The sequence below is a fragment of the Halichoerus grypus genome, chromosome 3 (genome assembly GCF_964656455.1).
Source record: "Halichoerus grypus chromosome 3, mHalGry1.hap1.1, whole genome shotgun sequence".
NCBI lineage: Eukaryota > Metazoa > Chordata > Mammalia > Carnivora > Phocidae > Halichoerus > Halichoerus grypus.
Window position 1 is genome coordinate 145,026,891 of NC_135714.1, and position 556,484 is coordinate 145,583,374.

Consider the following 556,484-nt stretch of genomic DNA (forward strand, 5'->3'; position numbering starts at 1 on the left):
AAAATTAATAATAACATTATATATTCATTGTACATATGTCATTTTTAACAACTTGCCTAGTTAATTTCAGCAGTTCTTTCTATAACTAAGGTAATGTCATAAGAGGTTACAAGATTTTGATTCCTATAATCTCTTTATATTCAGTTTGCCTTAGGACACAACAGAGATTTTTGTTTAATTTTTGATTAAACATAAAAAGTAGAGATATCAATGTAACTGACACCCACACCAAGATATATCAAATGTTATCATTTTTTCATATTCCCATTGTTGCTATTTTTTAGAAATATACCACTAGATACAGTTGAAGCCTCTGTCTCTTCTCTAACCCAACCCCCAGAAATTTCTTCCAGTGCCTCATCCTTTTCATCTGTGTTTCGTGTTCCTGAGACTGGAGATGGTGTGTTTTAAATTTCCCAGAGAATATACCTCCAGGCATGGGCAAGGGTAGTCTCCTGGCTGCCTGAAGTGGAAATGAGACAATAGGGTCTAACTGCTTCTTGGGGATTCTTCGAACCAATTACCTGTTTTCAGCTCCTACCTCACTCCCAGAAATAGTCAAAATTGCCAATTAAAGTTCTTTTCAAGGAGGGGCCTGGTGCCTACAATTCCTGAGCCTTTCTGGGACTTTGTGGGGCTAATCATTGCTTCTCATAGGCATGTCCTTCTGCAGACATTTAAGTTTTCTAATGTAGTTAGATCATTCATTTTTATGTTAACCATCTGCCAACAATTTTGTCCATTTCCAGCATCTCCTGTCTTCTCTACCAATTTCTGTCCTTTTGGATTTTTACTATTATCTTACGGGATTTTAGTAAAAAGAAGGCAAATTCATCAGTCAGAGGGTTTTTCCCCAGAAATATAAATTTTAAAAACACTTATTAATAAATATAATGGCTGAAACAGCCCACAAAAGTATACAGTTTCAAAAACCATTTATAAAGGACCAGTTTTGCCCGTAAAGAAGAGTGTAAGAGCAGACCTTCATAAGTTTTCTGCCATCAGAAGAAAAAAAAACTTATTTAGATAAGAAACTGGATCAACTATGATGGTATTATTTAGACAAAGGAAGACTCAGAACTTCATTTCCAAATTAACTTAACTGGGAGGTTTGTGATTATTTTTCCCCTTAGATTTTGCTCTGCTACCTGACCTTGGAACAGAAAGACATTCTGTTCTTCTTAGTTCTATTTGTTATTTGGAAGCTCAGAATATTAGAATATGTTACAATGAGATGCTATAGAATAAGTAATAAAGTGTGAAACATTTTATTAGAACTGTAAGAGGGTTCATATATGTGCTGAACAATATTCAACATTTATTTCTTCAACAAATATTTGTTGGATACTCATAATGTGCTAGGCATTGAGCTTAGAACTCAGTGTTGCAGTGTTTATAAGATTCAGTCCCTGTATGTTTATGCCTACTTAATCCTACTATGGACTATGTCTTTAATACGCATGATAGTCCTATAATAACTTTTAATTAACAACTTGAAGTAAGAGAATGGTGGGACTCTCCACTTAATTTGACAGATGGCTAAATTTTTAAATAGTTAACTGGATTTACTATGTTAGGATACTCTACCATATGACTAAAAGTTAAATGCACAGAGCAGAAGATTATAATAAAAAAAAGAGCATTTCTTATAAGTGTCCTTTTTCTACTTGGAATCACATACTGTACTTTTAATTGATTAAGAATATGTTAAAAGGGCAGGTGGTGGTTTCCAGCCACAAGGTCAGAGTGTAGAGGGATGTGTGTAAATCCTATGTTTAGTAGATCTATAAATATAGTTCTTTCTACACTAAGTGCATTTAATTTCTAAGAACCCAGCCCTCAGACCTAGGGTTGCTCTCCAGCCCACTGCTGGAATTCCTGATCGTGGCAGTCTGCTGAAACATGAGGTCAGTTACCAAATATAGTTGAGTGGAGTAAGAGGACAGATGCAAGTCTGAGGCCACAGTTGCCTCAAAGTGACCAAGGACCAAGCAGTCTTTAATGAATAGGCAAGACCAACCTCCGCTCTCCCAGAAAAGAAGAAATGCTCATCTGAAACCCATCATCTTTTCAAAGTCTTCAGAGTGACCAAGGATTGAAAAGGTTTGTAAGATATTTCTTAATATACTGACTACTAGGGCAACATTTTTTCAACTTTTTTTAAAGCTAAAAATATAATAGTTTGCCTGAAATTATAATACTATTTAGAAGATGCCTTGATTTTTCTTTTGTTTGGAGAGAAAAACTAATGGGAATTTTGTAGTCTTTCCAGAAGCAGATAATACATAAGATTTACCTTTATTTCTACCTCTGCCGTCAAAGAACTGAATTTTCTCTTATAATCTTAATCATGCTAAATTGGTGCTATCTATTCCAAAAGGATTAAATGTAGTTATGGAAGGAACATTTGTCAAGATTGTATATGTGTTGTGTTTCACAGAAAATATGAACGCAGTTAATTTGAACCTCACCCATACTTAGGCTAAATACTGATGGCTTAAAGTTATGTACTTTAGGTTTTAGTAACATTTTAAGTTGTTAACTATACTTCCAAAGGATTTTTAAAATCAGTTGAGATAGTAATAGCAGATATTTTAAATTATATCTATACATAAAGATTACATGCTTATTTATAAAAAATATAAAGCTTACTAAGGGAAACTACAGTCAAATTTAAACATCACAGTATGATTTTATATCATGTTGTTTTAAGTTACACATGAAATTGTCTTGAATCCAGTATATGAGGTTGATACAGCATGATTTGAGGCTCATATTACTTTTTTAACATTTGCTAAAAATACAAATCACCTTCTAATACGAATAATGTGACCATATATCAAGTCCATTACCTGACAGTACTATGCAAAATCTGTTTGATCATGTATGTATAGAAATTACATAATAAATATCCTTTCCAATATTTTTTTCTCAAAAGAGCATGAATGCACACCTCGATTATTCAGATTTTAAAAATCAGAGTCTATTTGACAAATTATTGGTAACAATAGACAAGGTTTAAGAGATTTATCCAGCCAATAAATGCTCTGTAAATATGTGATTACATATTCCTAGAATACAAATTAGTCCTCTCACATTCTAGTGTCTAATATGGATTAGGGTCTGTATCTTAGGGGCCTTATGTCAGTTCTGTCTGAGCTTCTCTGTGTTACTGCTAAAACTGAACATTGAAGGGGTCCTATAGCATACTTCATAATAGAGTAAGTATCTAGATTATACTAGACAGTTACAGCCACTTTAATTTCTTTACTGCATTGAAAAACATGTATAGGGAAAACATTAGTCGTTTCAAAAAATATGATGTGTTCCTAAAGATACACCAACTGAAATATGTAAGGACAAGACAAAAGACTCCACTTCATTATTAATATGTGTGTGGAGGATATCAAAGGGTATTGTGATAACTGAGTTCCAGTCAGGAATTTCAGCTATCTGGAGTTAATGGCTATGTCCCAGCTAAATTCTAGCAAAGAAAACAAATATTGAGCGAAGTAACCCTGACTATAATTTGTAACTGTTATATTAGAGAATAGAGAAACAAATTTGGTAAATAATATTTAACTTGCATACTTTTGATATTAAAACTCATTTATTATTTTTTTTTAAAGATTTATTTATTTGAAAGAGAGAGAGTGAGCAAGAGAGAGAGCATGAGCAGGGGGAGAAGCAGACACCCCTGATGAGCAGGGAGCCCAACATAGGGCTCAATCCCAGGGTCCTGAGATCATGAGCCGAGCCGAAGGCAGTCACTCAACGGACTGAGCCCCCCAGGTGCCCATAAAACTCATTTTTTAAAAACTTAAGTAAATCCATTCCAACCTAAGCCAGCTTGACTATACAAAATTCCTTTCCCAAGATTCCTTTTCCACAAACCTACAACTTTTTATATTCATTCAGATTTTGTCCTTTTTTTCTTTCTTTCTTATTCTGAATCAGTTGTTTTACTTTAGGACAAAATTATTTTTTCCCCTTACAAAACAATCTGTATACATCATACCTTCTCTTACCAAATACACATCCTACTTTGCTTGCATAGAGATGGTTCCCTTAATATTTCTAGTGGCTTTAATGACATATGCTAATTAGAATTCTTAACCCTTAGAATCCTTAATTTCTAGTAAAAACTAAGAAGTAAGTAATTGTGGATTGTCTATTACACTAGCATTCTGTGGGTTGGCAAATTTATAAATACATTTTATGATTTCTAGAAGTATATTCTTCCTCATAGTAAATTTTTCAGTGTGGCACAAAACATGTTTACTAATAGACCCAAATATTTTTAGTTTCTCTGTAAAAGGAGGTCAAAAGTGGATAAACCTATGTTCAGTTATTAATCTTTCAGTATTTTATTCGGAAGTGATTTGATATTCAATGCATATTCATCATTTAATTTATCTCAGTGTAATTTTAAGGTTTTAAGTTACATTAAAAAGATTTTAGAACTTTTTTTTTTTTTTTTAGAGAGGGGAGGGGAGAGAGAGGGAGAGAGAGAATCTTAAGCAGGCCCCACACCCAGCGCTAGCCCAGTACAGTGAGACAACCCTGAGATCATGACCTGAGCTGAAATCAAGAGCCAGATGCTTAACCAACTGAGCCACCCAGGCACCCCTTTGGAAACTATTTTTAAGTAGACATACCATAAAGCATAATTATTGTTTATATAAACTTTTATCTTATGTATTATAATTATATAATCATAGTTATTATTGTTGACAATTATGATTCAACAAGTAAATTAAATTTATTTAGACTTAGATTATTCATGAAAATTTCATGAGACATTAAATAGCTAACCACGTTATCTTTCTTGCTTTCAAATTATGTAACAGATAACATGAGATTATTTGACTTTTTTGTAAATCTAGGTGAAATAAAAGTTGTATGTCCCATTACATTTAATGCTGATAATCCTAAAGACATTCCTATTTTAATTAAACCAACAAACTTAAACTAGCTTTTTTTTTCTGAAGATTATCCTCAATCATGTGAACTTGAAAAACATTAGGGTTAGTTTCTATATTTCTGAGAATTTACTTGATTTATATAAAAACTTAATTTTCTTTAAGCCAGTTAAATAGAGCTCTTTACAAATTAATTTTGGCAATACTACCTAGAGGTAAAAAAATTTCATTCATCTGCGAACCTACATACAAGGACATACAGAAACACAGAGACATACGCAAACAGAGCTCTTAATAGCTTTTGTTTTAAAATTTTAGCTATGAGACGGGTACAGTAATGCAAAACTCACTAGTTTATAAAAGAACAATTTGGATCTAAATCCAAGATCAAATAAGTTAAAGTTACCTGCTCAGATGGCTGAAACTTTTTACTAATATTTGTGGAGAAAGCTCTTAAGATTTTTAATTTGCCTCCTTTCCAAATAGACGTTCCCTTTTTTGTTTGTTTGTTTGTTTGTTTGTTTTTCCCTTCTGATAAGAATTACCTCCCTGAATTTTGCATTTCACCGAGATGGCCTCAGTTCCGAGAGAAGATCAGAACATTTACATCTCAAAGGCACAGAGAAAGAATACAAGTTCCTCAAAGAAGGACTTTTGTTTCCTAAGGCCAGAATTTTTATAATATCTACAAGGCTTTTGAGATGAATAAGGGAGGTTTGGGATAAGTGGGCTTTTTTCTGTTCTTGTAAAGACTCAATTGTAAGACCAGTTGTACAAGTTGCCCTCAATTGGTAATACAGCTATATTTAATTCCTCAAAGAATTGGGCTGCAATCTGAATATATCAAGGCACTGATTCACCCATCCAATTACATTGTCCTCAGTTTGCTTCTTTATATCAGGGAGATCTTTAAGATAAAAATCAGAAGTTTCTCATGTTCTGGATTTAGAGCTGTTTGTCTTTGGAATGTTTTTCTTTCCCTCTGGGTACATAGTTTTATTTATCTTAGGAGAAAAGGCCTTTGAAAAAGTTCTTGTCAGGCTCTGAGTATCAGCTTTCAATTTGGCCAACTTTTGACCTTAGAACTACTTAAAAAAATCCTTCCAAATATCTTGTTGGGTTTCAGCTGGGACAAACAGTAAATATAGCTGGCAGTATTGAACAATCTTATGGACCCAAGAGGTGTCCTCAAAGAGGGTGCAAAAGATGCGATCATCCCAAGATCCACAGCCACTCCTAAAGATAGCCCAAAGAAATAAGACTTAGACGTTGGCTACAGTCGTTAAGGCCCCTGCTGCAAAATGGAGTGCAACCCACATTTCTGTCTGACCATATTTTTGATGCCCCCAAATTGACAGTTGCGAAGCCAAATTCTCAGAACACAGAAGACAAACAAGAAGACAATAATTGTCCCTGGAAGAGAAAGGATCAATAACCAGTGGGTCTGGATTTGGAAGTAAGAAACAGTGACATTTTACCTTCCTCTCTGACTGGCACTACAGAGATCCAGGGAAGCTGATTTTGGTAATATTTTCACCCTTCACCAGCTTCTGCCAGTTTTCTCAGAATCCTTTCTGTGAGCTCCAGAGTGAGTATGTTTACAGTGGAAAGTGTAGCCCAGTATCTACCAGAATTTTGCAAGATTTTCTATTAATTTTAGTTTTAGTTTCCCCTTGGCTATTTAAAGGATAACTGGTGGCAGTTGACTGGAAAATCTCTTAGAGTCCATCAACTTTGGGGGGGCCCATATGGAGGCCCTCTTTTGAGGGTAAACATGGGGGTGTTTGAGTTGGTGTCAAGAATTTGACAAAACCTTCAGGGACAATCATTTTTCCAGAGTGCTGGTTGATTGCAAGTGAGACACCAATTTCTAGATCAGAGTTTTGATTATGGTGAAAATGCAACAGGAAAGGCCCAAGTCTTTTAGGTTTCTAGCTTTGGGGCTATTGCACTTATAAGGCCAATAATTTGGACTTTTGCTTATAGTCTTGTGGTCTCTTCAGAGACTGTGAGTACTCTGGTTAAGTAGGATAATTTTTCATTAGCCTTTTGCAATGAATCTTTCAATGAAACCGTTTCGAATCTTGAACCATTTTGAAGACTTCTGCATGCCAATTAAAATAGGTATCTTATTCTGTTTGTTGATTTGGGGGCCCGTGCACTCAAGGACACTTCTTAAACGAATGATCTTGTCTAATTGGAATGTTCCCCATAATGGCCATTGTAATTCTAAGTTGTTTTAGTAAGATTTTGCCTTTTTTTTTTTTTAAGATATCTACAGTTTCCAGGACCATAGTTCTTAGACATTAAATAAGCAGGTGTGCCAAAATGTGGTGTGCTCAATTCTTTGAATCTTGAGAATCCCCTTTCTTTAGCTAAGCCTTGGTTTCTCTCAGAGCCACATTAAAACCTAAGAGGGATATGCCATGATTGGGGGTTTTGTGGTGTTTTCAAATTGCCTAATTTCACAAAATTTTCTTGAGGTTGGTGAGTGAACTAGTATCAATCTAACTCATTCTATGACCAACTTATCCTAGCCTGGGAGTCTTAGAATTGGATGATAAGTGCTGATAACAGCTTTTAAGTGCTCTACCCCTGCCCACCACTTTTGTGGCTTTGGCTTCCAAGGTTCCCATTAGCAACAGATCTCTTATTCATTTCACAAGCTATCTTTATAATGGCAGATAACCTAATGGCTTTTACTTGTGCCTACTTAGATTTTGGTTTTGATGGTCTAAACAGTCTGAATTTCTTAACTTATTTTCTCAAGAACCTCAGTAATTTATGCTGTGGACTCACCTCAGGCTTTGTGAGTCTCCTAATGACTGCCACCCATTGCAGACTCCCAATATAACTGTAATAGAACCTTTACAGGACTCCCAGAACCTTTCTGGGACTTGTTTGTTTGTTTATATATACTTTTTCTCTGTGTGTGTGTGTGTGTGTGTGTGTAGACTTTTTTTAAGTAAACTTTTAAAAAATAAAGTTTGCTTGGATCAGAGAGCTGAACACAAGGGAGTAGAGTTCCAAATCTGACAGTGACTTACCCACAGCCTTCAGTAACAATGAGAGGAACAGAGAATTCAAAGGGTTCAGAAGGCACCTTAACTATGCAGCATCTTTTTGTTCTATAGGCCATTACCTTCACATTCAGATTCCATCCTTGTCACAAAAACTGTTAAAAAATTATAAAACTAGATAATTTAGGTGATAAAAATAAACTTTAACACTTCATAAAGTGGGCAGTTTCCTTTTGGAGAATGGGAAAATGGGGTGGAAAACAGGAAACTTTTATAGGATAAAAAATGAAGAACAAGGAAGAGAAAAATAGAAAATATCTTGGCAGGAGCCACTTAGTCATACTTGTTTGAGTAAGAAAGAGCAAAGAAATATATATAGAGCTCAGAGTTGGTTTGGCATTTGGGGATTGACTGATTGTGTTTCTGGTCAAGTGGAGCTTTTACAAGTCTCAAAAGTTATCTAAGTTTCAATTTGCTACCGGGGAACCCCAGGCAAGAGTGGCTCCATCTTGGGCCTAGAAAGTTATTTTAATAAAAGGAAGAAATTATCAATAATAACTTTGAATGCAAATGGATTAAATGCTCCAATCAAAAGACATAGGGTGACTAGATAGATAAAAGAGCAAGACCCAACTATATGCTGCCTATAAGAGACTCAATTCAGACCTAAAGACACACGCAGATTGAAAGTGAGGCATGGAAAAACATTTATCATGCAAATGGAAGCAAAGAGAAAGCTGGGGTGACAGCACTTATATCAGACAAAATAGACTTTAAAACAAAGCCTTTAGCAAAACACAAAAAGGGACACTACATAATCATAGGGGAGCATCCAACAAAAGATACAATAACTATAAATATTTATGCACCTAACATGGGAGCACCCAAATATGTAAAGCAACTATTAACAAACAAAAAGGAAGAAATAAATAGTAATACAGGAATAGTAGGGGACTTTCACACCCCACTTACATCAATGAATAAATCATCCAGACTGAAAATCAACAAAGAAACAGTGGTTTAGGTTTTGAATGACACTTTGAACCAGATGGATCTAACATATATATTCAGAACATTCCATCCAAAAACAGGAATACAAATTCTTTTCAAGTGCATGTGGAAAATTCTCCAGAATAGATCACATATAGGCCACAAAGCACATCTCAACAAATTCAGAAAAGACTGAAGTCATATCATGCATCTCTTCCAATCACAATGCTATGAAACTAGAAAACAAGTCCAAAAAGAAAAAATTTGGAAAGACCACAAATACAAGGAGGTTACATAATATGCTACTAAACAATGAATGGGGAATGGGCTAACCAAGAAATCAAAGAGGAAATCAAAAAGTACAAGAAGACAAATGAAAATGAAAACACAATGGTCCAAAATCTTTGGGCTGCAGCAAAAGCTGTTCTAGGAGGGAGCATTATGGCAATATAAGCTTACCTCAAGAACCAAGAAAAATCTCAAACAACCTAACCATACACCTAAAGTTAGTAAAAAAAAGAAGAACAAACAAAACCCAAAGCCAGTAGAAGGAAGGAAATAATAAAGATTGGAGCAGAAATAAATGAAATAGAGACCGAAAAACATTAGAAAAGATCAATGAAACCAGGAGCTGTTTCTTTGAAAAGATCAACAAAATTGATAAACCTTTAGTCAGATTCATCAAAAAAGAAAAAAAGAGAAACAGACAGAAAGAGGACTCAAATAAATAAAATCAGAAATGAAAGGCAAAATAAAAACCAGCATCATAGAAATACAATCATAAGAGAATATTATGAAAAATTATATACCAACAAATTGGACAACCTAGAAAGAATGGAGAAATTCCTAGAAATATATAACCGCCCAAAACTGAACCAGGAAGAAATAGAAAATTTGAGCAGACCAATTACTAGCAATGAAATTGAATCAGTAATGAAAAAATTCCCAACAAACAAAAGTCCAGGACCAAATGGCTTCACAAGTGAATTCTACCAAACACTTAAGAATAGTTATTGGGGCACCTGCGTGGCCAAGTCAGTTAAGCGTCTGGCTCTTGATTTTGACTCAGGTCATGATCTCAGGGTCATGAGATTGAGCCCCAAGTCAGCCTCCATGCTCAGCAGGGAGTGTGCTTGAGGATTCTCTCTCCCTATCTTCCTCTGCCCCTACCCCCTGCTCATGTGCTCTCTCTCTCTCTCTCAAATCTTAAAAAACAAAAAGAATAGTTAATACCTATTCTTCTCAAACTATTTCAAAAAATAGTAGAGGAAGGAAAGCTTCCAAATTCATTCTATGGGGCCAGCATTACCCTGATATCAAAAGCATATAAAGACACTACAAAAAAAAAAGCTATAGGCCAATATTTCTAATGAACATAGATGCAAAAATCTTCAACAAAATATAAGCAAACTGCATTCAACACTACATTAAAAAAAAAATTATTACAGTCAAGTGGGATTTATTCCAGGGATGTAAGGGTGGTTCAATATTCACAAATCAATCAACATGATACATCATATGAGCAAGAGAAAGAACAAAAACCATATGGTGCAAAAGAAATATTTTTAAAAGTACAACATCCATTCATGATAAAAACCCTCAACAAAGTAGATTTAGAGGGAATATACCTCAACTTAATAAAGGCCGTATATAAAAAACCCACAGTTAACATCATACTCAATGGTGGAAAACTGAGAGCTTTTCCTCTAGGATCAGGACCAAGACAAGGGTGTCCACTCTCACCACTTTTATTCAACATAGTTCTGGTAAGTCCTAGCCACAGCAATCACACAAAAAGAAATAAAAGGCACCCAAATTGATAAGGAAGAAGTAAAACTTTCACTATTTGCAGAGGACCTAATTATATAGAAAACCCAAAAATTGGACCAAAAAACTACTAGAACTGTTAAATGAATTCAGTAAGGTCATAGGATATAAAATCAATATACAGTAATCTGTTGGATTTCTATACACTAATAATGAAATAGCAGGAAGACAAATTAAGAAAACAATTCCATTTACAATTGCAACAAAAATAATAAAATACTTAGGAATAAACCTAACCAGGGAGGTGAAAGACCTGTACTCTGAGAACTATAAAACACTGATGAAAGAAATTGAAGATGACACAAACAAATGGTAAAATATTCCATGCTCATGGATTGGAAGTACAAGTGTTGTTAAAATATACATGCTACCCACAGCAATCTACAGTTTTAATGCAATCCCTACCAAAATACCAACAGCAGTTTTCACAGAACTAGAACCAATAATCCTCAAATTTGTATAGAACCACAAGAGACCCCAAATAGTCAAAGCAATCTTGAAAAAGAAGAACAAAACTGGAGGTATCTCAATCTCAGATTTTTAGTTGTACTACAAAGCTGTAGTAATCAAAACAGTATGATCTGGCACAAAAATAGACACATAGATGAAAAGAACAGAATAGAGAGCCCAAAAATAATCCCATGATTATATGGTCAATTAATCTACAACAAAGGAGGCAGGAATATATAATGGGAGAAAGTCTCTTCAACAAATAGTTTTGAGAAAACTGGACAACTATATCCAAAACAGTGAAATGTGAGACATGAATCATAAAATTCCTAGAAGAAAACATAGGCAGTAATCTCTTTGATGTCAGCCATAGGAATATTTTTCTAGATATGTTTCCTTTGGCAAGGGAAACAAAAGCAAAATTAAACTATTGGGACTACATCAAATTAAAAGGCTTTTGCACAGTGAAGGAAATCATCAACAAAACAAAAAGATAATCCACCAAATGGGAGAAGATATTTGCAAATGATATATCTGATCAGTGGTTAATATCAAAATGTATAAAGAACTTCTATTACTCAGTACCAAAAAACAGATTCAAAACAATTCAAAAATGATCAGAAGACATGAATGGACATTTTTCCAAAGAAGACCTACAGATAGCCAACAGACACATGAAAAGATGTTCAACATCACTAATCATCACAGAAATGCAAATTAAAACCATAGTATCACCTCACTCCTGTCAGAATAGCTAAAATCAAAAGCACAGTAAACAAGAAGTGTTGGTGAGGATGTGGAGAAAAGGGAACCTTTATGCACTGTTGGTGGGAAAGCAAATTGGTGCACCCACTGTGGAAAATATCACAGAGGGTTTCTCAAAGAATTACAAATAGAACTACCATATGATCCAGTAATTCCACTACTAGGTAGTTATCCAAAGAAAACAAAAATACTTCAAAAAGATATATTCCCCCCTATGTTTATTGCAGCATTATTTACAATAGCCAAATTATGGAAGCCACCCAAGTGTCCATCCATATATGAACAGATGAAGATGTGGTATATATATACAATGAACTACTCAACCATAAAAAAAGGAATGAAATCTTGCCATTTGCAACAACATGAATGGATCTAGACAGTATAATGCTAAGTGAAATAATTTAGTCAGAGAAAGACAAATATATGATTTAACTCATATGTGGAATTTAAGAAACAAAGAAAAAAGACCAAAAAAACCAGACTTTATTGTTTGTTTGTTTGAGTTCTTTCTCTCTTTTTTAAAAATTTTTTTCGAGTCTGGCTAGAGGTTTATCAATTTTGTTATCTTTTCAAAGAAACAGCTCCTCATTTCACTGATCTGTTCAATTGTTTTTTTTTTTTAGTTTCTATATCATTTATTTCTGCTCTAACCTTTATTTCTTTATTTCTGCTGGTTTGGGGTGGGTTTTTGTTTTGTTTTGTTTTGTTTTTTCTTTTCTAGCTCCTTTAGGGTAAGATTAGGTTGTTTATTTGAGATTTTTCTTGCTTCTTGGTAGACCAGTGTTGCTATAAACTTCCCTCTTAGAACCACTTCTGCTGCATCCCAAAGATTTTGGACCGTTGTGTTTTCATTTCTCTCCATGTATTTTTGATTTCTTCTTTTGATTTCTTGCTTGGCCCATTCATTGTTTAGTAGCATGTTATGTAACCTCCATGTATTTGTGGTCTTTCCAGATTGTGTGTATGTGTGTGTGTGTGTGTGTGTGTGTGTGTGTGTGTGTGTGTGTGTGTTTTGTGTGTGGTTGTTTTCTAGTTTCATAGCATTGTGGTCAGAAAAGATGCATGTTATGACTTCAATCTTTTTGAATTTGTTGAGACTTGCTTTGTGGCCTAATATGTGATCTATTCTGGAGAAGGGTCCATGTGCACTTGAAAAGAATGTGTATTCTGCTGTTTTAGGATGCAATGTTCTGAATATATCTGTTAAATCTATCTGTTCTAGTCAGTCATTCAAAGTCACTGTTTCCTTGCTGGTTTTCTGTTTGGTGTTCTGTCCATCAGTGTAAGTGAGGGGTTAAAGTCCCCTACTATTTTACTACTATCAAGTAGTTCCTTTATGTTTGTTAGTAGTTTTATGTATTCGGGTGCTCCCATGTGGGTGCATAAATATTTACAATTGTTATATCTTTTTGTGGGATTGTCCTCTTCACTATTTAGTATTTACTAAATAATATTTGCTATTTAGTCTTTTTAGTCTTTGTTTTAAAGTCTGTTTTGTCTGATATAATTGTTGCTTCTCTGGGCTTTCTTTTGACACCATTTGCATGATAAATGTTTCTCTATACCTTCACTTTCAATCTGCAGGTGTCTTTAGGTCTGAAATGAGTCTCTTGTAGGCAGCATATAAATGGATCTTGTTTTTTATCCATTATATCACCCTATGTCTTTTGAGTGGAGCATTTAGTCCATTTATATTCAAAGTAATATTCATAGATATTTATTTATTGCCATTTTCTTACTGGTTTTGTGGTTGTTTATGTAGTTTTTCCAAAAAACCCAGACTCTTAACTATAGAGAACAAACTGATGGTTACCAGTGGGGAGGTGGTGGGGGGATGGGTGAAATAAGTGATGGGGATTAAGAGTACACTTACTGTGATGAGCACTGAGAAACGCTTAATGACTGAGCCACCCAGGCGCCCCTCCTCAACCTTATTTCTGCCCAAGCCCTACCACAAGATAATCAACACTATCTGGTGCATGTTCTTCCAACCTTTTTCATGTATTTATTCCTAACTACATATGCATTTTTAACAGCTTTATTGAGGTATAATTAAACTTCACCTATTTAATGTAAACAACTTCATGAGTTTGGACATATGCATGCACCTGTGAAACCATCACCACAATTAAGGTAACAGACATATCTATCAACTCTAAAGTTTCCTTATGCCTCTTTAATAGGGTCAGATATTAGCTGATTAATAATTTACTTTAACATAAAAATAAGACAGAGCTAAATGCTTATGTCAAATTTCAAGGTCAAGCACAAAAATTTCCTCCACTAGGCAGCTGCTCTCCAAAACCCTTTATGATAAACTATAAATTCTTTAATATTACATTTATGTTTTTATTTTTTTTAATTAACATATGTATTATTTGTTTCAGGTGTACAGGTCTGTGATTCATCAGTCTTACACAACACACAGCGCTCACCACCACACACCCTCCCCAATGTCCATCACTCAGCCACCCCATCCCCCCACCTCCCACCCCTCCAGCAACCCTCAGTTTGTTTCCTAAGATTAAGAGTCTTTTATGGTTTGTTTCCCTCTCTGGTTTTGTCTTATTTCATTTTTTCCTCTCTTCCCCTATGATCCTCTGCCTTGTTTCTCAAATTCTCCATATCAGTGAGATCATATGATACTTGCCTTTCTCTGACTGACTTATTTCGCTTGGCATAATACCCTCTAGTTCCATCCACGCCACTGCAAATGGCAAAATTTCATTTTTTTAATGGCTGCGTAATATTCCTGTGTGTGTGTGTGTGTGTGTGTGTGTGTGTGTGTGTGTGTGTACCACATCTTCTTTTTCCATTCATCTGTCAGTGAACATTGCTGCTATAAACATTGGGGTGCAGGTGCCCCTTCGGATCACTACATTTGTATTTTTGGGGTAATACATATACATTTTTAAATGCCTATTGAAATGTTACTACATCTAGGTGCCACAGTGGCTCAGTCAGTTAAGCACCTGACTCTTGATTTCAGTTCAGGTCATGATCTCAGGGTGTGAGATCTAGCCCATCCCCCCCCACCCCCATCAGGCTCCCCGCTGAGCATAGAGCCTGCTTAAGATTCTCTCTCTCCAAAAAAAAAAAAAAGATTCTCTCTCTCCCTCTGACCTTTTCTGCCTCCACCCCACACACACACTCTCTCCTTAAATAAGTAAGTAAGTAAATAAATAAATAAATAAAGTACCTGGCTCATGTGGTATGGGATACTCAGTGACCCTGGTGCCTGTCAGCCTTTTTCCAGCATGAAACACTTTTTCTTTCAAAATCATGGTAGCTTGTCAACGTCTCTACAAGGAATTGCATAAACAGATTGCAAAAGTTCTCCCCTTATCTAAATTCTTAAAGTAAATACCCATAATATCCCCAACGGAAAAAGAAAACTTCATGGTTAAATGCAGGTTTCAACCCTAAATCTGCCATTTCCTGACAGTTCATCTTTAGCCAAATAATTGAATGTTTTTATGCTGAAGTTTTGGGTACAGAAATAATAAAAATAATAAAAAGAAAAATAATGACGACCCCATTAATTATTGTGAGGATCAAATAGTTCATTCTGTGAAAGCAGGCAATGTGCAACGCTCGGAAGCTGTTGTGTAGGAAATTCTCAGAGAGGACTGGCTTGTATTGTTTGTAATTGAATTGTTTCTACTAGACTCTGCTATTTCTCATGCATATGCCTTTTCTTCCTCCTCCGTAGTCAGGGAGATCTTTACTGTCAACAACCTAGAGTGCCTTGCCTCACAGGGATCGTGCAGGGGGTGTCCCACAAGAATTTTTTTGCTGACAAAAAAGAGGATTATCCTGGTTATCATAGATCTGGCTTTCACATAAATATCCCCAAAAGTCAGCAACACAAAAAACAAATGTTATTCATAATTTCTAAACTTGTCTCTCTTTCTCTTTTCTAGTATTTATACATTCATGTATGTTGTAAATCATATATATTTATATTTATATTCAGGAACTCAACAATAAATATTTTCCCAAATAGTAGGATAGTAATTCCAAGACCATTTAAGATAATAAAATTGCTTGTGTTAGAATGTGTGATAGGCATACGAAATTTAAAAAGTTCAGTGAAAACTTACACACATGTTCTAAATTTCATAGTAGATCATGAATCCAAGAGAATTCAAACTATATTAACTCAGGGAAAAGTTGTAAACCATAAAATTACATTTAGGGCCGCCTGGGTGGCTCAGTCAGTTAAGCGTCTGCCTTCAGCTCAGGTCATGATCTCAGGGTCCTGGGATCAAGTCCCGCATCAGGGTCCCTGCTCAGTGGGGAGCCTGCTTCTCCCTCTCCCTCTCCCTGCCACTCCCCCTATTTGTACTCTCTCTCTGTCAAATAAATATATAAAAAATCTTTTTAAAAAATTACATTTAGAAATAATCTATAAATTAAGTGGCATCAAATTCCTTAGAATGAATGAAATATGCCACAGGGGTTTAACAAAATAGGTGACCTTGGAAGTTTACAATTGAAAGCAATATTTGCTTGGGAAAGTCAAGATGCTGATAAGCTGTCACTGAAGTTCAAGGTGGAAGGAAATCTATAATGCCTCATAGTATTTGCTGATCTTCCTAAACCTTGCTTCACCAAGTATGTGCTTAAGTTTGGCATAAATGTCATGCATAAATGTCAAAGTTCACCTGGAAGAATTTGCCTTCAGAGCACCATGAGGATACCTGCAGCTGCCTGCATGGTACAAATTGAGAGAACCTAAAGCATCGCTAGCCTGAGAGTATCCTCCTCCTGTGAATGTCACCACCCTCCCACCAACAGCATGCCTTCCAAAACAGCCATGGTCTGCAAACACCAATATTAACATACAATGGTAACAAAAAACAAATGTTTTTCTGGTTCTGAATTTTTTTCATGAGAAACTTTCTTGGCGTTTTATTGTATTTATTTGTTTTATTTTGTTTTGTTTCATTTGTATCTTAACAACTTTTAAAGATAATTTGAGACTGTATGCAATAAAAGCACAATGCAGTTGCCCAAAATCAATTAAAAGATTTAAGACCAAACCAAGTGTAAGAAATTCAGAACCTGACATTATCTCAGTTTTCTACTTTTGCCTTTTCTCCTTTAGAATGTTAACTCCTTAGGGCAGAGGATTCTGTCTTACAGCTATGTCTCCAGCCTGTAGAAGAGGAGCCTAATACAGTAGGCACTCAACAAAAATATGCTGACTGAATAAGTAAACAGAGAAAGTGAGCAAAAAAAAAAAAAAAAAAGAGAGGACTAAAAATATTCGTATTTCTATGATTCAAAATTTAACTCTGAGCTTGCTAGCATCCATGCCAAAGAGCATCATCAAAGGTTACAGAACTGTGATTGTCTAGTAGTAGGAATGCCAAAAAAACAAATGTTTTTCTGGTTCTGAATTTTTTTCATGAGAAACTTTCTTGGCAGGTACCAAGAAACATAAAAATCAATGTCTTTATAGATAAGGTTTTTATTAATGCAGTGTCAGGCCTACTACTGTCTTGTGTTAGTGAAATGAGCATGTAATGTGTATTTTATATTTTCACATTAACAGCTACTAACATATAGCACTGATTACTTTATCAAGTTCTTACTAGAAAACAGAGCCCAGGGGATGAGTAACTATAGGCAAGACAGATGAAACAGCAGAGTAAAGAGCAGAACATTCACTGAGGACAGCAGGGCCCAGAGAAATGCTGCTGTGAGGTCTGGATGGCTGAGAGCAAGGGGGGAATGAAACATTTCTGCCTCGTGTCTTTGTTTGTATGGCTCTGTTTCCCATCAAATCCTAGTTAGGGTTCAATCCACATTTCAAGTACCAGGTATTTCTTAGTTTCTCTCCATCATATGCCATGACCCAGACACTATGCCACGCATTAGCCATTCAAAGACTGTCAGTTACATCTCCTCTTTCAAGCTGTTCACAGTCTAATGGATGAAGAGTTCTCTAACTCATATTGGTAATTCAATAAGATGAATGTTATAATAAAATACTATGCAAAGGGACGCCTGGGTGGCTCAGTTGGTTAAGCATCTGCCTTCAGCTCAGGTCATGATCCCAGGGTCTTGGGATCGAGTCCCGCATCGGGCTCCCTGCTCCACGGGGAGCCTGTTTCTCCCTCTCCTGCTGCTCCCCCTGCTAGTATTCTCTATCTCTCTGTGTGTCAAATAAATAAATAAAAAATCTTTAAAAAAAAATACTATGCAAAGAGTCATGTTTGGAAGAAAGAGAATTACACTGACTGAGGAATCAGAAAGGACCAAAAGGAAGTGAAATTAAGAAACGTTTTTAAGGATAAACCGGAGTTTGAAACAGAAAAACAGAAAGGAAGGGCAAAAGGAACAGCAGGTGCAAAGCATGAAGACATGAGAGAACATGGAATGTTCGAGGAATGGAAAATAGGCCAGTGAGGCATGATTGCCACATGTGTCAGAGTGAAGATGGAGGAGGTTGAGGCTGGAGAGTTTTCCTCAGAGCAGGCTGTCCAGAGACACATAGATAATCTGCATATCATGTTTTAGACCTTCTCTTACCCACTGGAGGAGTACCATTGGAAAACAAATACCAAAAGAATGACATGGCCAAATTTGTAAATAGGTTCTCTCCCACTATCTTCGATCTCTTAATATAATATGTTTAAACTATTTTAATAGCAATTATCATGTTTCTCCTTGTATTTATTTTTTACTCTTGCCTTATCCCTTTAATCCCACCTATTAGATTATAGGATAGCTAAAGGAGAGAAACTATGCCTGGTTCATCTTTGTCCTCCTTGAAGCTTCCCTGGCGCATATTAAGTGATAAATAAACAGTCATTCGATTGATTTCATGTTCAACTTACCTTTCCAGGAAAGGGAAGTAGAAGAAAGGAAGAGTAACTATAAAACACGCAGAGCCAACAAAGAGCCATTTCTCCCATGGGCTAGAAGCTAGACTTATACAAATTCCAAGAAATTAGAAAATGGCTATGGCTTATCAGAGTTTTAAGCTAAATTATTAATAATGGATGAAGAATGTACGAAAGGGAAAAAGATGAAGAGAAGAATTTCCAAGCAATTCAAATTCCTTAAGAGGACAGAGACAGGGGGCAGAGAAAATTTAAAGATGTAGGAAAATGCTTTATTCCTCAAAATTTCAAAAATCTTTCAATTCTACCTGCTAAATTGGAACTTGTTAATGTTTTTGGCATTTATCTCACTTCTTTACTCATTAAAGACAGTATAATTAGTTCTTTTCACTGTTTTTCATTTTCTGTGTCTATTATGCCAGCACAGAATTACCAAAAGCACTGTTTGAAATAAAACATAAAATCTCAGGGAAATAATGGATATGTTTGCAGTTTTATTTCTTTTGATTACAACCTTTTAATTGTGGGGTGTTGACTGACATGAAAATCTCTGAAACATGATTTTCCTGTGAGTTTGGGCCACCTGGAAACCTCCCTTGTTCATCCACATTGAATGAGCATTTTCCCTAGACCATGTGCATGTTCTAGCAGCAATAACTGGGCTGCAAATTAAACCCAAACCATATATGCTATAGAGCTATTATTTTCTTTTTCACTGTGCAAGCAGTTTTTAAGCTACACCTAATCCTCACAACTGGTTCCTGTCAGAAGGCGCCTCTTTAAAACCAAAATATAAGTTAATAAGCAGGTGATTTAATCTGCCTCCAGCAAACATTCCCTATTTTAAAAAATGAACTAAAAAGTGTTTCATCATTCAGAAGTTTAAGCTTCCTCATATAATGTTTTTTATGAAGGTTTAAAGTTTATCCTATTATGTTCACTTTGCACTAAGTATAGTTAATAGCAGAACTCTGATATTAGCAGAAATAGCAGAAAACTGATCCACAGTTTTATTAATCTGATACATTGCTCAGGATTCTTCGTTGTGGAAACTATAATATATTGGTAGTTAAGTGTATGGTTAAGGTAATAAGTTCTGAAGTCGTTGTCTGGGTTTAAATCTTCGCTCTTCTATTCACATTTTCTGCCTCAGTTTCCTTCTTTGTAAACTGGGGCCTGTTGTGAGATTTTTAAATGAAATAATCTACATAATGGCACTTAACACAATGCCAACCTCACAGTGAGCAGTACATTGTTAGCCATTATCATTATCAGGATTATTAGTAGTAGTAGATAATTACTATTAGTAGTAGTAACTTCATGCTAGGTGAAGTTATTAGGTAGCTGATGTTCTATAGCAGGGTTGGGAAATTTTCCTATAAAAGTCTGGATAAATATTTTAGGTTTTGTCAATCATAAAGCCTCTGTTGCAACTACTAAACTCTGGCATTGTTCTTCAAAGACAGTCAAAGACATTCACATGGCCACACTCTAAATGCAGTCAGGAGTCAAAAGGCTCTGCCTCTGAAACGATCAATTCAGACATTTCACTATCTCGATACATCCTTCCAGATCTCTCATTCAGTCATTCCCACTACACCCTCCCTTTACTTTCATTGGGCCTTCAGTCCCTTAAGCTCTTTATGATCAAACTCCTACCCATGAATCCAAATCCAGCATAGATTTTAGAATCCACCCCCCATCTTGCTGATATTCTCAACAACTTGTCCATTTCCCTTTCATCTTACCTGTGTGTCAAAACCTGGAGCATCTTATCTCCACATCTTCACCTGGATTGCTGAGCTCTAGTGAGGAGAAGTGTGGGATCACACTGATTAATGACACTATAAATACATCACATTTAACTTCAGCTAAGTCTTCACCTCTGCCCATAAATCCTTTTTTTTTTTTTTTAAGATTTATTTATTTGAGAGACAGTGTGCGTGCACAAGTTGGAGGGGGGTGTGGCAGAAGGAGAGGGTGAGGCAGACTCCCCGCTGAGCAGGGAGCCCAATGCAGGGTTCGATCCCAGAACCCTGAGATGATAACCTGAGCCGAAGGCAGACGCTTAGCCGACTAAGCCACCCAAGCGCCCCTGCCCATAAATCGTTCTTAAGGAAATTTTTTCCTTTCTCTACATCAGCTATTTCAAATTGTCTCCGGTCCTCATAAACTTCCAAATCCTCAGAAATCTCAAGATGAGAGCTCCCCTTTCTTTCAATTACAAATTTATCCAGATTCCCCCTTGCCCCTTCTTTCACACACACACACACACATACACACACACGCACGCACACTTAAGTTATTTCTTTCCTTTGACAATGGAAGAACTGTTCCCTTCCAACCTGAAGTCATTTGTACCATAATAACTCATTTCATCTCACATCCTGGAAGACCCAGTCTATTCATCATCACCACTTTCTTACATGGATCTTCTGCTTCTCCCTCTCTTCTGTCTAATTCCATTAGCACTGAAACACATTCCTGAGCCACATCTTAAACAAATAAACCCACCAGATTTTCATACATTTGTCCACCTACTACCTCTGTCTGTCCGTCTCTTTATAAACTTCTCAAAATAGTCAACGGCACATACAATCTATATTTCCTTTCCTTCCATAATTTCTCAACATATCTGGAATCTGGCTTAAATCTCTGTCACATACACCAAAACTGCTGTTGCCAGCGGTGTTAAATGTTCCCAGTTGCTAAGTCAAAAGGATACTTCCTCCTTCATGGACATTTTCTTGCCCAGCTTCCATGACACCCCAGTCTCCTGGTTTTCCCCGAACTCTCTGGAGGATTGTTTCTTTTTTTTTTTCTCTTTCTTTCTTGATGATCTTATCCACCCCCATGTCTTACATTGCCACCCATTGGCTAATAATTCCCAATCAAGTTTTGCTCTCTTTTCTCATGTACTCTGGACCAGTATCTCAAATTGCCTTCCAGACATCAATACCAGAGTTCCCAGTTGCAAAAGGTACAAATCAAAATTAAGACTTTTTTTTCTCAAAACTTGTCCCCCCATTTGTGTCATGTGAGTTAATGGCGCCATCCATCCCATTGTTTGAATAAGAAATCTATAATCCTGCCTCTGCATCATCTGTTCATTTAATCAATCACAGATTTCTGTCCTATCTTCTATCTATTGTCCACTGTTGTCCATCCCAATGTCACTTACTCAGGCCTCTGTCATGTTTTTTTATCTACTATCAGTTGTGCTCCTTAGTGGCAAGTGACAGAAATATTCTTTGGTCAACTTGAGTGCAAAGCGAATTATTGAAAGGAGTTGTGGCCATTCACAGAATGAGGCCCAGAGTATATGCTGGAGGCAAGACCAAAAAGCCAGGAAAATGCTCGTGTGTGGCTACCACACTGTGGCAGCTCAACAGTCCACACCACAGCTTCCAGCTCTCACCTCTGCACAGTCACCACTGCTGCCTCTCATATCCCATGTTGCTGCATCTGCTGCTACAACCAGAAACCAGAATCCTTCCTCCATGGAACCTGCCTCAAAGTCCAAGATGGATGCATATAACTGCCATGTGCCAAGCCTTGTGCCCAGGCTCCAAGGGCCTGGGAAAGCAAATATTTGGAGATTCCATATTCCATTATGATGAGTGAGCTTAGTTTCTCACTGAGGCTTATAACATGAGGAATTATCCAAAACTAATAAGGAGGCTCAGATGATGGACAACCAAAGATAAAGCAATGATAAGTATACACAACCCCAAGAATAGGACACATGCCTTCCCACTGACTTTCTTCTTCCCCTCAGTCCCTGAGCTAAGCTACAATCAGTTATCTTTCTAAAATGCAACTCTTGGGGTGCCTGGGTGGCTCAGTTGGTTAAGCATCTGCCTTCAGCTCAGGTCATCATCTCAGGGTCCTGGGATCGAGCCCCGTGTCGGGCTCCCTGCTCAGTGAATAGTCTGTTTGTCCCTCTCCCTCTGCCCCTCCCCCTGCTTGTGCGGGCTCTTTCTCTCACTCTCTCTCTCAAATAAATAAATAAAATCTTTTAAAAAAAGGTAAAAATAAAATGCAACTCTATTGATGTTTCTCACATACTTAACAGTCTTCTTTGTCCTCTAGCTCACCTAAGATAAAACTCAAGTTCTTCACACAGATTTGTTTCAATGAACCTCTCTGAGTTATCTGAGTCTGCCATACTCTCCCTGGGATCCAAGACTTTGTCTATGCTTCTGCCAGTGTCCTCTTTACCTGCCTAACTCTTCCTCCTCCTTCACATATCATCCTATAGGCTTCATCTTCCATAAAGCTTTTCTTGATCCTAACCCTGTTATCCCTTCTAGGTGCTAACATAGCTCTTTGTTCTCTCATCATGGCACTCGACACACTAAATAATATATGCTTATTACTTATTTATATCCCTGATAGACTAAGTTCCATGAGGACAGAAACCTGTCTTTTTCAAAACTATATTTCCTAGGCGCCTGGGTGGCTCAGTCAGTTAAGCGTCTGCCTTCGGCTCAGGTCATGATCCCAGGGTTCTGGGATTGAGCCCCACATTGGGCTCCCTGCTCAGTCTGCTTTTCCCTCTGCTTTGCCTCCTCCCCCCACTTTTGTGCTCTCTCTCACTTGCTCCCTCTCTCTCTCACAAAAATAAATAAATAAAATCTTTTTTTAAATTATATTTTCCAATCTCTCTCTCTCACATTGAGTTCAATACAAAAAATTAATTTCTCTAAGGCCAAAAATAAACAGACCAATAGCTTCTCTTCCAAAAAATACATTTTGCAAGAAATGGAAATACAGTCTGTTTTGCCTTCAGTATATAAACATACTTTTGGCCCAAGCATCTTTCTCTTCCAATTTTCATGTCTTCTGGGTTAATATTGCCTGATGACTTATATCCTCACACATTTTAAGAGTTGACCTTGACCTTGACTTCTCCTAAACCATCTACCATATTTGCTGACTGAAGGGCCAAATGTAGTTAAGGGCTCTCTTCTGGGAGAAACCCATCTGCCTTCTCAGGACAAAGTATGAAAGGCTTTGAAATAAGCAATAGGAAACTGGTGTCTTTTCAGTGGAATACTGGGTAGGGTCTGGTAGACCTTCCAGGGTCATCTGATTCTATTGTGGTGTATGCCTTTTCTGCCTTTAAGTAGGCAATTCTATAACTTTGTAAACTGTAGAAATCGAATAGCAATGCAAATTATACTTGAACATGAATATACAAATAAATTTTTTCCAGTAGAAATACTATTAGTTTGTACTCCATAGAAATGACTCCAAACATTACATTTTACTGCTCTCTCTATATTAACCAGTTTCAAATTTATTAGTAAATTCATTTCAGCATTCTTGATTGTCTGCATATATACTTATATATGTACACATATATTATACTTATGTACATATATATTCATATACTTTAGAGTCTGCTTTGAAATAGTTGTACATCTTACCAGTTTCCTCATTAATTAGTTAAATAAAACCTAGCATGAATGTTTATTATGATACTTGTTATATTTGCCATGATTTTGCTGGGTTTTTTTTTCCTTTTTGTGGCCAGAAACAAGCTCCAAGCTTTTGACTACCGGTCCCCAGATTTGGCTTCCCACTGAGAACCACAACTACTAGAACACTAGTATGTGGTCTCTCCTTCCACCTTCATAAACTTCCAAGCTCCCACCCACATTTCTGGATTTTGAGCCTCAGTGAGCCTTGACCTTGAGGGAAAGTGGCACACAAACTGAAACAGAATTTTCTACTTCCTGATACTTAAGTTTCGGGAGAAAGCTATGTTGGAAGGTAAAAGCTAATGGGTACTTAGATGAAGGGTATGCGAAAAAACTGAAAATCAGGCTATATATTTTCATATTTAATTTTGCATTTTCTGTATTATATATTCTATACATAATAGTTTCTATGTTTGATTGTGCCTTTTCAAAATCATGTGTTAACTGCCTGTTTCTCATGAACAAAACATACTAAAATATACAAAATACACCGAATACAACTTTTCTCCATATATGGGCTAATTTAAAGAATCGGTGAGGAATCAGAATGATTCCATTCTGGAGTACAGACAGGACAAAGGAATTAGAATGTTATAAAGAGGGAGACGGTGACAATACCACTCCAGTGGATTTGTAAGATTTACTAGGAGAATACAGGGTAATATGGCTTAGTAGGTAGGAAAAGACTAGAATGTGGAGAATCTCATAATTCGGGTATAACAGAGTAATCTTTCTAAGAGGACATCTAAGACTCAAGTACAACTTTCAACTAAAGAAGACGCAGTAGGTTAATATTGAGCTTTAGGATCTGATTACATATCTTCTGTTGAATTGACAGGTTCTATGAATCACTGCATCCTATGTGGTAGTAAGTCCTCGAGGTAGATTTCTGGAACCCCTCTACATAATGCTCTTTGAGATTGGAGACTTGCAGGAGTCAAAAATGCAAGCTGGCTCTTTTTTGGTCATAGGAGAGAAAATGACATTTCACTTAATAGAACAAAATCTCATCACTCTAAGCAGAATCCCTAGATGGGAAACTGGTTCTGGACAAGCAGCCCAATTCTATCCTCATGAGGAACACTGACCTCATGGAGAATGAATTTCTCACTAAGTTTACTCCTGACCCAGCCTATAAAGTTGAGTTCCACCACATCCAACAAGGTTCCTTTATTGATTTTTAGACTCAATCTTGAGGCAAGTTTCCCTTCTGAAGTTTTCTAGATCTTCCCTCTATCATTCTATGAACAATATATAGAAAAAGAATAGCATACTTAGAGTAACAGAAGAGTCATTGCCTCATAATATTTGCAGTGGAAATTTCAGCTCCTGCCCAATTGTTTTACAGGTCATGAAACTGGTGGTGGTATTTCTATATAATGAACATGGAAATACTGATGGTATTTCCATATAAATGTCCTGTGCAAGGCACAGAGTTCTCTCACATGTCCTTAAAAGATTTAAGTTAGGTTCTTACAGCAACAAAGCTCTTTTCATTTTCCTTTGACACTCTATCCAAATTTTATATTAATTGTTTAATGTCTTTTCCACCTCCCCCCTTTATAACCCCACATGACTTTTAATTCCCTGAACATAGGGACTATGTCCTCAGTCTAGATCAAGAGTCAGCAAACTTTAGCCCCTGGGCCAAATCCATCCCACCACCTGTTTCTGTATGGCCTGCAAACTAACTCTTAGTGCCTACTGCAGATATTTTCTGTTTGAATTATTCAGTGCTTGTTAGTAAGATACTTAATATTCACTCACAGGGAAAATAGTAAATTAAAATGATAAATAATAAACACAAGTATACTTGATGTTTCTTCCAACTTGAAGAATAGAGAAAAACAATTTTTACAAAAGTTCATTTGTTCACTTTAATGTTTCTCCCAACTTGTAAATTAGTAATTTTATGATAACCGCACACTAACACACCCACACTACTAATGGCGATTCTCTCTATGTTGTCTTTCAGAACACAAGAGGTAAACTGGTTTCCAGTGCCTCTGGCCTTCCTGTTGAGAGCAAACAAAAAGTGTATGAAGACTACTGAAATATGTCAGAGACTTCCTCCCATGACTCGTTCTATGATTCCCTATCAGACATGCAGGAAGAAAGCAAGAATGCTGACTTCTTCCCTGAGCTATCTGCTTTTCTCAGCCAGGAAGAGATAAACAAGAGTCTTGACCTGGCCCGGAGAGCTATAGCCAACTCTGAAACAGAAGATTTTGACTCAGAAAAGGAGATCTCACAGATTTTCAATGCTTCTCCTGTAGGTGTCTGTGAAAATCCTTCCCATAAGGAGACCAAATTTGGTGAGCCAACCTCCTCAGGAAGACCTCATGGTAACAAGCCAACACCTGTCCAATCTCCGCCAGAACAAACTGACCGTATCTCTTCACCTGCTTCAAAGAGGAAACCTGCCAAATCACCCCTGCTTGCCAGCCCCAGCTATATCCGGAGCCTCCGAAAGGCTGAAAAACGGGATGCAAAAACTCCCAACACAAGTGTAAAGCCCAAACCAGCATATCCAGGTAAGACTGGCCCCCAGAGCCAGCTATGTGACAAGGCGGCTAATTTCATCGAGGAGCTGACATCCATATTTAGAGAAGCGGCAAAGCCAAGAAATAGAAGCCCAAACGGGGAGTCCTCATCCCCAGACAGTGGGTACTTGTCTCCTAAAAATCCACGGTCAGCCCTGATGAGTGCCTCAGCCAGCCAAAGCCCCACTGGAGACCAACAGGAGATGGAAGCTGAGGTCAAGTTACCCGAAGCCAGGCATTGCTACCAGGCAGACCAGGACAAGGCAGTGCCGTGCAATAACATCTCTCACCCACAGCCCCAGAATGCACTCCACTTCCCCTCAGCTCCGCGATTCATCCAGAAGCTTCGGAGCCAAGAAGTGGCAGAAGGAAGTAGAGTTTACTTGGAGTGTAGAGTCACTGGAAACCCAATTCCTCGAGTCAGGTAAGAACTTTTTCTTATGAATAGCAAATGATTTGTGTTGACTTTTGGTTTTACTTTAATGTGGGATGAGAAGAGATTTCCTGTAGAGTTAGCCCTCTGGAGCCTGAAGTGGTGTTTTCAAATACCTGCAAGGCAAAAGCGTCCCAGAATTGCAAATACTAGTTGTTCTAGTTAACCCTGGTGGGATGTGTCTGTTATCATGAACCATGTGCTACTAAGGGGAAGGCAAAGGACCGGACAGGCATAGAGGGGTACAAATAGGTACCTATTTAATAATAGGACTCTGGAATTAACAGCATCCAAGGAAACTTAAAATGTGCAACTGATTCATTCAAAGTACTGTGAAAGTGTGTGCATCATTTGAATAAGAGGTGCTGAAGATGGTTGAAAGTGTGGCTAAACCTGGAAGTCGTCTGGCAGTACAGAGATGAAAGGCATGGGTGTGCAGAGGCCAACCACAAGATTAACCCCCAAATAGATACTCTGATCTAAGGCCTGGGCTAAGTGGCCACATAGTCACTTAAAAAAGCACACCCACACACCTTGAATGTGATGCAACCAAGGAAACACAGAAAGATAAACCAAACTGAAAGAAATACAGGTCTGTTGCTTATACACAGGCTCTGGCCACTACAGCATGGGTATAGCAAAAAATGATGATAATAATAATAATTACATGAGTGCATGGTTAGTTGGAGTCAATATGCTCTTACACCACCACGACCATTCTGATTTCTGGAGTTCTTCCTCAACTGCAGAGTTCATACTTTCTGTGCAAAAAGGTTAAGAGGAGTGACCCAGGAGTCAGACTGCAGGGTTTCCAATCGTGGCTCCACCTTTTACCAATTGTGTCACGGAGGCAAGTTGCTTTGTGACTTAGTTTCTTCATCTGTGAAATGGGAATTAAAATAAAGCCTACTTCATTCTATTTTATGATGACTATGTAAAATAATATGTGAAAAAATAAAACCGTGCCTTGTACCTCGTGACAGCAGCATTAGTATTACCTATTACTTTTATTATTTCTCATTTCTTAATTTTATATGCCAAAATGAAAACATTGCAAGCTGGATTATACTATAAAAATAAGCCATACATTCATTCATTTTCAAAGTTTTGCTTTTATTAATGAAGGATGTTTTACCTGGGTTATATAAATATTAAAAAGTAAATTCAAAATTGTGAAATTTGGCAAAATGGTAAAGTAGACATCATTGTCTAAAAATTGTAACACTGGTACATTCTTATTAATATAGCATTTCACAAGCCATGAACTTGACCTCTCACCCTACATCCACTAATACACACTTTGCTAGAGTTGGTCTCTTAGTTTGACAGATTATTGCTCACAAACATGAAGTAAGCATTAGCATTACTGGCTAAAAAGTGGTGTAATTAAAGGCAGGGAATTTTTGTTCAAGGCAGCGCCTTAATTCCTCTTGAGTCAGTTTTTACAGTAATTTTGCTATATTTCTTTTAGAAACTGACAGCAGGGGGCAGTAAAAAACTTCTTAATGGGTTCATTTCATTAAAGATGTCCTAAATTCTGCATTTATGTATCTTTTCCATAAAGAATTTTTCCTATTATTTTGCCTATGATGGAAATGAAATTATTTGATTCTTTTGGATTCTATTTAGATTGTTTTTAACCTACTAATCTTGGGAACAAATAATTATCTATGAGTAATACTTTCACATGTTATTCAAAACAGTTCCACAGGTTCTCATACATCTCACTCCACTTACATTTACCTCCAAAATAATACCCTTTCAAATGTATTACCATGGCAAGTAAATATACCATATCCCTTCAAAAATGACAAAAACAATCCATTTAACATCAAAGGATTAATTCAGGTGAGCAGACCATAATTACTACATTAAAGTTCACTTAAACATTTAGTAATTTGGAGTACATCAAATTCATGCTTCTGCTCCTTTCTTTTTACTGGGGTTGGGGGAGCATTATTAATTTAGTTAGTAACTACAGAATTATTAACTAGTTTTCTCTTGTCATCTCCTGGTCTACCAAAGTCCATGACCAATGTCCATCAGACATTACAAATTATGCCCTTCTAGAGTAATTAAGTCTTTGATGAAATGTTCCATTGTTTAAAGTTAGCTGGTCATTTTTTTATCCTTTTGAAGTTTTTGTCTGTTTTTTATTTTGTATTTTGAGAGGGGAGTGTGCTGGATTTTCTTAATTTCTGTTCCAAAGATCTTGGTTCATGCGCTTGTAGGTATAACAAATGCCTAAGAACACTGAGTTCCTTTTCCACGTGAGACATGAGAGTCTAAAGAGATCATCTTCTTTGAAGAAAATTTCATATGAAGAAGAATGCCTTTAGTAAAATGTACCCTGCACTGGGGCGTTTTAGAAACTGGCTTGACTCAGTCAGCACCGGAGACTCTAAACCCAGGGATTGCGCAGACCTATTGATTACTAGGCTACCTCCTAAGATCCCAGAAGCAGATCTCTAGCAGGATCCATAGAGAGCAAGGAGATGTCAGAGGAACCTGAAGCAAGCAATAAGCAGAGGCCCCAAAGATGCTGACTGATAAGCATAGAGACATTCAGTTATTGAGAAGTCAGCAGCTATAGGGCAGATGAGTGAGATGTGGTGCAATTGCCAATGGTAAGGTCCAGACTTACTTAAATGGCATGCATCACAGGAAAATATGGCAGCAGGTATCAGCATCCAGATACAGGGTCTGGAGCACAGGGAGAAAGTTCTACCCTTCAGGAGTTTAGTTAAGGAAAAGACGAGGCTACTGCTCCAAAGGACAATAGAACAGGGACAGTTCAGGAAATGGAGACTCAGGTATGATTAAATGAGGTGGGACTTTAGTGCTGGGTCCAGACTAGGGAAACAAATTGTTAGACTGACAAGGCTGGGCTACTAAGCTGCTGGCCTGGAGCTTCTTAAATTTGGCCTAAATAGAAACCATTTGGTCTGAGAACCTGGACATAGTGAAACTTAGATAAAAAGGCCCTTGCTAAAGGCAGGGCTGGTGGAAACAGTAGGATCGAAGCCAGGCCAGTCATTTCAAGGTTCTTCTACTTCATCCTCCCACAAATACAACTGGCACAAATACCAGTTACAACCACAAAGAGGACTGAAAAAAAAAAATCTGTTTTCTTTCTTTATTCTTACATAGTTCCAACAAAAGAGAGAAATGCTGATGGAAGAAAGCTTATGTATAGTAATTGAGGTCATATATAATTTAGATACTACTCAAATTACACACAAATTATTTGTTAACAATTTGAATTATTACATTAAATAAAATCAAGTCAGAATTCACAAATTTTTCTGATCATGTCCCAGTGTTTCATATTTCACATGCACTACTTTATAACAGTATAAAAACATGTTCCCTTACATCACTCACCTTGCCTGTTCCCTCAACTCTCAACTTCTGCGAGTTGGAGAAAAATTCATGAAGCATTTTAGTTCAAATGTACCTCCAGTACTATAAAAAATGAGACCTTACATTTTCACTTTATATTTTTAAAAATATTATGGCAACCATATATTTCACACCATTTAAATATTAGGAAACTAAGAAAACTAGGAAATTATTTGCCAAGGAACAGAAAAATAATTAATTAACCATAGAGACTAGAATATAACTCAGGTCTTCTGATTCCTGATCAGGTACTGAGTGACTCACGAGAAGATTTAGCCACCATCACTGCTGTTTTGCTTGTTGTGCATGGCTTACTGACAAGCTCCAGAAATGGAAATGAGCAGAACTACCATCTGGAATTCATATTCCAAATATCTTTAAAGAAAATGGTATCCTGATAATTTCCACAATATTTTTCTGTGTTAAACACACACACACACACACACAGCCATTCACGGTGGTTCTCTTTTTTTTTTTTTTGCAGTAAGTTAATACTGCAAAGTAAGTCAATCAACATAAGCCAAAAAATGTTTGGGCATGGGGAAAGCAGATAGTCTACATCAAGTAACTACAAACAAAATAAATTATTCCCACTTTATGAGAAGAAGTCCAAACCATCCTCATATTCAAGCTGTATTGTAAGGTAAATGTGTACATACTCTTAAGGAGGAAAAACACTTTTTTTTTTTTTTAAGATTTTTATTTATTTGACAGAGAGATAGAGAGCACAAGTAGGCAGAGTGGCAGTCAGAGGGAGAGAGAGAAGCAGGCTTCCCGCTGAGCGGGGAGCCCAACGTGGGGCTCGACCCCAGGACCCTGGGATCATGACCTGAGCTGAAGGCAGCTGCTTAACCAACTGAGCCACCCAGGCGCCCCTAGGAAAAACACTTTTAAACATCCACTTATTGCAATAAAAGTGAATCCAGCAATAGTCCAAGCATAGTTAATATTCTAAGTACAACTACTCACATCTGATCATAAGATGCCTATTAGGTCATCACTATTAGCCTAATAAAGTTTCAATCAATATATGTAATTAAAAGTAATTAAATTCTTTCTTTTTAAAATCAAAACCCAGTATCGCCAATGCTTCCAATTAGTTTGCATTAGTGAGACTTTGATCATCATCAAAAGCCAAAACAAGAGAATTATACATATCAAATCTATGCAATGCGGTCTGTAAATTTTCCATCTCCTCAAAAGAAAATAGAAACAAACCACTGATTCACTTTTCTTACAAAGGGTATCAGTATATCCCGATTATTGACTACTTTGGTTTGGGAAAATGTGGCAACAGCACCATTAGCCAGTAGGTTATGAACACGTGGTGCTCATTAGGATCCAGATGGCTTGGGGCACCTGGGTGTTTCAGTCTGTTAAAGTGTCTGCCTTCAGCTCAGGTCATGATCCCAGGATCCAAGGATGGATCCCCACGTCATTGGGCTCCTGCTCAGTGGGGAGTCTGCTTCTCTGGCTCCCTTTGCCCCTCCCCTCGCTTGTGCATTCTCTCTTTCTCTCTCTCTCTCAAATTAAAAAAAAAAAAAAAGATCCAGATGACTTAGTTCCGGAGTATTGTTTGTTTTTGTTAAAGAATATTGTCACAATACAACACCAGATAATACCATTAGATTATCAGTATGAAAAATTGACCATACAGGTATTGTTACAGCAACATGAAATGTAATTAGGTACAAATAATTTAGGGAACAATTTTGTGATACATAGTAAAGTTGAAGGTGTACATACCCTAAACTTTTATGTAGTAACCAATTGCCTACTGGACATCTCTACTTGGATATCGAATAGGTTTATCAAATTTAATATATCCAAGACTGAACTTCTGGTTCTCCTCTCCTCCAAAAACCTTCTCTTTCTAAATCTTTTCCGTGTCAACAAGTGACAGTCCTCCTTCCAGCTGTTCAAGGGAAAAACCTTGAAGTCATCCTTGGCTCCTCTTTTTCTAACATCTCACATCATCCAATCCATCCAGCAAATCCAGTTGGCTCGACCTTTAATATATCTAGAATCTGACCACTTCATACCACCTCCACTAATCAGGCTCTCATCATTGGCTGGGCCAAGCTACCATCATCTTCCCCTGGGATATTTGCATTACCTTCCTAATCTGTCTCCTAGTTTCCATCCTTGCTCATTACACTCTATATTGCACCTAGCATGATTCTTAATGAAATTGTGATCACAACACAACACAAAGCTCTCCAGTATCTTCTATCTCATTCAGAGTAAAATCTGTAGGCCCTATAAACATTAATAAGGCACCATCTCTCTGATGCTCTACTATGCTCCTGTTTGGTCCATTCCAGCCATAATGGTGTTCTTGCTGCACTCTAACATGCCAGGTGTGTTCCTGTCTCAGGCCTGTATACATGCTGTTCCCCCTATGTAAAGTGCTCTTCCCCCAGATATAGGCAGGATTAGATCCTTCATCTCCTTAATATCTCTCCTTAAATGTCACCTTCAGAGTGTGGCCTTCCATAACTACTCAATGTAAAAGAACAGGTCCTCCCCACCTTAGTCTCTATTCCAGTCATTTTGTTTTTCTCCACAGAACTTATCCGATACACTCTGCATTTTACTTGTTTAATTTTTTTCATTGTCTGTCTTCCTAAGTAGAATATAAAACCCTTGAATATAGGGGCTGCCATCTGATTCTTGTTGTGTCCCTAGAGCCTAGAATGGTGCCTGACACATAAAAGGTATTCAATAAATATGAATTAAATAAATAAATGAATGAATTTCACTCCTAGCTATATATCTGGAAGGAAATTTTGCTCCTGTGTACAAGGATACATATATAAGAACGTTCATAGCAGCATTGTTTCAAAATACTGTAAAGAACCTAAATATTTGTCAAAAAGAAAATGGGGGGTGCCTGGGTGGCTCAGTCATTGAGCGTCTGCCTTCAGCTCAGGTCATGATCCCGGGGTCCAGGGATCGACCCCACATCGAGCTCCCTGCTCAGCGGGGAGCCTGCTTCTCCCTCTCCCACTCCCCCTGCTTGTGTTCCCTCTCTCGCTGTCTCTCTCTCTGTGTCAAATAAATAAATAAAATCTTGAAAAAAAAGAAAAGAAAATGGATACCTCTTCAACATAGTGATTTTATTGCCTTAGGATATATATCCAGAGTGGGATTGCTGGATCATAGGGTAGTTCTATTTTTAATTTTTTGAGGAACCTCTATACTATTTTCCATAGTGGTTGCACCAACTTACATTCCCACCAACATGTACAAGGGTTCCCTTTCTGTACATCCTCACCAGTGCTCATTATCTCTTGTCTTTTTGATAATAGCTATTTTAAAACAACCTATGTGTCCATTGTTTACATATGAATAAAGAATATGTGGCATGTATATACAAGGGAATATTGTTCAACCATAAAAAAGAAGGAAATCCTGCCACTTCCAACATGGATGGACGTTGAGGGCGTTTTCCTAAGTGAAATAAGCCAGAGAAAGACAAACATTGTATGATCTCATTTATACGTTGAATCTTAAAAAAGGCAAACTCACAGAAACAGAGCGTAAAATGGTAGTTGCCAGGGGCTAGGGGGTTGGGGAAATGGGGAGATGTTGGTCAAAGGATACAAACTTCCAGTTACAAGTGAATAAGTTCTAGGGAACTGATGTATATCGTGGTAATTACAGTGAGCAATACTGTATTGTATACTTCAAAATTGCTAAGAGAATAGATCTTAAATGTTCTTACTGTACACAAAAAAAACTTGTAATCATGTGAGATGATGGATATGTTAACTAATTTTATTGTGTTAATCATTTCACAATATATAGATGTATCAAATCATCACATTGCACGCTTCAAACTTACACAGTGTTATATGTCAGTTATGTCTCAATAAGGCTGAAAAAAAGGAAAGAAAATGGATAAGTTGTGATTTATATTCATACAAGGAATGAACTAGAGTTTCCTGAATCAGTATGTCTGAAACTCACAAACGTAACAGCAATCTAAAAAAAAGTTGCAAAAACATGCATACGGATTGCATGAATAAATTTATCCATATGAAGTTAAAATTGCAAAACAGTCCTATTTCAGGCTTAAGGATATGATAAAAGTATAGAAAAATGCAGGGGAATGACAAATACTAAATTCCAGACAGCAATCACTGTAGAGATAAAAAGAATGTGATTAGTAAGAGGTACACAGAGGGCATCCACTGTGCTTGCAACATTTCATATCTTAAGATGGGTAGTAGAGACACAGATGTAAAATAACACTAATTTTATACTCATTGAAAAGTAATGACTTTTTATTTTACTCTACTATCCCAGTTATGTATTTGGTATATTCCGCAGCAATGTTTCCAATGAATGGCATGATTTATTCTATAAACACCATCTAGAAAATGGGTGTAAGCAATGCAAATTGGATAAATTGGCTCTTAGGTATTTGCCCTCATGAGTTGTAAGTTACTTTTCTGAGTTGTCTTAGTTATGTTTTAGAGCTTTAAAAAAATTTCTCATTTTAAATTTATGGTGTTCTTAATAGAATGTTATATGTACTCAGTCTTCTACCAAAGATTTTTTATGGTGTAGTCTACCCAATTTATTGACTGCAGAGGATAGAAAAATGTGTTTATGAGTCTCTCATTCCTAGGACGAAATGCCTGCATTTAGACACACACACATACACATGCACACGCACGTGGCACCTTTTTAGAAGTAGTGAAAATCTGAAGATTAGTAAGAGTTGCATATTGTCATTTCACCAACCCAAATACCTCCCCCATATCATCATATTTGGTAAATAGGAGCAAGCAAAATGGGGCAGAATCCAAAGGAAACAATACCAATTAATGTTATAAGTTCCTGTTTTTCTTATTCTTTTATCACTTCCTTTGATTTATTTCCTTTTTTATTATTATGTTCAATTAGCCAGCATATAGTATTTTTTTTTCTTTTTCTGTACATTTGCATTGACTTGAAAAACTAAGTCTGTTGTATTTTACAGATGATAATAAGTGTTCCCTAGAACATCAAATTACCATTGAACTAGAAACCAAAGGAGATTAAACAACAGAGTAGCACCTTTATTTTCACTGAAATGAAGAAATAACCTTACCTCTGATTCCCCCTCACAGTGTGCTTTCTGTGAGTTAATAAATTAAGGTGATATGACCTATCAGGCTATTTTTGTCCTCTTTCCTATCCTTTCCATTCTTTCTCAACCCCTGTTTCCATTCCAGTATCTACCCACTTACAATCCCCACATGAAAAATGACCTCTACCTCTACAATGCTTTAACTGCCAAAGGGCCATCATTAATGCGAACATTGAATCTGTTTCTGTAGACCAGTGAGTGAAATGGGATAACTCCGTATCAGTGAACCCTGGAAATAATGCCTCTGTTTTGTGGAGTTGTTGCTTAATGATTTGAACATTACAGAGTGACAGCAACTGCCCTATCATCTGTTCTTGGTCAACCCATGACACCGTGATGCTGCGCTAGGCCAGTTCCACTGTACATAATGCTGCTCAGATGGATAGCTCAATGAATCAAGAAGCAAACTGAGGGGCGCCTGGGTGGCTCAGTTGGTTAAGCGACTGCCTTCGGCTCAGGTCATGATCCTGGAGTCCCGGGATCGAGTCCCGCATCGGGCTCCCTGCTCAACGGGGGGTCTGCTTCTCCCTCTGACCCTCCTCCCTCTCGTGCTCTCTGTCTCTTATTCTCTCTCTCAAATAAATAAATAAAATCTTTAAAAAAAAAGAAAGCAAACTGATATTCAAGGCAAACGTGGAGTATTACTAGAGTTAGGAACTTGAATCGGTTCTAACAGTCATTGGTATATAGCCACGAAGCAGCAGCCGCCAAATCAGACAGTAGCATTTGTTCTGAAGAACTGATTCCATCATTTCAGTTTACACCTCCATGGCCAAGTTTCGGGATTTAACAAGAAAACCAATCAATAAACAAACTTCAGCATAAATTTTCCTAGGAAATAAAGGTGGTCAGAGAATCCCTTTAGAATTAAAAAATATGCTTGTGTATTGCGGGAAAAAAAAAAAAGATGCTTATAGAACAAACAGCAAAAGGGTTTAGTGACTGACCATACAGATTCTGAAGCAAGAGTGTGAATCTTGCCTCCATCACATATCAGTCCAGTCACTTTGGCAAGTTATTTCACCTTTCTATGCCTCAGTTTCCTTGTCGGTAAAATGAGAATAATAAAACTACCTACCTCTACTGTTGTTATGAGTGTTAAGTCAATTAACACAAGGAAAGAGTTTAGAATTCTGCTAGCACATAGTAATAGCTTAATAAATATTAAGGTATTATTTTAAAGTTACTTATTATTATTATAAATTGTTCACCTTTATTGTTTATTGTCATTGATTTGGTATAGGCTCCCTATACTCTACCTTCTCAAAAATCTTTGAATCTGTTCCTTTTCTTTAAAATCTTCATGCTACAACTCTCTTTTTGTACTGCTAAGTATTCCCAATGGTATAGAGTCTATAGAGAGGGAACCGTTGAGCTTTATAGGCTAAACATAATTTATAAGGAATACAAAATATCTCTAAAGGTGTTTCTGATCCTGTTTGGATAGTGAGTCTTAGACTTGTATCTCAAGGTCAGAATCAATACCCAGGCTGCCATGGAGTGTTGGGGATATTGTCCTCTGGTCTCTGTCTATTGTCATTGTCTAGTAACTTTTACCTCACTCGGCCTTCTGTTCCTTCGCTGCCTCAGGGGATGGGATCAAAGCCAAAATTTTCTTTCCATTTCTACCCCCCCTCCTACAACTAATTATCTCCCCATCCTCTCTTCCTAAACCTTAAAGCTGTGAAGGTCAGCCTTATTGTGGACTACTGACTACTTGGAAAGCCTTCTAAAAATCAAGCCTCTGACTATTGTTTTCTTGCTGCTTTTTAAATTGTTTAGCAATTTTCCTGAGTTAACTTCATGGCTCCTTGTTAAATATTTGCTAAAGCCAATTGAAAGTGTTTCCCCAACACTTTAACCACTCCCTGTTTTTGTATTCCAATAATTTCAGCAGGAAGAAAACTCTAAAAATAATTGGAGTAACAAATGCAGGCTTTTCCCCCAGCTAGATAAATTGGCTTTGATTTTGTATTTTCTTCCTACTAAGTATTATACCATACAGCAAAGCTCTCAAAAGGAAAAGAATGTGCTTTTTGGAAGTTTAATTTACTATTATGCAAACTACTGTGAAACAGTTGTTTTGAAAGAATTTGACTCTGAAGTTTGGGATGGATGCTTTCACAGTCAAAACTACTCAATGTCTCAAGTCTTTTCTGTATAGTTGCTTAAAGAACTTCTTGACATGTTTCTTCATTTGCCTTGGGGCAGTGCCGCATCATGGATCACTGAACCTGTTTAGGCATAATTACAACAATTCAAGAACTCCACTTTGATGGTGCATTCTTTTGAGGGTTAAAAGGAGTTACTTTATAAATACAACTGTAGCAAATACAATTATAAGTCTGAAACTTGATGCAGCTTACTATGCTGACCCAGATGCAATATTTTCTACCAGTTGATGTGTCCACATGATGTGTAGCAATTGAACTGATTCTTTCCTCTTTAATTTTAATTTCTTTGAGCCAAGAAATAGGGTCATATTTAATATCTGCTGGAATAGGAGTAAAGTGCTAGTCACGTGAGCACTGATAGTGAAACCCAATCAAAAGCCTGTCCTGGCAGAAACATTACTAACTCCAAGTGGAAACTTTGTTCTCTTGATCATGAGTTCTAACAGTGAAGTCTAGTTCTATATAATAGCATATGGGAAATTAGGCCACAGAAGCAAGTTTCCAATCAGTGGTTATATGGTCCACATGTAGGCTAGAAAACTTAAATAAAAATACCCTAGGGAATAGGATTTTTTTTCCTAAGGTGACAGCTCTTAGCCTTGGTTGCTGGAATTGAGTAAGTATTTTCTAATGGAAAAATAGAAAACAAGTCTGGTGAAAAGGATTTCCAAGTATTGGAGGAGAATCTTTGAAGAAGGAGGAGGAGGAGAGTAAGGAGAGGGGGGAGGAAGAGAAAGATGAAAATGGGAAGAAAGAAGGAAGGAAGAGAAGGAGGGAGGGAGGGAGGAAGTAGGGATGGAGAGAAAGAAAATTTACATTTGAAGTTAATTGGTTCTTTCTTTAAAAGCCAGAGAGATCTTCAAAATCACTTTTGCGATCATATTCTACATCCAAGTTTAAGATTACACACACACACACACACACACACACACTTTATTTTTTTTTTTTTTAAGTAGGCTTCACACCCAGTGTGGAGCCCAGTGCAGGGCTTGGACTCATGACCCTGAGATCAAGATCTGAGCTGAGATCAAGAGTCGGACGCCTAACAAACTGAGCCACCCAGATGCCCGAGCAAACATTTATATCTTAATGAAAAAAGATATTACTTGAAACCTTGAAAGATGGTCGAGACACAGTGTAGTCAATGAGTTAAGCATAGGACTTTTCCCATATACTTCTACATATAAGTTTACAAACATTTATATATTAATGAGACAAGATGTTACTTGAAAGACTCATTATATACAGTGTAGTAAAAAAATCATTCTTACCATCACAGAAGTTATCACAGGCCAATTTCATTAGCAGAGAATATTCCAATTGTGCTTATGCATATAGAAGGCAATAGATATATAGTTGATGAACGCTAGGGAGAGGAGATAGAAAATATTTGTTTCAGTTTTGGATTTTGAACCACCACAGACAAAGATTAAGAATTTTCTACATCATTGGAGCACCTGGGTAGCTCAGTTGGTTAAGCGTCTGACTCTTGATTTCAGCTCAGATCATGATCTCAGGGTCATGAGTTCAAGTCCCACATTGGGCTCCATGCTGGGCATGGAGCCTACTTAAAAAAAAAAAAAAAAGATGCAAGAATTTTCTGCATTGTTATATGAATTTGATTACAATGAAGGAAACACCATGGACCAATAAGCTTTCTTTAATAATAATATTGAAAATGTATTATTCACAAATAAGAGGATTTGGTCAAGGGTAAGGACTTAGTGAGGCCTAGTCACTCCTATTTAGAGGCTTTGTCATGCCCTCATGAGGAGACTTTTAAAGTTAACACCAGAAACTTACTATAGCATTCAATTACATCAGACATGTCTGTGCAGTCATTGTGCAGAATTACATATGCCAGTAGATTGTAGAAAGCTTATGTTATAATGTCATTTCCATTCTTCTCAAACTCTTTGTTAATCATTCTAAAGTCACAATAATTTCTCTTTTCCTTAGAGCTACAGAAATTGAAACCTCATTACTGTTGTTGTCATTCTCCTAGTAATGATAATAGATATTGGGGTGCCTGGGTGGCTCAGTCACTTGAGCATCTGACTCCTGATTTTGGCTCAGGTCATGATCTCAGGGTGGTGAAATCAGGCTGTGTGGGGCTCCATGCTGGGCAGGGAGCCTACTTGGGATTCTCTCTCTCACTCTCCCTCTGCCCCTCCCACCCCCCCACTTGCTCAATCTCTCTCTCTCTAAAAAATAATAATAGTAATAATAATAATAATAGATATAATAATATTGATAGCCAACATTTCTTGAGTACTTAGCACATGCCAGACATTCTTTTCATATATAAACTCACTATTCCTACAAGGTAGATCCTACCATATTTCTTGGGTACGAAGACATGTATTTTGTCACATTTTAACATGTCTATAATCAGAATGCATCTTGCAGAAGAGAGCATTTTACAATCACTGTCAGACTGTAGTCATGATATGTTTGCCTGTACACACACAAATTTGGTCAGAACTGTTTATTTTGTCACTTTAATTGAAGTATTTGCCTTTTGGCATACTGGTTTTTTTCTTTCTTAATGGCTCATAAAATAATGGTGTCTTATAATGAGTGGCATATTAAGTTCAGTGAGCTATAATATTATCTCCATTTTAAAAACAAGAAACAAAAGTCTAAATAGCTTATGAAAATTGTCCAATTGCCCAGAGTCTTTACTTTTTTACCATTACACTACACTGTCCAAAAAATGAGAGTGGAACACACAGGCCTTCTTACAGAATGGTGCCCCAACAAAGTTTGGGTGAGACCCAGCTTACCATTAGAAAAACCTAACACAGTAATCATTATTTTTTGAAAAGTGAAATATCCATGAATTGCTTCCTTCCATTGCTCCAGATGGAAAGCTTGGAAAAGAAAGGAGGCATGACCAATGATTTCCTGGTCCTCATGAGAAAACCTTCCTTTGTGTATACTTTTAGCCACTCTGTAGTGTCGCTGTGAGGGAGACTCAGCATCCTGATTAGTAGGAACAGTCTCCATTGCTGCAGCTTGTGAGGCCATGGGTTATAACTTCTATCAAAGCCAGTTAGCCAAGGCCTCTCTCTTTCTCTCGTGAACAGAGCAGTAACCCCGAACAGAACAGAACAGATATGACTTGTAATCCGGTGTGGTACTCTTTAATTCTTAAGGGTAGTGGCTAGCATTTTAATTAAGAATGTGTTGGCATATGTTGGCCAGAATCCTGATACATGGAGTCATTCTCTGCTCCGAGAACAAGGACAAATTATCACTGCCTGAAATAAAGAAGGAACGGGCCCCAACAACCCCAACAACATGTAAGCTCAACTGGTTTCTGATAGACCTTTTCTACAAAAGGCCATTGTAAAATACAATACAATAAGGTAATTTTTTTACAGAATAAATAGCTTCAACTTTGAACAGGCAGCAATTAAGAGGGAAGTATCAGTATTGAAGAAATCAAATGGACATTTAGACCATATATAGGATGAGTGTTGTTATAGCATTAAAAGTCAATGTGCACATCAAAATGACAGATATTCCTCAGGTCACCATAAAATTCCTCAGGGGCCATGTGGTGTGGTGATTATAGAGGGGTGGTTGTTATGTGTGTTATCAGGAGAGTTCTCTAGGAAAGCACCATCTTACCTCAGGGGGGGTCAGTTCCACGTATAGGAAATATGTGTACTCACTCAGTTCCGCAAATATCTTGACCAATTCATTTCTATCCTAGGTCCTAATATTTGGGAAAAAATTTTTAATTGGAGGGAGTATGTTTTAAGTACCCATTTGTTTAACTATTGGTTAATGGAACTTGCCAATGTGCTCCCTCAAATTAGAGATGCCATCACTCTCTGCTAAATAGCAGATAGTCCACAGAAAAACAACAAGTAAAGTCACTCTAGTATGAGACTTGTGTTTGGATTGTATTTTTTTTTTCCAATTCCTAACAGGCCAATGCAGGTAGAATGATGAATCCATTAACAAGGTGTGTCTATCCTACTCCAAATTAAAGTAACTTTACTACCACTGTATAATAGATAATGTATACCTGTAACTTACATTGCCAATTAAAAACTTTCATACTTACCTAGTCCCTTTCATCTGTAAATCTTAAAATCTTAACAGTTATTCATCTAGGATACTATGTAAAATGGCTTTAGCTCTTTGGAATTTAAAGGTGTGTCTTCTAACAAGACCTAGAAGCAGCCCGTTGCCTTCAGCACAGAGTTCAGCTTCCCACACATACCTCAAGAGCTCACAAAGCCATATTTTTCTCAGGACCCAAGACTAGCTCTTAGCCTCCTCCAATTCAGAATGCATGATGTGGTCTTAGCAGTTTCTTGAGTCCATGAGGTCATCCTCAAGTCCTCAACTGCCCATATGTGTTTCTTCTCTTCTTTTGATGGTTTTCTGGCTTTCGCATTTTGACAAATCAGAGAAAGATCAAACCCAGCCAAAACCTGTCTTTCATTACAGTTTGCTCTAGTTAAAATGTTAAATTTTCTCACTTCCATGGAATTAAAGGCAATTTTGATTCAAACTTAAAGATGAGTTGGGTTCATCTTCTCTCTCGCTCCTCTACACAATTGCAAATAACTCCTTTTTCACTTTCCTCACCTAATGTATCTTTTGCCCTGTTGCCTCACCTTCATCTAGGTGGACTGCTCACCCCTCAGGTGGATTTATAGAAACACAACTTAGTTTGCCTTCCAGCATTCACAAAAAATGCCATACTTGCACTAATCACCTCTACTTAATGTCCACGGGATAATGGGTGACAACTATTAGAAATTACCTAAGGCTGTTGGCATGTATTTCTCAAACCCTCACCTGCATGGCTATGTTTGATCAGCCAAACACAGTAAGCAGATCTTAGACTATCAAAGCAGTCTGCAAGCTTGAAGTTAGGGGTTACAACATTAGAGAGAGGCAAATGAAGGTTCAACAGAGAAAACTGGAGAAAGAGGAAAGGTTGAAGGATTTTAAGCAGACGATGTCTGAGAAACTGTTCCAAGAAGAAATGAGAAAAGGCAAAGCTGGAGGTGGTTGAGTGCTAGAGACCATAAAGACAGCCATATATGAAACATTTCCAGATCAAACCTCCAGGAAAAATAAATTAATAAGCAAGAGCCCCCTGCTTTGCTGGCCAGTTGTGGCATTCCTCTCAGTTGTTTGTGAACAAATAGCTGTTTGCTCACTTATCTGACAGCAATCCTGAAGTGACATGAGTCATTGCTGAAAAGAGTAACGCTCACAGATTGCTTCCTAATGACTTAAGAGTGTTAGGTATAGAAGGAAATGAAGACAATACCTCCTTTGGGTTCCCTAGGTCTTCTTAATGGATCAGAAGAGAAATTCGAAAATATTCCTTTGGTCCAAGCTGCCACAAAATTTTATTAAGGTTATGAAAATACAAGTATTTAAATGTGAGGATTCATTAGTCTGCTCTTGCCACTTTATCCCCCAGTATCCTCTGACAGGTTATCTTTCATAAGCCCCTACAGATTCTCTTTCCACTCTCCTCCACCCCACTCTTGCCCAGGAAGCTGACCTGGGTGAACTACAACAGATTCCTGCAGGCTCTGTTTGGGTTCAGCCCTAGGGAGCCAAGGCAGGTCAGAGGAATTCAAGGTACTTAGTCCCCTGGCTTCCTCCCTATGGGCTTATGTTGGCTCTCCCCATCTAAAGAAGGTCTTCACTCAAAATGATGCTCTCTTCTATGTTCAGGAATCTTCTGCCTCCCTTCTGCCTCTAATTCTGCAGGATCAAGAGTGGAAACACGGCTTTATAGCTCCAGGGTGATGCATTATACTTTGTGGTTTCTTATACCTTGACACCTTTGGATCTAGTCCTTTCATGAAACCTTCCTTGAGTCATCTGGGATTTAGTTATCTTCTCTTCCTAGTTGGCACCATGACTGATAACTTCTCCTGATTTGCCCATAGCTTTGTTATAAGATGACCCATAATCCTTATAATCTAGATAAGGGAACATGACCAATTCCTGAAATGTTTTACCCTGAAATTGCTAAGGTAAATTCTAGATTACTCACTGGCAAATTATCTGGCTGGGAAGTTATTTTTCCAGCTCTATCTTCCCTTTTACTCCTCATTGTTTGCTTTCAGGATTTTTAAGTGAGCCAGTTCCTAGTCTGTAAATTTCATAAAAGAATCACATCGATGGGAAGGTACAAAAACACATTTCATGTCATCAGTAGAATTTCCTTATTTATGTATTATCTGTCAGTGAGAAAAGTAATGACTGACACTTCATAGAGTGTTCTATATGCCTGGCATTTTTCTATGGATTTTATATCCATTCTCTCATCCAGTCCTTGCAAGAGCTCCAAAGGGTAGGGCTCTATTATTATTGTATCACCATTTACATGTGAGAAACTGAGGCTCATGGAGGTAAGTAAAATACCCAAGGACATACCACTGGTTAGTTGTGTATATAGGATTACTAACTGCAAAAGTTGGCTATTTGGCAGACTTCCTAATTGTTCGTGGTTTATGTATTTGAAGTGGTGCTTTATGTATTTAATGGTGCATAACAAACCACTCCAAAACTTAGTGACTTAAAACAGCAATCTATTATTTCCTTCCACTCACTAGTCTATCTGAAAAGTGGCTACCACAGGTGTACTCCCAGGCATTTTTTTGTGTGTCTATTATCCTGAACTGAGTAAACTCTAATGAGAGTACAGAACATAGCATACTGTGGGGGAAGGGTGAGGAGGGTGGTTGGTACAACAGGGTTACAGTTTGAATTAGGACTCAAGATTGGAGGTAGAAAGAGGAGTCCAGATTTGGTAAGGAGGAAGTGCCCAGCATAAGAATCAGGAGTGCCATTAAGAACTGTTCTCTGCCCTTGGAGCCCAGACTGCCTTCTTCAGTCATGCAGTCTGCAGCACAGTATGAACACAAGTGTGCGACCCAGAGGAAGAAGGAGAGCAGAACATCACGCAGTTAAAAAAGACATGGCCTCCTCAGACTCTCACTGGACTCCTTACCTAGATATAGATGGAAAAGCCATAGGTAGTTTTCCCCTCCAAAAAATTAAACTTTTAAATTTCTGTGTTGAAGTTGTATCTGCTTTATGAAAACTTGAGAATGATCATTTAATATAAAAAAATGTTTTGAGATGTTTCATTTTCAAAAATCATCTAAGATCCAGTTCAACCACAGCTTCTCTAGTGGGAGGTCTTAGGCGACAGTAGAAGACACAAAATCAAATAATGGAGGTGCAATTTTAAATCAAATAATTACATACAAAATTATTGAGTGTTGATATTTTTGTTTTTCAAAATAAAAACCAGATTAAATAAGTGAAAATAATGTTTAAAGAAATATGTACTTTCTTCACCTAAAATATTGCCTTAAATGTTTATTTTGGTCTTAATGAAAACTTCAAGCCGATTTTATGTTTTTCAATCAGGTTTCCCACCTGTCTAGATGGCATGCATTTTAACAATATTTTATTTCATCAATTTGCTGTGGTCCTCAGGTTCTGTGTAAGAATAATTATACTGCCAAGAATTGGGAAAAATCCTTGATGACAATTTATTCTCTGGAATAGTGAATGTATATAATTTGACAGAAACAGAGTAGCAATAGCTAACTCTAGTTTATTCACTGTAATTGGCAACAAAAGAAGATAGTTAATTAAGATCTCAAAGACTAGAAGTCCAGTATTTTAATCAATAATCTCAACCTTCTCACTAAACAAAATATTTCATTACAAGTAGGTCCTCTGCCCTTTTATTCCCTATTGTCATTGAATATCTATTGCATGAATTTGAAATATATTGTTTATGTGATGAACATTTATGGAATACTCCCTGAGGGCAAAGCTCTGTCAGGTGTCAGGGTACCACAGTTTGGTCTATCACTTCAGTAAACCCAGAATTTGGGGAGGAAGACAGACAATGCAGAGATGTAATTGGAAGTTTCTGCCTCTCAAGATACAGATATAATTGTCTTCTGCTCTTGCCAAGCTTATGGTCTGTGAAAGTGTAAAATGTGCTCTAGATTCCTTCCATTTCCTTCCTCACCGACTGGGCTCCTGTTTCTGCACATGCTGCTTCTGTGATGCACTGAGTGGACTCAGATGTGAAAATTCAGCATCTCTTTAAGTCCCACGTTTAAAATGTTTTCATTCACATTCATTAGCCTAATAAAACTTCACAGAAAATGGCGTGAAAGGAGACAGGTGAGCGATCACAGGAATGTCCACAATATATATAAGGGAGCTAAGAGGGTAGATCATCTGGCAAGCTTACTGTCATCTTAAGACATTCATGTTCACCAGTAACCATCAGTGACCACCAGGCCTAGTCCCTCTCCCCATCTTGCTCTCACCTCTCTCCCTAGTCGTCTCCACTTCTCAACCTTCCCTTATCTTCTGCATTGCAGTAGAAGCTCCAAATTATTTTTCCTCTGCTAGACAGGGCATTGTTCCCCTCCTCTGAAGTCTTGGCATCATCTGGCACCTAGATATTTTCAACAGAGAATTTTCTCCCTGGAAATTCTTGTGCAAACTATAAATCAGATTTTTAAATTTTTCTCTCTCTTATCACATATTCTAATTTAATGCAAAGGAAAATAATACATTATATTATTAGTGATTGCTTATAGAAGTGAAATTTATATATCTATATATAGATATATAGAAATGAATATGTATAATTGTGGGACTATATGATGATTTTTTTTCTTTTTCTACCATTTGTCAGAATATTGGGTAATAAGACTGCTTTGGAGTAACAAAAAACATCACTTAAAAAGACTAGATTTAGGGGCACCTGGGTGGCTCAGTCGTTAAGCATCTTCGGCTCAGGTCATGATCCCAGGGTTCTGGGATGGAGTCCCACATCGGGCTCCCTGCTCCGCGGGAAGCCTGCTTCTCCCTCTCCTACTCCCCCTGCTTGTGTTCTTGCTCTCGCTGTCTCTCTTTCTCTGTCAAAAAAATAAACTAAATCTTTTAAAAAAAAAATTAAAAGACTAGATATAGGGGCTCCTGGGTGGCTCAGTCTGTTAAGCATCTGACTCTTGACTTCGGCTCAGGTCATGATCTCAGAGTCATGAGATCGCTCCCCATATCAGGCTCCCTGCTCAGCAGGGAGTCTGCTTGAGATTCTTGGATTCTCTCTCTCCCTCTCCCTCTGCCCCTCCCCACGGCACATTCTCTCTCCCTCAAATAAATAAATCAATCTTATAAAAAAGACTAGATATAATTTTTAAGCTGATGATTATAACTCTGAAATCAGTGATCAGAACCTTATTATTATATTGCTTGAACAAATTACAGGGACTAAAGGCTGTCTCCAGATCTCTGGAGAAAATGACCCAGGTATGGATGCAATTCATCTTAAAGCAGAGGAATGATAAAGTGCCAAGGTTCTGATCTGGAGCAGAGCTGCAAGGTCAGAAGGAGTGAATGACTTGGTGTGACAATGGATGATGCCACATATCACTTATCTTCTGTCTCAGTTCCAATGAACTTGACCTAAGAAACTTAGGATATGAAGCTTATAAGTGAACCAAAAATCCAGGCCACACTTAGGAAACACCTACCAAAAAAATTATAAATGCTGATAGAAATCCTAATACAGTGCAGATACAAGGCAGATAGGAACACTGGTGCTGGCCACCAGGTCAACAGAAACAGCTGCCCTACTGAAGCATGTGTAACAGAAAAGCACTCCATCACTGGAGTAAATCTTTTCCTGATTTGACAATTTGGGCATAGGGGTCAGGTGTCTTACAGGGGAATCTTCCCATTTATAAGCCATACTCTTATTACAAAGAACCCACAAGGCAATAAGATCTTTACTACTCAGAAGAAACATAGCACATTACTTATACCAGTCATCCTAAGTCTTTATTCATAAATAGTATCTAACCACCAAGAATCACCAGGTGTTACAGGAAAATAAATAGCATGAAAGAACGTTCCTTCTCTCTTTTCATCAAGATGAACAAATAGGACTAACCCCAAGAAGAAGCCAAGGTATTTAAAGAAAAATCTAAAGACAGATTTTTTTTTTACTTCTAATTAACAGTGGGGAATATAGTACTGATAAAATAAAAATGTGTTATTTTGGAAAAAGAAAAAAGAATAAGACAGTGAAATTTAAAATAGAATGGCAAAGGGGTGCCTGGCTGGCTCAGTTGGTAGAGCATGGGACTCTTGATCTTGGGGTTATGAGTTTGAACCCACATTTGATGTAGAGATTACTTAAAAATAAAATCTTTAGATAGATAGATAGATAGATAGATAGATATAGATAGATAGATAGATATATTAGATAAAATAAAATAACAAAAATAAAAACTTCAGTGGAAGTTTTTGAAAAATCAAAAGATAGGACTAATTATATAGAAGGAAAAGTTACAAAGTTTCTTAGAATTCAGATCACACACACAAAAAAAGAGATTATAAATATGAGAAAAAGGGTAGAGACTGGAGGGAGACTCACGAGGCCAATGTCTCCCCCGTAGAATTCCCATCAAGAGAAAGAGATAATGGAGGGGAAGGAAATTATTAAAGGAAATAAGAGGGAAAAATTAGTCTTAGCTGAAGAAATACAGGCATCTTTACATTGGAAGACACATCAAGGAAGCATTGGGTAGAATATATGTTAAAAGACTTACAGAACTCTTGATGAAATCTCTAGATGAAAGAGAAAATTCTAAAAGCTTCTAAAGAATCAAAATAGATTACCCACAGTGAAGAATCTGACCAACACCTGACATTTCACCAGAGGCACTGAACCCTTGAGGTCAATAACATAAATCCTATTAGTGTGCATATGTTTTAGAATGATGTCTGGAAGAATATACATCAAACCTTTGGGAGTTGAGGGAAGTAGAGAGGAAAGACTCACTTTTTCCTTTCTACCCCGCTGTTGTTTTATTTTTAGAATTATCTTTTCTTACTTTCATAATTAAATTAATTTAAAAGAAAATATTAACTCTGTAGCAGTGAATAAAATTGTTAGGGAAAGAGACTAGAGGCTATTAATTCAATTAGATGGTTGTTATGATAGTTGCCAGCAAGAAACTGAGGGAGAAAAAAGCTACAACAATAGAAACCAGAGGCCAGATTCAAGAAGCATTTTGAAGATATTTCTAATGATTTGGTCAGTTATTGAAATTAAGAAGAAAGAAGAAAGAACTGATGAAGATGATTCTTAAAATTCTTAGCCCGAATGACTAAATGAATGACGATTCAGTTAGGAAAGACAAAGGAGGAAGGGATTTATATTGGATATTAAGGAAAAGTTGATCATATGTTTGAGTTTGAGCTATATAAAAGGTCTTGCCTGTAGTCTGAAATGGAGGCTAGAGCTAGGGAGGAATGTCAGGTGTGGAGATAGCTGGGCCATGGGATATATAGACAAGAGAGACAAAGACTGATGATAGAGCCTTGTGGGAAGCCCCGCACTTAGGGTAGCTGAGGGAAAAAAGCCAGTGCCACCTGAGAAGGAGCATTCAGAAAGAAAGAAGAATCTGGAGAGTTTAATGTCACAGCTAAAGAAGGACATTTTCAACAAAGAGGGGAAGGGTTTGCCACATCAAAGAATAAAGAAGGAAGAGTAGAAATGCAAGTTCTGGCAACTGACAATGTCATTTGAGAAATTTCAGGTTAATAAGTATTTGAATAGTCAAATAATCTCGTAAATTAAATGCTTCATCAGGTTGTCCCAATATGGGTAATTCTTTACCCATTTTAACATCTTAGCAAGACAAGGGTGCATATTAACTAGATTTCAAGAGGACACCTGAAGTCAAAGAGTCAACCCCTCAGAGATGGGTTTCCAGGATTCCAAGCTAAAGTCAAACAATGTATCTAGGAATGCCAAGTCCAAGGAGAAGGCTGGGACTGATTCCAGGGCAGAGATCAAAGCCAAAGCAAGACTAGAGCCACAGGAAGGACAGAGAATACAAGGACACCAAGAGCAACAAGATGGTCTAAAAGTCAGTCAGATGGCATTTTATCTGTTGCCCTATGTGTTTAAGACTAACATATTTCCGGGCGCCTGGGTGGCTCAGATGGTTAAGCGTCTGCCTTCGGCTCAGGTCATGATCCCAGGGTCCTGGGATCGAGTCCCGCATCGGGCTCCTTGCTCAGCAGGGAGCCTGCTTCTCCCTCTCCCTCTGCCTCTCCCTCTGCTTGTTCTCTCTCCGTCTCTCTCGCAAATGAATAAATAAAAATCTTTAAAAAAAAAAAAAAAGACTAACATATTTCCTCTCTTCAACCATTCCTGCTCTGTTTTATTAAAGTTGACAGGCAAATTAGTTATCTAGTAGTATTTCCCTTAGAAGAAAGTTTTAATCATTTATATCCCCAAGATCTACAACTTATACAAATATCCATATGGAGAATATGGATACTTTCCTAATGTATATTATGATGAAAGAGATCATACATCTCCATTGTTTTAATAGGGGAGGTAGTTCCTTCACAGTTTTCAGCTTTTTACATCTTTCACTGAACATGTTTTCTGTCCTAAACTTCTCTAGTACATATTGCTAAACCATATGTCTGGCTCTACCTTTGTATTATCATCTTTTTAACCATATACATTCTATCTTCCCCCTTGGTAGTGTAAGAGATACACACGTGACATGTGCTTTATTCTCCTTTTAATTCTGTACATTCCCAGAGCAATGTCTAAAACAATGTCTAAAACATTATATGTTAATTATGTAAGTTTATTACCCAAAGATAATGACTGCTGAGGATTATTCAGATATTTCCCTATATAGATTTTTATACTTTTAAAAGTGTTTTAATGTACATAAGATCTCTTGCTTTTTACAAGAATTTGTTAAAATAGGAAAGTTCATTACCATTTAAGAGATAGGCAAGCTGAGGTTCAAGGAATTCAATGATTTTCCAAAAGATTCAGTATTAAAACTAGAATCCAGATTTCTTGATTTTTAATTGGGTTTTCCTCTACTATCAGAGCTGATATTAATTGTCTATAATAATTGAGATTAGAAGAATTAAACCTATCCTATGCCAGTGGTTTTTACGTGGTGGTGGCAGGGAGATTGGGGTGGGGGGAGCAGGTGCTGGAGTGTGTATGCATATATTACTCTTCAAGAACAGTTGGAAATGTATGGTGTCATCATAATGCACATTATCACAATGGGTGGAAAATGTGGCATTTAATGAGATGGGATGTTAAGCATCTTACAATACTGGCTAGCACAATGAGAATTAACCCATCTGAATACCAATTGCTCTCCTATTGAGAAACTCGGCAAGTTTAGGCAAACAAAATGAATTATAGTCACCTCTTCAAATTATAATCTTCCCTTATGATAACCATATCAAAAATCTACAAAATAAAGGTCAAAACTTTTAGACATTATTCTTAAAACAAAAGAAGGTGAACGAACATAGGAATGTCAAATGTCCAAAAATTAGTCTTTCAGGAGGTAACTAAGTAAAAGCAGGAATTCAGTACACTATCTAGGCTCATATTCTTTCTACATAAAAATACAACTACTACAGGGGCTCCTGGGTGGCTCAGTCATTAAGCATCTGCCTTGGGCTCAGGTCATGGTCCCAGGGTCCTGGGATCGAGCCCCGCATCAGGCTCCCTGCTCTGCGGGGAGCCTGCTTCTCCCTCTCCCACTGCCCCCGCTTTGTTCCCTCTCTCGTTGTGTCTCTCTCTGTCAAATAAATAAATAAAATCTTTAAAAAAAAAAGGGCGCCTGGGTGGCTCAGTTGGTTAAGCGACTGCCTTCGGCTCAGGTCATGATCCTGGAGTCCCTGGATCAAGTCCCGCATCGGGCTCCCTGCTCGGCAGGGAGTCTGCTTCTCCCTCTGACCCTCCCCCCTCTCATGTGCTTGCTCTCTCTCATTCTCTCTCTCTCAAATAAATAAATAAAAAATCTTTAAAAAAAATAAAATAAAAAATAAAAAAAATAAATAAAAAATACAACTACTACACCATCGCATAAATAATCACATAAGCAGCATGGTGTGTAATTTACAGCAAGATTTAAAGAACTCTTAATCACCAACGTGCCAGTTAGAGGCTTCACTGAAATTGTAACTTGTCGATCACTGTTTACTTGTCTTAATAGAAAAGAGAGTTAAGTAGAACTGTCCTGAACCTTTTCTTAAAGTTAGAAGCTTTCTGCTCCTCTTCCTTTGAGCATTAGCTTTAATAATTGAATTACCTCGGACTTAAGACTCTCTCCAGCTGGGGGCTTTCACAGAAGACACCTGATTTCTGATGCTTCACAGAGCATTTTCCCCCTCCCCCGCTCATGTGCAGGCTCTCTCTCCCTCTCTAAAATAAATAATAAATCTTTAAAAAAATATATTTAGTATTGAAAAAAGTTTCCTATACTTTAACATTTACAGACACATTTCTTAAAAGGATATGCCTTTGGGATGTTTGTTATGGTGTTTAGGGGGAGATTGTAGGTCTGAAGGAACATTTTAGGTACAAGAATAAATGGCCTCACTTATAGCCCTTTAAAGTGTAAATTGTGACAACAAACAAATGTTTTAGTCAATCAATACATAATAAAATCTTTCCAAAGATTGGAGTGGTGTTATTACCGTACATAATTGTCGCTTAGTTCTAAGAACGTGTTAATTTGTTTTCTGTTCATCTGGTATACTGGAGCAAATTGTTTCACTGTGATGCTTTATAAACTAACATGTATCACTTTGTATTTCCAATTAAATTTCAATTAAGAAACCCTATAATTATCTTATATCAACGAGCCAAGAACAGAAATACCTCATATTGGATCATACTTACACTAATAATGAGACCTTCAAGGTTTGGCATTTATGTTTACCTCAGATAGGCGTCCAAAAATTGTGATGATTATCCAAACTCTCCAAACATCTTGAGTCTGCAAATTTTGGCTGGCAATCTTGTGGGAACAAGCTTTTTCGCAAGAGCCCAGTATGTCTACTTCAAGTTCTGGCTCAAAGTCAGACTAAAAAGGCAGATGAAAATGAGAGAGAAAAGTTTATCTAAATATTTCAAAGCTTCAAATGGGTGAAGGTTCACGGGAAGGAACAGTTTATTTTCTTTAAAACCAGTTTAACATAATTTATACCTATTGCCACATTCTTGTTTAACTTGTTACTATAGTCATAAATTGGACTTCTGTCCCTTAAAGTGAGAATGGGAGACAATAACCATTCAAGAAACTTTATGTGAGATATTTTATATTCTTGGATCCTTTTCTTGTTTTAACGCACAAGAGTGACAATACCCAAATAAGATGTTTTTATTTGAATTGTCCTAACATATAGACATAGTAAGTATTTTTTGAAGTATTTACTTAAGCAAGTAGGGTATTAAGTAAGATAAAGAAAAAAACTATGAGTCGAAAAAAATGGGAGTGAATATATTGATACTATGTATAATTATAAAATGTGCCTCATAACTGAAGGTATAGAACCAGTCAATTATTCTAAGGTAACAATCCACTCCCTTTTTTCTATCGGGAATATGGTAAGATGTTTTAAAGCCCTACCTTTCAAATGAAAAGGTAAGCATAAACAGAGAATCTAAAAGAATGAGAAACTGCTAAAATCATGACATTTCAAGTTCAGGCCAAATTTGTTCTAAATTTAAATAAAATTATGAAGTGAAATGAAATTTAGCCCTTGACACTGTTTTTCAAATTACTTTGTTTCAGTTCTACTTGTACTCATTCTGCTACAGCTCATTCTCATTCTCCAGAACAGAGGCAATTGCATAGAGTTGAACATAAAATAAAACTTGGTTTCCTATTGAATTTCAAATTACACGGGAAATACTTTTGGAATAATTCCAGACCTTTGGGGAAGATCTTCCCAACTCTGAAGTCTCTCCTCTGTCTTCACAACAATCTCCCAAGTTTGGGATGCTATGATTTCATGCTCACATTGTTCAGAATTTAGCCCTCCCTCCGCACCCTCCAAAAAGACTTATCTTATGGACTGTTAAAAAAAAAAAGACATTTCACAAATATAGATAAATTTATAATGTGCAATAAAGCTAGCTTCCAGAATTGTAATTTGGGATTTGTCTTTTTAAAATCTTGAGTACCAAGGCGCCTGGGTGGCTCAGTCATTAAGTGTCTGCCTTCAGCTCAGGTCATGATCCCAGGGTCCTGGGATCGAGCCCTGTGTGGGGCTGCCTGCCCCGCGGGAAGTCTGCTTCTCCCTCTCCCACTCCCCCTGCTTGTGTTCCCTCTCTCGCTGTGTCTCTCTCTGTCAAATAAATAAATAAAATCTTTTTAAAAAATAAAAAATAAAAAAATAAACATCTTGAGTACCTACTACATGGGGGATGGGTTTTAATACTTTATTTCATTTAATTCTCACAACTGTGCTATCCCATTTTACAGATGAGGAAAACTGAAGCTTAGAGAAATAAGGTAACTTTTCCACAGTTTGTCAGCTAGAAAATGAGGAAATCTGAGTTCAAATGTAAGTCTTCAGACCCCGAGTCAAGTTGTTTCATTGTTCCAGTTTAAATTAGGAATCACTGGGGTGCACCTGGCTGGCTCAGTTGGTAGAACATGTGACTTTTTTTTTTTTTTTAAGATTTTATTGGTTTATTTGACAGAGAGACAGGAGAGAGGGAACACAAGCAGGGGAAGTGGGAGAGGGAGAAGCAGGCTTCCCGCTGAGCAGGGAGCCCGATGTGGGGCTCGATCCCGGGACCCTGGGATCATGACCCGAGCTGAAGGCAGACGCTTAACGACTGAGCCACCCAGGCACCCCGAACATTTGACTCTTGATCTCAGGGTTGTACGTTCGAGTTCCATGTTGGGTGTAGAGATTCCTTTTAAAAATCAATCAATCGATAATTAATTAAAATTTTAAAAATCAGGATTCATTGAGAAAACTAAAGGTTCCACAAAGGCCACCATTTCTTTTCACAGCTAATTTATGTGACATGCAGCACTCAGTCTCATCAACTAAGGGCTCGAAATTACCTTTGTCATCCTTGTTGATTCCCTGTTGATTCTTCTGAACTAAAACACAGCTGCATATATTCAGATCTGGCAGACTTTTTATGAAGGAAACCATGTTGTACTCCAAGAACCTTAAAGGCACCTGAAGCTTAAAAAGAACATTAATTGTGACACTGTATTAGGGCCAGGTCGTTCCAGTCTTTGTGCAGGAACATGAGCCCTTATGCTTTTCTCTTTAGCAGACGCTTTCGCTAGTTTCCATGAAGCCTTTCCTCAGTTACTGACCTTAATAGGCTGCTGCTATCAGGTTCCTTCTCAACTCTTCACTTTCATAGACAGAGACTCCAAGGATAAATTACAGGCGAGCTTAAAAGATCAGAAAGGCTTTCACATTATATGAGTGGGTGATTAAGTTTGATTTGTGTCTGTTACAGTAATTTTGCCCTTCTCCAGTCTTCCTCCTCTGCTTCTGAAACACAAAACTGCAGAAAGCACCCCACACTCTTCACATGCTTAAAGATGGCCCTAATGATGTTCTCACCCTGAAACAGGCTGTAAGAGTGAAGGGCCATGTCAAATGATGACAATTTTACTTCAGTTAGCCAAGAGCCTGAGTTCTGGCTGAAGTGAAGATGCATTTCAGTTTTTACTTAAGGTATGCATTTTTGACAAAAAAAAAAACAGTACAAGGTATGTTTGTGTTTGTTTTTGTAGTCTTCAATCTCTTTTTGTCTTCTTGTGTGACCTTGTTATGACTCAGTAACATTGAAAGATGATAAACAAATTCCTTCCTGGCCAAGAAACATCGTGGGTATCACACATTCTCCTATATCTCTAATGCCTCTCCCTGAACGGAAAGTTTCCACCAGGTTGGAAGAGAAAATCACTTGCTGCTGAAATGATAAAGGGTCATTTTGTACCATAATATTATTGGATTAACCACTAGGAGCTGGAGTTTTTCTTTGGCATTTCTCCCCCCACCCCCCCGCCCCCCACCCCCACCTCAGCTTCATGTCCCAGTAGTTTTCGTGAAAGGTCGATAGATGTACTCTAAATTGTCTACTGATCTGGAGACTGTAGTTTGTCTCAGAATTCCCTAGGGACAAAGTTGATTGCACAGTCTCCGCTAATGAGTACAGTTCATTTCAATGAAATTTATACTTGAAAGAAAACAATGGAAAATGTGGTACAAACACACTGCAGTGTTTATGCAAATACGTTGACTCACTGTTACTTAGGAGTCAATGAACTGAGCACTTCAGTCCTGAATTCAGCAGGACTTAAGATGGAGATAAATAGTCAGGAAGGCAAATGCATTCCTTCTTCATCCATTTGTCTGTTACTTAGGTTTTTACTCTTTTTCTTTATTTTTGCTTTTCTCTCATACATATGTGAATTGTTCAGACGACAGCATTTCCAGCAACAAAATCCAGACTCCTATCGTAGAAAAATGTCCTCTCTTCATTGTCTTATTAGTTGTGATATAAATTTTCTTGTAAATTAAAAATATCTAGGAATTGGATTTTTATTTATTTTACTTTTTCTCACGTTTTATAGTAGATACAGTTTTTGGAAAAATATAAACTGTTTGATTACCCAATTCATTTGCTGCAAAAATGTTGAAAAGTGACCCTTCTAATCAACAGATATTTACTGAGCAACTACTATGTGTAGACACTGTGCAAGGGGCCTGGAATACAGCAGTGAACAAAAGAGACAAAAATTTCTGCCCCTGGATCTGACATTTTAGTTGCAGGGGTAGGGGGGAGATGGTGGTAGATAGAACACTTAACACATCTGTGTCATTACTGTATGCTCAAACTCTTCAGCTCATTGAATCATTCTGCACACACATGCACACACATACACACCGTTAAAATTATACTGTAATTATCCACATTTTACAAATGAGAAAACTGAGGCACAGAGAGGGGAAGTAATGTGTCCAACATCACACAGGTAGTGAGTGACAAGGCCAGGATTCCAGCCCAACAGTTTAACTCCGTAGCCTGTGTTCTTACATGAAATAAAACTGCCCTTCCCCCAATTAATCACTACTGTGGCAGATTTTTAGTGGCATAGAATTCTGAGGCAGTTTGTTAAGTGCTGTCACCTGGGAAACCAGTCTTTTACCTACCTGGACACTTAACATCAAACACAATCCAGTAGTTTCTATAAATAAAGGAATTAAACCCGTGACTATGTAAAGCTAATTCTTTTTACTTATATAAGAAAAACTTAAGCAGACACCAACTTTGGGTGAGAATCTTTCACATTCTTAGAAAAGTCAGGACCTATATAACAGCTTCCCAAACTTGCATCATTGCCCCCCCCGCCCCAGGACATGACCTGACCCAGACTCAGGCCACAACCTTGGTACTTCTGGAAACGAAGGGAAGCCTTTTTTTTTTTTTTTTCTCATCTGGAAAACACAGAGATAATACCTCTTGGAGTTCTTTTGCATATCAAATGACATTTCAAATTTTTATTTTCATGAAAATTTTACTTTAATGAAATGATAAAGCAGAGGCACTCTGTACTCCGCATAAGGGGAGGTAAATGCCTTCAATGCATCCAGAACACATTCCCCAAATCAGGTGGCCAAAATGCAGCTTTACCCTTCCTTCTTCAGGACGGAGAGCAAGGACCATTTCCATGAAGCTTCTTCACCAGCCCACCTTCCTTCACCTGTCTCCTCAGACCTCTTGCTTCTTTCTGTCCCACGTAATTATATGCTGTCTTTTGTTATGCTAAGACTTTGTGCCACTTCTACTGAAATAAACCTTAAATCCTTATGAGCCGGCCCTACGTCAACTGCTTCTAAAAGAAAGAATAACATAGCAGTTAAAAGCACAGCCTCTGAAACCTGTCAGCTAGGACTCATTTCCCAGCTCCAGCATTTACTAGCCCTGTGACACTGGAAAATCACTTGTCCTGTCTGTGCCTCATTTTCCTCATTTGCAAATTGGATATGATGTGGGGCGACCTGCTTGGGTGGAGGTCGGGGGTGCAGTGTGGCCATGAAAGAATTCCCCTGAGGCAGAACAAAGGAGTTGGAAGGTCATTGAATACAGTGCAAGGGAACAGCGGGTAGGACAGCAGAGGAGAGACTGTCTGGGGGGAGGCAAAAGGGAGGGGCTGTAGTTAAGGGGGGAAGGTGAGGAGGCACAGGAACGAATGGAATTTTCGTTTTCTGGTGCCTGTGCCAGTTGTAAGTAGCCCGTTGGTCAGTTAGGGCTTATGGATATTCTGAGGTGGGTGGCCTGATCAGCATGTTTGCATTCAACCCGGTGGGCTGGGTGCTGTGGGCCCTTCTACTTTACGGCTTCCAGTGCTCAAGTTGGTTGCCTACAAGCAGCCTCTACAGATGACGATATTGTTGAGAGGAATAAATGGGTGAATAGATGAAAGCTTTTTAGGATGAAACCTAATTCACAGTATGTGCTATGTAAATCATCTTCATTCTTCTCCTTTTTTATGTCTTCCTTCTCCATATAGTCTTGCCTCCACTGTCCAGGGGCTGTGGTTGGACTGGGCAAGATGTGCTACTAAGTGGAACATCTAGTTTAATGTAGAAAAAATGATTTCAGGAACTTTCCTTATTCTGCCTCTGCTGCGGTTATAAGGAACAAGCATTACCACCAACATAATGAGGTAGATGAGGTGAGCTAAAGCATTAATTGTATTAGTCATTGTATATGGTACTTATTATACTCTGTCCCAAGAGACTGAGTCATTATTTGAAGGGTGTCTTCCCACACCCAGCTGAGCTGGGGAAAGTTGCCCTGTCTTACAGACACCATTGATCTCCTCTAATCTTTCAAGTAGTCTCAACAAATACTAAATCTGCAGATCATATTTCATTGCTAAAGTCTCACAAACTTGTAGTTCTCATCAGGTATGTTAGCATCTTTGGAAAAAAATCCACCATCTTTAGAGAGAAAGCAAGGTCCATGAAGGACCTTCATGTTTACTCATTAAAAATGTGGTAAATAAATGAATGAATTTGGTATATACATGTATTTAAATAGAGATATATTCAGGTATAGACATATATTTGGAATTTTAACAATATTTTAGCGATAATTGCTTTATATATATAACCTTTCTAGTTTTAATGCTTGAATATTGGAAACAAGTCCTTGATTTATTTCTATAACAAGACAAAGACCACATAATCTGCTATTCCAAATGTCATTGACAGATATATCCTAGATCTACTCCATCTGTACAACTACTGCACTATTATTTTCCCAACCTAAAGCTGATATTGTCCTAACTACCAGTATTCATTTATAATGACAAAACAACTGAGTTTACATAATATGCATTTTCTATGGTCAAAAAGAAGAATAGTTTCTAATCATATATGATTATGATGGGGAAGGTGGAATAATCCCTCAAGCAGCAATTTTAAATGAGTTAATTATTTTAAATTAGTTAAAATAAGTGCTAGGAAGCTACTATTTTCATACCCTTCATTTTCTTGATTTAACAGAGGAATAAAATGCTACTTAACTGCACAATTCTATTTTAGATAGAATGGCTTCTGTTAGGGAAGAAATCTTGGAGTGGCCCTTTTGTTTGAGCATCATAGTAGTCTTTGTATATGCCCAGGTTGGCTGGAACTTAATTTAAGAGTAAGAAATGGAGAAAGGTGAATTGGTGCATGTAGTAATCTGAGAAACATATGCAATTCCTGCAGGAAATCTGAGAGGAAGTGAATGAAGGACAAAAATGAAAGGGAGTGAAAACAGCCAGTAAGATCAGAGTGCTAAGAACATATCAGCAGATAGTAAGAAATTTCCAGAAGCAGGATGACAAAGGAGGGAAGGAAGGAAGGAAGGAAGGAAGGAAGGAAGGAAGGAAGGAAGGAAGGAAGGACTTTTAACAAAGGGAATGTTTGCTTTTCAATCTAGAATTTTTATTGTTCCTGTTCCATACACCTTCCTTGTCTCCCCAAATTACCAGTAAATCTCTTAGCACCCAAAAACCTTGCGTGAGTGGGATTCTGTGGAAATGAAAAAAAGAAGCTGAGTTAGCTGGGTCCACAAAGAAGAGAGTAGGGATAGTCCAGGCAAAATAATGTCATTTATATTTCAAGAATCGGGAACTTAGAGCCAGAAGTTACCAAGAGAAGTTAAGTCCTTGTGAATTCATAGACGTTTCTTTTCTTTGTTTTTTTTTTTTTTTCTTTTAAGAGTTTAATTTATTTGTCAGAGAGAGAGAGAGAGCACAAGCAGGGGGAGCGGCAGGCAGAGGGAGAAGGAGAAGCAGGCTCCCCGCTGAGCAGGAAGCCCGATGTGGGACTCAATCCCAGGACCCTGAGATCATGACCTGAGCCGAAGGCAGACGCTTAACGACTGAGCCACCCAGGTGCCCCTTCATAGACGTTTCTTAAGGTCATTACTGCCCAAAATCCTGGAATGGAAGGGGGTGGTCCAGTATGATCTATGTGTTGAGGATGCCAGCTGATGTGTGGGTGGCAGTGGTCACCTTTCTCCAAACAAACATCAGTTTGTCACTATTGAAAATGTGGTGGCTAAAACAAGTACAAAATTCTAAATGGTTTATTTCCAGCACAGAGAAGAACATGGGACCCGTCTCATTTCGTGGAACATACTATACTTCTGATGGTGCTATAAAAGCAACCTAACTTTGTATTATGCATTTCAGTCCACCACGGGCTTATCTCATAATCATAGTTTTTTTTCCACATGAACAAGCTAGGGCCCCCACTCTTCTCCCAAATCTGCACTTCAGAATTTCCTTTGATAATCTAAACTTAAGACCTTATATTTTTCCCTATTAAATTTCATCTTTTGGGTTTTCTTGGCCTGCAGTCTAACCTGTTGAAGTATTTTAGAGTTCTGATTCTATCATCCTTGGGCCAGCTACAGATTTGATCCATATGCCTTCACCCTACAAGGGGTTGTAAGGTGTTATGGGGAAAGAAAAGGAATAGTAATCTCAACCCCTTAATTGTCAACCTGTATTTACCACTAGCTGGGTGTTGCTTGCACTGGGCTAGTTACTTAACCTTTCAGAACCTCAATTTCCCCACTTATAAAACAGAAAAGCCAATCTCTGGCAAAGTTGCCTCAGATTATTATGAAAATCAAGTGATATGTGCGGGTGTGCATAAAAATATACACACATACTTGCAAAATCAGCTTTTTCAATTAATTGTCATGTAAATGTATGTATTCTTAACATGTTTGTCATCCCTGTATTCTGTTAAGACAAGACAACACTGTCAAAGGCTGGGAAGAATTTAGAGCCCTCTGGGATACCTATAAATATCTCCTTTCATGGCACCTGGCTGGCTCAGTCAGAAGAGCATGTGACTCCTGATCTTGGGATCGAGAGTTTGAGCCCCACATTGGGTGTAGAGATTACTTAAAATCAATAAATAATTTTTTTAAAAAATCTTCTTCCAGGTGAATGCTTGATACACACAATTATCCAGCATTTGCTTGTTAGGTATCTACTATATACCAAACTAAATGCACCACCAGCTGCTTGACATGCAAAAAGTAGCAAGACACAAGTGCTTAGCTAAAACCAGTGATAAGAAATTCTAAAAGATTGGGGCACCTGGGTGGCTCAGTCGGTTAAGCATCTGTCTCTTGGTTTAAGCTCAGGTCATGATCTCCCAGTTGTGGAATCAAACCACATGTTGGGCTCCGTGCTCAGTGTGGAGTCAGCTTCAGATTCTCTCTCCATCTCCTTCTCCTCCATGCACTCTCTCTCTCTCAAAATAGATAAATGAAATCTTTAAAAAAAAAAAAAATTCTAAAAGATGAAAGAGGAGGGGAGAATTCAGCCACGAAGAGCTAATGTTTATTATTATTGCTCATTAAAGAGGGGAAAGGTTGTTTCTCTGCTCTTATCAGATAAAAAAGGAAAAAGGGATCATTTCCTTCAGACTCAGGAAAAAAAAAAACGGAAAAACTCTAATGCTCTGAGCAGATCTTATAACTTCTAAACTATCTTTACACTTCTTTGGGTTTTTTTGATGTATACCAGAAAAAAATGATCACTTGAGATGATTTTTGAAGACTAAGCTCTTCCCACCCAGTGATTAGTTTGATCTAAAGAGTTTCCCAGAGGCTGACTCTCAGAAGAGGCAAATAAAATACTGATGCAGGATTCCCACCCCCGGATACTCTGAATGAAACGACCTGGTGTGGGGCCTGGGCATCAGCAGGGAAATCTAATGTGAGGTCCCAGCTGAGAATCACTGCAGAAGAGATAAAGCCCTAGCAAAAGTTTAAGTTGGAAGCTCTATGGAGGTGAGTCCTATGATGTGAGCTAACAAAGATATAATAAAATTCTTACAAAACACGGTCTTACATGTTGGTTTCTTTTATAGGTTCTTTAAAATTATTACCTTGAATATTTTTATTATTGGAGTTAACTGTTTAAATACAATTTGGGGAAGGTGGTAAGTAAAATGAAAGTTACTATTAAAGCTTGAGAAAATATCCCACAAAAAACACCCACCTGATGATTTAAACCACGTGAATATTTCCTACTCTGTTTAATTAAACTGCCATGTAGTAAACTTCTTGAGTCATGAATTTTCCTCTTTCACAAAGATATTACTAAAATAATTAAAATTGTCAAGTGATTGCAATGTCACACCTCTTTAAAAAAAAAAAAGTCAGTGTTACAGCATCTAAACCAAAAGCATAAGGGCAGTTAATGGAAAACAGATGTTCATCCTGGTGGGTGTTCAAAACAATTTTTTTAAGTCAGATGTCTGCGTAAGTGTTTGTACAGTCTCAAAACACAGACTCTAACTAACAGTTTATATATTTAAATGCTCACTTGTTTGATATGAGAATGTTAATTAGGTAAGCAACATATTGTTAAAATCAATTACTTGATTAATTGATCTTTTCCACCCTTTGTTCCTATGGATTTTTCAAAAATCTAGTACCACAGAATCTTGATGTTTTTAACCGGACCAGCCAATCCCTCCCTCTTATTAAGACTTCACCCAACTATTTCCAAAAAAAAGGGAGTATCCTGTTTCTAGGGAAAAATATATCCCACAATTTATTCCAATATTCTGGTGAGAGATGCAAAACCAAGATATCCATCAAATGGTTATTCAGTTTTAGAGAAGGTAACTATTAGACATTTGTGGCCATTCGTTCAAGGAAAAAAATGAGACTTGGAATTTAAAAAACAACTCTCTAATCCTCAGAAAACCAAGAGATTTTTAAATATCTTATTTTATAGTGGCACTTGGCAAAAGACAATGAAATTCTATCCCCTAAATGAAGTTGATGATGCTGATAATAATCCATTTATGTAGAATTATATTATTTACAAAACACTTTCATACATTTATCCTTCCCAACATCCTTGTGTAATCATTTCATGGATAGAGAAATAAATCTGAGTAATTAAATAACATATCCATCAGCCACAGAGAATATAAAACATTGGAGATTAAAATTCAAGTTCATTTCTCTCAAAACACAGTACCATTTCTCTGGTATCAAGACATATTATTAAATGCCTAGGATGGGGCGCCTGGGTAGCTCAGTCATTAAGCAACTGCCTTTGGCTCAGGTCATGGTCCCAGGGTCCTGGGATTGAGTTCCACATCAGGCTCCCTGCTCCGCGGGAAGCCTGCTTCTCCCTCTCCCACTCCCCCTGCTTGTGTTCCCTCTCTCACTGTGTCTCTCTCTGTCAAATAAATAAATAAAAGCTTTTTAAAAAATAAATAAATAAATAAATACCTAGGATGAATGAGGGCCTAGGATTCCAGAAAGATTGAGAAAAGGGTTTAGATGATAAAAGGGAAAGAAGAGGTCCTCAGAGATAATCTTAATTTTAAAAGAATGACTTTCCTTTGTGTGAGACAGTATGAAATCACAATATCTTCATCAGAATAGAAAATGAAAACAAAGAAAAACATTAAGTACTTCAATCACACCATCCAATGGAGAGAATTACCATAACCAAGTCATCTGAACTCCCAAAAGCCTACAAATATTTCAGTTATTGTAGTTCTATGTTCCTCTGGGATAAAAAAGAATAAAACCTTGCAAGATTCACAGGGAAAAACCAAATGTGGAACTGAAGCAAAACTGGCTTCTTTGGCAAAATGACAAAACACAGTAAGTCCCTAGAATCAATATGGATTTCAAGCTAGAGATTATTTATGAGTTTCTGTAGAGCCGCTAGAAGAGTCTCTCTGTCAGACACTCACTTGGACTTCTGAGTTTACATTCATCATTTACTACGTGGGTATATACTCTTTTGTAACTTTACTAATCACGCTGGACTCTCAGAATCAAATTTTGCTCCGCAAACAAATTATTCTCATTTATAGGAAGAGGGCAGTATTTAGTTAGCTTAAGGGCACATGGCATGAATTCTTCAATTATTAATTTAGTTTTGTTTTTCAGTTGGGTATTCTGTTTCCAGTTGATGTTCTTTCATTGAACTGTAATGTTACACCTACGTGCCACCATTATTTTGTGGGGAAGAAATGGTTTCTAACTATATATCTTGCTACTAGTGTTAATGTGCAATTTTAAATTAATGGAGCATTCGCCAACACTGGTATGGAGCTCTTACAAAGTCCCTAAATGCTTCAGGAAAGTTTACATTTTGTAAGTCCAGGGACAAAGGTGTGGAGTTATCTATGCACTGTAATTTGTGTCTTTGTAACATATTACAAATGTTTATAACTACTGCAAACATCGTTTTCCAAAAGGTTATTCAAATGTGTTCTTGCACAGCCTAAATAAGAGAAAGTATAGTCGTTGCAATAAGAGAAAGTGTAATCATTGCATTTTTGCCTGAACTGGATAATCTATTTTTTTCAATCTCTATTAATTTGACAGATAAAACACAAATCTATTTTTATTTTCATTCTTTGAATATTAATTATATTTTAAATTTGTATCAATCTTTTGATTATTCTCTACTGTGAATTGCCTGTTCACATATTCTGCCCATCACTTCAGTAATTTAAAGAAACTCAAGGCCAAAATTAGGAAGCTGTTAATCACATTTTTTTAACTTGCTTAAGAACTGGCAATGTGACCTCATTCCTAAGAAGGATTCCATGAGTATACCTCATAACTACAAACTCGGGAGTCACAATGTTTTATGTGCATGTAGTAAAATTCTTGAGTACTTCATATATTAGTTATTAAGAGAAATACAGTAAAATTTCAAAAATAGGAACTATGACTAATTTATTACCTACTCTTTGCGGGAGGAGATATGCATGCGGATGAAAGTAAAACTGAAGATAAATTTATTAAGACTTTCAAAGCCTTTGACAACAGTTCAGAATAGAAATGATTTGGTTTTGTTTTTTATTGCCTTGTTTTCTTTTCTTTTAATTGGATCAGGCAGTTGTGAGCTACACTGTGTAACTTGCTGAGAAAGAGGCAACATGAATCACGGATTTCAAGCAGCCTTTCCACAGATAGTGAACTGATTAAAGGTAGGAAGCCAAGGACAAATGAAGTAGAATCAATCAGTAGTGTTTTTATGACCACTGCTAGAAACATAGGATTTAATATTGTAATAATGATTTGGAAGAAGAAGTACGCCGTGACATTTCCAATTTACAGCTGACATTAAGGGCCCATGAGCTTTCTTTTCGAGTGGGGAAGATATGAGAAGTTTGGTTTGTCTGGTTTTTTGAGCTGGCAGAACAGAGGCAGGTGGATATAAATGTGGCCAAGTATAAGATTACATGTTTAAGGAAGGTTAATACTGCAAAACAATAAATCCCTTATACCTACGAGCTATCTCAAACCACCCAGTAGGTGCATGAGCTCTGAATACCAACTGGCCAGCAAAAATCTGTGCAGTTTATTAGCTAAGTTTTCCTTTTGGAAACGCAATGGCACATAATATCCTAGCCAATACAAAATTACGACACATCTGTAGTAAGAGAGCCATGGAAATCCTAAGGGAAATTTTTTAAGCTAATAATCATTAGGTATTTAATATGTATTAGAAATCATGCTAACAATCTTGCATTTGTGTGGAATTATTAAAGCCATACAACATCCTTCTGAGGTAAGTCTCTAGTATCATTGATCCATTTTAAAGATGGGAAAACTGAGGCTCAGAGATATCAGGTAAGCCACCAAGCTTACCCAGACAGTAAGTGAGGAGTTTGGAATCGAAACCAGACTGAGTCTATCCTTTACTGTGCTCGTATGTGATAGAAGGAAGAACCACATTCATGAAGGGACTTGAAGGGACTGTGATGAAGAGGGCAAGTCAGTCTGGAAAGAGAAAGCCTCACCAGGGCTCTTGTAAAAAACTACAAAAGGTAGAGATGGATAAAGCTAGGCAAATAAAGTGCACTAACTCCAGAAGAAGGTGATGCCTTTATGAGAGTCATTAATACAGGTGATACAACAATTAAAAATATTTAAAATGTAAAATGTAAAATGTTCAGATAAACTAATAAGTGACAGGATCCTTCATAAAATATCTGATACTTGAAAACCCGTTTTGAGGTCATTCCTTGTTCTTTGCTTTATTTTTGTGACTTCCTTCTTTATATTAAGAAAACGTTGCTTCTTGTAACTCCTTATTGGCAAGGAAAGCTGGCTCACTTTTTCCGTTTTCCAGTACCTTTTCAGTGTCTCTTATTCTGCAAGTCACTAACAATTAGTGAGGAAATCCACCAACATTGCAACCAAGACCTTCTTCCCAAGTCCGTGTGGAGAAATCTGTATTATAAAGCCCACAGCAAAAGACTTAAAGACCTCTGTGTCTCCCACTCCATTGTCAGCACAGATACTCATGGCCTCATAGTAATGAGGGTTACCTATGAGATATCTTTAGAATTTAAAAAAAATAAAAGTAACCAGAGGCGCCTGGGTGGCTCAGTCAGTTAAGCGTCTGCCTTCGGCTCAGGTCATGATCTCAGCATTCTGTGATGGAGCCCCGAATCAGGCTCCCTGCTCAGAGGGGAGTCTGTTTCTCCCTCTGCCTGCCGCTCCCCCTACTTGTGCACGCTCTCTCTCTCTCTCCCTGTCAAGTAAATAAAAAATCTTTACAATAAAATAAAAGTAACCATTATCATTTAACAAATCATAATACAGACTCGATGATCTATTATTACATCTCTGTTGCAAAATATTTTCTAACTTTGTCAGGAGGTGGGGAGTGTATAAATAGATTTAAATCGTTAAGCCTAAGTAAGCCCTTAATAAAATTTTTTTAAAAGATTGGTATTATGTAGCAATTTGAGAGTCCTCAATATTCTATATGTAAGGAAATTTTTTTTATTTTGCTTTTTATATCTTTTTAATAATATCCTGATTCCAGAAAGTACCAGAATTTAATCCTTGAGCTTCTCAAAATAAATCATCAGCTTTCAGATTATCTCAAGAGCTTCAGTGTGATTTAAACGACAAACATCAATCCATCTCCTTTTTATGCAGTATGATTTCTATTAAGTAAGATATAAATGGTAAACACTGGAAGAAAATACATCAAAATGAAAACAATGTTTGCCCCTAGGTAGCATGATTTTCAGTGATTTTTCTGCAAATGTGTTTTGTTTGTTTGTTTTTAAGCAAGCTTTATGCCCAATGTGGGGCTTGAACTCACCGACCCTGAGGTCAAAAGTGACATGCTCTCCCAACTGAGCCAACCAGGCACCCCTCTGCATATGTTTTTATATTTTTTAACTACATGCAGTAAGATACATTTATCATGAAAAATACATATAAAAATATTTATTTTATTTTACTGGGGTCCAGTCTTCTTCTAATCAGGTGCAAAAGATAAGGGAGAAAATATAGATCTACCATTATTAAGGATTTCACCCATATTTTTTCCCAATGAATCAAACTTGTTGATAAGTTCTAAATACCTGCAATAATTGCTATGTGGAGACATGTTAGGGCCGGGAGACTGACACCCGTCCAGAGGTCTGAGGCCTGAGAAGAACCCTCACCGGTGTGCAGCCTTTCCCTAACTGCGAAGGAAGAAGATGCTATTATCTGCCTAGTGGACAGGGGGATCTCCTGCTGGGTTTGGAGCCCCTTTATTCAGGCTGGTGCATTGCAACCAGCCTTCTGTTAACTATGCTTGCTGCGAAATCTTGCTGCTCTCTGGGTTTCTTCAGAGCAGACGCAAGGCTATGTTCAGTTTTTTTAGATGTCTGGGTATGAGTATTAGAAGGAAGGACTCGATATTAACAGATCAATCATCTCTTTCTCTGCTTTCTGTTATACAATTAAACCAGGGGGTGAGGCAGATCACCACAAGAGTAAGTAGGACATCTGTTCCATTTCTGGTACTCTTGCCAAGTATAACAGATTTGGAAACAAAATGCAGCTCATTCCAAGGCAGTTGATTTAATCCCTCATTATCCATCTATGTATTCAGCATCATGGCCTGTCTTGACACCTTATTAATAATTTATTCAAAAGCTTAGCTCTGTATAACATAGCTGTTAAGAGCTGGGAATCCAGTCAAAAAGACAGGATCAATTCCAGGCTCAGATGCAAACAAGTCCTGTGACTGAGGACACATGGTTTAACCTTCTTAAACCTCCATTTCCTCCTTTGTAAAATGTAGCCAGAACAACCTTAAAGATCCCATCAGAGAGAAAGTGCTTAAAACCCCTTAGCACAGTTCCTAACACATATTATGTGCTTATAGATGGTAGCTCGTATTAATACTTCTCAAAATAGGGAATTTCTAAGAAGGCGAAGTACTTTCCCTCTCCTATGTACACATATTTTCCATTTCTTAAAAGTGGGCTTTCTGCAAGTAAAATTCCTGAGAGTGAGCAGAGCACAGCAGGATGCTTTCAAGGTGTGCAAATTAACCTCTTGGTAGCCTGAATTTAAAAAGCCAAAAATATCCAGTCCCCCCCACCTGCCAAACAAGCCTGAAACTTTTACCCTATATAACAGGGTCATGTAAGTCATATCTAAGAGGAACATCACTGTTAATATCTGTCTTCACATCCTAATCCAAAGTAACTAAAAAAAAAAAAAAAGACTAAGAAAATAGAGAAGTACAGAAATTCATGCTGGAGAAAAAGGTGTGAGGAAAAGTTTCAAAGCTTGAGGCACTCTTGCTCTTAAAGTTTAGGGTGCTCCATACTCTTTTGTGACTGAGGTGTAAAGTCTAGAGAAATGAGCCACTCCTGCCTATAATTTATAGCCCTGTTCCATTCTAAAGGCACCTACCATGCACACATTAGAAGGCAGCAGGGCAGGTGTTTCTGCAACCATCCTCTCTAGGAAGCATCAATATTCAGTGCGCTCTCAACTCACAGTTGCACTTGCTATTTGTTTAATAAATGTTGCCCTAAAGTGTTCCATGCATCTGACGATGTTTCAATAGATCTGAGTCCATTCCAAACAGAATCTCTATTGAACTCTCTCTTTTATGTTTCTCTATGGGCGTGCTAACTTTGAAACCATAGCCATTCAATTATATCCATATTCATTCTAGACACAACCAATATGTTGAGCTAGCACAACACAGGACATAAGCTTATCACAGTTTATTCTTCTCTTACACTCTCCCTTTAAGTTATTCCATTGTACTGAAGTAATCTTCCCTTGTCCCTGGATGAAAACTCCAAAGACACTATCCACTCTTAGTTAAGACCCCTCACATTTGCTTGAAGTCACAAGCACAGTTGCCATTGGTAACAAGAAGACCTAATCTGATGTAATTATCAAACCTCTGAGCTTGACACAGTGTGACATTGTCGCCCCTCCCCCATTTAGGAGCTAGTCCAGGCCATAAACAGGCAGTGGGGAAGGAGACTCCCACCTGCTCTTTAACCTCTTCCCTCCTGCAGATCATACTTCCCACCAGGGCAGAAGTGGGAAAGGCAGGAGTGGTGAGGGGACAGGATAGTCCTTACTTGGCTGGGTTTCTTTGCTCTCCCTGGACCTGCAGATGGAAAAGTCAGTTGTTTTCTCACTGGGGAGTTGTGTGAACTCCAGAGTTTTCCTGATGAACGTCTCTCCTCCAGTTTCAACAGCCAGGCAGATGCAGTCTCATGCCCAGTGGCCATATGTGACTCCTTCCTTATCTCCTGCAAACGAGCTCCTCATCTCCAGCCCCTTTCTGATGAGGTTTCCTCTCCCCCCTCCAGGCAAAGGCAGGACCTACCACAGCTCCATTCTATGTGTCCCACATGCACACGCCTGCATCCCTAAGCCCACAGACTGGGAGTGAAGACATCAGCAGCTCTTCCCTGGCTCCTCTGTAAACAGAAACTTGGACCTCCTCTCTCCATTAACATTTTCCAGGACACAATAGGCCCCTGTCCACAGTATACTTCAGCTTCCTCAGGCGGAAGTCAGGCAGCAGTCCTCTGTGTATCCCAAATGTAAGGAGACATTTCAGACTTCTAGAGGTGGCACCTTCCCCCGTCCCTAGGTTGTTTAGGTCCCTGACCATTGTTTATATTCTTCATTACTTGAAGGGTCTAAGAGTCTTGAAACTAGTTCTTGGGGCACCTAGGTGGCTAAGTGGGTTAAGCGTCTGCTTTCGGCTCAGGTCATGATCCCAGGGTCCTGGGGTCAAGCCCCACGTGGGGCTCTCTGCTCGGTGGGAAGCCTGCTTCTCCCTCTGCCTCTGCCCCTCTCCTTGCTTGTGCTTCTCTCTCACTCCCTCTCTCAAATAAAATCTTCTTAAAAAAAAAACTAGTTCTCAATTATTTTAAATAATAATTTAAGTAAATATAAATGCTTACTATTTTAAATATATATTAATTTAAATATAATTTATTATAAATGTATTTTAATTATTATTTTAAAATATTTACATATGTGGGTTTATCTCATATACACATGGGTATCTGATATCTACCACATTTGTGCTTAAGTTGAGGTAGAGGCCGGAAGAGCCCCATTCTGACATCCTATTACATAAGTGAACATGGAATTTCTTTGGAATGGCATTTATTGTCACGTTGCCAAAAGTTCATCATAATCAGCATTACAAAGGAAATAGCAAAGGAAGCAATAATGATCTGCCATTTATTGTAAAACATGACCTAGGTGTGCCTTCTTTCTGTGTTTATAAAACAAGGTTCACGTTGTAATGTAACTTTCCACATCGCAATCGAAACCACAGGCTAAGAGGTTACTACAGGACTAGGTTAGAGTGGATGGACTCTCCATGCGACTGATTTACTCTAAAATAGCTCCTTAGAGTTCTGACATGATGCCAGAAATTCCCCCTTTAACTCACTCTCAATCGCAAATGTCTTTGACAACAAATGCAGAAATATTTTCTCCGGAAGAATGCAGTCAAGGACAAAAGGAACCCTGGGTGTTTAGCTATAACAAGTTTTTCACAGCACTTTCTAGTTGCCCATAGAGTATCTGCCTTAAGGTTCTTTTCATACTGAGTTTTAAATCTCTAAACCTCAAATTAGTTTGACAAGTTAACCAGCCAATACCATACATAGCAAGACTACAAGAAAATGGAGATGTTCAGGGGCGCCTGGGTGGCTCAGTCGTTAAGCGTCTGCCTTCGGCTCAGGTCACGATCCCAGAGTCCTGGGATCGAGTCCCACATCGGGCTCCCTGCTCCGCGGGAAGCTTGCTTCTCCCTCTGCCGCTCCCTGCCACTCTGCCTGCTTGTGATTCCTCTCTCTCTCTCTGTGTCAAATAAATAAATAAAATCTTTAAAAAAAAAAATAAAAAAAATAAAAAAAAAAAAAAAAAAAAAAAGAAAATGGAGATGTTCAGGAGAGTTTTGCTGAAAAGAAGGGTCATTAAGGGAACAGAGCATGGGGTATTGACCCAACCCTTCTGATGAATGACGCAAAAACTATTTGCTTTCCAACTGGGTAAACTATGGCCCTATCTTGACACTGGGTTTTGATCATGAGAAAATAGAATTATATCAAATTTCAAACATAGCTGAAATATTTTAAGATAGCGTGTTTAAATATGGATGTTTCTAACAAGGGAACATTACCACAATGGTAATATAAGAGCTAGTTGTAGAGAACTAGTAAGTGTCTTGAAGAAAGTGATCTATAAACCAGTGAATTTTATCTGACACTTACTAAAATTATATTTGAGTTCATATTAAATTTAAATAGCATCTTTTACAAACTTCAACATACATTCCACGTATAAAAGTTGTCCTCAAAATACAGTGTCAAGTGGAATATGGAGGAGTGTGACTAGTAACTAGACATGCAGTAACTTCATGATAGGCATGAACTGAAACAGGTTACAGAGTGTTCCTTCTGAAGACCAATAACTAGATTTGTAGCTTGCTTTGTTAGGTATCCTAAAAGAAATACCTGACCTCTAAAAACTTCCCCTCTCATTCTATAAAGTCATGCACTTGCTCTCCACAATGACACCCATCACCTTACATAATCCTTTAAGAATGAAGTCCTTCTCATCAAGTAAAACTACAGCTGGAAAGCAGGCAGACAGTAGAAAGTACTAGAGCTGTACACAGTGTTGACAGTGTAATCTGAAACTACTCAGCGGTTTCTAGTATCGGGTTCACACATAATTTGAAACAGACAGATTTCTTTTGAAACTTTCTCTAAAGGGTTTTACTTGAACTGGAAGACAAAGAGTGCAATTATCAGGAAAGAAATTATTCTTCCTAATCAAAATGAATTAAATGATACTAAAATGAGTTAAGGGATTCATAGTACCTCCCCAAGTTGTGTCTGTCCCCAAGTACCTGCTTCTGTGATCAAGGCATCAGGGGATCGGAGAAAGAAGCTCATTAAACCATTTAGACATCCATTCAATCACCATTTATTGAGTTCCTAATAAGTGCCAGGTACTTTGTGAAGCACCAGGCATATTAGCACTGTGGAAGGCAGACCCAAACTATCCTAATGGAACTTTAACGCTTGAGTGCATTTCCACAGAAAGCTGATTTGCCATTTGGATATCCATCTAGAAATAGACAAAGATTTTATTCTATTGAAAAAAAGTGTATATACACACAAAAATATTGTAGCATAACTAGGCTGTTGGATATTATGATGATTAATTGTGTCAGCTTGACTAGGCTAAGGGATACCCATTTAGCTGGTACAACTTTGCTTCTGGCTGTGTCTCCTGAAGGTGTTGCCAGAAGAGACTAGCATTTGAATCAGGAGACTGAATAAAGAGGACCTGCCCTCACCAATGTGGGCTAGAATCATCCAATCCATTAAATTTCCTCTTATATATCTATATCTATATCTATCTATATATCCTATTGGCTCTGTTTCTCTGGAGAACCCTGACTGATACATACAGAATGCTATGGTCTGAACGTTTGTGTCCCCCCAAAATTCAGATGCTGAAAACCTAATGCCCAAGATGATGGTATTAGAAGGTGGGGCCTTTAGGAGGTGATAGGGTCATAAGGGTGGAACCCTGATGAATGGGATTAGTGCACTTGTAAAAGAGACCCCAGAGAGATCCCTTGCCCTTCCACCATGTGAAGACAGCAAGAAATCTGCAACCTGGAAGAAGGCTTTCACCAGAACCTGATCACAAGTGGCACACTGATCTTGGACTTCCAGCTTCTGGAACTGTAAGAAATAAATGTGTTTGTAAGCTACCCAGTGTAGAGTAACTTGTTATAGCAGCCCAAACTGACTAAGACACTTATGATTCATTTGCTTTGGAAAGCAGATCTACCTGCAATGACAGAGGAAGCACATCTACCTTCTAGAAGGAAGTATTTCAGGTACTTGCTATTCCATCCAGGAGCCAGGAAGATGACAGTGAGACCCATGTAGGCCCCGTTGTGCAACCTGTCCTTCAGAGTCCTGTGCACCCTAGGTCTCCCTGGATGTAGTCAAGGATGAGCCAGTGAAGCCCAAATCACCTCCAGGACCTCTTTTCCCAAAGTTGCCACAGACAGGTGCTGGATACTCATAAATAAGCAGACCACCTGCTATGGGCTGATAAGCAAATGACAAATTTCAAAAATCTTTTTTAAGTTAGAAAAAGGAAGTTCAAAACACATTCATAAACTTTTTCTTAACTTACTCAAACCTTTCATTCATGCTACAACTCACAGATCACTCAAACTTTTATTATTTTTCCAGCCCCTTAAAGGGGATTACCAAAACTTCCCTTTATTTGAATTAGACAAGATTCCATCCATTGGTTTTTGGATGGACTAGTTCATCAGAAATGGGATCAGTTTTGAGATTCAACATAGACACACTTAATTATTTCAAGAGAAATGTCATTGGAAAGAATAAGGGCTACCACAACTCCTTCCTTCCATTAATCTATAGACATTTCCCCATAATAATACCTAAATTGCATGTCTTTACTCAACTCTTTACAGTTTATAAACCACTTTTATAGGTGCTGCTTAAGCACTTATCCTCATTACAACTAGGTTATTATTTCACAGATGAAGAGAATGAGACTTGGAAAAGTTAACAGATTGGACAAAGGTCACACAGACAATAAAATAAAATAAAATAAACAGGAATTTAAACCTAATACTTCCTCCAAGTACATTTAAAAAAATTTTTATTTAAATTCAGTTTAATTAACATATAGTGTACTATTAGTTTCAGAGGTAGAATTTAGAGATTTATCAGTTGCATATAATACCCAGTGTTCACTCCATCAAGTGCCCTCCTTAATGCCCATCACCTAGTTGCCCCATCTTCTCACCCACTTCCCCTCCAGCAATCCTCAGTTTGTTTTTTGGGGTTTTTTTGTTTTGTTTTGTTTATTTGTTTTTTAAGAGAGGGAAAGAGAGAGAGCAGAGCTGAGGGAGAGAGAGAATCTCAAGCAGACTCCCTGCTGAGCACGGAGCCTGACGCAGGGCTCCATCTCATGACGCTGAGATCATGACCTGAGCTAAAGTCAAGAGTTGGACGCTTAACTGACTGACCACGCAGGCACCCCCTCAGTTTGTTTCCTATAGTTAAGAGCCTCTTATGGTTGTCTCCTTCTCTGTTGCCATCTTATTTATTTTTCCTTCCCTTCCCCTACGCTCATCAGTTTTGTTTCTTAAATTACACATATGAGTGAAATCATATGGTATTTGTCTTTCTCTGACTGACTTATTTCACTTAGCATAATACCCTCTAGTTCCACATCTTCTTTATCTATTCATCTGTTGGTGGACATCTGGGCTCTTTCCATAGTTTGGCTATTGTGGACATTGCTGCTATAAACATTGGGGTGCAGGTGCCCCTTTGGATCACTACATTTGTATCTTGGGGTAAATACCTAGTAGTGCAGTTGCTGGGTCCTAGGGTAGTTTGATTTTTAACTTTTTGAGGAACCTCCATACTGTTTTCCAGAGTGGCTGCACCAGTTTACATTCCCACCAACAGTGTAAGATGATTCCCCTTTCTCCGCCTCCTCACCAACATCTGTTGTTTCCTGACTTGTTAATTTTAGCCTTTCTGACTGGTGTGAGGTGGTAGCTCATTGTGGATTTGATTTGTATTTCCCTGATGCCGAATGATGTTGAGCATTTTTTCATGCGTCTGTTGGCCATTTGGATGTCTTCTTTGCAGAAATGTCTGTTCATGTCTTCTGCTGTTTCCTTTCTTTCTTTCTTTCATTATTTATTTTTATTTATTTGACAGAGACAGAGATAGCGAGAGCAGGAACACAAGCAGCGGGAGTGGGAGAGGGAGAAGCAGGCTTCCCACGGAGCAGGGAGCCCGATGCGGGACTCGATCCTAGGACCCTGGGATCATGACCTGAGCCGAAGGCAGATGCTTAACGACTGAGCCATCCAGGCACCCTCTTCTGCCCTTTTCTTGACTGGATTTTTTTTGCGGGGGGTGTTGAGTTTGATAAGTTCTTTCTAGATTTTGGATACCAGCCCTTTATCTGATAAGACATTTGCAAATATCTTCTACCATTCCATAGGTTGCCTTTTAGTTTTGTCAACTGTTTCCTTTGCTGTGAAAAAGCTTTTTATCTTGATGAAGTCCCAATAGGTCCTTTTTTTTTTCTTTTGTTTCTCTTGCCTTTGAAGACCTGTCTAGCAAGAAGTTGCTGCAGCCAAGGTCAGAGAGCATGCTGCCTGTGTTCTCCTCAAGGATTTTGATGGATTCCTGTCTCACATTTAGGTCTTTCATCCATTTTGAGTCTATTTTTGTGTGTGGTGTAAGAAGGTGGTCCAGTTTCATTTTTCTGCATGTGGCTGTCCAATTTTCCCAACACCATTTGTTGAAGGGACTGTCTTTTTCCTATTGGACATTCTTTCCTGCTTTGTCGAAGATTAGTTGACCATAGAGTTGAGGGTCCATTTCTGGGTTTTCTGTTCTGTTCCATTGATCTATGTGTCTGTTTTTGTGCCAGAACCATACTGTCTTGATGATTACAGCTTTGTAATATAGCTTAAAGTCCGGAATTGTGATGCCACCAGCTTTGCTTTTCTTTTTCAACATTCCTCTGGCTATTTGGGGTCTTTTCTGGTTCCATACAAATTTTAGGATTACTTGTTTCAGCTCTGTGAAACATGTTGATGGTATTTTTTTTTTCTAAGATTTTATTTATGGGCGCCTGGGTGGCTCAGTCATTAAGCATCTGCCTTCAGCTCAAGTCATGATCCCAGGTTCCTGGGATGGAGTCCCCCATCGGGCTCCCTGCTCAGTGGGAAGCCTGCTTCTCCCTCTCCCGCTCCCCTGCTTGTGTGCCCTCTCTCGCTGTCTCTCTCTCTGTTGAAAAATAAATAAAATCTTAAAAAAAAAAAGATTTTATTTATTTGAGGGAGTGCGTGCAAGGGAGCACAAGCAGGGGATCGGCAGATGGAGAGGGAGAAGCAGACTCCCCACTGAGCAGGGAACCTGATTTGGGGCTCAATCCCAGGACCCTGGGATCATGACCCAAGCTGAAGGCAGATGCTTAAACGACTGAGCCACCCAGGCACCCCAAAAAATGTTGATGGTGTTTTGATAGGGATTGCATTGAATGTGTAGATTGCTTTGGGTAGCATAGACATTTTAACAATATTTGTTCTTCCAATCCGTGAGCATGGAATGTTTTTCCATTTCTTTGTGTCTTCCTCAATTTCTTTCAAAAGTGTTCTATAGTTTTCAGAGTACAGATCCTTTACCTCTTTGGTTAGGTGTATTCCTAGGTTATCATCTTATGGGTTTCTTCTGCCTCATTGTTAGTGTATAGAAATGCAACTGACTTCTGTGTGTTGATTTTATATCCTGTGACTTTGCTGAATTTCTTATATCAGTTCTAGAATTTTTGGGTGGAGTCTTTGGGTCTTCTACATAGAGTATCATGTCATCTGCAAAGAGTGAGAGTTTGACTTCTTCTTTGCCAATTTGGGTGCCTTTTATTTCTTTATGCTGTCTGATTGCTGAGGGTAGGACTTCTAGTACCATGTTGAACAACAGTGGTGAGAGTGGACATCCCTGCCGTGTTCCTGACCTTAGGAGAAAAGTTCTCAGTTTTACGCCATTGAGGATGATATTTGCTATGGGTTTTTTGTATATGGCTTTTATGATACTGAAGTATGTTCCTTCTAGCCCTACACTGCAGAGAGTTTTGATCAAGAAAGGATGCTGTATTTTGTCAAATGCCTTTTCTGCATCTATTGAGAGGATCATATGGTTCTTGTTCTTTCTTTTATTATTGTGGTGTATCCCATTGATTGATTTGCAGATGTTGAACCACCATCCAAGTGTCTTTTTCACCTACCAACTTACCTCCCAGTATGTGCTAAGTATTACGGGAAAAGCACTCTTTACTATAGTCACCAAATATCTGTTCAGGGTCTTTTATGTTCCTGGCACTGTACTAGGTGATTTATATACATTATTTCTAAAATTTACAATACTTAAAGTAGGAAACAGATGCACAGAGGACACACGTAATGCCTGAGATTCATCCATTCATTATTAAAGGAGGTTTAGGAATGGGCACTGGGGATATCGTTACTAACAAGATGGGTGAAGCTCCTGCCTTCAAGGAGCTTATGCTCTGGCAAGAAAAAGAAGGTAGCAAATAAATAAATACGTAAATGATATCATTTTAAATGGTATTAAGTGCTTGAGGAAGATAAAAGTGTACACTGGAGAGTAACGAGGGATGCAGGGTTACTTTAGATGGTGTGGTCAGGAGAGATCTCCTGAGAACAATTTAGCAGAGGAAAGCTTTATGGAAGAGGAAGCCAGGGGAGAAAGGTCCTGAGGTGGGAATGAGAGTTGCATGTTTGAAGAGAGGAAAGGCCAGTGGCACTACAGCATGGAGTGAACCAAACCATGTGGGGCCCTAAACCCTGGAAAAGGAGTGGGACTCTTATCTTAATAGCAACAGGAAACCATTAGATGATTCTGAGAAGAAAGTGATCTGAGTTTTGCTTCCAGAAGATGCCTGTTGTTCCATACTCTGTGTATGGACTATATATAGGAGAGTAGGTGAAGGAAGAGAGCTGAGTGAGTTCAAAGGGAAAATAGAACGGCCTGTTGTAGCCGTGGAGATGGTGAACAGAAGTGGAATTTACAACATATTTTTGGAGGTACAGCTGGAAGAACTTTCTGGCAGGTTGATTGACAGATGAAAGAATAAAAGAGAATTTGGGGCCTGCACAATTGAGTGAATAGTGGACCTACTAACTGAAATGGGAACAACTGGTGGGTGGGTAGGCATCACAAGTGAATGACCAAGAAGAGAGTTGGCATCAAGATTTCTGCTTCAGATATGTTAAATCGGAGATACAGATCAGTTTTTTGACCAGTGATCTCAGAGCAGTTGAACATAAGAATCTGGAGCTCAGTGGAAAGAATAAAGCCAGAAATAAAAGATTGGGAGGTGGCATATAAAGGCATTTAAAGTCATAGCATCCCATGAATCCGATCTGCTAGAAAATGAAATTAGAGCTTTGAGGGTCTCTATCATTTAGGGGCACAGAGAAAAAATCTGAGGCATCATGAAATTATTCATGTATCTTCCACCAACCACCTCAAGGATTAAAGCCAAACTCAATGTAACTGAGCATATTGAGAAACTCCCAAAGTATTACATAAAATGATTAATTTTCCCCCTCAGCTTTTCTTTATGTTAGTAATTTTAATACATGTATCTTTTAAATGAATGGAGATTTTGAGGTGTGACACTTTAGCAAGAAAAACTATTGTATATGTGTACAATGGTACATGTACCTGTGAGGAAGTGGAAGTGTTCTCTATTTATAGATACAATACATTAAAAAAAATATTGCCTAGTGTGATGTGGATTACAAACTAAGATCTTCCAGAAACTGGGCAGCTCCCCTTATGGCATCTCTTTCATTCTGTGTTCCATGGAAGCAAAAGAATTGTGAAGCAATTCTAGAAGCACTGTGAAAGAAAATTTATCTGAGCTTCACCAAAGTGGAGAGGATGAAAGCTCCATTCTAAGCCTTGCCGTCCTTACTAGGACATTATCATAGTTCACACTATTCAAATGTGACTCACAGGGAATTCACTCAAGGTTTACTGAGATACCTGAATTAGCATTTCCAGGTCTCTTGTTCAAATGTTAATAAAGCCAGTGTTTCTTATGCAGGTGAGATTAGATAAGGCCATGTAGATTCCAATATAACCAGGGTCCCAGGTGAGGTGACCTACTCCCCCTCGGTCTACTGTGAGTTTCAACATTTCACCTCTTTATATCTCGACAAATATAACTGCTTACTATGCATTCATTTGTCAATTTAGCAAGAATCTGCGGAATATCTATAGAATAACACTGTGTTAGGCACACATAGAAATGCAAATGAAACACACTGCTTTTCAAGAGCTTATTTGAAAAGATGAAATAATCTAAAATTATGGGTAAACACAATGAGATATTAGGCCAAGGAGGGAATATACCTTGCCTATTAAAATCCATGACTGAGATTAATGACAGAAATCCATGGAGGAATTCAAAGTTTTGCGGGCTGACCCTAGAAATGGAAATAAATGAAAACAGCAGCCTAGATAATGATATATGTATTACATGTACAAAATTAATCTCCCCAAGATCCCAAGAGGACTTGCATAATTATTAACTTTAGGTCTGTATCTTCATGTTTTTAGAGAAAATCACTGCAGATTAAGATTAAGTCATAGATATCCAGATGGATCAAAAACAGATCCACCCTCATCATCTTTGCTCCCAATAAGAAGCCATGCATTTTTCTAAAGTCAATATGATATTACCCTTGAGAAAACTTTAGTCCTTTACTTTTTTCCCTGACCAGTGCTACCAAAATAAGCATCCATTCCTGTTCAAACTCATGGTCATTAAACAAATATTTATTGAGTGTTTACTATATACTAGCAGGCATTATAGTAGGCTCTGAGAATATGGAAGGGGATGTTTAGAGCCAATTCCTTTGTGCACAAGTAATTACTACACATGACCTGTGCTACAAAAAGGAAAACCTGAGTGCCATGGCAATATAGAACAAGGGAAAAATACATCACCCAAACTGAGACCTCGGGAAGCTTAGAGATAAGTCAAGAAAAAAGCAGGGAAGGAAGATGTTTCAGGTCAAGAGAATCTAGGTGTGAAAGCTGGAGGTGAGGAAGTATGCCACATGTTTGTTCATCCAAAACCATTTCAACTTGACTGAAGCAGGGTGAGCTCCATAGAAAAGGATAGAATAAGACTTGGAAAAATAGGGTGGCCAATTCGAATGTCATCTGGAGGGCTAGGGAAAGCCATGAGGGCCTCGAGAAAAAAGCTCACAGTCAGACTTATGCTCTGAAAAGACCTTTCCTAGATGCAAAATGCCATTGTTTCACATCATTTCTTATTTGTTATTGAATAATATATATTTACCTTGTCACCATCAGCCCACCTTATGGAAGAAAAAACAAAAGCTCATAGAAGAAAACCTGTTTTGAATTGAAAGGAAAAGCTCTAATAATCGAGAAGCTGATTCCTCTTTATATATTTTTTATGTTCCATGAAACCTTATAGCCTTGAGAAAATTTTGTCTTCTAAACTAGCCAAATAATGCTGGTGTCTGTTGCAGAATTAGTGTGCTTTGTGTTGTATGGTGCTTTTTTTTTCTTCTTCCTCAAAATACTCATAGAACTTTTGACCTGTCCTGTGACCAAATTCTGGACACAAAGGGAGTATTTTGATTATAATAGTGTGAAATAGATCAGAGATAATGTAAGAGAAAGGATATGGTCTCTTAGCTTTTAGCTAATCTCTTTGGCCATCATCCAACAGAAAATTTTCTCTGGGAGTACTAGAGTATCAGTTACTAAAAACTAATATATTTTTAAAGACACCAACTTCAGTTTACCCTCTTCTCTAGATTTAGACCTTACTATAAAGAATAAAATTCTTTGTTTTTAGAGGAAGACTCTTACCTATAATTACCAATTCTAGGTACCTATATTTTAGAAATTGTATTGATTTATGAGTCCATGAAAATATAAACATGTTCTGGTTCATAAACATATTGCTTCTTACTATGTTTCTTCCCACAGTGACATGAGGACTATCAATCTCAGTCTTTTCTTCTAGCTTTAGTCTTCACCAGATATTGCAGTAAAGTGCTAAGCAAAAGAAATCGATATATTAATATAAACATTGGGATCATTTACGTATGTGTTTTTCCTGGACACAAAATGAAGGGTCTCCACATAGAGACCGTATGGATTGGCCAGGCTCAGCAGAGACCAGCAAATGCACTGAGCCCAGGGATTCACCAGATTGTTCCTTCGGAACATCTTGTCTTCATTGGGGAGGCAACTCAGGAAAACAACTGGAACCTATTCTGCAACACGCTTTCTAGCTATGAGCATATCCTCTCACTGCCCTGTCAGTTGTCCCTGGAGCTCCATCTTAGAAATGAATTTTAGTAGTATCACATGATCTTCGTATGTTGAGTTCAAGAAACTATTTTTTTTTAGATGCCAGAAACCTGTTGAATTGTCCATTGAGGTTATTTTCAGTTATCTAGATTTTTTATTTTAATTTTGAAAAATACTCAAGATGAAAGTTGAAATTCCTCAGTATCGTAGTGCAGAATTTAAAGTACCATGGTCCCTTCTTGTTCTATGAAAAATTTTGTTAATCTGTTATTATGAATCTATTATTTTATTTGTTTTTATTTCTGTTAATAATAAGCAAATATATAGCAAAAAATCCATTGTGCCTTACTTAATGATAAAGAGCAAATTAGAGGGACATAGAGAATTTCCATCATAGTTAATAATATTCTTGAGATATTCTACAACAGAGCACTGGAAAACATCTTGTTTGTTTTTGTTTGGTTTTTTAAGGGTTTTATTTTTTTAAGTAATCGCTCTACCCAACGTGGGGCTTGAACTCACAACCCTGAGATCAAGAGTTGCATGCTCTACCGGCTGAGCCCACCAGGTGCCCCAAATATCTTACCTGCTAAGATAAATTATTTATTCCATTTTTCTCTTAGTATTTGGCACACTAAAATCATTACTAAAAATTATTTCTTAAAGAGGTATCTAGTATGCTTGTTTTCATGAACTTCTGTTCATTACATGAAGTTAAATTCAGAGTCTAAATGGTCTTTACACAATCTCACAAAAAATGCACTTACACTCAATATATATTAAAAAAATAATAGGGTATTTCTTTAAATACAAAAAGAAAATCCTCTGCCTTGGAATTTTTATCTAAACCCTACCTAAATTGGCATGTGCTTTACCTTAGTCCTGTGCTGTTCAAACTGGCATACATATTATGTATGCTCACAGTTCAGTGATGGGGGGTGTGTGCATATCTGCCAAATCCAAACTGCTTCACCTGAAATTTGGGAAAATTTCCCTAACGTAAACCTCCACTAAAAATAATAATAATTATACACACACACACACACACACACACACACACACATACACAAAGGCAACATGGAATACTTTATATTTTAATGGGTTCTTAGAGTTGGGGTGGGTAAGTTATTCTCATATATTTCAGGTATAGTGACCTTTTAAAGAAAATATTTAAATGTGATCTTTTTAGATGTACGTTCCTGAAAGGGGCAAGTCTAATTTAAAAAAAACAAAACACATAAATCATCTCTGCTGCTGATTTGCTTTTTGCAACAGCTGTTAGAATTCAGAGAGTAGCGGAGCAATGTCTGTAGTAGTTCTGCAGTTTGCCACAAAGAAAAATACCCCTTTTACCTTCATTGGTGAGCATCTTATCAGCAAACACAGTAACTCAAACAATAACCACTCTTATCTGAAAAGGCCAGGTTCAGGCTTATTAGTGAAGTGAATTGGCAGCCGCCCCTCTCTACATAGCAACTGGGCAAATATTGTTCCAGGCCACTGAGTGACCAATGAGAACCAAGACAGTGCCATCGAATCTTTTCAATACAAGTAGTGTTAGTGTGAACAACCTCTCTTTCACTCTCCTTCTCCTCTCATTTAATCTTTACCGTTTCAAGAGTATGATCTCATCTACAGACTGTAAATACTTGGGGACTTTTATGAAGGGAAAATATTACAGAGTGCTGAAGTTTGCTTCAAGAACAACTTAGGTAGGCACTTCAGTTTGATTACTAGCAATTTGTGTATGTTGTGGTATCTGAAAAGTATTGTAGCGTTAGTATATTCATTCTGAATACAACTAAATGTTAGTGTATGAATCAATAAGAATGATGATTTTTATTATTCTAGAAAGATCTAGAATAACTGAAATTAAGCAGACTGCATGTTTTCTAATCACTTAATGAATGAACCAGGCACAGTACATATCCTGGAGCAGGTTAGAGGGTTAGAGTGCCATATGGTGAATCATGATCAGACTTGATCACCCCTGTAATTGTAATTGAAACTTTGTGTAAATTGACCACACCCTTCATTAACTCTTCTGCTGCCAAGCCTTTATATTACAGAAGAGAAAAATTAATAGCAATTACAAAGTGAGAGTCACTGCAGAGATGAGCTTTTAAAAAACACAGCTGGGAGCTGGTTTTTCTTTGCAATCCTAGAGGCAATGTCACTGGATTTAAGTCCATACAGTGTAATATTGACCATGTTTCCTGTGTCTTTCCTACTGCTTGTGCTTTTTGCTTTGTTTTTATGACACTGGCAAGGTTGGAAGCTTCTACCTCCTGTGTATATGTATATTGTTAGACCTCAGCAGGGAATCAGGGCTTCAAATTACCTCCTCGGGGTGCAATAACCTTGGTTATTTACTGAGTGCAAAGTAAACAATTTGCTTTAATGTTAAAGGTTTTAACGCAACATGTCGCAGTGTTTCCTAGTAGGAAAAAAATTCAGTAATTGTCTCTCTATTCAACTGATGAGTTTTATTTCAACCAAATTGATACTATCTTTGTAAATGCTGAGATGTTTGGGTTTTTAGTCCAGCAGAAACTTCCCACAAATGCAAGCTCATTCTGGCCACCTAAGAATTTTGTCATAGAAGTAGCATGCTTTCTTTCCCTTGTGGGTTTTGAAACTTGGCCACATGGTATTTTTGAGTTGGCAGGGTAATACCTTTTAGACAGGGCTTTAGGATTCTGCTTAATTGAGTACAGCAGGTTAACAAAAGTGCCAATGTTTCTTAAAAACAAAAACCAAAATGCTCTGTGGACCTAAAGCTAATGCTAAATATTAGATTAAATTGCCAATTGCATTTTTCCATGTTTATCTTCTGAGATAGGAATAAAATTAAAGTGTGTTACCATAGCAGCATCTGTAACATTTTATGAGACAAAAGATCCTTTTTTCCACACAAAGATCCAAGCCAGAAGCATTATCCATTAAGGAAAGCAAATAAGGCTGGAGGGACATATTTTTTACAGTCATATTATGGAAATACTAAAGGTCCAATGTCCTGAGGTCAGATTGTGGAACACAGCTGTTCACATTCATTTTTGTCCTGGATTGACACTCTCAGTTAATTCCTGAATATTGATCAGTTCTTACTCTCCAACATACCTAAAATTAGACGCTTTTTCTCTTAATCTACATTTCTTCTCAAATCACATTTTAGGGATAACAAAGAGGTGAATATAAATGTATGCCTTGTGATGCATTAAATAAATGCCTCAGTTAGGCTTTTTGCCTGACTCAGTTTTGCAATCTTCATTTTTTATTCTCTGGAGCTTATTTCTTTGGCTCTATTCTTTGAAAATGATCGCAGGATTCTCATTCGAAGAAAGAAGCACAGAGATCTTAAAACCTTTTGGGCCATGAATTGACTTTGCAGTTCATCCTATCCACCCTTCCTGTCTTTACCATTTCCCTCTCATTTCTCCTTCTGTTTATTACCACTGCTATCTTTCTTTCCTTCTACTTCATTTTCTGGTTTTGTGGGGCAGAATGCAAGATTCTTTGAGGCAAATTTCATGCCATGCACAGCATCAGTCTTCAAAAATTGCTTGCTGAGCGGATTGCCAAACCAAAAGATCTTAAAGTTTCCTCTGCAGTTTTTAAACATAGAGATAAATTAATGTTCTGAATAATTCTATTGCCTCTCGAGAATACTGCAAACAACTAACTGAGTTACAGCTCTTAGTTACAGCACACAGAAGTATCATCAGTGCCAGCCTCGGTAAGTATTCAGGAAAGTTGGTGAGGGAGAAAATGAGTAAATGAATTAATAAGTAACTCAATATTTATACTGCCTCGTAAAACCGCCTGTATAGTACACCCATACTCATAAGAGCATTACTCACAATAACCAAAAGGTGGAAGTAACCCAAGTGTCCACTGAAAAATGAATGGATAAACATAATGGGATATATACACACAGTGCCATATTATTTGGCCATAAAAAAGGAAATTCTGACATGTGCTATGACATGGATGAACCTGGAAGAGCTGATGCTAAGTGAAATAAGCCAGTCACAAAAGGACAAATACTGTAAGATTCCATTGATATAAGGTACCTAGAGTAGTCAATTCATAGAAACGCAAAGTATTTAGTGGTTGCAGGGGGACTGGGAGAGGCAAGAATGGGGAGTTACTACTAAATGGCTAGAGTGTCAGCTTGGGAAGATCAAATGAGCTCTGGAGACAGATACTGGTGAGGGCCGAGCAACCGTGTGTGCGTAATGCCACTGAAGTATACACTTACATATGGTTAAAGTGGTATAGTTTTTGTTAAGTGTATTTTAGTAAAATTTTTTAAAATCTTGCATACAAAAAGAAATATTTTATTCATGGCCAGAGAACACATTATACATAGAGCATGGTGACTAGGGGGAATCGGTGCGGTCCTCCTAAGAACGGAAATAAGAGAAACTTAAAGCATGAGGGAAAAGGCCCTGCTTACTGACAAATAAACTTCCCGTCCTTCTTCATGCCAGTCACAGTGGGGCGGACACAAGTCTCTCTCTACTTGCTGATGAAGTCCCCCCACTGTGCTTGTCTCTTTAGCCAGTTCATCATCACCATGATGATAATCACCAGTTTGGGGTATCACTGTTGAACACTTGCTATGATCCAAGCATTCCACTAAGCATTTTATGTACACAATCTAATTTAATCCTCACAGCAACCCCCTGAGGTAGATATTTGCCAGATATGAAAACCGAGCCTCAAAAAAGCTGATTATCCAAGATGGCATATTTGATTTTTTTTTAAGATTTTATTTATTTATTTGAGAGAGAGAGAGAGAGACAGAGAGCACAAGCAGGAGGGAGGGGCAGAGAGAGAAGCAGACTCCCCGCTGAGCTGGGAGCCTGCCGACATGGGGCTCCATCCCAGGACCTGGAAATCATGACCTGAGCCGAAGGCAGACGCTTAACCACCTGAGCCACCCAGGCGCCCCGGCATATTTGATTTAATAGGAAAACTGGGGTACAGATTCAGGTCTGTTTCCCTTCAAAGCTCAGGATCTTAACCACTTTTCTGTAGGGATAGAAAAGTACAAAGGGGACTGTGCACATTTGATTTGCCCTGGGTTCTGGAATCCTTTCAAAAGATATGGGTGTCAGGACGCCTGGGTGGCCCAGTCAGTTAAGCGTCTGCCTTCGGCTCAGGTCATGATCCTGGGGTCCTGGGATTGAGTCCCGAATTGGGTTCCCTGCTCAGCGGGGAGCCTGCTTCTCCCTCTGCCTGCCACCCCCCTGCTTATACTCCACTCTCTCTCTCTCACTCTCTCTCTCTGAAAAATAAATAAAATCTTAAAAAAAAAAAAAAAGATATGGGTATCTAACAGCCCTCTCAAACTCAATTTGTCCAAAAATGAACACTTGAGTTGCCATCCACGTCCCAATCCCTTCCTCACACAGTCTCATTAAGTAGCACCACCATCTGCCTAGATGCTTAACCAAAGCCTGGGACTCAGGCAGTCCCTCCTCCACAGTCCACTCCATCAGCAAGGCTTACGGTCATAACCTCCAAATCTGAACACTCCACTGCCTCAACCCTGATCCAAGTCATCATCTCTTCCCAGGACCTCAGCAGCCACCTCCTAAATTATAGCCCTCCTTTTGTCTTCCATAAACAGTCAGAGTGGTCTTCTAAATATATAAATCTGATCATGACATTCCCCTGCTTGGAACCCACGAGAAGCTTTTTATTGCTTTTAGCACAAAACCCACTCTCCTCAATACCATCTACAGGTAAAGCCAGCTAGAGCCTATCCACCTCTCCAAACTCATCTAACACCCTTTTCCCCATCTTAACTCCTATAGCTATGCTCTGAGTAAATTGCCTTTCTTTCCATTTCCAAGCATGGGAAATCTCGGGACCTGCGCATTTACAGTTTCTTTTGCCGGGAATGTTCTTTAAAGCCCTTACCTTCTCATGATTGAAAGTCTCTACTCAAAAGCCACCAACTCAGGAAGCCCTGCTCCGAACACTCTAGCTAAAGGATCCCTCTTCCACCCCATTTCTTTTCATCCTGTTGCCTTATTCTATTTATCATGTATCACTCATCACCATTTAGAATTACTTATTTACTTCCCTGTGTATGTGTTTATCTCCCTCCACTAGACCTTTAGCTCCTTAAGAACTGGTACTTTGTCTTTTCCTATGCTATACCCCCAGTACCTAAAACAGCACCTAAAATATAGAATGAATGAATGAATGAATGAATGATGGTCATGTAAGTAAATATAACCCAAATACCCTTCTGGCTTTTATCTGTGGGGAAAAGGACAATAGATCAGTCACTATAGTTCAGTAGGATGATTGCAATGATGGAGTGATACAAAGAGTTCTAAGAGCAAATGGCAGGTTGGGGAAGAAGTGCCTCAGACTGGAATAGTCTGCACTCTCTAGACAAAGTAGTGAGTATAGGAGGCCCTCTTTCCTGAGGTCTGTTCGTTTTGTAACCAGAAAGCATAAGCGTATCTTTAAAATGTATGAAGCAGCATAACATCATTGGTGTGGAATATAAACCTTGATACTATGTTTCTAAATGCTGGAGACTACCAGCATAATCATGATCACTATGCTCAATTATCCTTGGCATATAACCTCTTATTTTTGGATCTTTTAGTTAAAGGGAAAACAATTTCTGGGAAGCATCTCCCTTTTTTGTAAGGTTTATCCTTAGCTTGCCAGGATAACTGCATTTTTGGATGGTCTGTGTCACATCTTGCTTTCTGACTCTTTATCGATAGTGTCGTGGTGCTTAATTAAGCATAATACTGGCATAAACAATATAGTCACGGAGTGCTGGAGATAATAAAAAGAACATGTTGAGAAGCATCAGACATTTGTTGGATAGTTTAAAATATGATTTTTATAAAACTTTACAAAGTCAGAGATTAAAAAAAAAAATTTTGAATCACCTGAGTCACTTACTTCCTACCCCTCATGAATGAAATGGATCAATAGCTGATTGTAAGTCATTGTGTTTTAGAAGACGCTTATACGGATGTTCCTTCTACATTTTGCCACTGCTCGGCCTCCTGCTTAAACTCATACAGTAGCTTCTTACTGATCTCTCTCACCTTGTTATTCTCACCTTCCTCAAATCCATCTTCAAACTGCTCTTAGGCCAGTGCTTATAATAAATGATCACTCCATGCCTCCATTACACCACGCATCATATTGCAACAAAATTATTTAGTTGCTGTGTCTGTCTCCCTAATAGACTGTATGCTCCTTGAGGGAAGGAACTGCCTTTTTATCTTTGAATTCTTAGTATCCGATATCATCTGTCTTATGGTGGGCATTCAATAATCAGTTGAATGATGAATTATTCCCAAAAGCCTTCTTATCGTCAACTCTCCCCTTTATGTAAGTGGGAAATATTCAGTACCTGATCTTTTCCCCCGAATTTGAGTAGAAGGCTTGCAGCATTTGAAAGCAGAACTTATTAGATACAACAGAGAACTTATAATATGATGGCTTTGTTAATAGAAGCTCCGAAGTGTCAAGGGAAAAAATGATGAAGTAAAAGATTAAAGCTAGAAAAATTTCTCAGGCTTAGAATGTGTTTATCATTCTCTGACTCACTTAAAAACGAGAGCTTGAGGGGCGCCTGGGTGGCTCAGTCGTTAAGCGTCTGCCTTCAGCTCAGGTCATGGTCCCAGAGTCCTGGGATCGAGCCCCACATCGGGCTCCATGCTGAGCGGGGAGCCCGCTTCTCCCTCTCCCTCGCTCCCCCTGCTTGTGTTCCTGCTCTCGCTGTCTCTCTCTCTGTCAAATAAATGAATAAAATCTTAAAAAAAAAAAAAAAAAGAGAGCTTGACATTCATCAGTATTTTATTACCTGGCTTTTCCCAATTGTTATATCTGCTATTATTTTAACATTTGGGATTAATGGCTTACTTAGCCCTTGAGACACTAGTTAATGTCTCTTAATCACCATGACTGCAAAACAGGTATCTGCCCCCAGCTGAAACTCTGTGCCTTGAGTTAACAGGATGAGCACTTGCCATTAGGTGTGTTTAAGAAAAGAATAGGTTGCAGCTTTAGCTACAACTTTAGCATAGATCAGAATCACCTAGAGGCTTATTAAAACACAGATAACTTGAGTTCCACCCCACCCCATTCCCCACATTTCTGATTGACTAAATCCAGGTTGAGGCTTATGAATTTGCATTTTAAACAAGTTTCTAGGTGATAATACTGCTGCTGATCCAGAAATCACACTTTGAGAAACATCGGTGTACAATGCCGCTCTAACATTAATGTAACAATAATGAATCACTTGGGCATCTAGTCAATATGCAGATTTTGCTTCAGTGGGACAGAAGATTGGGGTGGGATTTGAGATTCTGCATTTCTAAGAAGCATTCAAGTGATGTCATTGCTATTAGTCCGGGGACTTTTGAGAAGTTCTCTTCTCTGGCTACATACTAAAATCATTTGAATAGCTTAAAATATATTGCAGCCCAGGTGCTGTCACAAGATTCTGTTTCAATAGACCTGACCTGGAGCCCAGTTTTTTTAATGAGCAACCCCAGGTGATTCTATTACAGTTAATCCATGGTCTATAGATGGAAGAAAACTGGTCAAGAAGGAATAAAATCACTTGTGGAATTTTTATACAAATACAACTGTCTGAATAATATATAAACTACTTATGGAATATATAAGGAAATACTATGATATTTAATTATTTTTAAGACACATTTTTTTCAGGGGTGCCTGGGTGGCTCAGTCAGTTAAGTGTCTGACTCTTTAATTTCAACTCAGTTCATGATCTCAGGATCCTGAGCTTGAGCCCTGCACCGGGCTCCGTGCTGACTGTGGAGCCTGCTTAAGATTCTCTCTCTCCCTTTTCCTCTGCGCCCACCCCCCACACTCACTCTCTCTCTAAAAAAAAAAAAAAAAAAAAGGCTTTTTTTTTTCATATTTTAATATTTTTAAAATTGTAAGACCTCTTACAATCAGTAGTGCTTACAAAACTTGGCAGCAATTATTTCTCTGTGATAGAAGAAATGGTTGGTAGATAAAATACAGGAGCTCTTACTTTCTACGAAATTCAGTAGTTTTAAATGATTTGAAGAAACACAAATAAGCAGGTCTTACACATAATACAGCAACATCTTTTAGTATAGTTGGGTTCAGATTTTCCTTCTTTGAGAAAGTTTAAAAATACATCAACAGCATTTGCAATTCTCCTCTTTCTACGGAAGAAGGTATTTGTGGTGTTAGGGACAGGTGAGAAGGGTAAAGAGGCAGTTTGGAAAAAGAGAGGTGACACTGATCTTTATAAAAGAGGGACATTCAGTTCCAGGAGTTCCTGAAGGAGCCTTGACGTAAAGAGGAGAAGGGAAGTAAAAGGAGAAAGCCAGCTGGAGGCTATGGGCAGTAGGGAAGCAGAGTCACAGCTGCCTGGGAAGGGGAAGAGGGGGGCTGTGAATGAGGAAGTTCAGGAATGCGTGTGAGGCGCTTGAGGCGCAGTGAATCCCCTCACTTCCTGGACGATCTCATCAAAGACCCATGGTTTTCAAAGCTCTTTGAACTTCGTGTGTGCTTCCTTTAGATGCAGCACATACTGAGACAAGGTGGTCTGGAATATTCACAAACCGACTTGTTAATTGACAATTTAAAAATAACATTTTTTTCCTCTGCATGATCTTCTAGGGTAAGCAGTGTCCCTGGACTTACCCCTCTGTTAATTCAGAGCATCAGAAAATGCAATTGTGGATCTAATAGCCTTTACAAGTGCTTCCCAAATCTGTGTTCTAGATAGTTAGAGCATGGACAATGTTTGTGGATATGAGGAAAAATTGCATACATAGCTAATAGATGATTGACAGAGAGATGACAGAGATGGATAGATAGGTATAGATTCCTAGTGTTAAGAAAAAAAAACACACATATAGTAGAGAAAGTTCTTTATGTTTTCAAACCCAGAATTTCCCAAACATTTAAGCAGAAAATACTGAGGCACGCTCATTAACATTCAGTGAAAAACAGTTTACAGCTCCAGTTGGGGCCCTCTGTATACCTGCATTTCCAGTTCTAACTATCTCCTAGCAGTATTCTATTTGTCAAATTAGGGAAAGGGTTTTTATTGGAAAAGAAGAGCATATGGCGACCAGAGAAAGGGATAAAGGGGGGAAAAAATCTAAAAATAAGCTGCAGCTCTATACTTTTGCCTGAGGCAGACCTTGCTTTCAATCCCTTGGAAGTCCCATTAAGTCTCCCACAGCGGGAGGTCAAAATAGTTTAACAAGAAAGTTAATAACACAGCTTTGGTCATACCATGTAAAGTCCAGCTGTTTGAGAATTACTTAATCTCCTGAAACCTCAGTTTTTATTTTCGTATAATGTAGGTAAGAATGATGACTCTCCCAAAGGGACACTGTGAAGATTAACTGAAATGCCATATTGAAGCACAGAGTAAGTAATCATGACTGTCAGCTTTCACTATCAAATGCAACCAATGGCTAAGTTTCAATCTATGAAAATTTGAGAAACTGAATCTGAAAAACATGGGAATACCTCAGATATTGCAGCAATCCCTTTTACATGAGACAATATGTATATGCACAAGCAGATATAAATCAACGTATATCAAGGTAGGTAGACATGAACATAATATTGGATACTTAAAGATAGTTCATTGTTCCTGAACTAAATACCAAAAAAACCAACACATTTTTTAAAACACCAGAATTATGTTTATACCCCTACTGTGAAAAAGAACCTTTGGTAGCTTAAGGAGGCATTTTTTTGTATTACATAGAAAATTATTTCGAAATACTTTTACTTGTTTAAAACATATGATATACTCATTGCTGCCTCCAACCCAAGCCAGTTGCCTATACATGGAAGATTTCCACTCTGGAGTGATTTCATTCTACTTGGTTCCAGTATTTTACCATTCATTGAAAGCCAGAATGGACTGGAACAAACAAATGCCTAGAGTTGATAATAAAACAGTATTCATTAGTGAACTTTCTCTTTTTTCCTCTCTGTTAGGATTTGAGCTCTCTCTGTATATTTCAACCCTAATGTGCTTATCAACTAGCCTAAGGAACAAGAGAAAAGTAGGATATGTCCAAAACTAAAATAAATATAAACTTATTTCTTTGCGTTATTTTAGGAAAAGGCAGGAGGATGAGAAGCAGTGAAGTCTAAGATGTTATTCCTTGGGTATTTTGCTCAATGTATGCAGTGGATGAGTCAAATGAGGTTTCACTTAAAGTTATAAAAAAATGTGAAAGTGAATAGATGATGCTGAAACTAAAAAATTATCTCCTAGATCAGTGCTTCTCCAAACTTAATGTGCATACAAATCATCCGAGGATCTTGTCAAAGCAGAGTCTGACTCAGTAGGTCTGCGCTGGGGACTGAGATTCCATATTCCTGACAAGACTCTGCATGATACCGATGCTGCTGGTCGGCCGACCACACATTGAGTAGTGAGGCCCTAAACCACACAAGCTGCTGTCTTTTGCTGACCGGTTATTTCCTAGTCTGGGTTTATCTAGTAAGATCTACAATCTACCAATCAGTTTCACTAAGCTGGGTAAAGGAGAGTCTAGATTGTACATGTACATTTTGGCCCTAGCTTAGGTAGTACCTTAAGACCATCGTGTTTTTTACCTCTTTTCTTCAATTTTAATGGATATCAATTAATATTACTAAAGTCTGCTTTCCACACCTTATAAGCATCTATCTCCCTGCTGAGCCACTATATAATGTTATAGTCTAAATTGATTTGGAACACCAGCAGACATGGATCTAATGTCAAATAACAAAGGTGATACCTTTCCTGGGTCTCTCACATTAAACAAATATAATTTTAAGGAAGCATGATCATGAATCATTTATTTGGGATCTCAACCAAAAAGAATTATTTTGTATTTTGTCATCTTTTCATTTAGATTGCAACTTAATCCTTCATTAGAATATGTGTTAACATTCTTAATTTGTATGATTTGCTTAATGAAAAGTGGGATATAGAAAATAAAGTCACTTTTAAGGCATGTAAAGAATTGTTTTCTATCTTAATCACCAAAGCATGTCAGGGACATTGTTTAAATGTCTTCTATTTCAATCTGTGGTTTGTCTCTGCCATCCAAAAATGAGTAAACTTAAAGAACACCCAGCTGTGTTCTGAATATGAACATTCAAATGTGGACCATGTGTGATGGAAAATTCTCTGATGGCTGAGAATATGGATAGACTTGAGGGGGATTGTTTGATGGAAAGTTATTGTGCATTTTCATTCATTTATTTAACATTTATTCTGGCTCAGGTACTAGGCGTATGGTGATGAGCAAAATATTCCCTCAACAAAGTACCACACACACATAGACATACACACAAAGTACATTTATTTGGAATGTCTACTGGAGTTTTTTCCCCCTCTATTATAGTTATTTTATATCAGTTCCAATATAAAAACTGTAAGGTTTTTTATGATGAAGATTCAAATTAGCTAATATGGCAGAAATTCTAACTGACAAGAAGACAGACATTCATGTTTTCAATAACAAATGTAACAGCAACCCCAATGTGTTGAGAAGCCTCCAAAAGACATAAGGAGTGCAGGATATACCATCCATTATGCATAATAAATATAATACTGAGTTTATAGCACATTGCAGTTTTCCAAGTGGTTTCATGACCAGTATCTAGTTCATTTTTCACAACATCCTGGTGAGTGGTCTGTGTTATCAGTATAAGTAGAATATGTGAGGGTGTGTGAATGCGTGAGGATGTGTTCTGTCATGTGCATGTGTGCAGGAGAAGGAACGGGGGGGAACAAGGCATTATTAACCCATTTCATAGATGAGGACATGAGCGGTGTGACCAACAGTGTAACTTCGGTAGTATTGGTAGGTCCCAGAAAAAAGATTTGAAATCGGTCTTGCATTTCCACCCCCACTTTTCTCCACTAACCCAACAGCTCTAAGATTCTTTATAAGGTAGGGATTAAAGCCATCCCACAGGTCACCTACCCACATGACTACACATGCAAGCACCCTTCCATAGAAGAGGAAAGGGAGAGGAACTGAGAATCCAGTCCCAAGTGCAGGGACCATGTGTACCCCTGACCTGAGCATTTTAACTCCAAGAGCTCAGGGCCTGTCTGATGAACAGCCTGTTGTTTTCTGAGACACCAGCTGAGGGAGCATTGTGGACACAGTAACTGATGAAAAGCTCCCCAGCAGAGGGTGGAACCAAGCGCCCTACCCACTCACTACCTATATGAGCAGAGTTTTCAGAACAATTTCAGAGTCAGCTTGGGGAATCCTCTTAGTACTCTTAGGAGACCAGATTTGTGATTTTCACACAATGACATACTATTTGAAAATACTGGATCCACAGTCCTTTATTAGGCAAAAATGTCAGGAAAACAGCATTGGCTCGATAAACTCCTTTCCCTGAAGCCCAACTGGGTAATGTTGCTAACTATTGTAGGTCTGTTGCATTAAAGCTGTGTTTAGATGTTACCAATTGGCTTATATTTTGGTAATTTTGAGGTTGGGAAGAAATATCTTCGGAATTTTTTGGTTTAGCCAGAGTGTTTGAGCATTTTAAGATACCGAGAGTACACCACAACATCTCTCTGGGTTCTCAAGAGACCTGAAAGAAAAGATGGCTTTCTATCCAAGCAGTGCCGATGAGGAGTCCAAACCCCAGGATAAAGAAAGCTGAGATTCTCCACTTCCTGATACCAGTATTCCCCACACTCATGGCAAACCATTAAGGACTGGAAGCACCCCAAATTTATGTAACCACTCCCTTTTTAGAATATAGGGCACATTTTTTTATACACCTTGCTAGATTTCTCAACTAGAGATTTCTCCACCCAGCACAGTTCAGAATTGACTATTATCTGGTAGCTGGCCCCAAAGCTTAGCAATAGTTGATCATTAATTTAGGAATTGTGAGGAGGAGAGGAGAGGGGCACCTCTCTACCTTTACTTCAAAACTGGTAAAACTGAGGTAGCCAGAAATTCATAGACTTACCAAGCTAAAATGTAAGTTGAGTCAATGTCCAAGTATAGATTAGAATCCAGAATTGGGTTCTAATCATAAACCCAGTTTCTGATCATCAGCCAGCTCAGTGGTCCAAGCAGCAGAGTTTATTGCTTCCTGGGTTCAAACGGGTCATGCTTCTGAGGGCAACTCAGGTATCTGTGAAGTGGGCCTAATGTTAAAACGCCAGGAGTCTTTAAAACCCTAATGTACCAAATCATCAGTTCTGTCTCTCAATTCTCCATTAAGTCTCTTGTAAATTTTAAAGATATTTTCTCCTGGATTTCCTTTTGAAAAATCAAATGTTTCCTCCAGGCAAGGAGACATGGCCAGGAACACCTTGTGGCAAGAGGTTGGGAAGACCAAGTGCCTGGATGGTACCTGTAGAGAGCAGTGCTTCTCGGTGGCAGGGAGATTCTGTTTCCCAGGAAACATTTGTCAATGTCCAGAGACATCCTTGGTTGTCACAACTGGGAAAGGAGGCTGCTATTGGCACCTAGAGGGTAGAGGCCGGACATGCTGCTAAATATCTGACAATGCACTGGGAAGTCCCCCACAATGAAGAATTTTCTACCCCAAAATGTCAATTGTGCTGAACTTGAGAAACCCTGGTGTGTAGATAAAAACAACATTCTGCTCATCTTTCAAGTGGTGGCAGCTGGAGTGGTCTTCAAGAGTCTAGGAAATTTGGAAAATTCTAGAGTCATGATAATGTATCACCAAGGGAAACATTTTTTGGAGGCTGTATAGGTGGCATCTGGTCAAGTGATTGCGTAAAAATTAAAACAGTTTTCACCTTTTACTTAGTTTGCTAGAACACACCCTTTGCCCTTGAAGAACAGGAACTGCTTACGTCATCCAGCAGTAGCCCTGCTTGGCTGAAGCAGCAGACAGCTCACCAGATTTCCCAGGCAAGACTGCCCGGCACAGGCTCTGCCGGGGCCTCCAAAGAGCAGGAAGGCTCTGGCGCTGGGGAGGGTGGAGGTGAAGGTGATTGCCAGAGGCGGTTTTGCCAATTCCTCCCAACGCAGGTTGCCTGGCATGGCTTAGGTTAACCCTCACCGCTGCCTTCTTACCTATTCTTCTCTCCTAAGTATGCCATTTCTCTACCAGCACCACTGAGGAGTAGGAATTTCACTGCCTCTCCCCTTCCCCTCCTCAGGGGAATCTACTATATTGAGTTGGGGGAACTCTCCTGCCATTCTCCATAGCCAAAGAACAGTCACTACTTGGCCTAATCGTATGCCCAAAGACTCCTTGCAAGGCAGTGGAGAGCATAGAGAGGGTGTGGTGTGTGAGAGGAGATTCAAATGAGAGGGGGAGGCTGAAGGGGGGAGGAGATAACACTGTGAGGATTGTCATAGGAAGTTGGTTTCTTGCTGCTCATCTCCAGAGCCAAATTCATTTATTCGGAAACTTGGTTGAGTCATTCTTAAGATTAATCTGGTGCTCACTGTTGGATTTGGGTCAGTCTTGAGTATGGTCTGAAAATGCTGTGGAGTGTCCATTCCTAACAGCGGTGATCTCATTCGTTTGTGCAATTCTGAGTCACTGATTTGCTTTTTTCTCCCCTGACCCCATTCCCAGTTTCCTACCAGGATCATTGGTCACCCTGGGAGTTTGGGAATTTGTATTTGTGAAAAACCCCTGGAGCCAAACCCCATAAGCTATAAAACTGCCCCATTATTCTGAGAATCTTCAAAGGTTAAAGAAATATTAGACAAGGGAAGACAGGAGCTTCTTAAAGTCTATTTGCCCACCTCATCAACCCCAGATGGGTTGTCCGCAGATTTTTATGAAGAAAAGGAAGTAGTTTCAGATCTTTTTTTTCTTTTCTTTTTTTTTTTTTTTTTAGCAGACTCTGGTTAATAATCCCTCTCAGGTTACTTTACTAAATTAAAACTTTTTAATGTAGGAAGAACAAAATATATTAAGGAATAGCCTGTTCAATCTCTATCAAATACCCCTTCAAGTAAAATTATTTTCCTCCAACCAATTTCTTCTTTCAAGTATTTCCTGTGAAAGACTTGATTTATAATCTTACATAAAATTTCTTAGTTTGTGGAACTTTCATTTTCTCTCGACAGTGAGTTTTCATATTTGGATCAAAATTTGAACTTGAAACAAGGGTTTCTGTAAAACTCTAGATAATAGGACAGCTATTAGACAGAGTAAAGCTAACTACTGTCAAACACAAACTTAACTGAGCTCCCTAAACAGGGAAAGTACATCATTTTTTTTTCTTTTTAAAGCACTTTAATGTGCCTTAATTTGTCATTCATGATTGAAATAGATGGTAAATTATGCTTCTAGAAAAGTTATCACTCTGATCCATGTCTGATCAAATGGAAGCAGCTGCATCGTACTTCGGGCAGGGTTCTTGTCAGCTTGTTCCCTCAGGGCCAAACAGGTGTGGCCTAAGCCCCAGTCTAGGTAAGAGACCTCCAAGGAAAGCCCAGGTGCTTTAGGAAGCTCCACGATGAGATCAGAAATTGGCCTAAACCTCTCTGAGTCAGAATTCTCAGTCATTTTTTTAAAGGCGATTCCTTATTCATTTCCTCCTGCGACTACCTGTGTCCATGCTTTGCAGTCAAGTGTTCTATAGCAATGAGATCTTCTTTCCTGGGATAACCCAGTCCACTGTTCCCCCTCCCCTCACTCCCGTTACCAAAAAAAAAAAAGTGTTGCTGAGCCAATCCATTCATATTTGAAAGCTCAGGACTGAGGAGAACAAGTTGAAAATTCTGTTCAGAACTGACATTCCATATTAAAGATAGGAAAGAGAGGTTGAGGGGGTTATTGAGGATGACAGATTTAGTTGTTAAATTATATTGAAATCCAGACATCAGCTGAGCCTCCTTGCAACTGAGAGAATCAAGCCTAATGAGCTCCTTTGCGCAGTGCCATGCCTGGGAAAGACTTAAACCCCTGAAAGTCTCTGAGAATTCCTGACTGCTTTTTCTCTCGTGATCTCCTTTGTTTCTATTCTGCATACATGTGTGCTGCCTCTGTTTGGCCCCAGGTCAACCTAAGTGTAAAACTCAGTCCTTCACCAGTTTTTACAAGGAAGTCGCTTTGCACCAAATTTCACATGGTGATAGAAATTGCTAAAGTCCCCAGGACTGGCATACTTAGCCCCAAGGTTTTTCCCCAGGTTGACCAGAAGTCTTAAGCCCTCTGCAGAGGTCTTAATGTCAGCTAACTTATAGTATATGTCTCAAATTTTTTCCAGCATATAGCTCTCTTCCTCAGAGATATTTTGAGACCAGTTAGTATCACCCTTGTTACAATATCAATAGGAATTCACAAGGATAGCACTGGGGCTTTCCATACAACAATGATACAATGCTAATTCACATCATCTATTTAACAGTCAAATATTTAGTGCCTTCTAAGTATCAGGACATATGGTTTTGAATTTTATTTTTTTTAATAAGAGTAAGGAATGCTTTCTGATGACTACCCTAGACCACTAGGAAGAGGATGTGCAAGGGACTGATTGAGCTTATAGGGGATGTTTATAGCACATGGTAGTCTTGGTAATAACTGATCTAATTGATGACTAAGCAAACCTATGCTTCAGTGCAGAAGGACAGAACATGGAGTAAAGAGGGGGATGAAATAGGTGATGAAGAACATTCTCTTCACTCAGAAGGGGATCTAGGAAGCGTATACTTTCCATCCTATCATTGTTTAAGCACCTGCCAGCTTCTTGCCAGCAGAGTTACTGCAACATCTCCTCCTACACAGTGAATGACATTAGAGAAGTTTTAGTAATACTGGGAGTCTGCATCAAGATGGGCTTCTAGGGCGCCTGGGTGGCTCAGTTGGTTAAGCGACTGCCTTCGGCTCAGGTCATGATCCCAGGGTCCTGGGATCGAGTCCCGCATCGGGCTCCCTGCTAGGCGGGGAGCCTGCTTCTCCCTCTGCCTCTGCCTCTCTCTCTCTCTCTGACTTTCATGAATAAATAAATAAAAAAACATTAAAAAAAAAAAAAGATGGGCTTCTATACAAAAAGGACGGGGTCTATAGTCAGGTGATGGGTTCAAAACTCAGTGATCCAGATACCTACCATTTAATTCTTAGTGGGTCCTTGTGCTCCCTAAGCTTGGATTTCTCCATTTATGAGGAGATCATGATATCTCCCTACAAAATTGGTATGAGAATTAGAGATGGAGGTGTATAAAATAGCGTGGGGTATAGCAGACACTCCATAAAAGATCATCACAATTTTTACTACTACAGATTCTTTCTCATCAACAGTACAAATAACCTTTCTGGAAAATCTCACCTCCAACCCTAAGTGTACCCTGGGAAATTCACTCAATAAAATCAACTCTACATTTATGTATGATTACTTCTATTTCAATGTAATGTTAATATATCTTTTTAAACTGCGTTTTGAGAAAACAAAATTGTATGATTTTGGTGTAAAACTCCTGGCCAAAAACGTTATTACATCTTCTTTCCTAAAAAAAAAAAAAAATTTTAATTAAAACTTCTTTTTACGTTAGTGACAGAAAATACTATTCTTCATTTAGCCTTAAAGAGATGTTGAATGTTTTCCTTCAAGAATGAGAAGGGGGTAAGAGACAAGGCTTTACAGTAATAAGTATATAATCCTAAGAAGTTATTTGTTTATTTGAGAGATAATTTCTAAAATGTGGATGAATGAAATAAGCCACGGAAATACTACTCTTGGTAATATTGTTATGGATTATTATGAACTTGAAGAGAGTAGTCCAAAAATACCACAGGAAATGTATATAAGAGAGCTAAGTTCACAGCGGGAGGAAACAGTACTATCTAAAAACAAGAGAAACCTTATTTAGAACCTAAAGTACTTGGAAGTGTTTTTATTTTGACCCCTCAACTGGTTGGGTCATGCTAAGATGTGCCTCAAAAATCAATTGTTAGAAAAGGAGTACACAATTTAATAAATTGATCTGTTCCAAAAATTCAGGAACTGTACTGCATGGAGATCACCACGTTGCAGCAAAAATTCAGGTTAAAATCTCTTATTTGATTTTGCCATTTGACACTTCTTCTTCTTCTATTGTAGTTAATTCCTTAGACATCAAATCACTATTGTAGAGGTAGCAATTTGAGGTATTTCTTTTAAGTTCATCTTTATCTACAACACGTCTTTCCTAACTTCGTCTGATCTGTCTAGAAGCCAAGGTACAAAGAATAGTGCTATTATACTGCATGAGGCAATGAGCCCTACAGGACAAAACTTGAAGAGGAATCTAGGTCATTGTCCTGACAGATCTGAGCTTTAAATTTAAAGACACCTACAGGTCTAGAACTCTGCCAAATAGTCATGTGATTTGAGGCTTTGCTTCTGAGATTTACAGTTGAATAAAATGCAGTGTAATTGACCCCTTCCTTTAAAAAATAGTCAACTATGCACAGATTACTAGAAGAGGTTTAATGAAGTATAACACACAGTGAAATTACTGATTCCCAAATAATGTTCTCTATAAGTTTTATTTTATAGACGCCTGGATTGTTTAAATCATGATATGCATTTTAAAAATGTTTATGGTTAATTTAATCTAATATATTCCTAAGATTTTCCCTCTCCACTCTTAACAAATTCCCATCTCTTTTCCTAAGCTTTGTTTTCAACTACAGTTAAAGGTTCTTGGATTCTTTCGAACATAGTGGGACATTCACTCCAGCTTCTCTCTGCTGGGTCTGCTCTAATTAAAGGGAGTAAGAGAAATCCCTCAGTTTACTCTTCCTACTCAGTATATGTCTAGTCAGCCAAGAAAAGTTCTTTGTTTAATAAAGAGATTACCAATTACCAAGCAAAAGGAAGGGGAAGATGGTACAGACAAAACCGTGGATAATCAAAAGTTTAGATTTGAAATGCACACCAAAAGCACATGTGCTCTTCCATATGCAAGCTCGCCTTTCCCTGCTGGGTCCCTTTTGTCAAATTATCATCTACTCAGAGACTGGGAGAGGAGAAGGCCAGAAGACAGGAGGATCCTGAAAGCAACTTGGTCATCCACAGATAATCAAAATGGAAATATGCAAGTCTAATGAAAGAGAATACAAGGAGTCCCCATTTTTAAAAATAACATATTACAGTTTACTTGTCAGTCATTTATTTGGAATCAGAATATATTTTCCATCAGAAATAATGTTACAAAGCAGGCATACCCCCAAATCCCATCTAATTTGTTTTGTTGAGTAGTCTGTAGACATCCAAGTTTGAAATTAAAAAATAGAACAAAACAGTGCTGTGGCAATAATAATCATTAAAAAATTTTAAGACATAAAAGTGGTTTTTTTTAATTTTTATTTTTCAGAAGTGCTGTGCTTGTGGAAGGACACTGGGTTAGATAAGTTTATTGGAAGCTTGCAGGAAGGGGCCATCTGGGTAGTTTCAGAGTGTTGGACATTAACAGCCCCCTGGTTTTAGGTGTATTGTTATTGGCTCTCCTACATTTGTCAGTCACAATTAGGAAAACTCGTGAAGTAACAAGTTAATTAATACAAAGTAGAGGTTACAGGAAAAGGGGTTGTTTGATTATTTTTAAAGAACTAGGCAAGCTTTGAAAAAAAGAGGGAAGGTAAGGACTTGCTTCCTGATGATGTAAATAGAAGTGAAAGAGACTGAGGTGGAATTCACCTATGGCTTCCTAGTGAAAGGCTGAAGAAAAGCACACGAGTGTAGGCAAGGCGAGGCACGTTAAGGGTTAGGAAAAGAGGACAATTCCTTACCCAGGTTCCCAGGTGACACCTGGGAATCATGATCAATCCAGGATCATTCCTGACTGTTGAGTTACTAAACAGAATAAGCAGGATGGCATTTAAGGAGTAACCTTAAATGTGTAGAGGTGTGTAAGGGGAAACAGTATCCTATACAATATTCACAAATCAGACGTTTGTAACACAGGAAGTGAATTTTTTTCTTTTCCTTTTTGACAAACTTATATACAACTTAATGAAACCAGCATAGTGGAAAGGTCGTGTATTTGTAGTCAAACCAACTTGGATTTGAATTCTGGCTCTGTTATGTGATCTTGAACCAATGGTCTAACCTCTGTGGTCGTCAGTTGGGATATATTACAGATCAGCATACAGTGTTATTGTGAGGATTTTATGTCAGCTGGTGTCAACTAGACATTCAGTAACTGACACATAAGCTTTCTGAAATTTGCCAGTAATGCCTGACAGGTTATATATTCAGTGATATACCTGTGGTGTTTGAACCTGCACCAAATTCAGTATATTTTTATCCTGTAATATATTTAAATAGATAGTAGATCAAGAACAGGATAAACATAATTAATTCTGTGTGGAATTGTCAGAGTTGCTATGGAAACTTTGCTGGGCTTATGACTTTCAAAAGGAATCCCAATTAATAGAATCTTCTTGGAGAGTTATCTCTTCCAAATAAATGAATTATCTCTTTTACAGCTAAAGGTCAAATGCATTTGAACTCATCATTGTGAGACTCATTTTCCCAAGTGAATGATAAATGAGCAAAAGTCTGTGGATTAGATAAATTGACTAGATGTCATTAAAGACCCAAAATGAGTCTGCATCTGTCCTTGACCTCCAAAAGGATGAATTCTGGTGGGGCCTGAGGTTATTTGCTCTCTTTATTGAATCAATAATTTGGGTCCGTTAACAATACCTGTCAGTGTGCACGTCTAGAACCAATTAAATACCAGGCTGTTATAACTTTCCCAATTCTGCTGTACTTTGGCAAGTGTGGAAGAATAAATGAGAAACTTACATTTCCAAAGCACAATGATTTATTGAGAAGATCTGTACTACATAATAAACAGATGGGATGACGCCAGAAGCACATGGTATGGTGGTCCCCCAGAGACCTTCTGATGTGATCTATAGATCACATCATTTGCTACAAATGCTTAAAAGGCTTTGAAGCCTTTGTCCAAGACATTATGTATAATTAAATAAATGCATATTTATTAAAGTAAGTGTGCCGTCGCTTTAATGCCAAAATCATGCCTCTCTATAAATGTTAGCAGTTTTCACTTAATGTAAAGTGTGGTTATATTGGAGTAAATGTGTTAACCCATTTATAGTGAAGAAAGATGGTGTCTCCAGATTCCTGTGGACATGTCCTCGGAGCTTGAGACTAAATATAGATTTGTACTCAGTCATGAGGGTGCAGGATCTGAGAAACCTAAGAATAAAAATCTGCCCTGCTATGCATGATTTTTTTTTTTTTTTTTTTTGGTGCATGATTTTTGCCTACTCAACAGAGTATCATACTTTTGCTTATCACCGGAGCAATCCATGCTACACTTCTGTTGTCATAAATGTATCTGCAATAAGATTTTTTGGTGGTTTGGGTATATATTATTTCATCCTCCATTGAAATCATACTTGTAGATTTCATGCACATTCCACAAAAATGTCTTAAGTACCTATTATGTGCCAAATCCTGTGCTGGGTTCCATGAATTTAAAGATGAATGAGACACACTCCTACCTACAAAAATTTCATGGTCTGATGGAGAAAAAATATGCACAATATGAGTTACATTGTACCACAGCTTACGTGCTACAGCTATTCAACCAAATCCTATGAAAACATCAATGAGAGAAGGATTAATTTGTCCTTGGGGATCCAGAAAAATTTTATTGAGGTGGCATTTGAAGTGGGCCTTAAGGGTGAGAAGTAGCTTGCAAGTCAGGTGAGCAACGAACATTTGACATCCATGCGGGGCATTCTTGTCTTTTCTATGAGTTTGGCATTGTTCATTCATCAAAATTCATACAGAGCTAAGAGCCTGGGGAAGTAACCTCTAGACATTTCAGCCCAGGGAGAGTAAAGGCAGGGATACTTCCTCTGGAGGATGGCAGCATGAGTAGCTTAGGTTTGTATTTTTAGGGTCCCCTCTTAGCAGTGAAAATGCAAGTCCTATAGATTGGGTCTATTCTCTGAGCCATTCCAAGTATAGAGTAATTGACCTTGTAGAGAAAGGAAAGGTGAGGAAATACGTAGAATCCTTGATTTCTAATACATTTAACCATCTCTCTACCTGGAGAAAGTAAGCCAAAGTACCGAGGTTTTTGAGGTTTCTTGAATTATACTTACCTCATTTAACAATAAAGGTATTTAACTGAGTCAACCCCTATCTGAGCCTCAACATGTTAAATGCAGCACTTACATTATTTTCAAATGCTGCTGTCAATTGGTATGTCTAATAAAAATGAAATGTTTTTGAATGAGAGAGTAAAATTACACCATAAGCAGAGATAAAAGACCAACAAATAACTGGGGAAAGGATCTGCAATATGATTGACAGAGTGGGGAACTGTGCTATACCCAGAGTTCTCACAGATAACATTAAAAAAAAAAAAATACAGACAAGTGATAGGCAAAGATAATGAACAGGAAATTCTAGAGAAAATAAATAATCATACAAAAAAAATTCTCAGTTTAACTCATAATTAAATATAAATTAGAACAATAACCATACATTGGGTATATACCATATATTACTTAGATTGGCAAGTATAAAAATTTTAATACCACCTAATATTGGCAAGAACATGGGGAAACAGTAGCTCTCATAAACTCAGAGGCAGAACCAACATTCGTGCCTAAAGTTCATGCAATTTTGGAGGCCTCTTTAAGAAAAATAATACACTACTAAGTACAACCTTGAAACTGAACTTAGAATGAGAAAAATTCCAATGAAGTATAACCTTTCAAAAGATGACAAAAACCACAAACATTGCAAAATCTAGAAAAATAACAATGTTTGTATTAATTTACAGCCTGGTATATCTCTATAATACCTTTTTACCTGCATTTTTTATTGCATACGTGTGACTGTCATTTCGTGTGACAATTTTATAATTTACATAGAGAAAATAGAAATAGAAGTCATGGTTGATCAAAAATTTTTTCATTTTTGATAGTTCAGAAAAGTTTCTTTCAGACTCACAACTTATTGGAAATGTCATATAAATTTTTAGGATACCTACATTTGGAAATTTGGAAAAGTTCTAAAAGTTTCTTTCACATAAGATCTGTAATATTTCAGGGAATTTCAAATGTTCCATAGTGACTAATCACCCTTAATGACTTTTTGAATTGATGGCACTCCCTTGATAGTTGATATCCTTGTCTTGGTGGCATACTATGAACTTTATGTCCATGTCCATGCAACATTTCCTATCAAAGCAAAAAGAAACTGAATCATTGGGGTGCCTGGGTGGCTCAGTTGGTTAAGCGACTGCCTTAGGCTCAGGTCATGATCCTGGAGTCCCGGGATCAAGTCCCGCATCAGGCTCCCTGCTCAGTAGGGAGTCTGCTTCTCCCTCTGACCCGCCACCCCCCTCATGTGCATTCTCTCTCTCAAATAAATAAAATCTTTAAAAAAAAAAAATTTAAGAAAAAGAAACTGAATCATTTTTAATGTATTTATATGATTCTCTGCTCTTCATAAATTCAATGATCAAATAAGCCAATAGTCTATTCACTACTCCTAATTAAAATTTATTGTATCCTTTTAATGAATTACTGCTTTTGGAGTGATTTGAACATCTCTTTTTTTTGTTAACAATTCACTTTTTATTTCAAAATAACTTTTATTGGTTTCACCACTCATCTTTATTGCTTTGGTTTCATATTCCATTAATTTTTAATCTGAATTTAATTTTATTTCTTTAACAAATAACTTTAAAGATGACCAAAATAAAGACTTTTCCTATCAAAATCAGGAATCTATAATTTATCATTTATTATACTGAAAGCTTCTAAAAGGTCTTTATAACTTGCAGTTAAAATGGTGTATTCCCAGGAGTGCCTGGGTAGCTCAATCGGTTGAGAATCTGACTCTTGATCTCAGTTAGGTCTTGATCTCAGGGTCATGAGTTAAAGCCCCACATTGAGCTCCACGCTGGGCATGGAGCCTACTTAAACAAAAAAAAAAATCATTTAAAATGGTGTATTCCCAACTCAATCTTCCCTAAGCCTGATCCCCAAAATATACAAGAGTCAATCTAACTCCAACTAGCTTGTGAGGGGTATGACAGCAGGGAAGTCAAAGTAAAGAGACAGTAGTCATAAGCAATTATAGTTAAAATATCTTTTGCTTATTTTATAAAAATACTAGAAACATCTGCACATTTCAAGTTCCCAGGCCTTGGAAGAAGCCTATGGAAGTGAGGGATCTGGAGCTGAAGATTATTTAGCTCGCTGTAAATACTTCTCAGCACACCCTTATGGTGAAAGTAGAAATTCTGATCATATATTTATAGAACAATATAGCAGTATTGCCAAAATTTAGAATCACATATCCTTTGATCCCACACTTCCATGTCTAATAATTCATTCTACATAGACTCTCACAAATGAACAAAATTTTATGTTACAAAAATATTCCTTGAAGGATTGCTTGTAACAGAGGGAAAAATTGGAAATACTCTAAGTATTAATAGATCAGCAAAATTAATTATAGATGTCTATGCTATGATATACTGTATAGTTATTAAATGAGTAAGTTAAGAATAAGTTATATATACGTACTATATATTACATATATATGGATATCCAAATTATATTTTAAATGAAAAAAGTAAATTATAAAATGGTATATATAGTTCAGCCCCAACTGAGTTCCTATGTAATTACATTTATGTAGAAAATTTCTGGACAGGGACGCCTAGGTGGCTCAGTCGTTAAGCGTCTGCCTTCAGCCCGGGTCATGATCCCAAGGGTCCTGGGAGCGAGCCCCGCATTGGGCTCCCTGCTTGGAGGGAAGCCTGCTTCTCCCTCTCCCACTCCCCCTGCTTGTGTTCCCTCTTTCGCTGTGTCTCTCTCTGTCAAATAAATAAATAAAATCTTTAAAAAAAAAATTTTTTCTGGATATGCATATATCCTACTATTATAATGGCTACTTCTAAGGATTGAACTAAGGGGACAGAGAGCTCTAATTATACAACTTTGTATATTTTAATATTATTCCCTCCCTTTTTAAACAAAATGTTTTGTTTTTATAATAAAAAATATTTACAACTGCTGCTCGTGCATCAATTACTACTTTCTCTCTTTATACTCATCTTTTTTAGGGCACCTGGGTGGCTCAGTCAGTTAAGCGTCTGCCTTTGGCTCAGGTCATGATCCCTGGGTCCTGGGATCAAGCCCCGGGCTCTCTGCTCAGCAGGGAGTCTGCCTCTCCCTCTCCCACTGTGCTTGCTTTCTCTCCCTCTCAAATAAATAAATAAAATCTTAAAAAAACAAAAAAGAAAATAAATAAACTCATCTTTTCTAAAACATTAAATAAAAGGGTACCCCTTAGAGAATCCCTGCTGTGAAATGACCTAACCGAGTTTTAGCTATTCTCTTTTATTTTAGGTTTTGTTTCTGATTGCTCTGTATTCTTAATCTCAATCTTGCAACCAGAACTTTAGGACAAATATAAACCCAGATTTTGTCAAGATTTCTTAAATAATGAGGGGCACTTGAGTGGCTCAGTCGTTGGGCGTCTGCCTTCAGCTCAGGTCATGATCCCAGGGTCCTGGGATCGAGCCCTGCATCGGGCTCCCCGCTCCGTGGGAAGCCTGCTTCTCCCTCTCCCACTCCCCCTGCTTGTGGTCCCTCTCTCACTGTGTCTCTCTCTGTCAAATAAATGAATAAAATCTTTAAAAAAAAAAAAAGATTTCTTAAATAATGACTTAGTAGGATAAAATATGATGATTGGGTGAACAGAACTACTTAAGGTATTTTGTTCTGAAACCAGAATAGTTATTATATGGAGGAGAAGGCATCATGATCAAACAGAGGATATAAAGAAATTCTAGCCTTCAAGTGGTTGCTAAGGGAGTACAAGAGAACCGAAGACTTCTAGTCATCTCAGGAAAGAGTGATGATTATATTCGAGAACATTTGCAAGAGTGTTTTCCTTAAATAGAAAAAGGCAACTCCTAAAGAAGGATACAATATCTATAACACTAGAACATAATGTCAACTTTGCCTGGGGAGAGAGGGGAACGTGCAGGCTTGCCTGTGAGCCGTCTTTAGCATACTTTACTAAATGACGCAAGGATATTAAGAAATCGGTGATTTATCACTATTTCCTTATGTCTCAATGTTTTCTCTTCTGCGAGTCTGGATTTGCCATAGACCTTTTTTTCCCTTAATCTTAGCTAGTTACAACATAGGTCCCAAAAATTCTAGCTTTTTGACAAATTATTTACTTAAAAAAATCCAATACATAACAGGTCTGTAGCTTGACAGAGTAAAAGAGACTGAACAGCTCGTTTCAGAGGAGAAATGTTTGGGCATGAATGGCTCTCCAGGGGAACAAGACTAGTTGTTGGTCACTTTGGTCCAGGAAACCCCTGGGGCATCAGCTCAATCCGTATGTCATTAGAGAGCAGTGATTCTTAAACTTCATGTGTGTAAGAATGCCACACAGAACTTGTTAGAAACACCACCACTGCATGATTCAGGACCACACTGAGAAATGTGCCTTAAAGGGGCGCCTGGGTGGCTCAGTTGGTTGAGGGTCTGACTCTTGATTTCAGCTCAGGTCATGATTTCAGGGTCCTGGGATGGAGCCCCACGTTGGGCTCTGTACTCACACTCCGCAGTGGGAAGTCTGCTTGAGGATTCTCTGTCTCCCTCTCCTTCTGTCCCTCCGCTCCCCCCCCCTTCCGCCCCGCTTGCATTTTCTCTGTCTCTAAAATAAATAAATAAATCTAAAAAAAAAAAAATAAGAAATGTGCCTTAGAGCTTTAGGTGTACCCCAGGGAAAGGCAATACACACAAAGCCATGTCTCACTCTTGCTCCCTGATCTGTAAAAATAGGAATGAAAATGCATTGTCTGGTAACCTAGAGTGCTTAAGTCAGCTTAAATGATAGAAATGTAATGCAGGAACACAAAGGGATGGAAAAGAAAGCAAAGTTTCGGCAGTTGCACAACCCAGTTTGGAGAAGCGGGAATTCATTCCTTGCTGGAAAAGAACACATGGGGGTTATTGGGACCAGCAATAGCTCTCTTTAGTGTCCCACGGCATAACTTCTGCCCTCCAGGGGCCATCTTTCAGAGCCTCTCCAATTCTGCCTCTCTGCCCTTTGGACTCTCTGTGTGCCTCCCACTGAATCAAACCAAGACAAGAGGGGGGCAAATGGATAAGAAAGGCACAATTCAGAATAGAGCATTCTTGCAGCTACTGGCAAGACTGCGGAGGTCAATGTTTGGGTCAGAGAGTTGGTCTAGCCAGTGGGACAAGAGTGGCAGAGTCATAAGATAAAAGTATGGCACCTAAGCATTGAAAACCCTTGGGAATGAGGTTTTGGGAAGAACAAGTATCTGTCAAAAGAGGACAATGCACTTGCCTGGTGAGCACACGACAGACCACTCATCCGCTCAGCCATTCAGTCTTGCCTTGAATGTTTACTAAGTGTTACGCACGAGGCTACATCCTAGACATACACACACATTAACACATAGCCTCTGACCTCAAGGAGCTTAGAGTCTAGTGATGGTGATAAGCAGGTGAATAAACAAGTATCATCCAGTGTGACAACTGCTAGAGAGAAATGTATTCAGGTTTGTGGGAACCCAGAGAAGCAAGGAATCCAGAAGACTTTCTGTAGGATGGGAGCTTTGAGCTACATTCCAATAATTAGACAGGATAAAGTGGGAAGGAAACCCACATAGAAGTACTACCAGGTGTGAAGCACGAATGCACTTACCCTTGTGTTGCCTGAAAATCCAGCAATTTTCTCCCCACATCCTCACCTCTACTATACTGTGTCCAGACTCCTTTCCAGCCATTTCAGAAGCTGTAAGAAAATAAAAATATAAACTACTTTGAAAAATAAGGAACTATTATCATCCCTGGAACTGCCCCAAAAATGTGGTTCCTAGAGGGCAGCTTTGGGGAGAAATGTACCCGGTTGAGTGTATTAAAACTATGCAGTGATATCCCAGGCATGGATTAACCACTCTAAATAGAAATTCTGTTCCTATCAAGTCCACATTTATTTCTAACTTATGGACTGATTGTGGAGGATCTCTGAAAGACCCTGTGCAACCCAGTGCCATCTGGAAACTTCCAGTGTTTATCAACATTTTAATAGGCCGGTTAAACATTCTTGACCCAAGTTACAATTCAAAATGTCTCAGAATTTATTTTCCCAAGGAAAAAAAAATACAGCCGTTTTTTTTTCTTCATCTAAGAATATTTAATGGTAAACTTTATATCTTGAAGTATTTGTAAGGCTATGGATTTGCTTCTGACTAGACTTATAGAGAGAAATCAAATGAAAATGTGTCTAGTTAATTATGAATGCATAATTTTATCAATAACATCTTATTACATCTTATCAATAACTACAGGAAAGAACTATTTTTCAAAATACAAAAAAATCTTCATCCTAACTCTATTTAAGTTTGTTCATTATGTTTTGCTCAGGATGTTTCTTACTATTTTTATAGTAATCCTCAGGTTTGAAAGTGTTTTCACAAGCTGGTAGGGACAGGTATTATTTCTTTCTTTACAAATGAGGCAAGTAAGTTGGGGGGGATTTTTAGGGTTTTTTTTCCTAAAACTGGGGGGATAGTGTGGGTTGGCCTGATTTCAAATAATGCTGCAGCACATACATGGGGCCTCCCCAAAGAGGAAATCACCCTCTCGGTGGTTAGATAGGAGTCCCTCAGAGCGGTTCCTGTCCTCAGGGGTACACACTCTTGGGGGGAGGGTTCGTACCCTTAGCCTGGTGCCTTGGGATGAGCAGATGCAGGGCTCCTGGTACCACACAGAATCAGCGAGGTCCGGTCAGCTAACTGCGTCAGAACCACTAGGGCTGGGCCAAGGTGGCAGGGTTTTCCAAGATACGCAGTGAGGACTGGAGACCATGCTCAGTCAGAGGCTTAGCTGAAAACTAGCTGACTGTGATAATGGGACTTAAAATGCACGCCTGGGTTCCAGAGAGGTTTTCATGTGTGTGCGTGTGCGTGTGTGCGTGTGGATCTCCGTGTGCATGTATGCATACCCGTGTCCATACACACGCACACCTGCACACACAGCCACACACATACACACTAGACATATGAGGCGAGTAAGTTTTAAAAAGTTTAGTGACTTGCTAATGTTGTGCATCTGGTAAAAGTTGACCTGGTCTGCTCATTCAGTATTTCCCAAAATGTCCACAGCATGCAAAAAAAAAAGGGGGTAGGTTTTTACATTGCAGACATTTCAGAGAACGGATATAGGCTAATGTGCTTTGTAAATCTCCAAGAAGAGAGAGTCTGTAGCATTTTCAAACATGCTTGAGCATGAAATCTTTGATATCCAGAAGTAGCTTATGGGATTAATCATGGAAGATAATCTGGTCATGCTACCCTACATTAGGCTCCTTATCTTATAGTAATTCAAGAAAATAATTGTAAACCCTCCGTTAAGAAATGAGTTTATGAGAGCTACAATGAGAAACAAGGAGAGAAAAGAAGGTAAGCAAGTCTGACTAATGCCATAGAAGCTGAGGCTCAGACAGGATCTTCAGGAATGCCACATAAACCAGGAAGAACAAAAAGACACTTGATCTCAAGCCAAATTTCTCTCTCGGTCAAGGACCGTCACAGGGACTGAGTGCAAACCATACATCCAGCCCCTGAGTTCTCATTTAGTTTAAACAAGGCAAGAAGCCAATCAAAGGAGGTGTCTCAATATACGGTGAGAAGCAACCAACACCCAAAGAAATCTCCTGAAATCTTATAAATGGAAAACTTAACATGGCCAGTTTAACAATAAGCCCAACGACCAGAAAAAATGATAAAATAGTGTCTGAATTCGAGCATCTCTAGACATAACAAATAAAGAAGAGTTACATTAGCAGACTAGCAATGCTTGATTAAGCACAGAGAAATTAGAGGAAATGAAGAGAATAGTTCTATGAAGTATAAGTTTATTATGTTGCAATATGAATATTAACAGCAAAAGGGTTGAATAAAGTGCATGCCTCTGAGAATTCCTGTTGTGAGAGACAAAAAGGACTTTGCTGGGGAAATACTTGCTACCTAACAATGCCATTGGTGGTGACTCATCCGAAATTCAGACACAGGCCTAATGAGTCTCTGAGACAATGCCTGGCAGACTCAGTCCTATTCGGCGAGGCAAAGAGAGGGTAAAAAACAAAAGTTCTCAGCTGATACAGTTTTCTGCAGTGCTGTGTTTTTCCTGCAAGTCAAGATATAGAATGCACTGGTCAAATGATGATTTGACTGCCATCGACCATTTTGGTCATCAGAAGAGAGAAAAACACCACAAAGCGAGGAGCGGTTTTCGTTACTTTATCGTTATTATTATTAAAATCCTTCCTTTGGACACTCCAAATGACTGAGTAAGCTCATCTGTGCTCGGACTTGGGCCCTGTGTTTTTAGCCCCTGCAGTGGAGGTTCTCAAGCCTGGCTGCTCATCATGTTCACCGGGGAGATTTTTTTTTAAATTACCCATGCCTAGTCCCCCTTCTGGACCAGTGAGATAGACTCTCTGGGGATGGAATCTGTATCTGTCAAAAGTTCTTCAGGTGATTCTAAATAAAAGCCAAAAATCTCCAGAAACTGCGGTTACATTCATGACGAGTGACAAAGTAGGCTGTCTAGTCTCCAATGAATGATCCAAAAAAATTGAAAGAATTAAGCATGAAGAAAATGCAGCCAGCCAATGGTTGGTATACGGTCGGTTGCTTGGGAACCAGCACCGGGCCAGTGTTGAAGCAAGGGAACCTGAGGGCTATGATGAATGTTAGTCACTAGAATACAAGAAAATGATCCACAGACTAGGCAATGGAGCCTGGATCAAGGATGGGCCCCACAGAGCTTTCTGGAGACGAGGCTTCACACATCCAGGGGACTGCAATGGGCATTCTTGTGCCCTCCCCCAATCTCTGTAGCTGCTACCAACTATATCCTCAGCACCATCATTACCCCCAAAAATGAAAGAGAATCTGTTGTCTTATAAACAATTTTAGATAGCATAAAATATATGAAACATGAATTCTTGCCACCAGAGGAATTTACTGTTCATACTTTGGTATTCAGACTTCCTGCTGTGCAAATGTAATATAGGTGTTTATAAATTTTTTAAAGTTTGCCTAAGTTTCTTCTTAGAACAAATTTCTAGAAATGTAATTTTTTAAAACATTTTTTAAATTTGAATTCAATTAATTAACATATAATGTATTATTGGTTTCAGAGGTAGCAGTCAGTTATTCATCAGTCTTACATAATACCCTCCTCATTACATCATGTGCCCTCCTTAATGTCCATCACCCAGTTACCCCATCCCATTATCTTCTTAGAACAAATTTCTAGAAATGTAATTTTTTTAACTAAAGGGCATATAGGTTCTAATTCCTATAGTAATGGCCAAAATGCCTTCCATAATCATCGTATTGGCTTATATTCCTGTCAGTACTGCTCTTTCTCCATGGTTTTGCCTATAAAGTAGAAGCTGTCTTAATCCTTACCAGTGTGAGAGGCAAAAATAAAAACCTGTTTCATTTGCAGTTCTTCGATCATCAGGGAAGTTGAGCATCCGTGAATGTCATTTGGGGCCGTTACTTGGTTACTTGCCGGCTGGTGTCTCTTCCGAGTTCCAGTATGGGTTTGCTGCTTTCAGAACCCAGCTACCCCCATGGCCATCTCAGCTGTGCCCTACTTGCTGTAGCTCAGCTGGAGTGGAAGAGGCTTCCCTCATTCAGATGTGGCCCCTCAAAGTCTCTCTTCTCACACAAACTATTTGTTCTAAGAAAAAGATGAGAGCTTGGGGTTGAACATTTGGGGTTGAGCCTAGGTCCAGAGTATTGACTACAGATGCTGGAAAGACCCGGCACCCACCTGTAAAACCTACAATACTGGGGCCGGGGGAGAAGATTAAAGGAACCATCTTAGGGGAGAAGCTGAGATTTTTGCCTTGCTTATAACATTCACTTCCAAAGATATAAATCAGGCACAGGAAGATGCTGAGATAGGAGCTGCTCCCAAGCTCGCATGGTATACCACTTAAAGAGTCAGCTCCTTCTTTGTGGGCCTTATTTCTACAGTTCCTGAGAGAAGACTCTGGTTGGTCCATCTCACCAGCTGCCCATCCCTCAACTAACGAGCTGTGGCCTTAAAGCAGGATCACGCTGTATCAGGAGCAGTGGGGTCTATCGCTATCACTCTGGGATCTAGAAGAAGCCCTTGAGCAAACAACTGGGGGGTCCACTACTGTAAGTAAGTAACTACATGGTTTATAACCAAAGTGGTTTTTCACGGGCACAAATCTGAAGCATGCCTGCGGCAGGCCTCGCCCCTCACCTGGTGAGCCCACATCTGCGTCTCAACGTGGTTTAATCTTCTCCTCTCCAACGCTCTAATGTTCATGAAAGATTATACTGTTAGTCTGCATGAGACTGAGACTTCATGACCTGTATCAGCATGATATTGCTTCTCAAACACAAATCCATAACCCAAATCCTTGAAATAGAATTAAGCACTTACTGAACTTCCTTAGAGCAGCTAAGAGGAGGAATGCCATCATATGATAGGCATCAAAACTTTCAAAAATCTTCATTAGATAGTTCTCTCTCTTTTTTTTTTTCCCCCTCCCCCAACCTCCCTCTCTTCTCCTGGTCCTTCCACATCCAGAGCTGTTTGTTGCTGTTGTTGTTTTAGTTCCTCCTTTGTTTTTTTCTATGCCCCAATTTCTATGACTCACTCTGGCATTTTTTGGTATCTTTCATTTTTCTCCACCCACTGCTCTGATCAGTATAACAGGCATGGGATAGTAGAAGATGAGGAAGGGGAAAAGCTGGAAATACTTTGTGCCTTACCAAATTTTGTCTCGCTGAAATCATTGCAGTTTTCCACAAAGGAGCCATCCCCATGAGGCACCCAGAGTTTCTTCCAGTTCATGCCTCAACACCCACCCCCTCTTCCTTCCTGTCTTCTGCTGAGCTGAGTAGAATTCTTTCCAAGACACTTGAAGAGTATTGCGGCTCCACAAAGCTGGGGAAGCAAGAATCATCCTGAACTTAAACACTCAGCAGCAGGGTCCAGCTTCCTCCACTCAGGCCTTCCCTGTGTCTCCAGTTAAATGTGTATTAGCTACCCTTGTGTTCACCTGTGAATAAGAAAACCCAATCCGCAGTGGCTTAAATCATTAGGGGTTTTCTTTTTTCAAAGAACAAGAAGTATGGCCCGAGGGAGCTCCTGGTGTTGGTTCCACAGCAGCTTGACTCAACAGTGACCCCAGAAAATAGGAGTGGAGCATTGGCGGGGAGCAAAAGCTGGTAGAAGGAAGGGTGTGCCAGTCGCATGACCGGGGCCTGTCCCCAGTGGGACCCCTTGAGGATATCTGAACATTCTCCTTCAGAGCTATCCAACCAACAGGTGAAAGAAAGGTGCATTTATCCGTCAGTCCCCACTTACCCATCGCACAAAGGTTGCCCAGTGGGTGTGATCAGTACTTCCAGGTGCTGAGGAGGTTCCTGCACGCCCTCAAGCCATGCATCAGAGCAACCCGGGAGCAGAAAGCAAGAGGTACTCAGGGCAGCTTAGAGAACATCCGTCCAGTTATACTTGCAGGGACCTACGAGCAATGGCTGGAGTAGAAAGTGGGCTGCGAGGCTGTGATGCAGGACCCAAGACCTGTCTCATGCAGCTCAGAACCTTCTCAATCTGAGATTTTTACATGCTTCCCTAAATCTGGGAAATTCTCTGTTACTGTTTCTTTAAATGTGCCATCCCCCCGTTTATTCTCTTCTCTTCTTCTGGGATTGCTTCTGTAGCAGTGTGGTTTATCCTCTCCTGAATAATGCTTCATCAGGGGCAGAGGGAGAGGGAGAGAGAGAATCTTAAGCAGGCTCCATGCTCAGCGCGGAGCCTGAGGCGAGGCTCCATCTCAGGACCCTGAGATCATGACCTGAGCTGAAATCAAGAGTCAGACACTTAACCGACTGAGCGACCCAGGCGCCTCTCATTTCTTTTATAGATTCTATTTCCTTAATCCTTTCCAGTTCCTTCGAACAAGCTCTGCATCCCAATCTTCCTGTACACTAATTCATTTTTTATCTATATCCAGTTTGTCATTGGATTCATTTACGATATTAATTTAAACCAGTATATTTTCCTATTTAATATCTCCAACTGGTTATGTGTAACTGCTTATTTCTGCTTCCTGTCTTCAATGTCTTCCTTCACCTCTGACAATATTTGATGTGTCCTTATTTTATATTCTTTAATTTCTCCAGCCCATCAAGTATGCTTCATCTGGGATACTTCTCCCACTTGAGATTTTTCTTTTTATTTTCTTCAGCAGTCTCCACGTTTTTTCTGAGAGCGCTTATTCTCCTGAGGGCATTAATTTCCTTGGTGGATAAAAGTATCTCTGGGAAGAGGGGTGGAAGCCAGGGCTCAGAGAGCTGCCTGAGGGCTGGGAATTCCTAAATGTTACTCTCTGGGCACAGTCACTTTGGGTTTAGCATTCCCTGTTTCTCAAACAGGTGACCCTGTTCCCTGGGAACTCTCCCGACACTGTGGAAGCTTCTGTGTGGAGGGTGGTGGAGGAGGCGATGCCTGGAGCTGGCCAGATGGCCTGAACATTTAGTTACAGCTTCCACCCCAGTTAGGTTTTCACATCACTGAGTGTTCTTTACCTGCCTGGCAGAGGCAATCCCAGCTACGCACAAGACTAAAAGGGGGTAAAGATAAAATTGCTCCCTGAACCTAAGCCCTCCTTAGGGGGTCCAGCCCTTCCTCCATATTGGGTCAACATTTTCACACATACATTGCGATCCAACTACCTTCTGGCTCCTCAGGCTTTTCTCCCAGTTTTTATGTTAACTCTGGGTTCATCATCTTCCCTCCCACTTCTATGCACCTCCAGAGTCAGGTTCCAGAGTGACCATGAGCAGCCTAGATTAGTTTCTGCTCTGACAGGTCTGTAAGGAAAGGAAGATCATGTGTTACAGAGTTCTTTTATTCATGGGTACAGCATAAAACCTCCTGACCACAAGTAAGGTGGCTGTGTGTGTGATTCCATCTCCCCAAATCTTGTGCTTTATTGTCCTAGCTGTCTCCCACCTGCTAATTCCTAGAGTTCAGGCCCTGACCAGTTTGGGACCAGTCCTGGGAGCTGTCTGTGACCAGGTGCAGATAACTCTGGCTGGCTCATTGGTCATCAGTGACCAGGCTCTAGCTGGTCTAGATCTGGTAACCAGCAAGCTGAGTTCCATTTTAGTTCTCAAGTTTACTCCAAGAGCCTTCACCAAACTCTACCATTTGACCTTGTTTCCTGAGGGCTGCCACAGTCACTTCTTTCTCTTTCTTCCCTTTCATGAGCTTCACCAACAGTGAAAATTCAGGTCATTTTACCAATTGGTGGTGAAGTCCAAGCTTGTCCAGAAATTCTTTGCTATAAATCACTCCCCACTGACCTGAACTGGGTGTCTCTGATTCTATAAACTGTTCCATCATACCTTGCCAGGGGGCCACCCACCATAGGCCCTGAAATCCAAACGTGAAAGTAGGACCTTTCTCTCTCCTTCCTGTTAATCAGTGACAAAATGACAACAAAGCCAATAAACCAAAAAACCTTCAACATAGGAATCTCATCAACCCTTCAGCTTGACATGTATGTTTTGCAGGACTATTAAATTGCCAATAACCAAAATTGAGGCCTATTAAGTCTCATTCTATGCCCAAATCCTCCTGACAAATTCTATAGACTACATTTAATTTCTGGCATTTATCTATTTTGAGGTTTTGCCTTTCCAGCACCATTTTAATATATGATCACCTGGCACTTGGTCTGATACTCTTTGCAAATTTTTCTAGTTTCTGGTAGCATGTAGTCTTCAGCAGTGTTGTTTTTTTTTTTTTTTTTTTTAAGATTTTATTTATTTGTCAGAGAGAGAGAGAGAGTGCACAAGCAGGGGAAGTGGCAGGCAGAGGGAGAAGCAGGCTCCCTGCTGAGCAAGGAGCCCGATGTGGAGCTCTATCCCAGGACCCTAGGATCACGACCCAAGCCAAAGGCAGATGCTTAACCGACTGAGCCACCCAGGCGTCCCTTCACTAGTGGTTTCAAAGGTTGCTTGATTCTTTGTCCTACCAAAAGAACTCAGAAGATGCTGTCTCATTTCATGAAATCAGGTATACAGTCTGAACGTATCTACCACAAACTTCTCCACTTCCTGAAATGGCTTGATTGTGTTAAGAAATAAGGGGTCTGTCTTAGTTCAGGATGCTATAACCACTTACCACGGACTGGGTGGCTTAAACAGCAGACATTTCTTTCTCACAGTTCTAGAGGCTGAAGTCCACGATTAAGATGCCAGTGTAGTCAGTTCCTGGTAAGGGCACTCTTCCTGGTTTGCAGACAGCTGCCTTCTTGCTATGTCCCCATATTGCATAGAGAGCATAGAGAAAGAGAGGAAGCAAGCTCTCTCCTGTCTCTTCTTATAAGAGCGCGAATCCCTTCATGAAAGTTTCACCTTTGTGACCTCATTATTTCCCAAAGGTCCCATCTCATATTGGGGATTAAGGTTTTTGTATATGAATTTTGGAGGGACACAAACATTCAGCCCCTAGCAGTGTCTTTGAAGTCTGGGGTTTTTAAAAAAACAAACTCAGCCTATAATTTCTAAAATCATCTCTTCAACCCCTCCTAATCAAGGGAATTTATATGCCACCATCTACACGTGGCAGTTCCCGTGATCTCTCTAGCCTCAGCACACAATTTCCCCCATAGTGGTAACTGTGATCCCAGAGAAATCTCCATCATTTTCTCTGATTTCAGGATTATACTCCAAGAACCATCACAGTTTGTGTCACATTGACCCTCCACTCCCTTGCTCCATATTTTCAACAACTGAACAATGGTGAAAGTATTCTTTGGCTACATTCTGGTGTAATGATTTTATGCAAGGTGCAGCTGTGCATTATTCTTTGGGTCCCAAATACAAGGCATTTGTTCCCAAATGTGAGCTGAATTAAACCAGACTGTCTTGCACCTGCTTCAAAGTCTGTCTCAACATGGTGACCCATCCAAGAGAAAAAGAGGTGTGTCACCAAAAATACCTTAAGGAAAAAATAAATATTTTCTGATTTTACCAGAAGCTCTTTGGAGATGGAGTGAGGGGTTTGCACAGTGCCTCATAAAGATGAATTTTCTAGAAATCTTCTCCCTTAAGCCAAACAGCATAGCACAGAATCCTCCTTAAAAAGGGGGTTGTGGAGGGGCACCTGGGTGGCTCAGTTGGTTAAGCATATGCCTTCGGCTCAGGTCATGATCTCCAGGTCTTGGGATCAAGCCACGCACTGGGCTTCCTGCTCTGCTTCTCTCTCTTGCTCTCTCCCTCTGCCCCTCCCCACAGCTCGTTCTCTCTCTCTCTCTCTCTCTCAAATAAGTAAATAAAATATTTTTTTAAAGGGGGGATGTGGACAATAATGAATGCTTATACTTTAGGATTGATGTCTCTGAAACCATGGAATTCAAAAACTCTCTGCTCTATTCTCTCATAATATACAGAACTACTGGGCTTAAGTCATAAAGAAGTCCACCTTACTAGTGTAATGGCTGAAGGTACTACCTCCTTTTTTTTTTTTAAGGTTCTACTTCTTGAATGCCCCTTTCTTGCTAGCTTCCTTCAGTAAAAAGTGGAGAATAGTGAAAATATTCTGAGAGGTGGCATGACAGAAACAACTAATTTCTAATGTCATTCTGAAATGCATGGTATACACGTGCACCTCTCAAACACCTATGTCTATCTTTCTTGCCGGGTAACCAATCGTCCGAGTTTTGACCAGGACTGTGAGGTTCCTTGGGATGTAGGATGGTCAGTGCTCAAGCCAACAGAGTCCAGAGCGAACTCAGATGAGCTGGTCAGCCTAGTTCCAAGCCCACTGAAATATTGCTAAGATCAATGTCTTGACAGAAGCGTCATATGTTTTTGATGGCCATGTTGCATCAAAGAGCACATACATAATTCTCTTCAGGACTCCCCCAGCCCTGTATCCTGTCCCGGTCTTTACCTAGCCACATCATCTTTTCCTCATCTTTTGGATATGTGTCAACACTCTTTGAGTTAATTGTGCTACATCCTGTATTCCAGATAACAATGCCAGAAATTGATGCAGGTTTTCAGTTTTGGCTGCAAGGTCTGGTTGTGAAACATACATATTTATAATTGAGAGGCAAGTGGTAGAGAAAAGAATCCTACCTCCTTTGGCTGGTTTGTGGCGTGAGCTCAGCCCTACACATTCAGATATGAAGTAATTAGAAATAATGAGCCCCTGGGATTACCCCCGAGTCTTCCAGGAGATACAGAGCATGCCCAAGTCAAGCTGGCTATGAAGGCTAGAACTCATTATGGATAAAAGCGGGAGAATTAGATTAAACTAATTCATGGGCATATGTCCAAAGATTATTTAAAAACATGGTAGTGGTGCCACATAAATAATACATGGATCCCACAAAGTCATGCCAACATTGTGAAAAGAAACCTGAGTCGCAGAGCTCCACTCCAGCTGCCCTGAAGACCTAACAGTGTTACTCTTCTGGTTTGTAGCTGGGAATTCATTTAGAGGCTGGAGAATTGGGTTTCGGCTATTCTTTCTCTGCTTAAGTAATGTCATAAGTAATGTCCATCAGATGTAACTCTGTCTGTGTGGATGGCGCCTTTACTTTAGTGGAGAGTCTCCAGTCTCATGAAGAAAATGAAAAGTCTTTTTACGTCTTGGCTTGGTTTCTGCCTCTTGTCTTGTTTTCTATCATCTGAGCACTACACAGGTCTTAATCATTTTTTCTTAAAAGCTCTGGACTTTACTATTATTAAAAAAGACATTGTGCACTCTGTTACTCATATTTAAAAATTAATAATAGCAATAAATTAACGGGAGGCCCCTGCTGCACTAGGGAGAACCCTGAAACCCCCCAAAACAGCCCTCAGACCAAGAGAGAAAGCAGCTTCCCTGGCTGACTGCTAGATGGTTTTTGGCAAAGATTTCTTCTCTGGAAATTGCTCATATGTGTATCATACATGTTTGAAATAGCTTTCTCCAATTTGGAAAACCATAAAGCAGCAATAAACAAATGGAACTCTGGTGAAAAACCCTTTATAAGTATTGTGCATGCTTTTACAAGTGTTTATTAAATGGCCTCATTTCGCCTTTGCTTTTGAATAGTGAACTTTCATTGCTCATCTACACTTCCAGATGTGGTTGGGTCCCTATTATGTCCACTAATTTGGGTATATTTTTCATTATTAATTATTTTTTTTTAAATTCATAAAAACCTAGTGCTGAAAAAGGAGCCAAAAGTACAATGAAAATGAAATCAGTCCTAATAACAAACGCCTTTCTTCTTTCTAAAAGCATGTGTTCCTCCATAGCTCTGCAGGGTAAACCGCATCAGTGTGGGACGGTGCCATTTCAATGAGCTGTTTGAATTCTCCAAAACTGCATATATGAATAAAAACCAAAGCAGCGATATTGCTAATAGGCTGTGGGTCTTTAAAATACAATGGCAACAAGATTCCTCAAAGTGAGAGATGGCTGGAGCCATCTAATGCAAGGATGTTAAGAAGTTGAGAGATAAGGGTTCCATGATTAAAGGAAAAGGCCAAGAGCATGCACTGTTATATATAGGGTCTGGCTCATATTTCTTTTCTTTTCTTTTTTTTTTTTAAGATTTTATTTATTATTTATTTGACAGAGCAAGCACAAGCAGGGGGAGCGGCAGGCAGAGGGAGAAGCAGGCTTCCCGCTGAGCAGGGAGCCCGGTGCAGGACCCCATCCCAGGACCCCGGGATCATGACCCGAGCCGAAGGCAGATGCTTAACCGACTGAGCCACCCAGGCACCCCGATTGGCTCATATTTCTTGCAGTGTATATTTTGGATAGTTTTGCCCTAATTCCTAAGGAAGATGCTAAGTTAAAAAAAAACTTTTATAAGACATTACTTTTAAAAATTCATATAAAAGACATTGACAATACAAATCATATTCATGCTTTAGTTTCACACACTTCCGGTCCAATCATCATGGAAGTAAATGTACGATTTTTTTTTTTTAAGTTACATTGTGATCTATACTACAAAAGGCTTGGGTATAGCGCAAGGAAAAAAATGACTGATCCTCATTACCACCTATCCACACATACTTTTGGTAATCATGAAGACATTCTTCTTACTGTTTCACAAAGAAAATAACAGAAATTGGGGTTAGAGTGTCAGTATCTGGCCCAAGTCCATATAGTGGCAAAAATAAATTTTTTTAAGTACTGACCTTACGTTTCAACAGGGCAGGAGACGACTGGATTTACATTCCTTCTTGTATTAGGTTTTGTTTTTTATATTCATTCTCTTTAGATAATCAAAAGCACATGTAGCCACACCTTGCCACCTCCACCAATGATAGATTGGACGCATGGCAATGGTAATGTCTGATCCTCGGGGCAAATCTCAGAGATGTCTGAGGTGACATCTGAAAGACCACGTTGCCGTGTCCCCAGCCAAAGGGGTGCTTGTGATTCTTCTCACATTGTCTTTGAGGTGTCCATCACCAAAGCAATGAATGTCAACTGTTCTCAATCCCACCAGTGTCTTGCTCTGAAAAACATACCAGCAGGATCCTACAGTTTCAAATAATCACTGCTTTGTGGTCAAACAAGGGAAGAATATCCCAGTCAATTTATGAGATCTCTGCCTTCCAATAATGGATAAAAGAGTTTGTTGCTAGCTGGGGAAGGTTATTTATGATGTGATTGTAAAGGAAGGAATGATAATGTTACCATTTTTTCTCAATCTTTTTTTTTTTTTTTTTTGGAGAATTCTTGGGTTTTGATGACTGCCACAGTATTTTTTGCCTATTCTTTACACACTCCTTTTGGCTGTGAGTTTAAACTGGGTTGTGTTTCAAGGAGTCAACCTTAATTTTATGACCAAAGAATCTGTAACCGTAGGTATCCTGTCTTCTTTATAACTTAAGTCATGTGGACTCTAATAGCTGCATGCATCTTTTGAGATGGTTAAACTTTTTCTCATTTCAAGCCTTAAGGATAAGGCCTTATCTACCTTAGATCATTTTTAAAGAATGAATCTTAAATTTGAAAAATATCCTAAATTAATTCAGAGTAGGGTAGTTCACAGAATCAAAAGAATATTTTATTGATTTCATCCTCTTTTCTTATAAGGGAGAATTCACTGGTATTTCTTTCAGTTTGGAAACTCCACTGCAGGTGTGCCTGGGTGGCTCAGTTGGTTAAGCGACTGCCTTCGGCTCAAGTCATGATCCTGGAGTCCCTGGATCGAGTCTGGCATCCGGCTCCCTGCTCAGCAGGGAGCCTGCTTCTCCCTCTGACCCTCCCCCATCTTGTGCTCTATCTCTCTCATTCTCTCTTTCTCAAATAAATAAATAAATAAATATTTAAAAAAGAAAAAAAGAAAGAAACTCCACTGCAGCTACTAGAGAAGCAAGTTAGATAATGCGTATCATTTTAATACAGAGACACAAATGGGGTTTATTTTCTTGACTGAGTTCACCAGATTACATCATACCCTCTATTCTCTATTTCTGGTTTCTAATTGAACCTCATGATATTTCTCAAGAGGCAGGTGCGTCCCTGACCCTTTGCATCAAGATCACCTGAATGAAGAGGTAGGTTACTTGAGGAAAATGAGGATTATTGGGCCCCATTCCAAATCTACTATTAGAATCTTTAACAGTGGATCCAAGAATCTGAATCACAAGTTTCCCAGGCGATTCTACAGAGCCTAAGTTTTGGGAATGACTGCCATGGGATGTCATAAGGGATTTTAGAATGGAGACTGTGGCAGGATCCCTGGTTGCTTACCCTAGCAATACCTCAAATAATAATAGAACCCCTTTGTCTTAGCCAGGTGCATGGCACCATTACCACTAGATGTGACAATTTGAGTATGTCCAGACCACCACAGAGATGGAAGCAGAAGTGCTAAGGGCACCTTGAAAAACAGCTCACACATGCCCTTACTGCTTCTTCCTTCTTCCTGGCTGGAATGGGGACATGACAATGGCACTCCAGCATCCACCCTTAGAAATGAGCCCACATCCTAATAAGGGTGAAACAGTAAAATAGAAGGACACTCGAGTCCCTGAAAATCATGAGCAAATAATAATGCACGCATGAGCAGTGGGAGGGGAAGGGAGAGGGAGAAGCAGACACACTGCTGAGCAGGGAGCCTGATGCAGGGCTCGATCCCAGCACCCTGAGATCATGACCTGAGCCAAAGTCAGATGCTTAACTGACTGAGCCACCCAGGCGCCCCTTAAATCACTCATTTTTGTGTCTAGTTTTTGTTTTTAGTTGGGAGGTGGGGCAGGGTAGATATTGTATGCAGCTTAACCTAATCCTAAATGATGCAGACACCAAGAAAAATAGTTTTCTTCCCCCTCCACAGTCCTAGAGCCTGACTAGTACCAAAAAGCTGATTTCTTTTTTCTTTTCTCTTCTTTTCTTTTCTTTTTTTTAAGAGAGGGAAAGTGGGAAGTGGCAGAGGGAGAGGGAGAGAGAGAATCTTAAGCAGGATATATGCCCAATGTGGGGCTCGACACAGGGCTCAATCTCAGAACCCTGAGATCATGACCTGAGCCAAGATTAAGAGTCCAACTATTAACCAACTGAGCCACCCAGGCACCCCAATAAACTGATTTCTTATAAGCAAGCCTCTGTTGCTGGAGAATGAGGTTTGGAGATGGGTTCCCTCACTTGGGATTCACAGCTTTAGCAGCTACTGGGTCACAGAGCAGAAGTAAGGGCTGATCAAAGATTGGGGGGAGATCCGCACATTGTGCAAACCACCAGAGTCCAAGAAAGAGTATAATGAAGTGAAAGAGCAAAGCCTACAGGTCGAGTCAGACTGTCAGACTCCATGGGTCTGGGTCCAGGCCCCTCAGTAATTTTCCATGGGCTCTTCAGCAAGTGATCCAACTCCTCCGACTCGAATGTCCTGCACTATAAAATGAGAACATGTATAAAACCAATCTGGCAATATTATTATGACAATTAAATGATATATATACAGTCTGGCATATCAATAATAATTCTTTCAATAAACATTATGGTTGTTGTTTTTGAAACCGTAAGAAGAAGAAAAGTGAAACATCAAGAAGCATAGTTATGAAGTTATAAAGTTAAGTTCCCTCTACCACCCCACAGCCTGACTTTCTTCCAACTTGAGAAATAAATATTGTAAGGGGTTGAGTTTTGGAGGGAGAAAGAGATGTTTAAATAAGATTTTGAAGTCCCAACTATTGTAATGCAAAGAAATCATCAGTCAAGTTCTGGATTGCTCTTAGGGAAGAAAAGAAAGTAATTCTAATGAGAATAGGGGAGGGAAATGAGAGGCAGCTACAAAAAGAGAGGTGAGCACTCCACTTCTTTGACGGGCTGGGTGGTCTCAACCAAGTCACTTATACGCCAAGCCTCAGTTTCCTTTTCTGTAGGATGGAGATCACTAATCTGTCTCACAGGATGAGCCAGTGAAATAACCATGTAAACATGTCTTGTAAATTATAAAGAGTGGTAGATATGTATGGTCTTATGACACATTCAGACTCCATGCTACATTCCTAGGATGGCAGGAACTCTTTAAAGTCTAAGTCTGGGGGGGCCTGGGTGGCTCAGTGGGTTAAGCATCTGCCTTTAGCTCACGTCATGATCCCAGGGTCCTGGGATCAAGCCCCACATCAGGCTCCCTGCCCCTCCCCCTGCTTGTGTATTCTCTCTTTGTCAAATAAATAAATAAAATCTTAAAAAAAAATAAAGTCTAAGTCTGCTCTGTGCAAACTAACCTGTGCTTCTGGCATAGGTAATTAACAGAGACTTTGGGCATCTCCAGCTGCTGGCTTCCCAAGCCTGTACTGGCCATACTCTTACAGATAACCCACCAGAATCATATGTCACTGCATCTTGAAAATCTTTCAGTGACACACTCATCTTAGTCACTATTTTACTCCTTTCATTGCACAGGAAGAGTTTTGAAAGGCCAGCCATATTCAAATATTAGGAGGAGATTCAGAAATCTCTTCTAAATATGGTAGAAGTACATGGCAGGGTGTTCACTCCATCATGATTGGAAGCTCTTAACATCAGGGCTCAAAAATGCTACCTGTCACCTCTGCCCAGCCATGAGAATGAGCTCTTTCCTCCAAGGTAAATACTGGCTGCCATGAAATACTTACTGGCTTCTTCATGAGCTTCACTCCTCCTTCATTCCTCAGTTTCATTATCTATTAGGTCTCTCTAAATTTCTTGTACACATTTTTTTTTTCACACGAATGTGTTCTCTTAGATTCATTTCCAAGTTTCTAGAAGGCAACAATAATTTTTATCATACTCTTAATTCCACATCCAACGTATCTGGATGTTTGGTATACTATATGCAGTTTTTAATGAGGGGATGCCCATCCATGGCCACGTGCTGACCACCCCTTCCTTTGAGCTCCTCATATGTACCCCGTCCACTGGGTGCTGAGCTACGGGCATGAACATGCTCATGGAGCCCATTCTTTTGCAGGAGAGTCACTTTATAGAGACAAAGTCACAAAATATCTTTGATAAGTGGTGGAAAAGCAAAGTCTAATGATGGAGGAAGACTTTCTGAATGGATGACTTAAGAACTAAGACTTGAAGGGTGCACAGAAACTGGAGGGAAGGCTGTAAGTGTGAAAGCAGTTGCAGTGGACCAGGAGCTGAAGGGAAACCAGCAGACTGCACTGTAGACGGGACATGGAGGGGTTGGAGAAGTAGGCAGCAGCTGCATCCCGCATGTCCTCTGGAGCACTTAAATGACTTTTGTTTTATTGTAATCAAAACAGGCAGCCACTTAGTTGTTCTAAACAGGGAAATGACCTAACTCCATCTGCATGTTAAGGTGATATACTGGCTGTTCTGGGGGTAACCAATTAGGAGTCTCTCCAGTTGTCTGGGCTGGAAAGAATTGTGGCTTAGACTAGGCTGGCAACAGTAGAGTTGGAGAAGTCTGGGGTCTGCTGTTTCTCACATTGCAGTGGGAGATCTTCCAGTAGAACCATCTCAATCTATGGTGCTTAATAGTAAGGGATGAGAATGATTAGGGAATGTGTATTTATTTATTTTTTTTTTTAAAGATTTTATTTATATTATTTATTTGACAGAGAGGAACACAGCGAGAGAGGGAACACAAGCAGGGGGAGCGAGAGAGGGAGAAGCAGGCTTCCAGCTGAGCAGGAAGCCCCATGTGGGGCTCGATCCCAGGATCCTGGGATCATGACCTGAGCCAAAGGCAGACACTTAACAACTGAGCCACCCAGGCGCCCCGGGAATGTGTATTTATAAGAAGCTCCAGGGTTATCTCACACATACAATGTTTGAGAAGTCTGATTAGGTTGAACGGACACTTCTGAATCTCCTGTTGCTAATGGATTTCTTAAAAGAACAATAACAACAAAAAAGAACAGAATCCAGGGGTCCAGGGCCACCCCAGGCCTCAGCTTCTGCACTGCAAGTTTTCAAGAACATCGGATGTACCTGGAACCAAACTTAGTCTCAAACAAAAATATGTTGAAGTATAGTTCTCCTAACCATGGGCAGATGATTTTGTGCAAATCCATCCACACATTTTCCTGACTCTAAGTATGAATGTTCGAGAAAGCTAGTGGATGAAACACACAGCCTGCTGCCCTGGAAGAGAGCAAAATTAACTGAATCTAAGACATAAACCACCCTAGTTCCATGTTAACAGTGTAGTCAATAGACTTAATTAATGCTTCTAAATTTCTTTTTTACCCTAATGGCAGTTCCAAAAAATGTCCTCCAATGGGCCAAAATTCAGGGAACCCAACCAAAAAGATGTTTAATTATACTGCTCAATGAAAAAAGTAAACCACAGTGTAATAAAGATAGTGTAATGTTATGCCATGGCCAGATTTGCATTTGCTAGATCATGGGGGCCATTTGGAGGCCGGTTCAGAGGAGGCAGGCTGAGACAAGAAACACCGCGCCCAGGCTGTAGAGACCACCCTGCGCACCCTGACTTTCTCCCATCTGTGGAAGGGGCAACAGCACACTTGCCAGCAGAAGAGTCCAGACTTCAGATGCAGACCCAGACTAAATTCCTGACTAAACTGTCCTCACAGAACTTTTTGTCAGAATTCAATGACATAGTGTTTACAAAAACTACAGGTAGTAAAAACTCAACAAATGCTATTTTACTTCTCTCTTTTAATGAGGTAATACAATATTCTAAACTAGCGATTCTCAAAGTAAGTTCTGATGTCCATTTGCATCAAGTCACCGAGCATTCTGGTTTCAAATCCAAATCCTTGGTCCATGCCCTGACCTTCTGAATCCAAGTGGTGGAGCCAAGAATCTGCATTTTATCAAGACCCATTTGAGTCTGATCCACATAACTTGAGAGCCACATTCCAGACTAACAGATACAAGCATATTTAGTTTTACTATCCTTTCTCTATTGCACTTTTGCAGATACTGCATTTCTTACGCATTGAGGTTTTGTGGCAACCCTGCGTTGAGCAAACCTATGGGTGCCATTTTCCCAACATCATTTGTCCATTCTGTATTTCTGTGTCACATTTCGGTAATTCTTACGATGTTTCAGATTATTTTCATTCTTACTTTACTTGAATTGCTGCAATCTCATGATAAAACTTTAATGGATGAGGAGTTGTTTCTTATGGATGAGCAAAGAAAGTGGCTTCTTGGGATGGAATCTTCTGGTGAAGATGCTATGAAGATTGTTGAAATGACAACAAAGGATTCAGAATATTACAAAAACTTAGTTGATAAAGCAGAGGTGGGGGTTGAGAGGATTCACTCCAATTTTCAAAGACGTTCTACTGTGGGTAAAATGCTATCAAACAGCATTGCGTGCTACAGAGAAATCATTCATGAAAGGAAGAGTCCGTCAGTGTGGCAAACTTCTTGCTGTCTTATTTTAAGAAATTGCTACAGCCACCCCTACCTTCAGTAACTACCACCCTGATCAGTCAGTAGCCATCAACACCAAGGCAAGACCCTCCACCCGCAAAAAGATCATAACTTGCTAAAATCTCAGATGATGGTAAGCTCTCTTTTAGCAATAAGAATTTTTAAATTAAGGTAGGTATATTGTTTTTTTTTAGACATAATGCTATTGCACACTTATTAGACTACAGTATAATGTAAACATAAATTTTACATGCGCTAGGAAACCAAACATTTCATTTGACTTGCTTTATTATGATATTCACTTTATTGCAATGGTCTGGAACCGAATCCGAGGTATGTCTGTACATACTTAATTATACTGCAGCTGTTTCAAATGCATATGGGTTTGTTTTGTGGTCTCTTTTTTTTCCTCTTCCCCAGCCATTGATAAACCTCTGAAAGTTTAGCCCTGGGCCTTCCATCAGATAATCCAGCAGAGGCTGTGTTCAATAAACACTTGATTTATCTAATGGCATGCAAATAACATTGTTATGTGAAACTTCTCTCATCACTACCAACATTTTTCAAGACTTAAAGTTTATTCGCTTTTGTAATTGTCCTATAAATCCTTATCTAAAGTGTATTTCTGGGGAAAGTGAGAAAACCCCTGGCCTCCAGGTAGAGAGCCTCAAAACTCCACCTGGCGGCAATGATAAAACACAAAGCAGAATGAGAAAGGCAGGAAAGGCCTGGCTTCTATTTTCAACTTCTCAGCCTTCCAGCCTCCACCCTTCACCCCGGGCTTGATGTTTTGGTACTAGACGTTTTTCTCTTGTTCATTACCTTATCTTTTGCTGTTTATGGAAACACACCTTTTTGTCTAGAACTGAGGTCCAATTTTAGCAATTATGCAAAGACTGTATTTCTTTATTCCCTTGTTTTGGTGTCTAAGTCCCTACCCCAAATGTATAAGAATCCCATGACAGTAGTGAAAGGGATGGCTCTTTTGCCATTTGCCAACCTCTCTCTTGGCAAGTGTGACCCAAGAGGTCCATCATTTTGTTCGGTGGCACATGAGCTGCCTGGGCTGTGAATTGCAGTGACCTATGACCCACCTTTGCTTCTCAGAAGCTTATCATCTTGAATTAATGCAGGGATAAGATGCTGTGTAAATCTACCATGAAAGCCCTGTGCAGGCAAGGGAGGGTGATTCTTCAGGTCTGTGAACACATGCTTTATCCATTTGACTTATATGGGCACCCTAGGGCTTTTATTTGGGCCAACGTAGAAGCCAAGCTTTCATTGTAAACAGATGGGGCTGCTAACAAGGAAAGTAAAAAATTACTTCAGTCATTCTCCCGCACTAGAGACCTGAAGAAGATTCTGCTTTAAAAACAAACTAACTAAACTATCAAACATTCCCTCTCTCTGTACCCCATAGGCTCTAGGTCAAAACATACACCCTCCCAAACAGACAAAACCTGGTCTCCATTCCTTACTTTTCTCCTACTTCCCCATCCTCTCCCCATGCCAAATTCTACATTCCTTTGGTGTGGATACTATAAATATAAAATGAACCAACTCAATCCCAAATCACGAGGGGGCTTTTCTTTGCATGACCACAACATAAGCATTTGTCCATCATTTTGGGATTTTTATGGAGCCTCTAAGAATGTTCAGAATTCCAGTCTTGCTCAAACAATGTCTCACTAGTCAGCATGATTCAGATGTTGAATCTTAGGACAACTTGGGGATTTCTGCTTAGAAGAAAAGGTAATCCTAAAATGTCTCAATGTGAAAGACTTTCGTGTATTTTCCTCCTTTACCATGTTTCTTTTGGTCCAGAAAAAGAAATGTGGAAATTCTTGTTTCCTTTACCATAAGGCAATTTGAAGTTGATTGTAATCTCCTTGTCCCTAACCCCAAAAGAGAAGTGGCATTATTGTGCTGTATTGGGTCCTTACTTAAATTTCTCCATTAGGTAGCCTCTTGTTACATAAATAATTTATGCTTTTAAATCTAAATATTATTGATAACAATCTCCTGACAGATCATACTTCTGGGGCTTAAGTTTGAAAATGAATCATCCAGATCCCTGAGATATTCTTGGTGAGTGTTCTGGAGGAAGAAGACAGCAGACATTTAACTGGTACCCGTGCCTTTGGGCAGGACCACACTCAAACTGTCCAAAAGAGATTTTTTTTTTTTAAAAGATTTTATTTATTTGACAGAGAGAGACACAGTGAGAGAGGGACCACAAGCAGGGGGAGTGGGAGAGGGAGAAGCAGGCCTCCCGCGGAGAAGGGAGCCCGATGCGGGGCTCGATCCCAGGACCCTGGGATCATGACCTAAGCCGAAGGCAGACGCTTAACGACTGAGCCACCCAGGCGCCCCCCAAAAGAGATTATTTTTAAAGTTTTCCCAGAAAGGTAGATTCCATGACCTCCCTAAGTAAACCCTCCAGTGTTTCAACAACGTTAGCATTTTCAGAAGAGAATTAAACCTACCATCACTTTACTTATTATTAACTTGAAGCTTTGTCCTTTGGGCACTAGGAAACATCCCTCCCACGTCAAGGTCTTTCAGTAGCGTCTCAGAAAGCTGAATTGTCTCCTTGTGTAAGAAATGATGAGGAAATAAAATTTTGAGAAACCTCATCTCAATATCTCCTATCTGTTTAATAAAGATACCTGCTCTTCCGAACTCAGTATTACTATGAATATCCAGAGATATCATGTGTCAGGCTGCCCAAGTAAGGAAGGTATTATTTGTATCACCACCAAAATAATCATTCTAAGGCTGAATCTGGAAGTAGTTGTTTAAATTTACTCTATTAGAGAAATAAAAGGAACTCTTAAAAAACTACTGTGACTATAAGCCTCAATTAATGGATACAAACATTCTGTCCATGAACTAGCACTCATGTAAGCGAACTGGGTGTGGGGGTCTCACAAAGCACCAAGAAAAATTCTCTCCCTACAGATGAAGGGCGCACCCGGAGAACAGTGCCGGGCAGCTCTGTCACCGCTTGGCAATGCCTGGCGCAGGCCCGGCGCAAGCAAGAATAGAGGCAGTAGACTAGGTCACAGAACGGAGCCCTGTACGTAAGGTACGCAGTACATCAAAGTGATTCAGGGCGTATGAGTATCAAAGAGCAAGGAAAGACACACGAGGCAAAGGGGACTGAAAATAAAGTACGGGTATGACCCTGTTTGCAGATAAGGTAGAATTTGAGCCAGCAAATAAATAAGGAAAAGGGCACTTGGTAATGCAAAGCAATAAAACTCAAAATGAAGCTGTAATAATTATGAATATAGAGTCACCAAATAACATAGAAACCATTGTACAAAGCAGAAATTACAGAAGATGCGAGGAAAAATATACAGAAATGTAAAGTCAGTCTATGAGAAAGTCAAAATACCTGAAGTTCTAAGAAGATGTTAATATCAAAACTGATAATAAAATATGTTGTTTAACTCTGTATCCTGAAAACATAGACACCGGTATTTTTTTTAGGTGACTAAGGAACATTCATGAAAAATGTCTATAAATTAGACCACAAAGAAAAAGTCCATTGATTCCAAAAATAGAAATATTATGGACAATATTCTCTGATCATGATGCAATGAAACAAAAAATTGTTATCAAAATCTCACTTGGATATAAATGGAAAAATTATAAATAAAATATTAGCAAATGGTATCTACCCACACATTAGAAAAATCACCATGACAAAGTGGAGTTTATTACAGAAATGCAAGGATAATTCATTACTAAGGAATTCATTATAGTCCATCAAATTAATAGATCTAAGGAGAAAAGTTATAGGATCATTTCTAAAGACACTAGAAAGAAACATTTGGACAAAAGCCAATAATCATACTTAACCCCAGAAAAAGGTCTCAATGAAATAAGGATAGATTAACACTTTCTTAGAGTAATAAAATATATCATTCCCAGCCCAAAGCCCATACCATGCCTACTGGGAAAACACTGGAGGCGTTTCCATTAAAATCAACTATAAGACAAGAATGCCCACAATCATTACTGTTATTTAACATTGTACTAGATTTAATAGACAATGAAAGTAGAAAACAAGAGCATAAAATTGGAAAGCAGAAAGTTAATCTTTATTTTTAGATGATATTATTATATAGTTAGAAATTATTATATAGTTAGAGAATTGAGAAATATTTACAAACAGTAAGAGAATTTAGTTAGATAAAATGGTACAAAATGAATGTACTATAGTTAGTTAATTATATCCAGTAAGAAGATGTAAGGAGAGAAAAGACCCCATTTACAATAATAATAAAAGGATAAAGCACCTAAGAATAACTGTAACAATAAATGTTGCAGAACACATGTGAATAAAACCATAATACATTGCTGAAGGACACAAAATAAGATTTGAACAAATAGAAAGATCTACCTTTTTCTTGGCTAGGAAAACTTGACAACATAAAGATGTTGATTCTCTCTGTTAATTATCTAAATGCAATTCTAGTAATAAAAATACTCATTGTTTGTTTACTCTGAAGTTCATGTGAAAAAATAAACAAAAAAGGAAAAACAGGAAACTCTGAAAGAGAAGAACAATGAGAGGATTAGGCTCACTAGATATTAAAATTAAAAGCCTCAATAATTAAAATGGTGTGGTAGTGGCACTGAAACTAAAAGATCAACCAAGAAAACAGAATAAAATGTCCAGAAATAGAACCAACTATATATAGGAATTTAATACATGTTAAAAATGTACATCTCAAAACAGTAGGTAGAAGATGACTATCATAAAGTGATAGTAAGGCAAAGCATAGGCAACAGAAATAAAAATAGACAAGTGGGAATACATCAAACTTAAAAACTTCTGTGCATCAAAGGACACAACCCACAGAGTGAAAAGCCAACCTATGGAATAGGAGAAATTACTTGCAAATCATATATCTGACAATGGGTTAATATCCGATATAAAAAAAATTCTTTAAAAAAAATTTATTTATTTATTTTAAAGATTTTTGTTTATTTATTTGTCAGAGAGAGAGAGCACACGCAGGGGGAGCGGCAGAGGCAGAGGGAGAAGCAGACTCCCCCCACTGAGCAGGGAGCCCTACGTGGGGCTCAATCCCAGGACCCTGAGATCATGACCCAACCCGAAGGCAGACGCTTAATGACTGAGCCACCCAGGCGTCCCTATATAAAAAATTCTTACAATTCAACAAAAAACCCCACAAATAACCTGATTTTAAAATGGGCAAAGGACTTGAATAGACATTTCTCCAAAGATGATATTCAAATGGCCAATAAGCATATGAAAAGATGTTCAACGCCGTTAATAATTAGAGAAATTCATGGAGGGAGGTGGGGGGTGGACGGGCTAGATGGGTGATGGGTATTAAGGAGGGCACTTGTGATGAGCACTGGAGGTTGTATATAAGTGATGAATCACTAAATCCTACACCTGAAACTAATATTACACTATATGTTAACTAACTAGAATTTTAATAAAAATTTGAAAACAAATTAGAGTAATTCAAATTAAAACCAAGAGCTATCACCTCATACCCATTAGGAGAGACACTATCAAGAAAGAAAGAAAGAAAGAGAGAGAGAGGGAGGGAGGGAGGGAGGGAGGAAGGAAGGAAGGAAGGAAGGAAGGAAGGAAGGAAGGAAGAAAGGAAAGAAAGAAAAGAGAGAGAAAGGAAGGAAGAAAGGGAGAAAGAAAGGGAGAGGGAGGGAGAGAGGAAAGGAGAGAGAGAAAATTAAAGAAAAGAAAGAAAAGAACATGTTAACAAAGTGTTGATGAGAATGTGGAAAAATTGGAATCTGCCTGCACTATTGGTGGGGATGTAAAATGGTGCAGCTTCTGTGGAAAACAGTATGGAAATTCCTCAAAAAATGACAAACAGACTTACCATATAATGCAGCAATTCCACTTTTGGATATATATCCAAAAGAATTGAAAGCAGGACCTCAAGTAGATATGTACTCACTGATGTTCATAGCAGCATTATTTACAATAACGAAGAGGTATAAGCAATCCAAATGCATCAACAAATGAAGGGATAAAGAAAATGTGCTTTATACATGCAGTGAAATATTATTTAGCCTTTCAGAGCAAGGAAATCTTGTCACATGCCCCAACATGGGTGAACTTTGAGGACATTATGCTAAGTGAAGTAAGCCAGTCACAAAAATGATTCCATTTATATGAGGTGTCTAGAGTAATCAAGTTCATAGAAACAGAAAGTAGAACAGTGATTGCCAGAGGCTGGGGAGAGGGGGAAATAGGGAGTTGTTGTTCAGTGGGTATAGAGTTTCAGGGCTGTAAAATGAAAAGTTCTAGAAACCTGCTGCACAACAACGTGAGTATACTTGATATCTCTGAACTGAACACTTAAAAATGATCGAGATGGTCAATTTTATGTTAGCTGCTTTTTACCACAGTTACATTTTTAAAAAATTATTGTTTTAAAAAGTGGTAGTGGGGAAAACTGGATCACTACTTGGAGCAAAATCAAGCAGGTTCCATATCTTAATACTTCGTAAATTAAACCAGGATAAAATACAAATCTGCCAAATATCTAAATGTAAAAAAATAAAATTATCAGAGTAGATGATATAGAAAAGGCCTTCCTATATACTTTTCTCCTACTACATAAAAATTAGAAACTTTTGCATGTCAAAGGGTACCATAAGCCAAGTCAAAAGCCAAATGACAAGAGAAAACAGTCTGCAGCTCAGAACCCAAAGAGATGATCTCCTTCATATGTATGAACTTTAAATAAGTCTGTCAAGAAAAAGGCCAACAACCCCATAAAATATGGGCAAAGTATAACAGAGAGGCCACAACAAAGCAAATAGAATTGGCTCCTAAACATAAGAAAAAGTTGCTCAACCTCACTCAAAATCAGAGAAATGCAAGTCAAACTATCTTGAGACATCATTTTCACCTATCAGATTGGCAAATACCCAGAAGTTTGATTATACACTCTGTTGGCAAGGCTGTGGGAAAACAAAAACTAGTCAACATTGTTAGTGGGAGTGTCAATCGGTTTAGGCTTTCGGAGGGCAATTTGACTATATCTTTCAAAATTAGAAATACACAATTCAATAATCCCACTTGTGGAAGTTAATACCATAGATATACTTGCACAAGTGTAAAATATCATACGTGGAAGTTTAATAGCAAAATATTGGAAACAACCCAAATCTCTATCAGTTGCGTCCTGATTGAATAAAATTACAGTGTATTTATCCAAGGGAATACTATATAACATTAAACATGAGCACGTTTTCTGTGTGCGGATATGTACGTAAATTGTATCATGTTTCTCCTCCTCTTAAGACCCTCCAATGGCTGTCCATTGCTTTAAGAGTAAAAACCAAAATCCTTACACTGGCTTATAATATCCTATCCTATCCTGCCCCCCTCTTGCCTTTCTGACCCCCTATGACATTCTGCCTCACCTTCTCTGTTCCAGTCACACTGGCCTCTTTGCCTTAAATATGCTAGTCATACTCCCACCTCAGGGCCTTTGCACTAGCTGATCCCTGTCTGGATCACATACTCTGCACATAATTCCAAAGCTCACTCTCTCATTGACATCAGTCTTTGCTTACATGTCATTTTCTCAATAAGGCCACCTCTGACCACTCCATTTAAAATTAAAACCTGCTACCTGATATTCCCAATCCCTGCTGTCTTGCTCTAGTTTTTCAATTGCTCTAATTATATTCCAACACAATATATAATTTTCTTGTTATGTTTATTGTCTGCTTGATGCACCGTCTCCCAAGATATAAATGCTATGGGGTAGAAATGTTTGTCAATTTTGTCCGTATCTGTAACCACAGCATGACAGTACTTGGCATATAGTAGGTGCATAATAAGGGTTTGTCTCTAAATGAATGAATAATTGAATGAATGATACAGAAAAAGATCCTAAAATATATTTAAGTGAAGGAGCAAAGTAAAGGACAGCAACTGTTCTGCATACAGTATTTTACAGTATTTTTAAGAAATAAAGGGGAAAAAAGTAAGAATTTATATTTGCAGATATGTGCATAAAGAAACCTGAAAGTCTACAGAAAAAAACTATTATCAGTGGTTGCCTTGGAGGAGCTGTATGGACTAGACATATGGGAAACAGTGGTAGGAAGGAGACTGCAGAGTATATACCTTTATTCAAATTATGTGAATATATTACTTATTCAAAACATTCAATCACACACACACACACACACACACACACACACACACACACAGTAATGTCATAGCCCCCAGACCAAAAGATCCTAATTCAACGGCTCTGAGTAGGGCCCAGAGAATTTACATTTTCAACAAGCTCCCCTCCCCCACTGCTGAGACAGGTGCTCTATGGACCACACACAGTGAGAATGCTGTTACCACTCCCTCTCCTAACCCAAGAAACTCTACAGAACATTCAACACTGGAATATTTCTCACATTTGGGACACAAGCAAGTAGGCAGATCCTAGAAACAAAAAGCAATTTCCAGGAACATTTGGCACCACTAATAGGTGCAACCCAAAAGGTAGCCTCCTTTTGTATACTATGTGGAAGGACTGCAGAAAATTCATTTTCCCTTCGGTCTCATCTGCACACAGAGCCACGAGAAAGGGATGTCGTCTTTGACTAAGATATTTTAGCATGTTGGATACTTCAAGTAAATTTCAGACTTCAAAAATGTTCAGAGTTTTAGCAAAGGCAGTTGAAAGGGATGCTCAGGTCTTTGTGCTCATGGGGATCACATACTGAACCACCACCACCCCGCCCCCCTCCGGGCCCCATTTTTCCTTCTGCTTTTGCCTTGGCATTTTAATCAATAAAATGTTTCCCCTAATTCACAGAGGATTGTTCTAACACCCCTTGCTGGAGAGGAGAAATGTGGTTAGGACTTGAAATGTATCTTAGAGACACCCACCCAATAAGGCCACCCTGCTTTACACTGATGCCTTTCAGACAAACAAAAGCATTTAATTGTTATTCAGTGACTCTAGCAGAACTCTATAAATGTAGTTAACAAATAAAAGGACCTAATGACACAAAAGAAGGGACTGAATCTGCCAAACCCAGAATATTTTCAGTTTGAAAAGCAAACTCATCCTTACTAACTTTACATGGATTCTCAAAGGAAGGAGGAAACTTAATAAGTGAGAAAAAAATTCAATATTTCATGACCCATCCCTTCCTCAGGATAATAAACTAAAGATATACACTAAACTCTCAACATTTTATTTCCATTTCAAAAAATATTTTTTGCACTATCTCTATTTTGGACCTCTCAAGATTATTCTATTTCTGGAACACACTTTCTGATGTTTTCTAATTGACTTCAAGAATCTGTCATGCCTTTGACATTTTACATGCTATGTTAAAATTAATAGTTTCATGAGTCCCTTATGAGTTTCTTCCTTAAATTTCCAAATACAGTCCTGGGTTTCTGTTTCCCAGACTGACCAATGACAAGCAGTGCTGTGATTCCAAGATGGGGAAACAATGGAAGTGGTGAAATAATCTTTAAAAATGTTTAAAATTTAGGCCCTGTCTGACAATCTGTTACAGTTGGCAAGTAGGTAAGTCTTTATTAAATAGTTGGTTTTGTTTCTCCTATTGTTTCTCCATTATGTCTGTCTGTGTGGTAACTGAGTCACTATGACATAATGCTGCAAAGAGAGACTGTAGAACAACCAGACATATGCACATGTTCATCTCTCAAGGAGTCGCAATCTTGGGTCTGTTCCCTAGATGTTGGTGGAAAGACTTGATTAATGGCAGCCTTGTTCAACATAAAAAAGAACAAAAACCAGATTTATTCTCAGCATTCCTTTTCCTAGGGGCTTCATGTGTAATGCAGTAATTAATTTATAGCTTTACAGTAAGGCAGCATCAGAGAAAGCAATTCAATTCACCAGAATGCAGATAGTGTAATTCAAAGATACCTCCTGCGTAAAAGGGTATATGAGGAAGAGTAAGACGGAAATTGATTTCTTTTATAACTACTGCAAATTCACTACTAGTTACCACCTGGATTCCCCCCGCCCCCCCAAGGTGTCCTCAGAGACTGGATGCTGACTAAATGAACCGAGGTTTTTAGGAAATGCTTCAAACCACAGCTGAACGGGCGTTAGAAACCGTGGGTGGAACTTGCTTATTACCTTCTCCACGGGGGATTGCAATCCCCATCCCCGGCCAAAGTCAAAGCCTTCCTAAGTGTGATAAGGGCTTGGAGCGAGGGGAGCTGCATCGCCCTTCATCCCCGCTCAGTGTTATTTGTGGAAGTTAGCGGCATTCCTCCCCAGGACACACCCTCTCCCCCTCCCCAGCAGCCCCCTCTCTGACACACGCGCACCGCGCACACGCGGCCCCTCGGCGAGACGCGGCGCACTCGGCGCGGCTGCAGTCGGGCCGTCTCGCACCGAGCCTGCTCGCGGGGGCCTGGCCGCCTGGAGGCTTCCCCGGAGCCCCAGCACGCCAAGACGTCTTCCTCCCTGCCTGCGAGGGGCCGGGCTTTGGGGAGCTCGGCTGCCCGTTCGTTTTCTCCGTTGTAGTCTGCAAACTAGACTGAATTCAGAGCTCCGAAGTTGCAAGCTGGGAATAGCTGAGATCTGAAAGACCCCAGAAGGGAATTTTTTTTTTTTTTTTTTTTTTTTTTTTAGGGGCAGAGCGTGTATCCTGCTCAACTGGTAAGTGAGGGCATTAAATACATGCAGAGGGGCAGGAAATATTGCTTGGCAGCGTTTCCCGGCAGTGGCATGCAGGTACTCCAGTGAAACGTACTGTGCTGGGTGTTTGCTTGTCTTGGGCTCGGAAGACCGTCTTCCGCCACGGTTTTCCTAATTCTTGCTCGGACCGCTCTTAGGGGGCGGGGGTGGTAGGTCCTGCTCCGCGCGACTTCTCTGTTGTAAGAGTTGGGGTGGGGGAGGGGCGGGAGGTGGAATTCCCCTCCCCCCCTTTTATCCATTAAAAAATGATACGTTGAGAGAAGCTTCTCTTTCGGGCGTTTATATGCCTGGAGCGGTTTGCGCCGAGTTTGTGTTCCTTCTAATTTCTTTGTAATCTGCTCCATCCCTGGTTGAAGTAGAAGGAAAACTTTTTTTACTGAGCGAGCAATCTCTGACAGCCTAATCGCTGATCAGTTGCTGAATGAATTTTAGCTGGAAATACTTTAACGGAAGGTTTTGGTGATTTTTCCCATGAGAAATCTGGGCGTTTTCACACCTGTTGCTTTTCAGCTGCCTGAACGTTTGTTTGTTTTGTTGGGTTTCACTTGATTGCAGTCCTTTGTCTAACAAAATCAAATGCTACATTCTCCTTCTCTTGTTCTCCTCGAAGCCCTTTGGATGGGGTCCCTGTCTTCGTTAGCATTCAGTTGGCTGTGATTCTCCGGGAACAAGTGGCAGGCAGAATACAATAGGGAAGAATGCATTCCTGATGACTCGTCTACCATGGAAAGACTAAAGTGGAAAACTGACATTCCCATTAGCTTTTATGGAAAGCATTGCTGTTACGGTTTTATAAATATTCAGTTTTAGTGAAGTCTTGAAATGAGCGAATCTAGAGGTCACCAACCAGACTTTTACAAATAAGAGATTCCCCCCAGTCTACCTGCACTACAGACATAAAGACCGTGCCTGACACCTGTGCTTTCCAGGGATGCTAAAGTCCCCTCTCTCACTTGACCGGTAGGCTACTGATGAAAGAGAGGGGTGGGTGTGGTATGTGGCAGGGGCCAAGGAGGAGGACCACCTCAGAAGGGGGCTGAAGTTTGTTTTCAGCTTTCTGATGATGAAGAAAATCATCACAATACTGGAATGCAGCTTAACGCCCTGGTCCGTTAAGTTGAATTCTTGTCCACCTGATGAAAAGGACTTTCAGTAGCCCTTCTCACACTTCGAAGTGGAGCTCAGTGGAATGCTTGTTTATTTCTTTTGCTGATAAATCCATGGGAAATCTCTGCTGAACCCAGCAATTTTGAAAAGCAAGTCCTAGCTTGTAATTGCCCACATAATGGCAAACAGGTTATTTTCAGTAACCCAAGAGCCTCGAATTTTCTCTGACCATTGTTTTAGAGGTTACATGAAGATATTCGGAGCATACATTTGAGCTTTCCTCTTACCCACAACTGAAACGGAAAGTTATCCTTGGGTGTCTGATGAAAAAGATTATTGCCAGATATGTTACCAGGCTATAAGAAAACATGTTTCTGAAAAGATTATGGCTATTAGATATTAGTGGTCACTAGCTACTATATAATTTTTCATTGTTCCTTTAGGTACCAAGACCTACCTTGATCACCGAAGTGTTTTCATTTGTTGTTTATTTGCTGTGTGGTTTTGCTGGGTCTTTTCTTTTTGCTATTGAAAATCTCCTTTCACTTAGGTGAAATCACAGACTAGAATTAGCAGCAGTGATAGCTCTCTGGGGCTAAAATTAGACAAATCCACGAGACTTTTCAGGCATATCCCTCATGTCTCACACAGATTCTGCAGTCTCCTTTCAAACTCCTACTTTAGCGATTACTGTAAGATGATGCTTAAGTACTCTTTTTAAAGCATTTTATTTGGACAGTTTTTTTTTCTCTTGAGCTTTAATCATACTTTACTGGTGCATGCTGAACTTTGTTTCCCTGAGATGCCTGAAGGCACATTTACCAATCCCTTCAAAGTCCTTATACTTAACTCTTTGAACAGTTCCTTTTTAAAAACATAAACAAAAGTTCCAGTGGCACTTGCAAAATACAAGACTGCGTCCTCTGATGTGATGGCAGATGGCAGTTGCTTGAGTTTTGTTTATGCCCTGGACAAGCTCAGTGTCTCTTAAATTAATCATGAATTGAATAATTGATTTCTCACACCTTGGGCTGCTCTTAATCTCCAGTTGTAAATTTAGAGAAAGGTTACTATTAAGGTCTAGTTCACTTGGAAACCCTTTCAAAGCCTATCAAACGATTTTACAGCTGGGTCAAATCTAGTCGTAATACACATTATGAAATGCAATGACATAAACTTCAAGCTCTCCTGGTTTTCTCGTTTTGAAGACGGGCTCCAGCGACCTTCCCATTTGTTGGCCAGCTCCAAAGATGGTGGGGTTGACGGATGCAGTGGGTTTCTGTAAATGTAATTAAACGTGCCTCTGCCAGCTGCCTGGTATTCGTGAATGTTTTCCTAAGAAAAGCTGTTCTTCGGCTTTATCTGCCCACTGTGGTTTGTGGCATGTTGTGCTATTCTGCAGCCGTTGCAGTTTTTTCCTGAATGATTGAGCTATGATGTCATGTGCTATCTCAGCGCGGAACCCTTTCAGGGCTTTGCTGGGGTCTGTGTGCCTGAGCAGAGGGAGTGGGAACTCCCTCTGAGCACCCTTGGTAGCGACTCCCCGTCTACTCCGGCACATTCCATTGCCTGGAGACCAAAGCCACCAAATGATTTGCGGTCAGAGTGATTTGGGGCTGGTTAGAGATGATTTAAAAGGAAGGTTATGGGCACATGAAGTGTAGGGTAAAGAAAATATATTTTACTACTTTATTGAGACCACATGGCTCCAACTTGAACTTTTTTTTTTTAACATGGAAATTGTTGGCTGAACTGGCCCACAGTGTTCCCCCCCACTTTTTCCCTTTTTTATTGCCTAGAGCAAAGAACTATACTTTCTACTTATTGTAGGCTTGATCTCACCATTATTTCTGAAGGCTTGAAACATTTCTTATGCCTAAGAAAAGAGTGAAAAGTAGGCTTTCTCTGTTGTGCTCTTCAAGGGCCAAAGACCATTGTCCAAGAAGAGACTCAACTCTTCAATAACTGAAAGAAGGATATCCCATGTCAAGATTGGGGAGGCATCAGTTATGAAAGGCACAGGCCAGTCCACCCCATTGGACCAGCATGCCACCAAATATCAGTACTGGCAGGGTGTGCCCATCTCTTGATGATTAAGACAGATGATTTTTATACCTGAGGACTCCTTATTCCCTGTGATTAATAATGGGGCCAAATAAAATGTAGTTGATCTTTTCCAATGCACTAATAGTGATGATCGAGCTCAGAGCCCAGTGGCCCTTGCCATTAGTAATCCATAGGAACACATAACCCTTGGGCCCACACTTCATTTGTGAAACTAAGCTGACATCTCCTGCCTCTTCTATGTGGACTACACAAATTGGCACAGTAAGTCACCTTTTAACCACTGAACAAGTTTCTGAATCTCTGTCCAGTGTGAACTTCAAGTATGTATTATATCACTTTACTCTGTGGCTCACTCTTCTCCTACTTCAGCCTTCAGGGTACATGCTATAGCCTAATAGTCCATTACACACCATCCAATAGCCATCTCCAGCATCCAATTTGGTGTTATGAAACTGGCTAGTAGAGCTACAGGGAAAGGTAGCTCATGAATGTCCCCAGTCCCTCGGAAACTATCAGTCCAGGGTCTGAGAGCCATAACTGTGAGGTCATGGAAGGCTGCTTGAGGCCTCCCCAACAAGGTTGCTGGTCTATAATCCATCTGAGCCAGCCTGGATTCCCACAGTTTGAGTCTGTGCATATCCAGGGGTTTAAAGGAAAGCATGTGGAGATCAAATTAGTGTGGTGGCTTATGAGAAAATCTTCTGACTGTAGAATTGGAAAAATGTCAAGAAGGCAACATTGTATGAAGGATATTGAACTACATTGGAATTGAAGATCCTGGTTTTGCCACCTTGTGACCTTCAACAAGCTACTTAATAGTGCAACATATCGATAAAGCAGTTGGCTACATTTATCGTGTCCTTCATAAGTGTGATGCCATAAGATGCTCAGAATGACACTCAGAAGCAGGTAGAGTAGGTAGCGTTCTTTCCATTTTTCAGCTGTGGGAACTGAATCTCTAGAGGTTAATGACTTGGTCAAGGTCACACAGTATGTGGCTGGTAAAGTTTGGCCTCACGTCCCAAACTTCTAACTTCAAATGTGTGCTTTTTCCACTGCAGCAGTCAGCCTCCACAACTCTTAACCTCTGTGGACCTCTCCTTATTTGCAAAAATGAGGCCTTTGGCCCAGGATATAATGGTCCATTCCAGCTTAAAATTCTATGTCTCATGAATCACTGGCTGGAAGGGACTTTAAGAAATCACTTAGTCACACTCCTTGCCTCCAGGAGGACACTGTCTAAACTATTTTGAGAAGAAAATGTCAGACCTTTGGTGTGTGTTTGTTTGTTTGTGTTGTTTTTTTGTTGTTGGTGGTGGTGGTGGTGGTGGTATGTATGTGTGTCTTAGACCAGGAACAGGCCCTGGAGGGTGTCTGAGTGCGTTCTGGGGTAGGAAAGGAAAGAGGAGCTAGTGTCAGTACCCGGTGGGGAGAGCCCTTCTCTCGGGCTCAAGAGCACCGCTTCTTGCCTCACTAGAAGTGAACGTCCAGTCCTGGGATCAAAGTCTAAAGTAGGAGATGAGAGTCACAGGCGTGCTTTGCTGGTTGGAAAGGAATTCTGTAAGGAGAGATCAGAGAGGTGGTTACTCCGCTAGGAGGAAAAAAGAGCTAAGTGACTCAGTAATGATCTTAAAGTTTATTAAGGGTTCCTGGAGACGGTGACTGCAGATCAGTGGTAATCGTTCTATTTAAAGATACAAACGGAAGAATCCCCTTTGTTCAGTAAATGGGACCAACAGAAAGCTGTGTGGATCTAGTTCTGACTCCGCTGGTATTGCCAGGTTGGTGGCAGAATGAGGATGGGAGGAGAGGCTTCTCTGGGAAGTTGGTGCCCTGGAACCTGTGAATCGAGAGCTGCACCTCAGTTTCTCCCTTTGCTCACAGCGCTGCTCTCTGCAGACCAGATGATAAGTCCAGGCTCACATTACTCAGCTAACCTGATTATAATATTAAAATACTCATCAGTTTCTCAATGTTCTTCCTGTTTCTCTCCCATGAAACAGGAAAAAGAGCAATGACTTTGGAGCCAGAAGACGTAAGTGACTACCACAGTTCTACAACTTACTGAGCTTGGACAGGCATTTTCTACTCTAAGCCTCAATTTCTTATCTTTGAAATGGGGTGGTAATAATACTTACTTTAAAGTTAATTATTCGTAAGGATCGATGGAGGAACATAGGTGAACATGCTACGAAAGTTAGTCTGGATCATTCGTAGGTGGCAGCCCCTTTCTGTGAATCATGAGGTCACTGAAGTTTCTGGTTATTCCGCCTTAATTCCATTCCCAGGCCCAGGTCAGCATTACAGCAGTTTTTCCCGTACCTGCTGTGTGTCAGGCTTATAATCGTGTATTTAATCTTCACCAAAATAAATAAAGTAGATCTCTTATTCCTGTTTTATTATCTGGAAATTATGTTCTAACAAGAATAAGCATATTGCCCAAGATCACATGGATAATAAATGGCAGAGGTAAAATGGAAACCAAGTCTGTTTGGCTCCAAAGCCTCTGTGCTTTCAGACCTTTAGAACTGGGGCCTTTCCTACCCGAATACAGACCCAGTGTTCTTGGTTTCAGGTTGCATTGATCTGGCAGTTGCTTGATTGGCCTCCGAGTTGACTCTAGACCAGGTCCTTGGGCTTGGCTGGGCCCGATAGCTAAGGCATCATCTTCATCAGCGTATCCTGATTTATACCCCAGTCTTCTGTCCTTTTCATGTTCTTCTTTCTTTCTTTCTTTCTTTTTTTTTTAAGATTTTATTTATTTGACACAGAGAGAGAGAGAGAGCACAAGCAGGGGGAGCGGCAGGCAGAGGGAGAGGGAGAAGCAGTCTCCCCAAGGAGCAGGGAGCCCGATGCGGGGCTCAATCCCAGGACCCTGGGATCATAACCTGAGCCTAAGGCAGACACTTAACCAACTGAGCCACCCAGACGCCCCTCATGTTCTTATTCCTAGGTGGCTTATAGGTATCCCTCATGCTCTCCTTCTGCTTCAGGCATGTTCCTCCCCAGGAGTATCCTGCATTCTCTTCAGCTTTCCTTCAGAACCAGATAATCCCCCATAAGGACCTTGTAGCTCTCCACACTTTGCACCACCCCAACCTGTGACATAAGCCCATCAAGCCCAGATCAAATGCCTAACCCCTCAGCACGTTTACTGTTTTCACTTCACCGGTGGGAAGGAAACCTTTAACCTGTTAAATACACCTACCACATTACTCTAGAACATCATAGAATGTGAATTGTGAGCACTGAGAAAGAAAGCAGCTGAGGTCATTTTATAAACGTGGAAACTGAGGCCCAAGTCACAGCTCTGGGCCAGAGCCAGGGCTGATGCCAGATCTAGTCAATATTATCTTTCCTTCCAACTTTATAAAAAGAGTATAAATTAACATTTTGCCCCCCCACATACCCTTGTCTGGTGGGTTCCCTTGGTCAGTGTTTGGAAACGAGTCTTGTCTTGCTACAGCGGCCTGTTCAGACCCTCAGCATTCATCACAGGGAAGGTTTTCCTTTCCTTAACTTATATTCTTTCTGCTGAACTGAAGCCTCTTTACCCCTCAACAGGAGACAAAGAACAGTCGGTCACTCTCAGCTATAATTCATGGATGGGAAGAGTTAAGTCTCCTCTTAGCTTTCTTTCCCTAGGTTAAATAATACCAGATCTTTTTGCTTTTTCTCATAGTTCTTGTTCTCCAACAATTTCATCATCTTTATTTCTATCTGTTGAACTATGTCCAAGGACTCCATGCCTCTCAAACTGTGAAGTCCAGAACTGGACAAAGAGGTCTCATAAAGGTATGATAAAGTGACGATTACCTCACAGTTCCTTCAAACTGTGCTTCAGTCAATGTGGCCAGCTTTCACGCTCATGTTTTAACTGGGACAGCCGGACCTCGCTGGATTGTGTTCAGCTTATTATCCTCATTTGGCTGGGCATTGCTTCGCCTATGTTTGTGATAATAATCATTTCCTCCAAGTATCATTCGGAACTTTTCCTATTGAATGTTTTTTTCCTTTGTTATTGACTCTTTCTCCAATTCATCAACTCATTTGGGACTCTAATCCTATTCTTCTACTTCTTAATTCTTAACCCAGCTACTGTCCCAAGTAGCTTAGCACATTAAACGTCCCTGGAATTCACCCATATAGAAGTAGACCCCTGAGACGTCTGGCTCCTCAAAGCACTTCTCCCTCATGACTCCAGGATCTGAAAAGCAAGCAGTCTACCTCCTGACACCAGGCCCTCAAACTGTCCATCAGACAGTGTTATAAGTGCTGGCTATAGTAAGAGATCATTGGAGAGCCTTCCAGGAGACTCACAGCTAAGGCCAAAACACTGGCCAATTCTGAGATAGCTAACCAAGCCCAGATCTATCTTACGTACGACGGTGGGGGTCTCCAAGATTTCACTTTGGCTCAGAAATGTGATAATTACAAACATTCACATTTACAGACCACTTTGATCTCCATTAGCTTAAGCAACTCCTCTGAACAAATACATTATCTGCATTTTACAGATGAAGGGACTAAGTCTCAATAGAGTCAAATGACTCCCAAGATCATACAGCCAAGATTGGAACTCAGGTTTCCTGTCTTTAAGGTCCTTACGCTTTACCATATTTTAGTGTTTTAAAAACCTTAGAATTCTTAAAAATCCCATGAGTGGGTAGGGTGGAGGAATGCTTATAAAATGCAGATTCTGGGGCCCTGGCTCCAAGTCCTCTTGATTCATGAAGCCTGAGTGGAGCCTCGGAATCTCCATTTGAACTAGCACCTCAGAGGGTTTTGAGGTGTCAGTAGATTATATTTGAGTAAACCCTCTCTTAAACTATGCTTTCTAGAATAGACTATTTTTTTTTTCTTTTAGAGATTTTATTTATTTGACAGAGAGAGCACAAGTAGGCAGAGCAGCAGGCAGAGGGAGAGGGAGAAGCAGGCTCCCTGCTCCACAGGCAGACGCTTAACCGACTGGGCCACCCACATGCCACTAGCATAGGCTCTTTAAATGCATCAGGTCTGCCTTTGTTCTGTGACAAAGCTGGTGCATAAAAACCAACCACAGATCTCTCCTATTCCACATAGTGCCTCAAGAAGGCACCCTGTTTACCCTGGACCCATGGCTGTGGCTCTCAGAACCTGCCACCCAGCCCTGGTTCAGACCGGCTTTTGACCCCTTCATCTTGCCAACCTGTTTACCTCCCCTCTTCCGAGTAGTCTGCCTTGGCTTCCCACTCAGCTCTTGGTAATCTCTGGCCCCTGATTTTGTCAGTCTCTTCAGCTCCAGATCAGAAAGCCTGTCTCCCCGAGGTCTTTCCAGTTGCGACGATATAAAGGGCCTGAGACTTGAATCATGAAAGGGAATCTGGTAACTCTCCAGGAGGTCTTTATCTGGGGAAACTTCTAATCACATGCACCCCAACTGGGCATCACTTACAAACTTTTCTAGGGGAAAGATTCACAGCCAGTTCTCTCAAAGAGAGACATTGTGGTTCTTGAAGATTAACCACTCAATAAAGCTCACAGTTCTTTGTTACTTGAAAACCGGGATACTCCAGTAGATTAATAGGTGACGAGGGGATGGGTGGTGATCACTGTTGTTTGAACGCCCCCATCACACTAGGCACTGTCGCCCCTTTTCATGAGTTGTGTCTTATTACCTTTCACATCCAGGATGGTTATGCATGGTGCCATCTCCCAGTCTCAGGGGATTATGTGTTTGTTGAATTACCAGTACTGAGCCCTACTATGTACAAGTCACTTGAGTCTTTCAGCCTCACTAAATCTATGAGAGATTCCTGGCTAGATTCTTTAATGCATTTTTTATTGAGGAGGAAGTACAGTCCTGCAGAAGAAAGTTTCTGGGGTCAAAGCAGACTAATAGTGGTTGAAATTTTATGTGGAACCCAATTGGACTCCTACCCTTGGTAGATATGTTCCACCCACTGCCTCTTCTGTATTCTCTTTCTCAAGTACAGGCGTCTTCAACATAATAGGCTTGACTCTCCCCACACTTCTTAAGAAACGTATCCAGATTTTGATAGTGGGACAGGAAAAAAAATAACATACTTCAACAGCAAATAACACGGTGAGAAGAAATGTGTTTTTCCTTCACCTTGGTCTCTGCTATCTTGTGACACCCTGAAGAGAAATTTCCAAACAGAAGTCTTCTGAGTGATTGTCAGATGTATACCTTGCCTTATCTTTAGCAGATGTGAGAGCTCTTTGAGAACATAGCAAAATATTTGGGGAAAGGGTTGTGTGGAGTCTTGTTGGAGCCCAGGCTTAGAGCCTTAGAAGATGGTCTACCATGAAAGCTGATGTTTTGCTGAAATAAACCATTACCTTATATGTTATAACTTGGCAAGTTATGGAATAATGCTAATGTTAAATGAATTGTTAAAGGATCTCAGCGTATTATGGCAAAAATTCTATCCCCTTTCCTTAATTAGGTCAAGTTAAATTCAAAAGGAAAGGCAGTCTGGTTTGCTAACGACCGTGGAAGTATTGCTTTCGGGTGGAATTCATATCCAGATTGCGTTGTGTGACTCAAGGATAATGCACAGGAAACAGTTTGGGGTTTTTCTTTCTTTTGGTTTTGATATTTAAGCTACAGGGAACTTGCAGTCCAGAAACTGGCATTTGTAGCATTAGCGGTTATCACAATGCACTTGCCAGAATGTCTCCATTTAAGATCTTGCTGCTGTTTCTTGTATTGGGAGTGTGCAATATGCCACATACGATTTCCAATACACCCATGCTAGTTATTACTACCAATACGAATACCGGCTGAGCCATTGATCAAGGGGCCAACATGTACTGCCAGTGCACCCTGAAACTTTATCTGGTGAGAAAGCAAAATTTCTCTCCACTAATGAACACTTTTAGGAGAGCAGACTGGTTACAAGTGTCTGAAGCAGCAGGATGACAACGTAAGTGAACTCTCATTTCTAGATTGCAAAAACTGGGGGGAAAAAGGCAGAGTTTTACATTGTAGTTTCTCATGAAGATCTTCACTTTAATAATAATAGCAGTCAGCCTTTACTAGGGTCTGATTGGGAGACTCTTTACATTTATTCTCTCCTTTAATCTAACAATCCCACGTCATAGGTACCATTATTGTGCCCATTTTCCAGATTGGGACACAGGTTCAGAAAGCCTAAGTAGCTCACAGAAAGTCAAGGAGGAATGACAGAGCCATGGTTGTAACCTAGGTATGACTGATTGCCAGAGCCTGTGCTATCTGGGGACCATTCTTTCAAAACCGTTTGGTGCTTCCCGAGAGGGAAACAATTAAGTAGTTACTCCCATTTGCTTCAAATGACAGACAGGAGCTCTTTGGGTGTTGATATCTTTTAAAGATCTGTTGAGCATTGACTTTGCCCCAACAGTTTACATAGGCTATATCATTGAATACCCCCAATAAACAAATAAGGTAGGTTCTGGTATCCCTGTTTTCTGGCACAAAACCTCTTGTTCTCTCCTGCCACCCAGCATTGCCTCTGTGGCCACAGGAGTTGACATTTTCAATTTAACTGTGGCGTATGAGTAGGGCCAAAAGAGATAGCCATTTGATAGTTGCAGGAAAGAGGATGCAGCAGTAGAAGTACAAAAGTGGGGCTCTAGTCCTGGATACCATCGCTCATGGTAGCTTTGTTCAGCTCTAGACCTCTATTTCTTATTCACATAGGTAGTTATTTCCTTTAACTAAATTGGGAGTGCCCCCTGAAGTTCCACACAAATAGCATATGCATTAGAATGAGACACTTCAGGGTGTCTGTGTGGCTCAGTCAGTTAAGTGTCTGCCTTCGGCTCAGGTCATGATCCCAGGGTGCTGGGATCGAGTCCCGCGGCGGGTTCCCTGCTCAGCGGGGAGCCTCCTTCCCCCTCTCCTCTGCCCCTCCCCCCCTGCTCACGTGCGCATGTGCGCACGCTCTCTTCCTCTCTCTCAAATAAATCTTAAAAAAAGAAGCAGCAGACATTTCTTTTCTAATACCGGCTCTTCCAACTGAATAAGACTATTCAAATTACTTAGTCTCTCTGACCCTCAGTATCCTGATCTGTAAAATGGAGGCAGTAGTACCTATCTCCTCCTGTTATCCTTCACCTGTAAAGATTAAATGAGAACGCCTGTGGTGTGCGTGGCACAGCACCTGAGGTGTATTGTCAGTACTACCCTTTAAATGTTAGCTGTGCCCCTTTCCTCAACTCCCTGCCTGGTACTCTGTATTACTAAGTTGTGTTTGATGTGCTGATACGGTAAGGAGCTTGAGTTCCGAGTTGTGCCATCCATGGTGTTGCTTATATGGAGGCAGGATTGAGGAGTGGTTAGGAGTATGAGCCCCGTAAGCAGACTGATGAAGTTAAAATCCCTGTTCTTCGATTTCCTGTGTGACCTTGAGCGAGTTGCTTAACTACCCTAGGCCTCAGTTTCCTCTTCTTTAAAATGGGTGTAACAATGGGTACTTTTCTCAAGGAGTTTTTGGGAGAGCTGAATTAGTTAATATATAATAAGCAGATATAATATAGAAAATCACTGGTACAGAGTAAACACTCATTCAATGTTTTTATTATTATTACCTGTTATCTTTGTGGCCTCTTGTAAGCTTTTTAAAATAATTGGTTATGGTTAGCTGTGCAGAGCGAGGCCGTGAAACAGATTTTCTCCCTGCAAATGGGGCTGCTCACAGGGGGCTCGTGAGAGGCTGAGTGCTGACCTTGGCCCCATTAGCGCCGTTTTCTAACCAGCGCAGGCACGGGGCTGTAATGAGGATTATTGAAGTAACATATGGAAAACTCTTAGAGTTAGCTCTGGGGAGAGGAGAAGGCACTAAATAAATAGAAGGAATTATTAGGAGACGACCTCACAGGGATGCTGAGCCTTGTACATTATTTGCTCTTCTAAGAAGAAACTGGGGCAGGAAGCCACCTTCATCATCAGGTGACAAAGTGGTCGCCTGGCTGCTCAAGGGACAGCAGCATGTAGCTTCACCTAAGCAGCTCCTAGGTCCTCCGCAACCTCTCCCTGACGGTAGCCACCTCAACCTTGCCACACAGACTTTGGAAGAAGGAAAAGGGCCAGGGTCCCGTGTCAGACGTTATGCCTGCACCCTGCCTGCCCCCACTGGATCTCCTAGTCGCCAAGGGGCTTCCTTGCCGAGAGCTGGGAGGTGGTACTCTAAGCTAGAGCCCACAGACCAGAATACTGATGCTGAATTCCCTTTGGTGCCGGTGCAGATGACTCCGGGGCCACCAGCAGTCTGCTTCCACAGCAAGACTCTGGTCCCCATCTGGGCCAAGCCCAGGGCTCCACTGCCAAGCTTTGACAACTGTGCGGAGAGCACACAGCTCTGTAATGTTGGAGATAGCAGTCCATCAGTCCCTATTTACAACTTTACCACCCACCCCTGACACATTATTCTCTGCAGAACCAATGCTAACACCAAAATGAAATATACTTAAAGTGGTCTCCAGGTATCACTTGTGAAATGGTGTACATGAGGCTTCCAAGAATGAATCAAGATCTGGCCTACCGCCACCACATAGCTTAAGGCCTCTGGTTCCCCTTGATAGAAGTGGCATAAGATTAATTTCCATGGCTCCAAGCAATGATTATAGAAACAGCCCATTTCCCTTTGCCACAAAATAAATAGTATCTCAGCCGCAATGTCTGACGTTATGAAGTCTCAGAAGATCAGGATACCTATGTAAGTTTCACCATTCAAGAATTCAGAGCACTGAACGACATGTAACTTTTATTTATACTTTTCTGGTAACAGTACAGTTTAAAAATATAGATAACTTCTCCACCTAATGATATAAATATGCTAAGGTCTCAGTCTTTAACACTACTAAATTAAGGTATTTATGTTAATAACACATAAAACAATACTTATGCATAAAATATTGTGAAAACATAGCCCGCCCTCAATTTGCAGAGCAAGAACAGTTTGAGAAAGAAAAAACAGTGGAAAGGTCCACCACTCAAAAGGAAAAATAGTATTCATTCTCTCATGCATTCCTTCACCCAGCTTCAAAGGTGCCACGCTAATCATCAAATATGAAAAGAATTGAACTCCATAGCCTTTTAAACATAGAAGTCTTGAAAAGTAAAGATCAGAATTATTTTCTCTGACATTTAAGATTTTAGAAAGATCTGGTTAGGTTAGTTACGTTCCTTAGAAAGTTTTGGCAGACTGCATTGACTACAGTGCAAAATATAATAAAAAAGGTACTCTGGCTCCGTTACTGTGGTGGAATATATTTTTCTCCTTTTTTCTTCAGAGATCAGGATTAGTTATTAAAATATTTAAAGAAAAAGATGTTTCTAAGGCTGCTGTGGAGGCAAATCATAACAGTAGATCCCAATAACAATAAGCCTATGTGCGAAATGACCTCGCGAACATGGAGCCGGGGGGGGGGGGTTGGGGGGGGCACACGGCCTCAGAAGTAGTTGGGGAAAGAAAGCCCAGGCAGGTTTTTGGAGCCCCCCCCCCCCCCGCCCATGTAATCACTCTATTTCGGTGTGCTCCTCAGATTAAGGAACTTCCATGCATTTAGCACTTATTTTTAAAAATGGCATATTTTCCTTACTTATTCAAATCGTACACTTAGAACAAGGCATATCATTCCCTTTTTTGCTCGTCTCCCTTTCTGTCCATTCAGGTCCTTCTCTATGGTGTTGACAGCTTCTGAAGGTGACTTGACATGAATGCTCTCCTGTTTTTTGGTTTGTCTACTTCTTATAAAGAGCTAATATGCTCCAGAGAGTACCAGAGGCTGTTCTTAACCAACAATCCTATAAGCTACTTCTCTTCTGCTTTTCTTATTCACCAGAGCCCCCCTGACATCTCAGATGAAGGCGAATGCTCAACAGTTTGTAAAAACTACTACAGAAATGCTCACAATGTAATAGCCGCTTAAACTTGAAATGTCCATATGCATTAGAAGCAGCTGTTTTACAGCCTGAGAGAGAAAAATTAGAACTCTGTGGCATAACGGTGGGAGAAAATGGGCCATTTCACTGTAGAGAGAGACTTGAAATCTAAAGTAAGTCATAAGTGAAAATTTTTTTTGGTCTTTATGGGTATAAATTAATCTGAGAGAATGCGTTCAGGAAAGAAAGTGTAAATTCTCTCTGCCCAGAAGGTGAGAGATTTGCCAGTTAGTCCTAATAAATGCAACGCAGGAAAAGGAGCCCCTTTGGAGATAGGTGACATGATGCTTATTATTAGTGAATGTCTTGGCATGAACACTTTTGCATCGAGGATCTGCTTTCAAGGTCTCTTCGTGAATGTTCTTTTTACGTGCTGCTATCTTTTTTCTTACACAGCCTTGGTGAAGAACACTGGACTGTTGTAGCATGAAATGACCTCAGTCTCTTCCACAGCCGCCCTACCTAACGTAGTTTGGATCGCTCTTGCTGTGTTTTGCTGCCTTCAATGCGCCGCCCTCTCTGAAATTATTTTATTTATGTGGTAGTTTAAGTGGTTATTGTCCCTCTCCCCCGCTGGAGTAAACGCTGCGTGTGTGTAGGCACATCGTCCTCTTCTCCTCCATAGCCAGGTCTTCATTTTGCTTCATAAAGCGAAGATTTTCAAGATCCAACTCAGAGGATGCTGAGGGGATGGAACTTAGGTTCATTTGACCTCTGCAAGCATCACTTCATGGTTAAAAGACATTTTGTTACTAGGACACTGACTCAGCAGAGCCAAGAACTTTCCTATAAGCTATTGCTTGGTCGTTAAGGAAACACAACAGAATACAACCTTAACATGTCACATTCTACAGATCCTCATTTATGATACACTGTGATATTTTTCACCCACTGTCTGAAGCAAGATGAGATAATCCCTGGCTGGTGTGAATTTTTTTTTTTTTTTAGCATCTTTTTTGCATTAATAGATTGAGTTTTAGGATTAAATACTTAAGTGGATAGGACAACATGCTAATATTTGTGTTCTTTAATTAAGTCCATTAAATTTTTAGTGTGACTATGATTTTAGAAAGTACACAGTGGCTCTCATAGCAGCGGAAAGAATAAGGGCAGGTGTTACAAACATATCTATAACCCAGATCAAGTGGAGGGACTCTCAAATAGGAACAAAAGGAACAAAAGTAGAAGACTAATATGCAGTTGCATACCTCCAGAGACTTTTTTTTAAGATTTTATTTATTTGAGAGAGAGCACGGGGAGAGGGGTGCAGGGAGAGGGAGAGGGACAAGCAGACTCCCCGCTGAGCGCAGAGCCAGAGGCAAGGCTCGATCCCAGGACCCTGAGATCATGACCTGAGCGGAAACCAAGAGTCGGACACTTAACCTACTGCGCCACCCAGGTGCCCCCATCCAGAGACTTTTCTTAATTTGCTTTCTGTGCCCTCACAATGTACCCTTCCCTTAGCTTTTGTAAGAAATAACAGCTGGCTAACCTTTTTGAGTAAAATGAATCAAACCCCGAGCCAAAGGTTAGACATGCGTCATTGTGTTTAATCCTCCTAACAACTTTATGAGGTGGTACAAATAAAATAGGGTTAAAAGACCCCAGTAATTGATGAATGATGAAATGATAATGCAAGTATCTTTTAATAGAGCATAATTGCCCTAAAAAGCATATCTTTTTCTCCCCAGCTTTTAAAATGCTGCATAGATTGGGTATTCAAATATCGTGCTTTTCTGTAGGTTTCTTTTTTTGTACATTTTAGTAAGTGTAACATCTATAAAGTAATATTTCCATGTGGTTTAAAAAATCTACAGGAAGCTCCAAGATGAAAAGAGAAACTTCTCTATCTTCCCTCAGCTTCTGTTCCTCCACTCAATATAAGTTCAAAGTTCTAAGTTTCTTATGTAAGTAACTCTCCAGAAGGTTACTGTTCCCTCAAACACTGTGGTGATATTACTGGACAACATAGTTTTTGACAGCCTCACCTAACGTTACTTTTAAAGGCTGCATAGTATTTCCTTGTGTGGAATACCATAATTGAATTGCTGTTTTTATCCTCCTTGATGGGCATTTAGGGCAAAATGAGTGTTTTTCTATTACCTAAAAAGTGCAGAAATGAACATGCCTATACATACATGTTTCATGGGTCTTTGTGCCCTTGTGTGGACATAGCAAAGCATAACTTCCCAGCGTAAAACTGCTGGGCCAAATGCATATGTATTCTAAATGTTAGTGGTGCCAGATCCTCTTCTTAAAAGGTCATTATCAGTTTATATGCCCCTATTAATTTCAACAGTTTTCAATTTATAGGAGTCTTATGTTTTAAATGCATTCGTTTTCCTTTTAGATGTTCATATAGCTCTCACTTGGAAAACTCCTTCACCCACCTCCACTAAGCAGCCTACAAACTGCATAATCATATGTGTATAATAATGCTGTCTGCATATCCTTTTCTTTCCTCCTTTATGTAAAGTATATACATTTTGTTGGGGGTGAGTGTGGAGGAATGCCTTTTCAGGATCACTATTTATTTATTTTTTTATTCTGTTATGTTAATCCCCATACATTACATCATTAGTTTTTGATGTAGTGTTCCATGATTCATTGTTTGCATATAACACCCAGTGCTCCATTCAGTACGTGCCCTCTTTAATACCCATCACCAGGCTAACCCATCCCCCCACCCTCTCCCCTCTAGAACCCTCAGTTTGTTTCTCAGAGTCCATAGTCTCTCATGGTTCGTCTCCCCCTCCTATTCCCCCCCTGCTTCATTTTTCCCTTTCAGGATCGCTATTTAACTTAGCTAATTGCAATTCAAAGGTTGATGCAAGAAGGCAAAGGGTTCAAGAGTGAAGTCAGTTTTTCCTGAAGTTAGGAATAAATCTATAAATTCTGGTTCTATGAACTGCTGAAGAATTATTGTGTAGGGATCAATAAATCACTTCTAAAGCAGTGTTAGAAGACCGTTCCTTCTCCTCAGTGTACTAGTTACAATTACATTATTAGACTCCAGGGTGCTGGGCAAACTCATTCTTGTAGCTTTTAACATTGCACTAAATGACCTGGCAACAGATTTAACATTTTCTTTGTAATGTCCAGAATTAACTCTCTAGTTACTGGCCAGAAAATCTCTAATCCCACCAGAATCTTATGGCTATTTAGTACTTTAGTTCTTAGTCACTTAGAAATCCTAATGATGCTTCCTTTACAAGAAGAAGAGGTCGGAGAAAAGGGAGGAATGTCTACTCCTCCTCAGTGACATGAGGGTAAATTAGAGAAATGGGAGGTCATGATTATCGAATATCTGCATATTATGTATATTGACATCTTATCCAGGAGAGTTGCCTTTGAACAAAAGTAAACAGCTAAAAACAGTGATTTTGCACAACCAGTTCAAGGGCTGTTTTGTTGTTCTTTCTCAACACTGAGAATAGACAATACCTGATGGGATAGAGGCAGATGAAACACCGGCCAGAAGCTAGAAGGCCAACACCCCCTCCAGAGGCTTGGGTCTGAGGGTGGAAATGTTGAGGAAGCGGATGGAGCTTGTGAAGACTCATACACAGCATGAACATGGCAGGGAGTTCCTTCTGTAGAGAACAGTGCTTTTCTCTCCCAACAGATACTTTTATGTGTGTGCCAGCCCCACGCAGAAATCATGATTTTTCTTCACTCCTTGGTTGGTATGTGATTGTTTTCCAAGAAGAATGTTGAAAAATACGAAAGGATATCAAAAAATGGGGGAAAAGGGAGGATGTTCAGAAAACTGTCAAAACATATTTGCAAAATTTCATGAAAGTTATTCTTTAGTTCAATGACAGAATTTTAAAAATTTCTTTGAAAGTTCTCAAATGTGCTTTTGAAAACTTTAATGAATTAACATTGCAGTAAAAGACCTGGCATTTTGAATCAATTATCCATCCAGTTCTTGAATTCTCTCTACAAGGTTCCTGCCTATTTACCTCATTGGATTTGAATTTTAGTATGTGATTATCTAACAGACATTTTTAGAGGTTCTACGATCCATGAAATAAGGCTAAAATGTGAACTTGAGTGAAGAAAAAGTAGAAACTTCACTACAAAGCAAGTTAGTGATGAAGATGATTAAATTTAGAAAGTCTTTCTTTTAGAGGAAATACTCTAATGTCACCTCTTGACCCAGGTTTTTGTACAAAGTATGAATCAGTTTTTAAAAACATATTTTGTGGCGTCCCTGGCTGACACAGTCGGTTAAGTGTCCAGCTCTTAGTTTGGACTCAGGTCATGATCTCAGGGTCGTGGGATCGAGCTCTTCATTGGACTCTGTGCTGAGCGTGGAGTCTGCTTGAGATTCTTTCTCTCCCCCTCCGCTCACACTCTCTCTCTCTAAAATAAATAAATAAAAAATATACATATATCTTGTGACCATTTGCAAACATGGAAATGTAGCATTTTGTGTGCAGAACATAAGCTCCATTTAACAGCTAATAGATCCCCAGTAAACCATCCTAATTAAAAAGCCCTTGGAAACCTCAAGAGTTATCTTGATTAAATTAGGCTAATCTAGTAAATGCATCATAATTAAGAGGATTATGCCATTCTTTAGTATTCAGCACACCGGGCATTAGATGTTTTGTCCCACTTTCATGCGTCAGCTGTCAGTTGCTTACTAAAAGAAAGGCCATGGCACCAGTGCTCATAGACTCTGAATCAATTATCCATCCAGTTCTTGAATTCTCTCTACAAGGTTCCTGCCTATTTTCCTCCATCTTCAGCATAGCTAGTGATGGGGAACTCACTTATTCCAATCTATTCCATCTTTGGGCATATGGAATAATTTTAGTCATAAGAAACCGCAGGGAATTTCTTTAGATCCTTCAAAATTGACCTAATACAGGGGTGCCTGGGTGGTTCAGTTGTTAAGCGTCTGCCTTCGGCTCGGGTCATGATCCGGGGGTCCTGGGATCGAGCCCCGTATCGGGCTCCCTGCTCGGCGGGAAGCCTGCTTCTCCCTCTCCCACTCCCCCTGCTTGTGTTCCCTCTCTTGCTGTCTCTCTCTCTGTCAAATAAATAAATAAAATCTTAAAAAAAAAAAAAATTGACCTAACACAGTACCTGGACAAGTATTTTTAAGCCTTCCTTCAAATAACGTGGACAAACTACGGACCAGTGGCATATTAAAATCTGGAGGGACACTAGGATATTCTTGCTCAAAAGAATTGAGAAAAGGCATGAGTATGGAACAGCGTTTACATGTAGCCTGAACTCCTCCACCTTTTTCTAGCACAGAGTAATTGTTTATTTTGCCAATATCTATAAATTGCCAAAACGATAGGTAGGATAGAAAGGCTTTCTCCCAGTGTACACAGCCTGAAAGGAAAGAGCCAACTGTTGGCCAAAACTCTTCCTTGTCCCAAGAAATTCTTGAGGAGCCACCAGGAGAGAAGTGGCTGAGGGAGAGATCATTTTCTCTAGATGTCCTGATATACATGTAGTGAGCTCTGAGACTGAAAATCCTGCTCCACAAGACAAATTTTGGGACATACTGTTCTTTCCGGCACAGCAAACACACGTAGCCATTATTATGGGTGACATTTTAAAATGACAGAAACACGTATTTTTATTTGCTGTGCAAGTAAAGAAACTATTAGAAATTCCTCTAAATAGCAAATATCCTGTGCTAAAGCCTCCCCACCCCCCATCGCATACCACATAATAGTTTTAGAGGTTAGTTTGGTTTTGTCTTTTGCCAAGTCTTTAAGTGCCTCTGAAGTCAATTTTTTAAAAGTTGTGTATTATGCCATCAAGGTAGCTTTGGGGCATGCAGGATATAAGCACTCACTGGTGGAATGTGGCCAGGTGGTGGGTGCTCTAATTCTAATCAGAAAAGAGAGCTTTTTTCCATCATGAAAAATCCCTGTTTTTCAAAGAAAAAGATTTAAGCCTGTATCCAATCATAACATTAATTTTAACACTTTAAAAAATCAAGTCTAACTGAAACGCAGTGCCAGCCTGAGGTAATTCGCTCTGAAAAAACCAACTGAAATGAAGCATGCCCGTTTGTTTGTTATTCAAATAGCCAAATAAAACAAGGTATAATTAGTCCTGACTTCCTGTTCTTGCTCATACACCTGAGGCCCCTCCCTCCTCCAGCTCCACACATCCAGGATCTCAGGGGAAGCAGTGGAGACAGCTTTCTTGGGAAATGCCTCACTGTTCTACAAGCTCACAAGTATGTATTTGATCCAAATTGTTGGTAGGAGGAGAGATACTGTTTAGAGAATTAACCGGCGTGCATCAGAATCAGAAAGGCTGTTTGCAAAGCAGCACTTGCAGGGTGTTTGAGACTCTTTCAGTAAATTGATTCAAGGAGAGGTCAGATGTTTAATTCAGCGTTGTGTGTGTGTAGGTGCGTGGTGTGGTGGTGTGTGCGTGTGTGTGTTCAAAATGTGACTCAACGTTTTGATGAAAACATCGACTGTTTAGTTGATGGGATAGTCGGTGCAGGGCACATGAGCACTACCTGCTCACAGTAGGATTCATTCTATACCTAATTTCTCATTGTCTAATTCAAAGAGTTCCTTCCTTGCTGGATACTTCATTTATTATAGCTCTTCTTGGAAAGCTGGCCTCTAAGTGTGGACATGTAGAAGGAACACAGCATAAGAACGAGGGAAAAGCATTGAGAAAAGGGGGTGGCTTTGATGTGAGTTAGCTGGGAAAATCTTGGAAAAGGAAAGCAAACAAGTTTCCATATGTTGTTCCTGACTGACACGGCCAGTGTATGGTTGAACTTTGCTTGCACTCACACTCTGTCGTTCATGTTCGTTCTGCTGTTCCTAGGGGACCACACTAGCCACGCTTGAACATCGTTAGACTAGACTGGGGCCAGAACATTGTGTGAGGAGGCCACCAAGCTCCCCTGTGCCTCAGTCAGATGGTCCACCAAATCTGATGAGAGGCTGAAGTGGCTACCCTTGCCTGCTGAGCTGGGTTCAGCTGATGGGGCCTCATCAACCTGTGCAGTGTTAGCTGAAGGCTCCTTTGGAGAGGAGAGGAGAGTAGAGAAGAGAGAGGGGAGAGGGGAAAGAGGAGAGGAAAGAGAGGAGGGGAGTGGAGGGAACGGGAGGGGAAAGCCCTTTGAATTCTGAAGTTGCAGCTTTTTCGGAAAGAAAGAAAGTCTCCCTTCATTTTCTATCCCCACTTTCATCTGTTTTCTCCTCCCTTACCTAACTGTGATTAGCCGGCAGCACAATTAAGGCAAGAAATTAAGGTACTAATAAACTAAGAAAAATTGTAGATGAAATCTTCTGTACTTTGATTTGGGAGAAAGCTGTTCCATGGCTGAGGAAAAAGTTGCATTCAATGTAATTGCTTGTCAAATGCAAAGAAATCACTACCGGGCTTGTTAGCAGTCCATACATGACCTGTTTCATGTGGGTTTCTGTATTTATGTAGAGTTGAAGACATCAAGAGGACTTGTTCCCTATCCCTACTTTGGTTTGAGTCCTCTTTGGGTTTTGTAATTCTGAGGTAATCCTTGTATCTCAATGGACAAGTTCCAAAAGCCTAGGAGACTGACAGCATTGTCTAATAAAACATCTCCCATTTTATTTCCTTTGGAATGCACTCCAAGTTACAACAATAGCTAGTAATTACCTGCCGTAACTGTAACAACAAAATAGCTGAATATGCACCTCTCGCTGTTTTATGTATGCAGTTTCTCCTTCTCAGGCTCTCTCTCTAATCCATTCTTTCCCTCAACGCTTTGAAGGCTTGGAAACATGCAGTACAAATTTTCACAGTATAGGTAACTTTGAAGTGTGACTTGTCAGGTCATGCTGACTTAGTTATGTGCCTGCATAGAGGGTTGGTAAGGATGAATCTATTTTTAACAGGTGTATCGGGAATCTGTGAATGAGTGACAGGAAGGTTGGGAACCTTTTTCCCCTCAGACTGGGAAATTTACTTTTGTCTACTCCTGGGAATGAATCACATTTGCAGAGAGTCAAAATATCCACTAAAGCCAAAATCATGTTTTCAAGGGGGCTCTTGCAGTGAAGTGTAAGTAGGGCAACCATACATTTTGGCTTAACCTGGCACAGTCCCCATTGGTTCCTGTAATTATGGCAGCTTGTTTCTTTCTCAGCAATGACCTGACTTGAACGTCATCTTAGACATTGACACAGCATTTTACAAAGGGGGGGAAGACCCCAGTAATTTCGTGTGCCATGGCAAAATGGCTGCGTGTCCAAAAAAGGAAGAAAAACAGAAACTTCTTCAACAGTCAAGGATAGATGGGAGGTTTGCAGTCAGCATTTCACATTGATTGCTGTATAAGAAAATAATTCATAAACATAGACAATGAAATCAGGCATGGCAAATATGTTTCAGCTCAAGTGCCAGATCTGTCTGAACAGTAGCGGTTGCCCAGAGCACCACTGAGAAGGACTCTGAAACGAAGTCTGGGGCTAGTAGGAAAGAAGGTTTTGCCTTATTACTGATGTCTGTCATGAGCACTGGAAGAGGTAGTTGTAAAAGGTAGAAAATGTAGGCCAGGTATTAAATGTCACTATTTTGTAGAATTAGATGGGATCTTAGTGATAATTCAACCCAGTGTTTCCCAAAATGTGTCCCATGTAACATTAATGCTTCAATATGATTCTCAAAACATGTGTTCCATAGTCAAATAAGATTGAGAATGATGTCTGCCATTTTTCTCTCTTGGAAATTTAGTGTACATCGGCATGGTCAAAGTTCTAGAAAGTTCTGTAGTAAAGGCAGATGTTTAACTTTGTTTAACCTGTTGCTCCATGAACCTATTGGGCCACAGAACCCTTTCTCAGTGATATCTGTCAACTTGATGCAAAACTAGTTTCTCAGGACACATTTGAGGAAACACTGGTCTAGTTCATTTCTCACATTTCACAAATAAACTCAGTCCCCGAAAGAGAGAACAACTGGATTACATTCAGCTTAGCTGGTCTATTGACCAGGTAAAACCAGAACCCTGGGTGCTGATTCCCAGCCCCAAGGTCCTTTCTACTACATCACCGGTGTGGAAAGTACTGAAAGCAATCTTAGGATTTTAACAGCTTCAGCAGCACAAATATTTAGTTGTAGATTCTACTTGCCTACTTTTATAGTTGTTTTTTAGGCATACTGATTAAATGCTACATGCTCCTGGTGTCTAGATATGAAGCTACCTCTTACGGCCAAAACTAGATAAAGTCATTTTAGAAGTTCCTTTTTATTTGGGCTACTTTTTCTCTCCCCACTCTGTTTTATCTTTTTTTCTTAGGACATAAAGTGATTATGAGAAGAAAGAATTGGTAGACATGAGTCTGGTTTTGGTTCAAAGGCTATTTTATCATTTCCTGGGCTTTGAATTTCAAAAAGTCAATCTATTTATTGGTCTCTTTTCGACTAGAAGGTTAAAGTACATCTGTTGTCCACACAAATTTAGCTATTGGCCTTCGAGCTAAGGAGTCATGAAATTATAGCCATAGTAAGTTTAGACGAGGACTAATTTCACTTTGGTCTGCCTATAAATCCACATGACAGAATAAACATGGTGTGTCTTGTGGTTAATGTGAACACATGTAAAAAATTAAGAAATACTTGGTGACAAGACAAAAAATACTCCATAAAAATTAATTGATGTTTAATTGAGGATGTATGAAATACAGTATTTACAGATGGCCTGACTTCAAGCTTAGGCATAAATAAAATTCATCTTGGGCATAAGTTACCAATTTTGGTGAATCTCCATTTCATGGCAGAGCACTGCTGTTCCTTTGGGAGAAAGGAACACCTGGAAAATACAACCCTTGCTGAACCACTGATGTCTCTGGGTTTTTGTTTTGTTTTGTTTTGTTTTGTTTTTCTTCCCTACCCTTGATTTCCATTGTAACAGCAGTTAAAAAACTAGTTCCTTCAGTTTCTTCAGTGATGTGCTTCTGTGAAGTCATGTGGCTGCTTGCACTTAGGAAGAAGGGGGCAGCTGTGGGCTAAATTTGCCTTCCTGTAATCATTGATACTCCTTTGAAGATAAATGTTTCTAGGAAGTACAAATCAGTGGAGCTGGGAAGCAAACATAGAGCTACATCTTTCAACGTAACTTTGTTTCTCCGTGAGCATAAGGAAAGTGACATGTAGGAGAAAATGGAAACTCAGCTGTTTTTAAAAGTTTTATTTAATGAGCACCTCATTGTTCTATTAACGGACTCCCAAGATTTACCATTTTCCTTAGAGTTGGAAAATATTAGCCAAGATTCATTGATGAAGCTTTATAAATTTGATAAATCGATTTTTTTCATTTTAAAACTTGCTCTTGTTTAAAATACAGGGCACAGAAAACTTCCATGATACATGGTTGTGGTTCAAGAAGAGAAAGATACTGAAACCATCAGTCATAAAATCTGTATTTCTGTTTACATGACAGTATTAGAATAGATGGTACCAGTCAACCTTTAAACCAAGCGATGCCATATGTGATTTTTTAAAAACATAAAATATTTGTATACCATGCTGGGTAGTGTATATTCTACTTTTTCAGTGGATGTGTTAGCTCCTTTCGTTTAGCAGTTGAATTTATTGTCCTAAAAATCAACAATCTTGCCCTGTCTTGGAGAACCAGAGTGTTCTGAGCTTTCCCAGATGTACATCCCGCTCCAAAATACAGTTCTGAGCCCCACGGCCAGTTGCCAGGGTCATAAGAGAAGGAAAAAAGGAAGGTCACATCAGGGAGGTCAGTTTTAAAATTCTCTTACACTGCCCAAGAATGGAGGCGATTGTTGGTTTTCAAAGGCAGCCACTTTTTCAGAAGCAGCTGCGATCCCCCTGATTTGAGTTAGTTACCCTTGTGACCCCTTTTGATCCCCAACCAAGCTGTTGGTGTGACTGCAGTCAGATGGAGCCGCTCTCCTCCAGCAGTGGAGTTCTGACCAAATCAGAGGTTACGTTTAACCTCATCTTGAAATGTAGAAAGTGAACAATTAAATATTGAACTTTTCTATGTAAAACACCTTCTTGAATTTCAATCCTACTATGTCCTGCTGGTGCCATAATATGATCCTTGAATTTTTGGCACCATCTCATTTTTAGGCTGGAATGTTTGACAAATCCTGAGAAAAAGATATTATACAACAAGAAGAAATACATACATTAAAACAATGTAGATTTCAAAATCCCAGCACAGGGTAATATAAAGAAATGGGCCATCTTACAGAGCTTTAAATACGACAGTCCTTTTTTTCCCCTGTTATCTTTTGTGAATAAAAAAAATTTCAAGGCTTGTGAAGTTCATCAATATTATATCCCTTCTCCAACAAATTAAGTGCAACCTATGTATTCGATCCAAAGCAAGCTTAATCTGTAAGGATGAATTTATAACCAACTTTTAAAGATTTTTGAAAGCAGTACATGCTTCCATGTGATAGAAGAGCCTCCATTCATTGGATGAAGTGTATTCATCATTTCCTAGGTCTATAGTTGGGTTGTCTTCTCTACCTTGCCCCACTACTAGTCTCATAAAATAAACCCAGTTTAGCCGACATCTGTACCCCCAGTCCGTTTCTGAATTTGAGTCAAAGTGCAATAAGCCCCTTGATGAATGAATAAGTGATTGATTAATAAATGAATGCATGAGTATGACTCTATCTCCTAACCCTTTTACATTTTATTTATAATTAATGCAAGATTATTTTCATGCCCTGTTTATGACCTTATAATCTGACAACCAGTCTCAACTGGCTTACTCCTATAAGAGCAACTCTTAAATTCTTTTGAATGAGGGTTTACTACACTGATTTTTCAGTGTTTGTGTCTCAGCTCCCCATTGTATGGCAATCACATTGTTGCTTACCAGCTCCACCAGTTTAGAGAGCAAGAATCCATAAACCTTGTTAAAATCTGTTTATATCCATAATCAAACGTTTGATGAAAGATGAAATTGTGAAATTATCTGGATTTAATTGTCCACGTTCTTTTTTTTTTGTATTTATACGTATTTATACGTAAATGAGAATAGCCTGTATCTAAAGATAAAATGAAAACTATTTCACCAGGTTTTTGGGAAATAATGCCATATTTGCAAAGTACATGGCATATGATAGGCATTGAATATATATATTCACTCTCTCTTGTTTTGAATTTATAGAAGTCTTTATGACTGTCATAGTTCCCAGATACTGTGTCCTCATTCCAACTATGAGATTGTAGTTATATATTTTAACCATTTTTATAGTTAAAATGAAGTATGGCCAAGGTCTGCTTGAAGTTGAAATTCATTAGAAGTACAGAATGGAAATGTAGTTAATTGGATTTTGACTTTCCAATATACTAGGTAGTGTTTTACCCATTAGATCAATGGCTTCCAGGTATAATAAATGGAATGGAAAAAAAAAAGTCCAGGGGTGTCCTCAAGTGGAATTTTACCTAAGTAGACTCTCTCAGCTATATTATGTACTTCCACACATGCTCTCTCAACCAAACCCTTTCCCCACTCCTATAATAGAAATAGCTTCCAGGATCTGGAGGAAAGGGAGGATGTATCTTCCAAGAAGGGACCACATTGAGCATGGCAAATGTGTTTCATTAGACTTCAACTTCAGTTGCTTTGTACCCTGCCCAAACAGCCATGCTGAGAATCCTGAGACATCCGGTTTCACTAGCGAAGGATATTCACATCAACTAGTGATGTCTGCCGCAGGATATGCAAAGAGGACAGTGTCATTACCCGTTCCGTGCATTGACCAAGCCTGTGTTTTGTCCTATTTTGTAGGCCTAACATTGTAGCTTGTCATACCAGTATTGCTTTTCCTAAGCAGCACTGGCAACCAGAATTTATTTTTTATTTATTTTAAATTTTAGTTAACATATAGTGCAATATTGGTTTCAGGAGTAGAATTCAGTGATTCATCACTTACATACAACACCCAGTACTCATCACAACAAGTGCCCTCTGAATACCCATCACACACCTAGCCCATCCCCCAGCCACCTCTCCTCCAGCAACCCTCATTTTGTTGTCTATTGTTAGTAGTCTCTTACGGCTTGTTTCCCTCTCTCCTTTTTTTCTTTTCCCCCTTCCCATATGTTCATCTGTTTCTTTCTTAAATTCCACATGAGTAAGATCATATGGTATTTGTCTTTCTCTGACTTATTTCACTTAGCATAAAACACTCTAACTCCATCCACATCATTGCAAATGGCAAGATTTCTCTTTTTTGATGGCTGAGTAATATTCCAGTGTGTGTATGTGTGTGCGCGCGTGCATATGCGTGTGTGTGTGTGCGTGTGTGTACCATATCTTTATCAACCAGAATTTAATACAGGAAAATTTCAGATCAAAATTTAATCAACAAACCTGAGGTTTACCTTTTCTTTGAAGAATACTAAATGTTTTGAATCCTTTCCAGGAAACTGATAGAAGTATGACCTTAAAGAAATCTAGCAAAACAAACATGCCCTGAGTACATCTTATCCATCTACTTCGTTGCCTCAAAACTTTAAATCTCCAGGATTCTCTTAGGTTAGGCAAGAAAGTGATTTGTATTTGATCTGCTCCATAAAGAATGGACAAAGCTGATTTCCTCTTTTGAAGGAGATTATTTTGAGTTTAATTTTATGCTTTTTAAATTCACTTCAGTATGAGCAGGTGCGAGTAGATACACTTCTCTCTGTAGACTCCTCAAGACAAAAAATTTAATAGGTACTATTTAAACTGTTCAATCCTTTCTTCACTTGTAAGCTAATTCTTTGATTAGTTCAGTGCTTTAAAATGTAGGTTTTATTATTATTCAGGTATGATGAGGCCAACAGATTAGGACTGGACTGCCATTGAAAGATATTTTGTTATTCACAGTTCCCACACTTAAAGAGCATGCTATGCCATGGGGGACTACTGGGGGGTCACCAGGTGCCTCCTGCAAGGGGTCAGAGAGGTGGCGGGGGAGTGGGCATGGGCAAGAGCTTTACCGTAGTTTCCACAGGAAGGAGTGGGTGAAACAGGGTAAAAGCACATTTAAGATCGGCTGGTTTGAATAATTGCAGCAAACTCTGCGGCCTAGGGGCTACTGTCGCCTAGTGTTTTGCTCTCTGGTTCTGGGGTGATAAGAGCAGGACAATAGTGGCCCTGAGTGAGAGAGCCCAATAGAAGAGGTGGTGGGGATGTGGCTCCAGACTGATGAGCTTTCATATGAAAGGTGTGCCCAAAGGAGTCACTTACTCTCTTTAGGAATTGGCTAGCCCTGGGAAGGGCAGTCTTTCTGGGATCAGCAAGGCCCAGATGTCTATAGCCTCAGAATTACAGAAAATAAAAAGGCATAGTTAATATAGTCCATATACCAAACATTGTGCTGGGACATATAGCACACTTATTAACTTAGTGAATTAAGTTAAAAAGACCAGGTCTCTGCCCTGGAAGAAGTTACAGGATAGAGGGGCACATGAAGAACTGATCTCAGTAGAAGGTGGGAAGTTAAGTACACGGTAGTGATAAAGACAAGGTGCTAGGTCCATTGACACATTTAGGGACCCATCGTGGAATCCTTATAACCTTAGAAGCTCTATTATGTTTAGTATATTTCATAGAAGAGAAGCCATTAATTACTTGGATCTTTCATCGAAGAATTTTCTGTATCATTTCTGGAAATACTTTAAATGCAGTCCTAAATATAAAACCCTTCCATTTCACCAAGAACCCTAGAATAGGTGGCGCCTGGGTGGCTCAGTCGTTAAGCGTCTGCCTTCGGCTCAGGTCATGATCCCGGAGTCCTGGGATCGAGCCCCGCATCGGGCTCCCTGCTCTGCGGGAAGCCTGCTTCTCCCTCTCCCACTCCCCCTGCTTGTGTTCTCTCTCTCGCTGTGTATCTCTCTCTGTCAAATAAATAAACAAAATCTTTAAAAAAAAAAAAAAAAAAAAAAAAAAAAAAAAAGAACCCTAGAATAGTGAAACTTTACAGCAATAAAGTCTCATGTCCTCATATATGTGAGGAACCTGAACCAGGAAGGCTAGCTGACTTTCCTAAAGTCACAGTTGAGCCTCTTTGCTCAGCCATTGCTAGCTCCAATGTGCAAATGGTTCCAATCATAAATTAAACACACATTTATCTAAATATTGGCCAGGAACCATGCTGCCCTTTTTGTTGCTACAGGGAGTCTGCCATCTAAATATTTGCAGTTTTTCCCCCTCTCGAGTCACACCCTGTCTTACCACATTTTAACAACATAGAACTGGTCACTTGACAGGTACTTATATCAGGAACAATCTGACTTCCCTGAGAGTGTCAATGCAATATAAATGACTCATAGTAATTTGACATATTGCTGAATTTGGACAAATTTCATCTTTTCTCTGCACTATGTCTTCTATATGTTACAATCTGAGATGCTTTTTAAATTTTATTCGTGGAGCTGGAGAACAAATAGCATGAGTGCTTAGAAAGCAAAAACCAGATCAGTCTAATGGTTTGTAAGCACCAACCATTTCACCATATGCAATTGTTAAAGACTGGCTGAACCACTTCAGAAGACAAAAATAGGTGTTAGACTGTCACAAAAAATGCAGTTGTTTCCTTAATCTTCATTGCTCAGATTATATTTGTCTTAATTCATTTTTAGAAAACTGCAGATTCTATGGGATAAGACTGCTAGAAAAGCATACACATGACTGAACAAAATGTTGGTAGATGCTAAATTAGAACAAAATGTTGGTAGATGCTAAATTAGAATCTCAAATGTTGAGTAAATACTAGATTAAACAGTGTTAAATTTCTTCTCTGCAGGACTTTCAGGGACTTTAATAAGAAAATGTGAATTGCAAACATCAAGAAGTGAGACATATAACATCTTCCAAATCTCTTCGTCCATAGATCCTTCACTATTAGGTTTTTCATGGGAAACATATTCCGAAGTAACGAGCAGCAGGTTGTATTTTTAAAGCATCAAATATACAATACACTGTGGATCAGTAAAAAAAAAAAGTTTAAAAGTTTTTTTCTGCAATGAAGAAGTCTATTTCCTAGGTGGGAAAATAAGGCATAGACACGGTAAGCCTCAAATAATGGTGTGAGGAAATAATACAGAAACTGTCACAAAGTGCTATGTGATCTACGGTCAAATGAAAGATGTTAAAATTTGTTCAGTACAGAAGTAGGAGAAACAGAACATAATTTTACATGCACTTATGTGCAAGGGAGCAGAAGTACAAGACACATAAAATATGGTTGCTAGGTTAAAGAAGTGAATAACTTAGAGGGAGAGCCAGGACGCGGTGATGCAGGATGGGATGGTCCAAACCTCACAGACCTGAACTGCTTAACCTTTGTGTGCATGTGAGTCACCTGGAGGATCTGAACTGATTGAGTAGATTTGGGATGAGGATCAAGATTCTGCATTTCTGATAAACTCCCCAATGATGCCGATGCTGCTGGTCCAAGGATCACACTCTGAGGAGCAAGAAATTAGAGCAGGAGTTGGCAAACTTTTTCTATAAAGTGCAGATAGAAAATATTTTAGGATTTGTGGGCCATATACTCTGATGCAACTACCCACCTCTGTCACTATAATGCAGAAGCAGCTAGAGACAGTATGTCAATGAGCATGGCAGGGTTCCAAAAAAAAAAACTTGATAGATGCTGAAATTTGAACTTTTTGTAATTTCCATATATCACAAATTCTTCTTCTTTTGACTTTTTTGCAAAAACTTAAAAATATGAAAACTGTTATGAGAACAGATGATGGGGCTGCAAGCTGTGCGTTTGCTGACTCAGGAGTTAGAGGACAAGACGCCACACTCCCTTGGGTAGCTGACAGTGGTTTCCTTATGAAGCACATCTAACCAAAGCAAATTACTCTTGCCCTCTCTTAAACCTTCATTGTATTTTTCATGCTTAATTTTCCCTCCAAGTGTTGGTTTGTATCTTTTTCATGGAAGATAAAGACAGTCCTCAACTAGTTGCAGAGTTTACCAGGCTTTATTCTATTACCTGTAATATGTAATGCAGTGCCTTCCACATAGAAGATGCCCAGCAACCATATGTTCAGTTGAATTTAATCTGTCGAAGGAGCCTTTAGCTTGGCTATAAGGAAGGGGCTTTAGTGAAGAGGGCAGGAGAAAATTCTAAGGAAGAGAAAGGATAGGCAAAGGAAGGTCAGCAAGTGCTACATGAGGACTAGGTAGGAAATAACAAATCCATGCAAATATTTAATAGAAACAGAGGATTAGTATAGGAAAATGATAAAAAGGAAATAAAATCAGGGCCAGGTGTATGAATGGCTTCAATGACAGATCTGAAGTTTAGAGACTGATGTATGCGGGGAAGAGCTTTAATCTGATACAGAATCGAGGAAGAATCTATAGTTCACTAGAGATGGCGAAATCCATTAACTTAATCCAGTCAGTTCTCATGGGTGAAGATCTGGTCTGTGACTGTGTAAAGAGAACAGTAAAGAAGGAACTGGAAGATGACTCTAGGCTGAAATGTTCTGTGCAACTTTTTGAAGACAAAGGAAACGGCACCTGGGAGGCTCAGTCGGTTAAACGTCTGCCTTTGGCTCAGGTCATGATCCCGGGGTTCTGGAATTGAGCCCCACATGGTCTCATGCTCAGCGGAGAGTCGGCTTCTCCTTTTCCCTCTGCCTCTCCCCCTGCTCCTCTCTCTCTCTCTCCCTCGCTCTCTCCCTCAAATAAATAAAATCTTAAAAAAGACAAAGGAAATTACAAAATGCCCCAGAGTCAAGAAATACTGCTCTTCTCAATCATCTCAGAAGTAGTAGGTGGTGTGTTGCAGAGGATGCTCTGTTGGCAAGGTGGCGGTGATAAATGTCTTTTAATTCCCAAAGTCTTCCCTGCTCTTCTATGAGTAACCCATATTTAATTTTTAATACAGTTTCTGGAGTTAATACCCAGAGTATTAGCAAACTGGTTTTATTTTCAGATTAAATATAGATAAATACCTAAACTATGCTACCTAAATACAGAAAAAACTTAGCCTTCGATGCCATATTTTTACAAAAGGATGCAAAGTCCAAAGAATTTTATAGAATATGAGACTCTGAGGAAATCTGAGTGCCAATCAAGAGGTAAATGGACAATATTGTCCCAGAGACCTCAGTGCTTTTGGTTGTAAGTGGCACATTCCTACATATTTCTTTAAAAATAAATCACATTTAGGGGAGGTTTTAGGGCAGCTTCATGTTTGTTTGTTTTTTTTATAAAAATCCTGTTGAGAGTTTGAGGTGCTGGGGGAATAAGGCAAGTGTGAGAGAGAGCGTGCGTTAAAACGGTCTGGCAGCTTGCAGCCTCCTACACCGAGGTCCTGGTTGTTTGGGAAAGGCAAAGTGCTGACCAGCAAGAATGAATTACAGCACAACCTACGTCTCCCTACCTTGTGGAGGCCAGGCGTTCGGCTAGAAAGTTTTGTAAATACCAGAAATGTGGAAAGCATTAAATCTGTTATTGCTCAGCTGATCACAAGTCTTAGGGTCAACAAAAATATTGCTGCCTGTGATTTTTTAACATGATGACTCGTTCCCCCTTGATACATTAGATATTTTGAGCATAATGTTTATATTTCCTATTTTTCTTAAGGTCAGAATGATCAAGTTATAAGGGGCATCTATGATAATAAAACATTCTATAAGACACTTTGAATTTCTGTTCCTTTTGTTTTGTTAACTAAAATGGTCTTTCCAAGTTTGACAATATCCCTTATTTCAAGGTTGATAAAACATACAAGATGCTTTACAAAGAAAACCTGGGGGAATTGTCTAGTCATTAATTTCATGGTCTAAAATGTAGCATTTCCCTCAGTAACATTGACATAGATCTTTTTTTTTTTTTTTAATCAAATGGGCATCTTATTACAGGGCATTAGCCTTTTACTTCTGCTTTATTATTTTAAGCATCACCATTTCCTTTCTTTCTCTCCTGTCCTTTGACCTCCATTTGGCCTGCAGATGGTTCTGTGAGGGAAAAGAGCTACACAGCACTCCTGATATTCAGATCCGCAGTGAGGGCGGGGACCTCCACACCCTGGTCATAGCAGAGGCCTTCGAGGACGACACGGGTCGCTATACCTGCCTGGCCACAAACCCCAGCGGCTCAGACACCACGTCTGCGGAGGTGTTCATTGAAGGTAAGGAGAGGCGCCTCTCACTTAAAGGGGTAGATACGGCCTCAGAGCTTGAGTCAAGCTTCACTGGGGAACATGCTTTTCCAACACAAACAACGTAATGGTGGTGTGACTCAAACCTCATTTCTCCCGAAAATTTTATACGAATTGAACAGTTCTGACACTTGGGCATACATCAACTATGTCTAAGGTCAACATTTGTTCCTTTTAATTGAAAACATTTCGGCTACATGAACTTGAATTTATTTAAAATGTAAAGTGTCTTATTTTTGGTTTCTCTAGTGAAGAGAGAATGGGAACAATACCATGTCTATCAGTCAGATAGAGTCTAACTATAGATGATTTAGGAAATCATTCATGGAAATGCTAAATGATTGAATATTTTTAAATGTTCTTATTTTTATTCTGGAATTTTTCCTCTTTTGTTAAGATTCTGTTAGTCCTCCTAAATGTACTTTGAACTTGGAATCACTAGGTAGAAAAAACCTCAAGAATCAGTGTTGTATTAAAAAGGGATAGGCAGAGAGTAGAATATTTCTTTTGTTTTTGACAAGACTCAGCCTGTGGGAAATTAGAAAACTTGATGTGAAAGTATATAGTTTTAAATTATTATTGCATTTTGATCAATACCAATAATTTAAGTTGGAAATGTTTTAAGCGCCACAGTGTGCACATACTGTTTCTAAATCCATGAACTGGTGAGTACTCTATTAATTGGTTGCTTTTCAAAGTAGTAGTTAAAATACAAAAAAAGATTAAAATCCTCGAGGTCTCCACTACCTTACTCTTCATCTTTTTATTTTATTTTATTTTTTTACTGTTTAATTCCACCAAATTTCTTTATTATTTAAGCTAAAAGCAAGATATGAATCATAATTCGTAGCTCTTTCAAGAATTGACAAAAAATGTAGTTTTAGAGAAATTATTACCACTGACTGAAAGTATGAACCTTTATTTTTAATAAAAGGATCCTCTGCATTGTCTTTGAATGTAAACATCTGTGAGCTCCTCAAGGGACTTTGTCCTGTTAATGAAAGCAAATGTTTTGTATAGAACAATAAGTAATACTTACATGACACTTATAAGTGTGCATATACTCATGCATAATGATTTAAACTTCCATGTAAGCCTATGAGGTATTAATAGTATCTGCTTTCTATATGTGGGTAAACTGAGACCTAGAGAGGTTAAAGCAACTCTTTCAAAGGCACCCCAGGGATTTGAACCCAGGCAGTCTTGCTCCAAGGCCCATATTCTTAACCACTGTGTCATACGTTTCAGAATGCTAAATGAATGACAAAAAGACTTTTAAAATTTAATAAGTTAGCAGGATTAGTCATGGGGTGGGGGGCTGTTTTGCAAACTTCTTAAAGCAGTTTAGAATACAATGAAAGGAACTTAAACTTGCATAAGAAAACTGTTTGCTAATGATGATCAGATATGCCTCCGAAATCCAAGTTCAGATAGAGCCTCTTAAAATTAAATGCTTTATTTGCTTTCAGCATTGCTGGAAATGTGGTGAATTTTAGTGTGCATTGCTTTTATGCTACAGATGTTATGTGAAATCACATTCAATTTACTTTTTTTATTTTTATTTTTTAAAGATTTTATTTATTTATTTGACAGAGAGAGACACAGGGAGAGAGGGAACACAAGCAGGGGGAGTGGGAGAGGAAGAAGCAGGCTTCCCGCCGAGCGGGGAGTCCGATGCGGGGCTCGATCCCAGGACCCTGGGATCCTGACCTGAGCCCAAGGCAGATGCTTAACGACTGAGCCACCCAGGCGCCCCTCACATTCAATTTAATAGGCTACCAACTGATTTCAGCCTGTGTTTATTAAGGCCCTACTATGTGCCAGATAATAAAGACCCATTCCCTGGCATCTAGGAGTTCCCAGTCTAACAGCAGAGATGGACACAGAAAACAAACAAACAAACAATGTAAGTGATGTTATAATAAGTGATAGAAATATAGAAAGTGTTACAAGGATACAAATTAACTTAAAAGGTTAACTAGAATATATATATGAGATATACCTACTTTTATGTAATAAAAGAAAATATTTCTCTACCTCCTGTGAAATCAGTTTCGGTATCTAACTCTGGTAGACCTAAAACATTCACACCAGGTTTTTAATTTTATTTCAGTAAATTTGTATCGAAGTTCCTGAACTACCAGTCCTCTTCTGCCTTTGACATCCTCCACATGAGTTATCAGCAGGCAAAAAGTAATCACTGGTTCTTGGGGCGACTGGGTGGCTCAGTCGCTGAAGTGCCTGACTCTTGATTTAGGCTCAGGTCATGATCTTGGGGTTCTGGGATTGAGCCCCATGTTAGGCTCTGTGCTCAGTGGGGAGTCTGCTTGGGGATTCTCTCTCTCTCCCTCTCCCCTAGTTGGTGCTCATGTACTCTCTAAAATAAATAAATAAATCTTTTTTTTTTTTTATCACTGGTTCTATATACCATGCACATTTCATGCCAGAACCTCAACAAAGATAATGAATTTTTTCCAGTGTACAGTTTTCCACGTGATAACACTGGATTTACTTCGATAGCCAACCAGCCTTGGGGTATCTGTGAGTTCAGATAGATTGTGGAGAATGAGGGAACTGGGCAGAGTGAGAATAGCCATTAAGAGTCAGTCTCTTGGGGCGCCTGGGTGGCTCAGTTGGTTAAGCGACTGCCTTCGGCTCAGGTCATGATCCTGGAGTCCCTGGATCGAGTCCCGCATCAGGCTCCCTGCTCGGCAGGGAGTCTGCTTCTCCCTCTGACCCTCCCCACTCTCATGTGCTCTCTCTCATTCTCTCTCTCTCAAATAAATAAATAAAATCTTTAAAAAAAAAAAAAAAAAAAAAAAAAAAGAGTCAGTCTCTTATATTTTATTAAATCTTACTGTTAATATTCTATACACATATAAAAAAAAAAAAAAGAGTCTCCTGGGGTGCCTGGATGGCTCAGTCGGTTAAGAGTCTGCCTTCTGCTCAGGGTCCTGTGATTGAGCCCCACTTTGGGCTCCCTGCTTAGCGGGGAGCCTGCTTCTCCCTCTCCGTCTGCCTCTCCCTGCCACTCGTGTTCTTGCTCACTCTGCTGTCTCTCTTAAATCAATCAATCAATCAATCAATCTATCTATCTTTAAAAGAGTCTCCTAAGCCTGATATAAGGTGCTTTAGAAAACTGGCTCATTAGCCTTGTGAAGTATGGATCATAATTAAAAAAACAAACAAACAGATTTTAGTGTATTTTTATCCCAGAGAACAATTATAATTACATGTAATGGGAGAGAATTTCATGAATTCTTAAGCTCATGTTATAATCAAAAGTAAGAAATTTTTATTTTTACTTATTTTTTTGAGTGTGCATGCGGGGAGTGGGGTGGGGAGGGGGTGCAGGGAGGAGTGGCAGAGGCAGAGGGAGAGAGATTCTACGCTCAGTGCAGAGCCTGACACAGGGCTCGATCTCACGACCCTGAGATCATGACCTGAGCCGAAATCAAGAGTCAGACACTTAACTGACTGAGTCACCCAGGTGCCCCAAGAAATTTTTATATTTTATTTTTTATATTTTATATTTTTATATTACTCATATATTTTATATTACTCATATATATATAAATATATCTAAAATATAAATATATTTTATATTTTTTATATTTTGTATTTTTATATTACTCATTCCAGGACTGAATTAGACTCAAACACATCGCTACTGAATTGTATCCTAAACCATGTTGCTGTTATTGTGTCAGCATGCAGTCATTTGTGGGGTCTGTCGAGAGTAGGAAGTTTTTTATAGAACTTCAAAATCTCAACAAAACCTTAGCTAAAAAGTTAACCTACTGGTTGAAAACTAAATTTCACTGTCTTACACATCAAGTTTTAGAAGGATACAAAATAAATTATAGCTTAAGAACAATAGCCAATGTTTATTTAGCATTAACTAGGAGCCAAGTACTGTTCTTGATTTTTACATGGATTATCTCATTTAATCCTTACAAAAATCACCTCCATTTTCTGTTTGAGGAATCGGAAACTCACAGAGGCTAAGTAATGTCCATGATATCTCTCACACACAGCTGGGATTCAAGGATTGAAAGCCAGGTAGTCTGACTCCTGAGTCTGCCCTCTTAACCACAGAGTAAAATGCATATGATCTCATTAAGATGGGGGCAGCTAGGAACCTGTGTGTTCAAGGAGCAGAAGGAAGTCCAGGAAGGTGGTGGCTTGGAGAGTTCGGCTATGGCCAGCACACGTGCAACATAGAGCCCTGTGGTCACTGTTAGCAGTTTGGTCTTTATGCTAAATAGAATCACTAATTATGGAGAGTTTAAACTGAAAGGTCACATTATCTGATCTCTATTTTTTTTACATTTTTTTTATTAACATATAATGTATTGTTTCAGGGGTACAGGTCTGTGATTCATCAGTCTTACATAATTCACAACACTCACCATAGCACATACCCTCCCCAATGTCCATCATCCAGACACCCCATCCCTCCCACCCCCCTCCACTCCAGCAACCCTTGTTTGTTTCCTGAGATTAAGAGTCTCTTATGGTTTGTCTCCCTCTCGGGTTTCATCTTGTTTCATTTTGCCCTCCCTTCCCCTATGATCCTCTGTCTTGTTTCTCAAATTCCTCATATCAGTGAGATTGTATGATACTTGTCTTTCTCTGATTGACTTACTTTGCTTAGCATAATACCCTCTAGTCCCATCCACGTCTTTGCAAATGGCAAGATTTCATTTTTTTGATGGCTGCATAATGTTCCATTGTATATATATATAACATCTTCTTTATCCAGTCATCTGTTGATGGACATCTAGGCTCTTTCCATAGTTTGGCTATTGTGGACATTGCTGCTATAAACATCGGGGTGTACGTGCCCTTTCAGATCACTGCATTTGTATATTTGGGGTAAATACCCAGTAGTGCAATTGCTGGGTCGTATGGTAGCTGTATTTTCAACTTTTTGAGGAACCTCCATACTGTTTTCCAGAGTGGCTTCACCAGCTTGCATTCCCACCACCAGTGTAGGAGGGTTCCCCTTTCTCCGCATCCTCGCCAACATCTGTCGTTTCCTGACTTGTTAATTTTAGCCATTCTGTCTGGTGTGAGGTGGTATCTCATTGAGGTTTTGATTTGGATTTCCCTGATGCCAAGTGATGTTGAGCACTTTTTCACGTGTCTGTTGGCCATTTGGATGTCTTCTTTGCAGAAATGTCTGTTCATGTCTTCTGCCCATTTCTTGATTGGATTATTTGTTCTTTGGGTGTTGAGTTTGATAAGTTCTTTATAGATTTTGGATACTAGCCCTTTATCTGATATGTCATTTGCAAATATCTTCTCCCATTCTGTCGGTTGTCTTTTGATTTTGTTGACTATTTCCTTTGCTGTGCAGAAGCTTTTTATCTTGATGAGGTCCCAATAGTTCATTTTTGCCCTTGCTTCCCTGGCCTTTGGCAATGTTTCCAGGAAGAAGTTGCTGTGGCTGAGGTAGAAGAGGTTGATGCCTGTGTTCTCCTCAAGGATTTTGATGGATTCCTGTCTCACATTTAGGTCTTTCATCCATTTTGAGTTTATTTTTGTGTGTGGTGTAAGGAAATGGTCCAGTTTCATTCTTCTGCATGTGGCTATCCAGTTTTCCCAACACCATTTGTTGAAGAGGCTGTCTTTTTTCCACTGGACGTTCTTTCCTGCTTTGTCGAAGATTAGTTGACCATAGAGCTGAGGGTCCATTTCTGGGCTCTCTATTCTGTTCCATTGATCTATGTGTCTGTTTTTGTGCCAGTACCATACTGTCTTGATGATTACAGCTTTGTAATAGAGCTTGAAGTCCGGAATTGTGATGCCGCCAGCTTTGCTTTTCTTTTTCAACATTCCTCTGGCTATTCGGGGTCTTTTCTGGTTCCATACAAATTTTAGGATTATTTGTTAACATTTCTTTGAAAAAAGTTGATGGTATTTTGTTGCTCTGGCATATCATCTGAGACCAGCTAGAAGCCTTTTGCAGGAGTATGGAGGAGAAGCAACGGGACTTCAGGAGAATAGGCATAATGGAGAGGGAGAGTCAGACTCGAGTTGTGAGTTCAGAGGTAGACTCCAGAAGCCATGCGGTGGACTAGATGTGGGGGTGACGGGGTGAAAGGGATCAGGGACAACTCTGTGGACTTCAGCTTTACCATTTGTGCGTACTGTGTTGCCAGTCTCTGAAAGGGGGAGGACCGGCGAGGAACAGGATTAGGGCCAGAGGGAAGTAAGGGCTTCGTTTTGAACATGCCAAGTTTGAAATCCCTATTTATTTATTTATTTATTTATTTATTTATTTATTTATTTTATTTTTTAAAGATTTTATTTATTTGACAGAGACAGAGATAGCGAGAGCAGGAACACAAGCAGGGGGAATGGGAGAGGGAGAAGCAGGCTTCTTGCCAAGCAGGGAGCCCGATGTGGGACTCGATCTCAGGACCCTGGGATCATGACCTGAGCCGAAGGCAGACGCTTAATGACTGAGCCACCCAGGTGCCCTGAAATCCCTATTTAGATAAGTCAGTAAGTAGACATAAGAATATTGTCTAGCGCACAGGATGAGAAAAATATTTTTGGGAGCATCAGGATGTGGGTGGTACCGAAAGCTCTGGGACTAGGCATATTACTGGTCAGACCAATGAGGGAGAAAGATGTGATGGGGAAGAGTAAGGGGACTAAGTCTGAGCTGGGGATAATCCTTCCTGCATGTTGAACTTTCAAGAGGAGGAGATGCCAGCAAACGAGAGGAAGAAGAAGAAGCCCCTGGGATGGGAGAGAACCAGTCAGAGCAGCGTAGGAGGGGGCAGGAGACAGTGTTTCAGGAAGGAGGGTGAGGCGAGCTCTGTCCACTGTTGCCTCAGAGTCCAGTCAGATGAGGACAGGGAGGAAACCACTGGGATTAGCAACTGTGGGTGTTGTCGGTGATTTTAACAAGAAGGGTTTGGGGAATCTGGAGAGCACCAACAATCACATGGAATGAATTGAGAAAAGTTTGCAAAATATGGGAGGAGAAGCAACAAATAGTAGATGGTGTTGGGGAAGTTTTGTTCAGCCACCAGCAGAGATATGGGCCTGTATCGGGGAAGGAGGGTGGGGTCAAGAAAGATGGTATTTTTGCACTTTGTTTGCTTGTTTTCATACCAGAAGTACTAGAATATGTTTCTTTGCTAATGGAAATAATCCTTCTAGATCATGTAGAAGGGAGGGAGAGTAAGAATGAGACCAAAGTCTTGGAAAAGGAGAAAGGGGATGGAATCTGGCCCACATGTGTGCTAGATGGAGAGGGGGTTACCCTCTAGGACTAGATGGCAAAGAGATAATCCTAAATTCATGATATAAATAGGAAAGGTAAATGTAAGCATGTGAAATAAATACAGACATCTCAAGTTTCCACCACTGCCACCTTTTCCTGATTGTAAAATGGATTATACAGATTATTACAGCTTTAGGAGCTCCCAAGAGGGCAGGGCAGGATGATGATCCCGAAATATGGGATGAAGGAAGTGGGATTAAACCTGACCTTGTAGGAATCGGATGGAGAGGCAGACAGGGCAGCATGAAAAATGTGGAGAAGGGGCAGGAATACTTGAGCATGATTCACGTTGGCAGACCCTGTGCGACATTTATTTGTAGGTTCTCAGCGCTTTGAATAATCAGATAAAATATGTGCCCCTTTTAAGGGACATTTTGAAGCATGCGGAGATGTTGTAGAGCACCCCACCAGGGGAAAGCCCCGCTGAGTATGTAATACTACGAGAAGCTCAAGGAGTCTAGACACAGCTTTGGGCATTCCTCACCTCATTTATTTTTAAATAACTTTTATAATATTTTCTGGCTAGCTTAGTTCTTAGCTCCATGACCCTGAATAGCTATTCAGCGGCTCTGTGCTTCATTTTCTCCATCTCTGCATGGAGAAAATTAGATTATGGTAAGGATTGAGAGCAGTTCCTGACACACAGTGTGAGCTATGATTGCTGTTATAAAAATAGCACATTTTTTTATTTTTAGAAACTTAGAGCATACAGATAGAAGGAAGGTATAAAAATCATGTGTAACACCACAACTCTGTGAAGGTTACTCTTAATATTTTGATCTTTGCAGTCTTTATCCTGTGTGTGTACATTTTACTCTGCATACTCTTGTACCTTATTTTAAGTTTAACGTGTCACAACTACCCATGTCATTAATTTTTCTTTTTTTGAGGGAGCAAGTGCAGGGACAGGGGCAGGCAGAAAGAGAGGGAGAAAGAGAATCCCAAGCAGACTCCATGCCTAGTGTGGAGCCCAACTCAGACCTCAGTCCCACAACCCCAAGATCATGACCTGAGCAGAAACCAAGAGTCAGATGCTTAACTGACTGAGCCACCCAGGCGCCCCGTGTTAAACATTCTTTAAAACTCATTTTAATGTCTTTATAGTCATTCATCATTTATAAAATCTTAAATCATTGGCATTGCTTCATTAGTCTTATTGGAGTCTTAAATGGTTATTGCTGCACTGGTGCTTATAGCAACTGAGAGAGAAGGGAGGGAGAGGATGAGTAACTTGAATGGGGGCGGAGTGTATTTACCCCTTAAATTTTGAAAAGCAGAGTATGCGCAAAGGATGAACGCCATGACCAGTTTCACTAAAGTCCCTCAAGGTCTCCAATACATATTTAATATATACATATATTTTTAAATGGTTGATACTTGCTCTCATGAAGACTTCCTATTTCTCAAAGTTGAAGCTGTATGACTTACTTCCAGCTTGCTTGCACTCAGAAATATGCCTTTTTTTCCCCTTTTATTAAGGAAGATACCAGATTGACAAAAATAATTAAAGCATAGTGTTTTTATGAGTGCAAGGGAAATGGGGATTTTGATGTATGGCTATTTTATACTCTTCCTGGGGAAGTATTTTTTTTTTAAGGTTTTATTTATTTATTTGGCAGAGAGAGACACAGCAAGAGAGAGAGAGCACAAGCAGGGGGAGCGGGAGAGGGAGAATCAGGCTTCCCGCTGAGCAGGGAGCCTGATGCGGGGCTCGATCCCAGGACCCCGGGATCATGACCTGAGCCAAAGGCAGATGCTTAATGACTGAGCCACCCAGGCGCCCCTGGGGAATTTAGAGATGGAAATACTATATCCATTCCTAGTGGAATGGTGAGATTATGGTAAAGCTGCACACATGTATTTGAAGCAGCCATTAGAAAATTATTAAGTACATGTCTGATGTCATGGAAAGGCATTTCACAATGTATTGAGTGAGTAGGGGAAAAAGGCAGTAATTTAACAATAGGCATAGCATCATCTTCTTAAAATATATTATTTATATAGGTACACAGGGATAAACTTTAGAAGGTTATGCTCCAAAGTATCTTAGTGGTGGTATTCCAAATGATTTTTTTTCTTTAATTTTTGCTGTTGAACATTTTCTGGGTCTTTTCCTACGAGGAAGTATTAAATGGGGTACGTATTTTAAATGAAAAGGGCACGCACACCTTTTAAAGGCAAGACAGCAGGCGCATTTTTGTGACATTTCCACTGGCACTGAATTTCCAGAAAAGCACAGAGATCATGGGCATTTGATTCCTTCACTGTGTGTGGGGAGCGATATAGAAATAGCATTAGACGAACAGATAGATGGATAGTAATTGCAGGTTCTGGATCATATCCCTCCAGACTGGAGCCTCCATCAAAAACTGAAAGTGATGTTTTGATAATACAAAAATGGTAACCAGAGACAGGAATGTCCTTTCCTGACCAGCAGGTGCAGAGCAGATGACCAAAGGGAGGAGACAGAAGGAGAGAGGGAGGGGAGAGTCAATCTTGAGCGGGGAGGGAACTTGCTGGCACAGATAGGGAGATTTGATCTGCCACCGTCTGCAAGAGCTGCTCTGACACCTGAGACAGAAGGTGACATTGAGATTTCACAAGGGTTGGACAGGTGTGCAAGAACTAGCCAATGTATTCTTATCCAGGGGTTACAAACCTTTTTTGGCCCTTTACCTTTCTCTGAAAACCAGCTGGAAAAAAATTGGGAAAAAAGAATTTTCAAAAAAAGGAAAATTCTAACTAGATAATCAGAGGGGATTTTATTTTTAAGAGTTAAAATATTAGGCGTCAGGGGCGCCTGGGTGGCTCAGTCGTTAAGGGTCTGCCTTCGGCTCAGGTCATGATCCTGGGGTCCTGGGATCGAGCCCCGCATCGGGCTCCCTGCTCAGCAGGAAGCCTGTTTCTCCCTCTCCCACTCCCCCTGTTTGTGTTCCCTCGCTCGTGCTTTCTCTCTCTGTCAAATAAATAAATAAAAATCTTAAAAAAAAATAAATACAAATAAAATGTTTGGCATCAGATGAAAGACAGCTATTTGTCTCCCCAATTTCTGGCCACTTTGAGAGCATCTGTGATAACTTCGGTAGGACTTTTGCTCCCCCTCCCTTTCTCTTTAATGCTCCTGTGATTCCAGTAAAACTGATCTGTCTCAAGTTACCCATGATTTTCTGGTGACTGAGTCTACTGATTCTTCCTCCTATTTCCCCTGCTCATGTCCCATACCTCCTCATCACGGTTAAAACTTTCTCCATCTCTATCACCTATTTTTGTTGGTTTGCTGGTTCTGCTGCTCTTTTGTTTTGCTACTCCCCCAGTTCATCCTGCATGGTTAATTTTCCCACCCACCACTCTGGATGCCTAGACAGAAAGTCCAAGCACTTTGGCCCTTATATTCCGCATCCCACTTTACATTTCTCGACTTGCCTCCCACTGCTGCCCCCCAGCATGCTGCTCTTTTGTGGTTGCTCAGTTCACTTTCTGTCCCCAACCAAGCATTTGCAGTTCCCAAGGTTCCATTCATTCATCCTGCCACCAGTTGAAGGCCTGCCATTAGCAAGGCATGAAGCCGAGGCCTCGGAGGAATAGACATCCACAGCACATGAAGGTCGTACCACATGGGGGATGTCACAGACCACAAGTTCAAAAATCCTCTCCCCACGGCTTTCTAGTTATGTGACCTTATGCACATTACTTAATCTCTTGGTTCCTCAATTTTCTAATGTGTAATTGGACATAATTCACCCCTTAGGTGAGTTATTATAATAATTAAATGTTACACAGTGCCTAGCAGATTCCCAGGCAAAATAGTAAGTACTCAAAAATTGATAGTTCCCTTCCTAACCCCACCTCAATTTTTGCAAAAACTTAGTTTTTTAGCAGATATGATGTTTTAAGTGACCTGAGTAGTATAAGCCAGAACATGGGGAGTTCAGAGAAGACAGAGCACAGAAAACACTAATAGGCTGATCATATCTAGAAGACTAGCTAAGAGTTTCCTACGAGAGTGAATAATATAACTAAATGTACAAACATGGGAAAAGACCAGGAAAGGAAAGCCCCCACCTCCTTTGGGTCTTTACTCAAAGTCCCCAACTTGATGGAGCCTTCCTTGCCACCCCACTTCACATTGCATCCCACACCATGCCCATCCTTCCCTATACCCCTACTCTGATTTGCTTTCCCATTTCACTCACCGCCATGTCATGTATTTATTTAGTCTGTGGTCTGTGTCTTCAAAAGAATGTAAACTCCACGGGGGCAGGGGTGTGTGGGGTGTATGTGTATATTTCTTCAGTGCTGCATTCCCATTACCTAGTGGAATGTACACCAGTGAGTATGTTCAACTCTCTGGCTTGGGGTTATAGGACATGGAAGTTCTGGCTGATAGAACTAGAAAATCTGGTTGGAAATCATGAAAGCCACTAAATAGCAGGGGTTTAGGTTTTTAAATTTACTGAGTTGAAATTCCTTATCTAGGTTTTTTTTTTTTAAACAGGAAAGGTGAGCTATAGTAAAAAATGACATCGGTTGAAGATTGACAGAGAGACAGAGGAAGACAAGATAAGAATTTATTTTGGTGGTCTAGGAACTAACTGAAGAAAGCCTATACTAAGTGGTAGTTAGAGAAGTAAATACGAAGGGACAGCACACATTCCAGCAGAGTTACCTAAACCTGACTCTTAAAACATTAATAAAGGACAGGAGAAATAGAGTCATGGAACGGAACACTGGGCAGCCATCCAAGAAATTGAGGAAATGCATATATTCTAAATGTATTTATAAGCACCAATAATTGCAAAGAGTACATATAGTGTGATTCTACTTGTAGAGATATGTGCATAAATACATGTATGTTAATACATTAAATTTATCTGACAAATAGATATCAGACTATTAACACGTGCAGAATGGCATTAAGGAAGGTACCCACTGGTCTTTAGTATTACGTCACATAATTCTATGCCGTTTGGTTACTTTTCTATAAGCATGTATTATTTTATATTAAAGTATCTTTAAATAATTTAACTCATTTTAAATACGTCTCATAAAAGAAATGTCAAGAGTATACTTCTAATCATCACAATTATTTTAAATCTATCACAGTTTGCATTTTGACTAAAAACCTGATAAGGTGACCCTTAATTCAAAAACCGTAATGAAGCAAATGAATTTGGGAAAGCATGATCCAAAATCAGAGACCTTCTTATTCAAGAATGAAGCCACTATTTTGTTCTAATTTATCAGAGTCAGAAAGCATCTCCTAATTAATGAGTAATGAAGTCATTAATAATCCACACAATGTAATCTCCTGGGAAAGGGTTAAAGTTTAAAATCATGAATGCTTTGCAAACAGACACACACACACATTTATTTCATAGTTTATAAGCCATTTAAAAATATGGTTGTGATGACCAAAGTGATAAAAATGAAACATAGTAAATCTGGCATTAAAACCATATTGCTTTGAAGAAAGCTTTTTATAGAAGATCTTTCTTTAAGTAGTTTTATGAAAAATAACAGTTCAAGTAAAAATGGTCTGAACATTCCCTATTTCAGCATAAGACTTTGTATGTGATTATTTAAAAATGAGAAATATTACTCCTTGAAGCAGTTATAGATACTACTCAAATCTTAAATTTATCATTATTTTTCACTCACTCAGGTGCCAGTTCGACAGATTCTGAGAGTGAAAACTTAGCTTTCAAATCAAACCCTGGAGCCATGCCACAGTAAGTGCCTACAATCCCATCAATTATCTGTACAACAAAGAATGTGGACAGAATCACTGGGGTAAGAAGCAGTGCGCCTTGTGCTGCGAAGGAAGAGGTCAGCTGATGTCAGTCAAAGATCCAATATTTGAATGTGGAACACAATTTCTAACTTAGGAATTTAGACTTTGAAGTCTGCACTTCATAATCGAGATGCCAAAATCACACCGTAGACAATCTTAAGTTTCAAGGACAACTAACTGGTTATAAATATATGAAAACAACAGCAACATTGAGAGGAAATTAGTGAAATCATTACCAAAATGTAAATGAGGACGAATCTATTTATACAAATTGGAAAGTGTGCAATTAGCCCAGAAATACTTGAATAAAGATTATTACTAGTTAGATCTTATCATGAAAATTATAAAATTTAGTTCTTACAAAGACAAATGGATTATTTTCCAAAATAATTATTATGTAAATTGATGATAATAATTAAATTTTTGCAAAAATAAAATCAAACCTACCAGAATTTTTTAGAAAACTCCATGAGTGTTGAGACTGTGCTAATAAATTCCTTTGATCTGCTAGCAGATACATAACAATTATATCTATTCAGCATCAAATAATCCCTGAGTATTAATGCTAAAGGAACCTTGTGAGATCATATACTCTGCCACTCCTGATTTCAGATAAGGATCTTAAGTTTCGTGAGGTTACTGGACTCGCTTGAGATTGCACAGCCAGCCTCTTAGCAAAATTGGGCCTAGAAACCAACTTTTCTTAACCTTTTTCTACACCTCACTAACTTTTATGCAGTAAGAAAAGACAAAAATGCCAAGACATTCCCAGCAAAATTAGAAACCAGAACAAAGAACAGCTGCTAAACTTAAAATAGACCACTAAAACTTTGAATTAAATACAGAACCCTAACCCTAAAGATTTCAAGTATCTGCTTATTGCTACAGATTGGGCCTTTTCCAGATATTTTCTTTTCTCTTAGGATTTCCAAGTTCAATACTTTAGGTTCTCTGATAATAACTGAGTTATATATAGTTATTTTTCTTTTACCCGTGTGTTTATTTTGCTAATATCTATAAGATCTATTCTATGCATATGTTGACCACAGCTATTCTAACTGTAGATTATGGCTTCCCATTTCTGAAGCACTTACAGTTGAAGTGGATTGAGTGCACAAAAAGAAACTGAGCTCTTGTGGGGAAATCTTTCAAAGAGCAATTCCTGCTTTAAAAAAATTGATGGAACACACTTGCCTCCTTATTTTCCAGAGCTCAAAAGAAAACAACTTCTGTCTCCTTGACAATAGGATCCTCATCTCCAAAGACAGGAGTGACCACAGCTGTGATTCAACCATTGTCTGTCCCTGTTCAACAGGTAAGTGTGCCTTGGACCAGAGACCATAGTGAATCAAACTCATTAGCAAACTTCTTGGTTTAAAGATTACAGCTTTGATTCCAGCTAGTACACTCCCTGCAGTATTTTTTAAGTGGAAACACAACTGGGAGGAAAGAAAATGGTAGGTAAAGTCCTCCCTTTCAACCCACTAAAAATCATCTTTAATCAAAAACACATCACCAGTTAGTCAACGTCTGCATTTCCATTAGGAGTGTCTCTAACAGCCCATAACCTGATAAAGTGGTATCTCTTTTAGCTATGACTATTTGATTTTTCTTCCACCTATATGTCCTCTTCTGTTTAGCCAAATTTATTAGCTCATTTAAAACAAATTAGAAGCAAGAAAAGTCCACATACCAACAAAAGTTCTTCTAAGAGATAAACAGATAATTAAAAAAAATTCCAATTCCTTGACTTAACCAAACATTTTTATCCTGCCTTTTTTTCATCATAAGACTGCTATAGCCAAGAAAGAACAACAATACACACTACTGGAAAATAATATTGAGTTTACTTTGCAAACATAACAGGAAATTTTTTTAAAAAACAGTAAAAAATATAATTAGAATCTAAATGTTTTAATCAGATGTATGTTACTTTGCCTTTGTGCTATGATGTGTATATTTAAATAAGACACTCACAAAAGGCTTCCCCACCCTTGCCCTTGAAATGTAAATGAATTCCTAACTAGTAAGTCTGTTTTGTGAGCATCACCGGGCCCTCCATCTATTGAGCCACTCAGGTGTTTTAGTAATTGTAGTATGTGACATATACTCTTGGATATGTGGAATATGGAAACAGTAAAGACATTTGAGTTTATAAACTTGAACCAACCAGTATAATTCATTCAAAGATAGCATAGATATTTCCTGTAAACCCCTAAACCAGAGTGGAACTTCCAAAAATATTTCTGATTAAATCAGTGGATTTTTTTTGTTTAATATTTAAGTATTGATGAGTGATGAATGCTTATTGGCACCATGCTAGGAATTTCATTGGAAAAAAATACATCACCAGCTTCATTCCCAAACACTTTATAGAACTATGCATGGGAAACAGGAAATATACACATGAAACATTTCTTGAATGTGGCAGAATGTGTTAAAGTGTAACACAAAAGCTTACAAGCAGAAAATATTTAAATATGTAAGCACCATAATAATGTAAATGGTACATTTTAAATGGTTTAAATTCTCCAGGAACACTAAATGGAAGGTCATATATTCCAGTTGTATAGGAGGGTGAGGGGCTCACAGAAACTCCATTGCTTTATTATTTTAAGCAACATCACATAAAGTTGAACACCCAGGAGCCCGATTGCCTGGGTGCAAATCCTAGCTCTACCACTTGATGTAACCTCTCTATGTCTGGTCTCTTCATCATAAAATGAAGATAATACTGTCTATCTCACAGGACTATCCTGATGATTCAGTGAATGAGTGAATCTCCCTATAACACTTAGAACGGTGCCTGGCACAGACTAAATACTATATAAGTGTTCAAATAGTCTTTGGACGTATAAAGACAACAAAAAGTGAAACCCAGTCTGAAGCACAAGCCAATGAAAAGTCTTACAAGGATAATGAATAAGGCCCTTTACTATCCTAGCATCTCTACAGCTCTGCCAACATTCTCGATGATAACTTGTGACATATTTAGACACATGATATCAGATCACCATCGTCTGGGGTTAAGAAGCTAACAGTTGCTTACATAGAAGGGAATAAATCCAAAGTGTTTGAAAATAAATGATTGGAGAAAGAGACATATTTTCCATTCACTACTCTGGAATCTTTATATTTCCCCAGAGACGAGTGCCATTCAGTAAGTATTTTAGCACCTTTGTTTTTTGCACATCAAGAAAAAAACAATATATTCCTTTTTAACTTGTTTCCTGTGATCCCTTACACAAAAAAGAGTGCAGGCTAAACATAAGGTAGATGGTTGATAATTTACCCTCCACTGCCAGCCACTTGTGCTTTTAATTCCATGAATCCAGACTGTATTTAAAAATAAAATATAATGTCTGTGAGAACTTTTGAAAAGACCCCTGTGGAAGTCCCACACACAGAAATCCATTTGGTAATAGCATTTACAAGCTCATGGATCCCCAAGGAACCGGGGAACTTTTACCTTGAATATCCTTTTGAATAGAGAAGTGTAACAGCTGTGAAAGGAGGACGTGGAACAATGTCTGTACTGTATGTGAGCCTAGACCAGCAAAATGACACATGGCGCTATATGTGTTCCCTCGTTCCATTCATGGGGAGTGACCCCAATAATGAAAGTTTTCTTTAGCCTGTCTTTTCAACAGTTTCTATATTCAGAATTTGATCCATGCGTCTCTGCGTTTTCAGGTCCACAGTCCAACCTCGTATCTCTGCCGGCCCGATGGAGCTGCTCCTGCCTGCTTTCCTCCTATTTTTACAAAGGTCTGATATCTGCAAGTCTCGTTCTCTGTGTTTGCTTTGGTCCTTAAGTTCTCTTCACATGGGGCTTCATGTAGCAGTCTTTAAAAATTAAAATGAGCAGATCCGCAGGCTCTCGTGGTTACCTTTGGGGCTAAATAGGTATTTACGGAACAACTGTTGTGTGAGTATCATCCTGTCAAGGGTCTGAATGATGTGGGCGTGGTCAGTGACCTGATAGCGCTTACAGTAGAGTGGGGAAAACCAAGACAGGTAGAAAAAAATGAGACAAAGAGCTGTGTAGGAAATTGCTTGGGAGAACCAGCATGTTTTAGAGAGAAAAAAAAAAAAGGACTAACATTCAGTTTGTTCTCCAAGTTTGTGTTTTGCATTGCCAAACTGAATGACATCCATTTCAGTAGTCAACTGCTCAACTCAGAAATGGCTCTAGGTGGCATATTTTTTTTTTTTGAGAAAATTACAAACCTTGATTGAAAGACATCTAAAAAGGCCCAAATAAGTGGAGAGAGATTCCATGTCTGTGGACTGAAAAATGATAAAAATCATGACTCCCAGATTAATCTATAAATTTAATACAGATCTAGCTGAAATTCCAACGGGTTCCTTGTTTTATTTGTTTGATGTAGAACTTGGCAATTTGATTCTAAGAAAAAAACGTCTAAAAATAGCCAGGGTACTCCTGAAGAAGGAAAATCGGATGCTGGTAAGGAAGGCACAGGATTTGTCCTCGGAGATGTCAAGACTTTGTAAAGGTAGAGTAGTTAGGATAGTATGGTGCTGAACAAGACCAAACAAATTGGGAGGTGATCAGAGCCCACAGACACTCCAATATCTACAGAAACCTATAGATCGCTGGGTAAAGAATGACTTCTTTAGTAGAGATAAAAAAAATATTAAATTGGACTCCTACCTCACACTTTTTACAAGAATCTAGGCCAAGTAAACAAAAGACATATGTGAAAAAGCAAATCCATAAAACTTGTGCAAGGCAGTAGGGAAGAGCATCTTGCTTGTCTTCTTGTAGGGGATGATTTTTTTCCTTCCAAGCCAGCCTGGATCCAGCTTTATTAAAGGTCTTTTCGTAAGCAGGATATTTAGTGTAAGACACTGGCGACAAATGATTATATTTGACAACAACTTTGAAAGTACCAAAAAAACAAAACAAAACAAAAAAACCTGACCACTGAAAGCAATGCCACTGTAGTCATCCATAAAGTCGTCCTTTCATGCTGAGAATAGCAGATGTTCCCACGGTGTGGGTAGTTCAGCTGCTATGTGGTTTTAGAGCTTTTCAAAAGCAGCTTCACCAGATCATCACCAGGAAGTCTGTGTTCCCTGATGTTGTTTTTGGGGTCCCAGTGCACCTCTTGATTTAAGCAAATAGAGAGGATGTGAGATTTTGCTTTCCCTCCCTACAGGGCTGCCCCACCGTGGCCTGGCATATGGTGATGGTATGGAACTCCTCCTGGGCACCAAGAGAAAGCCTCAAAAGCTAGACAAAAAACCTTGTTCCTCCATTGCATTCCAGCTCCTGAGGCATTGACATTATATTAGTGGTATATCCACTCCCCCAGAAGAAAACTGGGAAACATATTCTATGCTAACCACACAGCTTTAGTAAAAAGAAAAGTGAAACATAATTCTGTATTTTTATAAAGGTTGATTTAAAAAAAAATCACAAAACTGTAGAGTGAGTGGCAGCATGGAGCATACCTCATTGGGCATCTCCAGTGCCTTCTACCTTCTGTGTCTAGACCGTAGACCATGTCTCTTCTCTGCAGAATTGCTTCCTTCCTTCCTGGCATTTGCTTTCCCCTTTGTCCCTTTGGGCATCTTCTCTCCCTGCTTTGCTGGCTCCTTTTGGGCCCGGGCTTTGGTTTTGGAGGGGCAGGTTTAGAAGATAAATCTGCTCATCTCCTTTGTAACTCAAAGTAGCCTCCCCTTTGCCACCCTTAGCATCTTTTTTTGGTCATTCTCTTGGGCGTGATGGTGACAGTGAATGTGAGGTGGGCTTTGCCGGTCTAATAGGTGCCCCATCTATTTCCTCATACTGCTGTGATAAGGATTTCCAGGTGTCACAGCTGCTCAGAGGCAGAGGCCGTGCTCCTGCCTGCAGGCCACCGGGCTGAGCTGGGACAGCAGAGCTGGTTTGGGACTGTGGGACTGGGGACAGTAGAGACTCATGGGAGACAAGAGAGCAACTAGCCTTATGTTGCATTTCTTTCTAAATAGTTCGGCCCCTTCAAGGAATCACAGTATCAGGTGGGCTTGATATATGACAGGAGATACCCTTATGTGGACCCTAAAACACTCAGGGGTCCCCAGTTCTACCCTGAGTAGATGATGTAGATTGCCATGTGCAACCTCTGAAGGCTGGCTCTGAGTCTCCTTCAGGGCTCCCCCTTGTGTCGCTGAAGATTCTCCTAATGGCTCACTCCGCTTAGCTGTGGCTTTTCTCAAGATGACAAAGTTTGCTCCAGGTAGAGTGGTATTGTAATCCTGGAATAACTCTGTGGAGTTTTGACTGCTTCGGGTCCTTGGCGTCTACCCGTTTTCTCTATCTCTGACTTTCCAATGTTTGAACAAAACACACAATCCTAGGAATAAATCAGAGTCTCCTCTGGTGCCCGAAAGCTCAGTCATGAAAAATATTTGTGTACCATTTGAAATCTACCATGAGCAACTTCCTGGACAAGCCAGGAAGTGTTTAATAATTAATCCACACAACCTGGGCCCTGTTAGCAACACTTTTCCTGCTGTGATCCCATAAATTAGCTCTTCTCTGGACCCAGTCACAAAGTAAAAAAAATTCAATTTAAAACCAGAGATTTCCTACATTTAAAAATAAGGAGACAGAATGCAATCAGAAGTAGTTAATAATCTTAACCTTTTCACTTAAAAAAAAAAAAACATTCTTGTTAAACACCCAGATTATTATCAAATGCCTTCTCAGACTTAACATTAGCCTTTTTTTATAGTTCTTCTGCCAACAGCGTCAACTCTGAGAATTTCCTTAGGGCTCTACCACACTCACTGCAGCCCATTTGCTGCAACGTTTGTTTTTTCCCAGCACACCATTTGTTGTCCCTTCAGATAATCTTAAATAAACAAACAAAACCAGAAAAGACCACACACTTCTTAATGGGGATTTGTTTGCTTTTGGTTGACGTGTAGGTGAATTACTGTCATATCTGAATTATTTTAAGAGTTCTACATCACCTATGTAAGATCTCATACTCTCAAGTCAGCAGTTGCAAAAGTCAAAAAGTTGAAGTAGGCCCCATTGCTAAGTAATCCTGGAGGAGGAAGGCAGGGGGAGGACATCTGTGAGGGGACTATTAATGCTTTGATATTTAATAACAAGTATAAAAGCTTTACCTCTTTGCATCTGTGCAGCCAAATTAATTTCTAATCTGTTGCACTGTAAAAATATACTGGTCTGGACTTGGAGTGGGGTTAGGGGCAACAAGCGTAATTGCAAGGGAAGAGGAAATAAGGGTCATGAACGGAGAAGTACTGCAGGTTTTATTATTTTACTCAGAACTCCAAAATGAGAAAATCCCCAAGCCCCTTATCTTAATAAACCTGACATAGGAAGCTCCAGAGATGGTGGTGGTGGGGGGGAGTACATGAAAAGGTTGGGGCATGTAAAAACAAATTATGCCTTTTTTCTCTTCTTGTCTGGTTTTCCCAGGAATCTACATTCATATGGAATATAATTGTTTTAGGAAGTCTGCATTCCACCAGCTAACTCTTCAGTGTAGATAGAGACAGGTAACAGGCATTGCCATAAAATTCCATAAATATGAAAGTGTCAATAAATTTGCAGACAGACCCAAAATGTCCACGGCCCCAGTGGTAGACCTTACTAATCTCATTACACGGAGATTATAGAAAGCTAATGATTGATGGATTTCAAGGTGCCTACTTTTACCTGAGTTAGTGGTAATTATTTTATAATGCAAGTTTTACATATTTTTCCCCTCTAAGATTTGGAAGTTTTATTTTCTGTTTTGAAATTGTGTAAGAGTGCACCAAAGTCTTATGGGGAGTGTCTTCCTTGAATTTTTAGGAACTGCAAAACATAGCAGCATCTGAGGGTCAGGTGGTGGTTCTGGAGTGCCGGGTCCGAGGAGCACCCCCTTTGCAGGTCAAGTGGTTCCGACAAGGGAGTGAAATTCAAGACTCTCCAGATTTCAGAATTCTACAGAAAAGTAAGGAGAGGTGCCCATTCTCCCACATCCGTCCATTTTCTTCTCTCAAGCTTCAGGAAAACCAAGAAGGGTTCAGTCATTCAAGATGAATTGATTTCTATTTTCGAAGAGTAGTGAGGCCAGACAATCTGCAGATATGCGGGGTCCAGTAAATTAAAGTCGTGGTGGTCACTGTGTACCCCTTTGAAAGTCTAATAAAAGTTGTATGTTCTTCAGAAAAAATGTTACATACATTTGAACTCAAAGTTGGCCAAATAATTTTAGGAGGTTTACAAGCCTCCTATAAGCCCTTCTATGAACTGTGGTTTAAAAAACTTCCTAGTGTAAACTGTTACTGGAATTTGGGTTTCTGTATTTATAGAAATATAAATAGATCTATTATCACTTTATCTTTTCTATTATGGAGTTCCCTATATCCTACAGACATGTCCTGGACAAAGTAATAGAGAAAGATAGGTAGGTTTCTTATTAACGGAACCCCATTCTAATACTATGTTTTGATTTTTTTTTTTTTTTCTCATGTGACAAACAGAACCTAGATCTACAGCTGAACCTGGTAAGAAGCTCTTTTTTCTTTGGTAATGTATCTTTTGGGTTTCAATAGTTCTTTGTTTCAGTTTTAAAGCCATAAGCAGAACAATGTTTTTGCAGTTCCCTGGAAATACGAAACCCCCTTAAAGACAATATCTTCTTTATCATGGGGTCTGTACACTGCATTTTTACATCAGCTTCTTTATTAGTAAAACATTAAGTTCCATTCAGACAAGAAGGTCAAGCTCAGTGACTTACGGCTTTTTTAAATATAGTCTCTTATATTCAGAAAGCAAACTAAGCTCATGATGAAAAAATGTCCGCCTAAAATTCCAGTAGAAAAGAACCATCTGCTACATACTTCTATGGACCAAAACCTACTAATGGCTCGACCCTCCAGCTTAGAACTGTCTCACATGAGAGCAGCCCAAAGATGTAAGCAAAGCTGACCACCGGCATTTCTCATTTATGTCCCCTGAGCCGTAAACTTTTACTGTTCTACAAGCATGAAGAAAGTCATCTTGCCCTAGGATCTCTCTTAATTACCAGGTCATTTGACCTCATCAGAGTGCTATGTTATCCAGAAGCGCCAGGTCCGACTGTTTCCCTGCTCCAGACTTCTTGTATATTTATGACTCCCCATGAACTACAACAATGTTTGCAAAAGAAACGAAAATTTTTGTCTGTGCATTTCATAGGACACCCTCCTTGAGACTACTTTCTTTTGTGTTTCTCCCATCAGCAAAATTACCAGTTTTGCTGACTCCTTGGCTAATGGTAGAAAAACTGATTTGTGCCTCTGCCTCAGGGTGGAGCAGACTGTGCCATTATGTCCCTTAGGAGCCAAGACTTTGCTCTGTCCGTTCTTGGGGAACTTGAAGGTTCTCTATGGGCTACTGCAGGTCAGATTACTGTGGTTTGTCCTGAACCTTTCACAGCTGAGCACTGGGCCATTAAAAGTAGGGTGTGATCCTTTTAGGATCCCAAGGTTGAAAGATGCTGAGTAGCATCCTCAGAGAACAATGGGGATTGATCTGCTGCCTTCTTGTCATGATTATAGCTAGAACATGTTGTCCCACCTAATGTGTCAGTCACCACATTGAATACTGTAGTCACTTTTCAAAATGTGGAAATGCACAACTGCATATTTTGTCTGTGATAGGTCTTTATATAAAATTGCATCATGCTGGTTCCCTGATACATGGAACTTCTGAAATTCAGTCTACTGCATGAGCTAAGATGTTAGGGCACATCTTTTGGGTTTACTGTTCTAAATAGACTTATCGATAGATATGAAAGTAGGAGCCAGATACCTCTTTTTCTACAGAAAAGTTTATGTGAAAAACCTATAGGCGGTTTATGCCTTTTGATACTTTATGTACAAATAAAACTAACATTTTGGGCCACAAATTCTAAAAGCATTACTACTGGAATAGATTAGGACTGCTTTTGATGTTGTGTTTTGGATTCTGTGCAAATTTATGCAACTCTTTTTCATCGTGTCATTGCCATCGTCATCCCCTACAGAGGTGACGATGATTTATGAAATATCTCTGATGATCTCTGTTGGAAAATCCTAAACTAACCATCATCCGAAAATTCACAACACTGGTTAGAAGCTGCATGGTTTAGTTTCTGAGTATGTACATGTTTGAAAATTGAAAATGCTCAGTATATTGGCCCAGAAGGAATAAATTTGGGTGGGGAGGGAGAATAGAAACATCTACCACCCCCCTCTTCCATCCTCTTCCTCTTTACCCCTCATACCACACACTCTTTTTCAATTATGATTTGCTGTTTTGCTTCTAGAATATAGTTTTGATCAGGATTACTTAATAAAATTAGTTCTAGGCAGCTTCCTGGAATAAAATGACCTCTAGAATGATTTTTAACAGGCAAAGTCATGAAGAAAAGAGCAAGATATGGGAGGCCTTCCTTTTAAGCTGCGTATCCTAGCAATATAAAAGTTTCTCCTCCCCGTGTTCGCTGAATTTTCTTATTTTTTTCTCCTTCAGTTCGATCTGAAAGCATTTAATAAAACAGACTCCTCCATTCCAACTATAATAGAATTTGCTGAAAACAAATATTTCTTGGTACAGAACTATGTCAACCAAATCTGTCAATACAGGGGGGAAAAAACCTTGTAGATGGGCAGGAGCTATTAAAAACAAAACATAGGGGCACCTGGGTGGCTCAGTCGTTAAGCGCCTGCCTTTGGCTCAGGTCATGATCCCGGGGTCCTGGGATTGAGTCCCACATCGGGCTCCCTGCTCAGCGGGGAGCCTGCTTCTCCCTCTCCCACTCCCCCGCTTGTGTTCCCTCTCTCGCTGTGTCTCTGTCAAATAAATAAATAAATAAATAAATCTTAAAAAAAAAAAAAAACATAGCTAGTTTTCTCTGATCTTTGATAATTTCTCCATAATTATATTTACTATAGTACTGGAATTGTTCCGTGGTCTTTTTAAATAGAGCATCAAAATTGTCTCCTTTCGGAAATCTACAGTTGGTGTGTAGTGTTAAATAAAATTCTTGATCATATTTCTTTTTAAAACAAAACTTTAAACACATGAATGGCTATTCCAGTGACTGCTCATGTGAGCTGTTATGAGTGAGAACTTCAGAACAAGCAAATGTTAAAACATATTTGTATTTAAACAATGTTTTGGCATGCTTGATTATTATTAGACTAGGTATGATGATGATTCTTTTATTAGTAGCCAGATGTTTTCCTTACATTGACCTTGAAGTTGACTGTTGACATGGTTGGGGGAAAAAACAAAATATATATTGAACTCTGTACTTTCCTTAAATGACCTGATTGACTTTTTTATCCATTAGGCCATTGAACTTATTCAGCCATATAAAATGGATGTAAGAACTGGCTTCCCAGATAGCTGTTTTTTTAGCCACTGTTAAGTGGAAAGAAGAAAAACAGACATGACTATAATACATCTGAGGAAAGAGATAAATTTTGTAGGACGAGGCCAAGTGATGTTTTCCAAATGCTAAAACATAAATAGCCTTTGAAATTCAGGAACGTATTTAAGCATTCGGATTTTATTACTCTCTCTTCCTACTCTCTTCCAGTCCTCTGACACATTCACTCTTGCTCTCCTCACTGTCTGGTGCTCCCTCGCTTCTCTCCTCCTCCCCCTCTTCCTCTCTCTCTCAATCTCTCTTTTCACTTATCCTTTTTCCTCCTTCATTCCTTGTATCTCTTTACTCTTCTTCCTTTTTAAAATCATGTGTAAGATGTGTTGAAGCTCTAGAAATAAAATTGAAATTCACTAGTACCTAGCTATAGCCCCATTAGGGATTAGATATTGAGATAAAGAAGGAACTAGCAGATTCTCTCCTAATGCATTGAGAGACTGAAACAGGTTTTTCTTGTCACTACTGTGTTGTATCTGTCTAATGTGTTTTACACTCCCTTCTCTGTCTAGACAGAAGTCAGCTTGCATCACAAATCTTTTCAGACTGTTTTGTGAATTAATAGCTAGTCAGCTTACTTAAGACCAACATCCGTTTGTCATATTACCTGCTCTGGCCTCTTTCTTTGACATTCTGACTTTATACTGATTGAATCCTTCAAAGGCTAGTCTGGGGCGGGGGTGGTATGGAGGGCACAGAACACTCATTTGACAGCTCTTAATACTCAGGCCCTTACTCAGCTGTCTGGAAGCAGCCACAAACTGTATTGAGTTACTTCTACAGCATTGTCTAATGGCATGCAAAATTAAAAATACTGTGTCTTGCTGGCTGGGAAATTATACACATAAAAATACGGTGCCTTGTATCCTTTCAATATGAATCACTGCTAACCAGTGCCACCCATCATCTTAGATCTTAGATCATAGAGTTCATGTTCTGATTCTGTGATTCAGAATGTGAAGTTAATTATACTTGTTAAGTGTACTATAGTGCTGAGTTGTAGGAGAGCGATGGTAAGGAGGTTTGAGATCCCAGTAGATTGTCCATAGTTCAACGCTTAATGCAAGTCCAGGTTCAGATGGTAGGTTGAACAGAAGTGGGTTGTGTGAAGCCTGTGGTTCTCGAACCTGGGGTACCACACCAATTGACAGAGGTGCTGTCGTGTTTGACATTTTTGATGCAAACACAATGATACTCAACATCTGATAGACACAGCTACCAGCGCACCCCACATTCTTCTCTGTGACATCATATCTTTTTGAAACTCAGTTTTTGATGTGTATGTGTCGATAAAAAGCAAGTGCCACATGAAAGTCAACGTGGAACGTGAAATGAGGCTGGCTGTGCCCCATCTGATCTCAAGAGTTCTGTAGTATGCAACAGATGCGTGCATTCATTAGTTAGTAATTGTGGTTATTTAAGAATAAAATAATACTTTTCTTTCTTTCAATTTATACGAATTTGTTTTTTCAAACAGTAACTAAATTGTGAAGACCTAAATACTTACATGTCCTTTCAAAATAACTAAATAAATGAAGCTGTTAGGGATATCTTTTGGCTTAGGAGCATCATAAACTATTACTGAGACACTTAGGGTCCCACGGACCAAGAAAGTTTGGTTTAATCTCTGGGGAGAGAGGGAAAGCTTTGAGGCACATTTGAGAGTGCAGCAAAAAGAAAATTGAGTGACTCTTAGCATTCTAAATTCTCAATGCTCCTACTCCAAGTCTTCTGAACTGACCTTCTAGAATGCTGGCCTCGGAGCCTTTCCTTTCCTGGCAGAGCCTGAAGGACTCCTTTCTGGGCAATCTGAACATCCCATGAGAAAGAAAAATCGATACATGTGATATGGAAGTTTCTCCAACGAAGAGGCCATCCACATCAGCATAGCGGGAGGGCCAAAGTTGGCAAGCTCCTCTGTCTTGCTCAGAGCTTCTAATTAACTCAGAACCATGTCAGACAAGAAGAGAGAAAAGACCTCCGAAGAGACATCTGTCATGGATGATACAGAAGAAAAGAAGCCACCCTGAAAAGGAACTTGGATAAAACAGACTTGCAGAGAGAAGAAAATGTAAAAACAAAACAGCACTCCTCTCAGATAAGAGAATCAGTGCATCCAAGAAGTAAAAATTAAAAAGCTTTTAGAAGAGGGGAGGAATGTTTGGAAAACAAAAAGTTCTTGGAATGAAAAATTGGTAGCAGAAATAAAAGTTGAGGATATATCCCACAAAGTAGGGCAGAAAGACAAAAAAGAATATAAGAGAACAAAGGTAAAAAAAAAATTAGAATATGCTGGAGAACTTGCTTAAGTAGACTACACATGTATAATTGGGATTCCAGGAGAGAGAACAAAGGAGGGGAAGAGATTATCAATGAAATAATTTTTTTAATTCCCCAAATTGAAAGATACCAGTTTCCAGATTGAAAGGACTCATTGCATGCACAGTGGATGCAAATAAATTCACAGCAGTGTGCATCATGAAATTCAGAATATCCAGGACGAGGAGATGATTCTGCCAGTGTCCAGAGAGAAAACATCAAGTCACATAAAACTAACAAGATCAGAATGACTTAGGACTTCTCAGTAGTCAGGCTAGACACAAAGAGACAATGAAGCAAAGCCTTCAAAATTCTAAAGTAAAATTGCCTCCAACTTAGAATCCTATACCCTGCCAACACCTTCGATTCCATATGAAGATGTAGTCAAGAGTTTCCAGACTTGCAAGGTCTCAAAGGTTTTCCTCCACAACTCTTTATTTGGGTTGTGCTCTACCACAGCAAGAGAATTCACCTAGAAAGCAGGAGATCAAATGCAGGCAAGAGCCAAAGGGAGCCCGCCGGAGGGTAACAGCTGTGCGTCAGGAATGGAGGCCAAGTCCAGATTGGAGTAGTGTGATGTAAGAGACAGACTCATGGACATTTTCATCACGAAGAGCTCATTGCCACTGCTTCGACCTTTACTCTGATGACAGAATGGCAGGGTAGTTCTCTTTTCTCTTGGCCTTTCGTGCTTTCCCCTCCCTGCCCTGCCTCCTGGTTCAGCTAAGAACATTCATTTCGTCCCTCCACCCCCACCATTCTGACTTGATCTGGTGCTGAGATTTGGAAGCTGGCCACATTGAACTTAAAAACAGAAAGCGTGGGGACGCTTACTCCACTAACTATTCATGCTGGCTCTCCAGTTCCTGCCCACACTTAGCCCCGCCAGACTTCCCCACCGAGGTGAGCCGTAGGTTTCCCAGGACTCACTCATGACCTTGTCTGCTGATGACTCCTGTGGGGGCTTTTGTAAACTCACAGGGATGTTGAAGCCAGTTTATACCCAAAGATAGTTCCTGTGAACTTCCTTGAACAGTGACAAGTTTTTTTCTTTACGCTTATGACTCAATTTTTTAAAACTAAACACATTTTTTGAAGGATACATATGTGATAAACATAACATAATGAAAATCAGAAGACTGATTATGCTCCTCAAAAGGAGAAGAAGAAGAAAGATTAAATTGGGGAGCACATAGGGGGCATTTCTAAAGTATTGGTAATATTTTATTTCTTAGACTTGATGGGTGCACAGGGGTCCGTTTTTTCATTACTCCTTAAACTGTGCATTTAAATTAGCCCCCCAAAAATAAAAATACCCTCTATATAAGATATAGTTTGCAACTGTAAAACAATCCTTTAAAAAATTTATGCAAACATTGTATTTACCCACACTGAATCTCATTTTATTGATTTTAGTCCAGGTTCTTTTTTATCAGTTGTCTTAGACAAACCATGTGGTTTGGGAGGTAAAAGCTGGATTTCTTTTTGGTTAGGCTGGACCCCAAAGAGGAAAACAAGGAAGGGCTGTGAAGGAAAGCATTTATAAAAATGTCCCCTTATTACCCAAAGGACCTAGTAATACTATCCTTGCTGCCTCATCATTTTATGACGTTTGGCAAACAAAATTATTTGTATTTAACCAAGTGTTAAGTACATCAAAACTTAGAATGAAACTCAAGGTTGAATTCTGAGAGATATTTATATGATTAAGTAATTTTTAGGTAACCATAAAAAAAAAATTTATCACCAGCAAAAATGGTCTCTAATTTAGTGATTTATTCCATTCCATCAAAACTTTTCACTTAGGAAAAATGGATTAAAATGTATCATAGAGTTATTGGTAACTTTAAAAATTTCCATTTTCTAAAATGGACAGTTTTTAAATATAGATAAGTAAGCCTCTAACTGCCTTTATTTGACATAAGCAGTCATTCCTTGATTTCTGTTTCTCACCAAAATGTATTTTTACAGATGTCTTAAAGGTCTTTTTGTTCAAATAAGATGCTACTGGATAAAAATGCAATATAACAACCTAGCTCATCTCATTTCCTCATGGCTTTCTTCATTTTTATAATGTCAGAACCATATGAGCCATCATGCTCTTTCAACAAAGTGGGAGCCTATTGTCAGTTTATTCTGAAATTTTCCAAGAGAAGAAAAGCTGAACAACCTTTGGGGCAGTTTATCTAGTACACATTTTATCTAGTACAAGTCACTGGGACATAGCAATGCATGAAGATCACTAGAACATCTCAGTGCTTTTCTTTTGTTGTTGTTGTTCTGTCAGTTTGTGGCCTTTTCTAGATGTTTCGTCGGCCATCGACTGTACAGGACTATGCTTTTATCACTAGAAGTATTCCTGAAAACCCCATATAAAATAAGTATTGCTCAATCAAATTCGAAACAGTCTTTTTGTAAAACAACTGTTTACTTTTTTCCTGCAATCTAAATTTCATCCATACATGTATTCAGAAATATTTATGGAGAGCCAGTCAGAGATGCTGGCAACATACCCATGAACAAAACAAATGCTTTCTGCTTTCACAGAGGCCTGAGTCAAGGGAGCAGAAGTGGACAGACATTTCACAATAAATTATTTATAGGTGTGAGCGCTGTCTCCAAGGAAAGTCTGCCATCTTAAGATTACAATACAGATGGTGGATCTGACCAAGTCTAATCAAAAAAAGGCTTCTCTGAGAAAGTCATGTTGAGGTGGAAACGTCAGGCGGAGGGCTCAGAGACGTAAAGGTCTGTGGCTTTGCAAGGAGCAGCCCAAGAGCCAGAGTGCCCAAAGCTCAGAATGAAAGAAGGGGAGAGGCACAAAAGGAACCTGGAGAGTAGCCACCTGATCATTTAGGGTTCTGTGACCACGTCGAGGTTTTGTAATCTATCCTCAAAGTCATGGAAGTATGCGGTGATGATAAAATTTCATTCTCAAAGGGGCCCTCTGGTTTAGAAGGGGCAACTGTATATATAAGCTCAGGGTTTTTAAAAATGGCATAACTAAAAATCACAAAATCATAGATAACATAAGAAGGAACTTTAAAATTGTCAAGATCATCACTCCAAAACCACTTTACGTCATGCCTGCTAGATAAGAGTTTATCCTGTTTCTGAATGTAGGTTTCAAGGCACAGAATTCGGTCTGTGTTTACAGTTAGGGCATTCTCAGCTACTGAACTGGTGATAGGTATTTCTCCAAGTGTCTCCGGAAACTCCATCTTTTCAGGTATGAATAATCCAAGGTTGAGAGAAGCCCTTTCCAGCGAGCGCCGAACGCTGGGGAGATAGTGCAGGGACTCAGGCAGTGGTGCCCCAGGCAGGAAGCACCTAGGTGCTGCTGAAAGCCGGGAAGTCTTCCTGGTCCCCCCCCAGCATCTGCTACAGGGAACAAAGGTGACCTGCCTCTGCCTGAAGCCCATCTCTCAGAGGACAGCCAGTCCGTGACGGTCTTTTTCCCCAAATCTCAAAAGATTAGGCTGTTCATTCCTTCTGATACCAGCATGTCCACATTTCAAGCCCTGTTCCAGTATGTCTGTGTCTCTGAGGACACACAGCACATCTCCTTCTGCAGATGAATTTCCTATTAAATTACTTGGATAGTGAGAGTAATTAAAAGTTTCAGATTCAAGAAACTTGTTTCCCATCTTAAATCTTTCCTTACCTCACTCATTTTACACTGAGTTCCTTGTGCCCTGAACTAGAAAAAAAATGCAGAACAACTAGAGAGGCTTTGTCCTGTAGGGAGAAAAAAAAAAAAAAAAAAAGCTTGCTCATGGGAGGCAGGATGACTATTTCAGCATTTTGACTTTATCATTAATTAACCATGACCTTAAGAGAATCACTTTGGACCTCACCTGAAGAAATGAGAGATTTGGGCTAGTCAGTCTCTAAAATCCCTTACAGCGGTGATATTCTAAGTTTTATCCTTCTCTGGTTAAATACACTTTTAACTCCTCCTGTAATCATATGTATTCAGTTAAAAAAAATTCCAGTCCCTTGTCCCTTTCCAGATGCACCTCGCTTTCCAAACTGTTAATCTTATGTGATGCTCCAACTTGAATTATTTCCACACTTTTTATCTTCGTCCATTTGGAAGGCTAAGAACTCTGTATAGTACCTTCAAAAACACACAGGCTTACCTCGTGCTCTCTCTTGTCCGATTGTTTTTCTTCTGGTCGGTGAACTTTTTCATCACGTAATAATTGTGTACTTCAAATGTATCCGTGTCTCTCAAACCTTCACTGATTGAGACGAAGGTGAGCAGAGGTGAGCATGCCTGAATTTATACCTTCCTACCCATTACACCACAGCTTGTTTTATAGGATGTAGTCATAATTTGAGTATGATTTATAGAAATACCTTATTGAAATTATAAAACAGTATAGAGCCTAGGTACAGAATTTGAATAAATAAATGTTTCTTTGTGCTATTATCAACACTATAGCATTGGAAGTAAATATTCTACTAATATTGAACCCAATTGGCTTTGTTTTCACCTGGGTAAAAATTGAGAAAGCCAGAAAATTATGTAGTGTTATCCATATAAATCTACATTTGCACTGGGTATACCAAATGGGTCTTTTAAAGGTCTGTTTTGATCGCAGAATTTCAAAAACGTGTATTACTCAGTGGTGAGACATGAAATGAGCAATCAAAGTCAGCTCATCTTAAGTCTTACGAGGCCCAGTGTCACCATATATAAAGCTATCTGATAGAGTATAACCCAGTGTGGTCAAGTGGTATTGCCCCCAAAAGTATTCCAGTGAATTGTGGAAAAGCTAGAGTCAGATATGAGCCATTATTTTTCACAATTTCTAACACAGGAAATCTTCAGGGATCCCATCATCTCAAAAAGAGAAAATAATGTTATTTGAAACAAAGCAACGACATTATTAAGAACTTAAAATAACTTGTAATTAAATAAACGCCAATGAATGGAATTCATGAATGGAATATAAAAGAAGACTTTTCACTTTATACTTTGTAGTTTGTTTACATTTGTTACTTTTATTTGTATTTAAAAGAGATATTTAAAGATCCTTTTAATAGGTAAAAATGTTTTTATTTTATAAGGTAGCACTTTTTTTTATTCCCTCATTCCATCTTTTTCCCCAAATACTACTTTCATTAATTTAATGTGTATCATTTCAGTTTGTATTTTTATATTTTTATTATATATTTAGCTAATATCCAAAAAATATTTAATACCATGTTATTTTATTTTTTTATTATGTTAATCACCATACATTACATCATTAGTTTTTGATGTAATGCTCCATGATTCATTGTTTGCGTGTAACACCCAGTGCTCCATGCAGAACGTGCCCTCTTTAATACCCATCACCAGGTTAACCCATCCCCCCACCCCCCTCCCCTCTAGAACCCTCAGTTTGCTTCTCAGAGTCCATAGTGTCTCATGGTTCATCTACCCCTCCGATTTCCCCCCCTTCGTTTTTAGGAAGGGAAAAATAAGGTAGCACTTTTAACCCACCCCTGGTACTTTTTCTTCCAGTGTCTAAAACATAATATATGCGTTGAGACAAATTTACTAATTTTTATTCCTGATCGTTGAATTGAAGGAAGACCCATTATTCTACAAGTCTGAAAAGTTTGCCCTTGGCGGTCTGTCAGAGAAGGAGGTTGGTAGAGGAGCATTTTCTCTTCTCCACTTACATCAGCTATGGCTGCACAGTACAGCATCCCCTAAATGAGTGTCTTAAAGCAGTACCCATTTGTTTAGTTCATAATTCTGTGGGTCAGCCATTTGGCTTGGCCTCAGCTGGGCAGTTCTGTGGTCTGTGTCAGGCTTTGCCAACCTCAGTTGGACTACCAGTGTGGCAGTGGTCAGCTTCCAGGTTGGCTGGGAATGAGTTAGTCTAGGTTGCTGTCTGTTGGAATGGTTGAGCTCTGCTCTGTGTAGCCCTTCTTCCAGTGACCAGCACAGACTTATGCACCTCGGAGCTCAGCAGGATTCCAAGAGATAGAACAGAAGTGAGCGAGGTCCCTTGAAGACCCCTGACCAGCATCACTTCTGCATTCTAGGTTAAAGCAACTTACAAGGCCAGCCACCCGAAATTCAGGGATTGGGGAAATAGATCGTACCACTTGATGGAGTTGCAGAGTCACATTAAACACATCTGTACTCTGCGTGGATGTAGAGAGGAAAATAATCGAAGCCATTTTTGCAAAAAGTCTATAATACAAAGTCTTAGACTGCCCACATAATATGGGAATAATCAATACAGTCTCTTTTTTGTGGGAATCAGAAATATATCCCTTCTCTTAACATTTACTAATATAATATTTTTATTGGTAAAATATAATTATTCAATTTAAAAATAGTCAATACACTCTAGATCTAGCTTTTTAATGCTAACAGGTTCTATTTACTGGCAGCAAAGCATTTACTATGTGCCAGGCAGTGTCCCAAACACAGTGTCTAGCCTGTCACAAGAAGAGGTGGTTGTTAGGAGTATGGAATCTGGAACCTGACTTGGCTTGGATTCTGATTTTACCACTTGTCAGCTATGTCACCTTGGCAAACTAATTAGCCTTATTGTGCTGCAGTTTCCTATCAATAAAATGGGCTAATAATATTACATCTAATTATAAGGTTAATAAAAGGATTAAATCTATTTTCAGTGCTGGTAACTGTACCTATAGCACCTGATGAGAGCTTTGTAACAGTCGGCTATTGTCACGGTCATGCTCATCATCCCCCACAGTAACCCTGTGATGGTTAATCCTATGAGGCATGATTAATCCAAACCCTATAGGTAGTTTCTGTTATTATCTCCATTTTACAGAGGAGAACACTGAAGTTCGGGGAGCTTGACTAAAGTCACAGAGGCAAGATATGGCAGGACCCTTACTCAAGCCCCAGTAGTAGGTTCGAAGTCTGGGCTTTTCATGCTTCACAGCACAACACCGTCACACTGTGACAGTAGCTTCCAGAGTAGTTGTCGGCAGGCCCAGCACTGACATATTTTGTTTTTTCTCCCCATTGTCAGCATTTCAGAGAAGGTTGATTTTCCCTGCTAATTGCTTTTCAGTTGAGCTGACATAAAAGGCAGCCGCATTGAAGTTGAAGGAACTTCCGCATATACTTAACTAAACTGGGCAGGAGGAGAATGGAGCTGGTGTCTACAGAGCATCTTTCACATACCAGGTGCAGGGATACACCCTTGGCAAATATCTTAATTTATCTTCACAGATACCCCATTAGGTATATATTGTCCTCATTTTATAGGTGAGGAAACCAAGGCTGATCTTGCCTCAGGCACAAAGGATGAGTCTGATGTCAAAGCTTTGGCCCCTGTGCTGAACTGCTAAATTCAATGTAGAGAAACTCTATTGTGAGTACTTTGTAAAGAGACTGTATAGTACTTGTTACCTGATTTGCTTGTTTTAGAAAGGCAGAGGCTCTGACCTCTTCAAGATGATCTTGTGGTTTCACTCAAATGAGTTATTCTGTTCTCTTCCCTTCCAGAGGAGATCTGTACCCTAGTTATCGCTGAGACTTTCCCCGAAGATGCAGGGATTTTTACATGCTCGGCAAGAAATGACTACGGATCAGTAACCAGTACTGCCCAGCTGATTGTCACCTCAGGTATGCAAGGAGTGAAAAATGGACTGGGTTCTGTTCCCTAGCACTTAGTGTGTGGTTCACCACAGCACAAAGAACTACCCCAGAGGAGAGCTCAGCCTTTAGGAATGCTTGCTGCCCCTCCAGGAGTTATCCTAACAACCAGTGTCTCATCATGAAACAAAGGCTTTGGGGGAGGGGGAATGGAAGTGGAGATGAAAAACAGAAAGATAATGACAGTGTAGCAACTGAACACACGAGGAGCTATTTTCTAAGTCATGTAACTTGGTCTTGGAAACAGTGGATCCGGTTTCCTAACATCCTCATGCTAACCCAGAATCATGCTGACAGCAGAAAGCCACCTCTGAATCAGAGGTGCGGTCGCTGTTCTCAGCAGTGCCAACCGAAGAGCTGGGACTTGTACAAACAAATCATTGTTTAAGCCACGATGGAAACTTCTGAAAAAGTAACACAAGATAAACCTAATGTAACTTGGAGAAGCCGTAAAGACCTTAGAAATCACATTTCATTGAAAATGGGATGTAATTCTGATACGAAAAACTAAAGCAGTGTAAGCAGTGTATTATAGTGTTAAGGCCAATATTCAGAACTATCTGGATTTTTTTTTTTAAAGATTTATTTATTTATTTGAGAGAGCAAGACAGAGCATGAGTGCAGGCGGAGGGGCAGAGGGAGAGAATCTCAAGCAGACTCCCCGCTGAGCAGGGAGCCTGATCTCACGACCCCGAGATCATGACCTGAACCGAAACCAAGAGTGGGACACTTAATTGACTGAGCCACCCAGGCGCCCCTGGATTTTTTTTTTTTTTAACTCAGAAATGTACCACTAACAAGGGCAACCTGAAACAGCTTTTTCCTTTATTTTCTTATAACTTTAGTTGACTATTTTCTGCTGTTACTAATTAGCTTTACTTCAGCTTACTTTTATTGTCTCATCACTGTTATTTACTTTACAGTAGTTTTTAAAATAGTGCTTCCACCAAGCCTGGCACATAGTACATACAGTAGGGAATCAAGAAATGGGCCGTGGCTGCTGAGACAGACTTGGGGAGAAGGACCGAGCTGCACTTTGATCTCTCTGGAAGAGTGAAAAGTTGGTGCTAGGTGGCAGCAGAAGCACAAACAAGACTGGCTTAAGGATATTAGAAGGGAAACTGTAAATGCTTTTTCATCTTAATTAAGAAAAGAAAGGTAATGTTCACCAGATGGGTGATGGAGCGGATCTGAATCAGTACTTTAAATGGGAAACAGACCACAGTTGGAGCTGCAGAGCAGGGAGGGTCCCAGTGTTCGATTCAGAGGTGGCTTGAGACTGTCCCATCAAATGGGCATCGCGGGAGTGCGGTGCTTCAACAACATGGCTGAAACTCTGGGCTCTAAACATCGATGTCGCGAAGATTGGTGTGCAGTATTGCCCATTTTCATCTGGGGTGCATCTGCTGTAGGCCGAACGTAATCAAATATTTTTTGAGCTTTCGGTTGACCTCAGTAAGCATTTTTTGAGTACATTCCAGGAGTCTGCTGGGCTCTGGGCAAGGTGAGGAATCCAAGGATGACACGATCTTATCTCAAGATGCTTTCAGTTTGTTGAGAGTTAACGAGTCTGTTTCTTTTGTACTGGATTACAGCCGTGACAGTCATCTGAATTGGAAAAACATTATAAATGAGATCATAAGACATTTTACTTAAATTCAGAATTCTACTTTCCTTAGATTTAAATAGAATGAATATCTATTGCCTACCTCATAAAGCCTGTATCGTTTGAGCTAATGTCCATGAGGCATAGGTGGGATGTTCATTCAGATCCACGGGCTGCAATGTGAGCCAACAAAACATTATTAGTTGATATTATTTGTGTTGTCATTTTTTTTTTTTTTACCAACTTCTGTGTTTAGATGTTGTTTGAAATTTGTTAATGAATTGGTAGCTGGTCTCCCCACTTGTGGGCTCAATCAGGAAATGAAACAGGTAGCAGTCCCTGAAAACCAGTTTGGAAGAACCAGATCCCCAAGTTGGCTTTGCTTGTGCATCGTATGAGAGAGCAGGGGAGCTACCTTTTCTTTAACAACTTAGTGGGGCACAAGGGATTCTCAGGTAGTCTCTGACAGCATGAAAATAACCGTTGAACTATAGCATCTTATTATTTTTTCCTCTCTCCCCCCTTCTTTAGCCAACACTGAAAACTGTAACTATGACTCAGTGGGAGAATCCAACAATGATCACTTCCAACACTTTCCACCTCCCCCTCCAATCTTGGAGACAAGTTCCTTTGAGTTGGCTTCAAAGAACCCATCTGAGATCCAGCAGGTGAACAGCCCTGAGTTAGGACTCGGCATGGCAGCCCTTCAAATGCAGTTCAATTCTGCTGAGCGGGAAACAAACGGAGTCCATCCCAGCCATGGAGTAAACGGACTGATTAACGGCAAAGCGAACAGTAATAAATCTCTTCCAACACCAGCTGTCCTACTTTCACCCACTAAGGAGCCACCACCTCTGCTTGCCAAACCAAAACTGTGAGTATTTCTGCATGGTTTTTATAATACTTTCCATACCCCTGCTGAATTGCCTTTCTGGCCAGGGAAAGCATTTTGCCTGGACTCAGCTATATGGCAAGTTGCCTTTTCTGCAGACAAGTCGTCCCTGGCTGATGTGACCTTGCTAACAAGGTGGGGGGGGGGTGTCCTTCAAAAATATAAAAGATGCCTAAAAATGAAGAAGGTAAATGAGAAGCTTGGTTAAATGTACCCTTTGCTAAAAGTCATAACTGGTTTCAGCTGTAAAAATATCTGTTCATGGCGTGGCCTTCCAATGTAGAGCAAGGATGTAGCCACTCCCCAGAGGTGATGGGAAAGGAGACCTACTTTGAGCTCGCTATTTTAAAAACATTTCCAAATGTTTTAAATTTAAGAATCAGTAAGGAAATCTGATAGAGATAATCCTGGGAAGACTGAAAGCTGAGGGTGGAAATTCAGTGTGCAGAACCTGAGGAGGGGAGTGAACCCAGAGATAACCAGGCCCCTCAGGAAGAAGAGTGCCCCTTACCACACAGCCTCCTTGGCTTTGGAATTCCATAGAACTGTTTATTTCCATGAATACCACCTTCATATTTGACATCCATTATTTCCTTAGGATGGTAAACCTTACATGAGCTGTCTTGGCACCACACAGCAGAGAGTTGTTATGAATAGAGCCATTACAATGTCAGAGAGCGGCAGAAATCAATGAACTCAATAGGTTCTATCATAGCACAACAGATCTTGAATTACTGCCCTGATAGAGGTCAGTGGGAGATGTCATATGTAATGTATACATACCTATGAGGTCACGTTTCCATGAGAATGAATTTGCCAGAATCTAGGAATTATTGTTTCCCTAGGATTGAACAGCCTACTCTCGTCTCCCTGTCATCAGCTCGTTTTTTAGAAATGTTAGAATGTATACAATATTTTCAATTAGAATGTCTTACATTTGTACATCACTTTGTTTACTCAGTGATTTCATGAGCCTTGTTAGACTAATCAAATAAATCAGCCACGGAATGTCTTAAGTTAGCAAATGGGCAGACAGTTTTAGAAGAATAAACTTCTGGACAATCTTGCGTTGCAGTTTCCAAAATCTGTCTATTACTACCCTGCACTTCATTTTGCATTTAGGCCAAGCTCGTTTTTCAGGCAATGGGGCTCCTAGGTGTGTATACAGTGGTGTGAAAAATAGCAGGTGAACACTGAATACCTGTGCCCCAGCTCCCCTGAGACGATGAGCAGGTAGAATGAACTGAGAAGTGGCAGCCTTACAAGAGAATTATACCCTGGTAGCTCCAACCCATAAAATTAATTGCCACTGCTGACTCCTTTTACCTTTGGGTTTTGAATATGTATTTGTAGTGCTTTTAATGAAACAAGGCACCTGCTCTCCTGAGGAAGACTTTTAATGATGAGGACTTGACTGTGCTCTTGATTAAATGAAGTGTATCTACCATAATGGCTGTCATAAATTGGATCTAAATCACAGGAGAGCAAACATGAGGAGCTGTGAACAGGCGTTTACAGCCCTTCTTATCTCGGGACTTTCAGCAGCTCGTCAGCTCATGGCTCTGCTTTACAGAGATGCCAGTGTGTGTGGTGGGAGGGGGGGTGTCTACAAAAGAGAACAATTCTGTGTTTAATGAGAAGAGGAGTAACATAGGGGCTCCTGGGTGGCTCAGGCGGTTGAGCTTCTGACTCTTGATTTCGGCTCGGATCATGATCTCAGGGTTGCGAAATCGAGCCCTGCGTTGGGCTCCTTGCTCAGTAGGGAGTCTGCTTGAGATTCTCTCTCTCCTCCCTTTGCCCCTCCCGCCAGTCATGCTCACGCTCTCTCTCTCAAATAAATCAGTCTTTAAAAAAAAAAGATGAGTAACTTAAGTACAAGTTTAAAGAGTGACATCGTGATTTGCTTATTAGTCAGATATTCAATACAACATAAGGTAGAGGAAAAATGGACTTTAGTGTTTAATATCCATATAAAGGGGTTACTCCCTGCTTCATGAGGAAATTTAGGGAAAGGCAGAGAGCACCTAATCACAAAACCTGGTAGCTTAGAAATAACATTACTTGTACCAAGTTTTACCACTGTTTTTTTTTTTTTCCCCAAATCTTTATGTGCTTAAGTATATCCTTAGAGTATCACTTAATTCTTTTCATATGGTATTATTACCTGCAGTTTACTAGGTAGAAAATAAAATATGTGATGACACCTTCAAAATACATATTTTAAAGTTTTCTTTAATACTTTTTTGGATTTGTTTTAATTACAAAGTAAATGCATGCTCGATGTGCCAATTCAAACAATATGGAAGTAATTAAAGAAAAAGTGAACACTATTTGCTTTTCTTCTTCCATCCTGCCTTTTTGAAGTTACCAGTGTTACTTGTTTGGTCTTTCACTCCTTTTGTATTCTCATGGTCTTTTCTGAAAAGGTTTCTCATTGTTTTAAAAGTGGTATCCATTGATAGAGGAGTGCTCTATCATTCCATGGAATGACATCTGCAATAATTCAGAATGGCATTGAAGTTATTGACGAGGACCACAGGTAACTGCCAAGTACAATTCTTACACGTGTCTATTTCTTTTTGGACACTGGGGAGAAAATGAAATTTTGCCTCATTGTTGGCAGTGAAAAAGTATGCATTGCTCTAATCTTTTTCCATTAGCCTGTGATTTTATTCCCTTTCATGAAAGGAGAGGCTTATATTTTGGGAATTCATGGTGTTTCATTCTTCTGAATCATTTGTAATCAAATAGGAAACAATTAGGAGGGGGGCAAATAATAGGAATTAAAACATTTACTCTTGGAATAAATTAACCCGAAAATCGTGTTTGACTTGTTAGATTCCTGAAGAAAGATCATTTTCAAAAAGAAAATCTCTTTGCGTTTTTTCTCTCAGTAGTTCCAATACTGATCATGAGAAGAAAAAAAAAAATCAAAGACTAAAGTGGAAAGATAGAAATGTCATGAATTATTTTCTTTAGCAAGGTCCAGCCCTGATCCCTTCTAACCCAACTGAAGTCCTCACCAATAGCTTTGCAACCCTCCCAGACTTCCAGCTGAGTCTGCCCTACCTGCCTGAGGGCGAGTTTCCCTGCTTAGTGTCCTGTTGATATCCACTTCAGTTTCTGCATCTCTCAGTGTCTTTGTCTCAGATACTGTCCCTCAGGTGTAAGTTTAACACGATTCAATATAGGCCATTCAGTAAGTGCCAGATGCTATGCACACTGGATTTGTGGCATAACTTTACCACTTGCTGTGGGAACAGACGTGCACTTAGAACACTACACAGGAAAAAATTCATAAATCAGAGTTACTTATGTGGCTTAATGTCTGATACTCAAAATCTATCACAGTGCGAAGAAAAGAAGCAACAAGGTGCTTAAGTCATATTTCTTATCACAGAAAAAGAGAAAGGAATAAATATAAACCTAACTTATGAGCTATTTGTTACATTATTTTCCTTGTTAGGAGTGCACCATATAAGTCTATTGCCTCCCACTCTCTGCAAATTATGTCTGAAGATTCAAAATAAACATAGGGCTCAGTTTGTTAATAGGAAACAAAATCCCTGCTTCTCTTTTATTCCTGCCGAAACACAGTTCTTCAAAGGCATGGATATGCATGGGATCCCCAGGAATAAACCCTAGAGGAAAACTTGGGAATGCCAAATTTAGTAGGTGATTTGCAAAGCATATAGGAAAGCATGGTCATGTTTTTCCACTGGGCTCACCTCCTGAATTAGACCAAACAATATCTAAATAACATGCTGCTTTCAAATCCCATTTGCTTCTTTGTTTTTAATATTCTTCCTGTCTTGTGGGAGGGAAGTAGAATATAAACTTGTGTAAGAAGCAAAATGAGAAGTCCAAAGGGAGATTTCTAAAGGGTGAATCAACAGGCAAGTCCTTGCACCCAGAAACAGGACAAGTCAGCAGATAAGATGATACATGTTCATCACCCTGGTGCTGGTAATATACACCTTAGCCTGAAAGTCCATGCCCTTTGACTGGAAGAATGATAATGAAATGTTTTTCAGAATTTTTAACACGCTTAATTAATAGCTAAGCTAGGTACGGATTTAACTCTCTTTGCTCCTATTCTTACTGCTTTCTCTTCCCCTGGCCTATAAAGAGAAAACAGCATCATCATTTCCAATCTGAAAAGGGTAAAATGAATCAGGCTTTTTGAGAGTGGCATTTCACTACCTTTGGTTCTGTCTTTGCCCTTTCTCTCAGTCCTACCCTTGACACCTACTTGCTCCTGCAGTTCTCGCCTCAAGAGAGGGGGGGCATGTTCTATAAACCCCTTCATACTAAGGTCCTGGGGATCTTGTGCCTCATGGCAGTGCAGTTGCGGACTGACAAAGCAAAGCTGCATCTTCATGCTAATAAGCGATAATAAGCAGCATGTGTAGTCAGAGACCCGTCCTTTTCACTGCGTGTGCGGGGACGAGAATGCTGTGTCGGAGAGATCCAAGAGGAGGAAATAGCAGCCTGTGTCCCTCTCTTTATCAGTGACTGAACTGCACCCGGCTTGCTATATTTGGAAGTTCCTTAAGTTTCCTCCACACTTCAAGCACAAGTTGTTCCCTTGCCTGGAATGTTCTACTCCCCAGAATGTTCTGCTACTAATAGCTGGCTCCTTCTTGCTTTCGACTCCCAGCTTAATGTCACCACCTCCCCTGACCACCCAACCTAAAGCTAATTCTCCAGCTATTCAACCCAGCTATTCTCCAATAAATCATCCTCTTTCATGACCGCAGAGCATGCAACTCTTTCTGATAGCTTCCTATTGACTTCTTGTTAGTGTGTGTCCTGCTTTTGCCCCACTATTATAAGGTAAGCTTTTTGAGAGTAGAAACCTTAACCATTTTTCACCAGGACCTAGATCAGGGCCTGACATGCTCAAAAACATTTCTGAATGAATGAAGCAAGAACAGACCAACAAAAAGGAAGAGCAGGGCCTCCCGTGATTAGAGCAGGCCTGTTTGTTCTATTTAACTTCACACCTAGATGTGCTGTGAGACTCATCAGTTCCAGAATTTTCCCACTTAATCATACTTTTCCAGCTGACCTCATTCACCTTATACACAGAATGATATGAAGAACTAAATAAGAATCCTCTGGACTAAAATACATTGGAAAAGTTTGTCCAGCCAGGTTACTCAATTTAGGGACCCTTTCAACTCCTCCCCCTTTTCTCCTGTGTTCTCATTTCATTAACATCTTACTTTAAAACATCCTGGAGGAAGTGAGACATTTGGAAGGTCTAAGAGGACATTTTCCTTCTCGAGTACATACTTACAGCGTCAGCTGGCCACAACACAATCAAACTGCCGAGTTCAAGGTGTGTGTACTTGACATGTTAACACCCCCAGCAGATGCCAGACTTTTGATGAAAGGCTGAGAGCTTCTGTGCTACTCCCTTCCTGTCCTGTTGATGTTGGACTGCTGCTCAAATTCCAATGTGTGGCTTCGTCAGTATGACTTAGAAAGTTGAACATTTTTCCATCCTTTAACCTCTGCTAATTGGGATGCAAGAACTCACTATATCACTGACATTAGAATATAAATGGTTTCCTAGGTTCTATTCTATAAGCATTACCTTCTAGGTTTAACACACAGGCACACACACAGGCAAGGAGAAGATCAACACACAGTTTGGGGCAAAATAAGCAACAAAGGTCAAAGAGATGCAATCATCAAGCAATTGTGAAGAGGTCCTTAAATGTACATAAATGTATTTAAGAATCTAGCACTTTGCATTCTCTCACTGTTAATTGAGCATCTGCAAAGTGTTGGATAATGCTGGGTGCTGAGGACACAAAGATGAGAAAGACAAAAGCATTGCTTTTGAATATCTATAATTTAGTGATCTCGAAGATCATATTGGCAAGAATGCACACAAGAATTCTACACATCTTTTAACATTATGTAAATCTTGTAGACCAATGACTGATTCCTAAATTAATTTCAGTGCAATGCAATTACCTTCTCTTCCCAATTTGAGGTTTGGAAGATAAGCCATTCTGCTTTTGATCCTGAAAACTTAATAGGCACCAGCTTCCATTTCTGGTTAAATGTTTTTTTTTTATCTGCTGAGTCTAGTCAAATAACAAAGCAGTTTAGTAGTAGTGAAAGTGCAAACTATGGAACCAGTAGGGCCTTCAAAATAATATTAGGGCCAAAAAAAAAAATAGGGCAGAAAGTAGTGTTTTCAATTTGTTATAAAATCACATGTGCGTGCGCGCGCACACACACACACACACACATTCACCAGGCACGTTGGAGAATGGTGAATAAGGAACGTAGGCAAGATCATGGCCCCAGTCCTGTGGCACCTGGCTATGCATGCAGATACGGGCTCATCAATATGATGATGACTTTGCATGGACAGTGTTGGTGTTGGATCACTTTAAAAACAACCCCTCCCTGAAGTGGAAAATTCAATCAAGGAACTTCCTGAAGTGTGAAACCTTTAACTAAGGAATAACATTTTGATGTATTCTTCCTTCTGATTTTTTTCATGTAAAAATTGGCTCTGACACAGTGTCACATTCTTAGATATTAGAATAACAGTTCTTTGCCATGCTAGTGTTTTGGTGAATGTAGTGTTTTAATTACATTTCCAAAAGGAGGTTGAGTCCTTATTTTTATGGCTAGTTGTCTTACTTGGTGTCTAAAATATAGTTGGAAATACTTCCAGATAGCCTGTGTACATTCAAAGTGGTACTCAACCACCCGTAAGAAATACCGTATGTATATCTCAAATATTAGATGCTTTCCAAGAAAGAGCACCACGATAGTGCAGTATTTCTTCAACATTTCCATCTCATCTTGCTTCAGTATGTATGAGAGTTCCTTTAGTGATTACAAAGTAAGTTGAAAAAAGTCCCTGCCAGGTAGGGGCCTTTTTGAAGGGAGAGGGCTCAGCTCAGAGATCAGACGGAGCCATATATGAACAGCATGCTCAGAGATGATACCTTGGATCTCCTGTTGAAATAACAATGTAGTGTTAAGCCCCCCCAAATAGAAACAGTTATATATGCAGCTTAATATTAATTTTATGAAAAATAAAATCTTAAACCAACTAAAATGTGTATTTTTATTAGAAGGAAATAGATCAAAATAATGCCATTGGTCCTCTGGTGGAGTTTTGAGCAGATTATATTTTCTTGTTAGTTAATCATGGGTTTCCAACTTCTTTTTTTTTTTAAGATTTTATTTATTTGAGAGAGAGAGAGACAGAGATAGTGAGAGAGAGCAAGAGCAGGGAGGAGACAGAGAAGCAGGCTGAGCAGGGAGCCCGATGCGGGACTCCATCCCAGGACTCTGGGATCATGACCTGAGCCGAAGGCAGATGCTTAACTGACCGAGCCACCCAGGTGCCCCAGATGCTCCAGGTTTTCAACAATAAGGTTTATTACATTTGTAATTACAGAGTATTTTTTTGAAGGAAATAAACACTTCCAATTCTGTCTCCTCCATCCTCCCTTCTGCATTTAACATCAGCTCATTCTTCTCTTCATCATAGATGCTCCCTGCTCAGTAAGAATAACCAAGCTCAATTTTGAGCACAGTTGGAAGCAGAATGTTCTGGCACTGAATGCTCTCACTTTCCCTCTTGGAGCTCCTCTCTTCTAGGAGCCAGCGGCTTCAGGATTCCATCTGGGTTTCTAGAACCCACCTTAGGAAGCCTTCCCCAGAAAATGTCCTAAACTCCAAAATGACTTTGCTTTTCCATGAACACTTTCTCTAACACCCCCACACCAACCAAAACTCCCATTCTTTCAGTTGTACATCTGAAAAGTGACAGGAATAAGATAATTTTTCACCTTAAAGCCAAAAATAAGCCAACTGTTTTGAAAACCATCATTTAACATATAGTCCATAGAAGGCCTTCCACAGAAAGGAGGATGAAAACTTTTCCCTCAGAAGTAGCAGTGAAGGGGAAAAGATGTGAGAATGGAAAACTGAGGTTCCAAGTCAAATAACACTATTACCAGTAAAATAGGTGATGAAGGCATTTGCTGAAATAGGAAGGATAATTGTGGTAAATGTGAAATTAAGAACAGTGAAAAAGGCTGAAGACAACTCTGAGAAGTGATCAGGAGTACCAAAAAAGGAGTCACACATTTCCTAGCAAGAGTGAGAAACCTATATTAGACTCAGTGAGCATGTTTTGTGACTTTATTTCAATCATAATCTGTACTCTGAAGGGAGGAACTGGCAAGATGCAGAAGTATAATATTTAAAGTCATGGTCCTCAAGAAGTGTCATTGAAATCCTCATTCAAGCAGTATGTGGCGTCAGAAAGGAAATGGTAAGCCAGATCAGGACTTAAGGGGGCAAGAGCTACGACTTAAGAAAATGGAAGTAACAACAAGAGGGAAAATGACTCAACGGGAGAGTGAGATGGGAAGATAGGGAAAGGGACCAGTGTTTGTGGTCAGAGGACTCTGAAAGGTCAAAATCTTAAGAAAGAACGAACCTCCAAGTGATGAAGGAATTTAAGAGATTATCTGTGTGCGTGGCTAGTTGAGGTAGAAGTTAAGGTCATCACAGTAGAGGAAGTGGTTGAGGAACCATGAAGTCAAGATGTTAGAAGGAACTGAACATGGATGATGGCCAAAGGTGATGGTGGGAAATGAAAGGCTAAACAGTAAAGTCATTGAGAAAAGAGGAAATGGCTGAGGTTGTTGGTGACAGGCAAGGAAGAGAGAGATTGTAGGTGGAGCACAGACTTCAAAAGAGAAGCAGATGTTGGGTGATGATGGCAAAACTGTTGTAAGAAAAGCGTTGGGAGGGGCACCTGGGTGGCTCAGTCGGTTAAACGTCTGCCTTTCCGCTCAGGTCATGATCCCGGGGTCCTGGGATGGAGCCCCACAACGGGCTCCTTGCTCAGTGGGGAATCTGCTTCTCCCTCTACCTCTGCCGCTCCCCCTGCTTGTGCGTGCTTTGTCTCTCTGTCAAATAAATAAATATAAATCTTTAATAATAATAAAAAAGAATAGCATTGGAAAACAGGGAGCATATGGGGCCCTCCATGCTCAAAGAAGATCATGATGAAGTTAGTGACATCATCAAGGAAAGAGATTTCAGTTAAGACAAAAGCATTTCTGATGAGAATGGAAAGTGAGGATGTTGGTTAGAAACAGTCAAAGAATCTCATAGACAATAGAAGGAATCTGGAGAAGGATCTAAGGGACAACTAGAGAACGAAGAACAAGGAGATAGCTGTAGGGGAGAGGTTTGCATCCCAGGAGGTAAGCTGAGAGAATAAGAGAACAAGAATATCCTGGGGGATCACTTACTGTTATTTCATGAAGATTATTTGTAGTTGGAAGCTGATAGAGCAATTTCCAGTATAATTCATACTTCTTTTTGGTGCCCTATGTCAGTTACATTTCAGCACCACGATCCATTTTATGGTTCCTAACCTTTTCTATCCAAGGCAGACCTTGAGTTGGGTTTTTATTGAACAAGCCTATTTCCTATATTTGGATATTTTGAAACAATTGTTCTCAATTAACGAATCTCTCATCCATATAAATCGGATTTCACTTTGTGTCTTCAACTTTTACTACTGGAGAATTTATTTCTGTATACTTTGGGCTAAAATACGGTAGGTTGCCAATTTTTTACCATTGATTTATTTTTTTTGCGAATGTGTAAGTTTTTCATTCAAACTAATACATCACCTAATGGTGAGAACATTAGTAACAGGGAGGTTTATTTTAGTTGGTTTCTATTACATATGTAAAAATGGACGGTTCATTTTCTCAACAAACCTAAGAATGACTACTTCCTTACTTGACTAAAGTTATGATTTTACAGACCTTGTGGATAACACTGGAATCTACGTAGATTTTTGAAAACCTTTTCCATATGTGGCAAGGAATTAGATATTCTTTCATTTGGTTTTAAGAATAATTCATATATTAAGCTAATTCAATAAACTATGCAGATTTTCATGAAACGAGTTGGCTGGAAAAATCACATGTAAGTTGAACACATAAATTTGCTTCATTATTCAAAAGGGAACTGTAAATTAATTGCAGAGTCTCAAACTTTGCTATACTAGGTTCGTGTCTTCTGACCTCGGGATGTGACGGTTCCCACAGGTATAATACCGCCTGCTCTGTTTCTGAAGGCTTCTGTGAGTATGCACATTGATTGTTAAAGGTTTTTAATCCTGCTCAGAGGAAATGCCCCAGCAAATCTATCCATCTACTTAATTTCTACATCCACATTCCCACTGTGTTTGCTCTACCCCATCACTGTGTTTGCTCTACCCCATCTCAACCTTGAAAATGTATTTGCTCTGTGCCCTGCTCCATTTCACAGTGTCTTTAAGTCTGGTTGTTTTTTTTTTTTTAATTTAAGTGGAATGATGGAGGTATCTACAGTGGGTAGCATTTGAGGGACTCCAGATGAGAGCCTCCTGATATGAAGCTGGTAAAACCATGGAATCACCAATATACTATCCAAATATTTTTACTTTACTATGTATGTCAGGAACCAAAAAGAGTTAGGTGCAGCTATCTGCTATTCCTTTTCCTCAGAAGAGTTTATAAATAGGTCAGATATGGGTAATTATATGCCTCAGCTATAATTTTAAACTTGCTGCTTTCCTAGTAATTGGCATTAAATGTGAAGGTTGTGAAAGATTTCTGGAAAGACCAAAAAATATTTTCTTGTGCTCATTTCTTTCTTTGTTCAAATAGTTCATATGCCATATGGTTTCAGGAATGTATCATTATATTTAATGTTTGTAGCAAAAAAAAAAAAGCCATAAAAGATGGCCCGAGTTTAGTGCAGTGCAAAGTAAAAAAGTCTTTTGTTCTCTGTACTTTCTAAGATCAAGTTTATAGTTTGGACTTCCATATAGTTCTAGCCACGGGGTAAATCCTTGCTCTGGATGATTGTGTTTTCATGACTCGTGCCTTCCGCTCCTTCATAGCTCTTGCTTTCTTCAAAGGGCATCCTTTAAAACAAATGTGAAATGATTACACTTATTTGTATTCTACCACAAAGCAATTTTACACAGAGAGGAGAGGATTATTCATGATGAAGCATTCTAGAATAACATCAAGAGTTCCACTGCATGTTTTTGTTCTAATTATTCTACCATTAAAGAGCAGAATTATATTTGGTTGTGTCATTATTAAAACTTTCTGATACTAAACAGCTGCCTTACTAGAGAAAAGTATAATAAAGAATTTTTTGTTTTTACCAAAACTTGGCAGAGGGAGGTTTCTAAAAGCAATTGCATGGCTCCAGAGCATCCTTTTGCTTGAAAAGTTGATTTACACTGAAGACCCTTGTCCCCATTTCACCACGATAGTAGCTAGAGAGAAATTTGCATTTTGTTATTTTGCATTATAACCAATGAACAAAAGCTGCCTTTGTTGACTCTGAAGTTCTGCCTGGTGCTATGCTGTGAGCAACCGTTCTGCTTTTGCTTTGTAGCTGGGGCCGTATCTAATCTGCTGTCTTCTCAGACTGGAAGGTCTTAGAGTAGATGAAATGCAGGCAGGCAAATATGCAGACTTGAACCTGCCCCAAACATAGAACTATGGATTTGGATGGAATGAGGAGAATGTGAAGGGTCCATGCTAGCAGGAGGTATCTAAGACATCTGCCAATTTGGAGTGTTTTGGGGAGCCCATCCTGTGACTCTACATCTGTGTCATGGGGCTGAGTGGGAGGTTGGTTTGAGTTAAGTTGACATTTTCATAAGTGCATAACCTCTGAAAAGTGACCAGAAGTTACTCCAAGTTTGTTGATGTCTGCAGATGTATAAATGAAAGTTTTGAATCCATGTCCTTCTCCCAGATCAGTCAGAACTGTACACTCCGAGTAGACTAGAATAAAGTAGTTTTAGATGATTTGAGAAAATAACCATGCTCCTCTTGCTAACTGCATTCCACTTGGTTATGAGCAATCTGTGAGATACAATCCCAGATCAATAGGTCTTTTTTTCTCCTCGTGTCAGATTTCCTCCATGATCTAGTTTCATATGGAATTTATAAATTCATAAACATCAACATTTCTTATTCTAGGGAAGTATTCATTTCTGGGGTCATGGTGAATTTAGCATGTACTGCAGTTTACTGTTTAAAGGTAAAACGGGATTATCATGGAATTCATAAAAATTGAAAAACCACTAAATACATTCATAAGCCAAGAGACTTCCATCTTGCGCCAGACACTCCACCCCTAATAAAGGCAAGTAATAGTTTGGATATTTATTCTGACAGAAGCCATTGTTGTCATCCTGTACTTAGAACAAGCAGACATTTTTGACATTTGTTCCTCCAGAAACTCTTCTTGCTACTACTTATGTAACCTGGACATGTTTCATAGTGATACGACATTTCAAAACAAAGAATTATTCCACCACAAAAAATTGTGTAAGAGACTTTGTACAAATATGAGCAATCAGTATTAATTACTGAAATATTTGGAAAATGACCCTATGGTACATTTGCACTTTATTTTTCCAGTCTTGGTCATGGATTTTTTGTTCCACACTGAACCATTTTTTTTGTTAGGTCTCATTGGGACCATCAGCGCAGCTAGTCAGTATCTTTTTTGTTTTTCTCATGACATCTTTCTGCTGCAAAAGTAGTGCCCCTGAAATGCAGCAGACCTCCCTCCTGGAATTCCCCATCCTCTGCTCCATTCTTGACTAGCTCTCAAATCCTGATGCACAGCCGTTCCCCTAAAACCTCCTTCAACATCGTCCTGGAAGTGCTTTTCACCTTTTTCCTATGCTGGCTCCCTCAGTTCTTAAGGCTCTCTGTTTCATTTTTTTGTTTTATTCTCTTATTTACCAGAAGCGCACCCTCTGGCAGCTTTCAAAGAAAGAGTGTAGGACAGATTGTTTCTAGACCCTACTTCTCTGATATCCTCACACTGAATTGATAGTTTGGCCGGGTTTAGAATTGTAGACTTTACCTAAGATTTTTGAAAGAATTGCTTCAGATCCTTCTAGTTTCTTGTGTTAGTGCAGAGGAATCCAATGAGAATCTGCCTCTGGTCCTTTGTGTGTGACTTTTTTTCATTCTAGAATACATAGAATTTTCTCTTTATCCCTAGTACTCTGAAACTTCTTTGATGATATACAGTATTTTTCAGACACTATAGAGGATATTCAGTGGCCCTTTCAATCTTAAAACTCATGGGTATACATCCTGGAAAATTTTCCTGTATTTATTTTTATGTCCTCTTCACGTTTTCTGTTCTCTTTCTGAAACTTGTATTAACGTGATGTTAGAACTCCTAAACTGATGTTCTAATTTTCTTGCCAGTTTTCACTGAACTTTCTGTAGATCTTTTCACCTTTGTCTTCCAAATGTTCTGCTGAACTTATTTCTATCATATTTTTATTTCTCAAGACTTTTTTTCCATTCTCTAATTTTTTATGGCATCCGATTCTGTTTCATGGATGCCATGATGTCCTTTATCTTTTTGCAGATATTAATCATTGGAGTTTCCTTTTTGGGGCATAGGGTGACTGTTGTTATAAATTAGCTTCCCTGCATTTTCACTATTCCTTCATGTTCCTTTTCTTCTCCGTGTTTACTTGGACTGAATTTCATGTTTGAGGGTTTTGTTAAATGTCTCTTTGGCACCAACAAGTTGACTGGGAACTGTGATTGGTTGGGATTTGTCTCCTGGTCGGCATTACGCTAGGATTGAGCAGGGACCCCAGTTGCCAGTATCTACAGGTCTTTTCTCATAGGTTAATCAATTTCTCCAGAAAGAAAGGTACTCAGTTTCCTTCCTGGAGCAAGGGTGGACAGGACTGGTATTTGCTTGGCAGACAGAATTTGGGAGCTGAACAGGGGAAAGGGGATGCCTTTCATCATTTAGTAGATACATTCATTTAATTCCATATCTCCATCTTCAGCCTCTTGTCTTGCTCTTTCATTCTGCTGTTCCAGGTGTTTCTGGATCTGTTTCATACTGACTCTGTGTCCCAGTCATGGAAACCTTCTGTCTCCTGACATGGTGGAGGAGGAATGGTTTACTAGCTACAAGAGCAGTAGAGTGGGCACGGCTGGTCTCCTACAGACTTTCAACCGATCCTCCTATAGCCCCATCCCTCTCTCCTACCTTCTGAGGATTCTAGTGGTCAAGTTTTCTATTGCTCAAATTAGCTTCCTTCTTGTTTACTTCACCTTCTGTAGCACTTAGATTTCCACTTTCCTATCCTGCTAACTTGGTGACAACTCATCCATTCACTTTTCATTCCAAGAACTTAAAATTTTTTACTTTTCTCTCTCTTCGCCTCCCTCACCCTCTCCCTGACTTCTTTCCTTTCCCATTCCCCCCCCCTTCTCTCCCTTTTTTCAGGATTTAAGGGAAGGAGCAAAAATAAATGTATCTATTCAGTCCACTCTGTTTAAATAAATGCCAATTTATGGCTTTGGACCTTTTTTATTATTTTAATTCTAGTATAGTTAACACACAGTATTATATTAAGTTCAGGTGTACAATATAGTGATTCAACAATTCCGTGTATCACCCAGTGCTTATCATGACAAGTGCACTCCTTAATCCCCATCACTTGTTTCACCCATCCCACTTCCCCTGTGGTAATAAGCATCAGTTTGTTCTCTCTAGTCAAGAGTGTGTTGCTTGGTTTATCTCTCTATCTCTCTCACTCGCCCCCTCTCTTTTCCCTTGCTCATTTGTTTCTTAAATTCCACATATGAGTGAAATCATATGGTATTTGTCTTTCTGTGACTTACTTTGTTTAGCATTATACTCTCTAACCTCATCCACATCATTGCAAATGAAAAAGTTTCATTCTTTTTTTACGGCTGAATAATGCTGCTATAAACATAGGGGTGCATGTATCCCTTTGAATTAGTGTTTTTGTAATCTTTGGATAAATACCCAGTGGTGTGATTGCTGGATCATAAGGTAGTTTATTTTTAACTTTTTTTTTTTTTTTTTTTAAGAGAGAGAGTATGAGCATGGGGGTGGGCAGAGGGAGAGGAAGAGAGAAACTTTAGCAAACTCCTTGCTGAGCTCGGAGCCTGATGCAGGGCTTGATCTCCTGACCCTGAGATTATGACCTGAACCAAAATCAAAAGTTGGACACAGCCAGCTGAGCCATCCAGGTGCCCCTAATTTTTTTTTTTAACTTTTTGAGGAACCTCCGTACTATTTCTGGAGCAACTGCACCAGTTTGCATTCCCACTAACAGTGCAAGAGGGTTCCCCTTTCTCTGCATCCTTGCCAACATTTGTTGTTTCCTGAGTGGTTAATTTTAGCCATTCTGACAGGTGTGAGGTGCTATCTCTTCATAGTTTTGATTTGCATTTCCCTGATGTTAAGTGATGTTGAGCATCTTTTCATGTGTCTGTTAGTCATCCATACGTCTTTGGAGAAATGTCTGTTCATGTCTTATGCCCATTTTTAAATTGGATTATTTGATTTTTAGGTGTTGAGTTCTGGAAGTTTTTTATATATTTTGGATAGCAACCTTTTATGGGATATGTCATTTGCAAATATCTTCTCCCATTCCATAGGTTACCTTTTAGTTTTGTTGATTGTTTCCTTTGCTGTGCAGAATGGACCCTCTTTTTAAAGGAAGATTTTTTTTTTCCAACCTAAGAAGGCAGTATAGGACAGAGACAGAATTTCCACCGCTGACAAACTAGGTGACCTTGGATAAGCATCCCACTGCCCCTAAGTCCAAGTTTCTTTTTCAGTAAAAGGGAATTATGATAGTACCTAATCAGTACCACAGGATTGTGGTCACATGAAATAATGTGTTGTCATAGAACATGCCATAGGACAAGTACTCAGCTGATACTGCCTATCATTGTTTCTTATTATAAGAGAATGTTAATGATGAATACTTTGTTACTTGACTATACATACAGAAAGTTTCTGAAATAAGCAACTTGCAAAACTTGTAAAAAAACAAAACAAAACAAAAAAACCCAAAAAAAACAAAACGGGCACCTGGGTGCCCCAGATGGTTAAGCGTCTGCCTTCAGCTCAGGTCATGATCCCAGGGTCCTGGGATCAAGCCCCGCATCAGGCTGGGAGCCTGCTTCTCCCTCTGCCTCTGCCTCTCCCCCTGCTCATGCTCTCACTCTCTCTATCTCTGTGTCTCAAATGAATAAATAAAATATTTAAAAACAAAACAAAACAAAAAACAAGTGAATTCTTTATTATGTTCCTTTTTCTTCCTCTACCTTGAAAATGTGGTGAGGAAAAAAATATATTAATAGAAAAATCATTGACCAATTAGAAGTCTTTGTTTTCATTCAAGTCACCCTAGGGTTCCTAAAAATTATACATATTATATATGTACATATAGATATATGCATATTTCACAGTGGGCTGAATATCAGAAATGGGGGTAGTGATGATGGCAGGCTACAGATATTGGGCTACAAAACGTTGATAGACATCTTGTTCTTTTGTAGAAGCTTAGATATACAGTCATGCAGAAAACAGTGTTGACAGAACATTTTGTGCGACATGTTACACACCCCTGGCTAAAGGCTGAGAATTCATACTCACCATGCTTTCTGCTTGGAAATGTTGGAGCCTTCAAAACATTGTATTTTAATAACCAACTGAGATGTCATTAGGGAGATGTTTCTAAATTCGCCAAGGCCTGGAGACATCTCCTATAACAAAGAACTGTGCAAAATAAAATATACCTAGAACTTCCATCCAAGTCTCTGGCATCCAAGAAATCCCTGTTCTACAATATCATGTGTACAAAATTTCCCAAGAACTTCTGACACTTTTCTTCCTCGTTCTCTTAAAGTTCCCACTTTTCCTTTTCCCCTCCTATTACCATGTAATTGACTGGCTTAGAGTCAGAGATAACCAGTCAATAACTTGACGATCAAATCTAGAGATGGTCTAGAGAAGACTTGAATCATTATATGCAAAAAGAAAATGAATATGTATTGTTTGGGATAAGTCCAGAACAACCTGAATTGACAATGAAAGAACCCAGTAGGCTTTTCTAGGAAAAAGCCAAGCACTTCTCCACTCTTCTCTGCTCCAAAGCCAAACAGCATCACTGGAAGTTCAGAATCATGCAGGGTCTATCAGAAAGGTTACTTAAGGCCAGGGATTCTGACCAGAAAATTCAAAAAGTATAGGGTGTTTAAGAACAGTTCTAAAAGTAAACATGAGCACAAAGTGCAATTCTTCCCTTTTGTTAATCTTAAACGAATTCATTTCTTAAGCAGAAACTATCTAAGGGCAAATAAAAGTGTTAGATGGATTTAGAATGTAATTCATCAGAACCTTAAATGCATATTATATAGATTTGTTTATCCTAATCCGACAGTACAGGCATACCCTGGAGATATTGTGGGTTCGGTTCCAGGACCACTGCAATAAAGCAAATACCACAAGTACAACAACTCAAATTAATTTTTTGGTTTCCCAGTGCATATAAAATTATATTTACATTATAGTCTATTAAGAGTGAAATATCATTATGTCTAAAAAAAAACTCCAATGTATATACCTTAATTAAAAAATATCTTATTGCTAAAAAATGCTAACCATCATCTGAGCTTTCAGAGTCATAATCCTTTTGCTTGTGGAGGGTCTTGCCTTGATGTTGATGGCTGCTGACTGATCAGGGTGGCTGTTGTTGAAGTTTGGGGTGGCAGTGGCCATTTCTTCAGAAAAGATAACAATGAAGTTTCTCATGAATTGACTCTTCCTTTCAGGAGCGATTTCTCTGTAGCATGTGATGCTGTTTGATAGCATTTTATCCACAGTAGAACTTTTCAAAATTGGAGTTAATCGTCTCAAACCTTGCCACTGCTTTATTAAGTTTATGTAATATTCTAAATTCTTTGTTATCATTTCAACAATCTTCACAGCATCTTCACCAGGAGTAGATTCCATTTCAAGAACCACTTTCTTTGCTCAGCCATAAGAAGCAACTCCTCATCCTTTCAAGTTTGATGATGAGATCGCAGCAATTCAGGCACATCTTCAGGCTCCACTGCTAACTCCAGTTCTCTTGCTTTGCCCACCACATTTATGCAGTTATTTCCTCCGTCAGACCCCTCAAAGTCATCCTGAGAGTTGGAATCAGCTTCTTCCAAACTCCTGTTAATGTTGATATTCTGACCTCTTCCCATGAATCAAGAATATTCTTTTTTTTAAATTTTATTATGTTATATTAATCACCATACATTACATCATTAGTTTTTGATGTAGTGTTCCATGATCCATTGTTTGCATATAACACCCAGTGCTCCATGCAGAACGTGCCCTCTTTAATACCCATCACCAGGCTAACCCATCCCCCCCTCCCCTCTAGAACCCTCAGTTTGTTTCTCAGAGTCCATAGTCTCTCATGTTCGTCTCCCCCTCCCGATTTCCCCCCCTTCATTCTTCCCCTCCTGCTATCGTCTTTTTTTTTTTTTTAACATATAATGTATTATTTGTTTCAGAGGTACAGGTCTGTGATTCAACAGTCTTGCACAGTTCACAGCACTCACCATAGCACATACCCTCCCCACTGTCTATCACCCAGCCACCCCATCCCTCCCACCCCCCACCACTCCAGCAACCCTCAGTTTGTTTCCTGAGATTAAGAATTCCTCATATCAGTGAGGTCATATGATACATGTCTTTCTCTGATTGACTTATTTCGCTCAGCATAACACACTCCAGTTCCATCCACGTCATTGCAAATGGCAAGATCTCATTCCTTTTGATGGCTGCATAATATTCCATTGTGTGTGTGTGTGTGTGTGTGTGTGTGTGTGTGTGTGTACCACATCTTCTTTATCCATTCATCTGTTGATGGACATCTTGGCTCTTTCCATAGTTTGGCTATTGTGGACATTGCTGCTATAAACATTGGGGTGCATGTACCCCTTCGGATCCCTCCATTTGTCTCTTTGGGATAAATACCCAGTAGTGCAATTGCTGGGTCGTATGATAGCTCTATTTTCAACTTTTTGAGGAACCTCCATACTGTTTTCCAGAGTGGCTGCACCAGCTTGCATTTCCACCAACAGTGTAGGAGGGTTCCCCTTTCTCCGCATCCCCGCCAACATCTGTCGTTTCCTGACTTGTTAATTTTAGCCATTCTGACTGGTGTGAAGTGGTATCTCATGGAGGTTTTGATTTGGATTTCCCTGATGCTGAGCGATGTTGAGCATTTTTTCATGTGTCTGTTGGCCATTTGGATGTCTTCTTGGGCAAAATGTCTGTTCATGTCTTCTGCCCATTTCTTGATTGGATCATTTATTCTTTGGGTGTTGAGTTTGGTAAGTTCTTTATAGATTTTGGATACTAGCCCTTTATCTGATATGTCATTTGCAAATATCTTCTCCCATTCTGTCGGTTGTCTTTTGGTTTCATTGACTGTTTCTTTTGCTGTGCAAAAGCTTTTTATCTTGATGAAGTATGGCATCTAGAATGGTGAATCCTTTCTAGGAGGTTTTCAGTTTACTTTGCCCGAATCCATCAGAGGAATCCTTATACATGGCAGCTATAGCTTTGTGAAGTGTATTTCTTGAATAACATGACTTGAAAGTAAAAAATACTCCTTGATCTATAAACTGCAAAGTGGATGTTATGTGAGCAGGCATGAAAACAGCGTTAGTCTCATTGTCCGTCTCCATCAGAGCTCGTGGGTGACCAGGTGCATTGTTAAAAAGCAGTCCTATTTTGAAAGGTGGTCATATTTGAAAGGCTCTTTTTTTCTGAGCAGGTCTCAGAATAAATATCAGCAGTGGACTTAAAATATTTAGTAATCCATGTTGTAAACAGGTGTGCCATCTTCTAGGCCTTGTTCCCTTTCTAGAGCACAGGCAGAGTAGATTTCCCATCATTCTTGAGAGCCCTAGGATTTCCTGAATGGTAATGAGCATTGGCTTCAACTTCACCAGCTGCATTCACCCCTAATAAGAAAGTCCCTAATAAGAAAGTCAGCTTGTCTTTTGAAGCTTTGAAAACAGGCATTGACTTCTCCTCTTTAGCTATGAAAGTCCTAGATGGCATCTTCCAATAGAAGGTTGTTTCATCCACACTGAAAGTCTGTTGTTGAGTGTAGCTACCTTCATGAAGTATCTGAGCTAGATCTTCTGGAAAGTTCACGCAGCTTCTCCATCAGCACTTGCTTCACCTTGCACTTTGATGTTTAGGAAATGGCTTCTTTCCTTAAACCTTATAAACCAACATCTGCAGCCTTCAAGCTTTTCTTCTGCAGCTTCCTCACCTCTCCCAGCCTTCCTAGAATTGAAGAGAGTTAGGGCCTTGCTCTGGATCAGGCTTTGGCTTAAGAGAATGTTATGGCTGGTTTGATCTTCTATCCAGACCAAACTTTCTCCACATCAGCAATAAGACTGTTTTGCTTTCTTATCATTGGTGTGTTCACTGGAGTAGCACTTTTGATTTCCTTCCAGGACTTTTCCTTTGCCTTCACAGTTTAGCTAACTATTTGGTACAAGAGACCTAGTTTTCAGCCTGTCTCAGCTTTTGACATGCCTTCCTACTAAGCTTAATCATTTCTGGCTTTTGATTTAAAGTGAGAGACGTGTGACTCTACCTTTCCCTTGAACACTTGGAGACCATTATAATGTGTTTATTGGTCTAATTTCGATATTGTTGTGTCTCAGGGAATAGGGAGGCCTGAAGAGAGGGAGAGAAATGGAGAAATGGCTGGTGGGTGAAGCATTCAAAACACACACATTTATCGATAAAAGTTCACTGTCTTCTATGAGCGTGGTTCGTGACACCCTAAAACAGTTAACAGTAGTAACCTCAAAGATCACTGATCACAGATCACCATAAAAAATATGAAAATATATGAATATGTGATGAACACAAGTTTGAAATATTGCAAGAATTACCAAAATGTGACCCAGAGACATGAAGTGAACAGATGCTGTTGATAAAAATGGCACCAATAGACTTGCTCGACATGGGGTTACCACAGACCTTCAAGTTGTAAAAAATGCAATATCTGCAAAGTGCAAGAAAGCAAAGCATAAAAAAAACAAGGTGTACGCTATATTCTTCACAACTCATTGTTTGCTTTTTAAAGCTATTTCACAAAAAAGAAAAGTCCTAACTAGCACGTTGTCATGTAACTAGACGTTCTAATTTCAGTGGTGAAATAGGTTAGAAAGCTTATATAGACATTCCTCAGTCTTAGAGAAAATGGATTTTGTGTGCATAAAACATAAAATAGAAACTATGGTTAAAAGAATTTTTAGAACCTCATATAGACATAGGTTCTTGGTATCCTTAGTTTAACTCTTCTTTTAATTGAGGTATAATTGACGTTTAACATATTAATTTCAGATGTGCAACATAATCAATATTAATGTTGCAAAATGATCACCACAATAAACCTAGTTAACGTCTGTCACCATACATAGTTACAAAAAATGTTTTTCTTGTGATAAAAGCTTCTAAGTCTTATTGTCTTAGAAAATTTCAAATACGCAATAGTATTATTAGCTATAGTCACAGTGCAGTATATTACATCCCCATTTACTTATTTTATAACTGAAAGTTTGCATCTTTTGACCACCTTCACCCATTTTGTCCACCATCTAGACCCTGCCTCTGGCAGCTACCAATCTGTTCTCTGTATCTATAAGCTCAGTTTTGAGTTTTGGCTTTTCTTGCTTGTTTGTTTAGATTCCATGTGTAACTGGGATCATGTGGTATTTGTCTTTCTTTGTCTGATACATTTCATTTACAGTGGTGATGTCAAGATCCATCCATGTTATCGCAGATGGCAGAATTTCCTTCTTTATGGCTGAAAAATAGTCCATTGTGTATATATATCACATTTTCTTTATCCATTCATTGATTGGTGGACACTTAAGTTGTTTACATATCTTGGCTATTGTAAATAATGCTACAATGAACGTGAGAGTGCATCTATCTTTTTGAGTTAGTGCTACCATTTTCTTCAGATAAATGCCCAGCAGTGGAATTGCTGGATCATGTGATTGTTCTATTTTAAATCTGGGGTGGGGGGGCTTCAAACTGTTTTCCATAGTGGCTGCACCAATTTGCGTTTTCACCAACATTGTCCAAGGATTCTCTTTTCTCCACATCTTCACCAACACTTGTTACTTCTTGCCTTTTTGATAATGACCACTCTAACAGGTGTGAGGTGCTACTCATTGTGGTTTTGATTTACATTTCCCTGATGATTAATGTTATTGAGCACTTTTTCAGGTACCTATTGGCTGTCTTTATATCATCTTTGAAAAAATGTCTGTTTAGATCCTCTGCCAGTTTTTTTTTTTCATCAGATTGGTTTTTTGCTATTGAGTGGTGTAAGTTCTTTATATATTTTGGATATTAAGCCCTTATCAGATACAAGATTTGAAAGCATTTAATCCCATTCAGTAGATTGCCTTTTCATTTGGTTGATGATTTCCTTTATTGTGCAGAAGCTTTTAGTTTGATGTAGTCCCACTTACTTTAGTTTTTGTTGCTTTAGCTTTTGATGTCAAATCCAAAAAAAATCTCTGCCGGGATGTCAAGGAGCTCCCCACCTATATATTCTTCTCAGAGCCTTATGGTTCTAGATCATACAATCACATCGTTAATCCTGAGTTAATTTTTGTGCATGGTATAAGGTAGTGGTCTAGTTTCACTCTTTTGCATGTGACTGTCCAGTTTTCCCAACACCACTTATTGAAGAGACTGTCTTTCCTCCATTCTATATTCTTGGCTTCTTTGTCATAAATTGTCCATATATGCATGGGTTTATTTCTGGGCTCTCTATTCTGTGCCACTGATCTATGTGTCCTTTTTTATGCCAATAACATACTGCTTTGATGATAATAGCTTTGTAATACAATTTGAAATCAGGGAGTATGGATCTTCCAGCTTTGTTCTTCTTTCTCAAGATTGCTTTGGCTGTTTGGGGTCTTTTTTGGTTCTATAGAGCATTTTAGGATTAGTTGTTGAATTCCGTGAAGAATGCCATTGGAATTTTGAAAGCGATTGCATTGAATCTGTAGACTGCTTTGAGTAACATGGACATTTTTTTAAAAAATTTTATTGTTATGTTAATCACCATACATTACATCATTAGTTTTTGATGTAGCGTTCCATGATTCATTGTTTGCGTATGATACCCAGTGCTCCATGCAGTATGTGCCCTCTTTAATACTCATCACCAGGCTAACCCACCCCAACCCCCACCCCCCTCCCCTCTAGAACCTTCAGTTTGTTTCTCAGAGTTCATAGTCTCTCATGGTTCGTCTCCCCCTCTGATTTCCCTCCTTCATTTTTCCCTTCTTGCTATCTTCTTCTTCTTCTTTTGTTTTAAACATATAATGTATTATTTATTTCAGAGGTACAGGTCTGTGATTCAACAGTCTTGCACAATTCATAGCGCTCACCATAGCACATACCCTCCCCAATGTCTATCACCCAGCCACCCCATCTCTCCCACCCCCCACCACTCCAGCAACCCTCAGTTTGTTTCCTGAGATTAAGAATTCCTCATATCAGTGAGGTCATATGATACATGTCTTTCTCTGATTGACTTATTTCGCTCAGCATAACACCCTCCAGTTCCATCCACGTCGTTGCAAATGGCAAGATCTCATTCCTTTTGATGGCTGCATAATATTCCATTGTATATATATATATATGCCACATCTTCTTTATCCATTTCATCTGTCAATGGACATCTTGGCTCTTTCCACAGTTTGGCTATTGTGGACATTGCTGCTATAAACATCGGGGTGAGTAACATGGACATCTTAATGATATTTGTTCTTCCCACCCATGAGCATAGTATATTTTTTCATTTATTTGTCTTCTTCAATTTTTTCATGAGTATCATACAGTTTTCAGTTTACAACCCTTTCACCTCCTTGGAAATTTATTCCTAGGTATTTTAGTCCTTTTGATGCACTTGTAAATGGGACTGTTTTCTTAATTTCTCTGACAGTTTGTTGTGGTGTATAGAAATGTAACAGAATTTTGCATACTGATTTTGTATCCTGCAGCTTTAATGAATTTATTAGTTCTGACACTTTTTTTGTGGAATCTTTAGGGTTTTCTGTGTATAATAGCATGCCATCTGCAAATAGTGACAGTTTTAGTTTTTCTTCCCCAATTTGGATGCCTTTTTTTGTTTTTCTTGCCTAAATGCTCTAGCTGGGAATTCTAATACTATGTTGAATAAAAGTGGCAACAGTGGGAATCTTGCCTTGACCTTGATTGTTCACCTGTGATTATGATGTTAGCTATGCACTTGGCATATATGACTTTATTATGTTGAGGTACATTCTTCTCAACCACTTTGTTGAGAGTTTTTATCATAAATGGATGTTGAATTTTATCAAATGCTTTTTCTGCATCTGTTGAGATGATCATGTGAGTTTTATCCTTTATTTTGTTAATATGGTATATCACATTGATTTGTGGATGTTGAATTATCTTCACCCCTGGAATGAATTCTACTTGATCATAGTGTATAATCCTTTTAAGGTATTGTTGAACTTGGTTTGCTAATTTTGTTGAGGATTTTCACATTTGTGTTCTTCAAGGATATTGGCCTGTGAAATTCTTTTCTTGGAGTGTCATTGTCTGGTTTCAGTATGAGGGTAATGCTGGCCTCATAAAATAAGTTTGGAAGTCTTCCCTCCTTTCTGTTTTTTGGAAAAGTTCACAAAGGATTGGTATTAATTCTTCTTTAAGTGTTTAATAGAATTCACTAGCGAAGCCATCTGATTCTGAACTTTTGTTTGTTGGGAGGTTTTTGATTAGTGATTCAGTTTCCTTATTAGTAATTGGTCTATTCAGATTTTCTGTTTCTTCCTGATTCATTCTTGGTAGGTTGTGTGTTTCTAGGACTTTATCTATTTCTTCTAGATTGTCAAATTTTGTTGGTCATAGTAGTCTCTTGTGATCCTTTGTATTTTTGTGGTATCAGTTTTAATGTCTCCTCTTTTATTTCCTATTTGAGTCTTCTCTTTTTGTTCCTGGTGAGTCTAGCTAAAAATTTATCTCATTTTATTTTTAAAAAATATTTATTTATTTGACAGAGAGAGCACAAGCAGGGGGAGTGGCAGGCAGTGGGAGAGGGGGAAGCAGGCTCCCCGCTGAGCAGGGAACCCAATGCGGAACTCGATCCCAGGACCCTGGGATCATGACCTGAGCTGAAGGCAAACACTTAACTGACTGAGCCACCCAGTCAGCCTTATCTCTTTTTATTTTCAAAGAATCTGCTCATAGTTTCATAGATATTTTTTTACTGTCATTGTATTCTTTATATCATTTATTTCCTCTTTTTGCTTTGTTACTTCCTTTCTTCATTAACTGTGGCTTCATTTGTTCTTTTTTTTTTTTTTAGTTCCTTGAGATGTAAAGTTAGGCAATTTGAGATTTTTTGTTTCTTAATGTAGGTATTTATTTCTATGAACTTCTGTCTTAGAACTGCTTTTGCTGCATCCCATAAATTTTGGTGTGGTGTTTTTTTGTTTTTTGTTTTTTTCACTTGTCTCTAAGTATTTTTTGATTTCTTTTATGACACAGTGGTTGTTCACTAGCATTGTATTTAATCTCCACATATTTGTGAATTTTCAAGTTTTCTTGTAATTTATTTCTAGTTTTATACCCTTATGATTGGAAAAGATGCTTGATTTCAGTCTTCTTGAATTAAAACTAGTTTTGTTGCCTAACATATTATTAGTTGAGGAGAATGTTTCATGTGTATTTGAAAAAAATGTTTTTTCTGTTGCTTTTGAGTGGAATATTCTGTATGTATCTGTTAAGTCTATCGGGTCTAATATGTCATGTGAGGCTGATGTTCACTTATTCATTTTCTGTCTAGACCTATCCATTGATGTAAGTGAGGTATTAAAGTCCCCTACTATTATTGTATTGTTGTTCATTTCTCCCTTTAGGTCTGTTAGTATTTGTTTTATGTATTAGTTTCTCCTATGTTGGATACATAAATATTTACAGATGTTATATCTTCTTGTTGGATTGGCCCTTTTGTTATTATGAATGCCCTTCTTTTTCTCTTATCACAGTCTTTGTTTTAAAGCCTATTTTTTCTTATATAAGTATAGCCTCTCCAGGTATCTTTTGGTTTCCATTTTCCATGGTTTTCTTTTTTTTTTTTTAAAGATTTATTTATTTATTTATTTGCCAGAGAGAGAGCACGGGAGAGAGAGAGCAAGAGTACAAGCAGGGGGAGCGGCAGGCAGAAGGCAAATCAGGCTACCCGCTGAGCAAGGAGCCCAATGTTGGACTTGATCCCAGGACCCTGGGATCATGACCTGAGCCAAAGGCAGATGCTTAACTGACCTGAACCACCCAGGCATCCCTGGTTTTCACTTTCAGTATCTTTTTCCATCCCTTCACTTTGAGTCTGTGTGTGTCCTTGCACTTGAAGTTAATCTCTTGTAGGCAGCATATAGATAGGTCTTGTTTTTTAGCTACCCTGTGTCTTTTTGGACAATTTAGTCCATTTACATTTAATTAGTTATTGATACGTATGTACTTATTGCCGTTTTGTTAATTGTTTTCTGGCTGTTTCATAGTTCTCAGTTCCTTTCTTATTCTGCTCCTTTATTATTTCATGATTTTCTGTAGTAGTATGCTTAAATCTCATTCTTTTTATCTTTTGTATACCTACTATAGGATTTTGCTTTGTGATTACCATGAGGCTTACATAAAATAATTTATATTTATAAAAGTCTATTTTAAGTTGATAAATTTGAATACATTTTAAAGCTCCACATTTTTTTTTTTTTTTTTTGGGGGGAATCCATAAGAGTTTTTTTTTTTTTAATTTTTTTATTGTTATGTTAATCCCCATACATTACATCATTAGTTTTAGATATAGTGTTCCATGATTCATTGTTTGTGCATAACACCCAGTGCTCCATGCAGAACGTGCCCTCCTCAATACCCATCACCAGGCTAACCCATCCTCCCAACCCCCTCCCCTCTAGAACCCTCAGTTTGTTTTTCAGAGTCCATTGTCTCTCATGGTTCTTCTCCCCCTCCGATTTCCCCCCCTTCATTCTTCCCCTCCTGCTACATTCTTCTTCTTCTTTTTTTCTTTCTTAACATATATTGCATTATTTGTTTCAGAGGTACAGATCTGAGATTCAACAGTCTTGCACAATTCACAGCGCTTACCAGAGCACATACCCTCCCCAGTGTCCATCACCCAGTCACCCCATCCCTCCCACCCCACCCCCCACTCCAGCAACCCTCAGTTTGTTTCCTGAGATTAAGAATTCCTCATATCAGTGAGGTCATATGATACATGTCTTTCTCTGTTTGACTTATTTCGCTCAGCATAATACCCTCCAGTTCCATCCACGTCGTTGCAAATGGCAAGATCTTATTCCTTTTGATGGCTGCATAATATTCCATTGTATATATATACCACATCTTCTTTATCCATTCATCTGTTGATGGACATCTTGGCTCTTTCCACAGTTTGGCTATTGTGGACATTGCTGCTATAAACATCGGGGTGCACGTAGCCTTTCGGGTCCCTACTTTTGTATCTTTGGGGTAAATACCCAGTAGTGCAATTGCTGGATCATATGGTAGCTCTATTTTCAACTTTTTGAGGAACCTCCATACTGTTTTCCAGAGTGGCTGCACCAGCTTGCATTTCCACCAACAGTGTAGGAGGGTTCCCCTTTCTCCGCATCCCCGCCAACATCTGTCATTTCCTGACTTGTTAATTTTAGCCATTCTGACTGGTGTGAGGTGGTATCTCATTGAGGTTTTGATTTGGATTTCCCTGATGCCGAGTGATATTGAACACTTTTTCATGTGTCTGTTGGCCATTTGGATGTCTTCTTTGGAAAAATGTCTGTTCATGTCTTCTGCCCATTTCTTGATTGGATTCTTTGTTCTTTTGGTGTTGAGTTTGATGAGTTCTTTATAGATTTTGGATACTAGCCCTTTATCTGATATGTCATTTGTAAATATCTTCTCCCATTCTGTCAGTTGTCTTTTGGTTTTGTTGACTGTTTCCTTTGCTTTGCAAAAGCTTTTTATCTTGATGAAGTCCCAATAGTTCATTTTTGCCCTTGCTTCCCTTGCCTTTGGCGATGTTTCTAGGAAGAAGTTGCTGCGGCTGAGGTCGAAGAGGTTGCTGCCTGTGTTCTCCTTTAGGATTTTGATGGACTCCTGTCTCACATTGAGGTCTTTCAACCATTTGGAGTCTATTTTTGTGTGTGGTGTAAGGAAATGGTTCATTCTTCTGCATGTGGCTGTCCAATTTTCCCAACACTTGAAGAGACTGTTTGTTGAAGAGACTGTCTTTTTTCCATTGGACATTCTTTCCTGCTTTGTCAAAGATTAGTTGACCATATAGTTGAGGGTCCATTTCTGGGCTCTCTGTTCTGTTCCATTGATCTATGTGTCTGTTTTTGTGCCAGTACCATACTGTCTTGATGATGACAGCTTTGTAGTAGAGCTGGAAGTCTGGAATTGTGATGCCGCCAGCTTTGCTTTTCTTTTTCAACATTCCTCTGGCTATGCGGGGTCTTTTCTGGTTCCATACAAATTTTAGGATTATTTGTTCCATTTCTTTGAAGAAAGTGGATGGTATTTTGATGGGGATTGCATTGAATGTGTAGATTGCTCTAGGTAGGATTGACATCTTCACAATATTTGTTCTTCCAATCCATGAGCATGGAACGTTTTTCCATTTCTTTGTGTCTTCCTCAATTTCTTTCATGAGTATTTTATAGTTTTCTGAGTACAGATCTTTTGCCTCTTTGGTTAGATTTATTCCTAGGTATCTTATGGTTTTGGGTGCAATTGTAAATGGGATCGACTCCTTAATTTCTCTTTCTTCTGACTTGTTGTTGGTGTATAGGAATGCCACTGACTTCTGTGCATTGATTTTATATCCTGCCACTTTACTGAATTCCTGTATGAGTTCTAGCAGTTTTGGGGTGGAGTCTTTGGGATTTTCCACATAAAGTATCATATCATCTGCAAAGAGTGAGAGTTTGACTTCTTCTTTGCCAATTTGGATGCCTTTGATTTCTTTTAGCTCCACATTTTTACTACCCCATGTTTTGGTTTTGGTTTTACATCTTTTGTATCCCTTAATTAATTATTGTAGTTATAGTTATTTTTACTAATTTTGTTTTTTAATCTTCATACCTGCTTTGTAAGTGATTAATCCATCACCTTTGGAACATTAAGTTATCTGAATTTTACTGTATATCTACCTTTACCAACTTGTATGCAACAAGCTGTTTATAAGATTCTGTATTTTAAGTTTTGACAGTTAACTATAATGTGTCTTGGTGGGTTTCTTTGGGTTCTTCTTTTTCAGAACTCTCTGCGTTTCTTGAATCTGAGTATCTGTTTCCTTTCCCAGGTTAGGGAAGTTTTTAGCCATTATTTCCTCAAGTAAATTTTCTTCTCCTTTCTCTTTTCTCCTTCTGGAATCCCTATAATGTGACTGTTGGTCCACTTGATGTTCCACTGGTCCCCTAAGCTATTTTCACTCTTTTTCATTATTTTTTCTTTTTGCTACTCTGATTGGCTGAGTTCCACTGCCCTATTTTTGAGTTCACTGTTGCTGTCTTCTGCTTCATCTAGTCTGCTGTTGAACCCCTTTAGTGTATTTTTCATTTCGGTTTTTGTATTCTTCAGCTCTGACTTCTATGTGGTACTTTCTTATATTTTCTTTTTGTTGAAGTTCTCACTGCATTCATCCATTCCTCTCCTGAGTTTGGTGAGTATCTTTATGACAGTTATTTTGAACTCTTTATCAGGTAAATCATTTATCTCCATTTCATTAAGGACTTTTTCTGAGGCTTTATCTTGTTCTTTTCTTTAGAAGTATTCTTCTGTTTCTTCATTTTCTTTGTCTCTCTGTAGGTTTGTATTCATTAGACAAAATAGGCACCATTCCCATTCTTGCAGGAGTGGCCTCATGTAGATGAACCTTATTATTAACCCTACCCTAGCTCTTGGTTGTCTCTCAAGCCTTTGTTTTTGTCCAAGCCTATTTTATTTTAGTGGCCCCCAGTAGTTGAGGGTATCCAAGACTGTCGGTGTCCCAAAAGGATGGATATTGGTCAGCATCTACATTCAGGCTGGTTAGAAGCCAGAACTTCAGGCAGCAACTTTTAAAGTAGGGAAATATATGTACAGTATTGCAAGACTTCAAGAGTAGGTCACTTCCGGCCGTGATAGCTAGATGTTCTAGAGGTGTCTTCTGGGCAGCAGTCACAGGAAACTCAGGATGCCAGATAAGTGTATAAGCTCCTTTCCAGGAGATTCCAGTGAGCTGGTGTAAGACAGGGAGAGAACACAAAGAAGCATTCACAGCCTCTATCTCCTGAGTGTATCTCAGTAGCCCTTAGATGTGTACTAAACCATAAGTCCACCCCTCAGGCCAGGCTCCGGGGACAGGCAGATATATCTCTTTCACAGAAAGACTAGGGATGTTTTTTAGTCTTCTGTGTGTGCAGTAGCCTGGGAGTGTCTCTCCCTTTGTTACAGTTCTGTGGGACTAAGGAACGCAGACTGTTGGCCACCAGAACTAGGCAGTCAAGGTGCATTCCCTGGTTGGCAGCCACAGAAACTGGGGCACCAGACACATATAAAGGTTCCCCTCTGGAGATACTGGCACTTTGGAACATGGCAGAGGGAGAATGCCAAGGTAGTAGCTGCCCTCTGAAGTCTCTAGAGGATTATAGTAGGCCCTTAGTTGTGTGTTTAATGAGAAGCCTGCCCCTCAAGCTGCAGCTACGAAGATAAGCCAATCAGCCTCTTTCATAGAGACACTGAGCTCCTCACTCTGTTGCCTGTTGTTGTGCTTGGGGGTGGTGGCCAGTTAAGAACTCTCTTTCCATTGGTTACAGGTCTGTGGGAACCACAAACATAAGTCTCACTGGTCACCAGACTGGGTGATCAAGGGATCTCCCCTGGTGGCAGCCATAAAAAAAGCACCAAAGAGTACAAGCTCCTTTTGGGGCGATCCTAGCAAGCTGGAATGAGGCAGAGGGAGACTTTAAAGACGGCGCCCACCAGCCTCCATCTCTGGAGAATATGGTAACAGGCCCCTAGAGGTGTGTCCCTGAGAGAGCCCTTTTAGTGTTGTTTCTCAGTTCTCTATAGCCTCGTAGATCTCATGGATGTGAATCCCACTGGTTTTCAAAACTAGCTTTTGGGGGCTCACTCAGGTGCAAGTCTTAAAGTTGGGGTCCTGACAAGGGGTTGAAGCTCTTGGCTCCTCAGGGAGAAGCTCCTGGTTTTGAGCTCCTTCCCAATTGCAGTCACTGCACTTGGGGCTGGGCAAGTGCAGTGAGATTGTATATCATCCTCTCCTACCTGCTTCAGTGTGGGTTTTTTCTCATTTGTCTGATGTGTAGGAGTCGCTCAGCTAGTTTTTGGGTTTTTCTCAGAGGAAATTGTTCCATATGTAGCTGTACATTCAGTGTGTCTGTGGGAGGATGTAAGTTCAGGATCTTCCTATATCACCGTCTTGAACCAGAGCCTGTTGATTTAACCTGTTAAATTATTTAACTCAAATACAAAATATTTTCATTCCTGATCCTAAAACTTGATAAATTTACTACTTATGGATGATTACTATATATTTTCCCTTCCTTTTAAGTAGGCAAGTGCTGAATATTAGCTGGCTTTTATTAACTATTTGACTAATTCATTTTTAAAAATTTTTGAGATTTGTTGAAAAATTCGACCAATGAGATGAGTACATTTAGTCATAATTTTAATTATAAAATATTAGTGTTCTTCAGTCATTAGCAATTAAGCAAAAGTGAAATGTTTTAGTCAGTGATACTGTTGTTGTTAGCAAAATCTTAAATCCTCATTCTCTGAGATACTAGTTTTATGCTTAGAAAATCATAAGCTCTGGAACATTTTTCAAAATTGTGGCTAGGATTTGAATTCAAATTTTAATGAGGAAGACCAACATGAACTATAGCAACTCACTTATTTCTAAAAACAGTATTTACTGTTTTAAGGTTAAATATTAAACAACGGTATAAGTCCTGGTGTTTGATTTATTTTTTAGCTGAGAAAGTTATCTGTGTTCAATAGGTGGAGGGAACCAACTGGACATCCTGCTTACACAAGGCTAATCAGTAGCTTGACGGCCCCAATCAGACGTCCAACACAGAGTGTTTAGAGGTCATAATCTGTGTGTCTCCTGCATTGTTTTTGTTTTAAAAGGTTTTGGGGGATGAAGGAGGGATGGTACAGTTTTAAATTGTACATAGTTGCCAATTTTTTTTTTTTCTAGTTGAGCATCTTACTAGTTTGACCTTCTTTCAGCTCAAAGGAACCACTTTTTCATATTATTTTATCTCTGTCTTCAAGCTCATTAGCCTTTATTATGGATAAGCTAATGTGAAGGTTTTTAAAAATCAGCCTCACAAAATATAATATTCTACAAAAGTGAACTTTCCAGAGAACTGACACTGTTCCTTTAAGCACCAAAATTAAATAGAAGAGGAAAGAAGAAGTGGGCAGGAGGGGGTGGAGAATAATAGTAGTAGTAATAGTGTAGTAATAATAGAGAAGTTCTGGAACACCTGAGTGGCTCAGTCGGTTAAGAGTCCGACTGGTGATTTCGGCTCAGGTCATGATCTTGGGGTCATGAGGTCGAGCCCCTCATCGGGCTCCACCCTGGGCGCAGAGTCTGCTTGAGATGCTCTCCCTTTCCCCCTCCCTCTGCCTCTCTCCCCACTTGTGCTCGCTCGCTCTTGGTCTCACTAAAATAAATAAATAAAATCTTAAAAAAAAATAATAGAAAAGTTCTGAAATGTCTACCTTTCTATGTAACTGAAATTTTCCTTGGAGGCTCGGGTTCATTTTCATGAATATCAAAGATTAATCCTGTTATCTGTTGAAGAGCTCTGGCAATATAATATTTAGGTCTGTTGGCCCCTAAACAATATGTTACTCTTACACAATCAGAATACCCACTGAGTTCAAATGATGGGTTGAAACAGTTATGTGGTTCTCTCATTAACAGACAAACCATCCATTTCACATCAGGAAGCCCTCTTGTCCCTCCCTTACTGTCCTGCTCCCCTGCCCCCCTGCCCTTCTCCTCAGGGTCCTGGCTCTCACTTCCTCAGTTCCATTTAGTATTTCCCCTCAGGCTGCCAGTGAAAGGTAAGGAAGGTCCTTAGAAGAGTTCACTCACTTTCCTCTGAGAACAACCGAAGAAAAGAAGAGCTCTTTTACTCATACTAACCACCTATTATAGTAAAACTAAAATATGTTAGTATGCTGACTGAGTCTGGCTCTTTTCATCTAACCATTTCATTTCTATCGTGTTCTGACCCGAGTTAGGGTGTCAGAGGTGGGGTCAGGCCAAATACCCATTCATACTTTTTTTTTTTTAATTTTTACTCTTCTTTTTTTTTTTAAAGAGAGAGAGAACATGTGAGTGGGGGGAGGGGCGGGGGAGAGGGAGAGAATCCCAAGTAGGCTCCAGGCCCAGCATGGAGCCCGACTCGGGGCTAAATCTCATGACCCTGAGGTCATGTCTTGAACCACAATCAAGACTCGGATGCTTCACTGACTGAGCCACCCAGGCACTCCTCCATTCAGACTTTAAAATTCCTTTTCTCTCATTATTAAAGTTCTCTGTACCTTCTTTCCATCGGGTACTGTTTTGGGATGCTTCTAGTAGACTGCCTCACTGTATACACAATCAAGAATCATGTTGGTGAAAATATTTTTGGGAGGGCTAGAAACAGTAAATTTCAGCTTTAGGCCTTTTTTCCTTGTGGTTGCTGGAAGTATCTTCTAGAAAAGCAGGGGCTCATTGTTATCATTTTTGACTGATTTTCTTTCCCTTCGCCTTTATCACCCACATTTGTGATTAGTTTTATTGCTACTATGTGAAAAATAGTTATTCCTACTAACAGCTGTTCATTTGAGTAATACTCTGTAGATTAACATAAACTTTACTGAATGGAAAGAGCAGAGAATGACCCACAAACTCTCCAGCGATTTGGTATCAGTGGATGAGCTCTGCTGTGGAAAGTCTGCCTCTGACTACTTTTTAATTTGGCTCTATTCATTGCTGCAATTTTTCTTTCCACCTTCCTCAAAAATAGCATCATTTTGTGAGCATGAAATTTTTGCCTTAATAATTATATGCCTTAGTTTTGCTATATATACACACTTGGGCATACATTACAGACACATACACACACACATAGAGTATATACATATTGGCAGCGTAGGCCCATTGTAGAAGCTTTGAGTTGTCAGAGTGCATTTGGATTCTTGGCCTTTCCCTCATGGCTGTAAGATGGCTGCAGCTGCTCACATGCCATGTCCTCACACCATTCTCCAGACCAGGAAGTATGGGGCAGAGGCAAGAAGTTTTGTGCATCTCTGTTTATTTTATTCTGAAGAAAATCCTTTCCAGCTGACTTTCCCTTGAGCGTCATTGACCACAACTATGTCTTGTGTCCACTTTTGGTTCCAAGAAAGGATAGGAAAGTGAGTATATGGCAAAGGGAAATGGAATCACCATGGCTGGCTAAGACCGAGCCATTCTTGGGGCTTGCAGAGGGCCTGATATTCAAAGGATTCTCCATGTCCTGTCTGAAAACGTCGGAATTCAACTTGGGTGGAACAGGATGGCCATTAGGGAGCTAACAAACAGGGGAACATCATCTGCCACAACATGTTTAAGAACATTCACTGAGCTTGCCCTCAAGTTCATGCTTCCATTTGCCAGTGACCTTGGTGGTGTCAGGAATGTGCTGTCAGTTATGATGGAGAGACCAAGAGGGAAGAACAGACCATTAGAAGGAAGAGCGGTGGGGGAGATGGAACGGTTAGTAACACCAAATATGAAACATTCAAAGATAGGAAACAGGGAGTTTAATCTGACGGTGTTCAGTGGAGTAAAGAGCATTTTTATGTGTTGTGTTGTCCTAAACTTCATTCTTTCAGAAGGCAGCTTTATGTGCCTTTGGGAGCACAAGTGGAATATGCAAATTGATGACCAGGTTTCCTGTTTGTTATATAAGATACCGTGCATGCAGAATAGAATACCAGCTCTTATTCCCTTTTCTTTTGAACGCTTAATCTGACCTACAAAATGAATAGGGTTAAACATTGAGTGTATTTATCAATAGTCCTCAAACAGTGGAATGGAGACTAATTAACCAGATGCTCAAATCTCTAAGATAATTCAAAGATTGTTGATATAAAACATATTTGGGAATTTTTTTAAAAATAACGTTGTATGCAAGTAACAATATTTTTGAGTGCCAGATGGAGAAGACATCTGTAGAGTGAGAAACTAAAGAAAACACACTTGCAAGATTAAGGCACATTAGAAGAAAATTGTTGGCTCAGTTAGTAATGAGGAGTTTGGAAAATATTTTCTCTATGTACAGAAGGTTCACTTTACTTGATGGATCACACAAATGGCAGATACCAATATTTTTTTTTCTAGGAATTTTCTTTACTAACAAGGTGCTCTGTAGTAAAGCAAAAGCACACTACTTTGTTTTCCCTGATCTCCTTTTTTCCATTCCTCAGTGAGATGCTGGTTATTTCCACTCTTGTGGGGCAGTTTTGTCAATCCCTAGATATATGCCTAGCTTTACAAAGAACCTGTTTGGTAGAACTCTTTGTTTCCTGTGTCTGTAGTGACCCTCCCTTGGTGATAAAACAAACCAAGAAGACCAAGTAAGGGAAAGAAGGGATGATTCAGCCCATACGCCTAAGCCTTCAAAAGAGCATAGCTTATTGGAAGTTTATTAGTCTCACTTCAAAGACCAAGGACAGCATGATTTTCTGAGATGCTGTGGCAGTGGTTTGGGGCTGAGCAAAACACGCAGAGCATGCTGACCAGAGACAGCAACAGCTGTGTGGCTCATCTGTTTCCTAACACATTTCCTGACCATGAGGTCTGCTCGGAGGCGTAGTAGCATCAGTGAATTCCAGGCATGGAAAGAATCTGACCGTTCTTTCTCATTTTTAAACCACATTACCTTTGTCCTTTGCCTCAACTTACAAGGCCATTTCACTTTGCATTTTTCATTGATTTGTGGCCACAAACTGATTCGGAAAAGGAAAACTTAGAACTTGCTATTAGTGAGGGTTTGGAATTAAGTATGCTTCAAGAATCCCTTTCTTATAACTAAGATCTCATTCTCAAAAGACACACACATAGAAAAATGACATGACCATGGGGGTCGGGAGGGCTACCTCAAGAATGCAAGATGACTGAAGGAACCTCTGTGGAGGACAGAGGACATTCCTGAGACTTGTAGGTGACAAGTATCATGAACAGTCCACAGTGTTTGGTCATTTTAATTTTGCTTCTTTTTTTAAAATTTTTAAAAAATATTTATTTGTCAGAGAGAGAGAGAGAAACAGAGAGCGAGCACAAGCAGGGAGAGGGGCAGAGGGAGAAGCAGACTCCCCGCCGAGCAGGGAGTCCGATGCGCGGCTCGATCCCAGGACCCCGGGATCATGACCTGAGCTGAAGGCAGCCACTTAACTGACTGAACCACCCAGGCATCCCTAATTTTGCTTCTTTAATGTATGTTTTCCAGCAATTCCATTTCTGCTGCCCCCACATCTCATTTCCAGGTATTCCCATAACATCCAAACTGGTCTTTCTGCCTCCAGTCTCTCCCCATGTGGACCCTCCTTACCCCACATGCTGGCACCTACCCCAGCTAAATTGCAGAGCAGTTACTTTAGCTTTCATTATTTACTCTTATTTTTTTGTAAATAATACTTAGGATATTGCAAGTTACTAATGACAACAGTAATGGGTATATTGTTTATTGAACAAATAGCTTGAATTACAGAGCTTTCTTAGAAAACAAGTAGAAGGCCTTCAAGCATAAAGTCCAGGCAGGCAAAATGGCCCGTTTTGAAGATAATTAATACAGAAGCTGCAAGCCTCCCCACCACACATGTGAAAGGCATCACCAGAAGCAAGCCCAAGATAAGCATCCCCACCTACTGTGTGAATTTTTGTTTCAGGTCTATGTTATTCCTGCAGTCATTAGAATTCTTCCCTGTCCTTTTGCTTCAGATTTGTAGCATTTATTGATGTCATCTCTTCCCTGATTTAGCAGAGAGCATTGTTTCAGTTTAAAACAACTGCTGGTTTGCAGTTGCATGAAGATGCTTATATAAACAGCAAGACAGCATAATAATTCATTGCTTCCTCATAATTACCATGTCTGTAGGAACTTTAAAAATGGTGCGTGCCATTTACACTAGATGGGGCTTACTATATAAAAAGTATTTGTAAATTTTGTCATTCTACTGGGGACATATGTCAGTAATCATCAGATGGCCTCAAACCCTGGGAAACATCCCAAAAGATGTTTTAAAAGATAAATTAGAAGAAAAACAGTGACAAGACCCTCAAGAACCCCTATTTGGTCACTCTTACAGTTCTACATTTCCCTTTTATGAATGCACTTTTCAAGATCATAAACCTGCTTCATTTCTTCATCCTAATTTGAAATTTTACTTATTTCAAGAAAACTTTGTAATTTTGAGTTTTGGATATCATAATCTGAAGATATGTTGAAAGTCTAACCATGGGTGTCTGTACTTGAGTTAACTATGACTTCCATCTCAAAAAATTCACCATGCTGTGGTTTTTCCCTGAGCTGGAATTGACAATATTAAGTTTCTTAGTTAACCTTGCAGGTGCTTTTAAGATAATTGAACATGAGACTACCGGAAAGGACCATAAAAAAAAGCTAGAGTCAGAGCTGGTGGTATGGAAAGTTCTTTTGAAAGATGGAAAACATTAATTTAAAAGAGTTCAAGAGTTTAAGCCAAAAGAGCTGGTTAGGTTGTGTAGGGGGAAAAAAAAACAAAACCTCTGCAAGACTCCTCCAACCGTATTTCTCTTTGAATCGCTTCTGTACTGCCATTTATATGAAATTGATATGAATCCTCCCATTCCAGCAACTCATGAACTTTAAGTACAGGGCATGATAGCAACTGCAAATGAGTTTAAGACAACAGGCTGAATGTCATTAAAATCTTTTTAAAATGTTCTGTGACATCTGTTTTCCATTTTTGCTATGCTGTTTAATTAACTTCGGTCTTGCAGAATTGCAGAAATCTTTTTTGCTCAAAATAGTATCTTGAAGGAAGTGACCTTTATTTAATACAGAAGAATGTCAAGTGTAATATGGGCCTGATTAACTTCATCCCAAGTTTCACGTTTTTCCCATTGGCTTCAAGATCTCTTCCCCTGCATGGCTCATTTCTGTTCAATCCAACTAACTTCGGGTGGTGGATAGCTCTAATCTGATTGGTGCTAGTGTCCTATTTCTAAAAGAGCAAAAATGGAAGAAATTGTAAAGAGTATTAATAGGGGCAGTTCAGAAACTATTCTTGTCTATGTCTCTGGCTTCTGAGCTAGTGAGGGAGTCAAGTTCTGAAAAAGATTCCTTCCTTATAATGATGGTGTGTGTGTGTGATCTTTTTGATAAGAATAATTGTCTTGAGAGAGGAGGGGCAAAAAGGTCAGTACGTCCTGTAAAAACCTGGAACAAGAGTGCCTCTTTTGCTGAAGTTCGGTGGTCCTAGAAAGCTCATATTGGCCACGTCTTAGAGGGCGAACAGGAACACTGTGGAACAGCAGCAGAATGGAGAGAACCAAACTGCATCAACAGCTGACCGTATTTTTCTGTTGGCCAGAGCACACAAAAGCCCAGTTCCCTGAGATGAGGACACAAAAGGAAATGGCTGCATTTCAACATGTCCTGGCTTCACTAGAGAAAGCCTACTGCGTTTCTGGCTTCCCAAAGTGGATAGAAGCTGGCAAATCAGCTGCCTTTACTGTTATTATCCCACAGGCCAATGTGCTGAGCTATTCTAAGTCGTTTCCGAGAAAGCAATGTGGATTGTCCTAGATGTGATTTTTTTTTATTCAGAGGAATTAGTGGGCTTTAATTAGCTACTTTTTACATGGCTTCTCTGCTTCAGCCTGACAGGTGTTGGCTGGTTCCTTCATCCTCTTTGGGTTCCATACCCAGTGTCACTTGAACAAATCTGTCTTCTGTATCAGTCTGACCTAGACTGGTTCCAGTCCCCCAGCTCCTACTTAACCCTGAAACAAGGTGAGGGTTTCTTAGCTCTCTGACCTCTGGCTCAGTACTGAGGCCAAAATTGTCCTGGAGAAGGAAAAAGTAAACTCAAAAGAAGTCACTTGGAGGAGAAGACAGCGTGTTTTAAAGAAAGGTTTGTTTAATGTATTATGGTAGTATGGAGCTGTTCCATTAATATCTTAACAAATAATTCATTTGGCAAGAAGGCCACATGCGTGGCGTTTTGAGGACAAGAACACTTTCTGCTCAGTGAACATACCTGACCCATCATTCTGATGCTCCAGGCACTAACTTGTCAGGACAGTGTTTCCCAACTACGGTTCCAAAAAAAAAAAAAAAAATCAGTGATAGTAGTTTTTATATAGTTTTCAGTATTTCAGAACATCTGGTAAGTTGCACAGATCAACTGAAATGACTGATTTATTTCTATTTAGCTGTACTCACATTAATTCGTTTTGGTAACCCAACATATGCTGATCATAAGCTCTGACTGGTAGTTGTGTAGTCTCTGTTTAGCACTAAATGAGAAAATGAGTAATTTATTGAATGTAGTTGGACTTCCTTTAAACTATAAAGAATGCCTTGCCAATTTCATTCCCTCCTTTCTATTTTCATTGAATTCATTTTCTCTTTCTGGATTCCCAACTTCCCACCTGCAACTTTCTCCTCTGTGCTTCATTTGCCCAACCATCTCCTTTCATGCCAACACCTTGCTCTGCCTTTCAGGAGGCACAGACTACATACATTAGGTCACCCTGTGAGTCCTCCCCTGGCAATGAGGACTTACCGCATGCTAACCCTCAGAGTATAGGATCTCTGACATCAGGCTTGTTCTTCACCTTGCTCTAGCCCCTACCCCAGTGCCTGGCACATAATAAACATTGAATAAATATTTGTGGGTTTAATGGGTAGATTATATTCATTGTCAAACTGAGCGGCGTTTATCTATTTGTATGCTTGACTGAATGCATCACTAGGCTATCATATTCTGCAAGAATATGATATCTGTGGAGATATCAGTCACTTTTTAATCCCCAGCAACTGGCACTGAATCTAGGACAGAAATTTAATTTAATTCAGCTATAGTTCAGATTTTTAAAAATGGGGACACTGTAGATTTTGGTAAAGACGTTAATGATTATATTTCTTGTCTTACCATTAGGCATTCCTATGAGAAGGCAATCCTTTGCTCAAAATTCCACTCAACTTATAATGACAGATTCTCTGGTTTTAATTTCTAGTAAGCGAGTAATACCATGGTTTTAGATTTATAAGTAGCTTAAAGTTAAACTTTGGATTTTGATTGGAGATGGTCCTCCCAATCTGCTGTAGATAAAGAGTTTGAATGAGATTGCTGACTGGACCTTTTAACTTGCTGTTCTTGTTTATTTTCTGCTTGTTTTGTTTGTTCAGGTCTGGCATAGAGCCTAAAAATAAAAGCTTGCTTGCAGTTTGACTTTCGCTGTGATTCAGTTTTGCAATCTTGTCAAAACACCCTTCAGGAGACTTCCATATATCTGTGGACATCTCCTGGGTTTTCCAAAACAAACACAACATAAATGGGGGGAATTTGGAAATTTCCAAATTGTAGCAGATGGGAACTTGCTTTCTTTGTCTGAGAAGTATTTGTTCCAGATAGAGGGGAATCCCAGAGGAAAACATAAGTCTGAAAGCTCCACAGGGTTCTCTGCTTTTGCTTTCCCTGGCTAAGGCGGAGTGTAGAGCCACCAGATGTCAGAAGCCAGCAAAGACCTCTCCATCCTGATAGCTCTCAACTCAGAGAATACAACTCTGGGGCAGCAACCTCAGTCACAGGATGTTTCCCTTTGAAATCAGCACTTCCCTTTTCAGATGACCAAGGAGAAAAACGAACTTCTCAGGTGAGAGTGGTGTCTAATGAAAGTTTGAGAATCCTTCGTGTCCAGGAAAAGAGTGCTGCTATGGGATGACTCCTGGAGGTCCTCTTTCCTTTCTGCTTCTGCTTACCTACTGGGTCAGCTTATGTAGGAGTACGGATCAGTGAGATGAAAGTAGCGCCATTTCCGTTCCTCCGTAGTCTACAGCACCAGCACAATGGCCACGACCATAAGATTATAGACCTACTACCCCCATTTCTCCAGAATATAGAACAGGATAACACAGAAGCAAGATGAGGCTTTGGGAAATACAGAGCTCTAATCTCATGGTCTCACAACAGTGAAGCAAAGGATTCATAACATTTTAAAGTCAAAGGGAACCCCAGAGGTCACTTGGTCCAACCCCTCCATTTTTCTGGGAGACAAAAGGAGACCATAGAACTTCACTGGCTTGATAGATATAATCTATTGGTGGTTAAAAAAAAAAAAAAGGATAGTACAGACTTTGGGTCAGGCAGGAGCATGAATCCTGACTCTACCTCATTAGCCTGGCTATGACCTTGCATAAATCCCTGACACTCTCTAAGTTTCAGGTTTATCATCTATAAAATGATATCATAATAGGTTTTATAGGGTTGTTGAGATTACATGAGAGAAAAGGCCTCACAAGTGCATAAGGCCTCGCACTCAGTCAGGGACTACAAATCGGAAGCAACTATTTATCATTGTCATTGTTACCATCATTATTGGCATCAGAGCCAGAGCCCAGGACCCAAGTTTTCTGGTCCACCATTTCTGTCACTACACGTCTTTGAATCATCTTCCTATATTGTTAATACTGTATTGGATGACCCCACTCTGTATTGGTTGAAACACAAATAATGGTGATATCATTAGTTGAGGAGACTCTGAGATGCTGGGCAAATAATGATGTAAATCTTAAAAAAAAAAAAAAAAAAATGTAGCTCTTAGAGAATCGGGATATTATAATAGATACCCTGAACTTTATTTTGAATTTTGTTTCCATATTGTATTCTCATTATATTTTAATAATGTTTCCTTTTAAAAACACGTTCTCTAGTGTATTCGGAAGAGTTCTGTCCCACTTATTGTTTTCATTCCTTTCTCATTCCGACATTGTCACAGTAAACTTCTAAAATGGAATACATTCCACTAACCAAATTCCAAGTGATTGTTTTGGTATTGAAAAGCATCATCGGTGTAGGAACTACCCATGCTGTTCTGCATGTGATCTAAACAGTCCCAAGAAACTGGTTACTTTGGGGGAAATGCTAAGGACTGTGTGCAGGAAAGAGAAGGATGGTTGAATGAAACCTTTCCAGCTGTACATTTTTTACTGCCACATGTGCTCAGGAATGTTGACTCTTTGCCCTCAGATTTGTTCATTAAGTTTTGCTTTATCATATAAATGACACTAAGGTCAGGAAATCATGGGTCCAGGTAAAATCAGTTTTGAGTCCCACCTTATTCTGGCCTGTTACATATCCCTGCTTTTACCCATTTTTGCTCCTCTTTCACCAGCTTGGATTAAGTCCCCTAGTCTGACACCATTTCTTTTTTTCTTTCTTCTCCCTTTAAGTATAATGTATGCATATGTGATTCTAAAAAGCCTGCTTGGATTATCAGATTTTCCTAATCAAACTGTTCCCTTCATCAAGAGGAAGGACTTGAAACTCTAGCATTGGCAGTAAAACCTGAAAAGGAAAGCTCCTGTGACATAAAACGTAAAGCTTTAAGGGCAAGAACAGTGTTTTATTTATTGACGTGTTTCCAGCACTAGCACAGTGCTTGGCACATAATACGTTTCAATAAATATTTGAATGAATAACAAGCTGTTCTCGATTTCCAGTCAGTTTATGAATTCTAGCAGTTCTCTTCCCAGGACAGAAAAAATTATGAATCTGTGGATCTTGTGAAAGTTGTTTTTTTTATTGAGGGAGAGTTGATATATATTAATTTTGGATGTATAGCATAATGATTCGGTATTTATATATTCTGCAAAATGATCACCACAGTAAGCCTAGTTAACATCATCACCGTGTGTAGTTACAACATTTTTCTGGTGATGAGAACGTCTAAGATATATTCTCATAGCAGCTTTTAGATATACAGTATGGTATTATTAACTATAGTCACCATACTGTACATTACATCCCCATGACTTATTTATTTTATAACTGGAAGTTTGTCCTTTTGACCCCCCCCCATCTATTCCACATCTGCCCCCCCCACCTCCCGCCTCTGGCAGCCATCAGTCTGTTCTCTGTTTCTAAAAATTCAGTGTTCTGTTTTTGTTTTGTTTTGTTTTTTAATTTCACATATGAGTGATACATGGTATTTGTCTTTCTCTGACTTATTTTGCTTAGCGTAGTGCCCTCAAGTTTCATCCATGTTGTTGCAAATGGCAAGATTTCGCTCCTTCTTATGGATGAAAAATAATACACTGTGTATATATATCACATTTTTTATTCATTCATCCATCGATGGACTCTTTAGGTTGCTTCCATTTTTGGCTATTGTAAATAATGCTGCAATGAATATAGGGGTGCAGATATATTTTTGAATTAGTATTTTCATTTTCTTTGAATAAATACCCAGAAGTGGAATTGCTGGATCATATGGTAGTTCTATTTTTAATTTTTTGAGGAACCTCCATACTGTTTTCCACAGTGGCTCTACCAGTTTGCATTCCCACCAACAGTGCATGAGGGTCCCTTTTTTCCACATCCTCACCAACACTTCTTAACTCCAGTGTTTTTGAGGATAGTATTCTAATAGGTGTGAGGTGATATGTCATTGTGGTTTGATTTGCATTTCCCTGATGATTAGTGATGTTGAACACCTTTTCATGTCCCTGTTGGTTATTTGTGTTTTCTTTGAAGAAGTGCCTGTTCAGTTCCTCTGACCATTTTTTAAAAATTTTTTGTTATGTTAATCACCATATATTACATCATTAGTTTTTGATGTAGTGTTCCAAGATTCATTGTTTGTGTATAACACCCAGTGCTCCATGCAGAACATGTCTCTTTAATACCCATCACCAGGCTAACCCATCCTCCCACCCCCCTCCCCTCTAGAACCGTCAGTTTGTTTTTCAGAGCCCATCGTCTCTCATGGTTCGTCTCCCCCTCCAATTTCCCCCCCTTCATTCTTCCCCTCCTGCTATCTTCTTCTTTTTTTTTTTTCTTAACATATATTGCATTATTTGTTTCAGAGGTACAGGTCTGTGATTCAACAGTCTTGCACAATTCACAGTGCTCACCTTAGCACATACCCTCCCCAATGTCTATCACCCAGCCACCCCATCCCTCCCACCACCACCCCCCCACTCCAGCAACCCTCAGTTTGTTTCCTGAGATTAAGAATTCCTCGTATCAGTGAGGTCATATGATACATGTCTTTCTCTATTTGACTTATTTCACTCAGCATAACACCCTCCAGTTCCATCCATGTCATTGCAAATGGCAAGATCTCATTCCTTTTGATGGCTGCATAATATTCCATTGTATATATATACCACATCTTCTTTATCCATTCATCTGTCGTTGGACATCTTGGCTCTTTCCACAGTTTGGCTATTGTGGACATTGCTGCTATAAACATCGGGGTGCACGTATCCCTTCGGATCCCTACATTTGTATCTTTGGGGTAGATACCCAGCAGTGCAATTGCTGCATCCTATGCTAGCTCTATTTTCAACTTTTTGAGGAACCTCCATACTGTTTTCCAGAGTGGCTGCACCAGCTTGCATTTCCACCAACAGTGTAGGAGGGTTCCCCTTTCTCCGCATCCCCGCCAACATCTGTCGTTTCCTGACTTGTTAATTTTAGCCATTCTGACTGGTGTGAGGTGGTATCTCATGGAGGTTTTGATTTGGATTTCCCTGATGCTGAGCGATGTTGAGCATTTTTTCATGTGTCTGTTGGCCATTTGGATGTCTTTGGAAAAATGTCTCTTCCTGTCTTCTGCCCATTTCTTGATTGGATTATTTGCAAATATCTTCTCCTATTCTGTCAGTTGTCTTTTGGTTTTGTTGACTGTTTCTTTTGCTGTGCAAAAGCTTTTTATCTTGATGAAGTCCCAATAGTTCCATTTTTGCCCTTGCTTCCCTGGCCTTTGGCGATGTTTCTAGGAAGAAGTTGCTGCGGCTGAGGTCGAAGAGGTTGCTGCCTGTGTTCTCCTTTAGGATTTTGATGGACTCCTGTCTCACATTGAGGTCTTTCAACCATTTGGAGTCTATTTTTGTGTGTGGTGTAAGGAAATGGTCCAGTTTCATTCTTCTGCATGTGGCTGTCCAATTTTCCCAACACCATTTGTTGAAGAGACTGTCTTTTTTCCATTGGACATTCTTTCCTGCTTTGTTGAAGATTAGTTGACCCTAGAGTTGAGGGTCTATTTCTGGGCTCTCTATTCTGTTCCATTGATCTATGTATCTGTTTTTGTGCCAGTACCATACTGTCTTGATGATGACAACTTTGTAATAGAGCTTGAAGTCCGGAATTGTGATGCCGCCAGCTTTGCTTTTCTTTTTCAACATTCCTCTGGCTATTCAGGGTCTTTTCTGGTTCCATACAAATTTTAGGATTATTTGTTCCATTTCTTTGAAAAAACTGTATGGTATTTTGATGGGGATTGCATTGAATGTGTAGATCGCTCTAGGTAGCATTGACTCTTCACAATATTTGTTCTTCCAGTCCATGAGCATGGAGCGTTTTTCCATTTCTTTGTGTCTTCCTCAATTTCTTTCATGAATATTTTATAGTTTTCTGAGTACAGATCCTTTGCCTCTTTGGTTAGATTTATTCCTAGGTATCTTATGGTTTTGGGTACAATTGTAAATGGGATCGACTCCTTAATTTCTCTTTCTTCTGTCTTGTTGGTGTATAGGAATGCCACTGACTTCTGTGCATTGATTTTATATCCTGCCACTTTACTGAATTCCTGTATGAGTTCTAGCAGTTTTGGGGTGGAGTCTTTTGGGTTTTCCACATAAAGTATCATATCATCTACAAAGAGTTTGACTTCTTCTTTGCCGATTTGGATGCCTTTGATTTCTTTTTGTTGTCTGATTGCTGCGGCTAGGACTTCTAATACTATGTTGAATAGCAGTGGTGATAGTGGACATCCCTGCCTTGTTCCTGACCTTAGGGGGAAAGCTCTCAGTTTTTCCCCATTGAGAATGATATTTGCTGTGGGATTTTCATAGATGGCTTTTATGATATTGAGGTATGTACCCTGTATCCCTATATTCCGAAGAGTTTTGATCAAGAAAGGATGCTGTACTTTGTCAGATGCTTTTCCTGCATCTATTGAGAGGATCATATGATTCTTGTTCTTTCTTTTGTTAATGTATTGTATCACGTTGATTGATTTGCGGATGTTGAACCAACCTTGCAGCCCGGGGATAAATCCCACTTGTTCGTGGTGAATAATCCTTTTAATGTACTGTTGGATCCCATTGGCTAGTATTTTGGTGAGAACTTTTACATCCATGTTCATCAAGGATATTGGTCTGTAATTCTCCTTTTTGATGGGGTCTTTGTCTGGTTTTGGGATTAAGGTAATGGTGGCCTCATAAAACGAGTTTGGAAGTTTTCCTTCCATTTCTATTTTTTGGAACAGTTTCAGAAGAATAGGTATTAATTCTTCTTTAAATGTTTGGTAGAATTCCCCTGGGAAGCCATCTGGCCCTGGGCTTTTGTTTGTTGGGAGATTTTTGATGACTGCTTCAATTTCCTTAGTGGTTATAGGTCTGTTCAGGGTTTCTATTTCTTCCTGGTTTGGTTTTGGTAGTTGATACATCTGTAGGAATGCATCCATTTCTTCCAGGTTATCTAATTTGCTGGCATAGAGTTGCTCATAATATGTTCTTGTAATTGTTTGTATTTCTTTGGTGTTGGTTGTGATCTCTCCTCTTTCATTCATGATTTTGTTGATTTGGGTCATTTTTCTTTTCTTTTTGATAAGTCTGGCCAGGGGTTTATCAATCTTGTTAATTCTTTCAAAGAACCAGCTCCTAGTTTCGTTGATCTGTTCTACTGTTCTTTTGGTTTCTATTTCATTGATTTCTGCTCTGATCTTTATGATTTCTCTTCTCCTTTATGATGCCTGTTTATGATTTAGGCTTTATTTGCTGTTTTTTCTCTAGCTCCTTTAGGTGTAGGGTTAGGTTGTGTATCTGAGACCTTTCTTGTTCTTGAGAAAGGCTTGTATTGCTATATACTTTCCTCTTAGGACTGCCTTTGCTGCATCCCAAAGATTTTGAACAGTTGTGTGTTCATTTTCATTTGTTTCCATGAATTTTTTAAATTCTTCTTTAATTTTCTGGTTGACCCATTCATTCTTTAGTAGGGTGTTCTTTAGCCTCCATGTATTTGAGTTCTTTCTGACTTTCCTCTTGTGATTGAGTTCTAGTTTCAAAGCATTGTGGTCTAAAAATAGGCAGGGAATAATCCCAATCTTTTGGTACCGGTTGAGACCTGATTTGTGACCTAGGATGTGATCTATTCTGGAGAATGTTCCATGGGCACTAGAGAAGAATGTGTATTCTGTTGCTTTGGGATGGAATGCTCTGAATACATCTATGAAGTCCATTTGGTCCAGTGTGTCATTTAAAGTCTTTATTTCCTTGTTGATCTTTTGCTTAGATGATCTGTCCATTTCAGTGAGGGGGGTGTTAAAGTCCCCCACTATTATTGTATTGTTGTGAATGTGTTTCTTTGCTTTTGTTATTAATTGGCTTATATAAGTGGCTGCTCCCATGTTAGGGGCATAGATATTTTCAACTGTTAGATCTTCTTGTTGGATAGACCCTTTAAGTAGGATATAGTGTCCTTCCTCATCTCTTATTACAGTCTTTGGTTTAAAATCTAATTTGTCTGATATAAGGATTGCCACCCCAGCTTTCTTTTGGTGTCCATTAGCATGGTAATTGGTTTTCCACCCCCTCACTTTCAATCTGGGGGTGCCTTTGGTTCTAAAATGAGTCTCTTGCAGACAGCATATCGATGGGTCTTGTTTTTTAATCCAATCTGATAGCCTGTGTCTTTTTTTTTTTTTTTTTTAAGATTTTATTTATTTATTTGACAGAGAGATAGAGAGAGAACACAAGTAGGCAGAGAAGCAGGCAGAGGGAGAGGGAGAAGCAGGCTCCCCGCAGAGCAGGGAGCCTGATGCGGGACTCGATCCCAGGACCCTGGGATCATGACCTGAGCCGAAGGCAGCCGCTTAACCGACTGAGCCACCCAGGCGCCCCAGCCTGTGTCTTTTGATTGGGGCATTTAGCACATTTACATTCAGGGTAGCTATTGAAATTTATGAATTTAGTGCCATTGTATTGCCTGTAAGGTGACTGTTACTGTATATTGTCTGTGTTCCTTTCTGGTCTATGTTGCTTTTAGGCTCTCTCTTTGCTTAGAGGACCCCTTTCCATATTTCTTGTAGGGCTGGTTTTGTGCCAACTTCTAAAATTTCCGATTTTGTGCTTTGCTGCTCTATCACTTGCCAGTGATATGTTGCTTTTAGGCTCTCTCTTTGCTTAGAGGACCCCTTTCCATATTTCTTGTAGGGCTGGTTTGTGTGTCCGTCAGCGGAGTGTGTTTGCAAATTCCTTTAGTTTTTGTTTGTCCTGGAAGCTTTTTATCTCTCCTTCTATTTTCAATGACAGCCTAGCTGGATATAGTATTCTTTGCTGCATACTTTTCTCATTTAGTGCTCTGAATATATCCTGCCAGTCCTTTCTGGCCTGCCAGGTCTCTGTGGATAGGTCTGTTGCCAATCTAATGTTTCTACCATTGTAGGTTACAGATCTCTTCTCCCGAGCTGCTTTCAGGACTTTCTCTTTGTCTCTGAGACTCGTAAGTTTTACTATTAGATGTCGGTGTGTTGACGTATTTTTATTGATTTTGAGAGGGGTTCTCTGTGCCTCCTGGATTTTGATGCCTGTTTCCTTCCCTAAATTAAGGAAGTTCTCTGCTATAATTTGCTCCAATAGACCTTCTGCCCCTCTCTCTCTTTCTTCTTCTTCTGGGATCCCAATTATTCTAATGTTGTTTCATCTTATGGTATCACTTATCTCTCGAATTCTGCCCTCGTGATCCAGTAGTTGTTTATCTCTCTTTTTCTCAGCTTCTTTATTTTCCATCATTTGTTCTTGTATATCACTGATTCTCTCTTCTGCCTCATTTATCCTAGCAGTTAGCGCCCCCATTTTTTATTGCACCTCATTAATAGCCTTTTTAATTTTGACTTGGTTAGATTTTAATTCTTTTATTTCTCCAGAATGGGTTTCTCTAATAACGTCCATGCTTTTTTCAAGCCCACCTAGCATCTTTAAAATCATGATTCTGAACTCTAGGTCCGACATTGTACTAATGTCCGTATTGAGTAGGTCCCTGGCAGTCAGTACTACCTCTTGTTCTTTTTGTTGAGGTGATTTTTTCCATTTTATCATTTTGTCCAGAGGAGAATAGATGAATGAGAGAAGAAAATGCTAACAGGGTAACAACGTCCCCAGAAAATATACTCTAAACAAATCAGAAAAGACCTGAAACTGGGGGAAAAGAAAGGGAAAGAAAGAAAAAAGAAAAAGAAAGAAAAAAAGAAAAAGATAAAAACAAAAACAGAACAAAACAAAAAAAAACAGAATATGATCAAATATGATCAGGCTGGTGCATAGATCTGTGCCACACACTAGATTTTGGGTGTATTTTGGTCTGTTAGAAGAAAGTGCCTCCCAAAGTTTTAAAGAAAGAAAAACTTATATATGTACAAAAATAAGGGTTGATACGATGAATGGATGGAATATGACTGTAAAGATGGAAATTATAAAAAATTTTATAAGAGGAATTGATAAGTTGTTTGGAAAAAGAAAAAAGAGGATTTTTAGAAAAAAGAAAAAAAAAGGGATAGAATGTGATCAGGCAGGAGACTAGAACAAAGCCATACGCTAGAGATTTAGGGTATATTTTGATCTGTGAGAAGAAACTGTATCTCAAAATTTTAAAGAGAGAACAACTTATATATATATATATGCCAAAAATAAGGGTAACTACTATGAAGGGATAGAATATGACTCTAAAAATGAAAAATAAAAATGTTTTTTAAAAAAGGGATTGATAAGATGTTGGTTGAAAAAGGGAAAAAGAAAAATTCAAAAAAAAAAAAAAAAAGACAGTTAAAAGAAAGAAAAAAAATTGACTTTGAAAGACTAAAGAATCATGGGAAAAAAGCCCTGGATTCTATGCGCAGTGTTTCCCTAGTGCTGGAGTTCTGCCGTTCTCATTGATCGGTAAACTTGGTCTTGGCTGGCTGTTCTTGCTGATCTTCTGGGGGAGGGGCCTGTTGCAGTGGCTCCTAAATGTCTTTGCCGGAGGCAGAATTGCCCCGCCCTTGCCGTTGGGGCTAAATAATCTGCTGGGGTTTGCTCTCTGGAGCTTTTGTTCCCTGCAAGCTTTCCGTACAGCTTTGGAGGCCAAGAGTGAAAATGGCGGCCTCCCAATCTCCGCCCCGGAGGAGCCGAGGACTCGGGGCCCCACTCCTCAGTGCACTCCCAGAGAAAAGCAGTCAATCACTCCTGTCTCCCCATCTCCAGCCGCACTTTGTGCTCACTCGGCCTGTGACCAAGCGTTTCTATCTCTGGCACCCGACCCCGTGCGGAGTCTCCAAACCCAGCAGATCCCCACGGTGCGCTCCCGCGCCGCTCCTCCCGGGGGAGGAAGGAGAGTCTCCCCGGATCTGCCGCTTGTTGGGTCCCTGCTGGAGGAGCAGTGGCCCGACTGTGCTGCGGATCACGGTTTATGGCAACCCCGAGCTGAGAGCCCACTCCTCGGCTCCATCTCTGCAGCCGGCTTCCCCACTCCGATACCTGGGAGCTCTGCCACTCTCAGGCACCCCCAGTCTTTCTGTGATCCCCAGGGTCCTGAGACCACACTGTCCCGTGGGGGTTCCACCCCCCACTTAGCCACTGGAGCGACGTCCGTCAGCGGAGCCAACTTCTAAAATTTCCGATTTTGTGCTTTGCTGCTCTATCACTTGCCAGAAGCAGCCAACGGAGGCCCCCTCCCCCACTGTCTATCCTCCCAAATATCGCCTCGGATTCACTTCTCTGCATGTCCTACCTTCCAGAAAGTGGTCGCTTTTCTGTTCAGAGAGTTGTTGCTATTCTTTTCTTTGATCTCCTGTTGAGTTTGTAGGTGTTCAGAATGGTTTGATCCCTATCCAGCTGAATTCCTGAGACCAGATGAAATCCAGGTCTACTCCTCTGCCATCTTGCTCTGCCCCCCTCCTCTGACCATTTTTTAATCAGTTTGATTTTTGCCATTGAGTTGTATAAGAATTTTTTAAAAATTTTTAATGGCTTATATATTAGCTCCCAGAATTAATAAGTTATGGTGCATCCAGGCAATAGACTATTATTCAGCACTAAGAAGAAGTGAGCCATCAAGCCATGAAAAGACATACAAGAACCTTAAATGCATATTACTAAGTGAGAGAAGACAGTCTGAAAAGTCTATATACTGCATGATTCCACCTATATGACATTCTAGAAAAGGCAAAATATGGAGAAGATAAAAAGAACAGTGGCAGCCAGGATTTGGAAAAGGGAGAGAGATGAAACAGAGGATTTTTAGAGTGGTGAAGCTACTCTGTATAATACTATAATGGTAGATACGCGTCATTATACATTTACCAGACTTATAGGACGTATAGCACCAAGAGTGAACACTAGTGTAAACCGTGGACTCTGGGTGATAATGATGCATTCATGTAGGTTCATCAGTTGTAACAAATGTTGCACTCTGGTGAAAGATGAGGACAGTGGAGGAAGCTATGCATTTGTTGGGGTAGTGGGTATGTGGGGCATTCTGTGCCTGCTGCTGTATTTCCCTATGAACTTAAAACTACTCTAAAAAATAGAGTTCATTAAAAAAAATAAGGAAGAGGCGCCTGGGTGGCTCAGTAGGTTAAGCATCTTCCTTCGGCTCAGGTCATGATCTTGGGGTCCTGGGATCGAGCCCCACATCGGGCTCCCTGCTCAGCAGGAAGCCTGCTTCTCCCTCTCCCACTCTCCCTGCTTGTGTTCCCTCTCTGGCTGTCTCTCTCTCTGTCAAATAAATAAGATCTTTTAAAAAAATAAGGAAGAAATTAGTTGTTATATCAAAGAAGCCAAACAATATGAATGGTAACAACTGGAAAATATTAAAAAGATCATACCTAGAAGAGGAAAACAGCCAAAAGACATAGACTTTCAATTGTAGACATAGACATTCAATTAATAATTGAACACCAGGGAAGCCAGTAATGAAAGTAATGTAGCAGTAGGCTCTATGAAACGGTACTTGCCATTTTTTAAGAAATCTGTATGATCTAGTAACCATACTCAGGTTGGAGTGTCTCCAGAGAAGACAATTTACATCTGGAAGCCAGCCATAAAGTACCAAGGCTAAATTAGAGTTTATCTGATAAGTAGAGACCTTAGAGCTAAAACTGAAATGAATCAGATTTTAGATCAACTTGGACTTCATTTATTATAAATTACATCAACATATAAGTAGAGAGAGGCACACAGTAAATACTTATTAACAGGGAGCTGTTATTATTACTATTTATCTTTTGTATCCTGAGGCTTCTCCTACTTTCCTCTATAATAGTGCAAGTGTTCCACTCTAACCAGCCAGACAAATGAATAAGTAACAAATGGACAAGTGTTCAGAGGCCCATGGGAGAGGTCATGTCAGGACCCTACCCTGAGGTTGAGGCCTTGGGTGAGGATTCCTCACCTGCAGTTTGAAGGTCAGTTCCCACTCCTGTGTAAATGCATGGCCAACAGTCAGCAAAGGCATGGAAATTTAAAGAGGACCCTAAAGGCAGAGGATATGTAGCCTAGTTTTAACTGTAGTTATATTCTTCACAGTGAAAAAGTGTACAGATGAGGGATGACCATATTTTCAAGTTAAAAATTCAGACACATGCTATGACAATGAGATAGCATATTTGAAACTATAACTATCTGAGGAAATTGAGGCTATATGGTCACCATATGTAGAAAAGACAGAAAAATTTAATTGTGTGTAGAAAAAGAGGCCAGTGTGTCCATTCTATTAAGCCAAGGGATAAAGAGTTGCAAAGGCCTGCAGGTCATCTTATCTGTCCCCCTAGTTTTAGAGAGGCCAACTAACTTTCCCAAGCTAAATTTTAGCTTGCCATTAGATGCTTTCTAGAGAATATTGACATCTTGCAGTTGAGATACTATAAATATCATCAAAGGAACATTTTGGCAGATTATAACTGCTAGAATGAGAATAACTATTTTTGCCACAGATATTTTGCCCCTACTTTAGTGGTAGTCTAGGATCTTTACTACCAGGTTGCAACTCAAATGTTGGAAAAGTTGGATCCCTTTTCTTATCAATTCCCATTTTGAGTTCCCATTGTGTTTTGTTTTCTGAATTTATTTATAATTGTTTCTTTAGAAGAGAAATATGGATGATGGATAGAGGGACAGGAGAAAATGTTAACATAATGTTGACACAAAGACTTCACTATTTTAGATTATATTTGAAAAGTACATATTGTAGTCCTTTTGCTTTAGAGGTGTAAATTGACACAAAAATGTTTAGAAAATAAACTGGTATAGATCAGTGGTTTTGAAAATGTGGTCCCCCCAAACCAGCAACATCAGTATCAGCTAGAAACTTGTGGGAAATGCAAATTCTGAGGCTCTAAGTCTCCTGAATCAGTAACTCTGGTTCGGGTGGGGCAGAGAGGGGAGAGGAAGCAATCAGTCTATAATTTAACAAGCTTATCCGATGATTTTAACCGCTAGTACAGATGAATCATTCAGACAAGCACAGTTGATTTAGAAGATAGTTCTAAGGGAGACCGGAGTGAATGCATCAAATCCTTCAAAAAATATTTCTTTTGTGGGTTTCTGCAGTTTATTAGTTTTCTATTGCTGTGTAACAAATTACCACAAAGTCAGTGGCTTAAAACAGCACATATTAATTAGCTCATGGTTTCCGTAGGTCAGGTGTCCAAGTATAGGTCAACTGGGTCATCTGCTTGGGGTCTCACAGGGCTGTAATCAAGGTGGCAGCTGGGCTGCATTCTCATCTGAAGGCTCACCTGGGAAGAATTCGTTTCCAAACTCTTTCAGGTTGTTGCTAGAGTTCATTTCTTTTCAGTAGTAGGAGTGAGGACCCTAATTTCTTACCATTGAGTGGAAGCTGCCTGAAATTTCTGCCATGCGGACGTCCTCAAATGCACTTCATGGTGTGACAGTTTGCTTCTTCAAAGTCTTCAAGGCCAGCAGTGGAGTCTCTATCTGGTCTGCTAAGATGGAGTCACATATAAGGAAACATAATCATGGGAGAGGTAGCCCATCACCTTTGCCATAAACTGTAACCTAATCACCACCTTTTCCATATTCTGTTGGTTAGAAACAAATTACAGTTTCTGCCTACACTCAAGGGCAGGGGTGTGTGACTTGTGGTTGACCTTTGGGTATATTCACCACCTGTAGAAATTATAATATATATATATATATATTTTTTTTTTTTTTACAAAATTGAGCACCACATTTACTGTACTTTTTATTTATAATAAAGCACATTTGAAAAAGTGTATCTTTTTTAAAAAAAGTAATCTCATAACTCACTACAGTTTTAACAGGTTGAGGTCAAAGACTGATATTCTTCCAACTACAAGAAAAATTTAATGTGGGTAAAAAAAATCGTCCACTTAACTGGCTTTACTATAAACACTGTTCCCCCTGGTTTCCTATGCCCATCTCCTGGTTGTTCTTCAGGGCCTCACTCAAATATCTTCTCTTCTCAAAGCCTTTTCTGATGCTTCTAACTGGAACTCTTCTTCATTTTAATCCCCACCATTTAATTGTACTTCTTTGGTTGACTGAACAGTTATTTGGGTAGGTGATTTCTCTCTGTCTTTGTTTTCTATGTCATTGAAGCCTCACTCAATAAGTGGACATAAGGGAAATTCACCAAATAGATGTTACATTAATGAGGTCATATTTTACATCTTTGGAACTCCTTAAGCAGCATAATTTATGCTACTATTAAGGTTTGCTAAATTAGAAAAGCAAATAATTAATTTTAGGTGTTTTGACTTACGAAAATCTATTAAGTGTAAATTACTACATTACAGGTAAGTATAATAATATGTAATAGCAACTTTGGAATCAGATACCCAGAGCTCCATTCCTGGCTTCTCCTGTTAATGGCTGTGTGTGGCCTTGGGCATGACGCTTAATGTCTCTAAACTTCAGTTTCCTTAATATAGTCATTACTTTATAAATATCAAGCCATTATTAATATTAAATTGGAGGCCTTAAAATTTCTTGACAATAGCAACACGGTTCACGCAAGGGCAAAGACTCTAGAATTTCCGCTCAGCTCTGGAAAGATAGCATGCACACGTATCATGTTCATTTGAGAGGATAGTGACTTTCTGGCAAACAGACTAAATAGACATTGTATCATTCCTATGGTTATTTGTAAATATTCTCCATCTTTGGTGGTGATTTTAGTGGTTAGAATAACAGAGAAAAGAGTGGGGGTGTGACAGGACATAGGAACTCTGTTTCAGTCAGTAGCATGGGAAGGCTGGTCCTGTTCACAGAACTGAGGGAGATGAAATAAGCACTTTTTCCTAAATGGTGCCCTGAGGATTACACAGAACATTAGCAGCTGCTTCCAGTGAGTCAGGGCTGGAATGTTCGACAGATCAGTGCTCTGTTGAACGCTAAGTCCCACTGCCTTACCCAGCAGCCTTGCCAAACGTAGGAATTCACAAGGTCAGGCTCAGACTTAATAGTCCTTTGCTTGAGGATCATGCTGAAGTTATTTTCATTCTTTGCAGTAATCTAATCAGTTTCTGTAACTTTCTCAATGAAAAGGCGAAGGTCAGTGTGCTTTTCCTTAGCATGGAGGAATTGGAGGAATTGTTTTCTTGGCCAAATGGTATATGTGAGGGTGTGGATCCTAAAAGGACTCTGAATTCTGTACCTTTTAAAAGTCTGTTCTAGGGGCACCTGGGTGGCTCAGTTGTTTAAGTGACTGCCTTCGGCTCAGGTCATGATCCTGGAGTCCCGGGATCGAGTCCCGCATCGGGCTCCCTGCTCGGCGGGGAGTCTGCTTCTCCCTCTGACTCTCCCCCTCTCATGCTATCACTCTCTCTCTCAATAAATAAATAAAAAAATCTTTAAATAAATAAATAAATAAATAAATAAATAAAAGTCTGTTCTACAGTTCTGTGCTCGTAGGTTGACAAGATTGTGCTCACCACCACTCCCCTGTTTTTTTTTCTGTTTTCACATGACAGCCTATTTAGACCCTTGTAAATGATTCCTGCTAACTATTCAATAAATAAATTAGCATCAACATCTATATGGTTTGAAAATAGGGATACATATATATACATATATAAATTTTTCTGTCATTTGTATCTACTGGTGACCTCCATAAAACAGAAGTACTTTTTAGTGACTACAAAACTTACTTAAATTCCCAATGTATATTGGCTGTCTTTGCTTCTAGCATCTAAAATCTTCTAAGACTTAAGTGTAAATAATTACAGAATAATTTAGTGAGAAGAGAAGGAAGTGGAGAAGGTTCTTGAAAGAGGAAGTGGCCTAGACTTGTGACCAAAGCTTTTGTTGTGAGGATAAAAACCCTAAAATATATTAATAGTGCAGTTATGTAACAATGGGAAAAGTGAGCAAGCAAGAGAGAGTTTTGACAAATCTCAGTTGAGATTAAGAATATTTTTATAGGTTATCTCTGGAGGCCATATAGCAACCACTTGACTACTAAAAAGCAGCTAATGTTAGACTCTTCCAACTTCTCTTCTTAATATTAATAACTTAATCCTTTATTTATCATGACATTTTAAGTGGAAGGAGAAAGTACGGAGTATGCATAGAGTTAATTCTTTTAGTGTTTGAAAGTCCATTTTGGTCCTAAATTTAGATACCACTAACCTTCTCCTTCCCCGCTACCCACCAGAGAAAGATCTCTGTTCCTGTATTCCTTACTTACTTTCCAATTGGAGGAAATTTGAGAGAAATGAGCTCTACGAACTCTCTTATAGCCAGCATTCAAGATGGACCCCCTATCAATTTTGCTTGTTGTTTTCTTACTCTTCTGTCATCTCCTCTCACATTGATTCAGAGTTGGTCTGTGTGACCAACAGCATTTAGTGGAGGTGACAGTGCATCAGTTCCTGGCTTATAAAAAGGCGCCATGGCCTCCTGCTTCGCACCTCCATGTCGGCCTCCATTTTGTGAGAACACGCACCAGCCCGGTTGGAGGGGTGCACATGGATAGGGACAGGGGCCTCCCTCCCACAACCAGCACCAGTTGGCCAGCCATGTGAATGAACCACTGGGGGAGTGTCTCCAGCAGCCCTGGCCAGCGTGACTGCAACCTTGTAGAGAAGCTGAGCCAGAACCAACCAGCTAGAATGCTGCCAAATTCCTGCCCCACAGAAACAATGAGACAATCAATGTTTATTGTTGTTTTAAGCCAGTACATTCTGGGGAAATGTTATACAACAAATACATATTATATGACATGTATACTCAAATAAGTAGTAATAAAAATACTTCAAAGGAAAGAAAAATTCAGAAACTTAAGGATTAAAAAAAGTCCAAAGCTTTTTTTGTTTGACAAGAATTTTATCCCCCTTGAACGTTTGGAGCCATAGTAATTGTCTTTGTATAAATTTAAGAAGACAGCATCAGTGTTTTTCTTCTTTGATGGTTAGAGGAAGCTGAAATGTATACAAACCCTCTTAAGAAATCACAGCTCATCTGTATCTGAGAAGCCTCTCCACTACTAACTTTTGTTTGGCAAGTTATCAGTGCTGATCTCTTCTGTGTTTTTAAAGTTTTAGTCATCCAAATTAGTTAAGATTATTATGAGTACACCGTTTAGTGTACTTCCTTTTGTCATATTGCTTATTTCATCTGCCTCAGTAATTATTGCATTTATGTTTATTCAAATGAATTGATCTGAATGCAAATTCCTCCGTGCTCTGAAGTAAAATGACTATTAATGTCTTCCAGAACAAATCTGAGATAAGATCATAATTATGGTTTTCCAAATATTGCTTTCCAAATACTGTTAAATTACGCTGACTATTATTTTCCATTCTGGTGCTCCTTAAGCTTATTACATGGTGATGATTTTTATATGAGAACAGTCTGAAGAACAACAGTTGTATGATTTTAGACGTGATCAAAAATCAGGATTCAAACAAAATATCATGGAGTATCTCAGAGTAAAATGTGTTTATACTCACCTTACTGACTCACTCCCATCATCCTAAACAATGTTTGGCTCAGAGTCATCCATGCTTTCTTTTACATACACTGTACAAATGTTTGGTGAGGACCCGATGGGCATGACTCACCGCTCAGCTGCGCTAAGCACTGTTCTGGGCATGGAGGGTAGAACCATGCACAAGACAGACAAAGCCTCTGCCCTAATGAAGCTTCCATTTTAGTCGGAGAGACAAGAGGTAAACAATCACTAAACAATATAATTTTGAGTATTGACAAGTACTGAGGAAAACAAGGCAGAGTAGAGGCATATAGAGAGAATGACACAGGGAGATTCATTTTAGGTGGAGGGTCAGGGAAGTAAACACTGAGCTAAGGCTTGGGTGATGTGAAAAGAGCAGACCATGCAAGGATCTCGGGGAAGAACATTAGCAGCAGACAAAGACCAAGTTTAAAAGCTCTGGGGTGAAAAGGAGCCTGATGTGTGAGAGCTGAGAGTAAGAGAGATGATAGAAAGGCCATCAGAGTGGGTAGAGCATGTCGGGAAAGAGGCATGGATGTGGAAGATGAAATTGGAAAAATGAACAGGAAATTGGCAGGCCCGGGTAAGGAGGCGGGTGTTTATTCAAAGTACGATGGGAAGCTTCAGGAAAGTTTTAAGCAAGGAAGTTATATGATCTAACTTAATTTTTAAAATCTCTTTCTGACAGTTGCATGGAGAGTAGGCTGGACATAGCAAGGAAAAAAGCAAGACCACTTGATAGATTATTGTAGTTGGGGCAAACAATGATGCTGGCTTGTGAGGGTGATGATAGTCAGTGGGGGCGTAGACGTGATGGGGGTTCAGGAGATAGGTAGGAGGATTTTCTGATGGATAACATTTGGTATGGAAGGGAAAGAAAAGAATCAAGGTTGACTCCTGGGTTTGGTTCTAAGAACGGGGTGAAAAGTGGTGTTTCTGGATATGGTGAACAGTAAAGGGGGAACAGTTTGGAAGGTAGGAGGGAATCAAGAGTTCTGTTTCGGCCAGGTTAAGTTTGGGGCATTATTACACATTTTCACATAGAAATGGGAAGTCAGCAGTTGGAAATAAAAATCACAGAGATGTGGAACTAGAGCTAAAAATCTGAGAGATACCACCAGAAAGGTAGCATTTAAGGCCATGAGACCACGTGTTGTCTTAGAAAGAAATGAATATATATGGAGAGGAGGTCTAAGACCTGAGCCTTGACACGCTCTACCATTTAGAGGTCTGGAAGGAAATGTGAAGAAACACTCACTAAGACAGGAGAAACTCCCACAGGAGAGGGGTGTCAAATGAGGAAAATGTTTCAAGAAGAAAAGAAATGAATGATCACCTCTGTCAATGTGCTAAGTGGCTTGAACACACACACACACACAGAGGACTGAGAATTATCTTTTGGATTGGGCAAGGTGGAGGTCTTTATTGACATTGGCAACTGAAACTTCCAAGGAGAGTGGAGACAAAAACCTGAGTGAAGTGTGTTGAGGAAAGAAAAGGGAAGGTAAGAAGCTAGAGACAGTGAGCCTAAACAAGTCTCTTATAGGATGTGCTGTGAAGACACACAGGAAAATAATGTAATACCTAGCTGGAAAGGTTGACTTCCCCAGATTTCTTATCTGCATGGTGAGACCTTTGAACTCCAATGCACTATGTTTCCAAGTTAGAGAAATATCTTGGAATAAAAGCCTGAAAGGCTTAAATGGCCTTTCAGTTTACCGAGTTCTTTAGTGAATCTATGATGGCCCGGATTCAACGGCATCATCATTGCCAAGGGGTTGAGTTAGCATCATTTGCATCGATGCTCATGTAATGATTTGGAATAATAATACAAACCTTAAGAAATTATTTGAGGGGCGCCTGGGTGACTCATTTAGTTAAGCATCTGACTCTTGATTTCGGCTCAGGTCATGATCTCAGGGTCATGAGATCGAGCGCTGCGTTGGGCTCTGAGCTGGGCTCTGAGCTGAGCATGGAGTCTGCTTGGGATTCTCTCTCTCCCTCTGTCCCTCTCCCATGCACATGCACATGCTCTCTCTCTCTCTAAACAAAAAAAGAAACAAAAGACATGATTTGAATATTCTATTAGGAGATCAACTTACAGCCATTACTTTACTTACAGCCATTTCTGTGCTTCAAGTAAGTATCTTGCCATTTTCCAATAGAAAGAAAGGCTCAGAGCACAGCCGTGTATTCGTAATTAGACCTCAAAGCCCCCCCCGCCCCCCGCATTCCCCCCGGCCAGATGGACCACAGCAGGTGGATGTGTGACCAATGATCTCTGGCCTCTTGTAGCTGCTGATGACTGAAAGTGAAAATAATAGCAATAGTAACTGATAATATCATATCACTTTGTGAAATAATTTTCACAAAATTACTTCTGTAATCATATGGACCATTTAAAATGCTTTTCCACATACATTATATTCTCTAACTCTGACAGATTTGAGCATGGCTCCGCTATCCTGATGCCTTTTCCCTGACTTTACCTTATTGGAAAACAAGTTTGCAACTCATGTTTTCAGCCTCAAGAACTGTTGCTTCGGAGAGGATGTGAATAAGCATCTGAGATTGTGGGCCCTGAGATTGACCTCACTCTTGGATTCCTGAAGCTGCCACCAGGATGCTTTTCTCATGCAGATCAAAAGTGAATGTGAAATATTGCCCATTCTCTTGCTCTTGCCTCCCTTTCAAAAGTGACTCCACTTTCTCAACAGGGACCCCCCCCTCCCCCGAGTCAGGCAGCCTTTGTAAAGAACCCTGGGCTGTGGTATGTGTTCCATACATTGCATTCAGAAGGCCTATCATGCATCTCAGGCGTGTAAGCTCTTCAGCATGAATCATGCAAACTTGGTGAACCATAAACCTCTCCCCGTGGATATGAATTTGTTGGTATTTTAGTCTGCTTGGAAACAGTCTGAGAAACATTAAACCCAGCTTTTTTGAGGTTGGTCCAAATTATTTTTTTAGATGAGAGAAAAAAAATATTATGTCTCCTAAGGAAACTTGTAACCACGAACAGTAAATTTAAAAGGTTTTAAAATGTTTTTTTTTCCTCCCACATACCCCACTTGTGCATAGTTTAAATCCCTAGTTTCTCTCACCAAAAAATAAATGCTAGACTGCAGATCAATGGGCTAGGCCCATGCAAATGGATTCCTTAGATTAAAAATCTAAAAACAATGTGTGCTTGTTCTACTGACCCCCACCAATCCTATCCTTTCTCTAATTCTCCAGTTCAGTAATGCACTAAATAATCATATGTAGTAGGTTTTTAAAATCTACAGCCATCCATTCGTAGAAAAGCACCTTTATTTATAACGTATGAATGAACTCGACTTGCTCTGCTTGATGTAAAGGGACTTAGACCAGAGTTCACCTATTCAAAGAGTCCCTTCCTGTTTCAAATGTAGGCTTTTCCAGGTTAACTCGATCTCTCTGAGGTAAATACTCTGTCTCAAAGGATCCCACCCATCCATCGTGTCCTCTTTTCTTTGGGGCTGGAGGAACCTGTGACGAGAGGAGAGCCGTACAGTATTGTGGCTGCAGGGAAAGACCCTTCTGGTCTGACCTGGCCTTCACTCAGATGGCCTTTCCCTCCGTGTGTGTTCTCTGGGCGTTAGCCTCTGTCCCTGTTGGAAACCTACTCTGCCTTCCAGCCTCAGACTCTACATCCTTTGTCCTCATCTTGACTCCAGGACCTTTGGGATCTTTGGCCTTCTCATCTCATATCCACTGGAGCATCTGGAAACTTCTGACTCTCCCTCATGCCATGCTCTGGCCCTGGGCACTCGGGGAGCAGGTGGAGAGCCTAAACACACCCATCCCTTTCGCTACTTGACTGTGACTGATTCCTTTTGGCCTGTCTGATTTTGGACTTCCCCTCAACCTGAGATTTTTTTTTTTTAAGATTTTATTTATTTATTTGACAGAGAAAAGAGACCGCAAGAGAGGGAACACAAGCATGGGGAGTGGGAGAGGGAGAATCAGGCCTCCTGCCAAGCAGGAACCTGATGCAGGGCTCTATCCCAGGACTCTGGGATCAGGACCTGAGCCGAAGGCAGACGCATAACGACTGAGCCACCCAGGCACCCCCAACCTGAGATTTTTATATCTCTTTCCTGCTTCTCCTCCCCTCTCACATGAGGCCTAGGGAAGCAGGGGGTATGGAGTATGTGCAAAGGGATCCAAGTAGCAAATTAACCTTAGTCTGATCCCCTTGAAATTTCTTCAGAAACATATTCCCTCTGCCCAGGAGGGACTTTTACCACCTCCCTCTGAGGAGAGAAGCTACTCCCTACGCAAGGTCAAACACCTGCCTCACTCGTGAGCATACTGGAAAGTACTCCATCCTCGGTGTCCCAAGACTGAGTCTGGATATTCATTGCCTACCTATGGGAGACCAAGAAAAGACTTCTGTTTTCTCCCTCAGGTGCCTTGGTTCTTGAACCTGAAATCCAGAACACTCATGCCTGTTGTTTTTCTTGTAACTTTAAAAATCTCGAAAGTCAGAGCTGAGCGATCATTTTCTTGTCATCCCCTGAGTTCTGCTTTTCTTTAGAAATGTGCGTGGTTCAACCTCAATAGGGCAATAGGAATTACCAAGGAGGGAAAATTTGCCACATGATCTTTAGAATAATATCTGATGCACTTTTAATGCTCGGACGTTCTTTCAACCAAAGAACAAATTAGAAGCCCAAGGGTTCACAAAAGTCAAGCTTGGACCTAAACGTAAAATCTCTCAGTAGTTCTTTCCTCTCATTCTTAAGCTATTTATACATTAGATCATTTCTGGGTAAGAAGAAATACTTTTTCATATGGAAAAGTTTTAGGACACACATTTCCATGGAATATGTTTTTCCCACAGTGTTTTCCAAAGACTTCGTCTTTGGCTTTCCAGCAACAGCTTTCTCCAACTGGAAGTTTTACCAACGAGTCCCCTGGGTTCCTATGCTTCTCCATAGGGACACTCTTGAGTCTCCGCTTTATCCTCACATAAAACTTTGAGATTCTTTCTCTCCAGTTAGAATCATATTCACTTGATTTACATGAATTGCAGTATCATACGAGGCACCTTTCTTTGTAACATAGCTAGTAAATAGCCTAAGGAAATATTCTGCCCTAGTGTCAGGAGAGGGATGTGGTATTCTTTTTGTTTCTCTCATCATGCTGAACCTGCAAAGGATTAGAATTCTAGTCATTCTTTCTTAATGAACCATGTTTAGGCTTTATTACTTTTTAATGCTCTCTTAATCCATTCTCTAAACCAGAAGTCTTATTTTCCCCATGATTTTTATTTAGAGGGAAGGAGAGGGGGGGGGGATAGAAAGACAAATCTATTTTAAGGATTCAGTAAAATTTTCATTTTATACTAATTGCAAGCACTGAGATAAGACTCACATACATATACTTACAAATTTTGATGATTTAAAATTGCTTCTTAATATAATAATCACTAATATTTATTGAGCATTTAAACATGATTTAATTTAAAACACATAAAAATGCCATTCTTCACGCAAAGGTTTTGATCTATTTTTAATCTTGGAGCTTAAAATCCATAGCTACATTGTTTTAATATATAAAATTAATTATTTCATTGTCTTTCCAGGAATTTAGACCCAATCTCCAGACACTGGATTCCTATTATGTGTGCCAGGTACTCTAAGTAGTATCCTTCAGCAGTCAAATTCCCACAAGAACCTTGCAAACTGGACACATTCTCTCCTTTCCACGTATGAGGAGACTCAGGGTCAGAGCCATCACATGGCCCCAGGTCACATACACAGGATGGGGGCTTACTTAAGCCTCACTACGTATAAAATATTTGAATACATGTGCAGTAGATGATGGACTTTATTTTTTCTTTCAACAATCACATGCTTACAGAAAAAATACTAGTAGATGAGCTGAAGATCTTGTTTCCCTGGGGGAGCTCTATTGGTACCACATCAGTAAGTGCTGGGACAGGCCATGCTCGCCAGTGAGTCAGGATCCTGAGGACTACTCAGATTAGCGTGATTGCTGGCACAGGGAGTCATTATAGCCTGTGCAAAGTTTTTGTTTTAGGTCAGCTCCAGTTACAGAAATGCAGAACCAAAGAGAAATCAACTCAGCTTGGGTTCCTTCAGGTCAGGTCATGGTCAGGTTCTCGAAGCTCTTTGCCATTCCCCTTTCCCTGAAGGCTAGCCCAGAGCCTCAGAGCTCTTTATCAGATTCACATCTCTGTTATGCTTTGATATCCTCGGCTGACAGCTCTCCTGCTGGGGGAAGGAAGGAGATACTACAGATTTTCCATTTAAGGGATATACTTACTGCATATCTTCTTATATAGAGCACTTTATAAATAGTAAGATAGTATTCAATAAATATTTGTGAATAAATTAACAGAGGAGTGAGTGACTAATTCTTATTACTTCACCCAGAACAACATGATTTATAATAAGACCAATTTTTTCTGTGTTTTTTTCCCATAGGTAATTTATTTCTATAGTATACATGATATTTAATATAAAATATATTTTATAAATAGATCATCTCTAGGCTAGACACCTATTTCTATACCTTGGCCCTTAGGAACATTTTGTGCTTTTTTTTTTTCTGGGTCAAAAAATTCCCCCTCATAATATTACCTCAAACCCTTTCTAACTGACCTCCATGTGTCAGGCAAATATACTCCTTCCAGACCATACCGTGTGGCCTGAATCAAACCATACCATCTCTAAGCAAGTTCCCCTTTCTCTTTAACCTGCTTCTGGGGTCCCCACATCTCTCCTATCCTCCACTATTAATAAACACCACCTTCTGTCAGGTCTTGCCCTTGCCCTTCTCCTGGTCAGAGCAGGCTCCAAGTTTACTTCCTATCAAGACTCATTTTTTTCCTAAGATTTTATTTATTTATTTGTCAGAGAGAGAGAGAGAGCACAAACAGGGGGAGTGGCAGGCAGAGGGAGAGGGAGAAGCAGGCTGTCCGCTGAGCAGGGAGCCTGATGTGGGACTCGATCCCAGCACCCTAGGATCATGACCTGAGCTGAAGGCAGTCGCTTAACCGACTGAGCCACCCAGGCACCCGCAAGACTCATTTTTGCATCAAGCCTCACTTTTTCTCATTGGAACAGGGGTTTATACAATGTCTAATATACAGTTTCCGGTAGAAATCAGAGAAAAGACTATTCATCATGGTTGGCAGGCTTCTCTCCAAGTCCTCTAGTGCAGTGTGGGGGTTAACAGACTTGGGAGTCAGAAAAAGCTTGCTTGAATCCCACCTCCAGCACTTAATAGTTTTGACTTGGGTGAGTTATTTCAGTGATCTGAAAGGTGAGGATTTAAAAAGGTAATGAATTAGTGACATGATGCACGTAAAATACATAGCACAATATTTGTCAACTAGAGGGTGTTCAATAAATAGAAGCAATTGATGATGGTGGTGATGAAGATGGAGGAGAACATTGATATCAGTCCTTGGTAGCCATCATGGGAGGCCTACAGCATGGCCCTGATGACGTGAGATTAGGAATGGCTAAATCTTACTAGAGAAAGGGAATGTACTGGAAGTCTCCAAAAAGGGCTCAAGGTGATGCAAGTATGAATAGTTACTCCGGGGCACAGAGTGAACTCAGAGTGAAGATGGTATCTTATCGCAATAGCATCTATTTAACAATTTTGTCTTAGATTAATTTAGTCACATGCTTATGGACATTACATTTGGAGCCAGCTTACACTGCAGAAGTGGGTTCCGGTTTTGTAGGCCAACTTACTGTGCACCACAGATCTTAATCTCTTTCCCAAAGAACAGACATACCAGGAGCCAGCAAATAGCTTTTAATTAATGAATTTGTCGTCTACAGTTCACTGGTAATGAGGGAAATCCTGTACTGAACATTCTTTTAAGTATAGATTCAGGATCTGGATATGCAACTAGTGAGGTAAGCAATTCAGCCCTTTTCCTATGATTGTGAGCCAAATAAATGGCTGAGTTACTAATGGGTATGTGGATTTGTTTTAAGTGTGGTGGGTGGAGGTGGGGAGCAGAAGAGGGTGAGTCTTTTCTTGGCATAGGTCAAAATGAATGAAAATGCTTTGAGTGTTTTTATAGTCTGTTCTGTGACGATTTCCAGGTGGCATTCTGCCATTACTCAGGGCACACCCATATGGACTCAATCCCTTTCTGTAGGGATATCACACTTTCTAGTTGGCAGGGTAGGGACCAAAGCAAAAAGATAGTTTTCTCCCCACTCAGCACACCCCTGGCTCCTGCCAAATGTGGGGTGTGGGAGTGATGTACCAATGCAATGAGAGTAATAATAACCATGATGGGCCCTGCTAAGAAACTGGAAAACTACTAAGAAGTTTCTTTCACCTTCGTTTTCCAGCTGCTCTTCCAGAGTTCCTAGACTTCTCTTTATTGAATATTAGAGCTCCTTTTCACACAACCCTAATCTTCAGGTTATTTCCCCAAATTGAAATTATAGCAGCTTAAACTGGAGAGCAGTCTTAGAGATTATCCATTCCAATATCCCTGGGAGCAGCCGAAACAGGTGGTCATCCAGCCTGTGCTCAGATATATCTAGAGCCTGGGAGCCCACTTCCTGGGAAAGCCAAACCATTACTGGGTGTCTGCTGTGGCTGGGAGGCAGCATGATGGGGGGGGGGGGCGTAGGGTGGGGAGAGTATCGGACTTGGAGGTATGTGAGTCAGTCTGGCCCTTGTTCTTCCACTGACCAGCTGAAGGGTCTTGGGGATAAGTCAGTGTGCCTCAAAATGAGTCACTTGTGTCAACTATGAGGCTGTTGGATAGATCTCGGTCACTTCTAGCCATAATGCTGTGATTGAAAATTGTTTTTTCTATGTCAAGTCGAAACTGGCCTTCCTGTAACTTCCAGCTATTGGTATTAGTTCTGGCTTTGAGAACTCTAGAGGATGTGTTACCTCTCATTGACATGGCAGCTCATCAAGTATTTGAAGATGGTGGCAGTGACCCCCATAAGTTACCCCTTCTTCAGTATAAACATCTCAAGATACCATAAACCTTTCTTTTATGACTTGCCTTTCAGACATCCCTCTCATTCTGACAGCCCTCTTCCGGACAAACTCAGTTTCAGCTCTTTAAATTATGGTCCCCAGAACTGGATGTAATATTTCAGAACTATTCTAATAAACACAGGAAGTATTAGGACTGTAACAGCCGTCTCATCTGTGTCCTTAATGTAGACCCTGTGCTGCTTTAAGTTTGCATTTAACACAGGTGTTAGAGCACCAGAGCCATTGCCTAGCGCACACTGTGTGTGGTCAGCTAAAGCAAGCCAGTGGGTTCTTTCCAAGGACAACCCTTCAGCCAGTTCTTCTCCCCTATTCTGCACCTGTACATTGAATGATTTCCCCCTTTTTATTATACAGGTAATATATACTCCTAGCAATGTTAAAAAATTGAGAAATAGCCTCTGAAATTGCAATACTCAGATAACATTGTTAACTTTTCTTATGTTAATATACAAAAATATCAGCACTTAACTGTTTTCCTTACATGCTGATGTTTATATCACTCCTTGTGTCTGATTTTGTCATAGCATTCTGCTTCTGAATTTTCCTGTATCCCAATGAGCAAACGACCTCAATCTAAAGCTGGTTTTTACCCTACTGCTGTAGCTTTCTAGCCTTGTCTCCAGACATTGCCCAGCTGTCACCCATCCCCACCATGGTTCAGACTTTCGTATGCACTGTAATCTAGAATCTCCCCCCCGCTTTTGTCCTTTAGGAAAATGCCTATTCATCCTTTAAGACACAGCTCAAATATTACCTCCTCCGTGAAGTTTACCTGACTTCCTCTCCCGTCCCCATTTCATGAGAACTCCTTGTTCCCTTATCTGTATCTCTGTTGATCTTTGACACACTCTTTCACAACACATGAGAGTGTGTAGTTGGATATCCCTGACTGAGATCATGTCCTACCCTGGGAGCACATATAAATTGTCCAAACCATAGTGTCTGGAAACTATGTCAAAAGAGGAAGGGCTAAGACAGCCCCTCGGCCTGTGATGGCTGCTCTTTTGATGTTCACATTAATGACCCTATCCCTGGGGCACTTTGCTCTCAGACGTGGCAGATTAGATATTGGAATAAAGGTCAAGGTTAAAATTAGAGGAAAGAGAGAAAGACATGTTCTATGTAATAGACTCGAAACAATGGGTTTCAAAAAATTGCTTCTTACAAACATTTATACTCTTGTATGTTCACGATTCACATGCATATAGTCTGTTTATTAAAATTGTTTTCATTAGGAATGTGTAACATAGACTATTTTTGGAGACTAAATTAATATAAAAATAAGTTCAGCCAAGGCAGCTAATTTGAATGGCATGTGTTTTGTTTGAGTGTGCCTCAGTGACTTTTCCAGTGAGGAACATCTTTTTTAACCCAGTCCATTATTAAAAACGAGCCGTTCTCCTTGCTTATATAAATCAGATTTTCAAGCACACTTAATCTTAGAAGAGTGTGCATGTGCACACGTCTGCCCACGAGCATGAATCCAGAGACATTCGTTAAAACTGTCCTCACAGTGACATTAAAAAATTGGCTTTGTCTGTGTAAGTTCCCATCTTTAGGGAGAGGAAAAATGATTGGGAATCACAGGCTTGAATCCCTCAAAGGGCAAAACTTGTAAGGTGAAGATTGAGTGTGGAGTCTGGGAACTCTCCCTCCATCTGTGAGAGACGGGGCCGACTGGTCTCAAAGCTGCTGCCTCGAATTTGACTGCGGGCCGGCATTGCCCTTTTGAACTCCCCCTGCCTGCTACAATTCTGGTGTCTACTCTATCATGGGTCCCAAGACAGTTTCTGCTCCAGACTGTCTGAGGAGCCTAGGGAACTCTGAGAGGAAACCTTTCAAGTCTGCTTTTTCTGGAGAATGCGAGACCTGCAAAACTTGGCCAGACATCGTGTTGGGTCTCCCTCTGTGGTGACTCAGAAATCTCAAGGAGAGCAGGGAAATCTAGAGGAACACTAATAGCATTGAGAGGGCCAGAGGGCAAAAGGGATGAAATTTGTGTTTCCATTGAGTGGGTGATATTTTTCATTTCAAAGCCTGATGTAAAATCTTGCTGGTTTTTGGTTATCTACAGACTGAGAACATAAACACTGCTATTAAAATATTTCATCTCTCCCAAATGAGGCCCTGCACAAACTTCCTTCTATGTGCAAAGCTTTCAGCAACATCCATACCAAGCACCGGCAGGCGTCCAGAATCTACTCTTGCTTTATTTGTAGTTAAATGGCACTATCTCTGTGGGAGAGGGCGGGGGTCGGGGAGGAGGAGTCCTAAAAGAAGGTCAAGAATGAGTCCAGGGAGAGGGAGATGTTAATGCATTGGCAAACCAACCACAGTGGTTCCTTTCTATCACTAATAGTGTAGACTCCTAGACGGGTTGTTTAAAGTTAGGCCCTTTCTGGCAGTATTCAGATTTGGATTACCCACAAGCTCAGTTCAAGGATTTGGTATGATTTCAAAACTGTTGATTGCTGGTTAGAACAGAGAAGTCTGTATCCCTTCAGGTGGGGGCCATGCCCTCTGCTTCCTGTGAGCACTCCTCAGCTCTGACAGCTAAGCTGCAGTGGGCTCGCAGTCAATAATCATTGAGCCGCACACCCCAGCCTTTCCGCACTGCCTACTGACTTGACAAGTCCTTACAGAAATGAGCAAGCATCGATGCGCTGTGTGGATCCCCAGAGCTAATCCACTTAAGGCCAAGTGTTCAGCTTGGCCTGTGAGAAAGTATCTCTGGCTATCATGGAGCACTAAGTCTTCCCTGTACTTTTATGCCTTCTCTGTCTGTTGAAGCAGATCTGCTGTTCCCTAAATCAGGCGGTTCTCCATGACTTTAGATAAACATCTCCAAAGTGCTACAAAAGCCCATTTTTTTTTTTATAAACTCAGATCTAGCCAGGACATCAGGAACCAATTGACAAGCACCTAAGAATCAAAACTTAGTCTCTGAAACCAAGAGTGCAAGTCTATACTCCTCCAAAGGTCTCAGAATTCTTACTTCAAAAATACATGTTTTATTTCAGACACATGATTTGCGTATGCCTTTGGCATGCATTTGCATGAATCTCTAGACAAAAGTATGTAAAATACAATAAATGGAAAAATGTCTGAGGACCCCCCTGCTGCAGAGGTAGTTAAGCCTAGTATTCAAAGCGTGACACATTCGATATTATGACATATTTTAGAGGCAGAATTAGAACATGAAGACACACAGAGTCTCTTGCCTGAACTTCAAAAACTTACATTTGCCCAGCGTCTGGAGGAGACCTTCGAGAGCTGGGCTGAACTAGCCTTGCCATTGTGTGATCCTGCTGACCTAATTGTTGCTCAACAGTGTCTGTTCCCAGGACAGGTAAACGGCATGCACCCATACATTCACACCCAACAAATACCACCCCATCCTCCAAAGATCACCAAGCCCAGCATTGGCCTTCCATGCGTCAGTATAGTGCAGTCCAGTTCTTTGCAGTGGGATTGTTCCTAACTCTGGGTGCACTTGTTCTCACCTGCCACCTGACCACCCCCCCCATCAAAGACTCCAACTGGGATTCTTTACCATCTGGTGCCAGAAGGCTACCCTCCTTCCCTCTGCTAATTCCCCTTGGTTGTAGGTTCAGTGGCCTCTGCCCAGAAGCACGTCCCTGGATGCTTTGAAGTTTCATCTGTCATCCAATCTCTGGTATCCACTCGGCATCCCCTGGAAGCTAAGGAAGGCGGCAGCATGCCATTGTCACTTGCTGATCAAGAGCAACCCTCTGAAAAGTGGTATTTAGGATTTTTGGGGGGGCGGGCAGGGTGGAGGCAGTATATATTTTTATAAATAGAAATCTATTTCCCATTTATAAACCATTGTGCTGATAGCAAAAATATTGGCACAGGCATACTCTGTCCGTTTGTGGTTGATTGACATGTAGAGTCTCTTCTTCTGAACTGTATTACGAATCATAGTGTGTGCCTAGCGTTCAGCCCTCACGGAAGCCCTAGGAGTCAGGCCTGTTTTTAATATCCACTTTACAGATAAGGAAACAATGACACAGGGTAGTACCATATTTAAGGCTACAGAGTTAGCAAGTGACAGAGCTGGGATTTGAATGCAGGCTCTGGTGCTTCAGAGTCTAGGCTCCTAACTCCATGTAGCACTGCCGGGTCAGCGCCGAAGTCATCCCCTACAAATGACACTCACCACTTTCTCCCTCTTTCCATTTTCTTATCTCTGCTCTTTCATCTTTGTTGCACACCTCCTCTTACATGTCTTTTTCAAGTCTCTCACTTTGCAAAATAGAGCTGATAATTATGAAACATTCTCAAAACACAAACAGTAGTAGACTGCTGCTGCCCCAGACCAAAAGGACCACACTCAAAGAGTTTGGGGGCTGGGATTTGATCTTATCTCTAGAAGCTTTTAAGTTGAAAGTATATAAATAGAGAGTTCCTGTATTCCGTGAATGATACACGCACATGATTCAGATTATATTCTCCGCAGCCTGTCTGTGTCCTCATTGTATAAATAGGCTTGACACCCCAATGGTGGCAGGCTTCTTAAAAGCAGGAAATGTGCATCCCATTTATCTTTGTCTTTCCAGGGCTTAGCACTAGAAGGTGCTCAATAAATATACTGGATGAATGAATAAAAGAACTAACAAAAGACCAATAGGTATCATACCCCCACAAAAAAAGAAGAGAAAAATAAAGGGGGGAGAAGGAGGGAAGGAGAGAAGGTGGGATGGAGGGCGAGTCTCCTTAGTTGGAGGGCGCATTCAAGTGTGGAGTCTGTCACTGGCTGCGCATGGGATGGGCTTACATTATTCCTTAACGGTCATTGTTTCAAAATGAGGCATCCCGTCTCTGAGGGCTCCATGGTGGCTTGGCTGACGTTCTCCTAAGAATTTAGAGTATGAGTATCATTTGGAAATATGGCAGTGACAAATGAAATTAGTATGTTTAGGATCCAAGTACCGGAAATTATTGCCTTGAAGTGAATAGCTGTTTATAAAGCCATGTGTGATTTGGACACCTCAGTCTGCCTACTGTCTCTCAAAGTCCTAGTGTCTGAGGAAGCCCAAAAAATGAAACATACTTTAAATGGATTTCCTGGCAGGAGCTTCTCGCAGGTTTTTATCATGGCAAGCCCTAGCAATAACCTGAATGCAATAAGGTCTTCTCAAAATCATGTTCCTTTACTTAACTACTACGATTTGATGTGTGTAAGTTTAAAAATCCTGTTGTAACAATAGGTAGCATGTTTACTGCATATCAGACACTATTTCTAAGTGCTGTGCAGGCATTATCTCACGTAAATTCCACCACATTTCACATCCTTGTCACTACTTTAGAAATGAGGAGAGGAGGACAGCAGGCAGGTTACTGGTCTCAGTGGTAGAATGAAAATGGGAACCCAAGCATTCTGACTCTAGAGCCTGCATGATGAACCGTGGCATATACTGCCCCATGATGAATTTCATCTAGAATGTGCCAAGACCTGCTGATCTCTTGCCCCTTGCCTTTCTTACTAAGGTCTGTTCCTTAGCTTCCACGGCATCTGCTGAGCCCCACCCTGCCGCCCTGCCCACCTCCCTGCCTGTTCTCCCACTCAGGTCGGAAAGGTCACAGGTACACACCCAACCTCAGATAGCATTTAGCTGGCTTCCCCTCTAACATTTAGGAAATGTTCGTTAAATGGTCCAGCCATTTAACAAGTCTATTTAACTGCATTTTCAATTTAACCACGTATCATTTCAATTTCCTTTTCCTCAGTATTGTATAGCCCTGGGAATAAAAGTTGGAAATGTGCCTATCGTCCGCTGAGTCATATTTTATGTGTCTCTTCCTCTCAAGCCACTATTTCCTTAACTTTTTTTTTAGGATTAAAAAAAAAATTTATTGTAAAATATAACAGATACAGAATATATGGCACAAAAAACAAATATGTGGCTTAGTAATTATTTAGAAAAATAGTTTATTATATAACTTGTATATGTAATGAGTTCATATATAATGTCTATAAAGCGCACCCTGATATCACATCACCACCCAGGTCAAGAAATAGAACTTTGCCACTTGCCCAGGAACCCCTTTGCATGTTATCTACCCAATTCCTACCACCCCACAAAGTTATTGCTCTAGTCTAACTTATAGTATCACATTCCAGTTGACTTTTTCATTCCATATAATTTTTAACATTTTTTAGGCTTAACTGACAGTAAATAGCACATAATTAATGGGTAAAATTTTATAAGTTTTAACATATGTCTATATATGCATACAACAAAGATAATGAATATGTCCATCATTCTCAAAAGTTTCTTGCTACCCCCTTGGAACTACCCTCCCTGCTACTCACTCCTTTCTCACTCCTTTGAGGTAACCACTGATCTTCTTCCCGTCACTATGCATTTATTTGCATTTTCTAGAGATTTATGTAAATGGAATCATACAGTATGTACTCTTTTCTTTTTTGACCTGACTTCTTTCACTCAGCATTATTAAAAACCTACCCATGTTGCATCGCATAAATAATAGCTTATTTTTTATTGATGAATAGGATTCCATTACATATATATGTGTATATATGCACACATATACACGTATATATGACACATATCTATAGATAGGTGCACTCTATATGGCATATCTATACCTGTGATAAATATATCATATTTAAATTGTTTCTAGTTTTTTATTACAAAGCTGCTTGTGTACAAGTCTTTGGATGGATTTATACTTTTCTCTTAAATAAAAAACTAAGAACAGAACGACTAGATTATATGATAGATGAATGTTTAGCTTTTAAAAAAGCTACCAAATTGCTTTCCAAGGTGGTATATCATTTTACTTTCCCACCATCAGTGTATGAGGGTTCTAGTACTTCTGCATTCTAGCCAGTATTTGGTATCACCAGTTTTTCTTAATTTTAACCATTTTAATATGTGTATAGTGGTATTCATTATGATTTTAATTTGCATTTCCCTAATGACTAATGAGTAGAGCATCTTTTCATGCACTTATTTGCCATCTATATATCTTCCTTAATGAACTCTCTGTTAAAATCTTTGGCCCATTTTCTTAAATTGGATTGTTTCCTTATTATTTTCTTATTTAATATATTATTTATATATTCTAGATACAAGACCTTCATCAGATACATGCTTTGCAAACATTTTCTCCTTATCTGTGGATTGTCTTTTAATTCTCTCAACAGCAACAGCTGAAGTTTTTAATTTTCATGAAGTCAGATCTATCGGCTTCTTTAATGGATCATACTTGTGATGTTATATGTAAGGAATTCTTGCCTGATTCAAGCTCACAAAGATTTTCTTCTGTTTTCTTCTAGGCATACATATTATAGTTTTATGTTATGGGTTCAGACCTATGATCTATTTTGGGTTTTGTGTTTTTTTTAAGATTTTATTATTTTTTTTATTAAGTAAGCTCTATGCCCCACATGGGGCTCAAACCCACAACCCTCAGATCAAGAGTTGCATGCTCTGGGGCACCTGGATGACTCAGTCAGTTAAGGGTCTGCCTTTAGTTCAGGTCATGATCTCAGGGTCTTGGGATTGAGCCCGTTGTCAGACTCTCAGATCAGTGGGGAGTCTGCTTCTCCTTCTCCCTCTCCTTCCCCCTCCCCACTCATGCATGTACACATGCATGTGGACGTGAGCAGTGTCTCTCACAAAAAAAAAGAGTCACATGATCTACAGCTGAGCCAGCCAGGCACTCCCTTATGATCTATTTTGAATTAATTTTTATATATGGTGTAAGGTATAGATTGAGTTTCTTCCTTCCTTCCCTCCTTCCTTCCTTCCTTCCTTCCTTCCTTCCTTCCTTCCTTCTTTCCCTTTCTTTCTTTCTTTCTTTTTTTCTTTCTTTCCATATAGATATCCAGGTGTTTCAGCACCATTTGTTAAAAAGATTACCCTTTCTCCACTAAATTGCCTGTGTAACTTTGTCAAAAATTGGTTGTCTGTATATGAATAGGTCTCTTTCTGAACTCTTTATTCTGTTCTGTTAGTCTATATGCCAGTACTACACTGTTTTGACTACTCTAGCTTTATAGTACATCTGAAACCAGATCATATTAGTCCTTTACTTTTGTTGTTTCACCATTGTTTTTTTTTTTTTTTTAAAGATTTTATTTATTTATTTGACAGAGAGAGAGCACAAGTAGGCAGAGTGGTAGACAGAGGGAGAAGGAGAAGCAGGCTCCCTGCTGAGCAGGGAGCCCGATGCGGGGCTCGATCCCAGCACCCTGGGATCATGACCTGGGCCGAAGGCAGACACTTAACGACTGAGCCACCCAGGCGCCCCTCACCATTGTTTTGACTGTTCTAGGTCCTTTGCATTTCTATATGAATTTTAGAATCAGCTTGTCATTTCTATCAAAAAGCCTGCTGGGATTTGAATTGAGATTGTGTTGAATCAATAGATCAGTTTCAGAGAATTGATATCTTTGAGTCTTCTGACTGATAAGCAAAGTATATCTGTCCATTTCCTAGGTCTTCTTTAATTTCTCTGAGCCATGTTTATAGTTTTCAGTAGATAGGTCTTGTGCATCTTTTGTTGGATTTATTCCTAAGTGGTTTATATTTTTATTATAAATTGTTTTTAAATTTCAATTTCTGATCATTTTTGATCTATAGAAATAAAATTGACTTTTGTATATTGATCCTATAAGCTGCAATCTTCCTAAACTTATTCTAGTAGCTTTTTTGTGAATTTCCTAAGATTTTCTACATGAGGGACGCCTGGGTGGCTCAGTCGGTTAAGCATCTCCCTTCGGCTGGACTCATGATCCCAGGGTCCTGGGATCGAGTCCCGCATCAGGCTCCCTGCTCAGTGGGGAGTCTGCTTCTCCTTCTCCACCTGCCACTGCCCCTGCTTTATGCGCTCTCTCTCTCTCTCTGACAAATAAATAAATAAATAAATCTTTAAAAAAATTTTTTTCTACATGGACTTCAGTGTTTTTAAAAAAAAGACAGTTTTATTTCTCCTTACAAACTAGATGCCTGTTATTTTTTTTTCTTGCCATATTGCAGTGGCAGAGCTTTTAATAAAATGCTGAATAGAGTGGTGAGAATGGACATTTTTGCCTTGTTCTTGATGTTAAGGAGAAGGCAATTCAATCTTTCACTCTTAAGTATGATGTTAGCTGTGATTTTTCGTAGATATCCTTTATCAGGTTGCAGAAGTTCCCTCCTTTTCCTAGTTTACTGAGAATTTTTATCAGGATGTTGGATTTTGTAAATTACTTTCTCTGCCTTTCCTGAGATGATCATATAGTTTTCTAAAATACAATGAATCACACTGATTGATTTTCAAATGTTGAACTACCCCACTTCATCATGATATATAATCCTTTATATATATGATTGGATTTGATTTGCTAAACACTTTGCTTAGTTTCTTTATGTTTTAAATATTCCCATATACTGATAATTTGGCTTGTTAGTTTTAGTCTCTGTACACTAAACACTAGCTAAGCCAGCCAGAGCTTATTTACTGGCATAAGTAACAGTTTTTTCTTCCACTTTAAATATTTATGTGCTTTTGACTGAGGACCATTGAAAATCAAGGGGGAGACCCCCCCCCACACACAGATACACACACATAGTTTCTGCAGTCTCACATAGAGGGTCTGATTGAATTTCACCAAGAAAATAGTAGAAGAGAAAGGAGATAGGCCAAGGGTCTTTTCAACCTTCCTGAGTAAAGTTAACATAAGACTAAGCCTATTGAGTAAGTCTCAGTGTGGCCCACAGAAGATGGATATGGAAGAGAAGCTGTAAGTATTTGGGGAAGCACTGTAAATACTAGGTATTTGGGGGAGCACTGTAAATACTATGCTATCCCATTTATTGCTCTAAAGGTGAGCCTTGACATAAGGCTTCCTGCTGCCTTAGACTGAAATAGAGTCCCTGTCCTAAGATAAATGTGATGGGGGAGACAGAGCTTGGGAAAAATGTACAAATGCTACCTTGGACCAGAGGGATGCCCTCTGGCTGCCTTCTTTAGCATATCAACGAACAGTGTATTTCAGTATGACTTAGGCTCTGACTGTAGGGGAACTAGACTCAAGGTTTATAGATTTAAGTAGGAGTGGTAAGTGATAAGATATCTGTGTGACAGTAGAAGTTAGAGGGCGAAAATAAGAAGACCAGGAGGACACAAACTCAGTGGGTTCCAGTAGGTTTTATGCATAGATTCAGAGAGTATCAGTGGAACAAGGACTATGGAGACCTTCAAGGCTACCCCACTCAGTTCACAGATGAGATTGTTAATCCCAGAACATCCTTTTCTTTTTTCCTCTTGATATGATCAGAAAATACTCCCTCCCACCCAAGTTTAGCAAAAATTTATTTCCTTGGGAAACAGTGCCTCATCACATATGTTCAGGCCTTAGGTTAGTACGCACTGTGGCACTTCGCACTTCCTGGGACTTCCACCACTTTGTTCGTTCAACACTAATTCACCCTCACCTGTCCTTTGAATCAGCAGTCCTGCACCATCAGTCAGGGAGCCAGCTGGCTTGCAGAAAAGAAGATACCTCTGCCAACAGCTCATAATAATCTCAGACGATTTTATAATCAGCCCCAAAGAACCCAGAGGGGGTACCAGATTCACCTCAACCTGAGACTGTCCTTTTGCATCCATTTTTCTCCCTCCTGGATGAACTTCATGTGTTTGAGGGAGGGCACGGGGAGGGATGAACAAGGAAAAGGAAATGAGTAGGAAAGCCATAGTCAAGAGAACTCTTCCTTCCTCTTACCTCTTTTGTATTTTTTTTTTTTTCCTCTAGAGAAGTCTATAAATGCTCTGGTCTCTGCTTTTTAAAAGAATGATTAGTAGGATCTTTTTGTTTCTAACTCACAGAATCTTAGCGTTGGAAGACAGTAGGAGGCTGGACACATTTTAGCAGACATGCATCACTGAGCCATCTCCTAAAGAACGTCCCAGTCTCTAAGGAAGTGACCCAAATTGTTCATATGCTATGGTTTAAGATAGATAAGGTACCTTATGTAACCACTGTTTTCAATGTATATGGCACATTTATGGGAACTAGAATATAAATTTTAAAAATCAAAGTAGACACTTAAACTTATCTTTGTGTGGCTTGTAACTATGATTGAGCTGTTCAGTCCTTTTAGGGCAGTAGATACTCAATAAGTGTTTACATAATAAGCCTTCACATAGTACTGATTATATACTAAACACTGCTCTAAATATCTCAAAAATATAAGTTCATTTGTTCCTCACTCATTGTAAGAAAGATGCCATTATTACCTTCATTTTACAGATGAGAAAATGGCATTCAGAGAGATGAGACAATTTGAGGTCACCCAACTAGTAAAGGGAGGAGCTAGCATTTGGTCCCAAGCAGACTGGCTCGTAACACTTGCTAAGAATATACTGATTCTGAATTTTTAAGTATTTAGTATTTTTGATGCTTATGAGATTGTGTGATATGATTCAGCATGAGAAATGAAGACTGTATGAAGTTTTCATTGATCTAAAAGAATTAAGCATCAGATGTCAGAATATGTCTTCTCTTCCAAAATTACCTGCCGACTATCGGTTCCATTTGGGTTGATCCATAGTAGTTGTATGTTTATTGCTGTGTAACTCTTACCCCAAATTACCTTTTGAGTTAAAAGAGCATCATTGCTTTTCTTACTATATGGAAGTAAGAGAATCCTATAGCCATTTTGTCTTTTCACTTTTTGTATATTTCATTACAGAGCTGAAATCACTCATTTTTCTTCAGAAACAGTTAATTTTGAACCCTCCTATGTAAAGAATGTTGGAGAAAACATTCTTTTATTTTCATAGTGGAATATTGTCTGGTTTTAAAGTTTGCAGGTGTAAACTCAGTTTGAATATCTCATACACACACTTCATTTCATCGAACTTAACAGATTCTGGGATAGCCATGAACACACATTATTAGATTGTGTGCTTTATTTGGATTTTAAACACCATGCAGGAAAACCCTTGCTACTCTGTCATGTTTTTCTAGTTCCTGTCCACTTAACAGAGCCGCTGCAACATTCTTCACCAAGAACTGGATTCCAGTAGCTCCCCATAATATTCTGTGTGTAATGACTTGACTCTGAGTAGATTTGTTTTCTCTTTTAATACACTTGTCACTTTATGTTCACATTTCTCCTGTAATTCTTTATTTTGCTATACATTTTGCTCTTCTTCCTCTTCGTCATTTCTAATGTGCTGTAAATTCTTGATATGGTTTTGTTAGTTGGTCTGTCAGAGCAGAACCTTTTCATACTAACCGTCTCCCCTGATCGACCAAGTTGTCACTGAAGAGCTTCAGTCCCTCACTAGTAGTTTCACTCTCTGAAGCTCTTAATCCAATTTTACTATTGCTTATGTACCTTTAAGGACTATTAGAATCTAGATAAATACTTGCTATTTCTTGTTAAGGTTTATAGTACTCACAGTTAACCTGTTTTATTACTCTGGGATTTTTTTCCTTCACACAAAATTGTGCAGTATTCTCTCTTACCCTACCTCATCCTTTTCCTTTCTGTAGCCAGTTCTTAAGCAAGGATTGGCCATGGATGAACCCAGTGGTTAGCTGTAATAATCCTCCCCAGGCTAATGCCAAAGATTATATGTATGATGTGCTGTACACACGTATGTATATATTGTTTTAAAAAGAGCCATAGACAGTAGTCTGTATATGAAACCATTCAAAATGAACATTTTAAAGATGCCAACATAGGGGCACCTGGGTGGCTCAGTCTGTTAAGCGTCTGCCTTTGGCTCAGGTTGTGATCTCAGGATCTTGGAATCGAGCCCCAAGTTAGGCTCTCTGCTCAGTGGGGAGCCTGCTTCTCCCTCCCCCTCTGCGTGTGTGCACGCTCTCTCAAATAAATATATAAAATCTTTTTTAAAAATGCTTAAAGATGCCAACATAGCCACACATATTTATTGGCTTGTTTCTAGCCTTTGTGATGAGAAAATTGTTGGATGTCATTTCTGAGTGGTAAGTTTGTCCTTAGGGCCTCTAATAACACCAGTGTGGAATAAAAATTAGGAAAATTACTGGACTCTGGCTATATATGCAGCAGGTTTGTGATTGTTGAACAGTGCGGTATTTGAGAAGACTTATGAGGGTTTGGAACTATCTTCCTTCCCTTCATCTCGTCCAGTCTCCAGTCAGCACTAGGTGGAACCCAGTCGGGTGCAGTGGGGCCAGGCAGATGGGGAGCGGCCAGGTGGAGAGCCCTGCTGTGCGCTGGGCAGGGACGGTCGCAGGTGCTGAGCATGGCTGGTGCAGCAGTCAGGATAAGCACAGCATGGTGCAGGGCCAAAGGCAGAGGCCAGGTGGCCCATCACAGCGCACCGTGGTGACATGATGACAGGAAGTCTGGGAGCAGATGCCGCTTGGAGGTTTGAGGGAGTTGAGCAGGCTGTCAACATTGAAGAAACCTGTCAGCAGGCTGTAGAGCCCCAGCCCCTGGGGCTGCTAGTCAGAGTCAGAACTCCCAAGGACTATTAGAATCACACAGTCAAAGGAGCAGTGGTAACTAGGCAAGTTCCTAGGAGAGAGAGTCAGGAATGAGGCGCAAGACACAGTTCAGTCCTACAGGCAGAGTTCCCGGAGGCCAAGAATGAGGCTAGACCAACAGAAATTCAAGTAAAAACTTAGGGGCGCCTGGGAGGCTCAGATGGTTAAGCGTCTGCCTTCGGCTCAGGTCATGATCCCAGGGTCCTGGGATTGAGCCCCGTATCAGGCTCCCTGCTCAGCGGGGAGTCTGCTTCTCCCTCTCCTTCTGCCTGCCGAGCTCTCTCTCTGACAAATAAATAAATAAAATCTTTAGAAAAAAAACTTTTTTGGTGGGAAAAAATGTCATTCTATCACTAGATTGAAAATATGTGATTTTAATTCATCAACTGACTGCTTTGCATTATTGTTTATGAATAATGGGAAGGCCCACTCTTCCTGTCATTGCTTTGATTTAAAAAATAAAACAAAAACAAACAAACAAACAAAAAACCCCTGGCACCCATTAGAGCTAAATGATGTCTGTCTCTACCTGGCCTTCTGAAACCAGGTAAAGGTGGCTTTGGGATTATCTGATTTTATTACACACGTCTCTTTTTGCCTCCACCAGTGTGGAAAATCTAGGTAACAACAAGCAAACGACCAGACTGCTAACAATCAGTGAGATTTAATGTTTTCCTACAAATGTGTGCAACATTCAAAGGCGTGGATTACAGCAGAACGCTGAGGGTCAAGAGAAACTTTGGAAAAGGGGAAGAAGCTTTTCAGGGCACACTACCTTGGAAAACTCTTTTTTCAATGTACTTGCAACTGTATTGTGATACAGAGCAAATTATTTTGCTTACTCTGATTTTGATCCCAAGCCATAGGTAGATGCTTAATTTGAAAAGTATACAGATAGTGTCAAGAAAATAGGGAAAAGTAAATTCAAATTAAAAACAGCAGAAGCATTTCCTATTCAGATGCTTCGTTTAGTTTTTGTCTAAAACAAGGGCCAATACTGCACAATTTTGTGTGAAGGCCCTTTTTTGGTAAAGGGCCAAATAGTAAATATTTGGGATTTCATAGGCCATATGGTCTCTATGGCAAAGTATTCAGTTACATTCTTGAGCTGTGAAAGTACCAACAGACAGTCCGTAAAGGGCATGGCATTGTGCCACTAACACTTGGTCTTCAGAAATAGGCAGTGAGACAGAGTTGGACACCGGGCCATAGTTTGTTGACCCCTGTTCTAATAAAAACAAGAAAACAGCATTTCTACCCACAAATGTGTGTAATATACTATTCTCGTTGAACAGTGAAGAATGTGTGTTTTACAGCAGCTACAAAAAACAAAAGACACCTTTAGGTAATTTGTATTTTTCTTAGTGGCAGTATTTATCATTTTGGCAATATTTACCATTTTGATATAGTTAAATAATAAATACTGAGTACCAGTTATATTTTTACTCAGCACTAGAGGAAAATAAAAGCGTATCTTTTTTTTTTTTTTAAGATTTTATGTATTTGACAGAGAGAGACACAGCGAGAGAGGGAACACAGCAGGGGGAGTGGGAGAGGGAGAAGCAGGCTTCCCGCCGAGCAGGGAGCCCAATGCGGGGCTCGATCCCAGGACCCTGGGATCATGACCTGAGCCGAAGGCAGACGAAAATAAAAGCATATCTTGATGACCTGTGACTCCAGGCGCTTTTAGTGTGCTTGGGAAATGAGACAACTAGTTTTGCAGCACAAACATCCTCCAGAGAAGACGTGGAGGAGACCATCAGAGGGGACAGGACTAACGGGAACTGGAACGGATGGGTCTTCACGAGGAGGTGTGGCTCTTAGTAAGTCCTGGAGGGCAGCACATATTTGTACAAAGTGGAAAGAGAAGAGCATTTTGGGGAAGAGGTGAGGAGACCAGGAGGAACATGAACAAAGGCTATGTATGTGTTCAGAAAAAAAATAATATTTAAAGTAAAGCAAGGTAAGCCAGGCTAGCGAAGCGAGGTGATTGTGCTGTCTGTGCTTTTTAACCTTCATCCATAAGATAGGGATGACAGTCCTAGATTCCTAATAGGACTGCCAGGAAGATTTCAGACGTGAAGAGTAAATGTTATAGGAGTATTTGTCCAATAAATAAATACTAGAGCTAATGATTGGTTAATAAGATACGGTAAGATGCTGTATGATCGAAAACAGAATAATTTTCCAAAAAGACATTTATCATGCAGTCACACAGGCAAGCATCTGCAGTGTTCACTACTTTCTGGACATGCCCAAGCTCCTCCGCTGGGCATCTGTGATTGTTCTCTGATCCCAAATGACGCTGAGTAAGTGAGGGATGTAAAGGGTAACTCACAGTTTCCAGCCTCCAGTGCCACTGAAGTTGTAAGGAAGCCAAGCAAGAGAGTTGCTTCATGGGAGAAACTGGGGAACGATTTTGCACACGTTGTATTAGAAGTGCTGGTGAAAACACCCAAGTGGAGACAGCCTGGCGGCAGCAGGTTACTAAACTTCAAGCTGGAGAACCATCAGCCTGAGGTGACCACCAAGGTCTTGAGACAAGGAAACCAAGTCAAGGGGAAGATCAGAGCATTGACCCTCGAACTGACACCTTCATTTATTTGGAAGAAATAAACTGCTGCTGTTAACTCAAATTTGTGGGGGAGGAAGAAGGGATACAGCACTCCCTGCCTCCCCTGGACTTTGTGTGAGTCAAATGTGAGTTTCATAGTAGGATGGGGTGTGAAGTTGTAAAGTGCACAGTAGTCTATGTGAACAGATTTTTCCCATCTCGAGCAGACCCTGCAGAGCCGCAAACAATGCTGCCTTATGAGCTCTGGTCAGTCTGGTCATGGGATACCTGTGGGGATTTCTTTCCTGCCTCAGAGAAACGGCTTCCCCACGACTTGGCAGGGAGACCGGTCTGAGGAATGCTTCTGGCTGTGGGTGCATTCCAGCTCAGGATGATGTCCCAGACGTTTTCCTTTTAATGAAGCACCAGAGCTTTACTCCCTCTTATTTTTACTTTTTTTTAAAGAAAGGTTGTTACAAGTGAAATATAATGGAGTCCTGACTGTGTTTCATTAACTTTTAATTTAAGCTGTTAGTATGGAATTAGTTAGCAGACTTGTGAATCTATTAGCTAGCCAGTGGGATTCCATTTTAACAAGGGGAGTACTGTATGTTTTCAAATGATTGCTGTGTGTGTGAATGTGCAGGACAAGGAACTTTGTTGTTTGTCCAGAAGATGAAAGTGAATCTCAGTCCTTGCTCCTGCCTTCTGGTTCCAAGTTGGTGACTTGGCTAGAACAAATTATGCATCATCAAACCCTTATCTTCTATGCAAATCTGGGTGGGTTACTGAATAAATCTAGTAGAAACTCATTTTTCATGCTGATACACTCAACAGACTTTCAGAGTCAGATCGAAAAAATTCACCATGAACGATAGTGAGCATTTTTTTTTTAATTTTTTTTTTTTTAAGATTTTATTTATTTATTTGAGAGAGAGAGAATGAGAGAGAGCACATGAGAGGGGGGAGGGCCAGAGGGAGAAGCAGACTCCCTGCCGAGCAGGGAGCCCGATGCGGGACTCGATCCAGGGACTCCAGGATCATGACCTGAGCCGAAGGCAGTCGCCTAACCAACTGAGCCACCCAGGCGCCCAATAGTGAGCATTCTGAACATTGACTCTTTGATGCAGAGATTCCTCATACCCTGGGAAGAAGTAACTCCTTGGAAATTTTGAAGGAGTCTTATCAAAGTTCCCATATATGCTCCAGGGATGAAACTGTTTTCCTCCTCATTCCCAAATCCCACCTCTGGATTGGGAAATCTGACAGCCGATGTTCTAGATCTTGCTCACCACCCCTCTGCTGGTAGGGAGAAAACCCCGTTAGCAATTTCAGATTCAAGTCTGAAGTCCTGTCATCTCAAAGGAACATGGTAACCTAACTGGGGAATCTAGGGGGAGAGGGTAGAGTCAATTCCAATGAATTGTAGAGAATTATGTAGAGTTTTAAAACCAGTTTGGATAGACAAAGTTGTTGAAGTAGCATCAGAAAAACCACATAGAAAAATGTGTAGAGGGAAGATAGGATCATGATTCACATTAAGATTTTGGCAGTGGAATACTGTACAGACATTAAAATTGATTAAAATAGTATACTGACTGGCATAGAAATATGTTCACCAGTATTGGAACATTTGAAAAACAAGTTAAATATACTACTATTAAGTACAGTCCAGTTTTTATTTTAGAATATTAATGCACATATACATATAGTCAGCAAAGAAAAAAAACGATGGATAGACAACAAATTATAACCATTGTTATCTCTGGGTCCTGATAGTGCAGGTGGTTTTATTTTCCTTTTGAGGGCTTTAAAAATTAACTTGTATAACTTTAAAATTTTTATGTAAAATGGACTCCTTTCTCCTGAAGCAGAATTAGGAGTTGAAAGAACATGAAAAAGCTTGGCTTGCAGTCTTTAATTGGGTCCAAAAGCAAGAGGGAGACATCCCAGTGGGAGTTTCAACATTTAAAAATCATTTACTAAGGTCCATATATCAAACTAATTAACTATCAGTCTATCTAGCTAACTTTCTGTCCATCCAACTCTATTACCACTGAACTCATTTTTAAAAAGATGAGAGATAATGACTCTAAATTTCAAAGAAATGCTTACCCTTTGCCATAGCTTTCCCATTCCCCAGTCAAGGAGTGAAGTAAGTTGCCTACCAATTCATTCATGAACTTACTTACTCATTTTCTCACAAAGATTCATTAAGAACTTACTATTATACCGCATGATAATAATCCTAAGATGAAACAGCTAGAATACTTTTCATTGTTCAAGTTTTCTGATTGGGATCATCTTTTTTTGTGTTCCTCTAGACTACAAGATGTCAAGAGAAACTACCTACAATCTTGATTTATGATACTTGCAGTTTCTTCAGAAGTATTATAGAAGTCATTTTAAAATTTAGTATTTTTTCAGTAGAGGAACGGCACACTTGTGCTAACCCAGGAGCTACTAACTACATGAAGCTATTTATTTATTTATTTATTTATTTATTTATTTATTTATTTATTTTAATATTTATTTGAGAGAGAGAGAGATATCATGAGCAGGGGGGAAAGGTAGAAGGAGAAGTAGACTCCCCAATGAGCAGGGAGCCCGACGCAGGACTCAATCCCAGAACCCTGGGGTCTGCATGCAGCTATTTAAATCTAATTTAAATTAAATTAAATTAGAAATTCAGTTCTTCAGTCAGTCTAGCCACACTGCGAATGCTGAATAGCCACGTGTGAATGAAGAGTGGCTGCCATATTGGATAGTACAAATACAAAACACGCACACCATCTCAGAAAGTTCTCTCCGACAGCGCCAGTCTAAACTTAATTGGTGAGACCCTTGTGTATATGGAGTCATTTTTCACCATTTTTCTCCTCATTTATTAAGAATTCAGATGTTTATTTATAGTTAGCTACTTTTGTTTATTCCTTTTTTCTCTGTGCTCTTGCTCTAAGCTCTCTAAGCAATAAACATTTGAGAATTTCAGCATTTGTTAGAACTTGTATCCGAGAGCAGGCATCAAAAGCCAAATCGGTCCATTTACACATGTATGTGTGTGGATATACTTTGGATTAAATATTAACTTGAAATGATTGTAAATGACATTTGAGGCTTGAAAGAACAACAGAAAAGTCTGTATAACTTTAAGTTAAAACATGTTCAGTAATGTTAAAACTGTTCAGCTGTAATCTGGCATCTTTGTTGAGTAGCTAGCTTTCACTGGGTTTTGCTGTATAGCAAACAATTTTTTAGATTTCACTGACTTGCAACAAATAGTGCTCATTCCCATAGATAGAAGATGAAAAATGACCTAATTCCTACTTTTTATTTGTGTAGTAAAGATTAAATAACAACCTAGGAATTTTCACAAGTTCCTTACAATTACATCAAACTGGATCTTTCTTAGGAAAAGGGTAGAAAAGCAGAATATATAACAGTTATTACTTTGTGCTTAAACGCAGCATATTCTTTGTGCTTAAACAGAGCATGACTTTTTTAAGTAGAAAATTTGTTTACTTTTTTCCCTGTGAAAAAATCATGTCTGCAAAGTGCAGGAAACATAAATGTTCAGTTTAATGAGTCATTATAAAGTGAAGACCCAGAGTGTTTTTTTTAATGTAGGTGTTGTTATTATCCAGGTGTAGTGAGGCCAACAGATCAGGAGATCAGGAGATGACCACCACTGGAAAGGGAGTTTGTTATATACTGTTCCAGAGGGGAGGGCCATGCCACTCCATGCTGGGCCACAGCGGGCAGCACCAGGGTTGGTCGGGGGGCAGAGGGAGCAAGGGGGAAGCGTGGGCAAGAGCTTTTATCCTGGTTTCCACATGAAGGAAAGAATGGAGCAGGGTCAGCTGATTTAGGATTGTCCAGTCTGAATATTTCAGCAAGCTCTGGGGTCTACGTTGCTATCTGTCACCTGGCTCTGGGGCGGTTAGAGCAGGGGAATTGTGCCCTGAGTGCGAAAGCCCAATCCAGAAGATGGTGTCGGTGTGGTTCTGGACTGGGTAGTCTTCGTATGAAAGGTGTGCCGAAAAATGAGTCATCCACTATCTCTAGAAATTGGCTAGCCCTGGGGGGCAGGGACAGTCTCTCCAGGATCAGCAAGGTCCAGATGTCAAAGCATCAGAAATACAGAAATTAAAAAGGCATGATTACCTTACCAAAGAAGATATACAGATGACAGATAAGCATAGGAGAAGATGCTCAACATCATGGGTCATTAGGACTTGCAAATTATGCAATAAGGACACACAGACTGCACACCTATGAGAATGACCCAAATCCAAAACACTGACAACAACAAATGCTGGAGAGAATATAGATTAGCAGGAACTTTCTTCATTGCTGGTGGTTTTTCTTTTCCTTTTGAGGGTTTAAAAAATTAACTTGCATGATTTTTTAATTGTTATGTAAAATGCACTGCCTTCTCATAAGTAAACGCTATCTGTCCTTGAAGAGGTATGATTTTTGAAATATGTAAATTTGATAAATTTAAATATTTAAATATCATATTATGATGGGTAGCTTCTGGCTAAGGGTATAAAAAGATTTTTGGAAAATAACCCAAGGCCTGGCTCTCTCCAGTTTTGTGTGGACCAGGAATGTGAAAGCCTCAAAATTATGCTACTGCTCTAAACTGAGCTTTGGTGGTTAAATTTTTTTTGAACTTAAGAATTTAAATCTTCTGGAATTTATGTTGTCTTATAGTGTGAGGTACGGATTGACATTTATTATTTCCTGTGGTTTATTGAATAATCCGTACTTTCTCACTGATCTGAAACGGCAGCTTTATCATTCTCTAAATTCTGCGTGCTTGTGGATGTTTCTGGTTTTCTCTTCCATTCCACTGACCTCTGTCTACACTTGAGCCAGTATCACACTCTTTTAATTACTGTGCCTTTAAAATCTGTTTGCATCTGTTCATACTAATATTTCAACATGCCTACACACACATACACTGAGTACTCCTCTCTCTCTATTCTCAGATAAACTTTTGCACACACATGTCAGTTTCAGAAAAGAATTCCGTTATGATTCTGAGGTATTGACTTAAAATTTAAAATTGACTTTTGTGGAGAACTGACATCTTTAGGTCACTGAATCTTACCATCCATGAAGATGACCCTCCCCATTAATTCTAACTCCCTCTGCGATGCCTGGGTGGCTCAGTCAGTTAAACATCTGCCTTCAGCTCAGGTCATGATCCCAGGGTCCTGGGATCAAGATCCGCATCGGGCTCCCTGCTCAGCGGGGAGCCTGCTTCTCCCTCTGCCTGCCACTCCCCCTGCTTGTGCTCTCTCTCTCTGACAAATAAATAAATAAAATCTAAAAAAAAAAAAAAAAAAAAATTCCTCAGAACAGCGTTGCTAAAAAAAAATTGTAAGAGTAGTTTTACATGATAATCATTTAATGAGTTAAGGAAAATTATTAGAACTAAGGAATATTTCCAATGAAAGAAATTTATTTTCAATTGATACCTACCCCCCACCCCGCGAGTTTCTGAGTCTTTCTGGTGCTCCTTCTTCTTCCTCTCACCTACCCCAAATTTTGGTATTCATAAGGCACACCTATGTTCTCTCCGCTCCAAGAAGCTTTCCTTCATCCTTTAATTTAAACTTCTCAGTTATCACATTTTCCCAAAAAAGTAACCCAAACAGAGGGGAGGGGTAAGCCCTTATACCTCAGGACGGGGGACAGAGTTTAAAATAGTCTGCCACAATCAGGGAATTCTACTCCAAGATCTGAATACATTGAGAGTGTGTGTATCCAGCAGAAAAAAAGTATATATTTGATGTTATTATTCTAAACTTTATAATGGAGGAGGGCATATTTTTAAATGTATGTAATAGGGCAGGAGATATATATATATATATAATTTATAAGTAAAAAAATAAATAGAGTGGGCACTAGTACTTTCACTATATACTAATTAAAATTTTTAACTTTCCCTTCCTGCTCCTTCCCACCCTACCCCACCCATATTGCTGCAGAAAGAAGGGTCAGGGAGTATTTAAGTGACCCTGCCTGGGTTAGAATCCTGGCAGAGGAATGAACCTGCTGCTCATTAGTCAGAAACTATGGCTAGAGATTGTTACACCTCTTTCTGAGCATCAGTTTCCCTACTCACAGAAAGTGGGTGGCAAAGTACTTCTATCATGGAGTGGTTGGAAGGATTAAAAGTATAATGTGTTTGATAAGCATTGAACATGTAGAATACAGGGAGGGTCTGTTCAGTAAGGACATAACTAATCTTTCCCCTCCTCAATTGTAAGCTCTGTTTTTCTTTTCTTCCCCTCCCTGGATGGAATCCTGGAAGATCCCGTAGCTTTATAGTAGCTTTTAGATACAAGTTTTCTCATCAGGAACTAGAACGTTCTCGTTATAGTAATTAATTATTAATTCTTGTCTGTTACAATAATCCAGGGCTGCGTCGAGGCCTACATAAATGTCTCCCCCCACCCTCTCCCAAGAACGGCCCAGCTGCCAACGGACACCGGCAGTCAGGGAGGCGCAGGGTTGCTCCCCCTCTCTGGGTCTACCTCTTTTACCTGCTCCCTAACTTTCTAGGGTCTGTTGCTCCTCCAAACACAGGAGGCCCCTCTTCTCCAGGCCTCATCCTCTGGGCCTCTAGAGGCCCACTGCACCCAGCTGCCTTCTCAGTTAGGTCCCTTCACTCTGCCCAACCGTCCTCTTGAGGGGGGTTCTTTTTATAATGATTTAGGCAGGCGCCCTCCCAGGCTCCCTTGGACCAAGAGGGGACTCAGACATGCATGTGCAGCGGTCATTGGGTGTGACACCCTCTCCTACCACAGTCTGAAATTCCAAGGGACCTACTCAAGCCCTTCTAGAGGACCTCTTGAGGCCCCTCTCATTTACCTGAAGATGAGGGGAATGTGACCCTCCCCTCTCTCAGGATGGAGTCTGAAGACCCCTCCTCCACACCACACACACACACACACACACACACACACACACACTCACACACACACTCTGTTCTTTGGCAGCCTTGATCCTGGTCTTTCATTGGCTGGAGGGGGCAATCAACGGCTAAGGGTGGCAGAACTGGTTTTTCATACTCAGGCCTTTGGTCTCCCAGCTGGTGGTTTAGCACTTTCCTTCAGGGTGTTGGGGCATCTACCTGGCATCTGTTGTTCAGAACCCGTGAGGCCTCAATCAAAAGGTGAGGCTCACAGATTTGCCATCCTGTAATAAATGTAAAGGCACTTAACCCCCAGGGTTTGACGGTTTGATATATAGTAAGTACTCAATAAATGTTAGCTGTCGTTATTATTAGCGGTAGTAGAATGTTTCTCTTTTGGTCTTGTGAAATCTCTACTATATATACACATACATACATATATGGGTTTACCATAGTTTGAGAAGTATAGTCTATGGTAGTGTTTTATATAACCACTGTTGTGAAATCAATTTAAACGTTCTTAAATGGCAATTTTTAAATGAAATCAAAGAGTAGGAAAAAGAATAGAAAAATCAGGACTACATATGTCCAAACAGGCATAATTTTGTGAAATTCTTGTTTTTACATAAACAGATGTGTTTTATTCATATGTATGTATATATGTGTACATATACGTACTCGTATATATATGTTGTAATTAAAAATGTATTTGTTATAGGTGTCCATCAGAAACGTTTGAGAGCTATCAGCTTGTAGGACAGCATCTGAGGTTTTCCTCCACAATAATTAACATGAGAGAATCAATATGGTCTTACTCAAACAAGTTTGTGTGTTGATGAACTCTAAGGAATATAGAGCATTTTGTTCCTCACATTTCTCTGTAGTGAGTATAGTTAATTTGTGGATAATATTGAATCGTTTTACTGTTCTAATTGCTTCTTTAAGACCAAGTGTTGTATCCCCCAAAACAGGAGGAGCAAAGTACATGTTTTATATTTCTGATGGGTTCCTCACAGGGCCCAGCAAAGGAGAATATCAGTCAGTGTTGACTAATGTCTGACATTCAGTTTGGCTATTTTACTTGTCCTCTGGTAGTTTTTGAAGGAGTTAACTTATTTTGCTGCTTTGGCGTATATGATTTCCGCTATTAATAGTTCTTAAGATACACCAGGTTAGAAGGGACTCCAGGGGCCTGAACCATAGCCTCTGCTCAATAAATATTTGTAGAATAAGTAGAGATTCCATCTTTGAGATGAAAACCACTGGTGGCTGATAAGTTTTCAAATGGTGTATCTTCTGTAAATTTTAAATAATTTCAATACAGTTTGGTACTTGAAGTTTCAAAACATTCATAGGCCAGGAATGAGAGATCACAGAATTTCTCATAAAAATGCAATGTGACCAAGTTGAGGGGACACCCATTCACCTTTTGGTAGTAATAGTAAATTTACTGTAGAAAATACATTTTGCTTTCCCTGTCTTAAAATTCAAGGTCATGTGAAGCTGAGCTACAGACAAAATAAATTTTGTTCTACATGAGGTGTCTCTAGTGAATAAGTACAGTTAACCTGGACTTAATTACAAATACCTGGCCTATTCTGCAAAATCAAAGGATATCACTTTTGGGGAAAAAACTTTACATCCCAGGGAACTCACTAAAATAAGTTGGGGTTGTCTTCACATTTCTTACAAAATGTAAATTAATTACAGTAGTAATGTCAGTTTGCTTGTGATTTTGACTTACTCAAACCTGGGAATATTTTGAGCATTTTTATCTCTGTAAAAAAATCACATATACTGAAAAAGACATAGGCGAATGAGCAAAGAAAAAAGAAATAATTAGATGACTTTCACATACATACTTCTGAATAAGTGTATGTTTGTTTTGAAATCTCTGTGTCTGCACCATACCAATCCTTTCTTTGAGTTATAATCTTCTTTACCAAATGCTGTGTAGCAAGATTTTTTGTGACTCACCCCAAAATCTAGTATATTTAGACCACCTGGCCAATCTAAGAGGATAAACAGAACTGCTCATCTGCCTGTTCATTGTCATCCTTTCTAGGAAATGGTTTGATTCCTTATAAAGGAGTTTATCAGATCCACCCCGAATTCTGTTTCTTTGGGATAACTTCCTAACCCAAGGAAATTTTAGGCATTTTTACCTTGGGATAGAGTGGGTGCCCCTTTTTTTTTTTTTTTTTTAACATTTTATTTACTTATTTGACAGAGACACAGCGAGAGAGGGAACACAAGCAGGGGGAGTGGGAGAGGGAGAAGCAGGCTTCCCGCCGAGGAGGGAGCCCGATGTGGGGCTTGATCCCAGGACCCCTGGATCATGACCTGAGCTGAAGGCAGACCCTTAAAGACTGAGCTACCTAGGCGCCCCTAGAGTGGGTGCCTTAAGGAAAGAAAAGAATATTTGTGAGAATTGGAGTGGCACTTCAAATTTATGCTCCCAGCTTCACGCTGAGGAGGTAGAGAAATGGCAGTAATACAGACAGAATTGCCAGTTTCCGTGGTGAGGTAAAACTACTCCTCACGTTAGCTCACCCAAAAAATGTTCATTTAAAAGAAAATCAGAGACCATATTAACAATTGAACACACAACTGAATTCCAGATTTAGGGGCAATCAGATTTTTGTTTTGTTGTTGTTTTACTGAGAACTGTATTTGCCACCCTTCCCCCCCACCCCCACACCCTCTCACACAGCTGCACGCTTGCTAATTACAGAGTTTAGTCCCCATATATATTAAGCACACATTCAGTAAATCTCTCATGGGATTTTACAACATAACGAGTTAGGGAACTTATCTTCTGATCCTCATCTAGCTATTTTAATTTAGTTCAGTGTCATAACATCAGAGTTGAAGACTTTTGTTAAGGGCATCAAATTTAAACAAAAAAATTTACACACAAAAAAAGTCTACCTTATTTTTATGAAACGGCTACCTAGTCACCTACTCTTTCACTATCCTAAATAGGGTCAAAGGTGAAGGATTTGAAGTTTAAGGCAATGTGGGGTATATTCCAGAATATGAAATCTGTCCTTCCTCAGGCAGGGAGCCTTTTATTGATATCTAAGTGGTCCCCCCATATAAAAGATAAGGATACTATTTGGTAAACTCCTCTGAATAAAAATGCCATTAGAAGAAATGTAACTTATATTTAAAGGAGTGAAAGGTTAAAAATGAAGGGTTTTTTTTTTTAAGTTAGTTTAGAACTTACAGATTTGCAATGCCATCTTCTAAATGGCCAAAATACAATAAAATTCATTCATATCTTATAAAAATATTAGAAACAAGAGCTTTGACTATAACTAAGGCATTTGTTAAAATTTTCATATTGCTTTTACCATAATACCTATCAATAGAGAGAATATAGGTATAAATTTGCAGAAACTGAAAAGTACTAAAAAAAGAAAAACAGAGAAAATTGTAAATTTCCTGTAACCTACCTCTATAGAGGTAATCACTGTTAACTTTTTAAATGCATAATTTTACATATTTTTAATGGGACCATATTATATACACTGATTTTATCCTACTAAATCATGTAGTAAATATCTGCTAAAATGTTTAAAGCTTTTAAAAAGTATATATATTCTGACTTATTTACTACAGTTATAAAATAGTTAAGTAACTCATTGCTTTCTATGGTTTACCAGACTTGAAGTAAATGGGCTTATTTCTTAAAGGATGAAAAAATCATAGTTCCTGGTACAGCTAAATTTTAGTTCAGAAAATGTAGACAGAAGAAAAAGAGAAAGCCCCTACTCTTCATCCAGAGTAGTCAGTTGATTGAAAGATTATCATAGTCCCTTAACCTTAAAAAATTCTAACAAATTCTTTAAACCATAGTATTCCTACTCACCTTGAACGTATAGGCAAATTCCTTGTCACTTGCACTAGCCTATCTTATTTAGATAATGAATTTGGGAATAGTGTTTGGAATTCAAGTTCTGTCTCTTAAGGGACATGTACTTCAGTGTAGTTCTGTACTTGTTAAGTAAGCAGTATTTTGTGTGTGTGGAAAAAGCACATGTGAAATAATTGAAAATCAACATGTCTGTTTGATAGATGAATTCCTGAAAGAGCATATGTAAATAAATTTGGCATATCTGATGCAATTTTCCTATTAAATTACCCAGGCAATTTATCTTAAACATCATATTATTTTCCCCCAAGCACAGGATTTAAAAATACATCCCCCACAGGTAGCTGCCATTACTGTTTCCTGTGCATCTTTCCAAAATTTGTGAATTTACGAGCATTTGTGTAGTGTGTATGTGTGTGTATTAATGCATTTCTATAGAGTACCCTTGGGTACATTCCCTACATGGAGCCTAGGACACATATATATCTACTTCTTAAGGGAATTAGCAGATTGACCCTTTGTTGTCCCTAAACAAGATACATGATCTCTTTGCCTCTTATCAGAGTCAGGTTGCATGTCTGTGATAAAGGAAGAAAATATAAAGCATTTGCTTTAAAAGTTCCTCTTTTTATAAATATTAGCTGCTAACTTTTGTGCTTCTATTTTTAAGATGAATTTCTTCCTTGTATCATATACAGAAATTAATTCCAGATTGATTGAACAAGACTTAAAAGGAAAAGTTTGATAAATTCAAATACATTAAAATAAAAAACTTCTGATCATCAAGAGACATCATAAAGAGAGTAAAAAGACAAGCCACGGAGAGGAAAATACTTTCAACTCCTCTAGACAATACCGGACCTCTACCACAATGTGTAGATTACAAAATAAAGAATTCCTGCAAATAAAGAACTCCTACAAAAGGAAGAGGCAGTCAGGCAATTAAACAAAACAAAACAAAACAAAAGGCAAAAGATGTGAACAGCCACTTCCCCAAAGAGGGAATGGGAGTTCAAATCACCAATAAACATGAAAGGATGTTCAACCTCATTCGTAATAAGGAAAATATGAATTAAAGCAACAATGATATATCATTACACTCCCACCTGATTGGCAAAAAATTCAAAAGTCTGACAATACCAAGTTCTGGCAAGGATGTGAAGTAACAGGATATTTCATACACTGCCGGTGGGAGTATAAATTGGTAAAAACCACATCGGAAAAGAGTTTGGCATCATTTGATTAACCCAATGTTATACAAACCCTGTGACCTAGCAGTTCTACTCTTAAGTATATTCCTCCAAGAAATGCTCACATGTGTGCACCCAGGGACTTGTACAAAATGTTCAGAGTAGCCTTGTTCATAATAGTCAGAAGCTGGCAATGTCCCAGATGTCCATCAGCAGTAGAACAAATAAGGAAATTGTGGTAGAGTCATTCAGCTCAATATTATTCAGTGATTCAAATAAATGACCTATTGCTAAACAAAACAACATGGATCAATCTTACCAACATAAAACAGAACAAAAGAAGCAAGACAATGCATACAGTATGACTCCGCTTAAATAAAGCTCAAAAGGGGGAGGGACAAAGTATATTGTGTAGAGATGCATACGTGGAATAGTGGAACTATAAAGAAAACCAAGTATAAGGAAAATCTTGCCAGTCAGGATTGTAGGTACCCTGGAAGGCCAAGGATGTGATGGGGACAGCACACACAGGACATTTCTCAGTGTCTGAGTGCGTATCTTGTTCTGTTTTTTGACTTGGACAAAGGTTACCTGAGGGTTTTGCTTTATAAATCATTAAGCTGTAAATGGTTTTTTAAAAGACATGTCGATAGAAAAAAAAATGTTTTTAATTACTTAAAAGACGGAGAGAGAGAGCTGCCCCCAAATGCCCCAGGTAGATTAGGCTACGCTAAGTATCTGCACCCCAAGGAAAATCATCAAAGGAGTTAGAATCCCTCTCCTCTTGTTACTAGTAACTCCCAGTTGTGTTCGCAGAGGCTGGCTCTCTGGTGAACCCTCTGTTGCCGCTCCCATCACTGCGCCAAGAGCACCAGCTGTGAATGGGTCCATTTGAGCAAAGGAAGACTTTCTCCCGCAAGTAGAGGGCATGCGCAAGCAGCATGGCCAGGATCTAGAGAACGCCTGGCACCGCCTTTATTGATTGTAGGAGTGTAACTGTAGGAGAGGCCGGGGAAAGTCATCCAGCTCTGTGCCCATGAAGAAGGAGGAAACAGGGATTCTTGGCTCCCAGCCCGCAACCTCAGTGCAATCCCTTCATTCCCCTCTGGGCTTGCCCCGTCTAGGAAGCGCTGGGTAGCCTGCAGCAGTGGGGAGTCACCTGCTAGGCATTCTCCACGAACGGGAAAACTGCTTCACTTCTCTGTCGAGTGAATATCCCAGTGTCTGAATTCTAGATTCTCACCAAACAAGAGTTAATTGTTCCAGCGACACGAACCAACAAACACGACTCGACAGTCAGGATCTATAAAAAGAATCTATCTCCCCGACCTATGCAGCTGCTTTCTGGCTCACCAGGTCACGTGGATTTCTTTACAGCAGTCGAGAACCGTCTCGGGAATTTTTAAAATTTTCTCTTTGGAGCCCTCATGGGCTGTCACTGTGAGGGTTTAGAGAACAGCCTCAAGGCCCGAGTGAGAGAGCGAGGGAGCGCGAGAGAGCGCTCTGCTGACTGGCTCAGTGAGGACTTTGGCGCAGAAAGGTGTACAGCGTGTGCTGTCAGTGAAGCTAATTTACGCCCCGCGCGGGGCTGAGGCCTGCTTGTTTGGAGCTGTTTTTCCCGTGCTTGAAGGATTCCTGGGAATGCTGTTCAGGCATGTCCCTGCTGGTGGTGTGCTGTCGTCTTTTTCTTTTCCATTTACAGTATGTAGCTCTTACAGTTGTAAACAGCCTCGGCTTCTTAAATTATTACTCACTGTGTGTGGGAACAGTGTATGTTAATGACATACATATTGCTCTGGTGAGGATTGCCGAAAACAGCACCAGGGAGAAAATTTATCCTTGAAGATTGTCTTTTTCTGAGAGAAGTAAAGAAGGAAGCGTGTGACTTCTTAGTGAAGCCAATTGGAAATATATTAACTCAGAGACTAACATGCTGTACTTGACAGCTCAGTAGTGAGGTTCCTGGGATAGTTCCCCACATATTTGCCCGGAAGTTGCAGAAACTTGTTGGTTTATAATCACAGATCTGGTAATATCTAGAAGCGAGCTGAGGGTCAACAAACAGATGTGTTTCAGGACAGTCTTCAGAATTTCAAAACCACTATCTTTCAGTATGTAGTAGCTTAAAAAATCTACAGTAATCATTAAAGGCCCTTCTCCTTGTAAGATTCTATGGCTCTGGGCACGTGTGATCTAGTTCATGCTGACGACAAAGGTGGATACAGAGCCACATCACCGAGTATCACCGCTTGAACTTCAATCGGGGCAGCCTTCCTGGGCAGCAGTGGATAAAGAGTCACAAATACCTGTTTTTAGAGACATATACCCACACCTCCCCGACTATTAAATAAGCATATGTTAGTTTTTCTGTTGGTTGTAAATAGGTAAATATTCTATTTGATGGTCCACAATATCAAATCTTTGTCAATGTCTTAAAATGAGTTGTGTTTTCATTGCAGGAGTTACATAGTCAGAATAAATGTGAGTAAATGCACGTTTTCTCCGTGAAGAAAAAGGACCAGGAGTTGCTCGTTTCCAAAACGAGAACATTAGCCGACAGTGAGGTGGGAGGCTAGCATCACTCTGCTGCGCATTTTAAGGGTTAGTGTTCAGGAGGTCACCAAGGCTTTCCTAGGCTGTAGGCGGAGTCTCTGATAGGATGGGTAGCAAATACCCTCTCTTCTAAAGAATGTGAGATTGGAGGAAAGCTTTGCATGAAGGGAGGGGGGCTTGAGCATGGGCACTGTTTGGAAGGAAACACAAAGATGAGAGTAAGAAAAATAAAAATATTTAGGGAATTTTTTTTTCCCCTCCTATTTTAGGCCTGAAGCACTCTTTCCTTTCCTCTGTCCAATCCAATGCTTAAACTTGCCCACATTTCCTTTAGGGTTATGTTCAAACTGATTTTTCACAGTTCTAAGCATGCAGGGTCTTGCACAACGTCGTGCCTCTGTACATAGTTCTTCTACAAGTTGGAATGCCCTTGCCCCCACCCACCCCCTGAAACTCCTACTTACTCATCCTTTTGGGGTAGCTCAAAAGAGACCTTTGGGAACTGGGAGCCTCCCCCTGCTAAACCCCTACAGAGGCAATTGCTTTGACCTTATCTGTTTCACCTCCTGGTGAGTTAGAGCATTTAGCACCTTGTAATTCTAGGTCATAGTTTATCTGTTTCCCTATTAGAATGTGAGATCTTTGAAGGCACGGATTTTATCTCCTTTATTATATTTGTACTTCTTGTATCTGGCCCAGTGTCTTAACACAACATAATAGATAATAAATGTTGTTTAGTCCTTTGAGATCTAATCACCTATCATTTTTGATTACAGGATCAGGCTGCTTTTCACTGATTATCACTTGCTCCTGAGTAAAAATACAATGTAAATGGTCTCCTTCCAACTGGGAGAACTGGTCATCGAACATGGATAATTTTTATCAAGAAGCAAGCAGTTATATTTGAGGAATAAAAAAAAAATTAACTGGTTGTTATTTTCCTGGAGCTTACAGCTTATTTAAGTTGACAACACGTGTATGTGTGTATGTGGTGCGTGCGGGGCTACATACACACATAGATACAGTTTTACTTACTCTTTCAGCAAGGGCATGTTGAGTGCTAACCATGGGCCTGGAGTTGTGCCTGGCCCTGGAGATCCACACGCACACGCCATAGTGCCTGACCTCAACAGTTAAACACCAGTGCAGTGCATGATGTGATCCAGAAACAAAATCAATAACAACGTTCTGATAAACAGGCGGAAGGGGAGGAGCTTAACAAGGGGAAAACAACATAAACCTTACAAGTTAAAAAGCGAGCATGGAATTTACAAAGGGTAGTGAGGAATCTGATAAGATCGAAGGTTTTATAGAGATATTTAAGGGCCAATAAAAAGCTGTAAATAGCAAAATTTTACTTTGTGCTGCAAGAATTTGAGAGCTGTAAGGGACTGTTCAGCAAAGTGAGTGATATTTAACCGAACCTAATTCAGCAAAGACGTGTCGATTTCTGACTGTATAGAAAGTACTGTGCACATACTTTCTGTGACACATTCAGAAAAAAATTGGGGGGTGCACCTGAGTGGCTCAGTTGGTTAAGCATTAGACTCTTAATTTTGGCTCAGGTCATGATCTCAGGGTCGTGAGATCAAGCCCCACATTGACTCTGTGCTCAGCATGGAGTCTGGTTGAAATTCTCTCTCCCCCTCTGCCTCTGCCACGTGTGCTCTCACTCTCTCTCTCTCTCTCAAAATAAATAAAATCTTTCTTAAAAAAACTTTTTGAGTAGGTTTTCAAGAGCTTATAGCCCATTGAGAAAAGCAGAACATATCTGTAATAAGACTACTGTGCACTTCAGTAAGCCCATGAGAATATCAGGGGAATTCCTTCAGGGAAGATCTGAGAAGACTACATGGAAGAGGTGGGATTCTTTTTTTTTTTAAGGTTTTATTTATTTATTTGACAGAGACACAGGGAGAGAGGGAACACAAGCAGGGGGAGCAGGAGAGGGAGAAGCAGGCCTCCCGCTGAGCAGGGAGCCCAACGCGGGGCTCGATCCCAGGACCCCGGGATCATGACCTGAGCCAAAGGCAGAGGCTTAACTGACTGAGCCACCCTGGTGCCCCAAGAGGTGGGATTCTGAACTAAGGGTTGAAAATTGAGTAGATGCCTAGAAGGAAGCACATCCAGATAAGTTTAACATAGAGCATTTAAGCAGGCTGAGTATTTTAAGCATTTGCAATGGGGAGCAACTAAGGGACTTTTTTTTTTTTTTTATGTTCAGTTAGCCAACATAAAGGGCTTTTGAATGAGGAAATGAAGATTTGTTTCATTTCTTTACACATAGTATTTTTATATACCCTATATCTAATGAGTCCAAAACTGGAAGTGTTTGTGGGTCTGTTACTTCTATTATTTCTGCTGGTTCTTGCTCATGGTACTGTATTTCCATGTGTCCTTGGTGATTACATATATATATACACATATATATATTATATAAAATATATATATATGTTTTTACTGTAAGCCACTGGTGTCCCTTAGGAAATTGTGAGAATTCCTGGAGGCCTGTGATGAAGGTGTCTTCTTCCAGAAAGAATTTGTTCTGCCAGGTGTCTAAAGAAATCACCAGTCTGGGACTGTTTTACGCTAAATACAAGGCCTGAGGGTGTTTTTTTCTTTTAAATCATTCCTGATGATGGCAATCTGGGTTGTATATCTTCAAGGAAAAAAAAAAAAGGCCACTTGTAATTTCACTTTCTCAGGACTGTTTTTCTCTCCTGCACTTCTGAATACCAAGGTAGCTTCCTTTGTATTGCCCTGACCTTACATGTGTGGGTAGGTCGTTTTAACTTCTGGTATACCGTTCAACTGAGGGTCTTTTGGTGAGGGGTTTCAACTTTATGTGAAAGAGTCTATGGTTATTAGGACAGACTTGGGTTTTTTCCTTCTGTCTCTTGTTTATATGAGGCCATGAAAACTGAAGCTCATTTTCTATCTTCTGGAAAATTCCCCCGGGGTAAAGCAGCTTTACCACTCTGTGTTCCCACCTTTATTTAAATTTCCCTTATAAATTCTTACTTCTTGATAGCGTGTCAGTGTTTTAAGAAAATGATTTTTGTAATTTATCATGTATTTTCTTATTGTTTTCCGTGAAGGGTCAAGATACTTAGCCAGCCGTATTATATGAAACAAATTCTAAAATAAGATTTGCATTTTAGTAAATTAGCTATGTAGAGGATATATGGAGGGGAAATTAGGAGATGGTTATAATAGTACAAATGACAAAGGGATCTGAACCAAGGCAGTTGGAGTAGAATCAAGGGATGATAAGTTCAGTTTTGGACTTGTGTCTGAGGTGCTGGTGGGCATCCTGATGGACATATCTAATATGTGGTTAGAAAGATATTCCTTGGAAAGATGTTTCTGGAACTCAGAAGAGAGGTTGAGACTGAAGACATATTTTAGTCATCCACCTAGACAGAGTGATTAAAGCTTATGGAATTGGACAGATATCCTTGTGAGAGTCTGTAAAGTAGAAGAGAGGAAGGCTGAGGCAGACACTTGAGAAATGCCTACACTTAAGAATCAGATGCAGGAAAAAGTGAAGTCAGTGAACAAAACTAAGAAGGAGTGGTCAGAGAAGTCGAAAAAGAGAACTGGGAAAACAGGGTGTTGTAGCAAACAGTGGTGGTCAGCGTCAGCCTCTGAGGAGGGTGGGGCTCATTCTGAGGGTGGGTAAAGATTAAGCAGGGGAGCCGTGGGCAGAGTCTATTGGATTTGGTGCTTCAGTGACTCCTGAGGACCTCCTTAAAAGGCCTTTTTTTTTTTTTTTTTAAAGATTTTATTTATTTATTTGAGAGAGAGAGAATGAGAGGGGGGAGGGTCAGAGGGAGAAGCAGACTCCCTGCCGAGCAGGGAGCCCGATGCGGGACTCGATCCAGGAACTCCAGGGTCATGACCCGAGCCGAAGGCAGTCGCTTAACCAACTGAGCCACCCAGGCGCCCCAAGGCCATTTTGACTACAGTGCAAAGGGAAGAAGCAAGATTGTAAAGGTTGAGAAGAAAATGAAAAAGGGATATGTGAAGACAGCAAGTGTGGAGATTGTGCTTTTAAAACATTTGGTGATGGACTGAAAGAGAAAAAAAAAGGGATCTCAGTGATCCACAAAGGTCATTGGAAGGTGGTTTTAGGATAAGAAAAGTTTTGTAAGGAGCCCATTGACAAGAGGAAGAGATTTGAAGATTGAGAGTTTAAGTAAGTACGGTAGCTGGATGTGGGCCCTGGAGACTGGAAGGAATGGGACCTTGAACACCAGTTGGGGCTTGGATAATATTTCAAGGGAATGGAGGTAGTTCCCCTCCAAAGTTAGAGGTTGAGGGAGGAGATAATTAAGTGATCTCCTAGATGGAATAGGTGTTGAGAGACTGGGAGAAATTCGGTGACTTGAGGAGAATGGGAGAGGAGAACGACGTATATTACAGTGAATCTTTTAAGGAATCAGCTTTGTACCAGGAAAAGTAGAAGATTGTAGAGCAACCAAAAGAGACAGAATTGGTTGGATTCATGGCTCAGCTAACAAAATGTAATGTGACTTCCCGCACATATTCTCCAGGATATCTTTCAGATCTTCCTGCGTGGTCTTTCCCCACTATTCCCGCAGCAGCTGTGCTGGGTTCAGCACATTCTCATCCCTTCTCTTCTAGGTGAGCACTCATCTGAGTGGAATTGTATACGTGTCTACTTGGAAGGGAAGACAAATATCTTGATCCACTCTTGTCATCAGTAGATAGGGAAGTATTTTTTAACCAATAGGTATTCAAAAAATGTTTATTGAAGAGAAACAGGAAATTTAGAATGTTAGAATTTAGAATTAGAATATCTTTTTAAAGATTTTTAAGGGGAATGGGTATTTCAGCTTTGGGTGTTAGGGGTTTGGAGCAGAAGTATGAAAACCAAATAGAAAGAGGGGATGAAGGCAACAGTCCTACCCCAATCTACTTGCTAAAAGATCTGTTGAATAAGATAAGAAAGGTGGTTGCTATAAAGCTGTTTCAGGAAGTTTGTTAGACAACATGGAAAAGGCCAAAGGCATGAAGTGGGACATCAAAGAGTGGAAAAGTGTATTTCAGTAAACGGAAAGGAAGAGCATGAGGTGAACATGGTTATGATGACAGATGAGATACATGTCTATGAATGACTTCCTGCAACTCTCCTTGTTCTGTTAGATTGGTGAGACAAAGACCAGACTTAGGTTCACAGAACACTAACCTCAAACTGTGGCTTGAAACCAATTAAGAGCCAAGCAAGGATTACTCTTGACCCTCTTTGTCCGAATCTCACTTCCTTAGAAATATGTCAGCACAGACCATTAGTAAGGGGTATCCAGCACGTGCTGAGATTCCCTGCTTTTGGCCATTTCATGAAGGTGGTTAGCTTAAGTTCGTTTGTCAGGGCACTGTGTCCATAAGAATCTCCCTCTTGGGCCTCTCGTGGTTGATCACAGAATGTGTCAGATAGAGAGCTGATCTGCCTGGATAGACAAGGAGAGCAGGGTCTGTGGAACAGAGTTTGGCAGAAATTTCAACAAGGAGGCATCCAGGATGGCAGTGTGAGTCATGGCCAGATGTAAGGGGAGACTACATTTCCAACACACTGCTGGTAACAATTTAAGTTACGCTCTGTGTCCTGCCTCCTAGTTCGCAAAGATTTTCCAATTCAGGGGAGATCTCTGCAGCTCTTCCTAATAGTAGCTTAATGTGAAGACATTATGTTATGAGCATGTTGTATTCACAATTAGACCTCCTTGATGAGTATTTAGGTTCAGAGTCAAATGAGAGGAATCAGCTTCCAATTATACTCATTTGCTTGAAGTATTTGTATAATGAAGAGTTATGCATGTATTTCTTTTTGCATTTGAGACAAATGTGGGGAAGCATATGGCAACCATTTTCCTTCTTCCCCCATCAAAACCTGGAGTATAAATATGGGTGTGGAAATTAGAACAGGCCTAAAAACTGCACTGATTCCCAACCCCCCACATCCACTTGTGGGCTTGAATGCCAGGCTCTCTGGGCAAAAGCCGGGCCTCGCAGAGAGGGACCTCCCTAAAGGCAAATAGGTGGTTGGAATGCTAGTGTGGAAAGGCTCATTGTCTCTGGAGCGTTTTCAGTGTTGATGTCTTTTCTTTTGTGAACGGTAACCATTTCGAAGAAACCTAAATGGTAATCTATTTCCTGCCTCATGGTTGAAGGTCCAAATGATGCATTTTTTTTCCTTCAAAATAATAACTCCAAGAAAATATTCAAGCCTGTGGGAGTTACAGAGGGGATGGTATGATGCAGATATTATTGATTTTATTGGGATCCTAGAATTGTTTTCTCCCTTCCAGATTAGTGCTCTTCTTGCTACAACATGCCATCATGGTGCACAGGGAACATAAAAGAAGGACATGTTCTGAGAATCCTCCCCTGCTTTAGAGCAAGTTGGTTATAATCAATTTAGGATGAAAAATTAAAAGTAGGGGGCACCTGGGTGGCTCAGTTGGTTAAGTGTCTGCCTTCGGCTCAGGTCATGATCCCAGGGTCCTGGGATCAAGCCCCATGGGCTCCCTGCTCAGCAAAGGAGTCTGCTTCTCCCTCTCCCTCCCTCCCCGTTTGTGCTCTCTCTCTCTCTCTCAAATAAATAAATAAAATCTTTAAAAGAAAAATTTAAAGCATAATCAGATATGTATTTATTTATTATATGAATCAGAAAAGATTCATTTATTTATTTGAGAGAGTGAGAGCATGAGTGGGAGGAATAGAGGGAGAGGAGGAGAGAGAATCCCAAGCAGACTGAGCTCAGTGCAGAGCCTGATGTGGGGCTCAACCTCATGACCCTGAGATTACGACTTGGGCCGAAACCAAGAGGTGGCCAGTCAACGGACTGGGCCACCTGAGGGCCCCAATCAGATATATTTTAAATGGTAAACTTGATGTATATAATATTTTGACTCCCCTATAAAAAAAATTAGTTTTGGCTTTTTAAAACCTGTTGGTATGATCAAATAATGAGTGCATCAGAAACCTTCTCTCCCACCTCTGAGCGCCCCTTCATGGTGTTCCCTGAGCCCAGCGGTAAGATGAGAGGTGGGATATAGAAAGAACCAAGCTAAAGTGAACTCTGAATCCAGTAGGGAATGTGTGGGATGAAGCAACAACAAAAAAATGTATTGACAGCCTGTCAATAATAGGTTTTGCCAGCATTTTTTAGACGTTCCAAACCAGTCTCAGAGAATACATGATCCCAAGAACACAGAGAGAAAGGTCAGTCTAAGTCAGCCCAAATTTATGGCTGAATTTGGGAATCACTAATGTGCAGACCACAAACCAAAAATACAAGAACCAATAAGCTTGGAGTTTAGAAATTATTTGAAATTATTTTAATCTAGTAATTCCTGATATTTTTTTTTCACTTAAGAACTCACATTTCAAATCTCTCAACTAATGTACCAAATGTGTCTCCCAGCAAAGCATGGGCAATACAGGTGTAAATTCATTAAGTAATATCTTAAATGGTCGGTCTTGAGCAAATATGCAATTTCTGCTAGGCCTTTGGGGATGGTTGAACTCTCACCACATTGGGAATTCTGATTTAAAATGATGTCTGCATTTTAGGGGTGCCTGGGTGGCTCAGTCGGTTAAGTGTCCGACTCTTGATCTCAGCTCATGTCTTGATCTCAGGATCATGAGTTCAAGCCCCGTGCTGGGCTCTGTGGTAGGCAAGGAGCCTACTTCAAAAAATAAAAAATAAAAATAAAATAAAAAGTTGTCTGCATTTTAAAGATGTGGAAAGTAAGATTCATAGGGATGAAATGACGTACTCAAAAGTAATACAGCTGCTTTGCAACAAAACTGGCAAGAGAAACGCAGGTCTCCAAGCGCAGTCTTGGGCTCGTTTCTGGATGCCAGTGTTCTCCATGATGCTTTGCAGAACACGGGGCTGAAAGAGAGCAACCGTGGATTTTTCCAAATCGTGGCGGAACGTTCTCAATTTAAAATTTTTCTCCCATAAAACAACGCATTTTTTGAAGTTTTAGGGACTGCTACCACTTTTCTTCTTAATGACAACAAGATGAATGTGCAAATGTAAACAATCATTTTAAAAACTCAGAAACAGACTTTCATAGATTTCTTTTCCATGGACGTGTGCCATGACCGTGCTTCAGTATGGCAGGCATGCAGAGGCATTTTCCCTTTTGCACAATCGCCAGGTGTTCCTGTTAAATAGAAGAGTGTGCAGAATGTCACGGCTTCCACGTGCTGTCAAACCAGAGCCAGTCTGAATTCACAAGCCGTGTTGTCAGGCACATCCAGCTTCCTTAAGGTTACAACCAGTGGGAATGACTGAAAGCAGGTTTATAACTTACACCCTGCCTATATCCAAGAAGGATTTAGGACTTCTATCAACAGGAATTCATCCAAGTCAGTCTGAAACTGTTCTAAATAAGAGGGTAATACACTTTGGGAATTTGGTAAGCTGAATGTTATTTCCACATTGGTCACCATGGTGAACACAAATAAGCAAAATTGATGGAATGGCAACAAGGCAGGGAGAAAATGTGCTTTCTATAGAATGTGATCTGTTCCTTGTAATGATCAGTGGTGACTATAAAGGCTGGTTGCAGCATCTCGTCCAATGCCTGATAAATAACAGGGCTTCAGTCATTAGCACAATGGACGAGGGAAAAGTACTATTTTCAGTGGCTAAATGAGAAATAATATTCAGCGATAGGATATCCTGTATGTTTATATGACTTACCTTTGGAAACAAGCTCCGATTCTTTTTTAGGGCAAGTGTTGGGAACAAACTGGCTATTGAATCACTTAAGGGTACTTCTGGAAAAATAGCTCATTCTTAATTTCTCAGTCAAGTTAGACAAGAGCTAATTGCAAAGGGATTAAAACCTTGAAAACTGCTTTGTTCAGCTTATTGTTTCAGGTTTCCCTTTGGAGTGTGGATGATGTGTTTATTTGACATAATAAATACCACCATCCGCTTTGTTCCATGAACCAAAAGGCTATGTGCTTGCCCAAGGAATTTCTCGATTGTTTATATGTAAGGAAACACTGCTCTGTTTTATTGGATGGGGCCATTGCAACTTCTTTCTTAAATAGGGAATGCAGAGAGCTCTACTTTCCCCCACACACATCTGAGCAGAGAAACCAGAAAATATCCTTCCACGCTCCAAATGCCTGGCTGTTTTCAACTCCAGAGAGCAAAGTGAATTAACAGTTGCTGAAAAGGGGTGTGTGCTTCATTTAGGAACCCAGAGCTCCACTTGGGCCTGTGTCCTATATTTCTTAAAATATTAGATTGGAGTATTTGGCATATACTATATAGAGATTCGAGAAAGTTGAAAACAAAACAGAACCACTCTAACAGCCAAACTTAAAAGCCAGAATGCGGAGGAATAAAATAATCACAAATTAGGCAGCCTGGAGTTTCTGGGGGGTTTTGTTTTTTTAAATACATACCCTGCCATATGAGGAGGGCAGTTGTGTGAAATACATGCTTTGCGGTGACTTCGAGTGTATGCAACAGAGCAGCCTTTCCAAACAGCTGAGAGCTCTCTGGTCTCTTATGATTTCCAAAAGGTACTCCTTAAATGGGCATAACTGATGGGTGATTGGCGAGTGAACAACAGAGAAGGCTGAGTCACAGTGACCTGCTGAGGCCAGCCGTGTGTGTGTGTGTGTGTGTGTGTGTGTGTGTGTGTGTGTGTGTGTGTAGGAAAGGGGGAGCAGTGGGCAAGGGGCGGGGGTGAAGGGAGGCTGCAAGCTTAGCAGAATGTTTGAACAAGACAAAGAGCAGTTCCAGCAACCAAATAAGGAAGTCAGCGCTGAAGGATTTCAGAATAGAAGTGTGTCAGAGACTCAAGGCAATCTGGGCGAGTAAAAATAAGCAAAGAAAAATGTCAAAGGATTTTTGTTTCACTTACACAAGATATAGAGGGAAAATAGTATCTCCTCTTTAAGCAGGGAGAGAAACACAAAGTGTATCTTTCCCCTTCTGGTGGCTTTTTGTAGACATGTGTCTGAAGAGATGTTTAGAAACTCTTTGAGCAGCTGAAATAATAAGCATTTTCTTGTTAAACGTGGGGGAAAAAATGCAAGTTGTACATTAGAAGCACTGTAGTATTCTTTTTATGTATAATTGATGAAACTTTTAGCCAGAGATGATGAAAGTTTCCAAGAAGCCACAAAAATATCTTGAATCCCAGTTTCAGACATGCCCTGAACACTGAGTTACAATTGTATCCATTGAGAAGAAGCTTACCTCTTAACAAGATAGTTAAATAGCCAGTAGACATACTGTCTAATTAAATACGTTGACAGTTACTGAAGATGTCAGAGGAGGCAATTATGCAGAGAAACTGGCAGTGCCTCTTTGAGTCTTCTGTTTCATCTCCCAAACTCTCCAGCGTGGCAAATAATATTTGTTACCAATAATATGAACTGACATTGATTTTATTTTGACACTTTTGTAGCATGGGTGGAGAAGAACTGAGATGTGGAAGAATTATTTCAGACATTCCTAAACATAGTTAGAAACACCTTTGTGTGCCACAGAACCAACAGAGAGAAATTGTTTCTCTTAACCAAGAAATCTATTTATTTATGTTCCTAGCCAGAAATAGAGGGCATTAATCTTGTATCGGAATTTGTTTAAAACTTCACTAACTTCGAATTGTTGGCAACTTTAAGAAAGGAGACTAGCGAATGAACCTACCCTTCTGATCCCCAGATATACAATTGGCCAGCCCTCAGTTGAATCAGAAAGTATCCGACCACTGCTTAAGAGGAAATAGAGGAATTTGATAGCTGACCGGAGGGCAGAAATGGGGAGCACCACAGCACGCAGACTGACCACTGTGTCAGGGTGATCTTAGAATGCAGTACAACCTGGTTCCAAAAGTAGCCACTCCTTGTAAATTTAGATATAAACCCTATTTAATAAGCCACCGTTATTATCACCCTCTTCAGGAAGATGTCATCATCCCAAGAAAATGTTTATCATCACTAACAAAGAATTGAATTCTTAAAAAAAAAAAAAAAGGCAATTTAGCAATAAACGTCAAGAGTTATACAAACAACATTTGACCCCAAAGTTATACTTTTCGTATTTGCCCTGAGGAAATAATTCAAAGAGGAAAAATGTATAAGCCTGAAAATGTTCACTATAGCATTTTTTAAAAGGTTTGTTAACTTATTTATTTTAGAGAGAGAGAGCACGGTAGGGAGGAGCCGGAGGGATAGGGAGAGGGAGAGAGAGAGAGAATCTCAAGCAGATCCTCTCTGAACACGGAGCCCCACGTGGGGCTGGATCTCACAACGCTGAGATCGTGACCTGAGCTGAAACCAAGAGTCGGACACTCAGCTGAGCCACCCAGGCACCCCACTGTAGCATTTCTTTTTACAATTTCAAAAGAAAGAAACTTAAGAGCCAAAGAACACAGAATGTTGGTCCTCTTGTCTTAATTAATGAAATATTATGCAGCCTCTAAAACTAGTAATGATAAGGCTGTGAAGACAAAAACATTAATGATAGTATAGTGATGCTGAAAATTTAGCTTATAAAATTATACACTCCTTGTGTAGCTATGCTTTGAAGACTGGAAAAGACTGTGGAAAAAAATAATAGTGGTAAAAAAGAACTGAGGCTTCAGAGTTTATCTATGTAGCAAATGTAAATCACAGAGTTCAGTTTGCATAATGATATTGTACCAAAGTTGGTGATTTAGGGAACTGCTTTATTTACTGACTTGATATGTCAGTTATTTGCAACATAGCAAAGCCAGCTGTATTTCTCTGAGAGAGAAGCAGATACAATATAACTGCAGAGGCTGCTGGGCCATTTCTCCCCGATCTCTCCAGAATAGCTCTGATTAATATGAAGTAACCAGAAGCTGGCAGAGTTAGTCCAGGATTCAGAAGTGTCACCAGCAGGGCTCCATTTGAAAGAGGAAAAGATACTGGACCCACCCACACAGGGATCTCCTTTTCAAAGCGCTCGATGGCACCTGGTAGCAAACGTTGGCATTGAGAGCTCAGAATTCTCATCTCTGCCCTCAGAGCAGTTTGTTTCATCTTTCAGTGCTTCACTTTTGATCCCTCTGCTACTGAAAATAATTATAAAGACTTCCAAGTGTCTAGGAAGTACTTTACATAAAGCAGCTCATTTGAATTATTTACGGGAAAAAGTTAATTGAGACTTAGAACAATGCACAAATTATTTATATACCCAGGTGTCAAAAAGCAGAGAAGCAAATCTGTCTTTGTAGAATTTCCTGTGATGATTTATAATAACTGTATAATAATTATAGATGTTAGCTGTAAACTCATCCAACTCCCTATAGTGCAGATTTGAAAATTGAAATACAGGACTTGAAGTGAATTGTGCAAGATCTAAGTGAGTTATGATGGAGCCAACTCGTTTGTGGAATATAGTATTTAAGTCCCTAATGGCTGTTTTTCTGTCAAGTCTCTATTGCCCTTCCCTTCTTGTTCTTTTCCTGTGGTGAACTTAAGTGGCACTTCCATCAGTCTTGTTTTGATAGACTAAGAGTTTAAAAGAGCTTTAATCTATATTCCTGACTTAGTCAAGGTGGTACCTTAACAGTTTGCTTCATCTGGTTACTTATTTGGAATATAAACTCCTTGATGGCTCCATGTGGCCATGTTGCTCGGTGATGACAATAGAAATTGCTAAACTGTTGGCAACAATACCACATGCACTGGGCCACATAATTTACAACAGCTCGGTGAACCCTCACAGCAACTCCATGAGGTGTGTAGCATTATTTCCATTTTACAGAGGAGGAAACTGAGGCACAGAGAGATTGAATAAGTTATCCAAAAACATCCACCTAGCAGGTGACAAAGTTGGGATTCAGACCCAAAGCATGAGCTCTTAAATATGAAATCGTATGACTTCAGTGAAAGCTTTTGAGGATACACTTAAAGAACCACAAGCAGGTTACAGTTATCTTCAAAATATCCAAAGGCTCAGTTGGTTAAGCTTCTGCCTTCGGCTCAGGTCATGATCTCCCGGTCCTGGGATCGAGCCCCACATCCGGCTCCCTGCTCACTGGGGAGTCTGCTTCTCCCTCTGCCTACCAGCCCCCCTCCACCCTGCTCATGCTTGCATGCTCTCTCTCTCTCAAATAAAGAAATAAAATATTTTTTTAAAAAATATCCAAAGGTATGAGAAGGAACTTCCACTTTAATTCAGAAAATAAAACTTTGGGCTTCCAGAAGCCAGGTATTCAAGTGGCAATTTGTCAGTTTGAATATGATAGTTACAGAGCTCCAGAAATTACCTGCATGAATAAAACTTTGGAAGTAGACATATAAAATTTGAAATATTTGAAATCAATGAAGGAATCTAATGATACTGTTCTTATATATTAAGTGAGGATCTCAATTTAAATTGTTAAACAGAACTGAATGTCTCTGCATTTTCTTGGGTTATGGGTCCTGCCACATCAATAGGAAAAAAGATTGGGCAGGTCAAATGCTCTGCTTGTGTACAACATCCAGACTCCCAAGAATAGCAGACATAAAGCTACACCCAGAATAATCTGTTCTGTAACTTACAGGATGGGAGTGGGGGTCCACATGGGGGAAGCTCCAGCCCTCTGCTGTGGCTTTCTCAAGTCTTCAACTGTCTGGAGTATTTCATTGAATCTGTTATAGAAGGAATAATTCAAAGGAATTACTTTGACTCATTCTATACCCCTCCCCAAATTAGTGTAAAATGGACCAGAAAGCTTCATCTTAAATTAAATTTGCATGTTTGCAGCCATATATCTAGAAACATATAGTGCTAAAGGTAAAGCTGGAGATGGAAATCCTAAAGCAGACCCTCAGCCAGACATCATCTGGTGAATTGAGTTGATTACCTAATTTGTTCTCGACCCCTTTCTAACTTAGCTTAAAACCATGACATACGAAATTTTTTGGTCATTTATCCTTGTTAGAAAGATATTTTGTATGCATGTATGTGTGTGAGTGTATATGTTGTATATATACACAAATATGTACGTATATGTATATTTCGCATATACAAACATGAAATATATACATGTATTATGACATATTATAAAATATACACAAAGAGAAGTTTAAAGAAAAGGTTTTAGTATTTTTTCTCACTTCTCAATGGATTATCATTGAAAACCACTGCTCTGTGTGATACCCCAATACCCATTTGAAGAGTTGCCACAAAAGTCCTACACCCCCAGGTCGGGGTGGGTTGGCCTTAGGTCTGATCTTAGAACCGTCTAGCTGAAGAGAACATTAGTGATCATGCAGTTCAGCCTCTTCAGTGAACAGATGAAGAGACCCTGAGACTAAGGGACTTTTGCCCAAATGCCTCATTTCTGAGGAGTTAGGACCTGATGAGATAATTTATTCTATTGAAAATCTGGTATACTTGAAATTTGTTAAAATGATAGATCTTAAGTGGTCTTACCTCCTCCCCCCCCGCCACACACACATATATACAAATAGTACCTGTGTGAGATGATGGATATGTTCATCAGTTTGAGTGTGGTAATCATTACACAAGGTATACTTCCATCAAAACACTATATTGTAATCCAATAAGGGGCTAATATCCAAAATATATAAAGAATGAATACAACTCAGCACCAAAAAAACAATCCAGTTGAAAAATAGGTAGAAGACCTGACTAGATATTTTTCCAGGGACGACATACAGAGGGCCCACAGACACATGAAAAGATGCTCAACATCACTAAACATCAGAGAAATGCAAATTAAAACCACGGTGAGATATCACCTACACCTGTCAGAATGGCCAAAATAAAAAAGGCAAGAAATAACAAGTGTTGAGGATGTGGAGAAAAAGGATCCCTCATGCACTGGTGGTAGAAATGTAAATTGGTGCAGCCACTGTGGAAAACAGTGCGGAGGTTCCTCAAAAAGTAAAAATAGAAATACCATATGATCCAATAATTCCACTACTGGGTATTTACCCAGAGAAAACAAAAACACTAATTCAGAAAGATATATGTACCCCTATGTTTATTACAGTATTGTTTATAATAGCCAAGATAAGGAAGCAAACCCAAGTGTCCATCAATAGACAAATGGATAAGGACTGGATAGGGAGGATGAATGTGTACACACACACACACACACACACACACGATGGAATATTATGGTGCTGTAAAAAAAAAAGACGAGATTGTGCCATTTGTGACAACATGGATGGACCTAGAGGGTATTATGCTAAGTAAACTAAGTCAGACAAAGAAAAATACCATATGATTTCGCTTATATGTGGAATCTAAAAAAACAAAACAAATAAAACCAGAAATAGGCTCATAAATACAGAGAACAAACTGATGGTTGCCAGAGGGGAAGGGGTGGGGGATGGGCAAAATGGGTGAAGGGGAGTGGGAGATACAGGCTTCCCGTTATGGAATGAATAAGTCACAGGAATAAAAGGCACACCATAGGGAATACAATCAGTGATACTGTAATAGCACTGTATGATGACACATGGGAGCTACACTTGCAGTGAGCATAGCATAACATATAGAGAAGTTGAATCACTATGTTGTACACCTGAAACTAATGTAACATTGTGTCAACTATACAACTCAAATTTGAATTTTTTTTAAAATCACCGTGTTGTATACCTTAAATATATAGAATTATTTGTTTATCAATCATAGGTCAGTGAAGCTGGGAAAAAAAAAATCCGTTTTCAAAAAGTAAGTCTGAGTAGATACATGATAACAATGAACTGAGTTTAGCCATTGTTTTACCAAATAGCGGAGCTTTTTTGGTAGCGAAAGAACTCTTTTCTTACCATGAACAAGTTGAAATTGTAAAAGAACTCCTTAGGAACTTAAGTGAAAGGTAGAACATTTTGCAGAGGAAAGCTGAGTGATACCAGATCAACAGAAGCTCTGGGCAAAGGGGCTGTATAAATGGGGGTGTGGGTAACCCAGGGAAGTATTAGGAGCTACTTGCTAGCTTGGAATCACGTCCTGCCGTGATCCTGAGTTAGCATCATGATCAACCTGATGCTAACTTATTCTTCAGACACAAGTCCAACTTCTAAGCGCTTGAGGGATTTTTGTTAAGCCTTTTAAGGGTATCCAAATGAATTAACTATTGTGCTTCACCTACGCTCCAGTAATTCACGTTCAGTGGGCAGCTTTATTTTCCCAGATGTGCAGTTTGTTCACAGGGGAGTTATGAGTAATTAACTCGTAAAAGAAATGTCCGAGTGAACAACTGCAAAGCACCTGTTGTTAACAGCTGATTTTGTCTCCTCGCTTAGATTATAAAGAGCTTGAGAATGTGAGACTGTGTTTTCTTCTTTTAAAACCTGGTGACACCTACTGATGTAGGTTCACACAGAAGACACCGTGAAGAGAGACTAAGTGGTAGAGTTTGTCTTTATGGTTCATGAAAGGAAAGTGTCAAGGGTTCAGACAACCATCAGCTACCTAAGATTAGAGCTACATTATGACCTTCATGGGCCCTAGGCATTTTGCCTTTGTGTGTCCCTTTCTCCATTAAAAAAAAAAGTTAGAATTATATTTTACAACTGCATTGGTATAGAGATGCATATAATCCCGGTTAGCTTCATTATTATACAGTCATCATTATAATATTTACATTCACTTTTTCCTTCTGAGTATAAAAATGTTTCAAATAAAAAGTTTTTTTCTGGGCTGCCAAAAGTATTGTGGGCACCAGCCACGGTACCTACAGTGCCCAGTGACAAATTGGCCCCTCCTAAGATTATGGACACAGGCACTGCATAAATCACAAATGGCCTCATCTATTTTTACCCTCATTGTAATAAAGAACATTGCTAATCCCTTTTAACTTCCTCTCTTTTTCTTGATGCTTCTCTCTGAGCAACAGGTGGTTCAAAGATCAGCAATCCCCTTCTCCTTAAGTAACACCACGTGGCCTCGAATAGCTGGTGGGGTGCGGGCCTTCCCGCCCCCGCCCCCGCCCCCAGCATGCTAGGGCTGTTCATGCAGGGTCTTTTGGCCATATTGTGATGACTCTGGGGCAGGTAACTGAATCCAAAATTAATTCCTCTGTGATGCCAAAAGACTGTGCCTTTGTTCTCCAAAATGGAGTCAACTTGAGAGGATAATTTTTGTCAGACCAGTTTATCCATTGCCAGGACACAAGGTTTCGTTAAGTGTCATACACTGGGCAAACAAACAAGGGAACAATGACACCAAAGTTATGTCAGGCTTCTCCTTGTGCCACCCACAAGTGAAGACAGAATAATGTTACCACCTATAAACTAATGAACTAAATGCAACCGTGGCGCTAAAACGTGTATATACCTGTTGCTAATAAATTAATCTCTAATGAAGCTTTTTAAAAATTGAGATAACGATTTGCAGAGGGTTTGGTTTTCAGGAAGTAAGACTGAATTTAGTCTTTATGATTACTGTCTTTCTTGAATTAAAAACTTTACTTTCTGAATCTTAACTTTGTCCACTTTGCACAGAAATTACACTTTTTAAACTGGGGCTCAAAGCTCCGATTTCCCTCAGTTCAGTCTTTTCTCTTTGAACTTTATTCATGTGCCATGTTTCATTAAAATTCGTTACATATAAGACGTGGCCATTTGAAAACATTTATAGGCCACTGGCTTTTCTGAATATAGCAGATTGAATCAAAGTTTAGTTCGAAAAGGCCCTTGATTTTCATCCCAATCAAGTGGCCAAATTGCCTCCGAATCATTTAACTTTGTCTTAGGTTACTAAAAACAAATAGACAAATATGATATGCTGATATAAGAATAATGATCTCAGTTCTTTGGGACAATAGGACTCTTATTCACGTCTAATGAACTCATGCATAAAAATCTTGATTTTTATCTCTTGAAATCTAGTACTTCATTGTGTCAGTGGTGACATAGTATAACTTATTTAATGGGCCCATCACAGGCAGTATCAATATTGCTAAGTCAGTTGTTTTAACTGTCAATCATATAAGCTGTATGTCAGATAAATTAATTCTTTTAATTACTGTTACCAAATATTTCCTCTTACGAGTTTTAGGATCTACATTCAGGGAGTTTTCCATTGTGAAATGCATCTGTTAAGTTTCTGTTTTAAAAGAAAATTTAATTAGAATATTGTCTCCTTCCCTTTCCATACTAGAGTCTCGGTTTGCACATTTGGCTGTGTCAGAGACATCCACTGTGAAATAATCTCCACAATTCTCTTAGTAGGTGGATATCTCTGCTAGCAAACTTTTCATCACTGCACCCAAGCAAATCCCTGTGTATTTCCCTAATGAGAGAAATTAAGTAATTTAGAGAACGTAATCCTATTAATTTGAGCCAGGGGATTAGTTTATTACTTCAAGGGAATGGATGCTTAAGTTTAGGATGTAAAGGATTTGGTAGAGGGAAGATTTCAGAGTTAGGGAAAATAGGCCCAAATCCCTCCTCCTTGTAAACGCGGTCTCCTCTCTGTATCCTGTTGGGAGTCCACCGTTTCCTGTGCATTTAAATCCTCATTCTGAGAAAGGCACTGCAAACCCACGGCAGCTCCAGTACCGAGGTGAGGTAGTTTCACTTCCTGTATTTCTGGGCGCGACAATGGAATGATGGCTGGTCTGTGTGTTTTGGAAGCGTCCAGAGCCGTCTATATGAAGTGCAACACAGGATTCCTTATTCTGGTGTCATCAGAGGCAATAGTATTAAGAGAATCCACGGACAAAGTTCTGTCACCTCACCCATAACCTCATGAATTGCCATTGCGATTAATCTAAAATATTGAAAATGTGTAATCCTAAACTGATGATGTCATATTTATCTATTATCAGTGACTATATTTGTAAGACACAGCTGAAGGTTTTTCTTAGGCAGGATGAAGTTAAACTAACCAGTCAACTGATAACAGTATTTCCCCATTTACTCAGGAGAATTGCATAAAAGGCAAATTCCTCCTTTTAACTATGCCTTTTCAGTAATCCACGTGGAATCTGTGGATGATTCCATCAGAGCCAGCATAACTCATTTGATTTGGAAAAGGATACTCAATAATGAGTCAGATTCTTCTGTGCATGAAGCAGGACATGGTCAGAAACTGCCTTAACTATTTCAGGTCAAACAAACACTGTGTAGAATAAAACTTGCCATAATAAATTACTGATTTATTGATGGATATCTTAGTGTCCTGAGACTGTTAATGGACTTAGCATAAATATATACTTTTCAGTCCAAATTTATAGTCTCTGGACTTTGGGTCCTGGAGTTAACAATTTATGTCATTGTTCCTCCACTTGCCCTCTCTGTGTCCTCGGATAAGTTGCCTAACCTCTCTGTGCCCATCTTCCTCCTCCATGAAGGGGGGCATGGCAGTAACAACCATACTTCCCCATGGGTCGTCGAGGAAGATAAACTAGGAGAATGCATGTGAAGTAATGGGCATAGTGTCAGCACAAAGTAAAGTACAGATTACTATTTTTTACTCTGTTCCTAACTAAATACTGTATTGTGTAAAACACATTCCTGAGATACTATAAGGTTATAAATGTACACGTTAAAAGGGGAAGAAAACCAGCCTCCACCTTCTCCATATCCAACACCACGTGAGGCACTTCACAGGCAGCGTCTCCCTTCATCTTCTCAGCAGTAATCCCAGCTAAATTCCTTGACCTCCATTTTACAGATGAGAAAACAGAAGCTCTAGGAGTTTAAGATCATGGCGACAGCCTTTGATTGACCCCAGTCTGTGTGGCTCCAAAGCCCATGCCCTTTTCAGGATACCCGGCTACTAGCTGATCTCGGAAGGCCCCTGATAGCTCCGATTCCGTGATTCCTCTGGAGTTGCACGGAGGCTCAAGGCTTACTTTGCTCTCACAAACGCTATCTGTTCTGTTTGCAAGTTCATGATCTTTTTTTACGTTCCACAACCGCAGACCTTCTGGTTGTCATGTTCCCTCTCATGTACTATTTTATGTCCACTGGGTTCTAGTCACATTTAACACAAGTACAAGCAGTCCCGTTTCTTTCCTCCTTATCCTTTCTCCCTGCTCTTAATAAAAAGTTATGTACAAACCAAAGAGCCAGAAAGTTACCTTGGCCAGTGGAATACATTAATTTGTTTTTATGTTGAAACTATGAATTGTCCTTGGAGGTTTGCCCTGTACCTCCTCCCCTAATAGTCTGTATTCATGATCACATAATGCACAGTGTTTAGCCTCTTGAGAAGACACACATTTTCATTTTTAAAAATTTCTTACTTTTGTTAAAATAATTTGGTAGTTAATATGGAAACAAATGTGTGTCCTAGAAAATGCTGCAATTAATTAGAAAGGGTCCACATTCAAAGTGGTCCAAGATTTTTTTAAAGGGCTCACTTTTAAAATGAATAGAATAAAAAGTTGATCTTAAGCATTCTCCCAGAAACATTTCCCCAATAATATTAATTGGAACCAATATCAGATAAAATCTGTAATTGCTGTACTATTTTCCTAGTCTCGTTCTTAGAGCTGGCTGAATGGAATTGGGAACCCTTGCAAAAGTAGTATCTATAAGAAAGAAATGGTCCATTCAGCCAAGATTTTTACCTTTTAAAAATATAGCAAGAGCTACATTAACAAATTTTTAAAAATCATATCAAAGCACCGGAAATGAATGGAATATTCATTCCCTTATTCCCATATCCCCTTATGCTGAATTGATATCAGAACATATTGTACACACTATTGATCACTCCGGGAGAATGTGTAACAAAAGCCACCTTATAGAAAATGTGCCAACCCCAAAGCCAAGAGTTAAGAAAATCTCAAGTTTTTGGTAGTTTTCATTAAAATACTATTTTAAGCAAAATGCCTGAAGATTTACTAACATTCTTTTATTGCTACATGTAAATGAAAGGAACGAGAATACAGAATTTGGCCTTCATTTATAGGTTAGACAAGCATGACTGAACCATGTAGAGTTGTGGTGGTAGTGTTTTGAATGGACATTTGGTGCGAGGATATTGCTTTGCTAATACTATCCATTTATAAAGTATTGTTCCCTCTGCTGAGCACATCTGAGATAAGTGCTGTGTAGTACCTGTCAGCAGTTGTATCTGTTGATCTCTGTATAATCTATGATTTGGATGCACTGCCAAGATCTTGTTTGCTCAGTGAACACCATTTGTTTTTAGTTGTCTTTTGTTCTTTTTAGTTTTGAACCACCTATGTCTCACCTTTTTCACTTGAGAGAAGATGAAAAACATGTAAAGGAATGGCTTTAAGGATTACCTTCACCCATTCCACGTGTCTTCCCAAACAACCAGACCCTTGAGCAAGCTATTTCATCTCCAATTAAATTTGTATGTCGGAAGCCATAGGTCTGTGAGCCAAAGTGTGCCAGAAGTGAAGCTAGAGTCAAGAGTCCTAAAACAAAACACTTTAAGTCCTAAATGCCAAACACTCCCAGGGAGGCCAGAGGGAATCCCAAGAGTGCAGCCCCTGGTCAAGTAAAAGTCGATTGCATGTTTGTTCTCTACCCCTTTCATCTTCCCTTAAAACCATAGAACTCTTTTAAGTTTCAGCTAAGGGAGAATGAAGAAAAAAAAATCTAAAGAGAAGGTTGTTGATCAGAATCCTCAGTGAGTACGAGAGGATGAAGTGTTCTTTTCAGGCTTGGCAGAAATTCCTATCAGTGCTTCTACTGATAATAGTTTTCACAATTCTGGAACTTGCCAAAGTGATAGCTAAGATGTATCCACGCCTCCCACACTTCATGCATAAAAAGTTTAAAAGTTGAAAGCATTAGCATATTCAGTGTTTTGTACCAGTTCCTTAAATCCTCCTGGATTTGCGCTCGGAGAAAGGAAAACTGATCCACACAAATGCTGCTTTCTGGGCTCCTGTAGACAGAATAAGGCAGAGATGGCAGATCCTAAGGGGTCATCCTTCTTTTGCTGCCTCTTGAGAGTGAAGGAATTGGATGTTTTCTTGCAGATAATCAACCCATCTGTTCCACTCTACGAACCCTCCCATGGTGAGTAAACATGTATGGTGGTAGGAACCCATGCTTATCTAATTTATTCCTTCTGTGTTCATGTTGAGAATGGACTCTGAAATCATAAAATTACAAAATTTAAGAACCGAAACGTTAAAATTCATCAAAGTAATCCCATTATTGTGGAAATAAGAAAACTCTAGAGTTCCACAGTTAAGGACACAGATTCCTAAATTCTAACTCTCATTTTAGAATTCTTTCTTCACTTCACACTGCAGCCTGCAAGAAAATCCTGTGATACGCCAAGTGATGTCATTGCTGCCGCCCTAATGGCCATTTGACATGGGGATGAGCAAACTAAAAAGTCAAAGGCAAAGTTTAACAGTGAAATACTGAGTTTTTTACCTGCTTGTCCTCTCAAAAATTGAAAAGAGGGTAGTGCCTTGTGTTACGCCTAGAAAGATGACTACAGTGTATTATAGGTTTTAAAAAAAAGTGGGTTAGAGAATCATTGTAAATGATGATCTAATCTCTGTTTTATTATGTGTTTAAATACACACACGAAAGTCTGGAAGGGAAGACTGTAGGCTGTTAACAATGTTTATCTCTGGTAAAGTTACAGGGAAACATCCACTTTGGGTTTATTTGAATATTTTATAGACATCATTTTACATTTATAAATAAAGATATTTCAGAGAGAGAGTATCTGGTTCAGGGCTGTGAACCTAGAAACCCTATTGTTCAGTATTAATGAAGGTAGGGATAAAATTACTAGATAACTTAAACATGTGGTCCACTGGCTATTCAAATCTAGTTGGCATTATTGGCATTTACTTGAAAGGGCCCTGGCACAACAGATGTTCTGTAAATGTTAGGTAACATTCATTCATTGCTTTTATTGACAGTTTATTGTGTGTAAAAGAAATTTGGTCTGAGTGGTCAGGGAGCATACACTCCAGTAGTAACAGGACAGAAATAACCGGGGTAGTGTGCTAACCTAACCACAGGATTATGGACTCAAGGATTATGCACAGAGTGAAGGTGTCCTTAGCTGAGTTGGTGCAAGGAAAAATTGCTGGTCTGGCTTTAGGGTTAGACCCACAATAAATCACAAATTTTACATAGGAAATTAATTCAGGAATCAAAACGTCCATTTCCTACTCTAAAACACTCTACAGACATCCCCAGGTAGTAGGTTAAAACAAGTGACTCAGAGCCTCTTGTAGTTTATGACCAAAGAAAAAAACAAGATAGGGACCACGTTCCTAAAATGTTGCTAAATCAGAACGAGTTACACTTCTTACCCTAAGGGCTCCTAAATTTAGTTATGCATTGATAGGCAGAACAGAGTAAGCTAATTAGTGGAAATCTAGAAATTATCCTCTTACTTTAAAAAAGGAGTGTACCGCAGGGTTTGCTGCACTTTCTTATTTAAATGCTGCGCATTCTGCTTGTACCTGCAAAGCCGGAGCACCCCAGTTAAATGGTGAGTAGCCCGCAGGAACTGGACCCTCCCCCACCCCAAGCCTCAGCCCCGCAGTTTCAGGCCTCCAGGGCTGCTACCATTCCACCGCCGGCTTCCATTCCAGGCCCCAAGAATGTTGCCCTGGAGTCAGAGTCATTGAACGTTTCTTTTTAGTCTATAAAGGAAAAACACAATCAAAAACGGGGGAGATCATCCTGCCCTGCAGCCAACATCTCCACAGGCCTAGAAATAAAAAGTTAAATTCTTTCCCACTATCAGTTCTTTCTAAAAGTTCCGAGAAAGCCCGACTCATCACTTGCTGCCCCAGGAAGGGGCAGCAGAAAGATGCAAAGGGCGGAGCGCCGCACGAAGGAGGGGGCGGGAAGCCTTGGCTAACCTGGGGGCCGCTCGCCGCTCGCGCCACGCCTCCTTTGAGGACTCTTATTTTGAAGCACCACAGACAGAAGCGTTTCAGAGACTCACTGAGTCACGGAGCGGAGCGGCGCGGCTGGGTATATAGCGCCGGTACCTGCCTGTGGCCACAGCCCACTGAGCCCACAGGACTGGGAGTTAGAGAGCAGCGGGGGCGCGGCCTTGAGACCCGAGGTAGGCGCGGGGGAGTCGGCCCCTAGGCTGGTAGAAATGTATGAATTAAAGGGAGCGAAGGGTGTGGGGTGGTAGGCGAGCTGGGGGTGGGAGGGCATTAGAAGAGGATGAGGGGGTGGGGAGCGGGGAGGCCGAACAACGTCTAAATGCAGAGTTTCTACCGGTGGAGGGTCCTCTCGCAGAGCCCCCTCCCTCCCCTTTGCCAGATCAGAGCAGGAACCGCTGAAAACAGTTCCAGATGGGAATTTTGTTTCATCTTAACAGGGTCGGGACTGGGGATGCTTTGCTGCCATGGATGATCCCTCCCTCTCTTACAAACTTTTCTGACCCCATCCCTCACTTATTCGTGGCCCCACTCACACGGGGATCAAACCTGTTGTGGAAGGGCAGAAAAAAACGAGGCTGGCAGAGATTTAAGGGATGAGGGGATGACTTCATTCCCTGGCAGCTGGCAGGGGGCTGGGGGGAAGGGCCCATAGGGTCCATCCATCTGGAGCCAAACCAGGGCACTGCACCCTTGCCTCTCCCCAACCCCATCCTCCTTTCTTTGGGAGAATTTACCCCACTTTGGCGCCATTCAGAGAAAGTTTGCTTGTCACTTGGGGGCTTTCCCCCACCAGGGTGCCGTGGTAGGCAGTTGTTAGGCTCATCTTGCAAGGCTTGCTGGTGAAGCGTGGGGGGGGGGGGGTTCCTGCAGCTTCGTCCCCGCTGTCCCCCGGCGGTAGCTGCTTTGTTAGGCAGAGCGCGGGGAGCGGGCCCCTGGACGTGGCTGCACACCTAGCGGCATGCACCCGCCACGGCGGAGCCAACGAGAAAGGATTGTGCGAACGGTCAGGCTGGCCCTCTCTGGTATGCTGTGTGTTGAGAAATCCGGGGTGCAGAGCTGGGGGCTGGACCCTGGAAGAAACGGATCCCACCCACCCTGGGGCTGGGGGCTTCTCCCCTGCGTGCCTTATTTAACATTCGGGGAGGTTCTGTCCCGAATGGTAAGTGGTTCTCCAGAATGGAGAGTTTGGCCACTGGGGTCTGGAGTGAGGCTTGGGACTATTGCACTTGTTGGGGACTGCAGGGGGTGCACAGGCATCTTTCCACCCAGCAGAGCTGGGTGTTGCTCCAGTAGCAGGCCTGGACGAGCCTAGCCCAGTTGCTGGTCTGCAGGCGAAACACAGGATGGGTGTGCATTCTTCAGACTGGGGAGTCGCTAGAGCCCTGCGCTAGCTAGCTGGATCTACATTGTGATTTGCAGTCACAGAGAACTAGTAAGAGAAAGGCAGAAGGGGAAAGACCCAAGTTTCTGAGGCATGAAATAAAACACACTTCGGTTAACCAGCATTTGCAAAGCTTCCCGTTACCACCTCTCCCGCCCCTCCCCCATCCTCTAGGCCCAGCATCGGTCTTACCAACTTTGGAAACTGCCAAGTTTTGCCTTTGAGGACACGTTCTTAGTTGTGTTATGAAGGCTCCTGTCAGAACTGTATCAACAACGCCACTGAGGAAAAATTGTCCAGCTAATTGCGCAGGGGTTTTGGTTTGGTTTGCTTATGGAGCTCACAATACAAAGGCATGTGCTTTTTTAACTATAGTTTTACATCCTCAAGGAAAGGGGATATTATTTTCAAGATCTGGCAGACTGCGAATTATTGATAAGGGGTTTGTTTCTATTGATTGATAAAAGAGACGGTGTGAAGTATATGCACCCTTATGCCTTAGGGTGATTGCCTTATTGTACCTTGAACAATAAATGTATGATGAGTAGGCAAGAGTTATATAATCAACAGATATTTCAACTAATTCCTAAGCTTTATTTTTATTCTATTTTATATAAAATAAGATTTATTGGCTACTTTTCTTTTTTTGTCTTTAGAATAAGGAGTGAGGTGGGTTGCCCAGTGTCCACACTACATCCATTAATAAGAAGCTAGGCAAGTACAGCAAATAACAAAACATGCCAACATTCTAACCATCTCTTCAGCTGTGTGAAAACTTGATGATCTGAGTGAAGAGCATGGGTAGATGGTTGATAATAACATAGCTTTATTTGGGGGGACTGCTGGAATCCATGAATCATAATTTTGACAGCTGGTATGGCAAATAAAGTAGCTCGCCTGCTTTAAATGGCGTAATAACTGCATATCCAGTCTGCCCCGGGTGAGGACGTTGACTGAGTAAACAACAGATAGATAAATGGCCTAGTTAGGGTAGCCCTGGTATGCTTCAGTATGTCTTTGTGGGCTCTAGAGTTTAGTTGACTTTTAAAACTTTGTAAGATAACAGACTGAAAATTGAATGCCACTTACCACCATTGCACTGTGGTTGATCTCAAATACTTTATAGTATTGTCATCTCTGTAGAAGAGCTGTAGGGTTTGTACTACTTTGACAATAGTTGCTTCTTTTTATCCCCCAAAATACTATTTTCCCTAGACTATAATAATTCTTACACTCTACTATATTTGAAACAACTATGTATGACTGAAATACAAAGTATTTCCTGGAAATTACCAAGGAGTCCACACTGCTCAAGGTGCTAAAGACATTATTTCAAGAGGAAGTTATTAATTTGTTTGAACAATTGTTTGATTGTTACTCCCACTTTCCACAGTTTTTTCACAATCATTGGGTACTGTAAAAATGTGTATTAGACACTATCTTTCTTTCTGTATATATTTCAACACATTTTTGCATCAAGACATACTGTGTTTTTTCAGTATTTATTTCAGAAGATCCAGGTAAACATTGGGTAATCAGAGTTCACTGTGCTTCTCAAGCTGCCCTACTATGCAGTATCTTGCAAAATAATTCTCTTTAAGGAGATGGGGAGTGGGGTAGACAGACACTAAATATACACTTTAAAAATTAAAGATATGTTGAAAGAGCACTAAACTTTTTGAAAGTGTTCCCAACGCATTAAATGTACTGGCTCATCCAAATAATATTCTTTTGAGACACAGAACAAGAAATGGAACTCTACCAGATTTTAAAGAAAGGTGTAGGGAAGATAGGAATCTTCATACAACGATCATACAAACGTAAAATTGAAGCACTCAGTTCTCCCTAGTTTTGTGTCCCAGGTTTTTGGCTCTAGGAAATCCCTGTGAAATTGCACAAATTCAAGAGATTTTTTTGTTTTAACAGGAAAGTTTTGTCTCAGATTTTGTCAAAGGATAAAGAATCGGAGGTGGTAGACTAGAAAGGTTTCATCCAAGGAGATTTGATGAATAGAGAGCAGTAGCCCATTCTCCCGGGAAAGGCATGGAGAGAAGATGGAAGTAAGGAGGGCCTGAGGGGTAAGGGAGGGAGAAACATTCTGAAAAAACGAGTGGCCTCGACAGCTCTCTGCCCAACCCTATTGACTACTGAAGGCACAGACTTCTTCCTGAGCAGGAGGTCTTAGCTGTCTTACTGGTTACGTGCGTTAGGGTTACTGTGATATGGAACATAAGCCGTCCCAGTTAGGCGAGCCTGTCTCATGTGTGTATTTGGGATAAGGACTACAAGGAAACAAACTGAAAATGTGGGATGGTTAGTTAACGTCTGTCCTCGGTCTCCCACTGAATGTGCGTTGGCCCAACTGCCAAAGCTTCACCACGATGGTAAGCTAAGATGGTGATTTTTGCAGTTTGGCATGGACTTTTGGAAGGCGTAAAGGCTTATTTGATGGAAAAGATTTCCTCCTGAGGGAGAAGCTGCCATTCGCAGACAAGGTGTGTCAGCCAGAAGAAATGAGCAAATAACCATTTTCTGGTTTCTGTTGGCAGAATGTTGCATTTTTCCCCTATGTAAGTGTTAAAAATAGATTCATAAGAAGAGACACAAAACCAAGTAAAAAGAATAAGACACTGAAGTTTCACCAGTGGGAGGGGAGAGAACTAACTTATGTTAAATAGCTATCACTAACCAGGCTCTGCTGGATGTGTTGCGTTCTTTTACCACACTTCGTTCTCACAAAATTCTCTGAGCTAGACCCAACACATTTCCTGGTACTCTAGAACTGGGATCAGGAATGCCATCCAAATAGAAATGAAGTACCGCTCGACCACCGTACTCTTCAGCTTGCTTCGACTCTTCACGACATTTGTGGTATCTTTGTGCAAGTGTCAACCTTACTGAGAATGAGCAGCCCTCACCTTTCAGATGGGTTGGATTCTGAATGTGGGTGTGTAAATCGGTTGCTGGGAACTCTGAACATACTTTTTCATTGAAATTAGGTCCCACTTTGTGGTTAGGTTCCCAGGACAGCCCAGAAATCATAGCTGAAATATTCTGCTTTATTAATAGTACCATAGAACCCAGCCACTATATATAACATGGTTTTTGTGGGAAAATGCACTCAGAGCTCCAACTTGATTTTTTTTTAAGGCTTTTAATACCAGCAACAATGGCTAAAAGGACCCCACCTTCTCTTTTTTCCATTTAAACCCTGAAGGGAAAATAAAGGTACAGAGAGGTACATTTCCTTTCATACTCCCCTTATGCTAACAGAGACCCCACCCTGGAACTACAGAGCCATGGAAAGAGGGGATCCCAGCAGTAGCTGGCTTTGTAACAGCAGAGGGGGAAGAGAAGAAAGCAAAAAGGACCCGGGTAATAGGGCAGAAGTGAGGCCCCCACTTGTCAGCTGTGGGATCTATTTTGGATGGCCAGTCAGTGCAAACTGCCTGTTGGTGATATTACTTTCTTACTAAACATAATTTTTACCATAGAACGTAGATGTAGACATCAGCACTGCCTACTTGGATGTTCATTATTGTTAGTCAGGGTTAGGTTTTGAATGAAATCTTTAATAATAGGAGGAAAGCATATTTATAGACCTTTTATTTTTCTTCTTGATGCCAGTCCACTAAATTCCCAAATAAGTACCTGTTAGGGACTAAATAAACTTAGGGTAAACTTGAATGCTAATGTATAATTACTATATTCTAAATAACCATATAATAAATGCCATTTGTTGGGCACTTCATACAGAAAATGTGCTAAAATGTTGATTTTTTTTTTTTTAAAGACTTATTTGAGAGAGAGAGAGAGCATGTGCATGCAAGCACAAGCAGGGGGTAGGGGCAGTGAGAGAGGGACAAGCAGACTCCACAGGGGCTCGATCCCAGGACCCTGGGATCATGACCTGAGCCGAAGGCAGACGCTTAACCAACTGAACCACCCAGGCACCCCTAAAATGTTTAACACACATTGTCATTTGATCCCCACCACAATCCCATGTAGTAAGTACTGTCAGCACCACCATCTTAAAAATGATGAAAGGGAGACTTCAAGAGGATCATTTGCCTGTAGTCACACAGATCAGAAATGGCAGGGCTGGAACCTCGTTAACTCAGATATTCTTGAACAAGTGCCCTGGGTACTGGCTAGACTCTGGGAATAAAGCAGTGGACAAATATGCAAAAATCCCTGCCCCTGTAAAGCTTATATTCCAGTGGTTAGGAGACAAACCAAAATAAATTGGACATCCAGTGCTTCTGGTGGAGTAATGTGTTATGGGGGAAAATAAAGCCAGGGAGGAGACAAGGAATGCCAGGTGGGGGTTGCAGTTCGGGGAGACAGAAATACGGCAGAAGAGTGGCTCAAAGTCAACAAAATGAGTCCAGGAGTACTTATGTTATTGTTTCTCACAGCAAACCGTTTTATTTTGCAACACTGAATGTTTGAGTATGTGCCATCTTCATCAGTCACTGTAAATACCCCAGCAAGTGACTGGGGAGCAAGCCAAGAGCAATAGATGGAGGCCTTGACCTTGTGTATCCGAGGGCCAGTGGGATCTGGTGCACAGGCAGAGCCCCTGGCCTTGGCAGAGTGCGCAGAGACGGCGCTGCAGTTGCGCTGGGGAGGAGGCAGAGTCTGCGGGCCAGGACAGAAGGAGTGGACAGAAGCGGCAGTGGGAGCTTGTGGCCGTTCTCTACCATGTGTTTCTGTTTTCCTGGTGAAATAGGAACCGTGGTCACCAGCGGAGGGCCAGACGGGGGAAGCGTTTGAGGAAAGTGTGAGGACAGAGGAAGGTGTAAAACAGACACCTGGGAGAGGAGGAGCCTGAATTTGGCTGGAGAAATGGACACGCAGGGTCTGCCCAAGGTCGAATTCTGACTCAACATCCACAGTGTGTTGGACCTCAGAATCCTGCAATCTTGAGGAGAAGGACTGTCTTTTCTTTATCCGTCACTTCCATGGACCAGAGCCCTACACTTAGATGGGTGGCTAGTGTTGTTGAGTGGCTGCTGTAGTAAACCTCCCACGCACGTATCCAGAAATTTCCGTTAAAATTTCCTGTCCTAATCATCACATTAATCTCACTCTACGCTGAAGTGCTCGGACACTTGCAATTCCTAAAATAACACTTGTACACCAGTTTATTCCTAATTATTTCACTGAGTTAATCTCATCTCTCTAAGACAGAGTTTTAGACTCTGAAGGAACTCTTAATGGTATGCGCTTTTTTTTTCTTTCTTTTTTTATATTACTCTCTAATGGCTACTTAAATCAAGCCTCATTCCTACCAGATTATGCCTTTCTTGAGGGCAACAGAGATGCCTTCTTCTGTTTTATCACTGGTGAGTGGTTAACACACCACTAGGGCACTCTATAGGTAGTCAGCTGGGAAACAGGAAAACCAATTGCAATGGTTAGAATAACACAGGAAATAGATATTGGTAGTCTGAGCTAAGTTAGTGGTAAAGCAAGTGATTGAAGTAATTGGATCCGGGCATGGTTAGAAGACAGAATTGACTATACTTGGTACTGATGGCAGGTGAAAGGTAAGGGAGCAAGATGCACCCAGGATTACTCCCAGGTTCCTGCCAGGTGGTGGGTGGATAGGACTGTCATTTAGAAAGGATGGGACAGGGTGGGGGCTCTGAAGGAAGGGCAAGTTTGGTTTTGAACATAACACGCCGTGGAGATGTCCAGGAGGCAATTAGATACCCAGATCTGACATTCTGGGAGATCACACTGGGGACAGTGATTAATTAAAGCCTTGGAAGAAGATGACTTTGCTCCAAAAGAGTGTGGAAAGTGAGAAAATTTGACTCTCATTATTTGAAGGTGGAGTAAAGATCCCGTCATTTGACAAAGCTGTAGTCTGCAAAATCTGCCCAGTAACAGAGTATCAAAGTAAAGCATATCCCGGTAAAACCACAAATGAACCAATTCAACACTGGAGTTGGAAAACTGTAGTTTTTCTTGGTAAAGTCTCATTTCCTACTTGCCTTCATAACTATAAATGGATGCATTTATATGGAAGGTGATATGTGGATTTTTTTTAAACTCTATTTTAGGCGCTTATTAATAAAGTGAATCCACATGTGCTCCATACTTTTCTTACATATGACTTCATTGTTCTGTATCACAGAATGTTGGAGCACATAGTGTCCACATCAGCAACCACAGATCCATCCAGGGAAGTGACTGTGGATACCCAGGGACGGTAGATAAGGAGCTGGACCTCACCTCTCCAAGGGGAAGCTTTTATTTGCAAGACAGAGTGGCCCATAAGAACTTGCAGATCTCTTTGAAAGGCAGAGAAATGATCTAGGGATAAGATAGCCGTAGTCCAAGTCCAGGCATTCCGTGGCCCTTCTCAGTGGACAACCAACAAGAGTTGTCAGTTTGCAAACACACAGAATCATACTGCTTAATGTCAGTGCCTCTTCTACTTTTCCACAACTCATCAACAAGGTTGTAGATGCTCCGTGAGACCACCAGGTGGGCGAAGCTGCCAGACCTTTTCTCAGGTTGACTTCCTTGCTGCAGGGGACAAATGAACGCTAAAATCTGGCAGGTGCACTTGAGGAAGTTTCTTGGAATTCTTTTATATTGAGAGATTTAGAAAAGCCTAAATCCAGGCCCATCACAAGCAAATCAAGGTTGAGACTTCTGAAATCCATGGCCATCTCTGAGGGCCAAGTTCTCATTCATTTAAAAATACCAGGACTTTTGCTTCATTCCAGTAGCAGAGCTAGGGAGGGCAGGTGTCCTTGCTTCCACTCTACAGATTAAAAAGTGTAAAGTGTATAATTGGTTGACTTTCCGAATTTGCATCTATAGCAGGACTTGCATCTCCTGCCTCCCAGCTCTGTTTTTCTTTTCAGCACACAAGCATCCCGAGATGCAGGGTGATATTACCACTAGAAAATGTGCCCTGTGGGCAACTGCAGAATTTTCCGAAAGCTTAAGCACAGATGGCAAATCTGGCAAAGTCAAATTAAGAACACTGATTACAAGTTCAGGAGGAAAGTTTTTAAGGGGAAATGCGAAATGTTTAAAATCCTAAAGCCCAGTTGACTTGGGAAAGGAATCCCAATGGAGGAATCCGGTTGGTTACCGAGGGAACCACACAATGGCACTTTCTGCAGCTTGGCCACCTGCCCTGGCCGGCAGCTGAGGAGAAGAAGTAGCAGTGGTGTTGAGTAGACAGCTCAGCCATTGACTGGCAGTCAGTGTGTACCGGGCACTCTGGCCTCCGTGTGTCTGTCCCTTCTGTGGCGCTGTAATGTCGGGACCTCCCAGGCAGGCTCTGTGACCTCTACATCTGTGCTTAGAGCTCGGCCTACCTTGTGTTTATGCTTTGATTTTGTCTACTTATTAAGCCAAATGCAAATCTGATCATGAAACTGAAGGTTTATCAAATTGGACTTGTAAATATCTGCTCAATGTTACTGTGGCTCCAGTTCATTTTACTGTAATGCTCTACTTACATCTACAGTTAGGTCATATTTCCGAATTATATTGATAATGAATGATTTCGTAGTCTAATACAACAGTGATTGGTTTACTGTGTTTTAAGTAAGCACAATAATTAGCATTCACAGAGTAATACAGTACATTAGTCATTTAGAAGAATTAGCAAAGAATATGATGAAGACTGAATATCTTGAAACAAAGTTTGCTGGGACAGTTGGCTCTGCTCTGAAACTTGACTATAACTCTCTCTTTTACATAATGGCTTTTATGGATTCTCTTCTGACTTTGAGCTAATCAGCTCATCCTTTCATCACTGCTTTAGGTCTGGCTTCAAATACCATATCCCTTCTGCAACTTTCATTTAAAAAAAAAAATCACTTTTGTTGGCAAGAGGCGTTCAACTAAAATTATGAAACAGAAAAATTTGGCATTCTAGCTCTCGGCAGTCGGATTAAAGCTTAAAGTATTATGAAACCACAGGATCTGACTGAACCTGTGGGTCATATTCTGGCAAGGGTAACATATACCTGGTGTTCTTGACCACCCAGAGATCTGCGTGTTACCTTAATGGCGAAGTGAGGTTTAGAAATGTGTCCATGACTTGTAGGCCTACTGCTTTCATGCCGCCTTCTTTTATTTTCTGAACTAGTTGAGGAAATGGCTGTCATCCCAAGTCTGTCTTCCCATGTGCTGATAGTTCTCACTCAGGCTCTTCACAGCCAGCTGTCTTTTGCCAAACAACCCCTGTTGCCCCTGGTCATCTAGAGACTAGATGAGACGAGCTTCAGTATCCTTCTCAGCTTTACTGTCCCGGTGCCATGTAAGGAGAGAAACGAAAGGCGTTCCTGTCCAACTCTGCCTCTTTCCTCTTTGTTTTCTCCTCATGATCTCATAGAGTATTTGGTTAAAACACTTAAGAAGTTGATGGCTTTGTGGTATACAATTCCCTAGTCTTGGAGAAGGAGAAAGATGTACCTCAGACATCAGTAAATGCCACATTCTAGTTCAAATCATAAGCCTGAGTGTGATCAGTAAAACCATATTAGATGTCAGAGCTTCACAAAAATCACAAGTGCCGATTACCCAAAAAATAATGATAGAGGTGTTGAAGCAAATGTGTGGTGGTGTATGTATCATAGTATTCAAAGACCAGGGACATCTATAACATCATCTGACCTCGCTCTGGCTTCTAAGCATGACCACTGTGGCTTTGCCAGAAAGGAATTCAAAAGGCAGTACCATTAGGGGGCCACTTAGCATAAATAAAAGACTTCCTTGCAAAGTTTTTGGAATTTTCTATGCTAATTTATATTTCAGGACATAATAATACCCTTTGGGTATACTGTAATTTGGGAAACAGAGGAGAATTAATGAGCTCAACCCCTGAGCTAGGGTAACAGAAAGTTTAGCTTAGAAAAATCACAGGTTCCACCTGGTCAGTTTCTCTTCTGTTTAGCTCAAGTTAGAGAAAAGTTTACATAGTTTAAAAAGAGCATTTTTAAAATTTACATTTGATTTTCAGTGATCTCAGTTCTTAGACCTCAGGATAAACAAATTTAATATAGTACTTATGTGCTGTGTGAGTTACGTTGACCTAAGGCTGCAGTCATGGCCCATTATTCTCAGTAATAATGATGCTATAATCAGAAAATCTTCCTATTGTATGATGGTTTTGAAGTGTACATTAGTAAATGCTTTTGCTATTTTAATAGTCAGGTAGGTTCATCACATGAATTAGAGGTCTTTCCATATTAGGCTTTTGGAGACACAGCCATCTTGAGGATCATATGAGGTCTTGGAGAAAAATGGAGACCAAGTGAATGCAGAGGCTTCTGTGGGGCAAGCAGAGTAAAGAATTCAGTCAAATGATGTCATCCAAGAGAAGCAAGCCCATGCCTGAAAAGCTGGCAGCAGCTTACTCATACCAAGCTACCTGAGACATTTCCTGGGCTGGAAACAATGTTACGGAAATTGAACTTCCTTGCCAGATTTACCACTCCTTGCCAAAGCCTGGGTACCTCTCATATCGCCTCAAGAATAATTGCAGCTTTATAAAAGCACCTTTACCAAGCACTTCCGTGAAAGCGAGGAAGGTATCAGTAACGCTTGTATTTTAGCCGACTAGAGAAGGACCGTGTAGACGTGCTTCCTCTGCCCATTAGAACTGAGGCTTTTCTAGTGTGCATTTACCGTGAATTACTACCCATGAGGAAGGTAGTGTATCTGGCTGTGTGAATCAAAAAGCTTTGTTTTTTGTTTTGTTTCAGGCCACAGTCCTCCAGAAAACAATGACTAGATTACCTCTAAAAATTAACAGCCATGATCAAATGTGCCCAGAAGGAAAGAAAGATTGCTTTCGATGGATCTTTCTCTTCTGCCTAAATCCAAATGAATAGCTTTTATTCATTTATTCCGTAAACATTTAATGGTACTGTTAGTTTTCAAAGTGTTTTTATATACCATCTATATAATGTTTTATATACATTCTTACAGCAATCCTGTGAAATCATTTTTGTCCTTTAAAAATTTCATATATATATATATATGAAGTGTGTATATATATATGTTTTCACATATATATCTGTTTTAGAGAAGGGAAAAAACGAGCCTTGAGAAGGTGAAGCATTTCTCGGAGTGCTCAGGTAGCGCAGAGCTCACTCGCTCTGGACTGCTCTCGCTCTGTCCTAGTCTCCACTCAGAACCACATGCCCTCAATGTACAAGACCCTGGGATTGCTGTGGTATCCTTTAACCTATAGGAGTCTAATTTTACCTAAGATTTATTAGAATAGATGAGTTGAAAAAAGTTGTGCAACAGGAAATTGAATTAAAAGATCCTACAGCAAATCTTCCCTGCCATCCTCCTAATGAATAAAGGATGAATTCCAAATACTAAAAAGTTACTGTTGGAGTAGGACATGCTTTAAAATCTTTCCAAATCCTTTAAAAAGCTAGGAAACAAATCCAGTGTTACTCATTCACTCAGCAAACACCGACTCAGTGTGTCTTGTGCTCAGCAGTTCCCTGAATGAGCAGGGGAACGGGGGCCAGGCCCTCTTCTAGGTCAGGGGAGAGACGAGCCCAGCAGCAGGACGGATTGGCGAGGCCTGCAGTCAAAGCGGATCAGTAGATGCAGAGCCCTTGGAGGAAGGGGCGCCTGTTCTGCCCAGGGGGCAGGGGTGCCAGGGGGAGATTCTGGAGACAACTGAGAGCTGACAGCGGACAAGTGTGATAGAGGTTGAAGCCAGGTGGGAAAGGCAGCTCGGCTCCATGTCCAAAGGCTCAGAGGTGGAGAGAAGGCTGTGTGTCTGGAGGGTGGTAGGCGCTTGTGTGGCAGAACAGGATCATGCACGGACAGCCAGACTGTGAGGAGCCTTGCTTGACACACTGAAGTGTCACGGAAAACACGCCAATCGCTTTCTCTATGAAGGGGTACGTTCACTGATTGATCAAAATAGATCTTGTGTGTCTATATAACTGGAGAAATCTTCCCAGATACTTTTTATTTTTTTTTTTTTTTTAAGATTTTATTTATTCGACAGAGAGAGACACAGCGAGAGAGGGAACACAAGCAGGGGGAGTGGGAGAGGGAGAAGCAGGCCTCCCGCCGAGCAGGGAGCCCGATGTGGGGCTCGATCCCAGGACCCAGGATCATGACCCGAGCCGAAGGCAGACGCTTAACGACTGAGCCACCCAGGTGCCCCCCCAGATACTTTTTAAAGGAATTTTCAAACCTATTTATCACTTGTTCCTAACCCCTTTGTTCTTTTTTCAGTAACATTATCTGATTTTGCTTACCCATAAGACAGGTGGTTATGAGTTTAAGAGACTCCAAAATCATAATTTAAAAAAACAAAATAAAGATTTCTTCGTATAAAGGATTCGACAAATGTTGGTGGGAAGTGGAGGCATGGTTTTAAATAGTAACGTGATGTATTCTTCCGAAGGGCTTGAGAGGAGCCTGCCCTAAACAGCCCTTTCTGCCAATCTTTATACCTGACTTATTCAACAAGCCCACTAGAGAGGTATCAGTGAAAAAATCTCAGAGGTATCACGAAATCCAAATTAATGTAGTCTGAATGAGTGAGGCTTGCTCTTCCTGCAGTTTGAGATAGCATCTAGTTGTTCCAGGATCACTGTTCCTGCTCATCTTTCTTCTTTTCCTTCCCAACGGGCCCTTTGGCCAGTTCATTACTAAATCATCCTCTCTAACATGAATTCAGTATTAATGCTATGACTTCACATTTAAAACACGCCATGAACCAGGTCTATCACAACTGGTGAAAAAGCCTCTAGTCTGACAGTGCATCCTGACAAATGTGGCTGTAGCTCTTCTATGAACAGTAGTTCCTATAACCTTCCTCCTTCCCCTCTCCAACAAAATTCACTTTCACTCTCTTGCCATGAATATGTAAATCTTCGCTTGTACATTTGTTCAATTCTACACCTCTACACACTTGACTGTTTTCATGCTTAGATGTAAGATCTAGAACAGGAACTCCATTGGAAGTGCTCTGTAGATCCGCTGCATACAAAGTGAAGGTTCAAGGTCACGTGCCGTTCATTTTCTCATGTTTGCCTTTATAACTCAGGTCACTTGAGAGCTAAATTTGTCTTTTATTGTGTGTAACGTAAGTGACGAAAAGCACCTGGTGATTATCTTAAACTGAAGGCCTTAAATAACATAAGTATCCATACCTGTAACATCTGATCAACAAAGAGTTTCCTTGTAAGAGGTGCAGTTATTTTGTAGTTGTCTTATATGAATTTTAAGTACCAGTTCTGTGGGGAGAGTAGGTCTAGGGCAGAAGAGGTAACTCTGGGGAGCAATCCGCTTGGAATTTGCAGTTTGCTCCTTGCACGTGACCGTTAAAGAGCCCATATGTCATGGTAGTGAGGTGGAACAGAAAGGAGGTTTATTATAGTAATTGAGGTGACTGGCATTCAGACTCCTATAAATCACAGTCCACCCAGAGTAAGATAGTGGTCCTCTCATCGCAAGTTTATGCCCAGTAATCAGAGAGCATTGTGAAAAGCAGTGATTCCGGAAAAGTGGTCTCCACACCGACAGTATCAGCATCACCTAGGAAATTGTTAGGAATTTAAATTCTTGGGCCGCATCCCAGACCTGCTGAATCAGGAACTCTTGAGGGTAGAGCCCAGCAATCTGGGTTTTCAAGCTTTCTAGATAATTCTGATGCCTACTAAAGTTTGAGAACCAGTCCTGTAAAGGAGTATGTTGTCCCTTAAATAAGTATGATTTGAAAGTGATGATGTATTGGGGTGCCTGGGTGGCTCAGTCGTTAAGCGTCTGCCTTCGGCTCAGGTCATGATCCCAGGGTCCTGGGATCGAGCCCCACATCAGGCTCCCTGCTCGGCGGGAAGTCCGCTTCTCCCTCTCCCACTCCCCCTGCTTGTGTTCCCTCTCTCGCTGTGTCTCTCTCTGTCAAATAAATAAATAAAATCTTAAAAAAAAAAAAAAAAAGAAAGTGATGATGTATCAAATGCCAGGACATCCATTTCTTATCCACAGCAGGACCTTCATTTATGGCTAGCAATATTAGGAGGGGAAAAAAATGTTAGTTTGGCAACTAAGACCAAAGCAAAACAAAGTTTTAACATTTGCTAGTGAAGAAAAAGCTTGAAATTAGTGGCATAGCTAAAAGTAGACTGGATCTCAGGGCTGTGCCATCTTCCATTCTGGTTTTAAAAGCTTCTTCATTGAATGGAGTTGAAAGTTCAGTTGGAAAAAGACTGGAAAATGATCATCTATTCTTTCCTCCTTTTTCAGATATAGTCATAAGATCTTTTTGAGGGCAATTTGGCTGTAATCATTAAAATGTAAAATTCACATACCCTTTGACCTGACAATTTCTAGAAATTTTTTCCACAGAAAACTCAAAACAAATATGCAAGTTCAAGGATCTTCATTGCTACGCTGTTTGTCTCCAGAGAGGCTAAGTGATGGAGAGGGGCCCCTGAGATTGTGGCTGAGGGAGAAGCAAGTAGAGGCCCTTCCCTACCTCCCTGGAGATGGGAAAGCGAACTGAAGTGAAATCAAGCTTCATGCTTGAAATTCATGGTCACTTCTTGTGAATATGAGCCTGCCATTTTGCCTCCTCTTAGCCTTCCATTTTGTCTCCTCTTAGGGTTGATGGGTTCCAAGACTAATAACAAAAGCTGTAAATTTGTGTAATTTAGAGATTGAACTATACTTATTATCTTGTTGGACAGTGACTGGAAACCCGGGCTACTGAGCAAGAACCATTATTCACTGCCTTTTCAACCCAGCAAGTATGCCATATAGAAGGACCTCACTTGTAACTTCTCTCTCTCCCCCTCTCCCTCTCATCTCAAAAGAAGGCTTCTCATATCATTACAGGTGATACAATAATATGAAAAAAATGTGAGCACACACAGTATATGAAAGAGACAATATTGAAAGCAAAGAGTCCAGGTCAGATTTAGAATTATGCTCATTTGAGTTCTGAGCTCTAAGGACTGGTGGAATTCAAACCTTCAGTGCTGAATATGCTTTCATTCTATGCCTTCAATAGTAGAAAGGAAAGGCTCAGATTCACAAACTGTGTTTTGCACTGAATCATTATCCTGAATCATAGTCTTTAGCAAAGTAATGAGAAGATTCAACTCTTATGACTTGTTTCGTTTTTGAACTTTATCAATGTCAAAGCCTCTTGGAGCTCTTATTTCAGGAAAGAAACAAATAAATTCAAGATATTTGTTCTCCACACAGTTCGGTGGTGTGATTAACTTCTGAGGTCACTGCAGACACAAATGAACTTTCCCTTAAAATGCAACATAAGAGTACTAATTACACTCTGTAGAGAGGGGATAGGTTGTTTTGCAACTCTTCCTGCAGGGTGTAAGAAGTGTTTTCCTTAAAGCAGAGCATAGGATTCAGTCCTCAGCATGAGAGCCACTAACATCTGAATGTGAATTAATCCTAGCCTGTTGCAACATTCTCTCCAGCCCCTATTGCAGTATTCCTGAACACATTCCCACTCCAACTGGGTACGGCGGTTGACTTTTTGTCTTTATCTTTCCTTGGCAACTGATAGTGTCAGAGAAGGAGATAAGCTGCCCCTGGAAAACTGAGCTGTAATGGGTTCCAGACCTCTGCCGCAGCGCAAGCGTTTCTTTTGAAGACTCAAGGTTATGTTAAGTGTTTGGGATGTGTGGTGGTTTGCTTTTTGCGCAGCCAGATCAGATTTTGTTCGCTGTATAAACTCCAGCCAGAGAACAGGTATAGATTGTTAAGGTGCTCTCTGCTGCACTGGCACACTTAGCTGTGGAAGGAAAAGGAGAGAGGAGGAGATGGTATATTTTGGCAGGTGACAGTTTCTGTAGTGACAATGAATTCATCAACAAACCTGCCGACAACCTGATGTCTGCTCTTAAAAGTCTGAATTGAATTCTCTACTAGATTCTGAGACCTCAGAAGGGATTTCAGTACAAACCAAACTTAATATTGTATTTTTATCAATATTAAAGGAAAGTGAAAAGAAACTAAAATTCTGTGAAAGCCAGGTTTGGCAATACACTTTTACATTCATGACATCACTTAAACTTACTTTTTTTTCTTTTCTTTCTTTTTTTTTTTTTTTTAGAGAGAGAGTGCATACAGGTGGGGAGGTTGGGAGGGTGGAGGGGAAGGGGCAGAGAGAGAGGAAGAGAGAGAATCTCAAGCAAACTCCACGCCTAGCATGGAGTCCAATGCAGGGCTCAGTCTCAATGATCTTGACATCGTGACCTGAGCCGAAATCAAGAGTCAGACGCTTAACCGACGGAGCCACCCAGGCGCCCCTCACTCAAACTTTATAAGAAATCTCAGGAGTAGGTATTATCATCCCCATTCTTGAAGAAGGGAACACTGAAGCATGGAGAGCTTAAGTAACTGGCAGTAGTGAGGTTCAGAGCACGTGTGGCTGACTGATCACACTGCACATAGTAAGAGAAGCATAGAGTGTGAACCGAGCCCCCAGTTCCATTCCCTCATCTCACCCCCACATCCCCCCCAAAAAAAGAGATCTGGGGCATATTCATTCTCTTTTATTATGTACACTTATGAATGTATTTGCTAAAATTTGGTGTCATAAAATACAAGGAGTAAACCTCTGACCAGTTGTTCAATGTATTTGTTTAATTTAAAATTTTTTTAAAGATTTTATTTATTAGAGAGAGAGCACGGGCAGCGGTGGCAGGAGGGGGAGAGGGAGAGGGAGAAGCAGATTCCCCGCTGAGCAGGGAGCCTGACTCAGGACTCCATCCCAGGACCCCGGAATCATGACCTGAGCTGAAGGCAGATGCCTAACCGACTGAGCCACCCAGGTGCCCCTATTTGTTTAATTTTAAAAAGCAAGAAACCCCCTTAATCCTCCCTCATCCTTGAAGAATACTAAGAAATGAGGATGTGATGACAAGCAGAAAAAGTTGTGTCTGACCACAGAGCCAGGAAACTTAATTTGTCTAGTTCCTGACATGTTAAGTGTTTGCTGGAACCCGAGTGTGGGGTAGCTTGTGAGGCCTGCAGCCTTCCGGCCTCCTGAGTGAGAGGCCTCCCTGCTGTCACCTGGCTCCCCGGGGGAAGGAATGCTCTCCCTTCGTCCCACCCACCCCCAACCAAGAATTCAAAAGAGGAAAACATTCCCCTGACCATAAAATGGTTTGTTTTTAATGTGCTGTACCTAGGCCTACGGTATTAAACTTCCTTATAAAAGTCCTAAATGATGACAGTTCTTCACATTCCAAAGCTATTGGAAAAGCCTAGGAAATCCAGTCCACCATTGGGGAAAGTCGATCGCTTTTGTCACTTCTGTGGTTTCTAATGGTATAATTTCGAATTCTGTCGTTTGTCATATGCTGTCCTGGCTCTCGCTCAAAAGTAGCCAGGTCTTGCACAAAATCAGCACTTTTAACTCCTGCTTAGCATGCATGTCTCCAGACGTGATTGCAGGACCTGGCTACCGTGGGTGGGCAGGGCGCATGTGCCATCCGAGTGGGCGTGGCCCGGGCACTGAGAGGCAGGGGAGCCAGCGGGGCGCCCTGTGCCAGGCCAGCAGCGCATGCGCCATCTCCTACTGCGGGTAGTCTCATTCATTGCTTTGTCTCTGCCGTCACACCCTCTCTGCCCTCCCTCTCTGTCGTTTCAAGCTGGCCTGCCAGTCACACCAGCATTTATTCTCTACTTCGGAGACTGCTGACCTTTCTCCATCTTCGGGATATGTCTTTCCCTCATACTCCCCTAAATTAGAAGTAACCTGCATATGGGGGCGCCTGGCTGGCTCAGTCGATAGAGCAGGCGACTCTTGATCTCAGGGTCCTGAGTCCAAGTCCCACGTTGGGCATGGAGCCTACTTAACAAAACAAAACAGGAGAATGTAGCAGGCTAAAACTGTTAACAGAACAATTGTTCAGTCTCGTGAATTGAACTGAAAGATCTCTGTGGATTTTTTTGTTTTCCTCCAGAACCCCTTTCTGTTGAAAGGCTTATACCTTAGCACTTCAGTAAGTAATTTATCAAAAGCCATTAATGCCAGATGTTTAAAAAAAAAAGCCAACTATGACTCCTTTATGCCCACTGGATAAGCACATGGGTGACACTAAGGGAAACCTAAATGGTAGCCCTGCCTAGCAAAATAATCAGCGTTGAGCCCTTCTGCCACATTTCATGTTTCCCGGAAAGGCGCCCTGGTCTCCTGGGAGATGGGGGCAACAAGTTGCTGTTCAGAGCAGAGAAAGGTGGTCAGTAAGCGAGGTCTTGCAAAGCCGACAGCAGCTTTATGGCCAGAGTCTAGCTCCTGCTGACATGGGAGTTGATTTGGAAATCACCTGCTCCCCAGAGTTAGATATACAAAAGCTCCCCGGCAAGGCTGGTAAGATGCAGGGGCCAAAGATGTAAGCCGCCCCGCCCGAGCAAGCCACCTGACTGGGAATGCCTAAGGTACTTACATCAGACAGACAATGCTGCACAAATGTAAAGCTAAATACATTGTGTAGTGAGGACATACAGAATATGCCCAGCAATATGAATTACGCTGCTTTAATGCAGCTGAGCACTGTTGTAGGCCACACCGTGCTTGCTGTAGCCTCAGTGAAAGCAAGCACTGTGTCTGTTTTTGTCCATTATTAGGTGGTCAGCACTGAGCCTAGTGCCAGCATGTGGCAAAAGCTCCTGGGCAAGAAGGCAGAAGGAAAAATTAAAGGGCCATCCCCCAAATGAATAGTAGGTACGAGAATTTTGTAGTTGCTCTTTAAGTTTGAGGTTTGGGTTATTTTCCAGGGGGCATTAAATTTTGCCTTGGGCCCCGATAATTCCATTTACTGTGTGTTGTGGACTTTTAGGCGAATTAAGTGGCCACTGTTTCTTCTGAGTCCTCCTAGTGCTTTCCGAGTCTGGATGTTCTGTACTGTATTTGGAATATGTATGTTTGATGCACTGGTAACAGTCCTCAAAGTAAGACTTGGAACTAGAGTCGCCTTTTCTTCTGTCTCAGGCATTTTTGGTAATATTAATTGTTCACCCACTGTTACACTCTGCAAAAAATGTCAGGTTTACTTTTTAGGATTAATAAAATCCGTTTTCATAATTCCAGTCTTTTGAGAAAAAAGAGAAAAGACCACAGTGTTTTGTGGAGGGAAGACCATCACGGCCAGCTAACTAATGGTAGAAAAATGAGAGCTAAGATCATGGCATCTGGGGAACTTAATATGGGAGTGTCTCATGGAGTAGCTTTGCTTTTATGTATCATCATTGCTAGCTTTTCCCATGTATGTACAGAATTTTTTTTTTTTTTTTTGTAATAGAAGTTTTGGCCTTAAAAGTCTGGTACAGGTTATTTTACAGATGACCAGAATGAAGTCCAGAAAGGACCACACTGGGAGGAGGCCACACCCGACCCCAGGTGTTTTCTAGCCCAGCTGTCATTTCTTTCTGTTAGCATGCTGCCTCCTGGTTCTCATTTTACTGAAGCTGGGAGAGGCCCCAGGGGCCTGGGCAGATGGAACCATCAGAGACCAGATGAAAGATGTGCAGAGTATGTTCGTGGGGCAGATGCAGAGAAAAATGTGCCCAGACCTCTGAGGGCAGGAGGCCGAAGCACTTGGTCCAGTTCAGAGGCCTGAGGAAGGGGCCTTTCCCTGGGAAGTGATGTTGGAACTGATGTCTGAAGGATGAGTGGGGGGCCGGATAGGCATTAAGGTGGAAGGAATGGCACCTGGAAGGGTAGGGCTGAAACTCCGAGAATGGGGGCAGTGAGAAGAGGCTAGAGCCAGGTGACCAGGCCCGGTGGGTCCGGTTAAAGAATTTAGAATTCACAGAGCTACTGACTGGGGGCCCGGTAAGTGAGAGAGTTGCAAGACTAGATGCACAACTTGAAAAAAATCTCTGCGCTGCATGACGAGAATGCCAGGTGGGAGATGTTAAGAGAGGGAAAGGCAGGACCTGGTGGTGGGTTTAGACATCGTAGGTGAGAATCAGGTAGGGATGACTCCTGGGGTTCTGACTTGTGAGACAGGCTCAGCGAGGATGCCATTCACTCAGGAGGAAGAGAGGATTATCACAACAACCGACGAGCACACCTCTGTGCCAAGCACGGGTCTCGTGTAATCTTTACAATAGCCTTATGACATCGGTCCTGTTATGATCCCATTACACGGATGAGAAAACTGAGGTACAGAGAGGTTAAGTTGTCCCAGATCATACAGCTAGTAGGTACTAGAGAGAAAATAAATGTATATGAGAGACAGAGGAAGCATATAGATAAAGCGGACGGTGTCTGGCATTTATTCAATATTCACTAAACATTTAGATACTACTGCCTCTTCCGTTCATTGATTCATAGGTTCATTCACAGACTGTGTGCTAAGCTTTAGAAAATACACCGAGGAATGTAATGGATGGGGACCCTGCCCTTATAGAGATTGCAGCCTAGTGGAAGAAACAGACAATAAATAAACAACCATTGTCTTGCTCGGACAGCCTGGTAGGGATGGTAGGATGGTCCAGGACCCGTAGACTAAGAAGTCAGAATTCTAGCTCTGGCATAAATCTTGGAGGGACATACAGGGGAAAAAAATACACATTGTTGACTAAGCCAAAAAAATGTTTCCCAGATGTTCTCGGAGGTTCCACAGGCACCCCCAGCGAGTTAGGTCAGAAATAGGCCTTGTGCCAGTCGTATAGGTGGGGAGCTGAAGCTCCAAGAAGAGGCAGCAGCAGGGCAGTGGCAGAGTCCACATGAGCCTGGGTTTCTGCATCCTGGCTGCCCCAGATGGACCTAAGGACCAGCTGCCCTTGGGCACGAGGGAGAAGGAAATGGCCCAAGTCTGACTGCCTCTGAACAGGTCACATCACAGCTCCCCATTCTCAACTATATATAGTAAAGAACTTACATAAGAGTGCTATTAAAACAAGACGACAGAGAGGAAAAGAGAATGCCAGCTGAATTTTTTCCACTAAAGCTCATATTTAACAGATGTGTTTTCTCTGTTTCTACAATGACAGTGGACAGGGGGACAGTTCCCTAGGTCAGGAGGGAAGCAACCCACTCACTTGTGGAACTGCAGTTGGGTCTGTCTGTGTGCTGAGCATGGACTGGATCCATGGCAAAGACACACTGTTGTTTATCTTTTTACTTCATGTTACTCTCTTCTCCTGCTCCCAGATTCCCTGATGTCTACGAAAAGGGGCTGTGAGGAAGAATGAAAACATTGCTGAAATGATTTAGACTCAAGTTTACAATATATTTGGAATATGGGGCACCTGGGTGGCTCAGTCCATTGAGCATCCGACTCTTGAGTTCGGCCAGGTCATGATCCCAGGGTCTTGGGATCGAGCCCTGCATCGGGCTTCACACTCAGCAGGGAGTCTGCTTGAGATTCTCTCTCTCCCTCTACTCATCTCCCTTACCACACACTTTCTCTCTCTCTCTCTCTCCCCACCCCAACTCTTGTCTCTAAAATAAAAAAATAAATCTTTGGGGGGAAAATGCCTTAATAAAAATCACTAAATGTAATTTAAAAAAAAATTTTATTTATTTATTTATTTATTTATTAGATTTTTTTCTTTATTAGAGAGCATGGGGGGGGCAGAGGGAGAGAAAGAAAGTCTTAAAGAGACTGCGCTGAGCTCGGAGCCCAATGTGGGGCTCGACGGGGGCATCGGGCTTGATCTCACAACCCCTAGATCATGACCTGAGCCAAAACCAAGAGTCTGCCACTTAACCGACTGCGCCACCCAGGTGCCCCGTAAGGCATTCTTATTCCATCTAATCTTGTACTGTCTAGTACCCACTGATGCACAGATTCTTGTTAAATTTATAAATTAGTCTGTCTCTACATTATGTGACCTTGACATGAGGTATCATTGCTGGGATGACTGCAAGTTCTGATTCTCCCAGTACTGTCAGTTGACCCATTGTCCGAGAGTCAAGGGTCCACATTTGGACACTGAATTATATGGTCATCCTGAATAGTAATTACTAACAGTTCTTGAGGGTTTGCTCAAGTTTGCTCGAAACACTTCATGTGTAAATAAGTCATTTCATCTTCACAGGCTGGGAGGTAAGTGCTATCATAACCCCCATGGAAGGAAGAGGAAATGGACTCAGAAAGGTTAAGTGATCAGGGACAATCAGGCACTAACTTAAATACAGGCAATTTAACTCCAGAGTTTACACTCCTGAGAAGTACACCACGACCTTTAATTCCTAAATCAGTACGAAGTGTGTGGATAAAACTCCCAGAAGATGGCAGGGCCTGTTAGACTGGAAGGTTCTTTGAGTTCCTAAATGGAATCGGTTTCCCAGTCTGCCAGTGCTGGGAAACAATGAGGACCATCCCCAGTCCAATTTAAATTTTATGGAGCGCAAGAGACTCAGGTGTACTTGTTTTTCTTTCCTTTGAAAAAATAAAAAAACTCCTGTAATAGGGCTGGATTTAAGAGTATAAACTTGGAAGTGTTAGAACCATCCTCCCTTCTATTCTAGGCCAGCCTGCCTTCCCTCCTGCCTGCCCTCCTCTGAAAGCCATTCCTCACCCTCCACATTTTCGTGAGCGTGTGAGGAATCAGATTCTGTTAGTGAACCAAAGTGAAAATGAAAAATAAGTGAGCGATTTGTGATTTACTGCTAATTTGTGATTTTTTAAATTTTATTATGTTATGTTAATCACCATACATTACACCATTAGTTTTTGATGTAATGTTTCATGATTCATTGTTTGCTTATAACACCCAGTGCTCGTGTTTACTCTAGCACATTTTCCCCCCAAATGCCTTAATAAAAATCACTAAATGTAATTTAAAAAAAGCCACTAAAAGAAGGCTTCGTGTTTACTCTAGCACATTACCTTCACGATCCGTTGCATCTCAGGGTTGTTTATATATAAATTGATCATTTTATACTGTGATATTAGCTCTGTCAGCCCCATTGCACCATTATGAACTTTAGATTTAGAACCCTTTTTTTCAACTCTCTTATATTTCTCATAAAAATAGTCCTTAACATCAAGATGAAAGAAAGGTCAAATATCAGGTAGAATCGGCAAACTGATGAACTATCCTATTTATATTCATGGAAAGGTAATTGTTTAAGGAAGGGTTTGCTCTGATCCGTTTTTATTGTACACATCTTAATAAATCTTACCTTTCATACCAATAAGTCTAGATCCATTGACATGATTTTTGTTTTTGCAAAGAAGTTATTGTGTAACATTAAAATATAATTTCTTTTCCAGTTTTATTGAGATATAATTGACATATAGCATTGTATTAGTTTAAGGTAGACAACATAATGAATTGATATATGTAGTATTGCAAAATGATCACCGCAGTATGTTTAGTTAACATCCATCACCTCACATGGTTACATTTTCTTGTGATGAAAACTTTTAAGATCTATTCTCTTGGCAACTTTTAAATCTACAATACAGTACTGTTAACTATAGTCACCATGCTGTACATTATATCCCTAGATTTACTTCTAACTGAAAGTTTGCACCCCCTTTACACATTCCCCACTCCTACCCTTAGCAACCACCAATCTGCTCTCTATTTCCATGAGTTCAGTTTTTTTAAGATTCCACATGTAAATAAGATCATACAGTTTTTGTCTTTTCCGTCTGGCTCATTTCACCTAGCATAATGCCCTCCAGGTCCATCCATGTTGTCACAACACCATTTCCTTTTTTTGTGACTGAATAATTGTCATTGTATATAATATATATACACCACCTCTTCTTTATCCTTTCATCCATTGATGGACACTTAGGTTGTTTCCATGTCTTGGCTACTGTAAGTAATGCTGCAGTGAACATGAGGGTGTTTGAGATAGCAATTTCATTTCGTGTGGATAGATATCCAGAAGTGAAATTGCTGGATCATGTGGTAGTTCTATTTCTAATATTTTGAGGAACCTCCATACTGTTTCCCATTGCACCACTGGCTGCACCAATTTACATTCCTACCAACAGGGCGCCAGGGTTCCCTTTTTTCCCATCCTGGCCAACACTTGTCTCTTGTGTTTTTGATGATAGCCATCCTGACAGGTGTGAGGTGATATCTCTTTGTGGTTTTGATTTGCATTTACCTCACGATTAGTCAGGTTGAGCGTCTTTTCATGTGTCTGTTGGCCATCTGGATGTCTTCTTTGGGAAGATGTCTGTTTGGTTCCTCTGTCATTTTTTTAATTGGATTATTTGTCTTTTTTGGAATTGATTTACATGAGTTCTTTCTTCAGTTTGGATATTAACCCCTTATCAGATACATGATTTTGCAAATATTTTCTCCTATCACAACAGGTTCCCTCCTTTCATCTCATTGACAGTTTCCTTTGCTGCAGAAGCTTTTTAGTTCAATAGAATCCCACTTGTTCATTTTTGCTGTTGTTGCTGGGTTATCATGTTAATATGGTAATGTCTCAGAGCAAAAAAGGTAATCCAAAGTTGTGTAACATAGGTAAACATCACCCTGAGGGATGTTTCAGAAGAGGAATCAGATACAAAAATATTTGGTTAGAACCAGTATTGCAATTGTGATAAATTCTGAGTCTAAGAATTTCTGACTTCTCTCTCTGTTCACCACAACATATGCATATATCAGAAAATATATGGAAAGCAAAAATTTGAGGAACATGAAATGTGCTTTCTTAAATGTACCTTCTTTGGGGAACATTAAACGTTCCTCTTTAATGCTTTCCATAATGGTGCTACTGTTTAGAGAATTAAAATACCATTGTTAAAATGAGCCTATATGTCACCCACATTTCTCCTGACATATAACAGCCCTCTGATTAGAGCGGTTCTCCATCTAGAGTTGCTCATTGAGAATTAAACACTGATTGTTTAGAGCAAAATGTCAGGTTTGAAGAAGTTTTCCTAATAAGGAAGAATGATGTAATGTTCATGGAGGGGGGCCAGGTTCCCTCCATTTGTTTTATTTATATTAGCTGAATTCCAGGGGAAAATGTGCTACGAAGCATGAGGGCTGCTAACTATATTTAGCCAAACTCAGTAAGTAATACCAGAAAGCTTTTTTTTTTTAAGTTATATACTCATCAGTGTACTATAAGCTGTTTTTCCAGGCATCTTGTTTTTATAAAGTTTGATCAAGCATAAATAATACTTTGATTGACATTTCATCTTCTCCTTTGAGGATGAAGACAGTATCTGTTGCAATCTCTCTTTAACTTGGCAGGTTTTCTGTGAGATGCTGTTTTTTGAGTCAAAAGATAGATACTTAATGATAATACTATGGTTGAGAAGACTGTTGACTTTCCAGAATGGACTTTAACAAGGAGGCAATAGAAGGTGACTGTAGTCTTTTAGAAATAACATAATACTTGTTGGAGAGCCGTGTCCTGCCCACTGTCTGGCCATTTTCAATCTAGACTCCCTCCCATCTACTAAGCGTACTCTAAATATAATCATAATCTGTGCATTTTAAGACAGTAGGCTATTGTTTTTGTACTTGGGCATTAAGACTTTTATTTAAACATTTTTATAAACTGAAGAAAAAATCTGCAGCCTTGTTTAAACATAAAACCTTGGCTCGTAACTTGGTCATTCCCCTCTTGTGTACATGTTCTATCATTTTTGCTTTTGCCTAGAACTTTTTTTTTAATTTTATTATGTTATGTTAATCACCATACATTACATCATTAGTTTTTGATGTAGTGTTCCATGATTCATTGTTTGCGTATAACACCCAGTGCTCCATGCAGAACGTGCCCTCTTTAATACCCATCACCAGGTTAACCCATCCTCCCACCCCCCTCCCCTCTAGAACCCTCAGTTTGTTTCTCAGAGTCCATAGTCTCTCATGGTTCATTTCCCCCTCCTATTTCCCCCCCTTCATTTTCCCTTCCTACTATCTTCTTTTTTTTTTAATCATATAATGTATTATTTGTTTCAGAGGTACAGGTCTGATTCATCAGTCTTACACAATTCACAGGAGCACAAAATTGCCTGGAACTTTTAGAACCAGGCCTGTGGGGAGCGCTGTCTAGTAGCAATACAATATGAACTATAGATACAGACCACATACGCAGTTTTAGTTTATTGGTAGTCGTATTAAAAAGAAAGAAGAAATAAGTGAGGTTAATTTTAATATATTTTATTTTACCCAATATATGAAAAATATTGTTTCAACATGTAAGTAATATAAACATGTTAATGAGATCATTTTTACACTCTTTTTGAACTAAATCAGAATCTGGTGTGTTTTTTAAACATTCAGCACATCTCAGTTTGGACCAGCCACGTTCCCAGTGTTCGTGGCTACCCTTTTGAGACAGCACAGTTCTAGCGGGAATAAATTAGGTATGCACAAACCTTTACAGTCTAAATCAATGTAGCAGAAATCGTGTGAAGTATTCTAAAGGGTCATCTCCATCTTTTCACAGCTGGAGATGAATTTACAAACTATAGGACAGGAATAAGCTAATCCCAGTAATAGAAATGGAGTTCATTCAGTGGACAAGTATCTGTTGAGTACCTAGTGTGCGTCAGGGCCCACTTCAGATCCTGAACCACAGCCACGTACAACTGGACAGAACAAGTGCCCCCTCCCTCAAGGCCCTGACCTCCCAGGGCTGGAGTAGGGGTGGGCTGGAGGGCTGGGCGTTTAGGCGGAAAGTATAAAAAGAGATACATGAATGTAGTAATTTCATGGTAAATGCTGTGAAGAAATAAAACAGGATAATGAATTAGAGCAAGGTGGGAGTCCTCTTTGCTCACTTGGGTATTACATGAGTCATTTAGGAAGTGAATTGGGCTGTGTAGTGTGAAAAATGTTTTTAGTTCGGCCTAGGCAGATACTTCCTCTAATTATCAAAGTGACTCAAGAGATGCTCATTTTTCTTTAAAAGAGAATTTCATTATTGAAAAACACCAGTACCCAAAGAAATGGAAACAGCTAAAGAAACTGGTTTCTATGTACTTCAAATAATATTTTAGGACCAGGCCCCAGATGACAACATCTCTCCCCCAGGATATAACAGCTGACATAGCTAAAATATGAAGTATGGCTAAAGAATACACAGAGAGACCGATAATTTAGGAAATATTTTTGTGTTTGTTTTAACTGAGGCAAACAAATTAATTTTTTTTTTTTATCTGTTCCCTTTCCATATTTGCTCAAGTAAACTTCAAAACTAATTACTTCCAAATAATTTGGTCTCAGCTATTTGTGCATGACCTGTGAATGTTGTCAAGAGTATGGGACTAACTGAATAATAAATGTGTTGAATATGAAAGTTTTGTGTTTTTAAAAAAAATCTTGTTATGAAGAGCAACATAACTACCATATAGTGTATACCTATGTGTTTTTTATGTATAGCCTAGCTTGGGAGGGAACACAAGGCATGGTTAACAGTATTTAGTTGATGCTGGGGCTGAAAACTGAATTGGGAGGAAGAAGGTATAGAATGAAGCCATACTTTTTATGGTGTTATTTTGTATCTTTTGCTTTTTGAAGGGTATGAGTTTTTAATTTGAAGAAGTCCAACTTAGCAGGTTTTTTCCTTTTATGGAACACACTTTTGGTGTCATACCTAAGAAATCTTTGCCTTACATATGGTCACAGAGATTTTCCTATGTTTTCTTCTTGAAATTTTATAGGTTAGGTTCATAGTCAACTTGAAGATTCATATGAGTTACTTTTTATATAAGGTATGAGTTGTGGGTCAAGTTTCTTTCTTTTTTCTTTGCATATGGAAATCAAGTAGGATTTGTTTTTGCATTTTTATCATGTGCACTTTAAAGAATTTAATTCCAAAAGAGATAAAAAGGAATATTGTATAGAAAGATCTGCAGTTACTGGTTATAATTACAAGTTCAATTTTAAAAAGAAAAAATTTTGTTATGACTACTCTACTGATTTTTCAGAAGCTATCATTATCCTCGTACTTTAATTCTCTAAGCCAAAAAAGTTAAATTCTGTTGGTCAAAAAGATTATGCTGTTGCCTTGTTTTTCCAACCAATTTCATAATCAAAACTTGATGGCAGTATTTTGTTATGTTAGGTAAGAAACCAAAAATGTTATAGGCCGTTTTTCAGGGTAAATTTAAACTGAGTATTAGATCAGCTGAATGAAAAGGGGCTATAAAGACAAACTTTCTATCTTCAGGAGAAGGTGGGGATACTAAAACTTCACTGGAAACGAAAGGTTATGGATAAATTGGCAATTACCAGAATTCCTTAGGGAAAGCACGATGCATAGGCACTCTTCCAAATCCCTTGGTAAGGAGTGACATCCTGCCACCAAATTGCCTTCCCAGGGGGAGTGGGTCTATTTAATGCTTTTATTTGGGTGCAGTGAGTCCATCTGAGGTCACCCACACCTTCTCTGTCCTGTACCAGAGCTGGGGCTAGCCTCTCTAGGTAAGTGCTGAAGCAATAATGACTAATGGTTTGAAAATGCACTAATTAGCAAGGGAGCCCATATGTCTAAGGTTCTTTCAGACCATTGAAGTGCATGAATGATTTATATATGAGGGGTGCTATTCCTTCTTCCTTTTCAAGTTTGGGACCATTTGAGGGATGATCTGAGGAGTCAGAAAGAGAGATCCAAACCTCAGATTTGTACTGGAGAGAACTACAGGAGAAAAGAGATGGGTGGCTGAGCCAGGTGAGGTTGCTAAGGAGTAAAAGTGTAATTATTCTATAATTTTTACATAGGACTGTTGTCCTTAGACAATAATTTTATCACATTTAAACTTGAAAATGAACATTATGCTGACACTATGTCTAGTCAGATGTATGGGTCTATGCACACATACACACACACGAACGTTGTAACTGTGTGAGGACATAAAACTGTTGGACAAACAGCTCCACGTGATTCTTAAGCAAGGGCTCACTCCTTCCTTTTCGGGGAAGAAGGAGCCCTTGTTGGAACCTGACTGATTTACAGCATATCTTTCCTTTGTTCTTTGGACTATTTATCTGTATTCTTGTTAGAAATGACTTTTTGGTTTAATTGTTAGTGAAAGCCTTTTAGTGAAAGAGGTTTGTACCTTGGTGTCTTCACTTGAGAGGCTTAAAGGAAAAACCCTGGTTACTAACTGGAGCTCTGTCAGTGGTCTCCTGTGGGATACTTTGACAGATTTACTTCTTACTCTGTCGTTCAGGATGATCCAGGTTCCTTCCATCTATCGTTCTGTGAATCTCCTGTTTACATCATTATACAGATATTTATACTCAAGTAGCTTTTTCCATTATTTGTTTTGAATTTTAAAAAGAATAATCACATCCAGGTATATATACGACTTCCCTAAATGAAGGACCACCTAATGTATAAAATTTTTTTAAAAATCTAATCGTAAAACCCAGCGTCATGTGCAGTAAGCTTCATTATGTACATGTTTTGGAAAAGATTAATGAAGTATAGTAAAACAAGCTCAATACTATAGGTGTATATACTATAAAGTTTTCTTCTTTCAAAAGGCATTTCAAGATGTTGCAGGGTTTTTATCATACTGAGATGTCGTAAATATCATATTATAGAACACTCCATTCAATAGAATGGTAGATAAATGCCTCTCCACTATATGCAGTCATATATAACCATGTTGAAACTTCATGTAGCTATGATACATTTCTCTCATTTTTTTAAAGAGTAATTACGTTCAGGAATTGGGCTGTTCTATCTAAGAATTATTTTAGTGGTTTTAGTAGGGAGGGAACCTCATTTATTATGGTTCTTCCCAAGACACATTTGGGTAAACTTCAGTTACTGCTGCAAGGACTAGATCTGCCTCCTGAGCGGGAACGTCAGTCATTGTTGCAGCTCATCCTTCGGCTTCTAAGGAATGTCAAGGTCAGTTGGTCATAAGCTAAGAAAGGTCAAAGCCATTTAAAATTTAACAGTTCTTTTCCCTGGTCACAAGTCCCTTAGTGCAGGCTGCTAAGCCACATCTCTTGAGCTTGCCAAAATGCATTTTTGACTTTTTTCAAGAACCTTCATATAAGACGTTGGAATTGGTGCCTGGTGATCAGGCAGTGCCTCCCGGCACCCTGTGGAACCCTTGGCTTATATATCTTGGTCATTAACATGTAAATTAGCAGTGGTCAACCTCTAAGAGAAAATCAAGTACTCTTTGAGTAATCAGGTCCAGCTGTGCATTCCTCTCACTTATTTACCCTTGCAAGACTGAAATATGTAGAAAATGTTATTGGCAGCTTATCGTTTATTCAGAAATGTTGTTTACCTCCTCCTTGATAGGCTTATGTTAATAGAAATCTAAAAAAGTCACCTTTATAAATTAGTGTTGTTCATCAATATGTGGAAGATAACCACTTTTTAAAATTCCAGCATATTTAGTGATGCACTCTCTCAAAAGATGCAATAACACAACAAATTAGTATTCACATGTCCAATCTTCAGAAAATAGACTGTGGATTTTATAGCTTGGAGGAACTTTAAAACATTTTAAGGGACTATTTGAAAATAGGCCGACTTTCTATTTCACGGATAAGAAACTCAGACCCGTCTTAGTCAAGACCACACAAATAATTTGTGGCACCGTCACTTCTGCCAGAGAATAGTCCAGTGGCAGTTTCCCCAAGAAATCAAAGTTTACAAAGCACGGCATATGAAACATAAAGCATTCCCTACCTAAAACTGTCCCTGCGGAACGTCTCCAGGACATAGCCAGGTTGTCTCTCTGTGTAGCTGTTTTGGGCTCCGTTGCAATGTCGATATTCCAGTAACAAAGAAACAAAGGGATGGGAGTGACAGAGTTAGAGCCAGTCTTGGGCGGAACCCTGTGGCTGAAGGGATCATAGTGCACAAGGCAGTCTTAGGTAAGTCCTGCTGCCTCGACGAGAGATACCATAATAGTCACGAGCCACACCTCCTCCGTGTAAGCCCATCGGAACTACTTTCCAGCTGTGTACCTTTGAGCTACTTACTTTTTACCCTTGTGCCTCGATTTCCTCATATGTAAAATGGAGATAATAAAAGAGGCCTTCTCTCCTTAGGTTTTTATAAAGATTCAGTACAGTTGGTATAGATTAGGTTTGCTACACAGCAAGTGCCCAGGAAGGGCTTTCCGTGACCCGTAGTAGCGGCGGTGGTAATGAAGCTATTGGCCCCGTAGTAGTAGTCGTAATCAGGATTGATGGAAGTCTTTTTTAAAAATATTCTATTTGTTTATTTGAGAGAGAGCGAGAGCACGAGAGGGGTAGATGGGCAGAGGGAGAAGCGGACTCCCTGCTGAGCGGGGAGCCCAACGCAGAGCTCGATTGGATCCCAGGACCGCAGGATCACAAGCTGAGCTGAAGGCGGCCGCTTAACTGACTGAGCCGCCCAGGCGCCCCAGTTAAAGTCTTCGGACGAGGGCCTTCCCTGAGGATTTCAGATACATGGAATAGATATTCTCCTTCTTCCAGGATAATTAGTTATTAAGACAGGAGCACTGTGTCTTCTTTTACCATGTGACCTTCTTTAAAATAGAAGCTTCGGGAATTTTATATGTCTTAAGAATTAATATGTTTATTTTATTGTCTTAAGAATTTTCTGTATTTTAAACATTATATTTTTATATGCACAAGGTTAAAAAATAGTCAAAGTACTAGTATAGGAGACTATGAAATGCAAAAATAAAAGACTTCCTCTACCTCATTCTAGTCACACTCTCCAGAGATCAATACTTTTAGCCATGTTTTTAGACCTTCTAATGGTTTCTTTCACAATTTAATGAACAAGATAGGTATTCATTACTTACTGATTCATCAACTTTAGGTAATGCTATTAATTTTTTTAAAGATTTTATTTGAGGGCGCCTGGGTGGCTCAGTCGTTAAGCGTCTGCCTTTGGCTCAGGTCATGATCCCAGGGTCCTGGATCGAGCCCCACATCGGGCTCCCTGCTCAGCGGGAAGCCTGCTTCTCCCTCTCCCACTCCCCCTGCTTGTGTTCCCTCTCTCGCTGTGTCTCTCAGTCAAATAAATAAATAAAATCTTTAAATAAATAAATAAAGATTTTATTTGAGAGAGAGAGAGTGGGGGGGGGGCAGAGGGAGAAGAAGAGAATCTCAAGCAGACTCTCTGCTGAGCGTGGAGCCGGACGCACAGCTCAATCTCATGACCCTGAGATCACGGCCTGAGCTGAAATCCAGTGTCGGTTGCTTAACCGACTGAGCCACCCAGGCGCCCCGCTATTAATTTTTAATATTATTCTTACCAGCAAGATGCTGTTGTCAGGCCTTTGGCACTGACCAGCTGATAACTTTGTGTAGTTAATCTATGTTTCTATTTCCATATCTGTAAAATAAGGAAATTGGACTGGTTGGTCTCCAAGGTTACTTCTTTTAAAGTGTTAGAGCATTGAACTAACTTAAGCAAAAAAAAAAAGGGGGTGGTGGGCAGAGAGGAGCAGTTATTTTGTACATGGAATTCACAGATAAAACTGATCTGAGGGCTATCTGGATCTAGGTGCTAAGATAGATAGCATCCCAGTTTTACATCTCCTGTCTTTTATCTCCCAATGTGGCTTCTTTTTATATATTGGCTTCCTTTCTGTAGGCTCTTCCATGGCAGCCAGCACCTCTGAGGGATTCTGTCCTTTTAGTTGTCTGTCAAAGGACCAAGAGACACATTTCCCTCTCATCTTCAGTATGAAAAATCCTGATTGGCCGGGCCTGACCTAGATCATATATTTATCTTGGAATGATTTGGTGAAGCCAACAATGATTGGCTAGTCCTGGGTCACATGCTCACCCTGTGACCAAGGGTTGGGGGATTATGACTGGCAGACCCACAAGGAATAGAGTAGAAGCTGGTCTGTAAAGGAAGGGATGAATTGCTTTTATCAGATGAGGGGAAGAATGGTAGAGAATAATAAAAGCAGATGTCCACTCCTCTTGGAGTTTCAGGAAACTGATTTTAAGAAGGAACTTACCCCCGGGCGCCTGGGTGGCTCAGTCAGTTAAGCATCCGACTCTTGATTTTGGCTCAGGTCATGACCTCAGAGTCGTGAGATAGAGAGCCCCACATCGTGCTCCGTGCTCAGTGCAATCTGCTTAAGATTCTCTCTCTTTCTCTCCGTCTGCCCCTCCCGCTCTGGCTCTGTCTCTCAAAAAAAAGAAAAAAAAAAAGGAAGAAGAAGAAGGAACTCATCCAATTCTCCACCAGCTAGTGAGTCATAACTTGCTTTTATGAATGCTTACCACCGTGTCACCAACCAAGGGCCTCATTCTCCTTCCAGAAAGCAAGCATGGCCTCCACCTACACATTCTTTAACTTAGGATCAGCCAGTAGCGGCTCCCCGCAGTCCTTCCACAGCACTTGACAAACAAGTCCAGATAGCAGCGTGAAGTTGTGGGCAGATAGCATCAGTGCCTCAGATTCCAGCCCCAGCACGGTCGTCCAGCGCAGTTTTGTTCGCGCTGCACTATTAGGTCTTTATGACCTGCTACACAGTGGACACACAGGGAGCCATTTCCTCTTTCTGTACAGGGACCGACTTCGTTATCTCAGGATATAATCTATGCTTTGAAAAAGAACATGGCAGCAATGGGCAGAATGGGCCCTTCTAAAGAAAAGAAATGCCTAGAGATGACTAAAGTTCTCACCAAGTTCTGCAAATATCCCTGAGACACTTTTCCTCAAGGTAAACATCAACTCGAGGCGCTTCTGACTGGTAACCAAATAAAATGGGAAACGGACACTGGTACAGGCTTCCGCTGCCTGGAACATGAGGGAGTGCGCGCAGATGCCGCACTGGGAACTGTGCTACCAGCTTCACGAACACTCCCTTTTGGGGGAGGGGAGTTTCATATTTTGGATACTAAAAAACCAGAGTATAAGTCCTGTCGTCCTCATAAGAGCTCTGATTGTTTCACCTTTCCCATATTCCGCCTAAAACGACGCCTGGTGAGCTCCTCACGGGTAGGGACATCTACGAGCCAAACATTGCAGTAATCACCAGGAGAGCAGAGAAGCCACACCTGCTTCTAGAAGATCTGGCTCGTGGGTGTGGGTGGAGGATGTCACCGCCAAGCCCCGACAGTGCCGTACCAGCCTTGAGGACTGGTGCGGGCTTGCGGGAGAAAGAAAGAACTGCTAGATGTTACCGGGGAGGACTCCAAGGAAGGAGAGACGTTGAAAGGAGCACAAAAGGCTGACGACAGCCTCGGGGGATGGAGAGAAATTGGTGGCGGTGGGCCTTCCTAGAGAGGGCAGGACATGCAAGAAGGCTAAGAAGGAAAACCCAACGTGAGTCTGGGGGACAATGAGACTAATTTGGAAGGATGAAGATGTGGAGATAGAGCAGGAGTTAGAAGTTAGGGCTGCTTGGGGCCAAATTGTGGGAATCTGAATTATCATGCGTTATTAGGGGAGAGGGGCACCCTGCCTTAGGTGTGATGAGTTTATGTTCTATGAACTGGGCAACAGAACTGGAATTCAGGACTGGGGTCTGGGTCAGAGATGGATTAGGGAGTGATCGGGAAGTTCTTATGTTGGGGGGACACCCATAGTTAGAAGGCCAGAGAAGAAGCTGTGAGGGAAGGGCACAGTATCAGAGGCAGGAGAACAAGGACAGTGGTGGCAGTAAGATGATGGCAGCGAGAAGAGTGCTTCAAGAAGGAGGGGTTGGGTACTTGCATTGTCTCATTCTTGCAGAGGGAGCAAGAGTGAGGAGGAGACAGGACTGACACTCCCAAATTACAGATCCAGAGTATGATGTAACCGGATCTTTATGGTCAAGGAAACACCTTAATTTGTAGGAGGTTTACAAAATCAGGCCAAAGGACAAAAAGGTTTTGTGGTGGAAAGAGGGTAAAGGCCTATTAACAGAATGGTGAGTGGTTCCACAGCCACTGAATTAGTTCACGGTTCTGTAAGGGGAACATTCTAGCAGAACCGCATCCAACCCAATTCCCACAGGAGCTGTTCTGAGACACACAAAACCCCAAAGCTATTTTTCTTAATTTATGGACAGGATTGATCTGTAGAATTTATCTACATTAAGAAAAAAAAGGCAATTAATGTTAACTGATGAGGTGATGATTGTTTACATAATAAAAGTATCCTTCCTTTTATGAGATTTTATAAGAGTCATTTGTGGAATGATTTTAGTTTGCTTCTCTAATGCCTTCAAAATCTATTTCTGTTTACCAGGAAATAACATACTCGTTTTTCAAAAACAGTTTCAATGGATGTGAAAACAGCATATGCATAGGATTAATATATGTATACGAATAAACACCTTGGACTTGGTTAGTTGTTCATGAGTTCCTTTTACAGTCAGTTTCTTTATAATGTTTGCATGTTACTGGACTAAAGAGTAAGGATCATAAAATCTGAAAGTTTATTAGGACCTTACACATACTACATTATAAATTCCCATTTTCAAGTTGAGGAACTGGGTCCCTGATAGGATAAGCCAATTATCCAAAGTCATAAATAGCTGGTGGCTGAATTGGAGTTGAACTATTTGACCATTGCTCCGGTTGACTCTGTGTTCTTGCTTGTAAATAGCCTGTGTGATAGCGGTTTTATCTGCAAGGTGCCCCTCCTCCCTCAGAACAATGCAGTGGTGTGTGTCTGCGGGCTGTATCGCGTGACGGAACAGCTAGTTTGTACGTTCGAGAAATCTGAGGATTTTACTTAAATTCAGCAAACACTTACTGAGCTTCTTACATGCGAGCACAAACAGATGTTGAAGATAAAACGTTTGGAAGGGGTAGAGAAGTGAGAATCGCTGTTTTGTTCTCCGAGTATATTAAAGCCATTTGGTGAGTAGGTACAGAATACAGCCACTTGGCGAGTCGAAGAGTTCTCTCTTTGGAAAGATAGGGCACTTAGCCTCTAGGAATAATACACTCTTGCAAGTACAAAGTGCACAGATTGTTTTAGATCTATTCAGTTCAGCAAACATAAACTAAAACGGAAATGACACAGAAGGGATGGCACAAGCCTCTCAATGATAAAGTGGAAATTTGAGGAAAGATTAACCATATGAAACCTTAAAATATGCCATGAATTCTTCATCTCGTTATAAGACCTACAGTTAAGTATTTGTCCACCTTTTATTCCCCCAATTCTTTAAAATCTCAGAGAAATTTAATGCTTTAAGACCTGAAAGTTCCTCAGCATCTGTCTCCAAGGGAGATTTTTCTTTGGTGTTTCAATGATATCACTGATGTTGCCTCATAAAATAAAAAAAAATTAAAAAAAAATAAGTAATACCAAACATTTTCAATTGGGAACAGTCCACATTAATTTCTGTTAATGTCCGCTATGTTCACTCAGTTTTTCTACGAATCAGCAGCTGATATCTTCCTGCTGTTTCCACTAGCCTGTGCAGCAACAGAAATGAAAATTATTTAAGGCATTTAACTGTGATGTGGAATTGATGCTTTTAGAACCTGACCTCACATTCCTCCCTTAAAAAGGGCTGAGGGCTGAGACGCCAGTGTTCGACCTCATTCGGATTCATCAGGCTTACTCATTAGGATTGCAAACACCATCAGAGTCTGTGCCTTATCACATACAGTTTAGTCGGGGTACAGTCCTTTTGGTAGGACTATCAATGCTTTGGACCACATCCTGCAGCCTTCACAAAGCCAAACGACCATTTATGTACCCCATTATGCAACAGAGTTGCACCTCCACAAACCTCTTAAAGGAGAATCCTCTGTATCCAGGAAGCCGGCTGCAGAATTCACGTTCTGAGGAACAGCTCAGGTCAGTGTTGGCCCTTGTTAGAACACCAGCCCAGCGTCTCGGTCCTTATTCCCTGAGCTACATGAGAGACACAGCCATCCTCTGATATTCCAGAGACGCTCCCAGGAGGATTATGAATTGGTTAGCAGTTGCTCTCTCTCTTTCTCATGGTACATGAGATGACTTCAAATAGACATCAACTTTATATATGAAGACATAAAGAGCTCCTGTTTTTCTGTAGCAGAGCCAAATGCAGTTCTTATTCTAAGTGGAAAGGACGAGTCTTTTCTAAAAGAGACCCAAGTCGTGTGCTGATTTCACTCAGGTCACTTCTTCCCTGAACCCTTCTATGTAATTAATTGTGTTTCATCCTGGCTCTACCCAGAGAGTCAGGATGATTTACAAGAGGCTCAGAATAAATTAAAGATCAAAGAATGTGGTTTTTATAAAGAAACCTATGTCATTTTGTAATATATGTTAAACACACATTCCTAAGCAGTGGTCAATTTTAATTTGATTTTCACATTCTCTTGTTGATGGTACTTTGTAGAAAATCCAAATCTTTTATCCCTGTCCTCTCCCCCAACCTTAGGGAGAATGTATTTAAATTCTTAGCTATTTTTGCACTTACCACCTCCCCAAAACCCAGTGTAGTACATTCTCATTTGGCTTACATTAACTCAGTTTAATTGTGTAAATGATTGTTCTCAAGATTGTGATTTATGTACCTTTTACCAAGGGGGCAGGAATAAGTTAGTGCTGAACAGAGCAAGTTGTTAGATACTGACCCTCACCAGGTGGACCTAGTTTATGTGATACAAAGACATAAAGTATGAGTAATAGAAACAAGAACAAGACAGTTGAAGTACTAATATAATAAAGTAGATGGAACATAATCAGCACTCCCTGAACTGAAGCCCTTGTAGGAGTTTTATATTCTATTTTATAAGTTCCCAGAGTTAATATATTGAGTTCTCGAATACATCTGATACTGAGCTAATCCCAGCCAATGTTGTGGAAACACCCAGTTTATTCCCTAATTCACTTATCTACCTTCATTTGAAAATGCTTAAAATTCCCCAGTCCGGTATGGGGCCCTCCTATCGTAGGCCTACCCTACTTGAATGTACCTGATGGACTGAGACGGGTATAGAAATTGCAGCCAGAAATTAACCCGGTTTCTGTCACTGACAGTGTGTGTCCGCCAATGTGGCGTTTGGTTGTGTGTTGTGAGGGTGTCGGGTTAGGGGTTAGTGTTGTGGGGATGCTGGAGGTCATCGTCCTTGCCTTCAAAGTGCTTATAAATAGGACCAGCAGAGCTCTTGGTTCAGAGGGTGCTGTCTTGCACCTCTTCATCATACAGTGGCTTCTGTATCACACAATAAAAAATGAAAGAAAATATATAAATCAACAGCATATTTATTCTGAAAGCACAAATGTTTTCCAGCTTCAAGATCCCAAGAGTTTCTCCAGACAATTATAAATACTCAATCTTTATTAACAGGAGCAAGGGATAAATTACTTCTTGCAATCTAGACATTGCTCCAGAGAAACATACTGGGAATTTCCAATTTACATAAAAGTTGTTTTCCAGAAGTTTACTTTCACATCATTTATTTTGAGCTTGGGCTGTAGTTCCCCAGAGAAAAAGTGATATGTAGTAATAATAAGCTAACATTTTAATAAACCTTTTTTTTTTTCTTGTTTATTGAGCACTTTGGAGAGAATGAGTGCAAGGCTTTCGAGCCAACCAGCCCTTCACATCCAGGTTCTGCCCTTAGACAAATTACTTGATCTCACTGATCTATGGGGAGTTTTTTAAATGGGGATGAAAATACCAACCTCCCAGGATTGTTGAAAATGAGACAAGCCAGTACCAGGTGCATGACTCGTGCTGTCTCTCATCTCCTGCCCCTGCTGTGGTTTTATGAGTACAAGAAGGACCACCACTTGCGGTGGGAACAGATAAAGAGGAAAATCCCCTTGCACTAAGTAGGACATTATCTCCATTTTTTTAGGGTTCATTTTGTACAGTAACCCTAGCTGACGTGGTGCTTCTCTCCTGCCGTGGAATGTTTCTTGAGCTCACGATGTGAACCAGGCACTGTTAATCACTGTTAGTGACCCCACAGTTAGTAGCTGGTGGAGCTCGGTTCCCAGTCAGTGCCATCCAACTTGAGTCTAGCCTTACTCTCCTGTACCACACTGTCCCTTGGTTGGTTACGTTTTTCCAAGGCAGCTTTAATCTAGTGGCAAGACAGATTACTGACGTGGAAAGTAAACTGGGTTCTGCATCTGTCTCTATCCCTGTCAGATCTAAACCTTTGCCCCATCCAATTGTCTGTAAAATAGTTGTAGTTAAAATCTGTGTCCAACATTGGTGTGGGGGGAGGAAGGCTCTTGATTTTCTGTAACATAAGGTCAGTATATTCCCTTTCTGAGCTGCCAAGATCTCATCTTTGTACCATTTCACCGTAAAAAGAATCAAGTTTGAAGTCAGATATTCTTAAATGTATTCTTAAACATGTAAAAATTTAAAACTTTGATGATTCCGATCCGTAAGGCCCTCATGCTCTGGCTGTGTGGAGGCATGAGTGGAGAAAGTTCTTGGAAAGATGACCACAGAATTTTTTTTTTTTTTTTTAATCACATTGGAGGTGGTGAGGGTTCTTCCATGTTGACATGCCTGGTGCGGTTAAAGAAACCAGACACAGACACAGATCTAACCTGGCTCAGCAGGTAACGTGCTCTGTGACCTTGAGCGTGTTGCTTGAAGTTTCCCCATTTGTAAATGGGCTGTGACAGGTGTGTAACAAAAAGTCCAGACATCTCATTTCCTTAAGTATTGAAGCCTTTAGAATTGAAGGAGGGGTAAGAGTAGGAAATTTCTTAGACTTTTTGAATTGGGGTTGTGGTGGAGGGAGGGAAAAAGGCTGGGGGTGGTGGTTGATGGAGTAGTTGTGCAAAACCAGAGACTTTAATATGCCGATCAAAGTGTCGTCCTTGCGACTAGGGCTGTCCAGACGCCTTAACTTTTCAGCCTTGACACAGTATTTCCAAGAGGTTCAATGCAGTTTCATTTCCAGAAAAAAGACAGCCGGAAAAAATGGGGAAACCAGAAAAGTGAGGAATTTTTGTAACACTTAAGTAATTTCCAAAGGCTTTTCTGGTACCTTTCATTCTCTTTGCCTTTTTATCTCTGTGAAAATGAACTTTTATAAAAATAATGTAACGAGGACGGAGAAAATGACTTAGAATTGTGCATTTCATCATCTCAGAATCCAGGTGTCAGATCCATTTAACTCAAATATTCTTTAAAATATTACGATTTGCCAGAAATCAAGCCAGACACTTCATGATTCAAAATAACTGTTTTACTCTCCCTTCCCACCTCTCCAGTTCTCTGCGTATTTCATTCTTCACCCAGTGCAAAATGGGCGAGTAGAAACCCTAGCAAAGTTCTTCACTGCAGTATCTACTAGTAACTAAATCACTAGAATGCCTGTTCATTTCTTGTGAAATGCTACGTTAAGACTTTCTTGAACTGTCACTTATTATGAAAAGTAGCATCTCAGCAGCTTTAAGCCCACATGGGTTAACAAACTTGGTGGTGGTTCTTAATGGCCAGATGAGTAGGCTTGACCCCGGGAGAGTTAGAATACAGTGGTGGTCTGGGCTTGCCTGCCCTGGCTTCTTGGACGACTGGCTTCTCAGGAGCCACTCCCTAATCGTGGGGCAGAGGAGTCCTCGCCACACATATAGGGAATGAGAGGAGTCTGCAGCAACCTCGCCAGAGCCACTAAACATGGCTATTTGCTGATGCCAGGCCTAGCTCAAAATACCTTAAAACACAGCTGAGGCCATGGTGAGCCCAGCTGGCCAGAGTAGGGGAGCAGTGCCTCTGAGGAGGGCCACCCAGACCACTCCCAACCCAGGTGCACGGGTGCCCTGAATGTTCATGATGAACATTCGAGGACTAGGATGCATTAGGTAGGAAGTAAGGTGATAGAACAGGCAGGAAGCTCGGAAAGGAGCATTTGGGGATTCAGGATGAAAGTGCTAGATGATAGGTTTTAGAGCTGTGTTGGTGGTTTTTATGAATTCTATTCCAGGGCCAGTTCTAAGTACACGAATGCAGGAGCACATGTGCTGGACAGTGGACCCAAACCACACTGACATCTGGAACTTCAGCATCTGGTGAATCCTAGCAGTGGCATGGCTGCTTTTAAAACGCTCCAATTGAGTCCCATAGGACTGACCCCACAAAGTTCTTTGTTGAAATCTTTGATGCTCTGCACAGATTAAGCATATAGAGCCATCTGCATACTTTATATACGTAATAGAACCATCTAGTTTATACTTTTCGGTTCCCAAGAAAGCATTTCTTGTTCTTTTTGTGGATTTAAGTGTAATTACTTTACTGGATAATTATAGAAGGGGATGGAAGACACAGGATGTTCCTACATACTTGCTAAGAGAGCTAAATCTTTTTGGGTTTTTTTTTTTTTTTTTTTTACTTTGATCAGCAGCTTCAATTCCTTTCATTGCTTTGAGTTTCTGAAAGCTTGATTTTGAAAATTAAATACTTATGGATAAGGAAGTTTTTGGGGTTTTTATTTTTGAGTTTTAAAAGGGTTAAAGTTAGTAGGGCTTTGCCTATTCATGGCTGATCTAGCTGCTTGTTATAGTGCCACCTTCTGTTGGAGTTTCTTTTGACAGGCACTGGTGACTGAATAAAGGAAAATATCTTGGATGTAAAATTCAGCTAACCAGGAAAGTTTGATTGGATAAAACAGTAAGCAGCTAGCAATTAGCTAAAAACTAACTCAACTTTTGTACAAATTAAAATTCAAACTATCTCTTCTCAATGGAAAGTACTTGAGGAATTAAAACTGCATTATTACTATAAAATTGTTATTGCTTATTGAACACCTACATACTAAAGATAGGTGTCATTTGTGTATTTTAGACATGGTACAAAATATCAGTGTGTATTAAGGTTTGTATAAATAATTGGCAATTCAGGGTTTACTAAAATTTTGGTGACAGTAAATTCTGCATATGTTTTTGTAGGCAACAAATGCAGAAATTAAAGTAGATATTCCCCCCAAAATCACCCTGTGATATTTACTGAATGCAGAGTTGACAGCCCGAAAGTAGGCCAATTGGACTAACCTAGATCTTCCAAAAATAACTTGACTTTTCTTTTAACTTTCTCATTATGATAGACTTCTCTTCCAAAAATTTGACAAATGGGAGGACTGAGAACTCATGTGAAAAGTTTTTCTCTTCATATTTCTGGTTCTGTTAAAATGAAATATGGTTCCTGGAAGTCAGACAAAATTTCCATCACTGGATTTTGTAAACTGATTTGGATCATCTTAGGTAAAACTTAAAATTAGACCTTGCGGTAAGTGATTATACTCAATTGGCTTAGCGCTTGGTCCAGAATTAATAACGGGCAGCACAACTTGTGCCTTATTCAGACCAGGTCGTAGTTTGGAGCTGGCGCACATCGGAAGTTCCGTCCACAGGCTAACCTCACTGCCCCAAATGAACACTCCTTCTAGTTCCCTCTCTGAAGGTGTCGCTTTTCTCTCTCTCTCCCCCCCACCCCGCTCTCTCCAGGGACCCTCTGAAAATCCAGCAACTCCAGAACCAAATCCGACTGGAGCAGGAGGCCAGTGCGCGGCACCCCCCGCCCGCCGGCGCCCCGCGCAGCGCGCCCCCCTCGCCGCCCTTCCCGCCGCCGCCCGCCTCCCCCGAGCTCGCGGCCTGCGCGTCGCCCGCCTCCGCGGAGCCCATGAGCGCACTCGCCTCCCGCTCCGCGCCCGCCATGCAGTCCTCCGGCTCCTTCAACTACGCGCGCCCCAAGCAGTTCATCGCGGCCCAGAACCTCGGCCCCGCGTCGGGCCACGGCACGCCGGCCTCCAGCCCCAGCTCCTCCAGCCTCCCGTCGCCCATGTCCCCGACCCTGAAGCAGTTCGGCCGCGCGCCCGCGCCGCCCTTCGCGCAGCCCTTCGGCGCCGAGGCCGAGGCTCCGTGGTGTGCGTCCTCGCCGTCGCCCCCGCCGCCGCCGCCCCCCGTCTTCAGCCCCACGACGGCCTTCCCGGTGCCCGACGTGTTCCCGCTGCCGCCGCCGCCACCACCGCTCCCCAGCGCGGCCCCGGCCGCCCTGTGCGCCTCGCCCACGGCCCGCTTCGGCCACAGCCAGACGCCCGCGGCCTTCCTCAGCGCCCTGCTGCCCTCGCAGCCATCGCCGGTGGCCGTCAACGCCCTGGGCCTGCCCAAGGGCGTCACCCCCGCGTGAGTGACGGCTGCACGCCCCGCCCCCCGCTTGCCCGCCCCACACACCCCTACCCTGGTGCGCCCGCTAATCCACAAGCCAGTGGTAGCGCTCTACCATTTTCGCGTCTTTCCTTCCGTCCAGTGTTTAGATTCTTGTCACGGCAGCTTTACCAAACTATTTTTGCTCAGCTCCTTACCGTTACCAAGATCAGTACTTAATCTTCTGCGTTAAACAGTAGAAGACTCGTCAGAAACTACCCAAAATCTATGCAGGGCTCTCAATAGTTTTGCTGATAGTGGCGTTAGCTACCACATAGAGCATCGTGCTAAGCAGTTCACGTATGTGACCTCATTTGATACACTCCTAAGAGGTATCACTGCCCCACTTACAGCTGAGGATTCCAGTAGGTAAAGAATTTGCTCAGGGTCACAGTACCACTCAACGGAGATTTGAATTCATGCCTGTGTGACTCCAAATCCATGCTTTTACCAACGAACCACGTATCTTAATCTCTCAGCTCAGTATTATAATTTTATAACTGTGGAGGGGCTTGGTTATTAAGTAAACACCTTATGTTTTTGAAATATCTAAATTAACAGAACTAAAAAGTAAGCCTTTACATATATGTAGTAATTGAGCAAAAGGAAAAAAGACACGTAAATGTCTTCGTGTTATCCATACAAGTAAGTGAGGACGGGTGAAATCTAGTGAAGAAATGATGTACCAGTTCTGTCCCTGTAATCTCTAGGTAGACTACCTGGATCCTCGGTCTCAGTTTTTCTGTTTGCAGATTATCTAAGTACTTGTCTTTCCTTATGTCACAACGATGATGTGGCAGCTGTCTGAAGTCTTTAAATAGAAAAATCTATGAGGATACATAAGATGACATCTACAAAAGTGCATTAAAGCCTTCAAAAGAAATCTATCATATAGGTGTTTGGCACATATTATTGATGACTAAAAGCTAGCACATACTCATTTTACTGAAGAGTTCAAAAACAGGTACGCATCAGCAAGAGTCAAGCCAAATTCCTATATCTCTGAAATAAACTCTGAAATCCTACTTCAGAGTCTCCCAGAATCCAAATATTGTTCAGAGAGAAAAGAAAGAAATTCTACTAAAGAATAAAATGAAAAGACCTAAGAATTTAGGTTCTTTTCATTCATATGAAAAGGTTTCCCATTTGGGGATGTACTATACTACCTTAGAGATGAGCATTGCTATGCTTGACTTTGACAAGATGTATTGAGGAGCTTCTGTTAGCAATGTCTTGTTTCGATAGGCACTTTCTAAATGTTGATTACATGAATTCTATATTTGAATCTGGCTTCTTCTCAAATCTTTATTGGAAAAAGCTCAAATGAATACATAAATAAGTGGAATAAAGGAGGTGAGTTTGTATAGTAATGTTGTAATAACGGGCTTCTACTGAAAGTTGAGTGACTCAACTTGGCTGAGAAAACTTTTTTCTCCCCTATTTGTTGGTTTTCTTTTATTTGGCTGCTAGGAAATGAAGTATTCTCTTGCCACAAAGAAGCTAACTGTTAGATTCAAGAAGTGGGAGTTTATTGCATGACACTGTTTTGTCCCTCTTACTAGGAAATGGTACCAAATCTTGCCTCCCAAGAAGACAAGCACTTATCTGTGTAATATTTCTCCTACTGAACAAAGACTAGACTATCAAAGGTGTTGGGTCGTCATGCCTTTTATTATCTTAAGTAGAAAGTTTTTTCTGATCTTTGAAATTCTCTTAAGAATATATGCAGTTCTAAGAGCTTACCTCAAGTAATAGAAGCATTTGTCTCTTACCTATCATAGTTATTAATTTTATGGAGTAAAATACTTTATAATTGTTACCACTAAAGAATCTAGCAGCTCCTGCCATGTCTTAAAAATGAATGAAGTCATGCTAGTTTTGTGGAAACTATGGAAAACTGTACCCAAAGATAGACACTGTGACACCAAAGGTAAATGGCCATATAGGCTGCAGATTTTTATCTCTATGCCAGTCCAATCGGCCATCATTATATGGTTACCCTTTTGTCTCCAAGGAATTTTCCATTTGCTAAATCACACATACTTCAAGAATTCATTCTTCTGGTTTGATACATGTGACTTTTGGAACATGTTTCTCCTCTGGTATATTATGGGATCCCTCATTTGCGTTCTGAATTAAAAATGAAAAGATAGCTATTTTTCCATCATAGTAATCCAAATGATTTGCCAAAGACCGAATGTCCGTGTTAGGGATGCCATGACTACAGATTATGGCACCCTTGAACTTGTAGGCATTGGCAAACTGTTGTCAAATGAATCTTTTAAATTACTTTCATTTCTCTTTCACTGTGAATTTGTGATTATGATAGCAAATTCATTCCACTTATATGTGTAATTTATCTGGTTGAATGGTTTTGCCATATTTGTCAAGTACCAGTAAATAGATGGATTACACATGACTCATTAAGTAGAAATATGGTAAGTTGTTTTTTGGGTTTTTTGTTGTTTTTTTTTTGCCTGCCTTGTTTTATCAAAATCTTAAATATAAATGTCACTTATCTCAGTTTTCTTAATCATCAGTGGCATACTAGTTATTCTGTTTGTATGTTTAGCATTGTCCTCATTTTAATCCGGAAAAGGGTAGGCTGGTCATGCACTAAGTTTTTAAATAGTCCATGAAGGTAAGGTTCTATTTCTCACATGTCTGGGTAGCAGAAGTCAGACAGTCAGGGAACAAAGGCCATGGATGCCAGGGTTATAGCACAAGGCCAATGACAGTGGGCCGCACTCAGACTCACAGCAACACTATTTGGTTGTTGGTTGATTGTGGTTTGGGGAACTTCCGCACATCCAGTTCCTCCAGTGCCTTGCTTCCTTCAGGCAGCTACATTCTTCCCCACCGTGACCTGGGTCACTAGCAGCTTCTTAAAGCTGTGGACAGACACAAATGTGAAGCTGACTAAATCTTTCAGATGGGGGCAGTGAGGAGAAAATGTGCCTTAGAAAGAAGCCTGTTTGCATTTCAATAAAATTCATGTATCCTGCTCGCCTCACAGTTGCTGATAGTTAGGTTTACAGGTTCCCTTGCGGTCACCCTGTTCCTCTACGCAGTAGATCTCCTCCGAGATGGTGGGAATCTGGGGGATTTGGGAGTGCCCCCTAGAAGAGTGCAGCAGTAGTGTGTCTGGGTGAATCAGATCAGAACTATCCCTGAGAACCAGATGGGCGCTGGTTGGCACTGTAGTAGTTGTCCACCTTCACATTCTTAGACTCTGTTCTCATAAGGGAGTGCCACAGAACCACAGTGCTACAATGTTTTATACTCTTAATTGCCTCTTCTGTGTAAGTAGGCCTTTGGTTTGAAATGTTATCCCATGTTTGTCAAAAGGAAAAGCATGTGTCAATAAGAGCTTTTATATGGATGTATTCATGAGAGCTTTTATTCTGTAGGCACTCAGCTCTTCACAGACATTATCTCATTGTCCCTCTCTTTCTCCCTGATTTATAAGAAACAGGTAGGTGGGGACACTATCATCACTCTGCATTCAAGGTGAGCATGGCAAGAGGCAAAGGGATTTCCCAGGGTTCTGGAATAAGCCTGAGCAAAGAGGGAGTCGCGTGCTTAGCCTGGGTGTATTACCCAGGTTGATCTCCGACAAATCTGATGTCTGCTGTTTCTTGATGAAAGAAAACAGCTGCAAACCAACAAAACAGAATCCTCTAAATCTTAAGGAGAAGTTCTTAAAGATTTATTTGTACTTTAGCCAGTTCTCAAGTCAAGACAGTGGTTAGATAGTAACTAACAGAAAAGACAAAAGCTGCATTGGACTGTGCAGACATTATCTCAGTATTCCTGTCTTTCTCCCATCTTGCAGGAAATAGGTAGGTGGGGGGGGGCCTCGTCGTTCCTCATCAGAGGCAGAGGCCTGAAGGGGTTTCGGGCCTCCCCAGGGTCTTGTTATTGGGTTCACTAGGATCTTAGAGGGTTGCCCAGAATGTTGCATCCAATCCCAGGCAGCTATTTTCTGGCAAATTAGCAAGTGAGCTCTCGGGGTCTGCCGTGACTGATGATGATTCCGTTGAAATGTCTGCCCCAGGAACAGGTCAGAATCAGACCTGCTCATCTTGGATGGCTCTGTACCAAGTAGTGGTACGGTGCACACACGTGTGTGAGTTTATTCTCTAGAGAAGCCAAAGGATAATGTGAGAACTGAATGTATTTATAGAGGCATCTATTTTCCTTTAGGTATGAGCTCAGGTTATCCAGTTGTACTCTAACAGCTTTGGCTTCAGTTAGAAAAAATAGAATTGATATACAAAAACTCAGTTTGTGTATCTTGGGCTCTTTTATATATTAATTCACATATTACATTCTTGAATATGAGGGATTCCTAAATGGCAACATGTTAATGATTCTGCTTACTGTGAAATTTTGTGGAATTAGGTTACTATTAGCTATCACTGAATATGAGAGGAGAATAAGAGGACTTTCAGTAGTTAGAAAAATTCTTTGGTTGCTAGATAGGCACATCATCTCTTAAATCAGTGCTGTACTCTGGAGATCTGAGTTTCTGGAATACACTGATAAAATTGACCTAGAATAGTATATCAAGGGCAGGATACTTTCAAGATTATTCAGTAGCCAAGAAAAAAAGAAAACCTTCTAGGATTTGGTGGTGGTGGAAGATTAAATCTTGCAGATGCATGTGTATATGTTTAAGATGTTTTTACCCCCCAACCACGTGAATATTATTTTAAGATGGTAAGTGACTTATGGCTGAAGCGAGAGTAAACAGATCAGTAGTATTTCTGCAGAGTTGGGCTCACCTGTGTTTACACTGAAGCATTTATATTCAGTGTGGGAGGTTTGTATGAATTGTTTACTAGTTAAGATCTTCTGAGTATGGGTTTTTGTGAAGAGTTCTGGTTTTAGTAACAGTTTACTTTGAATAAGCATTTAAGCATTTTTATTTTTAATTGTACAAACCATCACGAAAGGAGATCATCTCTATGTCACCAAGTACTCTCTTTAAAATTTCCTAATGAGTTGTTGCTCTTCATTTATCAAAAGTGGTGCCATTTGGGAGAACCAGCCACAGCCATTTTATATTAAATTCCAACAAAGAATTAGTTTTATAGGAAAACAAACTCAATTGCCAAAACTTTGTCTCAAAAACTTACAACTGTTTTTCTTTTCTGTTGCCTCCACCACGAAAGAATACTCCACTTTGGTTTCTACTTTAACGTTATATACGAACTCTAAACTCTTTGCTCAGTTTTAACACAGTTGCTTAAAGTGTTTTTTGAATTATGTTAATCCAAATGAGATACTCTCTGAAAAAAAAGATTCCGTATTAAAACAAGGGTGAGAAGTACTGTATCCTATACCTCTTTCCTCAGGGATCACAATGCCCTGGTGACCCTGCCAGATTCATTCAGACCGAGTGACCTTTGCACCGCCTAGCTGTCCCTGTAGGTCTTCATACTGTCACTTGGGCCTCAGAGGTAATGTCACCTCCTCAGACTTGTGACTGACCACACTGTGTAATATAGTCATCCACTCACACTCCCGTCCCTTCATAGCACTTACCACCCTCCTGCTATGTCCCTCCTTCCACCCTTTTATTTCCTGTCTCTGTCATCCCCACCATAGAATATATTTTTTCTAAATATAGTCACTTAGTTTTGTTCAACATTGTATTCCGAGCACCTAGAACAGAGTTGAACACTGAGAGGCCAATCAATAAAGGTTATTTGCACCCTTTTGGAAACCAGTCAAGAGTTCTTAGCATCTTTTTAAACTCCTTTCCCGCTTTCATTCTGTTCCCCTCAGCCAGTTTCGTCTCCCTGATTCACTTCCATACTGGACAGTTCCCATTGGCCTCTCCAGAGCCACCCTTAGTATGCCAGGCACGGATCCAAGTGCTTAATATGTCTTAGCTCGTGTCATTTTCCTAATAATCCTATGAGGTATATACTATTAATACCCACATTTTACACGTTACAGAGGAGGTAATAGAGGCATGTAGCCATTAGTAACTAGCCCAAACCACAGTGTTTTAAGCAATAAAAAATAAGAGATTATCCCTTCTGCACCTTTATTCCTGCTGAGTCTGAATTCCTTCCTCTCCCATCTCTACTCGTCTGCATCCTCATCATCTTCCAGGATCCCAGATTCTACCTCTTTCTTGGAGTCTTCTGCAGTCATGCTAGCCAGCACTCTCTTCGACTTCTTTAGCTCCCATTGCACCTAGAATTACTACAGCATGGCTTGTTCCTTCATTTATTCTCCAACTGGATTATCAACCCCTCCGAAATCAAAGACCACCCTGCAGGATTTGACTCTCTTCTCCTTGTCACGTAGAATACTTTTTAGGCTACAGTGATAACGCTTTTGTTATATTACTGTTTTTCACTTTCATGCACAGAATTTCTACTGCACAGAATTCCAAGAAGTCATCAGGTGACACAGTCACTCATCTTACAAACCAACTCTGGAGTTACAGGCTTAACAGAATTTGTACTGATGTGTTTGCCCAGCACTGTGCCGTACTAGATACTCAATAAGTATTTGTTCAGTGACTGTTAGACACTTAAAAATCTTTCAACTGATTGATTTGATTTCAGTGTTAATTGTTCAGAACCAAGTAAATGTGTACCTTAAATTCTGTAAGAGAAAATAATGTCTTTAAAATAGCAGGAAACAGAGATGAAGTAAATGCTCCTCTAATGCTTGGGATCTTGCTGTGTTTAGGGAATCCCCTTGTTAAAAGAAACATAGAATGATCAGGGTTTTTATTTGGGTCAAAGAGTAATTTTAATTGTACTCTCTGAAACAATAAAATATCTGGGTGGCAAGAATCCAAACCGAGGTGAATGGCTTCTCTATGAAATGTCCCAGAGCAGTCATGCCTAAGTTCCCTACAGAGTCCGGTATACTGAGAAATGCTTTGTAAGCCCCAGGACTTATTCTGTCGTGAACAGACAGGTGTGTACTTGTTCAAGACGACTTGTGGCTGTCTTTTAAAAGACCAGTTCTCTGTTTCTGTTGTTTAGGTGATCTGTTCGGGCCTTGATAGCCACCCTTTGCCCCTTTCTTTCTTATTTGTGCAGAGAACATGGCTCTCAGTGTATTGTGCCCACAGGGACACAGTGAAGCTTCTGTCATCAGTGCTGCGTGTCATCACATAGTTGTGCAGCTCATTTATGTTGTCAAGTTTAAAGTAATAATGGGAACCCGTGTGTTCCCAATAATATGTGATGTAACACAGAGCTGGCTTTCATTTTACCTTTTAGGTGACTTCAGAACGTACCTCTTCTAGTTTGCAGATGTTAAGGCTTTAGTCAAAAGCAGCACAGAACTTTATTTCCAAAACTGTGTAATTTGTATGTGTTCTGAGCCTGACTTTTTACATGTGGTTTGAATATAGATGGCTTTGGGACAATTTTTCTTGCCTGAGGGAGGAAGGTAGAGAGAGATCAGAAGTGAAGATAGAGGGGCGCCTGGGTGGCTCAGTCGGTTGAGCATCTGCCTTCGGCTCAGGTCATGATCCCAGGGTCCTGGGATCACCCTGAGTCGGGCTCCCTCTTCAGTGGGGAGTCTGTTTCTCCCTCTGCCTTTTTCCCTCCCCACCCACCCTTCCCAGCCCTGTTCTTCCTCTCTCAAGTAAAATTTTTAAAAAGATTTTTAAAAATTTTAATTTTTTAATTAATAAAATTATTTAATTAATTTTAACAATAATTTAAATAATTAATAATTAAATAATAACTTAAATAAATAATTATTAATAAAATAAAAAAGATTTAAAAAATTTTTTTTAATCTTTTAAAAAAAGATTTTATTTACTTACTTATTTGGAGAAAGAGAGAGCCCAAGCAGGGGGAAAGGGGCAGAGGAGAGGGAGAAGCAAACTGCCCGCTGAGCAGGGAGCCCGACTCAGGGCCTGGTCCCAGGACCCGGAGATCATGACCTGAGCCGAAGGCAGATGTTCAACCAACTGAGTCACCCAGGTGTCCCCAGTAAATAAAATCTTTAAAAAAAAAAAAAAAAGTGAAGATAGATAGTACATCCATTCACTTACTCCATGAATATTATTTTCGGGTCTGCTGTTTGACAAGCACTGTGATTAACCAGAGAGGCAGGGTGCGAGAGAGACCATTAACAAGAACATATATTAATAAAGTTTGATGAGTGCTATGAAGAAAAGAAACATGATATAAATAACTAATGGGTAGACTTGGTCAGGGTCCTCCTTTCCGAGGGGACATTAAACTGAAGCCTGCAGGCTGACCACATCTGTCCTAAGGGCCAGAGGCGCCGGGCCCAGAAAGGCTGGCACAGAATACACATTTTCATTGAAGGATTGTATGGTTCTAAAAATTGAGGTTAGAAGTCATGATTCCTGTGGCTCTTGCTGTTCATGTGTCACAGCTTCACTGCCCCACTCCTTAAAAACCAAGATCAATTCCCAGGCAGTAGGATACGATATCACAATCTTTTCTTTAATACCAGTGTTTAACCCCCTCCATTTGCCCTACGACTAGAAAAGGAAGAACCTGGAAAAGCTGTCAGGGTATTTTCTGCCATAGGCATCAGAAGACTCGACTACCAATAGATTAAATGCTCCTGGTTTATTGATCTACATAACAAGTGTGGGGGCAGGCGACTCCACGGGTAGGTCACCCGTGTCCCAGAAACATCATCAGGGCTCCGGGGTCTCTGTCTTTCCAAGCTGCCGCCATCAGCATGTTGCGGGTTCTCCCCTTGTGCTCGGTGTGAGTGCGGCAGTTTGGGGCGTTTGGACACAGTGGTAGCCAGTAAAAGGGGGGGGGCATTTCTTCCTGTGTGTTGCTTGTAGAGGTGAGAAATGTTTAACTAGAGCCCCTCCCCATTGCCCCCATCTCAGCAGCCAGGCTCCCACATGCCTCTAGCCACACAAACCACTGTCCACAGGATTGAGACCACTCAACTTAGGTCAGTCACCCCTGAGTTTGGGGAGGGGGTCACCTTCTCCAAGCACATTGGAGGGTGAACACCCCACAAAATCAGGGGAAGTTCAGCAAGGAAACGGGAACGGACGGGAGGGGCACAGGCCTCAGGACTCCACGGTATTACTGCTGAGGGCGGAGCGCACCGCGGTTACAGGATACTCTGTTTTCTCTTGCCAGTGTAGTGACTGTCTTGTTCCGGGCATTTTTGGGTGAAATGGTGAGAAGCAGAGAGTTTGGTGAACCTTGGTGTTAATTTACATCCTCAGCCTTACTAGGGCTTTCTACCTTATCGGTGACGTGGTATCCAGCACATGGTGCCTTGACACATTTGCAGTAAACCTTTCTTTTAACTTAAAAATGTCTTCTTATAAAACATACAAATAAGGAAGCATATACAAGGTATATGTATAGTTTAAAAGAATAATAATAAAAATCATGCCTGTTTCTAGTACCTTTGAGGGCTCCCTATGTCACCCTCCCCAGTCACATCCACAACTGCCCCCCAGAGAGATAACCACTACCCTGAATATCTGAGTTAATCCTTCTCTTGTCTTAATGGTTTATGTATGTATGTTTCCCTGTTTATTTCTCGAACTTTTTTTATGTATCAGAATCACCTAGAGGACTTGTTAAAACACAGATTGCTGGACTCTAACCCGAGTTTCTGATTCAGTAGGTCAGGAGTGAGTCCAAAAATCTGCATCCCTAACAGTTTCTCAGGTGATGTGGGTGCCGCTGGTCCAAGGACCACCCTTTGAGAACCCCTACCCTGGCAGAAGACTGCTTAGCTTTTGTCTGTTGATAAATGGGAGCATGTTTTATGTATTCTTTAACTTGGCTTTTTTAAACTCGACATTACATCTTTGAAATTCAACTTGGGCGATAATGGGTAGCTACAGGTCATTCATTTTCACTACCGTATAGTATATTCTGTTTCTCTTGAATCTTCACCCACAGCCCTATGAGGGAAAAGGAAGGGAAGTAGGAAGCAAATTGCTTAAGGCACCAACAAAAGTGATGCCCATCAAGCATCCAGTACCCAGTGACCCCTGGCTCACATGGCCCAGGGCATTGTTGCTGCCCTGGGAAAGAAGAGTTCTGAGGTGTCACTTATTTAAGAGCCCCAGGCTCTCCAGGAGGTTTAGGAGGCTTGGGGTGTTGGGGGGTACCAGGCACAGCAGGACCTGCAGACCTTCTAGGGCCCTTTAGCATAAACTAGACCTTTTATAACATTGGCCTCCTCCTCTAATCAAATCAGGATAGAAGGGAAGATAACAAACAATATTTGCTTAGAATGAGCTAGACACTGTTGTTGAATAAATTGATTGCAAAGGATCAGAAGGACTGAACTTATGAAAGTATGAAAGAAATATGTTCTCTCTCAAATCTTCTCAATAGCCATCTATGGTATATATGTTTATACTTATTTATAGGAAATGTTAAGAAACTTGCCCAAAGTCACAAACCTAATACCAGGCAGAGCCAGATTTTAAACCCAGCTGTGATTACAAATCACATTGTGTTTTCACTTTACATTGCTGCCTCCCTGGGACTAAAACACAGGCCTTCCCTATTCTTGGCATTTCTCTAACCACTGAGACACACTCCCTAAAGTATGTCCACTTTCTCTGAAAACTGGTTCCAGTTAGTGTTACCCAAACAGCGAAACCGGCTTCCATGGTTCTTTCCATAATTAACTGGAATAGACATAGCATTAGAGAAGAGGGGGCACTGACATTGACACATTGTACTGTCTTTGTTGGACTTGAATGTTTGACTTGGATTTATGTGCCTGACAAGTGACTCCACTGCCTTGTGCTTTTGTCCTGCAGGGGATTTCCAAAGAAGGCCAATAGAACTGCTAGAATAGCTTCTGATGAGGAGATTCAAGGCACAAAGGATGCTGTCATTCAAGACCTGGAACGAAAACTTCGCTTCAAGGAGGACCTCCTGAACAATGGCCAGCCGGTACACAGAGATGGATTTGGGGCCTGAACTTGGAATATTAGCTGCCCACATCAGAGAGCTCTTCCTTCACTTTGGTTCTTGTACTTTGTCCACAAAATTGATTTCATTACCCCTAAATCTGTGTTCTTCTTAGCATTATGGCCTGAATCTGGGGAAAAGGGAGAAAAGTGGAAAGGCTTCCCTCTACTTGGCCTCCACTCTTTCCTGCAGTCTTGGAGTGAAGTGAGCAAGTTGGAGATAAAGAGGAAGGGCTGATTTTAAGGTGGGGAGTAAAACAAATGAGGAATTGCAGCATTACAAAGAAAAGGGAACAAATCTGGGCTGGGTAGGAGGGGGAAGGTATGCTCTGGAATGATCTATATCTACCACAAGTACCAAAAGGAGGATGGGATTCTCTGGCATGTACTCCTTCTACACGAAGACTATCTTTACTGAGGAAATGAGCCCTGAAGTCCAGTACTGTTCTGGTAGACCATTACTAGATACTGAGTCGGTAATCTGAAAGAGTAACGCTTGTTGCACGGTATCGTTCTGCTCTCTGTACAGCAGATCTGGTAAACGATATATGTGCAGAAGATGTTTTCACCATCGGACTTAAATGTTTCCTCACCAGCTGTTTCTCGTTTTTTACTAACCCTTCCTCTTACTACATCCGAGTATTTTTAAGGGGACAGGAAGAACAAGTCTCACAAATGAGATTTCCCCGGTGAAGAAAAGGAGCCTTTGGTGGCTTTATTTTGGAATTACCACCAGAAAAATTGGTCCGGCTCTTAAGCAGAAGAAGAAAAGGGCCTCTTTGTATAAAAGCTTCCTCTCAGATACCTTTTTCAGAGTAGAAAGCACTCTATGTTAAATATGTTTTCTAGGAATTTTAATTCTCACACATTGATAAATAAAAATGTGAGAACAGAGCATGTTTGATTGGAAAGGTAGAGGGTAGAGGAGGGGTGCTGAATGCTGCTTTTAATTATTAGGGCATCCTAATCTGAGTTCAGGAAGATTAAAATTCTAATGAGATCTTGTGTTGGTCATTCATTTCACTGAGAATAGAAGATTTTAACAAAGGGAAAATATTTTTCTCCCTGAAATAAGTAATTGCATGTGTAAATGTGCATACTCTGGAAGTTTCCCCTGGCTCTGTCAACTAAAGCCTTTGAAAGATTAAAACAAATACTTATGGGAACTTACTCAAGCCAAGTAGAGGCATTTCTCCAGTTTTTGGGGGTTTTTTGGGTCTCTGTTTAAATATTCCTTATGGACTAAGATTCTCTTGGTTAAAGAGACTTAAGAAGTTGTTATAGTATACTATGTATATTACATGTTTATCGATCTGTTTAGCAGCAGACGACATTCACAACAAGTTCCACAGATTTCCACATTTGAGAGTTTAAAAGGACAACTTTTTCCTAGTGTTGCATATTATTCTGTTACTTATTTTTGGCTTCTGTGGACAGGGCTTGGACATCCACATGGCCTAGTGGTTTAGAAACAAAACTGAAGTAAACTTGGCTTTTACTGGTAGCAGGTGCATTCTGGCAAAGGACTAGGTATCAAATTGATATTTCTGCTTATAAGGAAAAGGGTGGACATTACTCCAGTCCTACCTTTGATGTTGATGCAGTTCTCCATGAAAACATTAGGAAGGCTTTTAAGAGAGCAGGTATTTAAAACTCTTTTTGAAAATTGAATTCAGTGATTCTTTAACAGATGTGAGAAAATTAATTTAAATAATAACATACTTGGACTGAGACAGTCCATGCACCAAACACCTACCTCGTCTTATCCCCACCCCTTCTTTAGTAAATGAAATAATACGAACTTTAGGACTGTTTGTCATTTGGCACTGACTTGTTTCACTTCCCGGTTTCAGCTGGGACTAGAACCAGCAATTACTGGAAATTGTAAATTTATTCAACATATTTTCCTGATTAGAGAGTTTCCAATAGAATTTGCATCTATGTTCAGAAGTTGGGAAGTTTACTGAAATAACTTCTGTATTTTTTTAAGATTCTGCCTTACTAATTATTCTCTATTTTGAATCAAACACTTGTTTATGGGACAGAGGGTCTCTGAAAGTTCTTCCCAGACCTGTAATTCTAAGGCATTTTAGAACCAAAACTCAAAGGCAGGAAACAGCCCAACAGACAGAACAAAAACACTGGCATTTCTTCTGTGTAAGAATGGCTCCACAAATATGTTTTGGCCAAATCTAGAGTGCTGGCTGCTAGATGCAAAAACGTTGCCCCTTTGCCTGATGGGCAAGCAAGCAGTCCGCCTCTGAGCAGAATCTCGAATTATGGATATTAGCTTTGGCAAGTATCTTTCGCAGTCCTTTTGCTAATTCAGCCATGTGCGACCGTTCTTTTTGGACCCTTACATTGGCCTACATTCACCTGCTGCACAGCAGCCTAGGAAATGTCCGTAGAGCTGAGAACCCCAAGCAGAGGGGACCCCCGCTGCCTGCTGGTCTAAAACTTCCCTTACCAGAGGCTGGGAGCCCACTAGGCTGGTTTGAAGCTTGTGGGTGGCTATGGAAAGAACATTTCCTTTAAAAAAAATTTTGCTATTTGAATATCTTTTTTCTCTGTATGTGTCATGAAGGATGAGGATATGACAGCTATTTTCTGTGTGGCTTCTGCCTTGTTTGGTTATTATATTCACCTTGAATTCGGGCTGTACCAGTTGGTGGCCCCCAACACTGGATTAAGCCACTAAGACCGGAAGGGGAGGTGACAGAACACCAGAAGGAAGGGAAAGAAACAGACCCCTTTTACATACAGGCATCTGAAGGTTGAGAGAAAATAGTTACAGAAAACACCAAAACTCATTTTTTAAAATTCCTTATCGTGAGGCAGTATGTAATTGTGAATTTTCTAACTTTGTAATTTTTGTGACTACTTTGCTTAGAGGCTCACCTATGAAGAGAGAATGGCTCGTCGACTGCTAGGTGCTGACAGTGCAGCTGTCTTTAATATTCAGGAGCCAGAAGAGGAAACAGCTAATCAGGTACTGTGTTCCTCTGGACTAATTAGAAAAATAGTAATTATTCTGTCCCCTCTACCCATCCTCTTTATGGACACTGTTCTTGGGATCAGTTCTGTGGGAAGTAGAGGGCAAGTCAAAGAAAAGCAGTATTAATATCACCAGTCAAGCTCATAGCTAATAATTACTGAGCACATAGCGTGTGCCAGGCAGGTGTGTTACGTGACTGATAAGAGTTATTTCAGTCAGTGATACCTGTTCTTTTTATTTTCTTACTGATCAGTTTAGTCTCCTTTCAAGTATCGTTCTGATTTTCCCATCCTGTGCTTTAATGCAAAACCGTCTCTGGGGAGAAACATATTTTCACTGAAACTGTGTGAAATAGGTAGTGAATATTTCCAGTTATGTTCTTAACATCTAGTCAAAGTAAAATATCTGTGTATAGAAAAAATGATGTCTTTCTTTTCCTTCACATATACAGTTAGAAATCACTAATCAGCAGAAAACCTAAATTGCTATTTTTGCTCCCCCGCTGCCGCCAAAAAAAAGTCCCTTCATGGATTTGATGTAAGCTGTTTTATAATCTCCACTGCTTCTGCTTGGAGTTTCCAGATGTAGTCTCAAGATTAAAGAAAGCTTTTTAAAACGTTTAAAGGATCAAGTAAACTCTCATACATGTTGAGAAACAGCTCTGCCTTCAGTATCTGAAGATTTTTCTGTGTTAAATATTGCTACCACAAAAATTTCACTTAAAAAAGAAAACTAGAAATCTTGCTAGATTCTTATTTCTGTTATTAGTCTTCACTTCTTTTTTTCTACCATTACAGGAAATTGGGTCTCCTCATGCTTCTGTAGGGAGTCCTCTGGACGGTCAAAAGGTTAAGCTTTTCATCTTTCTTCTCCTTCCGGTCTCTTTCACTGTATCTGTTTCTTGTGTTCTTCCTTGTTTACCTGTGTATCTATCTTGACTGCCACGTATTAATTACAAATACTATGACCAGTGTCTGTTTTAGTATCAGATGAACAGAATTACTGTAGTGTGCTTTTTGTCGTATATTACAAACTTGAATTTGATTCTGTCACCATTGAATACTCTGAACTGTAAATTGTTAAAAGTTTCTCATTTGTTACACCTTTCTGGGGGGAAACGCGCTGATTCTTAAACTGATTAATTTGATAGTAATTAAAACAAAACAGCTGTATTTTTTTGCAGTTTTACTCATACTCTTGTATTTCTTCCCTCAAGACAACAGTTTTTCAAAGGTGGGGTAGCTTCTTTATGAGAAAACCTAGTAAAACATCTTTTATTTGTTACTAAAGACAGTATTTTATAATGGGCTGCCTTGTTTCCATTGTGCTTTTTGTAAGCAGGTGAACTGTAGGATCCCCCTTCATCACCATAGGATGTTGATGGCTACTCTGCTTTTGTCTTTTTAATCAGAATTTTGACTGGACTGTCAATTCCATTTTTCTTTTAAAGAGGGTGGAGAGTAGTTCCTACTAGCTGCAAAGCTGAGGAGGAGTTCAGAGGCTATGTGGCTGAGGATTATTAGGAGTGAAAAAAAATGCCGTGTTTTCCATTATCCGCTTGATGAAATGCTGTGTAACCCTGCAGCTGCTAGCCACGCACACTGTCACCTTTCTGAAGCGTGGCACTGCCCTGCACAGCTTTCACCTACAGAAAGAAACCGGTGTCCATCGTGTTTTATTTTTATGAACAGTTTAGGAATACAAAGCTGTTGCCTTTTTCTTTCTTTCCCCACACCCCCCAAGAGAAAAGAGAAAGAAATTCATCTTCATAGTTTTTTTGGGGGAGGAGGAGGATAAGACCTGAAGACAATTTGAAATATCATATATACTTACTTCCAGATGTTTTTTGTTTTATATGGAATTGAGTTGGGCTCAGACTTGTTTTTAAGTCTCTGGTAAAAAGATCACTGTCTTCTGAGTGCCTCATTGGAGAGGAGAATAAGACTCCTGAGACACGTGGGACCACAAGGGACTGAGGTTGCTAACATGACCTTTTCCCGCCTGATACAGGAATACAAAGTCTCCAGCTGTGAACAGAGGCTCATCAGTGAAATCGAGTACAGGCTAGAAAGGTCTCCTGTGGATGAATCAGGTGATGACATTCAGTATGGGGACGTGCCTGTGGAAAATGGAGTGGCACCGTTCTTTGAGATGAAGCTGAAACATTACAAGATCTTTGAGGGAATGCCTGTAACTTTCACATGCAGGGTGACTGGGAATCCAAAGCCAAAGGTAAGCTGAAAACATAGCTTTTTAAGAGTTCTGTTTTCTGTGGAAGTTTAGCTTCCAAAATACAGTGTGTATAATAGGAGGAAGAGATACAGACTACCTTTCTCAGGACCCATGATGTAAAATGTTCGAAGTACTATTTAAGTTCAGGGCCTTCCTCAGGAAGCATTAGAAACCAAAAAGAGTAGAAGAGTAGAGTTTGGGTTTGAAGAATAGAATAAGAGAATAACAATTAATCGACAAGAGCTTTTCGTACACCTACAGCATTTACTCACGTGATGTTATCAGTGTCACTCCCAAACTGCAGGTGACAGAACTGAGCTCAGTGAGGTTTGATTAACTTGTCCAAGGTCAGGGAGCTGGTGAGCGGCCAGGCTTGAACACGAACCCCATGCTGTGTATCATGTAGAGAAGCAGTGCTTACCATGGATTATAAAAACTTCAGATCTTTAATCTACAAAACCAAAGCTTCCTGTATTTACAAAGGGGCTAGGGGCCAGAATACTGTTGAGAAAGGATATTCAGAGGAACTTCTGATACTCAAGAGGACTAGGCTGACCTAGATGGAAGCCCTCTTCCTACAGACACATGGAAACAGCTGGATAAGGAGTTGCCCAGTCTGTAAAGGGAGGCGAGAATAATTGCTCACTAGTCCAGAAAGCAATAAACAGAATTACACTTTTCCCTGGAACTTGGAAGAAAAGAATAAAAAAGGTGCCCATGAGAAATGGAAACTCCACATTTAGACTTTCACATGATATGAAGCCAAAAGCTGCAAAATTAATATGAAATTTAGTCCAGGATGATTAAAATCCTTGTTTCTGGCAGACGCAAGCAAAAACTGCCCTAGAGAACACTCTCACAATTTGGGGCATATCAAACTTCGGTAGGTTAAGAGGGAGGAAGAAGAAATTCACAGTAAAAACTTACAAACCATATGGGAAACAACGATAAGGAGAATCAATAGCAAAAGAAACAAGAAAATAGAAACTCAAGTATTACACACTATTGAACAGCCTTAAGCAAACTATAAAATAACTATGTTTAAAATGATTGAAACAATTTTATTTTATTTTATTTTATTTTATTTTTTTTTTTTTAAAGATTTTATTTATTTGACAGAGAGAGACACAGCGAGAGAGGGAACACAAGCAGGGGGAGTGGGAGAGGGAGAAGCAGGCTTCCCGCGGAGCAGGGAGCCCGATGCGGGGCTCGATCCCAGGGTCCTGGGACCATGACCTGAGCCGAAGGCAGACGCTTAACGACTGAGCCACCCAGGCGCCCCATGAAACAATTTTAAAAGAAAGAGAATCTGGGGGCACCTGGGTGGCTCCGTGGGTTAAGTGTCTGCCTTCAGCTCAGGTCATGATCCCAGAGTCCTAGGATCGAATCCCGCAGCGGGCTTCCTGCTCAGTGGGGATTCTGCTTCTCCCTCTGCCCCTCACCCCACTCATGCTTGCTCACTCTCTCTCTCTCTCTCAAATAAATAAAAATCTTTTTAAAAAATAAAAATAAAGAAATAAAAGAAATAGAAACTTAACAGGACAGTACCAAAGCCCAAGCAAATTTGTAAAATAAGCATATAGAAATGAAAAATACACTCACTGAAATTAAAAGCTTAACAGTGGTATCACAGAGAAAAAGCAAAGAAAATAGCCTTAAGTTTTCAAATGCATATCTACCTTCTAATAAGATAAGACTTTTATAATAATAAACTGTTAGAGAAAACTTCTTTATTCTTGGCATAATTTGGATAATTGCTCTGTATTCACAAACATAACAAATTCATGTACTAAAAATAAATATGCAGCTTATGAATGAAACTCAACAAGAAATTGTATGTTAAGCTTCCAAAATCTTCACAAAGATCCCTTGTTATTTTTAAATCTTACTCAAGGTTTAAGGTCATTAATTAAGTTCTAAGATCACTAATTTCTTGTTTTAAAGAACGCTGTGTTCACCTGAAAGATGAGCTGTTGTGTTTAACATAACTCTGCTTTTCTAGTAGGAATTTAAATGTTTCACAACTTTAAGAGGCTTAATTTTTTAAGAATTTTTACTGTCTTCTTTCACCTTTCCTTCCTTCTTCCCCCTCCTCCCTCCTGTCCTCACTGCGGTTCTTTTTCTTCCACACATGGTATATAAATTACGTTAGGACTATTAAAGTATGGGATATTCATCATGTTTAAAAAAATACATCCTTTTTTTTGCTTTTTTTTTTAATTGTATTCTGCCGTTGACATGCTTGTTCCATATGGAAACATGAGAAGATGGGAAAGAATTTCTAATTCCCCCTGTTTTCATCTCTTGTACTCTCCCCTTCCCTCTGATTAGCAGTCTTGGTAAAATTGTTGGAACTACTTCTTTTTAATTCTCATTTGAAAGTCGTATTCCAAGTACAATGAAGGTGAGAAGTATGATTAAAGGAAAGAAACAAGTCTGAAGACCTGGCATAGTGGCAAGAATGCAAAAGGAAGAAATTGTATACTAATCACAGCTTCTTTGTTCCATCAGAAAACATAAAACCACCAATGATAGTTATGAAGTATCATGCTTTATCTAATTTTTAGAACTGAGAGTTATGAGTCTAGTTGATCCATTTTTAGATTCTGGAGATTAATAATATAGTCTGTAAATTCAGAGCTAATTGAAAAAATAGGGGTTGGAAAAGTTTCAGCAGTCAGATCCCAATTATTATTCATGCGCTTATTTAGTGTTATACACTTCTAGCTGTTCCTTTCTTAAAATATAAGTTTCAAAGAGATTTTTCAGATTCAGAGGCTTTCATAGAGAGCTGAATTTGAGTGCCAGTTGTGGTCTCAATTTGCATATGGATTTACATTAAGGAAGAAGTTCATTTTAAAAACTGAAGGTTCTGAAGTGGGTTTCTTCTGCTAGGGATGAGTTAGGAATGCTTTAGGATGGCAGGAACAGCAGCTGACAACAGAGAACTTGTTGCGGCTTTAGAGAGGGGATTAGTTTAGTTCCCTAACCATTAGGTCTGGAGGTGGGCTGACGCAGGCACTGATTCAGCACCTCAGTCACGTGAGGGCCGGTGGCCGTGATTCATCATTATGGCCCGTGTCTCCGCTGCCAGACATAATAACTAAATCATAGGGATCCGCGGACCAGTGATTCTATTTACAGATCAGGGAAGGTGGTAGGACCTGCGAAAGAGGTAGTCTGACCATTTTAAAATGTGTTATTTAGTCCAGATTTATTTTTACTTTATTCTTCACATTTAATTTTCTATCAAACCAAGTTAAAATATTATGGAAAATTATTGTAAGTTTAAATACTACTGTGTTTTCTTTAACAGTGGGGAGAGTGGACAAACTTTTTTAAAATTTTTTTTAAAGACTTTATTTATTTGACACAGAGAGAGCACAAGCAGCAGGAGCGGCAGGCAGAGGGAGAAGCAGGCTCCCCGCAGAGCAGGGAGCCCGATGCGGGACTCAATCCCAGGACCCCGGGATCCTGACCTGAGCCAAAGGCATCTGCTTAACCAGCTGAGCCACCTAGGCGCCCCCTTTGAGCATCTGCTCCTTGGCCCAGAGTTAAAGCAGTAGAGCTCACCCATCACCAACCCCTAACTGTTGCTCCTTCCTCACTGCCGTTTGGTCTAACACAATTCAGCGGAATGGCTAGAGTTCAACTGTTATTCTCTAAAATAACCTTTTTACCTTCTTCCCTTTGCTTTACAAGTAACACATTTTCCTTCAGTGCATTTCATTTAGTACATGTGAAAATAGAAGCAAAAAGAAAAACGCCTGTAGAGCCACCCCAGAACTAACCACTGTCCACGTTCAATATAGATCCGTCCATATAAATAATATGTAAAAAATATGTGAATAATGTGAATACTTATATACATTTTAAAATTTTAAAAAGATACATAATTTTTAAAAACTAAAATAGAATTAAACCTGTTTGTTACCTAGTTTTTTCACTCAAAAGTCAATTTCCTATTAAGATGTTCTGTTTAACATTTTAACATGAAAACTCTGATCAGCTCTGCAGGCCACAGTTAGTATTTACCAATCCCCCTAATAGAGTAGTACTACACACATCCTTAATCTTCCATCACTGTTTCCTCTCACAGATCTATTGGTTTAAAGATGGGAAGCAGATCTCTCCAAAGAACGATCACTACACCATTCAAAGAGATCTTGATGGGACCTGCTCTCTCCACACCACGGCCTCCACCCTAGATGATGACGGCAATTACACAATTATGGCTGCAAACCCTCAGGTAAAGATGAAGGGTATAGGTCTGGCTTCAGTTCTGTGCGTAGCACTTACAGGCATTTATTTGGAGAAAGGAACTGTTTAATTAAAAGGTGGAATCATTTCCTTGACTTGAAACTATCTCCCCAAATTCTACATCCATTTTGGTTCGGAGGATAGAAAAATTCTTTATTTCATTAGTATTTACTTATTCCATCAGGTGTTTTTCACATGAATAATTCCAGTGCAGATGTGTGTTCGTCCTACAAATCTTAATCAGTGCCTGAAAGGTACATTTCTTATGCCGGTGGTGGGCTTGCAGTGGTGGCCAGAACAAAGTCCTGGGGTAGAAAATAAGCCAGTAAACACATACATAAATAATATCATTTCAGATAGGATTAAGTTCTTGAAGAAAAAAAATGGAGAAAAGGATAGTGAGTGGCATACATAAATATGCTGTAGTAAAAAAATCCTCAAAAAGTAAAATATTTAAATTTAAAGAAATACATACACTTATTTAATTCAATGGAATTTAAGTATATAAATGTAGACAAATTATAATTTTGATAGCATCTATGTATGGCATTCAGGATTAGTTTCCATCCAAATGTTTTCTCTTGTTTTTGCCCTTAGATTTAGGGTCAAAAAATCAGCTGACTATTTAGAATTTAATAGGCAGCTACTGGGTATCAGGTTCCTAAGTCAAGCCTGCAAGTTCTTTTCTGAGTGTCAGGTATGTTTTAGGCACTGTGCTGGGTAGGAAGGATGCAAAAATGAGTAAGACGTGATTTTGTACCTTCAGAGCTCAATGTATGACAGGGTAATTTTACAAAGTCAGCAGAAGTCACAAGTTTCCATATTACATATGCATTTTCTTGAGGTTCTAATTTTTCAATCAGTGAATACATGACCGTCACCTTGAAAAAGGTGAAAAGCACAACTTTTACTAAAAGTTACATTGTAATACTTTGTGTTCATGTTTGGAGGATTTGAGGGAAAAGAAGTGGAACTTGCTTTTTTCTTATTATAATTTTAGTATGTTTCCTTGACTATTAACAAATTTCAATTTTCAGTTTTCTGCCTATTAAAATAATAGTGGAGAACTCAAAAACCAGAATTTTTCTTCATGCTAGGTCCTTTATCCCTCTCTCCCCTAGAAAGGCTGAAATGTATTATAAGAGATTGAATTAACTGTGTTCCTTAAGCACTTGCCGGTCCTGGTCCTGATGTTATTTTTGAGGCATTTTTCTTAGTGAATGTTTTAAACCGTTATTGGAGTCCGTGGTTTTCTAGAACAAAGAACATAAATGTAAAATTGCAATTATGAGTCTGCTTCTAGTCTTCTTCAAATTACACTAATGTAGTTTTACATGTGGAAAATCTAAACGGGGAGGGACTCTCCTGGCCATGAGCAGAGTTGGAGACTACATGCCAGCCTCCGAGCATTAAACTACTGACAGGTTATGATGAAGTCACTAGATGAAGGAGGGCTGCTGAAGATCCCCTTAGGAACACAGAAGAGGAGGAAGGGAAAGAAATAAAAAAAATGAAATGACACAACAAAGACCAGAAATGCAGAATAGTGCTGGTGCTACTGAAAAGCCTAAGTGTACACGTGGAGTTCAGGGGTTAAGAGCATGAACTTTGGCATCAGACAGATCTGAGTTGAATTTCTGCCTCTGCCCCTCACCACTCATGTGACCTTTAGCAAGTCACCTAACCTCTCTTTCCTCTTCTATGAAACGAGAATAATCATATGGATTTAAGTCATGCATTCCGTCTACGTGGCACGGAACAGGCTTTCAGTAAAAGCTCGTTATTGTCATTATTTTAATTCAGAGACACTAATAACCCTGTCTTAAAGCAGCAGCCCTGAAAGTGGGCGGAAGCCTGTGGAATTAGGGTGTAAAGGATGGTTCTGTTTCTAGATATTCCAGTCCTACTGCTGGAGCCAGCAAGTCAGTTCGGGATGGAGTTTCTCCCCAACATGTTGCCGGTGTGTGGTCCTCTGACCTCCTGGCTTTTCCTTTTTACCACCCCCATGGGAAAGGAGTGCGCCAGGCAGCGGATGTGGCTTTGCCACAACTGCCACAGCTGTGGGCCTGGGCGGGGGGCGCCGTGGGGAGCCGTGGGCTCGCGACGGGCCGCACCCCCAGCACAGCTGACAGGAGCCACACATGAAGCTGGGAAGTTGCTCTGCTCCCAGCACACTCAGGGCCAAGGGAAGGCCCAAAAGAGAGCTGTCAAGGCCCTCGTTCCAGTCCCCAGTGAATTCAGGACACATCCTGGATCCCAGGACACGTCCCAAAGTTAACCCTCTCTCGTTCTTGGCCTCTACCCTTTGAAGAGAAGACAAAGAAAGAGAAGTGGACCAGTTTATGTCAGGTAGCCAAGAGCCCGGCCCAGAACAGAATATCCCATGTGATTTCAGCAAACAGGAGTATGACTGCTCTGGTCTGTCAGAGGCAGCAAAAGAGTCCAAGAACTCCAGAGGGCACAGAAACCAAAGCAGTTCCAAAACCTAGAATTCCAGCTGCCCCTCAAGGTTAGCTGATCCAGCCCGTATTCTAATTAAAGGGGGTAAGACTAAATTATGTCTCCTTTTCTACCTAAATGAGCAAAGGCAGGCATAGGAGTGGAAACTTGTGAAGAGAATCTGAGGAAATCCTAAAAGTGGGCATGTAGACCTCAGATGGAAATTGCTGTGAAAGAATTTTTATATTTAGGGTACTTGGTATTAATTGCTATTCCAAGTGTCAGCATGTTGCCTGGTTGATTTTAATTTCAAGAATAGAACTCCCGCTCTCTCCTGGCGTCTTCAGTAGCAGGTATGTGCAGATATACCCGATGTACGTTTTGTGAGCTATCACCTAGGAACTGGACAGACTTCACTACCCATTAGAAAGACAAAGAGGTATTTAAACCATGACAAACAGCAGACCATTTTTTTACTTAATCCTTGATATAAGTTATTCTTTGTTGCTTATAGGAATACCATAACAGAAATGTTTAACAGTTTTAATCTCTACTTTATGTTATTATATATTAAGGTATTTTGCCATTCTTGTAATTTGTGAATTAAAACATGATTTGAGGGGCACCTGGATGGCTCAGGTCATGATCTCAGGGTCCTGGGATCGAGCCCCACATTGGGCTCCCTGCTCAGCGGGAAGCCTGCTTCTCCCCCCTTTGCCCCTCCCCCCATTAGTACTCGCTCATGCGCATGCGCGCCCTCTCCCTCTCTCATAAATAAAATCTTTAAAAAAAACATGATTTAAAAGAAGCATGATATAAGGCACTGAGAAAAATTTGAAAAGTCAAAGCTGAATTTTTTTTTTTTTTAAGATTTTATTTTGACAGAGATACAGTGAGAGAGGGAACACAAGCAGGCGGAGTGGGAGAGGGAGAAGCAGGCTTCCCGCTGAGCAGGGAGCCCGATGCCCAAAGCGGGGCTCGATCCCAGGACCCTGGGATCATGACCTGAGCCGAAGGCAGACGCTTAAGGACTGAGCCACCCAGACACCCCGAAAGCTGAATTTTTTAGGATACATTAATCCCAAAAGCATAAAGTCAAAAGAAAACTTAAGTTGATTCCCCGATTCCTCGATACCGTCTGGTTACCTTAAACTTTTTTCACACTTTAAATATATTTGGTTTGAAAGGGAGACAACGACATCTGATTTTTCTGGTACACTGTAGTATACATGAGGTGAAATAACCAAGGGAAAGAGGAAAAGGCTGGAGTGGAAAAATGAGCTCAGTAATGAAACACAGACGGCAGAGCTTCCCCGAGCAGTGGAAAGTAATTAGAGAGAGCAGCCAAGAGAAAGGGTGAGAACCAAGGAAGGAGAGAAATACTAAAGTTCAGCAGAATATTTTATAGAATATTTTTCCACCTGGGTTCATCTTTGGGGAATAAGAAACACGTTAGATATTGTTGACTGCATCCAAATTCTACTTGGGATGAACACACAGCTCTAAACATACACTGGACACTGTGTATCACACTCAGTGTGTGCTGCTAGGGCAATTCATGAGAGACCAAAGCAATCACATAGTTGAGTGAAATAATGAGTGATTATGCAGTGCTACACCAAACATGATGCCAAAATGAGGATCACAAATGCAGTTTTAGACTCTAATCCTATCTTTAAGACACAACTAAATCTAAACATGAATGTTTTACTTTGTTTTGTTGTGTTGCTAAGTTACTCTGTGCTGCACTTGGAGTTTGGAAGGGCTGTTTTGCAACTTGATGTTTCCTCAAATTGCATTATGTATACAAGTGGCAAGCTTTTATAAAGACCTATGTGCCACAGTTAAATTTCATAAGCTAGGAAATATAAATGTTATTTCCATATTATATAAATAATTGGCCTTGCGTGAGGCATAAATAATCTTTACAAGCTGGATGTTTAATACATAATCGCATTAAGAATTCAAACTTATTACTTGTTCTATAGCTTTAAACTCTGTGGATTTGTTTGGAATAGAAAAGTAACACACAGCTGAATTAAATTTAAGAAGTGGGTTTGCTTGTGTTTTGTTTTAGCATTAGAAGGTTTCCTGGCTCATTTAAACAATTCACTTCCATTATTCCTTCATGTGTTAATAATAAAGTAGATAGAAATGAGAAAGTTAAAAGCAAAGGCAACAAACAGCGCTAATGTGCATCAGAGCCTAGAAGTCACGACGATTACTAGGGTTAACTGGCATATTAGTATGATTAAAATTTTGTATGACCTTCATAAATAAGACGTCCAAACTTAAAAATCTGAACTTTGAATTGCGTATATCTTTTCAATAGTGTTTCACTGAATTCTGGGGGTTTTTTCCCAAATAAAAATGTGAAAATTATACGACTTGTTAGTTTGGTTGCTTTCTAAATGCTCCTGGTCATTTATTGGTTAGTAATACATATATTTGGCCAATATCACTATATTATCAAACTCATAATTCTGCCTCCTGAAGATCATGCCATTCCCTTTTATGTTCAGAAGTGAAACATGGTGTAGGAGTTAAAAAGGTGACAAATGGTGACATATTCCTTTTTCTTAAATTTGGGTAAAGATATTCTGCGGCAGTATTTGTGTATATGTTTCTAAGCAGTAGCAGTAAAAATCTTGAAAACATTTTAGAAATGTGTAATCTTTAGAGAGTAGTATGCCAACCTGTTGACCCTATTTTTTGGAGAGGGAAGAGGAGTCAGGGTTTATCTAAACTAAGCAGAGTCAAATGGTTAGAGTTGAGTAGGACATCTTTTATCTTACACCTCAAATGCAGCCATTAAATAAATGAACATGTTGAATATACCAGTGTGCCTGGCACCTTTCAAGCAATAGCATACATTTTTCCTTTGGAGTAAATTATATCCTAATACAAAAAGAAAGAAAGGGAGGGAGGGAGGGAGGAAGGAAAAAGGAAGGAAGGAAAGAAGGAAGGAAAGAAAACCCCACTGCATATGAAAAAAAAATTGTTTTTAAAATAATTCTAAGGGATGCTTCATATCCATCTGGTCATTATTATAATTATATCCATATTCAGTGCTATAATGACTTAACATTTTGAGTGTTTACTATGTGCAAAACACAAGACTAAGTGCTTTACACCAATTAACTCATTTAATCTTCGTAAGAACCCACCATGCAAGATTGATTAACTATATGGTTCTATTTTATAGATAAGGAAACTCACTTAGGAGGTTAAGTTACCTGTCTAACGTCACTCATTTATAAGGGACAGACCTGGTTTACAAACCTAGACTGACTCCAGAGCTAAGGAGGGTCATACAAAGGTAACTAGGGCTCATTCCAGTGTTAAGAGCACTGAGGGAAGAAGTTGCTACGGCTGAGGTCAAAGAGGTTGCTGCCTGTGTTCTCCTTTAGGATTTTGATGGACTCCTGTCTCACATTTAGGTCTTCCAACCATGAGGCATGGGGTGGCTGGGTAATAGACATTGGGGAGGCTATGTGCTATGGTGAGCACTGTGAATTGTGTAAGACTGATGAATCACAGACCTGTACCTCTGAAACAAATAATACATTATATGTTAAAAAAAGATAGTAGGAAGGGAAAAATGAAGGGGGGGAAATCAGAGGGGGAGACGAACCATGAGAGACTATGGACTCTGAGAAACAAACTGAGGGTTCTAGAGGGGAGGGGGATGGGAGGGTGGGTTAGCTTGATGATGGGTATTAAAGAGGGCATGTTCTGCATGGAGCCCTGGGTGTTATAGGCAAACAATGAATCATGGAACACTACATCAAAACTAATGATGTAATGTATGGTGATTAACATAACATAATTAAAAAATTAAAATTAAAAAAGCACTGAGGGGCAGGGGAGACCATCGTTAAAAGAGGCATTTGAAGGAATCAAAAAAAGGAGGTAAGGGTGTACTCACGCGAAGTATAACCACTTGGAGAAATTTATTGGAGTCTTTGAACAAAGGTGTCGGGACCCCTAAAAATCATCTTGATGCATGTCTGTGCATACATAATGTCTAGTAAAACGATACCCGCAATGACTAATAGTGATAATTTATGATATCAAGATCTATTTGATATTTGGAAGATAAAGATCATCTTAGGTTGTGTCATTTAATCTTTACAACATCTGTGTGAGACAGATATATCGTGCCCTGGTTTTTACAGAAGAAGAAACAAAGGCTTGAACAAATATGGTTATTTGCCCAGTGTTAGGAAAGTCAAAACTCAAATCCAGGTTAGAGAAAATTTTTTTATCTGCTTCCCCAAATTCAAGGTTAAAGGCTGAATTTAACTTACATCTTTTTCTAACCACATAAATGATTAGTTGATGTTAACTTCCCTTGTGGATCCTCTGGGTTTTAAACCACAAGGAAGAGTCTATCCAAATTATATAAATCTATTTTAATCTATCCAGATTAAAATGATTTGCTTAAGTAGTGCAGCAAATAGTAAGGAAGCCATATCCCATATCACTACAATTTTGAAGCTATTTGTGTAAAACAAAACATAAAATTCCCCTGTCTTTAGCCCCCAAAAGAATCATGGATCTTACATGTTCACTTATTAAAGCAGCTGCGATGATGCATCAGTTGGGTAATTTTAACGGGGGTCTCCTAAGCAAGTCATGTCTAGATTTTTTGTAGCAGGCATAGATTTGGAGGGGTTAGATGAAATTCATTTTCAGATTTCAGGCTAGCTTAGGGGGACTTCCAAGTTGTTTGCCAAGAGCTTAGCATGAGAGAATTTCCATCGTGTGGCCTGAACTTTAAATAGAACAAATCTGAGTTAGAAATAATCCCCCTCATGTTATACACTTCATGTCTCCTTGGAAATTTTCAAGAAAGGCAGTGTTTAAATATGATCTCAATAGAAATACTGTGGCTGCGAGAGGAGGTTACATATCTAATGGGATGAGACTACTTCAGTTTTGTTTCTTTACGACCTCCTCTTTCTATTTGATAGTTCCCAGTTCTGTCTGCATTACAGTACTATGTGTCTTTGCCTTTTCGGAGTGGTCAAGGCCCCAAAGAAGTCCCGTCTGGGGGAGACCTGGATGGTCCTGCTGGCTGGATTCCTGCCCTTCACCGAATCCTGCTATGGGAGTTTCTCTGTGTCCCCTCCACCACCATGCTCCCTCACCCCAGTTCACTCTCAGGTGGAACTCAGCAGTTCCTCCAAACATATAGAACACCTGTGCTTCTGTTACCTGTCTATACTGGCAACTTGGCAAAATGAGGGTCAGTGGTAAATTTGGACTGTGAAGTGCACCTGAGGGCGGCTCATCCACTGTGAGCTAGAAATCCCTAAGTCTGATCATTCATAATCTTCTCATTTTTCCTCTCGCTGTTCCCTCACCATCATCAGAATTTAGAAGTACAACTGCTCACATTCTCCTGGGATATAAGAGGAGAAAATCATCTATTTTGCTACTCTAGATGTAATAGGGAAAAAAGAAGGGGCTAAAACAAAAAACCAAAGTAACAATGGTGATTTATTCATGTCATCTGAGTCCTCTAAGTATTACTTTTGTCTGTCCTAGGACAACACTTATATCAGTTTTTCAATTTGAGAGATAAATTTAAGAGATAAAACTTGAGAGATTAAAAGATAGCTTTTCATTAGATAGGCCCATATCATACAACCCACATATTTTAGGTATCTCACTGCTTCTGGTTTTTAAATCACAATTATGCTCATTTCATGGGAACATGGTAACCTATAGTCACTCTCCTTGTCATCCCCATGCGTACCTCTCATATAATGCTCATTTCATCATGCTGGTATCCCTTTTAATATATGGTTTTTAGAAGGAATACTACTAACATTTAATATATATCTATTCCTAAAAAGATCTGTCAGAAAACTAAAATCATCTTGTTTGATTTCAGAATTAGCTACAACGAATAGATATTTGAGCATGAAAATGGAATTCTCGCAAGACAGTCAATGTCCTTCTGCTATGTCTTATAATTCAACATCATGTGTTAGGGAGACCATAGCAGATTATAATTAATTCAGTCAGGATTGTCATTTTAAATACCATTCTAGATAAAACAGTAAAGCTTTTTGAGTAGTTCAAAGAAAGACCTAGTCACCCAGTTCCTTAATTAATACAGAGTTTAGCGAGGAGTTTAACTCAGGGAAAGTACATTTCTGAGAGGGATTGGTGTCAATACTAATATGGCATGTCGGTCTGTTAAATAATGTCTTATGGAGAACAGGACAATAAACATGGTGCTTAATGGTTAGCTGTTTTGCATGGAAAATCACGTCTTTTCCTGATGTCTCTGCCAGGGCCGCATCAGTTGTACTGGACGCCTAATGGTACAGGCTGTCAACCAAAGAGGTCGCAGTCCCCGCTCTCCCTCAGGCCATCCTCATGTCAGAAGGTATTTCACATGTTCCTTCCTGTAGGTGTTACTATTTTCAGTTATTACTATAAATTCAACACTGTTAGAATCATGGTGTGACCACAAAACGGTGAACATAGTCGGAAGACAGAAGAATGCGAATACGGTCTCAAGGTGTATACATTGCCTGGCTCCTTGATTATTCTGCTCCGTTGCAATTCAGAAAAGGGAAAGGAACAGTCGCTAAGGTCGCTAAGCCCAGTTAGATACACTATCACTAATTGTTAAATAGGGCCCAGTTTGTATCTGAAGAAATCAAGACTCAGCACCTTTAAATGGCAGGCACGTTAACATGAAAATCTAGTAAATGGTACAGAAAGATTCAAAACCAAACTTCTCCAACCAGCAGCTGTCTAGACTAGCCATGACAGATTACTGCCACTACATTTCTTAAAATCAGCTAGTTTGCTAATGTTCACTTTTCAGTCACTTAGTTCAAAACAATTTAGATGACAATTTTGTAGGTAAGATGTGCCCTACTTGAAATGTTCACAGCAAGTACTTGTTAAAGTAGAGTGTGCTTTCTCTTCCTAGTCATCCTGAGCTTATGCAAGGATGTTGACGGGATAACAGTAGGCAGGGACAAGGAAAGGATATCCTTCCTAGTAACTTATTTGCACTTAAGAAAATATGGTAAGTCACCCAGCCTGTCATCTTGGGTTCCTATTTAGATATTTTACAGAGCCTGCTCCAATAGCCCTGACTGCAAACTGCAGGCCACAGATGCAAACACTGGTGGTGAAGAGAATGTATGCTAAGTTAGGCTCACAGAAGGTCAGCCAGGAACACTGAGGAAGGTCAGCCAGGAACACTGAGGAAGACACCAAACAAGTGCTCTGTCTACACCTCATGTGACTGGATGCACAGAGCCCTCTGCTCAACACTGTGGAAGACAATTCTGATACCTAAACACATGGGGGTTTAATACTCTTGTTTGTTCACAAGAACCTAGGCCTGTGTGTATGGCTATAAACAACGTATTGAGTAGCAGATCCAGTCTCTTGCATTATTTTCTTCTGCTTTTCTTGTGTCTTCAATACATTCAAGCTTTTCCATGCGTCAGTGTCTCCTAGAAAAGCATTCTGCTCAGAAATTAGATCTGTACTTGAACAGTAAACTACATAAAAAAGCTGGCAATTACTAGCCTGTTAGACTGATCTTTCATTTGTTCTACTCTTTTTCTAGTTAAATGTTTTTAAACTTCTCTTCTAGTGACTAGTGACAGAATTTATGTTCAATATCTTGTTCCTTCCTTACATCTTCCCTGCAATTACTTTAAATTGGTGTTGCTCTGAAAGGTGCCTCCAGCAACATACTCAAAAGCAAGAGAGATGCACAAAATCTGGGAGATTTGCCCAATTTTAATTTAAAGCTAAAAAATATAATTTGTTTTCCTGGTTTATATGAAAAGGAATTTTGATTAGATATGAAATTTTTACAAAATAAGAGATTTTAATTTCCTATAAATTTCAAATCACAGTGGAAAGTTATACTTTCTGTTGGAAAAGATTTGGTAATAAATGAGCAACAGCCACTGCTACTTCTCATACAGCTTTCAAAAATATTTATTTAGGAAAAAACAGGTTAATATAGAGTACTTCATTTTTTCCCATTTCCCTTTTATGATTTATATTAGCTTTAAGGAGTAGGATAGCAGAATTATTTAAGTTCTGAAATAAGCAGACTATTAAATTCATAATAAACTTTCAAATGAAACAAGATTTTGCTGACTTTTCTGACTTTATGTGTAAACTTTAGGAGTCGTAATCATGTAAAGAAATTACATTATTACTCCATGTATTATTAAAAAAATCAAGAGCCTGAAAATAACTTCTATCTTCCTCCCTTCCCCCTTCCCCTTTGTTCTTGCCTTTCCTTCCATCTTTCTATCTGTTTATTATCTGTCTTGTCCTAAGGCCTCGGTCTAGATCAAGGGACAGTGGAGATGAAAATGAACCGATTCAAGAGCGATTCTTCAGACCTCACTTCTTGCAGGCTCCTGGAGATCTAACTGTTCAAGAAGGAAAACTCTGCAGAATGGATTGTAAAGTAAGAGTTTGTTACTGCCTGCAAATCTCTTGCCTCCCTTCCCCCCCTTACTGCCATTTCTCTTGAGTTCCTTTTAGGGAAATTATGTAAGGTGTACATCTTTAAAATGTTTCCAGCCTACAAGAAAAAAAAAAGGAGTGACATATACTGGATGTTTATATACTGTTCTGTCATTCTTTTCCTTTTAAATTTTTATTAAACGTGTTCTTTATTTAGAACCCCACATACCATACTGTATACAGTCACTGGGAGGTTTTTTTCCCTTTAAGTTTCCCATTTTGTTGAAGTGATAAATGTGTTAAATCTGTCATGTCCTAATAATTCATTTATCTTCATTCTTTTTTCATATAAATTTTGTAGCCATGTATCTACTCTTTCATTCCTCCCCTTTCTAAGAGCAGTTAGAGTGACATCCTTCTCTTACCCATTTCACAGCAGGGCTGCTTAACCCAGGGCCTCTGGGTGGTAGGCAGGTTTCATTAGGTGTGAGTTCTGAAATTGCATACAAAATTATGTGTATGATATAGCTTTCATCAATTTCTAGAAGGAGCTTGAGGCCAGAAATGTTTAATAACCACTGCTGTGAAATTTTTTTTGATTGTTTTGGTTTTTTGCCCCATTATTTATTGATCATAAATTTTAGTTAGTTCTTAAATATGGATAAGGTTTTTAAAATTTGGGCTCCCTCTGCTGTTTCTCTCTGGGATTGCAAAACACAAATATAAGACACTTGGAGGATTAAATCTGGGTTTATAGAAATGTATTTTAAAAAAGTACTCTTGGGGGGCGCCTGGGTGGCTCAGTCGTTAAGCGTCTGCCTTCAGCTCAGGTCATGATCCCAGGGTCCTGGGATCGAGCCCCGCATCAGGCTCCCTGCTCGGCCAGGAGCCTGCTTCTCCCTCTCCCACTCCCCCTGCTTGTGTTCCCTCTCTAGCTGTCTCTCTCTCTGTCAAATAAAAAAAAAAAGTACTCTTGGGGTGCCTGGGTGGCTCAGTTGGTTAAGCAGCTGCCTTTGGCTTGGGTCATGATCCTGGGCTCCTGGGATCAAGCCCCGGGTCAGGTTCCTTGCTCAGCGGGGAGCCTGCTTCTCGCTCTCCCACTCCCCCTGCTTGCGTTCCCTCTCTCGCTGTGTCTCTCTCTGTCAAATCAAATCAGTATTTATTTGACAGAGACACAGCGAGAGAGGGAACACAAGAAGGGAACACATTTAAGCTTTAAGAAGAAAAAAAATCATGAAAATAAGCCTATCACTAAAGCAACAGACAGATTTTCCCCCAAAAAAGCACTCCCCTGCCTTTTAAACCCTTTAGGTATCCCAGATGCTCACTACCCTTGACTTGGTACTAAGTGCTAAGGGAAAATAACTAATCCAACTCCACTAGTAACAAATCTGCTCATCTGCCTCCTCCCATTTCCATATCTGCTGAGAGCATGCTTCTGTTCAAGTTATGATCTGCTTACAATGACCTTAGATTCCTGAAATCGGACTTTTCTTTACACAACCAGAAGGGCTGGGATTCAAATAGGGGTAGAAGAACCGGGCGTTTTCCCTTTGCCTTAATGTGATTAACTCTGTCCATGGCATAGATGCACTGTGAATTAGGGGGGCTGAGTGATGCTCCTACTACACACACCATGGCCTTGTTCAGGGTCTAACCAAGCAAGATGGCAACAAGCAGTGCCACTTTACTTCCAAACCTGGGGAAGGCCTGGAGCCCGACCAGAGGTGCGCATTCCCTCTGCCTCCATACCACCTCTAGGGGTCTCCAAGCAGGGAGAGCAGTGAATGTGGGGCTGGGGGGAAGCCAGTACACAGAGGGGAGGACAGAGAGGCAGACCGTCCCAGTAGCCAAGCCAACTACTGCTGTCTTCCAAAGTTTACTTATTTTTTCTCCCTTAAATTCTCTAGACCTTTGTTACATGTATGGAGAGAGGCATCTTGTAGGTAATATAAATGAATATCACACAGCAAGAATGGAATTTGGCAGAGTGAGGTTTTCAAAAGAATTACTTTACAGTCCAACCGACATCTTTTTGTATGCAATTCCCACTAGTAAATTTGGGATGGCGGTAAGAAAAAAGCTATCCTTAACCGTGCTTTTCTTCCCTTTCACAATCAAGGGCAAAACTATAAAGAGCTGACAGATGGCAACCATCCCTACCCTTCACAGCACAATGTGCTATTAGCAATTAAATGTGCTTTTATCTGATCTCTGGTCAACACAACTGTCCTGGTCTCAGGATTTTATGTTTCCATTGGGATGCTGATTTGTAGAGATGGCTTCTGGGTAATTTCCTATTGGTCTTGTTACTTCGTTTCAAGGATTATAAGATAGTAGTAATAGCTCCGTGTGCTGATGGATGCATTAACTGATGTCTCCAGAGCTGTGGCAACCCTTTGAAAACAAGCTTTATAGTGTATACATGCCAGCTGAGTATGTGCTATTGTTACTGCGGTTGGATACCTTTCCAAAGAGCTCAGAGCCCTGTGCTGACATCAGCCCAGTCGTCTTTAGGACCCTGGTGAGTTAAGACAAGAAGAGAAATTTTTAAAATCCCCACTTTACTTTTCTCTAGGTTGCTCTACAAGAGATGTTTAGAAGTGAGGCCATGCTTGCTTAGGAAGCCATTGAAAGGTTGAAGCAAAAGAGCAACATGAGCTGACACCAAAAGCCATCTCTTATACTACCGAAGGAGGAATTCATGGTGGTTTCCTAGCTGTTACTGATTTCGTCTTGTTTCAGTATTACAGAAATTTATATGCTCCTTTCTGGTTTAGGTCAGTGGGTTACCAACCCCAGATCTAAGCTGGCAACTAGATGGAAAACCTATACGCCCCGACAGTGCTCACAAGATGCTCGTGCGTGAGAACGGGGTGCACTCGCTGATCATAGAGCCAGTCACCTCACGAGATGCCGGCATCTACACGTGTATAGCCACCAACCGAGCAGGACAAAACTCGTTCAGCCTGGAGCTTGTGGTTGCTGGTAAGCAAGTCTGTGAAATTTTTCTCTCAGAATGAATTATCAGATTCAAAAATGTAAAGTAATCCTGCATTATTAACCAATATGGAAAATAAACTGCTGAAAAAAGATTGTATTATCAAAATAGCCAATTAGGACATAAGGCTTATTAGCAAATCAGGAACATAAATTTTTTTCAGTGTAGCTATCATTATTTATGTTTCCTGTCTCCCATTAGCCTGGCCAAGAGAGGAGTTTAGCAGCTGTTCTGGGTCGTTCTATTCCTCATGTGTGTGTTGGCCTCCAATGATACAGAGAGAAAGAGCAATGGTATCATAGATTCCAGAACCAAACTTGATATATAAGAATTTGCTCATACATTTAAGAATTTGCTCATGCTCAAAAGTTCTACCCACTTTTTAAAATAATGTGCACTGGTGTCAAAATTCAAAAATTTGAAACATTATCATCTACCTCCAATGTCATGGTCAAATTCAGATTTGCTTTTTAATGAATTATACTTTTAGGTAAATTTCGTAAAATTACATAATATTATATAAAGTCTTACCCTTAGATAAGGAAGGTTTATAATATCCTTAGGAGCTGAGCATAAGTAAGAGTCTGTTATCTGTTCTCTTTTTAAAAAGAATGTTTATTTCTCATACCCCTGTTTGCAAAGTGCTTCATTTACATTATCTCAGCTGGTCCTCACAAACACCCTCAAAGATAATTGGAGCAAATTTTCTTCATTTTACAGGTGTGGAAGTTAGAGTAAGTGACTTTCCCAGGGCCCTATTTAGTGAACTGAGGGCCAGAGGCCAGACTCACATAGTCTGTTGACTCGGAGTGCTCTTCCCCACACTGTGAGCCACTGAGCTCTTTCAAGAAATAGAGTAGCCGTGAGAATAAAGTCGAGGAGGTCCTGGCTAAAGTCCTGGGTAATGATTCTAATAAAAGTACCAGGACATTTTTCACACAAAAATGTCAGAAATACCCAGGCTGTCATGCTGTGTGTTAACCATGCTTTCAAATTTTACATCAGGTATTTGATATTCCTACACAACTAGGATCAGTTTCATCCAGCCCTCTAAACATCCCTCCTCCAGCTAAAACTGTTCAGCATTCTGCTGTTGCATGTTCCCTTGGGTCCTGTCTGCCCTTTCAGGACTGAGACAGGAAGGTCTAAGAGACACAGGCATCTTGGTCTGTGCTCAGTCAGCACTTGCATGGGAAAGGTGGGCAGAGGGCACTGTAAGTAGAAGCCTCACGTCTTTGGCCTCAGCTCTCAGTTCCAAGCCCAGCTGTCATGGATCAGCTACGTCTTTTGGCAAATACAGAACATCTCTGCAGCTCGCTTCCCTCATACATAAAATAGGGGCCGTAAGGCGTCACAGAGTCTTTCTAAGGACTGTCATTTTACAAGGATTAAATTGTATGAAGCTCTACATCACCACCAGTACCCTGCATAGCAGTGCTCCAGAATGGTGGGTGTGATTCTACTGGAGATTGCTTTGACATTAAAGTTCATCTTACACCTGTTATGCTCTTCTCAAAACTGGGATCCAGAAAGAATATTAATTGAGGTCTGTTCCTACTTCCTCCGAAAAAGCCTGGGTCAGGAAACCATGTGAAATACAATAAAAGTATAACCCTCAACATCATTCAAAGTCTTAGAGAGTCTTAGGTATTTGAAATTTTCAGGTACAGTTTTTATCCTCTTCACCTGTTTGTTTCTCCCCTGTTTTGCTTTGATATACCTGTCACTCCAAAGGAGAGGGTGGTGGATAGAGACATGTATTCTCAAATGCATTATTGGTAGCTTAGAAGAAAACAAACTTTATTCTTTCTCTGAAATTGTTTCCACCACAGATCTATGAAAACAATTTCCCATCAGATAGTAATAGAGAGTTATTAACAAATAGTTCTGATTTTTTCAGACTAAGTAACAAAGTTGTCTCTTTTATGGCTTCCTTCCTTCAGGGTACTAAGTCATCTTTTTATAGCTTCCTTCAAAGAATACAAATTGGAATTCGTAATTTATAGGATGTACATTCCTAGTTTATAAGTAACAATTTAAAGCTGCCAAATTTAGATAAAGATGTCCCCCCACTCTTTTCCTCCTTTAAATCCTATGGTATGTCTCACTTAAGCCAAGACTTACAAATCTTCAGAATCTCCATAGCAAACATTTCGGACAGCAAAGAGGGCATTTGAGTGGATCAAATTCCTAGAAATACTTGTTCTCCTCAGAGTCACTAGGTGGCAGTGGTTAGTAAAGGCTGTGAGTGCTTGGTGACATCATTAGTAGTGAAGCCATCCCAGATGCTAGCCATGACTTAGGAGTGTCACGCAGCCTGTCAGGCATTCTGTGGAGCAGATGGCCAGTGGACTGTGTGGGCCTGTCAGACTTGAATTAATTGACGAAATAAATGAGTGGAATGAAGCATAGGAACCTTTCTTGGGAGAGAGGACGAGCATCTTACCACCTGAAGTGAAAAATGGTATCATAAAATAAAAGATCCATTTAAACAATGTTTCTATAAAAGCTTCAGAATTCTTTATAGGGCTATCTTTGTATATCACTGATCGATAATTCATCTGCTGTTTCCTTAGCTAAAGAAGCACACAAACCCCCCGTGTTTATCGAGAAGCTGCAAAACACAGGAGTTGCTGATGGGTACCCAGTGCGACTGGAATGCCGTGTTTCAGGAGTGCCACCGCCTCAGATATTTTGGAAGAAAGAAAATGAATCACTCACTCACAGCACTGACCGAGTGAGGTGAGAACGTACAATGACTTAGTCCACCTCTGTTCAGTAGGTCCTAAGGATACATAAAAAGATGCACTTTATATAGCACATAAATTTGCGTAAGAGTCATGCTATTGATGGTGTTGAGGACAAAAATCACTCTTTATCCTCATGTATAATTAAGCCTCTGGAAGGAAGCTCTAATGGTATGTGATGAAGCATATTCTAACTTAATTTCATGGTGATTTTTTTTAAGTGTTTATATCTAGAAGAAAAGATGAATTCATTTGCTTCAGTGGTGATACAGAAACTATTCAGTGGGTTTTGTAAAGGCTGATCCTCCACTAAAAATTAAGCGCACACATTTATTCAACCTCTTGATGTCTGCTCTTCTCTCCCATTAACTTTAATGGGGCTAGCAGCCTTTCCAGAATAAGTATGACCCTATTATCCGCTACTTGCACAATTCTGTTTCTAATGATCTAATTAAAAATGATGCTTCATGTCCAAAGCCACTTTTTAAAAATTTAGAACCCTAATGACTTTATCTGTTTCTCCAGCATGCACCAGGATAATCATGGCTACATCTGCCTGCTCATTCAGGGGGCCACAAAAGAAGACGCTGGGTGGTATACAGTGTCAGCCAAGAATGAAGCCGGGATTGTGTCCTGTACTGCCAGGCTGGATGTTTACAGTGAGTGCCACTTCATCTCATCTCATTGCAGTTATTCATTAAATCATGAAAAAGTAGACATCTGGACAGCAAATCACATTACTTTTATATAAGCTTATAAACAACTGCAGTGTTTTATTTGCCCCAAATTTCATATTGCTCTTTCTCTTTCTATTTATAGTTTCTCAACATTAATAGTGAACTACACCAGGAGAACAAACACCCAAGTATCATTCAGGAACTTTGCATTATTAGCAAAATATGCATGTTGATTTCTCTTATGTTGGCTAGTCAGTTGTGGCTTCCTTACTCAAGCATCCCTTGGAGTTAACAGTAGGCAAAAGCATAACCACGTTTTTCACATTTTCTTGTTACTGTGTTCTGCAAATGACTGCCTTTTAACATTTCTTGCTATATTATAATCCTATCACAGTGTCTTAATTCACTCTAAATGTGTGTACCATTGAGCCTGGAATGCATCCTTTCTGTGGCTTAGCGCTTTTCTCTTTAATATCCCTTAAGCAGCTCAGCAATAGGTTTGTGTGTTTGTGTATGTATATTTGTGTACATGCATCTTAAATTTAAAGAAACTTCTTTCTGTTGAATTCACAGACTAGTACAGTAGCATTATGTGATCTATTGACATAAAGAAAACCACGAGAAAAAATTAAGAACTGATTTCAATTTCACCTCTTGCTGAATAGGAAGTAATTTTGTAAGGTTCTTCAAGTATTGAGTGACCTCAACCTTCCCAACTGCCCACTTCTTTTCAATTGATTAGTGCTGAAACATCCATCCCAAATACCTAACTACTATAATTATGACATGTGTACATTTTGTGCTTTGAAGATGTTATTTAAAGAGAGGGAGAGGTGAGAATTAGGAAGCTGAGAGACTGTTCTGAAGGATTTCCTGTGCTGCAGTATTTACTTTAAAAGAAACTACACTTCTTTACTACCTAGCTGTTTTAGTCCCACTACCCTGGACAGACAGTAAATCTGCAACACATAAGGAAAATGCAAAGCTGTGCTTACATTTTAGGATTTCTTCCATGCCAAAGAACATGTGCCTGGTATATATCCAAAGACATTCTCTATTTACTTGAAACATTTAAATGCTTTCCAGTGACATCTTGGGGTTTTTTTTTAATCTTATTTTTATTTTTTCCTTTTTTATTGTAGCCCAGTGGCATCAGCAGCCACAGAGCACCAAGCCAAAAAAAGTACGGCCCTCAGCCAGTCGCTACGCAGCACTTTCAGACCAGGGACTAGACATTAAAGCAGCGTTCCAACCTGAAGCCAGCCCATCTCACCTGACACTGAATGCCGGCTTGGTAGAAAGTGAGGACCTGTAATCCAACATCTTTGTTAACGCTCAAACACTGAAACAGCCATTGCCTTGACCAACATATTCCTTTTTCACATTATGTAATGGGCAAAACATACCTTTGACTATAAGAAATAAACACCAAAATAATATTTTTCTTACTTGATATACCAAACTTAGAGTTTAAGTAGGTGATGCTCATAGAAATGTACACATTGCACAGAAAATTTACATTCATCATCCAACTTAGAACTTGTGGAATTTCTGTGATGAAAGCGATCTGAAATGCCAAAATGCTAATGGAAATCAACTGTTCAAAGGTAACCAGAATTTGTATTCTCCCAAGTGCCTTAAACAGTAGCTGTAGGTGCTACACGGCATTGACAGTGTGGAATGCTTGACAGGAGACAAATGTACCACAAATAATACTAAAACCATTCTAAGTGGGCAGTGTGTTCAGACAGCTACAGTGAACCAAGTGCAGTATATAGGGATGAAAAGGAATGGGAAATGACAAATCCAAGTAAATGCCTTGTTTTTGCAAAATTGTTTTATATTAAATCACAAGGAAGGAATTACTTGCCTTAAATTTTATTAGTATCGAGAGTTATCTAACAAGGTTAATACCTTAGTTCTTAACCACCTTTTTCTATATGTGTAGTATTTTCTTTTCATGCTACCTTGGTAGGAAGCTTACTTACAAACCATATTAAAAGGCTAATTTAAATAATATAAAGTATTCCGAATAAAGCAAAACTGTATTACAGTCCATTCCACAAAAGACATCCAAATCACCCAAATGACCAAGGCGTATGGTATCCAGAGGAAAGAGGGGTCTGGAAGGAGTAGGAAGAATGAAGGAAAATGCTACCAGCACACTTGTACTCATTTAGATAAAAGTAGAAGGGGCAGGAGACGTGGTGAAGGCCAGGCTTTTCTTTGGTTTTCCTCAAAAGTAACCTAAAGTGTAGGTGAAAATACACTGCCATTCAAAAGTCAGGGGATCTAGGGTCAGCTGGGAGATTGGAGCACATGTGCTGTGGAAGTTTCAGTGTGTCTGAAGTCTGTGTAGTCGCTGAAGAGGTTAGCTGTGTCGAGCAAGTGGAAAATGGACTGAGACTGCAAGATTGGCGTCAATGAGAAACTGCCTGTAGGAGCTAGTCTACTGGAGGGAAGTGGAGACTTGGTTGAGACAAAAACAGGTTTGTGCCATAATTTTTTTCCCAATGGCACCGTGATATGGTGAATGGAAAATATGAGTTCACTTCCATGCTGCCATGCAACCTTGCCTTAAGAAGGTGCTGGGTTCCGGGTAGTTTGTAAAGGCATCTCTGCAAAGACTGATTTTTGAATGCATATGATCTTGCAACAGCTAGATTGACATGATTCTGACCAGACTTGATGGTTTTAAGTCGGAACCAATAAACTTCTTTAAAAAGGAGAAAAAAAACAATTTGGCCAGATATTATGTTATAAAACATGAGGTTTTAATGGTACTTTGCTATGAAAAGAAAACACTGTATTCCTTATGCAAAACACATATATCTTTCATTATTTATAATAAAAATGTTGAACTGTCTTAGCTCAGTTAATTCAATACGTAGTATTTTTTAAAATAATTTTATATCTGTGTACCACCCCATATATTTCATATTACTGCTTCACATGTACAGCTTTCTACTTCTTTCTAAGAACACCAACCAACCAAGTTTTAAATGATTAATAGGCTTGATCACTGGGTGGCAGATGTTCTTTGCAGAGTGGTGCAAGTTTCTTTGACCACACTTATATGCGTTGCTAATATGGAATTTAAGATACAATACAGAGTCTTTCGTGGACCTATCTATATCGTAGAATTATGACTTAACGTCATATCTTACTTGCCAAATTTTTCTGAATGTGACTGTTTGCTAATTTGCTGGGTTTGGGATTAAGTAGCATTACTTGCCACCTTTTATGTTGTATTTATAAAAAAAGTACTATCATACTACTTTTTGGATTGTTGTGCTGGTGTAATGTGGATTTAACATCAATAAATATTTAACAAATAATAGTTGCAATTTTGTGAAGCAAAATATTCCATTGTTTTAGTTTTCTATTGCTGCTGTCATAAATTAGTACAAACTTAGAAGCTTAAAATAAATAACATTAGCTCACAGTTCTACACATCAGAAGGGCTGGGTTCTCCGCTCAAAGTCTTATAAGGCTAACTAACATTAGCACGCACATCCACTGGACTACAATCTCATCTGGAGCACTTCCAAGTTCAAGTAGTTGTGACAAAATTTATTTCCTTGCAGTTGTAGGATAGAGGCCTCAATGTAATCTGTCAGCTAGGGGCCACTCTCAACTCCTACGGGCCATCTGCAGTCCTTGCCATGTCCTCCCCTTCATCTTCAAAACCAACAAAGAGAATCTTCCTCAGAATGGATCCCTCTCATGCCTTGATCTTGTCAGAAGCCCAGGCCCTTCTAAGGGATCACCTGATTAGGTCAAGACCAAGTGAATACCCCTCTTTCTTAAAATCACCTGAATTTTTTATCTAATTAAAATCCCTCCAAAGCAACACCTAAATTTGTGTTTGGATAACTGAGAGAAGGTGTGTATACACCAGGAGGTAGGAATCCTGGGAGCCATCTCAGAATTCTGCCTATATGCATGTAAATAATGTTGGTTCCTGTGATGCCCCAGGGGGAAAGTATTCTGTGACCACAAACCATATGCCCTCTCTTGGCATCTATGAAATTAGAGAGGGTTCTTGTTCAAGATGGTGACACAGGATCCTGAACACACCTCCTCCCACAGACACACCAGATCAACAACATACCTAACAGTTTCTTCTAAACCTACAATCAGGAGGGAACTCAAAACCCCGGGGTTCAGCCTCAGGACCAAAGGATTTGAATCCCACATGAGCACCCCAACTTTTAAGAATGCACCTGAGAGATAAGCCCCCAAAACATCTAGCTTCACAAGCCAATGGGACTTACATCCACAAGACCCACAAGGCTGTAGCAATCTGACAAATAGTTCTTAAAAGGCTCCCACGGGGTTGCCCACCCTAGAGACCAGTCTTTCTGTGAAAAAAGCCTATTTGCTTATCTTAAAGCTTCAGCCTGAGGGTAGACACCTAATTTAACAAACATCTAGGGGTACACTGAAATAATCTCCGAAGACTGAGGCTAGTGAGTACCAACCTTCTCCGTGCTCACCCCCTGCCTCACTCCGGGTCACCAGTATGTCCCAGAAAGAAGCTTGTGCAATGTCTGGCACCCTGGTTTCTGCAGCTGCCGCTCAGGAGACACCCATTGATTGCCTGGCTGGGGTGGCTCGTGGAGGCAGGTCCCCTGGGACTGTAACAGAGAAGCAGTTCTTAACCACCTACTGCCCAAGGGCAGAGCAGGGACAGAATGAAACAGTCTTTCTGCGAGAGAGGACTATTTGCTTATCCTTAGAGCTGGAGGCCGAGGGGCAGGCTTCTAATGAAACACGCATCTAAGGGCGAACTCGAATCCTCTCCAGAGGCCTCCAGGGCCAGTCCCTGTCTTCACACTCTCCCTCTGCCTCACTCCAGGTTGCTGCTATCTCCCCAAAGGGAGCTTGTGCACGTGTCCGATGCCCTGGTTTTTGCAGGTGCTGCCCAGCAGACACCCCTTGACAGCCTGGCTCTGGGGCCAGAGGATTTATGTTCACGAGTCCCATAAGACTGTAATGGAGAAACAGTTCTTAACCAGCTTTCCCCCACCCAAGACACAACAGAGAGGCAGCAGACTGAAAGGCATTGCCAGATCTCTCTGTGAAAGAGGACGATTGGCTTGTCTTCATAGCTGTGCCCTGAGGGGAGGCTTGTCATTAAATACACTTCTAGGGGCTGACTACAATCCCCTCCAGAGACCCAGAAGGCTAGCATCGCACCATCTTCCAGCTCTCCCTCCGCCCCACCTCAGTTCACCGGGATGTTCAAGAAAGGAGCTTGTATCTACATCTGGTACCCCTGCTTTCCTGGCTTCTTTCCGGCGGGCACATCCCTTGACAGCCTGGCCCTGGTGGCCAGCAGGGCTTGTGTTCGTGGGCTCAACAGAATGGTAGCAAACAAAGAAACAGCTCTTAACTGGCTATAACCCCAGGTTTTGGTGCAGAGGCAGCAGATATACCCTCCTCCCGGTCTTCCTCTGAAAGAAGTATATTTGCATACTTTAAATGTTGCTAAGAATCTGGCTTCCAAACAGCCTGAATCTAGGTGCCGACTGAGGTTCTCCATTTGGCATGACAGGTCTTGGCACAGCCTCAACTACTAGGAGCCACTAAAGATGAAGTAGGCTGCTTGGACAGTAACAAAAGTTTGAGCTAGGGCTGGATTGGACAATAAAATTCATCTCCTACACAAGGCTACTCCCTCAAGACTGGGATAGGTGGATATTTGGATATTTTATCCAAAGCATTAAAACCAACAGAGTGTCAAGGAAAATGAACAAACACAGAAGTACATTCTAAATGAAAGAACAAGATAAAACATCAGAAAAAAGACCTTATTGTAATGGAAATAAGTAACTTACCTATTAAGAGTTTAAAATAATATTCATAAAGATGCTCACCAAGCTCAGGAAAAGAATGAACAAAGTGTGAACTTCAAAGAGAAAGAAAATATAAGTCAGTACCAAACAGAAGTCACAGAGCTGAAGAATACAATAACTGAACTGAAAAATACAATAGAGCGGCTCAACAGCAGACTAGAGGGAAAAAATTAGAGAAGATGATGGGAAAAAAGACTAGATGAAGGAAAAAGGATCAGTTGAACTTGAGGATAGAGCACAGGAATTCATTCAATCACAGCAGCAAAAAGAAAAATGAGAGAGTGAAGATAGCTTAAGGGACTCGTGAGACAACATCAAGCTGATCAACATTTGCAGTATAGGAGTCTCAGAGGCAAAAAGAGAAAGAGGCAGAAAATTTATTTCAAGAACTAAGGGCCGAAAACGGGAGGGAAACAGATGTCCAAATCCAAGAAGCCCACAGAGTTCCAAAAAAGATGAACTCAAAGAGACCCACACCAAAACACATTATAATTAAAGTGTCAAAAGTTAAAGAAAAAAAATCTTAAAAGCAGCAAGAGAAAAAGAACTTGTTACATACAAGGGAAGCCCCATAAGACTATCAGCAGGTTTTTCAGCAAAAACTTTGCAGAGGAACTGGCATGATATATTCAAAGTGTTGAAAGAAAAAAAAAAGTCCAATCAAAACTATACTACCCAGTTACCATTCAGAACTGAAGGAGAGACAAAAGAGTTTCCCAGACAAAAGTTAAAGTTTGTCACCATTAAACCAACCTTACAAGAAAGGTTAAAGGGACTTTCTTAAGGTAAAAAGAAATGGCACTAATTAGTTGCAGGAAAACATATGAAAGTATGAATTTCACTGGCAGAGGTAAATATATAGTAAAGGTAGCTTTATAAAGCTAGAATGGAGGTTAAAAGACAAAAGGAATAAAATAACTGTAACAACAATACTTAGTTAAGGGACACACAAGATAAAAAGGTATAAACTGTGACATGCAAAACATAAAAAGGGTGTGGTAGAGTAAAAAAGTCAGCTTTAGAATGTGTGCAAATTTAAGTCATTATCAACTTAAAATAAACTTATCAACATAAGTTGTTTTATGTAAGCCTGATGGTACCCACAAAGCAGAAACCAATAGTAGACACACAAAAGCTAAAGGAATCTAAACATACCACTACAGAAAATCATCAAATCACAAAGGAAAAGGGCAAGAGAAGGGAAAAAGAACTAATAAACAACCAGAACAAATTAACAAAATGACAATTAGTACATACTTATCAATAAATACTTTAAATGAAAAGGGACTAAATTATCCAATAAAAAGACACAGAGTGGCTGAATAGATAAAAACCAAGACCTATCTGTATGCCTTCTACAAGAGACTTCAGATGTAAGAACACACACACACTGAAAGTGAAGGGATAGAAAAAGACATTCCATGAAAATGGCAACCAAAGGAAAGGTGGGGTAGATAAAAGTCTTTTTTTTTTCTGATATTAGTTAAGACAGTAATGAGACAAAAAAGGTCATTATAAATAATAAAGGGGTCAGTCCAACAAGGGGATATAATATTTGCAAATATTTATGCACCCAACACAGGAGCACCTACAGATATAAAGCAAATATTAATGCAAATATAAAAGAAAATATTAGATCTAAAGGGAGAAATATATAGCAATATAATAATAGCAAAGGACTTTAATACCCCACTTTCATCAACGGATAAATCATCCAGATAGAAAATGAGGAAACAGTGGCCTTAAACAATACATTAGACCAGATGGACTTAAAAGACATATACAGAACATTCTATCCAAAAGTAACAGAACACATTCTCAAGCACACATGGAACATTTTCCAGAGCAGATCACAGGTTAGGCCACAAAACAAGTCTTAATAAATTTAAGAAGATTAAAATCATATCAAGCATCTTTTCTGACCACAATGGTAAGACACCAGAAATCAATTACAAAAAGGAAACTGGAAAATTCACAAGTATGTGGAGATTAAACAACATGATACTGAACAATGAGTCAAAGAGGAAATCAAAAGAAAAATAAAAAAATACCTTGATGAATGAAAATGGAAATATATCAAAACTTACGGAATGCAGCAAAAGCAGTTCTAAGAGGGAAATTCGTAACAATAAATGACTACATTAACAAACAAGAAATATTTCAAACAACCTAATTTATACATCAAGGAACTAGAAAAAGAAGAACAAACATAGCCCAAAATTAGTAGGAGAGAAATAACAAAGAGCAGAGCAAAAATAAATACAGACCAAAAAAAAAAAAAAAGGCAAGAGAAAAGATCAATGAAAAGAAGAGCTGGTTTTTTTGAAAAGATAAACAAAATAGACTTACCAGGAAAGCAAGAGGACTCAAATGAATAAAATAAGAAATGAAAGAGGAGAGAGACATCAGTGCTAATACCACAGAAATACAAAGGATCAGAAGAGACTACTATGAACAATTATATACTAACAAATTGGACAACCTAGAAGAAATAGGTATATTCTTAGAAACCTAAAACATACCAAGAATGAATCAAGAAGAAACAGAAATCTAAACACAACAAAACTAATAAGGAGATTGAATCAGTAATCAAAAACCTCCCAACAAACAAAAGTGCAGGACCAGATGCCTTCACTGGTGAATACTACCAAACATTTAAAGAAAAATTAATACCAATCCTCTTCAAACTCTTCCAAAAAATAGAAGGGGAGAATATATCTCCAAAGTCATTTTACAAGGCCAGCATGACCCAGTACCAAAACCAGACAAGGACATCACAAGAAAAGAAAATTACAGGTCTGTATTCCTAATGAACATAGATGCAAAAATCCTCAACAAAATATTAGCAAACCAAATTCAACAATACATTAAAAGGATTATACAACATGATTAAGTGGGATTTATTCCAGGGATGTAAGGACGGTTTAACATCCACAAATCAATGTGATATACCACATTAACAAAATGAAGAATAAAAATCATATGATTATCTCAATAGATGCAGAAAAAGCATATAACAAAATTCATTATTGATTTATGATTTTAAAAACTCTCAAAAAAGTGGGTATAGAGGGAATGTACCTCAACATAATAACGGCTATCCATGACAAGCCCATAGCTAACATCATACTCAATGATGAAAAGCTGAAAGCTTTTCCTCTAAGATTAGAACACGACAAGGATGCCAACTCTCACCACTTTTATTCAACATAATACTAGAAGACCTAGCCAGAGAAATTAGGCAAGAAAGAAAAAGCATCCAAGACGGAAAAGAAGTAAAACCATCACTATATATAGATGACATAATCCTATATATACAAAACCCTAAAGACTCCACCATAAAACTATTAGAATAAATGAATTTAGTGAAGTTTCAAGATACAAAATCAATATACGAGATCAGCTGTGTCACTATATACTAATAACAAACTATATTAGAGAAATTAAGAAAACAGTCCCATTTATGATTGCATCAAACAGAATAAAATACCGAGGAATAAATTTAACCAAGGTGAAAGAATTATCCACTGAAAACTATTGATGAAAACATTGATGAAAGAAACTTTCATGAAAAAGACACAAATAAATGGAAAGCAATGTCTAGAATCAACACAATCTCCATCCAAATTCCAGTGGAATTTTTCACAGAAATAGAACAAATAATCCTAAAATTTGTATGGAATCACAAAGACCATGAATAGCCAAAGCAATCTTGAAAAAGAAGAACAAAACAGGATACATCATGGGTCTTATTTAAACCGTATTACAAAGCTACAGTAATCAAAACAGTGTATTGGCATAAAAACAGACACAGAGATCAATGAAACAGAATTCAGACCCCAGAAATAAATCCACACATATATGGTCAATTAATTTATGGCAAAGGTAACAAGAATATACAATGAGGAAAGGACAGTCTCTTCAATAAGTGGTGCTGGGAAAACTGGCCAGCCACATGCAAAAGAATGAAACTGGACCACTGTCTTAGATCATACATTAAAAAAATAACTCAAGATGGAATAAGCTTTGCACATAAGACCTAAAACCATAAGACTCCTAGAAGAAAACACAGGCAGAAAGCTTCTTGACATCAATCTTAGTGATGATTTTTTGGAACTAACACCAAAAGCAAAGGCAACAAAACCAAAAATAAACAAATGGGACTACATCAAATTAAAAAGTTTCTTCACAGCAAAGGAAACCATCAACAAAACAAAAAGCAAACCCACTGAATGGTATTAAATATTTGCAAATGTTGTATCTGATAAAGGGTTTAAGGAAGGAACTCCTACAACTCAATAGCAAAAAAAAAAAAAAAATCTTACTAAGAAATGGGCAGAGGATCTGAAAAGACATTTTTCCAAAGAAGACACACAGATGGCCAAGAAAAACACGAAAAGATGCTCAACATTATTAATCATTAAGGAAATGTAAATGAAAACTACAATGAGGGGCGCCTGGGTGGCTCAGTTGTTAAGCGTCTGCCTTCGGCTCAGGTCATGATCCCAGGGTCCTGGAACTGAGCCCCACAATCGGGCTCCCTGCTCAGCGGGAGGCCTGCTTCTCCTTCTCCCACTCCCCCTGCTTGTGTTCCCTCTCTCGCTGTCTCTTTCTATCAAATAAATAAATATATTTTTTTTTTAAATCACAATGAGATACCACCTCATACAGTCAGAATGGCTATTATCAAAAAGAGTAGAAATAACAAGGTTGGTAAGGATGTGGAGAAAAGGGAACACTTGTGCAGCTGGTGGGAATGTAAATAGATGCAGATGTTATAGAAAATAGTATGGAGGTTCCTCAAAAAAATAAAAACAGAACTATCATATGATCCAGCAATTCCACTTCTGGATACTTATCCAAAGGAAATGAAAACACTAATTCAAAAAGGTATATGCACCCCTACATTTCTTTTTTTTTTTTTTTTTTTTTAAAGATTTTTATTTATTTATTTGAGAGAGAGAGAGAGAGCAAGAGAGGGAACACAAGCAGGGGGAGTGGGAGAGGGAGAAGCAGGCTTCCCCCAGAGCAGGGAGCCTGATGCGGGGCTCAGTCCCAGGACCCTGGGATCATAACCTGAGCCTAAGGCAGACACTTAACAACTGAGCCACCCAGGCGCCCCAACCCCTACGTTTCTTGCAGCATTATCTATAATAGTCAAGACATGGAAGCAACCTAAGTGTGCACTAATGGATGAATGGATAAAGAAAATGTGGTATATATCACAATGGAATATTATTCGGCCATAAAAAAGGAAATTTTGCCATCTGTAACAACACAGATGGATATTGATGGCATTATACTAAGTGAAATAAGCAGACTGATAAAGGCAAATACTGTATGATCTTATGGAATTTAAAAAATAAAACCAAAACTAGTGGCAGGGGCTGGGGGTTAAGCAAAATAGTGAAGGTGGTCAAAAGGTACACACTTCCAGTTATAAAATAAATAAGTCCTGGGATGTAATATACAGCATGGTGATGCATATTTGAAAGTTGCTAAGAAACGCTCTTACACTGTTGGTGGGAATGCAAGCTGGTACAGCCACTCTAGAAAACAGTATGGAGATTCCTCAAGATGTTAAAAATAGAGCTACCCTACGACCCAGCAATTGCACTATTAGGTATTTACCCCAAAGATACAGATGTAGTGAAAAGAAGGGGCACCTGCACCACAATGTTCACAGTAGCAATGTCCACAGTAGCCAAACTATGGAAGGAGCCAAGATGCCCTTCAACAGATAAATGGATAAAGAAGATGTGGTTCATATATACAATGGACTATTACTCAGCCATCAGAAAGGATGAACACCCACCATTTGCATCAACATGGATGGAACTGGAAGGGATTATGCTAAATGAAATAAGTCAAGCAAAGAAAGACAATTATCATATGGTTTCACTCATATGTAGAACATAAGGAATAGCACGGAGGACCACAGGGGAAGGGAGGGAAAACTGAATGGGAAGAAATCAGAGAGGGAGACAAACCATGAGAGACTATCGACTCAAGGAAATAAACTGAGGGTTACAGAAGGGAGGGGGTGGGGGATGGGTATTAAGGAGGGCACGTGTGGTGATGAGCACTGGGTGTTACAGGCGACTAATGAACTGTTGAACACTGCATCAAAAACCAATGATGTACCATACAGTGGTTAACCGAAAATAAAAAAAAAAAATGAAAGTTGCTAAGAGAAGCAGGTCTTAGAAGTTCTCATCACAAGAAAAAAAAATTTGTAACTGTGTGTGGTGATGGATGCTAACTAGATCTTACTGTGAACATTTTGCAATATATAATCATTATGTTGTACACCATAAACCAATATGACACGTCAATTATGCCTCAATAACAAAAGATACAAAAAGAAATTAAATACACATATCAATACATTAAACATGATAAATCTTGCAATAAAGAAATTTTTCAATCTAGTGGAATCCCAAAGAAATTCCTACAGTGTATGTTTTTCAAGAAGTCTGTCATAAAAGCCTTCTTCTTCTTCAGTCCCCATAAAACCATTAACATCCTGGGCAAAATGCTTGAAGAAGTAAGTGAGGTTATATAGGATAATTTTTCTTACAATAAAACTTCTGATTCTCAGGCTAGGAAAGCTCATCTTCTTCTTAGACTTCATTTCATCGTAAGTACCATCAACAGACATTTCCCTAGGAAGGAGTGTTTCTATCACTGCAGGAAAGTTACTATCTACATGACAAGTAAAGAATAAAGAAGTTGTGGTGCTATGTGGGCACTGGGCCGGTTGCTGCTATCACTATTACTTAAGAAGCTACCACACCAGCCCGAGACATTTAATGACTCAAGTTAGTGCTCTGCCAAAAGTGCAAATCACCACAGGTCATAAAGGTGATAATTCAAACTGTAATAAGCTCTTCTGAGAATGAAAGTACTTAGAAATAGAGCTCTAGGGGTATCAGTCAGTTAAGCATCTGCCTTGGGCGCCGGTCATGATCCCAGGGTCCTGGGATCGAGCCCTGCACTGGGCCCCCTGCTCAGCGGGGAGTCTGCTTCTCCCTCTCCCTCTGCAGCTCCCCCTGCTTGTGCTCTCTCTCTTTGTATCAAATAAATAAAAATAAAATCTGTAAAAGAAAAGAAAAGAAATAGAGCTCTAAGGCCTGAAGCCTGGGGAATGGGGAATGGCTTGTTACAGGAATGTGAAAGCTAAGGGTTGTCCTAGGTGATAGGAAGTACAGCTACTGATTGATCTCTGAGCCACTTAGAAGGACTTTAGGTAATTTCTCAATCTCTCCACCTCAACCAAAAGTAGGATAACAATTATTTGTACAAGGAGATGTAACAATGGCCAAAGATTTTGAGAGCTTCAGAAAAAAGTTTATGTGGCCTAATACTTCAGTTTCTGACTATGGCAAAGCAGCTCGCTAAAGTAAGTATGTAAGTAAAATTATGAAAACAGAACTCCACATCGGTTGTATATAAAAACAGAATTTATGGGGAAAGGGGAATAAAAACACTCAAAGGAGTCACACAAATAAATTGACTGTAATTCAGAACAAACTCCCGTCCTTGATTGAAATGGATATAAGTTGTTGACTATCTGGCTGACTGCACATTCTTCCCTTCGATGTGTAAAATAAGAAAAAAATGTGTCAGGAGGAACATGTTCTGTAGATGCAGTAAAACCTCCCCACCCATGAAATTCTTACTCTCCCCAGAGAACATCCATTATCCTTTCCTAAACCATGAAGATTTTAGCTTTCATAAGAAAGATGTTAAATCACTCCTGTAAAGGATAATTAGAAAAGGGGGTTTAAAATAAAAGCCTGGGTAAAAATAGAGAATTTGGTCATGCAGCCTTGTGAAAAATAAAAGAAACAGAAGGAGAATAAAACCTTGGAGCCACAGGAGGGAAGAAGTTGGAAAATGGTTGCCACCAGGTGTCAGGACTCTGCTCCTGCAGACTCTGCATGCAGCTTTCCTAGTAGAGCTAGCTAAAGCCATACATAATTTGGTACACTTGAAGGGGGGCTTGAGAAAAGCCAGCTTGGCCATTGGTAAGCGGGCCAATGGAGGGTGGCCATACAAGCCACACAGAACTGAGTTTTAAAAGGTCACTAAGGCCTGGGTGGCTCAGTCGTTAAGCGTCTGCCTTCGGCTCAGGTCATGATCCCAGGGTCCTGGGATCGAGCCCCGCATCGGGCTCCCCGCTCAGCGGGAAGCCTGCTTCTCCCTCTCCCACTCCCCCTGCTTGTGTTCCCTCTCTTGCTGTGTCTGTGTCAAATAAATAAAATCTTTAAAAAAATAAAAATAAAATAAAAGGTCACTAATAGCCTTTTTTATCAAAAGCATCACAGTATGCTTGGAGTCAACAACTTCAAGTCCTAACACCAGAGGGAAGGTGAACATGCAAATGGGGGACTAAACCATGCCTCTGAGAATGAGACACTATTACAATTTTAATACTCCCTTTTGAAGAACAGTCTCCATTTTTTTAGTAAATATAAAATTATTTATAGGACCTTCATGGGTTCACTCTCAATTTTAGTCTCTCGACCTTATATTTTAAATTCTCATGGTATTTTAAGTTCCTCAACCACAAGAGATAGTTTAATTATGAATTTGGACTATATGTATTTTTTTCCCACAAATTGTTAATTATTCAAAAGAAAAAGGACACTGAAGAATTTAATAGGGGGCGCCTGGGTGGCTCAGTTGGTTAAGCATCTGCCTTCGGCTCAGGTCAGGATCCCAAGGTCTTGGGATCGAGTCCCACATCGGGCTCCTTGCTCAGCAGGGAGCCTGCTTCTGCCTCTGCCTGCCGCTCCCCCTGCTTGTGCTCTCTCTCTCTCTCCATCTCTCTTTCAAATAAATAAATAAAATCTTAAAAAAAAAAAAAAAAAGAATTTAATAGGAAAAAAACTGTTAGAGATCATTCTTTTGGTATTTATAAAATAAAGAATTGGACAGGGTGTTATTTAATGCCACTGTGCTTCTAACGTGCAATGGAATTTATGTGTATTCATTTACATTCCTATATGGTGTAGCTCTCAAATGTTTGCTTACTAATTCTCATGAGTAGAGCCTGTCAAGCATATAAAACCAGAAAAATCCATTATAAATACCTGTGCTGTTCACAGCATGCAACACGTCAGATTTCACCTATAGCATGTGATACTGTTTTATTCATACTGATCTGTTTTTTTGTTTTGTTTTTAAAAAAAACCCAGTGTATTTATTTAATATATTCATCACAAGGGCTCAACCAGAGACTTAATTTAAAAAACAGAAACAAAACAAAAATGACACCACAGCTTAAGATACAGAGTCCTAGACAGAAATGAAGAAAATAAAAAGATAACACAAGAAGAGAGGCTGGACAGTCAGGGATCTTGGCTGGAGACCTGCTTTGAGTAGGTTTCTTGCAGATACTTCTTAAGCGCTGTGGGGTTTTTCCAGAGCTCAGCAGCATGTGTGTTCAAAGGGCTAGCACTGTTGGGTTCTCCTAGCAGGCTCTGGACGGACAGCAGGATGGTCCTGACATCATACAGGAGAGACCACCTGTCCTTCAGGAGGTCCAGGCAGATGTTCCCCTGGGTGTCCACGCTGGGGTGGTGGCAGGCTGTGAGGAACTTCACCGTGGGCACGTTATAAGGGTAGCCCCCTGGGGAACTCCAGGGAGAGCGTGTACCTCAGGTCTTTGTGAAATCGGGCCAGGGGCTCCATGGATGGCCCCACCCATGTGAAAAGCTTGATTCAGGGAAGGCAGAAATTCCTGTGTCACCAGACATCATGAGGGTCATCGGCTCCTGCCGTAGCCTCTTGCCCTCGGGGCCCAGGCGGCGCCCCCCGCTGGGCTCGGCTCCTTTGCGGGTCTGGGAGGCCATCTGGGCAGGCAGGCAGCGTGGGGAGGGAGACAGGAACTCGGAGAGCAAGACTGCAACTGCCCATATTGATCTGTTCTTAATGTTAAAATCTTATCTAAAGATTTAGTTTGCCTACTTCATGAGAAACAACTCCATGTTAAATATTTAAATTAACATGCTTTCAGCTTCATAGCTCAGGGGTTAGAGCACTGGTCTTGTAAATTAACATGCTTTCACTAAATTCCTTCTTTTGGGAAGTTTTTCTCAGAGCAATAGTTCTCCACGTGCAATCCACAGACCATCAGAAACTTACTGGAAATGCAAATTCTTGAACCCTCCAACACACCCACTGAATCGGACTCTGAGGGTGGGGTCCAGCAATCTGAGACTGAGAAAACTCTCCTGTTGATTCTGGCACAGAAGTGATTCTTAAGAACCACAGTCTCAGGAGGATCAGAAATCCTAATTCTCTCCCTGCTCAGTAGATTCTAAGAGCTGTTCTTTGTTGCATTCTCAAAGAATCTTTGTGAAGTTAGTAAATAAATAATTTTCCTTCAGAAAAGACAGTGGTATTTGCATGTGGTTCTTTATAGTACCTGATGAGAACAACAGACTAGTAAGATATCTGTTCTCTGCCAGTGAGACTATCCTTAAGAGAATTTAGGAACTTTGTCTTACTTTGCCGAAGTGTAGTTACTGCTTCCGTAGAGGCAGACGCACAGTATCTGCTCAGGCTCTCCAGGACGCTAGACAGCAAGCACCAGAACCCTTCCCAATGTGGGAAAGAGGATTATCTGATGAAGGAGGTAAACTCTCCCCATGAATGTCCATTCACCTCACGAAAATAATGTACTATCCCAAAATGTGAATAAGTTCTAGAGAAACATCCATCTAAGTGGAACTGCTGGGATTTCCAATTCCAGATGGTACCTTAAACACACATTTTTAGCTCCACTATGTCCTTAAACAACAAAAACAAAACCCTTCAAGAGTTATGTTTGTTTGTTCAGGCATAAATCCAAAGGGACAAAGAGAAAGGAGACTGAGACCAATGCAAGAACACTATGACAGCAGAAAACAGATGGAACCTGGGCCCTAACTTACAGCAGATTCAAAACTAAATTCTGGCCAGAATGAGAAAACTGAACAACAACCCAATTTCTATGGCAGATGCCCAAAAAGACTCTAGAATTAGGAGTATATAGTACTTTTGGAAGTCAAGATGATGGCAGAGTTTAAAACAGCAAGACTGGTTGAAAATATGTTTTAGAAGCAACTGGACTCTCTGATCCTCTCGTATCCTTTGCACGCAAGACTAGATGGCAAAACACAAGTTTTCTGGACTGGTCTGAGAGACAATCAGGCACCCATAGTGATAGAATACTAATAACTGAGTAATCAAGTGAAAGTTTACAGCCTTCTCCCCCTCTTTCAGTTTCAGAATGCTGAAAGCCAGTGGGCCAGACAGTAGACTCTTCCTGGAGAATCTGACCAGCTCAAGAGAAAACCAGCTAAAATATTGGTTCTCCAAGGTATGATCCAAGAACCCCTGAGATTCCCTAGATCCTCTCAGAGAGTAAGGTAACACTTCAATGTTATTTGCCCTTTTCACTCTTATCCTCTCAAAAGTGTCAAGTTTTCAAAGGCTACGCTATGTGTGATATTGCAAGATATTAAAAGCAGAAATGAATGTGGGTCCATCTGTCTTCTATTAAGCTAGATATTGAAAAGATTTACAATAATGTCACTTCCAATTTTTTGGTTTTGAAAGTAACATTTCTCATAAAAATATTTATATTACCATGAAATGTGTTTACTTTTTTTTTTTTTAAAGATTTTATTTATTTATTTGACAGAGAGAGACACAGTGAGAGAGGGAACACAAGCAGGGGGAGTGGGAGAGGGAGAAGCAAGCTTCCTGCCGAGCAGGGAGCCCAATGCGGGGCTCAATCCCAGGATCCTGGGATCACGACCCGAGCCGAAGGCAGACGCTCAACGACTGAGCCACCCAGGCGCCCCTGTTTACTGTTATTTTTGATGGATAAATATTTTTAAAAATCAGTTTTAATTTCTATCATGGCAAATACTAATAGATGTAAGCCACATAAACAAGTACTTTGGGGTTCTTAATCTTTTTAGTATGTAAAGGGGTCCCTAAACCAAAATACTTGAGAACTGAGGAGTTAAAAAAACTGACTTGTGGATTCTGCCAGTGAAAATGTCCACATCACCCCACAGTGAAGACCACAGCCAACAGTTCCCACCTACGTACATAAAGCTATTTATTTTAAAATTTTTTTTAAAAACTCTTTATTTTAAAATAAAACACAGATACAAAAACCCCACATAAAACAAATACATGGCTTAGTGATTTATTTTAAGGTTAACACTCTTAAAACCACCATCCAGGTCAAGAAATGGAATTTTGCCACATACACCAGAAGCCCCTCCACATGCCCTATAGATATTATAATTAGTCTTGCCCCTATTGGGTTTTTTTTAATTGTGGTAAAATAGACACAGCATAAAATTTACTGTTTTAACCATTTTTAAATGCAAAGTTCAGTCTGCCCTCTTTTTAAACTTAACATGTTTTTAAAGTCTCTCTTAATCTACAGTTTTCCTTCTTGAGGAAATCAGGCAGTTGAGGCTGTAGAGTGTTTCATAGACTGGGTTTTGCCAAGTGCTACTCATGGTGCAATTCAACATGTTCTTCTGTCCTCAGTATTTCCTGCAAATTAGCAACTGGATCTGGAGGTAGATCAGACCTGAGTTCAATCCATTCTGCTTTTTAATATCCCACTGTTAAGTATAAGAAAACTGCCAAAAATCACAAAAGGTTTGAGGACAGTATCTAATATAATAAGGATCCAAAAAGTAAAGCAACCTGGAAAAAGAGTACCTAGAGCAGAAAATTTCTATTGTTAATAAGCTCAGAGGAAGAGGGGAAAACACTGCATCCAGGAAACAAGCATAGGATGCTATTAATAAGGAATATTCAGAAAATGAAAAGAAAATCTTAGGAATTAAAAATAAGCTTCTAAAATTAAAATGTAGTTTCAATATAAAACTGGGGAATGCACACAGAAAGTAAGGCAAAAAGAAAGAGTGATATTGAAAGGGTCCACCAATGGATAAAAAAAGACCCATGCCAAAGCACACTATAACAAAATCTTACGATACTGTAGGCAAAGAGAAGGTCTTGACTTCCAGTGGGAAATATACACACCAAAGAAACAGGTTTTATTTAAAACTTCTTAATATCAACACCGTAAGACTTAGGACACTTGAGCAATTCCTTCAAAATTCTGAGGAAAAATGATTCCTAACCTAGTATACTACACTCAATTTAACAATTAGGAAGAATGAAAGACAGTGAAGGTCTCAAAAATGTTATCTCCTATGCACCTTTTCTCAGGAAGTTACCTGAAGACATGTTCTACCAAAGACGTTATAAATCAAAAAAAGTAAGACATGAGATCCACAGGGGATCCAACAGATAGGTGAAGCAAAGGGAATTTACAAGATGTCACTGAGGGAAGATCCCAAGAAACAGCTAAGCAGCAAATCTAGAGGACAACCAGTGAAGATTGCAGCAGATCAGGAGACTAGAAAGATTCATTGAAAGCATAAAATTGATCAGTTACCCAGTGCTTCAGCATATACAGTTGACCCTTGAACAGCACAGGTCTGAACTGTGCAGGTTCACTTATACGCAGATTTTTTTGATAAATACAATATGGTACTATAAATGTATTTCTCTTTTTATAATTTTCTTAATAACACTTTCTTTTCTAGCTTAACTTTATTGTAAGAATACAGTATATAATACATATAACATACAAAATATGTGTTAATCAACTGCTTGTTATCAGTAAAGTTTCTGGTCAACCGCAGACTATTAGGAGCCAGGTTTTGGGGAAGTCAAAAGTTTTATGTGCATTTTTGACTGCATGGGTGGCGGGGGGAGGTCAGTGCCCCTAACCCCCATGTTGTTCAAGGGTCAACTCTACTAACAGGATATTTATACAGTTGGGAATGGTTTGGGATTAATGACTGTTGAGAACACAGAAAACTAAACAAACAAGATTATCCATTCAAGGGAAAACAAAATATTGTGCAAGGAAAGTAGCCATCAAATACTAACACAGCTCAGGTATGAATACTGTTTATGTAATTATAATATGATAACTGCCTGCTGATTATGATATAAGTATACTGGGAAATGGTGGAATGGGAAATGTGCTTGCATGCAGCAGCAGTAGAGGTGCTTGCTGCTCAGAGAGGAAATCCTCATCTTCTTAGTGGGAAGTTGATACATAATGCCTTATTCTGTAAAAAAAACAATATATGTTAATTACAAATAAGGAGGTTATTATCAAATGAATCAGAAATTAAAGTGATTCCCTCTGAGGAACAGAAAATGACTCTCGATGTGTGATACATATAAAAACTAAATTTAAAGAATGAACTTTAAAAATGGTATTGCTGGAGCTTTGGACAGTAGGTACTCTTTCAAAGATGACAATATATTTTATGCTATTTTGGTTTTCTCTTTGATTGTTTTCAGTTTGGAGCTTAGGTCACATTTCTCTCTCACAAGACTGATATGCTGTGTTCCCAGTTGTGAAAAACTGGAAAGCAAAGCAGGGCCACTGTGGAAGTATTCTGTAGGAATATAGTCTCACTCCTAGCCCCAGCCCACTCTCACTATGAAGTTTAAGACCTGGGATACCCAGTTTTAGAAGTGACTTCATGTGCATATCAAGAGACTGGTCAAGGCAGGCCACAGAGCCTGGGCCACAAGCATAAAAGCTGCCAGCTGTGGAACAGCATGTCCACAAGGATTAATCTGAGCTCAGTACAACACAACCACAGGGAAAGGTATGATTAAAATGAATCAGACTCTGGGAAACCATGGGAAAGTTGCATGATGGCTTGCCAGTTCCCTGATGACCTAATGGCATAAATATTTACTTCTAACTGACCCCTTAACCAAAGGGAATAAAGTAATGTAAAGAATGCAAAAGACACAGAAGACACTGATTTCAGAATAAGCTTTTACTCTCTGAGATATGCTCAGAGACAGATATCAAGGTTAACATTTTGTGAATAAACCAAAAATCATATTGCTCATAACCCATATGTTTCAGATCAAGATGAACAGATAAATTTGAAAAACAGGACTTGAAAAATAAGGCTGAGAAGGTACATCAATAAAAGTGGAAAATACTGAAGTACAAAACATAATGCTTCTGGCACTGGAAGAACTCCAGATACAATACACCAGAAGCACCAGAAGTACCAGAAATCCTATCAGGAGGAATGGAAATAACACTTACTAAGCACCTACTATGTGTCAGGTACTGTACTAGTACATTTAATGCTATTAATCCTTACAGCAATTCTAAGAACTGTTAATCTCTTTTACAAGTGAGGAAACAGGCTGAAAGGAGGAATGTAATTTGCCAAAATCAGTCAACTATTTATAGTTAGAACATGAAGCCAGGGCTTTCTGGCCTCAAAAGCCTTATCTTTCCAATAATCTCAGTGCAAAAGATGTGAAACTCTCCCCTGGGGCCAGGGCTTAACATTTATGAAAAGGGACTAAGAATTAGTGACACAATACCCTTTTAGCAGGTAAGAAGTTAGTATAAGACATCACTCAAAACACCAGTAAGATAATACACAAAAGATTCCTGTTATACTCCTGGCAAGCACTGTAGGTATTAATTTCAAAAATACCCAAGATACTTAGATAAATATGTTAGCTAAAATAATTTAAAGATAGAGCATAGATTTCCATCACTCTCAGGAAGGAAGGAACTGCCTCTTCCAGATATATTCTAAACACCACATTAGCACCATTTATTTGAAGTCTTGATAGCCCATAAGCTTTCTGAGGAAGAAATACTAAAGACTTCTCTTCAGACTAAAACAAAAGTGCTTTCATTCACTGTTGAAAACAATTTAGAGGCTTCTAGTTAAAAACTAAATAATCACTTCGGTTGTTTCGGCAAATGTCACAATAGATGACACACATGACCTGGTACTACAGGACTATTAAGAGAACATCGTGCCTCTCGTGCAAACGGAAGTACATTCTGTTCTCCAAAGAGTGTGCCCCAAGTTGTATTCTCACTCAAAATTCATGCATATACTCCCCCCACTACTACCCTCCCTTTCTCTTTTATCAACTTTATTGAGGTATAGAATTCATTTATTTAAAGTGTATAATTTGCTTAATTCTGAAAACATATATACCCATAAAACTGCCACCACAATCAAGACACGAAATATTTCCATCACCCTTAGAAGTTTTCCAGCGCCTCTTTGTAGTCCATCCCTCCATCTACCCTCAGGCCCAGGCAGCTACTCCTATGCCTTCTGTCATTTGAGATGAGTTTACATTTTCTAGGATTTTATATAACTAGAATCACACAGTATGTCCTCTTTGGGGTCTGCTTATTTCACTCAGCTTATTTTGCAATTCACCCATTGTACCAGTAGTTGGTTCTTTGCACTGCTGAGCAGTATTCCGTTCTATGTATATACTACTTGTTTTTTATCCATTCTTTTATTAATGTATATATAGTTGCTTACAACTTGGGTATTATAAATAAAGCCGCTATGAACAATAATGTACAAATCTTTGTGTGGACACATATTTTTCATTATATTGGAAAAGTATCTGGGAGTAAAATGGCTGAGTTGTACAGTATGTGTATGTTTAACTTTTTAAGATACTACTAACAGTTCTTCATTGGGCGCTTGGGTGTTTCAGTTGGTTGAGTGTCCAACTCTTGGTTTGGCTCAGGTCATGGTCTCGTGGTCGTGGGATCCAGCCCCCAGCGAGATTCTCTCTCTCCCTCTCTCCCTCTGCCCCTTCCCCCGTGCTCGTGCACTCTCTCTCTCCCTAGAATAAATAAATATTTTTTAAAAAATTAGGTAATACTGGGGCACCTGGGTGGCTCAGTCGGTTAAGCACCTGCCTTCGGCTCAGGTCATGATCCCAGAGTCGTGGGATCGAGCCCCATGTCAGGCTCCCTGCTCAGCGGGGAGCCTGCTTCTCACTCTCCCTCTGCCTGCCTTTCTGCCTACTTGTGCTCTCTGTCGAATAAATAAATAAAATCTTTAAAAAAAAATTAGGTAATACTAACAGTTTTTCAAAGGGCTTTTAACATTTTACATTCCCATTAGCCACATATGAGAGTTGTCGTTGCTCTGTATACTCAACAATAGGTATTACCAGTCTTTTTCATTTTACTGTTCTAATGCATATATAGTGGCATCTCATTGTGGTTCAATATGGTTTTAATCTGGATTTCCCTGATCACTTAAGCTACTGAGCAACTTTTCAGGTACTTACACTCATTCATAAAACTTCTTTTATGAAGTGTCTAATCAAAACTTTTGGCCATTTTTTATTTGGTTGTCTTCTTTTTAGTTGTAACAGCTTATTACATATTCTGAATACAAGTCCTTTTTCATATATATGTACTGCAAATAGTTTCTCCTAGTCTCTGGCCTTTCATTTTCCTAATAGTATCTTCCAAGGAGCAAAACTTCTTTATTTTGATAAAAGCCAATTTACCATTTTTTTGTTTGATTTTTGCCTTTTGTGTCCTAAGTAATTGCTGCCTACCTCAAGGTCACAAAGGTTTATTTCTGTATTTTCTTCTAGAAGTTTTATAATTTTAGTTTTTATATTACATCTTATGCATTTCAAATTAATTTCTATGTATGGTGTGAAGTCAGGGTCAAGGTTCATTTTTCTCTATGACTGACTATACAGTTGTTGCAACACCATCTGCTGGAAGACTTTGCTTTCTTCATTCAGTAGCCTAGGCAACTTCATCAAAAACCAACTGACCATTCTTGAGTGGTTCCACTCCTGGTTCTCTCCTCAGTTCCACTGATCTGTATTATATATCCATCCTTTCAGTAATACCACACTGTCTTGATTACTGTTGCATTACAATTAGTCTTGAAAGCAGGTAATAATTTCTCCAAATTTGTTCACCTTACATAAAACTTCTTTGACTAATCTAGGTTGTTTACATTTCCCTATAAATTTTAGAAACAGCTTATCAGTTTCTATGTTTATAAAAAAAAAAAACCTACTGGAATTTTTATTGAGATTGGACTGAATCTATATATAGGTCAATTTAAGAAGACTAACATCTTAACTATACTGCGTCTTTTAATCTAAGAACACAGTAAATCTCTCCATTTAGATCTTTATTTTCTCTCAATCAATATTCTGTAGCTTTAAATGTGGAGATCGATATTTCTGTTAAATTTATTTTTTTAAAGATTTTATTTATTTATTTGACAGAGAGAGAGAGAGAGCACAAGCAGGGGGAGCAACAGAGGTAGAGAGAGAAGCAGGCTAGCCGGATGCAGGACTCGATCTCAGGACCCTGGGATCATGACCTGAGCCAAAGGCAGACACTTAACGGACTGAACCACCCAGGCACCCCTGTTAAATTTATTTTTAAATATTTGAATACTTTGATACTACTGTAAATGGATTTTTCCCCCATTTTCCTATTGTTTGCTACAATACCATAACTTTTCCTTTCTTTTTTGTACAATGTATTTGGTCAAAAAAGGGAAGTTCTACAATGGAATCATTTCACGAACATGTTACAATATATTATATGAATCACTTGTGCTTTGGGGGTTTTTGTGTGTGTGTGTGTGTGTGTGTTTTTGTTTTTAATACAGTAATCATTTCTCCAATGTCTACTATTCTGTCAAATACCTAAACAAGAACACGCCTATCAAACAGCCTGATCGAACAAGCACGAATACTTTTGTGGCAAGGACAACTGAGCCATCATAGCACAATATTCTAACCATTAACACCATTCAATTCATTCCCCTTGTGTTCCATGATTAGCCAACTGTATGACAGGAATTTAGGCTACTGTGGAAAACAAGCATCTGAGAGGATTTAAGCATATATATGTTCTCTCAAACACTTTTTTTTTTTTTTTAAGATTTTATTTATTTATTTGACAGAGAGAGACACAGTGAGAGAGGGAACACAAGCAGGGCAAGTGGTAGAGGGAGAAGCAGGCTTCCCACTGAGCAGGGAGCCTGATGGGGCTCGATCCCAGGACCCTGGGATCATGACCTGAGCCAAAGGTAGATGCTTAACGACTGAGCCACCCAGGCGCCCCTCAAACACTTTCCTTTAACCTCAACTTCACTGTGGCCCTTTTCAACATGTTTTTAATAATTTTCATTCATGGTTTTCAAAGCAGGTGATTTGAAAATTTTATTTCCCTCTCCAGAAAAACCTTCATTGATATTAATAGTTGTGAAGTTTTTGTTAATCTTCAATGACCTTTTCTTCCAGGAAATCAGTAACCTTAATTACTGAAGGTTCCCAATACTCATTTAATCCAATTATCACCCATACAATTCAATTTTGTCAAAATCAATCTGTCATCATGCCAGACATAGGACAAAACAATGTGAAAAAATAAAGAAGACCCTCAATCTAGACTTATAACCCAATGGAGACAAGTAAAGACTAAATTAATACAATATCAAGTATTTTTCTCCCTACAAGCCAGAGGACCTTCTCTTTTATCAACTTTTTGTTGTAAGCAGTGCTAAAAATGTCACAGAACAATACTTAATACTCTTCGTATCAAAGCACTCCAGCCATTATAGCAAGCACACAGAGACCACTTATCAGTTATAACTCCTCAACTCGGGTATAGACTTTAATATAAGAAATAATCCTAATGGGGGAAGAGTGGGGACAAGGAAAACTTCTTGCAGGATATAGAGAGTAGGCTTGAATAGTAAGATTTCAATAAGCAGGAAAAACTGTCAAGAGATGACAAGGAACTGTCAAGGGGCTCCAAGGCTAGGCAACATATTGATTTAGTAAGTCAACAAATATTTACTGTGGATCTGGGTTGATCACTGTGTTAAATACTACAGTTACAGTGAACCAAACACTTACGCTTCTATTTCACTGGTTAGAATTTAGTCACATGACCACACCTAGCTGCAAGGCAATTTGGGAAGTGTGGCTGGCCATATGTCAAACTAAAAATAAAAGGTTCTATTACTATGAAAGGAGGGGATGATGGACTTTAGAGAACAACCAACAATCTCTTGCTAGGATAACAGATCATCCAAGACAGAAAAAAGCCAAAAGAAATTTCCAGGAGAGTGGTAAGGGAAAGTCCTAGTTTGAAAATTGTGCAGCACACTAAAAAGCATTCAGTCCAGATTGGAGTAGGTGGATAGGGGATAAGGCAGGGAGGCACTAGGAAGGTACCTCAAACAAACAAAGATCATGCTACAGAGAGGAGTTTTAGAGTTCTGTTAAAAAGTTTGGGGCATAGAATCTTGATGGATATATCTCGAACTAAACAAATATAAAACAAAGCAATTATTAACTCCAGAAAACCTCCAAAACTGAGAATGGGAAAAAACATAATTACAGAATACTGCATGCCTCAACTTTGTAGCAGATAATCTTCAAACATGGCCCTCAACACTATCTGGCAATTATACTACCTTCCTCTAAACACCTCACTTTCTCGCTCTCCATCATGACAAATTCAAACCTCCTCTACTCTCCTCAAACCCCAATGCCCCTCTTGGAGATGACTATAGAGTGTCTCATGTTCTCTACAGAGAAAATAAAATCACCATCTGAGGTTGACAGTCATGAATTTCTCATAAAGCCAATTTTCCCTTTTACATGACTTCCTAACACAGCCTTTAGCTCTTCCGCTGTTAGCACAGAGAAAGCCAAGAGCTGTTCATGTAAATTTATGATTTGCCAGACAGATGCAATAAAAATATAAGGGGGCGAGGGAATGTAGGACATTGTCAAAGAGTGTTATTAGCAAACATGATGTCATTAATATAGTGGATCATGATGTTTTGCTGAATTTCCAGACAATCAAGGTCCCTTTGGACTACCTTGTAACCGAGGGAAGTGGAGTTGATATAGCCCTAGGGCATGACCATAAATGTGTACTTCTGTCCATGCTAAGTATGTGTGAACTGCTTCTGATACCCCTTCCCGATAGTTAAAAAGGCATTCATTCTTCATTATCAATAGCTGCATATGAAGTGCCACAGATCGTGTTGCTCTACTCTAGTAAAGACATTTTTATCTGATAAAGCAACTATGGTCAGGAAATTGCTTGGTTAAATGTGTTCACCAATGTGTTCACCATCACCTACTATCTGTCCTTTGCAGGGAAAATCTCATTAAGTGCGAGTAGACAGGAATCACCACCCTCAACCATTAAGTCTTTAAGACTAACATTAATCTCTACCATTCAACCAGGCTATGTTATTTCTTCTGATTTACTTTTTTGTGCAACAGTCCCAGTAGTTTCCACCTGTCCTTTCCTACTACAAGGGCTCTTATTCCATAGGTTAAATATGATGGTGCTGCCAATTACTAAATATATCCACACTGATTACACATTCAAGAACAGGGAAAATGACCACACAGTGAGTCTAGAGATACAGTGAGCCCAGCTGTGAGACAGACTTGAGCCAGCACTCCATTTATCACCTGGCCTCCATATGCCCCCATATTCACATGAGAATCATTATGGGGTCTCATATCCCCTGGTAGCAATATTAGCTTGACCCAGTTCCCAATAATTCTTTAAGGATCTGGAGAGATCTCTCTCTCCAGTGGACTATTAAAATGTCCACACTACCCAAAGCAATCTACAAATTCAAGGCAATCCCTATTAAAATTCCAATGGCATTTTTCCCAGAAACAGAACAATCTTAAAATTAGTACAGAACCATAAAAGACCCCAAATAGCCAAAGCAATCTTGAAAAAGAAGAACAAACCTAGAGGCCTCATGCCCCCTAACTACAAAGGTACAGTAGTCAAAACAGTATGATATCAGGGCAAAAACAAAGTTCAATGGAACATTATCGAGAACCCAGAAATAAAAACACACAAATATGGTCAGTTAATTTATGACAAAGGAGCCAATAAATACAACGGGGAAAGGACAGTATCTTTAATAAATGGTGTTGAGGAAATCAGATAGCCACATGCAAAAAAATGAAACTGGATCACTACCTTACACCATACACAAAAATTAACTCAGGATTAGAGACCTGAATGTAAGACCTTAAACCATAAAACTGCTAGAAAAAAAACACAGGTGGTAAGCTCCTTGACATTTGTCTTTGATGAATTTTTGGATCTGACACCAAAATCAAAGGCAATAAAAGCAAAACTAGACAAGGAGAACTACTAAAAAGCTTCTGCACAGCAAAGGAAGCCATCAGCAAAATGATAAGGCAACCTACCAAATAGGAGGAAAATATGCAAATCATATATCTGATAATGGGTTAATATAAAAAACTTATATTAAAGAAACCCATGCAACTCAATAGTTAGAAAAAACAAACAATCTGATTAAAAAATGGGCAGAGGACCTGAACACTTTCCCAAAAAAGACATACAGATAGTCAACATGTACATGAAAAAGTGCTCAATATGACTAATCATGAGGGAAATGCAAATCAAAACTAAAGGAGATACCACCTCACGCCTGTCCAAATGGCTATTATAAAAAAGAACAAGAAATAATAAGTGTTGGTGAAGATATGGAGAAAGGAAAACCCTGTGCACTGCTGGTGGGAATATAAATTGGTGCAGCCACTACAGTAAACAGGAGGAGGTTCTTCAAAAAATTTTAAATAGCACTACAACATGATTCAGCAATTCCACCTCTGGGTATTTATCTGAACAAAATGGAAACACTAACTCCCTAGTGGACATAAGCCTAGGGAACATAAATTCCCAGGCACTTCTAACTTTTTGGGCACGCAGACAAAGAATGTTCTGGCAGTGTTAGGACAGCCTGTCAACAAAGAGAAAAAGGTGGTGGCTACTGGGAATGAAAGAGTACCAGGACTAACATGCACAAATATGGTCAAGGGTTCCAAAGTGATATGGATGGAGATCTGACATCTTCTGCTACATATATGTGTACATATGCAAGAGTTCCTCTTGGATCAACAACAGGGTTATAAAGTGTGTGTGTGTTCAACTTTACTAGTAATGTCTACCTAGTTCCCAAACTGTGTACCAATTAATACTCATTCAGCGTGTCATATTTAAGGGAGTCTGCTGACTTCTATCCTTTACAACCTTGCAAATGAAATTATGGTCCACAGAGCATCAGCACAGGCATCATTTAGAACTTTGTTAGAAAGCCAGTATATCTCAGGCCCCACTCCAGATCTGCTAAATCAGAATGTACATTTTTCAAAGATCTTTAAATGATTCAAATTAAAGTTTGAGAAATCCTGCTATCAGTTAGTATTATCCGACTCATTAATTTTTGCCACTCAACTGTCAAATGAAGTCTCACTGTGGTCTTGATTTGTATATCCTTAATTAGTTTAAACATATGTTCAACATACGTTGACTATGTTTCCTCTTCCATAAAATGCCTGTTTTGTACCTTTGCACCTTTTCCTACTGGGTTATTCTTATTGATTTATTATTCATTTTATATTCTGGATACTGACTGTTCTGGAATTGATCTCTGCATTTAATGTGAAGTAAAGACCCAATTTCAATTTCCTTCCCCACTTGCTTTTGGATTCTGCACCCATCAATCCACAAAAATAATTCTAAGTAACCAATCATTTCCATATAACTAATCCATCTTTTTGCCCCTTACTTAACATGTTCAGCATACTGATACTCAGGACTCCCTCCTTCAAGAAAAATTTTTTTTCAATGGCTTCAGTGGCTTTCTACAGTCCTCTCATTTCCTACCTACCACTCTGACTAGTCCTTCTCAATACTCTCTTGAAGGCTCATCTATCTCTAACAGATGAGGAAATGCCAATGTCCCTCAAGTCTCCACCCTATGTTCACACTTAGAACAGTGCCTGGCACATAGCAAGTACTATCCAAGTATCTGGAAATATCATCACCATATTCTCACCCTAAACTCTCTACATGGGCAATCTCTTCCATTCCTTAGTGCTCAAGACTTTAATTACCATTTATACAGAGATGATTTACAGTGTATCTCTTGTCCACATTTTCCCTTGGAGTTCCTGATTTATACATATTTGAGGTCTCCTCTTAGATATCTCCAAGACACCTCAATTCAGCATGTTTAAAATTAAACTCATGATCGTCCCCCCTCTCCCTCCACAAAACTTGGTCTTAGTATTTTTTGCGAACGCCACCACTCATCCAGGTTTGTAAGTCATAAATGCATCTGTTTCCTATATTCAATCCATTGCCAAGTATTGCTGATTTTCAACTCTGACCACTTACCTCCATTTCGATTCCCACTACCCCTAGATTCAACCTACTATTATTGCTCACTTGGACTACCCTTCCGGCACTATTTTCTTTTTCTTTTCTCCACACTAAAGCCAGCATGATCTTTTCAAAATGCATCATGATTCTACCTAAAATCCTTCAATGGCTCTTATGATAAAGTACAAAACATTTAACATGGGCTCAAAGATCTGTACAGACTAGATTTACGGCCTCTTCTCACACCCACCCCCTCCCCTTTGCTCTGCATTCCAGGCATCATGGCCTTTCAATCCCTGATTCACCATGCTCCCTCTCACCAAAAAGATTTTTACACATGCTGTTCCTTCTGAATGGAAGGCTTAATTTAAGTTCAACCATCCATGCCTCAGAGAAGCCATTCCTAAACTTTCAGAATAGGTCAAATTCCCCAGTAAGATGATTCAGTAGTAATAAGAGCTTCTCATTCCTGCAGTGTTCCTCTCAGTTGCAATTTTATATGTGTGTGATTGTTTAAGGTATGTTTGCCCCCCACCCTAACCCCCCATTAGTCTGTGAGCTCCAGGAAGCCAGGACTCATTTCTGTTTGTTTTTCTCACCATTGTGCCTCCCATGACTAGTAGGATCTGGTACATAGTAGGAATGAATAAATACTTAATGAAGTAATGAACATTCTGAATCACTGAAAACTTTTCTTTCTAAAGTATCTCCACATTTTCTTCACTCTATTATACACATAACAAAATTTCCAGAAATGGGGTTCCTGACATATGTTTAAAATTTGGGGGGGGGGAAGAAGCTGATTCCAAGATGGCAATGTAGGAAGACCCTGAACTCACCTCCTCCACGGGCACAAATCTGTACCTATATATAGAGCAATTCCTCCTGAAGAACTGAGGGCTGACTGAACAACTTCTGCATGACAAAAGATAGAGACCACATAGAGAATGGCGAGAGGAGACACAGTAATAAAGTAATAAAGTAATCACCCCCCTCCAACACTGCAAACTCCAGTTGGGAGTACAGGGTGGGGGGTGAATGGTACTAAGGAACTGTGAACAGACTCATCTGTCCTGGGACACAGAATAAAAAAGCCACAGTTTAAAAGGGCAAGTAGAATATAAAGGAACTAGGCCTAGAACCCTGCCAAATGGCGGGGGAGCTGTTGGAACTCTGTGGGTTAGAGGGGCTGGCAGGTGCCCCAGTTTACACACCCCCCCCCACCTGATAGCACAGACTGGAGCAAGGTCCAGATGTCATAGCTGGCCTGTTGCCTCAGCAAGCCCTAGGCACAAAGCCCATACCAGCCAAGATAACCTGGGGCACAGGAAAAGAAAAAAAAAAAGCAAAAGCTGTGGTTTAAGAGGCCAACTAGAATATGGAAGAACTTCCCTGGAACCCTGCCAAATGGCAGGGGAACTACTGCAACTCTCTCCTGGTCAGAAGGCCTGGCAAGCACTACAGTTTACTTTCCCCTCCACCTTGATAACATGGACATGAACAAGAGTCCATGCACCCTAGCCAGCCTACCACCTCAGCAAGCCCTGGGGCCCTAGCCCACACCAGCCCAAGCCATCCCACTAAGGCGGCCTCAGCACTGTGCACATCAGGACACTACTGGCCAGCACCCATCACAGCTCCAGGCATCTCACCAAGAAGACACAGGCCAAAGCACACTGGAACACTCCAGGCCCACACCACTTTGGCTCCAGACAACTTGGCACAGGCAACCCTGGCACACTGCACTACTGGACACCCCAGTTCACACCTTGGCTCCAGCTGTCCCAGGAGCATCTTGGCCCAAGACCACTTCAGCTACAGATGTCCTACCAGGGCACCTCTGTGCAGAGCACCTCAGGACCTCTACCCATCCATGCCCCACCTCACATCCAGCCACCCTGCCAGATCATGTGCTATGCAGAGTGCCCCAGAACTCCCCAACCCACGTGCAATTCAGCTCCAGCTGCCCCACCAGGGTGCCACATAAACCAAGTGCGCTGGGACCAACGTGTACCTTGCCTTGGCTCCAGCCACCTTGCCTGGGTGCCCCTGCACTGAGCACTCCAGGACACCCACTTCAGCTTCAGCTATCCTATCACAGTGCCCTCTATGAAGAGAGCCCCAGGACTCCCTGGCTTGTACTAACTTCAGCTTCAGCTGTCCTGCCAGGGCAACCCCCACATGGATAACCTCAGAATCCCCTGGTTTGAACCACTTCAGCATCAGCTGTCCTGCTACAGCATCCTCTGCACAGAGAGCCCTGGGACCATCCTGGCCCACACCAACTTCAGCTCTAGCCATCTCACCAGGGCAGACCCAGCCCACACCAGTCACAGCTCCAGCCAACCAACCTAAGTCACAGGCATCCACAGTCTACACAAAGGATGATATACAATAAGACCATTCCTTCAACTTTATGAGAAGTAGCTGTTCTGCCTAATTCACAGAAACAAACATAGAAAGTCAAACAATACAAGGAGACAAAGGAATATGTTCCAAATGACAGAACAAGACAAAAAAGTTAAAAAAAAAAAAAACCTAAATAAAAAAAGTTAAGAAATATGCCTAATAAAGAGTTTAAAGAAATGATCATAAAGATCCTAACCAGACTAGACAGAAGAGTGGATGAACTCACTTATAACATCAACAAAGACACAGAAAATATTTTTTACAATCAGAACTGAAGAATATAACTAAAATGAAAAATATACTAGAGGGAATCAACACTAGATTAGAATATGCAGAAGAACAGATCAGCTATCTGGAAGACTGGGTAATGTAAAGCACCCAAACTAAACAGCAAAAAAGAAAAAAAAAAAAGGAAGAAAAGGATAAGGAACCTCTTAGACAATATCAAGCAAACCAAAACACTGGCATTATAGGGGTCCCAGAATAAGGACAGAGAGACAAAGGGGCAGAAAAATTATTTGAAGAAATAATAGCTGAAAACGTCCCTAACCTAGGGAAGGAAACACACATCCAGATTCAGGAAGCACAGAGTTCCAAACAAGCTGAACCCAAGGAGGTCCACACCATGACACATAATAATTAAAATGTCAAAGATTAAAGAAAGAATTTTAAAAGCAGCAAGAGAGAAGCACACAATTATGAATGATGGAAACCAAATAAGGCTTTCAGCTGATGTTTCAGCAAAAACTCAGCAGGCCAGAAGGGAGTGCATGATATACACAAAGTGATGAAAAGAAAAAACCTACAACCAATAATACTCTACCCAGCAAAGTTATCATTCAGAATTGAAGGAGAAATAAAAGGTTTCCCAGAAAAATAGAAGTTAAAGGAATTCATCACCACTAACCCAGCCTTGTAAGAAACGTTAAAGGCACTTCTTTAAGTGAAAAAGAGAGGGTTATAATTAGAAATAAGAAAACTGTGAATAAAAAGATGTAAAATATGATAACATATACATAAAACATGGAGGGGGTATAAAATAAAATTTCTTTTAGAATGTGTTTGAACTTAATTGACCATCAACTTAATATAGACTACTATATATATTTAGGATGTTATAATATAAACCTCATGGTAACCACAAACCCAAAACCTATAATAGATACACAAAAAATAAAGATAAGAAAGCATAACACTGAAGAAAATCATCAATCACAAGAAAAGAGGGAAAGAAAAGAATGAACAGAGAAGAACCACAAAAATAAGAAAACAATTAACAAAACTGCAGTAAGTACATACCTATCAATAATTACTTTAGGGACGCCTGGGTGGCTCAGTTGGTTAAACGTCTGCCTTCGGCTCAAGTCATGATCCCAGGGTCCTGGGATCGAGTCCCACATCAGGCTCCCTGCTCAGTGGAGAGCCTGCTTCTCCCTCTGCTGCTCCCCCTGCTTATGCTCGCTCTCTCCCTTTCTCTCTCTGTCAAATAAATAAATAAAATCTTAAAAAATAATAATAATAATTACTTGACGTGTAAATGGTCTAAACACTCAAATCAAAAGACACAGGATGGCAGAATGGATAAAAAAAAAAAAAGACCCATATATATGCTGCCTACAAGAGACTCACATCAGGTCTAAAGACACATACAAATTGCAAGTGAGAGGATGGAAAAGATAATGCATGCAAAAGGAAGCAAAAAAAAAAAAAAAAAAAAGCCAGGGTAGTAATACTTGTATCAGACAAAACAGAATTTAAAACAAAGACTGTAACAAGACCCAAAGAATGTCCCACGTCCCTATAATGATAAAGGAATCAGTCCAACAAGAGAATATTACAATTGTAAATATCTATGAAACCAACATTAGAGCAACTAAATACATAAAGCAAATATTAACAGCCATCATAAAGCAAATATTAACAGCCATAAAGAGAAAAACTAAAAGAAATACAAAGTAGTAGAGGACTTTAACATCCCATTTACATAAATGGACAGATCATCCAAGCAGAAAATCAATACAGAAACAGTGCCTTTAAACAACACATTAGACCAGATGAACTTAACATAATATAAATCTTGAATCCAAAAACAAGAGAAAACACATTCTCTTCAAATGCACATGGAATTCTCCAGAATCACATGTTAAGTAACAAAACAAGTCTTAATAAATTATTTAAGAAGACTGAAGTCAAAGCATGCATCTTTTCTAACCACAATGGTATGAAACTAGAAATCAATTGCAAGGAAAAAAAAAAAGGAAAAACACTAACATGCAGAAGCTAAATAACATGCTACAAAACAATGAATGAGTCAGACAACAAATCAAAGAGGAAATAAAAAAAATACATGGAGACAAATTAAAATAGAAACACTATGGTCCAAAATCTTCAGTATGCAGCAAAAGCAGTTCTAACAGGAAATTCATAATGATACAGGCCTACCTCAAGAAATAAGAAAAATATTAAACAATCTAACCTTACACCAAAGGAACTAGAAAAAGAGAAACAAAGCTCTAATTTAGTAGAAGGAAAGAAATAATAAAGACCAGAGAAGAAATAAATGAAATAGAGACCAAAAAAAAAAAAAAAAAACAGAAAAGATCAATGAAACCAAGAGCTGCTTCTTTGAAAAGATAAAGAAAATTGATAAACCTTAAGCCAACGAAGGAAAAAAAGAGAGAGAACCTGAATAAATATAATCAAAAAGGAAAGAAAAGAACTACCAACACCACAGAAATACAGGGATTATAAGAGACTACTATAAAAAATTATATGCCAACAAACTGGATAATGGAGAAGAAATGGATAAATTCCTAGAATATTCTAAAACTGAATCAGGAAGAGATAGAAAACCTGAACATTCAAATTACTAGGAACAAAAATGAATCGGTAAGCAAAAACTCCCAAAAAAACAAGAGTCCATGGCCAGATGGATTCAGAGATTAATTTTATCAATTAAAAAAGAGTTGGGGGGGAGGGGGGTCCTAGGTGGCTGAGTCAGTTAAGTGGTGGACTCTTGATTTTTAGCTCAGGTCTGATCTCAGGGTCCTGAGATTGAGCCCCACGTTGGGCTCCATGATCAGCAGGGAGTCTGCGTGAGGATTCTCTCTCTCCCTCTCCCTCTGCCCCTCCCCCTGCTTGAGCATTCTCTCCCTAAATAAAATAAACCTTTAAAAGAAAATAGAGTTAATACCTATTCTCCTCAAACTATTCTAAAAAGCAGAAAAGGAAGTTTCCAAATATATTCTATGAGGCCAGCATTACCCTGATGCCAAAACCAGACAAGAACACTGCAAAAAAGAAAACTACAGGCCAATATCCCTGATGAACATACATGCAAAAATCCTCAACAAAGTATTAGCAAATTGCATTCAACAATACATTAAAAGGATCATTCACCATATCAAGTGGGATTTACTCCAGGGATGGAAGGCTGGTTCAATATTCACATATCAATTAATGTGATATGCCACATTAACAAAATGAAGGATAAAAATCATATGACCATCTCAAGTGGCTCCATGGAGTGGAAGATGGTGGCTGAGTATGAGGACCCTAGGCTCACCTCGTCCCACAAATACAACTAGATGACTATGAAATCATCCAAAATTCCCCAGAAATTGATCTGAAGACCAGTAGAACAAACTCCACAACTAAAGGTAGAGAAGAGGCCACATCGAGGAGGCTAGGAGAGTGGAGATGCCAACTGGAGAAACATATAATGGCCACAGAGGTGGGGAGGGAATCATGGTCACAGAGGAGGGAAAGAGACAGACTAACATACAGGGGAGTGCAAAAGGAAGACAAATCCCCATAGCAATTGGCTTAGAAAGCGAGAGGGCCCGAATTTCATGAGTTCTTGCAACCAGCAGGGCTTAAAGTCAGGAATTTTAAAGGTCACCATGCTTGGCTATGGGAGAGCTTGCAGGCACTGGTACTGCTCTTGGAGAAAAGGCAGGGCAAACAGCCTGTGAAGTACAGCATTAAAACAGTGATCTGAAGAGTGCCTGGGGCACACAATGAGGAGGTGACTTGCTCATCTCAGAAGCTTATCCCACAGAGGCAACATTCACAGAGACCCCTCTGGGAATAAAGGAATTGGCAGGCACCATTTCCCTTCCCCACCGCTAAGCATAAACACAGAGCCACCTGCAGGAACCAGAGAAGCACAAACACTTGCTACCTAACTTGCTTACACCAAACCCCACTCCCCATAGTCTGGTGGAACTGCCCTTCCCAGTCTCACTTGCCTCAGTCCCAGTGTGGCAGGCCCCATCCCCAAAAGACAGGCCCAAACCCCTGCCCACATCCTGTCTCCCAACCTGGGAGTTTTGCAAGGCCTTGGTCCTGATGGAGGAGGTGACAGGTCTCATTCCACAAAAGAACACCTAGTTAAAACACATCACATTCAGGCCAGGGATCAAACACTGCCCACAGCAGGGAAAGAGAACCTCTGCAGATAACTGGCCTGAAGGATAAAGTGGTGACAACACAACAGCAGAGCATATGCAACACATACTGGAGACACTCACAGAAGTTGCAGGCCCTGGGGAACAGGGGACACTACACAGCAGGGCACTCCAGGATGTCTTCTTCATAAAGCATTACACTCAAGAACAGGAAACACCCTGACTTTCTTAACACAGAAACAGGCACAGAGACTTACACAAAATGAGAGGACAAAGGAATTTCTCCCAAATGAACAAAAGGACAAGGTCACGGCCAGATATACAAGCAAAACAGATATAAATAACATGCCTGATGGAGAATTTAAAGCAGTAATCATAAGGATATTCGCTGGACTTGAGAAGAGTGGAGAACATCAATGAGACCATTAATACACAGGTAAGTAATAACATAGAGGTAGAGGGCACATGAGAAACACACTTGATTGAATGAACAGCAGGCTGGAAGAAGCAAAGGAATGAATTAATGACCTAGAAGACAGAGCAGTGGAAAGTAATCAAGGTGAACAAAAGAGAGAAAAAAGAATTACAAAAAAAACAAGAATAGAGTTAGGGAACTCAATGACTCTGTGAAACATAATAACTTTAGTATTACAGGAGCCTCAGAAGAAGAAGAGAGAGAAAAGAGGGCAGAGAATTTATTTGAAGAAATAATAGCTGAAAACTTCCCTAATCTGGAGAAGGAAACAGATATCCAGATCCAGAAGGCCCAGAGAACCCCCAACAAAATCAATAAAAGCAGATCCACATCAAGACATATTGTCATTAAAATGGCAAAATATAGTGATAAAGGAAAAACATTAAAAGGAGCAAGAGAAAAGAAAACAGCTACACACAAAGGAAACCCCAATAGGTTATCAGGATTTTTCAGCAGAAACTTTCCAAGCCAGAAAGGAGTGGCATGATAAATTCAAAGTGCTGAATGGGAAAAACCTGCAGCCAAGAATACTCTATCCAGCAAGGCTAACATTTGGGAAGAGAAGGAGGGAGAAAAGAGTTTCCCAGACAAAAACTAAAGGAATTCATGACCAGTAAACCTGCCCTGCATAAAATATTACAGAGGACTCTTTAAGTGGAAAGGAGAGACCAAAAATCACGGTATGAAGGTTTCTGTAAAACATCAATCAAGGGACTCACAAAATGAAAGTACGTAAAATATGACACCATATACCTAAAATGTGGGGAGGAGATGAGTAAAGAATGGGTTCAAACTTAAATGACCATCAACTCAATATAGACAGTGATATGCAGAAAATATTATATACAAAACCAATGGTAACCACAAAGCAAAAACCATTAATAAATATACAAAAGATCCAAATATATCACTAAAGAAAACCAGCACACCATGAAAGACAGAAAGGCAAGAAAGCATCAGAGAAGATCTTTAGAAATAACCATAAAACAAGTAATAAAATGACAATAAATATATACTATCAATAATTACTACGAATGTAAGTGGACTAAACATTCCAATCAAAGACATGGCCTGACAGAATGGATGAAAAAAAACCAACACCCATCTATATGGTGCCTACAAAAGACTCATTTCAGACCTAAAGACACTTGCAGATTAAAAGTGAGGGGACGGAGAAACATCTAGCATGCAAATGGATGTCAAAAGAAAGACAAAGTAGGAACACGTATATGAGACAAAAGGAACATTAAAACAAAGACTGTAACAACAGACAAAGGACACTATATAATAATAAAGGGGACAATCTAACAAGAAGATATAACAACTGTAAATATTTGTGCACCCAATGTGGGAGCACCCAAAAAAATAAAACAGTTAATAACAAACATAAAGGAACTAATGGACAATAATAAAATAGTAGGGGGCTTTAACACCCCACCTACAGTAATAGATCATCGAAACAGAAAATCAACAAGGAAAAAATGGCTTTGAAGAACACACTGGAACATACGGATTTAACAGACATATACAGAACATTCCATCTTAAAACAGCAGAAAATACATTCTTTTTCAAATGCACACGGAACATTTTTCAGAAGAGATCACATATTAGGCCACAAAAAAAGCCTCAACAAATTCAAGAAGATTGAAGTCATACCATGCATTTTTTCTGACCACAATGCAATGAAACTAGAAGTCAACCACAAGAAAAAACCTGGAAAGAACACAAATACATGGAGGTTAAGTAACATGCTACTAAACAATGAATGGATCAAAAAGTAAATAAAATAATAAAAAAGTACATCGAAACAAATAAAAATGAAAACACAAAGGTTGGGACGCCTGGGTGCTCAGTCGGTTAAGTGTCTGCCTTCAGCTCAGGTCATGATCCCAGGGTCCTGGGATCGAGTCCCGCATTGGGCTCCTTACTTAGTGGGAGCCTGTTTCTCCCTCTGCCTCTGCCTGCCGCTCCCCCTGCTTGTGCTCTCGCACTTGCTCTCTCTCTCTGACAAATAAATAAATAAATAAATAAATAAATAAATAAATAAATAAAACCTTTAGAAAACACAAAGGTTAAAAATCTTTGGGATGCAGCAGAAGCGATCCTAAGAGGGAAGTTTATGGCAATACAGGCCTACCTCAAGAAGCAAGAAAAATCTTGAACAACCTAACCTTCCACTTAAAGGAGCTAGGAAAAAAAAAACAAAAAACAAAATCTAAAACCAGCAGAAGGAAGAAAATAATTAAGATTAGAGCAGAAATAAATGATACAGAAACTAAAAAACAAACAAAAAACAACAGGTCAATGAAACCAGGAGTTGGTTCTGTGGGGAAAAAAAAAAAAACCCACAATATAACTGATAAACTTGTAGCCAGAGTCATCAAGAAAAAAAAAAGACCCAAATAAATAAAATCACAAATGAGAGAGGGGAAATAACACCACAGTAATACAATTATAAGAAAATATTATGAAAAATTATATGCCTATAAGAAATGGATAAATTCCTAGAAATATAACCTACCAAAACTGAAACAGGAAGAAATAGAAAAGTTGAACAGACCAATTACCAGAAAAAAAATTGAGTCAATAATCAAAAAACTCCCAACAAACAAAAGTCCAATAGCAGATGGCTTCATAGGCGAATTCTACCAAAAATTTAAATAAGAGTTAATACCTATTCCATTCTTCTCAAATTACTCCAAAAAATAGAAAAGGAAGAAAAACTTCCAAATTCATTCTATGAGGCCAGCATTACCCTGATACCAAAACCAGATAAAGACAACACAAAAAAAGAGAACTACAGGCCAGTATCTCTGATGAACATAAACATAAAAATCCTCAACAAAATACTAGCAAACCAAATCCAACAATACATTAAAAAAAAAATCATTTACCACGATCAAGTGGGATTTATTCCTGGGTTGCAAGGGTGGTTCAATATTTGCAAATCAATCAATCTGATACATCACATGAATAAGAGAAAGGATAAGAACCATATGATCATTTCCATATATGCAGAAAAAGCATTTCACAAAGTATAACATCCATACATAATAAAAACCCTCAACAAAGTAGGTTTAAAGGGAACATACCTCAATATAATAAAGGTTATATATGAAAAACCCACAAATAATATCATCCTCAATGGGGAAAAACTGAAAGCCTTTCCCCTAAAGTCAGGAACAAGACAAAGATGTCCACTCTCACCACTTCTTTTAATTTAAATTCAATGAAATAACATATAATGTATTATTTGTTTCAGGGGGTACAGGTCTGTGATTCATCAGTGTTACATAATACCCAGTGCTCATTACAACATATACCCTCCCCAATGTCCATCACCCAGTTACCCATCCCCCCAACCCTCTCCCCTCCAGCAACCTTCAGTTTGCTGAATCCCTCTCTGGATTCATCTTGTTTCATTTTTTCCTCTCTTCCCCTATGATCCTCTGCCTTGTTTCTTAAATCCCACATATCAGTGAGATCATATGATAATTGTCTTTCTCTGATTGACTTATTTTGCTTAGCATAGTACCTTTCTAGTTCCATCCACGTTGTTACAAATGGCAAGATTTCAAATTTTTTGACGGCTGCATAATATTCCATTGTATATATATACCAACATATTCTTTATCCATTCATCTGTCGATGGACATCTGGTCACTCTCACCACTTTTATAAAACATAGTACTGGAAGTCCTAGCCACAGCCATCAGACAACAAAAAGAAATAAAAGGCATCCAAATTGGTAAGGAAGAAGTAAAATTTTCACTTTTTGCAGATGACATAAGGCTATACATAAAAAACCTTAGAATCTACCAAAAACTGCAAGAACTGATAAACAAATTCAGTAAAGTGGCAGGTTACAAAATTAGTATACAGAAATCTGTTGCATTTCTATACACCAATAATGAAACAGCAAAAAGACAAATTAAGAAAACAATCCCATTTACAACTACACCAAAAACAATAAGATACCTAGGAATAAACCTAACCAAAGAGGTGAAAGACCTATATTCTGAAAACTACAAAACAGTGATGAAAGAAATTAAAGACAACATAAAGAAATGGAAAGACATTCCATGGTCATGGATTAAAAGGACAAATACTGTTAAAATGTTTAAACTACCCAAAGCAATCTACACATTTAATGCAATCCCTATCAAAATACCACCAGCATTTTTCACAGAACTAGAACAAACAATCCTAAAATTTGTATGGAACCACTAAAGAACCTGAATAGCCAAAGCAATCTTGAAAAAGAAAAGCAAAGCTGGAAGCATCACAATTCTGGATTTCAGGTTATATTACAAAGCTATAGTAATCAAAACAGTATGGTACTAGCACAAAACAGACACATAGATCAATAGAACAAAATAGAAAATCCAGAAATAAACACACAATTATATGATTAATTAATCTCTGACAAAGCAGGAAAGAATATCCAATGGGAAAAAGACAGTCTCTTCAACAAATGGTGTTGGGAAAACCGGACAGCCACGCACAAAAAATAAATTGAAAATGGATTAAAGACCTAAATGCAAGACCTGAAACCATAAAACTCACAGAGGAGAGTACAAGCAGCAATTTCTCCGACATTGGCCGTAACAACTATTTTCTTGATAGGTTCTCTGAGGCAAGGGAAACAAAAGTAAAAATAAACTATTGGGGGGAAAAACTGAGAGCTTCCCCTAAGGTCAGGAACACGACAAAGATGTCTGCTCTCACCACTTTTATTCAACATAGTACTGGAAGTCCTAGCCACAGCAATCAGACAACAAAAAGAAATAAAAGGCATCCAAACTGGTAAGAAAGAAGTAAAATTTTCACTCTTTGCAGACATGAAGCTATACACAGAAAACCCTAAAGATTCTACTAAAAAAAAACTGCAAGAACTGATAAATCCAGTGAAGTAGCAGGATATAAAATCAATGCCCAGAAATCAGTTGCATTTCTATACACTAACAATGAAGCAGAAGAGAGAGAAATCAATGAATCGATCCCATTTACAATTGCACCAAAAACCGTAAGATACCTAGGAATAAACCTAACCAAAGAGATAAAGGATCTGTACTCTGTAAACTAAGAACACCCATGAAAGAAACTGAGGAAGACACAAAGAAATGGAAAAACATTCCATGCTCATGGACTGAAGAATAAATATTAGTAAAATGGCTATGCTACTTAGAGCAATCGATACATTCAATGCAATCCCTATCAAAATACCAACAGCATTTTTTAAAACAGAGCTGGAACAAATAATCCTAAAATTTGTATGGATACAAAAAAGACCTCGAGTAGCCAAAGGAATGTTGAAGAGAAAAACAAAGCTGGCGGCATCACAATTCCAGACTTCAACCTCTATTACAAAGCTGTCATCATCAAGACAGTATGGTACTGGCACAAAAACAGACACATAGATCAATGGAACAGACTAGAAAACCCAGAAATGGATCCTCAACTCTATCGTCAACTAATCTTTGACAAAGCAGGAAAGAATGTCCAATGGAAAAAAGACAGTCTCTTCAACAATTGGTGTGGGGAAAACTGGATAGCCACATGCAGAAGAATGAAGCTGGACCACTTCCTTACACCATATAAAAATAAACTCAAAATGGATGAAGGACCTAAATGTGAGACAGGAATCCATCAAAATCCTAGAGGAGAACACAGGCAGCAACCTCTGTGACCTTGGCTGCAGCAACTCCTTGCTAGACACATCTCAAAGGCAATGGAAACAAAAGCAAAAATGAACTACTGGGACTACATCAAACTAAAAAGCTTCTGGACAGGAAAAAAAAAAAAATCAACAAAACCAAAGGCAACCTACTGTACTGAGTGGGAGAAGATATTTGCAAATAATATATCCAATAAGGGATTAATATCCAATATATATAAAGAACTTACATAACTCAACACCAAAAAACCCCCAAATAATCCCATTAAAAATGGGCAGAGGACCTGAATCAAATTTTCCCAAAAAAGACACACAGGTGGCCAACAGACATATGAAAAGATGCTTAACATCACTAATTATCGGGAAAATGCAAATCAAAGCCACAATGAAATAGCACCTTACACCCGTCAGATGGCTAAAATCAAAATGACAAGAAGAAACAAGGGTTGACAAGGATGTAGAGAAAAAGGAACCCCTGTACACTGTTGGTGGGAATGTAAATTGGTGCAGCCAATGTGAAAAACAGTATGGAGGTTCCTCAAAAAACTAAAAATTGAAATACTGTATTATCTAGTAATTCTACTACTGGGAGAAAATGAAAACATTAATTGAAAAAGATATATGCACCCCTGTTTATTGCAGCATTATTTGCAATAGCCAAAATATGAAAGCAACCCAAGTGCCCATCAAAGAGGAATGGAAAAATAAGATGTGGTATATATATACACAATGGAATATTACTCAGCCATAAAGAGAATGAGATCTTATCATTAGTGACACCATGGATGGACCTAGAGGGTATTATGCTAAGTGAAATAAGTCAGAGAAAGACAAGTAACATAGGATTTCACTTATATGTGGAATCAAAAAAACAAACAAACACACAAAAAGCAAAAACATACCCCTAAATACAAAGATCAAACTGATGGGTGGAGGTAGGCAAAAATGGGTGGAAGGAGTGGGAGCTACAGGCTTCCAATTACCAAATGAATAAATCACAGGAATGAAAGGTACAGGATAGGGAATATAGTCAATGGTATTTATTATAGTAGTGCTATATGGTGACAAATGGTAGCAAAAGTTTTGGTGAGCACAGCATAACATATAAAGTTGTTGAATTACTGTTACTATGTTGAATTACTGAAACTAATTCAAAACTGTGTGTCAACCATACTTCAACTAAAAAAACTATTTGGGGAAAAAAAAGTTCTACAGGTAATACTGATACCACCCCCATTTGGATTATTAGCCCAAGAATTCTAAGTTAAATTTCTGGTAAGTACTCGAACTAAGGTATCCTGCCTAAGAGAAAACAGTTGATTGGCTTAGGATTGCAAATTCAGTTTTAAATTGAAAGTAAGCATCAAAATTAGAGATAAATGACTAAAAAAGATAAATTACCAAAAAGATTAAATCATAGGGATTTGATCAAAAAATAATATTCCAGGATACATACTGAGAATCAGAACAGATACATCTCAATGACTATCACCAACTATAGCACAGAATAATGGGCTGATGATCTTGAATCAGAAAATCATAGTGGCTTATCAGTGTATTTATGGAGTATATCCAATGTACTCAGAGAGCTGAGTAGGCAAAGTGGGGGTATCAAAAGAAGTACCAGATATTTAGCAGGTATTCAACCAATATTTGAGTTCATAAGCTAAATGAATGAAAACACAGTATGGTCTCTACCCTCAGGAGCTTACAATGTAGTACAAAGATAAAACAGATATAAAAGAAACTTAATTATTAAATAATCTGAATACAGTTTACCCTTGAACAATGCAGGGGGTTAGGGGCACTGATCACCTGCCCAGTCTAAAATCCACCTATTAACTTTGATGCCCAAGAACTTAACCATTAATAGCCTACTGTTGACTAGAAGCCTTACCAATAACATAAACGGTCAGTGAACACATTTTTTTGTAAGCTGTATATATTGTATTCTCACAATCAAGCTAGAGAAAATATTAAGAAAATCATAAAATACATTTTCAATACTGTACTGTAAAATACCCGCATATAAGTGGACCCACACAGCTCAAACCCATATTGTTCAAAGGTCAGCTGTATGTTTGTCAAGTTGTTAAGAAATCACTGAAGTTCTTGAATGGCTGAACATACACAACAGCTGCCAACTGATTTGAGCAATAGGATGCAAGTATTAAATTGCAAATTCTACCAGGTCAGTGGGAGTAAGTGAATTCGCCAGCAGTGGAATAGTGAAGGCTTATTTACCTATTTCAAAATCTCTTCCCTATTCTACTACTTTGATATGGCCTGGGTGAGGGAGGTGTATCAGTTAAAAAGGTTTTATTTAAAGTATAAATATATACACTTAAAGGTTAAATCTATCTGTAGCTTAATGTCATTAATTCAGTGAAATATATTGCTTTCTTCCTAATCACCAGTCAAATCACCCTCACTGATGATTTCAGAAGATGAGGTATCTGGAGAAGGAAATTCAAACCTGAGGAGGATGTTATGAAGAAATGCAGGTAGCTAAAGCCGTGCAGGTGAGGCAGCATTAGAAAAATGGCCTACTCTGTCTCCACAGACTCTCCTACCTTAAAAGCATCAGCTACAGCATTTGAAACCACCCCGACTGCTCCATTTCTTTTATGTGCCTGGAACTGTTAATGCCTGATAAATCCTATATATTACCATGCTTGCGTTTAGTAAACAGTTTGATTAATAATACTCATTTTACTCACACTTAATAACTTTCTCACTTCTTAAATAGACTTCTCTAAGATTATTTTGAAGATAAATTTAAAATAATTTTTTAAAAAGATTTTATTTATTTGACAGAGAAAGAGATAGCAAGAGCAGGAACACAAGCAGGGGGAGTGGGAGAGGGAGAAGCAGGCTTCCCACGGAGCAGGGAGCCCTATGTGGGGCTTGATCCCAGGACCCTGGGATCATGACCTGAGCCGATGGCAGACGCTTAACGATTGAGACACCCAGGTGCCCTAAAATAACTTTTAAGGAATCAGAAAGCTTGATGTAGAATTTAGATCTGACTTTATTACCTTTTATTTTTTATTTTTATTACCTTTATCACATTGCATTTATTTAGTATATCCTCTTCACACCTTTGCACTGACTTGCAATATAAAATTAAATCTGTTTACATAAAATAATGTTCAGCTCCAATAAAATTGTAAAAAGATTACTTTTTAAAATGCAGTAAACATTTAAGACATATTTTGAAATGATAAATAAAAATCAACATGAATCCAGTGACATTATCCCCCACATTATGTAAAATATCACATTATTCCCCACAAAAGAGTTCAATGCAAAAGAGATTCAATGCAAAATAAATGTTGCCTGATATTTTACATTCAGTTTGTGTCTTTACCTCTCTATTCTCAGGCAGATATTTTCTCTTAAAAGTAATGCTTTAACTGTTCCTTATGAAGACATCTTACTCATTGTTACTGCATATTTATTTATCATTTATGACTGTTCATTAGTAATTAAGTATTTCCGAAGGTTTAGGGTAAAAATCATATTATGTTCATTCATACAAAATAATCTTAATTTTTAAAATGTCATTATTTGTTATACTATTTTTAAGTAGTTTGCTAAACTGAGTGTTTTGTGGGTTAAACACACACAAAAAAACTACTTCTATTTCCTAAGTTGATAAGAACTCAGCTCATTCCTATACCTGATATTAAAACCTTAAGGGTTAATCCTCATCATCTTTGAGAATTTCTAAAGAATGGGTCAACTATACCACACTTGCATTTGTAAATTATTTTGCCCAGAGGCTTAATCAGGAATAATGCACTCAAAGAAACCAGACTCTAAATTCATGCCAAATAAAATGATAATTTTTTTTCAACCTGTATAAAAATTGATCTTCTAAGGCATACGGAAAAGGAATACAATGTTTAACCAGCAGGACTGCTCAAGTACTGACAACTAAAATACTCCTTTCTTAGCAATGGCCCAAACGTTAACTTCTAGAGAATTTTGACTGATAGAATAAAATAATTCATGCTAATTAGATTATATAATTTTTGCCACTTTTGAGACAAAATATATAAATTAAAATAGTGTCTGTTTATATCACTTGCAAATGTCTATATACTAAAATTGCTACAGCCTATAAGGTACATACCACTTAGAAAACACAAATGGTCACACACTGCTCTTTTCAGGTATATTCATATAAAGATGAAAATCAGTATTTGTAGCATCAATAGGTCTGATGAGCAAATGTCACCCATGTAGGTATGACTGTCAAATCAATAGCCAAAGTGTGCCCTTGATTATAATCACTATTATAGCTGAATAATCTGTAAATTATATCATGAGTTGTAATCCCCCATCCACTACCAGAACATGCCCTGTAATATATGGTGATTCTAAAAGAAACACAACCGCATGTGCCACATCAATAGGTTCTCCAAACCTCCCAAGAGGGATATTTTTCTTTAAATGTTCTTCTTTCAAGTCTTTCGTCATATCTGTGTGAACAAATCCTAAAAGAGAAATGTTTATTTAGTTGAAAAGGGTAGACACTAAGCCATCTGCTCAATTTCAAATAAATATAAATTTGCTCCTGAAAATTTGAGATTATTAACAAACTTGTTTAGGAAATAGAGTTCTGCTAGCAATCAAGTAACCAAGTCTACATTTTTATTCAATTTAACTCAATGAACATTTACTGAACACCAAAACATTTGATTCCCAAATATTTGGCCCAACTCCTAGCACAATATAAGTGGGTAGATACAAACATGAGTAAAAATTCCATTCCTTCAGGAACCTGTAGTTTATGGAAGAAACACTCACTTGTCCCACTAAATATAATAAAAGGTCATCTGGTGAATACCCTTATACACAAACTACCACAAAGAAGTAATTTTCACTTCATTGGGGGTAGAGGGGTAATAGGGTTAGAGGGAAGAAAGGTGGTCACATGAACTGATTTGGCAGGTCTGACAAAAATTAGTTTTGTTTGCTATAGCTAAGATAGCTGATGATCAGAAAGAACAGTATTCCCAATATTCATATAAGAAAAAAATCTTAGACGATGGACTCTGAAAAACAAACTGAGGGTTCTAGAGGGGAGGGGGGTGGGAGGATGGGTTAGCCTGGTGATGGGTATTGCGGAGGGCACGTTCTGCATGGAGCACTGGGTGTTATGCACACACAATGAATCATGGAACACTATATCTAAAACTAATGATGTAATGTATGGGGATTAACATAACAATAAAAAAAAAGGGAACCACACAATAATAAACAAGATATTGTTTCTGGGAAAAAAAAAAAGAAAAAAAAAGAAGAAAAAAATCTTATGGAATGATCCTATTCTGCTGCAAGTATATACTGAAAATTCAAAATTTAACATGGCATTAGTAAATGAAATGAAGCTTAAAGAGAACATTTTCTAAAGTATATGGTTCTGTGGTATAAAGTACCACATAATATACTAAACAACCAATTCTAAATGACTCATATAATAGAAATATGCCAGAACTATAAATTTATTAAGAAAATCTAGTGAGATTAGTCTGAGACAAATACATATTACCAATAAAATACTCAACTTACAAAATCAGTATACTATACATTACTCAATCATTTAAACTTTTAAAAAGAGAGCAAATAATTAATCCTCATGAAATAAAAAAGATTTAATTTTAAGGTCATGAAAATCATGGACTAAAAGACATGTGAAGTGAAAGATTAATGTGCAACCTCAAGAATAGTTTTCAAAAAAAGAAAGAACAGTTTTCAGACTGGCTTGTACTAAAATTAAATCATTTGTAATTCAAACTGTAATTTAATCTAAAAACACTGCCATTTGAAGTATCAGGATAAATGTGAACTAAATACTGTATTAAGAATTAACCTAAGGTCATTGGTTTATTATGTAATACTATGTTATTTAATTTTTCTTTGCCTTAGGTTTCACTTATAAATATTTAAACAGTTTCTTAAAAGTCTTATGAGAAATAATCATAGATTTTTCTATCATGAAGCCTACAACAGTGACAGCTTTCTTAGGGAAAAACTAGAAATAAGCTGAATGTCTTTCAAAAGGGAACTATTTAAAGAAATCATGGTACAGCCACACAGTAGAACAATATGCAGCTATTAAAAATGATGCTATGAAGTACATTTATATTAAAAAGGTTACAAATGCATTATAACCCCATTAAAAAGAAAACAAAATATATATATATACTAATGACTAAAACAACCACCAAAATATTTTTTTTTTTTTTTTAAAGATTTTATTTATTTATTTGACAGAGAGAGAGACAGCGAGAGCAGGAACACAAGCAGGGGGAGTGGGAGAGGGAGAAGCAGGCTTCCCGCCGAACAGGGAGCCCGAGGTGGGACTCGATCCCAGGACCCTGGGATCATGACCCGGGCTGAAGGCAGATGCTTAACGACTGAGCCACCCAGGTGCCCACAACCACCAAAATATTAACAGTGACTATCACTAAATACTATTATTACAAGTGATGATTTTTACTTTCTTCTCTGTACTTGTCTGTACTTTCCAAATTGTCTACAACATATGTATATTATTTTGGTATTCAAATAAATAGTTATTGAAAAAGATGCACAGTACTAACTTCAAATTGTCTGAAATGAGGACCTGGAATAAAAAAACAATGTTTTTTTGTGTGTTTCATTGTGAAATATGACCTCCTCTGCCATTAAATCTTACCACATTTATTTAAAAAGTCCACCCCACTTACTTCAATCCCTTTCATCTTTAAGAACAATGAGATGGCCAGAAGGAATGCAAGAATATAGAGAAGTACATGCTGCAGATAATAACAACACTGGATGACCAGCCTCTGCAGAATTTCAAGTGAACTGTAAATGAAACCTCATCTACCGTGAAGAGTCATAATAATCAAAAGGCAATCCAATTACCTTAAAAAGCACTATCATGGGACTTCCTGATATCCAGTTTCATGTCTTTGGACACACTTATTTTCAAAAATACCTCAGAGTATATTAGGGAAAAAAAACTCACCTCACATATTCAAAAAACTGAATTAATTAAAATTATGAAGGTAACATTAAAGATCACATTATCTTCTCAAGGAGTTCATGATACACTTACTTTACTCTAAGGTTGTTTTGAATTCTGGCAAAACTGGCATAAAATATTTCCCCACTAACTCTCAACACCCTCAGCAGAAAATCAATAATGTTTTTTAATCTTAAAGGAAAAAACTCGGGGTGCCTGGGTGGCTCAGTCAGTTGAGTGACTCTTCATTTCAGTTCAGGTCTTGATCTTGGGGTTGTGGACTCAAGCCCCGCATTAGACTCCTCACTCAGCAGGGAGTCCCCTTGAGATTCTCTCTCTCCCTCTGCTCTTCCCCCAGCTCTTTCTAAGTAAATAAAACTTTTTTAGAAAAAAATTCAAAAAAACTACAGTAAAAATGTTTTTGCTAGAAAGACCTTGTAACGATGAACTTCCGGTGAGCTTTTTTGGTTCTGGTGACTTTTTCTCAAAAGCAGCATTTTGTGATAAAAAGACCACTGGATTAGGACACACTAAACTAGATTCTGGTTCCCTACTCTGCTAATACTATCAAAGCTATGACCCAAGCAAAGTCATGTACTGCCTAAAACTGTATGACTGTTTCTGTATCATAAAATAAGTGAAGTAGATTGAAAATGATGGATCCCTGAGATGTCTTTTAGCTCTACAAAACTATGATTCAAAGATGAAAAGTATGCCTCATTAAATGACAACTTTCCTTGAAGATTAGGAAAGTGAGCTCCCCTAAAAGTTAACCCTCAGTTCCTACGTTGGTAGCTGGGTGGATAATTAGAATAGCTCCAATTCAGGAAGCACTGATGCTAATCTAGGTTTTTATTCATTCTGTGCAGAAAGAAACAGATTTGGGTGGATGTCAGCCCCGGCATGTTTGTCCTTTTGGAGACAAAGAGTAAGGCCACACAATCTGGGAGAGGCCATCTGAAGGCATTTCCACCTTGGAAAAAAAGGCAGGTCTAGAACAGAGCATGAGGTACAGAAAGGCAAACCTTGGACAGGAAGAGAGATTTAGACAGTGAGATACGTTTAAGAACAATTCCACTGAGATGGAAAGAAGTCTTATGCCACATAGATATAGGCCCTGAGGACAGACTATATTCTTCCAAAGAACAACCAAATAAGCCAGAAACATGGAATAGATAAAAGCTAATTATCTTGAAGCTTTTGATAAGGCCTTGTTCAACGTTACAGCCTAGATTCAGCCCTGCCATAGTCTGTGTCCACGTTAGGTCAAATTTGAGAAGGAGGGGTACCATCTGAATCCAGCAATGGAATCATGATGTTCAGATACCCACCTCACTTGAAGATTCTCCCTCCCCCTGCTCAAGCTTGGAAGATAAGGGTGTTATTTCACAAGGGGAAGTCTGCCACAGATTCTCCCCAGGTCTATGAACGGATAATTATAATGACAATCCTCATGGGATAGCTGCTAGCCAACCCTGAATGCTAGACAGAAAGACTAAAATAAAGTGGGCATCAGAGGCCAAGTTGAAAGGAAGGGATTAATTCACCAATACTGGCTTTTCTTCTTTGATTATGATGTTTGATATGGAGACCGAGAACATACCCAAAGACCCAAGAGCAGCTTGGGTCTCAACATTATCAGCAGCTTTTTTTTTTTAATTAACAGACTTATTTTTAGAGCAGTTTCAGGTTTACAGAAAAACTGAGCATAAAACAGAGGGGGTTCCCATATACTCCCCTATTACATTACCCCTATTTTCCCCAATTATTTATAGCTTGCCTTAGGGTGGTACATTTGATGGTCCAATATTGATACGTTATTAAGTAAAGTCCATAGTTTACATTAGCATTCACCCTTTGGCTGGTATAGTTCTATGTTTTGACAAACATAAAACGTAACATCCAGCATTACAGTATCATACAGAATAAATTTACTGCCCTAAAAATCTATCTGCAGCTTTTAAAAACTCATGTAAATCTTCACCAAATTTATCAGAAATCAGATAAAAAATGTGAAGCTAATCTCAAATGACTCCAGGGTCTACCAGATTTCAATGTCATTTTATGCTATAGCTCATAAACCATGTGATCCTCATTTATAAATATATTGGCAACCCAGGTCACTGCATATAAACAGCCTGTTGGATTCTCTATCATATATCACAGGACCTGAGCAGAGATTTTAGCAGTCCTTAAACATTTCACATACTCCTTTTTGTGCTTGTATTGCTCTCCAGTTTGTGCTCTCTCCTTGGTCTAATAGGACTCTCTTCCATATCATTCTGTCACTTTATTTATAAAGTTCTGGAAATTTTGCTCTCCTACTCACTTTACTATGTATGTATTTACAATGCCTTTCAAGCTGGGCTATGAAAATTATAAACTACCAGTAGGTGCCACTGACCAACAAATGATGTTATTGATCACTTGGACAAATTAGAGGTTTCCAGCTGGAAACAAACCTTAACCTTAAACCAACAAATAAATAACTGAAATGACATGCACTCAACTTAAAACAAGGATACTCCTACTTTAGTTCCACATACATGACAACACACTCAGTGTATCTTTTTTAAAAAGGTACAGATAGGAGCACCTGGATGGCTCAGTCAGTTAAGCACCCGCCTCTTGGTTTTGGCTCAGGTCATGATCAAGCCCTGTGTCGGGCTCTGCAGTGGGTGTGGAGCCTGCTTAAGATTCTCTCTCTCCCTTTCCCTCTGCCCCACCCCTACTCCCTCCCTCCCTAAAAATAATAATAATAATAAATTAAAAGGTATAGATATACTCTTCCACATAAAAGCAAGTACATGGTTCTTGTCCAATAAGAATTTATATTTGATAAATTCTAAAGAAAATGTATTTCTCGGGGCACCTGGGTGGCTCAGTTGGTTAAGCGACTGCCTTCGGCTCAGGTCATGATCCTGGAGTCCCTGGATCAAGTCCCGCATCGGGCTCCCTGCTTGGCAGGGAGTCTGCTTCTCCCTCTAACCCTCCCCCCTCTCATGTACTCTTCTTTCTCTCTCTCATTCTCGCTCTCTCAAATAAATAAATCTTTAAAAATAAATAAATAAAATGTATTTCTTTTATCCATTTTTTTGGCTAGCTATATAAATAAACAGCATTTCACTTCCATATTAGTTGATCACTATTTTAGTTTTGAAAACTTTTATATACAACACAGACCATATATTTAAATAAGACACCAGGATTTTAGCCTATCACCAATATTAACATTTATAGGATGTATATTATTTGATACATCTACTGGCTCAGGTTTTGATTCTCTGGTATATAGAAAGAACTGAAATAACCCAGACACTTTTTTTTTTAAAGGAGAACAGGCTGTTGCCAAAAACTAGACCAAAATTTTAACCCAGAACAAATTCATATATCTTAATATTGTGTTAGTAAAAGTGTACAGGGAAGCAGTGTGAAAAATCAACTCCGTACCAAATAGTACATAAAAGGACCTAGAATAACACCTGTTTTGAGTAGCTGCCAAGCTTACACAAACATTTGTCAACAAGATTTTCTCCAAGCAGTAAACATAAAAGCTCTTCAACTTAAAAAAGGGGGGTGGGGGTATGGATACTAAGGTACCCTACAGAAATAAATGCAATGCTGTACTATCTGTCAAAATTTAAAATGCATATACCCTTTGAGTCTTGGCAGTTTTGTTCCCAGAATTACACTCATTATACTCATACATATACAAAATAAATTACATACAAGTACTGTCACTGCATTATTAATTGTAATGGCAAAAGGTCAGAAGCAATCTAACTGCCCATCAAGAGGCAACAGTTATTAAATCCACTATGGTACACCCATAAGACAGACATTACTGTCTTTTCATTCAGCCATTAGGGGCACCTGGGTGGCTCAGTCGTTAAGCGGCTGCCTTCAGCTCAGGTCATGGTCCCAGGGTCCTGGGATCGAGCCCCGCATCGGGCTCCCTGCTCGGCGGGAAGCCTGCTTCTCCCTCTCCCACTCCCCCTGCTTGTGTTCCCTCTCTCACTATGTATCTATCTGTCAAATAAATAAATAAAATCTTAAAAAAAAAAAAAAAAAAAAAGTAACGCAGCAGTCACATAAGACCACATATTGTATGATTTGGTTTATATGAACTGTCCCAGAATAGGGGAATCTACAGAGACACAAAGGTTAGTGGTTGCCAGAAGCTGGGGAGATTGGAGGGAAATGGGGAGTGAATGGTAAAGGCTACAGGTTTCTTTTGGGATGATGAAAATGTTCTAAAATGTATTGTGGTAATGATAGAACAATTCTGTAACTATACTAAAACCACTGAGTTGTACACTTTAAATGGGTGAATTGTATGATATGTGAGTTGTATTTCCATAAAGCTGTTATTTTAAAAAGTAAAGTAGTTCTATATGGAATAATATGGAATCAACTCCAAAAAACTGTATTATGAATAAAGCAAGATACAGAACACTGAATAGTATGATACAACTTGTTTTCTTTTTACATATGTATTTATATATTCATATAAATAAACACAGATGTATGTTTATATATTATATGCATACACACACACACATTTTATTGGCTTGTATATGAAATACCAAAGACACTGATTAACAGTAATTGCTTTGGAGGAAAGAAACTAGATGACTAAGGGAGAGAAGACTCACTTTTCAATCTATGCCTTTTTGTACTTCTGAATTTAGTACCGTGTTTATACTATCTATTGAGAACACTTTTTTTTTTAAAGTAATGTATCCATTATAGTTTCAATTTTTTAAAGGTTACTGTAGTTTTTATTTATTTATTTGAGAGAGTGAGAGAGAGAGAGAGAGAAGGACCAGGGGTAGGGGCAGAGGGAGAGGGAAAAGCAGACTTCCTGCTAAGCTGGGAGCCTGATGTGGGGCTCAATCCCAGGACCCTGGGATCATGACCTGAGCCAAAGGCAGACACTTAACCGACTGAGCCACCCAAGCGCCCCTACAGTTTCAATTTATCAAATATTGTTTCTCATATTAAATATTTCCTAATCAGTAAGATTTATCCATGATGAGAAATTTTATATTTGAATACCAAAGCTTAGTAACTAACTGATCTTTAAAAAGTCAGTAACATTAGGCAGTAAATAACAGCCTAATTTATTATTTTCCCCATTTCTTGATTTTCCTGTTATGATTTGCTTCTTAACTGTTTTCCTTAACTGTAAACTCCATTTGAAGGTGACCAGGAAAACTGACATAAGAAGAAACATATTTGTTAATTCTGAGGCTTGTCAGTTCTAATTAAAAGATCTGGTAATGAAATGGTTTGAAATTACTACCAAAAATAAATAATCCATACAATCAATTTAATTGTTCTACTTCAAACTGCACTTTGCTTCTGACCAATAAAGCATATTCATACTATGAATCCTGCTAAATATATATGGCCAATAATAAAGGTGACCCTATGAAACGACCACATTTTTAGCAATAGGTTTTTTCCTGTAATCCAAATTGTACTGGAAAGTAAGATCTTTAAGAAAGGCTATACAACCACACTTCCATTAACACTCCTAAAAATTCCCTTTGTATACAAACTGGATTCCCCACTACTTAGCCTGTTGCCTTGACAACTGATTCACTCTGACAAAATTAAGCATTCCTTCTTCAGTGTTTCCATAGCATCATATATGTTCCTCTACTTTACATCCATCATACAGCATTTTAATTATTTGTTTATATGTCTGTCTTTCTCACTGTGCTTAGCTCCTTGTAGCAGAATATCTTATGCATTTCTTATAATTTTGGAACCCTTGCATATAGGAGAGAGTCCAGAAAAATCTGCTGAGTTATTATGAATTAGAAACATGTGCATTACCCTTAAATCATCTAGCTTTTAAATCATCATGAACTAGAATTAACTCTTCATCACCCACACTACTGCAATCCCTTAATAGAGGGAAGCAAATACATGCAGCCCCAAATCACAAATAATCTATTCTATATATGGCTAAACTAGGGTAACATTAAAATCAATCAGGTTGCATAAGCATATACAAATACAAAGCAGTGTCAAAATGACAGTACAAGTTTTGGATTTTCTTTTTTTTCCCTCTAAAATGGTTTTATCTAAACCAGAGTAATTTATCAAGTGTTCATGGATTTGGAATGCTTGAATTTAGCCAGTCTCTGTGACTGAACAATGAACTGAGATGAAGACACATAACAGAGCACAAAGGTTATCAGGACATTTTGACATTTCCCTAATCCCTGCTAGTTTAGCATCACTGCCAAATAAAAGACCAATCCCAGGGGTGGCTGGGTGGCTCAGTCGGTTAAGCGTCTGCCTTCAGCTCAGGTCATGATCCCAGGGTCCTGGGATCAAGCCCCACGTCGGGCTCCCTGCTCAGCAGGGAGTCTCCTCTCTCTCTCCCCCTGCCTGTGCTCTCTCTTGCGCTCTCTTTCAAATAAACAAACCAACCAACAAACCAATCCCAGCACGCAAGCTGGAACCATCAGTGACTTGAAATGGAAAGGTGGCATAGGTCTACTCCAGCCTACTCTTACAAACAACCAATGAACCAAAAGGTCTTTTCTGTATAGATAATCAGTTCTTCAATACCTACAGCAAAGGACAAAGATTCCATGGCTAACTGGCAGAGGTGTATGAAAACAATCATTTCATTCAAAAGTCAAGTAAATACCTAACCCAAATTTTTATCACACCAAAGAATGATACTATAGATATGAGTTTTAGCATATTTTTATCACCCTCTTAACTAGTCCAGGTTTTGTGTATGTTTTGGGGTTTTTTTTAATATCCATTTGGTCCAAAGACAGTTTCTACTTTTTATAATGCCATGGTCTCATGTCTTTGATAAGTTAAACTTTTGTTTATACTACCTACATTCTGCTGAACTGATAAAAAACAAATAACTCTAATTTCCAGATAAATGATTTTTGACGTTATTGTGGGACTTCTTGAGATTTTGTTAAATATTGAACTATAATGTTTTCTTAAAACTAGAATCTACTTTGTTACATGGTCTGCTTGTAAATCTGTGGAATCCCAGATACTTGAGGCAGCATACATAATTTTCATTTTGTATTTCTAACTGGATTAGTACTAATTTTATACATGTTTAACTGATCTGTATACTTTGGAATGCCACTTGGATAAGGTTTCTGACTAATCTGAAAGTCATCACAATTAATACTTGCACATTTGACATTTCTGGCCCTATTTTGGCTGAAGAATGATGTACAGTTATGAATATTTTGCATTTCATGAGGAGAACTTAATATGTTTTTATGTAGGTATTTTAAAGAAATTTTAACTGCTTTTATATCCTGTGAACTAAACACACTGCATAGCACTGAGTCTTCTGATAGATGCCTATATGCTGCATTGTTTCAGTCACTTCTGGGAGGTCCCATAACGTTTGTAGATCATTAACAGAGAAGCATCTAAAACATGGCCCCTTTCTCACCTAGGTGGCTCAGTCGGTTAAGCATCCAACTCTTGATTTCAGCTTAGGTCATGATCTCACAGTCATGAGACTGAGCCCCGCATCGGACACCACACTCGGGGGGGGGGGAGTCTGCTTCTCTCCCTCTCCTACTCCTTCTCCCTCTGTGCACGCTCACTCTCTATATATAAATAAATAAATCTTAAAAAACATTTAAAAATAAAATAAAAAATAAAACATGGCCCCCTTCTCAAACTGAGCAACAACCTTTTCAAGACGAGCTTTGGCAAAAGTTTTCCCTTATAATTCTGTATTCTTATTTTGGTCTAAGTGGAGGTTGGTTTTATAACTCTGTCTTGAAGATTATATCAACACACTCACACTTCATCCTATTTTCCTCTGTCCTACACAGATTACTTAGCACACTGTGAAAATGTAAGTTGAAGAAGGAAATTCTAAGAGTTAGTGATTTGTAGAATGCTTTGTGTTCATGAGTACAGACAGCTACTGAGTGGAACAGAACTTGTTTAAAATTTAAGGCAATTAATTTGGGGGTGTTTTTTTTTTTAAAGATTTTATTTATTTATTTGACAGAGAGAGAGACAGTGAGAGAGGGAACATAAGCGGGGGAGTGGGAGAGGGAGAAGGAGGCCTCCCGCCGAGCAGGGAGTCTGATGTGGGGCCCGATCCCAGGACCCTGAGATCATGACCCGAGCTGAAGGCAGTTGCTTAACCGAATGAGTCACCCAGGTGCCCCAAGGCAATTAATCTGAAGATCAACAAACCAGCTGTAAGTTGTATATTTGAATTTATTTTAAAAGCCTTAGCATAAGTTAAGAATTGGAAAATTTCTTTAGCCTTTAGCAAGCTACACTGTAATTCCAATCATTGTTTTAATATTTTCCAATTATCTATAACTGACAGACCAAGTTAATTGGTTTTGCATCCCATTTAATCCATCAGTATTTTCAAGCCACGAGGAATGCCCAAAGTAAGCACAATAAAAGGAACACGTGCACAATAATGTCCTACTTGTCTTCTTGGGAAGTCTCTGATTTCTGTGTACTTAGCTCAAATCAAACTTGCTTTGTATTACAAGTGAATTGCATCTCTACTAGCTTGGTTTTTCCTACATCTTTAACAAGAAGTGTTCCTCATAGATTTCCTCCAGGAAGCTAGCTCTACTATAAGCTTCCCAATGTGACTTTGTTACTATTTTGAAAATTATTAAATTATTAAAAATTATTAAACAGCCACATCTATTAAACAGTCATCTTCATTGTTGGCCACTCCAACATATGTCTGGTTTTAGAAATCTTAGTTTCTCTAAGCAGTGCCTCGTGCATATGTAATAGTACTTTTTGGTGCCAGAGTATACAGTCTTATTTCTGTTACCATATCCTACCACTTTCTTCCTCCCATGCCATCACATAATGAGCCTCAAAGCCCCCATCCATTTGTTAGAGACAACTACAGATAAAATCACTGTTAAAATCTTGCTACTTCATAGAATGATTTTTATTGTTATGTTAATCACCATACATTACATCATTAGTTTTTGATGTAGTGTTCCATGATTCATTGTTTGTGTATAACACCCAGTGCTCCATGCAGAACGTGCCCTCTTTAATACCCATCACCAGGCTAACCCATCCTCCTACCCCCTTTTTAAAATTGTTTATTGTTATGTTAATCACCATACATTACATCATTAGTTTTTGATGTAGTCATAGACCGATTTCTAAAAAGGTGTTTCTTCCTCCTGAGTCTGTGAAATTTTATCCTTCAAATTTTTCTTTGTGTTGAAATTCTAACATGAATCCTGGATAGCTCTCTAGGGTACAATGAGGCCCAGAGAAAGGCATCTTGTATATTTTGAAAACAAACATGCGACCCCTGACAATTCTTTTTTTAAATACCGACTTTCTGGAGAAATCAGTATGTCAGTTATTGTACATGAATGGTTGGTGAAATATGCAAATGACATCACATATGCAGCCTTGTTTGATCATTTCCTCTGGTCTACACGGTTATTAAAAGCATACTATGTTATAGGCCTATTCAAATATTTTAAATATAGAGAAGTATTGTTTCCATAAGATAAACTTAAGAAATATATTTAAATAATATACGCATTACTTGGAAAACTCTGCTTTGACACTGACAAAGTCTAAATTAATTAGCAAATGTATCCCAGTGAGCAATAAATCAATGGAACATTCCAAGAAGAGAGAAGGACACTTAAAATGGAAATAGTTCTCCAAAAGTATACAACTTGGAGTTTAACTAGTGGATATGTTACTAATATCCAACCCTCTGACCTAATTTGAAATTCTTACATTCAACTTTTAAGAGTTCTTAACTTATAACTGATTTTTAAATGAGAAGTTTCTCTTGTGTTTGAGAGTTTGAGAGTAATCATTTACTAGAAAATGCAATGTGGGGGCCCCTGGGTGGCTCAGTTGGTTAACTTGATTTTGGCACAGGTCATGATCTCAGGGTCATGAGATCAAGCCCCACATCAGGCTCCACATTGGGTGTGGAGCCTGCTTAAGATTCTCTCTCCCTCACTCCCCATCTCTCTAAAATAAAAAAATAAAAAATGCAATGTGGTTTATGCAAGCAAAACAGCCTGGTATTACTCTTGGCCTCCTCCTTGAGGGTAGTGCAGACTGGCAGTGTGGGCAGGTGTAGCCACTTAAGTCCTGTCAAGACACAGTCATGCCCTCACATATTTCACTACTCAAGAATTTAGTAACAGTGAAAATTCCATGTTCCTATTCTGATACTCAGAAGTGCCTGATGATGCTGATGTACTTACAAACACAGGAACAATCTCTGCTATTATTGTACAAAGCCATAAGAGTATATTAATTATATTTAAAAAGAAAAAAGTAAAACTGTCACTATTTGCAAATGACATGATAGCACATATACACACACACACATATATATACATACACACACACACACACACATACATGTATCACCCTAAAGAGTCCACCAAAAACCTACTAGCAGTAATAGATGAATTCAGTAAAGTTGCAGGATATGAATATAAAAATCTGTTCCATTTCTATAGACTAATAATGAACTAGAAGAAAGAAAAATGAAAAAACAATCCCATTTACAATTACACCAAACAGGATAAAATACTTAGGAATAAACTTAACCAAGGAGGTGAAAGACCTATACTCTGAACCCTATAAGACACTGATGAAGAAACTGAAGATGACACAAAAAATGGAAAGATATTCCATGCTTGTGGATTAGAAGAACTGTTAAAATATCCACACTATCCACAGTAATCCCTATCAAAATACTAAATAGTAATTTTTCACAGAACTGGAACAAAAAATCCTAACATTTATATGGACTCACAAAAGACCCCAAATAGCCAAAACTATCTATCTATCTATCTATCTATCTATCTATTATTTAAGTAATCTCTGCACCCAATGTGGGGCCTGAACTCATGACCCCACGATCAAGAGTCACACACTCTACCAGTTGAGCCAGGCCAGGCACCCCTAGCCAAGACAATCTTGAGAAAGAAGAATGAAGCTGGAGGTATCACAATGCCAGATTTCACACTCTATCGTAAAGCTACAGTAATCAAAGCAGTATGGTACTGGCACAAAAACAGACATATATATCAACGGAACAGAATGGACAGCCCAGAAATAAACCCACTCTTACATGGTCAATTAATCTATGACAAAGGTGACAAGAATATACAATGAAGAAAAGACAGTCTCTTCAATAAATGATGTTAAGAAAACTGGACAGCAAAAGAATGAAACTGGCCCGCTTTCTTACATCATACATAAAAATAAACTAAAAATGGATTAAAGATGTACATGTGTATTCTGAAACCATAAAACTCTTAAAACACAGACAATAATATCTTGGACATTAGTCTTAGAAATATTTTTCTGGATCTATCTCCTCAGGCAAGGAAAACAAAAGCAAAAAGAAAAACTATTAGGATTACATCAAACTAAAAAGCTTCTGCACAGGGAAAAAAAAAAAAAAAATCAACAAAACCAAAAGCAATCTACTGAATGGGAGAAGATATTCACAAATGATATATCCAATAAGGAGTTAATATCCAAAATATATAAAGAACTTACACAACACCAAAAAAAAACAAATAATCCCATTAAAAAATAGGCAAAAGACCTGAAATCAACATTTTTCCAAAGAAGACATACAGATGGCCAACAGATACATAAAAAGATACTCAACATCAATAATCATTGAGGAAATGCAAATTAAAATGACAATGAAATAGCACCTTACACCTGTCAGAAGGACTAGAGTCAAAAAGATAAGAAATAACAAGTCTTAGCAAGAATGTGAAGAAAAGGAAACCCTTGGGCACCACTGGTGGGAAGGCAAACTGGCACAGCCACTATGGAAAACAGGACAGAGGATCCTCAATAAATTAAAAATAGAAATACCATATAACCCAGTAATTCTACTTCTAGGTATCTGTACAGAGAAAACAAAAATACTAATTCATAAAATATATGCCCCCCCTATGTTTAACACAGTATTATTTACAATAGCCAAGAAATGGAAATAACCTAAATGTGCATCCATGAGAGATGAATGGATAAAGAAGAGGTGATATGTACACACAATGGAATATTACTCAACCATAAAAAAGAATGAAATCTTCTTGCCACTAAGTGGCAAGTATTATGCTAAGTGAATAAGAGAGTGAAAAAGACAAATAACATGAGTTCACTTGTACATGGAATCTTAAAAACAAAACGAACCAACAAAAACAAACAGACTCGGGGCGCCTGGGTGGCTCAGTCATTAAGCGTCTGCCTTCGGCTCAGGTCATGATCCCAGGGTCTGGGATCGAGCCCTGCGTCAGGCTCCCTGCTCAGCGGGAAGCCTGCTTCTCCCTCTCCCACTCCCCCTGCTTGTGTTCCCTCTCTCACTGTGTCTTTCTCAAATAAATAAAATCTTTAAAAAAAAAAAAAAAAAGAAAAACAGAAACAGACTCATAAATACAGAGAACTAATGGTTGCCAGAAGGGAGAGGGATAGAGGGATAGGCAAAATAGGTGAAGAGGATTAAGAGGTACAAGCTTCCAATCATAAATAAGTTGCAGGGATGGAAAGTACAGCATAAGGGATACAGTCAGTAATATTGTAATAACTTTATATAGTGACAGATGGTAGCTATACCTATCATGGTAAACATTTCGTAATATATGTAATTTTTGAATCACTGTATTGTACACCTGAAACAACATAATATCGTATGTCAACTATACTTCAATTTTTAAAGAAAGAAAAAGTTTTCACTACCTGGTGCGACTACATTCACTCTAATTTTCTTTCTTGCTACTTCTTTAGCAAGAGCACGTGAAAATCCAACTACTCCTCCTTTACCTGCACTGTACACAGACTGGCCAGAATTGCCTTTTAAACCAATAATACTTCCTAGAAAAAATAAAACAAAAGCAAATTCAAACCAACTAATGGGTTATTTGAATATTTAGATAATTTACAGTAAACAAACAAGGCACAAACCATTTTACCTTGTCCTTTACTAAAATTGGGAATTCTAACCACTATCATTTCAGTAGTAAGACTTAGGGTCTGAGTCTGCTCCAGATATAAACAGAAAACAGGTTCTGAAAGAAGCTTATGTAAAACCTCAAATGTCAGGCAGGGGCTTGAGAACTGATCCATTAAATGAAAGAAACCCACTCTCATCTCTGAGTACGTCAGACATGGTTAAAGTCCTATAGTATTTATAAAGTCTTCTAGTAGGAAGAGGTTAAAACCAGAAAAAGTCAGATAAACGCTGATTAATTTTATGGTTCTACAACACAGAGATGAGGAGGTATTCATTTCCACCAAAAAAACAGTTCATCTGAAGATAAATCTCACTAAATTTGAACTACCATCAATCAAAATTAACAAAGGTTCAATTATAAACTTTTTGTAAAACTGCAATTTAGTAACTTCAATGATGTATCATAACTTGTACTGACTACTAATGATTCTTGGGTGGTCTCATTTATATGAATATGAAAGAGTAATTTCTAATTCAAATATCAACTGTATGCAAATAAATTCTTGCAAAACAGAAATGGGGAAGTGCTTTTCTGCACCAGTGATCTCTACTTACGATATAAAAATTAATCAAGAACTTCACAAAACCTTTGAAAAAGTAATTTTATTTTAGGAAAACATCCCAAACACTTTTTACATTATAGTCAACAAGTCCAGTATTAAAATATCTGCCTTATATATTAAATGCCAGTGAATGACAGAGGAAGAGAACTGTGAAGCAGAGAGAGAGAAAAGAAACATCAGACAGAGGAAACGCAGATAGACAGAAAAAGGGGAATCGGGGAGAAAGAGAAATCCAGAGAGACACAAAAAAGAAAGAAAAATATGGGCATGGAAGAAAGGCCAAATAGGAAGCTTTAGTTCATGCCACACACTATTGTCCATCTAGTCAATAACTGTTAACTTCTGAAATAATCAATGAACTTTCTAGCAGGTTAAAGTAGTCCTTTCTGTAAAAAGAGTCTCTGATTTTTAATTATTTTTATTTACTTTTAGCACAATTCTAAAAGCTTTGCATGTACACAAAGGACTGACGTGGGTTTTTAAAATATATCTAAAAAGGGGGTATTTTAGAGTTAAACAAATATACCCACATTATCAGGTGATCTATAGAGGCCAGTATACCAACTTCTGAGAACCCAAAATCATTACCTGGCTGTGTTAGAAGGCAAAGGTCGACTAATCTTTTACTTTTTTTTTTTTTTTTTTTTTAAGATTTTATTTATTTATTTGACAGAGAGAGAGTTAGCGAGACCAGGAACACATGCAGCGGGTGTGGGAGAGGGAGAAGCAGGCTTCCCACGGAGCAGGGGGACCCTGGGAACATGACCTGAGCCGAAAGCAGACGCTTAACGACTGAGCCACCCAGGTGCTCCTAATCTTTTACTTTTTAATCATTTACTAATCTTTTTTAAGAAAACTCATTTCTTACATTTTTAAGAGTAAATGTCAAAAATGTTCTAATTCTTATTAGCACAGTATTCTTTTCTCATTTTCAAAAGAGAAAATCCCTACATTTTGGCTTGGAAAGCCATTTCCTATATTAAACAACAGGGTCATTTACTTTAACAGAGCAGCATTCCCCTTATGTGGCTTTTTAAGATATTACCATTTAAAATTAAAAGACAGATGATATGCTGCTATTTTCAAATTACCAAACTGAAATAGAATTGTAAGTCATTTTGCATTTTAAGGTCTACAAGCACATACTACATGGTTTATCTGCCCCATGGGTCAGATGAACTGAAGACTAGGGGTTACTTACATTCATTCTAAAAAACTGAAAAGATTATTCCCTTAAGAAAACTTCCTCCTAAACCTCTGTATTAGATTTATTAGAGACACATGCAACAGCTGTAGAGATCATTTTTTAGTCCCCACCAAAAATTTTTCAATTCCTTATCCGTATTTTTTTTTTTTTAAGATTTTATTTATTTATCTGACAGAGAGAGACACAGCGAGAGGGAACACAAGCAGGGGGACTGGGAGAGGGAGAAGCAGGCTTCCCACCAAGCAGGGAGCCCGATGCGGGGCTCGATCCCAGGACCCTGGGATCATGACCTGAGCTGAAGGCAGACGCCTAACGACTGAGCCACCCAAGTGCCCCACTTATCCGTATTTTAAAAATCAGGTCTCACATGCAAATCAGGACGTCCAATTTCTCTTAAAATGTCAAATGGCTGGCAAAATGGAGACCAGATCTGTGCATAGCAGCAATCCACTGGATCCAAGTGGTGGCTGCCACTCCACATGGCTTCTGGACACCAAAGCTAGGCATCATTTGTCATATATCAAATTTTTCTAATACCTGGTGGTATCATTCAATTAACATCTGCTTGACCACTAGAGAGATGTGAATTTGTGATTCCTATTCTACCCAGTAATTGGTTAATCAAGTCATTTTTCCATAGATAGTAAAAAGACCCATTTCATGGGCGCCTGGGTGGCTCAGTTGGTTAAGCGACTGCCTTCGGCTCAGGTCATGATCCTGGAGTCCCTGGATCGAGTCCCGCATCGGGCTCCCTGCTCGGCAGTGAGTCTGCTTCTCCCTCTGACCCTCCTCCCTCTCATGTGCTCTCTCTCATTCTCTCTCTCTCAAATAAATAAAATCTTAAAAAAAAAAAAAAAGACCCATTTCATTTAAGTTTCACACATGAATAAACTCTAAATTAGTCAATTAAATATTTTTATGGCACTATGAGATAAGTCTAATTTCACAGGTGAAGACTCACCTACATTAACAATAGACCCTCTCTGCTGTTGAATCATAGTCTTCAAGGCAACTTTACAAGTCAGCATGGAACCCAAGAGGTTAGTATGAAGCTGAGATATCATATCTTCAGTTTTTGTTCTTACCAAAAGGCTATCCCTACAAAAAAACAAAAAACAGTAGCATATAAATAAAAAATGGGATAAAAACAAATTCAAAAGTCAAGAAATATATAACATTTTAACTGAAAATAGAGTATTAGGAATATAGGTGAGCTGGAATACCTACAGAGTCCCATTTTAAACTTGATTTGAGGGGCATTAAAATAACTGATAAACCAGAACAGATATACCCAGAAGCAGGGTTGAGGGGCAAATATTCCTAACTGCTAAAAGTAATGCCATGCAGCCAAAATAGCTTGAATGAACTGAGCAACTGCCATTACAGTAAGCCCTGTTTAGCAAGAAAATATACTATTCTATTATTATCCTAAATTCATCTTTTAAAAAGAAAAGAATACCTACTCTAATACCATTAAGTTATGAACTTATACAATGGTGACACAAGTCAGAATAGTGGTTACCTGTAAGGTAGTATTCACTGGGAAGAAACTGAAGAGAGCCTTCTGGAGTGCTACAAAAGTTCTATAGCTCAATACGGGTGTGACTGCAATGTTAAAATTGATCGAACTGTACCCTTACTGATTATCTCAATATAAAAGAAAAGAATGTACAGATAGATCAAATTTTAAAATATTTTTTTAAAAATACATATTTTCTTCCAATTAGAAGTACAGCAAGTTAATAGATTTACTCATACCAATCAAAAACATATTAGAAAAAAAAAAAAATACGGGAAATGTACTTAAATTTGTGACCAACCTGTTAATTCCAGCTGCATTTACCAAGAAATTAACTCGACCTAAATTTTTTTCCATCTCTTCAAATGTATTTTGAACATCACGTTCTTTGGCAACATCACAGCTAAATGCTAAATGATCTCCTATACAACAAAATTAAATTAGCATTACTTATAAATTATAACTTCGATTTAAAAATTATTCAATACACATTTGTTAAGCATCTACTATGAGCTAAGCCTGTGATTATTAGAACCTAGAGATAAAAGATGATTATGTCACGGATTCCTGCTCTCAAGGAGTTCAGTCCAATAAAACTGAGATGGGGGTGGATGGGGAGTAAGAAGTAAAGTAATACTACAGAATTAAATCTTAAAACTTTTTTTTATCAAGAAAAAATGGGAGGAGGGCCTTTTTGTGTTCATAAGGCTTTGTAAGATTCATCTAATAATATGTCTGGCTTTGACGGTGATCCCATGCTACTCGATTCAACAGTGTTCTGGGTTTTATATTTTGTTTTGAAATTTATGTCTAATTCTGTTAGGTTTTTGTTAAATTGGTTTCCTAGTCCTGAGAATAAACCCTAGGGGTCTTGTACTTTTTTTTTTTTTTTTAACTATGGCACATATATTACAATAACTATTATTCAAGCCTGACCATTATAAAGCAGGAAGCTATAAAAAGAAAAAAAAATGCCAAAACTAAAAAACACACACAAAAAACCTTTTTACTAAAAACTGTTACTTCCCCTTTTTAAAATGCCCACTTTTTAAAGATGTTTAAATACCAAAAGAATACATGTCAAAGAAAGCATTTTCCATTCAGTAATACATCATTTTAATACTCTAAATGTAGATTTTTTTGAAAACTAAACAATTGCTTATTTTCTGGCTGACCTCGCCTAGTAGTTAACACTAAAATTACAACCTCATGCCTTTGGAAACAGTAAGCTTTCTGGGAAGTCACACTTTGTAGGTGAAAACCAATTGCTTATGGAACACATAATTCAAGGAAGTAAAAGGCCCAAAAGACTCCTCTGTGACCCACTGTCGACTTTCATCTGAAAACTTGTTGGGTTCACAGTAACCCTCGAAGCTCAACCAAAAGTTTTAATCTTCTCCAGCAAACACTAATGGCTTGGGATGACCCCCATAAGGAAAATCACTTTCTCACTCCTTTGTGACAGTAACATAATCGAAGTGAATATGAGCAGGAAGAAGCATTCACTGAAATTCTCCCTGCTCTGTAACTCCTGTTTTTTTTCTCTCTAAACAGAGTCTAATATTTTCCCAACCCATGTGCACAATTAGAGTGAACCAATAAGTAACGTTGAAGGATACAGCCTCCAAATGCATCCCCAGCCTCTTCCCAATGCCTCCCTGATAATGAAGTGCATTTGTGCCTTCCAGTTACTAAATTGCAGCATCTCAGCATTTTTCGTTCATCGTAATTCTCCCTACCATCACGGGACTTAAATTTTCAAATTAATGCAAAACAATTACTAACCCATTATTAATAAACAACAACAAAAAATTGGATTTTAAATGCAGTAAAAAGGAATCTGAAAATCTCAATTCTCCATTTGTAAAAGCCACCAAAACAATTTAATAACCTATTAAGTGCTTATGGATGTAGGAGAGCCAAAACAAGTGTATCTCAAAACCGGCTGGTACTCAAAAGAGTTTGTCTATGAAACACTGCTTTGTGCATTCGCATAGGGGCCAAAACAGCCCTCAAGAAAACTACAGCGAGCCTTTCAGGCCTGACACGCCTACCCTTCCTGCTTTTCCGCCCAGCCCTGTCTCCCGGCGGCGCCCCGGGACCTCGCGGCACAAGGGAACCCTTTACCCTGCATAAAAAATTAACTGTTGTGTGTCTCCCTCCTTCCAGACACCAAAACAAAACAACGCAGCATCGTTAGCACTAGCCTCAGGGGGGTGGGTGCTTAATTAATGGGGCCTCACAAGACTGCTAAGACTCAAAGAAAACCCTAAGTATTCAGCTCTTGGCGGCAGGCAGCGTGGCAGGGGATACTCTGCGGGGAACCGGGTGTTAAGGGGTTATCTGCCCAAACTGGTGTCCACACTCAGGACGGGGTGCTCCTAAACGCGGGTAGCTGAATTGCTAAACCTCAGAGCCGTAAAGGCCAGACCCTCTCGTTTTCAAACGAAGAAACTCCAGGCTCTCAAGACTGCAGCCACACAACTTGGACGACTCCAGTTCGGTACCTACCGCCGAGCTCACCGGCGGCGGCTTTGGCCCCTTCCAGATTTCTGGCGATGATGGCCAGTCGGTAGCCTTTTGGGGCCATTAACTGGGCCACTGCCCTCCCAATGCCCCTGGAGCCTCCGAAAACAGCACAGACTTTGTCCATTTTGCCCCGGGGAGTCGCAAACTCGGAGGAAAGAGGGCTAGGAGTGGTGGCTCCTTTCTAGATTCTCTCTGGCTTTTAAACCACAGAGTCTCCTAAAAAAAACGCAAACCGCCGAAGGGAAAAAAAAAAGTAAAAGAAAAAGAGAAAGAAAGAAAGCACCGCAACCTTCTGCCGCCGGACTTCGGCAACCCAGTAGGCGGGGAAGAGGCGCGAAGAGTACGACGTCTACGCAACGACGTCAGCGCGCACAGACTACCAGGCCCAGCGCCTTACGGGAGACGCGGGCGTGAAAGAGCCCGGGCGGCCGAGGACTGGCCTAGAAGGGCTGCGCTGCATGCTGGGACTTGTAGTCTTCACGCGGGAGAGGAAGAGGCGTGGCTCACTGCTCAGTGGGAAATGTACTCAAGGCAATGAAGGAGGGTCAAGGTGACCTCCATACCCCTTGGGACGTGAGAGTCAGAATTAGAGTTCAGATGACCTACCATTCCAGTGTCCCTGGAACTAATGGGGTTAAGACGGTGGGCTTAACGTTTTTAAAATCGTAACAGTCCCGTCAACCGAGATAAATTGATTATGGTAGTTAAAACCCAGAATATACATTATTCAGAGTTCCATTGTCTGCCTTTCATCCAGGAATTGTTTTTTGGCTAAAGACTAAATGCCCTGCCTATTGAAGAAGTGATCCCCAAGTACCAGACTCACGCAAAAGCTATCCTACCTGTCCCTCCCCCAAGTTGCAACGGAAATAGACCTCACCCCATCTGGATATTACCATTCATCCCAAGTGTGTTGCAAAGGCAGCTGCCTATCAAGAACACCATATATAACAGGAACTCAAGAAACGTTAGTTGAGTGATTGAATTGTCTTGCAGGATCGATGAAACAAGCATGGCTGCTGCAAACAAAAACAGGTTCCTACAGTTCTAAAGAGAACGTGCTCAGTGTTCTGAGAGTTAAGCTAAAAGTTGAGCATTTGTTAACAAGGATACTATTAAAAGGAAGCATTTCTTGATAGAGTATCACTGCATTAGATGATTCAAAAAAGTAGAAGTTTCATGGGTCCTGCTACTAAAAAATATACAACCTGGGACAACAGGACCAATACACACAAACACTAACAAGTAGTCTGAAACCCTAAAGTGAAAAATGATATTAACACAAGAGCTCAGGGAAAAGGGAGGGAGGTCAATGAAAAAAATACAGAAGTGCTTGGAAAAGCTGGATTGGAGGACTGGATGCAGTCTGAATAAAAGGAGAAGAGAAAGGAAGGAAGGAAGGAAAGGAAAGAAGGAAGGTAGGAAGGAAGGAAGGAGAAAAAGAGAAAGAAAGAAAATATAAGCAAATTGGCTGTTTTTAAATATTATTTTTATTTCACCTAGATCCAAAGGGATTTGAAATGGCTTGCAAAGATAACACAAGTAAAACTTCACACTCTTTAGGATGGCTCCTATCAATAACAACAACAAAAAGAAAGACAATGACAAGTGTTAATGAGGACGTGGAAAAACTGGCACCCTTCTGCACTTTTGGTGGGAATGTAAACTGGTACAATAGCTTTGGAAAACAGAATGGTGTTTCCTCAAAAGAATTAAAAATAGGATTACCATATAATCCAGTAATTCCATTTCGGGGTATATACGCAAAAGATTGAAGGCAGAAGCAGGAAATCAGGTGATATTTGTATACCCAGGTTCATAGCAGCGTTATTCATAATAGCTAAAAGGTGGAAACAACCCAAAGGACCTTCAACAGATGGTGGATAGGCAAAATGTGGTACCCACACACAATGGAATAATCTTCAGCCTTAAAAAGGGAAGAAATTCTACACTATGCTACCACATAGATGAACCTTGAGGATATTATGCTAAACGAAATAAACATAATAAACATGTTACAAAAAAACAAATATTGTATAATTTCACTTATTTGAGGAAGTTAGAATAGTCAGAATCATAGAGACAGAAAGCTGAATGGTGATTGCCAGAAGCTGGGGGTGGGAGGGATGGAGAGTTATTGTTTAAAGGGTATAATGTTTCAGTTTTGTAACATGAAAAGTTCCTGAGAGGTTTTGGTGGTGATGGTTGCATATATGACTGTGCTTAATAGTACTGAGCTGTACAGCTAAAATGGTTAAGATAGTAAAATATATGTTGTGTGTATTTTACTGCAATTTCTAAAATTGGAAGAAAAAACCTCAGCAATACAAATATTAACAATGACAACAAGAACACTGAATGCAGTTTAAGATTTCTTAATGGAGTTTGTCCCTAAAGTATACAGCAATATTGTCAAAATACTGTGATTTAAGAGCTCTTTAAACATTTCTTCTCTGAAGAATTACACCAAAAACCTGGTACCAGATTGTTTACAATTTTTAGAAATTGTTTTATTTTTATCATTTTTATTTAATTTGGTCTTTAGTTATATAAAACATTTAATGGGTCTTAAGTATAAACCACAAAACAGGTACTTCAGAGAAGTATAACTTTCATCCTTGTTCCTGTTTCCTTCCTACTCCTATAAACTGACTTTTTTTTAAAGATTTTATATTTATTCATTTGAGAGATAGAGAGAGAGCATGAGCAGGAGTGGGAGGATAGGGGAGACAGAGGGAGAGGAAGAAACAGACTCCCTGCGGAGCAGGGAGCCTATGTGGTACTCGATCCTAGGACCCTGGGATCATGACCTGAGCCAAAGGCAGACCCTTAACCGACTAAGCCACCCAGCACCCCTGTAAATTGACATTTTTTGTTCACTTTTTATGTATCCTCCCATTCTTTCTTTTCAAAAATGCTAGAAAATGCATATCTTTCCTATTTCACCCACTTTCTTAACAAAAGGTTGTACACTATAAATATTGTTCCACACCTTGGGTTTTTTGTTTGTTTGTTTTTCAGAATAATAGTATATCTTGGAGATCATTCCATAGCTGTGTACCGAGATTCTCCTTGTTCCTTTTCACAGTTGCATAGTCCACCATTATGGGGATTGTGATTGGCAGAATTCTACAGATGATCTCCCCCAAGGCCCTCCCCCTCCCACCCCAGCTGTTCAAACACTAATCTAGGAACCACCGGGAAAGGAATTTGAAGATGTAATTAAATCCCAATTCAATTAGCCTTAAAATATGTGGATTATCCAGGTGAGCCTAATTTCATCAGGTGAAACCATTAAAAGCACCGCATTTTTTCCCTGCTGATGGCAGAAGGAAATCAAAGACATTTGAAGCATGAGGGGGATTCAGGGCATGAAAGGCGTTGCTGCTGAACTCCAGATAGAAGGCAAACAGCCACATTGTGAACTGCTGGTGAAGAGGGACAGCCTCTAGAGGCTGAGAGCAAGCCACAGTTAAGAACCAGTAAGAAAATAAGGACCTTAGTCCCACAGGTGCAAGGAAGTGAATTCTGCCAACAATCAGTGAGCTTGGAAGAGAACCCCAGGCCCCAGCTGCGTATTGCAGTACGAGCCCACACCTTGATATCAAATCTGAGACGTGAGCAGAGGATCTAGCTACATGGTACCCAGACTCCTGACTCATGGAAAATGTCAGATTAATAAATTTGTGTTGTCCTTTTAAAAAACAAAACATGAGTAAATGATTTTATTGTTTTTAATTTTATATTTTGAGGAGTAAATGATTTTAAAAGATAGAGGACCACCCTCATCCCCCAAAGGCCAGAACGATAACATGAGGTCAGTTGAAAATTTATACAAATAAAGTCATGCTCTAAGAATCTATTTAGTACTAAAGAAGAGTTGCATATGTGATTCTGAGTTTCCTAGTGGTTAAAGCAACTAAGGAAACATGATTAGTTACAAGTAGTAATTTTTCTAAGAAATACACGGAAGTGCAGCAGAGAGGTTGAAACGAACTTTCCTCCTCATAGATCCACATAAAGGGCACACTAAGCATTATAGTGGACTTTGTCATTATATATATATATTATATATATATATATATTATATATATATATACTAGAAAATGCATATATCTTTCCTATTTCACTCTCTTCCTTACACAAAATGTTGTACACTATAAATATTGTTCCACGCCTTGGTTGGTTTGTTTTTCTGTTGCTTTTGTTTTTGTTTTTTTCAGAATAATAGTATATCTTGGAGATCATTCCATAGCTGTGTACTGAGATCCTCCTTGTTCCTTTTCACAGCTGCATAGTTCACCATTATAGGGATTAGGGTGTGTGTATATATATATATATATATATATATATATATATATGTACATACACAAAAATATATAGTAAGTGTATGGTAAGTATAGTATATGGTAATTATAGCAAACATTCAGACACAAGAATGAGTCTTTGTATATCTGAAACAATGAAAAATAAACCTGATTACCGAAAAATTGGGATGATGCTGGATTATAGCAGGATTTAAAGCCAGATGCAGGCATTAAAGAAGGAGTCACTTTAACCAGAAGTCACAAGAAAAAAGCTGCACTTAAAAACAAATAGTCTAGCAATGATATCAGGATGGGTTGTCTGATTTGTCTAAGCCCTTCTCGCACTACACACTCATCATATGCAATCTTGGAAAGGAAAAGCTCTCTTAGACAGATTACCAATATGTGGGTCAGCCCAAATCCCAGCTGTATTCTTGGCATGCAGCATCATAGAGCAATCCACGGAGGTTCAATATTTGTGGACAGTTCTGTCAATTTCATAGGAAAAGGCTTATATTTTTTCCTACACATTGTTATTTCAGCAAAAAGCATGTTTTTACACCTATTCCATCAATGACAAAGATCATTAACACATAATGGGAGTTGACATTCAGAGTTCTCAAAACCTTCCAATTTTTCTCACTGTGCATATATGGTAATGGTTAGGTGGAACTTTCCTTTTCCCATTTACTTCAGTTGAAACCCCAAAACTATTATTTACTTTTTCCCCTCTGAATGGAATACCACTACTATGCTGGGTGAGAAAACACTTATCACAACATATCAGCCATTAGCCAGGTTGGTTGTTGGCAGAGGAAGTCTCTCCCTAACCCCTTGATAGTGACTGAGAGTCTGTAAATTAAACTGGGTCTCCTTGCCCAAGCAGGACACTGAAGAAAGCCATTAGGACAGTCTGCCTTTGGTCTTTTCTTCTCACTGCACCTGTCACTTTTGCAATAATATGTTGGCCACATTTTACACGTTTCTTTCACTTAAACCCCCATGAGAATATATTTTCTCTTGACTCCAATTATCAGAAGCACCTGAGAAAAAACTCCTTATGTGTAAGGACTGTTAGACAAATTTTAAATATACATACTTTGTATTCTTTCTTCTTGTTATGAAAGGAATACCACTTCACTGCAAAAATAATTTCTAAACAACAGCATTTTTGAAAGTAATTGGAAGTATTGTTCACATTTTATGGGAGAATTCTATGGTATATGCATTATATCTCAACAAAGCCATTTTTTAAAAAGTTAATTGAGGGGGCTTGGGTGTCTCAATCGATTAAGCGTCCAAGTCTTGGTTTTCGCTCAGGTCATGATATTGTAGTCATGAGATGGAGCCCCGCATCGGGCTCAGGGCTTAGTTCAGATTCTTTCTCCCTCCCCCTCCTCCTCTGCCCCTCCCCCGCTCGTGTGCGCGCTCTCAAATAAACAAATAAAAATAAAATCTTTTTAAAAAAGTTAATTGGGACGCCTGAGTGGCTCAGCCACTCAGTGTCTGCCTTCGGCTCGGGTCGTGAACCCAGGGTCCTGGGATTGAGCCCTGCATTGGGCTCCCTGCTCAGAGGAAGCCTGCTTCTCCCTCTCCCACTCCCCCTGCTTGTGTTCCCTCTCTCGCTGTCTCTCTCTCTGTCAAATAAGTAAATAAAATCTTTAAAAAAAAGTTAATTGAAAGCTCATTGTCCTACTACAGTGGCTCCTTGAGCAATGCAGGGGTTAGGGACACTGACCCCCATGCAGTCAAAAATCCACACGTAACTTTTGATTCCCCCACAACTACTAACAGCCTACTCTTGACCAGGAAGCATTGCCGATAACATCGACAGTCAATTAACACATATTTTGTATGTCATATGTATAATATACTGTCTTCTTACAATAAACTAGAAAAAAGAAAATGTTATTTAAAAAATCATAAAGAAAATAGATTTACAGTACTGTACTGTATTTAGTGAAAAAAATCTGCATATCAACGGACCCATGCAGTTCAAACCCCCTTTGTTCAAAGGTCAACCGCATATGAGGTTTGAAACTGCAGCTAATTGTAAGTGGACTGTAACTTTCACAGGTATTTTTATTACAGGTCAAGATTTATAATACTCAAGATTCCACATTTATAGAAAAATTGTTTATAATTCAGAGTTAGGATTTAATATTAGCAGGAATCCTCTTTGTACAACACACTGGACTAAGTGTCTCCCATTTAGGGGGTCCATAAATGAACTGTCACCTTTCCCCCCAGAAGGCTTCAGGCCGCGAGGAGGAGCTTGCCGGGGGCCAACCTGGCTTCCCCCCACAGCTCTTGCTCTTATCTCAAGAAGAAAGATAAGAAAGCTGCCTCAGTGTGACTCCACAGATAGAACGTTTGTGATTAAAAAGCAGGGGTTAGTTTTCTCCTGACATTCTTCTATCCAATCTATTTAGGTAATCTAAATTGCAAGGAATGTACTTTTTATCATTGACAAAGGCCTATTTCATTTTGAATGGGAAAAAAAAAAATGTGTTCTGTGAGCACTTTTATTTTGTTGAATTGGCATTCATGACAAAAAGACTGCCAGGGAGCCAAGGCTGCCCAATCATGCCCTCGATGAAGGCAAAAATGTAGAGTTTATTCCTACCTTCTCACCCACAGTCCCATCCAATCCGTCACAAAATCCTGCTGATTCTCCTTCCTAAGTATCACTCCACCTGCACCCTCTCAGCAAACCCCATTGCGAGAATGACGAGGACAGCTGATCTACCAGCCTCAAGGACCTCAGACTTTGATCTGCCCTCAACACCACCACCAGAGGGCTCCTTCTAAAATACAACTCTGATCCTATCACTCCACGAATAAACCTTGCAATCTCTTCCCCATCAAGCACAGGATAGAGCAAAGTCCTCTTAGATCCCGGGTCCTCTCCTGACCACCCTCCTCACCCCTCACCCACCAAACTTCTTCCCAATCACACATTCTCTTCTATACAAGGTACTTGCAATTCCCTGAAATGATATGCTCCTTCCCACTTCCACGTTTTTCTAAAAACTATGTTCGCAACCTCTAACGCTCTCACTTTTCCCAGTAGAATCATATTATCATTCGAGACATGGCTCCAGCATCTCCTCCAATGGAAACCTTTCCTGATCCATAGCAGGACAAGCTGCTACCCTCTTTTATTCCTCTCCTTACCTTGTATGTGTCTTCAAGTCTGTTTAATGGAGAGATCCTGACTTTGGAATTCAGGGAATTTTAGGAAGACAGTGAACAGACTCCCAGGAATCTGCGAACACAGCAAGATAAATACAAAGCCCATTTTAAATGTGTAGTTTCTGGGCAGAGGGACGACTCCTTTCAACAGGTTCTCAAGGAGAACTTTCGCCTACAGTGGTTAAGAACTTTCTGTACCAAATTGTGAACTCTGCAAGCAGACACTATCACATTAATTTCTGTTTCCCTGTTTGTAGCACAGATCCTAGGGCTTGTGAACACTCAATACATGAGCTAATGGATGAATAAATGAGTGAATGAAATAACTCATTTAAAAAGAATTTATTGCTATTGGCAAGAACCAGTGTTGGATACAGCCATGACTAAAATAGACCTAGCTCGCGGCGCCTGGGTGGCTCAGTCGTTAAGCGTCTGCCTTCGGCTCAGGTCACGATCCCAGGGTCCTGGGATCGAGCCCCGCATTGGGCTCCCTGCTTGGTGGGAAGCCTGCTTCTCCCTCTCCTACTCCCCCTGCTTGTGTTCCCTCTCTCGCTATCTCTCTCTCTGTCAAATAAATAAATAAAATCTTTAAAAAATAAAAAATAAATAAATAAATAAAATAGACCTGGTTCCTGCTTTCATTGGGGAAATAATCTGGCAAGGAAGACAGACATTAAACAATTAATCATGCAATTACTATTTAATTGTAATAGTGGGAAGGCCAAAAAGAAGTACAGGCTGCTAAGAGAGGGCATAACTGAGGGCTTTGATCCCATGTGGGGGTCCAAGCTCAGAGAAGGCTTCTTTGAAGATGTAATGTTCATAAATTAAAGGAATAACTAATAAATATTACAAAGAATGATAACTAGAGTTACTATCCACTAGTATATTACAAGGTTAACTAGAAGGTAGCATAATTCACACATAAATAAAAATCCTCATTAAAAAAATTCACTTTTCATGATGAAAGAGATCGTTAGAGTAGGGTTAATATTACTCCTGGATGAGATCACTTAGCTTGGACATTTCACCAGGAAGTACCATGGAAGGGTATAATGCCTGAAACTTAATGAAACTGCTTTTCTTTATCTGCCAAAATTTTTATAATGGTGTAAGGCCAACTCTAGATACTTAGGAACAAGCCCCCGATGCAGCATGTCTGCCAAGCCGCACATAAGAGGAGAACTCAGTGTTCCCAAAATTAGTTCTGAGGCTGCCCTCAGCCCTCTGACCCCATCCTCCTATCATTCCATTCCCATCTCTTTGTTTCTTTGGCACGTTCCCTGCTCTGCCCTTCCGGCTGGAGAGTCTCACTTGCCTCTCAACTCACCTGCTGTGTTTCCCAGGCCTAAGTGAGCCTTGCCGCTCCCCAGGCTGATAGATCTGTATCAGAGGCCCTGGCGCAACTCTGGGACATCCCACCTCCTCCGTGGACTCCATCGGGTAGCCCTCACTGGAGTTGGACTCTGCATATTCTGACTCTTCCAAGTTCACCTGGGAAAACATGAATCTACACTGTGTGGTTTTTACATGTGAGGCTGACCTAAAATGTACTGGCTTCTGCATGTCCAGCCTGCACCTATGAGACTGCAGGGATCTCATTTTAATGATCGCTTCTTTCGGTTACTCATCTATAGGCCAGAGAGACCCATCTCTCAGCTTTGATTTTGATTACAGAGTGATGCAGAATATAAAATGTGGGCCTCTCAGATACACACACTCAAACTCTTAATTAAAATAGGTTTCCAATTGGGATTAACATGTGTTATGGACAGAAATGTGTCTTCCCCCCACCAAGATTCATATGCTGAAGCTCTAGCTCCCAATGGAATAGATTTTTAAAGAGGTAATTAAGGTTAAATGAGGTCAGAAGAACTGCTATAACAAAATTTCACAGACTAGGTAGCTTATAAACAAGAGAAATTTACTTCTCACAGTTGTGGAAATTGGGAAGTCCAAGATCAAGGCAGTGGCAGAATCAGTGTCTGGTGAGAACCTGCCTTCTGGTTCATAGGTGACCGTGGTCTCCCCATAACCTCACACAGCAATAGGGGCAAGGACGCTCTCGGCAGTCTCTTCTCTAAGAGCACTAATCCCACCCACAAGAGCACTGCCTCAAAACCTGATCGCCTCTCAAAGGCCCCACCTCCTAATACCATCACACAGGGGGGTAGGATTTCAACGTAGGAACTTTGGAAGCCAGACATTCAGTCTGTAGCAAAGATGAGGCCCTATGCTGATAGCACCGGTGTCCTTTTAAGAAGAGGAAGAGATACCAGAGAGTTCTCTTTTCCTTCTTCTCTCTCCCTCTGTGTGCACAGCGGAAAAGACATGTAAGGGCACAGCAGGAAGGCAACTCTGCAAGCCAGAAAGAGAGGCCTCACCAGAAACCAACCATGATGGCATCTTGATCTTAGACTTCTAGCCTCCAGTACTATGAGAAAATACAATGATGTTGTTTAAGCCACCAAGACGGCAGAAGTTTGTTACTGTAGCCCCAGCAAACTAATGAAATGTGACCGTTCACTTCCTTTGCTACAACCAAGCTGAAAGCAGTGATGGATAATACCAGGCAGCCACTGCTGATCACGTATGTCGAGCAGGGAAGAGAAACTCTACCATGAGAACTATTCCAGAACAAAAGAATGAAGAACACGAATCTCACATGTTTCACTTGCCCATCGCTCACAGACATCCAGAATCCTAAAATCTCTCTTCTGCACTTTTGCCAAAGCCCGCTTTTGGCAAGGACTTTGAAATTCATTTCCTCTACGTGGTAAATAATACTACAGCATCAAGTGTTAAGTCACTTAGGGGCATGTGAATTTAACAGAGAGCCTAGTGTTCAGCTAAAGGGATGATAATCTAATAGTGTATCATCTAGCATCCACCTATCCAACAACATAAATCTGCTGTGAACCCAGGAATATCCTCAGCACCAGACACAAAGCTCTGGGGGATAAGAGAACAAAGAAGGTAATTACCTGAATTGTGAGGCTCACAGGTATTGAGAAAAATAATACATAAGTAGGTTGTAATGCACTGTGATGAAGCTTATAATATTTTTGTGAACAAAGTGCTGTAGGAGCACAGAGCTTCAGACTTGGGCTGGATAATGGGTGTGTGTGTGTGTGTGTGTATACATCTCTTCATATGCGTACATATATACACACATATAAGCTATATTTTATTATAGGTTTGTTTATATTATAGGCACGTGTACATTATCATGTTTGTATATATGTACATACATGTGCATATGTATGAGTGTGTGTGTGTGTGTGTGTGTAAAATCAAGTCCTCACTAAGATAACAGCTAATGCTCATTGGATACTTAAATACTACATGTCAAGTACACTGTCTTCATGTGTTTCATCCTCACAATGAACTGTGATGTAGAAAAATATCATCATCCTTGTGTTTGCAAATAAATAAGGAAACCGAAGCATAAAGAGGTTAAATTGTCCAAGATCACACAACCAGTAAGGCACAGAACTGGACTTTTTACTGGAGCAATATAGCTATAGAGCCCACCCTCCCAACTACGATGTTACAGGGTGTCCACCTGATCCTCCCGGGAGCCCTGAAAATCTACCACATCCACATAATGCCAGATCTGGAAAGTCTTTAGGTAGTCATAACTGTATTCGAGATTTTCTGTTGCCGGAAAGAGAAACCCACTAAAGCAATTCAAATACTCAGGGATTATTGTATGGGACATTCCATCAGAAGGAAGCAAGCTGGGGCCCCAAAGGAACAGGAACTGGTCACTGGGAAGCCTCAGGGACCATCGTGGCACCTCTCTCTGCCACCTCCCTGCTCTCTGTGGTCACAAGATCTCCCTTCTTACCTCTCTCTTGTTCTAAATCTCCACTTCTTCCTGCAGACCCACTTTCTCTATTTATGCACAGAATTGGAATAGTCCACTCTAGCTCAATAGCACTTTTCAGTTCAAATGGCCAAAGTCTGTCTCACTTTGTTGAAGACAGGAAATTTGATTGGTCATTAGCCAGGTGATAGATTAAAAGTGGTGCTGTGTAAGTGGGGTGCTCAGAGACTTAAGGTACAACATTAGCCAAACCCCCCTGCCACAGAGGTTCAGAGTGGGAGGCTGTTATCAAAGCAGACAGGATGGGCAGTACTCCACTATAGGCCAGATAGACCCATACAAACACCATCCTCCTAGGTGATCTTGACTAAAATTAAGCACTTTTTAAAAATACTCAACTTATTTAAACTAAAAACAAAAACAGGGGCGCCTGGGTGACTCAGTCAGTTGACTGTCTGCCTTTGCCTCAGATTGTGATCTCCAGGTCCTGGGATCAAGCCCAGTCCAGGAGGGCTCCCTGCTCAGTGGGAAGTCTGCTTCTCCCTCTCCGTCAGTCCCTTCCCCAACCACGTGCGTGAGCGCGCTTGCTCTCTGTCTCTCTCTCTCTCAAATAAAATAAAATAAATAAATAAATAAACTAAAAATGAAAAATAGTTCACCCATTTCTCCTAGCCCCCCCACCCTGGCAACCACCAATCTGGTCTTTGAATCTTGGTTTTACGTATGTATATAATTTTAGATTCCACATATGAGTGAGATCATACAATACTTATCTTTCTCTGTCTTACTTCACTTAGCATAATACCCTCAAGGTCCGTCCATGCTGTCAAATGGCAAGATTTCTTTCTTTTTTATAGCTGAGTATTATTCTACAGTGTGTGTGCATGTGTGTGTGTGTGTGTGTATGTGTGTGTGTACTACAATTTCTTTATCCATTTATCTATCAGTGGACACGTAGTTTGCTTCCATGTCTTGGCTATTATAAATAATGCTGCCCCATGTTCATGGGGGTGCATATCTTTTTAAATTACTGTTTTTGTTTTCTTTGGATAAATACATAGAAATGGGATTGCTGGATCATATGGTAGTTCTATTTTTGATTTTTTGATACTTTTTTCTATAGTGGCTACACCAATTTGCACTCCCACCAGCAGTGCCCAAGGGTTCCCTTTTCTCCACATCCTCACCAACACTTGTTATTTCAAGTCTTTTTGATAATAGACACTTTAACAGATATAAGGTGGTATCTCATTGTGGTTTGGGTTTACACTCCCCTGATGATTACTAAGGTAGAGCATCTTTTCATGTGCCTGTTGGCCATCTATGTCTTCTTTGGAAAAATCTCTATTCAGATCTTCTGCCCAGTTTTTAATCCAATTTTTTATGCTTTTTTTTTCTTGCTATTGAGATGTATGAGTTCTTTACATATTTTGGATATTAGCCCCTTATCAGATCCATGATTTGCAAATATTTTCTTCCATGCAGTAGGTTGCCTTTTCATTTTGTTGATGGTTTCTTTTGCTGTGCAGAAGCTTTTTAGTTTGATGTGGTCCTACTTATATATTTTTCCTTTTGTTGCCTTTGCTTTTAGCGTCAAATCCAAAAAATCATCACCAAGACCAATGTCAAGGAGCTTACATGTTTTCTTCTAAGAGTTTTATGGTTTTAGGTCTTATGTTTAAGTTCTTAAACCATTCTGAGCTAGTTATGTGTATGGTTTAAGCTAGTGGTCCAGTTTCATTCTTTTGCATTTGGCTGTCCATATTTCCCAACACCACTTATTGAAAAGACTGTCCTTCACCCATTATGTATTCCTGGCTCCTTTGTCATAAATTAATTAACCAAATATGCATGGGTTTATTTCTGGGGCCTTGATTCTGTTCCATTGAATGATGTCTCTGTTTTTATGCTGATACTATACTGTTTTGATGATCTCAGTGCTCGCTTCGGCAGCACATGTACTAAAACTGTTTTGATTATCTCAGCTTTGAAATATAGTGTGAAATCAGGGAACATCATGCTTCCAAATTTCTTCCTTTTCCTCAAGATTACTTCGGCTGTTTAAGTCTTCCATGATTCCATATAAATTTTAGAATTGTTTGTCTTATTTCTGTGAAAATGCCATTGGAATTTTAATATGGATTGCAGTGAATTTGTAGATTGCTTTGGGCAGTGTGGACTTTTTAACAGTATTAATTCCTGCAATCTGTGAGCATGGAGTATCTTTCCATTTATTTGTTTCTTCCTCAATTTCTTTCATCAATGTCATAGTTTTCAGGATACAGGTCTTGGTTTAATTTACTCGTATTTTATTCTTTCTAAAGCTATGGTAAATGGGACTGTTTTTTTTTTTTTTAAGAAATATACTAGGAATTTATTTTAGTAAACATATAAAGTTTTTTTTAATTTCATTTTATTATGTTATGTTAATCACCATACATCATTCATTTTTGATGTAGTGTTCCATGATTCATTGTTTGCATATAACATCAGTGCTCCATGCAGTACGTGCCCTCTTTAATACCCATCACCAGGCTAACCCATCCTCCCACCCCCCTCCCCTCTAGAACCCTCAGTTTGTTTCTCAGAGTCCATAGTCTCTCATGGTTCATCTCCCCCTCTGATTTTCTCCCTTCATTTTTCCCTTCCTACTATCTTCTTCTTCTTCTTTTTTTAAACATATAATGTATTATTTGCTTCAGAGGTACAGGTCTGTGATTCATCAGTCTTACACAATTCACAGCGCTCACCATAGCACGTACCCTCCCCAGTGTCTATCACCCAGCCACCCCATCCCTCCCACCCCCCACCACTCCAGCAACCCTCAGTTTGTTTCCTGAGATTAAGAATTCCTCATATCAGTGAGATCATATGATACATGTCTTTCTCTGATTGACTTATTTTGCTTAGCATAATACCCTCTAGTTCCATCCACGTCATTGCAAATGGCAAGATTTTGGGGTTTTTTGATGGCTGCATAATATTCCATTGTATGTGTGTGTGTGTGTGTGTGTGTGTATATATATATATATATACACCACATCTTCTTTATCCATTCATCTGTCGATGGACATCTTGGCTCTTTCCACAGTTTGGCTATTGTGGACATTGCTGCTATAAACATCGAGGTGCACATACCCCTTCGGATCACTACATTTGTATCTTTGGGATAAATACTCAGTAGTGCAATTGCTGGGTCATAGGGGAGCTCTATTTTCAACTTTTTGAGGAACCTCCATACTGTTTTCCAGAGTGGCTGCACCACCTTGCATTCCCACCAACAGTGGAGGAGGGTTCCCCTTTCTCCACATCCTCGCCAACATCTGTCGTTTCCTGACTTGTTAATTTTAGCCATTCTGACTGGTGTGAGGTGGTATCTCATTGAGGTTTTGATTTGGATTTCCCTGATGCCGAGCGATGTTGAGCACTTTTTCATGTGTCTGTTGGCCATTTGGATGTCTTCTTTGGAAAAATGTCTGTTCATGTCTTCTGCCTATTTCTTGATTGGATCATTTGTTCTTTGGGTATTGAGTTTAAGAAGTTCTTTATAGATTTTGGATACTAGCCCTTTATCTGATATGTCATTTGCAAATATCTTCTTCCATTCTGTTGGTTGTCTTTTGGTTTTGTTGACTGTTTCTTTTGCTGTGCAAAAGCTTTTTATCTTGATGAAGTCCTAATAGTTCTTTTTTGCCCTTGCTTCCCTTGCCTTTGGCGATGTTTCTAGGAAGAAGTTGCTGTGGCCAAGGTCGAAGAGGTTGCTGCCTGTGTTCTCCTCTAGGATTTTGATGAACTCCTGTCTCACATTGAGGTCTTTCATCCATCTTGAGTCTATTTTTGTGTGTGGTGTAAGGAAATGGTCCAGTTTCATTCTTCTGCATGTCGCTGTCCAATTTTCCCAACACTATTTGTTGAACAGACTGTCTTTTTTCCATTGGACATTCTTTCCTGCTTTGTCGAAGATTAGTTGACCATAGAGCTGAGGGTCCATTTCTGGGCTCTCTCTTCTGTTCCATTGATCTATGTGTCTGTTTTTGTGCCAGTACCATACTGTCTTGATGATGGACTGTTTTCTTAATTTCTCTTTCTTATAGACACCAGATGTCCATCAACAGATGAATGGATAAAGAAGATGTGTTATATATACATATACAATGGAATACTACTCAGCCATCAAAAAACCCAAAATCCTGCTATTTGCAACAACATGGATGGAACTAGAGGGTATTATGCTAAGTGAAATAAGTCAATCAGAGAAAGATAATTTTCATATGATCTCACTCATATGTGGAATTTAATAAACAAAACAGAGGAGCATGGAGGAAGGGAGGGAAAAATAAAACAAGACAAAATCAGAGAGGGAGACAAACCATAAGAGAGTCTTAATCATAGGAAATGAACTGAGGGTTGCTGGAGGGGAGGTAGGTGGGGGATGGGGTCACTGAGTGATGGACATCAAGGAGGGCACAGGATGTAATGAGCACGGGGTGTTATGTAAGACTGATGAATCACTGACCTCTACTTCTGAAACCAATGATACATCATATGTTAATTAATTGAATTTAAATAAAAAAATAATAAAAAATTTTTTAAAGCATAAAGGAACCAGAAAAAAATTTTGTTTCTTATAGTTTGTCATTAGTGTTTAGAAATACCAGATTTTTATATATTGGTTTTGTATCCTGCAATTTTACTGAATTCACTTATTAGTTCTAACAAGTTTTTTTTGTGTGCCAGCTTTAGGGAAATATATATCATGTCATCTACAAATAGTGGACAGCTTTACTTCTTCCTTTCCAACCTGGATGCCTTTTATTTATTTTTCTTCCTTAATTGCTCTGGCCAGGACTTCCAATATTACGTTGAATAAAAGTGTCGAGAGTGAGCATCTTTACCTTGTTCCTGATCTTGGGAAAAATATAATCACTTGAGGTTTTTTTTTGTTTTGTTTTGTTTCAAGATTTTATTTATTTTTTGACAGAGAGCAAGAGAGGGAACACAAGCAGGGGGAGTGGGAGAGGGAGAGCTACTTTAAAGTAGCTGAAACCAATGTTCCATGAAATCTAGAAATATGTTGTTCCAAGTAAGCAGTAGTGGGTCTCAGAAGAGCATGTAGCATATAATACGTAGAGAAATGGAAAAGGAAGTGATGATATCTGAGGTGAGATATGAGAATCATTTTAAAAAGTGAAACAGGTGCCAATACTATAAGGGATAATAATCAGTCCCCTCTGGGAAGCAGTACTCATAATTTGCTTAAGTTAGGGCATTAAGGAGCAAATATTTACAGGTCCCAACATAACCTATGAGTAGAAAAAAAATAGGCCAGAATTCATCTTCTTATTTTTAAGACTGATATATTAATTTATCTGGTTAATTTACTAGGCTAACCCCTAGACTATATTAATTTAAAATAAATGAGTATAAAGTTGATGGTCCTTAACCAAAACCATAAAAAGTATCCTTTTTCCCTTCTGCAGAACAAAGATAGAATAAATCAGTTGAAAAAAATTTGCTTAGAAGGTGACAAACTAAAACGTGAATATTTTTCAGTCAAAGTGAATACTTAGTCCGATATTTTAGGCAAGACTCTAAAAATAAATAGGAGATTGGCAATATAGCATCATATTTAACTACAGTTAGACTGTTTTGGCTGTACCAACAACTGAGTGATCTTGAGTAAGTTATTAAACTCTCCAAGTTAAAATTTATTAGAAAAATGGGGAAAATAACATGCACGTGAGGTTATACACAAGCATGAGATGAGTCCATCCTACATAAAGCATACAGAACAATGCCATCACTTCATAATTACTAATAATTACTAGTACTTTCTTTCAGTGGGCTCTCTGAGCATATGCACTGAGAGCCATGACTCAGTCATCACCACTCAGAGTCTTGTCTGACACCATTCTCCTGGTTTCTCAGGCTAAAAAGCATTCTTTTCTTCCGCTTGCTTTTTTTTTTTTCTTCTGATATCTAGTACTTCTTGTATTTTATCAAACTATCAATCACATTTCTGGTTTCTAACTTCCACCCCTTTCATTCCTTTCAAGTCAATGAATAAAAAAATATGTTTGTTACCTGAGGGTTCAACTCAGACAAGATTTTTTATTTATAAAGGATTATCCTCAAATATGTTTCTAATTCCAGTCCTCAGAATGCTACTGAAATACATGATAAAGTGTGCTTCCCTGTTAGCATCTATCATCTCCTCCTTTTCCTTTTTTGGCATAAGTCTGGACTAATATACAATTTGGGGAGCTGTTGTGGAGCTATTGATAAAGTGGGGGGAACCAAACAAAAATAGATAGATGCTTAAAGCAGTCTGCATCAGATACTGAATCACCACAGAGATGTCTCATCCTCATCTGCAAAGTAGAAATGTTAACACAAACCAGCTTCCCAGCAATAGTATAAATAGCACCTGAAAGACATGGAATTTTTGTGGAGCATCGCAAAACAGCAATATATTTGATTGCATTACATAATCTAAGAATATTCTTAGTAGCAGAAAATATATATCACATATTATACATATTAATATTTTAAAAAATATATCATGAACACAGGTCCACATAAATGAGGGGAAGGTTAACTCTAAAACTATGTGTGATTAGCTACTTTCAAGTTTTCTTATTAATCTTTGAGTGGTACTTCTTTATTAATTTGGGGGGTGACCTAGGTATTTCTGAGGACTGGAGCCAAAGTTTTAAAATAAAAATCACAGAAAAAGTTAAATTGAGAAAAATTTACTTATTTACATAATATTTTCCAAGCATTAGGGAAAGACCTCTGTTTTGCAGGGCAGCAGAATAGCTGAGTGTGGCTCATTGGAGGCACGTGCCCACAGACACACAGTCAGAAGACATTCCATCATTGCATTCCCTTCACTGTGTCAGGGCCTCAGGAAATAGTGGTGAGCAACAGTTATTGCTCTTTTTTTTTTAAGATTTTATTTGTTTATTTGATAGAGAGCACAAGCAGGGGGAGCGCCAGGCAGAGGGAGAGGGAGAAGCAGGCTTCCCGCGGGGCAGGGAGCCCGATGCGGGGCTCGATCCCAGGACCCTGGGATCATGACCTGAGCTGAAGGCAGACGCTTAACCGCCTGGGCCACCCAGGTGCCCCCCAGTTATTGCTCTTATAAAGCTTATAGTCCAGCAGGTGAGGTAGACACTGGAACAAGTATTTATAGTTGTGACAAATGTTATGAAAGAAAAGTGCAAGTGGAAGGGCCATAGAAATGGACAGTGGGGGTAGCCTGGGCAATCAAGAGAAATTCTCTAAGGAAGTAACATTTCAACTAAGTCTTGGTGAGAAAAAGTGAGAAAGAGTGAGAAAGAGCTAATCAAGTGAAGAAGGCAGTAGGGCTGGGGTTAGTGTGGAGAAGAGAGGTCTAAGCACCTGACTGTGTAATCATCTGACATGGAAACTATTCTAGAAGTTGAACATTGGGCCAATATGCAGAAGCTTGGGGGTAGGGATAGTAAAACAAAATGAAAAAAATGAATAAGCGTGAGCCGCCGTGGCCCTATTACTATCACACCCTGGAAGGAGCCCCAGCTGTCCCAGCTGCCCCAGTCACCATAACTGCAACCATGACAGGCAAGGCCAGGACCCAGCAGCCGCCCACCCTCAGCACTGCCAACACCAAGCCTGGCACTACCAGCACCACTGGAAGAGGCAGGGGCACAGGGAGCGGGCCCAGGCGACCTCACATCCATGGCGCCTGCCCGTGGGGACAAGGTCATTGCAGCAAAGGTTTGGGAAACAGTTCAATATAAGACATGGATAAAGAAGAGGTGAGATATATATATATATATATATATATATATATATATATATAACCAACATAAATGATGGTTATCAGAGGGGACATGGGTGGGGGATGGGGGAAACAGATGATGAGGATTAAGGAGGGCACTTGTTGTGATGAACACTGGGTGATGTATGGAAGTGCTGAATCACTATATTGTACACCTGAAACTAATATTACACTGCATGTTAACTATACTGGAATTTAAGTAAGAGCTTGAGGAAAAAAAAGAAATCAGTATGGTTTCATTAATAGGAACGACACCAAGGAGATGTATTTGTACACCAGACTGCCATAAACAAGAATAACCACAGGAAGACCTTTCTCAGTTTTTGAGATGGAGAGACTATGGAGTTTGACAATGTTGAAGGAGGAAAGGGAAATGTGACAGGACCCTGGTGGAGCCCCAGTGCAAGGCTATAAATACAAAGCAGCCGGTAACCATTAACCACATTATCCACGTCACAGGGGTCCTCCACGCAATTACCTGCAGAAGTGCCAGAACAGTGAGAGTGGGGAAAGAAGGAGGGCTGGGCTCGGTTCCCAACTTAGTACACACGGAGACCCTATGAGCGTCAACCCTCCTGTGCATGGACAAGTGGTGGAGGGAGCTGACAACCTGGGTGCAGAAGAACAAGGTAGACCAGTGAGACAGAATGTGTACAGGATTACAGACCACAATTCCACAGGGGTCCTTCTCGCCAAAGACAGCCTAAAGAGGACAGCAAGGAAGAAGATAAGAAAAATCGAGGAGATGAGATCCAAGGTCAGCACCCATCTCAACGTCGGTACTAACACAACTTCTTTTTTTTTTTTTTTTTTTTTAAGATTTTATTTATTTGCGAGAGAGACAATGAGAGACAGAGAGCATGAGAGGGAGGAGGGTCAGAGGGAGAAGCAGACTCCCCGCTGAGCAGGGAGCCCGATGTGGGACTCGATCCCGGGACCCTGGGATCATGACCTGAGCTGAAGGCAGTCGCTTAACCAACTGAGCCACCCAGGCGCCCCTAACACAACTTTAATAACCCACAGAGACACCCAGAAAACCCTAAGCCACACGATGGCAAAGAGACAAAAGCAGCTGATCTACCAGCTGAAAATTCGTCTGCTCCCGAGAATGAACAGGGCAGGGCTGAGTAAATACTGGCTCATCAGCTATACTATATACTATCATCTGGTTTACTCATCCAACAAGAAGAAATGAATATGAAGTTCCAGCAATAAGAAATGCACAAAAGGTTGGAGCTGAAGACCTTAAGTGCTTGCTTTTTGCCCATTGACCAGATTAAAAGAACTATCTGCATTATCCATGCAGCATGGTGTTTCTATTATTTTTACCTAAAGTTTCTTTTTAGGATTGACAAACGTGGTTTAAAAAAAAAAAGCCTGGTTTTTCTCAATACCTTTAAAGGATTTTTAAATCAGTTCATATCTGATCACCTTAAGATTTTTAAGAACCGCAGACACCTGGGTGGCTCAGTCGGTTAAGCGTCAGCCTTTGGCTCAGGTCATGATCCCGGAATCCTGGGATTGAGCCCCATATTGGGCTCCCTGCTCCGCAGGGAGTCTGCTTCTCCCTCTGCTCCCCACACCGCACATGCTCTCTCAAATAAATAAAATCTGCAAACAACAACAAAAAAGATTTTTAAGAAACTCATTTTTAATTTGTAATAAAAATTTACAACTTGGGGGTGCCTGGCTGGCTCACCATGCAACTCTTGATCTCAGGGTTGTGAGTTTCAGCCCCACATTAGGTGTAGAGATTACCTGAAAATTAAATCTTAAAAAAAAAAAGTTTACAACTTGATTTTTACAAAAAAGTCAACAAACAGCAAGCACCTGTTAATAAAGGTCTTTAAGGAAAGAAAGAAGAAAGAAAGAAAGAAAGAAGAAAGAAAGAAAGAAAGAAAGAAAGAAAGAAAGAAAGAAAGAAAGAAAGAAAGAGGAAAAAAATGTGGGCTAGATTTTACTAGGCCTCATAGGACACATTGCTGATTTTGCAGTTTATCTTAAAGAAAAGAGAAAGCCATAGAAAAGTCTTAAAAGATGACTTTGGATACACTAGGGAAGATGAATTGAGAGGGAATAAAGGATGATGTATGGGAACCAGATAGGAGGCCATTGTAGTAATCCAAACATGAGATTATGGTGGATTAGATTAAGTGGCTATAGTGAGGACAGAGAAAAGTCAATGAGTTTAAGAGATATTTCAGAGCAAAATCAACATGACATGGATTTTTAAAAAGTATTTGACAGAACAATTTAATATAGAGAGTGGAAATATGAACTGACCAGAGAGACATGTAGGATTACTGGACCATATTGAGGGTCCATTTGAGCCTGATGACTGTCATTTTCCCAGGAGGTACTCTGTAGCCAGGTGCTCCTGGGCTCACCCAGAGATGTTGATTTTTCCAGGCTAAGTGTGAAACATGAACAATTCAGGCAATTCAGTGATGGTCAAGAGAGGGACTGGAATGTTGGACCATGAAATCCAAGCTGTATAAAGAAGATGATAGGAAGAGATAATATGAGGTAAAATGCATACTGAGAGTAGTTGAGAAACAAGCTAGAAGGCTAGGAGTTTGCTGGCGATCAGAAAAAATGATGTATATATTGGTGATTTTCTAGACAATTTTGGGACCAAATGGCTGAGGTACAAATGGAGGGTAAGGTCACTGACAATGAAAAGTTAACAAAGTGAGAGCCTAGTATTGGAGAAGTGGCTAACCATATGGGTGTGGAATTCAACCAAGCTGATGACAGGGTTCAGAGTCGAAAGGGAGACTATAAGCCAGATACCAAAGTCTTCATTGAATAATGGAAAGTGTCAAGGATGAGACAGAAGACAATCATGGGAAGAGGAGAAAAGAGTATAACAGTCTTAGCTTACCCACTGTTAGAAATACCAACTGTTAGAAACCATAATGTTAAACGCACACGTGTGCGCGCGCACACACACACACACACACACTGCAAGTTTTACATGAAGGTATAAGCAGAAAGGGTTTAAATGGATGACCAGGGCGCCTGGGTGGCTCAGTGGGTTAAGCGTCCAACTCTTGATTTCAGCTCAGGCCATGATCTCAGGGTCATGGGATTGAGCCCTGCATCAGGCTCTGCACTCAGGGCAGAGTCTGCTTGAGATTCTTTCCTCCCTCTTCCTCTCCTGCTCCTCCCCACCCTTGGGCCCTCTCTCTCTGAAATAAATAAATAAACAAAATCTTTTAAAAAATAAAAATAAATAAATAAAGGGATAACCAAAAGGAAATGAACATTAACTGATCACCTACTATGTGCTGATATAGCGGAAATCTATGTTTTGTCTTCTCCAAATACCTTCCCTTTTTTCTTTCAGTAACAGTATCTCCCATTTTCTACAGAGAATGTGATTCCCACTTTCTTTATGGTTCCGGTGAGGCTGCCAATGACTTAACCCAACTCCGCAGACTTCATAAAATCAGGTGACCTAATCTAAAACAATAAGCATCCCTTTCCTGGGAATTTAAATCTTGACAAGAACCAAGACTGGTTGGAGATGATTCCATTCACCCTGAAAACGGCTGTACCCAGAAAATAGTCAGGACTTCCTGCTGCTGAGATGACAAGAGTCTCCCCATTCTGAAACTGGGTGTTTCATTTCTTCCTTGATTCTGCGAGGTATCCAGAATCATTCTAATAGATCTGCTTTTCTCTGTTAAGTTTGGCAATGTTGGTTTCTGTCACTTGAAACCCAAGAACTCTGACACTGCCAGGCAGGGTGCTGGGTGCTTTATATGTGAATTGTTTAATTTAATAATCACAACACTCTTAAAGGGAATATATCATAATCCCCATTCTATGCATAGGGAAAATGAGGCTGAACACGGTTAAAATAATTTACTTACAGGCACAGAGCCAACACATGGTGAAGGCTGACAAGGGGCTCAGATCTTTGTCTTGGATGCCTAAGGCTATGCTCTTTCTACTCACAAATAATCAGAGATATTAACAAGTTTTCCTTTATTGCTACATAAGCTTAACATTTCAGATGCATTCTGCTTTAAATGATCTCTACTAAGTATCAGCAGATACACCAAATTAAAGTTCTGTGTATTGTTTTATTGTATATATGTGCACTTATTTCCCTACTTAAAATATCTCCTAATCACATAAAATCCATATCTTTTATTTTCTCTTCTTTTATGTTCCAAATTCTTTTGTATGCCATAATTAAGAACAATTGCATACAATCTCATAATGGTAGTAAGTGTAATTATGACTCCAAGAGCATGCTTAATAACCATGATTTTAAGCCAAACTAAGACACAAAAATCCATAAAGATGTTCTACAGAGGAAAGGAAATCTACTAGATGTCATAGGAGCAACAAAGTCTAAGAAGTGAAAATTCTCCTCAAGATACACTGTCTAATTGGGAAAACAAATAGCAATGATGTGGAAAGTAAAATAGTGGATAAAAATGAAATGCAAAAGTAGTATGTGAATTACTGTGAAATGGGCATTTTAAAAGAGGTGACTATAAAGTCCTATGAAGGACCTAGACAGTCCCTCAGATCTAGGGAACTAAGAAACGAGGAACAATATTCTCGCTTTTGCCCACAAGAAAAAAATGTCTGATGCCTAAATAACAACCTAAAATAATAAAAGGTTTCCATGAGGAATGGCTGACACGTCATATATCATCATCCCAAGGGAGAATTTCCAGAAGTTGATTTCTCTTATAGAACACAACTTCAGAGTGGTCACTGTAGCAAATGGGATATTTCCCTGTGTCTTCTGGCTGAACCAGTGACAAGTTACATCACTAATCCTGAGTTTATTAACAAGTGTCATCATCTTGTGTTAGAAACCTCTCTGGAGGGTTTGGTGCTGTTCTCTCATGTTGATTATTTGAGATTTATGTCCTGAAAAGCCAAACTGCATTTCTAATCTGTCATCAAAGTGGGTTATCAGAACCAGAAATGACAAAATTTAACACACAGTTTTTCATGCCTAAGACTAACAGCAAAAATGGCAATCTATTTCACCACATTCAAAGTAAACATGATATATTAATGCGTGGTTTTTCCTCTCTCGCCAAATAATTATAGGTTCCTTCTTCCCAAAAACAAATTATTTTTATTTCCCTTAAGAAGACTATGATTAATTGTACAAAATTACACTTGTCTTTAATTGAATAGATCTCCTTCTTTCCTCTGGATTAGTGGTATATTATATATTATTAAATAGCTTGGGAAAACCCAAAGAAGGAAATCTTCCTCTTCAAGACTAAAGCCGGGTGGTTAGTGGCTGCTAGGGAACTACACACAAGGGTGGACAAGTTTCATTCCTTCGTTAACATGACCTCGGCAAACTGAGCGAATGGGGTGTTATAGTTTGGTCTCCATCTATTCATGCTGCTGTAACAAAATACCACACACTGGGTATCTTATTAGGAAGAGAAATTGATTTCTGGTAGTTCCGGAGGCTGGAAGTTTATGATCAAAGTGCCAGTAAGGTTGGATGACGCCCTCTTCCAGGTTCCCAGCCAGTGGTTTCTTGCTGTTTCCTCACATGGTGGAAGGGGCAAGGGAGCTCAGTGAGGTCTTTTTGTGAGAGCATGAATCCTATTCATGAGGGCTCCAATCTCATGATCTAAGCACCTCCCAAAGGTCCCACCTCCTAATATCATCACATCGGGCATTAGGATTTTAACATATGAATTTGGGGGTCTGGGGGGGGTACACAAACGTGCAGACCATAGCAAGTTCCAATTCTAATTTATTGGACGCACACTGATATCACCCAAACCACACCTAAGAGGACACTAGTCTTAGACATTTTCTTATAAAAGCACAAATGAAAGCCAAGACATGGTTAACATGTGGTAGGCTAGGACTTTGTAAAGATCTATCCCCAAGGCAGGGTTTCTCAACCTCAGCACTGCTGACATTTTAGGCTGGATATTTTTTTGTTGGGGGGGCGGGGGATGCTGCCTTGTGCATTGTAGAATGTTTAGCAACATCTACCCACTAGATGCCAGTAGCACACACCAACCCAGTTAAGACAAACAATGATATCTCCAGAAATTGCCCCCAGTTGAGAACCACTGCCCTCAATTTTATAGCACTCCTTCTTGGCCCCAAAGCTAGAGGGCCTTGTATCTGATTTTGCTAGTTGTTCCCCAATAACTGTAATCCGTTCTGATAGTAGGAGCTCTAGCTAATCTGAAGACCACACTTCGCAGTCTCCCTTATAGCTAAGTGGGGCAAAGATATTAAGGTCATGTTAATAGGATTTAAGTTGAAATTATGTGGGTAACTTCCTGTCATGCCCATAAAAGGAAAGGAGTGTTTTCCCCCATTCTTCTTGCCCCTTCTCACCGGCTAGGTGTGAACATGATGGTGAGAGCTAGCTATGTTGGACACAGGGACTGAAGCTGCCTGTTGAGTATGGCAGAGCAATAAGATAAAAGGAAACCGGATGATAGAGATGCTGTATCAGCTCCGAGCCCAGAGAGAAATAAACTTGTCTTGTGTACACCACAGTTATACTGGAGTCTTTGTTAGAGCAACCAGCATTTGCATCTTAACTAATGCAAATCCCAAATACGTTTGTATGTATGAAGTCAAGAAGGTAGCAGTTAAGATAGGAGCTCTCTTTGACCCACAGGAATTGGGAAGGCTCTGAATCTCCACCCTTGACTGGAAAATAGTCCTTTTTTACTCCAACACTGTTACCTGGGGAACAAAGACTGAGTAGTGAGGGAGGACAGTGTTAGTGATCCAGCCAGGTAGACCAGCTGAACTAACACAGGGGATCAAAAGGAAGACAGTATGTACACATGGGTGGTCTTTTCTGGGCTTAAACTGAGATTCCCAGGCTGGCAGAGTCCCCTCCACAGTTGTCCATTTGCATGAGATGATTTGCCACAGAAAGAGCATGCTAGGATATGCTTTTGTGTGAATGTCAAGAATGAAAAACACCTCTCAGTGGAAAGGATAGCCAGTGTCTAGTCACCTGCCCAGGCCATGGGTGAGCTCAAAACAAATGGAGAGTGAAGGTCTGCAGTCCAAAGCAAAGAAATGCATTCAGGAAGGGCTTCGTGAAATACAAGGCACAGAGCAGGGAGAATGAGTTCTTTCTCCACTTTGGCACAGAATGCAGTCCCAACTTCTATGAAGGTTCTAGTTCTTCGGTGACAGCAAGAAAACTATGGCAGGGGCCTAAGGGAGGGGAGGGCCCTATAGATACCATTGTACTTCACAGGGGCCTGCCAGAGCACAGTAATCCTGAGTGGGGACGGGACTTTGCTTATAAGCACAAATAAGATACCCCTGCAATAACACCCAGAAATACTTGACAATAGGCCACGCATCATCAGGTGAAGACTTCAGCTGGCCAAAGTTGACCATTAACATGGATTGTCCCTGTGGCAGACAATGGTAAATGCCTGACCCGACCAGCCTTTCCGACCTCACTCCCTACTACGTTCCAGCCATGCGGGACTCAGGATAGTGTTCAGGGCCATCTGACCAAAACAGAAAACCTTAGCAATGTTCTTGGGAAAATATTTTCCTTCCTGGTACAAACACTGCCCTATCTCCTTCTCTCTTCTTCCCAAAGGAATGTGGTCATGATTCCTGAAGCAGCAGCTACCATCATCTTTGAGTCTCTGCAACTGCTGGTTTCTGGACTTCTTGTTATGGGAGGAAAATAGCCCCATGTGCTTAACTGACTATAGCTGGGTTTGCAGGCATTGTTAACTGATACATGGCTACAGGCTGATAAGGCCTGCGGAACTTATATTACAACAAATTGTGCTGTCAACCCTCCTGAAAAAGTGACCTCAGGCTCAGATACAAGCCAAGTGTCTCTTTCCATGCACTTGGCTCAGTCTCTATGTGGCCTCTGTGTGACTTCTTACAATGTTTTGATATTCATTTACCTATCTAAAAAAGATTGGTGCTGGCAAGGATGCAGAAAAAACTGGATTCCTCCTATACTGCTGGTAGAAATATAAAATGGTATAGTCACTCTGGAAAACCGTTCAACAGTTTTTTATAAACTAAACATGTACTTTCCATATAACGTAGCAATCATATACCCTTGGGCATTTATCCCAGAGAAATGAAAACTTATGTTCACACATACATACCTAAAAACCTGTACAGTTGATCCTTGAACAACATGGGTTTGAACTGCACCGGTCAACTTACATAGGAATTTTTTGCAGTACAGTGCTAGAAATGTATTTTCTCTTCCTTATGATTTTCTTATAACATTTTTTGCTCTAGTTTACTTTATTGTAAGAATGCAGCATATAATACATATAATATACAAAATATGTGGTAATTGACTATGTTATCAGCAATCAGTAGGCTATCAGTAGTTAAGTTTTGGGGGAGTTGAATGTTACATGTGGATTTTCTACTGTGGGTGGGGGGGTCTGCTCCCCTACCCACCATGTTGTTCAAGGGTCAACTGTACATGAATGTTCATAGCAGCTTTGAAATGACAAAAACCTAGAAACAACCCAATGTCTTTCAAAGAGTAATTGTTGAACAGACTCTGGAACATCTCTACAATGAAATACTACTCAGCAACAAAAGGGAATGAACTATTGATACATGCAACAACTTGGATGGACCTTGAGGACATGATGCTTAGTGAAAAAAGTCAATCTCTAAAGGTTACACACTGTGTGATTCCCATTATATAACAGCCTGGGAATGACAAAAGTACAGAGATGGAGAACAGGTTAGTGGGATAAGACACAGAGGGAGGGAGGATGTGAATACAAAGGGGCAGAACAAGAGAGCTTCCTTTGTGGTGATAGAACAGTTCTCTGTACCTTAATTGTGGTGGTTGTTACACAGATCCATAACTGAGATCAAACTACATAGAATTATAAGCACACATGAATACACACGAATACACACATGTGCATGCACAACAGTGCACGTAGAAACTGGTGAAAATGGAATATAGTCTATAGCCCAGTTAATAGTTTACTGGTTTTGGGCACCTGGGTGGCTCAGTTGGTTGGACGACTGCCTTCGGCTCAGGTCATGATCCTGGAGTCCCAGGATCAAGTCCTGCATCGGGCTCCCTGCTCAGCAGGGAGTCTGCTTCTCCCTCTGACTCTCCCCCCTCTCATGTGCTCTCTCTCTCTCTCATTCTCTCTCTCAAATAAATAAATAAAATCTTAAAAAAAATAGTTTACTGGTTTTGACATTGTACTACAGTTATATAAGATGTCACCATTACGGGAAGATAGGTAAAGAATACATGGAACTCTAGGTATTAGTTTCACAACTTTCTGTAGGTCTTATAATTATTTCAAAATAAAAAGCTTTTTTTTAAAAAAAAAGTCAGTAATAAAAAAAAAAACTGTCTAGGGGCGCCTGGGTGGCTCAGTCGTTAAGCGTCTGCCTTCGGCTCAGGTCATGATCCCAGGGTCCTGGGATCGAGCCCCACATCGGGCTCCCTGCTTCGCGGGAGGCCTGCTTCTCCCTCTCCCACTCCCTCTGCTTGTGTTCCCTCTCTCACTGTGTCTCTCTTTGTCAAATAAATAAATAAAATCTTTAAAAAAAAAAAAAACTGTCTATCCAGAGTATCTTTTCTGGATGGAATCTATAATCATTTTCTTTAAAATTTCACATATAGGGGCGCCTGAGTGGCTCAGTCATTGAGTGTCTGCCTTTGGCTCAGGTCATGATCCCAGGGTCCTGGGATCGAGCCCCGCGTCGGGCTCCCTGCTCCGTGGGAGGCCTGCTTCTCCCTCTCCCACTCCCCCTGCTTGTGTTCCCTCTCTTGCTGTGTCTCTCTCTGTCAAATAAATAAATAAAATCTTAAAAAAAAAAAATTTCACATATAGTTTTAAGCATGATAGATATTTTGCCTTATTAAAATGAATGTGACATAACTACAGAAAGAGAGAAAAAAGTCTGGGGTAGAGAGGAAGAAAGCAGGGAACAATACATATCCTTTAAACTTAGAGATGAATGGTAATAAAATAAATATTTTCAAATTTTTAGTTAGAAAATTGAACTTAAGAGTCTTATTCAAGCATGAATAGTAAGTCAAAAATCAGACAAATATAAATACAATGCAGAAGTGAATGTTTAAGTCAGTGACACTGTTTTGGGAAACTTTTGATCCAGTTATCTTTTATGGGCCAAAGAATCACTGTCACCCACCACACAACTAATCATTTTTTCTACCTCTCTTGGGAAAAAAGGTGAAATTAACTAATTGTGACCATTAAGCAGGTTACACAAAAGCTGTATGCACTTGTCTCAGAAAGATAAATTGTACATATTCACAGGTAAAATAAGAAATGCTTGGAAAGTTCTTACACCAACTCTGAGGAGAAAACAGAAGCCATCCATTGGGCCAACCTCTGTTGCCTCAAATGAGGTAGTGAGTTATGATCCAACTCTTGGTTTTGGCGCAAGTCATGATCTCAGAGTCCAGGAATGAAGCCCTGAATCGAGCCCCAGGTCAGGCTCTGTGCTCAGTGTGGAGTCTGCTTGGGATTCTCTTCCTCTCCCTCTGCCTCTCTCCCCACTTGCACACACATGCGTGTGCATGCTCTCTCTCTCTCTCAAATAAATTAATTAAAAAAAAAAAAGTAGCCGCAGATTAGGGACAAAACTCTCAAGATCAAGTAAAAGGGGGAGTCTAGATTGCTATAATTTTTGAAAAACTTACTCTCCCGAGCAGCTGAAACAGGCGTGGGTATTATGTGAACGCTGTGTAGCATTATCTTGGCTAGAACACAGAGGAGCCAGAAGAAAAACTAGGTTTCCATTGCCAGGTGTTCTGAAGCGTGAGACCCCTTGCTTATTAAAAAGAATTAAAGTTAGCCCTTTAGGGAAGGGGATCATCCCTGATTTTGTCAAAGCCCCCTTATATAATCATGAGACTTCATATTTTTTTAGTTTTACTTGTGACCTCTGGTAGTTTGCAAACATGTATAGACTTGAAATATAACCTGGAAGCAAATTACATAAATATAAAAAATCACATATATCTTTCTGAACACAGTTCACAGCAATGTCAGACACATTAAAATTGTGACAAATATTGGCTACAGAATGAATACCCGAGTAAATGAAATTTAACATAAACTTCTAATTTCCACTCTTGTTCAAAAATATCAGCTGGGGGGCGACGCCTGTGTGGCTCAGTCTGTTGGGCATCCGACTCTTGGTTTCGGCTCAGGTCATTGTCTCATGGTTCGTGGGATCCAGCCCAGAGTGGGGCTCCACCCTCAGTGCCGAATCTGCTTGAAGATTCTCTCCCTCTGCCCCTCCCCTCCCCCGCCTCACATGCATGTGCATTCTCTCTCTCAAAATAAATAAATAAATCTTTTTAAAAAGTAAATAAAAATAAAAATATCAAGTGGAGATTGCTATATCATCAACTTAAATTTCAATGGTAATTTTCAGAAAATTTAAAAAATAAAATGCTAGAAGAAATGAAATGCTAGAAGAACCAACACAATTACTTGAAATTATCTATTAGGATTAAACCTTTTGGGAAAAGGAGGGAGCCATTTGAAGGTTTCATTTATTTGGCATCACATCTGTGGAAGAAGCACGTTTAAAAAAAAAAAAAAGCAAAACGCTGAGATACAACACCAATTTAGGGGCCCAAGATATTCAACTGTTATGAGAGACTGGATCAGGAGAAGACTGTAATTGTGACCATAATTCACATTGTACAAACTAGTCAATTCCTTTATCTTTAACAGTGGCCGCAGAAAATGTCAAAACTCAATTTTTTTTTCCTCCCCCCACTCTTTCATATTTTGCTGTGTTACTCACGTCCTATAGTAACTCCTGGCTGACTTGAAAGGCTCCCTGGGACATCAATTCCCAGGACTCAATTTTCTCTATCAGATTGTTGCAAATAAATCTCATTTTATATCTCAGCTCATAAGGGCAGTGAAAATGCTTTACTATGTCTCTGCTTTCTATTGCTGTGTTTAATGCTACAGCTGAGGGCTTGATCATCTCTCCATGAGACCCAGAGGATGGGAATGTTATTTCCCTTCCCCCACCCTTCAGCTCCCAGTAACAATTGAGCATTAAGGTAGTAAATCACCATCATAATTGTCTAGATATATCCAGTCGACTAGCTTAATGAGACGGGAAGTAGGTTGCTGGGGAAGAGGAATGACATTTTAACAAGACAACTTGCATCAAACTGTAATTTATCCTTCACAATACATTTAATTTTTCTGGAAAGTTATCAGAAGCAAAATCGCCATTTTGAAGATGCCAAACCCCGCTTAACCCTCCTGAATCACTTTATTAAATCAACGTAAGTGTACAAAACATTCTTTAAATATTTGAAAAGATACGCTAGCAAAATGCTACCTACCTCATTTCTGGTGGTTCTGAGGCATTTGAGATTTAAAACATTCTATTTAAAAAAGTAAGTTAACACAGTGTTCCTCCCCCTTATCCATGGGGGATACTTTTCAAGACTCCCCCAGTGGGTGCCCAAAACTGCGGATACTACCTGAACCCTATATACACTATGTTTTTTTCTGATACATACATACCTATAATAAAGTTTAATTTATAAAGTATGCACAGTAGGAGATTAACAGTAGCTAATAATAAAATAGAACAATCAGAACAATATACTGTTATAAAAGTTATGTGAATGTGGTCCCTCTCTCAAAATATCTTATTGTACTGCACTCACCCTTGTGATGATGTGTGTTGACAAAATGCCTACCTTTTGAGAGGAAGGGAGGTGAATGACAGAGGCACTGTGACGTGGCGTTAGGCGAATACTAACTTTCTGACCCGTGTGGGGTTGACCCAGGTAAGGGGGACCACCTTACGGCATTTTTCATTCGGCAAGACTCGGCCAATCCCATTGGCATTTCTCCCTTGCCCTGATAAAGCAACTGACTGGACCCGAGCTTTCTGTTTACCATCTCCAAGCCTCATTAAATATCCCAAGTCCACGATGGCCCAGCACCCCAGAGGCTGCTTGGGGCTGTGTTCAGGTTCAGAAACAAAACTAAAGGCTTCTCAGGGGATCGTTGGTGCGGTGGTTTCTGCAGGCGCAACTGGGGGTGGAGTGATCGTCTTCCCCACCCCGAGGGGAAGCACAGAGAGCCATGCAGTGTGAAAACATGGCCGCGGTCATGCAGAGCAGCTTTGTGTTGCCGTATTTCTGAGCTTGCTGTAGATTAGCAGTACATAGGAAAAGAAAGAGAAATCATAGATGCTTCTCTTAGTTCTCTCTTTTTACTTTTTTGGTTGAAATGCTTGCCACATGCTCTGTTTTAACCTGAACCACTTACAGCTGAGGCCCGTAATCTCCTCACCATTTCCTTCTTTTCCTTCATCCTAACCTATTCTTGTCTCTTTTTTTTCCTTTGTTCTTATTCCTCCTTTTCTCCCTCCCTCCCTCCCTCTTTCTCTCCTTCCCCTCTCCCTTCCTGCCTGCCTGCCTGCTTTCCCCCTCTAGGTATCTCAGCTTCACAGAGACCCTTCCTCTTGCTCTCCAAATTACCTCCTGGCCCTTCATTTAGGTGTGATTCAAAGTTGGGTACTTCATAGGGGTCTTTTTAGTTGGAATTTTGTTGATGCGTAAAGTCCGCGTTTTTGCTCTGCTTTTGAGGAGCTTTAAAGGACTGACTGCTCATTGCCTGCGCTAAAACCCACATCTATCTCCCTGCAGACTTTGCTTTAAGTGAGAAGAAACCACTACGGTATAGCAGCTCCCTGCAGTGTCCTGAGTGGGGGTATTCTGTGAATGTGCGCTCAGCACACCTGCTCCCTAAGCTGGAAGTAGGTTTATATGCTCATGGTTTTGACTAACAACAGCAAAAAATTCAAGCAATGCAAAAATAGCTAGACTAAATGGTGGCTATATCAGGCTTATCCTCCCTGATTCACTCTTCACAACTGCTCTATATGTGCTATTACTATCCCCAACTTGCCACTGTGGAAATGGAGGCACAGAGAGGCTAAGGTACTTGCCCAGTGATGCACAGCCTGTGCCAGAATTTGAAACAGGGAGGCTGACTCCAGGGCGCCCATGTATAACCACAACTCTACACTGCTTCTATCCATATGTGGGTACACAGGACATAGTTTGGAGGTTCTTAAAAACACAAATGGGATGAAACTGTATATACTATTCTGACATTTAAAAATCATTTCTCGCAGTAATGGGGAGTGACTGCTTAATGTGTATGGGGTCTCCTTTTGGAGAGAAGAAAATTCCTGGAATTAGAGGTGATGGTTGCATGACACCATGAATATAACAATTGCCACTGCATTGTACAGTTTAAAATGATTAATGGTTAATTTTATGTTGTGTGAATTTTACATCAATTAAAAAAATCAGTTCTTAGTACCTTGGAGATCTTTCCATATAATTGTACAATAATCAATCTAACCATGCCCCCATTTATGGACAATCAGGTTGTTTCCTAGTTTTGCTATTACAGATCATGCTTCAAAACAACTTCGTGGAGCTTACATATTTGTACACGTATGTTTCTACAAGGGCAGATTCTGTGAAGTGAAATTATTGAGGCAGAAGATGTGCCTGTTTTAAGTTTTGATAGATACTGCCCAATTTCCCTCCAAAAAGATGCGTGTCAGTGTATACACTTCGGTAAGAATCACCACTGGAAGTAGATTTCTATATTGCAAAGTGGTTCCAGGATTCTCTTCTCCTGGGGGGAAGTCAGATGTGCTGTGTGTTGATCTCTGCAGTCACATTTTTTTTTTTTTTTGAGAGTAAGCCCAGTTTTTTTAAATTAAATTCAATTAATTAACATATAATGTATTATTAGTTTGAGGTAGAGGTCAGTGATTCATCAGTCTATATAACACCCAGTGCTCATTACATCACATGCCCTCCTTAATGTCTATCACCCAGTTACCCCCTCCTCTCCAGCAACCCTCAGTTTGTTTCTTATGATTAAGACTCTTATGGTTTGTCTCCCTCTCTGATTTTGTCTTGTTTTATTTTTCCCTCCCTTCCCCTATGCTCCTCTGTCTTGTTTCTTAAATTCCATGTATCAGTGAGATCATATAATTGTCTTTCTCTGACTGACTTATTTCACTTAGCATAATACCCTCTAATTCCATGCATGTTGTTGTAAATGGCGAGATTTTGGGTTTTTTGATGGCTAATATCTCATTGTATATATATACCACATCTTCTTTATCTATTCACCTGTCGATGGACATCTCGGCTCCTTCCACAGTTTGGCTACTGTGGACATTGCTGCTATGAACATTGGGGTGCAGGTGCCCCTTCGGATCACTACTTTTGTATCTTTGGGGTAGTCTACAGCCAGTAGACTGTAGTCTACAGCCACATATTAAAATACAATATAGATCCTCTGAAAGCCCAACCGCTTTACTCTGTGTCTCAGACATCAAGGTCCCTACCATAAACTTCCAGTTTTAAAGGCCCCTCTGCTTCCAGATCCCATGTCTACACATCTCATCTCTGTTCCACAGCTAAGTGACCACCTTCACTGGTTTCGAAAACAAAACAAAACAACACAAAACAAACACAAATCCCTTCCCACCAACCATTTTGACAGTTGCAGCCTATTCTGAAGCCTTTCTGGGGCCTTCTTCCACCTCCTTCCTCTCCCTCAGGCACCATCCTCCATTAGACAAAGTTGCCTGACTGGCCTCTCAAAGCTGGGCCTTGGCCTGGCCAAACCCAGGAGCCTCAGCGACTCCCAGAGGGGTTGTAAGGGTAATTTTTCCAAAGATGGGTTTCTTCCTAGGAGAAATTTTCCTATCAGCTGCTAAAAATATACAATATTCTAAACCTCATTCCAAAATGTGTCAAGTCTTTTACCCTGAAGAAAGAACGTGCTGACTCCTTTGTGCGGGAGAAGTATTCACCTCCCACTCTGATTTACCTTTCCCACACCGCCCTCCTCCCACACAGTCGGGGAGATACCTATTTCTCGGGCTCCTCCACTCGAGATCCCTCATTAACTCTCTGTCAGATTGGCCTCATCAGGTTAATAACACCCACCCTGGCATAAATACAGCTAGTCATTCTCAGCAGGTAAAATGAGCAAATTGCTCTCCTTCGCCATATTGCTGTGAGCTCCCCTGCCTTCTCCAAATGCCTCACAACACTGCCTCGGCTCACTGGCTCACTCGAAGACCACAGTTCACTCTTCTCAGATACCTGCAAGATTGCGGCCTCGTCACCTTCTCCCATTGCTCACTTTGTGCTAACAGTGAAGTTAGGAAAGGGACCGAAAAAAAAAAGTCTCTTTTCCATCACCCACTTTAGGAAGTACAGTATCTTAGTTCTTACCTTTTCTCAAAAGAATTCTTTTTTTTTTTACAGAAAACACCCCAGGAAGTACATCTGTGGCAGAGGCTTACAGAAGTAATGTCTTCCAAGAATCCAATTATTCAGATTCTCTGTGCCTCGAAATCTTTAACTTTCAAGGGTTTGGGTTTACCCCACAGGGGCAAGCATCCAAAAAATGAGAGGTTGGAAGGAGTGAATGGTTTCCTAAGGGACAGGAGACACCTGTCACATCTGAATCCCCAGAAGCACAAAGGCTGTCCTCTAATTTTCTGAGAGCTAATTGTCCCAAGGCCCAGAGGGACCCTCCACCTAATCAATTTCTGCAGAGACTTCAGTCCCTGGCAAGAATAGCCTTTTCCTTTATTATTTTTTTTCTGATGAGCTTAACCCATTTAATTCCATCTAATTCTTTAATGAGGCTCTGTTTTCCATATGGACTCTCACATTTTTAAATATATTGTCCACTTCTATTCTCTAAGCATTGACAAGATTGTCAGGTTTGCTTGAGCCGTGTCTATGCCATGTCAAAGGCAAAACAAACAAACAGAAACAAAAAAACCAACCAAACAAAAGCACGTAATTGATTTGATTGTCAGCTGGACAATTAGTTAAGCTGATTGCATTACTGAACTAGCTAGTGATTTGGTCAATGTGATTAGTTGATTCCCTTAAAACCATCAAACCATTAGCCAAATTCCAGAAACTCTTCTAAGTAATTTCTGTGTTCTCTTCCTTTAAAAGCAGGCAGAAATAAGCCTCCTCTAAATTTTTTTGGGGGAGGGGGGATTTCTGCCAACTCTTGATGAATGTCATATGACTAAGAGTTGTGCAAAAATGTAACGCAATAGTATATGTCATCCAGAATCAAGAAACTCATCCAAGAAGTACTGATAACTTAATACCACACTACAGAATCTCTAGAAATATAAATATCCTGGATGCTGAGGAATGTTTAGTTTATCTTGTTGGGAATTCTGCAGACTCATCTCTGAATTCCAAATGGATTCAATATTCATTTTTTAGAAATGGCAAAGGGTAACAAGTTGATTTCTCAATATGGTCTCAGAGGGCCTCCTTAGTGGTCTACAGCATGACCCCTAAATGAAAAATTATTTACAAACTACCATTCTGGGCAGCAGTTGGACTGTAGCAACTAGTAATCAGGTTTTCTCCTTAAATTCAAAAAGATTTCATTCCAAGTGTTCCCTGATCTGACAGAACTGTGAGTTCGACGCTTTTTCATCGTGTCATTCCAGCTCCAATCTCTGGCTGCCCCAAGCCCTCAGCTCACATGCTACAGCTTTCTGTGAAGGGCTGGTGCTCCAGGGCCCAGGGCTGAAATGGAATGCCCTTGCCTCCTGGCATCTTTCCATTCTTACTATTGCCTGATCCCCAGATCAAGACATTCTCAAATATGTGTATGCACACACACACACACACACACACCTCACCTTCTTTGTCATAGCCTTCTATTAATTTCTCCCCTTTCTGGTGGATTTTCAAATACAAACAATTATCAGAGCTGTTGAGTAAGGGAGAGACATAGACATCTGTTGGGGATGATATATGAAACTTCAGACATCCTGTGAAGAACAGAAACATCTGGACCTCAGTTTCCCTTCCTATAAAATGAAAGCAACTGCATCACTGTATCTGCTAATGGTTTAAGAAAGATGAATAGGATCGTGTTTCCAAAGTCTCTTTAAGTTTCAACGTACAATGGTGCCAGCAAAGAACAAAGTATCGTTTTCCTTCGGGCAGAATAATTAAAACAAAATCTCCTGAGTCCTGTCTCTATGCATGTCTCTCAAATTGATCATGCAGTGATTTTTAAGAACAGAGCAGCTCTGTGTCGTTTATTTATAATCGCTTTTCATTGTTACAGTGGGGCATTCATACACATCACCTTCAGGCTCTGGGGAACTGTTCACATTCATTAGAGAAAGGAAACAGTCTTTCTTTCAAATAAGCAATTTGACTGCTTCAGCAATAGGTCTGTAATTACTGGAGCACTGGGATATGTTATTGTTCATAAGATGAAGAAACCAGCCTTTCTCCAAATCAGAGGGGGTTTGGCCTCTTCTTTCAGAGACTGTAATTAAAAGGGGGTCAGTGGTTCCTGGGGCCCCATGACAGGGCTGGCACCAGACTGGAGACACCAGGTCAGAGACACTTCCTCCCCCTCTTGTCTTCTGTGGAATCACTTGGCCCAAACTGAGCAGACCTTAGAATACTAAGGTGGTCATGGGGCACCTGGGTGGCTCAGTTGGTTAAGCGACAAACTCTTGATTTTGGCTCAGATCATGACCTTGGGGTTGTAGGATCAAGCCCCACGTCGGGCTCTGCGCTGGGTGTGGAGCCTGCCTGGGATTCTCTCTCTCTCTCCCTCTGCCCCTCCCTGCCTCTACAAAAAAGAATTTAAAAAATAAACAAATAAAAATAAAAAAAGAAGACTGGGGTGGTCAGGCAGAGAGGACTTCATGTCGTCTGCTCACACCTATGGCAGGAGGTCAGGTTGTGACTTCTTTCTACATTCAAAAGAGTGTAACAGCATTAACTGTGGGAGCCTGGCAAGCTTTAAGAATTTTACTTTTTGTATCTGGAGGCCACATCGGATTCTAACTAGAGTGGACAAATTCAGGAAGATTTAATACTTGAATTCAACAGAAACAAACTCATGTCCTACTAGCAGTGGGTAATCTTTTTCTGGCTTTCATTTTATCAAGCCTTTCAATCATTTGTTCATTCAATCAGTTAAGCCCTACTCATCATTCAGTTCCTGTTCTACCCCAGGTGAAGCACTTGGATCTGGAACAAGTGGTCCTAGCCTTTAAGAAACTCACTTGGAGAACTGCTCCCCAACCTCTGCTTCTTGTTATGCTATTTTGGGTTGTTGGCTTTTTTCTTTCCTTCATTCTTGCCTTTCACATTCATATTTAAAGTCTTTTGCCATTTTCTCCCCATATTTTTTCTTTTTGCCCAGCCTTATAAAGTTACCAGCTATAAACGAGAAGAGACATTATATTGAAATAAGAAGCCTCATTTTGCCCCCTTTTGCTAATCATTGGTAACACCAGAAATGACATCAGATAAAATGCAGTCTGGGAACACTGTACCTAGAACCAAGTCTTGGAAAGCAGTTCTGTTTGGTTATACTACTCGGTGGAGACAGTTTCAGCCAAGGACAGTGCAAATAACTTAGGAGGACATTTCAGCCATGGATATCTGAGGACAACTTTTCATTTTAGTGAAGATATGCTAGAGTGTGAGGATTTGAAATTGTTTTTCAAAGAGCAGATTCTTCTGTCGGTACCTCAGGGAAACTCTTTTCTATTAGAAAAAAGTCAATTTTGGAATAGAAAGAGGAGCTTTCCATGCTCTGTAGGACTGATGCAACTGCCCCTTGTGTTCAAAGCTGATGCTGTTGGTGTCATTCTAGAAGAGGAAGCTCTTAAATTGTCAACAAATTCATGCTTACCCACATAGTCTTTCCTGACCCTCATGACCAATGGTATTCTCTGGGGAGATGGTAGTCAAGGTTTTGAGGGGTAGCAGAATATGCCACCCCCAAACATGCCACTTTGGTATATTGATTATTTTGAGCTGCAGGCATTTGAAAAACAGCAGATGCAGGGAGAGACTTTCTCTGCACTGCCCTTATCTGCCAAAGGACAGATCCTCCAAAAGGAACCCATTTGCCATAAATCCCCTCCCTGGGAGTTTCACCACCCAGGGAGGATTGACTCTCGTCACAGGAGAGGAGACCAGAAGTCCACACCACATCCAGACAAACTTTGTCACAAACTATCATACCTTCCATCTAATCTTCTAAGGGCCCATTTATTTTTCAAAAAAACCATGCACTCTTCCCTAAAAGGCCTATATCCCCCTTTCCTTTCCCTATTAAGATGGGATTTAATCCTAAATTCTAAGCCATTTGGGGGGAGTTACTCATTTTTCTCTGGGCATCTTCCATGTGTGCATGAGGTAAACATATGAATAAAGTTCTGTTTGTTTCTCTTTTGTTAATCTGTCTTATTACTGGAGACTCAGCTAAGAACTCAGAAGGGTAGAAGGAAAATTTTTTTCCTCTCCTACAGTTTACAGTTACGTTAGTTATGTTAGCTAAAATTTTGGGGGCAAGTAACAGAAACCAAAAGGACTCACCTTAAGCACGAAGGGGGAATTTGGCGTAAGGATACAGAAGTGTGCTAAAGAACTAAGTGTAGGAGTACAGTCAGGCCTTAGGAAGGGCTGGAATTAAGAAATGAAAAGCATCCATATTTCCAAGATATACTCTTAAGCCATCTCTACTCTGCTTTTTCTTGCATATTTGCTTCATTCTCTAACATCAGAGTCCATCTTTCCCTGTTTTCCTTTCTGTAAGGCCAAATATGTCTGAACCACAGCTAATGACTTTATCTGTGACTGTTCCGGTCATTAGAAGAAACCAACTCTCTGTCTTTCCACTCTTACTCCTGGAAGAGAGAATCTGATTGGCCCTACTTGAATCAAGTGTTCACCCCTTGTTCAATCATCTGAGGTCAGCAAGGTGAGCCACACAAAAGGTACAGTCTCTAGGAGTCCACCTATGTGGATCAGCGGCACTTCTCAGGGAAGGTAGAATGGGTTGAGAACTGGAATGTTGAGTTTTGTTAAAGATTTCCCCCAAAAGTGTCTCCAGGGTGGCCACTAAATTCTGGAAACACAGATAAATACATAATAAATGGTTTATTAATATTACGTGATAAAATAGTATTATTTGTGTTTCCAGGTATGGTGGCCACCTTGAACTACAAGTGATGGAGTCTATAGCCCTGGAATAGAAAGAAGCTACAGGGCATAAATTCATGATGTTGTCATGAGCCTGGACATCCATTTATCTGAGCTAACCAGACACAAATGCCCAAGTGGATCGTGTAAATAGATTCATACATAATAAAGAGATAATTACCTCAGCTTTCTAGTTGCAACCAAATATCCTCTAGTTACAGAGGATACTGAGCAGGCTAATTAGTAGCATTCATTATTCTCTCCCTAGTCCCCCAAGAATGATTCATGCTAATTCCTCAGTACTCTAAATCCTAGTGCTTCACATTCCAGCTATCTATCCCTAGCTCTAGTGTTTATTTACCATCCCCTTTGTTAGACTTTCAGCAGCTGTAGAATCAGGCTCATGTAAAAAAAAAACAAACAAACAGTGGTTTCTGTAGTATGACAGCTTCAGTATAGCTGGACTTTTTATGTGTCAGCTATAGGTTCCCAAGGGTTGTGGTGAGAGAGAGATAGGAGCTGAATCACCTTTTTTGACTTAGCCTCAGCATCATGTTTGCTGTATTCTATTTGTTAGAAGCAACAAACTAAAGCTGGACCATAATTAAGGGGAGGGAAATTAGACTTTTCCTTCTGATGGGAAGAGGGTCAAAGAATTTATGGATATATTTTTAAATCACTATAAGAAGTTTCTTTTCTTTGCACAAGAAGAAGTATAAAGATAGGTATCCCAAGGCTATTATAGTGACAGTGTTATCAAGACTCCAGGCTCTTTCAACCTTTCCTCTCAACATCTTTAAGGACTTGGCTTATATTTTGTTCATATAATGGCTGCTGCATCTCCCCGAATCACATCTGTATTCTAGGCAGGATGAAGGCAGAATCTTATTTGTCCTCCACCCCGCACTCCCTTCCTGCCTAAGCAGGAAAATAACAGCTTTCTCATAAACCAGCCTGCCGTCTTCCTCTTAGATTTCATTGCCCAGAATTGTGTCACGTGGGTCTGCCAGGAGCTCCATTGAGCTGGAAGAGAAAGCTGAGCTGTCAGGTGTTGGAGTAGCCAATTAAAGCAATAAGGAACCAAAATGAAAATAATAGTGAACCCTTTAATCATTTAGCACAGGCATCTGGGTGGCTCAGTCAGTTGAGTGTCTGCCTTCAGCTCAGGTCATGATCCCAGGGTCCTGCGATCAAATCCAGCGATGGGCTCCCTGCTCTGCAGGGAGTCTGCTTCTCCCTCTGCCCCTCCTCCCACTCGTTCTCTCAATCTCTCTCTCTGTGTGTCAAATAAATAAATAAAATCCTTAAAAAAAATGAACTAAAGAAAATCTTTTTAAAAAATCACTTAGTGCAGTAGTATAAGCAAGAAGCTAAACTGAGAAAGCACCTACTCCCCCCTGTTTCATTTCCCCCCATGAAATGATGTGCCCCCACCACTGGATGATAGGATGGATCAGCACAGATCCAGTAGGGTTATCTTACTTTTGAAGGAATCCTGAGTAAAAGGCTCCAGGTTTTTTCTGGCCCTGGGGGGAGGAAGGAGTGTGAAGGAGACAGGCCAAGAGTGGAAAAGTATTGAGAGCAGAGAAAGTATCTTCAAAGTCCCCAGTGAGGAGACCTCCAAATGGAGGTACCTGGACTAGGAATGCAGCTACACATGAGCACATGACTGGCCAAGGGTCCCTGAGTCCTGGACTAGAGCTCCCCTCAGGGGCTGCAATGCACTGGCTGCACACCCAGTCTGCTGTGGGGAGGGCAGTTTTCCCCTGGGAAGTCGGCCAGCCAGGTAGAGCCTTTGTAATTGCCAATGGCCAGGCCCGGAAAATCACACATAGGTGGTTTTTTTTGTTTGTTTTTTAAAAGATTTTATTTATTTATCTGACAGAGAGAGAGAGACAGCGAGAGAGGGAACACAAGCAGGGGGAGTGGGAGAGGGAGAAGCAGGCCTCCCACAGAGCAGGGAGCCCGATGTGGGGCTCGATCCCAGACCCTGGGATCACGACCTGAGCCGAAGGCAGATGCTTAACGACTGAGCCACCCAGGGGCCCCCACACATAGGTTTTTAACTAGGATCTGGACTATCTCAGGTTCCACCTAGCTGTAAGGGAAGCTGGAAAGTTGAAAATTTTTTCTTTCTAGCCTCTACAATAAGGGAAGACAAGGGGAAGGTGGCGGAGAATGCGCGTTGAATAAACAGAACAACATTATCTGTCCAGCAGCACAAAGAGCCAGAAGGATGCTCAATTTTCATTACAGATATTTGTATGTCTGAGGATTCAACTGTGAATTTTTAAACATATTTTAATGTATGTATGTGATAGATATCAAGTAGTAGAAAGAGGAGAATGTGTGAGTTTGAGGAGAGTAAAGTCAGGGGGAAATATCGGGGAAGGAGAAAAATGAGAGAAATGAGCAGGGACAAAACAAAGATGGAGCCTCTGAAACGCACAGGGACAGGAAGTGAGGTCAGAGACCTGGGAGTTCAGCTTCTCAAGCCAAAGGCAAGTTGGAGCTGCCTTCATTTGACACGTACCTTTGACGGGCCCTTTTATGCCTTGTCCTTTCAGCCTTGTCTCACAGCAGTACAAAATTGGTTTGGCCTGTTTTTGGCAGAAGCAGGATAACTCCCTTGTCAGCAAAAAAGATTTATAATCCAAAATGTATCTTGTAGTTTTGAGACTCCTCTGTAAGCAGAAGTTCTGAAAATGAACACACCCTAGCTCCATATGTTTATTTACCATCCCCTCTGTTAGACTTTCAGCAGCTGCGCCATCATGCCCGTGTAAAAACAGAAACAAAAACAAAACAAAAAACAAACAAAAAAACACAACTTCCTTCTAAATTCATTTCTTTAACACTTAATTTTTTTCTGCCAAAGTCAGAGGTGAATTAGCAATGATTTCGCAGCCAATTAAAATTCACAGTAAGCTGTGCTGTGACCCTTGGGTCAGAAACAAATTTCCTGCAAACCTTAGGAGAGTATCTCTCCTGGGTTTCTTCGGGGTGAGAAAAATACATACCCTCCTCTCAGTTCTCATCCCTCGTACAGGGTGGTGACCAGCTGTGTTCCTGAGACACTGTTTGTACAACCTAGAGGCAACTCAATTCCCTATTCAGTTATTTCTCTGAGATGTGACGAGAGGATCTGCGGCCACAGCTGCCAGCAGGCGATGCTCAGCTGCAATTCTGTGTAAGTTGTGGATCAAGAAGGGAAACAAAGAGAGGGTGAGAGCAAAGGTTGTCTGTTTTCCCCAGTTCTGGGATTTGATCATTCTACTGAGCTGAGATGAGAAAGGAGTAGAAGGATAGTATGGCCGGGTGTTTCACAGGTGTGAACAACATGCTAAAGCTGAAGTGAGTCTTCTTTTCCATAAGTCAGTGACAGAACTGCATGGTGTAGGATCTGTGAGTGAATCTCGTTGGATGGAAAAGCCTATTTCACAATATTTAGAATTTCCCATTCCAGAAGGATTAGAAAACTCCCAAATTCCCAGTAGTTGACAAATCTTTTTTGCTGATGATCATACCACCGAGAAAAAAAAAGCAATCTTTGTCCTTAAGTCATTAAAAGGATTTGATACACGGAACATGTCTCTTTATGTCTCTGTATTTATATAAGGAGTAAATGCTTCCCAACATGGAACATCTGTGAAGATAATATGAATTTCTGATACTGTGCTATCAAAAGGACAGGAAAAAAAAAGACTTATATAAAAAGAAATGCAAATATAGCTAGCTAGCTAGCCAAGAGGGCAAAGGTAGGGGAGACTTACATTAACCCAATCTTCACAGTTGCTAAACACCTGACAAGGGAAATATGAATTTTAACGAGCTGCCAAGCAATTGGTTATTCATGTGTGACACAAAATACAAGGGAAACTTTAATTTTCTCCTTGTCAGTTTTAAACAGAGAGGCTGTCAATTCAGCAAGTACAGCTACTAAACATATTACAGCAGGGCACCATCCTACCAACATCCAGTCTCAGTGTGGCATCAAGCACAAGACCTCTGCGCCATTACCCTTCCATCAGATTTCAACCAGCCCTGCCCCTGTTATGGACTATTTCTTTTTTGGGTAGCACCATGCTCCCTGGGCTTTGCCATAGCCCCCTATTCCCAGTAAAGAAAATGTGGGCTGACATCCACTCTTCTAACAAGCAGCCATTATGAACTCGTCTTCTTGGGCCACTGTCTGGTACCATCGATGGGATTTATTGGTCACATACGTTTTTACAGTCACTGGTCTGTTGTTAATTTAGTTCAAGTCAATTTAACAAAAAGCATTAAGCATCAGGTTAATACTAGGTGCTGGGGCTCTGAGTCATGTACCATGCTTTCCAAAATGATTTCAAAGATGCTGTCAAACCACTGGCAGTCTGGTCACAGTCAGAGACATCCCCAGAAAACCTGCAGGTGTTTAGGAAATGTGATACATACTAATTCATTAAACAAACATTTATTGAGTGCCAGTTACTCTCCTCCTCTCAAGGGACTTACATTCTAGTGGCGGGAGGTGGGTAATAATATGTAACCAAAAAGTAGTAAGATTAATCACTTTAAGTTCCTGCCATGAATGTGAAATATGCTAATGGAAGAAAGGGGGGCTGTGGGGAAGAGGATGGAGCTACTTAAGATAGGGTGGTCAGGAAGGTGCTCTCTTAGAAGATATTTGAATGGGGCGCCTGGGTGGCTCAGTTGGTTAAGCGACTGCCTTCGGCTCAGGTCATGATCCTGGAGTCCCGGGATCGGGTCCCGCATCGGGCTCCCTGCTCGGCAGGGGGTCTGCTTCTCCCTCTGCCCCTCCCCCCTCTCATGTGCTCTCTCTCTCTCTCATTCTCTCTGTCTCAAATAAATAAATAAAATCTTTAAAAAAAAAAAAAAAAAAAAAGAAGATATTTGAATGGAGTCCTGAATAATGAGGAACCATAATCACAGGTAAGGTGGGAAAGAGTTTCAGGTCAAGTCTGAGGCCAGAATAGAGCAGGACATAAAGCAGGAGCTAGATCCTTAATAGGAGATCCTTGTAAGGAGACTGGATTTTATTCCAGTTGCAACAGGAAGCCACTGGAGGTTTTTCAGCTAGGTCATGATAAAATACTTTGGCTGCTGTGTGGGAAATAGACTCTGCAGAGCAAGAGGGGAAGCAAGGACTCCAGTTAGGAGGTTTTGCAGCAGTCCAGGCAAGCCATGATATCATTCTTCACAAATGGATAGTCTGTCCTATCAGGCTCATACTGAAATTTTGATTGAGCCATACATGAATCGAATGCTTAGTGTTTGTCTGACTGGTTGTCAATCATACATTGATTGTTATATCCTTATAATTTAGGGATCCCTAACCCATAGTTGAGAACTCCTAAAGAATTTACTCTGATCTACCTACTCTGAACGTACCCCGTTAAAAACAACAAACATCCAAGAAATATCTGACTAGGGCTTGAATCTGAGGCCATGAAACAGAGGAGTTCACTGATAAAAAATGGTCCTTAGTTCTTCTCCCCTTTCATGGCTATATTCTTAGCACCCAGCACAGAGGCTGACACATAAATATTTGCTGAAGGAGTTAATATATTAGCTTAGTAAAAGCCCAAGAAAAACTCCTATTAAACCTTGGTAGTATAGCACTCCGAACAGCTGAAGACTGTTTTTTGTGGGAGGGTAGGATGAATTCATATCTACACCAACCTTGGCATGTCAACATCCAAGGCTTATTGCTGCTCAAAGCTTCCTCAGCTGCCTTGCCATTCAGACAACTCTATGTCTAGCTCATCCCCCTGTCCTCCAAGTCTTCATCCTCCAGAGAGACACTGTAGACCAACATCGCACTCACACACAGTGCCCTCCCTATGGGCACCAGTCCCTCATCCGGCTTCCCAGATGCCTTCGCTGCCCTACTTCCCACTCTGCACCAAAAACAGGGGAGCCTTTTGTGGGAGCAATCAAGCTGTAAATCACTATTTATATTTCTTGGAGTAAACTTAAGGCTGAGAAAAGGTTCTGGAATGACTGCCCTGGGGACTAAAGCCCATCTGGAAACATGAATAATGTGAAATTTATCCCTCCATGGATCCCTCACAAGACCAATTATAATATCATCCTTCCCGAGAATTTCTGCCAATTTTTTATGGGGTCACCAGAAAGTTATATCTTAAGTGCAAACTGCACAGATTTATACAGGGGGTAGTTATCTGGGGGGGAGGAGGTACATGGATGTAAACTACAGGAAACAAGGATACCCCACAGATGGAAATGTGTGTAAATTTGCCTCTTCACTTCAGGAAGTGGAATGGATTTATTCATCCATCCACAGATATTTATTGAGTGACTACTGTGTGCCAGGCATTCTTTGAAGCACCAAAGAGGGAGCACTGAGCAATATTAACTTTGCCCTCATTTTAGTAGCATCAGAAGATGGCCCATAAAGGACTTGCTAAACATGGTGCCAAAAGTCGTTATGTGGCAGAGACGCACTGAGCAACGTGAAGAAACTACTTCATTATAGTTAAGAGTGAAATACATGTGCTGCCCTATTTCTTGAGAAAGTGGGATGGAATCATATTCATTGTTTGAAAACTCCTGGAATAATAAGAAATTTGACATTTATGTGTTCCCTCATACTTCTCTCCTTAAGCTGCAAAGTTTGACTGTGAGGTATTTGGCAAAAGGCCTCTTTTGCTGAAGCAATCACCTGACAATGTGAGTGGGGATCTGAGCCAGCCAGGTTCTAACTCAACTGGAGCAGTTTGATTAGGTGATGAGCACACATTATCATAAAATTGCAGAGCGGTTGTAATTCACCACACCATGGCTAGAAATTACCTGCCTCCAAGGAAAAATGTCAATGAGCGGTCATCTTCTTTAGTGTCAGTAGTTCTTACATTTTAGTTTCTGAAGAAACACTCGATGAGTCTGTGACAGAAAGATCCCAGCTTCTCCCCTAGAAATTCAGATTGAGAAAGTCTGGGAAAGGGTCCAGGAATTCATATTTTACCACCGTCCCTGCTGATTCTGCTGCAGGTGGCGCCGCACTTGGGGAACCCCCACACCGTGTTAACCGTAACAGAGAGAAGAGGGACCTCCAGTTCCCCTCCCCCAAATGCAAAACAGCTTGGCCAGGATCTCTCTCTTGGAAGGGGAGGAGAAAGGGAAGACAGTTGGAACAGTCCCTTAACTGACTAGAGCTTATTCCTTTCTCTCATGCATTCAGCGAATATTGTTTAACAACTACAATGGACAAGGTACAGTCCTACCCACTAGAGGGAAGATGTAATGATGAATAACATCAGTCACTGCTCCCCGGAGTATAAGAATATCTTTAAGGATGACAAAATGGAATTAATGGGGCCCGAGCTTGCCTCACTGCTCTGTGCCAGATGCTCTCTCAAACATTCTCTTATTAAGTCTTCCCAAGTTTTCTTTCCTCATCTCCTCTAAGTTCTCACTGAACTATCTCCTTTTCAGTGAACCTTCCTTCTTAGATCATTCTAAATCAAGCTCAACACATCAAAAGCTTAACTCCTAATATTTCCCCCAACCTGCTCCTCCCAGACTCTTCTCCATCTCAGTAAAGAGCAATTCCATTTCTCCAGTTGCTCAAACCAAAAATGGAATCAGTTTACTTCTACTGTACTGCGTATCTAATCCATCACAAGTACTGTTGGTTCTGCCTTTAAAATATATCCAGAACCCTACTGCTTCTTCCCACCTCTTTTGGTACCACTCTAATTCAAACTACTGTTACCCCTTGCCTAAATTATTACAGTAGCCTCCCAAATGCTCTCCCAGCTTCTGTCCTAGTTCTCCTCAGACTATTCTTGGCACAGCAGCCAGAGTGATGCTGTTAAAATATAAGTCTGACAAAGTCACTTCTCTGCTCCAAACTGGCTTTCCATGTCACACTAAATGAAAGCCAAAGTCCTCACAATAACCCACGGGGTCTTGACCTGCCTTACCACCCTTACCTATCCATCTATTTTCCTTTTCTCCTCCTCACTCACTCCTTTCACCCCCACCAAGATGGTCCTATTTTGGCACCTTTGTACTTGCTGAATGCCTCTATTCATTTTTCTCATCCATTCTTCCTGTTTTCCACTAACATCTCCGTATTTTCCTATTTTTATCTTGTTTCTTATCTCTCTCCCCTGCCAGAACATACATTCCATAAAGGCAGGAATTTTTGTCTATTACTCTCTGCTGTATCCCCAGTGCCTGCCATGTGGTGGGCTTTCAATACTATTTGTGTGAATAAATGAATGTGTTAAAATAAATGAATGAGTAAATAAAATTATAATCTCCCCATGCTCAGTCTCTCCTATTTTCTCCATAGAATTTGTCACCCCATAATATACTGTATACTTTTCATATTTATTTTATTTACTGTCTACATTTCCTTACTGGAATGTGAATACCATAGATTACCAAGAAGAGTACCTGGCTCTTATGCTTAAGAAATATTTATAGAATGACTGAACTCTTGATGTAAGAGTTAGTATTTTTGCAGATTAGAAGATTGACTCTTAGTAAAATTAAGTTACTCTTGAGTAAGTTAAGCAAAGTACCACTAGTGTGTAGCAGAGTCAGGGTTAGAATTTGGGTGTGTGTAGCTCTGAATCTGTGCTCTCACAGTATCCCACTTACCTGGTCAAGAAGGCATTTAAGCTGGGTAGGAGTTTAGCAGAATGATTCCCTCTCCTGAAGAGTTCCTTCCCTCCTCTTCTCCCTCTTCTTCACCTAGCCAACCATCATCAAAAATGAATCATAATTTTTTATGTCCCTTCCTCTGGAAAGCCTGCTACGAGTCCCCATGCCTGGGACTGGGGTCCTTGTCTTCCTTTGTCACAGTACTTCCTGCATAGCCTGGCACACCAATTGCCTATTTATCCTTTTGTTTTCTCCAGTAGGTTATAAAGTCTTCACAGGCAGGGGTTGTTTCTATCTTGTTCATTGTTGTACTTCAACCTACCACATGATCTGGTTCATAGTAGGTGACCAATGAAGATTGGTTTGCTGAATGAAGGGGGGGAAAGGGGTTCAGGCATAGGAAATAATTAAACAAGGAATCAGAGAGGGCAAGTAGTGCTGTGTGCCTGGGGCAGATGTTTCAGGGAGATATGATATGGGCCTACATATAGAAAGGTGGGAATAGAAAAGATTATGAAAAACACTGAAGGTGATGGATTAAAAAAAGACTGGTCTTTGCTAAACTATGGGAATCACTGAATTAATTTGAGCAGAATGGCACAAAATGCTTCTTCAGAAGATTCATCTGATACTGATAAGAGATTGAAAGGAGAAAGGGGAAAGGCAGAATCTGCTGCAATAGTCAAACCATAAAGGTGAACAATATCCCAATATGAATGGCAGCAGTGGGATTGGGATGGAATAAACAGATTCAAGAAATATATTGAGGAAAGATACCGGATGTTAAAGACTTTAAGGAGACATGGGATTGAGGCTGGTTGCAAGGCTTTGAATCAACGTGACTGGAAGAAGAATGGTGCCTTTCTTGGAAAAAAATGGAGAAATTGGAAAGAGAACGTAATTAGCTGGAAAGAGAATGAGTTTGGCTTCAGACATTTCAAGTTTGAAATGTTCTCAGGACATTCTGGTAGAAATGAATTGGATTGAAGATTCAGGACTAGAACTCAGGAGAGGTTTCTCTATTAAGCCTTACTCTAGCCTCTGTAATAGGTTAATTAAGGTTTAGCTTTCTAGGAGCTTGGCTAATGTGGACATGGGAAAGTTTTGAACAGTGTTCAAAAGGTTCATTCATTTTCTGAAAATATTTAGTAATCCTTTCTTATTAAATGGGGCAAAACTCTGAGTAGGTTAGGATGTATTGTTTTTATCCCTATAACCTTTGGAGCCAGGGGGTTCTTGGCATTTGGCTGGGATGGGGAAATATATGCAATGTAGGTCTGAGAAAATTTTCTCCAGTATTGAGACAAACATTTACTGGCAATCTTTTTGGTGGGGGTAGATCACTGTGACTTCAGTGTGGTGCACAAATGCACAGTTTCCATATCTGAAGACTCAAAGGACGCTGCTGTGTACAGCCGGCAACTAACTAGAATTAAACGTGTTTATGCTTTTCTATCTACTAAAAATAGATATTTGAGGTTTTAGTTCTACTGCAATTTTTAAAAATGTCTGATACAAATGGAGCAAAACATTAGTATTTGTTAAATCTGTATGGTGGATACTCAGATATCTATTATATTATTTTCTGCACTCTTTTATATGCTTGAAAACACTGTAGCTCATAATTTAAAAAAAAAAACTTCAAAAAACAGATACGCAAAACAGAGCGGAAGCCCGAGATTCTGAAGCTTAGGCCGGTCTGGGAAGATGACCTACAGAAGCAATGGAGTGACCCCACTTCCCAAAGTTTCTATTCCCTCCAGGAACAAAAGGCCATGGTGGAGACCAGGCTGTTAGAGGTCATGGGATAGAAAGGGAGGTAGTATTTCTATTCTCAGGCTGTAGGTCCCACAATGTATATAATAGTTCTTTTAAGGTCAGTGACCAGCTTGGGGAGTCACAGATCCACCACCGACGGTTAGAAGTCAACATGCTCCCATGTTGACAATTACTTGTAACCCAACCACAGCAACAGAGAAACTTCCTTTATATCTACACCCACATTGTGCCCCTAAGCTCAGGCTTAGGCAGGGTCACTATGTCACTTAAAGCCATGGTGCCTTTCTGAGTAAACACACCAAAGCATGCTATAAGTTGTAAGGGCCATTATTCTTCTCCCAGGGCTGTGTGTGAGCTGTGTGCCCTGAAGAGGGTAGGGAAAGAGCTCCCAGTGACAATTCCTTCAAGTCCTCAAAGGTTTCCAGCTTTCAGCTCCCTTCCTTGAAGTCAGCAAGAGCCTCCATGGGCCGGCTCAAGACAGTCTATCTAAGGCTTATGCTTTGGAAAATTCAGCATTTCCCAAAGCGGACAAACATCTCCTCCGACCTCAGCTGCTTCTTTCATTCAGGCCCACGTGAGAAACACTGTTGTCTGATAACATCAGCCACACCAACCACAGAGGAGGCCCAGTGTGGTGACCGCAATGTTCCAGTGAATCAGCTTTCAGACCAAATATGCTGTTAATCCCACTTGAAAGACACGTGTTCCTGGTGACAAGCTGTGAGCTTTAGACTCCTGCAAGGAGAGGGAATCTTGATAAAGGAGAAGGAGTGATATTTCTTTCACGTCAGAACCTAAGTGGAAATTCTCTCAATAAAGTGTCTTTCAACAAACTGAAGCAAACCCATCTCTGACTTTCAAGCCTTTGAAAACAGTTAGCATCTAGTTCATAGATCATCCCCCTGGAGCAGAGAAGCCCTTCCCACAGTTCCTGTGAAAGTTCCTCTGGGCCTCCCACCCAGCTCCCTGGGGTGGGGGGGAGATGGGGGAGATGCAATCCTTTTCTCTCAGGGCTCTGTGATCTGACGTGCCTCCAGATTGCTGCCTCTTCTCTCGCTCACACAAGTCTATGCTCTTCCTGCCAGCCCTGCTAATCACTCCCCTCTTCCAGCCAACACGCCACTCTGCCAGGCAGTAGCCTCCTTTCTCGCAGCACAATTAGGAACAGTTTCAGTGTTCTCAGCTTTTCCTTCCTGTGCCTGTCATTTCCCCCACGAACACATGCTGCTTTGCAGTCCTTGTCACAAGCACGGCACCGTTACTGAGACAGGTCGGGCGTATGGTGCTGATCAAATTTGCTGTACCAAGTTGCCAGGACTTTCTGGAACAAATAAAATTTAACATTCAGCTCTTGGAGCACCCCCGAAACCAGACTTCCTAAAGTCTGCTTCATTTCCATCAGAGCATTTGAGTCTCAAATTTTACTGTGGGAGATGAGTTGATCAAAGATTTTAAAAGTCATACTACCTATAGCCTTCATTTTTAGCTTCCTGGGACCATTGGAGTCACAATGCCTCCTTGGGTCTCAGGCTTTGAAGGTCACCACCACTGAATTCTCTTTCCAACTGAGGAAGCCTGGAAAATCATCAATACATCTCCATTCTTCCAGTGGCTCATATTTACTACTCTTGCCCTGTATTTTTCTTCCTGGACAATTTATAAGAATACATGGGTTCCCTTTCTCCCTGTGGCCAAGTTTGTGACCACCATCGCAGGCAGAATGATCTGGAATCTCATCACTGCTGTCGTTGGGGTTGTTAGAGCACAAAATCAACTCTACACACCTATAATGATGGTCAGGACAACAGAAGTAATCTCAGTGGTGTTGTTGCTTCTTAGTTTGGAAAGCAGGGTACAGGAACAGAGCCCAAGTCAGGCCTGGGTATGTCTGGCAGAAGAGGAGACAAGTACCCTTTGAGAAACTCCCAAGTCTTCCTTGGTGAAGGGAGGGTAAATGTACCTCCCGTAGCACCCTGCTTGCCAAGCCCAGAGGAAGATTCAAGAGATGTGTTCTACTAGCTAAATCGAAGCATTTAAAATCTTGGGCTTTCAGGTTGAAAAATACTTAATTTCATCATTACTGATACTGGATGAGGTTTATTAGGCCATATATACAAATGTTAGAGTGAAAAACCAAAGGTGACAGGTTGGTGAATAACCCAATTCAGCTTGACCATCCAAATTGCCTCTTGTCCCCAAAATATATGTTTTGGCAAATAGCATTTGAAGGACAAAAAAAGGGAAGCCAGATCAAAATTAATATTAGAACAAAACAATACAAAGAAGCAACCACAGGTAAAATACCCCAAGGTTATTATTTACAGATGTTTCATGTTTTCAAAGCACCATCTTGGCATCTGTCTTTCATAGACCCTCTTATAGCATATTAAAAAATGCTGGTTAAATCTTGGGGTGTCACAGGACTTGTAAACTGCATGATTTGTTTAGTATCAAATAAAAACCAGAGCCTTTCTAAATTAAACCAACACTCCTCTCCTCGAGTTTTATCTTGCTTATATGGGGCACAGAAAGTTGCAGTCTTTCCAGTATAAACCTCTGCCAACACCAGCTAATATTAAGTATATGTGTAGGATCAACAACTGAGGGTTGTTCAAATTTTTAAAAGTCTCTTTCCCGTGCTTGGCTCATCAGGATCCAAACCTCTCTCCCTGAGCTCCTAGCTCTAAAATTCTATGATTCTGCTTGCTTTGGCAGCGATTCAGAGGAAAGAGAAAATAGAGAGAGGGGAGGAAAAAAGATAATTACTTAAGCATCACCCCCAAAATTCTGGCGGCACTGAACAGGAAGCGTGTTTAGAAAATAGTCCAGATCACACCAGACAGACACGACAGTGATAGGACAGGCAATGCTGAAGAACCACACATGTTCACTGTTCCATCCTGACTCTGTTGTCATCATCCTGGCCTTGGTGATTAAACAAAGACATTTCTTAAGTAAGGGGTCCCCACGGCCGTGTGGCTTTATCTTTTCCCTTCTGAATCAAAGGGAGAAAAGGCAGACCCACAACCAGTTCTGTGTATTTCTTATTATGTTCCTTAGTGGTTCCTAAGGTGGTCATAAAGTGAATGACTCTGCTACATAAGACAGTCATTGTTGAACCAAGATCTCCCAGGGCTTGCGTCCTTCCCTGGTAGCAACCATGAAACACATTAACTTTTCCAGGCAGAGTCAAATACACCCTAATGAGTAACAACTGTAATTCCTCAGCTAAATGCTGCCTTTGTGGTCTCTAAGTCAATGTGCTCCCCCACCAAACGCCAGCACACTAGGATGGAAGAATCACTGCTTTTTGGATGGATCGAAGCATGCCCTTTGTTCACAGCTCTGTCCCTAAACACCAAGTTTGACCAGCCATTTGCAGCACTAACAGCACAGAAGAAAAACAGAGTTATAGCAAAAGTCACATCACTTGCATGTCCAAAAAGTTCATGTAGCAAAGGCACGGCTTAAATCTCTCCAGAAACTTGTCACAGCAGGGCTGTGCCTGTAGGGGAGGTTTGACTCCGCTGGTGGACCGTGGGGCAAGCAAACGTTCAAGAGCCTGCAGGACATCCGCCCTTTCTCTGAGGGGCCACTTGGTGCTTTAATTTATCCCCCACCCTTCACCTCTTCTTCAAAATGACATGGTCAGCAAGTCACTGAACTGGGCATTGTGGTTCTGTGGCCTTTTGTGCTGGTCTTCTCAGCAAGGAGCTGGTTTCTGTCCTTGTTCGGCATCCCCCACCTCATCAGATATGGCTATGCTGTGAAACAAATGAAATTGAAGCCTCTAAATCCCTCACCTGAACAGGCACCTTCCAGTGTCCTAGAAGGGCCCCCTAGCAATGTGTTTGTCCGGTTTTTTTTTTTTTTTAAGATTGTATTTATTTGTTTGAGAGAGAGAGAGAGAGAGAGAGAGAGAGAGAGAACAAGCTGGGGGGAGGGGCAGAGGGAGAGGTAGAAGCAGACTCCCCGCCAAGAGGGAGTTCAACGTGGGGCTTGATCCCAGGACCCCGGGATCATGATCTAAGCCAAAGGCAGACACTTAACCAACTGAGCCACCCAGGTGCCCCTGTTTGTCTGCTTTTTAATAAATGTACTGATGTGAGATATTTAAACCTCAGATGGTTAAGACCATTTGCATCCCACCCTATGCCCTCTTGTTGTAGGTGGTATAGAAGTAGCCATGAGCATTTTGAGAATCCAGCTAAGGAGAAGTTGAATTACTGAAATACATTTAGTTGGACAGTTCATTGGACTTGGTGGGATACATTCATCTGGTTCACAGACATATCTGTGTATAGTTAAAATTACAGCTAGTCATCCTGATGTAGGCATGGCTTCCAGGAAAACTGCCACACATGTGCCAACTCACCTGGCATCATGACAAGAACATGGAAGGCCAGAACTTGAATCGCAGTGTTCTGTGGCTTCTGGCACCCACAAGTGTGTGGATCGTGAACCTAAAACATAGTTTGAAACACATGGAGCCAGAAGCCAGTCTGGGAAAACTCTTCCAGATTTCACAGCCTATATATAAAGGGAACTTGATAGAGGTTAAGCCAAATTTAACATAACCCTAGAATTTTAAATGATATTACCAATAAGTATATTTTTAAACTATCAATAAACAAATTTCAATCAACTGTGCCAGAAGAAAGATTGAATTATTCTATTCTCTCTAGAGAAAATGAAATTATAAAATTGTTTTCTTTAAAAAGGTAACCAGAGAATATATAGCCAAAGAATATAGAGAGGAAAATATACAGAAGTATAAAATTAATAAAAATATTGTATTATTTTTCTGGGTTTTGTGATTTTGTACTGTTAACTTTTTAAAATATGTAATTTTGTTGTGATTTCTTTATTCATTATGTCATAACTAATTTTGTATACATAATTTCCACATAACCAGGATCCTCCTCTATCCCCCACGGCACGTAGAAAACTATTGGGTAAAATGTTGGAAGTAGTATACACTAAATGTTCACTGTGTTAAATGCTAATGTTAAGTCATTTCCTCTGCTTTTTTTAATTCTCTCCCTTGCATGGCCAACAAGCCCAGCCTCAGCTACATCAAGCTCACACATTTCTGTGGGTCCCATAGAGCTGCCTCTTGACCACTTTCTCCCCCCAACCATCAGGATCATCCATCAAAAGCTCAACAACTCCATGGAGATTCCCACCAACACTCAGAAGATCCAGGAAACTGGGGATGGACTGGGCACAGCGGAGGAGGAGAAGATGATCTCTGGACGTGAGGGGAGTGCTGGTGACGCCTACATTGGTGGAGGGCCCAGGGGGCCCAGCTACCCCAGGAATCACTGGTCATCGCCCTGCACGGCACCATCTTTTCCACAAGAGAAATTTACAAAACATACATCGGAGGCAACATAAAACTGGTCCAAGGCAGACCTAAAGAACAAAAACCTAGTTTTCCTCTAAAACAAAGTCTACACTAAGCTACAGAACAAATCATGACCACTGTGCTCATTTAAAAAAATCAATCAGTTCTTTATAGATGAAAACAGGAATCCAGATGGTATAAGCCTCCACTAGTGAAGGTAGTGTGACCTACACGTGATTTTTTTTGCGGGGGAGGGGATGGTTTGAAACAGAAATCCTGACAAACTTGGTGAGTTACTTTGAGCTAATACTAGGGAACACAAGTTGCCTTTCCTTCCTCAAGCTACATCAGGAGTGGAAAAAAACTAGATGTCATCTTGACTTTTATTCACATATTTTGATCTTCATTGATTTGGAATGGAGGCATATGGGTTATCAAAGATTAAAATAATATTTTAAAAATTTAAATTGAGGTTCTTTTCCTTCCCCAAATTATTGGCCCTCCACCCGCTGATTCAATGGCATCCATGACTTAAGGAGAAAGTGGAAACAGCCAGAACAAAGCAGTTGGTGGAGGTGCTGAGTGGATTTATAATTCACAACATCTGAAGTTGAAGAGACTTGAAAGAGCTAGTCCTGTGTGAGGGAGAGGTGGTCTTATCTTGAATTCCAAAAGGGCTCAGCTTGAAGATAACAGTAAAAGCTTGGAGGACCAGAGCATAGAGTTTACCCTCTAAAGGATGCAGGTCACAGTACAAGGTCGTTTCTCCATCACACACACACAAAAGCAACACACACACACACACACACACACACACACACACACACACACACACAAAAGCAATAAAAGTATTTCCTGACTCAGGACAGAGCGGTGGGGGCAGAGCCTAGACAGATGGGGAGAGGAGAGAGAGTTATGCAAGAGTGCATACTGTGGTGGGGGGAGGGTAAGCAGGGCAGACTCAGACTGATGGTGGGCCTCAAACAACCACCCCACCTTGAGTCTCCCTCACTTCCTTTCTGTGTGGGGAAAGCAAGAAAGGAGCCCGTCTTGGGAGGAGCGAGGAAGGCAATAGAGAATGGAGAGTTGGTGAGAGCAGCACCGGCCACTGTAGAGCAGGGGGCAGCCACCACGTGCTGCCTGACGGATATGACAAGGTGGGTCAGTGGTAAAGTCAACAGGGACCAAGGTGGACACCCATGACCAAGGTAGCAAGATGTGTCCAAGGAGGCCAACTGGAGCCAGAGAACAGAAAGTGAGGAACTCAGACCCAGGACTTATCCAGGAGGAGAGGATGAGGGGAAAACATTTGCCTTGCTGGAGTTAAAATCCTGAACTGACTGAGGAATTACCCAAAAGAGGCTTTTAAGCCGGAATGGGGTCAATTATCCTAACGTGCCAGGATTGAGTTTTCCACTACCTCATAAGCAAATTGAGTGCAGTTATAGAGAAATAAAGTTTCATTTTTGCATGTCTGAGATGTCACTATAAATTTGAAACCCACTATACACGTTTGAAATCCCTGCTCTCTCTCTCTATGCCTCCAAAATGTTCCAATCACAAAGGCAGCCTTGTATGCTGAGAATTTGCCTACATATTGGGGTGTGATTAACAGGACCTGAACCAGACATACAGGAATATTTTGAACTTCCAGAAATCTACTACTATCAAAGCACTCCTATGAGCTTCCAGAAATCTAATTTGGGAAAGTATTTGAGAGACAGAAACAACTGGTCTCTTACGTCACAAAAACATGAACATGGGTAGCCCCAGGGTCATCCTAACAATCATAATTACTAACGTGACGTCCTAATCTAAGTAATACAGTGTCTACTTTTTCTCCCTCCGCTTTAACCTATTATCTTGGAAGCAGAAAATTATAATGTAAACATTTGCTACAACTTTTCTCTTTAAGTGATATCCACAATGATTAGGAATACCTTGCAGACACCACTCCTGTCTAGCTGGGTGCAATCTACCAGGTGTTCGACCAGTATGGCTACTATATTTCCCCTTGTTAGGCCTCTGAATTATTTCTCTCCTGATATGTGCGTGAGAGGCTCAGGCTGTTGTTCTGCAAGTGCCCTGGAGCTAAAGGTCTTTGTTTGCTTTGTCTGGAGTAATTTCACTCAATCCTGATCCCCTCTGTACAAGGAAGCTATGGCTCACAGGCCTATGTGCCTGTAATGATTCATGAGTAACTGAAATAAAAGCATTACAAACCCTATAGATAAAATAAGGATGTTCGTTAAGTTCCATTATGAATGGTGTGTAGCCCAAGTATTCAATGGAGACAAAAATCAAAGAGATTACTGGTTGTCTGCTTTGGTTGTCCTCCAGGAATAGCTTGTTGGCTTGTGTGGGAAAACAGGGAGCTCCCTGGGACTGCAGTCTCAGCACTGTTCTGAAACCTTCCTAAAAAGAGGAAATGAATTCCTGGTGATTTATTTTTGTTATTGTGGCCCATGTGCACAAAGCCAAAACCAAACAAGCCCAGGAAGATTTTTGCCGTTGGTCATTAATGAGCCCTACCACGCAGCATTTCTCTTCTCTGCCTTTGGAGCTTCCTATGTAATTCTGAAGCAATCTCTCTCAGGTCATCTACAAAACATCTTTATGCATTTTTTATATTGAAAAACCTTATAAAATGCTCACACGTACATCAGAACTTGTTATATCACCCTTTGTAATGCCTTATAATTTTATAAACAATAGAATCTTGAAGTCTAAGCAAAATTAAACAAGTGGGACTACATCAAACTAAAAAGCTTCAGCAGAGCAAAGGAAACCATCAACAAAATGAAAAGTCAGCCTACTGAAAGGGAGAAGATATTTGCAAATCGTATCTTGGATAAGAGGTTAATATCCAAAATATATAAAGAATTCATGTAACTCAATAGCAAAAAAACAAAAAATCCAATTAAAAATGGGCAGAGGAGAAAATTTAAGAGAAATTAAGAAAACAATTTCATTTACAATTGCTCCAAAAAGATTAAACTACTTAGGAATAAACCTAACCAAGGAGATAAAAGACCTATACTCTAAAAACTATAAAGCATTGATGAAAGAAATTGAAGATGATACAAATAAAATGGAAAGATATTCGAAGCTCATGGATTGGAAGAATTAATATTTTTAAAATATCCACACTACCCAAAGCAATTGATAGATGATTCAATGCAATCCCTACCAGAATACCAATAGTATTTTTCACAGAACTAGAACAAACAATCCTAAAATTTGTATGGAGCCACAGAAGACCCCAAATAGCCAAAGCAAACTTGAGAAAGAAGAACAAAGCTAGAGGTATCAGAATCCCAGATTTCAAGATATACTGCAAAGCCATAATAATCAAAATATGGTACTGGTACAAAAACACATATACGTCAATGGAACAGAATAGAGAGCCCAGAAATGAATGCACGCATATATGGCCAATAAATCTATGACAAAGGAGGCAAGAATATATAATAGGGACAAGACAGTCTCTTCAATAAATGGTGCTCAGTAAACTGGACAGCTACATGCAAAGAGTAAAACTAGACCACTCTCTTACACCATATACAAAAACTCAAAAGGGATTAAAGACCTAAATGTGAGACCTGAAAATAGGAAAAAACATAGGCAGTAATCTTTTTGACATCGGCCTTGGCAAAATTTTTCTAGACAAGTCTCCTCAGGCAAGGGAAACAAAAGCAAAAATAAACTATTGAGACTGTATCAAAATAAAAAGCTTTTTCACAGTGAAGGAAACCATCAACTAAACAAAAAAAACAACCTACTGAATGAGAGAAGATATTTGCAAATGATAGATCTGATAAAGTGTTAATATCCCAAATATATAAAGAACGTATACAACTCAACACCAGAACAATAAATAATCTACTCAAAAATTGGCCAGAGGAGGGGCGCCAGACTGGCTCAGTCAGAAGAGCATGTGACTCTTGATCCCAGGATCATGAGTTTGAGCCCCACATTGGGTGCAGAGATTACCAAAAAAATAAATAACTTAGAAAAAAATGGGCAGAGGACCTGAATAGACATTTTTCCAAAAAAGACATACAGATGGCCAAGAGACACATGAAAAGATGCTCAACATCACTCATCATCAGGGAAATAGAAATCAAAAGCACAATGAGATATCACCTTACATCTGTTAGAATGGCTAAAATAAAAAACACAAGAAATAACAAGTATGGGTGAGGATGTGGAGAAAAAGGAGCCCTTGCACTGTTGGTGGGAATGCAAATTAGTACAGCTACTGCAGGAAATAGCATGGAGTTTCCTCAAGAAGTTAAAAATAGAATTACCACATAATCTAGTAATTCCACTACTGGGTATTTACCCAAAGAAAATAAAAACACGAATTCAAAAAGATAATATGCACCCCTTTGTTTATTGCAGCATTATTTATAATAGCCAAGATTTAAAAGCAATCAGTTAAGCATCTGACTCTTGATTTCAACTCAGGTCATGATCTCAGGGTGGTGAGATCAAACCCCGCACTGGGCTCCACGCTGGGCATGGAGTCTGCTTAAGATTCTTTCCCTCCCTCTCCCTCTGCCCCTCCCCCTTCTCTCTTGCGCTCTCTAAAAAAAATAGATGAATGGAGAAAGAAGATATGATATTTTATATACAATGGAGTATTACTAAGCCATAAAAAACAATGGACTCTTGTCATTGGTGACAACCTAGAGAGTATTATGCTAACTGAAATAAGTCAGAGAAAGACAACTACCACATGATTTCACTTACATGTGGAATCTAAAAAACAAAACGAACAAAGAAAAAGCAGAAATAGATCCATAAATACAGAGAACAAATGGATAGTTGCCAGAGGGGAGGAGGTGAGGGGATGGGGAAAAAGGGGTGAGGGGTGTGGGAGGTACAAGCTTTCAGTTTTGAAATCAGTCAAGGGGATGAAAAGTACAGTATAGGGACTATAATCAGTGGTACTGTAATTGGGTTGTATGGTGACAGATGGTAGCTACACTTGTACTGAGCACAGCGTAATGTACAGAGCTGTGGAATCACTGTGCTGTACACCTGAAACTAATTTAACATTGTGTGTCACCTATCCTTCGATTGAAAACAAAGAGGAGAGAGGATCAGAATAGATATTTTTTCCAAAGAAGATATACAGATGGCCAATAGGTACATGAAAATGTACTCAATATCACTCATCATCAGGGAAATGCAAATCAACCAAAAATGATTTATCATGCCATACCTGTTAGAATAGCTATTATCAAAAAGACATAGAATAAATGTTGGCATCAATGTGGAGAAAAGGGAACCCTTGTGCACCGTTGGTGGAATTGTAAATTGGTGCGGCCACTATGGAAAACAGTATGGAATTTCCTTAACCATTAAAATAGAACTTCCATATGATTTAGCAATTACATTCTGGGTATTTATTTAAAAAACCCAAAATGCTAACTTGAAAAGCTATCTGACCTTCATGTTTCATTGCAGCATTATTTACAGTAGTCAAGATATGGAAACAACCTAAGTGTCCTTTGTTGGATGAATCAGTGAGGAAATTGTCATATATATAGTGGAATATTATTGAGCTGTAAAAAAGAAGGAAGTCCTGCCATTTGTGACAACATGGATGAAACCTGAGGGCATTATGCTAAGTGAAATAAGCCAGACACAGAAAGACAAATACTGATGCTCTCACTTATATGTAGAATCTTACACACACACACACACACATGCACACAAATGAGCTCATAGATACAGAGAACAGACTGACTGCTAAAAGAGTAGATCTTAAAATTTCTCATCTCAAGAAAAAAAATTTCATAATCATGTACAGTGAGGGATGTTAACTATACTTATTATGGTGACCATCTCACAATACATACAAATATCGAATCATTATGTTGTACACCTAAAACTAATATTATGTCTATTCTATTTTAATAAATTTTTAAATATGAAAAATAAAAAGTTGAAAGTTCATTTGATCTAAACATAGCTTGAGGCCCCTCAATAGCACCTCTAAATGCTGGCCACCAATCTCTTACCTGAGTATCTCCAGTGACAGGTTAACTTCCTACCTCCCAGCACAGGCTTCTCCACCTTTGGATTACTCAGAAAGTCTGTCCTTTTTTTTATAAAAGACTGCCTGTAATTTGCACTTTGACCTTGGTTTCACCTCTTCACACCCTTTGGGATAAATCTTACCCCTCCTTCCCTCTTTTGAGTAATCAATGGCCACTCCTTTCAAGGCCTCTCTTCACAGACCAAGCTCCTTGAGCTTCTGTTACCATTTTTCCTATACCAGGGGGTCTGAGATTGCTCACCATTCCGGTGCTCCCCCCGACCATCCTCCAACTTGTTGGCTCCTGGTAAACGATGGCGCTCATAGCTTGGCACAGTGCTCAGCTGTGGTTCATTTAGTGAAGAGTGAGGAGGACTTTGTTCTAAATACTATGCATCTATTCATGTAGCCTGGGGTTTAATTAGCTTTCTTGGCAACCACATTAAACTGTGGCCTGCTTCTTAGCAGCAACTACATATTTGAGTAGCTGGATTTTTAAAACCCTAAAACAGAGCCTGCCATTTACTACTGATAGACTTTGTCTTGTAACATGGGCTGATTGGTTCAGACTTTTAGAGATCTTTTGCAATTCTGATTTTGCCCTTGCATGCATTAGCATTCCACTCTAGCTCTGTGTCACCTGCAAGTAAAATAAGCTTCTTTTCTGGCTTCAGCCAAGCCACTCATTGAAAAAAAATCTTGTGTAGCACAAAAATGCAGAGTCCTGTGGTATGCCAATAAAAACCTTCTTTTAGATGAAAAAGGATTGATTAATTAACAAGCTTTAGCTATGGTCCTCCAACCATTTATAAACATACCCAATTACCCTGGATCCCTCAGCCCCTGTGAGGACATTAACCGATCTTTATGGCAGCCATCGTTGGAACCTTTTTTCTATTTGGGGCAATTACCTACCTTATGAGTCTTTTAGAAGCCAGAGACCACCTTTCCGGGATGAAAGGTGAAAAATGTAAGCTCCTGGCTTTCTCAGCTTCCTTTGCAACTGGAGTTCAGGCATGTGATCTACACTCCACCAATCAGAGGCATCATGCTGAACTGCAGACCTAGGAGCTAGAGATGCAAAGAAACTGGGACTTTAAGGATTCTATTCTGACAGAAGGTGGGGACAGCTTTATACCCTTTTTGGGACATCAGGGTCAGTGTGTCAGAGTGCAAATGGTGGTGTTCACGCCAGGGTTGACAAGCTGTCATGCACTCACAGGACCAGCTCTGTGATTTTTGGTATGGTTCTGATTTGTGACATCCAAACCTGATTGTCTAGCCCTCCAGGAGAGCTCCTCAGTATCCTTGGATAAAAACCCGTTTTTTCTTAAACTAGTTAGAATTTGTTTCTCTGGTTTACGACCTAAAAACAGCAAATGATACCTTGCTTTTCCTTATGCCAAGAGTACTAGAGTGACCATGTCAGATTCCTTCCTGGAATGTAGACAGCTTGTATCAATCTCATTTATAAGCTTACCAGTCGAATAAGCCTATCAGAAAAGGAGATGAAAACATTCTGACACAATGTGTTTTTAGTGACCCTGTGCTGGTTCTTCATACTCACTGATTCCCCTTCTCTCCCCCACCCCCAGCAACCCCCCCCCCCACCCAATTCCCTTTCTAAGAGCTCGGAAACCATCTTCTAGTATTGTTTAAGATTCTCACCAAGAATCATTATCAGCTCACTAAATCTACTGTTTATAGAATTTGTCTTCTTTCTCTTTTTGAGAATTGTAATTCCATTTTCCCCATCTCCTGTAGCTCTGTTATTTTTCATGATTCCTCAGAGATTATCCAAAAGACTTCTCAGTCACATCTCCAAATTCTCTCAACATCCCGGGATCCAATTTTCCTTACCAGGAAAATTCTCTGTTATTTCTGAATACCACGCCATCCAGTTTACACTACAGAATTTCCTCAAAGTCCTTCCACATCCCTGAAGACCAAGACAAGGTGTAGCCACCTGTCTGTCTGCAATGTCAAGTGTCTGAACCAAAACCCCCTGCCCTCAAGCCTATATACAACGTCTTTATACACAGTAAGTGCCTTACAAATAGTAGAGGAACAAAGCTAACAAATGACCTACAACCTGTCCCAGGCATACCTCCTTTGTCCTATGAACTTCACTGCTATCATTTATACTTAGAGTCTACCACAGAAAAATATAAATGATCATGTAAGAGGTAGTTTGTATTATCCGGGGCTTAATTAATTTCATTAAACGTCACCTTTTAGTCTCACTTAATATAGCTTATTTATCTTTGGCCAACAAAAGCAATGTAAGATTATTTCAAAATTTTTCTTAGAATTATGGGTCTTAAAATCATTATATTAAATTCAATGAATTTATGCACAAATACCCACTATTCGGTTAATGAGATATTCAGACCATTAGAAATGGGGTTGGAGGTGAGAAAGGGAAAGTGCCAGAAAAGGAAGAGGAGAATGAGGAAGGTGAGATAATAAGAGTTGGGAGAGAGGTGGTTTTCAAGGAGAATGATTATATCAAGGGTAATATAATTATATACTCCAAATTTCTCTAAATTTTTTTATATCCATAATTCCTGCAAAACATGTTTAAGCTGCAAACTTGCAATTTGAACACAAAACTTCCTAAATTCCTTTAATTCCTAAAGAATAAAGTGCCCAGAGGGATTGAGGAAAGGAAGTTGAGAGAGTATTAGCACAGGGGAGGCTGAGAGAGGGAGGGAGGGGGAAGAGAGAGACAGGGAAAAGGAGGGGAAGGAGAGGAGGGGGAAGGGAGTGGAGAAGGGGGAAGGAGAGGAAGGCAGAACATGAGAGATGGGGAGGAAGAGGGGAGAGGAGGGGGTAGGAGAAGGGGAAGTGGGAAGGGGAAGGGAGGGGAGAGGGAAGGGAGAGGGGAAAGAGCAGGAGAGGAGGGAAGAAGGGGAGAGGAGGGAAGAGCAGGATAGGAGGGAAGAGGGGGAGAGGAGAGAAGAGGGGGGAGAGAAGGGAAGTGGGAGAGAGGAGGGAAGAGCAGGAGAGGAGGGAAAGGGGGAAGAGGGGGAGAGGAGGAAAAGGGGGAGAGGAGGGGGAGGGAGAGGATGCAGGAGAGCAGAGAGAAGAGAGAAACACATAATACCCTACCCAGCTCCTGACCTACTGACACCCTACTATAGAAGATAGTTTTCTTTTTTTAGTTTTAAAACATATACATTCAGGGGGCACCTGGGTGGCTCAGTCAGTTGAGTGTCAGATTCTTGGTTTTGGCTCAGGTCACGCATGGTCTTAGGGTCGTGAGATTGAGCCCCATGTCCTGCTCTGCACTCAACAGGGAGTCTGCTGGAGATTCTCTCTCTCTCTCTGTCCCTCCCCCTGTTCTCTCTCACTCTCTCTCTAAAATAAATCTTTTTTAAAAAGATACATTCAATACTCACTTGATTGCTTTAACTCAGTGCTTGGTTTTTCTATTTACTCAAACCCATTTCTCTGAGGTGGCTACTTCCTAGAGGGCACGCTCTCTCTCTAAATCCGCTTCCTCCTCACAAGAGCGGCACCCTCACATAAAGGCTTTCTGAGAATTAAGTCATCAGAGTTGTCTAGTGTCTTAGAAATGGTAAATGATTCAAATATGGGCAATCAGACTATTTTAAGTAATTCAAAACACCACACAGCCACCAGGGCTCCATGGTAGACTGAGATGTTTCTTCTGCGGGAAGCTGGGTTCCATAAAGCACTCCAGAAGAATTCTCAATACGTTATGCCCAGAATGGCCCCTGTTCTTCAAGAAAACAGGATAGTAATACAGCTATACATACTCCTGATAGGTAAGTATAGTGCCATCCACATGCCAAAAACGTAGAGAAATTTCTTTAATGTGGATTGTGGCCAAGAGAAAAAGGAGGATCAACCAAGCCATTGCATTCAAGGGAAGGGTCCTGCCTGAGTGAAGGAAAGGTGTTCCCACTGGGAACCCACCAACCTCTCTGGTTCGGGTGAGGAGAGAGTAAGGCCTGAGGTGAAGCCACTGGGCAGTTGGAACAGGGCCAACTTGTTCCATGGCTGCCTTTTAGAAGTTACCAGACGCTGGATCCCATGCCAGGGGCATCTCCCTGTAGTGCTTGGCCCTTACAGTTAGCACAGGTGGGATGATGAACAAGTCAGGTCCCTCTCCACCGCGGCTCCTAAGAGGGCAGCTGTGTCTTTGAAGAAGGTCACCACCCTAGATAACTTCAGATGGCCATGAGACACGTGTGGTTGGTGCCGTTTTCAAGTGGTGCCCTGCCAGAAATTAACTTTGTGTTATTTCCCCTATTTGGTGAGACAGAGAGAGAGGAGACCCTCCCTCAGGACAGTAAGAATGCATTAAGGACCCACATTACCTGGAGGAAAGGGGCAAACTCACATGACACTTTGTGCTTTGAGGTTTTCAGTTGAAATCTGTCCCATCGCTTGGAGAGCAGATGCCTAAAGAACACGTTGGTCCAGAGTGGTGAGCGAGAAATCACCCAACTCAGGGCTTCTGCATTGCCCAGCTCCAGAAGGCATCATTCATGCAGGCCATAATGGTTGTGCTCTCTGCAGTTGTACAAAGCTGGGGCCCACCTCCTGGGGTGGGTTTATGTTCCTGGGCTGAACGTGCTTATGAGGAAATAGTTGGTCATTAAGGGCTGTAACACTCTCTGGGCTTTGGTATGAGTTCCTTACAACTAAGCCTGTTCTAAGGAGTCAGTTTCCAGAACTGCTACAAAAGGGTTTCGCTGTAGCCTAGATGGAACGGCAGGGGCACAGGACACAAAATTCAGGAACAGATTCAATCCCTACTCCATTCCCTCCTACTGAGTAAACCCAACCATTCCCAACTCCTTAGCTGCTCTGTCCACCACTACCCTCTGCCACCCTATATCCACGAGCTGACAAGGAACTGAAGGGGTTTGACCTGAAGATCCTTGGCCAGTAAGATTGGAAGAGATGGGGTACCAACTCGAATCAATTTCTACAGGAGATACTGAATACCCTTGGCCATTAGGTGAATTCAGGGCTTTCTTTGTCCCACTCTGAGCTCTGGACATGACTTGCCAACACCAAGCTCTGTTCAACCATCAGTTCCTCTCCAACCTAATCACTTACTGACATGGGATCAAGCCCATCTGGACCCACCTCTACATCCAAGCTACTACTAGAAAACTCAGGGATGGATATGAAGGAAGGGGTTGAAGCATTTCAGGAAGACTGACATCTGGATTCTTTGACATTACATGAAGCGATTAAACACTTGATCTCTGGGGATAGAATGGGTCATGTCATTTCTCCAAGAAATCTTTGGGCCCCAAAAATATTGCCTTTGGCACCAACTACCCTTCATCCTTATCTGTAAGATATCAAAGAAAAACTACAATAAATCTAAACATTTCCCTTCTCCCAGAGGTTTGCAGTTGAATCCACACCATTCTAAAAGAACACATCTTAATTCCCATTACCAGATACATGGAGACTCCGCTCTTTAAGGATAAACAAAATCACAACAGAAAAAAATCACCAGACATATGAAAAGATTGCACTTTGCAGAGGAGACCAACCTGATACCAGAGCAACTAGCCCCTCTCAAAGAATATTGCAAAAAACAGGAGAAATACTTAGAGAATATTTAACTTGTATTTTTTAAGTAATCTCTACACCCAACATGGGCTCAAACTCATGACCCAACCTTGAGATCGAGAGTCACATGTCCTACCGACTGAGCCAGCCAGGCACCACGTTTAACTTATTCTTAATGAGTAATCACCAAAGAGAGAGAGTTTCCAGGTGGGCCTCTAAACTAGGTTCTGCCCCCAATTCCAAGGTGGGGGGTAGCGTGGTCCCCAGACAACCCCAAGCAATTCTCAGACACCAGTAGGGCATCCAAGAATTCAACTCAATTCTGACACTATCTACCTGGAGAAGATCCCAGAGTATCAGATCCTGGAGTATCAGATCCCACAGGTTAAGGGCTCAGTCCCACTAGATGCCCTCCATAGGCACCCCCCCACCCCTGCCCCGTGACTTCACATTCAGGCTGTTACCCATGCTTCTGGCTGGCTACAGATTGAGGGTTAAAACGACCTCCCTCTCATGTCTGATTAACCTCCTAGAGAGGCTCACAGAATTCCGAGAAACATTTTACTTAAAAGATCACCAGGTTATTATGAGAGGATATAACTTGGGAACAGCCAGATGGAAGAGATGCATGGGGCAAGGTATGGGGCAGGTCCTGTGGAACTTCCATGCCCCCTCCAGGCATGCCACTCTCCCGAGATAGTCACATGTTCACCAATCCAGAAGCCCTCCTAACCCTGCCTTTTGGGTTTTTATGGAGGTTTCATTACACGATTAATTAACTCATTGGCCATTAGTGACTGCTTCAACCTCTAGCCCCTCTCCTCTCTCTGGAGGTTGAGTGGGGAGAGTGGGGTTCAAGTTCCAACCCTCTATGCACCTGGTTGGCTCCTCTGACGACGGACTCCCATCTTCAGGTGCTTTCAAAAGTCACTTCATTAACATAACAAGGAATTATGAATTAGGAAATTCCAAGTGTTTTAAGAGCTCTGTGCCAGAAACAAGAGAGGATCACCAAATAGATACTTATTATAAATCACGACATCACAGCCTCCTTCGGCAGCTTTCCACACAGACGGCTGGCAGGTCGTTACCAACGAGCAGAAAACAGAGCTGAGCCTGGGAGGGCTCGAGTCTGCAACAACACTGGGCTTTCCAGCCCCGCTCACCAAGCTGCCCAGAACCGCAGACACTGCTACCCTGTGACACCTGCCAGTCCCTTTGTCTTTCAGGCTTGTGCCTGATAACCCATCAACCCAGACAGAAGGATCAAGGCGAGTATGTACAAGCGCAGGTCGCTGGGGAGAATCTTGAGTCGTATCGGATGACACCTCCTCCAGGTCTCCCAGCCGGGCAGAAGCCAGCCCTGGGAGGGTAGCTTTGGTCCCACAGCACTGGTGAAGGGAACACACTTGGCAATTTGAGGAACTGGAATCCATGGTCTGGACTAGCTGTCTTTGAGGATCAGCAAAGACTCGTCTGGCTCCCACGATGTTTCCTTTCTGCCAGGAGGAAACAAACAATTCTGGATACTTCTCCTCCATTTTGTCCTATCACGAAGGAAACATTTTTTTAAAGTCACCCCATGTTCTTGATCTTGGGAAATCACCAGCAGAGTTAACAGACATCACAAGCACTGCAGAATCAACAACAATGTGTGTTTCTTCCCTCTCTGTGGCCATATGCCCAGAGTGAGCAGTGTAATATAAGAAGCAGAGAAAATGATTAGAGATGGAAAAAAACATCACATAAAGGGAACGACCAGTCAAGATGTGAATCCAAATAGCAAATGAGAATGCTTGTAAGTGTTCGCAGCAGCAAGCACTTGCCAAAGTTGTTACTCATACCAGGCATGTGGGTTCTCTGCACACAATTACATGAACAGCACAGTAGGCAAGGGGGATACGTGATTTCTCTCATAAATGATCTGTTCTCATTTTATACAAGAAAAAAATCAATGTAAGGAAAACATGGTCATATTTGTATATCAAATATCGTGCTGTGTATAATGAGATTTTTATATGATTTTAAAGACATCCTTTTTATATGTCAATCCCCATAGGATCTGCCAGCAGGATTTATACCTCATTGCACAATTACATTATAGCAAGAACACCGAAATTTTCTTTCAACTCTGATTGGGTCAACAAGATCCTTGCATTCTTTTCCTGAAGAGCAATAGCTTTTTAAGAAAAAAAAAAAAGAAATTTTTTTTTTTTTTTTTAACAGAGGAGGGAAAAGGGTCAGGACAGCTGCCAAGAGCTTCCTGGGTTGGTTCCAAAGCACTCTGAGCACAATCTCTTAGAATGTCAAATGTAACATCCCATTCAGGGATTCAGTTGGGTTGTCAGTGATGTGAGAAGAGACTGGGAAATAGAAAGTTCTTTCTTTCTCCTCTGTCTGCTGCAGGAGATACTGCTTAACTCTACTTCTGGAAACTGCTCTCCTGCCTTCTGTGATGGGTGACTTATCCTGACCGTGTTACCAGAAGGAAATACTGTGCAATGTTCCTCTTCATGCAGTTACCTCCCTGTGTGTCTTTCCAAACGGCCCCCCTGGGTCCTGGCCTTGTCCACCACCCACACCGCTTTTCCCTGAAGGATTTCAAAATCACCCCATCGATATTTTTCTCACTGTCACCCCACAAGAACTTAAATTTCATGTTTTCAGCTGCCTACATGACATTTACAGTTGAAACTCCCGACATTATTTCAACTCAACATTCCCAAAATAAAAGTTACCATTTTTACCTGGAAATGCTCTTCCTATCCAACCTCTGTGTCCCTTTTGAAGGCCACTGCCCGAGTGACTGTGATCTAAGTCTTTGGTGTTTTTTTTTTTTTATCTCCTCTGTTTCCTATATTCATTCAGCCATTGATTCCTATTGGCTCTTTTTTTCCAACATGTCTCTCCTGACTTTACTTTCCTCTTCATTCCCTCTGCCCTCCCCACTCAAGGTATAGCTCCCTATCTCCTCATGTTCACCCTGACTCCCTGACCCCCCTGCGTATCTCCATAACCCTAATCTTACAGATGGTTGCTGGTCACATCTTTTTCCCACATCACTTCTGTATTAGGAAACCTCTAGCAGCATCAAGGTAAATACTTCTGCTTGAAGTATGTGGCCATGACTTGCCAGCATTTGGCCATGAGCGAACTACAGACTACACATTTTCCGTATTAGTCATGGGTCTTCCATCTCCCCACAAACATGGGGCCTGATGGTTGCTGCTGAGCCATTTTGCTTAAGGTCTGGTCCCCTGTATGTCCTTTGCTTTCCCTGATACCTATTCAAAAATCTCTCCATTCTTCATTGTCCAGGTCCTCTCACCTTTTTATCTAAACCTTACTCCTGCCTTCCGTGGCCTCCCTCTCCTCTGAGCTCATATTGTATTTGTAATCTTACCTCAAAGTTACTATAATGATGTACTATCTCCTCATATTTCATACAATTTTCAGGTTGTGTTTACTCCGCAGGCTGTAATCTCCTTGAGGGCAAGGACAGTGTCTTTTATTTCTTCTAATTATCCCCTCTTCTTGATATCCTATCTGTTTTCCCCGATCACGCATTTTACCTATTTTTATCTTTATCATTTTTATTGTATATGTTTTTGTAAGCTACCTCCAAACATTTGCAGTCTAAAAAAAGTATTTCTTCTGTTTCTGTGACAATACCTATGATTGTGCTAGCTAAACACACAGTGGGGCGTGAGAACCCACTCAATAAAATAATATAATTGGTTTTGAAATACAGTGGGGCATATGTTATGAATTTCAGGCAAATAAAAAATACATTTCAGTTCTTTAAGAATCTGAATCTAACTGGAATCATTTAAGTCTTCTTAACCCTCTGATTCAGCTGTGTTGTCTTTTATTATATCCCAGTACCTTGAAAATGACTTTAATACAACTAAAACTAAGGAGAGAGAAAAGGCAAAACAAAACAACAAAGACCCTCAATGGATTTTCAGAAGGGAATTTAAGAGGAGTCATTAAGGATATAAGCATTTCTAGATGAGGACACTTGTTTATGGAACATTCCACCAGTCACCAAGCTCCATCACCCAACACCCACACTAAGGAGAGGGCAGGAGTGGGAGCTGGGGGGAGAGGGATAGCAGGCAGAGATGGAGACACAGAGACAGTGAGATAAGAGAGGAGTAATCCAAACCGTAAGATTTTTTTTTTTTTAAGGGAAAAAAATGCATTCTCTGGCATAAGGCATAGTTCAGGATCAAAGGGTAAGATTCTGATTTTAAAAGTTTTGAGTCTACTTTCTTCAGGCCTAAGCCACTGGGTGAATTTAGATGGTGGGGGAGATTATTACAGCTTTGCTTATGTGAAGCATTTCTTTTGAGATACCCTCTTGAAAGCTTCCCCCACTTCAGTTTTATTACAGGGGCTGACTGATAACATGCCAATCCCACACATCTGTCTCAGTGGGTAAAGACATCACAGGAAAGCACAGTTTAGCGTCAAGGGTAGAAATTCAAGCCCAGCTTTGATTTCTGCAACCGTCACCACATCAGAGCAATCCCACAATTGCTACTCCAGGAGAACAAGAACAAGCAGTGCCGGCTATATATGGAGACTGCCCCATTGCCATGGTGGCCGGAGCAAGAGCGGCAGCTCGTCCTATCTCCTCATCTCTTCAGGAGCCCAGCTCTTCCTTTGCAGACAGGAATGGAGGAACGATTCCTTACTGCTTACCTTCGACTCGCGTCCTTGCAGGTGGCTGTTTGTGCAGACTTGGCTGCTTGAACACCGCGGGGCCAATATAATCCGTGAGCCTCCTTTGAGCACCCTGTCTCTTAAATCATCCTCTATGTCCATTCTTACTTACCGTCCACATGTGACGGATGGAGCACAGCCCTTGACTCAGGAAACGAAGGGAAGCCCTGGGGTGCGCTGCTGGGGACAACGGCTCCCTCCTGGGAATCCCCAAGGGGCTTGGGCGAACCGAGAGCACAGCTCCTGGTTGGGTTGGCCGACACTCTGCCGAACACACTCGGATAAATTCGTCGCAAGACAAGCCATTAACTCAAGAGAGGAGCCTTTGGAGAAGAGAAAGGGAGAGATTTAGTTGGGGTGCTGGCAGCTGGGGGCGGTGGCGGGTTCGAGCCTTAACAAGCCGCCTCTCTGCCCGCAACACGGACACCTAGAGTTTTACAAGCAGAGACTGGGGGCGAGGGGTACGTGCAGAAGAGCGGGCGGAGGGCGTGTGAGCATGCGCGGGCGCGGGGGGGGGGGGGGAGTCGGCGTGTGTCCCGCACGTGATCATGGGCAGCGGAGGAGGGTGTGTGGGCTGTGGTCTCACAGGCCTTCTGTTGTTAGTAGAGGGCTTTTCTGGCCTGGCAGAATGTTCTAGTCATGACAGAGCACCTTCGTGGACGCCTCAAGGAAAAGTGCAGTAAGAAATAAGCACCGTGCGTTGCAGGGGGCGCGTGAGGTAAGCGGTCTTGTCTGTCTGGGTTTAGCTGGTGGGGTTTATAGTTGAGCCACAGGGCTCGCTGACGCACAGAGGGTTTCAGGAACCAAGGTGGTCTCGTTTAGTACGGAAGAGTTTGAAGCCAGCAGTTGTTTCACACCTAGGACCCGCGAGCCGCGGTGGCCTGTCATCTGGTAGCCCCTGAAACACAGGAACGGTTTTTACCCACAGAATCCTCCCTCCCCGCCAAAACTAAGGTTCTGGACCGGAGTCCGCTCGGAACAGAGCCTCCTCCGAAACCTTTGTAAGAAAGGGAAAAAGGGAGAGGGGCTACCGACGAAGAGGGCAGGCGGTGGCTGAATTAGCTTGTGTGAAGGCGTGAGCTAGGCGTGAGCTAGGCGTGAGCTGGCCGCGAGGCCTCCGTCTTCACTTTGTCTCCGCCTTGAGGGAGTTTATTGAACGTGCTTTTGTGATATAATTTATAAGGAGATTGGTTTTACTCAAAAGGACGTTTTTGCTTTATGCCTTGTAGCACCCTTGAGTGCTTAAAAAAAGGGGAAAGGTAATTCCATTAAGCTTTCAATTTTCTCTGGCAAAAGGAATGAGCTAGATGTGATTGGAAAGATAAAGCGCTGGCCTTCGCTTGAACTGACCTTGCTGCCGGGCTTGGGGAATAAGAAGCATGGCCTTTGTTCCACAGGTGTCATTTCATGTTTAATTAGAGGGCTGCAGTTCCGTTTTTTTCCCTCTATAAACCCCAACCTCAATCTCATGAGAAAATGTTCATTAAGTTCCCAGTAGGCAGATCATCTGATCATCATCTTAACGGCTTTGAGAGTCATGTGTTCAGTCTGGTGATCCTTAGTGGGCTCAAGATCAAGGTGGATGTTAGAAACCAAGAAACACTTAGAA

General features: G+C 39.8%; 2 protein-coding genes and 1 pseudogene across 11 annotated transcripts; 1 reads left to right on the forward strand and 2 right to left on the reverse strand.

Moving 5' to 3' along the window:
* Positions 1 to 173,608: 173,608 nt before the first annotated feature.
* PALLD (palladin, cytoskeletal associated protein) lies at positions 173,609 to 417,012 on the forward strand. 3 transcript variants are annotated; one of them, XM_036087528.2, is made up of 20 exons: positions 173,609 to 173,674; positions 186,670 to 186,736; positions 188,008 to 188,113; positions 190,492 to 190,566; positions 194,636 to 194,777; positions 195,310 to 195,333; positions 208,051 to 208,170; positions 210,338 to 210,680; positions 375,217 to 375,894; positions 386,699 to 386,834; positions 389,742 to 389,840; positions 390,644 to 390,694; positions 391,857 to 392,078; positions 396,178 to 396,327; positions 405,086 to 405,180; positions 407,118 to 407,250; positions 410,030 to 410,237; positions 412,827 to 412,992; positions 413,523 to 413,656; positions 414,817 to 417,012. In XM_036087528.2, the coding sequence occupies exons 2-20, from the start codon at positions 186,729 to 186,731 to the stop codon at positions 414,987 to 414,989; spliced, it is 3,063 nt and encodes a 1,020-aa protein (XP_035943421.1). In that variant the 5' UTR covers positions 173,609 to 173,674; positions 186,670 to 186,728; the 3' UTR covers positions 414,990 to 417,012. The 3 variants fall into 3 exon arrangements, with proteins under 3 accessions (XP_035943421.1, XP_077925547.1, XP_035943422.1); XM_078069421.1 differs by lacking the exons at positions 173,609 to 173,674; positions 186,670 to 186,736; positions 188,008 to 188,113; ... (3 more) ...; positions 208,051 to 208,170; positions 210,338 to 210,680 and adding an exon at positions 332,580 to 332,718; XM_036087529.2 differs by lacking the exons at positions 173,609 to 173,674; positions 186,670 to 186,736; positions 188,008 to 188,113; ... (4 more) ...; positions 210,338 to 210,680; positions 375,217 to 375,894 and adding an exon at positions 332,580 to 332,718.
* CBR4 (carbonyl reductase 4) lies at positions 322,306 to 482,929 on the reverse strand. Of its 8 annotated transcripts, XR_013446560.1 has the most exons (7): positions 482,512 to 482,927; positions 480,302 to 480,422; positions 479,443 to 479,579; positions 476,438 to 476,572; positions 392,351 to 392,469; positions 389,496 to 389,618; positions 322,306 to 322,349 (listed from the first exon to the last, which is right to left on the reverse strand). XR_013446560.1 is itself a non-coding variant. In XM_078069424.1 (6 exons), the coding sequence occupies exons 1-5, from the start codon at positions 482,651 to 482,653 to the stop codon at positions 392,366 to 392,368; spliced, it is 639 nt and encodes a 212-aa protein (XP_077925550.1). In that variant the 5' UTR covers positions 482,654 to 482,927; the 3' UTR covers positions 368,217 to 369,221; positions 392,351 to 392,365. The 8 variants fall into 8 exon arrangements, 6 of the variants coding, with proteins under 6 accessions (XP_077925550.1, XP_077925548.1, XP_077925549.1 ...); XM_078069424.1 differs by lacking the exons at positions 322,306 to 322,349; positions 389,496 to 389,618 and adding an exon at positions 368,217 to 369,221; XM_078069422.1 differs by lacking the exons at positions 322,306 to 322,349; positions 389,496 to 389,618 and adding an exon at positions 370,625 to 370,957.
* LOC118532765 (ubiquitin-conjugating enzyme E2 C pseudogene) lies at positions 428,674 to 431,227 on the reverse strand (annotated as a pseudogene).
* Positions 482,930 to 556,484: the final 73,555 nt, after the last annotated feature.

Coding starts and splice junctions, on each gene's coding strand:
- PALLD (XM_036087528.2), top strand. Junction 195,334..208,050: donor TAGATCTACAGCTGAACCTG/GTAAGAAGCTCT, acceptor CTTCCCTTCCAG/AGGAGATCTGTACCCTAGTT. Junction 392,079..396,177: donor CTGGGAATCCAAAGCCAAAG/GTAAGCTGAAAA, acceptor TTCCTCTCACAG/ATCTATTGGTTTAAAGATGG.
- CBR4 (XM_036087533.2), bottom strand. CDS start 482,653: ATGGACAAAGTCTGTGCTGTTTTCGGAGGCTCCAGGGGCATTGGGAGG. Junction 476,573..479,442: donor AGGGTCTATTGTTAATGTAG/GTGAGTCTTCAC, acceptor TATTTTTTCTAG/GAAGTATTATTGGTTTAAAA. Junction 461,157..476,437: donor AGTGAATGTAGTCGCACCAG/GTAGTGAAAACT, acceptor TTTCTCTTTTAG/GATTTGTTCACACAGATATG.